General features: G+C 42.8%; 12 protein-coding genes, 8 long non-coding RNA genes, 1 other non-coding gene and 3 pseudogenes across 37 annotated transcripts; 15 read left to right on the forward strand and 9 right to left on the reverse strand.

The window, feature by feature from the left end:
• The first annotated feature begins 12,365 nt into the window (after window positions 1-12,365).
• On the forward strand, window positions 12,366-14,265 carry LOC115138030 (uncharacterized). Its single transcript, XM_029674423.2, has 5 exons — window positions 12,366-12,704; window positions 12,858-12,893; window positions 13,082-13,207; window positions 13,599-13,633; window positions 13,732-14,265. Exons 1-5 carry the CDS (start codon window positions 12,398-12,400, stop codon window positions 13,843-13,845), a joined length of 618 nt encoding a protein of 205 aa, XP_029530283.2. The 5' UTR covers window positions 12,366-12,397; the 3' UTR covers window positions 13,846-14,265.
• A 21,150-nt stretch (window positions 14,266-35,415) lies between these two features.
• Window positions 35,416-37,711, forward strand: LOC115138021 (uncharacterized). Its single transcript, XM_029674410.2, has 6 exons — window positions 35,416-35,478; window positions 35,613-35,978; window positions 36,152-36,502; window positions 36,617-36,748; window positions 36,979-37,025; window positions 37,181-37,711. Exons 1-6 carry the CDS (start codon window positions 35,436-35,438, stop codon window positions 37,310-37,312), a joined length of 1,071 nt encoding a protein of 356 aa, XP_029530270.2. The 5' UTR covers window positions 35,416-35,435; the 3' UTR covers window positions 37,313-37,711.
• A 5,896-nt stretch (window positions 37,712-43,607) lies between these two features.
• On the reverse strand, window positions 43,608-62,897 carry LOC115139073 (immunoglobulin alpha-2 heavy chain-like). The gene is made up of 5 exons (XM_065024993.1): window positions 62,544-62,897; window positions 61,961-62,305; window positions 57,361-57,552; window positions 56,519-56,775; window positions 43,608-43,613 (listed from the first exon to the last, which is right to left on the reverse strand). Exons 1-5 carry the CDS (start codon window positions 62,854-62,856, stop codon window positions 43,608-43,610), a joined length of 1,113 nt encoding a protein of 370 aa, XP_064881065.1. The 5' UTR covers window positions 62,857-62,897.
• Window positions 62,898-71,544: 8,647 nt separating this feature from the next.
• On the reverse strand, window positions 71,545-75,515 carry LOC115138889 (uncharacterized). Its single transcript, XR_003865014.2, has 4 exons — window positions 74,957-75,515; window positions 74,617-74,825; window positions 72,729-74,488; window positions 71,545-72,524 (listed from the first exon to the last, which is right to left on the reverse strand). It is a non-coding gene; the product is annotated as an uncharacterized LOC115138889 (long non-coding RNA).
• A 3-nt stretch (window positions 75,516-75,518) lies between these two features.
• On the reverse strand, window positions 75,519-79,052 carry LOC115138890 (uncharacterized). Of its 2 annotated transcripts, XM_029676077.2 has the most exons (7): window positions 78,992-79,052; window positions 78,446-78,811; window positions 77,960-78,310; window positions 77,717-77,848; window positions 77,567-77,616; window positions 77,320-77,409; window positions 75,519-76,871 (listed from the first exon to the last, which is right to left on the reverse strand). In XM_029676077.2, the coding sequence occupies exons 1-7, from the start codon at window positions 79,035-79,037 to the stop codon at window positions 76,866-76,868; spliced, it is 1,041 nt and encodes a 346-aa protein (XP_029531937.1). In that variant the 5' UTR covers window positions 79,038-79,052; the 3' UTR covers window positions 75,519-76,865. The 2 variants fall into 2 exon arrangements, with proteins under 2 accessions (XP_029531937.1, XP_029531936.1); XM_029676076.2 differs by lacking the exon at window positions 75,519-76,871 and having other exon boundaries at window positions 77,211-77,409.
• A 3,187-nt stretch (window positions 79,053-82,239) lies between these two features.
• Window positions 82,240-85,671, reverse strand: LOC135574169 (uncharacterized). Its single transcript, XR_010465193.1, has 3 exons — window positions 83,308-85,671; window positions 82,795-82,867; window positions 82,240-82,615 (listed from the first exon to the last, which is right to left on the reverse strand). It is a non-coding gene; the product is annotated as an uncharacterized LOC135574169 (long non-coding RNA).
• Window positions 85,672-96,982: 11,311 nt separating this feature from the next.
• LOC115139074 (dedicator of cytokinesis protein 11-like) lies at window positions 96,983-198,393 on the forward strand (annotated as a pseudogene).
• On the forward strand, window positions 180,509-181,017 carry LOC115138036 (uncharacterized). The gene is made up of 2 exons (XR_003864883.1): window positions 180,509-180,683; window positions 180,823-181,017. It is a non-coding gene; the product is annotated as an uncharacterized LOC115138036 (long non-coding RNA).
• Window positions 198,394-198,814: 421 nt separating the features above from the next.
• On the forward strand, window positions 198,815-212,245 carry LOC135559597 (interleukin-13 receptor subunit alpha-2-like). The gene is made up of 8 exons (XM_065025432.1): window positions 198,815-199,177; window positions 207,198-207,297; window positions 208,458-208,633; window positions 208,791-208,924; window positions 209,459-209,603; window positions 210,379-210,481; window positions 210,619-210,700; window positions 210,863-212,245. The coding sequence occupies exons 1-8, from the start codon at window positions 198,853-198,855 to the stop codon at window positions 210,962-210,964; spliced, it is 1,167 nt and encodes a 388-aa protein (XP_064881504.1). The 5' UTR covers window positions 198,815-198,852; the 3' UTR covers window positions 210,965-212,245.
• On the reverse strand, window positions 211,780-229,527 carry LOC135574307 (uncharacterized). Its single transcript, XR_010465313.1, has 2 exons — window positions 229,395-229,527; window positions 211,780-214,046 (listed from the first exon to the last, which is right to left on the reverse strand). It is a non-coding gene; the product is annotated as an uncharacterized LOC135574307 (long non-coding RNA).
• LOC115138037 (interleukin-5 receptor subunit alpha-like) lies at window positions 228,068-236,325 on the forward strand. Its single transcript, XM_029674426.2, has 9 exons — window positions 228,068-228,363; window positions 230,143-230,273; window positions 230,763-230,904; window positions 231,170-231,272; window positions 231,962-232,134; window positions 232,371-232,504; window positions 232,719-232,854; window positions 234,420-234,519; window positions 234,656-236,325. Exons 1-9 carry the CDS (start codon window positions 228,294-228,296, stop codon window positions 234,828-234,830), a joined length of 1,164 nt encoding a protein of 387 aa, XP_029530286.2. The 5' UTR covers window positions 228,068-228,293; the 3' UTR covers window positions 234,831-236,325.
• A 13,221-nt stretch (window positions 236,326-249,546) lies between these two features.
• Window positions 249,547-249,620, forward strand: trnar-ucu (transfer RNA arginine (anticodon UCU)). The gene has a single exon. It is a non-coding gene; the product is annotated as a tRNA-Arg (tRNA).
• Window positions 249,621-250,823: 1,203 nt separating this feature from the next.
• On the forward strand, window positions 250,824-291,118 carry LOC115138038 (kin of IRRE-like protein 1; annotated as a pseudogene).
• Window positions 291,119-291,411: 293 nt separating this feature from the next.
• On the forward strand, window positions 291,412-302,621 carry LOC115138039 (NADH dehydrogenase [ubiquinone] iron-sulfur protein 2, mitochondrial-like; annotated as a pseudogene).
• Window positions 302,622-302,731: 110 nt separating this feature from the next.
• LOC115138040 (high affinity immunoglobulin epsilon receptor subunit gamma-like) lies at window positions 302,732-309,494 on the forward strand. 2 transcript variants are annotated; one of them, XM_029674428.2, is made up of 5 exons: window positions 302,732-302,894; window positions 307,748-307,839; window positions 308,250-308,300; window positions 308,625-308,648; window positions 308,778-309,494. In XM_029674428.2, exons 1-5 carry the CDS (start codon window positions 302,834-302,836, stop codon window positions 308,838-308,840), a joined length of 291 nt encoding a protein of 96 aa, XP_029530288.1. In that variant the 5' UTR covers window positions 302,732-302,833; the 3' UTR covers window positions 308,841-309,494. The 2 variants fall into 2 exon arrangements, with proteins under 2 accessions (XP_029530288.1, XP_029530289.1); XM_029674429.2 differs by having other exon boundaries at window positions 308,262-308,300.
• A 1,125-nt stretch (window positions 309,495-310,619) lies between these two features.
• Window positions 310,620-340,448, forward strand: LOC115138041 (nectin-4-like). Of its 2 annotated transcripts, none has more exons than XM_029674432.2 (12): window positions 310,620-311,137; window positions 314,935-315,056; window positions 315,165-315,240; window positions 315,531-315,698; window positions 316,162-316,440; window positions 317,106-317,223; window positions 331,532-331,683; window positions 331,949-332,108; window positions 332,220-332,295; window positions 332,689-332,751; window positions 333,103-333,282; window positions 333,591-340,448. In XM_029674432.2, exons 1-12 carry the CDS (start codon window positions 311,104-311,106, stop codon window positions 333,981-333,983), a joined length of 1,821 nt encoding a protein of 606 aa, XP_029530292.1. In that variant the 5' UTR covers window positions 310,620-311,103; the 3' UTR covers window positions 333,984-340,448. The 2 variants fall into 2 exon arrangements, with proteins under 2 accessions (XP_029530292.1, XP_029530290.1); XM_029674430.2 differs by having other exon boundaries at window positions 310,621-311,137; window positions 333,540-340,448.
• Window positions 340,449-347,064: 6,616 nt separating this feature from the next.
• On the reverse strand, window positions 347,065-354,663 carry LOC115138043 (uncharacterized). The gene is made up of 3 exons (XR_010465314.1): window positions 354,381-354,663; window positions 349,370-349,630; window positions 347,065-349,207 (listed from the first exon to the last, which is right to left on the reverse strand). It is a non-coding gene; the product is annotated as an uncharacterized LOC115138043 (long non-coding RNA).
• Window positions 354,664-355,781: 1,118 nt separating this feature from the next.
• On the reverse strand, window positions 355,782-358,693 carry LOC115138891 (uncharacterized). The gene is made up of 3 exons (XR_010465315.1): window positions 358,401-358,693; window positions 358,012-358,272; window positions 355,782-357,657 (listed from the first exon to the last, which is right to left on the reverse strand). It is a non-coding gene; the product is annotated as an uncharacterized LOC115138891 (long non-coding RNA).
• Window positions 358,694-360,930: 2,237 nt separating this feature from the next.
• LOC115138044 (neuralized-like protein 4) lies at window positions 360,931-398,347 on the forward strand. Of its 9 annotated transcripts, none has more exons than XM_065025433.1 (30): window positions 360,931-361,123; window positions 376,128-376,331; window positions 376,536-376,839; window positions 376,965-377,030; window positions 377,115-377,539; window positions 378,750-378,861; window positions 379,389-379,477; window positions 379,553-379,625; window positions 381,239-381,512; window positions 381,858-382,057; window positions 384,271-384,356; window positions 384,556-384,718; window positions 384,920-385,130; window positions 385,260-385,351; window positions 385,455-385,533; window positions 385,726-385,901; window positions 386,216-386,344; window positions 386,441-386,586; window positions 386,728-386,946; window positions 387,174-387,272; window positions 387,533-387,676; window positions 388,526-388,696; window positions 388,858-389,016; window positions 389,623-389,802; window positions 394,178-394,271; window positions 394,372-394,479; window positions 394,599-394,743; window positions 395,065-395,177; window positions 395,419-395,593; window positions 395,831-398,347. In XM_065025433.1, the coding sequence occupies exons 1-30, from the start codon at window positions 360,959-360,961 to the stop codon at window positions 396,033-396,035; spliced, it is 4,806 nt and encodes a 1,601-aa protein (XP_064881505.1). In that variant the 5' UTR covers window positions 360,931-360,958; the 3' UTR covers window positions 396,036-398,347. The 9 variants fall into 9 exon arrangements, with proteins under 9 accessions (XP_064881505.1, XP_064881507.1, XP_064881508.1 ...); XM_065025435.1 differs by having other exon boundaries at window positions 385,726-385,895; XM_065025436.1 differs by having other exon boundaries at window positions 385,260-385,336.
• A 7,098-nt stretch (window positions 398,348-405,445) lies between these two features.
• On the forward strand, window positions 405,446-416,851 carry LOC115138045 (rho guanine nucleotide exchange factor 15-like). Its single transcript, XM_029674435.2, is given in 17 exon segments — window positions 405,446-405,672; window positions 407,797-408,329; window positions 409,720-409,934; window positions 409,937-410,480; window positions 410,590-410,644; window positions 410,977-411,029; window positions 411,237-411,532; window positions 412,318-412,478; window positions 412,715-412,867; window positions 413,148-413,277; window positions 413,445-413,519; window positions 413,920-414,012; window positions 414,200-414,354; window positions 414,554-414,721; window positions 415,556-415,641; window positions 415,840-415,944; window positions 416,230-416,851. Coding segments are annotated over 16 exon segments (2,889 nt in total). The 5' UTR covers window positions 405,446-405,672; window positions 407,797-407,899; the 3' UTR covers window positions 416,400-416,851.
• A 6,623-nt stretch (window positions 416,852-423,474) lies between these two features.
• Window positions 423,475-437,735, forward strand: LOC135574309 (uncharacterized). The gene is made up of 3 exons (XR_010465318.1): window positions 423,475-423,685; window positions 423,809-423,850; window positions 437,684-437,735. It is a non-coding gene; the product is annotated as an uncharacterized LOC135574309 (long non-coding RNA).
• Window positions 437,730-439,060, forward strand: LOC135574308 (uncharacterized). 2 transcript variants are annotated; one of them, XR_010465316.1, is made up of 4 exons: window positions 437,730-437,855; window positions 437,989-438,071; window positions 438,206-438,522; window positions 438,875-439,060. It is a non-coding gene; the product is annotated as an uncharacterized LOC135574308 (long non-coding RNA). The 2 variants fall into 2 exon arrangements; XR_010465317.1 differs by having other exon boundaries at window positions 438,442-438,522.
• A 4,121-nt stretch (window positions 439,061-443,181) lies between these two features.
• Window positions 443,182-452,424, reverse strand: LOC115138892 (uncharacterized). 4 transcript variants are annotated; one of them, XM_029676081.2, is made up of 12 exons: window positions 452,233-452,424; window positions 452,072-452,121; window positions 451,151-451,240; window positions 450,228-450,352; window positions 449,835-449,978; window positions 449,481-449,702; window positions 449,278-449,374; window positions 448,918-449,135; window positions 448,678-448,830; window positions 448,194-448,378; window positions 445,360-445,480; window positions 445,099-445,185 (listed from the first exon to the last, which is right to left on the reverse strand). In XM_029676081.2, the coding sequence occupies exons 1-11, from the start codon at window positions 452,280-452,282 to the stop codon at window positions 445,429-445,431; spliced, it is 1,386 nt and encodes a 461-aa protein (XP_029531941.2). In that variant the 5' UTR covers window positions 452,283-452,424; the 3' UTR covers window positions 445,099-445,185; window positions 445,360-445,428. The 4 variants fall into 4 exon arrangements, with proteins under 4 accessions (XP_064881137.1, XP_064881136.1, XP_029531941.2 ...); XM_029676080.2 differs by having other exon boundaries at window positions 445,105-445,191; XM_065025065.1 differs by lacking the exons at window positions 449,278-449,374; window positions 449,481-449,702; window positions 449,835-449,978; ... (2 more) ...; window positions 452,072-452,121; window positions 452,233-452,424 and adding exons at window positions 443,182-443,420; window positions 443,490-443,587; window positions 444,165-444,334; window positions 444,429-444,546 and having other exon boundaries at window positions 444,980-445,185; window positions 448,918-449,005.
• A 7,320-nt stretch (window positions 452,425-459,744) lies between these two features.
• LOC115138050 (uncharacterized) lies at window positions 459,745-465,397 on the reverse strand. 2 transcript variants are annotated; one of them, XM_029674441.2, is made up of 4 exons: window positions 465,182-465,397; window positions 464,989-465,044; window positions 462,211-462,974; window positions 459,745-461,983 (listed from the first exon to the last, which is right to left on the reverse strand). In XM_029674441.2, exons 3-4 carry the CDS (start codon window positions 462,827-462,829, stop codon window positions 461,898-461,900), a joined length of 705 nt encoding a protein of 234 aa, XP_029530301.1. In that variant the 5' UTR covers window positions 462,830-462,974; window positions 464,989-465,044; window positions 465,182-465,397; the 3' UTR covers window positions 459,745-461,897. The 2 variants fall into 2 exon arrangements, with proteins under 2 accessions (XP_029530301.1, XP_029530300.1); XM_029674440.2 differs by having other exon boundaries at window positions 464,989-465,397.
• Between the last annotated feature and the right edge of the window lie 26,864 nt (window positions 465,398-492,261).

Consider the following 492,261-nt stretch of genomic DNA (forward strand, 5'->3'; position numbering starts at 1 on the left):
GAAAATCACACTTCTCTGCCTTCACAAACAGACGGTTCTCCAAAAAACGCTGCAGGACCTGCTTAACATGCTGGATGTGGCTGGAAAGCTCCTTGGAGAAAATCAGGATGTCATCCAGGTAAACGAACACAAACAGACCGATCATATCCCTCAGCACGTCATTCACCAAACTTTGGAACACTGCTGGAGCGTTGGAAAGTCCAAACGGCATCACCTGGTACTCGAAATGTCCCATAGGTGTATTGAATCCAGTCAACCACTTGTCCCCCTCTTTGATCCGAACCAGATGATACGCATTGCGTAGATCAAGCTTCGTAAACACAGTAGCACCCTGTAAAGAATCGAAAGTGGAGCTCATCAAGGGCAAGGGGTACTTGTTCTTGACCGTAATATCATTCAACCCCCGATAATCAATACACGGTCGAAGAGAGCCATCCTTCTTACTCACAAAAAAAAATCCAGCTCCCAGGGGTGATGACGAGGGACGAATGAGACCTGCAGCAAAAGACTCCTTTATGTAGGTCTCCAGGGCTTCCCGCTCAGGTCGAGAAATACTGTATAACCGTCCCTTGGGAAAGGCAGCTCCAGGGAACAGCTTAATTTTACAATCATAAGGTCGGTGGGGAGGAAGTGACTGAGCTTTCTGCTTACTGAACACCCCACCCAACTCGTGATATGTTTCAGGAACCAGGGACAAATCAGGAGGAGCAGACTCACTGACCCGACTGGGGACAGCATGAGAACAGGCAGTCCTGAGGCAGTTAGCATGGCACTCAATGCTCCAACTAGTTACCTTACCAGTCACCCAATCGAACAAAGGATTGTGTTCTCTTAGCCAGGGGTATCCAAGAACCAGAGGAACATGGGGGGAAGGCAAAATGAAAAAAGAAATAACCTCTGAATGATTCCCCGACAACAACATCTTAACCGGTTCAGTCCTCATCGTGATCCGTGCCAGACTACTGCCGTTCAGAGTGGTTGCTTCAATGGCTTCCGGTAATTGCTCCTTGGAAAGCCCCAGCTGTTCCACTAAGTCGGCATCAATGAAGCTGTCATCGGCACCTGAATCGATGAAAGCGTTAATCGCTAAACTCTGATTCTTATTTATGAGGGTAGCAGGAAAACGAGGTCTGACAGGGCTCTTGAGAGGTTGAAACTGGCTCGCTAACAAACCTCCCAAACTTAACGAGCCGAGCAGTTTAACGGGCGCTGAGGACAAACGGAGATGTAATGTCCCGAGCTACCACAGTAGAGGCAGCTGTTGGTCTCACGTCTACGTTGGCGCTCGTCCTTGGTTAACCCGTGCCGCCCCACTTGCATAGGTTCAGGATCTAGCGGCAGAAAATTAATTAAACAAAGTATTTTACACCATTTTAAAGATACACTTGTTGTAAATCCAGCCACAGTGTCCGAATTCAAAAAGGCTTTACGACCAAAGCACACCAAACGATTTTGTTAGGTCAGAGCCAAGTCACAGAAAAACACAGCTATTTTTTCCAGCTAAAGAAAGGAGTCAGAAAAAGCAGAAATAGAGAGAAAATTAATCACTAACCTTTAAAGATCTTCATCAGATGACACTCATAGGACTTCATGTTACACAATGCATGTATGTTTTGTTTGGTAAAGTTCATATTTATGTCCAAAAATCTGAGTTTACATTGGCGCGTTATGTTCTGTAGTTCCAAAACATCCGGTGATTTTGCAGAGAGCCACAACAATTTACAAAAAATACTCATAATAAACATTGCTAAAAGATACAACTGTTATGCATGGAATTTTAGATAAACCTCTCCTTAACTCATTAATCTGGGGCTACCTAGGAAAATGTATTTATTGAGTTTCTATTTCCCAAATTAACTCAAAGAATATCAGAATATCGATTTTACAACAGTGACTAATTAATCAATTTCCTCTATAGTCTCATTCTGAACTTCGCATAATCCAGGGATCTGCACAAACCCGAGTCCCACCAAATAAGTTCGTACCACACCAATTGAGTTGATTATTTATTCGCTAACAAGCTAAAATGATAATATAAGACTCACATACACAAACACACAGTCTAGGCTATTGATTAGATTAGTACGATAAAACAGGTCCCTAGCAGGCAACACAATATGGGGATTTCAAAAGAGAGAGAAAGAGAGAGAGTGAGAGTGCATGAGAGAAAAACACAGTTGGGTGCATTTGTCAGCTATGCTTATTTTAAAACTAACCTTGCCCTGAACTGCTGCTCTTATGGGTCAGAATATATTGATGTAATTACGTGTCGAAGGTCACCGATGGGGGTCTCTGCGTGGACCGGATTGTGAGTTCTCTGATGACGGTCCATCTTTGGTTACCGGGTGTAACTGTCACACCCTGAACATAGAGAGCCCTTAGTTCTCTATGATGTAGTAGGTCAGGGTGTGACTAGGGGGTGATCTAGTATATATATTTCTATGTTGGTGCTAATATGGTTCCCAAATAGAGGCAGCTGTTTATCGTTGCCTCTGATTGGGGATCATATTTAGGTAGCTATTTCCCCACCTGTGTTTTGTGGGATATTGATTGTTTGTTAGTGTGTTTGGGCACTATGTCTTCACGGTCTTTGTAAGTTTTGTTATTTTGTTAGTTTCATTTAAATAAATATGTGGAACTATACTCACGCTACGCCTTGATCCGCCTCATTTCCAAAAACGTGACAATAACTCTCTCCCAGGAACGCAAAATACCTCCATCAGTGCTCAAACTGTCCGCAATAGGCAGAGAAAGGCTGGACTGAGGGCTTGTAGGCCTGTTGTAAGGCACGTCCTCACCAGACATCACCGGCAACAACGTCGCCTATGGGCACAAACCCACTGTCGCTGGACCAGACAGGACTGGTAAAAAGTGCTCTTCACTGATGAGTCGCGGTTTTGTCACACCAGAGGTGATGGTCGGATTTGCGTTTATCGTTGAAGGAATGAGCGGAAACCGAGACCTGTACTCTGGAGCGGGATCGATTTGGAGGTGGAGGGTCTGTCATGGTCTGGGGCGGTGTGTCACAGCATCATCGGACTGAGCTTGTTGTCATTCTAGGCAATCTCAACGCTGTGTGTTACAGGGAAGATATCCTCCTCCCTCATGTGGTATCCTTCCTGCAGGCTCATCCTGACATGACCCTCCAGCATGACAATGCCACAAGCCATTCTGCTCGTTCTGTGTGTGATTTCCTGCAAGACAGGAACGTCAGTGTTCTGCCATGGCCAGGGATGAGCCTGGACCTCAATCAAATTGAGCACGTCTGGGACCTGTTGGATCGGAAGGGTGAGGGATAGGGCCATTCCCCCCAGAAACTTGCAGGTGCCTTGGTAGAAGAGTGGGGTAACATCTCACAGCAAGAACTGGCAAATCTGGTGCAGTCCATGAGGAGGAGATATTGACTTTTTTTTTTTTTTTTTTTTTTGACCCCACCCCTTTTGCTCAGGGACACATTATTCAATTTCTGTTTGTCACATGTCTGTGGAACTTGTTCAGTTTACGTCTCTGTTATTGAATTATGTCATGTTCATACAAACATTTACACGTTTGATGAAAATAAAGTCAGTTGACAGTGAGAGGATGTTTCTTTTTTTGCTGAGTTTATTTGGATTTGGAAAACTTACTGTCGTCCAGTCCTTTTTCAAAGGTTATTACATTAAAATTGACCAAACATTTTTGGCTAACTGGTCTGTTGAAATACATTTAATCAATTCTGAGTATTTACAATTGATAATTCTGGGAACCATGATAAACTACAGTCTATATTTAAAATATCATTCTCTCTATTAAACCAAATGTAAGAGTGGAACATCAGTGGTTAGTGATCATTTTTATTTGGTAATTGTACACAGCTATGGTTGTCACACTTTGTACCACCCATAATCTCAAATTACTTTCATCTCTCTTATTTGAAGATTCAGTCCTTCATTCATGGTCTGGCAGTGTAGATCTAAACTCAGAATGGAACGCATAAATGTGCCAATTCTCATCCTCTGCAGCTTCTGTAAGTTACTGCGTCCTCAATTCCGATTTTTGTGATTCATCAATAGATTTGGACTCTCACATAGTTGTGACTGTGTTTAGGTGTGTATATCTTGTGCATGAAGAATACTTTTTATTCACAACTCTTTCTTAACTTTCATTCTTTCTCTTTCAGATCTGACCCATGTTTCTGTCTCTCCGCCACACTTAGTGGTGGTCCATTCAGGGGAAAATGTCACCCTGCAGTGCTGGCTGGTTCAAGCAAGTCAACAGCTCGGAACCCCTGTGCATCACGTCTATGTGGAGCTCTCTGCCAACTGTTAGTCATCAACATGGATTTCATGGCAATCATACGAAAATGTTAATCACCAATATATCTATCTTTCTCACAATCACAGAGGTGAATGTAGCAGATTCTGGTCTGTACTTCTGTGGAATGTTGGATAACTATCTCATCTTCACCAATGCAACTGTCATGAAGGTCAAAGGTAATCTTTTCAATACATTGTCTGCAATGACACCAAATGTACAAACATTTATCCTAGGTATATGATATGATTTTGACTTATGTGAGAGATACAATACTATCGTATAAAAGTTTGAATAACAGTAGAATATTTAACTCACCTAATCATTCTAAAGGTCACAAAGATTATGACAAGGACCCTAAAGGGAACTATGAAAAAGGTATGTTCATTCTGTAATATTAAGTGAGAATCTTTCAGAAATTAATTAATATGATATACCATGAGAGTACAACAGAAAACAAATAAAGTACAACAGCATTTTATAGCAATGTGAAAATGCTTCATTCTGAATTGGTAGCAAACGGGGTAAAAGTTTGTATAGTTCTTATTCTAATTGAAATCTGTTTTGTAGGAGGGGAAGATGGAACCATGAAGCTCTTCCTACTGGTTGTGATCCTGGCTGTTGTAACTGCTGTTCTATTGATAATCATCCTCATCCTGGTCCTCAAGGTCAGAAGAGATGCAAACAGACTAAACACAGGTATGGAGCCCATTTCATATGGTGTCTACTATTAACTACACTGACATAGAAAATGTTTCACATGACATATTGCAGGTGATATATTTCAGGTGTAGGCAAACCTGGTCCTTCATGTTTTAATTCAAATCAAATCAAATCAAATGTTATTTGTCACATACACATGGTTAGCAGATGTTAATGCGAGTGTAGCTAAATGCTTGTGCTTCTAGTTCCGACAATGCAGTAATAACCAACGAGTAATCTAGCTAACAATTCCAAAACTACTACCTTATACACACAAGTGTAAAGGGATAAAGAATATGTACATAAAGATATATGGATGAGTGATGGTACAGAGCGGCATAGGCAAGATGCAGTAGATGGCATCGAGTACAGTATATACATATGAGATGACTATGTAAACAAAGTGGCATTGTTCAAAGTGGCTAGTGATACATGTATTACATAAAGATGCAGTAGATGATATAGAGTACAGTTTATACGTATACATATGAGATAAATAATGTAGGGTATGTAAACATTATATTAAGTAGCATTGTTTAAAGTGGCTAGTGATATATTTTACATCAATTCCCATCAATTCCGATTATTAAAGTGGCTGGAGTTGAGTCAGTGTGTTGGCAGCAGCCACTCAATGTTAGTGGTGGCTGTTTAACAGTCTGATGGCCTTGAGATAGAAGCTGTTTTTCAGTCTCTCGGTCCCAGCTTTGATGCACCTGAACTGACCTCGCCTTCTGGATGATAGCGGGGTGAACAGGCAGTGGCTCGGGTGGTTGCTGTCCTTGATGATCTTTATGGCCTTCCTGTGACATCGGGTGGTGTAGGTGTCCTGGAGGGCAGGTAGTTTGCCCCCGGTGATGCGTTGTGCAGACCTCACTACCCTCTGGAGAGCCTTACGGTTGTGGGCGGAGCAGTTGCCGTACCAGGCGGTGATACAGCCCGCCAGGATGCTCTCGATTGTGCATCTGTAGAAGCTTGATGACGAGTTTAGAGGATACTATGGTGTTAAATGCTGAGCTGTAGTCGATGAACAGCATTCTCACATAGGTTTTCCTCTTGTCCAAATGGGTTAGGGCAGTGTGCAGTGTGGTTGAGATTGCATCGTCTGTGGACCTATTTGTGCGGTAAGCAAATTGGAGTGGGTCTAGGGTGTCAGGTAGGGTGGAGGTGATATGGTCCTTGACTAGTCTCTCAAAGCACTTCATGATGACGGAGGTGAGTGCTACGGGGCGGTAGTCGTTTAGCTCAGTTACCTTAGCTTTCTTGGGAACAGGAACAATGGTGGCCCTCTTGAAGCATGTGGGAACAGCAGGATAGGGATCGATTGAATATGTCCGTAAACACACCAGCCAGCTAATCTGCACATGCTCTGAGGGAGCGGCTGGGGATGCCGTCTGGGCCTGCAGCCTTGCGAGGTTTAACACGTTTAAATGTTTTACTCACCTCGGCTGCAGTGAAGGAGATTCCGCATGTTTTGGTTGCGGGCCGTGTCAGTGGCACTGTATTGTCCTCAAAGCGGGCAAAAAAGTAATTTAGTCTGCCTGGGAGCAAGGCATCCTGGTCCGTGACTGGGCTGGTTTTCTTTTTGTAATCCGTGATTGACTGTAGACCCTGCCACATACCTCTTGTGTCTGAGCCGTTGAATTGCGATTCTACTTTGTCTCTATACTGACGCTTAGCTTGTTTGAATGCCTTGCGGAGGGAATAGCTACACTGTTTGTATTCGGTCATGTTTCCGGTCACCTTGCCTTGATTAAAAGCAGTGGTTCACGCTTTCAGTTTCACATGAATGCTGCCATAAATCCACGGTTTCTAGTTTGGGAATGTTTTAATAGTTGCTGTGGGTACGACATCGCCGATACACTTGCTTATAAACTCGCTCACCGAATCAGCGTATTAGTCAATGTTGTTGTTTGACGCAGTGTGGAGCATATCCCAATCCACGTGATCGAAGCTATCTTGAAGTGTGGAATCAGATTGGTCGGACCAGCGTTGAACAGACCTTCCTGTTTTAGTCTTTGTCTATAGGCTGGGAGCAACAGAATACAGACAAAGGAATCAAAAACGTTATCGGAAAACTTTATCCAAACAAGTCAAACAACGTTTTTTCAAACCTCAGGTACCCTAATATGTAAATAAACAATATAATATAAGACGGAATGTAGTATGTTCAATACCGGATAAATAATGAAGAGCGCGCCCTCATTCACGCGCGCTACCAGACTACAGTCCCTATGAGGAACACCTTGAATAAATTAAACTACTTCTTCATTTTTACAAAAACAAGCCTAAAACCTTTTATAAAGACTGCTGACATCCAGTGGAAGCCATAAGTACTGCATTATGGGAGCTATTTGGCTGTAATTTGAACCTCTTTAGGGTATGTAGGACGATAGCTACTCACCTCGTCAACAGCCAGTGAAACTGCAACAGCCAGTGAAATTCCTCAAACATACAAGTATTTTACACCATTTTAAAGATACACTTGTTGTATCTGACCTTCATCAGATGACACTCATTGGACTTCATGTTACACAATACATGTATGTTTTGTTTGATAAAGTTCATATTTATATCCAAAAATCTTAGTTTACATTGGCACGTTATGTTCAGTAATGTTTTGCCTCCAAAACGTCCGGTGATTTTGCAGAGAGCCACATCAATTTACAGAAATACTCATAATAAACATTGATAAAAGATACAAGTATTATACATGGAACTTTAGATAAACCTCTCCTTAATGCAACCGCTGTGTCAGATTTCAAAAAAACTTTACAGAAAAAGCACACCATGCTTTAATCTGAGTACAGCGCTCAGAGACCAAACAAGGCATAAAGATATCTGCCATGTTGTGGAGTCAACAGATGTCAGAATAGCATTATAAATATTCACTTACCTTTGATTATCTTCATTGGAATGCACTCCCAGGAATCCCAGTTCCACAATAAATTTTTGATTTGTTCCATAAAGTCCATAATTTATGTCCAAATACCTACTTTTTGTTCACGCGTTCAGTACACAATCCAAACTCACGACGCACGGGCAAGTCCATGCGAAAGTTCAGACAAAAAGTCATATTACAGTTCATAGAAACATGTCAAACGAAGTATAGAATCAATCTTCAGGATGTTTTTAACAAATCTTCAATAATGTTCCAACTGGAGAATTCCTTTGTCTGTAGGAATGCAATGGAACCCAGGTTTAACTCTCACGTGAATGCGCGTCGTCAACTCATGGCACTCTGCCAGACCCATGACTCAAAGAACCCTCATTACCCCCTCCTCACAGTAGAAGCATCAAAAAAGGTTCTAAAGACTGTTGACATCTAGTGGAAGCCTTGGGAAGTGCAATATGACCCACTGTATATTTGATAGACGATTAGTTGAAAAACTACAAACCTCAGATTTCCCACTTCTTGGTTGGATTTTTTCTCAGCTTTTTGCCTGCCATATGAGTTCTCAAACACCATTCAAACAGACATCATTCAAAGAGTGTTTTCTATCCAAATCTACTAATGATATGCATATATTAGCAACTGGGCCTGAGGAGCAGACAGTTTACTCTGGGCATGTTATTCCTCCATGCTACTCAATACTGCCCCCAGCCATAAGAAGTTAAACAATTTAAAGACAATGCTACCAAATACTAATTGAGTGTATGTAAACATCTGACCCACTGGGAATGTGATGAAAGAAATAAAAGCTTAAATAAATCATTCTCTCTACAATTATTCTAACATTTCACATTCTTAAAATAAAGTGATGATCCTTGTGCTTGTCTCCACCCCCCTTCAGGTGTCGCCCATCTTCCCCACTTATCCCCTGTGTATTTATATCTGTGTTTTCTGTCTGTCTGTGCCAGTTCATATTGTTTGCCAAGTAAACCATTTCTTTTTCTCAGCTCCTGGTTTTCCCATTCTCTTTTTTTCCTCATCCTCCTGGTTTTGACCCTTGCCTGCCCTGACTCCGAGCCCGCCTGCCTGACCACTCTGCCTGCCGCTGACCTCGAGCCTGCCTGCCACCCTGTACTGTTTTGGACTCTGCCCTGGCTATGAACGCTTGCCTGTCCCCGACCTGCCTTTTGTCTATCTCTTGGTGTCACATTGTTCATAACGAGGAGACCAAGGCGCAGCGTGATATGAATACATTCTTCTTTATTTAAACGAAGAAAACTAAACAAACTAACAAAATAACACAACGAACGTGAAGCTATAACACGAGTGCTGACATGCTACTACACATAGACAATTACCCACAAAACCAAAATGGAAAATGGCAACCTAAATAGGATCCCCAATCAGAGACAACAATAAACAGCTGCCTCTAATTGGGAACCAATTCAGGCCACCATACATCTACATTTACCTAGACATACCAAAACCCCATAGATAAACAAAAATCCTAGACAAGACAAAAGCACACGTCACACCCTGACCTAACCAAAAGGTGCGGACTCCCGGCCGCAAACCTAAACCTATATGGGAGGGTCTGGGTGGGCATCTAACTTCGGTGGCGGCTCTGGTTCTGGATGCCACACCCCTTCTTTACACTGAGTTCGCTCTTGTATCACTGACCCGTGGACCATTGTCGGAGGCTCTGGACTGCGGATCCTAGCCGTAGGCCCTGCGCTGGGGACCCTCGCTGCGTGGATCATCGCTGGATGTTCTGGACTGGGGACCGTCGCTGGAGACCCCGGACTGGGGACCATCGCTGGAGACCCCGGGCTGGGGACCGTCGCTGGAGACCCCGGGCTAGGGACCGTCGCTGGAGACCTCGGGCTGGGGACCGTCGCTGGAGACCCCGGGCTGGGGACCATCACTGGAGACTCCAGGCTGGGGACCATCACTGGAGATCCGGGGCTCGGGACCGTCGCTGGAGACCCCGGACTGGGAACCGTGGCTGGGGGTTCCAGACTGTGGCCCGTCGTTGGAGGTTCCGTACTGTGGCCCATCGAGGTTCCGGAAGCTCTGGACTGGGTACTGTCGCCAGACGCTCTGGACTGGGTACTGTCGCCGGACACTCTGGACTGGCTACTGTCGCCGGACACTCTGGACTGGCTACTGTCGCCGGACGCTCTGGACTGGCTACTGTCGCGGGACGCTCTGGACTGCCGATGCGCACTGTAGGCCTGGTGCGTAGTGCCGTGGGGACACGCACCTCAGGGCGAGTGCGAAGAGCAGGAACAGGGCGTACTGGACCCTGGAGGCGCACTCTAGGCCTGGTGCGTACTGGTGCCGGGCTGGGGACATGCACCTCAGGGCGAGTGCGGGGAGGAGGAACAGGGCGTACTGGACTGCCGAGGCGTACTGTAGGCCTGGTGCGTGGCACTGGTGGTACCGGCACTGGAGACACCGTGCGCTCTACCGCATAACACGGTGCCTGACCAGTAACGCGCTCCCCACAGAAAGCTCAGGTCTCCTACCTGACTCATGCAATCTCCTCAGGTGCCCCACCCCAAAAATGTATTGGGGCTACCTCTCGGGCTTCCGTGCTAGCCGTGTACCTTCATATCGCCGAGGTTCCTCTATTCGCCGGAATTTCTACTTATAGTATCGCCGTTCCGCTTTCGCTGCCTCTAACTCCTCCTTAGGACTGCGATACTCCCCCGGCTGTGTCCAGGGTCCTGCTCCGTCTAATAACTCCTCCCAAGTCCATTTCACATTTTTACAAAAACATACGGAAACTTCCGCCTTTCTCGAATCATGATTCGAATCATAGCGAGCAGTAGTTTTCCCACAGTTTAAGCTAGCTAGTGTTTGTTGTAGACTAGTGTGTTTTATGAAAGTGAATCAACGTTGCATTTAACCATTAAATCACTGGTTTGTGTGTGTGCTTAATTTGCTAAAAATGTTTGCAATGGGAAGTAATAGTTGTACATTAGGATTGGGAAATACCTTTTTGTGTTCTTATGAATGAGACCTACTGGATATTATATCAGAGTGAATGGACTGCTTATTCTTTGGCATCATGCTGTGTGTGACTGCTGTCTTTTTATCGGCCCTATGTATTTTTGCAAAATGTGCACTCTCCTACATGGAGTGAGCTTGGTATTTAAATGTTTTATTTTTTTAAATTGGGATCCCCATTAGCTGTAGCTGGTAGGTATTACGGTCGCTGTCATTTCAGCATTCTGAGCCTGTGAAATGCACATCCTGTTGAAACAGCGCTCCTGTTGTCTATTTTGGTGATAGTGATAGTGATGGTGTTAGGCTACCATAGGTAGTGAAAGCAATGTGGCTGTTGTTGCTGCTAACGTTAGTGTGGGTGCTATCTCAGTAGTTCTTGATTTTTGAGTTTGGTACAATGTTTTGGAAAATATTTTCCCCCATTTTAAGGCCTATGTCCAATCGCCATGGTTCGCCACTGCCTTTAAGGTATTGTCAGGTCTACTTCCGCTCTGGGGCTCGATGTCGCTGGTTTACTAACCACCGATCCTGGCAACCCATCATTACGCACAACTGGCAACCATCATTATGCACACCCACTCCCCATCATTAGGCACACCTAGACTTTATCAATACCCTGTTTACTCCCCCTTTATTTAGTCATCTGCTATAGGTTTTGTCTCACGTTCAGTACTGTTATTTTGTACCTGTTCAGTATTTAACTCACCTTCTGTACCTGCTTTCTCACCCCAGGCGTATACGTTACAAGTATACTATGGGTCAACTGCAACACACTGCTCCTGCCAATTGCAAGAGTTCCTAAATTCAGTGATCTATTGGTGCAGTCAAAAGAGTGCCCCCTATTGGCAAACCACCACCAATCCCAGCCAATAGTTAACTACTCCAGAGGTCCTTCTGCCCACGACAATAAATAAACCCAACTGTGAGGAGAATCTCACAGTGAAAACATATTTAGATTTCGAATATTTACTGTCGTCCAGACCATTTTAAATGTTATTACTTTAAAGTGGACAAAATATGTTTGACCAACTGTACGTTTGATCAATTATGACTATTTAAAAGTCTGCAAATCTCTATGATGATAAACTACACTCTACAACTAAAAAATCTTATCATTCTCTCTATCAAACCAAATGCAAGAGTTGAACATCAGTGGTTGGTGATAAGATTATTTGTATCTGTGGTCATTGTATTCAGCTATGGTTGTCATTATGTCCCGCCCATAATCTCAAATTACTTTCATCTCTCTTATTTGAAGATTCAGTCCTTCATTCATGGTCTGGCAGTGTAGATCTAAACACAGAATGGAACGCATATATATGCCAACTCTCGTCCTCTATGGCTTCTGTAAGTGACTGTATCTTCAGTTCAGATTTTGTGATTCATCAATAGATTTGGTCTCTCACATAGTTGTGACGTTTTACTCACAACTCTTTCTTAACTTTTGTTCTCTCTCTTTCAGATCTGACCTGTGTTGTGTGTGTCTCTCCGCCACCCTTAATGGTGGTACATTCAGGAGAAAATGTCACCCTGCAATGCATCAATGTCCTTAAAAAACCCGGGCAAGTCGGCTGGTTCAAGCAAGTCAACGGCTCAGAGCCGCTGTGCATCACGTCTATGTGGAGCTCCTTGCCAACTGTTCATCATCAAAATGGATTTCAGGGCAATCATATGAAAATGGTCATGACCAATATAACTATCTTTCTCACAATCACAGAGGTGGATGTAGCTGATTCTGGTCTGTACTTCTGTGGAATGTCGGATAACTATTTCATCTTCACCAACGCAACTGTCCTGAAAGTCCAAGGTAATCTTTTCAATACATTGTCTGCTATGACACCAAATGTACAACCATTTATTCTAGGTATATGATATATTTTGACTAAATGTTAGAGATACAATCCCAGTTTGAATAACAGTAGAATATCTAACTCACCTAATTGTTCATATGGTCCCAAAGATTATGACAAGGACTCTACAGAGCTCTATGGAGAAGGTATGTTAATTCTGTAATTTTAAGTGAGAATCTTTCAGAAATGTACTAACATGATGTACCATGAAAGTACCACAGAATAGAAACAAAGTATAACAGCATCGTATAGCGAACTGATCATTCTCTATTGGTAGCAAACGGGGTGAACGTTTGTATAGTTCTGATTCTAATTTAAATCTGTTTTGTAATAGAGGAAGATGGAACCATGAACCTCTTCCTACTGGTTGTAATCCTGGGTGTTGTAACAGCTGTTATATTGATAATCATCCTCATCCTGGTCCTCAAGGTCAGACGAGATGCAAACAGACTAAACACAGGTATGGAGCCCATTTCATATGGTGTCTACTATTAACTACACTGACATAGAAAATGTTTCACATGACATATTGCAGGTGATATATTTCAGGGGTAGGCAACCCTGGTCCTGGAGTGCCGCAGAAACATCATGTTTTTAGTTTAACCGACCTGGAAGACCAGGTGTGTTGAATTTAGGAAATCAATGAACTGATCAATTAGCTCAGTTAGGAAGGTGTGGTGCTTATTTGGAACAAAATCCTGCAATACCTGTGACACTCCAGGAACAGGGTTGCCTACCCCTGACATACTATATACTGAGAATTGAAAGAGTCAGTAAAAGTTATATTGTGAACACTACAATGGAATGATCAGTTGATATCTTCTCTTATCTCTGTTTTATATCATATTCAGGACCTGACTCGCAACAACAACTACAAAATGATCAGGTAAATGCTATTTGTTCAGTGAAATCATTTTGAAAATATAAGCAATTCAGAAACAGTGTAAATTATAATTGTATGTTATGGTGTTTCCAAATGTACAGAACCAAGATCCTGATGCACTGAATTATGCTGCCCTGAATTTCACCTCCAAGAAAAAGGAGAGAAGAGGAGAGAAGGAGCTGGACCCCCATGTAGTGTATGCTGCTACAAGATGACAAAGTGGAGGATGGAGAGGAGGACAAGTGGTTTGCCATATCTTTGAATACAAGTTTAAATCTTCCTTTATTGTATGTGTAGTTAAATCAAATGTATTGAATGTAAATCAGTAAATATCTCTGTAGTTTCTGTACATTGTACCTCAGGGCCTCTGTAGCCCTCTTCCACTCTGTTAGGCCACACAGTTCAGTGGCACAGGGGTGGTTAGAGAGAGGGAGTTAGACTCAAACCACAACTGTGTAATGGCCACAGAGGAGTAGTTGCCTCTTTGGCCTCTCTTAGCTTAGTTCTCTGTTGTGTTTATTAGTGATTTGGTTATTTTTTAATAAATTGGTCGTAAAGGACAAAGTACCCAGCATTGGACAATTGTATTACATTGATTACTTAATAAAAATGAGAGTTTAAGCAAAACTGTCAAATTGTTGTTTGTCATGATGTTATTCGCCGCTTAGGGTTTCATGTCTTCACTGCACAGATCACAGCCAGCTTTTCTGAAAAGCAGCTAGTTGCCTTATATGGAGAATAATATTCGGAGTCTGAGGTAGAGGAAGTACCAGTGAGGAACGCGTCACTTCCTGTGATGTGAGTGACAGGGAGGAGCAGCTCAGTGATGAGTGAGACCTGCTGAGGTGAACATCACTGGGCCTCTCTGTACAGAGGCGGGTGTCAATCCTCTCTGCAGACTCTCATTTGATGCATTCGCTGCAGACGCTACACCCTCGGCCTGTGGTTAGTGTCACCTCGCTGGTATGAACAGGGATGGAAAACAACTCGGCCTGTGGTCAGTGTCACCTCGCTGCTATTAAAAGGGATGAAAATAACAAACACCTCATACAAAGATCTCTGTGGTCAGAGGTTTCCACTGCCGTGAATTGACTTACATTAATCTGAACTATGTTAAATTGTTACTTGATTAAATTGAATGTTTCACCTTTATTTAGCTAGGCAAGTCAGTTAAGAACACATTCTTACCTTCAATGACAGCCTAGCAACAGTGGGTTAACTGCCTGTTCAGGGGCAGAACAACAGATTGGTACATTGTCAAGTCAGCAGATTGGTACATTGTCAGCTCAGGGATTTGAACTTGCAACCTTTTAGTTACTAGTCCAACACTCTAACCACTAGGCTACCTTGCCACCACAAATCATGTAACAATTAACTCATTAGGATTTAGGGCACCATGGAAGAAGTTGTTTAACGATTAAACTCCAGAAGATATATGTTATATATCGATAACAGTCACTTATTAATCATTACCTCATATTAGTGTCATTCTGAACAGTCGTAACCTTCTTGGATCTGCAAGAACCCCAGCTTTACTCATCATTCAGTACTACACAGATTGGTTGAATTATGTATTTACTAACTAAGTAATAACACAGAACACAAATACACACTTACACGAGACAAAGGTCTCTAGCGGACTGACAAGATATGATGGCTTATTACACAGAGATGGAGACGCGTGTGTGGAGAGATAATAGAGAGATAAAGAAAAAAGGACATTTATTGTGGATACATTCTAGGACTGTCCTCACATTAATCATATGCCTTGTATATGAACCGTCGCCCGTTCGGAATAAGAAAATAATTAATGTACTTACGTGTTGAATGCTGTTCATTCGTCATTTATTTCCGTTGGAACCAAGTCTTCTCGGAAAGATGTTTACGTGCTCTGATTGTCCACCAGAGGTCACAATATCCTCCTTCTTAGTTGTCGGGTCTCCAATGAGCTGTTTACTAAGAACAGCTACTTAGCTGTACCAGTGAATGTCTGAGAGGGGAGTTTTGGGAAGTTGCAGTTTTTGGCTGCAAAGGCATTCCTTTAGTTGAAACTAAAAGGGTAGAGAGAGAAAGTTTCCCCCTCCAGAGATTTACAGCAGGGTGTGAATGTTGACCATCCAGCAGCTCCCCGTCTCCCCTCTGGGGAGAGACAGAGGCCTGGTTACTGTCACACACCCCCCCACACACACTCACACACACACTCCACCAGTCTGATCTGACACATTCTGATCCAGTCATGACATTATATAGCTGACAACATTTTAACTTTAACTAATTTGTATTCATTATTACAGGAAAATAAAATTACAACAAGATCGTTATTTACAAGTTAATGGCAAGGTAATTACAGAAAATAGCTTAAGGTTGTGAGTGTGACTAAATAAAATCAAGGCATTATTCTGAAGAATTTTATAACTTGGTCACTGTCTCGTTGGCCTAAAGTTATATCCTAATTTGACTTTGGTGCAGGTCATGTTGTTCTTCACATTGCCATCTCTGGTAAACACAATCCCCACATGTGGACCCCCACCTGTGGACGTCGGGCCCTCATACCACACTATATCAACTAAAATCAAGGTTTATTTGTCACATACAGAAGGTGTAAACTGTACAGTAAAATGGTTACTTGCATATTGGCGTCTTTTGTTTACACACAGCCAGCTAGATAGCTAAACAATGTACCATAATCCTAGCTCATAATGTTACTACCCTGCATGAATCTAGGTAGTTAATGCTAACCAACTAGATTCAATGATATCTAGCTAGCTAGCTAGCATTAGGCTATAACTAGCAATGCAAATGGCTCTGAATAATATAACTACACAGATCATATATATAACGTTAGCTAGCAAGCCAGTTAACATTAGCTAGCTAGCTAACAGAATGCTTTAACTTGCAATGAAAACTACTTTCTAACAAAATTAGAAATGTATAATATCTGAAAATGTAGCGAATCAGACTCTCTTACCCGTATGCATGGATGAAAGCTTCTCCCCATGGTTTCCCGTAGTTTTAAGAAATAATCCAGAGACAAGTGTTTTATACAACAGCCTTTGTGTTTACTCTTTTCAACTCCCCCTGCATTATCAAACGCCTGAATTTTCTCCATCTCCTTAGCAATCATACTCTGCTTCCACCGGGCATTCCACTGATTCCAAAGCTCGTTCCTCCAGAAAATGGAGAGTGGAGAGCATTAGCAAAAATATCAAAGTTGTTTGTTATATTGTAAAACAAAACGTGTTAGAAAAGATTACCTACACACACTGAGCAGCTCAAATAAAATTTGATTTGATTTGTTTTGAAATTATAGACAGAAGCGTGCTACATGGGAGACCAGTCCGAAATCATCTCTCGACAGGTCCAGCCCATCCATTATCTCAGACAAATCATGGCTAGTGGGAAGATTCCTCTCTTTTTCCGTGGTTAAACAAACTAGACTCGTAATGTAACCATTTTATTCGTATTTACAGACGGCATACAAGTTTGTTATTAAGACAAAAAAAAGTTATCATGTTCCAGAAGGCATTTCCGCCAAAAAAAAGCATTTTAATGTAAAAAATAGTTTACTTTAATATGCTTCTATTGTGAAGTAGTAAGGCGCGACATACACCTAGTTTCCCAAAACGAGTCACATTTTTTTCAAAAACATATGGAAAATTCCGCCTTTCTTGAGGCCGACAGGTCTCTATGCAATAGTGAGCAGTAGTTTTCCCTCAGTCTAAGCTAGCTAGTTGCTGCTTTAGCAGGTGTTATCAAAGAGGATGTTGATGCTAATTCGTGTTTCAAGATGAACTTTGAAAAAGAAGTTGTCAAAATTATCATGATCTGGTGAGTGGAACAGTTATTTTGGGGCGGCAGGGTAGCCTAGTGGTTAGAGTGTTGGACTAATAACCAAAAGGTTGCAAGTTCAAATCCCTGAGCTTACAAGGAACAAATCTGTCGTTCTGCCCCTGAAAAGGCAGGTAACCCACTGTTCCTAGGCCGTCATTGAAAATAAGAATTTGTTCTTAACTGACTTGCCTAGTTAAATAAAGGTTAAAAAAAATTGCAACTAGCTTGCTGTTATTAGCTATCTCTTTGAAAATAATGTGCTCTGAGTTTGAAAAATTGTTGCATTTAACCTTTAGATCACTTGTTAGTGTGTGTGCTTAATGTGCTAACAATGTTTGCAATGGGAGTTAATAGTTGTGCATTTCGATTGGTAAGTGTTTAGCCTAATGGTTGAGTTTTTTTGTTCTTATGATTGAGACCTACTGGCTTATTATGTCCTAATGAATGGACTGATTATTCTATAACATCATGCTGTGTGTGACAGCTGTCTTTTTATCAGTGTTTTACAGAAAGTGCGCTCCTACAGGGAGTGAACTAGTAGGAATTATGGTCGCTGTCGTTTCAGCATCCCGAGCCTGTCAAACTCACACCTTTTGATGTGAGTTTGACTGGCTATCAGAGGGTTCTACCATGGGTTGTCACAGTGAGCCAGCCCACCAGCCTCCCCAGCCTTCCGCCCAGGTCAGCGATGCCCGACTGTCCCTTCCAGATAAATATGACGGTACTCCATCAAAATGATGTGGCTTCCTACTCCAGTGCTCCCTCTATTTTGGCTATCAGACAGGAGTCCCCATTACCGAGAAGTCCAAGGTTGCCACGCTCATTTCCCTGCTGACCGGACAGGCGCTGGATTGGGCTACGGCCGTCTGGGAGAGAAGAGAGGAGGAACTGGGTTCCTATAAGAGATTCATGGCTCTGTTCAGGTTGGTCTTCGACCATCCTCCAGAGAGCAGAGAGGGAGGTGAGCAACTTTCCCATCTCCAGCAGGGTGCCCAGACCACTGCTGAGTACGCCCTCACCTTTCGGACTGTGGCAGCCTCCAGCGGATGGAATGAACCGGCGCTCCGCATTCAATTCTGCAGTGGACTGCGCAAGGAGGTCCAGACACAGTTGACATGTTGAGATCAAATCAAATCAAAAAAATATATATAGCCCTTCGTACATCAGCTCAAAATGCTCAAAGTGCTGTATAGAAACCCAGCCTAAAACTCCAAACAGCAAGCAATGCAGGTGTAGAAGCATGGTGGCTTGGAAAAACTCCCTAGAAAGGCCAAAACCTAGGAAGAAACCTAGAGAAGAACCAGGCTATGAGGGGTGGCCAGTCCTCTTCTGGCTGTGCCGGGTGGAGATTATAACAGAACATGGCCAAGATGTTCAAATGTTCATAAATGACCAGCATGGTCAAATGATAATAATCACAGGCAGAACAGTTGAAACTGGAGCAGCAGCACGGCCAGGCGGACTGGGGACAGCAAGGAGTCATCATGCCAGGTTGTCCTGAGGCATGGTCCTAGGGCTCAGGTTCTCTGAGAGAGAGAAAGAAAGAGAGAAAGAGAGAATTAGAGAGAACATACTTAAATTCACACAGGACACCGGATAAGACAGGAGAAGTACTCCAGATATAACAAACTTACCCTAGCCCCCGACACATAAATTACTGCAGCATAAATACTGGAGTCTGAGACAGGAGGGGTCAGGACACACTGTGGCCCCATCCGATGATACCCCCGGACAGGGCCAAACAGGAAGGATATAACCCCACCCACTTTGCCAAAGCATAGCCCCCACACCACTAAAGGGATATCTTCAACCACCAATTTACAATCCTGAGACAAGGCCGAGTATAGCCCACAAATATCTCAGACCCAGCCAGGAAGATCACATCAGTGACTCAACCCACTCAAGTGACGCACCCCTCCTAGGGACAGCATGAAAGAGCACCAGTAAGCCAGTGACTCAGCCCCTGTAATAGGGTTAGAGGCAGAGAATCCAAGTGGAAAGAGGGGAACTGGCCAGGCAGAGACAGCAAGGGCGGTTCGTTGCTCCAGAGCCTTTCCGTTCACCTTCACACTCAATCATAAGACCAACTGAAGAGATGAGTCTTCAGTAAAGACTTAAAGGTTGAGAACGAGTTTGCGTCTCTCACATGGGTAGTAGAACGTTTGCAGCCATCCACTTCCTTATGTCTGAAACACAGGCTTCTAGCGAGGGTAATGTTGGGGCTTCACCATGTTTCATTGAATTGTACAGCTGTGTGTCATCCGCATAGCAGTGAAAGTTAACATTATGTTTTCGAATGACATCCCCAAGAGGTAAAATATATAGTGAAAACAATAGTGGTCCTAAAACGGACCCTTGAGGAACATTGAAATTTACAGTTGATTTGTCAGAGGACAAACCATTCACAGAGACAAACTGACATCTTTCCGACAGATAAGATCTAAACCAGGCCAGAACTTGTCCATATAGACCAATTTGGGTTTCCAATCTCTCCAAAAGAATGTGGTGATCGATGGTATCAAAAGCAGCACTAAGGTCTAGGAGTACGAGGACAGATGCAAAGCCTCAGTCTGATGCCATTAAAATGTAATTTACAACCTTCACAAGTGCAGTCTCAGTGCTATGATGGGGTCTAAAACCAGACTGAAGCATTTCGTATACATTGTTTGTCTTCAAGGCAGCCTTTTCTAAAAAAATTGAGAGGAATGGAAGATTCAATATAGGCCGATAGTTTTTATATTTTCTAGGTCAAGGTTTGGCTTTTTCAAGTGAGGCTTTATTACTGCCACTTTTAGTGAGTTTGGTACACATCCGGTGGATAGAGAGCTGTTTATTATGTTCAACATAGGAGGGCCAATCACAGGAAGCAGCTCTTTCAGTAGTTTAGTTGGAATAGGGTCCAGTATGCAGCTTGAAGGTTTAGAGGCCATGATTATTTTCATAATTGTGTCAAGAGATATAATACTAAAAAACTTGATTGTCTCTCTTGATCCTTGGTCCTGGCAGAGTTGTGCAGACTCAGGACAACTCAGCTTTGAAGGAATACGCAGATTTAAAGAGGAGTCCGTAATTTGCTTTCTAATAATTATGATCTTTTCCTCAAAGAAGTTCATGAATTTATTACTGCTGAAGTGAAAGCCATCCTCACTTGGGGAATGCTGCTTTTTAGTTAGCTTTGCGACAGTATCAAAAAGAAATTTCAGATCGGTCTTATTTTCCTCAATTAAGTTTGAAAAGTAGGATGATCGAGCAGCGGTAAGGGCTCTTTGATACTGCACGGTACTGTCTTTCCAAGCTTGTAGGAAGACTTTCAGTTTGGTGTGGCGCCATTTCCGTTCCAATTTTCTGGAAGCTTGCTTCAGAGCTCGGGTATTTTTCTGTATACCAGGAAGCTAGTTTCTTATGAGAAATGTTTTTCGTTTTTAGGGGTGCAACTGCATCTAGGGTATTGCGCAAGGTTAAATTGAGTTCCTCAGTTAGGTTGTTAACTGATTTTTGTCCTCTGACGTCCTTGGGTAGACAGAGGGAGTCTGGAAGGGCATCAAGGAATCTTTGTGTTGTCTGTGAATTTATAGCACGACTTTTGATGCTCCTTGGTTGGGGTCTGAGCAGATTATTTGTTGCGATTGCAAACGTAATAAAATGGTGGTCCAGGATTATGAGGAAAAACATTAAGATCAACAACATTTATTCCATGGGACAAAACTAGGTCCAGAGTATGACTGTGACAGTGAGTAGGTCCAGAGACATGTTGGACAAAACACGATGATGGCTCCGAAAGCCTTTTGGAGTGGGTCTGTGGACTTTTCCATGTGAATATTAAAGTCACCAAAAAGTTGAATATTACCTGCTATGACTTCAAGGTCCGATAGGAATTCAGGGAACTCAATGAGGAACGCTGTATATGGCCCAGGAGGCCTGTAAACAGTAGCTCTAAAAAGTGATTGAGTAGGCTGCATAGATTTTATGACTAGAAGCTCAAAAGACAAAAACATATTTTTTTTTTGTAAATTGAAATTTGCTATCGTAGATGTTAGCAACACCTCCGCCTTTGCGGGATGCAAACATATCCTTGGACCGTCTCATCTAGTTGGCCATCCGTCTGGATAACCTTCTTCGGGAGTGCCGGTGTCCACCTCGCCACTCAGCACTGGATACACGACCATTGGGATCCGGCACAATTACGCACATAACCGCACTACTCACCCTCACCGTGGGACTCATGAACCAGAAAAGCCTTCCCTTCTTCTTCATCACCACCGCACCCATACACAAGGTAATCCTCGGCCTCCCGGGGCTCCAACGTCACAACCCCACCTTATAATGGTCGAGCAGGAAAATCACCGCCCGGGGACCAGGATGTTGGATGACCTGCTTCCCCGTACCCTGTGGTTCTACACTGGTTGAGAGGCCTGTAATTGCCCACCAGCCCATCAATCGGTCCTCCCGTATTATGGGCCCCGTGTTTTAGGATGTAGATGTGGACATCCTCCAAGCTTTGGAGAGGAAACCCGCTCCTACTACCTGCCCTCCAGAATGCATCTATGTCCCCATGGGGGGAAAGATCTACTGTTAACCTGGGTACATACATCCCTCGCCGCTGGAAACCCAGGTATCATCCGCACCATCCAATCTCTCTCAGAGAATTACAGGTGGCCACCTTGGCGCAGGATGTCGCTATGTATAAACTCCTGCTCCTTATGTACCCAAACCAAATCTCCCCGGCATGCTTCGGCAGGGAAACTGCTTACCCTTCCTGTGCCTCAGCCGCCTTGGTCACATCTGTCCATAGATTCTGTTACTGATCTTCCCTCGTCTGATGGTTTCACCACTGCTATGGTTGTTGTGGACAGATTCTCTAAACCCTGGCATTTTGTTCCTCTCTCTGGTCTCCCTACCATTCTCCAGGTTCTTCCAGCTGGTTTGCCGGCACTACAGTCTTCCGAAGGACATTGTCTCTGACCGTGGCCCTCAATTCATGTCACGGGTATGGAGAGGCTTCATGGAGAAGCTGGGGGTCTCGGTCAGCCTCACAACTGGGTACCGGCCTCAGTCAAACGGGCAAGTGGAGAGGACCACCAGGAACTGGGGAAGCAAGGGGAGTGGGTCTGGGTCCTTCCCTGGGTGGAGTACGCCGAGAACTCACGTTGTCACTCTTCCACCGGGCTGTCTCGCTTAGTAAACCATTGCCAGTTTACTAACCACCAGTCCTGGCAACCCATCAATAGGCACACCTAGCAACCATCATTACGCACACCTGCTCATTAGGCACACCTAGACTTTATCAATACCCTATTTCTCCCCTTTATTTAGTCTTCAGTTGTCATCAGTCGTTAGGTGTTGTTTGTTTTGTCTCACGTTCAGTATGCTTCCTATGTCTGTTCTTTTGTGTCTATTCAGTATTAAACTCACCTTCTGTACCTGCTTTCTCACCCCAGGCGTATATGTTACAGATACAGTGCCTTGCGAAAGTATTCGGCCCCCTTGAACTTTGCGACCTTTTGCCATATTTCAGGCTTCAAACATAAAGATATAAAACTGTATTTTTTTGTGAAGAATCAACAACAAGTGGGACACAATCATGAAGTGGAACGACATTTATTGGATATTTCAAACTTTTTTAACAAATCAAAAACGGAAAAATTGGGCGTGCAAAATTATTCAGCCCCTTTACTTTCAGTACAGCAAACTCTCTCCAGAAGTTCAGTGAGGATCTCTGAATGATCCAATGTTGACCTAAATGACTAATGATGATAAATACAATCCACCTGTGTGTAATCAAGTCTCCGTATAAATGCACCTGCACTGTGATAGTCTCAGAGGTCCGTTAAAAGCGCAGAGAGCATCATGAAGAACAAGGAACACACCAGGCAGGTCCGAGATACTGTTGTGAAGAAGTTTAAAGCCGGATTTGGATACAAAAAGATTTCCAAAGCTTTAAACATCCCAAGGAGCACTGTGCAAGCGATAATATTGAAATGGAAGGAGTATCAGACCACTGCAAATCTACCAAGACCTGGCCGTCCCTCTAAACTTTCAGCTCATACAAGGAGAAGACTGATCAGAGATGCAGCCAAGAGGCCCATGATCACTCTGGATGAACTGCAGAGATCTACAGCTGAGGTGGGAGACTCTGTCCATAGGACAACAATCAGTCGTATATTGTACAAATCTGGCCTTTATGGAAGAGTGGCAAGAAGAAAGCCATTTCTTAAATATATCCATAAAAAGTGTTGTTTAAAGTTTGCCACAAGCCACCTGGGAGACACACTAAACATGTGGAAGAAGGTGCTCTGGTCTGATGAAACCAAAACTGAACTTTTTGGCAACAATGCAAAACGTTATGTTTGGCGTAAAAGCAACACAGCTCATCACCCTGAACACACCATCCCCACTGTCAAACATGGTGGTGGCAGCATCATGGTTTGGGCCTGCTTTTCTTCAGCAGGGACAGGGAAGATGGTTAAAATTGATGGGAAGATGGATGGAGCCAAATACAGGACCATTCTGGAAGAAAACCTGATGGATTCTGCAAAAGACCTGAGACTGGGACGGAGATTTGTCTTCCAACAAGACAATGATCCAAAACATAAAGCAAAATCTACAATGGAATGGTTCAAAAATAAACATATCCAGGTGTTAGAATGGCCAAGTCAAAGTCCAGACCTGAATCCAATCGAGAATCTGTGGACAGAACTGAAAACTGCTGTTCACAAATGCTCTCCATCCAACCTCACTGAGCTCGAGCTGTTTTGCAAGGAGGAATGGGAAAAAACTTCAGTCTCTCGATGTGCAAAACTGATAGAGACATACCCTAAGCGACTTACAGCTGTAATCGCAGCAAAAGGTGGAGCTACAAAGTATTAACTTAAGGGGGCTGAATAATTTTGCACGCCCAATTTTTCAGTTTTTGATTTGTTAAAAAAGTTTGAAATATCCAATAAATGTCGTTCCACTTCATGATTGTGTCCCACTTGTTGTTGATTCTTCACAAAAAAATACAGTTTTATATCTTTATGTTTGAAGCCTGAAATGTGGCAAAAGGTTGCAAAGTTCAAGGGGGCCGAATACTTTCGCAAGGCACTGTATACTATGGGTGAACTACAAGCCACTGCTCCTGCCAATTGCAAGAGTTCCTAAATTCAGTGATCTATGGTGCAGTCAAAAGAGTGCCCCCTATTGGCAAACCACCACCAATCCCAGCCAATAGTTAACTACTCCAGGAGGTCCTTCTGCCCACGACAATAAATAAACCCAACTGTGAGGAGAATCTCACAGTGAAAACATATTTAGATTTCTAATATTTACTGTCGTCCAGACCATTTTCAAATGTTATTACTTTAAAATGGACTAAATATGTTAGACCAACTGGTCTTTTGGAATACATTTGATCAATTCTGACTATTTAAAATTCTGAGAACATCTATGATGATACACTACAGTCTATAATTAAAATGTCTTATCATTCTCTCTATCAAACCAAATGCAAGTGTGGAATATCAGTCATTTTTTTCTGTGGTCATTATATTCAGCTATGGTTGTCATGTTATGTCCCGCCCATAATCACAAATCACAAATTTCTTTCATCTCTCTTATTTGAATATTCAATCCTTCCTTCATGGTCTGGCAGTGCAGATCTAAACACAGAATGGAACGCATATATGTACCAGCTCTCGTCCTCTACAGCTTCTGTAATGGACTGTATCTTCAGTTCAGTTCAGTTCAGATACTGTGATTCATCAATAGATTTGGTCTCTGCATGAAGAATACGTTTTTTTCACAACTCCTTCGTAACTTTTCTTCTCTCTCTTTCAGATCTGACCCATGTTGTGTGTGTCTCTCCACCACACTTAGTCGTGGTCCATTCAGGGGAAAATGTCACCCTGCAGTGCATCAATGTCCTTAAAAACCCGGGACACGTTGGGTGGTTCAAGCAACTCAACAGCTCAGAGCCGCTGTGCATCACGTATATGTGGAGCTCCGTGCCAACTGTTCATCATCAAAATGGATTTCAGGGCAAGCGTATGAAAATGTTCAGATATATTTTGGACTAAATGTTGGAGATACAATACTATCGTACTACAGTTTGAATAACAATAGAATATTTAACTCACCTAATCGTCCAAAAGGTCACAAAGATTATGACAAGGACCCTACAGAGCACTATGAAGAAAGTATATTCATTCTGTAATTTTAAGTGAGAATCTTTCAGAAATTAATTAATATGATGTACCATGAAATTACCACAGAATAGAAACAAAGTATAACAGCATCGTATAGCGAACTGATAATTCTCTATTGGTAGCAAATGGGGTAGAAGTTTTTATAGTTCTGAATCTAATTTAAATCTGTTTTGAAGGAGATGAAAATGGAACCATGAACCTCTTCCTACTGGTTGTAATTCTGGGTGTTGTAACTGCTGTTCTACTGATAATCATCCTCATCCTGGTTCTTAAGGTCAGAAGAGATGCGAACAGACTAAACACAGGTATGGAGCCCATTTCATATGGGGCCGGGTATTAACTGCACTTACATAGTGAAAATGTTTCCCATGACATATTGCAGGTGTAGGCAACCCTGGTCCTGGAGTTCCACAGGCACTTCATGTTTTTTATTTAACCAACCTGGTAGACCAGGTGTATTCAATTTAGGCAATCGCTGAACTGATCAATTAGCTCAGTTGGGCAGGTATGGTGCTTATTTGGAACAAAATCCTGTAATACCTGCGGCACTGCAGGAACAGGGTTGCCTACCCCTGAAATACCATATATTGAGATTTGGAAAAAGTCAGTAAAAGTTATAATGTTCATAATACAATGGATTGATCAGTTTCTATCCTCATCTCTGTATTATATAATATTCAGCACCTGACTCGAAAGACAACATGATCAGGTAAATGCTATTTGTTCAGTGACATTATTTTGTAAAAATGAGCAATTCAGATACAATTATAATTGTATTTCATGATGTTTCCAAATGTACAGAACCAAGATACTGATGTACTGAATTTTGATGCCCTGAATTTCACCTCCAAGAAAAAGAAGGGGGAGAGAAGAAGAGCGAAGGAGCTGGACCCCCATGTAGTGTATGCTGCTACAAGATGACAAAGTGGAGGATAGAGAGGAGGACAAGTGGTTTGCCATATCTTTGAATACAAGTTTAAATCTTCCTATATTTTATGTGTAGTTAAATCAAATGTATTGACATCTAAATCAGTAAATATCTCTCTAGTGTCTGTACATTGTACCTCCGGGCCACTGTAGCCCTCTTCCACTCTGGAATGTACAAAGTACCCAGCATAGGACAATTGTATTACATTGATTACTTAATAAAACTAGAGAGTTTAATAAAAAGTCACAATTTTGTTTGTCATGATGTTATTCGCCCCTTTAGTATTTCCTGTCTTGACTGCACTTATCACAGCCCCCTATTCTGAAAAGCAGCTATTCTGAAAAGCAGCCTTATAAGGAGAATATGATTGGGGTCTGAGGTAAAAGACGGGCCAGAGAGGAACGCATCACTTCCTGTGGTGTGAGTGACAGGGAGGAGCAGCTCCCTGATGAGTTAGACCTGCTGAGATGAACATCTCTGGGCCTCTCAGCCTAACACTGGGGGATGAGACTCACCACTTTATTTGTTGATTAATGTTCTACCTGGAACCAAAAAGGGTTTTGCAAAGGGTGCTCCTACGGGACAGCTGAATTACCATTTTAGTGTCTATGTAGCAGCTTATTTTCTAAGAGAGTGCCTGCTCAAAAGAACCAGGTCACTTTCCACCACTTGACATGTGTAAGTAGAAACGGGTGGGTGATTTGAGGGACGGTTGACAATGTGAGATGGAGACAATAGACATAACATGTGTCACCCTCTCTCTGCTGAAGACCAACAACCTGCACTACAGGAAGACTGGCCTTCAGCTCTCACCACAACTCTCAGTCCATCAACACCACACACGCTCTTTTCACACCAGACCCCTGCCACTCAGATGTGCAAAGTTTGTGAAGAATACAAACAAGCTAAAAGCCTTTCCCATAACCTAAAGTATTCAACAAGAGTACAAAGTGCAGACTCAGATTTGGTGTCATCTAAAGAGTTTGGGCAACTAGTTTCCTTCAAGATAGCCTCTGACCCATTCACACAAACAGAACGACTTAAAGTCAGTATCAATGTGCTGTCATAGTGCTATTTATTCATGCTAAAACGATAAGTGAATACACAGAATACACAGCGAAAGCAAGTAACATACTAAATTTAGTCCATTGATAATGACCTTAGCTTTATCTATTTCCTGATGAGGTAGATGATGATGAAGATGGTCAGACAGCAGAGGAGAACTCCAGTTCTTATGATGGAGAGAAGGACCAGGATTGGATCAACATCACCATCTGAAAGATATTAAATATACTGTATCACTCCATTATAGTGCTACGGACAGTTGTCGAAAATGTGTTATCAATCAATAACTAATGTTAATTTATTTTTATTTATTTTACCAGGCAAGTCAGTTAAGAACAATTTCTTATTTTCAATGACGGCCTAGGAACAGTAGGTTAACTGCCTGTTCAGGGGCAGAACGACAGTTTTGTACCTTGTCAGCTCGGGGGTTTTGAACTCGCAACCTTCCGGTTACTAGTCCAACGCTCTAACCACTAGGCTACCCTGACTTTCTAATAATAGTATAAGAGTTAAAAACTCTACAGGATCGGTGTCCCTCCTGTGGTAGGTTTGAGCTAACGAAGGCTAATGTGATTAGATTGAGGTTAAAAGTAACAAGAACATTTCCCAGAACATAGACATTGCTGAAATGGGCAGAAAGCATACATTCTTGTTAATCTAACTGAACTCTCCAATTTACAGTAGCTATTACAGTGATAGAATACCATGCTATTGTTTGAGGAGAGTGGACAGGTTTTTTTCTCTTCTCACACCACTAACACCCCCTCGCATACACAGCAATCAATTTACAGGTACTCTGTGGTCTGTAGCTACGCTGTGTTAGGGCCTGCTGGCCTATTGCACACAGGACACCTCTCTCTCTCTCTTGCTCTTTCTCTTCTCACCAATCAGGCATTACATCTTTTTCCATCCATACCGCCAAACTAAACAGTTGAAGTCGGAGGTTTACATACACCTTAGCCAAAGACATTTAAACTCAGTTTCACTATTCCTGACATTTAATCCTAGTACAAAGTCCCTGTCTTAGGTCAGTTAGGATCACCACTTTATTTTAAGAATGTGAAATGTCAGAATAATAGTAGAGAGAATGATTTGTTTCAGCTTTTATTTCTTTCATCACATTCCCACTGGGTCAGAAGTTTACATACACTCAATTAGTATTTGGTAGCATTGCCTTTAAATTATTCAACTTGGGTCAAACGTTTTGGGTAGCTTTCCACAAGCTTCCCACAATAAGTTGGGTGAATTTTGACTCATTCCTCCTGATAGAGCTGGTGTAACTGAGTCAGGTTTGTAGGCCTCCTTGCTCGCACACGCTTTTCCAGTTCTGCCCACACGTTTTCTATAGGATTGAGGTCAGGGCTTTGTCACTCCAATACCTTGACTTTGTTGTCCTTAAGCCATTTTGCCACAAGTTTGGAAGTATGCTTGGGGTCATTGTCCATTTGGAAGACCCATTTGCGACCAAGCTTTAAAACCTCTTTGGGATAGGAGGCAGCATTTTCACTTTTGGATAAATAGCGTGCCCAATTTCAACTTCCTGCTACTCATGCCAAGAATATAAGATATGCATATTATTAGTAGATTTGGATTGAAAACACTCGGAAGTTTCTAAAAACTGTTTGAATCATGTCTGTGAGTATAACAGAACTTATGTAGCAGGCAAAACCCAGAGGACTAACCATTCAGAATTATTATTTTTTTGAGGTCACTGTCAATTCAATGAGTTTTCATTGGGGAACTAGATTTCTAAGGCACTTGTTTGCAGTTCCTACCGCTTCCACTGGATGTCACCAGTCTTTGGAAATTGAGGTTATTCCTTTGTGAAATGAATAAGTACGGCCATCTTGAATCAGGGTAACGTTATGTGTACTGTTTGAGAGTTGCGCAAGACTAGGAAAGTAGCGTTAGTTTGTGATCCTCCTGTATTGAAAACAGATAGACCCGTCTTCCATTTGATCGATTATTAATGTTTAAAAATACCTAAAGATGTATTACAAAAGTAGTTTGAAATGTTTTGGCAAAGTTTACAGGTAACTTTTGAGATATTTTGTAGTGACGTTGCGCAAATTGGAAGCTGTTTCTTTCTGGATCAAACACGCCAAATAAATGGACATTATGGATATATATCGACGGAATTAATCGAACAAAATGACCATTTGTGATGTTTATAGGACATATTGGAGTGCCAACAAAAGAAGCTCGTCAAAGGTAAGGAGTGATTTATATTTTATTTCTGCGTTTTGTGTGGTGCCTGCAGGGTCGAAATATGCTATTCTCTCTTTGTTTACTGTTGTGCTATCATCAGATAATAGCTTCTTATGCTTTCGCCGAAAAGCCTTTTTGAAATCTGATATCTTGGCTGGATTCACAACGAGTGTAGCTTTCATTTGGTATCTTACATGTGTGATTTAATGAAAGTTAGAATTTTATAGTATTTTATTTGAATTTGGAGCTCTGCATTGTCCCTGGCAATTGGCCAGGTGGGACATTGCGTCCCGCCTAACCCAGAGAGGTTTACATTTACATTTAAGTCATTTAGCAGACGCTCTTATCCAGAGCGACTACCTTACTAATATCTTGAGATGTTGCTTCAATATATCCACATACTTTTTTTTACCTCATAATGCAATCTATTTTGTGAAGTGCACCAATCCCTCCTGCAGCAAAGCACCCCCACAACATGATCCTGCCACCCCTGTGCTTCACGGTTGGGATTTTGTTCTTCGGCTTGCAAGACCCCCTTTTTGCTCCAAAACATAACGATGGTCAATATGGCCCAACAGTTCTATTTTTGTTTCATCAGACATTTCTCTATAAAGTCTTTGTCTGGCTTTTTTATGGCTGTTTTGGAGCAGTGGCTTCTTCCTTGCTGAGCGGACTTTCAGGTTATGTCGATATAGGACTCGTTTTACTGTGGATATAGACACTTTTGTACCTGTTTCCTCCAGCATCTTCACAAGGTCCTTTTCTGTTGTTCTGGGATTGATTTGCACTTTTCACACCAACGTACGTTCATCTCTAGGAGAAAGAACACGTCTCCTTGTGAGCGGTTTGACGGATGCGTGGTCCCATGGTGTTTATGCTTGCGTACCATTGTTTGTACAGATGAATGTGGTACCTTCAGGCCTTTGGAAATTGCTCCCAAGGATGAACCAGGCTTGTGGAGGTCTAAAATATATTTTCTGTGGTTGATTTCTTTTGATTTTCCCATGATGTCAAGCAAGGAGGCACTGAGTTTGAAGGTAGGCCTTGAAATACATCCACAGGTACACTTCCAATTGACTCAAATTATGTCAATTAGCCTATCAGAAGCTTCTAAAGCCATGACATCATTTTATAGAATTTTCCAAGCTGTTTAAAGGCCCAGTCAACTTAGTGTATGTAAACTTCTGACCCACTTGAATTGTGATACAGTGAGTTAAAAGTGAAACAAAATCTGAAATAAATCCTTCTCTCTACTATTATTTTGAAATTTCACATCTTAAAATAAAGTGGTGATCATAACTGACCTAAGACACATAATTTTTACTAGGGTTAAATGTCAGGAATTGTGAAAAATTGAGTAGAAATGTATTTGGCTATGGTGTATGTAAACTTCTGACTTCAACTGTATATTGAATAACACTTCAGTTGTCTCAAACTCTCCTTTTTAAGCTGTATCCTGTATCAGATCGCTGTGGTGTTCTGACGTCCCTAAACTAATCTCTAACTCCCAGCCATGACCATCAGTCCTCACCTCACACTGTCTTCACACACCTCAGTGCATCAAAACCACAACACATCCATGTCACTAAGAGCACAACTCAATCTCTTCATGAGAAAAGCCTGAACTAAAAATAGACTTCTTAGCTGAGTAGATTTTGAAGAGAGCTGATATTGTTGAAAATATAATCTGAATATGACAATGTCCACATTGTAACTGAGAAGTTTTCACAAACAATACAAAAAGTGAATATGCATTTGTGCAGCTTGAAATACTGCACTTCATTTATCTTTCAATAGGTTGAGGCAGTGTACATAACTGCCTGAACAGTAGAGTTGGCAGAAACTTTTAGAATTGTTAAAATGTTCAAATTGTTCACTAAGAATTGTTGAAAAAATACTTTCCTGTGATAGATCATGCTATCTGTCAGCAAAGGCCCAACAAAGACACTGTGTGGCTGTTAAGAATCTATAACAAGGTAATATATACATTTATTACATACATATTACACATCTGTATCGTGTTATAAATCCATTTTAGAATCATAGATTCACTTGTATCAAACAGTCTAGGTAGTCATCATCACTGGATCATTACTACTAACATCAACAAAGTTATTATAAAGTGTAGATTAGTTACCAGGAGGGGCCACACAATCATTCAAAATAAAACTGGCAACAAAGTGATCTCAAGACAATGACTGGTGTTTGTGTGTAGATATGTATTGAGTTCCAGGGTGTAGTTGTATAAGTATGGTAAACAACCTATTTATTCAAGTCTTTTCTGTAATGTTGTCCTCTTTTAGTTGTGTTGATAGCATGTCATTCACACCCACCCCCACACAGTGAACAAGTTCACAGGTACTCCGTAGTTTTCTGTAAGCCCCAGACAAGGCCACATCAACACTTTGGTCAAGTGGGCCTCCTGGCTTTGTGCACACAGGACCCTCCTACCTGCTCTCTGTGTCTCTGTGTGTGTGTGGTTTTCAACAGGATGTCTATTTAGCTCCTGTGTGTCAACTCTTGGACTGCCTTATTCCCCTCTAACTGGGAGCGATGTCAGTTGGTCACAGACCAATAAACACATAAAGCTGGGTTGCTCTTTTTCAGTAACTGTTGAATGTTCTGGTCAAAATGTCCTGGTTTTCTTTCAAAGACGTAGGGTACACTTGTATCATAGCAGACACAGGGGGTTGTGTGTGGCTGTCCATGAGGGTGTTTGACTGGGAAAGACAGAGGAGAACCTACCAGTAAAAATCACAGCCCCCTTCATTATTGACGCATTGTGTCGACATCATGAAAACAGCCTCCAGACTCTGAAGTCAGGAGGTTTTCTAGTTAGGTGTCAAAAAGAGGTAGGCATGAGCCAAGGCATGAGATAAGGCATGAGCCTTGGCTTTTGCGAGCCGTAACGGCTCATAGGAGCAGCAGCCTATATCCTGTTTCTGTAGCTGGAGGCAACTTGATGTACAAGTACACCCCCTGGACTCTAGTCCATCACATTGCCTTATACCCAAGCTATCTCCATAATGCTGAGTGCATAATGCTGATGTTGACGTGGAATGTCGTTGGAGGGAATAGCGGACATTGTACGGGCTCCTTACCAATTGTGATATTTTGTGTATTATTTGGTGCTGATCTTAATATTTTTTTACATGATGTTTCCACCATGGTTTCCTATGACGAAAATAGCTTCTGGACAGCAGAACAGCTATCACTAACCTGGACATGGACTTCTACTTCAATGAGGTTAACATTAACAAGGCCGCAAATCCATACATATTACCAGAAAATGTGCTGACCAGCTGGCAGGTGCCTTCACTGACATTTTCAACCTCTCCCTGACCCAGTCTATAATAGCTACATGTTTCAAGCAGGCCACCATAGACCCTGTGCCCAAGAACGCCAAGGTAACCTGTCTAAATCACTACGGTCCGTCACTATGGATCACATCAACACCATCATCCCAGACACCCCGTACCCACTCCAATTCACAGATCTACACATGATGCAATCTCTATTGCATGAGGGGCCCCTCATGTGCTTGGTCCCCTCCTGTACACCTTGTTCACCCATGCCAGTGTGGCTGCGCATGACTACAACACCAAGTTTACTGACGACATGACCGTGGTAGGCCTGATCACCAAAGACTATGATACAGCCTACAGCAGGGCTGCCCAACCCTCTTCCTGGAGATCTACCATCCTGTGGGTTTTCAGTCCAACCCTAATTTAACACACCTGATTCTACTAATTAGCTGCTCAACAAGACCTTAACTAGATGAATCAGATATGCTAAATTAGGGTTGGACTGAAAACGCTTACCTTGACTTGGAAGAGTTCCAGTGTTGTGTTGGATAGTCATAGCAAGCTAGCTAACATACCATACCTCTGTTTGAGCAGGGTGTTTGAGTAGGCTAAACTAGCTAGCTGCATTTGCTAGCTAAGTAAGTGAAACTGAAAGTGAAAAAAAATGGCAAATCTCTATCTCTCTCTTGTTTCTCCTTCATTTTGGAATAAATGTATTTGGTCAAAACTGTTAAACTATTGTCTTCCTCTCTCTTTGAATCAACTACTCACAACATTGTATGCACTGCAGTGCTAGCTAGCTGTAGCTTATGCTTTCAGTACTAGATTCATTCTCTGATCCTTTGATTGGGTTGACAACATGTCAGTTCATGCTGCAAGAGCTCTGATAGGTTGGAAGACGTCCTCCGGGAGTTGTCAGTTACTGTGTAAGTCTATAGAATGGGGTGAGAACCATGAGCCTCCTAGGTTTTGTATTGAAGTTAATGTACCCAGAGGTGGACGGAAGCTAGCTGTCCTCCGGCTACACCATGATGCTACCCTACAGAGTGTTGTTGAGGCTACTGTAGACCTTCATTGCAAAATATTGTGTTTCAATCAATTATTTGGTGATGTGATTATATTTAGTATAGTTTTATATAAAAATGATACTTTTTAAATGTTTTAACATTTTTATTTTTATGAAATTCACCAAGGAGGATGTATTTTACTTCCTCTTCTGAGTAGCCTCCACTGGTAGCTCTGAATCGGAGTAACAAGAAAAACAGGTCGAGAAGACATTGAAGCAACATGAAAGTAGATGAATGTGATTAGATGAATAAAGCGTTCAACAATAATACATTATTTAGGCCTCTTTAAGTTGTAGTGTTGAAACATGTTTTCTATTCTCATGCCACTAACACCCCCTTACACACACAGGAACCTATTTACAGGTACTCTGTGGTCTGTGATGAAAACAAGATGAGGATAGGTCTACTCTTTGTTAGGGCCTGCTGGCCTGTTGCACGCATGACCCTTCTCTCGCTCTTTCTCTATTTCTGTGGTTTTCAGCCAGATGTCTCAGAACCCTTAGTTCACTCATGCTGTAGGCTATACTTACTCTTCCAGTTGAGAAATATAGCTACAATTAACCAACTATTTTAATGAGGCAGCTTATCTATACCAAGTCAACTGAAATCTGTGAAAAAACACAATGAGTTTGTATTGGGTAATTTGACGTAGAGATCAATACAGTATGCTCAATCAAACACAATCCCTGATTTTCAGTGTGATTTTAGATGACTAGAACCATGGACCTATTCAATAACAATGTCATAGGAGGGCATTCAAACTATCTTGTCCTTTGAGTGTAAATCCTGAAGGGGAGATCACAAAAATAAAACCACTGTATTGTATTTGCTGTGTTTGTCATGTTTTTTTGTGAAGTGACTGATAGAAGCCCTAGTGGATGACAGTTTCATAGCATGCATGTTCAAAACCAGGTCACAAATTTGAGTCTGTTAGACAACAGCAGCTGCAGTGATAAAGATTGAGGGAAACCGTGCTTCAAAAATCAGTGCTCAATTTGTACATATCTAATTTATGAGACTGTACATCTAGGACAATTCTGGCACTCTGAACTGTACAAGATACACGTAAAGACCACAGTCGTGCCTGAATGAGGCGTTAACAAATATGATGCGGTCCAGTTCGGCCAATCACCTGTAACTTCATTGTTGAAGTGTTGTCTACATGGGTGGACTCTTTCCACACAAGACACAAGTTGTGAAGAGCTGACAACTTTAAAGATGATCACACTGTGTCTGATATTTCCACTTCTCGTAGAGATGGGTAAGTCAATCTTATACATTTTACATTTCTTGATTTGGAGACACAAAGTATCCCATTATTGTTCTACAGACACTTTGAGAATCCAAAGTTGTATTTAAGGTATGTAACAGCTAATATATTTTCATGTTCTCTAGTTCATGGAGTAGCTGGGACTGAATCCTCATCCATCAGTCAGAAGAATGGTCTCATGTCAGCCAACGTTGGAGACGCAGTGGTTTTGGTCTGCTTCAACAAAAGCGAGGTGGGAGTAATGTTCTCCTGGTACAAGCAAACTTTTGAAAATATTCCTCAGCTCATCTCGACCATCTATAAGTTGGACAAGAATGCAACATTTTACCAGAAGTTTAAGAATAACCCTCGCTTCTCAGTGGAAGGTGGCCAATGGAAAAATAATCTAATGATCGCAGACGTGGAACTCTCTGATTCAGGCACATACTACTGTGGAAGTTCTTATGGAAACAATTTGGAATTTGGAAAAGGAGTCATTCTCTTCATAAAAGGTAAAGAGAAAGTCATTATTATTATTTACTTTTTGTAAATCCGAATTTACAGATATACAGTGAAAATATGAGGTATTCTCAGATGAGATCTTAATTGAATAAATGTTGAGTTACAACACTTGCCACAGGGATACTCTGGAGAGATTAAATTGGTTTATTGGCCTTCTTGTCAGGGTCAGATTCCAGAAATATGACTATACTTCAGCAACCTGTGTCTGAGTCAATCCAGCCAGGAGATTCTGTGACTCTGAACTGTACAATACACACAGAGACCTGTGCAGGAGAACACAGTGTCTATTGGTTCAGACATGACTCAGGAGAATCCCGACCAGGAGTCATTTACACCCATGGAGACAGGAATGATCAGTGTGAGAAGAGCCCTGAGGCTGGGTCTCCTACACAGAGCTGTGCCTACAACCTCCCCAAGAGGAACCTCAGCCTTTCTGATGCTGGGACTTACTACTGTGCTGTGGCCTCATGTGGGGAGATACTGTTTGGGAACGGGACCAAGCTAGATGTTGTCCGTAAGTGATAATTCTGATATGTTCTGATATTCTTTCATGGTGCTGTGAAGAAACTCAATGCCTGGTGGAGCAAAATGTCCTGAATCTCCTCTATCACTGTCTGTATTTCTACAGATGGTTGTAAGGAGGACCGTGTTCTCTTGGTGTACTGTCTGGGTGCAGCGTTGGGTCTGTGTTTCATCATCATCATTGTCCTTGGTTGTGTTTTGTATAAGATCAGCAGTAGAGAATGTGAACAGTGCAGAGGTAAGTCTTATCAATGTGCAATATGCTGAAACTGTTGGTACAGGGAACATGACATGTTTTTGATCATAAAACTTGACTAATTAATTGTTTGATGATGATGATGATGTTGATGCGGATGTAATTGATGTTGATGATAACGATGATGATGATGTTATTGATGATGATGATGGATGATGATGATGTTGTTTTTGTTGATGGTGATGATGATGATGATAATGTTTGATTAAAAGGGGCGCCCCCTCAGCCAAGTACTCCGGAGGTCCCCAGTCATAACCAGGTACACACACCTTGCATTTGTTGAGCTGTTGCTGAATCAATATTTTTTTTATTGAGTCAAAATATGAAAATATACACTTTAATTGTTTTGCTTCAACCATTAATGTTTTAGTCTAATACCAAATATTTGGAATGTATTTTTGTTATTCCTCTCAGGATCAAGATGTTGACACACTCCATTACGCCGCTCTGAACGTCGTCCACAAGAAAGTGAAGGCTGGGAGAGAGAGGAGCGCCATGGAGAGAGACACTGTTTACTCTGGGGTGAGACGCCAAAACATGGACTGAAATATAAACTTTTGCTTTTTAATAACTTGCATTGATGTTATGTGTTTCCCACCTTATATAGCTTTATATATCAGGGAAGTTGTCATGTTCATTTCATTGTCTTAAAAGAAAACATGGACTGAAATGTAGACTTTTGCTCTTTAATAACTTGAATTAGTTGTATGTGTTTCCCACTGCATATAGCTTAATATATCAGGGAAGTTTTCATTGTGTCTTACAAGAAAACATGGACTGAAACGTCAGCGTTGCCTCTTTATTAACTTGAATTGCTTGTATGTGTTTCTCACTGTATAAAGCTTTATATATTAGTGAAGTGTCTTTCAATGCCTTGTATTCTGTCAAATTCCGTTTTACATTGGTAATGTTGTGCAGATTAAATAAAATACTAAACTGCTGTCATACAGAGGTATTGTGTGATTTTCTCTCAGATTTTCTCTCTCGCTCTTAAATTACTACAACAGTTTCACTTGTAGGTTTGCAGGGAAGAACAATAACACCACAACTGATTTTGGGCAACAACATCAGAGTAGATTGAGGTTTATGCTCAATGTAACATTAGCTCATCCTGATGACAATATGTGCATATATGCATGCATGGAGTCCATTCTATTGACTAACTCTTTCAGTCATCTCTCCTTTGTAAGCTGTATCCTGTATCACATCTCTCTGTGGTGTTCTGAATGCCCCTAAATAGATTTTCCACTCATGTAAACTCATCTCTAACCAACAGCAATGACCGTCAGTCCTTACCACATGCTCTCTACACACACCTCAAGTGCATCAAAACCACAACACACCAATGTCACTATGGGCCCATTTCAGGAAATACACACCTCTTTTACACACTCCTTTCTTACGCACTTCCCAGTAGTTGGTATTCAGACTTACCTATGCAGGTGTGTAACAGGCTTTGCAGATCGCTTGTGTATGTTGAATAAATTAAATGTAACCGCTGAAAACCCTCCCACTTACTGGCCAAGTGAATTTCTCATGGAGTTTTCATTCAATCAGGTATTAAGTACGTTTGTTTAAAACTATCCCTACATTTGGTGTACCTTTAATTTGAATTTCTCGCCAGTCTCACTAGAATATAGAGAGGGAACTGTTCCTAATATTAGGGATTTAAGAAAGCCATGTAAATATACACATATTTGTCTCCTTTTCAGCACCACTTGGTAGATAAAACATTTTTTCTGATCTTGTATATTATTTAGGGTTAGGAAAGTTAGGATTCATGAATAAAATCAAACTGGTTTGGAGACCCTTTACACAGTAAATGTATTGGTGAATCAGAATACAGGTAGTTTGATTCATACTGAAAGTTGCCATGTTCAATTGTTCAATCCATGAAATATTGGAAGGTGAGAGAAGTGTACAATAGGGGTTGACCAGTAGTTCTATAAGTCTACCCTAATAATCCTCACTTATCATGGAACTGTGATGACAGTGGTCAGGTCGTCGCCAGGCTCCAGGTCTAAACTTCAGTGTAGTCAGTGTTCCATAATGATTCAAATAGGTTCAATGTTCCAGACTATTTCAAAACTTGTCATACATTAGCCTAATATGATCCACCATTTCTTGTGATCCTCAGGAACAAGGGTCGAGAACAGGTCACGTCACGTTAAGGGAGAAATAACTTAGTGTCCTGCCTAGCAGTAAAACATACAATGTTTGTACAGATGCTTTTAACCAGGGAAAGGTGACCGGAAACATGACCGAATACAAACAGTGTAGCTATTCCCTCCGCAAGGCAGTCAAACAAGCTAAGCGTCAGTATAAAGACAAAGTAGTCACAATTCAACGGCTCAGACACAAGAGGTATGTGGCAGGGTTTACAGGCAATCACGGATTACAAAAAGAAAACCAGCCCCATCTCGGACCAGGATGTCTTGCTCCCAGGCAGACTAAATAACTTTTTTGCACGCTTTGAGGACAATACAGTGCCACTGACATGGCCCGCAACTAAAACATGCGGACTCTCCTTCACTGCAGCCGACATTTAAACGTGTTAACCCTCGCAAGGCTGCAGGCCCAGACGGCATCCCCAGCCGCGCCCTCAGAGCATGCGCAGACCAGCTGGCTGGTGTGTTTATGGACATATTCAATCAATCCTTATCCCAGTCTGCTGTTCCCACATGCTTCAAGAGGGCCACCATTGTCCCTGTTCCCAAGAAAGCTAAGGTAACTGAGCTAAACGACTACCGCCCCGTAGCACTCACTTCCGTCATCATGAAGTGCTTTGAGAGACTAGTCAAGGACCATATCACCTCCAGCCTACCTGACACCCTAGACCCACTCCAATTTGCTTACCGCCCAAATAGGTCCACAGACGATGCAATCTCAACCACACTGCACACTGCCCTAACCCACCTGGACAAGAGGAATACCTATGTGAGAATACTGTTCATCGACTACAACTCAGCATTTAACACCATAGTACCCTCCAAACTCGTCATCAAGCTCGAGACCCTGGGTCTCGACCCCGCCCTGTGTAGCTGGGTACTGGACTTCCTGACGGGCCGCCCCCAGGTGGTGAGGGTAGGTAACAACATCTCCACCCCGCTGATCCTCAACACTGGGGCCCCACAAGGGTGCGTTCTGAGAGCACCCCCCTATCCACATCGATGGGACAGTAGTGGAGAGGGTAGTAAGTTTTAAGTTCCTCGGCATACACATCACAGACTAACTGAATTGGTCCACCCACACAGACAGCGTCGTCAAGAAGGCGCAGCAGCGCCTCTTCAACCTCAGGAGGCTGAAGAAATTTGGCTTGTCACCAAAAGCACTTCTACAGATGCACAATCGAGAGCATCCTGTCGGGCTGTATCACCGCCTGGTACGGCAAATGTCACAGGAAGGCCAAAAAGATCATCAAGGACAACAACCACCCAAGCCACAGCCTGTTCACCCCGCTATCATCTAGAAGGTGAGGTCAGTACAGGTGCATTAAAGCAGGGACCGAGAGACTGAAAAACAGCTTCTATCTCAAGGCCATCAGACTGTTAAACAGCCACCACTAACATTGAGTGGCTGCTGCCAACACACTGACTCAACTCCAGCCACTTTAATAATGGGAATTGATGGAAATTGATGGAAAATATATCACTAGCCACTTCAGGCAGGGTAGCCTAGTGGTTAGAGCATTGGACTAGTAACCGAAAGGTTGCAAGTTCAAATCCCCGAGCTGACAAGGTACAAAATCTGTCGTTCTGCCCCTGAACAGGCAGTTAACCCACTGTTCCTAGGCCGTCATTGAAAATAAGAATCTGTTCTTAACTGACTTGCCTAGTAATATAAAAATAAAATAAATAAACCATGCTACTTAATATAATGTTTACATACCCTACATTACTCATCTCATATGTATATGTATATACTGTACTCTATATCATCTACTGCATCTTTATGTAATACATGTATCACTAGCCACTTTAAACTATGCCACTTTTGTTTACATACCCTACATTACTCATCTCATACGTATATACTGTACTCGATACCATCTACTGCATCTTGCCTATGCCGTTCTGTACCATCACTCATTCATGGATCTTTATGTACATATTCTTTATCCCTTTACACACTGTGTGTATAAGGTAGTAGTTTTGGAATTGTTAGGTTAGATTACTCATTGGTTATTACTGCATTGTCGGAACTAGAAGCACAAGCATTTCGCTACACTCGCATTAACATCTGCTAACCATGTGTATGTGACAAATAAATTTGATTTGATTAGATTTTTTATTTGATTTATTTAAATATCAGTGCTTGTGTGAAAATGTGCAGCTATATTGATCCTCTGGGAAGAATAAAATTGGTTAAGCTTTCATACTGTCCGTTGAGTTTTTTACTCTGAGAATTAAAACCTAACCCTACTAACATCAGCTAGTTAATTATAAGTTTAGTAACAAGGAGTCACAATTACTCAGAATAAAATGGGTAGCGGAGTGATCTTTATAATGACTCATGCTTGTGTGTAGTTTTGTATTGAGTTCCAGGGAGTAGTTGAATAAGAATGGGAAAGAACCTATTAATTCAAGTCATCTCTCTGTCATGTGTTGTTCTCTTTTAGTTGTGTTGATAGCATGTCACTTACAACCACCCCCACACAATGAACAAGTTCAGAGGCACTCTGCGGTCTTCTTTTAGCACAAAACAAGGTCGTATCTACGCTTTGGTCAGGTGGGCCTGCTGACTTTGTGCATACAGGACCCTCCTACCTGCTCTCTGTGTCTCTGTGTCTCTGTGGTTTTCAGCAGGATGTCTATGTGGTGTCACTGTTGTTCTCACAATCTTTACTTCTCACAATTTTTACACAATCTTTGCCCCAGACCACTTGCAGCCACAGCAAATTTGTTCTTTATAAAGTGACCCTGATATATATATATACATATACAAACCTTCTCCAACCTATCTCCTGATTCTGCCTCCTCAACCCTCCTCTCCTCCCTTTCTGCATCCTTTGACTCTCTATGTCCCCTATCCTCCAGGCCGGCTCGGTCCTCCCCTCCCGCTCCGTGGCTCGACGACTCATTGCGAGCTCACAGAACAGGGCTCCGGGCAGCCGAGCGGAAATGGAGGAAAACTCGCCTCCCTGCGGACCTGGCATCCTTTCACTCCTGGCATCCACTTCACTCCCTCCTCTCTACATTTTCCTCTTCTGTCTCTGCTGCTAAAGCCACTTTCTACCACTCTAAATTCCAAGCATCTGCCTCTAACCCTAGGAAGCTCTTTGCCACCTTCTCCTCCCTCCTGAATCCTCCTCCCCCTCCCCCCCCTCCTCCCTCTCTGCAGATGACTTCGTCAACCATTTTGAAAAGAAGGTCGACGACATCCGATCCTCGTTTGCTAAGTCAAACGACACCGCTGGTTCTGCTCACACTGCCCTACCCTGTGCTCTGACCTCTTTCTCCCCTCTCTCTCCTTCGATACTGTGAACCATCAGATCCTCCTCTCCACCCTCTTGGGTGTTGGGCATCTCCGGGTTGGGCATCTCCGGCGCGGCCCACGCTTGGATTGCGTCCTACCTGACAGGTCGCTCCTACCAGGTGGCGTGGCGAGAATCCGTCTCCTCACCACGTGCTCTCACCACTGGTGTCCCCCAGGGCTCTGTTCTAGGCCCTCTCCTATTCTCGCTATACACCAAGTCACTTGGCTCTGTCATAACCTCACATGGTCTCTCCTATCATTGCTATGCAGACGACACACAATTAATCTTCTCCTTTCCCCCTTCTGATGACCAGGTGGCGAATCGCATCTCTGCATGTCTGGCAGACATATCATTGTGGATGACGGATCACCACCTCAAGCTGAACCTCGGCAAGACGGAGCTGCTCTTCCTCCCGGGGAAGGACTGCCCGTTCCATGATCTCGCCATCACGGTTGACAACTCCATTGTGTCCTCCTCCCAGAGCGCTAAGAACCTTGGCGTGATCCTGGACAACACCCTGTCGTTCTCAACTAACATCAAGGCGGTGGCCCGTTCCTGTAGGTTCATGCTCTACAACATCCGCAGAGTACGACCCTGCCTCACACAGGAAGCGGCGCAGGTCCTAATCCAGGCACTTGTCATCTCCCGTCTGGATTACTGCAACTCGCTGTTGGCTGGGCTCCCTGCCTGTGCCATTAAACCCCTACAACTCATCCAGAACGCCGCAGCCCGTCTGGTGTTCAACCTTCCCAAGTTCTCTCACGTCACCCCGCTCCTCCGCTCTCTCCACTGGCTTCCAGTTGAAGCTCGCATCCGCTACAAGACCATGGTGCTTGCCTACGGAGCTGTGAGGGGAACGGCACCTCAGTACCTTCAGGCTCTGATCAGGCCCTACACCCAAACAAGGGCACTGCGTTCATCCACCTCTGGCCTGCTCGCCTCCCTACCACTGAGGAAGTACAGTTCCCGCTCAGCCCAGTCAAAACTGTTCGCTGCTCTGGCCCCCCAATGGTGGAACAAACTCCCTCACGACGCCAGGACAGCGGAGTCAATCACCACCTTCCGGAGACACCTGAAACCCCACCTCTTTAAGGAATACCTAGGATAGGATAAAGTAATCCTTCTCACCCCCCTTAAAAGATTTAGATGCACTATTGTAAAGTGGCTGTTCCACTGGATGTCATAAGGTGAATGCACCAATTTGTAAGTCGCTCTGGATAAGAGCGTCTGCTAAATGACTTAAATGTAAATGTAATATACAGTATCTTATCTTGTATCTTATATCAGTTACAAAGCACAAAGAACTGCTGATTAACCCTATTTGAACTCTCTGAGTTAACAGTCTCATGTGTGATACCATCTATTCTAGATCTATGGACAAAGGGGAGGGGACAGTTTATGATGACGTCATCTGAGAACTTTCAGTATGTTCTCAATCAGACAATCGTTATAAGACTACTGTAGGATGCTCTGTCAGAAGGAGACCAATAGAGGAGGATCCTCATTCTGATAGATGTATGAGAATCAAATCTCATTTTAAAACACTAAACAGAGAGTGAAACAGACTAGATGAAGTGTGTCATGTAAGGGTTGGCTGGTTGACTGGTTGACTGGTGTCCAATCAGACATGCACTCTCGGGTGTTACACATTAGTCAGTGCATGTCTCTGTGAAGGATATAGAGGGAATGAGACTGAAATACAATAGACTTGTTTCATTCTGTGGGTGTTTTCCCATATGTACTCTGCCATCCCCCTTCACCTTTATACTGTAAATGACAAGACATGTTCTAGACACAACAGACCTTCTATGGAGTATTGTAACTGTTGAATTACCCTCTGGACAAAATAATATTTATTTTCTTTAGAATACTTAATGTACACTTGTATCAAAGAAAGACATGTATTACAAAGAGAAAGTATTACAGAGATGTAATACACTTATAAAAGAGACATGCACAGTGCAGTGGCACGACTGAGGTTAATTAGAGGATCTGGGCTGACATACAAAACGAGCAAAAATGTAGCCATGCCATATTTAAAAGGGCATTGGTAACCAACAAAGTTCTGAAATTAATAGACCATATTATTGCCGCAACTAATAATAATATTTCATGTTGGAGGCCTAAGATGAAAACCAGGAGCCAAAAATGCAGGGTGTACAGTATATGTTGTGGTGGAGAAACATACTGTGTTATGGAATCAATTAACCTCTGAGCTGGGCTGGGCTGGGATGGGCTCAGTATCAGAGGCACTAGATAGGGGAGTAGGATCCTTTACTGTTTGTCCAAACATCAAAAGAAAAATGGTCTGAATAAGTTTCTTTTCCCAGACTTGATTGTCTTCTTTAAAAGTCTGTCTGGCCTTCTCAAACTAGGGTAACATACTTGCTAAACTGTAGCTTTCATTCCTGTTCAGACAGCCAATAAAGTCTCTCAGTTCAGTGTTCCCTCCTACTGTATGACGGCTACATGTAAAGTGTCATCATAAAAGAGGTTTCCTGTTGTCAAACCTTCACACTATACAATGCAGAAAGGATTGACATTACAATGAAGATCAGACATTGGTCAACGTTTTTGTTTTACACCAACTTTGGTAAGAACTCATTTTAAATGTAGATGCTTTCTCAAATAATTTAATGTAATAGTCTTTTGAATCCATTTAAATGACTTGTGAAAAGTATAATGAGATGTACTGTCTCTATAATGGGTAGAAATTATTTTTGATCAGGTCTTTTACAGTTTGTGCATTGTCTAAGGACATTATTCAACCAGACCCTGGGATTTGTGCTGGGATGGGAGGCAATGTGTTTCTCCCTTGCTTTTGTTCATCTGATATGGTGACCTACCCTACATGGCCAAAAGTTTCTGGACACATGCTCGTCGAATATCTCATTCCTAAATCATGGGCATTAATATATTAATATGGAGTTGGTCCCCCCTTTCCTGCTATAACAGCCCCCAATCTTCTGGGAAGGCTTTCTACTAGATTAGACCTGGCTCCCATTCAGAGTTCCAATTCAACCCAAAGGTGTTTGATGGGGTTGAGGTCAGAGCTCTGAGCAAGCCAGTCAAGTTCTTCCACAACAAAATTGACAAACCATTCCTGTATGTGCACGGGGACATTGTTATGCTGAAACAGGAAAGGGCCTTCCCCAAACTGTTTCCACAAAGTTGGAAGCCCAGAATCGTCTAGAATGTGCAGTACCATTAAGATTACCCTTCACTGGAACTTCACTGGAACTAAGGGGTCTAGCCCACACCTTGAAAGACAGCCCCAGATGGCACAATGCATTGGGGCAAGTAGTGTTCTCCTGGAATCCGTCAAACCCAGATTTGTTTGTCGGACTGTCAGATGGCGAGATTCAACACTCCAGAGAACACATTTCCTCTGCTCCAGAGTCCAATGGCGTGGAGCTTTACACCACTCCATATAAAGCTTGGCAATGCACATGGTGATCTTAGGCTTGTGTGCAGCAGTACCAGCCATGGAAACCCATTTCATGAAGCTCCAGACAAACAGTTATTGTGCTAATATTGCTTCCAGAGGCAGTTTGGAACTCAGTAGTTGCAACCGAGGACATACATTTTTTACGTGCTAAGCGCTTCAGCACTCGGCTTTCCTGTTCTGTGAGCTTGTGTGGCCTATCACTTCGCAGCTGAGCCGTTATTGCTCCTAGACGTTTCCAATTCACAATAACAGCACTTACAGTTGACCAGTGCAGCTCTAGCAGGGCAGACATTGGACTTTAAGAAGAAAATATGACACACATGGTATGTTTAAAGTGTTTTCAATGTTTTATAATTCATCTTTTAGCTGGGACCCCTTCTCAGCAGAACCATTATGGTAATCCTCATGCCAACACGTCAGACCAACAGGTCAAGAAAGAGACTGGATGGGAGTATTAAAGCAACAAAAATACTGTACCTACACGATGGGAATGATGCCCTGAAATATGCTGCCCTGAAGTTCACTGACAAGAATAGTACCAAGCCAAGAGACAGAGGAGAACACAGAGAGAACAGAGAGAGAGAAAAAAACATCTACTCTGGTGTGACTCATCCAGACAGGATGAGACAGTCCTCCAATCAGCATCATTCTAAGTTAAGCCCCACCCCTCCTCTGAACTCCATTTTGATCTTAACTGTGTCCTTGTGGCCTGGTTAGTTTGAACACTTCTGATTTACTGTAGAATGCCATTGCAGGGGCCTAGATTTGCCTAATATATACAGTACCAGTCAAAATTATGGACACACCTACTCATTCAAGGGTTTTTCTTTATTTTTACTATGTTATACATTGTAGAATAATAGTGAAGACATCAAAACAATAAAATAAAACATATGGGATCATGTAGTAACCAACAAAGTGTTAAACAAATCAAAATATATTTTATATTTGAGATTCTACAAAGTAGCTACTCTTTGCCTTGATGACAGCTTTGCACAAGCTTGGCATTCTCTCAACCTGCTTCATGAGGTAGTCACCTGGAATGCATTTCAATTAACAGGTGTGCCTTGTTAAAAGTGAATTTGTGGAATGTCTTTCCTTAGTAATGCATTTGAGCCAATCAGTTGTGTTGTGACAAGGTAGGCCTATTTGGTAAAAGACCAAGTCCATATTATGACAAGAACAGCTCAAATAAGCAAAGAGAAACGACAGTCCATTATTACTTTAAGACAAGAAGATCAGTCAATCCGGAAAATGTTAAGAACTTTGAAAGTTTCTTCAAGTGCAGTCGCAAAAACCACCAAGCGCTATGATGAAACTGGCTCTCATGAGGACCGCCACAGGAAAATTAGACCCAGAGTTACCTCAGAGGATAAGTTCATTAAGTTCAGAGTTACAAGACTCAAAAATTGCAGCCCAAATAAATGCTTCATTAGAGTTCAAGTAACAGACACATCTCAACATAAACTGTTCAGAGGAGACTGCGTGAATCAGGCAATCATGGTCGAATTGCTGCAAAGTAACCACTACTAAAGGACACCAGTGAGAAGAAGAGACTTGCTTGGGCCAAGAAACATAAACAATGGACATTAGACCGGTGGAAATCTGTCCTTTGGTCTGATGAGTCCAAATTTGAGATTTTTGGTTCCAACCGCTGTGTCGTTGTTAGACGCAGTGTAGGTGAACGGATGATCTCTGCATGTGTGGTTCCTACCGTGAAACATGGAGGAGGAATGAGGTGAATTCAAGGCCTACTTAACTAGCATGGCTACCACATTCTGAAGTGATACGCCATCCCATCTAGTTTGCGCTTAGTGGGTCAATCATTTGTTTATCAACAGGATAATGACCCAACACACCTCCAGGCTGTGTAAGGGCTATTTGACCAAGAAGGAGTGATGGAGTGCTGCATCAGATGACCTGGCCTCCACAATCACCCAACCTCAACCCAATTGAGATGGTTGGGGATGAGGTTGACTGCAGAGTGAAGGAAAAGCAGCCAACAAGTCCTCAACATACATTGGATCCCAGCGTTACAGCTTCATTGCTCCAGACCGCCGCAATGGGGAGTTAGAGCACTCATTATGCATTTGGGTCCCAAGGTTTATATATGACCAATCATATTGAGTGGTTTCAATGATGAATTAGACGCGAGCCATTGTTTGCTGGTGACTTTCTTCAGCAAAGATAGCTGACAAAATGTTACTGTGGAAGCAAATGTAAATAAGTATAAGGTCATTACGAGTCAAGCAAAAAATTTACAATATGTGAGTTAATGTAGAGACAAACAAATGTGCATATTTTTGTCATAAAGTTAATTTACCAAAATCGCTATTTAGCAAATTAGCTGATTAGCTAACATTAGCCAGCTAGCTAGCTAGTGTTATGTGTCACGATCGTCATAATGAGTAGACCAAGGCGCAACGTGCTTAGAGTTCCACATATTTTTAATAAACTGAAACTCACTGAACAAAACAACAAACAACCAACCAAACGAAACGTGGCGCAAAACAAAATAGTGCTGACAGGCAACTACACATAGTCAAGATTTACATTTACATTTAAGTCATTTAGCAGACGCTCTTATCCAGAGCGACTTACAAATTGGTGCTTTCACCTTATGACATCCAGTGGAACAGCCACTTTACAATAGTGCATCTAGGTCTTTTAAGGGGGGGGGGGGGTGAGAAGGATTACTTTATCCTATCCTAGGTATTCCTTAAAGAGGTGGGGTTTCAGGTGTCTCCGGAAGGTGGTGATTGACTCCGCTGTCCTGGCGTCGTGAGGGAGTTTGTTCCACCATCGGGGGGCCAGAGCAGCGAACAGTTTTGACTGGGCTGAGCGGGAACTGTACTTCCTCAGTGGTAGGGAGGCGAGCAGGCCAGAGGTGGATGAACGCAGTGCCCTTGTTTGGGTGTAGGGCCTGATCAGAGCCTGGAGGTACTGAGGTGCCGTTCCCCTCACAGCTCCGTAGGCAAGCACCATGGTCTTGTAGCGGATGCGAGCTTCAACTGGAAGCCAGTGGAGAGAGCGGAGGAGCGGGGTGACGTGAGAGAACTTGGGAAGGTTGAACACCAGATGGGCTGCGGCGTTCTGGATGAGTTGTAGGGGTTTAATGGCACAGGCAGGGAGCCCAGCCAACAGCGAGTTGCAGTAATCCAGACGGGAGATGACAAGTGCCTGGATTAGGACCTGCGCCGCTTCCTGTGTGAGGCAGGGTCGTACTCTGCGGATGTTGTAGAGCATGAACCTACAGGAACGGGCCACCGCCTTGATGTTAGTTGAGAACGACAGGGTGTTGTCCAGGATCACGCCAAGGTTCTTAGCGCTCTGGGAGGAGGACACAATGGAGTTGTCAACCATGATGGCGAGATCATGGAACGGGCAGTCCTTCCCCGGGAGGAAGAGCAGCTCCGTCTTGCCGAGGTTCAGCTTGAGGTGGTGATCCGTCATCCACACTGATATGTCTGCCAGACATGCAGAGATGCGATTCGCCACCTGGTCATCAGAGGGGGGAAAGGAGAAGATTAATTGTGTGTCGTCTGCATAGCAATGATAGGAGAGACCATGTGAGGTTATGACAGAGCCAAGTGACTTGGTGTATAGCGAGAATAGGAGAGGGCCTAGAACAGAGCCCTGGGGGACACCAGTGGTGAGAGCGCATGGTGAGGAGACAGATTCTCGCCACGCCACCTGGTAGGGGCGACCTGTCAGGTAGGACGCAATCCAAGCATGGGCCGCGCCGGAGATGCCCAACTCGGAGAGGGTGGAGAGGAGGATCTGATGGTTCACAGTATCGAAGGCAGCCGATAGGTCTAGAAGGATGAGAGCAGAGGAGAGAGAGTTAGCTTTAGCAGTGCGGAGTGCCTCCGTGATACAGAGAAGAGCAGTCTCAGTTGAATGACTAGTCTTGAAACCTGACTGATTTGGATCAAGAAGGTCATTCTGAGAGAGATAGCGGGAGAGCTGGCCAAGGACGGCACGTTCAAGAGTTTTGGAGAGAAAAGAAAGAAGGGATACCGGTCTGTAGTTGTTGACATCGGAGGGATCGAGTGTAGGTTTTTTCAGAAGGGGTGCAACTCTCGCTCTCTTGAAGACGGGAGGGACGTAGCCAGCGGTCAGGGATGAGTTGATGAGCGAGGTGAGGTAAGGGAGAAGGTCACCGGAGATGGTCTGGAGAAGAGAGGAGGGGATAGGGTCAAGCGGGCAGGTTGTTGGGCGGCCGGCCGTCACAAGACGCGAGATGTCATCTGGAGAGAGAGGGGAGAAAGAGGTCAGAGCACAGGGTAGGGCAGTGTGAGCAGAACCAGCGGTGTCGTTTGACTTAGCAAACGAGGATCGGATGTCGTCGACCTTCTTTTCAAAATGGTTGATGAAGTCATCTGCAGAGAGGGAGGGGGGGGGAGGATTCAAGAGGGAGGAGAAGGTGGCAAAGAGCTTCCTAGGGTTAGAGGCAGATGCTTGGAATTTAGAGTGGTAGAAAGTGGCTTTAGCAGCAGAGACAGAGGAGGAAAATGTAGAGAGGAGGGAGTGAAAGGATGCCAGGTCCGCAGGGAGGCGAGTTTTCCTCCATTTCCGCTCGGCTGCCCGGAGCCCTGTTCTGTGAGCTCGCAATGAGTCGTCGAGCCACGGAGCGGGAGGGGAGGACAAGATCCCACAAACACAAATGAGGGAATGGCTACCTAAATATGATCCCCAATCAGAGACAACGATCAACAGCTGCCTCTGATTGGGAACCATATCAGGCCACCATAGAATTATAAAAACACCTAAATGACCCACCCAAGTCACTATCACGCCCTAACCAACACAGAGAAAAAACAGCTTACTATGGTCAGGGCGTGACATTATGACATGAGTATGAATTTGTCATTTGTGTTGTTTAATGTTTTAAAGGACTCATGAGAAAACCAGCAAACCAGGCTGTCATCTTGTGAAACAATGGATGTAAAGAACCTTGTTTATATTTGCCATGCAATGCAGCTGATGTAACATAGCTAGCTAACTATTTATTTTCTTAATGTGAAGTGGGGGATAAAAATATCTGTATGCCTATGGATGTGGAGCTAGCTACAGTATGTAGACAATCTGTGTATGGACCCTAAAACGTTTGGTATGAATATTAGCTCAGAACCTAGTGAACCTCAGATATCATAGTTGTTGTATATGATTAATGAATTACAGTGCTACCCTAATAGTCTCTCAGTTCATCACAATTACATAGTGTCTTTAGTGGTGTCTCCTAACCAGCCTTGGGCTCCCAATCGGCCCAAAGGTTATCTTAAGAGCGGGTGAGGTGGCGATGACTGGACTGGCTTCCTCTCTCACATCAAAACATACCTGCAGACGAGAGACAAATGGATAGAGAGAGAGAGCATGATAAAGCTTTGTTTTTTTTATTCTAACACGGTCAGTCATCATAATCATCAAGAGGTGAAATGCAAAACTGACCTTGGATCATTTACTCTGGGACTACTACATCTCTATTCCAACTCTCTGTGAAATGCTGCAGATCTGCCCGCAGATGAGGTAGGACCACATAACCCACACAGAAGAGGTGGATAGAATTTGACAGGTCAAGGTAGCCTTCTTCCTCCAAACTGTGCAGCAAGTACTGACATGTCACGGCACTCCAAACATCTCTCCATAAACGTTCCACTCTAACAGGGAGAAAGAAAAGGTTTTATGGGTTGGGAGGAACCTAATCTCTGTGATCCTGTGGTCTTCCTCCATGAATAGTGAACACTGAGGTGGGTCCGAGGTTATAGAAATGCAAGTTGTGTGTGCCTCTGTGAGTGGTTACTGACTGTATGTGACGCAGACACCTATCTGAGTGTACCTGAAACAGTTAAATATAGAGGGATATGTGTCTCACCACTTGGTGATTGCAAGGCCAACCCCCAGGGAAATCATGACTTGCAGCAACAGAGGCCTGATAGTCCACTGAAAATGGCTGAGTGTTTATGTGGTGTAAATCTGAAAATTAGCAGATGACATCTTAAGGGTTTTTTCATTAATGCATGTGTTCCCATGTACAACAAGGCAGGCAGCGAGGACGAAAGAAAAAGAACACAGAACAGTTTAATTACCTCTGGTTATGGACACTTTTGCCAGCAATAAAGCTTCCACGGCCTGTTCCTCAGACAGTGAACATACATCTGGCAATATCTACATTTTCGACCCCTTGATCAGCTCGCACTCTGAAAGTAATGAAAATGGCTTATTTTTTGTAGATATGAAAACAATATCTGAGATATATGACCGTTCAATTTAAAGCAGCAGATGTCATTTTCAGGATACGTCAATACAGCACACAAAGCAATCTTACGAGGTTTGATGAGGAAGATGTCAAGGGTTTTTATACAGAAAGTAACTCCTCACAAGATGTTACAATATGCATAATACAAGTATGTGTACGAATAAGTAAGAATAAAAAAGTTAAAATAACTTCTGAGATTTGATGGAGACATTAGTACCTTATCAATTTATGATTTGTATCAATGTGAACGGGGACCAGGAACAGAGTATTTCTGCCGAGCAATGCAACGAAGCTGGATCATTCTGAATTATACCTGCACCATCTACACGCTGCAAAGACTCCCGAACTCTTCACCATTGTACCCGATGGCCTACTGCTTGGAGACTTCCTTTGACCATTCTAAAGCTCGCATGGGGCCCTGACTTTCCGGTCTAACTCTTCATCTGACATATCAGAATAGCATTCCCTGACAGACATATTGTGTTCTTTCATCCTTCTGTAAAAAAAGTTAACCATTACACTGTCATGAAATATGATTATATATTGACTATGAAACAAATATGACATGGCCTGCTTATGAGTTGCCATGAAAGAAAGTTAGATTAATTCAACTGAAAATGGCGAGAACAGGTGTTCGTAACTAAATGCTTTTGGTTAGCTTGAGAATAATAATTGCATGATTTATCATTTTATGGTATGTATGTATGTAATATATACTATGAACCGACACTGAACCTAGCTACATGTATGTAAAAGTTGGACGGAAGAACGCCCAGTGCTGCTTACCTCACACAGTCCTTCTTCGTAGGTGTCCGCTATGACTTCCTTTGTGTCGGAAAAAAGTTGCTTTCAGAACAAATATTTTTGTTTGAAAATAAAACCTTTTTGCTCTCGACAAAAATATACACATGTCCCTCCAAAGCATATAACAATTTGCCTGGGAATAACCAAACCTTCATACAAACTTGCTACTGTATGCAGAAATCTTGACGCACAACCGAAGATGCTGCCATATCCTGCCAGCACGCCCACAATCGAGCCACTCAGGAGCAGAAAAAAACGTAATTAAATTGTTAAATTGTTTCCAGCAGCACAGTTACAGTCACCAATGCTCTGGCTAACACGAAAACTGCCTTACCAGCTCTGCTAGGGCGAGTAAAATGGTCAGAGTGGTCTCATTTGTGTCTGGAAGTAGCTAGCAAGCTAGCCAACGTTAACTTGGGTGCTTGACTGCCATTGTAAGCACAGAACACTCAAATCAACCCTACTCCTCACCCCAAACATCCAGTGGGTGCTCCGAGAGCGAAACGGTCTGAATTTACAAACTGACAATCTGACAACGCTCTGAATTTATGAATGTCACGTTGTACAGCGCCATATTTTCTGTCCCATCCTAACGGAAACCCAGAGGGTTTTTCATTTTTCATGGAATAGAAACAACATAATATTAATCAAATTAATTAAGTAGGTACCAGTCAAAGGATTGGACACACCTACTCATTCCAGGAGTTTTCTTTATTTTTTTCTATTTTCTACATTGTAGAATAACTGTATTGGCTTTGTTATTGTAAATGTAGCTACTAATACATTTAAATCATTGCTTCTCTGCCATTTGATATTGACTTGCTTCTAATAAGATGCAAAAAGCATTGAACAATAATCAAGACAAAGGATGTTAAATGTATTTATTTGGGCCATACTCAGGCATCTATGTGAGAATGTATTCATTGACTACAGCTCAGCGTTCAACACCATACTGCCCTCAAAGCTCATCACTAAGCTAAGGACCCTGGGACTAAACACCTCCCTCTGCAACTGGATCCTGGACTTCCTGACGGGCCGCCCCCAGGTAGTAAGGGTAGGTAACAACACATCTCCCACGCCCATCCTCAACACGGAGGCCGCTCAGGGGTGCGTGCTCAGTCCGCTCCTATGGAAACTGCTTGGCCTCCGACAGAGGGTAGTGCGTATAGGTAATTTGACGTAGAGATCAGTACAGTTGTCACGACTTCCACCGAAGGTGGTTCCTCTCCCTGTTCGGGCGGTGCTCGGCAGTCGGGTCACCGGCCTACTAGCCTTCACCGATCCAATTTTCCTTTTCTATTTGTTTTGTCTTTGGTTCTTTCACACCTGGTTTCATTTGCTTTAATTTCTGTGTGTATAATTACCCCTGTTGCCTGCTTAGGTTTGTGCGGGATTATTTGTTTCATGTTGCTCGTTGAGGTTGTGCCTCAGTTATTTTCACGTATATACCAATTGTGTATAAGTTTAGGAGCGTTGTTTTTCCTTCTTCCGTGAGTAACTGTGTTCTCTTTTGTTGTGGGCGTTTATTTGGTTATCGTACCTGACCCTATTGTTGTGGACTTGTCTATTAAAAAACGTTACTTGGACATCACTGTTCTCCTGCGCTTCACTCCTTCACCTACCTCTAAATTCAATAGCGCAACAACAGTATTCTCAATCAGTGCTATGTTTGGACATTAGAACCATGGAAATACTCAATAATTATACATTTAAAAATATATATATTTCACCTTATTTTACCAGGTAGGCCAGTTGAGAACAAGTTCTCATTTACAACTGTGACCTGGCCAAGGTACAGCAAAGCAGTGCGACAAAAACAACACAGAGTTACACATGGGATAAACAAATGCACAGTCAATAACACAATAGAAAAATATGTATACAGTGTGTGCAAATGAAGGAGGTAAGGCAATAAATAGGCCAATAGTGGCAAAGTAATTACAATTTAGCAATTTACAGTGGAGTGATGTGCAGATGAGGATGTGCAAGTAGAAATACTGGTGTGCAAAAGATCAGAAAAACAAATATGGGGATGAGGTAGGTAGTTGGTTGGTTGGATGGGCTATTTACAGATGGGCTGTGTACAGCTGCAGCGATCGGTAAGCTGCTTTGACAGCTGATGCTTAAAGTTAGTGAGGGAGATATAAGTCTCCATCTTCAATGATTTTTGCTATTCGTTCCAGTCATTGGCAGCAGATAACTGAAAGGAAAGCTGGCCAAATAAGGTGTTGGCTTTGGGGAGGACCAGTGAAATATACCTGCTGGAGCGCGTGCTACGGGTGGGTGTTGCTATGGTGACCAGTGAGGCAGAGCTTTACCTAGCAAAGACTTATAGATGACCTGGAGCCAGGGGGTCTGGTGACGAATATGTAGCGAGGACCAGCCAACGAGAGCATACAGGTCGCAGGTATCATGGGAGGGCATTCTATCTATCTATTTTACTAAATGTCCATCCTGAATGAGAAATCACAAAAAGAAACTACTGTAATGTGTTTGCCGTGTATTTCCATAGATGTTTTTGGTGAAGTGAAGTGACTGTGTGGAGATAGAAGCCCTAGTGGATTACAGTGGCATAGCATGCATGTCCAAATAGGTCACAACTATGTCTCTTAGACAACAGTAGCTGCAATAATAGAAATGGATGAGAAACCGTGCTTAGAACATTTGGGTGGATTCTTTCCAGTCAAGACCCAAGTTGTGAAGAGCTGACAACTTTAAAGATGATTGCACTGTGTCTGATATTGCTACTTCTCACAGAGATGGGCAAGTAATTATTTTACATTTCTCTGCTTATGTGATGTCCACATTTGATTTGGAGACACAAGGTATCCATTATTGTTCTATAGACACATTGACAATCCAAAGTTGTAATTGAGGGCCAGGATGCTTCAGTGTCTTTTTTTTTTTTTTTTTTGTCAGATGTTACTATGGAATTCTGAAGTATAATTACAAGCATTTCATAAGTGTCATAGGCTTTTATTGACAATTACATGAAGTTGATGCAAAGAGTCAATATTTGCAGTGTTGACCCTTCTTTTTCAAGACCTCTGCAATCTGTCAATGCTGTCAATTAACTTCCGGGCCACATCCTGACTGATGGTAGCCCATTCTTGCTTAATCAATGCTTGGAGTTTGTCATAATTTGTGGGGTTTTGTTTGTCCACCCCCCTCTTGAGGATTGACCACAAGTTCTCAATGGGATTAAGGTCTGGGGAGATTCCTGGCCATGGACCCAAAATATCGATGTTTGTTCCCCGAGCCACTTAGTTATCACTTTTTCCTCATGGCAAGGTGCTCCATCATGCTGGAAAAGGCATTGTACATCACCAAACTGTTCCTGGATGGTTGGGAGAAGTTGCTCTCAGAGGATGTGTTGGTACATTCTTTATTAATGGCTGTGTTCTTAGGCAAAATTGTGAGTGAGCCAACTCCCTTGGCTGAGAAGCAACCCCACACATGAATGGTCTCAGGATGCTTTACAGTTGGCATGACAAAGGACTGATGGTAGCACTCACCTTGTCTTCTCCGGACAAGCTTTTTTCCGGATGCCCCAAACAATCTGAAAGGGGATTCATCAGAGAAAATGACTTTACCCCAGTCCTCAGCAGTCCAATCCCTGTACCTTTTGCAGAAAATCAGTCTGTCCCTGATGTTTTTACTGGAGAGAAGTGGCTTCTTTGCTGCCCTTCTTGACACCAGGCCATCCTCCAAAAGTCTTCGCCTCACTGTGCTTGCAGGTGCACTCACACCTACCTGCTGCCATACCTGAGCAAGCTCTGTACTGGTGGTGCCCCGAATCCGCAGCTGAATCAACCTTAGGAGACGGTCCTGGCTCTTGCTGGACTTTCTTATGCACCCTGAAGCCTTCTTCACAACAAATGAACTGATCTCCTTGAAGTTCTTGATGATCAGATAAATGGTTGATTTAGGTGCAATCTTACTAGCAGCAATATCCTTGCCTGTGAAGCCCTTTTTGTGCACTGCGATGATGGCGGCATGTGTTTCCTTGCAGGTAACCATGGCTGACAGAGGAAGAACAATGATTCCAAGCACCACCCTCCTTTTGAAGCTTCCAGTCTGTTATTCGAACAATCAGCATGACAGAGTGATCTCCAGCCATGTCCTCGTCAACACTCACACCTGTGTTAACGAGAGAATCACTGACATGATGTCAGCTGGTCCTTTTGTGGCAGGGCTGAAATGCAGTGGAAATGTTTTTTGGGGGGATTCAGTTCATTTGCATGGCAAAGAGGGACTTTGCAATTAATTGCAATTCATCTGATCACTCTTCATAACATACAAACTGAGGCAGCAGACTTTGTGGAAATTAATATTTGTGTCATTCTCAAAACTTCTGACCACGACTGTATATGGAATACAGTCCAATTAGATGATCAATGTGTGATAACTACATTTTGTATATCTTTTGTTTATGCTTTCATTCCTTTTCGTTTCATTTTCTTTGACACGTAGGAAGTGATAGAGCCATAAATAAGTTCCCCATACAACCATCAGTTAGTGCCACTCATTTGGGAAGAATTGTAATTATATATTTTGTGAGTGTGTGTGCGTTGTTAACTTCTGCCTAAGTTACTGCCTAGATCTACCAGCCTGGGCGACCAGACGACGGGTTTGGAAAGGCGATCCCCAACCCAGACATCCGCTGCCCATTCTGGTGGTGGACTGCTCCACTGGCAGAAAGCCTACCAGGGTAAACCACCAGAGGGGGACCACAACGGCGGTCAACATCCAGGACATCCTCAGGCTGTTCTTGTGGTGATTTGCAGCTTTCAGAAAGCCTACCAGGGTAAACCACCAGAGGGGGACCGCAACTATGATTCACAACCAGGACATCCTGTGGTCATTTTTATGGTGGTGTGCAACTTGCAGGATAATTTTAAGATTGAAACCACCAGAAGGGGACTGTCATTACTCTTCTTCTTCGGTGAGGATCATAGGCGCCAGATCACCTCGGCACGGGGCTGACAGATAGCCAGACCCCCCCCCTTCTCTCCCACCAGAGAGGAAGGGGGGAAGTTGGGCTGGTTTTATGACTTAACGACCAGTGGTAAACGTTCTCTCTCTTGCCTTTGCAGTATTGAGAATGGCATGTCTGAGTGTTACAACAGAGAGAGAGATGTTGCCAAAACTTTAACATAAAAAGATTGGACATTGAAATAATATTTTTAACATAAAGAATGTGGGAAATGGTTGGTGGGGATTGAAACAATAATCATGTCATATCATTTAGCATTTTGTGATGTCATTATGGATGGTATAACAAGATAGCTGTAACTCTGAAAGTAGACATGTCCGAGTTTAAAACATATGATTAAATATGAAACTATTTGTGATTAGATAGCAATGTGAATTTAGCTTTATAAATGTGAATGGTTTTTCATATAATCTTTTGCCAAGTCAGTAACCACGCCCACATGAGCACAGACATTGTGGCAATGTGATGGAACCGCCCTCCAAGGCAAGTGCTTAAAAGGACTCGCTGAAGAATTAACATGTTAGACCAAAACATGCTGGGTTGCTGCCGGTGTGTAAAGTGGTCCTAGCTGTACCATGAATAATCAACCATTGAAACCAGAGAACGTGAGGATCATCCACACATTGAAATGGTTAGAATCTCTACAGACCAGTATACGTGCAGAGCGAGCTGAATACGTTGAAATGGTTGCAATTTACATATAGACTAGACAGCGTGGAGCGGTGGCTACATGGCTGACAAATGGTTTAAAACTACCAGACCAGAATTGTATTTAAATTTAACCTTGATTTAACTAGGCAAGTCAGTTAAGAACAAATTCTTATTTACAATGACAGCCTACCAGGAACTGCCTTGTTCAGGGGCAGAATGACAGATTTTTACCTTGTCAGCTCAGGTATTTGATCCATCAACCTTTTGGTTACTGGCCCAATACTCTAATCACTAGGCTACCTGCCACGCCAGAAGAGGGTAAGACTCTGAAACTCTCAAGTGAAGAAGATAAAGATGACATCGGAACATTCAGTCTGCAGCTGTTTAAGTAATTTAGTCTAGTAAACTCGATCAAAGACCACCGCGTGGGTAACATTTGAAGGATTCAGTCTAACGAAGGCGAGAGGGGAAGTGCATTTCCCTCTCACCCCCGTGTGGTACATCTGAAGGATTCAATCAAACAAACACTCTGAGACAAAGAAGCCTACCACAATTACAAATGACATTGTGACCTCTGGTGGACTTACCAGAGACTTCTGTCGAACTACCGCCCATAGACGGACCGGGTGATTTCAACAGAGAGACGACAAAGACACACACATGTAAATATTTGTGTTGCAATGATTTTCTGAATGAGTGGTTGTTCATGTGCAAAGTATTCATTCTCGTGAGCATAGCTTCCACATGCATGTACCAGCACTCTCTGTCTCTCCCGCTCTTTCTTTCCCCAACCCTTTCATTGTGTAACAAGCCGTCATATCGGGGTAGTCCACTAGGGACTTTTCATTGCATCATGTTAGTAATATAACCTGTACTGTGTGTGTGTTTATGTAATTCTGTATGATTGTTTAGTTAGTTAGTAAATAAATAATTAAGCCAAATTGTATATCACTGAATCATCATTTAGGCTATGCTTTGTGCAGATTTATGAAGTCAACAACATTCAGAATGAGACTGATATGAGGTAATAATAATTCATAATTGACTGTTATTGATGTAAGAGATATTTATATCTTTAGAGTTTAAGTCGGGAGATAGTAACTAGTTAAATAACTTTTCCCACGGTGCCCCAAGTTAGATAAGGAGTTAATTGTTACATGATTAATTTAATCACATAATAATTAAACATAGTTAATTGATTTGATAAAATAACAGTCATCAAATCAATGATATTCACGTCACGACAGTAGTTGTGTCCAAACTTTTGACTGGTACTGTATAAATATATATATTGGAAGACACTAAAAGAATTGAGTAGAAAAATGTGTTTCCAATTTTGTTTCTTCTCACTAAGAATGTCTACATGTTGTGTGGTTCTCTTTAGCCAATGTATCTACTCAAGTGAAAGTAACCAAGCCTGACATTGAAGGTAAGACATTAGAAAATATGGTCTCTAAAAAAATGTACATGAAATGTAAAAAATATTCTAAACGTTTTATCTTATCCTCACACGGGGCTCCACATGGAGGTACAGTATTGTAAATGATATGTCTCAAGAATCAAACTGAATTTCGGAACTACATAACATTTGTTCTGGTTGTTATCATTATTATCGTGATAGTAACAAATATTTTCCTGACAATCTTGCGGAGGAGAGCACTGCAAGAATGTACGTAGTGTGCTAAAGTTTATCTTTAAAAAAAAATGTATTTAAGCTTTATTTAACCAGAAAGGGTACATTGAGATTTGAAATCTCTTATTTTCAAGAGAGTCCTGGCCAAGATAGACAGCACAGTCATTACACAATTACAGACAGACAACATGAAAAGCTACAATAATCTAGTAAAAACCATAGAATTCACAAGAGTATAACAAAATCATAAAACAGCAAATTTAAAACATTGACAGGTCAGGGAATCAGTCTCAAAATCCTTCATCGGTGACTTAAAAACACCAATTGGGACAAGTTCTTCCAGTTTAAAAGTATTTTGTAAGGTGTTTCAAGACGATGGCGCAGAGTACATAAAAGCCCTTTTACCAAATTCAGTTCGGACATTTGGAACAGTTAGCAGGATAAAGTCCTGCGGACGAAGAGAATATCCACCACATTTCTGAACAATAAAAATGCCCAAATAAAATGGTAGTAAACCCAAAATGGCTTTGTAAATAAAAGTATACCAGTGACTGAGCCTACGAGTGACTAGAGAAGGCCAGCCAACCCTGGTATACAAAGTGCAGTGGTGAGTAAGGGTTTTGCAGTTTAAAATAAATCTCAAAGCGCCATGGTAAAGTGTGTCAATTGATCTCAAACACTGAGCGGAAGCATTCATATATAAAAGTAGCTGATACTAGCCTTCTGGCTTCAGAAGAAAAACAGGCCTTATTCCTAAAATAAAGTCCCAACTTCAGCTTCAATTTTTTTGTAAGTTGAATATGCAATTTAAAAGAGACCGTCATCAACTAAAATTCCAAGATATTTAAATGAGGTTACAGTCTCAATCTCATTGCCCTGACAGGTAGTAATAGGTGAAAGGTTCAGAGGTCTATTTCTTTCTTTAGAAAATACCATTATTTTAGTTTTGTCAGTATTGAGGATACGTTTCAATTGACACAAGGTATGTTGAACACTATAAAAAGCAGTTTGCAAGTTCTGGAAAGCTTTTGTGAGAGACTTTGTCATGCCTTATACAAAATATATGATATATGAATGCCATATATTAATAGCATAAATTAATATTATAAACAATCATTTACAAAAAGTATATGTTTTGTTTTTTTAATTAAGGGTGACCAAGCACACTTCACCCACAGTCCAGGTGAGTCATTTAGTAATTGTGGATGAAGCATGTATATCTCTGTCTTTTTTTGACAATCTGACCATGGACACAGAAAATTACACTGCACTGAGCTTCTCAATGAACAGATGTAAGCGTGGAAGAGGGAGAGGGCAGGGTGGAGACGTTTCTGAGAAGCACATTGTGTATGCTCCCTTAAAGCAACAGCTGTGAAATAGTCTTGTTTGAATATATTAACCCATCATACTTGATCCACTGTAGAATTGTCATTATTGAATAAAAATGTGCATATTATTTCAATAAAGATGATTTCATTTATTGAAAATCTGAACAGCAATATCTGCATCTTCAACGTGTCGAAAGGCTGACGAGCACTGAAACATTTGAAAAGACAGTAAATCCCATTTGCATTTGTGACAGCTAAAGGACTGAGAAACTGAATCATTGAATTCATCTATTTCCTGTTGAGGTAGATGATGAAGAAGATGGTCAGACAGCAGAGGAGAACTCCAGTTCTTGTGATGGAGAAGATGACAAGTATCATCATATCCGCTTCAGTCGCCACTTGAATATCACCACCTGAAAGAATGTCATGTTTTCTATTATACAGTAGAAGTTATTACAGTGTAATAGTTTGTATTTTATTTTGCCTTTATTTGATCAGGTAAGTCATTGGGAACACATTGTGTTTTATAATAACTACCTGTATAAGTACAGTAAATGTAATGTTTATGTCATTTTAACAAAGAAGCATAAGCGGTTTACCTTGAATGTCCAGCTTGGTCCCTTTCCCAAAGAGTATCTCCCCACATAAGGCCACAGCACAGTAGTAAGTCCCAGCATCAGAAAGGTTTAGGTTCCTCTTGATGAGGTTGTAGACACAGCTCTGTGTAGGAGACCCAGCCTCAGGGCTCTTCTCACACTGATCACTCCTGTCTCCATGGGTGTAAATGATTCCTGGATGGGATTCTCCTGAGCCATGTCTGAACCAATAGACACTGTGATCTCCTGCACAGGTCTCCATGTGTATTGTACAGTTCAGAGTCACAGAGTCTCCTGGCTGGACTGACTCAGACACAGGCTGCTCTACAACTGTCTTGCTGTTGGAGCCTGAATCTGAAAATAGGGTTTAAATATGTCAGCAAATCTGTGTTAACTATCTATAACTTCCCGTAGCAAGTGTTCTTACTCATTGAGAGAATCATCTGAATGAGAGAACACCTGATATTAACTGTTTTCTTTTTTTTAATTCTCAGGATTTCTAATTACTACTCTTTATCTACAAATTCAGACTCTGTCTGAAAATATTGAAGGATTACTGGAAGAAAACAAAATCTCAGTACTGTACCTTTTATATTGAGGAAGGTTCCTTTTCCAAATTCCAACACATTTGAGTGTGCGCTCCCACAGTAGTACAAGGCTGAATCCAAGCTATTTATGTCTGAGATGCTGAGGTGATTTATTCCTTGGCCGCTTTGCACTGAATATCGAGGGTTACCCTTGAATTCATGGTAAAATGTAGGAGCCTCGTCATACCTATAGACTGTTGAGATGACCTGAGGTTTTTCTCCCAAGGGTTGCTTGTACCAAGAGAAATGCATGGCCATGTTGCCTTCATAGAAGCACTGCAAAGTCACTGTGTCCCCAACATTGGCTGACATGAGACCACTCGACTGTTGTATGGCTGAGGGCTCAGTCCCAACTCGTGCATGAGCTACAACAAAATAAAATACAACATCTTACACAAATATATAAACTGTTAAATATACATTAAAACACCATGTTGGAATGCCTCAAAGTGTCAATCAAAATCAATTGTATCATTGTACTCACTGTACTCACTGATGATGGCAATCGCTAAACATGGCTGAGTAAAAAAAGAATATATAGGAACTGAACATGCAATCATAATAAAAGTAAATAAAACATACCCATCACTCCAAGAAGCAAAAATGTGTACAGTTGTGTCAACATCTTAATACCTGTCATCTTGTGTCTTGAGTGGAAAAATCTACCTCTGTAGAACAACACTTCTCAAATGAGGTTATTTAGTTTCTGAGACGCATTGAATAGTCTGCGGTATCATATTTAGCATTTCAGCAGATTACAGGGTTTCCACAGTCAGCAGCGAGGATATTCTGAAGATAAACTGAGTGCTCCTGTGGTGACTTGACCTAACCCAGATTACAAGAGACCGGATGGACAGAGCTGAGCATCCTGTTGGGCTGGCACTACTGTGTTTATCCTCTTTGATATATGCTTTCGAATTTAATGCAGCAAAGGTCAGAATTTCACTTTTTGAATGAAGAACCAAGTTTAGCAAAATCCTGGCCTTAATTTTCTGAGGACAGATATTGTTGTCTTAACAACCCACTCCCCTTTAAGGACTGGGGAATGGCCAAGGCCTTTTACGCCTTGACAAGGCCCAAGGATTTATAAAGTAATTGTTGTATAATTTAAATATCAATGTCGTTTGTCGAATTTTTCTTTGATGGTCTCTGAGGAGAAAAGTAGCTAGATAGCTTATCGTTGGCTAGGCCCTCAGAAGCTCGATAGAAGGCATCTGCCATTCAACCGTATTAGAGCAGAATTTTGGAGTGACAATAGAATCAACCAATCACAAATGGGTGGGATCATTTTGACAAAAACGTATGGAAACTCCCGCCATTCTCAAAGGCCGACAAGTCACCACGCAATAGCGAGCAGTAGTTTTTCCACAGTCTAAGCTAGCTAGTTTTTTTGTAGGCTACTGTGCGGCGGCTGCTGTAGAATTTGTTATTGAAGATGATGTTGATGCTAATTTGTTTAAGTGAACCCTTTTTCAGATTAAGTTTCAACAAAAAGTTGTTTCAAATGATCATCATCTGGTGAGTGGAATTGTTTTTATGTTGCAGCTCGCTTGCTGTTGCTAACTATCTGTTTGAAAATAATGTGTTATGCATGTGTAACATTGTTGTATTTAACCTTTAGATCACTGGTTAGTGTATGTGATTAATATGATAACGATGTTTGCAATGGGAGTTAATAGTTGTACATTTCGATTGGTAAATGTTTAGCCTAATGGTTGTGTTTTTTTGTTCTTATGATTGAGACCTACTGGCTTATTATGTCCTCATGAATGGACTGATTATTCTATAACATCATGCTGTGTGTGACAGCTGTCTTTTTATCAGTCTATGTGTTTTACAGAAAGTGCACTCTCCTACTGGTATTGTGGTCGCTGTCCGTTCAGCATCACGAGCCTGTCAAACTCACATCCTTTGATGTGTCACTGTTTTCTCTTTCTGGGTGATAGTGATGGTGTTAGGCTACCATGCAGTAGGTTGTGTAAGCAATGTGGTTGTTGTTGTTGGTAACATTAGTGCAGGTTCTGTGTCAGTTTTTCTAGATTTTTGTTTTGAGTTCAGTACAACTTTTTGGAAGATTTTCTCCCCCTCTGAAGGGCTAGGTCCAGTAGCCACGGTTTGCCACTGCCTCCAGTAAGGTATACTATGCGTGAATTACAAGCCACTGCTCCTGCCAATCGCAAGATATTACAGTTAAACAAACAATTCAGAAAATAGAGCATGTTGGGAAATATTACATATTGTTCTATGTCTTACAGTGAGAACAGATTTAGATCCAGACCCTTTTAAAATTCTGTTACTTTAAAATGGACAAAATATTTGACCAACTGGTCTGTTGAAAGACGTTTGAACAATTTATGAGTATTTACAATTTTGGGAACCTCAATGATGATAAACTACAGTCTACACCTCAAACATCTTATCATTCTCTCTATCAAACCAAATGCAAGAGTTGAAAATCAGTGGTTGGTGGTAATTAAATAAATGTATCTGTGGTCATTGTATTCAGCTATGGTTGTCATTATGTCCCGCCCATAATCTCAAATTACTTTCATTTCTCTTATTTGAATATTCAGTCCTTCGTTCATGGTCTGGCAGTGCAGATCTTAACACAGAATGGAACGCAAATATATACCAGCTCTCGTCCTCTAAGGCTTATTGTATCTTCAGTTCACATTCTGTGATTCACCAATAGATTTGGTCTCTCACATTGTTGTGACTGTCTTTTATAGTGCGTTCGGAAAGTAGTCAGACCCCTTGATTTTTTTCTCCACATTTTGTTACATTACAGCCCTTTTCTAAAATTGATTAAATTGTTGTTTTTTTCATCAATCTACACACAATTTCCCATAATAACCAAGCAAAAACATGTTTTTAGAAATATTTGCTAATGTATTAAATATAAAAAACTGATATCACATTTACATAAATATTCAGACCCTTTACTCAGTACTTTCTTGAAGCACCTTTGGCAGCGATTACAGCATCAAGTCTTCTTGGGTATGATGCTACAAGCTTGGCACATCTGTATTTGGGGAGTCTCCCTTTCTTCTCTGCAGATCCTCTCAAGCTCTGTCAGGTTGGATGTGGAGCAATGCTGCACAGCTATTTTCAGGTCTCTCCAGAGATGTTCGATCGGGTTCAAGTCCAGTCTCTTGCTGGAAATTCAGAGACTCGTCCTGAAGCCACTCCTGCATTGTCTTGGCTGTGTGCTTAGGGTCATTGTCCTGTCGGAAAGTTAATCTTCGCACAGGTCTGAGGTCCTGAGCACTCTTGAAAAGGTTTTCATCAAGGATCTCTCTGTACTTTGCTCCATTAATCTTTGCCTCAATCCTGACTTGTCCTTGCTGCTGAAAAACATCCCAACAGCATGATGCTGCCAACGCCATGCTTCACCGTAGGGATGGTGCCAGGTTTCCTCCAGATGTGACGCTTGGCATTCAGAGAATCTTGCTTCTCATGTTCTGAGAGTCTTTAGGTGCCTTTTGGCAAGCTCCAAGTGGGCTGTCTTGTGCCTTTTACTGAGAAGTGGCTTCCGTCTGGCCCCTCTACCAGAGAGGCCTGATTGGTGGAGTGCTGCGGAGATGGTTGTCCTTCTAGAAGGTTCTCCACAGAGGAAATCTAGAGATCTTCTTCGGGTTCTTGGTCACATCCCTGACCAAGGAGCTTCTCCCTGATTGCTCAGTTTGGCCAGTCTTGATGGTTCCAAACTTCTTCCATTTAAGAATGTTGGAGGCCATTGTGTTCTTGGGCACATTCATTACTGCAGACACTTTTTGGTACCATTCTGCAGATCTATGCCTCGACACAATCCTGTCTCGGAGCTATACCGACAATTCCTTCGACCTCGTGTTGGTTTTTGCTCTGACATGCACTGTCAACTGTGGGACCTTATATAGACAGGTGTGTGCCTTTCCAAAGCATGTTCAATCAATTCATTTTACCACAAGTAGACTCCAATCAAGTTGTAGAAACTTCTCAAGCATTTTGGGGTGGCAGGTAGCCTAGTGGTTAGAGCGTTGGGCCTGTAACTGAAAGGTTGCTAGATCGAATCCCTGAACTGACAAGGTCTGTTGTTCTGCCCCTGAACAAGGCAGTTAACCCACAGTTCCTAAGCCATCAATGTGAGTAAGAATTTGTTCTTAACTGACTTGCCTATTTAAATGATCAATGGAAACAGGATGCACCGGAGCTCAAATTCAATTCTCATAGCAAATTTTCTGAATACTTATGTAAATAAGGTATTTCTGTTTTAATTTTTAATAAATTAGCAAACATTTCTAAAAACACTTGGTTTTCTCTCTTTCAGATCGGACCCACGCTGTGCCTGTCTCTCTATCCCCGTTAGTGGTGGTCCATCCAGGGGATAATGTCACCCTCAGTGGTGGTCCAGCCAGGCAGTGGTGGTTCTAGCTTGTATGGCTCCTTTGGCGACCCCCCCCCCCCCCCCCCCACACACACACACACACACACACACACACACACGCAAAAAAAGCACCATTCTGCACTAACTCACCTTTTTATTCAGACATTTGGAACAACACAAATAAATAATCACAACATTTAAAAACTATATAAAAATATACACAAAAAGAAGACTCAAAATATCAAAAAGAAGTAACAAAGACAAATAGAAACAAATTGTAGTATATAAATACAAATAAAAAGATAATTGAATTATTACACTATTACCCTATTGCTAACAAAAACACACAAATAAAACTAAACTGCACAAAACCCGTAACACACAAATACACAAATAGAATAACACACTTAAAAAGAAGAGAACCTGATTATTACACTATTTGACTTCAAACAAGAAACACAAACTAAATTGGACAACTAATTGCATTAGTAATTGCATTAGTACTGTACAAAGTTATATGTGCACCATTTGATAGATTCCCCGCTCCCCCTACCTCAGGCTTCCAGTGGGGAGACCTGAGGTCAACATACCCCTTTTTAAAAATGGGATATGTTGGCTGATTCAAGCAAGTCAACGGTTCAAAGCCCCTGTGCATCACGTCTATGTGGAGCTCTCTGCAAACTGTTAGTCATCAAAATGGATTTCAGGCCAATCACGTGAAAATGTTAATCACCAATATAACTATCTATCTCACAATCACAGAGGTGGATGTAGCCGATTCTGGTCTGTACTTCTGTGGAATGTTGGATAAGTATTTCATCTTCACCAACGCAACTGTCCTGAAGGTCCAAGGTCATCTTTTCAATACATTGTCACCAAATCCACTAACATGTATCCGAGGAATCAGAGATGTTATTGAGAAAATGTTGATATTATCTTACTACAGTTTGAATAACAGTGGAATATTTAGCTCTCCTAATCATCTGAAAGGTCACAAAGATTCTGACAAGCACCATACAGAGCACTGTGAAGAAGGTATATTTATATCATATTTCAGAATGAATTAATATGATAACATTATAGTACCACAGAATATAAATAAATTTACTGCCTCTTATACCAACCTTTTTTTTAATTCCATTCCTTTACTTTAAATTGTTAGATATTACTTGTTAGATATTAGTGCACTGTTGGAGCTAGAAACACAAGCATTTCGCTACACCCGTAATAACATTTGCTAAACACGTGTATGTGACCAATAACATTTGATTTGATTTGACCTAGTCTGAGAATTCTTACTATTTCACTTGTTGATCCACAGATGAGAATCCTGGTCCTTCTCTCCATCATAAGAACTGGCGTGCTCCTCTGCTGCCTCATCATCTTCGTTATCATCGTCTACCTCACCAGGAAATAAAAAAGCTAAGGCCAATGTGGTGTATGTTACTTGCTTTTGCCAAATCTCTGTGTATGCACCTATTGTATGTAAGCATTTGAAACCGACGTCAACATGCTGCTAACAGATTAGCTTCCTCCACTGTCTTTCCATGACAACATACCAAAGGTTTAAGCCAATCGCTAGGATGTTTCCATTCGGGACATTTCAAGCTAGCTGTGAAATGAATAAATAGCACTGTGAACATTGATACTGACTGAAGTTGTTATGCCCTGAGTGCATGGGTCAGAGGTGATAGAGGTTTTCATGAAGGAAAAGAGTTTATAAATTATTTATAAATTATACTTTTTTTGTGAAGTTACAATGTTTCTGCAATTTGTACACTTCTAACATATTGTTGAGCAGCAAGGGTCTGGTGTTTTTTGTCCAGATGAAGAGAGGTGTGAAAAGAGAGTGTGTGGTTTTGATGCACTGAGGGTTGTGGTGGTCAGTCTTTTCAGTAGTACCGGTTGCTCGTATTCAGCAGAGAGAGAATTGTGCACGTTAGGCCTACACAGTGGAACGTTTATGTTGGTCAGTGTCTCTGACTCAGATCCCCTTATCACCAACCGTCCTCAAATCACCTACGCATTTACACTCAGTGTAATATTTTCCCATTAAAAAAAAGATTCAATGATTAAGATTACATTTTTCACCACACTGTTGTGTTGGCAGGTGGACTGTAAATCTAGCTAAACATACGGTGAGAGAGAGATATAACAACCATTTCATCCCCCAGTCTTAGTCTATGAGAGTTCCAGTGATGTTCACCTCAGCAGGTCTCACTCTTTACTGAACTGCTCTTTCCTGTCACTCACAACACAGAAAGTGATGTGTTCCTCGCTGGCCTCTCCTCTACCTCAGACTCCCTGACCCTAGCCCTAGCCTTAGCCCTAGTCCTAACCATAAAGCTAACCCTAGTCCTAACCCTAGCCTGGCCGTAGCTACTGTACAGCTACAAAGGTAGACAGGTCTTTTCAGAGACAGGCCTTATTGCTCATGATCAAAGCCTGCAGTTCAGTCTGGGTGCCAGAGCTACTCTCATGCATGCCTCAGTGTTGCTTGCCTCGAAGTGAGCATAAAGGAGATTTAGCTCGTCTGGTAGGCTCGTGTCACTGGGCAGCTCACGGCTGTGCTTCCCTTTGTAGTCTGTAATAGTTCACAAGCCCTGCCTCATCCAACGAGCGTTGGAGCCGGTGTAGTATGATTCAATCTTAGCCCTGTAATGACACTTTGCCTGTTTGATGGTTCGTTGCAGGGCGTAGCAGGATTTCTTGTAAGATAAGGTTAGAGTCCCGCACCTTGAAAGCGGCAGCTCTACTCTTTAGCTCAGTGTGAATGTTGCCTGTAATCCATGGCTTCTGGTTGGGGTATGTACGTACAGTCACTGTGGGGACGACGTCCTCACTGCACTTATTGATAAAGCCAGTGACTGATGTGGTGTATACCTCAATGTCATCGGAAGAATCCCGGAAGATGTTCCAGTCTGTGATAGCAAAGCAGTCCTGTAGTTTAGCATCTGCTTCATCTGACCATTTTTTTATAGACCGAGTCACTGGTGCTTCCTGCTTTAATTTTTGCTTGTAAGCTGGAATCAGGAGGATAGAGTTGTGGTCAGATTTACCAAATAGAGGGCGAGAGAGAGCTTTGTACGTGTCTCTGTGTGTGGAGTACAGGTGATCTAGATTTTTTTTCCCTCTGGTTGCACATTTAACATGAAATTGCCTTTATGAAATGGCCTTTATGCCCACCCCCCTCTCTCTCAGTATGTCTTGCCAGATTTCCAGTCCAGAGGCATGGTGGATCCCTTTGTTGTCTGAGAGAGCATGCATTTGGTGAGATCATACAGAGGTCTTTGAGCAACGGTACTAAAGAGAGAATATGGACGCCTGGCTCCTGGGCTTCACCACTTCCTGTTCCCCATTCTGTTTGGTTTGTTTCATTTTGGTATTTCTTTGTGATTTTGAACTTTTAAATGATTTGCATTGGCTCAAAATAAACTATGGAACGCAACATGTGTGAGATGTGACCACCAGAAAGCCATTCACTATAAAAAAAATATGTTGTTTGTTGAAACTGTTGTCTGCCTCTACTTTACTCTGTCTGCTAAACCCAGATCCCAAAGAACCTGGTCGCTTTTCCACTACGTGACATGTGTAAGTGTTAATGTGTGGGTGATTTCAGGGGCGGTTGACATTAACGGGATGTGAGACAGACACTGACCAACAGTGACTTTCCACTGTGGTAGACCTAATCTGTGTCATTCTCTCTCTGCTGAAGACAAACAACCTGCACTACAGGAAGACTGGCCTTCATCTCTCACAACACCTCTCAGTGCATCAACACCACACACACTCTTTTCACATCTCTCTTCATCTGTTCATCTGGACGATAAACACCAGACCCCTACCAAGTTTAAGTTTTGTCACATGCACAAGTACAGTGAAATGCTTAACTTGCAGGCTCTACCCAACAGTGCAGTAACCAATATCAACATAGTACAAATAATAAGCAATGATATATAATGATAAAGAAAACACAAGAAATCAGAAATAAAAGAGGGATATAAATGAACGATACTACTACACTAACTATATACCGGGTCAGTGCATATACCAAATGTACAATGTGCAGGGTTACTGGAGTAATTTGAAGTAGATACACTAGTTACATGTAGGTGAGGGATTAGGAGAAAGTTACTGGTAGCAGAATAAATAATAATAATAGTAAACATTATGGCAGCAGCATACGTGGTGGTGAGTGTGTGCGTGGTGGTGAGTGTGTGCGTGGTGGTGAGTGTAAGTATTTGGGTGTTAGTGTGATGTGAGTGTGTATTTGTGCCAGATGGTCAGTGTAGGTGTGATCTAATCGTGGTAATATATGCATGTGAACAGGAGTAATAGTGACCAGTAGCAGGATAAAATATATACTAATGTTAATGCCAATAAATAATCAATGAACAGCAGTGTAGTGGTAGTAATATAAATCTAATCAAGAATCATTTAAGCAGCAGTGTGGGTGTGAGGGGGGGCAGTAGTTGTTAGTCATTTAACAGTCTTATCGCCAGGGGTTGGAAGCTTTTTAGGTGTCTGTTGGTCTGAGCCTTGATGCATCAGTATCATCTTGTCATGGCTGTTGAAAGAACTGGACCAAGGCGCAGCGTTGTGAGCGTACATTTTCTTTTTATTTGAAAAGACGCCGAACAAAACAATAAACACTACAAAAACAAACCGTGAAGCAAAAGGCTGTGTGCCATAAACAAAGTCAACTTCCCACAAACACAGGTGGGAAAAAGGGCAGCCTAAGTATGGTTCTCAATCAGAGACAACGATAGACAGCTGTCCCTGATTGAGAACCCTACCCGGCCAAAACATAGAACTACACAACACGCCCTGACCAAACCTAAATAGAGACATAAAAAGGATCTCTAAGGTCAGGGCGTGACACATCTGCCGGACAGGTGCATGGAAAACAGTCCATATCTCGGGTGGCTGGAGTCTTTGGAAATTTTTCAGATCTTTCTCAGATAATGTGCAACATTTTCCGGGCCTTTCTCAGTTTGATGTGCAAAGTATGTGTAGAATACAAACAACAAGGTAAAAGCATTTCCATAAAGCTAAAGCAGGGATTATCATCGAGATTCAGCTGCAGGCAAAAACAAATGTTAAGGGAATGGTCAGGGGGTTGGAACAAAATTACAAATCATTCGTAGACTGCAAATTGAATGCAAGAAGGCCAAAACTAAAACATAATTATCACTTGGAGCTGATTTGCTGGTGTTTTTACAGTATTTTATGTCGAACAATAACAAAATTGATGCAGCATCCTGTAAAGATACATGACTAACTGGTGTGAGGAAGTAGTCCTTGAGGTTGTTGCTCACATCTGTAGCAACTCCAGATGCCCTGTCTGCTGACATGTTTCTTGGGACCAGGAAGCTGGATGTATGTGTGGTGGATGTACCATGTTGATGACTGAATTGTCCATTTCTGTGGTGCAAAGGTAGTTGTGGAGGGCCACGCAGACATTCACAATGGACTCTGCTTTCTCTGAGGCAACATCAACAGCTCGTCCCAGGACCCTCCATCTTGCAGCAAGAATCCCAAAGCAGGTTTCTGAAATTCTTTTGGCTTGAGTGGCAGTAGTTGTAGATATTCTTGGCTTCATCAAGGGCAGAGGAACCTGAAGAAAATGGCTATTAGTATTGCACATGAACATGAAGGCGATCAAATGTGTAGTGTAACAGCTATAGCCTATGCTTTGAACATAGGCCCCCATCCTCTTACTGGGATGGCAGATACATTTTATGTGAAGCATATAATTACAACGTCAATATTGGTATAATTTTCCCATCATATGTAGTCACATGTATTTAGCCTATTTTACCTGGATATGGTCGCATCCGGTTTACCCTCAGAGGGAATGCCTCATCTCCCACTAAGACATATGGGCTTGGTGTTTGGGTCCCCAGCAAGCACACTGGCCTCAGCGGGAGTGGGCCTGCAATGAGTTGAGAGCTGAACATGCTTCTTGAGAAGATTCCCGCATCTCTCTCACGACCATATGCACCCCGTCGATCATGGTGGAGCGGTCATTTGCATCGCAGACTGCACGACACAAGGCGGACTTCCTCTCTGGGTGGAATGCAATGACAATGTGGACAAAAGTGCCCGCTGCCCCAAAAAACATGACTCTGCACATTCGTCGATCGACGGAGGGTGAACTGGAGTGGAGCATTATGTTTATGGGGGAAACACCAACAGAATGAAACAAGTCAATTATATGTCAGTCTCATTCACTATCATTCACACAAACATGCTCTAACTGGATTGATATGTTACGTTTCGTATGGTATGTATTCATTTGTGGGTGTCCATCATCCCATGGTGTATGATATGTTACAAATTACAATTCGTATGATATGTTACAATTTGCAATTCGTACAATATGTTACAAATTGTAATTCGTACAATATGTAAACAATTAGCTAAATGTATGATATGTTGCGAATTCCCATTTGTTGTGGCTAATGTTAGCTAAGGAGCTGGGTGACTATCGCTAACGTTAGCTAGGTGGTTAAGTTGCTAAAATGCTAAAGTTGTCCGTGACGAGATTCAAAAATGCAACCTTTGGGACGCTAGACGTTCATGTTATACGCCTACCCATCCAACTCGACCAACCCCCCTACTTTTGTTTTAAGTGTCCTTCTTATGTAACCATACCAAACGTTACATTTCATACTAATTTGAGTGTTACGGATTTACAATGACTATGTTACGTCTAGTCTATGAGACCAGGTTGACCTGGGTGGGTAGGCCTCTTAGCTGTAAACATTGATACAAATTATCTTATAAACTGTAAAAAAAAATATATATTGTAGTTCAAGAATGAACATGTCATTTTAGTCCAGGACTAGGGATAATCTATGTCTGGGAAATTGGCCCATGTGACAACATAGAGGCTATGTAGCATGCAGTATGTCAGTGGACTGTGTTTCTAATTGTTATGGTCGTGCTCAACAATGTAAGCATGAGAGAAAACACACTGAGACCACATAGACATCCTGCTGAAACTACATAGTGAAGGAAAGGTCAACCAGGCCTGTCCAAAGCAAAGCAACGCATCATGATGTCACAGTAAACCAGTGTTCAGGTACTGGTGAACAGCTCACTGAGTGAATGTTGCGTGGGTGGTTTTAGCATGGTAACAGTAGGTTGTGTCTGCAGAAGCCCTCTGCACACAGACATACAGACATACTGTATGTACAGAACACAAGAGAAGGAAGATATGTATTAATGAAAAAAGAGGGTACATTCTGTATACAGGGATTTCAGGAGAGCAGTTCAATCAATTAACACATACAGCATAAGGAAGCATGATGATGCTCAATTGAATTAGAAGTCGCAGGCTAATACTTTTCAAATGCAATACGAGCAAATAAGCAATCTCAATTAATCATCATTTTCAATGCATAGGGATGATACAGTATCTCTGACTTTACTCCAAAAACCATCTCTAGTCTATTGACACTGTCCTTAGCTTGATCTATTTCCTGGTGAGGTAGATGATGGTCAGACAGCAGAGGAGAACTCCAGTTCTTATGATGGAGAGGACCAGGATTCTCATCTGTGGATCAAACTCACAATCTGAAAGAATAAAATATACTGTACCACTCCAACATAGTGCTATGGGCAGTAGTCCATACAGCGAATCAATCATTAACTGCAATGTCTGTTTTTTTTAAATAGCATATGGATTAGGGAATGTAGTCTACCTTCAACATCCAGCTTGGTCCCGTTCCCAAACAGTATCTCCCCACATGAGGCCACAGCACAGTAGTATGTCCCAGCATCAGAGAGGCTGAGGTTCCTCTTGGGAAGGTTCTAGACACAGCTCTGTGTAGGAGACCCAGCCTCAGGGCTCCTGGCTGGACTGACCCAGACACAGGCTGCTGGAGCACAGACATGCTTAAGGACCCTGAATCTAAAGAGAGCGAGTAAGATCATGGTGTGTAAATGGCATTTTCCTGCTGTATTCATTTATCACCAAATCCTAACGTTTATTTTGAATTTCATGGTGCAAAATGAAAATCCATAATTAGGGAAGGAAGTTACCTTTGACAATTAAAACAGTTCCTTCTGATGTGTAACACCTAAGAGTGCATGTCTGATTGGACACCAGTCAACCAGTCAACTTTCCAACCAATACATGGCACATTTGATCCACTCTATTTTTCTCTCCTGTTAGTGTGGTTCTTATAGGAAGCAATATATCAGAAGGAGGATCCTCCTCTATTGGTCTTCTTCTGACAGAGGAACCTGCAATAGTTTTTGTGCTGCACAAGACATGTCTGATTGAGAATGTACTGAAGGTTCTCCCATGACATCATCATAAACTGGCCCCTCCCCCTGAGCCCAGGGTAGCCTAGTGGTTAGAGCGTTGGACTAGTAACCGGAAGGTTGCAATTTCAAACAACCGAGCTGACAAGATACAAATCTGTCGTTCTGCCCCTGAACAGGCAGTTAACCCACTGTTCCTAGTCCGTTACTGAAAATAAGAATTTGTTCTTAACTGACTTGCCTAGTTAAATAAAGGTAAAATAAAAAAATAAAAAATCTAGACTAGATGATGCTGTATCACACATGAGAAAACATCCGGTGAAATTGCAGGGTGCAATTAAAATAAATATTCGTAATATTAAACATTCATGAACATACAAGTGTCTTATATCATTTAAAAGCTTAACTTCTTGTTAAGCCAACTGCGTTGTCCGATTTCAAAAAGGCTTTACGGCGAAAGCATATCATGCGATTATCTGAAGGCAGCGCCCCACATCAACATATTTTTCAACCAGCACAGGCTTCACAAAATCACAAATAGAGATTAAATAAATCCCTCACCTTTGAAGATCTTCCTCTGTTTACAATCCCAAGGGTCCCAGCTGCAACATGAATGGTCATTTTGTTCGATAAAATCCTTCTTTCTATCCCAAAAAGTCAGTTTAGTTGGCGCCATTGATTTCAGTAATCCACTCGTTCAACAAAGGAGTCCTTTGTCTTGATCACATTAAGGGAGGGGTTGTTGTCCTTGTACCACACGGTCATGTCTCTGACCTCCTCCCTATAGGCTGTCTCGTCATTGTCAGTAATCAGGCCTCCCGTCGGCAAACTTAATGATGGTGTTGGAACCTGGCTGTGCAGTCATGAGTGAACAGGGAGTACAGAAGGGGACTGAGCACGCACCCCTGAGGGGCCCCTGTGTTGAGGATCAGCGTGGCGGATGTGTTGTTACCTACGCTTACCACCTGGGGGTGGCCCTACAGGAAGTCCAGGATCCAGGTGTAGAGGGAGGTGTTCAGTCCCAGGGTCCTTAGCTTAGTTATGAGCTTTGAGGGCACTATGGTGTTGAACGCTGAGCTGTAGTCAATGAACAGCATTCTCACGTAAGTGTTCCTTTTGTCCAGGTGTGAAAGGGCAGTGTGTAGTGCAATAGCGATTGCACCATCAGTGGATCTGTTGGGGCGGTATTCAAATTGGAGTGGGTCTAGGGTTTCTGGGATAATGGTGTTAATGTGAGCCATGACCAGCCTTTCAAAGCTCTTCATGGCTACAGACATGAGTACTATGGGTCGGTAGTCATTTAGGCAGGATACCTTAGTGTTCTTGGGCACAGGGACTATGGTGGTCTGCATGAAACATGTTGGTATTACCACCTCAGACAGGGAGAGGTTGAAAATGTCAGTGGAGACACTTGCCAGTTGATCAGCACATGCTCAGAGTACACATCCTGGTACACATCTTATAAGCTTCCGGGTCAGAGTCCCACTCCTTGAAAGACGCAGCTCTACCCTTTAGCTCAGTGTGGATGTTGCCTGTAATCCATGGCTTCTGGTTGGGGTATGTACGTTTACTGACACTGGCCATATTCATCGGGTGTTGAGCATTCGTAAATCCGTCAGTTATTCTGCGCTCTGGCACACTCAGACAAAGGTTTTTGTAGAGAGCACGTGGTGAAGACTGAAAGTCATTGCTGGGGGTTAGAGATGAGTTTAGCTGAGTGTTAAATCTATTTAGGGTATTCAGAACACACAGAGGTTTTCATGATACAGCTAAAACAAGAGTTTGAGACAAACTAAAACATCAGTCAATAGATGCATATTTACAGTGCGTTATGCATCCAAAAATAGTTTTGTTCTATTGACCATAAGCCTAAAATTATTGTTGCAAACTGAATCTGTGAAATTCAAGGACAGAGAAAAACATTAATGCAAATCAAACAATATCTCAAAATGAAAGCAGTTTCATGTTTTATTGGATCTAAAATGCACAACAGTATCAATGTTAAAAGGAGATTGACAGAATAAATTTTAACACACAATGAAAAGCCATAGTTTTACATATAGTGTAGAAAACACAATGTCAATGTAAGTTATTAAAAAGCAAAATTCTACATTTCAGTCCATGTTTTGGCGTCTCACCCCAGAGTAAACAGTGTCTCTCTCCATGGCCTTCACTTTCTTGTGGACGACGTTCAGAGCGGCGTAATGGAGTGTGTCAACATCTTGATCCTGGGAGGAATAACAAATATAAATGCCAAATATTTGGTATTACACTAAAATATTTATAATGTAACAACACCTTTAGGTAAATGCCTATTTTCACATTTTGAATGAAGAAAAAATACATCGAATCAGCAACAGCTGGACAAGTGTTAAGTCTGTCTACCTGCTCATGAGAACTGGGGACTGATGAAGTACTTGATTGAGGGTGCGTTCCTTTAGACAAACACGTGGTGGAATCATCATCATACAATGAATTAACCCAGTTGCATGACTAAAACCTGTTTAAGCATAAATTTGCAAGGATCCCGCTTACCTCTGCACGGGATAAATATTTTCTTGGTCATCTTATACAAAACACAACCAAGGACAATAATGAGGATGACACAAAGAGCCAACGCTACACCCAGGCAGTACACCAAGAGAACCTGGTGCTCCTTACAACCATCTGTAGAAAAACAGACATTGATAGAGGAGATTCAGGACACTTTGCTCAAGCAGGCATAAAAAAGAGAAAATTATTTGAGACATTTTCAGAAATGTCAGAAATATCACTTACGGTCAATATTCAGCTTGGTCCCTTTCCCAAACAGTATCTCCCCACATGAGGCCACAGCACAGTAGTAAGTCCCAGCATCAGAGAGAATGAGGTTCCTCTTGGGGAGGTTGTAGACACAGCTCTGTGTAGGAGACCCAGTCTCAGGGCTCTTCTCACACTGATCACTCCTGTCTCCATGGGTGTAAATGATTCCTGGGTGGGATTCTCCTGAGCCATGTCTGAACCAATAGACACTGTGTTCTCCTGCACGGGTCTCAGTGTTTATTGTACAGTTCAGAGTCACAGAGTCTCCTGGCTGGACTGACTCAAACACAGGCTGCTGGAGCACAGACATGCTGTTGGACTCTGAACCTGAAGAGAGTGACGGAGTAAGATCATAGCGTGTAAATTCTATTGGCCTGCTATTTTCATTTATCATCATATTCCAAAGTATATTTATAATTTAATGGTGCAAAATGAAAATAAAAAATTAGGAAAGGAAGTTACCTTTGAAAATTAAAACAGTTCCTTCTCCAAATTTGACTTCTCCCATTAACATAATACCACAGTAGTATGTAGCTGAGTCCCCTGACTCTGTCTTGGAGATGGTCAGGTTAAAGCTGTCAACTCCTCTCTTCACACTCAGATGTTGAGTCTCAGTGAAATCCTTGGTAAAGTTGTTGAAATATGAATTCTCTTGAGAGTGGTGAAATGTTGATGTCATCGGAAGAGGTTTCTCTCCAAAGTTCTGCTTGAACCAAGCAACGTAGGTCATCATATCAGATGAACAAAAGCAAGTGAGAGACACAGTACCTCCAATCCCAGTAAAAACCAAAGTGTCTGGTTGAACAATGTCCATAGTCAATGTGCAAACTGGAGAAAGAAAATAACAATAACGAATCAGAGATTTAGATTAGAAAATGATTTCTACCCATTACAGAGACAATACATCTCATTATACTTTTCATATTCATACAAGTAATTTAAATGGATTCAAAAGACTATGGCATTAACTTATTTCAAAAAGGGACCACATTTAAAATTTGTGCTTACCGAAGTCGGCGCAAAACAAAAACATTATCCAATGTCTGATCATCATTGTAACGTCAAACCTTTTTGCACTGTATAGAATGAGGGTCTGACAACAGGTCGCCTCTTTTATGATGACACTTTACATGTAGCCATCATACAGTAGGAGGGAACACTGAACTGAGAGACAAGTGTGTCATCTGGTTTACCATAGTTTGAGCAGCCCCGACAGACTTTTAAAAAAGACATTCAAGTCAGAGTTATTAGATCAAGCCGATTAAATGGTGGCTTGATACAATGCTTATTGATTTGGGAAATTAAACTTATTAAGGCCAGTTCTTTTTTGATGTTTGGACCAACAGTAAAGGATCCTATTCCCCTCTCTCGTGCCTCTGATCCTGAGCCCATCCCAACCCAGCCCAGCTCAGAGGTTAAATTCATCCATAATGTATTAAGTTTCCCCACACAGCATACAACCTGCATTGTTGGTTCTTGGTTTTCATCTTAGGCCTCCAACATGAACTAGCATTATTAGTGTGGCAAAAGCATGGTCTATTAATTTCAGACCTTTGTTGGTTACCAATGCCCTTTTAAATAGCATGGCTATATTTTTGAGAGGAACCTGCAGTAGGTTTTGCGCTTCACAAGACATGTCTGATTGAGAATGTACTGGAAGTTCTCCCATGACATCACCATAAACTGGCCCCTCCCCCTGAGCCGAAAGATCTAGAATAAATCGTGCTGTATCACACAGGAGACAGTTAACTCATAGAGTTCAAATAGGGTTCATCAGTAGTTCTTTGTGGTTTGTAACTGATTTCAGACAACTAAATATATATTACAGTCAGTTAAATAAATAACTGTTTTGCTGTGGCTGTAAGCTATCATGGGAAACATGAACAACAAGTAAAGATAGTGAGAACAACAGTGACACCACATAGACATCCTGCTGAAAACCACATAGAGACACAGAGACACAGAGAGCAGGTAGCAGTCCTATGTGCACAAAACCAGCAGGCCCACCTGACCAAAGCATAGATACGGTCTCGTCTTCGGCTTACAGAAGACTGCAGAGTACCTGTGAATTTGTTCACTGTGTGGGTCCCAAGGTTTTTATATGACCAATCATATCGAGTGGTTCCAATGATGAATTTTGACGCGAGCCACCCTTGCCTTGTGTCGTTCTTCAACAAAGATGGCTGACAAAACATTAAGGTGGAACCAGATGTAAGTTGTGACAGAAGATCCCAACACAAACGGACCAAGCAGCATAGCGAGGAGGAGCAGGGATCCTGGGCCCGGGAGAAAAGGAGGTGGAGGACATCATGGTCATGGGAGGAGGTTATGGCAGAGGACAAGACCCTGCCATGGAAGCAGGTCGGAGGCAGAAAAGGTAGGATCAATGGCGACTCTGAAGTTCACGACCACGACGGAAGCCCGAGAGAGAGGCAGCCCCAAAAATCATTTTTTGGTGGGGGGCACACGGATTAGTCGGCGAAGCTGAGGGGCGAGTCTGAGGGCGAAGAGGAATATTGGGATAGACTGAGCGAGGAGTATTGTGAGATAGTTGAGGGGAGTGATGAGGTAGAGTGGATGGTTTGGTGTCTGGAGCAACACAGTCGCCATGAGGAGCGTGGGACCACCATGTTTTGCGGAGATACGCAATGTGTCTCCAGTGCGCATCCACAGCCCGGTGCGTTCTGTGCCAGCTCCTCGAACTTGCCGTGTGAAAGTGCGCATCCAGCCAGGACTGGTTGTGCCGGCTCAGCGCTCCTGGTCTCCAGTACGCCTCCTCGGTCCAGGATATCCTGCGCCGGCTCTACGCACTGTGTCGCCAGTGCGCCTTCACAGCCCAGTGCGTCCTGTGCCAGCGCCCCGCACTTGCCAGGCTAAAGTGAGCATCCAGCCAGGACGGGTTGTGCCAGCTCTACGCTCCAGACCTCCAGTGCGTCTCCCCAGCCGGTAAGACCTGTGTCTGCTCCACGCACCCGGCCTCCAGTCCCCGTCTCCCCAGTCCAGAGCCTCCTCTGAGGGTTCCCAGTCCGAAGCCTCCAGAGATGACCCATGGCCTGAAGCCTCCAGAGATGATCCATGGCACGATGATCTACGGTCCGGCGACAAGCTACGGTCCAGAGTCCCCGACGACGATCTACAGTCCGGAGTCCCCGGCGTCAATCTGCGGTCCAGTTCCTCCAGCGACGATCCACGGTCCGGTTCCACGGAAGCGGAGGAATCAGCGAGTGGAGCGGGGTCTATGTCCCGAACCGGAGATGCCCCCGAGGCTAGGGGGGGGGGGGGGGTACTGTCACGCCCTGACCTTAGAGAGCCTTTTTATTTCTCTATGTGGTTAGGTCGGGTGTGATTTGGGTGGGCATTCTAGTTTCTCTACTTCTTTGTTGGCCAGGTATTCTTCCCAATCAGAGGCAGCTGTCTATCGTTTTCTCTGAGTGGGGATCATACTTAGGCAGCCTTTTTTCCACCTTTAGTTTGTGGGATCTTGACTATGTTTGTGTGTAGTTGCTTTCTGCACTGCATGTAGCTTTACGTTCGTTTCGGTATTTTGTTGTTTTTTCGGTGTCATTTAAAGAAAATAAAAAATGTACGCCTACCATGATGCACCTTGGTCCAATCCATCTTTAAACGATCGGGACATCCTGGGACATCAATGATTACACATTGTAACTATGCAATAGACTAGAAACATGATTGATTTGTAATTCATATACACAGAAAAAAAACTATGGATATCTAACTTCCTTCATCTGCATTAATCTGAGGACACAGGATAGTATTTCAATGACCGAGAGACTGAAAAACAGCTTCCATCAGAAGCCATAAGACAGCCATCACTAACATTAAGTGGCTGCTGCCAACATACTACCTCAATCTCTAGCCACTTTAATAATAAAAAATGAAATGTTATATATGTATCACTAGTCACTTTAAACAATGCCACTTTATATAATGTTTACATACCCTACATTACTCATCTCATATGTATATACTGTACTCTATACCATCTACTGCATCTTATCCAATGCTGCACGGACATCACTCATCCATGTATTTATATGTACATATTCTTATTCATTCCTTTACACTTGTGTGTATAAGGTAATTGTTGTGAAATTGTTAGATTACTTGTTAGATATTACTGCAAGGTCGGAACTAGAAGCACAAGCATTTCGCTACACTGGCATTAACATCTGCTAACCATGTGTATGAGACAAATAAAATTTGATTTGATGAGATACTTCATTTCAACCAGTGGAGAATGTGAAGTACTTTATTGAAAGAAGTTCATTATCCAGGTGTTATAAATACATAAATGAATTATATTTATGAGAATTGTAATATTATAAATACAAGTTCAATCTGTACTTCAATGCACATATGGTGTGCATTATGAAAGGAGGAAGAAAGACGAGGTGGGGAGATAGGTGTAGAAGACAGAAAGGGAAAGAGGTAAAAACAGCAGCAGACAGCATATGATTCATGAATTACAGTGCTACCCTAATATTCTCTCAGTTCACCACAATTGCAGTGTCTCCTAACCAGCCTTGGGCCCTCAGTTGGCCCAAAGTTTTTCTTAAGAGCGGATGAGGTGGCGATGACGGGACTGGCTTCCTCTCTCACATCAAAACATACCTGCAGACGAGAGACAGATGGATAGAGAGAGAGCATGATTAAGCCTTGTTTTTTTTTCATCTTATATCAGGAGGTGAAATGCAAAACTGGATCATGGAATACTCCATCTCTGTCTGTATTTCAATGTAAAGCATCTCTTTAATAATACTTCCTGTTGACCCGACCAAGCGACATCTCACCTATGAACATGCTGTGCCCTCTGTGTCAGACAGTTCAGATGCGGAAGGGGTTCACCAAAAGAGCTGATATAACCTAGAGGATTTAAGGAGAAGGGGGAGAGAGATGAAGTGAAGAAGGGAGACTTATTGTGTGTGTGGTCTCACCGGGTGTCCACACTAAGTGGCTACAGAGTACTTTATGCTGAAAAACAGACACATGAGGACAAACAATAGAAGATTATGTCAATAGAAGATACTGTATGTGACGCAGGCACCTATCAGAGTATACCTGAAACATTTAAATATAGAGGGCTATGTGTCTCACCACTTGGTTATTGCAAGTCTAACCCCCAGGGAAATCATGACTTGGCAGCAACAGCTAGTCCAGTGAAAATGGCTGTGTTTGTGTGGTGTAAATCTGAAAATTAGCAGCTGACATCTTAAGAGTTTTTTAAATTAATGCATGTGAGACAGGTTCCATGTACAACAAGACAGGCAGAGATGGAGAAAAAGATCACAGAACAGTTTAATTACCTCTGGTTATGGACACTTTTGCCAGCTATAAAGCTTCCACAGCCTGTTCCTCAGACAGTGAACATCTGGCAATATCTACATTTTCGACCCATTGATCAGCTCGCTCTCTGAAAGTAAAGAAAACAGTTGATGTTTTATAGATATGAAAACAATAACTGAGATATATGACCGTTCAATCTAAAGCAGCAGATGTCATTTTTAGGATACGTCAATACAGCCCAGTGTCACCTTCTGACCTTAGTTCCTTTTTATGTCTTTGTGTTAGGTTGGTCAGGGCGTGAGTTGGGGTGGGTAGTCCTATGTTCTTTTTTCTATGTTATATTTCTATGTGTTTGGCCTAGTATGGTTCTCAATCACAGGCAGGTGTCGTTCGTTGTCTCTGATTGAGAATCATACTTAGGTAGCCTGTTTTCCCCATTTTGGTTGTGGGTGTTTGCTTTCTGTTTTTTGTGTCTGCACAGACAGAACTGTTTCGGTTGTTCTCTGTGTTTTGTTAATCAGTGTTCAGTTCCATTATTAAAAGGATGAACATGTACCACGCTGCACCTTGGTCCTCACCTTCTTCCACCTACGAAAACCGTTACACCCAGTGCTGCTTACCTGAGATGCCATCTTTGTAGGTGTCCGATTTGACTTCCTTTGTGTCGGAAAAAAGTTGCTTCTAGAACAATTCTTTTTGATTGAAAATTAAAAAGGTTTTGCTCTTGACAAAAAGACACAAATGTACCTCCATAGCATAACAATTTGCCTGTGAATAACCACACCTTCATACAAACGTGCTACTGTATGCAGAATTCTTGATGCACAACCGAAGACACTGCCATATCCTGCCAGCACGCCCACAAGCGAGCCACTCAGGAGCAGAATTATGACGCGTGGAAGAGGAAAGGAATGAGATGGGAATAGCAATTTGTTGCAAGTTGGGGAGGGGGGCTAGTAGCTGAACAATAGACTATTCAACCTTTACTAAAGAATAGTCTAATAGCCAAGCTAGGTGCGAAAAACCCACCTCCTATCACAGACCAGATTTTCCCTAACGACCAAGGGGTAGCTTGCTGCTCAATGTAATAAAGTACTTACTTTTCAAATAAGTTATCTTACACGTTATGTTGGCTGACAATTTGTTAGCTACGCCGTCCTTACGGACCACATAGCATATCATTACAGCAGTATGTACCAGTATGTTAGCTAACTACCTAACGTTAGTAGTTATACATCAAACTTGCCAGTATATTTACTATAGGCTAACTACAACGTTTATTGACTTGATTATTCTTGTCATTCTTAGCTTAGCTAAATGGTATAGGTGTTGTGCTTTCTCAATCGACATTCGGATGCTTTCGTAAAATTCGCTCTGGCCATCTATAGGCTGGACGAACGAGTTAAATTCACCCAAGGCTGAAAAACGGCTTCAGAACGTTGGCTAAACGGGAACAGCAAATGAAGGGGATCGAACGTTCGCAGAGCCGGTTTGGACTGGAGTGATGCTTAGAATTCCATAAATGTATCTATCTGTATTTTACCACTACAAACTGTTCGTCGTATGAAACTGGAAAAAAACTACTTGTGTAGAAAGTAAACATCCACACCTCGATGGTGTCAACTGTGCTTATGTCTGCGTAATGAAAAAGTAGAGAAAAATCGAAACTATTTCTGGTCTAGCGATCGATGAAAAATTAGCTCGCTGCCCAGATTTACATAATTACAAAGAGGAGATTATCCTGATTAAAATAGTTCCCGTGTAACAGTTTTGTACATCTCCTCACCCCTACCTGGGTTCTAACCAAGGACCCTCTGCACCCATAGACAACAGCCACCCTCGAAGCATCATTACCCATCGCTCCACAAAAGCCGCAGCCCTTGCAGAGCAAGGCATTTAACCCAACCCCTCTGAATCAGAGAGGTGCAGAGGACTGCAGGTATCTGAAACGATATAGAAAAACAGCGGTATCTAGAAATACAAAGGTATCTGAACGAACTAGAAAAACAAAGCCATCTGAACGAACTAGAAAAACAAAGCCGTCTGAACGAACTAGAAAAACAAAGCCGTCTGAACGAACTAGGAAAACAAAGCCATCTGAACGAACTAGAAAAACAAAGCCGTCTGAACGAACTAGAAAAACAAAGCCGTCTGAACGAACTAGAAAAACAAAGCCGTCTGAACGAACTAGGAAAACAAAGCCGTCTGAACGAACTAGGAAAACAAAGCCGTCTGGACGAACTAGAAAAACAAAGCAATCTGAACGATATAGAAAAGCAAAGGTTTTGAAGAACATAGAAATGCAAAGGTATCTCAACGTTATAGCTAAACAAAGGTATCTGAACGATACAGCTAAACAAAGGTATCTGAACGATACAGCTAAACAAAGGTATCTGAACGATACAGCTAAACAAAGGTATCTGAACGATACAGCTAAACAAAGGTATCTGAACGATACAGCTAAACAAAGGTATCTGAACGATACAGCTAAACAAAGGTATCTGAACGATACAGCTAAACAAAGGCATCTGAATGAACTAGAAAAACAAAGCCATCTGAACGAACTAGAAAAACAAAGGCATCTGAACGAACTAGAAAAACAAAGGCATCTGAACGAACTAGAAAAACAAAGCCGTCTGAACGATACAGCTAAACAAAGGTATGTGAACGATATAGTTAAACAAAGGTATGTGAACGATATAGTTAAACAAAGGTATGTGAACGATATAGCTAAACAAAGGTATGTGAACGATATAGTTAAACAAAGGTATGTGAACGATATAGTTAAACAAAGGTATGTGAACGATATAGTTAAACAAAGGTATGTGAACGATATAGTTAAACAAAGGTATGTGAACGATATAGTTAAACAAAGGTATGTGAACAATATAGTTAAACAAAGGTATGTGAACGATATAGTTAAACAAAGGTATGTGAACGATATAGTTAAACAAAGGTATGTGAACGATATAGCTAAACAAAGGTATCTGAACGATATAGTTAAACAAAGGTATCTGAACGATATAGTTAAACAAAGGTATGTGAACGATATAGTTAAACAAAGGTATGTGAACGATATAGCTAAACAAAAGTATCTGAACGATATAGCTAAACAAAGGTATCTGAACGATATAGTTAAACAAAGGTATCTGAACGATACAGCTTTGGCCACTGTAAAGTGATGATGTCATGAGAAGTGGTTTCTGTCCAAGAGCCCGTTTGTACCAAAACAACATTGGTATTCACGTCAGTTGGCCAAAAGGAAGTGACATTCCCACTACCTCCCATCTCAGTAACCATAACAGCGTCTGGTCGAACAACGTTCTTGGTAAATGCAAAAACTGTCAAAGCAAACAAACCATATAGATCATCAAGATCAAGATTGAAAAACACGCTCAAATACTTGCTACAAAGTCATTCAAATGGTTTCTAAAAGCCAATAACATGTAGATTATAAATATATATAAATTCAAATGTCTTACAGGTGTTGGCATTAAACAAAAAGATTGCCCAATGTCTGATCATCATTGTAACGTCAACCTTGCTGCACTGTATAGAATGAGGGTCTGACAACGGGGCACCTGTTATATTTACAAGCATTTCACTACACTCGCATTAACATCTGCTAACCATGTGTATGTGACCAATACAATTTGATTTGATTTGATATGATGACACTTTACATAGCCTTTATACAATGTAAGAGGGTTAACGTTTTCCGTAATGTAAATATGCCCCCCCCCCCACTGCACAAAAGCTGCATTTCTGTCTCTTGGTTTTCATCATAGGCCTCCAACATTAAAAACTGTTATTAGTTCTCATAGCATTAGCATTGAATAATATTTTTGTTGGTCTAATTTCAAACCTTTGTTTGTTAGCAATATATTTTTTGTTACTCATGTAAAACCAAATCCTCTAACTAGCCTCACTAGTGCCACTCTGCATGTCCCCTATACATTTCCTATGAGTGTAAAGCAAGGCTTTGAACATTTGGCAGATGTCTTTTTTGATAATTGCAAGACACCAGACTGGTTTACAGTTCACTTAGCAGGTATTGTGTTGGGAGAATTCCATTGGACCTCTTACAGTGGAGGTTCTCATCACCAGACCAATGCCTCACTGCTTATGACCCGGTGGCTGTATAAGGCACTTACTGCCATCTGGAACAGCACAACACAGAGAAGATTGACATTTACATCTCCACTGTTTTTTATTTATTTGAGCAAATACATTGGTATGGGTAGGCCTTCTATTGGTACAATTAATCCTCAAACACATTCAGCCCAGAGATATAAATAGTTGGATGATGACAAGGCATAGTAGCATCAGTGCCATTAGGATGTGGCTCACAAACTTCTATTTATTTTACCTTTATTTAACCAGGTAGGCAAGTTGAGAACAAGTTCTCATTTACAATTGCGACCTGGCCTGAATCACGTTATCCAGAAACTAACTGTTTGTCTATTGGTTGCCTTGACTTCAATGGCTTATGTGGCTAATCAGAAGCAGGCAAATTTAGCACTCAGAACAATAGGCCTTGTGTTCTGGGATCTAATCTGATTACTAGAGAGCAATTCAATTTAATTACATTTAATAATGTAATTTAATACCATTATTAAATAGGCTACATGTACACTATTAACTATTAGTTGTTATGAGTGCAAATCAATTAAACTTTTTTGTAATCATTCGGCGTCTGAAAGAAAGAAAATAGAAATTGTTTAAACCCTACAGAATTGGAACTTTATGACTGCTGTGGTTCTCATCTTTGTCCACTAGAGGGCGACATTCTCTCATATATAATCTATGAACAGATGATGATTTTCTCCATTTCTATGCCCGGGCTGGTGTATAAATAATACGAATTTACTCCCGCAACCTACCCCAAAATACCAATACGATAATCTCCAATGAAAAGGATGCAATCACATACCATTATAGTATTACAATAATAACCTAAACTTTCCATCCAAAAAATAAAATTCAACTGTGGATTTATCCTGAATATTAGTGCAGGTGATCATGCAATTTGTAGTTGACCATTTCTCACCAGCCCCGCCTCACAACGCCACCTGATCCACCCGCCCCATCTGCCAGTTATACCGGGACTTAGGTGGTGCTTTTCACGGGAAAGATAGCTCTGTCGGAAGTACGGAAATTTACCAAAAGGTTGAGTAAACCTGGAACGGCGGCGGAACTCAGGCAAAGTGTCTCTGAGGCTGTGAGGACATCGGTGATTGTGGTTAGTATGGTGGCTTATTATCTCATCTTCAGTTAGCTGACAAAGGTACCTTGCTGTCCAAACCCGCTCACTTTTACTACGGAACCTTAGCGCCAGAATCCTGTCCTGTTTCATCCAGAAAAGCATTTGTTATACTTTTAGTTTACAACGTTACTTGAATGTCCGAACGACAACATTGTTTCCAGTTTTATCGAAGACGCGTGTCAGCGAGTCTCATCATTCCCCATATGTCACCCACTGAGCAGAGCTTGCCACATTTGATTACAAGTGGCAATTTAAACTTGCGTATGATGTCGTAATTATCTGGAAATTAATACATTTCGTTTGGCAGAAAATGACCATATTTTAAAAAGGATAATGTGTGTGTATATATATATAAGTATCGTATTGCGATATGTGTCCTTTTTCTGTGGCTATCGTGTGTAGCGCACAAGAGAGAACACATGGTATTCCATGCCTCTTGGCTGCTGCGCCTTTTGTGCGCTTGTAGAATGTGCAGTGCCAATTCTGAGTTGGCCAGCGACATTGACACTGCATGGTTTCCCAAGATCCCTTTTCCTGTTCTTGCATCCTGCTCCTTTCTATGCTGGGTGGGTGAAATGAATATTTTTAATGCCCCAAGCATGTACAGGATTATTGATCCTGATGGTCTTTGATGATAGACCTACAATAACAGTTCCGTCTTTGCAGGAGCCTTTTCTCGTTCTTTGTTGAAAGGACAATAGTGCTGTAGGCTATATCATGGATCGTGATTTGAGCACTGGTTGTGGTTTGTAGTTTGGTTGGCTGCTTGTAGTATTGGCTTAAACCCTGCTATGATGCCGGGAATTGGCTTGAGAAAAATTGCACATAAAACTGATGAAGCACTTCAGATTTAATCATTCACAGAGGGCTTCTTTGGGTTCTGTCTGTGTATGTGTTTCTTTCTGATGTCAGTGTTTTTGCAAGAGATTTCTCTCCTCTGACATCAAAAGATGCATGACCTTTCGGGGTGACTCTGACCTCATGACCTCCTGATTTACCATCATGGGATTTTTCCACTGTAAAATCTCCCACACTGTCGATGTCATCTGATTCACCAGGTCTCTTCTTCTCATATGCGACACAACCAACACACAAACCCAGCCAGGACGATGCCAAGACAACATTCAGTGGACTTTTGAAAACCTGCCTTTGCCCAGACGTTTTTTTCTTAACAATCATCATTCAAGTCTTATGACAATGATGCAGTGAAGACAACAGGCGTAGTAACCTTGTGATGAGATTTGATGTTGCCTGATGTGTGCTAGGCAACACAGGTTGCCGGAGTGTGTGTTGTGTCTGGTTAAGCGGATGATCCTCGGGGTAACGGTCGACGTGGTAACAGAGAACAAGCGCTGTTTTGCGGAGGTTGCCTAGACAGCATAGCCAGCGGTGATTCTCTAGAGGCATGCTCCAACCATGCTGTGTGTGTGTGTGTGTGTGTGTGTGTGTGTGTGTGTGGTCTGTCTTTATCTGTCACATTTGTCAATGGGGCATCTTGTTTTATTCTTCTTCCTGGCGTTCCGTGTTTTCTGCTCTTTCCATCCTTTCCACTCTCCTTTTTTAAACTGCCCAGTTGGTGCGTCTCCTACGTTGAGTTGGGGCTGTTTTCTGTCATCTGAAAAAGAGTGGATTGGTTCAAGTAACAGTTTAACATAAGCCTAGTAGTATATTACTAAGGCCCACCAGCTTCATATGCAGTCCTTTCAGATCATAAGACATTGGGACGTTTTGAACGGTAGCTGAAGTGAAACTACTATACGTGTCTGAAGAGCTTTCTTGCGATAAAATATAGTGCCTTCAGAAAGTATTCACACCCTCGACTTTTTCCACATTTAGTTGTGTTACAGCCTGAATTTAAAATGGATTCAATGTAGATTTATTTATTTTTTGGTCCCTCGGCTACACGCAATACCCCATAATGTTATAGTGGAATTAAGTCCTTTGAAGATTTTGCACATTCATAAAAAAATTCAAGCTGAAATGTACTTGGTCAATACGTATTCAACCCCTTTGTTAAATCAAGCCTAAATAGGTTCAGGAGTAAATATTTGCTTAACAAGTCACATAATAAGTTGCATGGGCTGTGTAGTAATAGTATTGAACATGATTTTTGAATGACTACCTCATCTCTGCACCCCACACATACAATTATCTGTAAGGTCCCTCAGTGAATTTCAAACACAGATTCAACCACTAAGACCAGAGAGGTTTTCTAATTCCGCGCAAAGGGTAGATGGGTAAAGAATATCCCTTTGAGCATGGTGAAGTTATTAATTACACTTTGGATGGTGTATTCACGACAAAGGTGCAGGCGTCCTTCCTAACTTGCCGGAGAGGAAGGAAACTGCTCAAGGATTTCACCATGAGGCCAATGGTGACTTGTTACAGAGTGTAATGGCTGTGATAGAACTGAGGATGGATTGACAACATTGTAGTTACTCCACAATACTAACCTAATTGACAGCATGAAAAGAAGGAAGCCTCTACATGATAACAAATATTCAAAAAAATGTATCCTGTTTGCAACAAGACACTGAAGTAATTCTGGCAATAATATGGCAAAGCAATTAACTTTTTGTCTTGAATACAAGGCGTTAGTTATGTTTGGGGCAAATCCAATACAACACATTATTGAGTACCACTCTCTATATTTTCAAGCATACTGGTTGCTGCATCATGCTATGCTTGGAGTTGTTAAGGACTGGGGAGTTTTTCAGGATAAAACATAATAGATCTAAATGGAATGGAGCTAAGCACAGGGACAATCCTAGAGGAAAACCTGGTTCAGTTTGCTTTCCACCCGACACTGGGAGATGAATTCACCTTTCAGCAGGTCAATAACCTAAAATACAAGGCCAAATCTACACTGGAATTGCTTACCAAGAAGACAGCGAATGTTCCTGAGTGCTGAGTTACAGTTTTGACTTAAATCTACTTGAAAATCTATGGCAAGACCTGAACATGTTTGTCGAGCAATGATCAACAACCAACGTGACAGAGCTTGAAGAATTTAAAAAAGAATCATGGGCAAATGTTGCACAATCCAGGTGTGGCAATCTCTTAGGGATTTACCTAGAAAGAGTCACAGCTCTAATCGCTGCCAATGGTGCTTCTACAAAGTGTAGACTCGGGGTTGAATACTTATGTAAATTCGAATATGTCTGTATTTCATTTTCAATACGTTTGCAAAAATGCTTAAAAACATGTTTTCATTGTGTGTAGATGGGTGAGAAAAAAATGTGAATTAAACCATTTTAAGTGCAGGCTGTAACACAACAAAATGTGGATAAATCAAGGGATATGAATACTTTCTGAAGGCACTGTATCTATTAGAGGTCCACCGATTAATCGGAATGGCCGATTAATTAGGGCCGATTTCAAGTTTTCATAACAATCGGAAATCTGTATTTTTGGGCACCGATTTGGCCGATATTTATTTATTTTTTACACCTTTTAATCTTTAACTAGGCAAGTCAGTTAAGAACACGTTCTTATTTTCAATGACGGCCTAGAAACGGTGGGATAACTGCCTCCTTCAGGAGCAGAACGACAGATTTTCACCTTATCAGCTCGGGGGATTCAATCTTGCAACCTTAGTTAACTAGTCCAACGCTATAATGACCTGCCTCTCTCTAGTTGCACTCCACAAGGAGACTGCCTGTTATGCGAATGCAGTAAGCCAAGGTAAGTTGCTAGCTAGCATTAAACTTCTTATTTAAAAAATCAATCAATCATATTCACTAGTTAACTACACATGGTTGATGATATTACTAGATATTATCTAGCGTGTCCTGCGTTGCGTATAATCTGACTGAGCAGTGGTAGGCAGAAGCAGGCGCGTAAACATTCATTCAAACAGCACTTTCTTTGCGTTTTGCCAGTAGCTCTTCGTTGTGCGTCAAGCATTGCGCTGTTTATGACTTCAAGCCTATCAACTCCCAAGATGAGGCTGGTGTAACCGAAGTGAAATGGCTAGCTAGTTAGCGCGCGCTAATAGCGTTTCAAACGTCACTCGCTCTGAGCCTTGGAGTGGTTATTTCCCTTGCACTGCATGGGTAACATTGCTTCGAGGGTGGCTGTTGTCATTGTGTTCCTGGTTCGAGCCCAGGAAGCCATACTGTTTCACTGGCAATACTAAAGTGTCTATAAGAACATCCAATAGTCAAAGGTTAATGAAATACAAATGGTATAGAGGGAAATAGTAAAATATTTTTCCTATAATAACTACAACCTAAAACTTCTTACCTGGGAATATTGAAGACTCATGTTAAAAGGAACCACCAGCTTTCATATGTTCTCATGTTCTGAGCAAGGAACTTAAACGTTAGCTTTCTTACATGGCACATATTGCACTTTTACTTTCTTCTCCAACACTTTGTTTTTGCATTATTTAAACCAAATTGAACATGTTTCATTATTTATTTGAGGCTATTGATTTTGATGTATTATATTAAGTTAAAATAAGTGTTCATTCAGTATTGTTGTAATTGTCATTATTACAAATAAAAATGTTTTAAAAAATAAATTTAAAAACGGCCGATTAATCGGTATCGGCTTTTTTGGGCCTTCAATAATCGGTATCTGCGTTAAAATCATAATCGGTCGACCTCTGCGTGTTTAGTGCTGAGCGGTTAACCAAAATGTCATTTCTTTTCTAGTTTTTTAAATACTAATCGACCAACTCGGTTCAGTTATTTGAATTCCGTTTAGTTTTTTTTGTGCGTAAGTGTTTCTAGGGATTAATCAAATCAAGCCTGAACTGTGCAATGTAGTAGGCAGTTGTAGTTACCAACAGGTCAATGTTTTACAGTTTAACGCAGAAAACATGCTAATTGTCTACAATTAACTCGATCCATTGTGGAACCTACTTGTTCTGTCTGAGACGGAGAGAAGAATGTGCGATGGGGAGGGAGTTGCTTCGTGAGGTATCTCTACCTGAAAATACATGATCTAAGATTGATAAGTGCTTTTCAGCAGGCATATTCCTTATTTACTTTGAAGAACTGTTAAAAGTGATATTTGTCAGACAGCATTATCATGTTTTAAGGTGTGACCCAGTGTTGAAGAAACAAACGTTTATTCTTTAAACAGGTCCAGGCAGGCAGGGGTCAATAATCTAGAGAGGGTGTAAGGCACCGGAACAGCAGGCTCAGGGTCAGGTCAGGCAGAGGTTGGTAAAACCAGAGAGGGTGTAAGGCACCGGAACAGCAGGCTCAGGGTCAGGTCAGGCAGAGGTTGGTAAAACCAGAGAGGGTGTAAGGCACCGGAACAGCAGGCTCAGGGTCAGGTCAGGCAGAGGTTGGTAAACCAGAGAGGGTGTAAGGCACCGGAACAGCAGGCTCAGGGTCAGGTCAGGCAGAGGTTGGTAAACCAGAGAGGGTGTAAGGCACCGGAACAGCAGGCTCAGGGTCAGGTCAGGCAGAGGTTGGTAAACCAGAGTAGAGGCAAAGGTACAGGATGGCAGGCAGGCTCAGGGCTGGCACGAAATGTCAAAACCAGGAAACTCGAAAACTGGGACTATAGCAAAGACAGGCGCAAGGGAGACCGCTGGTAGGTTTGAACAAACAAAATAAACTGGCACGCACAGACAGACAGAAACCACCGGTATAAGTACCCAGGAGAGAATGGGGAGATGGGCGACACCTGGAGGGGGGTGGAGACAAGGACAAGTGAAACAGATCAGGGCGTGACAAGCATAGGCAGCAGCTCTATAGAGATTAAATTAAATAAATTCTTTCTCCCCTTACCCATCTGTCTATCGCCTCCTTTGAATTCCATGCTGTCACAGTTACCAGCCCTTTCAAGCTTAACATCCTTATCATTTATCGCCCTCCAGGTTCCCTCGGAGAGTTCATCAATGAGCTTGATGCCTTGATAAGCTCCTTTCCTGAGGACTGCTCACCTCTCACAGTTCTGGGCGACTTTAACCTCCCCACGTCTACCTTTGACTCATTCCTCTCTGCCTCCTTCTTTCCACTCCTCTCCTCTTTTGACCTCACCCTCTCACCTTCCCCCCCTACTCACAAGGCAGGCAATACGCTCGACCTCATCTTTACTAGATGCTGTTCCTCCACTAACCTCATTGCAACTCCCCTCCAAGTCTCCGACCACTACCTTGTATCCTTTTCCCTCTCGCTCTCATCCAACACTTCCCACACTGCCCCTACTCGGATGGTATCGCGCCGTCCCAACCTTCGCTCTCTCTCCCCGCTACTCTCTCCTCTTCCATCCTATCATCTCTTCCCTCTGCTCAAACCTTCTCCAACCTATCTCCTGATTCTGCCTCCTCAACCCTCCTCTCCTCCCTTTCTGCATCCTTTGACTCTCTATGTCCCCTATCCTCCAGGCCGGCTCGGTCCTCCCCTCCCGCTCCGTGGCTCGACGACTCTTTGCGAGCTCACAGAACAGGGCTCCGGGCAGCCGAGCGGAAATGGAGGAAAACTCGCCTCCCTGCGGACCTGGCATCCTTTCACTCCCTCCTCTCTACATTTTCCTCCTCTGTCTCTGCTGCTAAAGCCACTTTCTACCACGCTAAATTCCAAGCATCTGCCTCTAACCCTAGGAAGCTCTTTGCCACCTTCTCCTCCCTCTTGAATCCTCCTCCCCCTCCCCCTCCTCCCTCTCTGCAGATGACTTCGTCAACCATTTTGAAAAGAAGGTCGACGACATCCGATCCTCGTTTGCTAAGTCAAACGACACCGCTGGTTCTGCTCACACTGCCCTACCCTGTGCTCTGACCTCTTTCTCCCTCTCTCTCCAGATGACATCTCGCGTCTTGTGACGGCCGGCCGCCCAACAACCTGCCCGCTTGACCCTATCCCCTCCTCTCTTCTCCAGACCATCTCCGGTGACCTTCTCCCGTACCTCACCTCGCTCATCAACTCATCCCTGACCGCTGGCTACGTCCCTCCCGTCTTCAAGAGAGCGAGAGTTGCACCCCTTCTGAAAAAACCTACACTCGATCCCTCCGATGTCAACAACTACAGACCAGTATCCCTTCTTTCTTTTCTCTCCAAAACTCTTGAACGTGCCGTCCTTGGCCAGCTCTCCCGCTATCTCTCTCAGAATGACCTTCTTGATCCAAATCAGTCAGGTTTCAAGACTAGTCATTCAACTGAGACTGCTCTTCTCTGTATCACGGAGGCGCTCCACACTGCTAAAGCTAACTCTCTCTCCTCTGCTCTCATCCTTCTAGACCTATCGGCTGCCTTCGATACTGTGAACCATCAGATCCTCCTCTCCACCCTCTCCGAGTTGGGCATCTCCGGCACGGCCCACGCTTGGATTGCGTCCTACCTGACAGGTCGCTCCTACCAGGTGGCGTGGCGAGAATCCGTCTCCTCACCACGTGCTCTCACCACTGGTGTCCCCCAGGGCTCTGTTCTAGGCCCTCTCCTATTCTCGCTATACACCAAGTCACTTGGCTCTGTCATAACCTCACATGGTCTCTCCTATCATTGCTATGCAGACGACACACAATTAATCTTCTCCTTTCCCCCTTCTGACGACCAGGTGGCGAATCGCATCTCTGCATGTCTGGCAGACATATCAGTGTGGATGACGGATCATCACCTCAAGCTGAACCTCGGCAAGACGGAGCTGCTCTTCCTCCCGGGGAAGGACTGCCCGTTCCATGATCTCGCCATCACGGTTGACAACTCCATTGTGTCCTCGTCCCAGAGCGCTAAGAACCTTGGCGTGATCCTGGACAACACCCTGTCGTTCTCAAATAACATCAAGGCGGTGGCCCGTTCCTGTAGGTTCATGCTCTACAACATCCGCAGAGTACGACCCTGCCTCACACAGGAAGCGGCGCAGGTCCTAATCCAGGCACTTGTCATCTCCCGTCTGGATTACTGCAACTCGCTGTTGGCTGGGCTCCCTGCCTGTGCCATTAAACCCCTACAACTCATCCAGAACGCCGCAGCCCGTCTGGTGTTCAACCTTCCCAAGTTCTCTCACGTCACCCCGCTCCTCCGCTCTCTCCACTGGCTTCCAGTTGAAGCTCGCATCCGCTACAAGACCATGGTGCTTGCCTACGGAGCTGTGAGGGGAACGGCACCTCAGTACCTCCAGGCTCTGATCAGGCCCTACACCCAAACAAGGGCACTGCGTTCATCCACCTCTGGCCTGCTCGCCTCCCTACCACTGAGGAAGTACAGTTCCCGCTCAGCCCAGTCAAAACTGTTCGCTGCTCTGGCCCCCCAATGGTGGAACAAACTCCCTCACGACGCCAGGACAGCGGAGTCAATCACCACCTTCCGGAGACACCTGAAACCCCACCTCTTTAAGGAATACCTAGGATAGGATAAAGTAATCCTTCTCACCCCCCTTAAAAGACCTAGATGCACTATTGTAAAGTGGCTGTTCCACTGGATGTCATAAGGTGAAAGCACCAATTTGTAAGTCGCTCTGGATAAGAGCGTCTGCTAAATGACTTAAATGTAATGTAAATGTAAATAATAAAACCAATGTAATATACACAACAACTGAAATATTTTATTGAAGTGAATAAATGATGGTTAATAGGTGATAAGCAGTAATGGACAGTCACTACCATCATGGGACCTTTATTCATTGTTTTATTCTGTGCTGTTACAGCCTTCAACCCAAATACTCTGAAACCGAAATCAAAAAGCACTAATCGCTCAGCACTAGTTTGTATATACACATTGAAGTCCGGTCAAGGGATGTGGGACATGGGGAGTATCTGTGTTCGCTATTGATGGGGAACTGTTGAGGTCGATGAGGACGCTAAAGGTGAGGTGAGTGGGACTTGATCTGTGTGTGTGTGTGTGTGTGTGTGTGTGTGTGTGTGTGTGTGTGTGTGTGTGTGGACGTGTTTCACTATACTTGTGGGGACTAGAATAGTAAACAAACCAAGTTGACCAACTGGGGACATTTTGTTAGTCCCCACAAGGTCAAATGCTATCTCTAGGGGGTTTAGGGTTAAGGTTAGAATTATTGTTAGGATTACAATTAGGGTTAGGAACTAGCGTTAGTTTTAGGGTTAAGGTTAGGTATTAAGGTTAGGGTTGGTTAGGGAAAACAGTATTTTGGATGGGACCCCCCACAAGGTTAGTTGTACAAGACTGTGTGTCTATGTGAACAAATAAACACCAGTACTAAAGCTCCCATCTGCTGGAGTTCCACTTCTCCTCTGTCTTTCCAGACACCTGGAAAAGTTCTCTCTCTCTCTCTCACTGTCATTGTAGCCAAAGACCCCTGAGGCATGTTGTAGTGACGGTTTATGTACGGTGATGGTGTTTGGAGTCCAGGGCCAGATTGATTGCCTAACCCCTTTCTTCGTTCCTTTGTGTGTTTCTCTCTCTCTCTCTCTCTCTCTCTCTCTCTCGCTGTGGTTTACTATGCGGTCTACTATGTTGTTTACCGTGTGTGTGACAGAAATATGAGTGGAGGAGGGAGAATCACTGTGCACCAGCTGAAAGGGAAGTAGTTGGTCTCCTCTCCACTAACTCCCTCGACAGAAGTACAAAGACCCTCTGCTCCAGCTGTGCTGCCTTTTAATGGAATTATAAATGAGTGACAGGTGGGACACACACACACACAGCTGTACACGTTGGCTGTCCTTCCCTTCCTTGAAGTTCTCCTAATGTCTTTGGTCACTGACGAGTAGCCACTGCAGAATGGGTAGTTCCATGCCACAGGCTGCCTCTGCATGAAACTGCTCTGAGGCCCAGGAGTTTATTACTGTAACATAGAGATGACGACATATTGTTCAAAATAGGCTTATCCTATATATCTATTACCATTATCAGTCCATTATTACGCTAGCTTCTGCTGAGCCTTGCACTATTGTTAGAATTAACGATCGGCTTTGCCTAGTTGCTTCTTGAGTTGCTTTGTCCCGGACTGACTCACATGTCTTAGTTCTAGTATAGTGGGTTTTTGTAGTGTTTATTTTATCTGATAATTCCTCAGAATATAGGATTTGAAATCATCCACTTCTCTATGAAACTCTCAACAGGATGTAGTGACTTTACAGCAGATATGTGGTAGAGGTGGAGCCGCCATCTTTGTTTTGTGGTTGTGTTGCCTTGGTAACATGTCAGACTGAGTCACTCCTCAATGGCTGATGAAGTTACAACTCCTGCTATAACTTGTGCCATGCTGCTAAGGGTCACTCAAGTCAAACGAGAAACAGTAGCCAGGAACTTAGACCCAAAGGTTAAAAGGTTATAAGGCATTTTTCAAACCCTGTCCGGTGCCTAACCCTTCCGCAGAGGACTCCTCTGTAGGGGGCCATGTAACATTGCAACCTCTGGGGCCAGAGTGTGGGACATCAACCCCTAAAGGACATTCTGTTGAACTAGATTACTGTGCCCTGTGTTCACAGTGGTAACAGAAGATATGTTTTAAACTCTCCTCCAGTCCAGCAGTCACCCTAATATTTCTCTGTTCTTTCCTTCTATGTTTGTCATTTGTTTTTCCCTCATTTCTCTCTCTCTCTCTCTTGGTTTCTTTCTTTCTCTCGCTGACTATCGCTCTCTTCCTGGGGTCCAATAAACATAAAAATTCTGTTAGTGTGAATGGGCAGGTGAGGGTTTGTGTCTGTTTCTGTGTCTGTCCGAATGTACAGCGCCAGTCAAAAGTTTAGACAAACCTACTCATTCTAGGGTTTTGCTTTATTTTGTACTAATTTCTACATTGTATATGACAGTGAAGAAATCAAAACTAGCATATGGCATCATGTAGTAACCAAAAAGTGTTAAAGAAATCAAAATATATTTTATATTTGAGATTCTTCAAAGTAGCCACCCTTTGCCTTGATGACAGCTTTGCACACTCTTGGCATTTTCTCAACCAGATTCACCTGGAATGCTTTTCCAACAGTCTTGAAGGAGTTCCCACATATACTGAACACTTGTTGGCTAATTTACATTCACTCTGCGGTCCAACTCATCCCAAACCATCTCAATTGGGTTGAGTTTGGGTGATTGTGGAGACCAGGTCATCTGATGCAGCACTCCATCACTCTCCTTCTTGGTCAAATAGCCCTTAACCATTGCTAATAGCAATTGCTATTTATAATTAATCACATCACGGGAGAGCTCACCATGGATCGAAATAATCCGACGATGGGTGGTTTCTGCGTTCCACCATGTTTTTTCTTCTTCACAGAAACCAAAGATAATAAGAGGAGACCAGATGAGTTATTCTGTTTATAGTATGCATGTTGAAGGGGGGGGTGTCGTCTACCATCGTTCACACCCCACCATTCACTTCCAGAAGGTCTGAAACCCAGAATGCATTGTATGTCAACAACATGGCTCCACACATAGCTGGAATTAGCTTAGCTTATCATAATCAGTACATACTTCAAAAAAGTATTTTACACACAATGTGTTCATTACTGTCTATGCAAGAATCGGAATGCATGTTTTGTACTTGAAAACGTGAATAAAACAGCAAATATATAAATAATTACCACACAAAACATTTTCTGAGAGTGATTCAATGATACAAGTGGCGCGTGCCGGCAGTGAATCACGTAAAATCACACTCCCACTCTGAGCCATTCAGTGTTGTTGTTTATGTATGTAGCTAGTGAGCTAAGCTGAAGCATTAGCAATGTCTTTCAAAAGGAGACAACTTACAAATGTGGAAATTCTGGAGATTTCATAAAAATTCTGACAATGACTCTGAGTATGAAAGTCAGGAATCTGACCGTGACAGTGAGGAGCTGCCCCCCAACCTTGAAGCCATTGAGAACCCTGAATCTGTGGACCCTTTGTCCACTAACAAAATCCCGGGTCCCTTTGAAGATGCTGGTGGTGATGGAGGTAGACCGACAGTGGATGAAGTACAGGAGTTCTGTGATGCTGGAAGGCCGCCAGCCATTTCACCCCTCCTGGCCCTGCTGTTTACGTTGATGTGTCCCAGTTTGGAGTGCCCCTTTTATAGCGAGACCAACCCCGATTTATCAGTGCCATTTGAGAAAGAAAAAGCATAGCTGCGTTCTACGTCCTGCGACCCCAGCGCGTATGACAACAGTACAAAACCAAAGATATTGGTTTGTTTTAAGCAATTGATCTTGTCATCGTGTTGATGATCAGCTTTTATACTAACATCACCAATCTGAGGTCAAAAGGATGTGTGATTTCGCCCCCAATTCGACGTGGTCATGGAAAGTAGTGTAATATACATGAATTAGAAATGGCAATATAATTCAATGTCTTAATTTAGGATGATAGTAAATACAGCAAACTCAACTAAAAATAAATGTCTCACTTGTTTAACTATTTAGATAAATGCTTTTCCTAAGCACATTTTAACCAGGTGTTCTAGACTTGAGCGTCCATATGGTCTGTGCAGCAGGCTGAACGTTTGATGTCCCTAATTTTAAATTGATGGGCCAATATAACCACCTAGGAGTTCAGTTGGTACAGCATTCTCCCTCATGGGTACAACAAAAATATAGCCTCGCACAAGGCCCTACCTCAAAATATGTTAACCAGCCAGAAACCACAATACCATGCACCCACTACGGTCAAAAAGATTTTGGTGCACCTAAGATATGATACGGTACTGTATTCTGTGAGGTGGATTTACAGTACCATTTGAAAAACAGCAATTCTTTCCCCGCCCACAACATTTTCCCACAATGCACCATAATTTACAGTATGCTGCAGTAAAATGTTGAAAATACAAACATTGCTGTTGATCCATTGAGGACATAGACTGGCTGTTGGTCCGTTGAGGATATGGACTGGCTGTTGGTTCGTTGAGGATATGGACTGGCTGTTGGTCCGTTGAGGATATGGACTGGCTGTTGGTTCGTTGAGGATATGGACTGGCTGTTGGTCCGTTTGAGGATATGGACTGGCTGTTGGTTCGTTGAGGATATGGACTGGCTGTTGGTCCGTTGAGGATATGGACTGGCTGTTGGTCCGTTGAGGATATGGACTGGCTGTTGGTCCGTTTGAGGATATGGACTGGCTGTTGGTCCGTTTGAGGATATGGACTGGCTGTTGGTCCGTTTGAGGATATGGACTGGCTGTTGGTCCGTTTGAGGATATGGACTGGCTGTTGGTCCGTTTGAGGATATGGACTGGCTGTTGGTCCGTTTGAGGATATGGACTGGCTGTTGGTCCGTTTGAGGATATGGACTGGCTGTTGGTCCGTTTGAGGATATGGACTGGCTGTTGGTCCGTTTGAGGATATGGACTGGCTGTTGGTCCGTTTGAGGATATGGACTGGCTGTTGGTCCGTTTGAGGATATGGACTGGCTGTTGGTCCGTTTGAGGATATGGACTGGCTGTTGGTCCGTTTGAGGATATGGACTGGCTGTTGGTCCGTTTGAGGATATGGAAATGACCAGAAGCGAGATACAGTAGGAAAGAGTTTATGTATTGAGTGTGTATTCCTGGGTTTCTGACAACACAATCACCCTTTCTCACACATCTGTTTTGACAGTAAAGGCCTGAAGACAGACAAGCTTCCAGCTCACGTGTTTGAAATCGATGAAGACGCTAAAGATGAGGTGAGTGGGACTTGATCTCTCTGTGTGTGTGTGTGTGTGAGAGAGAGAGAAACATTGATTATCAGATAATGTTGAGTGGTCTAGTATTGACCTAAGGTCTTCTGTGTGGTCAGTTCACTCACGCCTTCTGGCCTTGTTGGCTTGGTGGTGGTCCTGTTTGAAATACCCTTTTGACATAATGGAGTTAAGGATTGGTCGATAAAGAGAAGGACTTTGATAGTCAACTCATCCACTTGATACTGTATTGGCTATAACCCCACCCCCACCCCCACCCAAAGTATTTATGAAAATATGCCTACAACGAGAATGCAGTACATCAAATAACAGCAATTCAATACAGACACCGTAGCTTACATCCAGACAACCCTAACCCCCCACTGTGCCACTACGATGTGGGTTTGTGGTGAGAAAGGACATGCAGCTGTGCCCAGACTGCACAAACAGACCGAGAGAGATCCAGACCTCACTGGACTTAGAAACCAGAGCTCTTCTCCTCTATAAATACCCCCCCCCCCCTCCCAAAACCCCAATCCCCCGGCCCAGCTCTCAACGGCCCGGCCGGATGTGGATAATCTTAGCATTAAAAAGGTTTGTAATTGAAGGAAAATAAATGGCTGCCAGCCATGGTCCTCTGATGGAGGGAGCAGAGGGCACGGAGCCGAAGGCTAGCACTGAATCATTCCAGGGCTATGTCTGTGACGACACCCTATTCCCTATATAGTGCGTTACTTTTGACCAGAGCTCTATGGGGTAGTGCAGCATGCAGGGAAATTGGCTGCCGTTTGGATACAGCCCCAGTACTCGAGAGAGAGGGAGAAAGTGAGAATAGCAGAGGCTATCAGTCCAGACAGCACTAAAAGAGGCTAATGTTACATGACTTCGTGTCCTTCACAGCTGCACCACAGGCTGTTGACTCGTCTCAGAGGGAGGGAGCAGCCATGGTGTATCACTGGTAGATCTACAGTATATGTAGTCTATTCCTTTTGTCTCAGCGTGCAGGCTTTTATAACCACTAGAGAGAGAGAGGGTGGTGTAGAGAGATGGAGGGTGGTGTAGAGAGACCGAGAGATGGAGGGTTTGAAGGAGGTGGACTGAGAGATAGAGGGGGATAGAGAGAGAAGGGGGAGGAGAGAGGGAGATAAAGAGAGAGAGCAATGACCATAAGAATTAATCAATGATAATGCAATCTGGGAGATTGGTGAGGGGGGGGGGGGTGGATGGGGGTCTCAGAAGAACACTCAGAGTGAGGGAGGGAGGGAGGGAGGGTGGGAGTGATGAGGGAGGAGAGAACCCAGCCAATTGGATTACAGGACGGAGCTAGAGCGAGGTACTTGGACGAGCGTGGAGGACAGAGTACCACTTCAATGTGATTAGAGCTAGGACACGCATGCGTGCACACACACACACACCTGTTAGCTGTGTCTGTATGTGATAGCTATGGGATTTCTCTGTATGAATTAGGTTATTTATTTGCCCAGTCGGAATGTCCTGTCCTGTGGGATGGAATACATCTTTGCTGTGACTATATGTCCACTGAGTTGCCATGTCCTCCTCCTCGTGATGGATATTAGTGTTGTGATGAACGGTCCCATGGGTATTCTCTCTGCAGATGAGATGAGTGGTTGAACTGTGATAGTGGGGGTTAAATGGTTGGGGTTTAATGGGTTAAATGACTCCCACCTGTTCATGGGAAGGCATGTCTTTCTGTATGAATTGGGTGAACATTGTGTCTATTTGACTGACTGACACAGGTACATTTGTTTGTGAATGTGTGGTTATTATTTCTGTGTGCGTTGTGCGTCTGTGTGTTTGCATGTGTGTGTTAGCCTATAGATATATCCACGCTCATCATCAATATCAACCCTTCCTGTGTGTGTGCCAGGACTCGTCCTCTCTGTGCTCTCAGAGAGGGGGGTATCATGAAGCAGGGCTGGCTGCAGAAAGCCAACATCAACAGCAGCCTGTCCGTCTCCATGAGGGTGAGTCAGAACAGCTCACCAATCAGCCTTGTCTACTGCCTATAGACGGGTTGGCTGACAACATCAGGAAAATGAAGTGGCCGGAAAGCGTGCGCTATGATTCTGAACGGTCCGATAGATTGCAACAATGACAAGAAGCTGCCATGTGGGGAATCGTAGGTGGCTCGTTTCAGCTTGTTGTAACTTGTTATTGATACCATGTCTTGTTTTGAGGTGTTTTGATGGATGTCATGTCTATGCTATATACACAACACTTCCTCAACACAACAGATTTACTAGGATAGATCAGCCCAACTACTAATATACACAACACTTCCTCAACACAACAGATTTACTAGGATAGATCAGCCCAACTACTAATATACACAACACTTCCTCAACACAACAGATTTACTAGGATAGATCAGCCCAACTACTAATATACACAACACTTCCTCAACACAACAGATTTACTAGGATAGATCAGCCCATCTACTAATATACACAACACTTCCTCAACACAACAGATTTACTAGGATAGATCAGCCCAACTACTAATATACACAACACTTCCTCAACACAACAGATTTACTAGGATAGATCAGCCCAACTACTAATATACACAACACTTCCTCAACACAACAGATTTACTAGGATAGATCAGCCCAACTACTAATATACACAACACTTCCTCAACACAACAGATTTACTAGGATAGATCAGCCCAACTACTAATATACACAACACTTCCTCATCACAACAGATTTACTAGGATAGATCAGCCCAACTACTAATATACACAACACTTCCTCAACACAACAGATTTACTAGGATAGATCAGCCCAACTAGTAATATACACAACACTTCCTCATCACAACAGATTTACTAGGATAGATCAGCCCAACTACTAATATACACAACACTTCCTCAACACAACAGATTTACTAGGATAGATCAGCCCAACTACAATATACAAAACACTTCCTCATCACAACAGATTTACTAGGACAGATCAGCCCAACTACTAATATACACAACACTTCCTCATCACAACAGATTTACTAGGACAGATCAGCCCAACTACTAATATACACAACACTTCCTCATCACAACAGATTTACTAGGACAGATCAGCCCAACTACTAATATACACAACACTTCCTCATCACAACAGATTTACTAGGATAGATCAGCCCAACTACAATATACAAAACACTTCCTCATCACAACAGATTTACTAGGACAGATCAGCCCAACTACAATATACAAAACACTTCCTCATCACAACAGATTTACTAGGACAGATCAGCCCAACTACTAATATACACAACACTTCCTCATCCCAACTACTAATATACACAACACTTCCTCATCACAACAGATTTACTAGGATAGATCAGCCCAACTACTATTATACACAACACTTCCTCATCACTGTGGATTGTACACAACTGGCGACCAACTGCGGTACTGTGCAGGCTCTTGTTCAGCACTAACATAGAGTACCTGATTGAGCTAATACAAAAATATATCTCAACGCAATGCCACAACAATAGATTTAATAACCAGCCTCCTCTACCTCTGTACACACGCATCGTTCAGCACCAGACACTAGCCTATACAGCAGATGTATCCTACAGTATGAGAGAGGCTAAAGACGGCGTTGCTATTGGATTGAATTAAACCTCTCTACCTCTGTACACACGCATCGTTCAGCACCAGACACTAGCCTATACAGCAGATGTATCCTACAGTATGAGAGAGGCTAAAGACGGCGTTGCTATTGGATTGAATTAAACCTCTCTACCTCTGTACACACGCATCGTTCAGCACCAGACACTAGCCTATACAGCAGATGTATCCTACAGTATGAGAGAGGCTAAAGACGGCGTTGCTATTGGATTGAATTAAACCTCTCTACCTCTGGCCCTCAGGTGTTTTAGAGGAGGTATTTCTACTTGTCCCAGCTGCCGGACGGCTCTTACATCCTCAACTCCTACAAGGATGAGAAGAAGTGCAAGGACACCAAAGGGTTCATCTACTTGGACTCCTGTATGAACTCATTCAGGTCATTATCCCATCTGGACATTACCAAAAGTGTATCTGCTGTTCTGTGTTTTTGTGTTGTTGCTTGCTCCTAATGTTATCGGAATAGATAGTTTGAAAATGTTGTTGTAGGAGTACTCCCTGACTCAGGGCTTTATACAGCTGTAGGATTTTAATTTGAGCCAGTTTGCTACAGCAGGAAAATAATCCTGCAGCGACAGGAAATGTGATTTATTATGTGGATTATAATTAATGGACATTTTTGTAGGGGTTGATCCATTTTATTCATGAGTGTAAATCAAGTCTGAAATGTAAAACTCATACAGTACAAGTTTGCATTTCCTGCTTTGCAGGAACATTCTCAGCAACAAATGAGTGATCAAATTAAGATCCTACATCTGTAAATTGACCATTTGCTTACAGAGGCACACCATGTGCTTTGGGCTTTGTGTAGACCGACACGTCTAGCTATTTAGCTATTTTTAATGCTGGAACACAGTGCTGGAACAACACTGGGAAAATGCTGGCTCAGGAAAGCTACAGTATGTATAAGGAATTCTGCTGGTTTTGTGTTTCAACATCCCAGTAAAAGGGAACTCCTTTGGGATCGGAAAACTACCACTGTGACCAAATGAACAAGTCAGTTTTCAGCTCTCGCAACACTCGTGAAAGTTAGGTCAGGATCCCTCTCCTCCACCTTTGCCATCCTTCAGGAACTGATTGGATTTTTTTTTAACTGCATTCCAGTCTCCGGTCAGTTAAAAAATGGGTGCTTGCATTTTTTCTCCTAATAAATGAGAGAAACTTCTGAGTGTTGGCACTGTGTGGTACAGTAGACTGGAGAGGCTGCCAGGAAGCTTTCCATTGGTTAAAACTATTTTGGATCTATAATGAGTGTTTTTAGATGACTTTGTTTAAGATGCCTACAACCAAACTTCAATATTTTCACCCCAGTGCCCTAAAATACGTCGTAACGGCTTTGAGCTAAAGGTGCAGGAGCGCTTCAGCCACTTCCTGGCTGCGGACAGCGAGGCGGAGATGGAGGAGTGTGTGATCACCCTGAAACAGGCCCTGCAGAGCAGCACCGAGGGAGGAGACCGGAAGAATGGAGGAGACAGCCTAGACTGTGCCCTGGGTGAGGAGGGAGGGGACTGGGCTGGACACACACATATACTTATAATACACATACACACTCTGATATACACGCAGTGTACGCTGTACTCTCCTACACACTTGCGTTACAAACAGACATGTTATTTAGCTACTCCACTCCTGTCATTATTCTCATAGGGCAGTTTCACCTGTCTTTCAACGCGGTAAATCTCTAGGAGATTCAAATCCCTGCTACTGACCTGTAAACACACGGAAAAACCTTTACAGTCAATTACAGGATGATACACAGTTGGTACCAGAACGCAGCACTGTTTCACTTGTTTTCTCCAGTAATTTGACCTGACTCAAATTCAGTTCCCCTTTCACAATTCTTTGGAATTGTTTGTTGACATAGAAGGAAGTTATTGTGAACTATTGAACTCGGCGTATTACGGCTGTTACAATAGTGGAGGAATGCCAACATTATGCAGCTGTGTGTGTGTGTGGAAGTGCGTTGGAGGACTTTCACAGTTGGGGGAATTTATTTTCCAATTAGGAAATTGTCCTTTTGAAAACATTATGTTCTCATATGCCCCTGAAATGCAGAGTGATTTGGAAGGCTTGTACAGCAGAAAGCGGTGGGAGTCAGCCTGGCTATTCTCCAGTTTCCCCTGCAACACGGTGAAGGGAGTTAGAAAGACACCAGAGTTAGTACGAAAAGCTGCATTTTAAAAGGAAATGCCTCCCCTCCCTCCGCTCATTAGGACATTGCTCAACTTGGAAGAGTGGAACATTAAAGTACACTCATCCAAGGTTTTTGTGCAGATAGCCAAGTACATAACTCTCGGAGTATCAGATATCACATAACTTCCACTAATATCAGATATCATTATCCGAATCGTACAGTAGGCTATATGTTAAGTACTCCTTTCGACTGACACATCTCTCGCCCAATCAGATGAGGACAGCAGCAGCCAGGGGAAGGGAGAGAGCCTATTGGAGAGTCTGGGGAGGAGCCTACACCCTGAACTCATAAAGGTCAGTGTTATCAGAGTAGAGATGTGCTGCAAAGCTACTGTCAGCTATGCTTAAAGCTGCTTATATATTTAAAAAAGATCCGTATGAATGTATCCTTTTTGCCGTATTTTTGTACTAAGCACCAGGGCCCGTATTCACAAAAAGGGATGATCTAGGATCAGGTTTTGCCGTATTAGAAGGGAGACCTGATCCAAGATCGGCACTCCTACTCTGAGAAGCTTGATGAATGCGAGCCCTGATAAATAATCAATGTTTGCCACTCCACTAAGACATGGCCTCCAGTGCTAATAGATTCAGTCTGGTGTGTGTTGGTAGTGTGTTTTGTTCTGACTTGCTCTCTTCACCTCTGGTTTCATTAGTGCTGTGCTGTATTGTAGTAGTAGTGAATATGTATTACCCCTCATCTACTACACACAAGGTTGTGAACCTAGCCCGGTACATGGTGGAAAAGGTTTTCTAGGGTTATTCAGACTCAGAGCACCCAGATGTAGGATCTTTCATTTGAGTTAGTTTGCTACAGCTGGAAAGCAAACAACTATCCTGCAGCAACAGGAAATGTGGATTATAATTCATGGACATTTTTGTAGGGGTTGATACGTTTTTTTCATGAGGGAAAATCAAGTCTGAAATGTCAGTGGAAGTGACAAACTTCAGAAGCCTTTTTAAACCTCAAATACACTCCACGTTTTAAATGTCCCGCAACAGATCAAATGAAGGTCCTACATCTGTATCCTGTTTCTCTTGGACAAAAAAGAAAAGCCCTCTTAAATAGTTCTATTCAAATACTGTATGTGTAAGCAGTAATATAAGCAGTAATGATCATTGATAAGGCACGTGTACAAGATAATTCATTCTCTAGTCAGTTAGAGAAACACAATACCTCCACCTGACATATATAGGCTATATTGATACCGTTACACTATCAGGGAACCACAGTTTACAAGCTCCCTTTTATCTGTAGCAGGTCCCTAATGTATAGTACATCCTGTAACCCTGGACATAACAACGGTACAGTACCTTTATCCCATAGAGACCTCACTGCTTTAATGTATCTATAAACCCAGAGCAGCACATGGAGAACAAAGAGAGCTGTAATCTCTGTGTGATGAGGCTTTTTTTAACAGGCTCCTCTGAGATGTCACAGCTCTCCCCTTCATAGAGGACCTGGTTATCTCTACTGTCTGTCTGGGGCTGGATGGTGTGAGAGGAGGAGAGTAAGTGAGAGGGGGATTTAGGACAAGAGAGGGGGATGGTGGAGTTTTCTGTCGAGCTCAGCTGTGACCTGAAGCTGTATGTGTCTGTTCTTACTACTTTTTGTCTTCTTCCGTCTCTCTGCAGTATGCTAGGGAAACAGACCAGCTCAATAAACTCAACAGGAATGAAGGGAGACTAAAGCTGCTCTCTCTGGACCCTGAAACACAGGTTAGCACGGTCTGTTTTACTCTATTCATTTCCAATAGGACTGGCGCCGATAGATAGGGCAGCCGTGCATCTCGTCCCTAGGCAACTTTTTAAAATGTTATTTCTTACATTATTAGCCCATAACATTTTTTGTGTTATTACATACAGCCAGGAAGAGCTTTTGGATATCAGAGCCGTCATAACTCACCAGCATTACGACCAGGAATACGACTTTCCTGAATCGGTTCCTTTATTCGTACCCCCCAGAGCAATTGAACTGATTCAAGAGGCTGATCGAAAACCCCACCGGAGAAGAAGAGATATTCAGAGTGGACTTCTAGTCCGACTCAGGAGGCGCGTACAACACCCACCGCTTCCGATTATATTCCCTTCCTATAGGCAGAAACTCAAACAGGAAGTACCCATCCTAAGGACTATTCAACGCTGGTCTGATCAATTGTAATCCACACTTCAAGACTGTTTTGATCACCCGTACTGGGAAATGTTAATGTTACGGGTAGCCTCCGAGAATAACATACACTGATACGGTGACTGAGTTTATTTGTCTATTAAGAAGTGTATAGGAGATCTTGTTCCCACATGTGCCTTTTAAAATCTACCCTAACCAGAAACCAGCATTTTCACACAACTGAAAGCGTGATCCACCGCATTTAACCATGGCAAGGTGACTGGGAATGTGGCCGAATGCAAACAGTGTAGTTATTCCCTCCGCAAGGCAATCAAACAAGCGAAATGTCAGTATATAACAAGCGAAATGTCGCCCGTTTTGAGGATAACACAGTCCCACGACGCGGCCCACTACCAAGGACTGTGGGCTCTCCTTCTATGTGGCGTACGTGAGTAAAGACATTTAAGCGTGTTAACCCTCGCAAGGCTGCCGGCCCAGACGGCATCCCTAGCTGCGTCCTCAGAGCATGCGCAGACCAGCTGGCTGGAGTGTTTATGGACATACTGTATTCAATCTCTCCCTAAACCCAGTCTGCTGTCCCTATATGCTTCATGATGGCCACCATTGTTCCTGTACCCAAGAAAGCAAAGGTAACTGAACTAAATGACTATCACCCCGTAGCACTCACTTCTGTCATTATGAAGTGCTTTGAGGGACTAATCAAGGATCATATCACCTCCACCCTACCTGACACCCTAGACCCACTTCAATTTTCTTACCGTCCCACTAGATCCACAGATTATGCAATCGCCATCACACTGCCCACTGACCTAACCCATCTGGACAAGAGGAATACCTATGTAAGAATGATGTTCATTGACTACAGCTCAGCATTCAACACCATAGTACCCTCCAAGCTCATCATTAAGCTTGAGGCCCTGGGTCTCAACCCCGCCCTGTGCAATTAGGTCCTGTGCTTCCTGATGGGCCGCCCATAGGTGGTGAAGGTAGGAAACAACATCTCCACTTCGCTGATCCTCAACACTGGGCCCCACAAGGGTGCGTGCACAGCCCCCTCCTGTACTCCCTGTTCACCCATGTGTGGCAAAGCACGCCTCCAACTCAATCATCAAGTTTGCAGACGACGCAACAGTAGTGGGACTGATTACCAACAATGACGAGACAACCTACAGGGAGGAGGTGAGGGCCCTGGGAGTGCGGTGCCAGGAAAATAACCTCACTCAACGTCAACAAAACAAAGGAGCTGATCGTGGACTTCAGGAAACAGCAGAGGGAGCACCCCCCTATCCACATCAACGGCACCGCAGTGGAGAAGGTGGAAAGCTTCAAGTTCCTCGGCGTACACATCACTGACAAACTGAAATGCTCCACCCACACAGTGTGGTGAAGAAGGCTTCAATTTCAGGAGGCTGAAGAAATTTGTCTTGGCACCTAAAACCCTTACAAACTTTTACCAATGCACAATTGAGAGCATCCTGTTGGACTGTATCACCCCCTGGTACGGCAACTGCACCACCCGCATTCACAGGGCACTCCAGAGGGTGGTGCCGTCTGCCCAACGCATCACTGGGGGCAACTACCTGCCCTCCAGGACACCTACAGCACTCAATGTCACAGGAAGGCCAAAAAGATAATCAAGGACAACAACCACCCAAGCCACGGCCTGTTCACCCCGCTATCATCTAAATCAAATCAAATCAAATCCAATTTTATTTGTCACATACACATGGTTAGCAGATGTTAATGCGAGTGTAGCGAAATGCTTGTGCTTCTAGTTCCGACAATGCAGTGATAACCAACAAGTAATCTAACTAACAATTCCAAAACTACTGTCTTATACACAGTGTAAGGGGATAAAGAATATGTACATAAGGATATATGAATGAGTGATGGTACAGAGCAGCATACAGTAGATGGTATCGAGTACAGTATATACATATGAGATGAGTATGTAGACAAAGTAAACAAAGTGGCATAGTTAAAGTGGCTAGTGATACATGTATTACATAAGGATGCAGTCGATGATGTAGAGTACAGGATATACGTATGCATATGAGATGAATAATGTAGGGTAAGTAACATTATATGTAAGGTAGCATTATAAGGTAGCATTGTTTAAAGTGGCTAGTGATATATTTACATAATTTCCCATCAATTCCCATTATTAAAGTGGCTGGAGTTGAGTCAGTGTCAGTGTGTTGGCAGCAGCCACTCAATGTTAGTGGTGGCTGTTTAACAGTCTGATGGCCTTGAGATAGAAGCTGTTTTTCAGTCTCTCGGTCCCAGCTTTGATGCACCTGTACTGACCTCGCCTTCTGGATGATAGCGGGGTGAACAGGCAGTGGTTCGGGTGGTTGATGTCCTTGATGATCTTTATGGCCTTCCTGTAACATCGGGTGGTGTAGGTGTCCTGGAGGGCAGGTAGTTTGCCCCCGGTGATGCGTTGTGCAGACCTCACTACCCTCTGGAGAGCCTTATGGTTGAGGGCGGAGCAGTTGCCGTACCAGGCGGTGATACAGCCCGCCAGGATGCTCTCGATTGTGCATCTGTAGAAGTTTGTGAGTGCTTTTGGTGACAAGCCGAATTTCTTCAGCCTCCTGAGGTTGAAGAGGCGCTGCTGCGCCTTCTTCACGACGCTGTCAGTGTGAGTGGACCAATTAAGTTTGTCTGTGATGTGTATGCCGAGGAACTTAAAACTTGCTACCCTCTCCACTACTGTTCCATCGATGTGGATAGGGGGGTGTTCCCTCTGCTGTTTCCTGAAGTCCACAATCATCTCCTTAGTTTTGTTGACGTTGAGTGTGAGGTTATTTTCCTGACACCACACTCCGAGGGCCCTCACCTCCTCCCTGTAGGCCGTCTCGTCGTTGTTGGTAATCAAGCCTACCACTGTTGTGTCGTCCGCAAACTTGATGATTGAGTTGGAGGCGTGCATGGCCACGCAGTCGTGGGTGAACAGGGAGTACAGGAGAGGGCTCAGAACGCACCCTTGTGGGGCCCCGTGTTGAGGATCAGCGGGGAGGAGATGTTGTTGCCTACCCTCACCACCTGGGGCGGCCCGTCAGGAAGTCCAGTACCCAGTTGCACAGGGCGGGGTCGAGACCCAGGGTCTCGAAGTTGATGACGAGCTTGGAGGGTACTATGGTGTTGAATGCCGAGCTGTAGTCGATGAACAGCATTCTCACATAGGTATTCCTCTTGTCCAGGTGGGTTAGGGCAGTGTGCAGTGTGGTTGAGATTGCATCGTCTGTGGACCTATTTGGGCGGTAAGCAAATTGGAGTGGGTCTAGGGTGTCAGGTAGGGTGGAGGTGATATGGTCCTTGACTAGTCTCTCAAAGCACTTCATGATGACGGAAGTGAGTGCTACGGGCGGTAGTCGTTTAGCTCAGTTACCTTAGCTTTCTTGGGAACAGGAACAATGGTGGCCCTCTTGAAGCATGTGGGAACAGCAGACTGGTATAGGGATTGATTGAATATGTCCGTAAACACACCGGCCAGCTGGTCTGCGCATGCTCTGAGGGCGCGGCTGGGGATGCCGTCTGGGCCTGCAGCCTTGCGAGGGTTAACACGTTTAAATGTCTTACTCACCTCGGCTGCAGTGAAGGAGAGACCGCATGTTTTCGTTGCAGGCCGTGTCAGTGGCACTGTATTGTCCTCAAAGCGGGCAAAAAGTTATTTAGTCTGCCTGGGAGCAAGACATCCTGGTCCGTGACTGGGCTGGGTTTCTTCTTGTAGTCCGTGATTGACTGTAGACCCTGCCACATGCCTCTTGTGTCTGAGCCGTTGAATTGAGATTCTACTTTGTCTCTGTACTGATGCTTAGCTTGTTTAATAGCCTTGCGGAGGGAATAGCTGCACTGTTTGTATTCGGTCATGTTGCCAGACACCTTGCCCTGATTAAAAGCAGTGGTTCGCGCTTTCAGTTTCACGCGAATGCTGCCATCAATCCACGGTTTCTGGTTAGGGAATGTTTTTATCGTTGCTATGGGAACGACATCTTCAACGCACGTTCTAATGAACTCGCACACCGAATCAGCGTATTCGTCAATATTTTTATCTGACGCAATACGAAACATGTCCCAGTCCACGTGATGGAAGCAGTCTTGGAGTGTGGAGTCAGCTTGGTCTGACCAGCGTTGGACAGACCTCAGCGTGGGAGCCTCTTGTTTCAGTTTCTGCCTGTAGGCAGGGATCAACAAAATGGAGTCGTGGTCAGCTTTCCCGAAAGGGGGGCGGGGCAGGGCCTTATATGCGTCGCGGAAGTTAGAGTAACAGTGATCCAGGGTTTTACCACCCCTGGTTGCGCAATCGATATGCTGATAAAATTTAGGGAGTCTTGTTTTCAGATTAGCTTTGTTAAAATCCCCAGCTACAATGAATGCAGCCTCCGGATAAATGGTTTCCAGTTTGCAAAGAGTTCAATAAAGTTCGTTCAGAGCCATCGACGTGTCTGCTCAATAAAGTTCGTTCAGAGCCATCGACGTGTCTGCTTGGGGATATATACGGCTGTGATTATAATCGAAGAGAATTCTCTTGGAAGATAATGCGGTCTACATTTGATTGTGAGGAATTCTAAATCAGGTGAACAGAAGGATTTGAGTTCCTGTATGTTTCCTTCATCACACCATGTCTCGTTAGTCATGAGGCATACGCCCCCGCCACTCTTCTTACCAGAAAGATGTTTGTTTCTGTCGGCGCGATGCGTGGAGAAACCCGTTGGCTGCACCGCATCGGATAGCGTCTTCCCAGTAAGCCATGTTTCCGTGAAGCAGAGAACGTTGCAGTCTCTGATGTCCCTCTGGAATGCTACCCTTGCTCGGATTTCATCAACCTTGTTGTCAAGAGACTGGACATTGGCAAGAAGAATGCTGGGGAGTGGTGCGTGATGTGCCCTTGTCCTGAGTCTGACCAGAAGACCGCTACGTTTCCCTCTTTTTCGGAGTCGTTTCCTTGGGTCGCTGCATGCGATCCATTCCGTTGTCCTGTTTGTAAGGCAGAACACAGGATCCGCGTCGCAGAAAACATATTCTTGGTCGTACTGATGGTGAGTTGACGCTGATCTTATATTCAGTAGTTCTTCTCGACTGTATGTAATGAAACCTAAGATGACCTGGGGTACTAATGTAAGAAATAACACGTAAAAAAAACAAAAAACTGCATAGTTTCCTAGGAACGCGAAGCGAGGCGGCCATCTCTGTCGGCGCCGGAAGTTTAGAAGGTGAGGTCAGTACAGGTGCATCAAAGCTGGGACCGAGAGACTGAAAAACAGCTTCGATCTCAAGGCCATCAGGCTGTTCAATAGCCATCAATAGCATATTAGAGGCTGCTGCCTTTATACATTTACTTGAAATGACTGGCCACTTTAATAATGGAACACTAGTCACTTTAATAATGTTTACATATTTTGCATTACTCATCTCATGTATATACTGTATTCTATTCTACTGTATCGTCTCAATTAGAGAATGTCTGTGTATGTACATTGGATGTGTTTCCATGACGATGGATGCCAGAAGCTAACCAACATTCCCTCCTTAATCTTTCTTCCTGACCTCCCTCTCCTCCTTCCCCTCCACATCCTCCTCTCTCTCCTCCCGCCTCTCCACTCCTTTCCACTTCTTCCTCCCCTCTCCCCTCCAGAGGTTGGACTTCTCGGGTATAGAGCCTGACGTGAAGCCGTTTGAGGAGCGTTTCGGCCGACGCATCGCCGTCAGCTGCCATGACCTCACCTTCTGCCTGCAGGGCTGTGTCAGCGAGAGGGGGGGACGGGGTTCTCACCAATGTAAGGTCACATAGACACACACCCTTCTGCTCCAGCGTAGGTCACCACTACACCTCAACAGAATAAATACAAAATGAACATCAGGCTTTTCATTTTTCATGCTGTATATTCAAAAAGTTTTATCCTAAAATAGTACATATTTTAATGTAAATACTTGTAAATACAAATTACACTACAGAGACCTATGTCATGATCCACATTCACATTTCCTGATGAATGTAGTTAGTTACCATTCTGCTGTGAGATGAATGCAGTGCCTCTTTTGACATCAGCCAGCAGTATAGAGAGCACACTAGTGAGTACTCCCTCTCTCCCTCCTTCAGAGTGGATTATCGTAGACATGAAACACAGTGATGAATAACTTCATGCCCACTAGAGCATTTGTAGAGCTGGGGGGGGTTGGGGATGTTGGCTGACCGACATTTGCGTGGTTAGGAAATAGTTCTGCTCTCCTCCTCCCATCTTAAACTCAAACATAGATAGGCTTAATGGTTCATTCAATATGCTTATATCTACATAAGTGCACATACACTCATACACACACGCTCTTTGTTTGTACCTCGTAAATGCACACAGACACGCTCTCCCACACACACACACACACTCACTTTTCCATCTACCTCTGTTATCCAGGTGGAGCCGTTCTTCATCAGCCTGGCTCTGTTTAATGTGTCTAAGATCTGTAAGATCTCCTCTGACTTCCATGTGGACCTCAACCTCCCCTGTGTACGAGAGATGCTGACCGACACCTCCCAACTCTCCCCTACACCAGAGGGAGGTGGTGGAGGAGGAGGAGGGGTGAATGGAGGAGTGAACAGTGATGCAGGGAATGGGAATGGTCTTCCCATTCTACAGAGGGTGTCTGAGTCTCTGCTGCGTTTCCCTCCTCAGGTAGGACCATAGTGACCTTACCTGCCATATACCCTGTGTGTTGGCTTGGGTTGTGTTGAGGTTTGTTTAAACACACACACACATATGAGTAGGCTAAATCATGCTTGTGTTTCTGTAGAAATTATGGTGGGATCACAGAATCCCAAGATTAGAAATGTAGTCTGTCTCTCCCTTATTTGATATAAATACATTAAGGTGAAATTCTTAATTAGTGAAACTGCCACGACAGTTTGGGATATTACAACAACAGAGGTTACTGCAAACAACTAACTCTCCTTTTCTTCCCTCTGACATCATTACAGGCTTGATAGAACAACAAAATATGTACTGGAATTAGCTTTCACCACGCTGCCGGAGGCTTCTCTTCTCCGTTTCTCCTCCCTTTCAACAACAAGACAAAAACAATAACTGTTACATAGACGCAGGGAGTCAGGAAGCAGGTGCAGTTAGTGAGTTTAATGATAGCGAACATGGAGCGATACAAACCAAGAGAAGCGTCTGACAGAGAAACATTAACAATACTACCTGATGACTGATAACAGAGTGCTATACAAAGGGTAAATAATCAAGTGAGTAATGAAGTCCAGGTGTGACTGATGATGAGACGCAGGTGTGCGTAATGATGGTTGCCAGGTGTACATAAAGATGGGTTGCCAGGACCTGTGCTTAGAGCGGTGATGTCGAGCGCCGGAGCGGGAGTAGACGTGACGATACAAAGGCGCTGGGGGGCGAACAGTGGGCTGTTTTACTTAATACAGATTCCATCTTTTAGATTTTCAGTTGATGAGACAGGGAAGAGTCTCTCCTTTTGAAGACCCTCTGATAAACTCAGTCGGGGTCTCAACTTACAAGGTAGAATACACAAGGTGCAATTTCGAAACTTGGTTGTGCATCAGCAGTTTTTCTCTTATGTCAGTCACTTAATTAGCACATGTCAGCAAAACACATTTTGATAAGTAAGTTAGTCTAGCGGCCAGCTATCTAAACCTGTGGTAATTACGGTCGAATTCGAGCCCGGGGGGCCCCCATTTGATATTTTCATCGTCAGTCTCACTCAGGTGTCATGTTAAAAACTGCAAACATTTCTTGCCACCGTGCAGGAAATAAGCTGTAAAACCACGCCACATTGCAAAATGAGTAGAATTACATGATATGAACACTAAAACTGCTGACTCAAGACGGGACGGCCAGGCATCCGTGCGTTTGAGTCCCTTTCTGCGTGATGAAACTTTCTTGCTCCTTTCTGAAACAAGGGAGAGGCTAGTCGAGTAGATTTGGTTCAGTCAGTCATCTTAATTAACCCTTCCCAGCTAGCTAGTTTACTGCTTGTAGCTAGAAACTTGAGAGAGGAAAAAGTTGTGACTGGCTGAACCAGTGTTCAGAATCATAGTTTTTCTTTTCATTAATTGTTTCTATTTTTTGTACTAAAATATAACGTTAGACGTGAAGGACACTGTGACACTGTGTTGTCGGCTTGCAGCACAAACTCTACCCATTGAGTAGTGTAGACTGTATCACGGTGACATCCAGATGGTTACTTCCAATATTACAAGTTATTTATCGTGTAGACTGCTATCCTACTCAACATAAAATCAAGTGGGATGAAACAAATTGGTGATGATGACCCGGACCAGGCCCAAATCCCTGACATATGACGAAGGAAGAGGTGGTGTTATAGAGGCCAGTGTGCGGCATACCTGACAAGACTACGTTGGCGAGTGGACAGACCGCCTCTACCCTCTGTTCTATTGGCAAACGTGTAATCACCGGAGAATAAGCTGGACGAGCTCTGTTTGAGACTATCCTATCAAAGGGACATGAAGAACTGTACTTTACTATGCTTCTCGGAGTTATGTCTGAACAAGGACATGGATAAAATACAGTTAGCTGGGTTTGCTGTACATCGGCAGGACAGAACGGTAGCGTCCGGTATGCTCCGGGGGGGGGGGGGTCTCTTTGTTAACAACAGCTGGTGCGCAATCTCTAATATTAAGGAAAGTCTCTGGGTTCTGCTCGTTTAAGTTACGATACCTCATGATAAGCTGTTGTAAGGGGTACGTACTGGTGGCAGAGAAGTCAGACGCAGGAGAGCAAAAACTGCGTTTCCAACTGTGCAGATTAATAATAAAAACCACCGGAAAACAGAACTATCAATAAATGGGTACACAACCCTACACACACCAGACCTAAGGTGCACAAGCACTTACAAAAAAAACAATACCGGACAATGACATGGGGGGAACAGAGGGTTAAATACACAACATGTAATTGATGGAATTGAAACCAGGTGTGTGGGAAGACAAAACAAATGGAAAATGAAAGGTGGATTGGCGATGGCTAGAAGACCGATGACGTCGACCGCCGAACGTCGCCCGAGCAAGGAGAGGGACCGATTTCGGATGAAGTCGTGACATCTGTAGACCATGCTATTTACCAAAACAGTTTTCAGGTCATAACACACACACACTCACACACTCCTGCTGGGCCCATTAACAGGATTACACAGGAGCAATACTGACGGTGCCCAGCAGTAAATCACAGTACACAATCAGACCACTACAGTTCTGAACATCCCACCCCTAGACTTGAAACATAACAGCAAGAACATAGGCAAGGGTGGATGGAACACGACTGCAGAATACCCTGTGAAATGAAAACAATAGAAAATCACTGTGGATAACATCTAGACCCAGAAACAGAATGAAGAACAGAGCATCAAACAGAATAGAATCAATCAAGACAATGGTCATTCTCACTCTCATTGGTCAAACAATGTATGCTGATGACACAAAAAAATGGAACTTGATTAAGCTCTTTCCCAGTTTGTGCATGTGGACCTAGCAAAGTCTAGCAGGACACCGAGAAATAGATTTCTGCGATTACTGTCTGATTTATAGACACGGAGGCCAGCAGATCACAGTGAAATTGAGGTGCTGTTTGGGTGTAGTCCAAGGACAGCCTCCTTCAACCCTCAGCCCTCAGCTCTCTCTACTGCATCGGTCAGTAGCAGCAGCACAACGGTAGTTAAGGTGTGGTACTGGTACAGGTACTGATACTGGCAGGCTCCCCTTAGTCAGGTCCCTTATTAATGTCCCATCTCTCTGGTACTGGCATTGGCAGACTTACTTCCGCCAGCTTTAGACATATTTATATTGTGAATAAAGTGTTGTCTTAAGGGTGTCGGCCATGTAACTGTGTTGTGGTAGCAGACATTAGCTAGGCCACGCCGTACTGTCATTAGCCAAGCCACAGCTAGAGCATTTGAATGGAACTCATTATGTCACAGCTGATTTTATATTTACTGATCCAAATGTCCCATTCATGTCTCAAGAACTCCACTCTTACTGTGCTGCCACTCCCAGGAATATCATGGTTTTGTGTGTGCGTTTGTGCTCGCACATGACACTGTGAGAGCCACGGTTGGCTTCATATCACTGACCCCATAATAGTTTGAGTTCTGTTTGGGTTTCCTCTATAACTTCAACCACAAACGACAGCCAGCCAGCCACTTCCCTGCCTGAAGTTTAATAGCAATGTTTTCCACCACTAAGGTCTGCATCATGTTTTAACAGCCTCATCCTCCTCCCTCCATCTGTCTTCTCATCTAGGGTATATTAGATACAGTCTTAAACCCTCCTCCCCCCCATCTGTCTTCTCCTCTAGGGTATATTAGATACGCTCAACCTGCTCCACTACAGCCCCGTCGATGAGAATGGGGGTGTGCTCATCTCCTTTGTCTTGATCACGTTGAGGGAGAGGTTGTGGTCCTGGCACCACACGGTCAGGTCTCTGACCAACTCCCTATAGGCTGTCTCTTCGTTGTCAGTGATCAGGCCTACCACTGTTGTGTCATCGGCAAACTTTATGATGGTGTTGGAGTCGTGCCTGGCCGTGCAGTCATGAGTGAACAGGAAGTACAGGAGGGGACTGAGCACGCACCCCTGAGGGGTCCGTGTATTGAGGATCAGCGTGGCGGATGTGTTAACTACCCTTACCACCAGGGTGCGGCCTGTCAGGAAGTCCAGGAAGCAGTTGCAGAGAGAGGTGATTAGTCCCAGGGTCCTTAGCTTTGTGATGAGCTTTGAGGGCACTATGTTGTTGAATGCTGAGCTGTAGTCAATGAATAGCATTCTCACATAGGTGTTCCTTTTGTCCAGGTGGGAAAGGGCAGTGTGGAGTGCAATAGAGATTGCATCATTTGTGGATCTGTTGGGGCGTTATGCAAATGATAGTGGGTCTAGAGTTTCTGGGATAATGGTGTTGATGTGAGCCAAGACCAGCCTTTCAAAGCACTTTGTGGCTACAGACGTGAATGCTATGGGTCGGTAGTCATTTAGGCAGGTTACCATAGTGTTCTTGGGCACAGGGACTATGGTATTCGGCTTAAAACATGTTTGTATTACAGACTCAGACAGGGAGAGGTTGAAAATGTCAGTGAAGACACTTGTCAGTTCGTCAGCGCATGCTCGCAGGTACACGTCCTGGTAATCCGTCTGGTCCTGCAGCCTTGTGAATGTTGATCTGTTTAAAGGTCTTACTCACATCGGCTGCGGAGAGCGTGACCACACAGTCGTCCGGAACAGCTAGTGCTCTCATGTATGTGTCAGTGTTATTTGCCTCGAAGCAACCATAGAAGTAGTTTAGCTCGTCACTATAATGTTTACTTTGAGACAGTGTGATGATCATTTATTTGCATCGAAGGTGTTCCTGTACGGTGCACATCCTCTTCACACCAAGGTAAATATGAGTGTGTTTTACTCAGTGGAGGCTGCTGAGGGGAGGACGGCTCATAATAATGGCTGGAACGGAGCGAATGAAATGACATCAAACACATGGAAATCGTGTGTCTGATGTATTTGACACCATTCCACTCTATTCCGCCTCAGCTATTACCACGAGCCCTTTAAGGTGACACCAGCCTCCTGTGCTTCTACACAGTAAATATGATCCTGTCTGTGTCTGTTCTTCTCCGGGCAGGTGTTTAATGATCGGGAAGTTCTCTCCTCTCTATCGCCAGGACAGCAGCAAGATCTCCACCGATGACCTCATCAAAATGCTGGCTGACTTCAGGAAGTGAGTCATCAATAAGACCTATGATGGCTGTGACAGTACACTGTAGGTGGCTTGGCGTGCTGGCTGTGCTATATGTCAGTCGGTATCCTAGTGTCTGTTTGCACTGCAGGCTGGTTTTCTAGTGCTTTGACTGTTTCATGCACGTTCACCCTTTAGGCCAGAGAAGAGCAAGCTGCAGACTCCCTGGACAACTAAATGTCACCATCGAATGTGTGCCTCCAGACCTCTCAAGTGGGTAGTTTTATTTAGATATGTACACCATCCATATTCAAACATTTGCCTTAACTAGTCTTGTTTTAGCCTGTCGTTTACATTAGATTGAATGATAATTCAAAGTGTTAGTGGTTAATTGAATTAGTTGATTATGGTTGACGACGAGTTATATTGATTAGTTGCACTAATGAACACTAATCTTGCCCCCCCTTATGTATGCATTTATAAAGCCTTTATAACAGCTACTTTAGACATTCTAACATCGATGGCTCTAATGTCCTCCCTTCTTCTTCCTCAGACACGGTGACCTCGTCCTACATCCCAGTCAAGCCCTTTGAGGAAGAGTGTGAGAGGGTCTCTGTGGAGATCGAGGAGTTTCTCCCTGAGGAGGCCAAGTACCTCTTCACTGTCTTCAAGAACCACCTGTATGTCTATCCCCTGCAGCTGAAATACGACAACCAGAAGAGCTTCGCCAAGGTGGGGGAGAAGAGGGAGGGAGGGAGTGAGAGAGAGGGAGGGAGGAAGGGGAGAGGGAAAGTGAGAGAGAGAGAGGGAGATTAAAATAGCAACACCAAACTGACTTGCAAGCATTGAGGGCAGTTGGTTATTGTGTTTACAGTTCACTACTTCGTGACTGTCCTCCTTCCTGTGGGAGTTATTGTGTTGACTGAAGTGTCTTTTATCATTCCAGGCAAGAAACGTAGCGGTGTGTGTGCAGTTCAGAGACTCGGACGAAGAAGGCGCGGCCCCTCTAAAGGTGAGCGTTTGTTTTGGATGAGAGGTGTGTGAGGTGGTGAAAATAACTGGGAGTCCCTAGGAAAGAAGACAAACTGCTGATAAAGTCCAACTCAGTGGAGTGGCAGAGTGGTTGCCAAAAAATAGAGGAGAGAAAAAAACTCTGACCTAAGCCAGTTATTACAGCTGGCAAGGAGAACTAATGAGATCACTTACTCACTCACTCACACATTGAGCAACATCCACACACGTAGAATATTTCTGCGTGGAAACCTCCATCAAACGGCTAAAGAATAGTTTTTTAGATGGAATGATAGCCAATGGTTTAGGAAGCTAGCATTTACAGTACCGTACTGTAGACCTAAGTTCTGCCTGTTTTAGTTGTTTGTTGCTGTGCTGGTCTTTTCTGTACTCTCACCCCACTCTGAAGATAAGACTCCATGCTGGAGATTCCAGTCCTTCTAGCCAGGGAAAGGGTCCTCAGCATCACTGTGTAATCACCGCACTTTCACATGTTGTTGCCGCAGGAACAGGGCTTCTAAATGCACAACTTTTTCCATGCTGGTACACAACCCATAATCATGTGATCTGAAACTGTCTCTTCCCTCAACTGAGCTGTTCAGTTGAGCTCTGCTCTCTCTGTTCTTTCAGAGGACCTCCACCGCTCTCATAGGCTGTGTCGCAAATGGCACCCTATTCCCAGGGTAGTGCCTTACTTCTGACACTACCTTTCACCAGAGCTGCTCAAACGCTGTGCCCTACTTAGGGAATAGGATGCCATTTGGGACCTAGCCCGAGGCTCTGCCTCTCGTCTCTGCAGTAATGAGGAATGACCAAAGTAATCAATGTCCTAATTACCGTTCCGAACGGATCCCCTCTCCTCCTCACTGTGTCTGCCATATCAGGGTCAATTATCTAGACCTCTGCCTGGACTTCCAAACAGGTTGACTTCACGGCATGTATTCACAAAGCCACATCACATGCATGGGCTTAGGCAACTCAGCCTGCCCCTCCTTCCCTCCCCTGGTTCTGCTTGGTCTCTCACTCCAGTTTAGCCTGGCGTGAGAGAGTTCTCCTTTCATTAACTCAAATCTCACCTCTAACTGACACTGGTGAACAGCTAGTTTTCCCCATTCTTCTTACAGATGTTGTTTGCTTGTGTTGCAAGTTCTGCCATGAGAGGCTAGCGTTGTATTTTAGATGTGATTATACAGTTCTTTGAAACCATTTCTGTCTAGTTATTATCAGTGCTCACAGATTGCTGTAGACTTACTCACTGGCATACCCTAACATCGAAGGATGAGCAGTAGATGACTAATAATGTATGTGTGTGTGTTTCAGTGTATCTACGGAAAGCCAGGGGAGACACTCTTCTCCTCCAGTGCCTGTGCGGCCGTTCTCCACCACAACCAGAACCCTAAGTTCTATGACGAGGTGAGTGAGACCCTTGCTCAATAAACCTGACCTGCCAAGCCCCCCCTCCCATGGTTCACGTCTACAAAACAGTTAAACAGTTTAGTTTGAACAATGCATCATGTCTTGTCAAAGCTTCACTATAGGGGAAGGAGTTGAAAAGTTGGTGTTTTTAAAGCCTATTTAAAACATGGTCGGTCTACAGTACAGTATTCTACTGAAGTCCAGTCCACCAGTTATTTCCGGGTTAATCCTGTAACTCTGCCTCACACTGGGCTAGTCAGACACCCACCAGAGCCTCGCTGGCCAGGGAAAAGGGAGGGAGAGGTGAGGACAGGAGACTATCTCAGAACCACGGGAGCGGGGCATCTTGTGTTTGGTATATGGATTAGACTCCACACACCCTCACCATCCAAGCCCCCCCTTTTCTTTACTCTCCAGTGACCAATTCCTGGACCAATACCCCATGCCTTGCTGAATAGTTAACTAAATGAGTTCCAGTGAGTTATGAGGAAGACCAGCTTCAACAAGTGAAAGGACAGCACTATTGATGTTGACACATGATCAAGTCATACTGAGAATGATGGTTTAATTGGCGTTAGTTTAATACTATGCCATGGGCTGTCTGTGTTATTTCCTGTGAAGCAGAGCGCACGTGCAGGCAGACTGAACATTATACTACTCACTGTTACTGCCCCCTTGTGGGGAGAGTAGGAAGAATTGAGCTTTTTGACCAAATTGTTAAAATGTTACATTTTTGTCATTTAGCAGATGCTCTTATCCAGAGCGGCTTACAGTAGTGAGTGCATACATATTCATACTTTTGATTGTGTTCCTATGAACATTATCACTAATATTAATGACTGATTGTTTCCCTACCTATACAGGTAAAGATTGAGCTGCCCGTCCATGTTCATGAGAAACACCACATCCTCTTTACCTTCTACCACATCAGCTCTGAGATCAGTACCAAGACCAGCACCAAGAAGAGAGAGGGGGTCCAGTCCCTGGGTAAGACTAGGAGCGGTCTGTGTGTGAATGTGTGTTGTTGTTTTTTGAGGGTGTGCGTGTGTCTGTTTAGTGTATTTGTCTTGAGTGTGTGTATCTACCATCTACCTCCATTACCTTAGACGTCCATCTCTCTCTGTAACCGTGGGCTACTCCTGGGCCCCTCTGTTGAAAGATGGCAGGATGCAGTCTATAGAGCTACAGCTGCCTGTGTCTGCCACCCTGCCCCCAGGATACCTGTATGACAAGACCCAGGACGCCACAAGAAGGTACAACCCTCTGGGCACTGGAGAGAACCTGGGGTCAGGGAAGAGGTTTCTCCTGCTTGTATGCTAGTGGCATATGACTGAGATGACATTGATGTAAAACATTTGGAGAACGATATTATGAAAAACTATTAGGGGTGTAATGGTACACGTATTTGGTACGGGGACCTCGGTTTTGTCCGCACTGAACCCGAATGAATACATTTTTTTTTTTTAAATACAAAATCAAACAGTAGGCCGATAGGCCATGTTTACACTGCGTTGTAGGCCTGTGCCTCTTGAGTAAGTCTGAGCTGAAAAACCCCCATTTCAGGCTATTCCATTAAAACGACTGCAGCATCTTTGCACGTTGTAATAAAAGTTTGAATCTTAATTAATGCATTTCAAATTATCTTTTTGTGAGGTGCAGCCGGGAACTAAACTCAGCAAAAAAAGAAACGAGATGAGCCTGTAGGAAGGGTACCACATGAGGGAGGAGGATGTCCTCCCTGTAACGCACAGCGTTGAGATCACCTGCAATGACAACAAGCTCAGTCCCATGATGCTGTGACACACCGCCCCAGACTATGACGGACCCTCCACCACCAAATCGATCCCGCTCCAGAGTACAGACCTCGGTGTAACGCTCATTCCTTCGACGATAACCCCGAATCCGACCATCACCCCTGGTGAGACAAAACAGTCACTCGTCAGTGAAGAGCACTTTTTGCCAGTCCTGTCTGGTCCAGCAATGGTGGGTTTGTGCCCATAGGCGACGTTGTTGCCGGTGATGTCTGGTGAGGACCTGCCTTACAACAGGCCTACAAGCCCTCAGTCCAGCCTCTCTCAGCCTATTTTGTGCGTTCCTGGTGTAACTCTGGCAGTTGTTGTTGCCATCCTGTACCTGTCCCCCAGGTGTGATGTTCGGATGTACCGATCCTCTGCAGGTGTTGGTACACGTGGTCTGCCACTGCGAGGACAATAAGCTGTCCGTCCTGTCTCCCTGTAGCGCTGTCTTCAGTGTCTCACAGTACGGGCATTGCAATTTATTGCCCTAGCCACATCTGCAGTCCTCATGCCTCCTTGCAGCATACCTAAGGCACGTTCACGCAGTTGAGCAGGGACCCTGGGCATCTTTCTTTTGGTGTTTTTCAGAGTCCGTAGAAAGGCCTCTTTAGTGTTCTAAGTTTTCATAACTGTGACCTTAATTGCCTACCGTCTGTAAGCTGTTAGTGTCTTAACGACCGTTCCACAGGTGCATGTTCATTAATTGTTTATGGTTCATTGAACAAGCATGGGAAACAGTGTTCAAACCCTTTACAATGAAGATCTGTGAAGTTATTTGGATTTTTACGAGTTACCTTTGAAAGACAGTGTCCTGAAAAAGGGACGTTTCTTTTAGTTCTGTACAATGTCGAGTGGTGGGGTTGATAAACCAGACTTGGAGGATCCTCCATCATTTAAATCTCCAGATGAGAGACATTTTGTCTTCCCAGTAGATTACCACGGCGATGGACAGAGAGTGGTGGGGTTGATAAACCAGACTTGGAGGATCCTCCATCGTTTAAATCTCCAGATGAGAGACATTTTGTCTTCCCAGTAGATTACCACGGCGATGGACAGAGAGCGGTGGATGAAACATTGACAGTATGTTGCCACGCTCAAAGAGAATAGCCTCTGCAGCTGCCAACACCTCAAATATGTTGACACATTTACACTGACATCACCCCAGTATAACAGAGCAAGATGGAAACGCAAAAAAACAATATCGTCTCCCCTCTGCATTCAAGCAGCCCTTGGCAGCTGATTCTGACCTGGCGAAAGAAATTACAGGAGTGATAGGTAGGCTATTTTTTACAGTCTGGTTTATTGCCACAGATATGCACCCGTTCTCTGTGGTTGAGAATAGAGGGTTTCAGCACCTCATGAAAGTGCTCGAGCGACGTTAAGAACCTCCTTCTTTCACCCATTTCAGCAAACAGGTAGTACCATCTCTATATAAGCAAACCAATGCAAAAGTGTTTAATTAATTGGCCAATGCACCATTGGGCGCTTACTTCAAGACCCAATGCAGTGAAAATACATATTTTCCTGTGTTTTATATATATTTCCACACTGAGGTTGGGATAATTCTGTGAAATTGTCAAAATGATGCTAATGCCCTTTTAGTGTAAGAGCTGTTTGAAAAGACCACCTGAAATGTCAGCCTGTTTTGGTGGGATGGAGTTTTGGCCTCTCTGGTGACATCTGAAGGAGGCAGTGTCATGGTGCATTCGTAACCAAGTGGGAATTAGGAATTTAACTCATACGACTGGGATCTTTATGACCGGTCATCACACTCGGAATTCCAACCTTTTAGAGAGCCGACCTGAAGATCACAGTCATGATTTGACCTCGTTTTTTTTTCCAGAGTTCCCAGTTGTCTTGAATGCACCATAACATCCCAAGCACCCGCTTTCCCGCATGGTGACCTCTGACCTCACCTACTAAGGAAATGGCCTCTGTTACAGTATTTTCGGCAGTTAAATGCAACAACAAAACATTATTTATGAAGAGCAATTTATTAATGTTTTTTTATCAACTCTATATTTGTTTACAAGCGTAATAGCTGTACTTTTGGTTCATAGTTGACACAGCTTGTTGGCCATTAGCCTGTCTGCATTTCTCAACTAATTTCAAATTTATATGAATGCATCCAACTGGTATTTATGACTTCACAACTGCTAAATTCCCACCTCCCACGTGGTTACAAACACAGCATCAGAATGGAATGCCAGGAACATTATGAATGGCTGTACCGAAACAAAACCCTCACTCCAAAACCGCCATACGTACCGAACCTTGACTTTGGTGAACCATTACACCCCTGCACACTATGAGTTATTGAAAAATGCAGGATACTAAAATCACTTTATTGTATTTGTTTTTTTCTCCTTACAGCCAGCGCCAGATGTAAAATGGGTAGAAAACAGCAAGCCACTTTTCAAAGTGAAGACCAATGTAGCTTCAACAATATACCCTGAAGTATGTCTTCTACCTTCCAACATTAAAACAACTTGTTAAAGCTATTGTAACAAACACCATAAGACATCTGTGTTCTGTATTTCTCTGTCTAGGATCTGCACCTCCACATGTTCTTCCAGCACTGCCAGCTGATAGGGTCCTCCTCAGAGGGCAACCCAGCAGAACTCATCAAGTATCTTAAGGTGAGAGAGACACTTCTGTTGTGAAGCCTCATTTATGCTATCACTTGGTATTGCTGTCTCTCTGACTTCAACCCTCATATATTTTAACTTAATTTCCTGCTGGTCATGCTCTCTCTCTCTCTCTCTCTCACTCACAACCCTTTCTCTCTTTCTCGCCATCTCTCTCCCTCCTTCCCTAGTGCCTGCATGCCATGGAGGCTCAGGTGATCATTAAATTCCTCCCCACTGTGCTGATGCAGCTGTTTGAGGTGCTCACCGCGGCAACCAAAGAAGCTCAAGAAATCGCTGTCAACTCCACCCGGTGAGTCTTGAAACCCTGTCCCTATGACGTTATCATGATCTGACCCCATGAAATAGTGACCTAGACATAGTCAGAGTTGTGAATGTGAGTTACAAGTCCATTGATTTGAAAAGGCCTTTTTTATGTTGTCAAATATAACACAACAGTCACTGTACAGGAGTTTGCTAAACGGCACAAACAGATTTGGGACGAGGTTATTTGAAATGTGTTTTTGGAAGCGTTAAAGGATGTAGGTTGAGGAAAGTAACCATAATATTCTAACTCTTCGGTGTGATTATACACGTCGTTTCCCGGTGCCATGAGGAAGGACTGTAAAACTACCTGCGCTCTTTTCTGAAGGTAAAAACGTCAGGCATCACACACACGACAGTCAATAATCATTTTGGGGCTCCCGAATGGCGCTGCGGTCTAAGGCACTGCATCTCAGTGCTAGAGGGGTCACTACAGACACCCAGGTTTGAATCCAGGCTGTATCACAACCGGCTGTGATTTGGAGTCCCATAGGGCGGCGCACAATTGACCCAGTGTTGTCCGGGGTAGGCCGTCATTGTAAGTAAGAATTTGTTCTTAACCGATTTGCCTAGTTAAATAAAGTTTACATTTAATGAGCAGAATCAATGCCTGATCCTTGCCTTACTGATGAATGTAAAGATGCGTAATGCATTTTCAGTTGAAAGTTACTTCAAGGTCATTCATTTCTCATTTGGGATAATGTTCAACATACCATGGAAAGTGATAATGTGAAGGTTGTGTATTAATACCTATTTCTGTGTTGTGTCCCCAGTATGTGTTTGTGTCTGGGAACTCTGGGACCGCTCATGAAGTCCTGGCCACCGCAGTTACAGCCATCCTCAAACAGACAGCAGATTTCAACACCAGCAACAAACTGCTCTGTGTGTGTGTGTGTGTGTGTGTGTGTGTGTGTGTGTGTGTGTGTGTGTGTGTGTGTGTGTGTGTGTGTGTGTGTGTGTGTGTGTGTGTGTGTGTGTGTGTGTGTGTGTGTGTATTTACATCCCCATTAGCTTTTGCAGGAACAGCAGCATGCACACACTTTTTTACTTGTTACGTTCAAGCAAAACATGTAAATTCGCATACTGACCAGCAGGTATCACTGCAGCACATGCAACTGAACCAGCCACTTGTTCCTTGAAAGGGAAAATGGATTCCTTACATTCTTGTGTCACTAATAAGCATGTTTTGACAGCCCACCGTGTTTTCGAAACAATTACTTTTGCGCAGTTTTCTATTGTCAGTACACCCAGGATTCCTGCACACGAAGCCGGTATTATAAAGCCCATATTATAGAACCCATTGATGTTTCTTGTTGTTGTCAGACTGTTGATATGATCTTTCTTAGGAAGGATGCATCCCTAATGGCATTGCATTCCCTTTATAGTGCACTACTTTTGACAAGGGCATTATGCAGGCCTCTGGCCCAAGGTAGTGCACTATGAAGTAATAGGGTGGCAATCGGGACGCTATCTAAATGTTTCACAATTGAGCAGTAGGTCCAACTTCTTCGGTCCCTCTTCCTCTTTTCTAGTATTCTTGGTTCCTCTTTGAGACAATGGCCAAATCCATGGCCCAGTACCTCCAGAAGGGCAACAGGATCAAGGTTGGTGCACGTTCTATTCGGAATAGGGGTTTATCTTGTGTCCCACATCGAAGATAGTGCACACACCCACACAAAACAGCCATCCCTGACAAGCCCTCAGGTGGAGGGGAACAGTTAGCATTCTTTCTATGCAAATATTTATCATGTGGCGCTGCAGTGTTACATTTCACACACTCTTTCCTCCACACTCTTTCCTCACTGCAAAAAATGTGGCAATGAACACTTCCTCATTCTACAGATATGCAAAGTTCAGTTGGTGATAAGGATATTCCTGTTTGTACTCCTATCTTGGCAACAGTTTAGAAACAGGCCCAGTAAAATCCAGACTGAAGCCTTTACTGCAGATAAACTAAGGTTGCGTAATATTTACGAGTACATTTGAGGATTTTACAAGTTGTGCACATTTTAGTGATGTTTATTCTCGTAGGCATCCAGCTGTGGTGAAAGACATCTATTTCTCAATGACCAGAAGAGCACACTTGTTCCTTCCTCCCATCCTATTGGTTAATATAAGATTAGTTTATCTGTAGTTGGGGCGAATCAGAACCACAAATCCACACACTTTATACCCATAGAACATCCATTGAGCTCAATTGGAAAATTGCCTTCCCCAAGTTAAGATTCAGCCCTTATTGAACTGAATTGTCGCTCGGCCCAGAGGTTCACATGCCCCGGGTCACCATCTTGTCGACATCTATAAATGAGTGTGTTGTGTTCTACCAGATGCCCCGTGCCCAGAGGTTTCCAGACAGTTTCCACCAGGTGCTCCAGTCCTTGCTGTTGTCCATCATGCCTCACATCACCATCCGCCATGTTGAAATCCCAGAGGAGGCCCGCTGTGTCAACCTCAGCCTGGCTGGCTTCATCAAGGTCAGGCCATACAGTGCCTGAACCATACATTACAGGCCCCCATACATTACCTGAACCATACACTACAATCCCCCATACATTGCCTGAACCATACACTACAGGCCCACATACACTGCCTGAACCATACACTACCTGACCCCATACATTACAGTACCTGAACTATACACTACAGGCCCCCATACATTACAGTACCTGAACCATTCACTACATGCCCCCATACATTACAGTACCTGAACCATACACTACAAGCCCCCATACATTGCCTGAACCATACACTACAGGCCCACATACACTTCCTGAACCATACACTACATGCTTCCATACATTACAGTACCTGAACCATACACTACATGCCCCCATACATTACAGAACCTGAACCATACATTACAGTACCTGAACCATACGCTAATGGACGGACATAATACAAAATACACTATTGCTGTTCTGAAAAAGGAATACTGTTGATATGAGGTCTTCGTTAAAGACCAAACTCCCTTCTGAAACTCGCGATAATGTGTGGTGAATTCAGTGTACGTGTAAGTGAGGTGTTGTATATGAAAGATGTCCTTGGTGTGCTTAGTTGGTTAGCCCTGGTCTTCTCAATGCCCTGATCTGTGTTTGTCTCCATAGCGCTGTCTGACCTTTATAAACAGAGGCTATGTCTTCAGCCTGGTCAACGACTGACTACATGTGTGCCTTCACACTCAAAGACCCCAAGGTACTCGACGCCAACAACCGTACCAACCACAGTACCTCTTAAATTGTTGATCATTTTATTATATACACGTGTATTATATAGGTCCTGTACAATAACCCTTCTGCTATTGTCGATCATGTATCATTAATGCAACTTGGGAACTAAAACAGCCTGCTGTACAGGTTTCTATAGACAGTAGATGCACATTGGCTGTGGGAAATGTGCCCTACATAGAAAATAAGAGTGTGCTATAATGGATCATGAATGATAATAGTATAATTATACAGGCTATACACCTGACTACCGTAACATAACACAGTATGACCCTGGCAGGTATAATAAAAAGCCTCTAGCAGTCCTTCAACATGCCTACACATTTGATCAACACTATATTATCAGCCTTACCATATTTGACTAACAAATAAAAATCAACATGTGCATCCATTTTTTTTATTAACCCTCCGATTGTGGTGGCCCTACAATGTTTTGTCTCTGGGATTGAAAATCATCTCTATCTCAATCATTTGTAGGATGAAAATAAACCATTTGTTTCTGGTCATCCTGAGTTCCAGTACGTGTGTGTTGGTAAAATTATAATTAAATGACTGAACAAATCATTTTAAATGGAACTGTAACTAAGTAAAACTTATACTCTGTTATTGTATCTGATTAACAACATGGGTTCATAAGAAGGGATTGTGTGACACGGACAAGGATTAATTAAAGTTAATGAACACCATTCCAACTAGGAAGAAACGAATGGGTTGGGGACTGTGTAAACACATAAGGTCGTTAACCTAGCGTTGAACCTACAGAAACTTAGCTCTGGGGTTTTTAGATCAGACAGTGAGTGCATTCCTAGGTTTTCTGTTAATTAGAACTGTCAGCTCAGTGGTGATCGATAATGTTGAGGGGTCAAAAGTTACCTGTGAGTGTGTTAGTAAGTTAGAATGAACTTTTCACCTCACTTTGTCCCGGTCGAGAGGAGGGGATTCAGTTAAAGCAGTGAAATGACGTCATGATGTGTATATAAACTGTTGTTCGTGGTTAAGTGGCAGCGCGCTCCGAGAATACATTCTGTTACCTATTATTGAAAGACTGGCCTGCGTCTATTTTATGCAAACAAGAATATTATAAATTCTCATAGAATAGATTAAGGGTTTTCAATTGATGAAAGCACATTGGCATAATTAAATTACAGTAACAGTGTGTTGTCTTAGGAGTTGTTTTGTAACGCTAGAGCGGTTTGTTGACTGACAGGTCTTGACGGAGATGAAGTTTGACTTCTTGATGACGGTGTGTAACCACGAGCACTACATCCCGCTCAACCTGCCCATGGCCTTCGGCCGCACCAAGCTGCAGAGAGTACAGGGCAAGGAGCTCCTAATCTCACGCCATGCTTCTCTGTTCTATCAGCCACCATAGAAATAAGAATGAATGGAAAGGGAGTCACCATTCAAGTCAATGATGGCATAGTGGGTGGATTGGCAGCCATTTTGAGTGTACCCATGCCAAGAAGGCAAATCAGGAAGTGTACCCTTTTAATCTGTGCTGTGATTTGTTGAGTCAACTCAACTGGCATTAGAAAAAATCCATTCCATTGCATGAGCCACATCAGTTAGCATCATTTGAATGAACATTCTACATTACCATGGCAATCCAGCATCCGTTGATAGAACATTCCAAAATACCATGATACCATGATTGCATCCCAATACCAGACAGCCATTGTGAGTATACAGTACCAGTCAATTGCCAGGGTTAGAGCTTCCAAGTCCGTTCTGTTCATTCTCATTTCTAGGCGTGCCACACACAACCATCTATTACTGAGGTGCATTACTCTGGCCTTGTTCTGCAGTTTATGCTGGTTTTCCTTTCTCCCTGGTCACTTAAAGGGAAACTTCACCACTTTTCAACCTCATATTCATCCTCAATATGAGTTTGAAAAGTGGTGAAATTTCCCTTTAATGTATCAATTAATGTAACTGATGGAAAAAAACTACTTGCAGTACAAGGACCCTTAAGGATCAAGTCTAATACAGAGCAGACCATGTGGAGTCTAGCAAAAGGGGGGTTGTTAAATTAATAATATGAATGATATTTACCCATTTATATTCTGGTAATAGTACTGCATGCTATGTTCATTTATTTTACTCATTTGTTTCTCCTCCCTCTTGTTTTGCTTGTGGTTGTCAGATTTTATTTCGTACGCGACGGAGCTTTTTGGCGCAGTAGGTAGGTGATGCCTCCATAACATCAACCGCCACGTTTGCAGTTTGAACGCCAACTGAGTCGGCATGCAACTAACCCACTTCTGCTACCTCCTTCTATCCAGGAAACTCCTAAACTCTTCATGATTGCTAAAATCCGAACCGCCTGCTTGGACCAATGTTTTGTTGTAGCCTGGAGATTGTCACACTTGCTGTCTTTGAACGAGGAAATCAAATTACTTTTCTCTGTTTGATGTTTTGACTGACGATTTCAGACGAGGGGAGAGTATGAATTGCTGCCGCTACATGAGGGACTGCTACCATACATTCTCTCTCTATTCCTCTCTTCCATTCTCTCTCTCTCCCTCTCTCTCGTTCTCGCTCTCTATTCAACTCTTTCATTCTCTCTCTCTCTCTCTCGTTCTCTATTCAACTCTTCCATTTCCTCTCTCCCTTGTTGGCTGCTTTTCCTTCACTCTAGTCAAACTCATCCCAAACCATCTCAATTGGGTTGAGGTTGGGTGATTTGTGAAGGCCAGGTCATCTGATACAGGACTCCATCACTCTCCTTCTTGGTCAAATAGCCCTTATACAGCCTGGAGGTGTGTTGGGTCATTGTCCTGTTGAAAAACAAATGATAGTCCCACTAAGTACAAACCAGATGGATAATGTATTGCTGCAGAATGCTGTGGTAGCCATGCTGGTTAAGTGTGCCTTGAATTCTAAATAAATCACAGATAGTGTCACCAGCAAAGCAACCCCACACCACCTCCTCCATGCTTCACGGTGGGAACCACACATGCGGAGATCATACGTTCACCTACTCTGCGTCTCACAAAGACATGGGGATTGGAACCAAAAATCTCACATTTGGACTCATTAGACCAAAGGACAGATTTCCACCAGTCTAATGTCCATTGCTCGTGTTTCTTGGCCCAAGCAAGTCTCTTCTTATTGGTGTCGTTTAGTGGTGGTTTCTTTGTAGCAATTCGACCATGAAGGCCTGATTCACGCTGTCTCTTCTGAACAGTTGATGTTGAGATGAGTCTGTTACTTGAACTCTTTGAAGCATTTATTTGGGCTGCAATCTGAGGTGCAGTTAACTCTATTGAACTTATCCTCTGCAGCAGAGGTAACTCTGGGTTTTCCTTTCCTAATGAGAGACAGTTTCATCATAGCGCTTGATGGGTTTTGCGACTGCGCTTGTTCTTGAAATTTTATGGATTGTCTTAAATTAATGATGGACTGTCATTTGAGTTTGAGATTATTTTATTTTTACAGGGACAGTGCACATTAATCAACGTTTCAGTAGAAGTGCCGGTTTTAGCCAGCCGGCTCATTTTCAACCGCAGTCCCTGGGCAGGTTATTAAAAACAATATAGACAATCATTGAGCAGTGAGCACACGCAGAGCAACATAGGACAAGCAAGACGTAGCATACAGACAGAGCAACAGAACAAAAAGCAGCAAGACAAAATTCATAAAAGCAACAAAGTGTTTCCACACCTCACAAGCTACAGACAACATGGAAAGCGGCAATACACAGATAGGGATTATGTCCACAAATCTGATTGACCTTTAGCCATGTCTTCAAGCATTTTGTGAAAGTGTGATATGTGGCAGAGTTATGTGTGTCTGATGGCAGTGTATTCCAGACATGGGAAGCTCTCACAGAGAAAGCGGATTTACTAAAGGTGCTTTTCCTTAAGCGAACTATACAGTCACCTCTCATGGCAGACCTTGTGGATCTGCTGCCATATGTTTGGGGTTTCTGTTTAACAAAAATACTGAGTGGAGGGGGAGCCAGTCTATTTAGGATCTTGAATACAAGACATGTGTTGGTGTATTGCTGTAACGGCGTTCGTCTGTTGAAAGAGAGTCAGACCAAAATGCAGCGTGGTGGTTACTCATGTTCTTTAATGCAAAATGAACGATACATGAAATAACAACTAATTACAAAACAACAAACGAAACGCGAAAACCTATACAGCCTATCTAGTGAACACTAACACAAAGACAGAAACAATCACCCACAAACACACAGTGAAACCCAGGCTACCTAAATATGGTTCCCAATCAGAGACAACGAGAATCACCTGACTCTGATTGAGAACCGCCTCAGGCAGCCAAGCCTATGCTATACACCCCTACTCAGCCACAATCCCAATGCCTACTAAAAACCCCAATATGACAACACAATAAACCCATGTCACACCCTGGCCTGACCAAATAACTAAAGAAAACACAAAATACTAAGACCAAGGCGTGACAGAACACCCCCCCCCCTAAGGTGCGGACTCCCGGACGCACCTCAAAACCATAGGGAGGGTCCAGGTGGGCGTCTGTCCATGGTGGCGGCTCCGGCTCGGGACGTGGACCCCACTCCATTAATGTCTTAGTTCCTCCCCCTCGCGTCCTGGGATAGTCCACCCTCGCCGCCGACCATGGCCTAGTAGTCCTCACCCAGAACCCCACTGGACTGAGGGGCAGCTCGTGACTGAGGGGCAGCTCGTGACTGAGGGGCAGCTCGTGACTGAGGGGCAGCTCGGGACTGAGGGGTAGCTCGGGACTGAGGGGTAGCTCGGGACTGAGGGGTAGCTCGGGACTGAGGGGAAGCCCGGCACTGAGGGGAAGCCCGGCACTGAGGGGAAGCCCGGCACTGAGGGGAAGCCCGGCACTGAGAGGAAGCCCGGCACTGAGAGGAAGCCCGGCACTGAGAGGAAGCCCGGCACTGAGAGGAAGCCCGGCACTGAGAGGAAGCTCGGCACTGAGAGGAAGCTCAGGCAGGTAGTTGGCTCCGGCAGATCCTGGCTGGCTGGCGGATCTGGAAGAGTCTGGTTGACTGGCAGATCTGGAAGAGTCTGGTTGACTGGCAGATCTGGAAGAGTCTGGTTGACTGGCAGATCTGGAAGAGTCTGGTTGACTGGCAGATCTGGAAGAGTCTGGTTGACTGGCAGATCTGGAAGAGTCTGGTTGACTGGCAGATCTGGAAGAGTCTGGTTGACTGGCAGATCTGGAAGATCTGGAAGAGTCTGGTTGACTGGCAGATCTGGAAGAGTCTGGCAGATCTGGCTGCTCTGGCTGCTCCGTGCAGACTGGCTGCTCCGTGCAGACTGGCTGCTCCGTGCAGGCTGACAGCTCTGGCTGCTCCGTGCAGACTGGCTGCTCCGTACAGGCTGACAGCTCTGGCTGCTCCGTGCAGACTGGCTGCTCCGTGCAGGCTGACAGCTCTGGCTGCTCCGTGCAGACTGGCAGCTCCGTGCAGGCTGACAGCTCCGGCTGCTCCGTGCAGACTGACAGCTCTGGCTGCTCCGTGCAGGCTGGCAGCTCTGGCTGCTCCGTGCAGGCTGGCAGCTCTGGCTGCTCCGTGCAGGCTGGCAGCTCTGGCTGCGCTGAACAGGCGGGAGGCTCTGGCTGCGCTGAACAGGCGGGAGGCTCCGGCAGCGCTGTAGAGGAAGAAGGCTCTGGCTGCGCTAAACAGGTCGGGAGGCTCCGGCAGCGCTGTAGAGGAGGAAGGCTCTGGCTGCGCTAAACAGGCGGGAGGCTCCGGCAGTGCAGGAGAGGAGAAAGCCTCTGGCTGCGCTAAACAGGCGGGAGACTCCAGCAGTGCAGGAGAGGAGGAAAGCGTTGGCTGCGCTGAACAGGCGAGGCGCACTGAAGGCCTGGTGCGTGGTGCTGGAACTGGTGGTACTGGACCGAGGACACTCACAGGAAGCCTGGTGCGGGGAGCTGCCACCGGAGGACTGGTGTGTGGAGGTGGCACATGATGGACCGGACCGTGAAGGTGTACTGGAGAGCCTGAGAGCAGGGCTGGCACAGGACGTGCAAGGCTAGGTAGGTACACAGGAGGCCTAGTGCGTGAGGCTGGCACAATTTTCACCAGCCGACTAACACGCACCTCAGGACGAGTATGGAGCGCTGACCCAGGTGCCATCAAATCCCCGACACGATCCGTCAGACAAATATCGTACCTAAAGCACCAAACTAGCAACTCCCTCATTACTCTCTCCTCCACTTTCCCCATTAACTCCTTCACAGTCTCTGCTTCGCTCACCTCTAACACCGGCTCTGGTTCTGGTCTCCTCCTTGGCTCCTCACGATAAACAGGGAGAGTTGGCTCAGGTCTGACTCCTGACACTGCCACACTCTCCCTGAGCCTCCCCCCAATACATTTTTGGGGCTGACTCTCGGGCTTTCTTCTGCGCTGACGTGCTTGTCTCTCCAACTCCATTCTCCTATAACCTGCTTCGCACTGCTCCAGCGAATCCCAGGCGGGCTCCGGCACTCTCTCTGGGTCGACCGCCCACCTGTCTATTTCCTCCCAAGTAGTGTAGTCCCGATATTGTTGCTCCTGCTGACGCTGTTGCTTCTCCTCATACCAGCGCCTCTCAGCTCTCGCCGCCTCCAGTTCTTCTTTGGGGCGGCGATATTCTCCAGGCTGATCCCAGGGTCCTTCTCCGAACAATTCATCCTCCCATGTCCGTTCCTCCTTTCGCTGCCTCTTCTGTCGCTGTTGCCTGTTACCACGCTGCTCGGTCCGGGTGTGGTGGGTGATTCTGTAACGGCGTTCGTCTGTTGAAAGAGAGTCAGACCAAAATGCAGCGTGGTGGTTACTCATGTTCTTTAACCTGTTGCTTCTACACGGGACGCTTGCGTCCCAACTAGAGCTCTGGAAATGCAAATGCGCTACGCTAAATGCTAATAGTATTAGTTCAAACTCAAAAGTTCATTAAAATACACATGCAGGGTATCGAATTAAAGCTACACTCGTTGTGAATCCAGGCAACAAGTCAGATTTTTAAAATGCTTTTCGGCGAAAGCATGAGAAGCTATTATCTGATAGCATGCAACACCCCAAAAGACCCACAGGGGACGTAAACAAAATAATTAGCATTTCGGCGTTACACAAACCGCACAATAAAATAGAAAACATTCATTACCTTTCACCATCTTCTTTGTTGGCACTCCTAGATGTCCCATAAACACTATTTGGGTCTTTATTTCGATTAAATCGGTCCATATAAAGCCTAGATATCGTTATATGTAGACTGTGTGATAAACGAAAAAAACATTGTTTCAAAACGTAACGTCATTTTTTAAAATTCAAAAAGTCGACGATAAACTTTCACAAAACACTTCGAAATACGTTTGTAATGCAACTTTAGGTATTAGTAAACGTTAATAAGCGATAAAATTCATCAGGAGGCGATGTAAAGATCATTAGCTGTCCGTCTGGAAAAATGTCCGGCTAGAAACTCAACGAAAATATCCGGTCCTAGACCAGAGGAGATACGGTGCCCTGCATGTGTCTGACCAAGAAAAAACTCGAAGGGAAATGACAAGACTCTAGACACCCTGTGGAAGCTGTAGGTACTGCAACCTCAGTCAATTAATTGTGGTTCACCTTTATCAATGGGTTCAAGTAGCGCATGGATATATTTTCCCATTTTCAGTGATCAGTTTTTCCTGTGCTTTTCGATGTAAATGCCGTTCTGGTAAAGCCACAGCAGTGATTTAACCAGTTTTTTAAACGTCTGAGTGTTTTCTATCCACACAGACTAAGCAAATGCATATACTATATTCCTGGCATGAGTAGCAGGGCGCTGAAATGTTGCGCGATTTTTAACAGAATGTTCAAAAAAGTAGAGGGTCGACTTAAGAGGTTAATGCAAAATGAACGATACATGAAATAACAACTAATTACAAAACAACAAACGAAACGCGAAAACCTATACAGCCTATCTAGTGAACACTAACACAAAGACAGGAACAATCACCCACAAACACACAGTGAAACCCAGGCTACCTAAATATGGTTCCCAATCAGAGACAACGAGAATCACCTGACTCTGATTGAGAACCGCCTCAGGCAGCCAAGCCTATGCTACACCCCTACTCAGCCGCAATCCCAATGCCTACTAAAAACCCAAATATGACAACACAATAAACCCATGTCACAACCTGGCCTGACCAAATAACTAAAGAAAACACAAAATACTAAGACCAAGGCGTGACAATTGCACAACATTTTCCCAACTCAGGAGCCTATGCTTTCTGAGGATGTAACAGTGATGATGGCTATTGGGCTTCCTATCAAGCACTTTGAGAGCCTGTTTGTAGACAGACTCAATAGGTTTTAATGTTGTACAGCAAGTTTGGGCCCAACTAGTCAAGCAGTATGTTAAGTGAGGGAGTATCATAGATTTGAAGTACAGTTTTGCTACCTCTGTAGTCAAACAATTTCGTATAAATGGAAATTAGCTAGGTTGAATTTGGTTATTTGAATTTGTTTTTTCACATGCTTTTTAAAAGGGAGGTTGGAATCAAGTATGATGCCAAGGTACTTAAAATCAGATACCACCTGGAGCTTCTCCCCTGGCTCAGTAGCATCTGTTGCCCTCTTTGTGAAGAACATGCAAACAGTTTTTTTCACATTGAGATGCAAACACAAGTCACTGAGCCACTTTGTAACCTGGACCATTACAGTAGTGCGTTCTTGTGCAGCTTGTTGTTTGCTCTTTCCATGCACATATATCACTGTATCATCTGCATACATTTGAACTTCAGACCCAGTACAGACAGAAGGCAGATCATTCATGTACAGGCTGAACAGGAGGGGCCCCAGTATTGACCCTTGGGGCACGCCCACATCATAGCTAAGAGTGAGCGACAGCTCATTGCTCACTCTGACACACTGAGTTCTGCCTTCAAGGTATGATTTCATCCATCTCAAGGCATCGGGGGAAAAGTTGAACTTGGACAATTTTGTGATGAGAATCTCATGGTTAACAGTATCAAATGTATCTTTGCTTATTTGAGCTGTTCTTGACATGATATGGACTTAGCCCTATTTGGTAAAAGACCATCTTCTATATACCACCCCTACCTTGTCACAACACAACTGATTGGCTCAAACGCATTAAGAAGGAATGATATTCCACAAATTAACTCTTAACAAGGCACACCTGTTAAATGCATTCCATTTGACTACCTCATGAAGCTGGTTGAAATAATGCCAAGAGTGTGCAAAGCTGTCATCAAGGCAAAGGGTGGCTACTTTTAAGAATATCAAATATCAAATATATTTTACTACATGATACCATATGTGTTATTTCATAGTTTTGATTTATTCACTATTATTCTACAATGTAGAAAATAGTCAAAATAAAGAAAAACCCTTGAATGAGTAGGTGTGTCCAAACTTTTGACTAGTACTGTACATCAAAACATATTATACAATTACATGTAGAAAGTGTTCATGGTCTCATAGGTGTTTCTCTGATTTCCCTGGTTAGAAGGTGGTGGTGTTTCCCTGGTTAGAAGGTGGTGGTGTTTCCCTGGTTAGAAGGTGGTGGTGTTTCCCTGGTTAGAAGGTGGTGTTGTTTCAGATTTGTGAACATAATCCCTTTCTCTGATTTCCCTGGATAGAAGGTGGTGGTGTTTTGCATTGGAGCCAATGTTGCAGAGTCAATGTGTTCAACATGTGATGTTGTCGCATTTCTCCCTGTAATTTGTCATGCATGTCATTCCATGAGTGAAACAGGATATCTACCATGTCACTTGAATGCTACCATTCAGTCCCATGTTAAAGAGATTGGTTGATTGAAATCATAGATGCACCCCTATATATTAAAGCAGGGCAGACTGCACCTGTTGCTAGTACCCGTGTGTATTTCCTATGTAGTGCATCACGTTGGGTATTGGGACGGTGACATATTTTTTTGATTTGGCTCTGTACTTCGGATTTGAAATTATACAATTACTATGAGGTTAAAGTGCAGAATGTCAGCTTTAATTTGAGGGCATTTTCATCCATATCAGGTGAACAGTTTAGAAATCACAGCTCTTTTTATACATGCCCCCCCATTTTAGCGGACTAAAAGTATGGGGACAAATTCACTTATGTTTATTAAAGTAGTCAAAAGTGTAGTGCTTGGTCACATATTCATAGCACGCAGTGGCTACATCAAGCTTGTGAATCTACAAATTAGTTGGATGCATTTACTGTTTGTTTTGGTTGTGTTTCGGATTATTTTGTGGTCAATAGAAATGAATGGCAAAGAATGTATGGTGTCATTTTGGGGTAATTTGTTTGTGTAAATAAGAATAGAATATGTTTCTGAACACTTCTGCATTCATGTGTATTCTACCATGATTACAGATAGTCCTGAATGAATCGTGAATAATGATGAATGAGAAAGTTACAGACGCACATAGATTAGCTAGATTACTTGTTGGTTATTACTGCATTGTCGGAACTAGAAGCACAAGCATTTCGCTACACTCGCATTAACATCTGCGAACCATGTGTATGTGACAAATAACATTTGATTTGATTTGAGATCATTCCCCCAAGACATTCTAACCTCATCATTTCAATAACAGGGGAGGTTATCTTTGGGGGGTATGATATTTCTGCCTCTAAGTTTCTCACTCATCATTATTGACAATTTATTCAGGATTATCTGAAATCGTGGTAGCATCCACAATAATGTAGATGTGTCTTATTTACAATAAAAAATTGCTCCAAAATGACACACTACTTTATTTTCTACAAAATAATGTGAAACACAACCAAAACAAACAAAATCCAACTAGTTTCTAGAAGCACAAGCTTGATGTAATCATTGCGTGCTATGAATATTGGACCAAATACTACAAGCTTTACTACTTTAATACACATGTAAGTGAATTTGTTCCAATATTTTTGGTTCCCTAAAATGGGGGGACTGTGTACAAAATGTGCTGTAATTTCTAAACAGTTCATGGATATGGATGAAAGTCTGCGCTTTAAATATAAAGTTGAAGTGCAGACTGTCAACTTAAGTCATTGTATAAAATCCAAAGTTCTGGAGTACTGAGCCAAAACAACAAAAAATGTGTCACTATCCCAATACTTTTGGAGCTCACTGTAGTGCACTGCTTTTGGCCAGGAAATAGGCTGTGATTAAGGACATGACCTAACCATGTTGACCATAGCCTGGAGTCTGCGCTGACGGAGGAGTACTGTAAGAAACACTTCCTGGTGGGTCTGCTGCTGAGGGAGGTGGCCGAGGCCCTGCAGGGGTCACCAGAGGTCAGACAGCTAGCAGTGGCCGTGCTGAAGAACCTGCTTATCAAACACGCCATGGATGACTGTTACACCCAGAATGAGGTGAGGGGGTGACAGCAGACCTGCCAACCTGCACGCATTTTGCGTACCATACATGCAATTTGACGTCAAAACACGCCTGTACGAAAAACAACCCAATTTACGCAACAGTAGGATTCTATTTGGCACATTGTGGTTTTTGACTCATCCATCTGAAGTTGGAGCTGAGCCAATAAAACAACTTGGGCAAGGAGAAATATCTCTAGCTTTCCGCTCCAGCCTGCCCCCCCCTGTAGTCGTACTATTTTCCTCCCTCGAGCTGGATGGTAGCTCGTCGTCCATTAATACACTGATGTAGAAGGGAAAAGGGCATAGAAAAAAAGGAGGATGAACTGTTTTCCAAATACATTTTCCTCAATTGCATGTGTTAGTCAAGCACATTGCCACTATTATTTTGTAGTTATGCCACTATTATTTTGTAGTTATGACACTATTATTTTGTAGTTATGACACTATTATTTTGTAGTTATGCCACTATTATTTTGTAGTTACAGTGCCTTGCGAAAGTATTCGGCCCCCTTGAACTTTGCGACCTTTTGCCACATTTCAGGCTTCAAACATAAAGATATAAAACTGTATTTTTTTTGTGAAGAATCAACAACAAGTGGGACACAATCATGAAGTGGAACGACATTTATTGGATATTTCAAACGTTTTTAACAAATCAAAAACTGAAAAATTGGGCGTGCAAAATTTTTCAGCCCCTTTACTTTCAGTGCAGGAAACTCTCTCCAGAAGTTCAGTGAGGATCTCTGAATGATCCAATGTTGACCTAAATGACTAATGATGATAAATACAATCCACCTGTGTGTAATCAAGTCTCCGTATAAATGCACCTGCACTGTGATAGTCTCAGAGGTCTGTTAAAAGCGCAGGGAGCATCATGAAGAACAAGGAACACACCAGGCAGGTCCGAGATACTGTTGTGAAGAAGTTTAAAGCCGGATTTGGATACAAAAAGATTTCCCAAGCTTTAAACATCCCAAGGAGCACTGTGCAAGCGATAATATTGAAATGGAAGGAGTATCAGAGCACTGCAAATCTACCAAGACCTGGCCGTCCCTCTAAACTTTCAGCTCATACAAGGAGAAGACTGATCAGAGATGCAGCCAAGAGGCCCATGATCACTCTGGATGAACTGCAGAGATCTACAGCTGAGGTGGGAGACTCTGTCCATAGGACAACAATCAGTCGTATATTGCACAAATCTGGCCTTTATGGAAGAGTGGCAAGAAGAAAGCCATTTCTTAAAGATATCCATAAAAAGTGTCGTTTAAAGTTTGCCACAAGCCACCTGGGAGACACACCAAACATGTGGAAGAAGGTGCTCTGGTCAGATGAAACCAAAATTGAACTTTTTGGCAACAATGCAAAACGTTATGTTTGGCGTAAAAGCAACACAGCCCATCACCCTGAACACACCATCCCCACTGTCAAACATGGTGGTGGCAGCATCATGGTTTGGGCCTGCTTTTCTTCAGCAGGGACAGGGAAGTTGGTTAAAATTGATGGGAAGATGGATGGAGCCAAATACAGGACCATTCTGGAAGAAAACCTGATGGAGTCTGCAAAAGACCTGAGACTGGGACGGAGATTTATCTTCCAACAAGACAATGATCCAAAACATAAAGCAAAATCTACAATTGAATGGTTCAAAAATAAACATATCCAGGTGTTAGAATGGCCAAGTCAAAGTCCAGACCTGAATCCGATCGAGAATCTGTGGAAAGAACTGAAAACTGCTGTTCACAAATGCTCTCCATCCAACCTCACTGAGCTCGAGCTGTTTTGCAAGGAGGAATGGGAAAAAATGTCAGTCTCTCGATGTGCAAAACTGATAGAGACAAACCCCAAGCGACTTACAGCTATAATCGCAGCAAAAGGTGGCGCTACAAATTATTAACTTAAGGGGGCTGAATAATTTTACACGCCCAATTTTTCAGTTCCACTTCATGATTGTGTCCCACTTGTTGTTGATTCTTCACAAAAAAATAGTTTTATATCTTTATGTTTGAAGCCTGAATTGTGGCAAAAGGTCGCAAAGTTCAAGGGGGGCGAATACTTTCGCAAGGCTCTGTAGCTCCTGGAGTGAGGAGTGTTCACTGTCTCTCCTGAATCAAGATAAGAAAGTAGTCTGTTATGCAAATCCATACTGTATCAGCCTTGTAGATGCAAATAGCCAAGCATTGCGTTTGCGATAAAAGCCAGCTTTCGAATAGTGTTCCTCTCATCGTACAGTAGATGCGTTTTGGTTGACATGGGCTGTGATAGTGTCAGATGGTAGTGTTGACCAGTATGTTATGTGTAGTGCTGAGCGATTCGTGCTTATTGAGGTCAGTTCGATTTCGGTTAGATTATTAAAAAACAATCACCGTTTTCGATTTCGGTTTAGATTATTTGGGTTGAAGGCTGTAACAGCACAGAATAAAACAATGAATAAAAGTCCCATGATGGTAGTGACTGTCCATTACTGCTTATCACTTACTAACCATCATTTATTCACTTTACTTTACTTTAATAAAATACTTCAGTTGTTGTGTATATTACATTTGTTTTATTGATGACTTTATTATTTCATTCCAAGTCATTGTCTCATCTCTATAGAGCTGCTGCCTATGCTGTCTGACAAAAACACTATTTTGTAGTTCTTCAAAGTAAATAATGCATACTTTTATCACTGCTGAATACCACCTATCAATCACTTTGATCATGTACATTGGCCTGTTGGAATCTACAACGCCCTACTAAGTTGCACAGTTCATGTGTTAGTCAAGCACATTGCCACTTATTTTGTAGTTAGCTCCTTAGCTTAGGCATCATTACGACAAAGGTGGTTAGCTACAGTGTTTATCCGACGTCTGAATTGGCCGTGCGGGTATATGGCCTCTGCAGAACCCATGGGATTTATACAATTAATGACAGCTATAACTTGAGATTGTTGGAAAACCTGTCAAATTATAATAACTTGATGTTACTCTATTCATCCCCCCTTCTGCATGTCAGAGCCAGCAGGCCCGGATCTGTCTGCTGTACCTTCCACTGCTTGAGCTGCTCTACCAGAACCTCAAGCAGCTGTCTGCCCAGCGACACACCACCAGCCCTGGCCTGGGCTTCACCGTAAGTCCCTCCACCCCTGGGGGTCCTGACTTACTCTAGCTAGTCTCATGATATATCAATCATATATTGACGTTTTGGAGTTTTAACTGAAAATGTTAATTGGTATTTCAGTTAGTTTCCTGAATTTACTGAAATGAAATTGATCCCAACCCTATGGTTGTCCCTTGCTTTTGCAGGGTTCCAGAGATGACTTGAGATCAACCAGCTCGATGGACAGCCGCAGGACCAGCACGGCCGTCGATAAAGACCACGTTCAGTGGGACATCTGTCCTCAATGTGTTAACCCCTCATCGCTGTGTGTTTGGCTGTACGGTAGAGCAGGTGAGCAGACCCATTAGAACGGCATCATGTCCCATCAAAATGTTGCTCTGATGTTTTTGAACCAAAACATCAGAGCAATAATACATTATTGTCCATTTGGTTAGAACAGAAATTCTCCCTCTGCTTTTTTCCCCAAATCCACACACCACAGGAGGCTGGTGAGGGGAGGACGTGTGGAATGGAGTAAGTAAATGGAACAGTATTAAATACATGGAAACCAGAGGATCTCTTGAAACCATCTGTTTCATACAATTCCATCCAACCCGTCCTCCCCAATTAAGGTGCCACACACATCAAGAAGCACAGGGTCAACCACAGTGCAGCGCCTATATTTTTGCTGTTAAATGGCTTGCTCGAGGGCACAATGGTAGTGTTAGTAATGACACAAGAGGCCCATTCAATCTCCACTTCTTCTGTATCACATGGCCTGGGGCTTGAACCAGCAACCTTTCTAACCAGTCCACCTCTATAACCTCTGGGCTACCTACCGCCCACAAAATGTATTTGAGAAGCTATGTCAACATGTTTCTTTGTTCTCCCCAGGTCTAGGAAATGAGAATGGCCACCCGGTGAGGAGGGAGGACTCCAGAGGATCTCTGTTCATAGACCCTGGCACTCCAGACAGCTTTTAGGTACGAGACAGAGGGAGGGTTGTGGATTGGCCAATACAAATCAAACAGAAACAGAGGTGGTGTCCTAAATGGCACCCTATTCCCTATATGGTGCACTACTTTTGACCAGGGCCCATAGGGTAGTGCACTATAACGGGACTAGGATGCCATATGGGACACAACCAGAGAGAATGCCCTGGGCATTGTTCAGTAGGGAACATCGTAGCAACAGTCAAATATTGAATTTGATGTTTCATATCCTGCTCTTTATAAAAATAAACATGGTTCTTATACCATGTTTTCTCACTCTGTGGTCAGACAGACCGAGAGAGAGACACAGAGAGACAGCAGCCTCATCTCTGTTGTTGTTTTTCCAGTCACATATTGACGCTTGGGTCTTTCTCAAACACTTGAAGGCCGTTATATACTATAACTGTTGGTTCACATAGTTAAAAAGATACTATCCAGTGTCTTGACTCTGCCAGCGTTCTAGAAACATGTTGGATTGAGATCAGATGAAGAAAACCAGTCATGTAATAAGACAAGAGCAGATGTCAATCTGCTTTCAATCATCCTTTTTCTTACTCATGGTATGACTGAGTGCCACACTCAGCTTCTAATGATTATATTTCTTACTCTGTGGTATGAATTAAAGCCACTTGTTCTCAATTGTGTTTTTTCTTCCTCTGTGGTGTTTTTCACTCAGCTTCACAGAAGGGCCACTGAGGTGAGACAAACAGACAGAGAGAGCCTGATCTCATGTTTTTTCCCCCGACAGATATTGTCAGATTTTGTATTCGAAATGTAACGTATGATTTTAGTTGAAAGTTTACATTTAGTATTGTATTTAAGAGAGAGGAGGGTTGATACTGCCATGTTTTCTTCCTCTGTGGTGTCCCTCCCTGCCACTGTTTCTGACACCATGTTTTCTTCCTCTGTGGTGTATTGTCCTCCAGCTTCACCGGCGGGGCTCCACTATGAGCAGCAGTACTACTCTCCCTCCCATAGGCAGACTGGGCCACTATGAAATCAAAGGACTGCTGCTGTGTTTTCTTCACATCATCAGGACCGTCTCAGAAGGTCAGCCAACACAACATTACATACGCCTATAGCACTGTATTATACGATAGGATTATCCAGAGATCCTATTAAATTATTTATTGTTAAATAATTATTATTGAGTTGTATATGTAATTCTATGGTAATGTATGTATCTCTATGGACAGCAACACGGTGGCTTTCTTTTAGTACTGTGTAGATCTGTACCTAAAATGGTTTTATGATACATACCTAGATACTGTATGAATACTTTATATTATATGTTTTTTTCCCTATATTATACAGGCATAATAATAGAATATGTATCTACACATTTTCATTGACTTTCTGAATTTCTGATTTATGTTGTTTTAGCGGACATGGGTAACATTCCAAATGGCACTGGCCTGGTCATTGTGTAATTTTCTGGGTATTGTTTCCTGTTGGCCTGCTTGGTGACTCAGTGTCTATCTCTCTCCTGTTGTGTCTCTGTCTCTAGACACACTGCTGGCCTACTGGAACAAGGTCAACCCCCTGGACATCATCAACTTCCTCAGTCTACTGGAGTGAGTACACACAACCTCTGAGTGGATGCAGGATTACAATAGATTATATTCTACAGTGCCTTCGGAAAGTATTCAGACCCCTTGACTTTCCACATTTACCTTACACACTTATCTTGCAGCCTAAAATGGATTAAATAAAACATTTTTCCTCAACCTACACAAAATAACCCATAGTGTCAAAGCGAAAACAGTTTTGTTTTCACATTTATTAAAAATAAAAAATAAATATACAAGTATTCAGAAACTTTGCTATGAGACTTGAAATTGAGCTCAGGTGCATCCTGTTACCATTGATCATCCTTGAGATGTTTCTATAACTTTGAGTCCACCTGTGGTAAATTCATTTGATTGGACATGATTTGGAAAGGCACACACTGGTCTATATAAGGTCCCACAGTTGACATTGCATGTCAGAGCAAAAACCAAGCCATGAGGTCGAAGGAATTGTCTGTAGAGCTCCGAGACAGGATTGTGTCGAGGCAAAGATCTGGGGAAGGGTACCAAAACATTTCTGTGGCATTGAAGATCCCCAGGAACACAGTGGCCTCCATCATTCTTAAATGGTAGACATTTGAAACCACCAAGACTCTACTTAGATCTGGCCCCCTGGCCAAACTGAGCAATTGGGAAAGAAGGGCCTTGGTCAGGGTGGTGACCAAGAATCCGATGGTCACTCTCCTCTGTGGAGATGGGAGAACCTTCCAGAAGGACAACCATCTCTGCAGCACTCCACCAATCAGGCCCTATGGTAGAGTGGCCAGACAGAAGCCACTTCTCAGTAAAAGGCACATGACAGCCTGCTTGGAGTTTGCCAAAAGGCACCTAAAGACTCTCAGACCATGCAAAACAAAATTATTTGGCCTGAATGCCAAGCGGAGGAAACCTAGCTCCATCCCTACGGTAAAGCAAGCATCATGCTGTGTGGATGTTTTTCAGAGGCAGGAACTGGGAGACTAGTCAGGATCGAGGGAAAGCTGAACAGAACAAAGTACAGAGATCCTTGATGTAAACCTGCTCAGGACCTCGGACTGGGGCGAAAGTTCACCGTCCAACAGGACAACGACCTTAAGCACACTGCCAAGACAACGCAGGAGTGGCTTTGGGACAAGTCCCTGAATGTCCTTGAGTGCCCCAGCCAGAGCCTGAACTTGAACCCAATCGAACATCTCTGGAGAGACCTGAAAATAGCTGTGCGGCAACACTCCCCATCCAACCTGAATGGGAGAAACTCCCCAAATACAGGTGTGCCAAGCTTGTAGCGTCATTCCAAAGAAAACAAAACTGTTTAAAAACCTATTGCTTTTTTTATTATTAACCAGAGTGTCGATTGACGAGGGGGAAAAAACGATTTATTTTTAGAGTAAGTCTGTAACTAAACGAAAAAAGTCAAGGGGTCTGATTACTTTCCGAATGCAATGTATTGAGGGTGTGTTCATAAATTCACTCTGGAGTTCGAGTGCGCTCAGAGCGTGCTCTCGTCGTTCGTAAATTCATTGTTCTCAGATTGTGCATTCGTAAATTCAGTTTTAGGCAGATTGTTCGTTTGTAAATTCACTGGACACTGGCCAAGGAGTAGGGTTGATCCAAGCGTTCTGACCTCACAACAGCAGTCAAGCATTTCGCTACACCCGCAATAGCATCTGCTAAACACGTGTATGTGACCAATCTGATTTGATTTGCAGCACCCAAGCTAACTGGCTAAAGTTGGCTAGCTTGCTAGCTACTTCCAGACACAAATGAGAGAATACCTCACTCTGACCATTTTACTCACCCTAGCACCCTGGCTGGTTAGGCTGTTTTCATGTTAGCATTGGTGACTGTGTTATGTCAACCATTTCATTCAGTTTTTTGGCCGATGTTTACTTTCTCCTGTCATAACAACCGAGTTTAAGGTGTTTTGTAAATTCCTAAAATATCCTGTACACTGCCACTCTCAAACCAGAGTGCAATGAAATTGAAGTAGATAGCCAGAGTGAATTAGTCACCCTTAGTCTACTGGAGTGACTACAGCACAGGAGGTTGGTGGCACCTTAATTGGGGAGGATGGGTTCGTGGTAATGGCTGGAGCGGAATAAATGGAATGGTATAAAATACATCAAACACGTGGTTTGATGTCATTCCATTCACCCCGTTCCAGACATTATGAGCCCTCCCCTCAGAAGCCTCCACTGGAGTACAGAAAACATCCGTGTGGATGCAAGAATAGAATAGGTTCTCCTCTCCTGTGTGAATGTAGGATTAGAGTCAGTACATTTTCCTGATTACACACCCTGAGCTGTAGTTACAGTGAAGCCCTAAAACTCGTCAATTGTCACATTAAAAAGTCTGTGTTTGTGAACAGGCAGTCATTTGTCAACAAAGACATGTTATTAATGGCAAGTTCGATAGAATTACAGCCTTAGGACATGCAGTCGAAGTCGGAAGTTTACATACACCAGCAAATATTTAAACTCAGTTTTTCATCATTCCTGACATGTAATCCTAGTATCCTTCTACAAGGTTCCCAAAATAAGTTGGATGAATTTTTACCCATTCCTCCTGACAGAGCTGGTGTAACTGAGTCAGGTTTGTAGGCCTCCTTGCTTGCACACGCTTTTTCAGTTCTGCCCACACATTTTCTATAGGATTGAAGTCAGGGCTTTGTAATTGCCACTCCAATACCTTGACTTTGTTGTCCTTAAGCCAATTTGGCCACAACTTTGGACGTATGCTTGGGGTCATTGTCCATTTGGAAGACCCATTTGCGACTAAGCTTTAACTTCCTGACTGATGTCTTGAGATGTTGCTTCAATATACCCACGTAATTTTCTTTCCTCATGATGCCATCTATTTTGTGAAGTGCACCATTCCCTCCTTCAGTAAAGCACCCCCACAACATGATGCTGCCACCCCTGTGCATCACGGTTGGGATGGTGTTCCCCCATTTTCTTCCTCATTATGGCCAAACCGTTCTATTTTTGTTTCATCAGACCAGAGGACATTTGAAAAAAGTACGATCTTTGTCCCCATGTGCAGTTGCAAACGGTAGTCTGGCTTTTTTATGGTGGTTTTGGAGCAGTAGCTTCTTCTTTGCTGAGCAGCCTTCCAGGTTACATTTGATATAGGACTCGTTTTACTGTGGATATAGATACTTTCGCACCTGTTTCCTCCAGCATCTTCACAAGGTCCTTTGCTGTTACTCTGGGATTGATTTGCACTTTTCGCATCAAAGTATGTTCATCTCTAGGAGACAGAACGTGTCTCATTCCTGAGCGGTAGGATGACTGCGTGGTCCCATGGTGTTTAAGCTTGCATACTATTGTTTGTACAGACGAACGTGGTACCTTCAGGCGTTTGGAAATGTATCCCAATGATGAACCAGACTTGTGGAGGTCTATACATTTTTTTCTGCGGTCTTGGCTGATTTCTTTTGATTTCCCCATGATGTCAAGCAAAGAGACACTGAGTTTGAAGGTAGGCCTTGAAGTACATCCACAGGTACACCTCCAATTGACTCAAATGATGTGAATTAGCCTATCAGAAGCTTCTAAAGCCATGACATTTTCTGGAATTGTCCAAGCTGTTTAAAGTCACAGTCAACTTAGTGTATGTAAACATCTGACCCACTGGAATTGTGATCCAGTGAATTGTAAGTGAAATAATCTGCCTGTAAACAATTGTTGGAAAATCTACTTGTGTCATGTACAAAGTAGATGTCCTAACCGACTTGTCAATCCTATAGTTTGTTAACAAGAAATTTGTGGAGTGGTTGAAAAACGAGTTTTAATGACTCCAACCTAAGTATATGTAAACTTCCCACTTCAACTGTATTTGTCCAGCTGCGGAACCCTCTGAACTTAAAATGTTATGTTGGGTTGATGATTGACACTTTATAGCTGAGGGTTTTTGTTCTCAAGTTTTTTTTCTCCGTCATACAGTAGGCTAACCTATAACTGTCACTTATCAAGTGAGTTATATTGTTGTCCTATTTGCATACCACTAAGTCAACTATGTAAAAAAAAAAAAAATGTTATTTAACTAGGCAAATCAGTTAAGAACAAATTCTTATTTTCAATGACGGCCTAGGAACAGTGGCTTAACTGCCTGTTCAGGGGCAGAACGACAGATTTGTACCTTGTCACCTTCCAGTTACTAGTCCAACACTCTAACCACTAGGCTACCCTGCCGCCCAATGAACAAGACTAGTAATGAACAAGACTATTATTAATAACATTATTCCACCCCTCTTAAAATCTCTTTCAGGACATGCTTGGTGCAGTTCCACTATGTTAGAAAGAGGAACATTGGGAGGTAGGATGATGTTTGGATTCTGTACTGCACTAATAGGTAGGGCTACTAATTCTGTCCTAAACAGGTACAAGGTACATGTGTCTCTGTGGGTTCTTTGCTAGTCAAATAAATTCTATAATGGTCATTGTCCCACACCCATCTTGAGACTTGGAGGTCAAAGCTTGTTATTCCTTTTTCATATTTGTTCCTTGTTCCTTGCTAATATATTATGTCATTGTCATTGTTTATGCGCCTACTCTTGTCTTTAGGTATGTCTCGAAGTCTGGCTTATCAAGTTTTTAATAAGTTTTAATGTGTACAAGTACAATGAAATGCCTTTCTTGCAAGCTCCAAACCCAACAATGCAGTAATCACTATCAATGTTAGTTGAAAATAACATAAAGTAGAACAAAAACACACAAACAGTAAGAACTAAGAAGAGCATGAGAAAGTGAGAAGATACAGGGCCTTCAGAAAGTATTCACACCCCTTGACTTTTTCCACATTTTGTTGTGTTACAGCCTGAATTTAAAATTGATCTAATTTAGATTTTTTTTCTCCACTGGCCTACACACAATACCCCTTAATGTCAAAGTGTAATTATGTTTTTCAAAATTGTAACAAAATAATGAATTAATGAAAAGCTTTAATGTCTTGATTCAATAACTATTCAATCCCTTTTGTTATGTCAAGCCTAAGTAAGTTCAGGAGTACAAATGTGCTTAACAAGTCACATAATAAGTTACATGGACTCATTCTGTGTGCAATAGTGTTTAACATGATTTTTGATTACCTGTCACGAGAATTAGGTTCTCAATGTTTATACCCCAATTCAATTTAATGACTCTGTCTGCAACCAGGATTTGTAAGATACTGGTTGGAATGAAAACAGACAGAGGCCCAGTCCACAATAGTCAAATGTTTATTCACGGGAACGTTCTGGCGTGCACAGTACAAAGACCTTCATTTTATAGTGACACATACTTCCACACAAAACAATAGTTATCATACGCCCACACTGTCCTGCTACACAGCCGACATAGGGAGAGACCCTGGGAAGCTCTCAGTGCCGAGACCCTGGGAAGTTCTCAGTGCCCCAGCCAAGGGCAGCCCCGAATCTTGCTCAGACAGTCCGTTATCTTATCAAGACACTAGATATATTGTCAACAAACATTAATTCTGACTTACGAACTACACTCTCAGATATAATTCTACTGACTAAATCACACACAGCATTAAAATAGTCTAATGATGCTAATCAATTTCATACTATCATAAGGTTTCAGAGTTATGGTCTCCAAGGGTAATATTCTAATCATTCTAACACTACCTCATCTCTGTACCCCACACATACAATTATCTGTAAGGTCCCTCAGTCAAGCAGTGAATTTCAAACACAGATTCAACCACAAAGACCAGGGAGGTTTTCCAATTCTTCAAAGATGGTCACCTATTGGTAGATAAAAAAATAAAAAAGCAGAGATTGAACATCCCGTTGAGCATGGTGATGTTATTAATTACTCTTTGGATGTTGGGTCAATACACCCCAGTCACTACAAAGGTCCAGCTGTGCTTCCAAACTCAATCTCGTCATTCGCATGCAGAAAAGACAGAGATACAGGGGACGCAGATCACTGGAGAATAAACCGGACGACGTCCATTTAAGACAATCTTACCAACGGGACATTAAAAACTGTAATATCTTACGTTTCACAGAGTCGTGGCTGATCGACGACACAGATAATATACAGTTGGCTGGGTTTTCCGTGATTCGGCAGGACAGAACAATTACATCCGGTAAGTTGAGGGTGGTGGTGTGTGTCTATTTGTCAATAACAGCTGGTACGCAATGTCTACATTATCTACCAAGAGAGTTTTCATCTATATTTTTCATGGCCGTCTATTTACCACCACAAACCGATGCTGGCACTTAGACTGCACTCAATGAGCTGTATAAGGCCATAAGCTAACAAACCTCCAGACGAGCTTCAATGCCATACAACACTCCTTCCGAGGCCTCCAACTGCTTTTAAATGCAAGTAAAACTAAGTGCATGCTCTTCAACCGATTGCTGCCCGCACCCTCCCGCCCGACTAGCATCCCTAATCTGGACGGTTCTGACCTAGAATATGTGGACAACTACAAATACCTAGGTGTCTGTTTAGACTGTAAACTTTCCTTCCAGACTCTCATTAAGCATCTCCAATACAAACTAAATCTATAATCCGCTTTATATTTCGCAACAAAGCCTCCTTCACTCATGCTGCCAAAAATATTATCGTAAAACTGACTATCCTACGATCCTTTGGCGATGTCATTTACAAAATAGCCTCAAACTCTACTCAGCAAATTGGATTTAGTCTATCACAGTGCCATCCATTTTGTCACCAAAGCCCCATATACTACGCACCACTGCGACCTGTATGATCTCGTTGGCTGGCCCTCACTACATATTCGTCGCCAAACCCACTGGCACCAGGCCATCTAAGTCTATGCTAGGTAAAGCACCGCCTTATCTCAGATCACTGGTCACCATAGCAACACCCACCCGTAGCACACGCTCCAGCAGATATATTTCACTGGTCACCATAGCAACACCCACCCGTAGCACGCGCTCCAGCAGATATATTTCACTGGTCACCATAGCAACACCCACCCGTAGCACGCGCTCCAGCAGATATATTTTACTGGTCACCATAGCAACACCCACCCGTAGCACACGCTCCAGCAGATATATTTCACTGGTCACCATAGCAACACCCACCCGTAGCATGCGCTCCAGCAGGTATATTTTACTGGTCATCCCCAAAGCCAACACTTCCTTTCACCGCCTTTCCTTCCAGTTCTCTGCTGCCAATGACTGGAGCGAATTGCAAATATCGCTGGAGTCTTAGATCTCCCTCTCTAACTTTAAGCATTAGCTGTCCGAGCAGTTCACCGATCACCTGTACTGAGCCAATCTGTAAATAGGTGTGCTAACTACCTCATCCCCATATTGTTACTTGTCCTCTTATTCTTTTGCACCCTAGTATCTCTACTTGCACATCATCATCTGCACATCTATCACTCCAGTGTTAATGCTAAACTGGAATTATTTCGCATCCATGGCCTATTTATTGCCTTAGCTCCCTACTCTTCTACATTTGCACACACTGTACATATATTTCTGTCTTGTGCTATTGACTGTACATTTGTTTGTAACTCTGTTGTTTTGTCAAACTGTTTTTCTTTATCTTGGCCAGGTCGCAGTTGTAAATAAGAACTTGTTCTCAACTGGCCTACCTGGTTAAATAAAGGTGAATTAAGCAAACAAGAAAATGATCATCCAGAAGTGGCGTTCCTAGTAACCAGGGACTTTAATACAGGCAAACTTAAATTTGTTTTACCAAATTTCTACCAGCAGGTCACGTGCATTCAGAGGGTAAAAAATTCTAGACCACCTTTACTCCACACACGGAGATGTGTACAAAGCTCTCCCTCACCCTCCATTTGGCAAATCTGACCATAATTCAATCATCCTGATTCCTGCGTACAAGAGAGAACTAAAGAAATACCAGTGATTCAATCAATACGTAGCCAGATGACGCTGATGCTATGCTACAGGACTGTTTTTCTAGCACAGACTGGAATATGTTCCAGGTATCATCCAATAGCATTGAGGAGTATACCACCTCAGTCACCTGCTTCATCAATAAATGCATCGACGACATCGTCCCCACAGTGACCGTAGGTACATTTACCAAACAGAATCCATGGATTATAGGCAACATCCGAGCTAAAGGCTAGAGCTGCCGCTTTCAAGGAGCGGGACACTAATAATATTATACTACTTATAAGAAATACCGCTATGCCCTCAGACGAACCATCAAACAGGCAACACATCAATACAGGACAACGATGGAATGCTACTACACTGGCTGGGAGGCTCGTCGGATGTGTCAGGGCTTGCAATCTATGACAGACTACAAAGGGAAACCCACCCGCGAGCTGCACAGTGATGCGAGCCTACCAGACGGGCTAAATAAATATTTTTGCTTGCTTCGAGGCAAGCAGCACACTGATCCTCAACACTGGGGCCCCTCAGGGGGTGCATGCTTAGTCCTATCCTGTACTCCCTGTTTACCCACGACTGCGTGGCCAAGCACGACTCAAACACCATCATTAAGTTTGCTGATGACACACCAGTGGTAGGCCTGATCACCGACAGGGAGGAGGTCAGAGACCTGGCAGTGTGGTGCCAGGACAACAACCTCAATGTGAGCAAGACAAAGGGGCTAACCGTGGACTACAAGAAAAGGAGGGCCTAACGTGCCTCCATTCACATCGACAGGACTGTAGTGGAGCGGTCGTGAGTTTAAGTTCCTTGGTGTCCACATCCCCAACAAGCTATCATGGTCCAAACACACCAAGACAGTCTTGAAGAGGACACTACAACGGCTTTTCCCCCTCAGGAGACTGAAAAGATATGGCATGGGTCTCCAGATCCTCAAGAAGTTCTACAGCTGCACCATTGAGAGCATCCTGACCGGTTGCATCACCGCCTGGTATGGCAACTGGTCGGCATCTGACGGTAAAGCAACACAGATGTTAGTGCATATGGCCCATTACATCACTGGGGCAATGCTTTCTGCCATCCAGGACCTATATACTAGGCGGTGTCAGAGGAAGGCCCAGAAAATTGTCAAAGACTCCAGTCACCCATGTCATAGACTGTGCTGTCTGCTACCACACGGAAAGCGGTACCGGAGCACCAATTCTAGTTCCAAAAGGCTTCTTAATAGCTTCTACCCCAACCTATAAGACTGCTGAACAATTAATCAAATGGCCATCCGGAGTATTTGCATTGATACACCCCCCCCCCCCCCCCCTTTGTTTTTACACTGCTGCTGCTCGCTGTTTATTATCTATGCATAGTATCTTTACCCTTCCCTATATATACAAATTACCTTGACCCACCTGTACCCCCGCACATTGACTCTGTACTGGTACCCCCTGTATATAGCCTCGTTATTGTTATTTGTGTTCCTTGAATTTTTTTAACTTGTTTTAGTAAATATTTTCTTAACTGCGTTGTTGGTTAAGGGCTTGTAAGTAAGCATCTCACCATAATAATAATTCACCACCTGTTGTATTCGGGGCATGTGACATATAAAATGTGATTTAATTATATGACTGCTTCACCAGTGGAGTCGCAGCGACTTTTAGAGGCTGTGAAAATGTTCAAATTGCTCAATAATTTGATTTGACAGAGAGGAAGGAAACCGCACAGACATTTCACCATGAGGCCAATGGTGACATTTTTAAACAGAGTTTAATGGCTGTGATATGAGAAAGCTGAGGATGGATCAACACTGTAGTTACTCCACAAAACGAACCTAACTGACAGAGTGAAAAGACGAAGCCTGTACAGACTAAAAAATATTACAAAACATGCTTCCTGTTTGCATGTTATGGGTATGCTTGTAATTGTTAAGGGCTGGGGAGTTTCTCAGGATAGAAAAATAAATGGAATGGAGCTAAGCACAGACATAATGCTAGAGCAAAACCTGGTTGAGTCTGCTTTCCACCAGACACTGGAAGATTAATTTACCTTTCAGCAGGACAATAACCTACAGGGCCAAACACAAGGCCAAATCTACATTGGTCGCTTACCCAGAAGACATTGAAAGTTCCAGAAGTGTCCGAGTTACATTTTTTGAAACTTAAATCTGCTTGAAAATCTATGGCACGACTTAAATGGCTGTCTAGCAATGATCAACAACCAATTTGGCAGAGCTTAAAGAATTTTGAAAATAATAATGAGCAAATGTTGCACAATCCAGGGGTGGGAAAGCTCTTAGAAACTTACCCATAAAGACTCACAGCTGTAATCACTGCCAAAGGTGATTCTAACATGTATTGACTCATGGGGTTGAATACTTATCTAATCACTATATTGGTGTTTTTAAAAATGTATTTGTTTGTACAAATGTTTATCATTTAAAAGTAGAAGACAAATTCAGAGTATTTTGTGTAGATCATTGTCAAAAAATTACATTTAAATCCATTTGAATCCCACTTTGTACCACATGACAATTTGGAGAAAGCCAAGGGGAATACTTTCTGATGGCACTGTATATACAGTAGAGGGTCAGTTCCAATACCATATTTACAATGTGCAGGGATACTGGAGTTGGAGGTAGAAACTGTACCACCTGGTGTCAGTTGCAGAGGGAGGTGTTCAGTCACAGTGTCTTAAGCTTGGAAGGGGCAATGGTGTTGAACGCTGAGCTCTAGTGAATGAACAGCATTCTCACATCGAGTTTTGATTTCCTGCTACTCCGTTAAGGGCCGTGTGACTCTGTGTGCGGCTCTGTGCTATGAGGTTCTGAAGTGCTGTGTGTCTAAGATGGGTCTGCTGCGGGCCGAGGCCTCCGCTCTACTCTACCTGCTGATGAGGAACAACTATGATTACACCAAGAGGAAGACCTTCCTACGCACTCACCTGCAGGTCAGCTATTGTAACATGGATGGATGGGTGGGTGGGCGGGTTGGATAGATGAATACATAAATTAACACACCAAGAGGATAACCTTCCTATGCACTCACCTACAGGTCATATATACAACATCCCCGTGAACGGCAAGGAACTGCCAGCTGTCACTGATTTGTTTATTTAACTGCACAATGCAATACTGATTCTGTTATTGCATCATCAGCAGTCCATCACTGGTGTGCCTATGAACATCTAACTAAGTTTCAAAGCACTTCATGTTATGTCAAAGTAACACTATACCCAACCCATGAGTCCTCTCTGTGCGGTCTCAACCATTTGGCATGCACAAACTCCCCTAACACAAATATATATATAACGTGCATAAACAATGAACAGTCACTAAGAATGGCTATGAACCAGTTGGAAACTCATTTGAAGTCCAAGCAGATTTAACGTCACAGCACTGACATTGCTCTGATCATCTGACCAAAGAATGTGAAATGTTCAAATACAGACCAGCTGTTTAGTTTCCCAAACTCCTCTAACAATCGGCTATGTGTCAGAAACCATTCTCAATGCTTCCATAAGCCGTCAAGGGACATATTCATTAATTTCATTATCCATGGTGAAAATGGGCTCCAATTTCCATCTCATAACTCATCCAGTTGGACAGCCAGAGCGCTGTGTGTGTGTTTGTGGTTATTGTATTTAGGGTTGGAACAGTCCCTCTCCTTTTTGTATTTTTATTGGCCATGACAGTGGGAAAGGAAGGAGCAAATAGAGAGTGCAAGTGCAGTCGGTCGGATTTGATCGATTTCATAGTTTCATGTGATTCAGAAGCAGCAGCTTAGACCGCTGGACCACCCCAGGCCAGGGGTGTGTTGTGTTAACATCGGTTCCCCCTTCATCTCGCTTTCTGCCTTCTCCCACATTTAAAAAAATATTAGTATACTAGGGCTATGACCATACCAGTATCGCAATATTGTTTCCATGGCAAAAATGAAAACTCAAAGCAGACCAAACTCTTTGGTCCTTTAAAAACCTGATGTATGTAAAATAATGTGTGCTATAGCATGTAAAATAAATACATGTGACTCTAGATGACGACATAATGATGTTTGTTTCCAATACTAGGGCTGTTTTCCTAAAGAAGTTATATCCACTTTGTGTGTTGTTTCCTTGCCATGAGACTAACGAGATACTGTTATCGTTCCGAAACTTTAGTATACAATGGTATAAATACTATAGTATTCACTGTAGTGTTTCTGCAGACTTTCCTGTAGTATACTGTAGCGTTTACACTTAACTATAGTATAAATACTGTGGTAAAAAAAACTGTATTATATACTAAAGTAATTAATGTTGTGTTTTTGCGGATTGTAGTACACTACAGTATTTACTGTTGTTTTTTTGCAGACATTACTATAGTATTTACTATAGTTTTTTGTTGGATTATCATTGACATTGAAGTGGAGGCTTTCTCCTTGAGGAAACCAAGTGGAGAAAAGAGAACATTTTCCATAACCTGTAGGTAGGACTGGGTTCTGAATGGATAGTTCAGAGCTTCTGCTCTTTTCTATAACCTGTAGGGAAAAACAATATTTGGCACAATGTGTGGCACAAATTGGGATATGTGAGAGGGGAATGGGCAGGGTATATGCAACTTTACACTTTTATAACTAAAGTAAATACTAAAGTTTTTGTGGACTGTGGTGTTTTTGCAGACATTACTGTAGTGTTTACTACTGTTTTTTGTGAATAATACTGTAGTATTTACTATAATATCCTACAGTATACTACACATGATCGAGGGATACTACCGTGTGTAGTATAGTATTCTACAGTATACTTCAGTTTACTACAGAATTCAATAGAAAGTACTGTAGTATTCTATAGTAAACTGTAATCTCTTTTCATGTGGGCTGGTGTAGATCATCATCGCAGTGAGCCAGCTGATCTCCGATGTGGCGCTGACCGGTAGCTCCCGCTTCCAGGAGTCCCTCTCCATCATCAACAACTTTGCCAACAGCGACAAAGCCATGAAGGTAATGCATATTTGCTGTAGGCGGTTATGAATCAGTTCCCAGGGTTACGTAATTGCTAGGCTTTATCTTGTAAGGCTAACACTGTCTTGAGTCTCCATCGTCAACAACTTTGACAACTGCGTCCTGGATGTACTGACGGGCCGACCCCAAGTGGTGAAGGTAGGCAACAACACCTCCGCCACAGGGGCGCATGCTCAGCCCCGTTCTGTACTCCCTGTTCACCCATGACTGCGTGGCCATGCACGTCTCCAACTCAATCATCAAATTTGCTGACGACAACAGTGGAAGTCTTGATTACCAACAATGATGAGACAGCCTACAGGGAGGAGGTGAGAGCCCTGGCAGAGTGGTACCAGGAAAATAACCTCTCCCTCATCTTCAACAAAAAGGAGCTGATCGTGGACTACAGAAGACAGCAGACAGAGAACGCCCCCCATTCACATTGACAGAGCCGCAGCGGAGAGGGTCTAAAGCTTCAAATTTTACGACGTGCACATCACTGACGACCTGAAATGGTCCCGTAACTCAGACAGTGTGGTGAAGAGGGTGCAACAGGACCTCTTCAACCTCAGGAGGCTGAAGAAATTTGGCTTGGCCCCTAACACCCTCACAAACTTCTACAGATGCACCATACAGCACCTGACAGGCTGTATCACCGCCTGGTACAGCAATTGCACCGTCCACAACCGCAGGGCTCTCCAGAGGTGGTCAACCCAACGCATCACCGGGGGCACAGTGCCTGCCCTCCAGGACATCTACAACACCCGATGTCACAGGAAGGTCAAAAAGATAATCAAGGTCCTCAGCCACCCGAGCCACAGCCTGTTCACCCCGTTACCATCTAGAAGGAGCAAGACAGTACAGGTGCATTAAAGCTGGAACTGAGAGACTGACAAACAGCTTCTATCAGATTGTTAAACAGTCACTACTAGCCAGGCTCCACCCAGGACCCTACCCTGAACTTTAGTCACTGTTACTAGCCGACTACCACCTGGTACTCTGTTCTGCACTTTAGAGACTGCTTTGCCCTATGTACAGTACATAGTCGTTGAACACTGGTCACTTTAATAATGTTTACATACTGTTTTAACCACTTTATATCTATATAACTACTGCTGTACACACCTTTTCTATTCATATACTATCTATGTCTATAGACACCATTATTATATATTTATATTCCGGACTCTGACTGCTCGCTCTGATATTTCTTCATTTCTTTCTTTTTACTTTTTGGATTATGTGCGTATTGATTTGTATTGCTAGGTCTCATTACTGCACTAGAAACACAATAATTCTGCTGCACCTGCGATAACATTGGAAATCTGTAGACATGACCAATATACTTCGATTTGAAACAGTCCTGCTGTAATGAGTTCAACAAGAGTGTCAAAGGGACATGCAGTGCATTCGGAAAGTATTCAGAGCCCTTGACTTTTTCCATATTTTGTTACGTTACATTTGGGGAGTTTCTCCCATTCTTCTATGCAGACCCTCTAAAGCTCTGTCAGGTTGGCTTGTGAGCGTCGCTGCACAGCTATTTTCAGGTCTCTCCAGAGATGTTCAAAAGGGTTCAAGTCCGGGCTCTGGCTGGGCTACTCAATGACAGTCAGAGACTTGTCCCAAAGCCACTTCTGCCTTGTCTTGGCTGTGTGCTTAGGGTCATTGTCCTTCGACCCAGTCTGAGGTCTTGAGCGCTCTGGAGCAGGTTTTCATCAAGGATCTCTCTGTACTTTTCTCTGTTCATCTTTCCCTCAATCCTGACAAGTCTCCCAGTCCCTGCCTCTGAAAACATTCCCACATGATGCTGCCACCACCATGCTTCACCGTAGGGATGGTGACAGATTTCCTCCATACGTGACCCTTGGCTTTCAGGCCAAAGAGTTCAATCTTGGTTTCATCAGACCAGAGAATCTTGTTTCTCATGGTCTGAGAGTCCTTTAGGTGCCTTTTGACAAACTTCAAGCGGGCTGTATTGTGCCTTTTACTGAGGAGTGGCTTCGACCTGGCCTCTCTACCATAAAGGCCTGGTTGGTTGAGTGCTGCAGAGATGGTTGTCCTTCTACAGTGGAACTCTGAAGCTCTGTCAGAGTGACCATCGGTTCCTGGTCACCTGCTTGACCAAGGTCTTTCTCCCCTGATTGCTCAGTTTGTCTTGGTGCTCTACAGACAATTCCTTTGACCTCATGGCTTGGATTTTGCACTGACATGCACGTCAACTGTGGGACCTTATATAGACAGGTGTGTGGCTTTCCAAATCATGTCCAACCATTTGAATTTACCACAGGTGGACTCCAATCAAGTTGTAGAAACATCTGATGATCAATGGATACAGGATGAACCTGAGCTCAATTTTTAGTGTCATGGCGAAGGGTCTGAAAACTTATGTAAATAAGGTATTTCTGTTTTTATTTTTTATACATTTGTAGAACATTGACAAAAACTTGTTCTCGCTTTGTCATTATGGGGTAATCCATTTTAGTATAAGGCTGTAAATAAACTAAATGTGGAAAAAGTCAAAGGGTCTGAGTACTTTCTGAATGCACTGTATATACTGCCTTGGCTGTGCTCTTTTAATGAGTGGTACAGTTGTTTGTTCCCCGGTCAGATATTCACCATACTGTTGTCTTTGAGTAGGATATGCGGCTTGGAAAGGGAGATTTTTTTCATAAGACGTGTAAAGTATCAAGGTATCAAAAGTATCATGGAGCACCATACTGTAATCGCTTGAAATGTAAATATGTCTGAGGTGGTTAAGATGCGTGTTAGCTCCGAGAGCTAGCCTCATGCCGAGGCTTTAGCTCATTGGGCTAACACAGTCTTGACTCGAGCAGATGACCAGGATGCTTTCTGACTTTGCCTGTGAATACACTTAAGTCTTACTAGATATACCTGCTATATTACTCAGATGCAGATCCACTGTGAAGGATGGGAAATGTGTTCTGCTAATGTTTTGTAAATTACCAACTGTCGGTGCTATTCCAGTTATGTTTATCTGAGGATGAATAAATTAGCACACTCCCTAGTACAGAATGGCTACCAGTAACCCTCAGGCTGTGCTGTGCTTCGTGTGTGTGAGTGTAGTCGACAGCGTTCCCCGGGGAGGTGAAGGGACTGACCAAGCGTATCCGGATGGTGCTGAAGGCCACGGCCCAACTGAGGGAGCATGAAAAGGACCCAGAGATGCTGCTGGACCTGCAGTACAGCATGGCTCGCTCCTACGCCTCCACCCCGAGCTGCGACGCACCTGGCTGGATAGCATGGCCCGGGCACACATCAAGAACGGAGACCTCTCTGAGGTACAGTCAATTATGTACAGAAACATGTACAGTACCAGTCAAAAGTTTTGACACACCTACTCATTCAATGTTTTTTCTTGTTTTTTACTATTGTTGAAAAATAGTGAACACATCAAAACTTTGAAATAACACATATAGAATCCTGTAGTAAATAGAAAAGTGTTCAGTAAATAAAAATATATTTGAGATTCTTCAAAGCAACCACCCTTTGCCTTGATGACAGCTTTGCACACTCTTGGCATTCTCTCAACCAGCTTCATGAGGTAGTCAAATGGAATGCATTTCAGTTAAACTGTGTGCCTTGTTAAAAGTTCATTTGTAGAATTGATTTCCTTCTTAATGCATTTCAGCCAATCAGTTGTGTTGCGACAAGGTAGGAGTGGTATACAGAAGTTAGCCTTATTTGGTAAAAGACCAAGTCCATATTATGGCATGAACAGCTCAAATAAGCAAAGAGAAACGACAGTCCATCATTACTATAAGGCATGAAGGTCAGTCAATCTGGAACATTTCAAGTCGCAAAAACCATCAAGCGCTATGATGTAACTGTCTCTCATGAGGACCGCCACAGGAAAGGAAGACCCAGCGTTATAATTTCATTAGAGGATCATTTCATTAGAGTTAACTGCACCTCAGATTGCAGACCAAGTAAATGCTTCACAGAGTTCAATTAGCAGACACATCTCAACATCAACTGTTCAGAGGAGACTGTGTGAATCAGGCCTTCATGGTCGAATTGCTGCAAAGAAACCTCTACTAAAGGACATCAATAAGAAGAAGAGGCTTGCTTGGGACAAGAAACATGAGAAGTGGCCATTAGACCGGTGGAAATCTGTCCTTTGGTCTGATGAGTCCAAATTTGAGATTTTTGGTTCCAACCGCTGTGTCTTTGTGAGACGCAGAGTAGGTGAACGGATGATCTCCGCATGTGTGGTTCCCACTGTGAAGCATGGAGGAGGAGGTGAAATGGTGTGGGAGTGCTTTTCTGGTGATACTGTCAGGGATTTATTTAGAATTCAAGGCACACTTAACCAGCATGGTGCCAGACGTGATGCTTGGCATTCAGGCCAATAAGTTCAATCTTGGTTTCATCAGACCAGAACATATTGTTTCCTCATCGTATCAGAGTCCTTTAGGTGCCTTTTGGCAAACTCCACGCAGGCTGTCATGTGCCTTTTACTGAGGAGTGGCTTCCATCTGGCCACTCTACCATAAATGCCTGATTGGAGTGCTGCAGAGATGGTTGTCCTTCTGAAAGATTCTCCCATCTCCAAAGAGGAACTCTGGAGCTCTGTCAGAGTGACCATCAGCTTCTTGCTCACCTCCATGACCAAGGCCCTTCTCACCTGATTGCTCAGTTTTACCGGACGGCCAGTTCTAGGAAGAGTCTTGGTGGTAAAACATTTCTTCCATTTAAGAATGATGGAGGCCACTGTGTTCTTGAGGACCTTCAACTGCTGCAGAAATGTTTTTCTAACCTTCCCCAGATCTGTGCCTCGACACAATCCTGTCTCGGAGCTCTACGGACAATTCCTTCATCCTCATGGCTTGGTTTATGCTCTGATGTGCACTGTCAACTGTGGGACCATATATAGACAGGTGTGTGCCTTTCAAAATCATGTCCAATCAATTGAATTTACCACAGGTGGACTCCAATCGAGTTGTAGAAATATCTCAACGATGACTAATGGAAACAGGATGCACCTGAGCTAATTTTCGAGTCTCATAGCAAAGGGTCTGAATACGTACATTTATGTACATTTTTTTTATAAATTGGCAAAAATTCTAAAAACCTGTTTTTGCCTTGTCATTATCGGGTATTGTGTGTAGATTGTTATTTCATCAATTTCATAATAAGGCTGTAAGTACCAAAATGTGGAAAAAGGGAAATGGTCTGAATACTTTCCGAATGCACTGTGGGGATGACGTCGTCGATCCACTTATTAATGAAGCCCGTGACTGATGTGGTTAACTACTCAATGCCATCAGATGAATCCCAGAGCATATTCTAGTCTGCTAGTGAAACAGTCCTGAAGAGTAGCATCTGCTTCATCGGACCACTTCCGTTGTGAGCGCGTCACTGGTACTTTCTGTTTGAGTTTTTCCTTGCAAGCAGGAATCAGGTGTATAGAGTTATGGTCAAATCTGCGAAATGGAGGACGAGAGAGAGCTTTGTATGGTTTTTCTGTGTTTGGAGTAAGATTTTTTTTCTACCTTTTTAGTTGACATGCTAGTAGAAATGAGGTAATTTGAATTTCAGTTTTCCTGCATTAAAATCACCGGCCACTAAGAGCGCCGCATTTGGATGAGCATTTTCTTGTTTGCTTATGATCCTATGCAGCTCGTTGAGTGCGGTCTTACTGCCAGCATCGGTTTGTGATGGCGACTTATCATGAGGTATTCTAACTCACGCGAGAAGAACCTAGAGACTTCCTGAATATTAGAGATTGCGCACCAGCTGTTGTTAACAAAGAGACACACACACCTCCCCCTTGAGCTTATCCGACGCTGCTGTTCTGTCAATGCATAGAAAAACCTTGTACTTGTTCAGCCACGACTCATTGAATATTACAGTTCTTCAGGGTCCCTTTATAGGATGGTCTAGAACGGAGCTCGTCCAGTTTGTTCTCCAGTGATTGTACGTTTACCAATAGAACAGATGGTAGAGGCGGTTTACAGTCACCGACGTAGTGTCATCAGGGTGCCCGCACATCGCCCTCTCTAATGGCGCCTTTTTTATTTTCTGAGTCTCAGGGAGATGGGTCCGGTCCGGTGTGAGCAGTACAGTATGTGCTACGCCTCTGACTTGTTAAAGTAAAGCTCTTCATCCAAATCGAAGTTAGTTATTTTTGGTCATAGGATACGATGGTGGAAACATTATGTACCAAAAAAGTTAAGATCAGCATGAAAAAAATAGGTCAGGAGCCTGTAAAACAGCAGCTATCCATTGCTGCGGCATTCTTTCATGTCTGCCTCTGTCTGTCTGTCTGTCTGGGGTCATGTAATTGGTCTGGGCTTCTTAATACACTGCTTAAACACACAGGCTGTGTATCAAGTGGGTACCTTATTCCCTATAGAGTGTACAACTTTTGACCGGAGCTCATAGGGAGTAGGATGCCATTTCAGAAACAGCCATAGAGTTGGTCTGGGCTTCCTCATACACTGTCAACTAAACAGTAACTGTAAACACAGACTTATAGTTCTTAGTCCTAGAACTTCATTGTGACCTCACGCAAACCTCTTTTTTTGTCTCTTTTCTTTAATGCCTGCGTCCCAGATGTCAGGCCAGGGTCAAAGTTAGTGCACTATATAGGGAATAGGGTGCCTTTTTGGACACAAACCAATATGTTTTCCCAGTGACCTAGATGTGAAAGTTGCGCTATAAAGGAATCTTCTATATCTGGAAATGTGTACAGTTCTGAACTTGCGCTGTAGAGGAATCTGATATGTATGTAAATATGTTCAGTTCTGAGCATGCACTGAAGAGGAATCTTGATATTTATGGAAATGTGTACAGTTCTGAACACACTCTCTAGTTCAGGGCTCTCCAACCCTGTTCCTGGAGACCTACCGTCCTGTAGGTTTTCACTCCAACCCTAATCTAACTCACCTGATTCTAATAATTAGTTGGTTGATAAGCAGAATAATTTAAGTTACAACTGGGGATGGAGTGAAAACCTACAGGAGGGTAGTTCTTTAGGAAAGCCCTGTGTTGGAGAGCCCTGCTATAGAGGAATCTAATACCATACCGTATGTAAATATGTGTAACCAAGACTTCCAGCTACTGACCTTTTTAGAGATATGTATTCAAATGGCCTGGGAAGGTAGCCAGGTCCAGGTCTGTGTGTGCTCTAGCCAACTCCTCTTACATGTTGTCATGTTCGAAACAGGCAACCCTGGGAAACTGATTAGTCAGGAACACTGGGAGAAAGGGGGTTGGAGTAAACAGGAATTCTCCCAAATAACCGTCAGTCTTGGAGGGAACACACACACACTAGTCATAGACGGTTCTCTCTGCTACCGCACGGCAAGTGGTACCGGAGTGCCAAGTCTAGGTCCAAGAGCCTTCTAAACAGCTTCTACCCCCAAGCCAAAAGACTTGTGAACAGCTAATCAAATGGCCACCCAGACTATGTGCATTGCCCCACCCCCACCCATATATATATATATATATATATAATATGTACATGTAGGTAGTTTTTAAAGTGACTATGCATAGATAATAACAGAGAGTAGCAGCAGCATAGAAGGGGGAGGGGGGGCAATGCAAATAGTCTGGATAGCCATTTGATTAGCTGTTCAGGAGTCTTATGGCTTGGGGGTAGAAGCTGTTTAGAATCCTCTTGGACCTAGACTTGGCACTCCGGTACCGCTTGCCGTGCGGTAGCAGAGGGAACCGTCTATGACTAGGGTGGCTGGAGTCTGACAATGTTTAGGGCCTTCCTCTGACACCGCCTGGTATAGAGGTCCTGGATGGCAGGAAGCTTGGCCCCGGTGATGTACTGGGCCGTACGCACTACGCTATGTAGTTCCTTGCGGTCGGAGGCCGAGCAGTTGCCGTACCAGACAGTGATGCAACCCGTCAGGATGCTCTCGATGGTGCAGCTGTAAAAACCTTTTGAGGATTTGAGGACCCATGCCAAATATTTTCAGTCTCCTGAGAGGGAATAGGTTTTGTCGTGCCTCCTTCACGACTGTCTTGGTGTGCTTGGACCATGTTGGTTTATTAGTGATGTGGACGCCAAGGAACTTGAAGCTCTCAACCTGCTCCACTACAGCCCCATCGATGAGAATGGGGGCGTGCTCAGTCCTCCTTTTACTGTAGTTCACAATCATCTTTGCCTTGATCACATTGAGGGAGAGGTTGTTGTCCTTGCACCACACGGTCAGGTCTCTGACCACCTCCCTATGTCTCATCACATTTCATGGCTACAGACGTGAGTTCTACTGGTCGGTAGTCATTTTGGCAGGTTACCTTAGTGTTCTTGGGCACAGGGACTATGGTGGTCTGCTTGAAACATGTTGGTATTACAGACTCGGACAGGGAGAGTTGAAAATGTCAGTGAAGACACTTGTCAGTTGGTCAGCGCATGCTCAGGGTATATGTCCTGGTAATCCGTCCGGCCCTGCGGCCTTGTGACTGTTGACCTGTTTAAAGGTCTTACTCACATCGGCTGCGGAGAGCGTGATCACACAGTCGTCTGGAACAGCTGATGCTCTCATGCATGTTTCAGTGTTACTTGCATCGAAGCAAGTGTAGAAGTTATTTAGCTCGTCTGGTAGGCTCGTGTCACTGGGCTGCTCTCAGCTGTGCTTCCCTTTGTAGTCTGTAATAGTTTGCAAGCCCTGCCACACCCGACGAGCCTCGGAGCCAGTGTACAATTCGATCTTAGTCCTGTATTGATGCTTTGCCTTTTTGATGGTTTGTCGGAGGACTTTGCAGGATTTCTTATAAGCTTTTGGGTTAGAGTCCCACTCCTTGAAAGCGGCAGCTCTACCCTTTAGGTTAGAGCGAATGTTACCTGTCACTGTGGGGGGGACGTCCTCAATGCACTTATTGATAAAGCCAGTGACTGATGTGGTGTACTCCTCAATGCCATCGGAAGAATCCCGGAACATATTCCAGTCTGTGTTGGCAAAACAGTTCAGTAGTTTAGCATCTGCTTCATCTGACCACTTTTTTTATAGACCGAGTCACTGGTGCTTCCTACTTAAATTTTTGCTTGTAAGCTGGAATCAGGAGGATATAGTTATTGGTCAGATTTGCCAAATGGAGGGCGAGGGAGAGCTTCTATGTGTGTGTAGTAAAGGTGGTCTAGAATTGTTTTTCCTCTGGTTGCACGTTTAACATACTGATAGAAATTAGGCTTATCATAAGATACTCTACCTCAGAGCAAAACCTTGGGACTTCCTAAGATATTATGCACCGGCTATTGTTTACAAATATACATAGGCCCCCGCCCCATGTATTACCAGAGGCTGCTGTTCTGTCCTGCCGATAGTGTATAACCCGCCAGTTGTATGTTCATAATGTTGTCTTTCAGCCACGACTCTGAAACATAAGATATTACAAGTTTTTAATGTCCTGTTGGTAGGATATACATGCTTTCAGTTTGTCCCATTTCTTTTTCCAGCGATTGAACATTAGCTAGCAGGGTGGAAGGCAATGGCAGATTAGCCACTCGTCGCCTGATCCTCACAAGGCACCCTGATTTCTTTCCTCAAAACCTGTTTCCTTTTCCAGCGAATCACGAGTCCCCACAAAGATAGAAAAACAAAACGTGTGTGTGTGTGTGTGTGGCATGCACACATGCACAATGCACATATTGTATGGGTTTTGACTGTGGTGGTTGAGTGTTTGCTAACCTTCCCAGCATTGACCAATACTGTGTTGTTTTTCCACAGGCTGCTATGTGTTAGGTCCACATTGCTGCACTGGTGGTAGAAAATCTCCACAGGAAAAGTAAGACCGTCTTTCCCCATTTTATTCATTCACTGTCACTTACAGTACTTTGAAGTATTGTTACATTATTTTTAACTTTACATTATTGTCACTTCGCATTATCGTTTTACATTATTGTTAGAAGAAGTATTACTTTTATTGTTAGAACTTAATCATATTTTTTTTTTATAGAACAGCACACTGGCATTCTGTTTACCCCACAATGGACTAAAGCCGTGGCACCAGACTGTATTATCTTACTATAAGGTCTTTATTTTGTCCAGACAGGATGCTTTATACTTAACAACTCTGTCCCCAGGCAAATCCTATTGTCTGTCTGTGTTCCACAAAACAAATAGGTTAAGCCCACGTACCTATTAAGCACACACAAAAACTACAGTTATGCATATTAAGCATTTAGCCATAGTGCCTTTACCAAGATTAGAAACAATTAGGAACAATTGAAACCCCTGTACTCTACAAAACTTTTTGAGTGGACAGATAGTTGTTGATGCAGAGAGAGAAGAAGAAGATCAGAGTTTAGGGATAGAAGACCTACAACTGGTGGACAAAAATGCAAAGAAATTAGGGACAAGATGACTACTCGTGCATTCTTGGCTGGGGACATTGTCATATTGTTGTCCTTTATTCATCCACGTGATTCTATTTATTATGGCCATTGAACTGTTAGCTTTAAAAGTCAAATCTAATGATAACATTAAGGGGCACATACATTTCTCCAGTTTCTCTGGATTAAAACCCAACTATGATAAGTGTACTATATTATGGATTAGGTCTCTGAAAGATCAACTTTAAATTGCCATGTGGTCTACCGATTGAATAGCCGGATGGAGAACATCGGTGTACATATCCTGGAAAAGTTTAGTGATCTAGCAACTATTAACTTTGATTAAAACTTTGCAAAAATATATAGAAACTTGAGAACCATGGAGAGGGAAACGCCTATCCTTGTATGGGAAGATTACCTTGATTACGTCTGCTCATACATACAATATCTGGAAACCAATGGTCTGGGGTATAAATATACACTATTTCGCAGTTTACATATTTATTCATAGCTCTACCGGCTCCGGGATAATCTTTTTTCAAATCATGCGAGAACATGATATTTCACTATACTTGGAATTGCAAACCAGATAAAGTTAATTGAGCATATTAATATAATAAAAAGGAGTTTGAAGGGTTAAAACTATTAAATATTAAGGCATTAAACCTTAACGCATCCATTTTACCGAAATTGTATCTAAATCCAAACTATTTTTCTAGCAAGGTACTGAGAGATGCCCATCCTTTGTTTAAGAGGGAGCTCTGCTTTTTTGCAGATTAAAATCTTACATTTTTGGTGGATAAAAAATGGATCTTTGTTTTTGTGTGTTTTTTTTTACTCTATTTATTAAGTTTTACACACACACAGACAGACAAGACAACACAAAGTAATATAAATAATATACTCAACTAGTGAAAATACAAATAATACATTTTTTAAAAATAGCTTTAAAGATACCATACTTTAGACAAGTTAAACACACCAGGCAGAAGGCTACAAAGGTTAGAGGGCAATCTATAGTACAGGGACAGAGCAAACACCTCAGCATTGTTGCTGTAAACAGTCAAGGGATAGGGGTGGAGGAATGCAACCACTCACAGACGGTCACGGCCACAGACCGACCATCCACTGGACCAAAAATAAAAAGTTTACAATGCTTTAAAATAAAATAAATGAATAATAATCATTTTATGTAGGCGTGAACAAAATGTAAAAATAAAAATAACTGGGAGAAACAAGCTCACACTTCAGTCTCTGCCCGGGCAAGATGAACAAGGCATCCGCAGGTCACAATCAATAAGCACATCAACCTTAATGCCCATTTTACATCTGACACAGGTAGGATCAAAATCAGAGAATATTCTTGAACCACCTTGAATTGAATGAGGCTGTGTCTAGTGCTAAAAGAGGACGAGTGCATCCTGTGCAGCACAGCTTCCCAGGTGTCTTCCACAAGTTCCTCCCCCAAATCCCTTTCCCATCGAGTCTTTAAAGGCACCAAAGAAGGGTTCTCTAAGTCATGAATGATTGCATATACATCTGAAATTGTGCCCCTAGGAAGCTTGTTCAGCTCCAAGATGCTCTCTATAGCTGTATTCTCAGGCCTATGGGGAAATTTGGGTGTGATAGCTCTGACAAAGTTCCTAGTCTGGAGATTGATCTTTGTTTAAGTATTTTCTTATTTTAAATAATAATATTTAACCTTTAACTAGGAAAGTCACTTAAGGACAAATTCTTATTTACTATGATGACCTACCGGGGAATAGTGGGTTAACTGCCTTGTTCAGGGGCAGAACGACATTTTTTTTTACCTTGTCAGCTCAGGGATTTGATCCAGCAACCTTTCGGTTACTGGCCCAACACCACTAGACTACCTGCCGCCCTTCCTTTTTAAATGAAGTCATGGGTACAATGTCAATTTCAACCTCCAAAAAAGGCAGATCTAATATTACAGCAAATAATATGGCTAAACTCCGATGTACTGATAGAGAAAATACATCTTCTTGGAAAAAGATATACAAGAAGGGTATAGTATTTATGAAGGACATTGTAAACAAGGATTGTCAAATGATGTCCCACAAGCAACTAACAACAGTGTATGGAGGTCTAATGCTCAATACACAATGATAACCAACTCATCGTGGCTCTGCCACAAAATTGGAAGAGACAATTACTTCTAGAAGAAATTAAATAATGATTCTGTCTGCCACCCATTCAAACTCATAAATGGCTTAAAAGTATTAGTATACATCGAAAAATGAATCCGTTTCACTTAACGACACAAGGCAATGCCGTATAAAAATTCAAGTTAGTTGGGAACAGGTCTTTGGATGTCCCAATACCTTGGCATTGGGTCTATGAACTCATATATATATATACTGTAAAACAACAATTGACACATCAATACTTGCTATAAAAAAGAATGGTCAATATATGGGGCATTGAACAGTCAGCCTTTTGCAGACTCTGCCACTAGGAATCAGAATCAATAGAGCATATTTTATGGTCGTGTCCATCGGTGCTCCCTTTTGGAGTCCGGTCCAGGAATGGTTGATATGTCATGATATCGCTATTTAGATGGACCTGCAAACTGTACTGTTAAGGGATCTGAAAAACCACGATCAGTCAAAGGGAAATATCAATATACTGGGAAAGATGGGTTAATCTGTGGACATCGGAGGGTTGGAGTTAAAATCACAATGAATGGCCCAGCACTTGCAGGAAGAGGATATTAGTATTCACACCCCTGGACTTTTTCCACATGTTGTTGTTACATTTAGGGCTGGGCAATATAACAAATTCATTCCAAAAGCCTGTATTGCAAGAATCTGTCATTATTTGTATTTATGAGCGTTTAGTCCGCTTGTTCTCATGTTATATTTTTGGTCTTGTCTCCTTCACTCCTCTGTGCTGTGTGCACCTTCCCATTTACACCAGAGATCTGTATATAATATATAAAGACTCCACCCTGACAATGGGATTCATTGTCCCAAAGGCAGGAGGCAAACTTTGGTGCAAAATAAGCCCATTGAAACGCATTGGACATATTTTGGTGAGAGCGAAATCTCTGGCTTTGCCTCTTTCTTTATGGTTTACACACACCAAGCCCCTCCCCCTGCCTCTCATTCCAATAAAGTTTAGAGTTCATATCCTGATAACCAGGACGAGACCGCCTAGTCATCGTGTCCGATGAGCTAATTTAGCTTGGCTAGCGGGCTGACAAAAAGCATTCTCAACTTTTTGAATTAAAAATTAATATGAAAGTAATTGGTTAAACATTTTAACATAATTTGGTGAATAAATAAACATAATCCTTAAACTTTACAAAATTATTCATACATGCAATATGTGGTCTCGAGACCGGACTCCAGTACTACAACACTGACAGCATCCACTGACTGGTTTAACAATAATAAAGAGCGCCACTTGGAACAGCAACAGCTTTACAAAGACTGAGAATGCATCATCCAAGATGTGCTGGGCCTCGTTTTATGTTGTCTGAAGTGCTGGTCTACTCTCCTCCACCCAATAGTGGTGAAAGAATGAAGTACCATAGAGACTGCCTCTGTCTTTAGCTGTTATTGTTGTGGTTCTTTCAGAGATGTTCCCCAGTGGCCTGGCTGCATTCAAGAGGGTCACTCTGAACATTGAAGAGGAGGCCGCCATGAAGGATGACACAGGCATGCAGGATGTCTACTACACTGAGGTGTGTGTGTGTGTGTGTGTGTGTGTGTGTGTGTGTGTGTGTGTGTGTGTGTGTGTGTGTGTGTGTGTGTGTGTGTGTGTGTGTGTGTGTGTGTGTGTGTGTGTGTGTATGCGTGTGTGCATTTATGCAGGCTTGTGTACAGTTGTGATCATATAATGACAATGATTTCATCATGTCATATTTGCTTTTAATAATAGACACCACTATTTTTCTTCTTCTATAAATCATATCGCAGTTAATTAACTGCCAATAGAAGGCACTGGTGGTTAATATTGCACATGGATTCATCTCTCAATGTTGAGAAGTCTTTGTTGTGATTGATAACAGCTTGACCTGTTTCTCCTGAACTGGTGCCATCTTGCCAAGTCCTATGGCCAAGGTGTTAGAATAATAGCAGAGAGAGAGAGAGAGCGACTTTGTCCTTTCTTCAAACAATCATCTTTATTCAATATCGGTTAATTATTGCAATAAGGAGGCTGATCAACCCCACACCCTTGAGTGTTGGACCGAGTAACCTAACCTTTACACAAATGCAGAGTACTATACAGTTGAAGTGGGAAGTTTACATACACTAAGGTTGGAGTCATTAAAACTTGTTTTTCAACCACTCCACAAATGTATTGTTAACAAACTATAGTTCTGGCAAGTCAGTTAGGACATCTACTCTGTGCATGACACAAGGAATTTTTCCAACAATTGTTTACAGACACAGTGATTTATAAGTGAAATAATCTAACAATTCCAGTGGGTCAGAAGTTTACTTACACTAAGTTGACTGTGCCTTTAAACAGCTTGGAAAATTCCAGAAAATTATGTAATGGCTTTAAAGCTTATTTTTGATATCATTTGAGTCAATTGGAGGTGTACCTGTGGATGTATTTCAAGGCCTACCTTCATACTCAGGGCCTCTTTGCCTGACATCATGGGAAAATCAAAAGAAATCAGCCAAGACTTCAGAAAAAACATTGTAGACCTCCACAAGTCTGGTTCATCCTTGGGAGCAATTTCCAAATGCCTGAAGATACCACGTTCATCTGTACAAACAATAGTACGCAAGTATAAACACCATGGGACCAGGCAGCTGTCATACCACTCAGGAAGGAGACGCGTTCTGTCTCCTAGAGATGAATGTACTTAGGTGTGAAAAGTGCAAATCAATCCCAGAACAACTGCAAAGGACCTTGTGAAGCTGCTGGAGGAAACGGGTACAAAAGTGTCTATATCCACAGTAAAACGAGTCCTATATCGACATAACCTGAAAGGCCACTCAGCAAAGAAGGAGCCATTGCTCCAAAACCACCATGAAAAAGCCAGACTACCGTTTGCAACTGCACATGGGGACAAAGACTGTTATTTTTGGAGAAATGTCCTCTGGTCTGATGAAACAAAAATATAACTGTTTGGCCATAAAGACCATCATTATGTTTGGAGGAAAAAGGGGGAGGGCTTGCAAGCCGAAGAGCACCATCCCAACCGTGAAGCACGGGGGTGGCAGCATCGTGTTGTGGGGGTGCTTTGCTGCAGGAGGGATTGGTGCACTTCACAAAATAGATGGCATCATGAGGATGGAAAATTGTGGATATATTGAAGCAACATCTCAAGACATCAGTCTGGAAGTAAAAGCTTAGTCGCAAATGGGTCTTCCAAATGGACGATGACCCCAAGCATACTTCCAAAGTTGTGGCAAAATGGCTGAAGGACAAAAAAGTCAAGGTATTGGAATGGCCATCACAAAGCCCTGACCTCGATTCTATAGAAAATGTGTGAGCAGGACTGAAGAAGCTTGTATGAGCAAGGAGGCCTACAAACCTGACTCAGTTACACCAGCTCTGTCAGGAGGAATGGGCCAAAATTCACCCCTTATTGTGGGAAGCATGTGGAAGGCTACCCCAAAATGTTTTACCCAAGTTAAACAATTTAAAGGCAATGCTACCAAATACTAATTGAGTGTATGTAAACTTCTGACCCAATGGGAATGTGATGAAATAAATAAATAATTCTCTCTACTATAATTCAGACAGTTCACATTCTTATAATAGTGGTGATTCTAACTGACCTAAAACAGGGCATTTTTACTAGGATTAAATGTCAGGAATTGTGAAACTGAGTTTGTGTATGTAAACTTCTGACTTCAACTGTATATTTTTGGCTGACACTAACAATGCTCAGTCATGGTTGGTTCAACCCCTCCCATGCAGACCAGGGAGCGTCATAAGTCACTCTGGGTTCATCCTGTTATCTGCACGGGTTTTTGTCTTAATCCCCCCTGGCTTAGTTTGCCGTTGCAAGGATGATTTTGAGACAATGAGGGATTGATCCTAAGCGATCCCTAGTAAAACACATTCTTGTTTATGTAATGTAGTCATTAAATCATTTGGCGACTCAAGACATCTCTGATGACCATACGCTCAGATTAGCTGCAGGGAACTACAGTGGAGACCATAAAAACACAGACACTAGCAGGACAGAAATGTCTTACTATTAGTTAAATATCAATTGTTAATCATAAATATCAAATAAATCAGGTAAATATGTAATTTCTCTCACACTGTGCTGACTGTTGTTACTGGCCCGCACGTGCGTATCCTGGCTTTTCCAGGAGGTCCTAGTGGAACACCTGGAGCTGTGTGTGAGGGGGCTGTGGAAAGCAGAGCGATACGAACTGATCACACACATCGCCAAGCTCGTCATCCCTGTCTACGAGAAACGCCATGACCTTTGAGGTACGAGCCAAACACATGAATGCACACACACACACACACACAAACAAGACTGAAATGTAAATGTAATCCTTGTGAGCAATATTTACACAGCATCTTGTTTACAAAAAAACACTCATGTACAGATGTGGCTGTATTCGTTTTTAAAATACCCAAAACCATTCTAGGATTGACTGTAGGAAAATAATTTCTGTGTGAATCCCACAATGAGTATTTGATTGTAAGGTTGAGACAATGCCATTCAACATTCCAGACTATATTAACTATGTCCTGCTTGTCTGTGTATTGCGCTATCCATTACGCTGTCCCCTGTGTTTAGAAAGCAGAAATAAGCAAGGCTAATTCAGTCCTTCCTCAGCTTATGAAATAAGGTCTCACACGTAAATACTGTCCATGAGTAGTTTACCCTAAGAATGTCCCACTCTCCATCTTCTCATGCTGAGACTCTCTTCTCTTCTTAGCTTGAATAGAAGCTTTGTCTCTGGCTTTAAAAAGCTCTTTGGTCGAGTCTCAAATGGCACCTTATTCCCTAGATAGTGCCCTACTAAGGACCCTGGTCAAAAGTAGTGCATTAAATAGAGAATAGGGTGCCATTTGGAACACACTCTCTGTGTTGTCTTTTGGCAGTGGCATGTTCTTATAGCCTCTCTCAGTTCTCTCTCTGACAATATCTCACAAGATTGGCCACCATTAATTGCATAATTGAGTATGTAAAATCAAAGTTAACTATACATGAGAAGTATGAGTGGTTTAGGTTCATTTCCCATCCTATGTGGGCTCTGCCTGTCAAGCAGCAGAAGGGCACATTTTCCGATGTACTGTTAGCTGATCATGTTTACTTTTTAAAGCTACCGGTTGAAACTTTGTACAGTTGGCTTAACATAGTGGTAAGTAGACCTAATGTAGGCCTACCTAGTGAAGTTGGATAACATTATCCCCTTTTCAACATTGTTTTTAAGTGTCACAATTGCTGCTGACAGACATGATAGCTAGGCTACATTGATTGATGGACCATGTCAAATTGGCTAGCTAGCTAATAACAGATCACGTCAATAATGGCCAATTAACAAGCTAACTTTCAGGGGATAAACTAGATGGCTATGTCCACATATTGTTTGAGTTGCTTGCCATCTATAGTGGTGATGACAGAAGTATGAGTGACAACTTTCCCAGGACGAGGACTTGCCATTGTCAGGTGCCATTGTCAGGATCTTTCCAAAAGCCTAATCTCTGATGAAGCAAGTTAAATGACATGTTTGCTCAGATAGCTAGCTAGTTACATGCCAAACGGATAGGCTACCCTCACTTCTGAAATGACATGATCAATTGATGTTTACTGAACATGAAAGCATGCAGTCACATGCTGTATAACTGATGATAGAGCTAAATGTGGAATAATCAGAAATGTGTCATTCTGACTATACTCTTCAAGAGGTGATGATATTAAAAACAAATAGTTATGAAATGTATTTAACAATCCCTTGAAGACAGCACATATTTGTCAGCACGTATGGTTTTAGCGGAGCTGGGGTCTCCTTGCCCCCCAGAAGCCAAACCGAACTCTCTGTACCATATTGTGACATTTTATTGATAACAACCTATATGCAGTGCAGTGTAGTTGTTCTCAAAAATATCACACACACACACAGAGTTAGACACACAATAGCGTGCACAATCATAAGCGAATACACACACACACACTCACACACACACACACACACACACACACACACCAAATACCCAGTGATGTGGGGGTTTTCTTTCTTCAGAAACTGAGCCGTCTGTATGACATGCTGCACAGAACTTACAATAAGATCCTGGAGGTGATGCATACAGGCCGGAGACTGCTGGGGACCTACTACAGAGTGGCCTTCTATGAACAGGTGGGAGGATATGGAATAAAACATACAAGATCACCTTCTATTTGCCTCCCAGTCTTTTTTTATTTGATTTTATGCCCTTTGAGACAGCATACCTGTGAAGCGCTTCACCCACAGACTCAGACAGACACTGGGGAGGAACTGTAGTCAATGGCTCCTTTCCAATATCCCCACTAGCATACCACTTACAAGGTAACACAATGGATGGGGCATGTATTCGAAGCGCTATGCTAGTAGGTTTAGCTAATCATTGTTTAGTATGCTGGCTCAACCAATTGTACTTCTCTGTCAAGGATGGAGAGCCCATTACTTACGCCATCCTTATTTTTAGATGTTACCCTGCTAGTTCCGGAGGGCCGGAACTGATTGAATCGGCCTGGAATCAAAATGAATGAATGCCCAGTGTCGGCCCAAGTACATCAGGCCGTTTCCATCTACCGCAATTCAGGTCGACTTTGCCGGCATCTTACGTGAATCCCCCCAGAAGCGGCCCAAATGCAAATTTAAATAAATGTCTACAACATTACCAGATTTAGTCATTTTACTATTTTATACATAAAAATTATACCCATCCACAAAAAAAATACATTTGTCAGAGGAAACACCATACACCTGGTGACCGTGTCAGCGTGCATGCGCCTGGCCCGCCACAGGAGTCGCTACAGCGCGATGGGACAAGGACATCCCGATCTGCCAAACCCTCCCCTAACTCGGACGACGCTGGGCCAATTGTCCCCTCATTGGTCTCCCGGTTGTGGTTCGAGACCCGTGCCGGCCGCGTCTGTAGCAACGCAGTTTACACTGCGACGCAGTGTCTTAGACCGCTGCGGTATTGGGGAGGCTCCATCCACAATTTTTTAAATGCTTATCAACTGCCTTGCACAAAGTATGAAAATACTACGCAGAATTCTTAAAGATTTTCATTTAAAAAAAAATTTAGCACAGAAACATTGAGAAAATATGGAAAATAAATAATGAAATGTTAACTATTTAAAGCAGCCCATGTAATCATCTGCCAAAGAGTAGGCCCAATCGGCCCAATCCCCCCAATCCCCAAGTAATACATTTGGGCCAGATAACTCACACCGGAATTGGCCCGAGCTCAATCCCCATATCCTAGCCACAAGTAATACTGCCGAAGGGTATCTTCCTATCCGTCTTGCATTTGTTTGGGGTGAAAATAAACTTGTCTCTCTCTGTTAATTACTATAGAAAAATAACAACAGTGCTCATCTGTCATAGTCTAGCTAATGTAGCGTCATTGAGGTACTTGTGGTTGGATCTTGTACGCTTACTTTAACCACATCTGATATCCGTATCTATCAACCACCTGGGATGTGGTGTTCTTTCTTGGTTACTTCCCTAACTGAGAGAGAGAGATATTAAATTCAAGTGAAATTACACCAATCCCGTAGACTAGTGGCCTCTGAGGAGGATAGATGTGAGAGGGCTAAAAATGCTACAACACCAAGGCTTAGCTTAAGTTTCACTTCTCTCTTCAGATAGATAAGGGATGATTTGTATCTCTGTCTGTGTGATACAGTGCCTTCAGAATGTATTCGCAACCCGTGACTTTTAACACATTTTGTTGTGATAAAGACTGAATTTCAAATAGATTACATTTAGATTTTTTTGTCACTGGCCACCTACACACACACAATACCCCAATTATGTTAAAGTGGAATTATGTTTTCTTTTCTATTTATTTTACAAATTCATTAAAATGTAAAATCTGAAATGTATTGAGTCAATAAGTATTTACCCTTTTGTTAAGGCAAGCCAAAATAGGTTCAGGAGTAAATATTTGCTTAACAAGTCAGATAATAAGTTGCACACGCTGTGTGTGTAATAATAGTTTTAACATGATTTTTGAATGACTAACTCATTACTGTAACCCACACAGACAATTGTCTGTAAGGTCCTTCAGTCAAGCAGTGAATTTCAAACACAGATTCCACGACAAAGACCAGGGAGGTTTTCCAATGCCTCGCAAAGATGGGCCGCTGTTGGTAGATGGGTAAAAAAAACATTGAATATCCCTTTGAGCATGGTTAAGTTATTAATTACACTTTGGATGGTGTATCAATACACCCTGTCACTAAAAAGATACAGGCGTCCTTCCTAACTCAGTTGCCGGAGCAGAAGGAAACCGCTTAGGGATTTCACCATGGGGCCAATGTTTACTTGTTACAGATTTTAATGGCTGTGATAGGAAAAAACTGAGGATGGATCAGATCAACAAACAACATTGTAGTTACTCCACAATACTAACCTAATTGACAGAGTGAAAAGAAGGAAGCCTATAGGCACTACAGTAACACTGCAAAAAATGTGGCAAAGCAATTAACATTGTCCTGAATACAAAGTGTTATGTTTGGGTCAAATCCAATTTAACACATCACTGAGTACCACTCTCCATATTTTCAAGCATAGTGGTGGCTGCATGTTATGGGTATGCTTGTAATGATTAAGTATTAGGGTGTTTTTCAGGATAAAAAAAGAAATGTAATGAAGCCAATCAAAGGCAAAATCCTAGAGGGAAACCTGGTTCAATCTGCCTTCCACCAGACACTGGGAGATGAATTCACCATTCAGCAGGCCAATAACCTAAAACACAAGGCCAAATCTACACTGGAGTTGTTTACCAAGAAGACAGTGAATGTTACAGTTTTGACTTAAATCTGCATGAAAATATATGGCAAGACCTGAAAATGGTTGACTAGTAATGATCAACAGCCAATTTGGCAGAGCTTGAAGAATTTTGAAAAGAATAGTGGGCAAATGATACACAATCCAGGTGTGGAAAGCTCTTAGGAACTTAGCCAGAAAGACTCACAGCTGTAAATTGCTGCCAAAGGTGATTCTAACATGTATTTACTCACGTAAATACCTATACAGTGGCGATTTTATCATGTAAATCTTGGTGGGACAAAAAAAGAAATGTTTTAGATGCATGCCAGCAAAGCCACAATACTAAACAATACATTAATTCCACTTTAATGGTGAAAAGCAGTGCGCACAATCTGTTAAGGGCCTACATAAAGCTGAACCAACATCACTTTCTTTTCCGCACCATGCCTGTTTTACATATTTTGTCATCAAACTTGTCATTCTCTGAGCTAGGCTGAAACACCTACATTTTGGAGCTGCCCTACTCAAGAAAGGCAAAAAGAGGCCATGTTTGTATGCGGCTTAATTAATGCAATGTTTCTTTTTTACATTCTTTGCAAACTGATATGTGACACGTATTAATGCCAAAATAACATGCAAAACAGGTAGGGCTCAAAACAGGTGGGGGTCTTCCCCACCTGCCCTGAATGACGGGTCGGCACTGTACTTATCTAGTCAAGATACACTGAACAAATATATAAAACGCAACATGCAATCATTTCTAAGATTTTACTGGGAATACAGATATGCATCTGTCGGGGACAGATACCTTAAAAAAAAGTAGGGGCATGGATCAGAAAACCAGTCAGTATCTGGTGTGACCACCACTTATCTCATGCAGCTCGACACATCTCCTTCGCATAGAGTTGATCAGGCTGTTGATTGTGGCCAGTTGAATGTTGTCCCACTCCTTTTCAATGGCTGTGCGAAGTTGCTGGATATTGTCGGCAACTGGAACACGCTGTCGTACACGTCGATCCAGAGCATCCCAACCTTGCTCAATGGGTGACATGTCTGGTTAGAAAGCTGGCCATGGAATGCAGGCCATTTTCTGCCTCCAGGAGTTGTCTACAGATCCTTGTGACATGGGGCTGCTGTGCATTATCATGCTGAAACATGAGGTGAGGGCGGGGGATGAATGGCACAACAATGGGCCTCAGGATCTCATCATGGTATCTCTCTGCATTCAAATTGCCATCGATAAAATGCAATAGTGTTCATTGTCCGTAGTTTATTCCTGTCCATACCATAACCCCACCGCAACCATGGGGCACTCTGTTCACAACGTTGACATCAGCAAACCGCTCTCCCACACGATGCCATACACGCTGTCTGCCATCTGCTCGGTATAGTTGAAACCAGGATTAATCCGTGAAGAGCACACTTCTCCAGCGTGCCAGTGGCCATCGAAGGTGAGCATTTGCACACAAGTTGGTTACGACGCAGAACTGCAGTCAGGTCAAGACCCTGGGGGGAGGACAAGCACGCCGATGAGTCGGTTTCTGACCGTTTGTGCAGAAATTCTTTGGTTGTGTAAACCCAGAGTTTCATCAACAATCCTGGTGGCTGGTCTCAGATGATCCCACAGGTGAAGAAGCCGGATGTGGCGGTCCTGGGGTGGCGTGGTTATACGTGGTCTGCGGTTTTGAGGCCGGTTAGACGTACTCCCAAAATTTTCCAACGTTGTTTTAGAGAATAACATTAAATTCTCTGGCAACAGCTCTGGTGGACATTCCTGCAGTCAGTGTGCCAATTGCATGCTCCCTCAATACTTGAGACATCTGTGGCATTCTGTTGTGTGACAAAACTGCACATTTAGAGTGCCTTTTTATTGTCCCCCAGCACAAGGTGCACCTGTGTGATGATCATGCTGTTTAAGCAGCTTCTTGATAAACCATACCTGTCAGGTTGATGGATTATCTTAGCAAAGCAGAAATGCTCACTAACAGGGATTTTTTTTTAATTGTGCAAAACATTTGAGAGAAATAAGGTTTTTGTGCGTATGGAACATTTCTGGGATCTTTTATTTCAGCTCATAAAACATGGGAGCAACACTTTACATGTTGCATTTATATTTTTGTTCAGTGTGTTTTAGAAATGTTTACATTTGTCTTCCACTTTGACATTAGAGTATTTTGTGTAGATCGTTGACAAAAAATGACAATTAAATCTATTTTAATCCGACTTTGTAACACAACAAAATATGGAAAAGTTCAAGGGGTGTGAATACTTTCTGGAGGCAGTGTATTTTATATTTTGAGATGTTTAGAGTTTCCTAAGGCGGCTAACTCAGGTACTTTACAGTATCACAAAAATGACAACCTTGTTTTATATAGATGGATTGTTAGAATTTTATTAATTCATGTTTCATTATGTAATGTTTTTTTTATGCTTGCATACATTCAAAAATCCTAATAAATATATTGAAATATCCGACAAAACTTTATTTCACATTTGAGAGTTAGTCTAATTGATTTATGACTGAATATTTTCCTCCTGAGTCTGCACCTGTTTTGCAGCATGAACATCCGCACCACCATTGGCCAGTTGGAATTTGGAACACTCTCAGTTTTCTAAGATTGCTAATATGTCTTGTTGACAGGGCTACTTTGAGGAGGAGGATGGGAAGGAGTATGTTTACAAGGAGCCCAAACTCACAGGTCTGTCGGAGATCTCTCAGCGCCTTCTATGGCTCTACGGGTACAAATTTGGAGCTGAAAACGACAAAATCATCCAGGACTCCAGCAAGGTAATAACTATAGTTGCGTCCCAAATGGCATCATATTCCCTATGCAGTGCACTACTTTTGAGTCTACGAGATCCTAGAATAAGGAAATAGGCTGCTTCCTTTATTGGAGTTGGAAACTCTGCAGTAGTTTCAAATGAATTTAATTTTCAGCCAGAAATAAAAACATGTATTTTCTTGTTTCCTGAGAAGAGAGGATGGTCCAAATATGAACCATCTAGAAATTGCTGTAGTACTATACATACTGAAGGACTCCAGGACAAGGTTTGGTCACCCACTGATATAAAGGATGCTATACCAAAAGCCAGGAGCTCTTCCTGACCATGTGACCTGATCAGGAGAAACTATTGGCCTTAGTTCCGTTCATGTGGATTTTGCCTAGAAGGGATACAGTTTTTGTCAGAATTTACTTTTTGTAACAGGTTTAGGAGAACTTATTCAGCAGGTTAGGAAAAAGGTTAGGGTTATCTACTATTGAAGTCAAATTTGACTAAATCTGTATCCCATCTAGACGTGGCCTTTTTACAGGAAAGTGACTTGCATTCAAGAGCACTGATTCAAAGACGACATAAATAATTGACCTTTTCTAGGTAATACATCATCTAGGTTCTACCTAACACCCCTCCTGTCTCCAACAGGTCAACCCCAAAGACCTGGACATCAAGTTCGCTTACATCCAGGTCACCTTCGTCAAGGCTTACTTTGACGAGAAGGACTGTCCGGAGAAGAAGACAGACTTCGAGAAGTGCCACAACATCAACCGCTTCATGTTCGAGACGCCGTACACACTGATGGGGAAGAAACATGGTGGTGTGGAGGAGCAGTGCAAGAGGAGGACAGTGCTCAAAAGTTAGCTTCATGACCTCATTACAACCTCTTTAAAACCACTAGTTAGCTTTACATTTTTGTTACAAACATTCACACACTTTACACCAGTTATTTAGCTTAACAACCTATTTTTACAACCTATAGGTGCACAATCTTAGTTTGACCCCACTTCTCACAGCAGGAAAATAATATAACCAGAAATGTGGGGGGGGGGGTGTCTATATATGGAATTGTTTTAAGGTCATACTAAAGATAATTTAGCTATATTGATTTTACATTTTAAGAGCCCTTGAAGTATCCCGAAAATGTGTAAAACATATGAAAATGTATATTTGGCCTTACTACTATTAGCCCATACAAACGTATTGAAAACAGATTCACTACCTGGATGTCACGGATCCCTCCGGAACTATGTCATTACGCACACCTGGTCCCCATTCCCACTGATTTGTAATTGCTTAAATATGCCCTTTGATTTCCATTGGGCTGTCAGATTATTGTTCCAATGTCCGTTGGTCGTGTGAGTACCTGTGTTGTTTTGGCTTTCGTGACACTTGTATTGCGTAGATGATTACGGGTCTCGTCCCGTGTGGAATCATTGTGTGAGTGTATGTTACTGGTCTCGCCCCGGTGTATTTATTTGAGGTACTCCTCGCTCTTTTGGTTGGGTTTCAACCCTGTGTTTTGCATACGTGTTTGTTTTTACATGGCACGCTGTAATTTGGGTAAATAAAAAAAACTATTACGCATTCCTGCGCCTGTCTCCCGTTAGACCAATGTGACAATGAAACAACAGATTCAGGTATTTAGCCCCTTATTTTTGGCACTAAACAGTCTCCATATATACAGTACCAGTCAAAAGTTTGGACAAACCTACTCATTCCTGGGTTTTTCTTTATTTTTACTTTTTTCTACATTGTAGAATATTCGTGAAGACATCAAAACTATGAAATTAATCTTGTAGGAACCAGAAAAGTGTTAAAGAAATAAATTGTAGATTCTTCAAAGTAGCCACCTTTTGCCTTGATGAAAGCTTTGCACACTCTAGGAATTCCCTCAACCAGCTTCACCTGGAATGATTTTCCAACTGTCTTGGAGTACCCACATATGCTGAGCACTTGTTGGCTGCTTTTCCTTCACTCTGCGGTCCAACTCATCCCAAACCATCTCAATTGATTTGAGGTCAGGTGATTTGTGGAGGCCAGGTCACCTGATGCAGCACTCCATCACTCTCCTTCTTTGTCAAATAGCCCTTACACAGCCTGGAGGTGTGTTTTGGGTCATTGTCCTGTTGAAAAACAAATGATAGTCCCACTAAGCACAAACCAGATGGGATGGCGTATCACTGCAGACTGCTGTGGTAGCCATGCTGGTTAAGTGTGCCTTGAATTCAAAGCACCCCTACACCATCACACCTTGTCCTCCATGCTTCACAGTGGGAAACACACATGCGGAGATCAAAGACACAGCGGTTGGAACTAAAAATCTCAACTTTGGACTCATCAGACCAGAGGACAGATTTCCACCGGTCTAAAGTCCATTGCCTGTGTTTCTTGGCCCAAGCAAATCTCTTATTGGTGCCCTTTAGTAGTGGTTTCATTGCATCAATTCGACCACAAAGGCCTGATTCACGCAGTCTCCTCTGAACAGTTGATGTTGAGATGTGTCTGTTACTTGAACTCTGAAGCATTTATTTGGGCTGCAATCTGAGGTGCAGTTAACTCTAATGAATTTATCCTCTGCAGCAGAGGTAACTCTGGGTCTTCTTTTCCTGTGGTGGTCCTCATGAGAGCCAGTTCCATCATAGCAGCCACAGGTACACCTCCAATTTGACTCAAAATTATATCAATTAGCCTCAGAAGCTTCTAAAGCCATGACATTTTCTGGAATTGCACAAGCTGTTTAAAGGCACAGTCAACTTAGTTAATGTAAACTTCTGACCCACCGGAATTGTGGTAAGGTGAAATAATCTGTCTGTAAACAATTGTTGGAAAACTTACTAGTGTCATGCACAAAGTAGATGTCCTAACCGATTTGCAAAAACTATAGTTTGTTAGCAAGACATTTTTTTGGAGTGGTTGAAAAACTAGTTTTAATGACTCCAACCTAAGTGTATGTAAACTTCTGACTTCAACTGTATATATAAGTTGCCCATCCCTGCTATAAACCAATACAAGAGTTTTGTTATGTGTGGTTTGTTTGCTCAGGGATGTTTACTTTTTGTTGCAATAAAATTGCTGCACGACATGACCTGTTCGTATATTTGACCAAGGACTCCAGTTAGATCAGTGTTACATTAGCTTCAGCATTTAAATTGTCTGCTTCTCAGAAAGGCTTTCAGAATGATCATTTAAGAACCATGGAAGGAGACAGAAGGTTCTGTGAGAAATTACTCCAAGACCAATACCAGACAATGCTGTTATAATTTGTTACAATGTTATAAAATGTTAGGGTGTAGTGATTTGGGCTATGGAGTGTATAATTGTCTGAGACCTGACTGTGTGCTGTATCTCTCCTGTCCAGCAGCCAACACATTTCCGTATGTGAAGAAGCGTGTGGAGGTGTTTGGGGAGAAGCAGGTAGAGCTGAAGCCTGTGGACGTGGCCATCGACGAGATGCAGGCGCGCACTGCCGAGCTGACCAAACTCTGCTCCTCCCAGGAGGTGGACATGATCCAGCTGCAGCTCAAATTGCAGGGCTGTGTCTCTGTACAGGTAGCTACAGTAAGGTCTAGTCTACATCACTTTGTGCATGCAGCTAGTGCATGCAGCTAACACCACAGACTAACATTAGACCTTAACACAGTGGTATTCAACATTTGCCAGTGGGGACCTCATTTTTCCCACCAAAGTTTCATGACTCCACCCAAAATCTAATGACAACCTTAAAGGAGCAGTGTCTTTTTTACAACCAAATGTCTGTTTTTTATGACATGTTATGACATGTTATGACATGTCCAGACACCTTTTTGTGCGTTTTTCATTTTTTACTTGCCCCTAAACAGCAAATCACTTCCTCATCCTCGTTGTGTAATATGGGGGCCACAAAAAAACATGAATAAAGGCTCAGAAAACACCCAAATAGGTAATTTTAGAAACGGCAAAGCTCTCAGTATAGTGATGCAGGTCTATAGATGTTGTACACGTGAAATTGGTTCATTCCGAACTTGATCATCCATTTTGTTGCGACTCAAGCGATCACTTTCCATCCATTCTATAGGTAACTTCCAAAATAAACAATTGAGGGATACAAAGTATATTGAAAGCACACAGGAAGTTCCAGACATTTGTAGAATCTACGCCAAGGCGCATTGAAGCTGTTCTGGCAGCTCGTGGTGGCCCAACACCCTCTTAAGAAAGGGAAAGGAGGATACCTAGTCAGTTGTCCAACTGAATATATTCAACTGAAATGTGTCTTCTGCATTTAACCCAATCCCCTCTGAATCAGAGAGATGCGGGGGGCTGCCTTTATTTTTTTTATTTTACCAGGCAAGTCGGTTAAGAACAAATTCTTATTTTCAATGACGGCCTAGAAAGAGTGGGTTAACTGCCTGTTCAGGGGCAGAACGACAGATTTGTACCTTGTCAGTTCAGGTCAGATGCATACTCCCCCCCCCCCCCCCCCCCATCAGAACATAACAAACACAAATTAATTAAGCAATTACCATCATCAAAGCCTACATTTTCCACTCAGCTAAACATCATGAATTATATACATTTCACCTTTGCAATCCGTTTCTCACGATACGATATAACACATTTACAAAATCTCATCCCTACTGACATGGTGTCTTCCAATATACCCGTTCACGTCAACGAGCCATTCGGGACAGACACAACAAAGCCTTATCGTTTACGTTCACTGCTCCTACGTCTTTGACTCATCCTACTACAGTTTATACTTTTATATAATCTTTGTTGTTTTGTCTTTGTCTATATTATCTCTTAATGCTAGGGGGTTACGAAACAGTGTGAAGCGCAAGGCCTTATTTTTATTTGCTAAACAATTTCGAACAGATTTTTGCTTTTTTCAAGAGTCTCACTCAATTTCTGCTGATGCCAACTTCTGGAGGTCACAGTGGGGCAACGATATTTGGCTTTCCCATGGATCTGAACGCTCTGCTGGTGTCACTACAATGAAAAATACTTTTGGTGGTAATATTCTACACTCGGAATGTGACCCCTTTGGTCACTTTATTTGTCTTGTGATCAGTTACAATGACATTACACTCATTACTGTAAACTTCTACGGGTACAACACCAAACATGAGAATGATGAATTGCTTGAATCTAGAGAAACATATACTTCATTGGTTATCTAAATTTCCCAATTCGTTATTATTGATAGGAGGGGACTTTAACATTACAATAGATAATTCAACTGATAGATGGCCCCCAGGTAGGCCAACCAATCAGAATTTGGGTTTAATACTTTTTATGGAAAAGTTTGATCTTACTGATATATGGAGAGAGAGGTTTCCGGCCGACAGATCATTCACTTGGAGTAACAAAACAGGCTCCAGACAATCCAGAATAGATTTTTGGCTTATATCCAAATGTATTGATAGTGAGTGTGTTACTACAAATATTTGCACTACTCCCCTCACAGACCATAAGGCTATTTACATTGATATCAAAATATTTACCCCTGATACAAACCTTGGTAGAGCATCCTACTGGAAGCTAAATAGCTCATTATTAAATAATTATATAGTTACATTTGAGGTTAAAGATCTGCTCTCACACTTTTGGGAAAGGGCTTGTGAAGAAAAATCTTATTGCAAGAACTGGGAGCTCTTTAAATTTGAGGTGTCCAAATATCTTAGAAAATATGGTAGTAATCTTGCTAAGACCAGAAGAGCTGAGGAGGAAAAGGTGATCATTAAGATAACTTCCCTTTCTCAGAGGTCCCCAGCTGACCTCTTGGGGGAGGAGAAGATGGAACTAATTGAGTTACAAAATAAACTGGATAATATATATAAATTAAAAGCAGAAGGAGCCTTTATTAGATCTAGGAAAAAATGGATTGAGGAGGGAGAACAGAATTCATCCTATTTCTTTAGACTTGAGAAATTTCACTCTAAAAATAACACTATCCATAAGTTAAACATTGATGGTGTTATTACAGATGACCAAAAATTAATCGCTAAATACTGTAGCAATTTTTACAGAAAATTGTATAGCTCTACGTACTGTCAGGAATCCACAGATATGTTTTTTAACTCACTGAATAATGTTCACTCTATCAGTGATATAGAATCTAAACAGTGTGATGAACCCATCAAAGTTGAAGAGATTATAGAGTCTATCAAACATCTAAAGAACAATAAATCACCAGGTGTTGATGGAATTACATCAGAATTTTACAAATTATTTTCTGAACAAGTAGCTCCCTTCCTATTCCAAGTCTTTTTAGAGAGTATTAAAAACAATGTTCTCCCTCCTACAATGAGTCAGGGGTTAATAACACTGATACCTAAGCCTAAAAAAGAAGTGCTGCTCATCGATAACTGGCGTCCAATTTGTCTTCTTAATAATGACTATAAGATATTAGCCTCACTACTTGCAAAAAGAATTAAAGAAGTTTTGGATGCAATCATTGATGAAACACAGTCTGGCTTCATGAGGAACAGACATATTTCTAACAATGTCAGACTAGTATTAGACGTACTTGACTACTCAGACCTAATAACTGAGGATAGCTTCATATTATTTTTAGATTTTTATAAAGCATTTGACACAGTAGAGCATCAGTTTCTCTTCCACTCCCTTGAGAGACTTGGCTTTGGGATTTTTTCTGTAAGGCTATTAAGACTCTCTATGCAAATGGTAACAGCTCTATCAAATTGAAATATGGCACCTCACCTAGATTTGAGTTAAAGAGAGGAATTAGGCAAGGTTGTCCTATCTCTCCGTACCTGTTTTTATTAATCACCCAACTTCTTGCAAATTCTTTAAATAATAGTCCTGTACAAGGTATTTCCATAGCTGGTAAAGAAATTATTATAAGCCAGCTGGCTGACGATACTACACTTTTTCTGAAAGATGCTAACCAAATTCCCATATCGATCAATGTGATTACAATCCTTTTCCAAAGCGTCTGGTCTATATCTTAACATTAAGAAATGTGAACTCGTGGCTGTCAAAGATTGTGTGACACCTTCATATTATGGTATTCCAGTAAAAGAAGAACTTACATATTTAGGCATAACCATTACAAAGGATCAGAAGTCTAGAGGCTTACTAAATTTTAACCCTCTTATTAAAAAAACCCAGAAGAAACTAAATCAATGGCTACAGAGGGACTTATCTTTAAAAGGTAGAGTCCTAATAACCAAGGCTGAAGGTATCTCTAGACTAACATATGGTGCTCTATCTTTATATCTTGACCGTAAAATAAGCAAGGAGATAGACCAGATGCTTTTCAACTTTTTTGGGAGAAACCGTACCCATTACATTAGGAAAACTGTTGTAATGAACACTTATGAGAATGGTGGACTGAATTTTCTGGATTTTACTACTTTAAATAATACTTTCAAGATCAATTGGATAAAACAATTCCTAAGAAGACCCACTTCTATCTGGAATTGTATTCCTCATCATGTCTTCTCTACTTTTGGTGGCCTTAACTTCATGTTGTTTTGCAATTATAATATTGACAAAGTTCCAGTGAAACTTTCTGCTTTTCATCGGCAGGTTTTCTTGTCATGGTCCTTAATTTATAAACACAATTTTTCTCCACACAGATATTATATATGGAATAATCGGGATATATTGTATAAAAATACCTCTCTGTTTTTAGAATATTGGTTCAGAAATAATATCCTATTGGTGAGCCAACTGGTAAATGCAGAGGGTCTTTTACTCAGTTATAAAGAATTCTTATCACTTTACAAGGTCCCTGTAACACCTAAAGATTTTGCAATTGTTTTAGATGCCATTCCCTCAGGTGTTGCTATGTTATTCAGGAACATGTCAAGACCTGACCCTCAGAGCCTACCTTCTATTGACCCTGTTGACTCATCAGTAGGAAAGATTTGTTTCTCTTTTGGTCCATTCAACAACAGAGCGATACGATCCTTGTTTCAGCAGGATGTTGTATCTATACCTTATGTCATGCCTTACTGGAATGGATTTATTGATAATATCTGTTGGAAAAAAGTTTGGATGTTGCCACAAACATACCTACTTGTTAACAAAATTAAGGAAGTTTCCTTTAAAATTATTCATAAATACTATCCTGCCAACCACTATATGAAGAAGTTTAAGGAAAACATCAACTCAAATTGCTCCTTTTGTAATGACCACCCAGAAACAGTTGTGCATCTTTTTTGGCATTGTATGCATGTAAGAAAACTGTGGCAAGACATCAGTAGGTTTATAATTGAACACATTTATGAAGATTTTACACTATTGTGGAGAGATGTACTGTTTGGATTCTTTACATACAATAGAAATAAGCGGAATCATTTTTATGTAATTAATTTCATTATTCTTTTGGCCAAATTTCATATACACAAATGTAAATTTACAAACAGAAAACCACATTTTCGTATCCTACAAAAAGAAATTGAACTGTATTTTAAGACGGTTAAATGCTCTACTTACAAAAAAAGCTGTTAGAATTGTAAGTATATGCATGTCCCTTAAGGTCCTTGTGTAATTGTAATGTGAAATTGTACCCCCTAGCTCGATTGTCCATTGTTTGTAATCTATGTATGCTTGTGTTCCCTCGTGTGCTTTATGTATTGATTTGTTGTTAATAAAAATAAAAATAATTAAAAATAAAAAATAAAATAAAAACAAAGCCAGACCGAATGCCATAGCTCTGGTCCTAATCCCACCCGAAAACTACCGATCTGAGAGAGGAACAGAACCAAACAGCGCGCTCATCCATAACACTGATAAGTACAATAAACGTTGCTTAAATTAAACATGAACGCTTGTCTGTATATTATTTTTACCATAACAAATTGTTACTGGTGGGAGGTAAGAATAGAGTGTGTAATGTATGTACTAAAATGGCGAAGTTAACTTGTGCGTCGACGCACATTGCTAACGTGTAGCTGATAACGGCGTAGGGAGGGGGCGATGAGTGTGTGAGTACCAAACTCTACCCGCGGCCAGTGACGAACTTCTCCGACACACAAAAACACACTACCCTGCCCTATTTCAAGCAACAGTATGCATCACCACTCCTTGTGCAAGACCTGTCAAACATTCCTAACATGTGCCGCATCTACTGTATTTCCTACTCTGTTTTTACTCTGCAGTCCATAATGTAAACAACAACAACCGCCACTTATTTAGCTATACATATGAGGGATGGGGCTAGGGAAGTATCGGCTAATCCCTCTCAAATAGACAAGGACTGAAAGGCCATGGCATTCACATGAAAGATAGAACCGTATTGTGAAGCTCTACATTGTTAAAACAATATTTTGGCTTATGATGTGGTACTAAGCTCATGAGGCATCTGTAGGTTATATTCTTGAAGGATCATTGGCTGCCATATATATCATTAATTCAAAAGTCCAACAATGTATGTACAAATCAGACTGTAACTTTAAGCGGAGTATATAATGGTGCTCTTTGACCAAGGTCGATTGATATGTACTGAATGTATTGTTCTCTCACAATAGCTTTCACTTTCTACTGACTGTTGCCAGCACATTGTGTTATTCTGTCTTTTACTTTCCTTTAGTGTCTATAATGATAACTGTACCCTTCTGTCTATGCTGTCTCTTGCTGCGCCTTAGATTTAAGGAGTGCCAGGTAATTTGATCTCCCGTTTATCACGGTCAGTGAGAGAAGCAGTCAGTGGGTTGATATACTGTTTGTGGCAACGAATCAAATGAAATGCTTATTTACAAGCCCTTAACCAACAATGCAGTTTTAAGAAAAATAATTCAAGTATAAAATAAACTGAAGTGAAATAGAAAAATAACAATTAAAGGGCCACAAAATAACAATAGCGAGACAATATACAGGGGGTATCGGTGGCAAAATTCCCTTGGATCCATGTTACTTAAGCAACTGTATTGCTCACAATACTTGATTTATTGTAGAGGGAAACAATGGCCTCTATTTTAATAAACTCCATTATATGTGGGTGCGTGTGTGGTGTGTGTAGATAGTTGAGGAAATTGTTTTATTTAATTTATTTTAGAATAAGACTAATGTAACAATATGTGGGAAAAGTCTAGGGGTCTGAATGCTTTCCGACGGCACTGTACGTGTCTGTGGCGGTTTGACCAATGATGGTAACGATGTATGTTGTTGTCTACTCGATCACCATAGATCTTCCAGGAGGATATGATGCAGTCACTGCTCCAGAACTCCTTGCATGTATTCCGTGCTATCAGTGGGACGACTACAGACCTGGGCTAAAGTCGACAGACCACAAATTTTTAACCACCGAGTATAGCTATTACACACACACACACACACACATTCTCCGCCAGCTGAACCCAAACCGGCTCTGTCAGCTTCCTGGTAATGGCTGTCTTTTGTTATGATCAATGCAAAGCTGTTGTTGCCTTGCACACTGCATCAAATGGCTTTGTTGCTTGAGAGAAGTGGAAACACAATATTGCAATTAAGTGCTGAAGTCTATTCTGCTATGCTCAAAGGTAGCTAATGTTACTTAGAGCGTCTGCTAAATGACTTAAATGTAAATGTAAAATGTAATGTTATAGGAAGAAGAAGAAACAGTAACCACCCCATATGTTGTCTGTACACTCTTAGGAAAAAAACAGTAACCAACCCATCTGTTGTCTGTACACTCTTAGGAAAAAAACAGTAACCAACCCATCTGTTGTCTGTACACTCTTAGGAAAAAAACAGTAACCAACCCATCTGTTGTCTGTACACTCTTTGGAAAAAAAACAGTAACCAACCCATCTGTTGTCTGTACACTCTTAGGAAAAAAACAGTAACCAACCCATCTGTTGTCTGTACACTGTTAGGAAAAAAACAGTAACCAACCCATCTGTTGTCTGTACACTCTTAGGAAAAAAACAGTAACCAACCCATCTGTTGTCTGTACACTCTTAGGAAAAAAACAGTAACCAACCCATCTGTTGTCTGTACACTCTTAGGAAAAAAACAGTAACCAACCCATCTGTTGTCTGTACACTCTTAGGAAAAAAACAGTAACCAACCCATCTGTTGTCTGTACACTCTTAGAAAAAACGGGTTCCAATAGAGTTCCATGTGGAAACAGTTCTACCTGGAACCAAAATGGTTGTACCTGGAACCAAATATAGTGTTATTCAAAGGGTTCTCCAGGATTGCTTGTTGTGCCTATCGCACATCTCAGCTTTAATTAATTGTACAAAAAGCTGCCAAATATATTCATTGTTGATGATCAACTATGCAATGTTATCCATTCCAAATTAATGACATTGCGTTATTGATTTATTTTGAATATGCGCTTTTAGAATTTTATTTGGAAAATGTTGACTTTTATGTTCTAGATATAGATGGGTTGGCTGACAACATCACGCCATCGATGTGACTGGAAGGCATGCGTTGATATGATTCTGAACCGTCAGATAGCTAGCAACAATGACAAGATGCTGCTGTGGGGGGAATCGTAGGTAGCTCGTTTCAGCTCGTATCTTGTTATTGATACCATGTATTTGAGAGACAAGTGCTCATTGTGCAAATGTATTTATGTTTTCAAAAAACATTTTAGAGACTAAATACAGTTTACATGTTATCAACAGTCTAAGCCCACCCTGTCTGTTTAGTCCCATAGTTGCGCACGAATCGGTTTGGTCGCTAAACAACCAACCCATCTATTAGATGTAAGGAAAATGTACAGTAAGGAAAGGAGATTTAATGAAGTATACTGTCAAATTGTCAGTCACTCTGTAATAACCCAATGCTCAAACAGTTACTTTAGTTGTTGAGCTGTGTTGTATTTCTGATATGGGGCCCCTGCTCTTTGACCAGAAGACTGATTAGCCTGGTCCCAGATCTCTTAGTGTTGTCTTGAGAACTCATAGGCTGCGTTGACACAGACAGCCCAATTTTGAACTTTTAACCAATTATGGGCAAAAGATCTGATCTGATAGGTCAAAAGACCAATCATTGTGGGACCAGGCTAATAATGGTTGTGATGCTATGCCTCTATCACAGGGGTATTCAAATCCTACCTTACAAGGTCCGGAATACTGCTGTTTTTCTCTTCTACCTGATAATTAGTTGCATCCATCTGGTGTCCCAGATCTAAATCAGTCCCTGATTTTAAAGGGCAAGATTTCCAAAAGTCTTTGAGGTCCAGGTTTGCTTTTGAGGGCTCTATCAACTAGCTGGATCTAGTGACCTAGTAGTGCCTACATCTCTCCTCAGAAAAGTCTCCTGTCCTATTTCAAGTAATAATAAAACTCCCAACACATACTGATTGTACAGTATTTCACAAGTGGCACACTGAAATTAGTAGACTGCTGATAATAATAATTTGCGGATGTATATAATATATTGTTATGCCGTAAAGAAGAAAAATGTGTATGTATTTATATTTGTACTGTTTTTGGAAAAATGCATGGTTGCATCAGGTCTGGGAGAGGAAGTTATTTCTCTGATTGTGTCTGACTTATTTGTCATTTGTATGTTTGTAAAGCCATTTTTCAATAAAAACATTTGGGTTTTATTGTGGGTTGTATTGACCTCATTGTTTTGTATTTATTTGAATGTTTATGTATTAACGTGGATGGATTTAACTTTTATTATGGTGCTTAAATTATACACGGGGCTCATAGCTTAGCAGGGGTGGTGTATTATAGGGGTTAGGGTGACTTTTTTTCTTGTCAGCGCTTTTTACAAACCGCTTTTATCCAATGAAGAAAACGAATGACTGACACACTGTCAAATTGACGACATATCCCACTGTCCTGTACTCTAGTAGGCCTAACATTGAGCTACAGTATTGGCTCTTTCCCTCAAGCTCAACTCTGTAACTCGAAGCCAGCTCACACTGCTTATGTTTGTTTCCTTTAATTAGGGATTGATTATTGACCCGGCACACCAGGTTTGTGCAATTAATTATCAGGTATAATAGAAAACCAGCAGGCTCCGGACCTCATTAGGGTAAGAGTTTAATACTCCATGCATGCAAACTCCGCCCAATTTGACGGTCCGATGGAAAATAGAAGCACACTGTCACACGACATGGAATAATAACTCGTTCGCTGGAGTAAATCCTGTGTTTGTTTTAGGTTCATCTGAACGTAAGGCACATGTATTCTTTTCTCAGTTAGGGAGACAACTGCTCGACAATTCTAGTAAACTTACCTTTGGAATTCAGTGCGAGTTTTGGGGAGGCGCGCTCCATCAGAATTACGCAAGGGACAACATGATTTTGAAACCTATGGAATTTCTCTTCGTTTTACAATACTTTATTCCTCTGATCACTCCAGAGGTTACAGTTGAGAAGGGTATGTATGCGTTTACTTTTCCCGATCTTTAGTCATGTGTGTAACCAGTTTGGTCATTTTCGGTAGGCAAGCCTAACCTTGTTTGGAAAGCTAGAATTCCATGTTCATTTCCTGAAACCGATGACAGCGACTGTGAAATTCGTTTTTTAATGTTTTAATGACAGTGCATGTTGGATCCCATGTACATTCTGCATCCATTCAAATATATTTTGTTCATTTGACATGGACAAAGCCAGTGGTGTAAAGTACTTAAGTAAAAATACTTGAAAGTACTCCTTAAGTAGTTTTTTGGGGGGGTATCTGTACTTTATCATTTATTTTTTACAACTTTTACTTCACTACATTCCTAAAGAAAATAATGTACTTTTTACTCTACATTTCCCTGTCACCCAAAGGTACTCATTACATTTTGAATGTAAGCACTCAAGCACTTATTACTGAACAGGAATGCATCATTTCAAATCAAATATTTGATTAGTCACAGGTGTAGACCTTACAGTGCTATGCTTACTTACGAGCCCCTAACCCACAATGCAGTTAAAATAAAATAAATATATATATACATACAGTTGAAGTTTACATACACTTTAGGTTTGAGTCATTAAAACTCGTTCTTCAACCACTCCACACATTTGTTCATTTGTTAGTTGTGTCATGCACAAAGTAGATGACCTAGGTAATTCTTCCAACAATTGTTTACAGACAGATTATTTCACTTATAATTCACTATCGCAGTTCCAGTGGTCAGAAGTTTACAAACACTAAGTTGACTGTGCCTTTAACGGTTTGGAAAATTCCAGAAAATGAAATCATGGCTTTAGAAGCTTCTGATAGGCTAGTTGACATAATTTGAGTCAGTTGGAGGTGAACATGTGGATGTATTTCAAGGCCTACCTTCAAACTCAGTGCCTCTTTGCTTGACATCATGGGGAAATCAAAAGAAATCAGCCAACACCTCAAAGTCTGGTTCATCTTTGGGAGCAATTTCCAAACACCTGAAGGTACAACGTTCATCTGTACAAACAATAGTACGCAAGTATTAACACGATGGGACCACGCAGCTGTCATACCGCTCAGGAAGGAGACATGTCTCCTAGAGATGAACGTACTTTGATGCGAAAAGTGAAAACCAATCCCAGAGTAACAGCGAAGGACCTTGTGAAGATGCTGGAGGAAACGGGTATGAAAGTATCTATATTCACAGTAAAACAAGTCTTATATTGACATAACCTGAAAGGCCGCTAAGCAAGGAAGAAGCCACGGCTCCAAAACCGCCCTAAAATAGCCAGACTACGCTTTGCAACTGCACATGAGGAGAAAGATAGCACTTTTTGGAGAAATGTTCTCTGGTCTGATGAAACAAAAATCAAACTGTTTGGCCATAATGACCATTGTTATGTTTGGAGGAAAAAGGGTGAGGCTTGCAAGCTGAGGAACACCATCCCAACTGTGAAGCATGGGGGTTATAGCATCATATTGTGGGGGTGCTTTGCTGCAGGGTGGACTGGTGCACTTCACAAAATAGATGGCATCATGAGGACGGGAAAATTGTGGATATATTGAAGCAACATCTCAAGATATCGGTCAGGAAGTTAAAGCTTGGTTGCAAATCGGTCTTCCAAATGGACAATGACCCCAAGTATACTTCCAAATTTGTGGCAATTAAGGACAACAAAGTCAATGTATTAGAGTGGCCATCACAAAGCCCTGACCTCAATCCTAAAAAGTGTGTGTAAGCAAGGAGAACTACGAACCTGACTCGGTTACACCAGTTCTGTCGGTATTAATGGGCCAAAATTCACCCAACTTATTGTGGGAAGCTTGTGGAAGGCTACCCCAAGATGTTTGACCCAAGTTAAACAATTTAAAGGCAATGCTACCAAATACTAATTGAGTGTATGAAACTTCTGACCGACTGGAAATGTGATGAAAGAAATAAAAGCTGAAATACATAATTCGCTCTACTATTATTCTGACATTTCACGTTCTTATGTGGTGATCCTAATTGATCTATGACAAGGGAAATTTTATTAGGATTAAATGTCAGGAATTGTGAAACTGAGGTTAAATGAATTTGGCTAAAGTGTATATAAACCTTCGACTTCAACTGTACATTTTTAGCTGACACTAACAATGCTTAGACATGGTTGGTTCAACCCCTCCCATGCAGACCAAGGAGCATCATAAGCCACTCTGGGTTCATCCTGTTATCTGCAGGGGTTGTTGTCTCAACCCCACCCTCGCTGAGTTTCCCAGTTGCAAGGATAACTTTTAGACAATGAGGGATTACAGTAGGGGACTGAGCACTCACCCAAGGGGCGCTTGTGTTGAGTATCAGCGTGGCGGATATGTTGTTACCTACCTTTACCATCTGGGGGCTGCCCATCAGGAAGTACAGGATCCAGTTGCAGTGGGATGTGTTTGATCCCATGGTCCTTAGCTTATTTATGAGCTTTGAGGGCACTATGGTGTTGAACGCTGAGCTGCAGTCAATGAATAGCATTCTCACGTACGTGAGATAATAGAGACTGCATCATCTGTTGGGGTGGTATGCAAATTGGAGTGGGTCTAGGTTTTCTGGGGTAATGTTGATGTGAGCCATGACCAGCCTTTCAAAGCACTTCATGGCTACAGACGTGAGTGCTACGGGTTGGTAGTCATTTAGGTAGTCATTTAGGCAGGTTATCTTAGTGTTCTTGGGCGCAGGCAGTATGGCGGTCTGCTTAGAACATGGGTGTCAAACTCTGGCCCGTGGGCCAAATTTGTCCCGCGGGGTAATTATATTTGGCCCGCGAGACAATACCAAATTACTACTAGAGCTGGCCCGCCGGTATTATACAGCGCATTCACCACTAATACTATGAATCCCATAATGCTCTGCTGTTTTCGCGCGCCAATCAGGACAGGACCCAGAAACGCTCTCTCCTCTGTGACAGTAGTCATAGCAACATAGACGCTACAACTGTCAGCGAGCTAACCCTTCCCAAAAATGGCGAAAAGAAAGGCAGAAAACAGAAGCTTTCTGGACAAGTGGGAGGCAGAATATCTGTTTACATATGTAAAAGACAAACCTGTTTGTCTTGTTTGTGGAGTCAACGTGGCTGTAAGTAAGGAGTACAACATTAGACGACACTATGAAACGAAACACCATGACAAATACAAGGACCTGGACATGACTCAAAGGAGCCAGAAAGTAGAGGAGATGAAAAGAAGTTTGGTTTCACAACAGAATATGTTTAAAAAAGCCACATCACAAAGCGAGGCTGCTGTAAAGGCTAGTTATAGTGGCAGCAGAGATCGCAAAATCAGCCCGGCCCTTTAATGAGGGAGAGTTCATGAAAAAGTGCATGATGAAGGTTTGTGACCTCGTATGCCCAGAGAAAAAACAAGCATTTTCAAACGTGAGCCTGAGCAGGAACACAGTAGCTGATCGCACATGTGATCTTGCCACCAATCTGTATGACCAGCTGATGGAAAAGGGAAAAGATTTTGTTGCGTTCTCCCTCGCTGTGGATGAGAGCTGCGACGCATCTGATACTGCTCAGCTGTCAGTCTTCATCCGTGGAGTGAACTCAAATCTGTGTGTTACGGAGGAGCTATTAGGATTCAAATCAATGCATGGCACAACCACAGGAAAGGAAATCTTTGAGGAGGTTTCCAAATGTGTAACTGAAATAAAGCTGCCGTGGGATAAACTCGTTGGATTAACGACAGATGGTGCGCCAGCGATGTGCGGTAAAAAGAGTGGACTGGTGGGCATGGTTCGGGAGAAGATGCGGGAAGAGAACTGTGCAGGTGAGCTAACTGTTTACCACTGCATCATACATCAGGAAGCACTGTGTGCCAAAGCCCTAAAGATGGAACATGTTATTTACATTTACATTTAAGTCATTTAGCAGACGCTCTTATCCAGAGCGACTTACAAATTGGTTATGACCACAGTAACACAGGTAGTTAACTTTATAAGAGCCAAAGGTCTAAATCACCGCCAGTTTAAATATTTTCTGGAGGAGTGTGGTTCGGAATACGCAGACGTGCCGTATCACACAGAGGTGAGATGGCTAAGCAGAGGAAAAGTACTGAACAGATGTTTCGAGCTGCGTGAGGAAATATGTCAATTCCTGGAAACCAAAGGGAAGGATACAGCAGAGCTCCGGGAGCAAAAGTTCCTGTGTGAGCTGGCCTTTCTCTGTGACATCTCGAGCCATCTCGATGCGCTGAACCTGCAGCTTCAGGGGCGGGGGCGCATCATCACAGACATGTACGCTGCAGTGAGGGCCTTCAAAACTAAACTGTGCCTGTGGGAGAATCAGATGCTGCAAGGAAACCCTTGCCATTTTCCCTGCTGCCAATCCATAAAAGCGCAGATCTCTACCGCTGTGTTTCCATGCGCACAGTTTGCTGAAAAACTCGCCGCTGAGTTTAGCCGGCGATTTGCCGACTTCGATGCCCAGAAATGCAAGTTTGAACTGCTTAGTAATCCCTTCGCAGTTGATGTGGAAAATGCACCAACCAACATCCAAATGGAGCTGATTGAACTCCAGTGCAACGACACGCTGAAGTCAAAGTATGATGCTGTGGGCGCCGCACAGTTTCCACGGTTCATCCCTGACACAATGCCTCAGCTCCGCACCCAAGCTGCTCAGATGCTCTCCATGTTCGGCAGCACTTATCTATGCGAGCAACTTTTCTCCTCGATGAAGATGACCAAAACAACTCACAGGAGATGTCTGACTGATGAACATCTTCGCTCGATACTGAGGATTTCTTCAGCTCAGAGCTTGAGCCCAGACATTGATGAACTAGCATCCAAGAAGAGATGCCAGGTATCTGCCTTGGGCACATCAGATTAGACCAGTGTGCAATAATTAACATTTTCTTTATGCACTTTTTCTTGCTACAAGGCATGGGCTTGAATGGTTGATTGATTTATTATCATTTTATTTGTAAAATTATTAGCCAGTGGAAAAAGTTTATTTTGGTATTTAAATCAGAAGGCTGCAAATAGAAAAGAGGCATACAATTTTTATTTACATTTTATTTATTTAATAAATGAATGCCATTGATGTGTTTTTTCATTTGAAATTCGATTTTGCATGTCTCCACTATTAAATTATATATTGTATGGTAATAAGCGATGCTTGTTCCATATTCAATGTTAAAGCAAAACTTGTTTGGGTCCATATTAAAAGGTTAATTTGTTCAATGTTGGCCCGTGACTTTGTTCAGGTTTTACATTTTGGCCCACTGGGTATTTGAGTTTGACACCCCTGGCTTAGAACATGTTGGTATTACCGACTCAGACAGGGGGAGGTTGAAAATGTCAGTGAAGACACTTGCCAGTTGGTCAGTGCATGCTCGCAGTACACGTCCTGGTAATCTGTCTGGCCTTGTGAATGTTGACCTGTTTTAAAGTCTTACTCACATCAACTGTGGAAAAAGTGATCACACCGTCTCCCTGAATAGTTGGTGCTCTAATGCATGTTTCGTAGTTATTTGCCTCAAAACAAGCATAGAAGTAGTTTAGCTCGTGTCACTGGGCAGCTCTCGGCTGTGCTTCCCTTTTGTATTGACGCTTTTCCTGTTTGATGGTTCGTCGGAGGGCATAGCGGGATTTCTTATAAGCTTCCAGGTTAGAGTACCGCCTGTTTGAAAGCAGCAGCTCTAGCCTTTAGCTCACTGCGGATGTTGCCTGTATTTGTAAATGATGTCTGAGTATTGGAGTCTACCCTTGGCTATCCATCCTTTTTTTTTTTTTACTTCTTATGGGCAGGTGGGTGCGAAATTCAAACTACAGTATTATAAATATTTAACTTTCATAAAATCACAAGTGTAATACATCAAAATAAAGCTTAACGTCTTGTTAATCCAGCCGCTGTGTCAGATTTCAAAAAGGCTTTACGGTGAAAGCACACCATGCGATTATCTGAGGACAGCGCCCTGCATACAAACACATGAAAAACATATTTCAACCAGGCAGGTGCGACATGAAAATCAGAAATGGCGATATAATAAATGTCTTACCTTTGATCTTCTGTTGGAACTCCAAGGTCCCAGTTACATCACAAATTGTCCTTTTGTTCGATAATGTCCTTCTTTATATCCATGAAAACTCAGTTTAGCTGGCGTGCTTCAGTCAATAATCCACCCAGTTTCCCTCCATCAAAATGCATACAAAATAAATCCCAAACGTTACTAATAAACTTTTCCAAACAAGTCAAACAACATTTATAATAAAACCTTAAGTACCCTAATACGTAAATAAATTATACAATTTAAGATGGAGAATCGTTGTCTTTACCAGAGAAAAATACAGAAGAACGCGCGCTCTTCTACACGCTTGGAAACACTACAGCCAAACTGGGAGCCACCTAGAAAAACTACCATTTCTGGCTCATTTGTCCTCTGGGTTTCGCCTGCCATATCATATCTGTTATACTCACAGACATAATTGTAACAATTTTAGAAACTTTTTAGAGTTTTCTATACAAATCTACAAATTAAATGCATATTCTGAGTAGCTTCTGGCCTGAGTAACATGTAGTTTACTTTGGGCACGCTTTTCATCCGGACGTCAAAATACTGCCCCCTACCCAGGTTAAACAAGAAAATCATGCCATCTGCTTTGCTTAATATAAGGAATTTGAAATTATTTATACTTTTGATACTTAAATTACATTTAATTTTGATACTGAAATATATTTAGAACCAAATACTTTTAGACTTTTACTCAAGTACTATTTTACTGGGTGACTTTTACTTGAGTAAATATCAATTAAGGTGTGTGTGTGTGTGTGTGTGTATACTGTTGCTCAAGTATCAAAGTTCGATACTTTTTCCCACCACTGGACATAGCCTAATATGATTTAGGTATGTTAATTTTAGGGCTGTCGGAGAGAATCAGTTCTTTACAGTTCACTTTTTGCCCAAAACATTTTTATCGTAACTATTGCGGTGTCTGAAAGCGTTCAAAATACACAGAAAACCTCCCAAATACATAATCTATAGCTACAGCTAAAAACTATTTAAACTAAAAACAAGTTGACATTGAGGTTAGTGTACTTTTTCAATTTACCAAATTTTGCTTACTTTAGACAAGACTTAAATGTTTTTTTGTATATATATTTTTTTAATTACATTGTAATTTAACCTTTATTTAACTAGGCAATTCGGTTAAGTACAAATTCTTATTTACAATGACGGCCTACCCCAGCCAAACCTGGACGACGCTGGGCCAATTGTGTGCTGCCCTTTGGGCCTCCCAATCACTACCGGATGTGATACAGCCTGAATTTAGGCAAATTCAGAAGCAAATCCTGCAATTAACAATATTAATCATTTGACAGACCTAATTATTTTTTGATGTAGCCTATTTTATAAAGCATAATAATTGTGCATAGCCACGGGAAGTGGGGGTGCTGAGGGTGCTGCAGCACCCCCTGATAAATCACAATTAAAGGTGCGCTATGCAGAAATCGCTCCACTTTTTCCTGGATGCTAAATTTCTAATATAAACTGAAATGAGGTGAATTTAGGTGAACTATGTCAAAACAAGCAAAGTAGTCTAGAAAATCATTGTACCATCAAACCGCTGTGAAATATATTTTCCATAACAAAAAATATTATTGTGGTGCAAACAAACCCCATAAACTGCAGAGAGAACCATAAGCAAACCTGTCCACATCTATCGCTAAACCCACAGGTAGGTAACAATCACTGTGGGGTGAATTCTAACTTAGTTTTCACTTCTCCCGTGGAAATTAGGATTTGCCCCTTGATGAAATGGGATTAGTGAACTCCTCTGAACTTCATCCAGCAGTCGATAAGGACACAGTCTACAATACAAACAAACAATGTGCTGCTATTAATCTTGTTTTACGAGTTTCAAATGGACATTTGAGTATAGAAATGATTAATGTTTGAAAGAATAATCAGGACAACATTCAGATCCTCGTCAGTCTTTGTCAGATTCTATTTTTGTAGTCTTGACTCATGGCAATGTTTTGTTTCGCTCTCTCAGAGTTGAAGAACTTCCAGTGTTCCCTCTACTCCTCTAAGGCCATGAACTGCAGCTGGCTTCCAGACAATCAGACTGCAGATGACCTCCAGCTCTACTACTGGTGAGAACTATTTTACTTCAAATTCGTAATCACTCCCTACCCAAAGCAACGGACTGACAGTAAAGGTGTGTGGGTTAAATCACTGGGGAAGCCAGAAAAAAATATTTTCAACTTGTGTTGTGATAATTGTGTTCTCTTTAACCTGTTAGTTCATATGCATTGTGACCATTTACAGTGGGGCAAAAAAAAGTATTTAGTCAGCCACCAATTGTGCAAGTTCTCCCACTTAAAATGATGAGAGAGGCCTGTAATTTTCATCATAGGTACACTTCAACTATGACAGACAAAATGAGAAAGAAAATCACATTGTAGGATTTTTAATGAATTTATTTGCAAATTATGGTGGAAAATAAGTATTGACTCATGGTCGTTCCAGTGAAGGGAAATCTTAACTCTACAGCATTCAATGACATTCTAGATTATTCTGTGCTTCCAACTTTGTGGGAACAGTTTGGAGAAGGCCCTTTCCTGTTTCAGCATGACAATGCCCCCGTGCACAAGGAAAATGGTTTGTTGAGATAGGTGAAGATCTTGACTGGCCTGCACAAAGCCCTGACCTTAACCCCATCAAACAACTTTTGGATTACTAATTGCCAAGCAAGGTCTAATTGCCAAACATCAGTGCCCTACCTCACTAATGTTCTTGTGGCTGAATAGGAGCAAGTCCCCGCAGCAATGTTCCAACATCTAGTGGAAAGCCTTCCCAGAACTCCATATTAATGCACATGATTTTGAAATTAGATGTTTGACGAGAAGGCGTACACATACTTTTGGTCATGTAGTGTACATTCAAACTCTTGTGAATTGAAGGACAATTATGAAACCCAAAGAGATGGGAAAAAAATGTATTGGTACATTTGGCATCCATTAGTACATGCCACTGCAGACTGAACTGGTAAAATAACTCCTGGCACACTGAATTATTTGCAAGTGAAACATGAATTGCCAATGGTCACATAGGCCTAGAGACCTTTGCCAAGGCTTCTTCTACCAATTCACTTCATATTTTGTTTCTCCTACATATCCTACCCATCTTAGATGTCATTAAGCTTCAGGAGTGCAACGGTTCACCTATCAATTCAACTGACAAGCAATGGCACTGATCCCAACCTAGATGTGTCCGCTGAGCAGTGACACATTCTCATCCCTAAATGTTTCAGGTACCCTGGTGAATCCCACAAAACAGCATGCAGTGACTACAAGCCCAGAGCTGGTGAGAAGATAGGATGTCGCCTGAGAGGGGACTTCCTTGAACATGACGTCTACTTCCACTTCAATGGGACTCTCAATGGTTTGTCTGTACAGAAAACCTTCCGGGTGCGTCCTGTACATTATGGTAAGAATAACTCATTTTTTTAAAGTTAGAAATGCATGCTTACCAACTAATCAGTAATTACATGATACTACCCAACTCTCAAGTAATATTCAATATTGTTGATATTGCCAATACTCTCATTTATCTAATAGTCTACTGTATGTCCGATTCTCTTCAGTCAAGCCCCCGGCCCCTAGGGTTAAGATCACAGAGGAAGGGAAGGATCTCCTTCTGAGCTGGGACCCTCCGGACTTAGCCGCTCACCACTGCTGGGTTTACATCTTAAACTACAGCATGTGTCGAGAGACTCTGGTAAGCCATGGATGTGTGGATATATTTTTATTCATATAACCTTTCTATTTATCCAAGCTAGTTCTGAACTAATTTTAATTTACAATGACAACCTGGTAAGTGCCAACGTTTTTGTCTGTTGCACTTCCCAGAAGAGTTTTCAATAGTTTCATATTGAATTAAACCTTTGGTTAATTATGGTTCGCTTGGCCATTGTTGGACAGATTAGTCTTACTGAGATAAAATCTATTTTGCAACAGAAACCTGATGTTCAAAACCTGTGGATGTAACAATGCTGAATGAGTCATTAACCGATAACGAGACCTAAGTTTATCTGTCTACAGACAGTATATAGGTCAGATGAAGGGTTGGGCGTTCTGGTGTTGTCACCATAAAATGGTCTACTAATCTGAATTATACAAATACAGCTTTAGTCACTGAAACATGTTTATACTGCTTTTACTGACCTAAAGGCCCGTGTGTGTGTCCTTGCATGTTTTAATGAAATGGTACCATTATCGGAGTTCCAGTCAATGTTTTGTGTGTTTCCTCCAGAGTAAGGAAATACAATACAAATATGATAATGTAGCCGTGAAAGTGCCGTACGACCTGAGATGCCAATACAAAGTCCAGGTTAAAGCAGTCTATAAGAAGTCATGTGGGGCAGGAGGGAGCGACTGGAGCGATGTTGAACTTTATGGTACTTACTCCACTTTCTTTCTCCACACTCTCTCTGTCAGGACACAGTCCGTGATATAAATATATTAACATTGAAATAGTTTAAACTTTCCCTGTATCAAATGAAATGGAGGATGAATAAAAAGTGTATGTTATACCATTAGTCTATGAAAATATTATAAACTGGGTGGTTCGAGCCCTGAATGCTGATCAGACCGTATACCACAGGTATGACACGTTGGTAGCCAGTTTATAATAACAATAATGCACCTTGGCGGGGTTGTGGTGTATGGCCAATATGCTGAAGGCTGTATCCAGGCAAATCAAAGTTTATTTGTCATGTGCGCCGAATACAACAGGTGTAGACCTTACATTGAAATGCTTACTTACAGGCTCTAACCAACAAGGCAAAAAAGGTATTAGGTGAACAATGGGTAAGTAAAGAAATAAAAACAACAGTAAAAATGAAGTGGCGAGGCTATAACAGCAGTGAGGCTACATACAGGCACCAGTTAGTCGAGCTGATTGAGGTAGTATGTAGATATGGTTAAAGTGACTATGCATATACGATAAACAGAGTAGCAGTCGCGTAAAAGAGAGGTTGGCACATTGTGTTGTGCGTAAGAGCCCTTAGCTGTGGTATATTGGCCATATACCACACCCCCTCATGCCTTATTGCTTAAGTATGACATTATAATAGAATTGTGTACTGTTGGCTAAATGTAATAGACTTCTAATCTTATAGACATGATTAGAAATAGACCCAGTCACTGACGTTTTGCTTGTGTTCCTTTCAGGTGTGGAGGATCTTCATTTTGATTGGTTGATGACTGTATTTGCAATCCTCATTCCAGCTGCAGTTGGCCTATTCATCATCCTGTGTCTTTGTTGTTTCATGAAGTAAGTCAACCTACATCATGGGTCTACCTTCTGTCTTTGGGGGTTGTCTAAAGAGAATGCTATCTTGTGTTTTCACTTAAGCTATTTACAATTTGGTGATTAGGGTTGTAATTCTGGCCTCTTTGGTTCTTTTCCAGGCACAGAGAGAAGCTTTTCCCCAAAATTCCACAGCCATCCTTGATTTTGAAGGACATTCTGAACAGCAATAAGGAACAGAAGGTGAGAACAGCAACAGCCTATTGTGTTATTAGCAGTAGTCTAACAGTAAGGGGCTAGCTGATGTTATAGGACTTCACTTATTAGAAATGCTAACATTACAATTCTTTCATGACCCTCACACACACACACACCCCCAACACCCCCCCATTCCCTGCCTTCCAGAGCTTCATAGGGAATCTCTATGTCCCTGTAGTGGAGGAGATGGAATGTAAGATCAGCCTAGAGAAAGACCCTACTCTTCTCTTGATGCAGCCTGACCCCTGAGAGGCTACACACTGACCCAGTTGTGATTACCACAGCACAGACAGATACATCTGGTATGACTTCAGTGTTATTGACCAACACTCAGAGCAAGCCATGTTAAGGTGGACCCCAGCTGCATTGCTGAAGAATTCCAGGACTTGGAGCTCCGCAGTCGATGGACCACTTTAGCAAGTTGGACACAGACGGAGAGCGTGTGGAGGGTGGACTGTCGAGGATAGACTCATTTTCCTGTGTTTTTCCTAGGACTGTTTTGAGGCGTTGACGCAATGACTCCTGTATTGTTCTGAGTAACGTATGTGGGGGGGTGGTGTGTGTGTGTGTGTGTGTGTCTGTTTGTTTGTTTAGGAAGATCCTAACAACTGTTCTCATGAACCTCTTGCATCCCACGGCTTGGGGTCATAGGTCAGACGTTATAAGAAAGCCAGTGCAGGAAAGGAGGAGCTGGGCTCATAACCCTCCCTCCTCGACCAAATGGAACATTAGTAGGCAGTGCCCAAAGATATGCCCAGGCAGCATTGCAGGCTTTATCTGACTAATCAACCCTGTTCATAATGTAGTGATTTAGGGGACACCTACAAAGGACTGGAACCAGGGATCCTTTGTGGAACAAGTTTACTATATGTGCCATAAGTCCAGACATCTTGGCAGGCGCTTTAAAGGAATACTACACTAAAAAACGATTTTGTATTATTTTTTCCATTAGTTCACCATAATAAAATCTCCCCCCAAAATGTGCATATATCAGCATTTTTCAAGAAAGCACATTCAGTAGAGCAAAAACTTTCCTTGATGCAAAACGCAACAACACTAAGATATTGTTTTTGAGTATTCCTTTAATGAATTTGATTACAATAACATGATCTCGTAGTGAGAGGTGCTAGACAATACATATCGAAGGCAAGAGGCTATATGCCAAAGTGAGCTAGCTTGTCAACCTACTGCAGTTTATCTACCACATCTCTTGCTATTAAAGAGAGAGCTTCTGTGTACATAATAGCTATGTGTAGAATAGGTGGTACAGGTTGTGTGTGTGTGTGTGTGTGTGTATATTGTAAAATATACAGTATAATGTAGTGGGAGCTGCTGTGGGGAGGACGGCTCATAATAATGGCATGAAACACATGGAAACCATTTTTGATGTATTTTATACTATTCCGCTCCAGCCATTACCACGAGCCCGTCCTCCCCAATTAAGGTGCAAACGACGTCCTGTGGTATAATGTATATTCTGTGTTTTGCATGTCAAGGAAATATTTTTTTTTTAATAAATTGTACATGTTCTATATGTTTCCAGGTGGAACCTTGTTGGTCCTCTACATGCCTGATTGAAGTTATTCTCCACACACTCGGTATCATTCACATCAAATCTAAATACATGCAGAGACTCTTCCTTGGCAGAAATGTTACGCCATGTCATTAAAACAATTACTTTTAGGAGGCCCTGAACAGGTTCAGCCTTATCTGTTCTGAAGTACATTTGGCAATTATAAAACATTCTGACAGAGCAAGCAATGGGCAAGTCAGTAAAGGTCTAGTGCACTCTAGCTGTTTTATGAAAATCAATCCAGTGTGTTCAAATAATATCCCAATTAACAAAGAACTGAATAAACTAAGTTCTGCCCCCCCCCCCTTTTAAATTTGACAAGAGGGATTGCTCCCTGGAACATGTAGTTCCATCCATATAATTAAGCACTAAGGCCTGAGGTGTGGTATATGGCCAATATACAATGGCTAAGAGCTGTTCTTAAGCACGACACAACCCAGAGTGCCTGGATACAGTCATTAACCGTGGTATATTGGCCATATACCTCAAACCCCCAATGTGCCTTGTTGCTATTGTAAACTGGTTAATAACATAATTATACCAGTAAGACCTGTGGTCTGAGATACCTCAGGGCTCAATCCACCCAGTTTATAATAATACAAATTATATAAAATGTGGATCCTGGATGCTGATTTGACGAGCAGGATTCCAAGTCGTGCTGCATTGGCCGTCACAGACAAATCTATGCCTACTATCAGTTCCATCTGAAAATGATCACTGGGCCTCAATAAGTCTATCATGTTCATGTTGCTTTGCAAATCAGCTCTTTTATCTCAACTCACACATGTATTTCTCCTTGCTTCCAGCCTAGCCTTTAGTTTGGTGCAGCGGGGGTTAATATCAGTCTAGCTTTCTGCCTGTCCGACCTCGGAAACAATGTTTCACATTTGAATTTCAATCTCTGGAGTACCATAGAGTGAACGGTGCTGAGACGAGACAACTTTTTCTGAGCAAAGTCATTATCATGGACATATCCAAGTAGCTTAGTGGTTAGAGCGTTGGGCCAGTAACCGAAAGGCTGGCAGATCGAATCCCCGAGCTGACAAGGTAAAAAAAATATGAACCTGAACAACGCAGTTAACCCACTCTTCCAAGGCTGTCATTGTAAATAAGAATTTGTTCTGAAGTAGTTCAAGTTTTAAATTTTTTTATCCAAGAAGGTGCAAAAAAAAACATCTACTTAACAAAACTTCAGCTAGTGTACTGTCATTCCAGGTTACCTGTGACTGTATTCATGATACAGCACTGTCTCAAATCAAATGTATTTATAAAGCCCATCATCAGCTGATATCTCAAAGTGCTGTACAGAAACCCACCCTAAAACCCCAAACTGCAAGCTGTGCAGGTGTAGAAGCACGGTGGCTAGGAAAAACTCCCTAGAAAGGCCAGAACCTAGTAAGAAACCTAGAGAAACCAGGCTCTGAGGGGTGGCCAGTCCTCTTCTGGCTGTGCCGGGTGGAGATTATAACAGAACATGGCCAAGATGTTAAAATATTTATAGATGACCAGCAGGGTCAAATAATAATAATCACAGTGGTTGTCGAGGGTGCAACAGGTAGCCGATCATTCAGAGCATCTCTACCACTCCTGCTGTCTCTAGAGAGTTGAAAACAGCAGGTCTGGGACAGGTAGCACATCCGGTGAACAGGTCAGGGTTCCATGGCCGCAGGCATAAAAGTTGAAACTGGAGCAACAGCACGGCCAGGTGGACTGGGGCCAGCAAGGAGTCATCAGGCCAGGTAGTCCTGAAGCAAGGTCCTACGAGAGCGAGAGAGAAAGAAAGGAAGACAGAGAGCATACTTAAATTCACAGAGGACACCGAATAAGACAGGAGAAATACTCCACATATAACAGACTGACCCTAGCCCCCGACACAAACTACTGCAGCATAAATACTGGAGGCTGAGACAGGAGGGGTCAGGAGACGCTGTGGCCCCATCCGAGGATATCCCCGAACAGGGCTAAACAAGCAGGATATAACCCCACACCACCAGAGGGATATCTTCAACCACCAACTTACCATCCTGAGACAAGGCCGAGTATAGCCCACAAAGATCTCTGCCACGGCACAACCCAAGGGGGAGCGCCAACCCCGACAGGAAGATCACGTCAGTGACTCAACCCACTCAAGTGACGCACCCCTCCTAGGGACGGCATGGAAGAGCACCAGTAAGCCAGTGACTCAGCCGCTGTAATAGGGGTTCGAGGCAGAGAATCCCAGTTGAGAGAGGGGAACCGGCCAGGCAGAGACAGCAATGGCGGTTCGTTGCTCCAGTGCCTTTCCGTTGACCTTCACACTCCTGGGCCAGACTACACTCAATCATATGACCCACTGAAGAGATGAGTCTTCAGTAAAGACTTAAAGGTCGAGACCGAGTCTGCGTCTCTAACATGGGTAGGCAGACCATTCCAAAAAATGGAGCTCTATGAGAAAGCCCTGCCTCCAACTGTTTGCTTAGAAATTCTAGGGACAGTTAGGAGGCCTGCATCTTGTGACCGTAGTGTACGTGTAGGTATGTATGGCAGGACCAAATCGTGAAGATAGGTAGGAGCAAGCCCATGTAATGCTTTGTAGGTTAGCAGTAAAACCTTGAAATCAGCCCTTGCCTTAACAGGAAGCCAGTGTAGAGAGGCTAGCCCTGGAGTAATGTGGTCAAATTGTTTGGTTCTAGTCAAGATTCTAGCAGCCGTGTTTAGCACTCACTGAAGTTTATTTAGTGCTTTATTCGAGTAGCAGGAAAGTACAGCATTGCAGTAGTCTAACCTAGAAGTGACAAAAGCATGGATCATTTTTTCTGCATCATTTTTGGACATAACGTTTCTGATTTTTGCAATGTTACGTAGATGGAAAAAATCTGTCCTTGAAACAGTCTTGATATGTTCGTGAAAAGAGAGATCAGGGTCCAGAGTAACGCCGAGGTCCTTCACAGTTTTCTTTGAGACGACTGTACAACCATCAAGATTAACTGTCAGATTCAATAGAAGAACTCTTTGTTTCTTGGGACCTAAAACAAGCATCTCTGTTTTGTCCGAGTTTAAAAGTAGAACATTTGCAGCCATCCACTTACAGTGGGGAGAACAAGTATTTGATACAACTTACAAAGCATGTAGAGGTCTGTAATTTTTATCATAGGTACAATTCAACTGGGAGAGACAGAATTTAAAACAAAAATCCAGAAAATCTCATTGTATTATTTTTTTACCCCATTTTCTCCCAAATTTCATGGTATCCAATTGTTTTAGTAGCTACTATCTTGTCTCATCGCTACAACCCCTGTACGGGCTCGGGAGAGACGAAGGTTGAAAGTCATGCGTCCTCCAATACACAACCCAACCAAGCCGCACTGCTTCTTAACACAGCGCGCATCCAACCCGGAAGCCAGCTGCACCAATGTGTCTGAGGACACACCGTGCACCTGGCAACCTTGGTTAGCGCGCACTGCAACCGGCCCGCCACAGGAGTCGCTGGTGCGCGATGAGACAAGGCCATCCCTACCGGCCAAGCCCTCCCTAACCCGGACGACGCTAGGCCAATTGTGCGTCGCCCCACAGACGCGGCCGGTTACGACAAAGCCTTGGCGCGAACCCAGAGTCTCTGATGGCACAGCTGGCACTGCAGTACAGCGCCCTTAACCACTGCGTCACCCGGGAGGCCCAAAAAGTTATACTTTTGACTCATCTGTCCATAGAACAGGTGCTTTTTGGCAAACTTGAGTCAACTCTTTGGACGAGATGGGTCACATTATGTCTGTTGAAAACCAAACACTGCATTTCACAGTAAAAACCTCATACCAACAGTCAAGCATGTTGGTGATAGTGTGATGGTTTGGGGATACTTTGCTGCCTCAGGACCTGGATGACTTGCCTTAATAGAAGGAACCATGAATTCTGCTCTGTATCAGAGAATTCTACGGGAGAATGGCAGGCCATCCGCCTGTGAGCTGAAGCTGAAGCACAGCTGGGCCATGCAGCAAGACAATGACCCAAAAAAACACAATCAAGTCATCATGAAAATGGTTAAAAAGCAACACATTTTAAGTTTTGTAATGGCCTATTCAAATTCCAGACATAATCCCAATTGAGATGTTGTGGCAGGACTTGAAACGAGCAGTTCATGCTTGAAAACCCACAAATGTCACCTAGTTAAACCAGTTACGCATGAAAAAGTGGGCCATAATTCCTCCACAGCAACATGAGACTGATCAACAACTACAGGAAGGATATGGTTCCAGTCATTGCAGCTAAAGGTGGCACAACCAGTTATTGCGTAAGGTCGCAATTACTTTTTCACACAAGGGTATTGGGCGTTACATAACTTTGTTTATGAAATAAATACAATAAGTATGTAATTGGTGTGTTTTTTTGTTCACTCATGTTCCCTTTATCGAATTTTAGGTTTTGGTTGAAGATCTGACAACATTCAGTATAAAATAATATGCATAAGTAGAGAAAATTTGAAAGGGGGCAAAGACTTTTTACAGCACTGGATACCATTTAGACATCGAGTTTGATCAATCTATTCCATCAATCAATCAAACATATTTTATAAAGCCCTTTTTACATAAGCAGTTATCACAACTACATATAAATATCCAGCCTAAAACCCCAAAGAGCAAGCAATGCAGAGCCAGAAGCACCGTGGTTGATATGGTGGCAGATGGGGGGTAAGGAGAAAGGGAATGTGTTATGAAGTCCTTATGTGGGTACTCTTCAAATACTGTTACCGATCGAATAAATTGGCCTATTTAATATCCACGTCTTCACTCGGGCAGAATGAGTCATGCATCATTCATTTATCCATCTATCCTTTATTTATACAGATGATGCCATTGTAAGGTCAAATCTATCTTCTTAAAGGGCAATTCTGCCACTTTTAACCTCACATTCATGATTTCCAGCACCATACCAGTGTCTACATATGTGGAAACGGTGGGTTTCTATGATCTGTGGTTAAAACAATAAGAAGAAAGAAATGTTCTCTGAGACATCACATGGTAGGATTTAAAGTTAGAAAAAAAGAGTGATTTTCAAAACATGGGTATTTTCATGATTCCCATGTCACAGCGAATCTCATAGTGTTTGAAGATCCTTGTTTATCAAATGTTTTAACTTGATGTCATCAAGTAGAACTTTATATTTATTTGTAGAAATGCAACATTTTCCCATATCCCATTCACATTCTTGTACTATATTTAGTACAATAACAAAATACGACCACTGAACAAATTCTGTTTTCTGTAAATGCATGACATTTGTTGTCAACATAGTACAAGTGTTAAGACAGGCCACATTGACGTTTTCAAATTGTCATTATCCTGTGTGAACCAAAGTTGGGATTTTGAGAAATTTGAAAAAAATCATTCAAATGACTTCAGCATTTGTTTTTTGAAATACATTTAAGAATTCAATTGTTTAAAAGCATAGCATATTGTTATTTGACCTGTTCTAAGACCAAATATGCCAAATGTATGATTCAATTGATTGACATTTGTGAAGTACAGCTGTTTCTGTATCGTAATCTATTTTTACTCTTTGAATACATGGGGTTACTGTTTTTTTTTTTTACACATTTCACAAATCAAGTCATGTGAATACTGTACATGTTCAAAGGATCAGATCTTAATAATTGTTGGTAATATACAGTACCAGTCAAAGTTTTGGACACACCTACTCATTCAAGTGTTTTCTTTATTTGTTTTACTATTGTCTACATTGTCGAACAGTAGTGAAGACATCAAACATATGAACTGTGCAACTGGGTCCTGGTCCTGGACTTCCACATATGGAATCATGTAGTAACCAAACAAAAGAGTTAAACAAATCCAAATATATTTAGGATTTTAGATTCTTCAAAGTAACCATCCTTTGCCTTGATGACAGCTTTGCTTTGTGTTGGGTCATTATCCTGTTGAAAAACAAATGATAGACGCACTAAGCGCAAACCAGATGGCATGGCGTATCACTCCAGAAAGCTGTGGTAGCCATGCTGGTTTAGTGTGCCATGGATTCTAAATCAATTACAGACAGTGTCACCAGCAAAGCACCCACCCACACCATCACACATCCTCCTCCATGCTTCACTGTGGTAACCACACATGCAGAGATCATCCGTGCATCTACTCTGCGTCTTACAAAGACACGGCGGTTGGAACCAAGAAACTCATTAGACCAAAGGACAGATTTCCACCAGTCTGATGTCCATTGCTCGTGTTTCTTGGCCCAAAGCAACTCACTTATTTTTATTGGTGTCCTTTAGTAGTGGATTCTTTGCAGAGATTCAACAATGAAGGCCTAATTCACACAGTCTCGTCTGAACAGTTGATTTTGAAATGTGTCTGTTACTTGAACACTGTGAAGCATTTATTTGGGCTGCAATTTCTGAGGCTGGTAACTCTAATGAACTTATCCTCTGCAGCAGAGGTAACTCTTGTTTTTCAACACTCACTCATGCCCCATAGAACTCACCTCTGTCATCATGAAGTGCTTTGAGAGACTAGTCAAGGATCGTATCACCTCTACCTTACCTGTCACCCTAGACTCACTTGAATTTGCATACCACCCCAATAGATCCATGTGTGATGCAATCGCCTTCACACTGCACACTGCCCTATCCCATGTGGATAAGAGGGATACCTATGTAAGAATGCTGTTCAGTGACTATAGCTCAGCATTCAACACAATAGTACCCTCCAAGCTCGTCATTAAGCTCAAGGCACTATGTCTGAACCCCACCCTGTGCAACTGGGTCCTGGACTTCCTGAAGGGCCGCCCCCAGGTGGTGAAGGTAGGAAACAACACCTCCACTTCACTGATCCTCAAAACCTGAACACTGGGGCCCCACAAGGGTGCGTGCTCAGCCCCCTCCTGTACTCCCTCTTCACCCATGACTGCCTGGCCAAGCACGCCTCCAACTCAATCATCAAGTTCGTAGATGACACAACAGCAGTAGGCTTGATTACCAACAAAGATGAGACAGCCTACAGGGAGGAGGTGAAGGCTCTGGAAGTGTGGTGCCAGGAAAATAACCTCTCACTCAATGTCAACTAAACAAAGGAGATGACTTCAGGAAACAGCAGAGGGAGCACCACCCTATCCACATTGATGGGACTACAGTGGGAAGCTTCCACTGGCGAGTTCCTAGGCGAACACATCACTGACAAACTGAAATGGTCCACCTACACAGAGTGTGGTGAAGAACGCGCAACAGCGTCTCTTCAACCTCAGGAGGCTAAAGAAATTTGCCTTGGCACCCAAACCCCTCACAAACTTTTACAGATAAACAAATGAGAGCACCCTATCGGGCTCTATAACCGCTTGGTACAGCAACTGCACTGCCTGCAACCTCCGGTCTCTACAGTAACATTTACATTACATTTAAGTCATTTAGCAGACGCTCTTATCCAGAGCGACTTACAAATTGGTGCTTTCACCTTATGACATCCAGTGGAACAGCCACTTTACAATAGTGCATCTAGGTCTTTTAAGGGGGGTGAGAAGGATTACTTTATCCTATCCTAGGTATTCCTTAAAGAGGTGGGGTTTAAGGTGTCTCCGGAAGGTGGTGATTGACTCCGCTGTCCTGGCGTCGTGAGGGAGTTTGTTCCACCATTGGGGGGCCAGAGCAGCGAACAGTTTTGACTGGGCTGAGCGGGAACTGTACTTCCTCAGTGGTAGGGAGGCGAGCAGGCCAGAGGTGGATGAACGCAGTGCCCTTGTTTGGGTGTAGGGCCTGATCAGAGCCTGGAGGTACTGAGGTGCCGTTCCCCTCACAGCTCCGTAGGCAAGCACCATGGTCTTGTAGCGGATGCGAGCTTCAACTGGAAGCCAGTGGAGAGAGCGGAGGAGCGGGGTGACGTGAGAGAACTTGGGAAGGTTGAACACCAGACGGGCTGCGGCGTTCTGGATGAGTTGTAGGGGTTTAATGGCACAGGCAGGGAGCCCAGCCAACAGCGAGTTGCAGTAATCCAGACGGGAGATGACAAGTGCCTGGATTAGGACCTGCGCCGCTTCCTGTGTGAGGCAGGGTCGTACTCTGCGGATGTTGTAGAGCATGAACCTACAGGAACGGGTGTGATCTGCCCAACGCATCACCGGGGGCAAACTACTGCGATCATCAAGGACAACAACCACCCAAGCCACTGCCTGTTCACCCGGCTATCATCCAGAAGGCGAGGTCAGTACAGGTGCATCAAAGCTGGGACAAAGAGACTGGAAAAACAGCTTCTATTTCAAGGCCATCAGACTGTTAAATAACCATCACTAGAACATAGAGGCTGCTGCCTAAAAACATTTACTTGAAATCACTGGCCACTTTAATAAACAGAACACTAGTCACTTTCATAATGTTAACATATCTTGCATTACTCATCTCATATGTATATACTGTATTCTATACTATTCTACTGTATCTTCGTCTATGCCGCTCTGCCATTGCACGTCTATACAGTGGCTTGCAAAAGTATTCACCCCCTTGGTATTTTTCCTATTTTGTTGCCTTACAACCTGGAATGAAAATGGATTGTTTGGGGGTTGTATCATTTGATTCACACAACATGCCTAACACTTTGAAAATGCTAAATATTTTTTATTGTGAAACAAACAAGCAATAAGACCAAAAAACAGAAAACTTGAGCGTGCATAACTATTCAGCCCCCCCCCCCCCCCCCTACTTTGTAGATCCACCTTTCGCAGCAATTACAGCTGCAAGTCTCTTGGGGTATGTCTCTATTAGAGGTCGACCGATTAATCAGAACGGCCGATTAATTAGGGCCGTTTTCATAACAATCGGAAATCGGTATTTTTGGACACCACATTTTTTTTTTTTTTACACCTTTATTGAATCTTTATTTAACTAGGCAAGTCAGTTAATAACACATTCTTATTTTCAATGACGGCCTAGGAACGGTGGGTTAACTGCCTCGCTCAGGGGCAGAACGGCAGATTATTACCTTGTCAGCTCAGGGGATTCAATCTTGCAACCTTACAGTTAACTAGTCCAACGCTCTAACCACCTGATTACATTGCACTCCATGAGGAGACTGCCTGTTACGCGAATGCAGTAAGCCAAGGTGAGTTGCTAGCTAGCATTAAACTTATCTTATAAAAAACTATCAATCAATCAATCATACATGGTTGATGATATTACCAATTTATCTAGCGTGTCCTGCATTGCATTTAATCGATGCGGTGCGTATCGTTGCTCCAATGTGTACCTAACCATAAACATCAATGCCTTTCTTAAAATCAATACACAGAAGTATATATTTTTAAACCTGCATATTTAGCTAAAAGAAATCCAGGTTAGCAGGCAATATTAATATCACACATAACTATTTCATGTTTCTAAATGATTTCTTTATTCAGACGAAATGTACTGCTATGGGATACCCCATGGCTCCTAACTATGCTAATTTGTATGTGGGTTACATGGAGAAACAGTCTATTTTCAATCCTCTCAAAAATGTTTTCTTGCCTAACATCATTATTTGGAAACGGTATATTGATGTTTTTTTCAAAACAGCTCCAAGAATTTCATGCTTTTCTTAACTCCTGTTAAGAAAGATTTACTGAGATTTACTATGCAATCTGATACACGTCAAATCAGTGTTCTTGATCTTCTGATCTTGTGTGAAGATAATGTTCTATACACTGATCTTTACAGGAAACCTACTGATCGTAACAGTTTGTTGAGGGCTGATAGTTGTCACCCACTTCCCTTAAAAAATAGTTTGCCCTACAGCCAATTCTGTCAAATCAAAAGAATTTGCAAAAACAATCAGATTTCGACAGAATTATGGCTGAGACGCAAAAAAGTTAAAGGAGAGGGGCTACAAAAATGATCAGATTAATATTGCCACTGAGAACATTTTAAACAAAACGAGACATGACCTTTTTCAAGGTCAGTCTCGCAAAAATACCATTCTTGTGTTCTAACTACTCACTATTCAAAGCGTTCTGAACAAATTAAGGGAATTGTTCACAAACATTGGCACATTCTAAAATCCGATGATAGTCTCGGTAATGTGTTTTCGGACCTTCCCCTGGTCGTATTCTCGCAGGGCAGAATTCTCAGAGACCAATTGGTACACTCTGATTTACCACCCCAAGATATTCCTGAACAACGTCTATTTGCGCCCCTACTGGATGGAAATTACAAATGTAATGGCTGTGCTCAATGCAATGGCACTTATAAATGTAGATCCTTCAAAGACCCACAAACAGGGAAATCGATCCCAATCAAAGGTGTTATTACGTGCTCCACTAAGGCAGTTAATTATCTTATAACTTGTCCTTGTGGTAAAAATGATGTGGGTAAAACAAAGAGCGAATTAAAAGTACGTATCGCAGAGCATCCACCATTAGGTGTAAAAACTTTACTTACCCAGTTGCGGCCCACTTCTTAGAGGCAGGCCACTCGATCTCGTCTCTGCGTTATACTGGCATCGAACATGTCACCCTCCCTAGGAGAGAGGGTGACCTTGATAATTTATTGTTAAAACGAGAGGCTGCCTGGATCTTTAACTTAAAGACCCTTGTTCCCTTCGGTCTCAAGTAGACTTTGATCTGAAGCCATTCTTGTGATTATTGTGACTTTGCCATTGCAATTGTTTGTAAGCTTGTGTAGTCTATAGGAATTTATGATCGTATGCTATCCATTTGTTGTTTGTATGCTGTTCTTTGTATGCCATTTAATATTTGATAATTAACCAATGATATTAGGCCACTCTTGGCCATGATTACAGACACCTGTGTCTTTTGACACTACATAAATGGGTCATCCTGCAGTGTTTGTGATTATACCCTGATGAAGACAGCGTGGCTGTCAAAATGTTGGTAATTACATTTTTTGCATCTGCGCTCCTAGAGTGTGCGGGTCTCTTTTATTTTCAAGTTTTCTACTCAGCTAGCCAGCACCTCGCCTAAATAGGTGTGCGTTTCTTTTTCTTCTAGATAGCAGGCAATATTAACCAGGTGAAATTGTGTCACTTCTCTTGCGTTCATTGCACGCAGAGTCAGTGTTTTACGTAATTATGACATAACATTGAAGGTTGTGCAATGTAGTAACAGGAATATTTAGACTTATGGATGCCACCCGTTCCGTTTCCGTATTCCACTGAAAGAATAAACGTCTTGTTTTCGAGATGATAGTTTCCGGATTCGACCATATTAATGACCTAAGGCTCGTATTTCTGTGTGTTATTATGTTATAACTAAGCCTATGATTTGATAGAGCAGTCTGACTGAGCGGTGGTAGGCAGCAGCAGGCTCGTAAGCATTCATTCCCACTGCACTTTCGTGCGTTTTGCCAGCAGCTCTTCGTTGTGCTTCAAGCATTGCGCTGTTTATGACTTCAAGCCTATCAACTCCCGAGATTAGGCTGGTGTAACCGATGTGAAATGGCTAGCTAGTTAGCGGGGTGCTCGCTAATAGCGTTTCAAACGTCACTCGCTCTGAGACTTGGAGTAGTTGTTCCCCTTGCTCTGCATGGGTAACGCTGCTTCGAGGGTGGCTGTTGTCTATGTGTTCCTGGTTCGAGCCCAGGTAGGAGCGAGGAGAGGGATGGAAGCTATACTGTTACACTGGCAATACTAAAGTGCCTATAAGAACATCCAATAGTCAAAGGTTAATGAAATACAAATGGTATAGAGAGAAATACTCCTATAATTCCTATAATAACTACAACCTAAAATTTCTAACCTGTGAATATTGAAAACTCATGTTAAAAGGAACCACCAGCTTTCATATGTTCTCATATTCTGAGCTAGGAACTTAAACGTTAGCTTTCTTACCTGGCACATATTGCACTTTTACTTCCTTCTCCAAACCTTGGTTTTTGCATTATTTCAACCAAATTGAACATGTTTCAATATTTATTTGAGGCTAAATTAATTTTATTGATCTATTATATTAAGTTAAAATATTTGTTCATTCAGTATTGTTGTAATTGTCGTTATTACAAATAAATAAATAAAATCGGACAATTAATCGGTATCGGCTTTTTTTGGTCCCCCAATTATCGGTATCGGCTTTGCAAAATCATAATCGGTCGACCTCTAGTCTCTATAAGCTTGGCACATCTAGCCACTAGAATTTTTGCCCATTCTTCAAGACAAAACTTCTCCAGCTCCTTCAATTTGGATAGGTTCCGCTGGTGTACAGCAATCTTTAAGTCATACCACAGATTCTCAATTGGATTGAGGTCTGGGCTTTGACTAGGCCATTCCAAGACATTTAAATGTTTCCCCTTAAACCACTCGAGTGTTGCTTTAGCAGTATACTTAGGGTCATTGTCCTGCTGGAAGGTGAACCTCCGTCCCAGTCTCAAATCTCTGGAAGACAGAAACAGGTTTCCCTCAAGAATTTCTCTATATTTAGCGCCATCCATCATTCCTTCAATTCTGACCAGTTTCCCAGTCCCTGTCTATGAAGATCATCCCCACAGCATGATGCTGCCACCACCATGCTTCACTGTGTGGATGGTGTTCTCGGGGTGATGAGAGGTGCTGGGTTTGCGCCAGACATAGCATTTTTTTTTATGGCCAAAAAGCTCAATTTTAATCTCATCTGACCAGAGTACCTTCTTCCATATGTTTGGGGAATCTCCCACATGCCTTTTGGCAAACACCAAACATGTTTGCTTATTTTTTTTCTTTGAGCAATGTTTTTTTTTCTGTCCACTCTTCCGCAAAGCCCACCTCTGGAGTATACGGCTTAAAGTGGTCCTATGGACAGATACACCAATCTCCGCTGTAGAGCTTTACAGCTCCTTCAGGATTATCTTTGGTCTCTTGGTTGCCTCTCTGATTAATGCCCTCCTTGCCTGGTCCGTGAGTTTTGGTGCGCGGCCCTCTCTTGGGGTGGCTCTCTCAGGTTTGTTGTGGTGCCATATTCTTTACATTTTTTAATAATTGATTTAATGGTGCTCTGTGGGATGTTCAAAGTTTCTGATATTTTTTTATAACCCAACCCTGATCTGTACTTCTCCACAACTTTGCCCATGACCTGTTCATGGTGCCGCTTGCCTTCATGGTGCCGCTTGCTTGTTGCTGCCTCTTGCTTAGTGGTGCCCCTTGCTTAGGGGTGTTGCAGACTCTGAGGCCTTTCAGAACAGGTGTATATATACCGAGATCATGTGACAGATCATGTGACACTTAGATAGCACACAGGTGGACTTTATTTAACTAATAATGTGACTTCTGAAGGTAATTGGTTGCACCAGATCTTATTTAGGGGCTACATAGCAAAGTGGGTGAATACATATGCACGCACCACTTTTCAGGGTTTTTTTTCTCACCAATTTGGACTATTTTGTGTATGTCCATTACATGAAATACAAACAAAAATCCATTTAAATTACAGGTTGTAATGCAACAAAATAGGAAAAACGCCAAGGGGGATGAATACTTTTGCAAGACACTGTATATTTATATATTCTTAATATGTTGTGAAATTGTCAGATATTACTTGTTAGATATTACTGCACTGACGGGGCTAGAAACACAAGCATTCCCGCTACACCCGTAATAACATTGTCACGTTCTGACCTTAGTTCTTTTGTTATTTCTTTGTTTTAGTATGGTCAGGGCGTGAGTTGGGTGGGTTGTCTATGTTCCTTTTTCTATGTTGTGTTTTGCATTTGGCCTGGTATGGTTCTCAATCAGAGGCAGGTGTCATTAGTTGTCTCTGATTGAGAATCATGCTTAGGTAGCCACTTGTGTTTCGTGGGTGATTATTTTCTGTTATGTGTATGTCACCTTTCAAAACTGTTTAGTTTAGTTTCTCCTTTGATATTTTGTTTAGTGTTCTCGGTTTAATAAATATATGATGAAGACTCACCACGCTGCGCTTTGGTCCTCACCTCATTCCAACGATGTTCGTGACAAACATCTGCTAAACACGTGTATGTGACCAATAAAAATGTATCTATTTAATTTTATTTGGGTCTTCCTTTCCTGTGGCGGTCCTCATAAGAGTCCGTTTTCATCATAACGCTTGGATGGTTTTTGCGACTGCACTTGAAGAAACTTTCAAAGCTCTTCAAATTTTCCGGATTGACTGACCTTCATGTCTTAAAGTAATGATGGACTGTTGTTTCTCTTTGTTTCTCTTTCCACAAATTAACTTTTAGCAAGGCACACCTGTTAATTGAAATGCATTCCAGGTGACTACCTCATGAAGCTGGTTGAGAGAATGCCAAGAGTGTGCAAAGCTGTCATCAAGGCAAAGGGTGGCTATTTAAAAAATCTCAAATATAAAATATATTTGGATTTGTTTAATACTTTTTTGGTTACTACATGATTCCATATGTGTTATTTTATAGTTGTAATGTCTTCACTATTACTCTACAATGTAGAAAATAGTAAAAATAAAGAAAAACCCTGGAATGAGTAGGTGTGTCCCCCCCAAAAAAATTCTCTCACTGTAAACAAATGCTTTGGCCGATTTAAAACATGTTTTCAGATTTGTCCATCAGTAAGCTCAGAGAACAAATGTACTAAAGTCAATTATACATTTCCATTATGGACATGAACGGGATATGTATATTGGTATTGGGCCAGATATAACAAAAATGAGGTTGAAAAGTGGTGGAATTGCCCTTTAACGGCTGTCTGTGTGTCATCATCGGTTTTAATTTCCCGAAGAACTTCATCACATCCTCCAGTCATAAAACAAAAACCTTGTATTGTCTTCACACCCCATTTGTTTGCCATTGGCAAGAATTCAGGCCTGTTAACGCAAGAACAGAACGATGGGGTTTCCCGAGTGGCGCAGTGATCTAAGGCACTGCATTACAGTGGTCCAGGTTCTGTCGCAGCCGGCCGTGACCCGGGAGACCCATGGTGCGGCGCACAATTGGCCCAGCATCGTCCGGTTTAGGAGAGGGTTTGGCCGGCAGGGGTATCCTTGTCCCATTGCGCACTGATGACTCCACTACCGGCTGGCTTCTGGGGTAAGTGGGCATTGTCTCAAGAAGAAGTGCGGCTTGGTTGGGTTGTGTTTCAGAGGACACACGGCTCTCAACCTTCGCCTCTCCCGAGTCCGTACGGGAGTTGCAGCGATGAGACAAGACTGTAACTACCAAATGGATACCATGAAATTGGGGAGAAAAAGGGGTCAATTAAAAAGAAAAAAAATGTAAAAGAAAAAAAAAGAAAGATGGGGCAGCAGGTGGCCTAGCAGTCAAGTGCATTGGGCCAGTAACCGAAAGGTGAAAAATCTGCTGATGTGCACTTAATAACCTGAACAGGCTCTGGATAAGAGTTTCTGGTAAATGATTTAAATGTAGATACAGAAGATCTCACATCACTCACCTATTGAAAGCAAACTCCTAAGATCAGCCACAACAACAGTTTCTATGTTGCATGCATGCATGTTTGTTGGTTTTCTATTCCTATCTTTTTTATTTATTTATCATGCAATTCAGAGTTCAATTGAAGGAATTAAAGTTGAACTTGAAACATCTGGAAGTGGGAGAAAATAGGGATCCATTCTTGAATTAAAGAGATCATTAGTTAAAGTTGTATCTCCTATTTTTCATCCTATTTTAACGTTGAATCTTAGAAATAGAGTAGGCCTATATACAGAAATTATGAAAAAGTATTTAATATTTCTAATGGTAAAATAATGTACTTCCAGTCCATGTGAAAATATTGAACAATGGATGTCAATGCATCCATAACAACTGACTTATTTAGAGGTGAAAACTCAATTAGGCTTTGTTTCGGCTACAGCTACACAGTAACTATAAACTGAGTTGATACAGCCACTGCTCAAACTCCGCCCACTTTCATTTCAGAGCAGGATCGGGAGAATTGTAAGATCCTTCTTTCTTAGCACAACAAACAGCTGTTTTCCACGTTTCGTTTCGGTTTTGTTGGATCCCTGGTTTTCTCCATCCGTTTTAACTGAACAGCGCAACATCTGTTGAGAACTTTATTTTGGATAGAATTCGGTCGAAACGGGACTGACAGGTCTTGACAGAGATCACTCGCATAGGTTGATACAATGTACAAATGCTGGGGAGTTTTCGTCTTGTACTATTTCGTTTCATTCGTAGCTACACAGCCTGAAACAGGTAATATAATATTTTTATACTGTTTTTTTTAATACCATGGTCGTAGGCTATCTGGTCGTATCGTTTGATATGTTCCGTTTATGTCTTTATTAAACTTGGTTTGGCACTCAGGACGTTTCCCGTTAATAACGTCAGAGTGACAAGTTGCGCAGATATTTTCACCACACAATTTGTCCATACTTGCAAGTGCATACCGAGGTGATCTAGAGTGAACAGATTACTGTGTAATAAATTAGGCAGATACACGTATTGTGTCTTTAATTCAAATGGGAACGCTATACTGTTGACCACATTTAAAATGCCCAAATGCAGGACAAATTGATGATTTCGCGGAACATTGGCTGGACAGTGTAGCCTACATTATATATTTGTTTTGGAGGCATTTAGATCTTCTGGCAATTCAATTACTGATTCGTGAGAAAATTAGAGCAGATGGTGTTAACTATATAGCCTTACTGTATTTTGTTTCAATCAACGCACATTCTGCCTTGTAGTCTACATTTGCGCGCTGTTGAATTTTGGCAACATGAGAGTTACTGTTGTTGGACTATTCAGCCAACCTTCCTAAAATCCCATAAGAACTGGTGTGGTGTTTTTGTTATAATAGTAACGTTATACTATGCTATTATAGGCATATTTGTTTATGTTATGTATGATGCTAATGAATCATTATGTGATCTTCCAAGACATTGATTCAGCTTTAATCTAATTTTATCAAATAAGCACCACTGTGAGAAGTGACGCTCTGGCGCTACACTGAACGAGCTAATTTAAGCGCACCAGCCACACCCAGCCTATTCATTTTTCTCTCGAATTTCTTTTTAGGACAGCCTGGGAATATTTGGCCAAATAAACATTTCTGGTTGGTCTCAGGGAATGTAAATCAGTTAGGAAGGGAGACTTTTAAAACGGGACTGTGAAGTAGCCTCAAATATGTTGAATGAGCAACTAATGAGCATGGAGACTGGAGAGCCTCACACATTTGACGAAATGACCATATATCTTTCAGTCTAATAGGGCTATTTACTTACTTTTGTAGCTCTTCGTCAGAAGCACGCGTTTTGTAAGTAGTGAGGCCTAACTGTCATCTCCGAGTTTAGCTGAAATTGTGCGCCAAACGATTTCAGAAACGTGATTGGTTGAAGATAGTCTTATGACATTGGCCTGCGCTGCACAGAATATCAGATCTCAACAACGAACCTCTTAAGGATCGGCCCCTTTTTTCAATTTTCGTCTAAAATGACATACCCAAATCTAACTGCCTGTAGCTCAGGCCCTGAAGCAAGGATATGCATATTATTGGTACCATTTGAAAGAAAACACTTTGAAGTTTGTGGACATGTGAAATGAATATAGGAGAATATAACACAATAGATCTGGTAAAAGATCATTCAAAGAAAAAAAAAAACATTATTTTGTATTTTTTTATACCATCATCTTTGAAATGCAAGAGAAAGGCCATAATGTATTATTCCAGCCCAGGTGCAATTTATATTTTGGCCACTAGATGGCAGCCCTGGATGTGCAACGTTTTAGACTGATACAATGAACCATTGTATTTCTGTTAAAAATGTATCAAGACTGCTCAAATGTGCAAAAACTGCATTGTTGGTTAAGGGCTTGTAAGTAAGCATTTCACGGTAAGGTCTACACATGTTGTAGTCAGCGCATGTGACAATTAACATTTGATTTGATTTACAACCCCTTTATACCCCTGTATGTATCCCACTTAACCCTTGAGCATGACCATAATAAGAGTTGTTATTGTTTTTCCTTTAGAGCTCCCATCACCAAGAAATGTGACTTTCTCTTGGACGAACGAGTTCTGCTGGGAGCTTTCATGGAGTCTACTGGAGAATGTTGATAGTCAGAGATGTAAATACCATATCAATATGTCATGGATAGGCCAGGTGAGGAAAACGTTACAGGCCGTCCTAGCTATCATCGGTCAACCGAATAGAGTTGTCTGTTGAACATGATTGACTGTCTGCCCACTGTTTTCCAATGGGTTGTAGGCCTACAGATGTGCAGTAATATAAACACTTCCTCGTACTGCTGGCAGTACTTGTATTCTAGATGGCACTAGATGAAGTTAAAACGCTAATGTTAGACTTTACTTTGGATGATTTTTTTTTTTTAGATTAGATTACATTTATTGTCCTCTGAAGCCAAAATATTTTTTCACAGACTCATACTGAACATTTCCATAAAACACTAAACCAACAACCCATCATCACCCAGACTAAGGCTTCATCCCAAATGGCACTCTGTGCTCTATATACTGCTCTACTTTTGACCAGAGCTCTATGGGCACATTAAACATTGGTAGATAGCCCCTTATTCCTGTTAAGTTCCTAAATTCATTCCCTTTGTAATATCTTTAATTCTTCTCCTCACAGAAGAACAGAAGCATGATGAAGAAGGAAACACGGTTAGAGGAGTGTTTTCCTCTGATGGGAGGTGTGCGTTTCTTCATACAAACTCAGTGTAACAGGACACAGATGAGTCAAACTGTAGTTCACACCATCCCTGCCCCCACAGGTTGGTTATCAACAACAGAATGTTCTCCTAAACAACTGTCACTCTCTATTGGCTGTTTTTCCAAATCAGATTAAACCTAGTCTTGGAAACAACGCAATTTTTAAGGAGGATCTCCATAAACATACTTTTTAGGCCAGTACTAGACAATCTCTGTCCAGGGAACTGGCCATATACAGTATACTACAGAGTTAATGTCATTGACTTGGGTGTAAATCTCTCTCTCTCGCTCTCTACCCTCTCGCTCTTTCTCTCTCTCCTATAACAGAGTTGGTGACGAACTTCAAATGTTTTCTCTACACTTCTAAGGCCATGAACTGCAGCTGGCTCCTAGCCAATCAGGTCCCAGAAGACCTCCAGCTTTACTACGGGTGAGAACAATTCTACTTGGGGCCTCCTGGGTGGCGCAGTGGTAAAGGGCACTGTACTGCAGCGCCAGCTGTGCCATCAGAGACTCTGGGTTCGCGCCCAGGCTCTGTCGTAACCGGCCGCGACCGGGAGGTCCATGGGGCGACACACAATTGGCCTAGCGTTGTCCGGGTTAGGGAGGGCTTGGTCGGTAGCGATGTCCTTGTCTCATCGCGCACCAGCGACTCCTGTGGCGGGCCGGGCGCACGTTGTTTTTGCGGCTAGTTTCCGGGTTGGATGCGCGCTGTGTTAAGAAGCAGTGTGGCTTGGTTGGCTTGGTTGGGTTGTGTATCGGAGGATGTACGGGAGTTGTAGCGATGAGACAAGATAGTAGCTACTACAACAATTGGACACCAGAAAAAGGGGTAAAAATTCAACAACAAAAAACAAAACAAAAAATGAGAACAATTCTACATCCTGCTTCTCCACCCCTCACAGTCCAATCAATACAAGGCTAACTGTGGAAGAGTGTTTATATTCAACAAAATATAGATGAAGAGTTACAAAGATAGTCTTTGTTTGGCTGGTTTTTCAGTTGTTATATCTATGATCCAATGTTTTTCCTGATTGGGTCATGTGGTTAGGAAATATTTAGGACCGTAACTATGACAACACCTATACAATCTCAGTCCCGTCATTTCTGATTTTTCAGGTTAAAAAATATGAGTAAGGTATCGGAATGCAATGAGTACCTGTACAACGGCAATCAGAGGACAGGATGTCATCTGAGAGGAGACTTCCACATGCAGATCTTCTTCCAGGTCAATGGGACTCTCAACGGTTCATCTGTACGGAATACCTTCGAGGTGAATCCTAAGGACCATGGTAAGACTAAAACTACTCTATTTTCACTCTTCAGGCTAAATCTGAGGCTAAAATCTAAATAATAAATAGTCTGAGTCATCATAGTTTCATTATTATTTAATTAACATCATCGTAATCACGTTGCATCAACATCCCGTGGCGATTTGGTTTAATTTGCATCTAATTTTCATCAATATATACAGTTTTTCTCTCAAAGGTTGCTTTATTATCTCTTTCCCTGTCCATGCTTCCTGCAGTGCAGCCTATACCTCTTGAATTGAAGATCACAGAGGAAGGGAGCAACCTCAATATTAGCTGGATTTCACCAGACATAAGTCATCCACACTGTTGGAAGTACATCATCAACTATACCAGATGTAAAATGCCTGAGGTAAGGAAAGCGAAGTGTGGCTAGTGATTCTGTATGGGCAGTGAATCTGCCATTGTTTCGTTTTAGTACTTGTCTGCAAAAATGTTATTGTCTTTTACAACCAGCCACTGTGTAAAGTACACTTTTATTTATCAACTTTGTTGTCTTGAATTACAGTATGTAGGTTTAGTAGACTAAAAGCACTCAAATGTCTGTTGCTGTAATGTCGTTCCAGAGTAAGTCCTTAGAAGACAAGACTTGGATCATGGTGAACTATGACCCTCACTGTCAGTATCGTGTTCGCATTAAACCCATCTTTTCGCAATGGTGTGGTATGGGAGAGGGTGACTGGACTGAGGAGGAAATATATGGTATGGTTCTTTCTTTCTTCTTGGGCCATCCTCTCATAATGATAAGCTAAATCAAATGGAGCTGGTATAAACAAAGTGTATTTGTCACATGCGCCGAATACAACAGGTGTAGGGAGACCTTACAATGAAATGCTTACTTACAAACCCTTAACCAATAATGCAGTTTTAAGAAAAAATGTGTTAAGTAAAAAATGTAAGAGTAAAAATTATTATTATTATTTTTAAGTTAATTAAAGAGCAGCAGTAAAATAACAATAGTGAGGCTATATACAGGGGGTACCGGTGCAGAGTTAATGTGCGGAGGCACCGGTTAATTGAGGTAATATGTACATGTATGTAGAGTTAAAGTGACTATGCATAGATAATAAACAGAGAGTAGCAGCAGCGTAAAAGAGAGAGGGGGGGGCAATGCAAATAGTCTGGGTAGCCATTTTATTAGCTGTTAAGAAGTCTTTTGGACCTAGATTTAGCGCCCCAGTAGCTCTTGCCGTGCGGTAGCAGAGAGAACAGTCTATGACTAAGGTGGCTGGAGTCTTTGACCATTTTTAGGGCCTTCCTCTGATACCACCTGGTATAGAGGTCCTGGATAGCAGGGAGCTTGGCCCCCGTTATGTACTGGGCCATATGCACTACCCTCTGTAGTGCCTTGCGATCGGAGGCCAAGCAGTTGCCATACCAGGCAGTGATGCAACCAGTTATGCTTTCAATGGTGCAGCTGTAGAACTTTTTTGAGGATCTGAGGACCCATGCAAAATATTTTCAGTCTCCTGAGGGGGAATAGGCTTTGTCATGCCCGCTTCACGACTGTATTGGTGTGTTTAGACCATGATAGTTTGTTGTTGATGTGGACACCAATGAACTTGAATCTCTCAACCTGCTCCACTACAGCCCTGTCGATGAGAATGGGGGAGTGCTCGATCCTCCTTTTCCTGTAGTCCACAATCCTCGCCTTTGTCTTGATCACGTTGGTTGTTGTCTAGGCACCACATGGCCAGGTCTCTGACCTCTGACCTATAGGTTGTCTCATCGTTATCGATGATCAGACCTACCACTGTTGTGGCATCAGCAAACTTAATGATGGTGTTATAGTCATGCCTGGCCATGCAGTCTTAAGTGAACAGGGAGTACAGGAGGGGACTGAGCACACACCCCTGAGGGGCCCCCATAGTCACTTTAACCATACCTACATGTACATACTACCTCAATAAGCCTGACTAAACAGTGTCTGTATATAGCCTTGCTAGTCTTATTTTCAAATGTCTTTTTACTGTTGTTTTATTTCTTTACTTACCTACACACACACATACCTTTTTTTCGTACTCTTGGTTAGAGCCTGTAAGTAAGCATTTCACTGTAAGGTCTACACGTGTTGTATTCGGCACACGTGACAAATACACTTTGATTTGATTTGACATACACAATCCATGTCTCAATTGTCTCAAGGCTTAAACATCTTTATTTAAGCTGTCTCCTCCCATTCATGTACACTGATTGAAGTGGGTTTAACATCTTATTAGCCGGTTATATGTAAACCTCTATCCTGACGTTGTTGTTTGTTTGTTTAGGTAAAGATGGGAATCGGGATTGGCACCTGCATGTTGCAGCCGTCTTCATTTCAGTCATGGCGGTTATAGTTTCCATCCTGGTTTGTTTTTGTATAAGGAAGTGAGTACACATCAATCTATACACATCTGAATTCACTCCACAAAATATGGGATACTGTGATCTCTGAATGGTGATGAATATATTGTAGGTCCTTTTTTTAGATATTATACCAAATGACTGTGTCTTCTGCCTATAGACACAAGGACAAGATCCTCCCCAAAGTTCCCAAGCCAACCAACCTCATCAGTGATATGTTCAACAACAACAATGAGATGAGCATTAATGAGAACCTCTACATCCCAGCACAAGAGGAAGTAGACTGTAAGATCACCCTAGTACAATACCCTCTTCCTAAGCAGCCAGAGTCATGAGAAACAACATGAATATACAGTGAACCTGTGGACAAGCTGGTAGTGGCCCAGCAGACTGGGAGGACCTCAGTGTTTTAACCTTGTGTGGTGGTGGCTTTTTGACTCAACATGGGATACTTTGAGAATTAACAACAGTAACTGGGATCCCCGGACTGTCCCAGGACCACTCTTCACATTTCGCGAATTCTTTTAAATGACAAGACCCGGGAAACTACAACATTTCCCGCCACTGTTGCACTAATGCAATTCCACAAAATACACATGCACAACAGCAAATGAGCTAAAAGTCAAATGGCACATTATCCAAACAGGTAAGTGTTTACCTTAGCTTATTTACTTCACACAAAGTCTCCATAAATTCAAAAGCACACACATACTTGACACTGCCTGACTGCACACGAGAAACAAATGCAATTTACAGTTATCATCAGAACTCAAAATTCGATCCCAGTCCGACCCGAGCCCGGTGAGATGAAGTCGGAGCCCAGGCCTAGTCCGACATCACAGAAATAAAATAGCCCGAACGCGAAAAAAAGCAAGATTTCTGGAAAACAGTAGGATATGTTGATTTAAACTGGTGTTGAGAACAAAATGGCGGAGGTGGGCGGCAGCGGAGTGAGGAGACGAGGAAACGGACATTGGGCCAGAAAAAGCACAGAGAGAGGACAACTCACCTTATTATGATCCTCTGAATGATGAAAATATTGTAAAAATGTATTCTAATGCAATTGAAGGCATGTATCAAATTCATGCTTATACTGAAACTCCCAAAGTCATATCCAACCGTTATACTAATTTACAGCAATAGTTGTGTGTGGTCACGTAGATGATAATTTCAGCACTGTTTTGACCGGGGCAGTGCCATGACGCTGCTTTGAGAAAAGCTAAGGGGACTCGTCTAGATAAATCAATGTCACATTGTTGTTTTCACTGAATCTCCATTTGGATATTTGGTAACCAATAGGCTACGTTGTAGTGTGCTAATGATCATCTTTTTTTGCTCTATTTTGCTCTATTTTGCTCTTCACTTGCGTAGTAGTTTGTCCTACTCCCAACCAAAAACCTGTGACATATCTGATAATCAATCAATGTGATTTTGTTTCACTGAATCTCTGTCTGTATATTTGGTTAATTGCTCTCTGGCTGTACAAGTGGAAATGGTAGCTCATTTATTCATTTGCTCATCTATCACTGACCAGAAACATTTAGCATGCAATAATGTAGCTCAAATCAAATGTATTATTTATCTATTGACTCACTAGCCTTTATATAAAGGCTATTTTCCTATCGTCCCAATCCCACTGAAACCCAAAATCCTTCATTGTAATCCATAGGTTGCTGTATCAGAGCACGTCTCGCCTATGCATGTCAAAATACAGCTAGAGCATTTCCCCCGCCTCTCTGCACTGTCTCATATTGCTGCCCTAATGAGAGCTTCAATAGAGCTTCAATATCAATAAAGATATCAATAAAGATTGTGTTCATTAAACTTTGACTTGGGAGTCCTTAGTGGTAATTTCCACGACAATACCTTGATATTTAAACCATTTCCTCTCTTCATCTCCCTGTTTTTCATGAGCTGATCTGCTGTCTGTAAAATCATCAACTTGATTTTTCCCAATTATCACTCAATCAAATGTATTTATAAAGCCCCTTTAACATCACCAGATGTCACAAAGTGCTTATACAGAAACACAGCCTAAAATCCCGAACAGCAAGCAATGCAGATGTAGAAGTACAGTGGAAAGGAAAAATCCCTAGAAAGGCAGGACCCTAGGAAGAAACCTAGAGAGGAACCAGGCCAGCACCTCAGGAGCAAATGTCAGTTGGCTTTTCATAGCAGAGTATTTAGAGGTCGAGACAGCAGGTGCGGTAGAAAGAGAGAGAGAGAGAGTCGAAAACAGCAGGTCCGGGACAAGGTAGCATGTCCGGTGAACAGATCAGAGTTCCATAGGCAGAACAGTTGAAACTGGAGCAGCAGCAAGACCAGATGGACTGGGGACAGCCAGGAGTCATCAGACCAGGTAGTCCTGAGGCATGGTCCTCCGGGAGGAGTGGGATAGAGAGAATTAGAGGGAGCATATTTAAGTTCACACGGGACACCAGATAAGACAGGAGAATTACACCAGATATAACAGACCGACCCTAGCCCCCCGATACATAGAGTATTGAACCATAGATACGGAGGCTGAGATGGGGGGGGGGGCACTGTCATTCAGGCTTGCATTAAACAAATTGAATTGAAATTGTATCATTGTTATGTATTATGAATGGAAAACAGGAAATTCACCGTGAGCCGTAAATTAATGCAGCATGCAGGCCGCACAATGAGTGCCACTGGTGTAGTCCAATTAGGGTTTCCAATCTCTCCAAAAGAATGTGACGATCGATGGTGTCAAAAGTGGCACTAAGATCTAGGAGAACAAGGACAGAGGTAGAGCCTTGGTCTGAAGCCATTAAAAGGTCATTTGTCACCTTCACGAGTGCAGTCTCAGTACAGTGATGGGGTCTAAAACCAGACTGAAGCATTTCGTTTACATTATTTGTCTTCAGGAAGGCAGTGAGTTGCTGCGCAACAGCTTCTTCAAAATAAATTGGGAGGAATGGGAGATTCGATATAGGCCGATAGTTTTTTATATTTTCCGGGTCAGGGTTTGGCTTTTTCAAGAAAGGCTTTATTACTGCCACTTTTAGTGAGTTTGGTACACATCCGGAGGATAGAGAGACGTTTATTATGCTCAACATAGGACGGCCAAGCACAGGAAGCAGATCTTTCAGTAGTTTAGTTGGAATAGTGTCCAGTATGTAGCTGGAAGGTTTAGAGGCCATGACTATTTTTGTGAATGTGTCAAGAGATACAGGATTAAAAAACTTGAGTGTCTCCATTGATCCTAGCAGTTCTGTGCAGACTCGGGACAACTGAGCTTTGGAGGAATACACAGATTCAAAGAGGAGTGTGTAATTTGCTTTCTAACCTGGACGACACTAGGCCAATTGTGCATCGCCCCATGGACCTCTCGGTCGCAGCTGGTTACGACAGAGCCTGGGTGCAAACCCAGAGTCTCTGGTGGCACAGGTGGCACTGCAGTACAGCACCCTTAACCACTGCGCCACCCGGGAGCGTAATTTGTTTTTTAATGATCATGATCTTTTCGTCTAAGAAGTTCATGAATTGCTCACTGCTGAAGTGAAGCCATCCTCTCTTGGGGAATGCTGCTTTTTAGTTAGCTTTGAAACACTATCAAAAATACATTTTGGATTATTCTTATTCTCCTCAATTAGGTTGGAAAATTAGGCTGATCGAGCAGGTTCTTTGATATTGCACGGCACTGTCTTTCCAAGATAGTCGAAGACTTCCAGTTTGATGGTGCGTCATTTCCGTGCCCATTTTCTGCGAGCTTGCTTCAAGGTTTGGGTATTGTCTGTATACCAGTGAGCTAATTTCATGTGACAACTGTTTTTTGTTTTTAGGGATGCGACTGCATTAAGGGTATTACGAAAGGTTAAATGTGGAGCCTCAGTTAGGTGGTTAACTGATTTTTGTACTCTGACGTCCTTGGGTAGGTGGAGGGAGTCTGGCAGGGCATCTAGGAATTTTTGGGTTGTTCAAGTTTTTATCGCGCAGCTTTTGATAATCCTTGGTTGGGGTCTGAAAACAAAATAAAATTGTTGTACGACAGATCCAAAATATTTATAATGCAGGACAAAACTATATCCAGGGTATGACTGTCGCAATACTTAGGTCCAGAAACATGTTGCACAAAACCCACTAAGTTTATGATGGCTCCGAATGCCTTTTGGAATGGGTCTGTGGACATTTCCATGTGAATATTGAAGTCACCAAACATGTGAATATTATCTGCAATGACTACAATGTCCGATACGAATTCAGGGAACTCGGTGAGGAACGCTGTATACAGCCCAGGAGGCCTAACATTTACTGTAATCCAGATTGTCTACAGTACTAACACATACTATGTGAATGACATTACTCTTCAGTACATACAATGTATGTGAATCAGAAGCCTAATTGTACTCTACAGTATAGCACTGTCTCTGTACGACTTACAAAATCCTACATACAGTATATTGTATTTCTACACAGACAATATTTGACTTGGAATCCTTGGACAGACCCCATGAGTTCATCTTTGTCGATGAAGCAGGCTTCAATCTAACAAAGAGGAGAAGGAGAGGCCGAAACATAATTGGACAGTGGGCCATTGTTGAAGTCCCTGGTCAACGAGGTGGCAATGTCACAATCTGTGCTGCTATCAGCAACCATGGTGTTCTACATCACCATGTTACACTCGGCCATATAACACCCAGCACCTTCTAAGATTTATTGCCAATCTAAGATATATTTTATTTGAACAGCAGGTTCAAGAGCAGCAGGGTCAAGAGCTAAATGAGAATCCCATTCCCACCTATGTGATAGTGTGGGACAATGTCAGTTTCCACCGAGCTGCTCAGGTAAGGGAATGGTTTAACATCAATGGGCAGTTTATGAACTTGTACCTCCCTCCATACTCGCCTTTCCTGAATCCGATTGAGGAGTTTTTCTCCTCTTGGATGTGGAAAGTGTATGATAGACAACCCTACACCAGAGTAAATCTGCTGCAAGCCATGGATTTAGCCTGTGGTGATATAGGTGAGGAATCTTGTCAGGGCTGGATACGGCAAACAAGAGGCTTCTTCCCCCGTTGCCTCTGGAGGGACAATATTGCTTGTGATGTCGACGAATTGCTCTGGCCTGACCCAGCCCAAAGACAAGAAGAAGCACATTGATCACATGTTTACTCCTTTGCTTTTTTGTCCATTTTAGTATTGTGTACTGTAGTACAGTGCATTGTAGGCTGTACACTGTACAATGGACAAATTTTATGGCCCTGAACATTGTGCTTTCCATTTATTAACAGTACTGACTGCTCAATAGATTTTGACTGGTTGCAGGTTCATATCAACAAAGAACAAGAATTACAGTATCACAGAGACAAAGGACAAGTTTGTGAGATGCAGGGTACAGTAGTGTAGAAATAGGGATACAAGGAGGAGGAGGAACAAAATTGCAAAGAGCAAAGCAGAGTAATAATTTCTGATCAATATTGAGCTACTATGATAGAACATGTTTTCGTTCATCAAAAGACAATGACGGAAGAATCTGAATATTTTTTTAGATTAAAAATGTACTTCGCCCTGAGAATTGTATGTTTTGAACAATGTGTTTTCTATTTTTGACTGCTTGAGAGTGTATATAATTTTGATCACTTTGTTTATGATTTGAGAGCAGTGTTTGACTTTGAACACAGGTAAAACTGTTTTGAGGCGAATGTTTCATTTTGCAAGAGGAGTCAGAGGTTATGTAAATAGTGCTTGAAGATGAAGTTTTGTGTGTAATGTTTTCAGGAAATGGAGCAAGGTTTCAGAAATTGTGGTTTAGCAATTGAGAAAAACTGTAATAGATCCACCCGGTGGCAAGCCGTCATTCAGGGCAAATTATTGTTTTGAGCCCCACATTTTTTGCCCAACAATGTTTGGGGCCTTCCTGTTTGCATGTTATTTTGGCAATAATTTGTATCACATATCAGGTTGCAAACAAAGTAAAAATATATATATATATATATCATTGAGTTAATAAAGCCCCATACAAACATGGTCTCTTTTTTGTTTTCTTTAGTAAGGAAGCTCCAAAATGCAGGTGTTTCAGCCTAGCTCAGTGCTTTCTGTGGTGGTGGACCAGGCAAGCCAGCAGAAAATACGGAGCGTTGTGCCGTGATTGGCTCAGTGTTCTGTCACTCATGGGGACACAACGTCACGGCCAAGTCGAAGGGTAGACTTTTCCCTAAGGGTAAATTCTAGCCCCTTGGGTGCTGCCATAGTGTTACATTAGAAGTGCCCAACCAAGAAGGCTCAAGGTCATTGGCCACAGATAAAATGACGTCAAATCATGTTATATGTACAGTAGCTTTGATTGGACTGATCATGTCAACATCATACTTTCAAAATCTTAGCTAGCAGTCATCATTATGAATCAAATCGACAATCTACTGGCAAATCCTTTTTAATCTTTGTCAAATGAAGATAAATGATGAAGAGAAATTATAGATAACGCGTATCGGGGCTCATCGGCCATTGGGCATAAAATTACTCGGAACTGCGAAAACTTGACTTCAGTGAGTTCAAGACAACTGAGAAGTCGGGAATAAACCAGCTCCGACTGGGAAAATACGTTTTGAACGGTCATCCAACTCGGAATTGTAAATCCGGACCTCTTTCTAGAGCTACGACCCGAAGACCTTGTTTTTTTCAGAGTTCCCAGTTGTTTTGAAAGTACCATAAATCCACAGAATGCCAAACTTTTAGGACAAAATTTGCCCACGAAGGACCGCCGTGTAACCTTCCTGTTCAAGTGGGCACAGCACAACAAGGTGAGTCCAAAAATGTATTGTATGCTGCTACATAAATTATGTAATATGCCAGGTAGATGTGTGCGTACTGGTAGCGAAGTCAGGTGCAGGAGAGCAGAGATTTGTGAACAGGCGCACACGTTATTGAGGCAAAAGTCGTGACAATGTGCCTCACCCTAATCATTTGTTCTATTTACAACTCTTAATTTTTCATTCTGTTCTGACTTGGTGGTGTACATGTAGCCTATAACCTGTTTTAGAGAAATGTAATCATTGAATATTGTAAGAGCTTTCATTGTCTGCTTATATGCCCCCTTTATTTATCCTATGGTTCTGACTTGGTGTACAGGGAGAACACTGTAAGAACGACACATGTTCTAAATTCTGTCGCTGTACATTTCAAAAGTGCTGAACAAATAGTTATATTGACTACATCCGTCCTAGCTTGCTCATTAATGTCTAAATCGACATTTCGGATTGCCTCTTATCCGCTTGTCGTCCCCTTATGCCATAGCTTGTACATCTCAATTGTCATTAGAAACCACATTTGTTTAAGCAAGTCAGCCATATCAGCTATGTTTTTTTAAAGGAAGTAAATGAGGCTGAATGAACTGTTTCACTGCCAGTCAAGGCTCCGCTGATAGCCAGGTGTAGTGGTGGTAAGATGTTGGGACTGCTTTTGGGACTCTGCTGTTGGAACAGCTTTATGTAGGCCCATTAGTTTGTGGGCACTGTTTGTCACTGTTATAGTGCAATTAATGTATTGTTTAATGTTGTGTTGTGTAGTGGCTTTGCTGGCAAGCGTACCACGTGTTTTCTTTTTTGCCCCACATTTTCATGCTAAAATCACCACTGGATTCAACAAATATCTATTATTATGATATGTTTCATTATTCCTGGTATATAATACTGATTATGATTGCAGACAGAGCCCAGAGAATGGGATGGTGCAATACTGAATTAGTCATATTTTGATAAGGTTCATGCATGTGGATGTCCACGTCACTTAGAGATATGCCCATCCTGTAGAGATACACCTAGCGGACTGAAACTTCACTGTTGTAGGCATAATATAGCTCGTGCTAACTATACTTGCGCTGGCAAACAAATCCATGACATTAGCTACCTAAATGTGAAGTAAACTCAACTGAGGAATAATAGACAATGGACACTTTTAACTTGAAAACATGCAGGATACCTCTTTCCAGTTTGCCTGACTTCCGTTTTTTTTATACTGTGTTATGCTTGTTCGGGTAGCACTTCTCACAGGCCGTTTGTTGTACGTTTTTTGTTTGTTGATGAGATGAAACTGCCAGAACTCTGTAAGGTATCATTTTAAGTCAGAATTGCAACACAATATTTGCTCAAGGCTAAAATATTAGTCCGTAATTGTTTACATTTATGTTCCATGTTTCACGCATGGCTTTTCTTACTAGCCTAACGATACATATGTTCAACCTTTTGGCAGGTATCTGGCTAAATAAACTATCGCCTTATGGAGAGGACAGACGAGTTGCAAGCCCAGCTTCAGATGCAATCGTTAGGCAAGGGAAATTTAAAAGTAGGAAAGGATGACAAAGCGACTGTGCCACCAGTAAGTACAGATAGTAATATAAATCCTCCCGTACAATCCACGCAGCCAGGTTATTTTCTCAATGCTTCTGGAAAGAAAGGCTGTCGGCATGCTCAACTGGCGTCGCTCATTCAGCCAACAAAAACTTTGAACCAGTTCTCCCCATTAATAAGCAACGAGTAAGAGGCCGAGCATTCTCAGACCCCTCCACCCGTTACAGGGTCTGAGTCGCTGAAGCCTTCCACCATTAGCTCTGACAAATTGAAAACCCAAGTCGTTGGCGTATCTATTACCCTCAAAATTTGATTGAAAATAATCATCCAGCGATCATACATTGTTTACAAGGGGGCAGGACTCCTGACGTAAAGGCTAATCTAAAAGATTTACAGTAAATCGTTTTTTTAAGTATCTGTACTTTACTTTACTATTTATATTTTTTGACAACTGTTAGTGTTTAAATACTGGAGAGTCGAGACCAAATCACAGGCGCTGGACAGAGTGGATTTCAGTTGTAACAAAAGGCAGTTTTAATGGTCAAAAGATATCTTGTCCTGCAGTTTTACGTGCACGGATCTAGTTCATATAACTCGATAAGGAGTCAGGTGAAAAAGAGGGCTTATGCAAAGGTTATATTCATTTTTATACATAGAATAAAGTAGGTAGAGTCTTGTCGTGTTGGTCTTCTGACTGGTCCCAAAAGGTTGGAGGCGGACCTGCTCTTGCCAGAGCAGCAGCCCCCATTGGTGTACAGCAGTCTTCTGTTCTGGGCACCCGGCCAGTAGCAGGGGGAAAGTGTGTTTATACTAGGATATGTTTGTGTCAGGGGTTCGTGAGGTAGAGGGGCAGTTTACTATGGCTGGGTGTATGTGTTCATGCGATGGAATGTCTTTGTTTCCTGGGGTCGTAAGACAACAAAGCTGAGGGGATAGTGTTAGGGGGTAGTTTTATTGCTGGCTGTGTGAGCTAGTTCCGGTTTTAGCAGGGGTACGTAAGATGACTTGAGTCCGGCGGTTTGGCTTGGCGCTGTATAATATGTGAACTATGTATATGAATGTTTACATATATTTATATAACACAACTTTTACTTTTACTTCAATACATTCCAAAATAAAATGATGTACTTTTTACCCGATACATTTTCCCTGACACCCCAAAAGTACTTTTACATTTTGAATGCTTAGCAGGACAGGAAAATGGTCCAATTCACACACTTATCAAGAGAACATTCCTGGTCATCTCTACTGCCCCTGATCTGACAGACTCACTAAACACAAATGCTTATTTGTAAATGGTGTCTGAGTGTTGGGAGTGTGGCCCTGGCTATCCATAAATTTAAAAAACAAGAAAATTGTGCCTTCTGGTTTGCTTAATTATGAAGAATTTAAACTTAAATAAATCTGGTTTCTACTGACAAACTATGGCATAAGGGGATTGTCTCTCATCTCTCGAGTGGATGAGAGGCAATCCGTAATTTTGATTTATTAAGACAATGAGTGCCCTGGTGCCCTGAATTACGCGTCGCCACTATATAGGGATATTGTTATCCTTGTCGGCACCAACGATGTTAGGACGAAACATTCAGAGGTCACCAAGCGCAACATAACTTCAGCGTGTAACTTAACTAGAAACGTGTTGGTATCGAGTAATTGTCTCTGGCCCCCTCCCAGTTAGGGGGAATGATTAGCTCTACATCAGACTCAAACGCAGGTTGAACACTGTTTTCTGCCCCTCCCAAAATATAGAATTTGTAGATAACTGTCCGTCTTTCTGGGACAAACAGGACCAAGCCTGGCCTGCTGAGGAGTGACGGACTCCATCCAAGCTGGAGGGGTGCTCTCATTTTATCTATCAACATAGACAGGGCTCTAACTCCTCTAGCTCTACAATGAGATAGGTTGAAAGGCCAGGCAGCAGTGGTGTAAAGTACTTAAGTAAAAATACTGTCAAGTACTACTTAAATATTTTTGGGGGGTATCTGTACTTTACTTTACTATTTATATTTTTGCCAACTTTTACTTTTACGAAACTACATTCCTAAAGAAAATGTACTTTTTACTCCATTCATTTTCGCTGACACCCAAACATTTTGACAGGAAAATGGTCAGACTGCATAATTAGCTAAATGAGTCCAGGCAACTGAGAACTTTGTTCAGCCAATGGGTTTTAGTGTTTTAGCAATTGAGAAAAACTGTAATTGAATCCACTCTTTGTCTTTGCCACTCAAAATATGTTTTATATCAGTCAAAACCTTGCCAAAGCATATTCTTGTAGGAGGGGTTCATATGAATTTTAAATAATTTGACATGATATATATGAAACGGGTCATGAACATATGGACTTTGAAATGAACAATGGGAGAGGTTAAACATAGGCTAAATCTGGCATTAGCTTTCCCACACGTTAGAATAACTATGTTGCAGTGGTCTTAGGTAGTCTCCGTATAGGCTATTCCCTCCATCGCGACACTGCTGCCCAGTTGAAGAGCTTGTGATGTCCATGCAACACCATAGCACCATGAGCCTTCAGAAGAGCACCCCTCAGCCTCAGAAGATACCCTTCTGGAGTCATGTAGTCAGTCATTGTACCCTAATGTAGGCCTATTTGCCTACTAGCCAAGTAAAGTGCAGAGCATGCAGGATGCATGCAACTTGTCATTCCCACATATTTGAACATTTAATTCATCCTTCATTCAGTTCAGTCTGAGTTGCAATAGGAAATAAATCAAAGAGGATAGAACAGTCTTATGCGTTGGTTTACTGAAATGTATCTAAATTCTCCAAAGTTCTTTTGCCTATCACTTTAATAATTCAATGTTTAATTTAGGCCTATCCAAATAAAAAATATGCCTTCAACTTATGGGCATTGCAATTTAGGAATTTAGGCTATCATTTTGGGTACTGGTGTCTTGCGGAATAATTGTAGAACTCTATTTGTGTTTTATAACTGTGTTTATTATAGGGCTCCCCATAAAAAGAGACCCTAGCTCACAGGTCTCTAAATACAGGCCTCTAAATACATTTTAAACCAAACAGTTGATGAAGCATGTGCAGTGGTTGACAGGGAAAGCATATCTGCCAATAAGAACAGGCTATATAGGTCATCTTGACCATTTGGGACTCCTTGGCTATTTTGCTCAGGACAGGGTATAGCCAAGACTTAATCAATATTTTGTTTTGTCACATTTATTCATATGGATATAGCCTCTGCACGATGACGTTGTGCAACGCAAATTACTATAACAAGTCTACAGTAGTGGAAATACCCTAAAACAACAGTCAAAATGACTCATATTAGGCCTACAGTCCAAGCTCCCAAAAACTGGAAAAAGTGTGATTCATTAGGTTACATGATCACCACACTAGCCCCACGCCTCTATAAAAATGAATTATGCAATTATCTGGCCCTTAAATAACACACAGCAGCATGACATATTTAGATAGAGGAATAGGCCTGGAATAAATAATATTTACTTCCTATTTTGCAGCTCAGGATCCTAACAATTTACGGATGGGATTTTCTTACGATCCTAACAATACATACATGCAACCTTTTGGCAGGGATCTGCCTCCATTATAGTTCTCCTGCATATTATGAGTACGGTGACTGCAATTTGATGGCATCGCCATCATGTTACTACTTTTACAGCTGGTGGAACTCCTGTAGAACCATGTCCAGTTTAAGCGTCCAGTGTGAAAAAATGGAATGAACAAAGTTTTCTGTCATTCGTTGGAGGTTAACTATCAAGCTTAGCAACTTTGTTAATTTTGACTTTTGTTTGACTGCCGTTAAAAAACAACAACGATGTAGCTTACTCGGGGTGCGCTCTGTGCGTCCTGGAGCGCGCTTCTGTGTCGAGATAGCCAAGGCCTACTGCTGAAATGTGCTGAATTAATTGAGGAACATGGTAACGATCAGAATTTATTAACGGCCTGGTTCGCAATTCACAACTATGCTATTGACGATCAAAGTTACACTATCATTACTAAATAATACTTTCACTAGTGCCGCAGCCAAACATGCAATATGGGGCAGCAACAATCTTTTTGGGGGAGAACCCTGGCATCGGGACCATATCTTGGTTTAAATGCTTTAAATGGACATTTCTGATTTTTGTAGTATTTCCCGGGACTCTCGGGAATAAATATGAATTATTCCCAGTATTGAAACGTGGTAGATTTTCTGGAAATTATTCATGCCTACTCTGCATTTGGGTTACATTTGGGTTACTACAGTGACACTGACTTGTGAACCACAACAGAGCCTTGGCATTGTTGAGTCTGTCCTAATTAAAACTGAGGAACCAGAAGAGTATGAGAAGGTCGTTCCCAGTCCTCGAGTTTAGGACATGCAGGTCAAAGATCAAATATGAGCCTATGTGAGAGGCAGCCTGGGTACCAGTCTGTTTAGCTAACATTCCACTCCTTGTACTCTTTGCCATTGAGAAACATATTTGACATATGACACGGAGTAAAAGGAGTGAAATGTTAGCTAAACAGACTGGTCAGAGGAAGAGTGTATACAACATGGCTTCCACTCCCAATCTGAATAAAAGACAAGTGCCTAACCCATTTTTTTGAATATCTAAACCTACATATATGACAAAGGGTTGGCCTTAGAAATGTTGAGCTGTAGCCTACTGCCTATCCAGATAATATGGAGGTATATTCATGCTAAACATAGTCACAAGGGTAGCCTATCAGAAGGGAATTCTCTGGCATGTATTTCCTGGTTTCTTCCTAAAGGTTACTTCCCTGTCACGGGACGCTGACAGGAATGAGATTCCTGTCAGAAGAATTTACATGTATTATTAGACTCTGGGTTTGGATCTGTGCCTAAATTTGAAGTAGCTTCATGGATAGCATAAATTCCTTTGTATAGGCTATTTTATTCCTTTCATCACAAGTTACAAGCAGTCAGAGAAACTGAAATGGGATTACATGAAAATAATAATTTGGGGACTGTATCAACAGTGAACTGCTGAAAATAAAATATAGAGGGGGACTTTCCTTTAACAATTTAAAGATGGATCATGTCACTTCATTTTCTTTAGATTATTCATGTAGGCCTAGGGGACAATCAGGGACCAAGAACAATAATCAACATTTAAGAATAACAAAGAGATAATACTGAAGTCTGAATTAGCTGGTAACGTAGCTAGCTAGCTATCTAGCTAACTTTACATACTGTATAGCTAGCTAGCTAAGTTAATGAAATATCACCAGCTACCTAACTTCATATTAGCCAGCTATCTTGATGTATTTATCATTGTTAAAAAAAAAAAAAAATGCATTTATAGGTAGCTAGCTAACAGCCACGGAGGAGGGTGGAAGGACAACGTTAGCAGCCCCAACTGTCAAAGAGAGAGAGTAGGCTATTCTGTATAGGGCAGGTACTTTCGTGTAGTTCCAGTCTCTAGAAGTGAAGACAGCGATAAGAGTAACATAATATTCAGTGCTGTCTAATTTGAGTATAATGAAGTCTGTTTCTTGTGATGTTTTTTGTCCACAGATACAGAGAGCTGTGAAAGCCTGTCTGCAGATGAAGAGGTCCCAATGAAGAGCAGTGGTTCTCAGTCCTGTTCTTGGGGACTCAAAGGAGTGCATTTTTGTTTTTGCCATAGCACTACACAGCCGATTCAAATTATCAACTCATCAAGCTTCAAATGGTATTTATATATTCATTTTTGATGCTATCCTTGATATTGTCATGACTTGACTGTAACATAAATCTGAAGACTGTTATTTATCTACTCAACTAACTACATTTATTTGTTACTCGGTTAAATTAATCATGTAAAAATGAAATCATTAGGATCTGGGGCACCAGGAGAGCGGATCTTTAAAGAGTTACCATCTCCCGAATTCAACTAAGGGTCTTCACCTATCACATCTATAAACAGTCAATTTATTAATCATAACCTTGTAGCATATCATCCTTCTGAACAGTCGTAACCTCCTTGCATCTGCAAAAAACTGAACCTTACTTATGATTCAGTACTACACAAATTGGTTTAATTATTTATTTACTAGCTAATTAAATGGTAACACAGTATAAACATACACACTTAATACGTTAAAAACAGGTCCCTAGCAGACTGACAACAATATGGCTGCTCTTTACAAAATACGTGTACCACAGCTAAGGGCTGTATCTAGGCACTCTGTGTTGCATCATGCATAAGATCAGCCCTTAGCCATGGTTTATTGACCATATAACTCACATCCTCGGGCCTCATTGCTTAATTTATATACATTGCTATCTGCTGTCTGGGAGAACAGTCATAGCAGATAAAAAGTTGCCAATCATCACAATATATCTAGTAGGCTATGGAACCTTCTAAAAAAAATAGTCAGTTTAGTTTATTGAGGGTGTTTTATTCTGATGCAGATTCAGCACAATAAAAAAAATCCCTTAGTAGGCTATTCTGAGGAAAATATAATGATGCAAACTGTATCTAATATTCCACACAGTATATTGGCTATTGCTTTTCAATCTCCTTATTGCACTGCGCATTTGATTAAAGCCTAAATAGAATGCATTTTCTGCATGTCACTAATGAACACCATCGCCATTTATGAAGTCCATTGAAGAGAGAGTTTACAGCGCCCTCTAACGGTCTCTCAAATCGAACTCAAATGTCGACGGAGGGTGGTGCTGATGCGAGAAGGATACAGAAAGCGTCGACCTAGAGGGATGTGAATATCTAAACCTGACCAGGATCACATTTATTGCCGCAGTCTCTGTGGCGCAATGGAATAGCGCGCTGGACTTCTAATCCAGAGGCTCCGGGTTCGAGTCCCGGCAGAGATGTGCCACTCTTGATGCTTCAAGGCAGACCTGCGAAATTTTTATTGCAGAAAATGAATGCTGTTCCATAATAAATTGCAGCCACCATTTCATTCAATGCATTCTTCTAATAAGTATTCTAAATATAGGGCTGCACTTCACTACATCTCTATACACCATAACTTAAAATATATATATATATATATATACTAATAATGATATAAATGTATAATCTGGCGTTTAATTAATATAAAAGAAACACTTAAGTACATATTTTTATGCTTAATTTTATTTGTTCTTTACGTGATAGAACGGTATGTTCGAACACTTATTTAGCGTTACAATATCAAAGGAAATTCTTGCTAGGCCTATATTATAATATATATATATATATTAAATCCCATGATACTATTGACAGATTTATTTAACCGCACAAACAATCCATCCCTAGCCTATATTTTTTTCCTGAAGTAGATCATCTCTGAGTAATCGTAGAAAATGAACCACTTATTTAGGAAAAATATATCAATGCCAGTCTACTGAATGAGCTATACTTGCAATAACGGATCAAACAAGGTAACAGTGTAATGATGGCAATGCCTGGAATCATAATTACAGCGGTAAATGTTTCAGTGAACAAATGAGTGTAGCTGAATTTGTTGTTTTTATGAGGTGCATCCGTGTGAAGGTATTTTAATAGTTGCCCCAGTTGTTTGGGGAGTAGTTCAGGAGTCAGTGCACTTGAGGGCGCTCCAACACTATACTTTAAAGCAACGCGAGGGGTGGAAACACATGAGAGCAATAGCCTAATAGACCACTACACAGACTCAGCGGTGACAGTGAACTCCACATCTGTATAGCCTTCATCATTCAATTGAGGGAAAGGAAGCAACATATGCTGTCACTTTTGGGGCAGAACTTAATTGTGTCACGCAAATTGAATGCAGAATGATTTGCTTTACAGTATGATTCAACTAGTCACGTCCATAACCATGACACGTCATTAGATCTATAACCTATTGCTCCATCTCTCATACAAATAAAAATACAGAGATAATGATGATTCAAAATTCAACAAACATGGACAATGTATTTTAGTTGTTTTCTGGTGACAAAGAAATGCGCATCTAATAGCGGTAACATCTAACGCGAGATTCAGACTAGAAAGAGGAGGGGAGTGTGCTGTGGCGCTGACGAGAGAGAGAGAGAGAGAGAGGGAGAGAGAGGGAGAGAGAGAGAGAGGAATGCGTCGCTAATGAGTAAACGGACCATCGCCCGAGCACGAAAGAGCGGACAACGGAAAGTGGGAAAGGAGGAAAAACGGAGAAATGTTGTAAACCGCAAAAAAAAGAGCAGTAAGGGGAGGTAGAGAACGAAGAAAACCGTCATATATATTAATTGGAAGGATTACAATTACCCTATACTGGTGAATAGAATCCAACTAGGATTTTTAATGCTGCCCTCACGGAGAATTGAGCTAACGGACTTACTGGTCTTCTGAACCATGCAGCGGCTTTTGCTCCTGAGTTTGGCGTTGAGTTTTCACCGTGGTAAGATTAGGGTTTTCCCTGTTACCTTCCCTAATCAATGACACACTGTTTCATGTTGTCGAACAATACCAAGGCTTTCAAACTTGATGAGGGGAAAAGTTATTCTAGTTTCGCTTCAGATGTGTGTGTGTGAATGTGTGCGTGCGTGTGTGCGCGTGTGTGTGTGTGTGAGAGAGAGAGAGAGAGAGAGGTAGATGCTCAGTTGTTCAGTGTATGGCGATGAGTTTGTCATTACATGCGCCGCAGTGTGTGGTAGGCTATTTCATAGGGTGCATGTGTCTAACATGATCATGGCCTGATTGGTGCAAGAACCTAGTATCCACAATATGACCTTAGTCCTGTGCATTCGGTAGCCTATAGCCTTTTATTCAAATAGGATGTTAGACAGAAAGGATGTGATTTGAATGACAGTGCACGTCTAAAGTGATTGACCAAATCTGCTCGATATTGGAATGTGGGAACGGCTTGCTTCAATCATTCAAACGTTGCTTGCCATATTTTATTGGTGCCTGTGATATGTATAGCCTAATAACACACACGCACGCACACACACACACACACACATACCACGGACACTGGAGACGAGGTATGGCTTACATAGCTGCAACTATAATACCCCTAATGTCGTCTAGATATCATATCTGAGTAATGACAGGTAGGCTATTGTTATAACGTAGTTGCTAGGAGACAATTGCTCAAGGGTAAAGTGATTTCTCAGGCTACCTGTTAGATGACATCTTCCTCGTGCTCACCCGCACGGCACAAGGCAACCCTCCCTTTTCATTGTCTACCTTGTGCTTGTGACAGTAAGAGAGTGTGTGTGCTGTGGATGTGCAGGCACGCGCAGGTACTGACCATCCGACCACTTTATCATATTGTAGGTAGGGGGCGTGTTTGAAAAGTCTATAGGATGATGTCATCCATGTGTCTCTTTAGATTGCTATAGGCCAGAGCTACTCCTTTGTCCTTCTCTCAACATCCATACACAATATTAGGCTACTAGTTATTAACTACAAACTCGATGTTAGTATTGTATTACCTTTTCACTGCCTAATCCTGTATAACAACTCACAAATGACCTATGTTGTGGCTGCTGTAAACAGTATTCCTTATGAATAGTCATTACACACATACATCACATTCACACATGGAATGAAGCTGATACACACACCCACGCACACTAACGCGTGCACACGAACTAACACACACGCGCATTAAACACGCACGCACATGTAACAGTATAGCTTCCATCCCTCTCCTCGCCCCTACCTGGGCTCGAACCATAAATCCTCTGCACACATCGAAAACAGCCACCCCCGAAGCATCGTTACCCACCGCTTCACAAAAGCCACGGCCCTTGTGGAGCAAGGGGAACAACTACTTCAAGGTCTCAGAGCAAGTGACGTCACCGATTGAAACGCTATTAGCGCGTACCCCGCAAACTAGCTAGCCATTTCACATCGGTTACACACACACTAACACATGCACATACACACGCATGCACGCACACACACACCAATTCCAGTTGTTTTTCTGCAGTGATGTTTCTCCTGGACTCATTGCCACACGCTGAATGCATGATGTGTCCAGTTTGCTCTCTCATAAATCCATCAGTGCACATACACTACATTACCAAAAGTATGTGGATACCTGCCTGTCGAACATTCCCATTCCAAAATCATTGGTATTAATATGGAGTTGCTCCCCCCTTTGCTGCTATAACATCCTCCACTCTTCTAGGAAGGCTTTCCACTAGATGTTGGAACATTGCTGTGGGGACTTGCTTCCATTCAGCCACAAGAGCATTAGTGGGGTCGGGCACTGATGTTTGGCGTTTAGGCTTGGCTCGCAGTTGGCGTTCCAATTCATCCCAAAGGTGTTCGATGGGGTTCAGGTCAGGACTCTGTGCAGGCCAGTAAATTTTTTCCACACCAATCTCAACAAAGCATTTCTGTATGGACCTCACTTTGTGCACGGGGGCATTGTCATCAAGTGTTAAGATTTCCCATCACTGGAACTAAGGGGCCTAGTCCAAACCATGAAAAACAGCCCCAGACCATTATTCCACCTCCACCAAACTTTACAGTTGGCACTATGCATTGGGGAAGGTAGTGTTCTCCTGTCATCCACCAAACCCAGATTCGTCCATCGAACTGCCAGATGGTAAAGTGTGATTGTCACTCCAGAGAATGCATTTCCTCTGCTCCAGAGTCCAATGGTGACGGGCTTTACACCACTCCAGCCAACACTTAGCATTGCAGATCCAATCAAATCAAATGTATTTATATAGCCTTTCTTACATCAGCTGATATCTCAAAGTGTTGTACAGAAACCCAGCCTAAAACCCCAAACAGCAAGCAATGCAGGTGTAGAAGCACGGTGGCTAGGAAAAACTCCCTAGAAAGGCCAAAACCTAGGAAGAAACCTAGAGAGGAACCAGGCTATGAGGGGTGGCCAGTCCTCTTCTGGCTGTGCCGGGTGGAGATTATAACAGAACATGGCCAAGATGTTCAAATGTTCATAAATTACCAGCATGGTCCAATAATAATAATCACAGTAGTTGTCGAGGGTGCAGCAAGTCAGCACCTCAGGAGTAAATGTCAGTTGGCTTTTCATAGCCGATCATTAAGAGTATCTCTATCGCTCCTGCTGTCTCTAGAGAGTTGAAAACAGCAGGTCTGGGACAGGTAGCACTTCCGGTGAACAGGTCAGGGTTCCATCGCCAGTGATCTTAGGCTTGTGTGTGGCTGCTCGGCCATGGAAACCCATTTCATGAAGCTCCCGACGAACAGTTATTGTGCTGATGTTGCTTCCAGCGGCAGTTTGGGATCCGGTAATGAGTGTTGCAAAAGACTATTCTGTTCCCGTTCTGTGAGCTTGTGTGGCCTACCACTTCACAGCTGAGCCGTTGTTGCTCCTAGACATTTCCACTTCACAATAACAGCACTTACAGTTGATCGGGGCAGCTCTAACAGGGCAGAAATTTGACAAACTGTCTTATTGGAAGGTGGCATCCTATGATGGTGCTACGTTGAAAGTCACTGAGCTGTTCAGCACTGGGCTGTTCAGTAAGGCCTTTCTACTGCCAATGTTTGTCTATGGAGATTGCATGGCTGTGTGCTCTATTTTATACACACTGTCAGCAACGGGTGTGGCTGAGATAGCCGAATAGACTCATTTGAAGGGGTGTCCATATACTTTTGTAAATATAGTGTAAGCGGCTCTGCTTACAAGCCACGCACACACACACACACACACACACACACTATGTAACATAGCATACATGTCTCTATGTTATGTTTGTGGCATGGCTGTAAACTGTCTCACACACTGTGCTCATTATGCCTGCCAAAGTGCAATGTCACCATTTCATCATGCATTTGTAGGCCATACTCTTTGAACTGCCAGTCCAATACACTGTTCTCAAAACACTTGAAGATACAAGCTATTCTGTTGTTTTTATTTTATGTTTCCAGTTTTCGTAACCGACATTTCACATGGTTTGAAGGTAAATGAATGTGCTGCTAACCATTCAACTACAAAGACTCTTTATAATTCATGAAAATGCTATTGTTGTTAGTGGACCTACACCTCCTAATCTTGCGACACTGCAACTTGCTGTTGCTACTGTTCCTACCTAGACTGCTTGAAGTGCTGGCTATAACAAAGGCCTCAGTGCAGGTGCAACGTTTGTCCATTTGTCAGGCTCTGTCCTTGTGAACAATGCCACAACTACTGACACATACTGACACACACACACACACACACACTACTGACCAAAGAAACCAACCCTTATCAGTTATATATCCCATTTGAATGTTTTTGCAAATTCGGTTTAAAAAAGTTTAAAATGGAACATATAGCTCATGCAACTGTGTAGTTCAAATCACATGTGGATCTATTCACAATGTGGATCTATTCATAATATGGATCTATTCATAGTGTGGATCTATTCATAGTGTGGATCTATTCATAGTGTGGATCTATTCATAATGTGGATTTATTCATAATGTGGATCTATTCATAATGTGGATCTATTCATAGTGTGGATCTATTCATAATATGGATCTATTCATAATGTGGATCTATTCATAGTGTGGATCTATTCATAGTGTGGATCTATTCATAATGTGGATTTATTCATAGTGTGGATCTATTCATAATGTGGATCTATTCATAATATGGATCTATTCATAATGTGGATCTATTCATAGTGTGGATCTATTCATAATGTGGATCTATTCATAATGTGGATCTATTCATAATGTGGATCTATTCATAGTGTGGATCTATTCATAATATGGATCTATTCATAATGTGGATCTATTCATAATGTGGATCTATTCATAATGTGGATCTATTCATAATATGGATCTATTCATAATGTGGATCTATTCATAGTGTGGATCTATTCATAATGTGGATCTATTCATAGTGTGGATCTATTCATAATGTGGATTTATTCATAGTGTGGATCTATTCATAATATGGATCTATTCATAGTGTGGATCTATTCATAATGTGGATTTATTCATAGTGTGGATCTATTCATAATGTGGATCTATTCATAATATGGATCTATTCATAATGTGGATCTATTCATAATGAGGATCTATTCATAATGTGGATCTATTCATAATATGAATCTATTCATAATGTGGATTTATTCATAATGAGGATCTATTCATAGTGTGGATCTATTCATAGTGTGGATCTATTCATAATGTGGATTTATTCATAGTGTGGATCTATTCATAATATGGATCTATTCATAGTGTGGATCTATTCATAATGTGGATTTATTCATAATGTGGATCTATTCATAATGTGGACATTTTCATAATATGGACCTGTTCATAGTGTGGATCTATTCATAGTGTGGATCTATTCATAATGTGGATCTATTCATAATGTGGATCTATTCATAGTGTGGATCTATTCATAGTGTGGACCTATTCATAGTGTGGACCTGTTCATAATGTGGACCTGTTCATAATGTGGACCTGTTCATAGTGTGGACCTATTCATAGTGTGGACCTGTTCATAATGTGGACCTGTTCATAATGTGGACCTATTCATAGTGTGGACCTGTTCATAATGTGGACCTGTTCATAATGTGGACCTGTTCATAATGTGGACCTATTCATAGTGTGGACTTGTTCATAATGTGGATCTATTCATAGTGTGGACCTATTCATAGTGTGGACCTGTTCATAATGTGGACCTGTTCATAATGTGGACCTATTCATAGTGTGGACCTGTTCATAATGTGGACCTATTCATAGTGTGGACCTATTCATAGTGTGGACCTGTTCATAATGTGGATCTATTCATAGTGTGGACCTGTTCATAATGTGGATCTATTCATAATGTGGACCTATTCATAGTGTGGACCTGTTCATAATGTGGATCTATTCATAATGTGGACCTATTCATAGTGTGGACCTGTTCATAATGTGGACCTATTCATAGTGTGGACCTGTTCATAATGTGGACCTATTCATAGTGTGGACCTGTTCATAGTGTGGACCTATTCATAATGTGGACCTGTTCATAATGTGGACCTATTCATAGTGTGGACCTGTTCATAATGTGGACCTATTCATAGTGTGGACCTGTTCATAATGTGGACCTATTCATAGTGTGGACCTGTTCATAATGTGGACCTATTCATAGTGTGGACCTGTTCATAGTGTGGACCTGTTCATAATGTGGATCTATTCATAATGTGGACCTGTTCATAATGTGGACCTATTCATAGTGTGGACCTGTTCATAATGTGGATCTATTCATAGTGTGGACCTGTTCATAATGTGGATCTATTCATAATGTGGACCTGTTCATAATGTGGACCTGTTCATAATGTGGATCTATTCATAGTGTGGACCTATTCATAGTGTGGATCTATTCATAATGTGGACCTGTTCATAATGTGGATCTATTCATAGTGTGGACCTGTTCATAATGTGGATCTATTCATAGTGTGGACCTATTCATAGTGTGGATCTATTCATAATGTGGACCTGTTCATAATGTGGATCTATTCATAATGTGGACCTGTTCATAATGTGGATCTATTCATAATGTGGACCTGTTCATAATGTGGATCTATTCATAGTGTGGACCTGTTCATAATGTGGACCTATTCATAGTGTGGACCTGTTCATAATGTGGATCTATTCATAGTGTGGACCTGTTCATAATGTGGATCTATTCATAATGTGGATCTATTCATAATGTGGATTTATTCATAGTGTGGATCTATTCATAATGTGAATCTATTCATAATATGGATCTATTCATAATGAGGATCTATTCATAATGTGGATCTATTCATAATATGAATCTATTCATAATGTGGATTTATTCATAATGAGGATCTATTCATAGTGTGGATCTATTCATAGTGTGGATCTATTCATAATGTGGATTTATTCATAGTGTGGATCTATTCATAATATGGATCTATTCATAGTGTGGATCTATTCATAATGTGGATTTATTCATAGTGTGGATCTATTCATAATGTGGATCTATTCATAATGTGGACATTTTCATAATATGGACCTGTTCATAGTGTGGATCTATTCATAGTGTGGATCTATTCATAATGTGGATCTATTCATAATGTGGATCTATTCATAGTGTGGATCTATTCATAGTGTGGATCTATTCATAATGTGGATCTATTCATAATGTGGATTTATTCATAGTGTGGATCTATTCATAATGTGGATCTATTCATAATATGGATCTATTCATAATGTGGATCTATTCATAGTGTGGATCTATTCATAATGTGGATCTATTCATAATGTGGATCTATTCATAATGTGGATCTATTCATAGTGTGGATCTATTCATAATATGGATCTATTCATAATGTGGATCTATTCATAATGTGGATCTATTCATAATGTGGATCTATTCATAATATGGATCTATTCATAATGTGGATCTATTCATAGTGTGGATCTATTCATAATGTGGATCTATTCATAGTGTGGATCTATTCATAATGTGGATTTATTCATAGTGTGGATCTATTCATGGATCTATATGGATCTATTCATTGTGGATCTATTCATAATGGATCTATTCATAATGTGGATTTATTCATAGTGTGGATCTATTCATGTGGATCTAATGTGGATCTATTCATAATATGGATCTATTCATAATGTGGATCTATTCATAATGAGGATCTATTCATAATGTGGATCTATTCATAATATGAATCTATTCATAATGTGGATTTATTCATAATGAGGATCTATTCATAGTGTGGATCTATTCATAGTGTGGATCTATTCATAATGTGGATTTATTCATAGTGTGGATCTATTCATAATATGGATCTATTCATAGTGTGGATCTATTCATAATGTGGATTTATTCATAGTGTGGATCTATTCATAATGTGGATCTATTCATAATGTGGACATTTTCATAATATGGACCTGTTCATAGTGTGGATCTATTCATAGTGTGGATCTATTCATAATGTGGATCTATTCATAATGTGGATCTATTCATTAGTGTGGATCTATTCATAGTGTGGACCTCATTAGTGTGGACCTGTTCATAATGTGGACCTGTTCATAATGTGGACCTGTTCATAGTGTGGACCTATTCATAGTGTGGACCTGTTCATAATGTGGACCTGTTCATAATGTGGACCTATTCATAATGTGGACCTGTTCATAATGTGGACCTGTTCATAATGTGGACCTGTTATTCATATGTGGACCTATTCATAGTGTGGACCTGTTCATGTGGACCTATTCATAGTGTGGACTTGTTCATAATGTGGATCTATTCATAGTGTGGACCTATTCATAGTGTGGACCTGTTCATAATGTGGACCTGTTCATAATGTGGACCTATTCATAGTGTGGACCTGTTCATAATGTGGACCTATTCATAGTGTGGACCTATTCATAGTGTGGACCTGTTCATAATGTGGATCTATTCATAGTGTGGACCTGTTCATAATGTGGATCTATTCATAATGTGGACCTATTCATAGTGTGGACCTGTTCATAATGTGGATCTATTCATAATGTGGACCTATTCATAGTGTGGACCTGTTCATATTCATGTACCTATTCATAGTGTGGACCTATTCATAGTGTGGACCTATTCATAGTGTGGACCTGTTCATAATGTGGACCTATTCATAGTGTGGACCTGTTCATAGTGTGGACCTATTCATAATGTGGACCTGTTCATAATGTGGACCCTATTCATAGTGTGGACCTGATCTATTCATAGTGTGGACCTATTCATGTGGACCTGTGGACCTGTTCATAATGTGGACCTATTCATAGTGTGGACCTGTTCATAATGTGGACCTATTCATAGTGTGGACCTGTTCATAGTGTGGACCTGTTCACCTAATGTGGATGGATCTATTCATAATGTATTCATAATGTGGACCTGTTCATTAATGTGGACCTGTTCATATTGGATCTATTCATAGTGTGGACCTGTTCATAATGTGGATCTATTCATAGTGTGGACCTGTTCATAATGTGGATCTATTCATAATGTGGACCTGTTCATAATGTGGACCTGTTCATAATGTGGATCTATTCATAGTGTGGACCTATTCATAGTGTGGATCTATTCATAATGTGGACCTGTTCATAATGTGGATCTATTCATAGTGTGGACCTGTTCATAATGTGGATCTATTCATAGTGTGGACCTATTCATAGTGTGGATCTATTCATAATGTGGACCTGTTCATAATGTGGATCTATTCATAATGTGGACCTGTTCATAATGTGGATCTATTCATTAATGTGGACCTGTTCATAATGTGGATCTATTCATAGTGTGGACCTGTTCATAATGTGGACCTATTCATGTGGTGTGGACCTGTTCATAATGTGGATCTATTCATAGTGTGGACCTGTTCATAATGTGGATCTATTCATTAATGTGGATCTATTCATAATGTGGATTTATTCATAGTGTGGATCTATTCATAATGTGAATCTATTCATAATATGGATCTATTCATAATGTGGATCTATTCATAATGAGGATCTATTCATAATGTGGATCTATTCATAATATGAATCTATTCATAATGTGGATTTATTCATAATGAGGATCTATTCATAGTGTGGATCTATTCATAGTGTGGATCTATTCATAATGTGGATTTATTCATAGTGTGGATCTATTCATAATATGGATCTATTCATAGTGTGGATCTATTCATAATGTGGATTTATTCATAGTGTGGATCTATTCATAATGTGGATCTATTCATAATGTGGACATTTTCATAATATGGACCTGTTCATAGTGTGGATCTATTCATAGTGTGGATCTATTCATAATGTGGATCTATTCATAATGTGGATCTATTCATAGTGTGGATCTATTCATAGTGTGGATCTATTCATAATGTGGATCTATTCATAATGTGGATTTATTCATAGTGTGGATCTATTCATAATGTGGATCTATTCATAATATGGATCTATTCATAATGTGGATCTATTCATAGTGTGGATCTATTCATTAATGTGGATCTATTCATAATGTGATCTGGATCTATTCATAATGTGGATCTATTCATAGTGTGGATCTATTCATAATATGGATCTATTCATAATGTGGATCTATTCATAATGTGGATCTATTCATAATGTGGATCTATTCATAATATGGATCTATTCATAATGTGGATCTATTCATAGTGTGGATCTATTCATATAATGTGGATCTATTCATTCATAGTGTGGTGTGGATCTATTCATAATGTGGATCTATTCATGTGGATCTATTCATAATGTGGATCTATTCATATTTATTCATAAGTGTGGATCTATTCATAATGTGGATCTATTCATGGAGTGGATCTATTGTGGATCTATTCATAATGTGGATCTATTTATTGGATCTATTCATAGTGTGGATCTATTCATAATGTGGATCTATTCATAATGTGGATCTATTCATAATATGATCTATTCATAATGTGGATCTATTCATAATGAGGATCTATTCATAATGTGGATCTATTCATAATATGATCTATTCATAATGTGGATTTATTCATAATGTGGATCTATTCATAGTGTGGATCTATTCATAGTGTGGATCTATTCATAATGTGGATTTATTCATAGTGTGGATCTATTCATAATATGGATCTATTCATAGTGTGGATCTATTCATAATGTGGATTTATTCATAGTGTGGATCTATTCATAATGTGGATCTATTCATAATGTGGACATTTTCATAATATGGACCTGTTCATAGTGTGGATCTATTCATAGTGTGGATCTATTCATAATGTGGATCTATTCATAATGTGGATCTATTCATAGTGTGGATCTATTCATAGTGTGGACCTATTCATAGTGTGGACCTGTTCATAATGTGGACCTGTTCATAATGTGGACCTGTTCATAGTGTGGACCTATTCATAGTGTGGACCTGTTCATAATGTGGACCTGTTCATAATGTGGACCTATTCATAGTGTGGACCTGTTCATAATGTGGACCTGTTCATAATGTGGACCTGTTCATAATGTGGACCTATTCATAGTGTGGACTTGTTCATAATGTGGATCTATTCATAGTGTGGACCTATTCATAGTGTGGACCTGTTCATAATGTGGACCTATTCATAATGTGGACCTATTCATAGTGTGGACCTGTTCATAATGTGGACCTATTCATAGTGTGGACCTATTCATAGTGTGGACCTGTTCATAATGTGGATCTATTCATAGTGTGGACCTGTTCATAATGTGGATCTATTCATAATGTGGACCTATTCATAGTGTGGACCTGTTCATAATGTGGATCTATTCATAATGTGGACCTATTCATAGTGTGGACCTGTTCATAATGTGGACCTATTCATAGTGTGGACCTGTTCATAATGTGGACCTATTCATAGTGTGGACCTGTTCATAGTGTGGACCTATTCATAATGTGGACCTGTTCATAATGTGGACCTATTCATAGTGTGGACCTGTTCATAATGTGGACCTATTCATAGTGTGGACCTGTTCATAATGTGGACCTATTCATAGTGTGGACCTGTTCATAATGTGGACCTATTCATAGTGTGGACCTGTTCATAGTGTGGACCTGTTCATAATGTGGATCTATTCATAATGTGGACCTGTTCATAATGTGGACCTATTCATAGTGTGGACCTGTTCATAATGTGGATCTATTCATAGTGTGGACCTGTTCATAATGTGGATCTATTCATAATGTGGACCTGTTCATAATGTGGACCTGTTCATAATGTGGATCTATTCATAGTGTGGACCTATTCATAGTGTGGATCTATTCATAATGTGGACCTGTTCATAATGTGGATCTATTCATAGTGTGGACCTGTTCATAATGTGGATCTATTCATAGTGTGGACCTATTCATAGTGTGGATCTATTCATAATGTGGACCTGTTCATAATGTGGATCTATTCATAATGTGGACCTGTTCATAATGTGGATCTATTCATAATGTGGACCTGTTCATAATGTGGATCTATTCATAGTGTGGACCTGTTCATAATGTGGACCTATTCATAGTGTGGACCTGTTCATAATGTGGATCTATTCATAGTGTGGACCTGTTCATAATGTGGATCTATTCATAATGTGGATCTATTCATAATGTGGATTTATTCATAGTGTGGATCTATTCATAATGTGAATCTATTCATAATATGGATCTATTCATAATGTGGATCTATTCATAATGAGGATCTATTCATAATGTGGATCTATTCATAATATGAATCTATTCATAATGTGGATTTATTCATAATGAGGATCTATTCATAGTGTGGATCTATTCATAGTGTGGATCTATTCATAATGTGGATTTATTCATAGTGTGGATCTATTCATAATATGGATCTATTCATAGTGTGGATCTATTCATAATGTGGATTTATTCATAGTGTGGATCTATTCATAATGTGGATCTATTCATAATGTGGACATTTTCATAATATGGACCTGTTCATAGTGTGGATCTATTCATAGTGTGGATCTATTCATAATGTGGATCTATTCATAATGTGGATCTATTCATAGTGTGGATCTATTCATAGTGTGGATCTATTCATAATGTGGATCTATTCATAATGTGGACCTGTTCATAATGTGGACCTATTCATAGTGTGGACCTGTTCATAGTGTGGACCTGTTCATAATGTGGACCTGTTCATAGTGTGGACCTATTCATAGTGTGGACCTGTTCATAATGTGGATCTATTCATAATGTGGACCTATTCATAGTGTGGACCTGTTCATAATGTGGATCTATTCATAATGTGGACCTATTCATAGTGTGGACCTGTTCATAATGTGGACCTATTCATAGTGTGGACCTGTTCATAATGTGGACCTATTCATAGTGTGGACCTGTTCATAGTGTGGACCTATTCATAATGTGGACCTGTTCATAATGTGGATCCAGCTGTAAGGTTTTGAACCATACTCCCAATTCCAGAATGTAATCAAGGAATGCTTAACAGTTTTGCCACATTAGTTATGGTTGTGCTACAATGTTACTTTCACTGTCAACACAATGTGACTTGATGCTTTAGTGCATGTTTGTTTGGTAAAACTATTTGTCATAATAGTATGTACTGTATTAGTATGTTTGTTCTAGAAAAAAACAAAAGCTACAAATTAGATGAGGCTCATTGTCCACTTCATACTAATATATAAACTGATCTAAAACACTGTAACAAATTATATTACGCATTATGTAGCTCAACATTACAGCCAGCCATTCGGTTATGATAATTCAAAGTCATATAGCAGTACGAGTTAAAGCCTCTGCTACATTTATCATCTGTTTAAACTTGGCGAACAAATGGAGTTCCGAAAACATTCTCCTAATGTGTTCTCTGTTTCCACAAAGCGAGACAGAGCAAGAGAGAAAGAAAGTGATAGAAACAGAAAGAGAATGAGAGAGAAAGAGCCAAGTTTATCACTTATGACTCAGCCTCTTTGCCATGTTTTCAAACTGTGTCTACATTATGCCCGAGCATATTTTGGGGGTGGGGGAAGGGTGACAAAAAGTTGTGGTTGGGGCGTGGGGGGAGGGGGTCACTGGTAGTGGGGGTGGTCTGGTGGGCAGGTGGGTAAAGTCGAGGGGGCCAGAACAAGACCGATTATAGTTTTTTGGTGGGTGGCTGTAGTGGGGGATGGGGGGATGAAAAGAAAGAAAGCGCGAGCGAGAGAGAGAGGAGGGGTGGACCAGGGGGAGAGAAAGGGACGATTACTCAAGCCTGACTGGCTCCTCTGTGGGGACAGCTAGCCCACATCCACCCCCCCCCCCCCCCACACACACACACACACACCTCATTCACAGAGAATATGGAAGAGCGAGTTCAAAGGGCTATGCTCCGATCAGAATTCTTTAACCCACATCTGAGGCCTCTCCCTCCTTCCCTGAGCTCTGGGTCCTTGGAAGATGCCTCTGCACATGCCTTGGCTTAGACTAGATTTAATTGGCATTAATCGCTTTTGAAACTTCTCGCCTTCTCCCTCTTCATTTTTCTCCCTCCCTCCATTTTTCTGTCTCCCTGCTCTCCGTCCTTCCATTTCTCCTTTTCCTTCTTTCTGCTAGCTAAGCTCGATTCCCTTCTCTGTCTTTCTATCTGTCCCTTCATACTTTAAAAAATATTTTCCCCTCTCCCTCTATTTCCATTTACCCCTCAGCCTTTTTCTCTCATTCTTTCTTTCTTTTTCTCTCTCTCTCTCTCTCTCTCTCTCTCTCTCTCTCTCTCTCTCCCTCTCTCTCTCTAATAAGTTCCAGATGTGGTTCTCACATTCCTTTAGTCAGTGGAGAGGAGAGGAAAGGAGAGGGGGAGGGGTCAGAAGAAGCACATGAATTAAAAGAGGGAGCACATGATGAAGGAAGAGTACAGAAACCCTGTACTGAAGACACACACACAGAGAGAGAGAGAGACACACACACACACACACACGAGAGGGATTCAATGCTTGTTGTGGGTCGTGTTTTTCTCCTAAAAAGTTTTAGACATTTCCCCTTCCCCCTCTTCGCCCACTGTCCCCCAATCCCCCTCCCTCCTTCCCTCCATCCCTCTATCCCTCCCTCCTCCCCCTGTAGGAATGTGGCCGACGGGTGATGATGTCATTTCATTTCTCCCTCGCTGAGTTTCTCCTCGAGAAGGGGAGGGAGATTTGTGTCGCTCCATCCATCTCTCTCTCCCTCTCTACAATAACAACATTACAGCTAGCCAACTAACTAATAAGCTTATTGGCTGGTCTACACTGCTATCCGTACAGCCATTTAGCCTGCGGGGAAATAGTCAGGATAACCAGATAATGTTTTAGGGGGGAGAAGGATATGGTTACATACAGCTTATCCACATAAATTCCATACAGGCGCTCGTTGACATGTAAACATTTCACTAGTAACTGTTAAACTATTGAGTTTACAGTAGACTTTCAATTGAGAATTCCTTCAATTTTGCAATGATACACACCTGTAGGTTGGCACTTTGCTATTAAGCCCCTTACATAGTGTGTTGCTATAGCCGTACACCTCCTCCTCGACAGCCTGCAGATGTTAGTGATCCAGGGGTGTGTGGCCTGGCCCATGAATATGTAACCTAACATCACTCCAGGGGTCAAGGCCCCAGCTTTTATTAGATTGTTTGTGACGGATGACATTGTAAGAAGCGACATACTAATACAATTAGATTGAACTGGATTGAATTAAAGTAGACCTTGAAGAGCATGAGTTATGGAAAGCACTGAACATAGAACCTCGGCTATTTGAATAGTTAAATCAGTGTTTCCCTTAAGTTGGGTAGGTCAAGGTATGGGCGGTTCGCGGTGATAGACTGAGGTCTGGCTGGATACAGCATATTGTTTGTTTATGTGGTGGGTCATAGGGTAGGCCACAACAAAACATAGTTTGGAAACCACTGTGGTGAAATATTGATTCATAACAGTATTGATTTTGCTACCTAATTCAGATTTTGAATGACAATATTCTAGAACAAGGATCTGGCTTAGTATAAAACAACCACTTGGATATTTGTGGATCGCGTAGCCCTTGATCGGGGTTGGAAGCTGTCATTGGTAGTCCGTGCTAGTCACCCTTGGTTACCCTCAAGTATTCTTTTGTCACTCATTCACATGCTCGTTTCACAATGGAGGGCCGAGGCTGGCTTATTTTAAGGAGAAGGGTTGTGAAAAACCCAGGCATATTCCTCTGGTCCCGTAACGTGTCAGACACTTTGAACATGAATTACCATATTACCCTACACTGATCACAAGGTGTTGCCATGGCCACTGTGTCTATCATTGTGTCAGTGGTCCTCACTGGCTGTAGCCATGGTAACAATGTCTGTAATGGTGGTTCAATACAAATAAAGCACTTGAGATGTGAAATATGGGTGATTAGCCCCAGAGAAGAGGACAGAGAGAAAAAACACACATACACACAGAGCGACAAATGGAGAGAGAGGAAATAATTATCTTCCCTCCATTTCCAAATAAATCTGTTTCTATGGCAACCATTTTACCAGGGTCTGCATGGATAGAGGGAGCGAGGAATAAAGAGAGGGAACAAGGGAAATAAATAAGATAGGAGGAGTGGTGGAGAGGTAGAGAGGGTAAATGTAAAGAGATGGAGAGATAGACTGAGGGAGGGAAGGCATGATTATTTCTGAGTATGTGCCACTGGACAGACAAAGGAAAGAAAGCAAGAGAACGGAAAGGAACCGGGGGTACATGGTGACAAAGGGACAGGGAAAGAGAGGGGTCTACGAGTGATAAAGGGGAGGATAAAGAGGTAAGATGAGACAGAAGGGAAAAATGAACACAATGCCTCTTTCTCTTTCTCCTTTTCTTCCCCCTGTTCTTTCTCCACCTCAGGCCAGTCACCTTTGTGTATTGACTAACATGATGGCAGCATGGTCCCTCTTTCACTCCCTCTATCCTTTCTCTCTCTCTCTCTATCCTTTTTCTCCCTCTATCCTTTCTCTCTCTATCCTTTCTCTCCCTCTATCCTTTCTCTCTCTATATCCTTTCACTCCCTCTATCCTTTCTCTCTCTCTATCCCTTTTCTCCCTCTACCCTTTCTCTCTCTATCCTTTCACTCCCTCTATCCTTTCTCTCTCTCTATCCTTTTTCTCCCTCTATCCTTTCTCTCTCTATCCTTTCTCTCCCCCTATCCTTTCTCTCCCTCTATCCTTTTTCTCTATCCTTTTTCTGCCTCTATCCTTTCTCTCTCTATCTTTTCTCTCCCTCTATCCTTTCTCTCCCTCTATCCTTTCTCCCTCTATCCTTTCTCTCCCTCTATCATTTTTCTCCCTCTATCCTTTCCCTCTATCCTTTCTCTCTCTATCTTTTCTCTCCCTCTATCCTTTCTCTCCCTCTATCCTTTCTCCCTCTATCCTTTCTCTCCCTCTATCATTTTTCTCCCTCTATCCTTTCTCTCTCTCTATCCTTTATCTCTTTCTCTCCCTCTATCCTTTATCTCTATCATTTCTCTCCCTCTATTCTTTATCTCTATCCTTTCTCTCCCTCTATACTTTATCTCTATCCTTTCTCTCCCTCTATCCTTTCTCTCTCTATCCTTTTTCTCCCTCTATCCTTTCTCTCTCTATCTTTTCTCTCCCTCTATCATTTCTCTCCCTCTATCCTTTCTCCCTCTATCCTTTCTCTCTCTATCCTTTCTCTCCCTCTATCATTTTTCTCCCTCTATCCTTTCTCTCTCTCTATCCTTTATCTCTTTCTCTCCCTCTATCCTTTATCTCTATAATTTCTCTCCCTCTATTCTTTATCTCTATCCTTTCTCTCCCTCTATACTTTATCTCTATCCTTTATCTCCCTCTATTCTTTCTCTCTCTATCCTTTCTCTCCCTCTATCCTTTATCTCTATCCTTCTCCCTCTTCTCCCTCCTTCTATAATTTCTCTCTCTATCCTTTCTCTCCCTCTAAACTTTCTTTCCCTCTAAACTTTCTCTCCCTCTATCCTTTATCTCTATCCGTTCTCTCTCTCTCTCTCTATCCTTTCTCTCTCTCTATCCTTTCTCTCCCTCTATCCTTTCATTCCTCTCTCCTTTCTCTCCCTCTATCCTTTATCTCTATCCTTTCTCTCCCTCTATACTTTTTCTCCCTCTATCCTTTCTCTCCCTCTATTCTTTCTCTCTATCCTTTCTCTCCCTCTATTCTTTATCTCTTTCCTTTCTCTCCCTCTATCCTTTCATTCCTCTATCCTTTCTCTCCCTCTAAACTTTCTCTCCCTCTATTCTTTATCTCTATCCTTTCTCTCCCTTATCCTTTCATTTCTCTATCCTCTCCCTCTATCCTTTCTCTCCCTCTATCCTTCCATTCATCTATCCTTTCTCTTCCTCTATCCTTTCTCTCCCTCTATCCTTTCTCTCCCTCTATCCTTTATCTCTATCCTTTCTCTCCCTCTATCCTTTCTCTCCCTCTATCCTTATAGCCATATAGCAGTATTACCATTGCTATAGGTTATGCCCCGTCTAGTCTGCCATTTCTCCATGTGGTTATTGTCAGGCAGCGACAGTTGCACTCCTAACTATTTCAATGTGCCCTTATCCTCAAAACTATAATCATCCTCACCCTCATCCTCATCTTCATCACAGTTTTGTCACGCTTCCACCTCTTTGCTTGTTCTGCATTTTAAATATCACCAACTGCTGTCCACATATAGGAGAAACGTATTCCATATTGAATGGTTAACATAGTGAACTGGGATAATATGAGCTGAAGGGGAATAGAGAGAGAGAAAGAGAAACAAAGAGAGAAAGAGACAAAAGCGGGCTGGACAATTAATTGGATAGGTGGAGGGATGAGGTCATGATTAATGGTTTGCAGAAAATGGGTGTATCAGACACAAGGGAGGGTTTCGTCAGACACACACAGACATACACACATGCATGCACACACACTTACACACAAAAACTTTTTGGGGGGCAGTTACTTTAGACGTCAGCTGTTGCTATGGTGATGTCTGTGATCCAACGACAGAGCAGGATTGGCTAGAGTGGAAAGAGGGAGAGAAAGGTAGAAGGACTGAGAGAGGGAGAGAGAGAGAGATAGATAGATAGGGAGCAATAAAGAGATAAATAGACAGATAGAGATAATTAGATTGATTAACAAATCCATACAAATAGCATTTTATCAAGCATTCTTGCTTTAAAAGGATTAATAAAATGCACTCAATTCATTCAGGCACATCAGACAAAGCCCTGACGTCATGACATCATACTGTAGCCTTTTGTGGCTCGGGAGACAGTAAAACGTCATGACATATATGTGGTGAGATATCCGAGGGCATCCTCTCTAGCAATTAAAGACGAATGTTATCTGTCCTGATGGCATTCCTCTTAGCAGGGTGGCTGGAATAGTTTTCACACAATATTTCACACACAGCTAATAGGGCAAGTCTGTAACATGTTGTGTTGTTGTTCAGATTAAGGGATTGTCAGGCACAAGAGGTGTTAATTGCAGCTCTTCGTACCATTTCACTGTGTGCTCAGGCTGTGGTGTGTCAATGTGGCTTTGTTGACAGCAGGGCTTGGCTTGTCGTTGCGTCTGTGTGGATAGGGTTTGGTGACCATGATGTGTCTATTCGACCGCATGTTATAGATAGACAGTCAATGTGGTCGATGTTTGGTTTGACGTGTGTGTTTATGTGTGTGTGTTGACAGGGTATGCTATTTTTATGTGGTCACTGGTCAGAGGTGTGGCAGAGGTTTGGTTGTGTGTGCGCTCGTGTGTGCATGTGTCTGTTTCATAAGGGCTCCGTGTGTGTGTGTGCGTGCGTGCGTGTGTGTGTGTGAAACTGTGTGTGTGTGTGCGTTCAGGGTTCTTTGTGACCATGTCTTTGTGCGGTCAGGGTACTCGGAGTCTCTCGATGGTATCTGGGGATCACTGACTCAAGGAAATCAGGACACTCTAAATTTGTCACTGCAGCATAACCCACATAATGGAAGAATTCAAGAGCTCTCTCTCTCTCCTGTCTTTTCTTTCTTCCTATCTACCTCTCTCTCTCTCTCTCTCTCTCTCTCTCTCTCCTGTCTTTTCTTTCTTCCTATCTACCTCTCTCTCTCTCTCTCTCTCTCTCTCTCTCGCTCTCTCTCTCTCTCTCTCTCGCTCTCTCTCTCTCTCTCTCTCTCTCTCTCTCTCTCTCTCACTCTCTCTCTCTTCTGTATTTTCTTTCTTCCTATCTTCCGATCTACCCCTCTCTCTCTCTCTCTCTCTCTTCTGTCTTTTCTTTCTTCCTATCTTCCGATCTACCCCTCTCTCTCTCTCTCTCTCTCTCTCTCTTCTGTCTTTTCTTTCTTCCTATCTACCTCTCTCTCTGCTCTCTTTCTATAGCTTTTTTTTCTCATTGTCTCCTACTCAGACACACACACATTGAATAATTATATGAGTAAGTAGTATGGCCATACACAGAGCATATAACATATTGATATGGTTTATGGTATGATATGGACCATATTTTCAGTTTGCCCCTAATGTAGGCCTAGCATTACCTGGGAAGGTATTGTGTGCTCTCATTGTCAAGCTATTGAAATAGCCTCCCCATAGTCCCAGTGTGGACCTTGTTTGTGGTTCCTTGGATGACAGTGAAGGGAATACCTTGTCCAGTGGTGTTTAAGGTAGAGGGAGTGATGCCTTGTCCTTAGTTCTAGCCTTATACACAGTGGACAGAGGAGGTTAACAGATCAGATAGTATTTCTAGCGAGCTACGTTGATTTGATCTGACTGGATAAGAGCCTAATTTAGAGGTTTTCGTAGTCATTCCATGGCTTTCATTTGGACTAATGGTGGATCACATTGATATTGTCACTTTCGAAGCAGCCTTTTCTTTAATGTGGTGTGCCACAGGGTTCAAGTCTAGGACCACTGCTCTTTTCTATTTTCGTCTGTGATTTACATGTAGTAGGCCTATGCTAGACATACAAATGCACGTTGTTTGTATGAACATGATATTTGTTCTTTCTCTTTGGAATCGTTTATGTTCTGCTTCTGTCAGAAGCCATTGCTATTATTGTCCGGGACATTTTTTACACGACTGTGTTTTTCATGATATCAGGCATACTGTAGGCTACCTCCTCGAATCGCACACATTCAATCAGGTTTGGAGGGGGTACAGTATGCCCACATGAGAAAGGGAGAGATAGAAAGAAAGAAACTTGGAGGGAGTTAGAGAGACAGACTTGGGGTCATGGAGGGATGAGCAGGCATATGCCAGTTGTTAAGAAAGTGAGAGAGATGAGGACCTACAGAGGAACGCTGGAGGGTTCAGAGAGCAAGAGAGAGGGGGAACTGGGGAGAGAGAGTGAAAGTGCTAGAGGACTGATATTTAATGTGATAAATTGGTTGTGACAGTGTGGCTCTAAACCCCCTCCAACCAGAAGAGGAGGAGGAGGAGGAGGAGGACCACAGAAATAGAAATCAGTATGGGTAAAGAACATATAGTATATACATATATTATGTATGTATAGTATACAGTACATTCAGAAAGACAGTGAGAGAGAGAGAGAAACAATGTGTCATTTTTTCATTGTTTATCAAGAAAGCAGTATGAAAACATGGCTAATACAACAGTATATATGTATGTACAGTTGAAGTCAGAAGTTTACATACACTTAGGTTGGAGTCATTAAAACTAGTTTTCAACCACTCCACACATTTCTTGATAACAAACTATAGTTTTGGCAAGTTGTTTAGGACATCAACTTACTGCATGACACAAGTCGTTTTCCCAATAATTGTTTACAGACAGATTATTTCACTTATAATTCACTGTGTCACAATTCCAGTGGGTCAGAAGTTTACATACATTAAGTTGACTGTGCCTTTAAAGAGCTTGGAAAATTCCAGAAAATGATGTCATGGCTTTAGAAGCTTCTCATAGGCTAATTGACATAATTTGAGTTAATTGGAGGTATTCCTGTGGGTGTATTTCAAGGCCTACCTTCAAACTCAGTGCCTCAGAAAAAGACCTCGGGAAAAAATGTAGACCTCCAAACATCTGGTTCATCCTTGGGAGCAATTTCCAAACGCCTGAAGGTACTACGTTCATATGTACAAACGATAGTACGCAAGTATAAACACCATGGGATCACGCAGCCTTTCATACCGCTCAGGAAGGAGACGCGTTCTGTCTCCTAGAGATGAACATACTTTGGTGTGAAAAGTGCAAACAGAACAACAGCAAAGGACCTTGTGAAGATGCTGGAGGAAACTATCTATATCCACAGTAAAACGAGTCCTATATCAACATAACCTAAAAGGCCGCTCAGCAAGGAAGAAGCCACTGCTCCAAAACCGCCATAAAAAAGCCAGACTACGGTTTGCAACTGCACATGGGGACAAAGGTCGTACTTTTTGGAGAAATGTCCTCTGGTCTGATGAAACAAAATAAAACTGTTTGGCCATAATGACCATCGTTATGTTTGGATGAAAAAGGGGGAGGCTTGCAAGCCGAAAAACACCATCCCAACCGTGAAGCACGTGGGTTGGCAGCATCATGTTGTGGGGGTGCTTTGCTGCAGGAGGGACTGGTGCACTTCACAAAATAGATGGCATCATGAGGAAAGAAAATTATGTGGATATATTGAAGCAACGTCTCAAGACATCAGTTAAAGCTTGGTCGCAAATGGGTCTTCCAAATGGACAATGACCCCAAGCATACTTCCAAAGTTGTGGCAAAATGGCTTAAGGACAACAAAGTCAATGTATTGGAGTGACCATCACAAAGCCCTGACTTCAATCCTATAGAAAATTTGTGGGCAGAACTGAAAAAGCGTGTGTGAGCAAGGAGGACTACAAACCTGACTCAGTTACACCAGCTCTGTCAGGAGGAATGGGCCAAAATTCACCCAAGTTATTGTGGGAAGCTTGTGGAAGGCAACCCGTAACATTTGACCCAAGTTAAATAATTTAAAGGCAATTCTGCCAAATACTAATTGAGTGTATTTAAGCTTCTGACGCACTGGGAATGTGATGAAAGAAATAAAAGCTGAAATAAATAATTCTCTTGTCACGTGACTAGGGTGGGCATTCTATGTGGGCATTCTATGTCTTTTTTCTATGTTTTTGTATTTCTTTGTTTTTGGCCCGGGTATGGTTCTCAATCAGGGACAGCTGTCTGTCGTTGTCTCTGATTGAGAACCATACTTAGGTAGCTCTTGCCCACATGGGTTTTGTGGGTAGGTATTTTCTTTTTAGGGTGTTTTACACCTGACGGAGCTGTTTCGGTTGTTTATTTTGTTCCTTGTTGTATTTAGTGTTCAGTTTATTAAAATAATGATGAACACTTACCACGCTGCATCTTGGTCCTCACCTTCTTCCACCAATGGTCGTTACATCTCTCTGCTATTATTCTGACATTTCACATTCTTAAAATAAAGTGGTGATCCTAAGTGACCTAAGACAAGGAATTTTTACTAGGACTAAATGTCAGGAATTGAGAAAAACTGAGTTTAAATGTAGTTGGCTAAGGTGTATATAAACTTCCGACTTCAACTGTATATATGGACACTACTGTTCAAAAGTTTGGGGTCACTTAGAAATGTCCTTGTTTTTGAAAGAAAAACACATTTTTGTCCATTAAAATAACATTGAATTGTTCAGAAATACAGTGTAGACATAGTTAATGTTGTAAATGACTATTGAAGCTGGAAACTGCCTCCATAGGCGTACGGAGGACCATCATTCTGAGTAATGAAGGCTATTCCATGCGAGAAATTGCCATAAACTGAAGATCTCGTACGACGCTGTGTACTACTCCCTTCACAGAACAGTGCAAACTGGCTCTAACCAGAATAGAAAGAGGAGTGGGAGGCCCCGGTGCACAACTGAGCAAGAGGACAAGTACATTAGAGTGTCTAATTTGAGAAACAGACGCCTCACAAGACCTCAACGGGCCTCCCACTCCTCTTTCTATAAAAAATCTTCCATTTCCAGCTACAATAGTCATTTTCAACATTAACAATGTCTACACTGTATTTCTGATCAATTTGAGATGTTATTTTACTGGACAAAAAAAATAACCTTTTCTTTCGAAAACAAGGACATTTCTAAGTGACCCCAAACTTTTGAACGGTAGTGTATTTACAGTACCAGTCAAAAGTTTGGACACACCTACTCATTCCATCTTCTTTATTTTTACTATTTTCTATTGAAGTGAAGACATCAAAACTATGAAATAACACACACAGAATCATGTAGTAACCAAAAAAGTGTTAAACAAATCCAAATATTTTATATTTGAGATTCTTCAAAGTAGCCACCCTTTGCCTTGAATACAGCTTTGCCCACTCTTGGCATTCTCTCAACCAGCTTCATGCAGGAATGCAAACTAGTCACCTTTCGGTGAAATTCGCCGTTTTGAATCCAAAGTAGGTGACCTACGTGATTTGTGTTGATCCGATGAGAAAAGTTTGAATCTCTACTGGCTGTAAGCAAACGGGTGATGCGCGTTTGGAGCAATACTGGCTGTATCCAAGGCTCAGCCAATCATTCACGTAACAACAGAATGCAGCTGAAGAGAGAAGAGACAACCAACTTACTAGTTACAGCATCAGCGAGTGCTCTGGAAAGGCAGCTTGTCAGTTACAGCAGCGCGTCCACTGAACGATAACGAAACGGTAACGTTAGTTGAGAAGCCTGACCACGGAGACAAGGGGTGAGAAGGTGATGAAACGTACTTCATGAGCTGTAACCAAAAAAACTACTAGCATTTGGAAAGTTTGAGGTGAGGCAGAAAGTGTGGTGGAACAAGTATTGACATTGTTAAGTATCTTGCTAGCTGGATCGAATTCTCTGTAGCTAGTCAGAGAAATGTCGAGGAATATTAGCCAACTTATCTGATCAAATAATTGAGTTTATGGTGTGAAAATTAGCTTGCTAACTAAGTCAGACAGCTAACATTAGTAACGTAACCAATTCACTATAGTATTAACTGGTATACAACTCCTTACCGTTCCTCAAGTTATAATGCGTTAGTTGATTACTGTACCCTGGCAATCCGTGTGAAATGTTGACTAACTAACAAACTAACCTGTTAACAAACCTGTTAACTAATGTTTTCCCTCTACAGTATGTGATTAATTTTCAGTATGAGAGAAGTAGGTGTACATGAGGTGTTGTTTGTTAAACAAGTGTATCTGGAGCTGAGCCTGGCTTAAACTGGATGCCACTATAGAGGTGAAAGGAACACCACACACTTTCCCTCTTTCTCACTTTTGCTGGCACATTGTAGAACAGATGTCCACAAGGAAGACAGTGTTCAATGTAATAATGTGCAGTGCAGCCCAAATATATTGTTTTTGTTGTGTTGAACTTGACAGTAACACATGTGGGTGAGTGAGTGAGGGGAGATTATATATTTTTTTACTCAGTGAACGTTATTTTTGCACACATGTAGCCTTGTGCACTTGATCGATGTCTGCTGTAGTGGCCACTATAATAGAGCAAAAATAGAATGCCTGTTTGTTTCATTCTATTTCTACTTTAAGATGTGTTTTTCCCAAGTGCAATATTTAGATGTGTGTGGTCACAAGCATTCTATTATAAAGGCTGTCATGGCTAACTGCAATATGTAGATGTGTGTGGTCACAAGCGTTCTATTATAAAGGCTGTCATGGCTAACTGCAATATGTAGATGTGTGTGGTCACAAGCGTTCTATTATAAAGGCTGTCATGGCTAACTGCAATATGTAGATGTGTGTGGTCACAAGCGTTCTATTATAAAGGCTGTCATGGCTAACTGCAATATGTAGATGTGTGTGGTCACAAGCGTTCTATTATAAAGGCTGTCATGGCTAACTGCAATATGTAGATGTGTGTGGTCACAAGCGTTCTATTATAAAGGCTGTCATGGCTAACTGCAATATTAGTGGATAGTGTTTTTTCTCAAAACTTGAGTGTCATTTGCTGTAAAGTCTAGGCAGCAAATAACATTGGATTGCTTTCTTTACATTTTGTAGCTGTGAGTTAGGTTTAAATTGTTATTTTACACACAGAGACGGATCATGTAGATCATATTCTTTGTTGTTTAATGAGTTAAAACCTGCATTTCCCACTAGCAGGGATGTTTTGCATGTTTCAGTGCAACAACAAAAAAGGGTCAGCAGTTTGCGTCCTTGTTCATGAGGTAGTCACCTGGAATGCATTTCAATTAACAGGTGTGCCTTGTTAAAAGTTCATTTGTGGAATTTATTTCCATCTTAATGCGTTTGAGCCAATCAGTGTTGTGACAAGTTCAGGGTGGCATACAGAAGATAGCCTTATTTGGTAAAAGACCAAGTCCATATTATGGCAAGAACAGCTCAAATAAGCAAAGAGAAACGACAGTCCATCACTACTTTAAGACATGAAGGTCAGTCAATGCGGAACATTTCGAGAACTGAAGTGCAGTCGCAAAACCCATCAAGCGCTATGATGAAACTGGCTCTCATGAGGACCGCCACAGGAAAGGAAGACCAAGAGTTACCTCTGCTGCAGAGGATAAGTTCATTAGAGTTACCAGCCTCCGAAATTGCAGCCCAAATAAATGATTCACAGAGTTCAAGTAACAGACACATCTCAACATCAACTGTTCAGAGGAGACTGTGTGAATCAGGCCTTCGTGGTTGAATTGCTGCCAAAAAAACACTACTAAAGGACACCAATAAGAAGAAAAGACTTGCTTGGGCCTAGAAATACGCGCAATGGCCATTAAATCTGATGAGTCCAAATTTGAGATTTGTGGTTCCAACTGCCGTGTCTTTGTGAGACGCAGAGTAGGTGAACGGATGATCTCTTCATGTGTCGTTCCCACCGTGAAGCATGGAGGAGGAGGTGTGATGATGTGGGGGTGCTTTGCTGGTGATACTGTCAGTGATTTATTTAGAATTCAAGGCACATTTAACCAGCATGGCTACCACAGCATTCTGCCTGCGATATGCCATCCCATCTGGTTTGCACTTAGTGGGACTATCATTTGTTTTTCAACATAACAATGACCCAACACACCTCCAGGCTGTGTATGGGCTATTTGACCAAGAACGAGATTGATGGAGTGCTGTTGGAAAAGCATTCCAGGTGAAGCTGGTTGAGAGAATGCCAAGAGTGTGCAAATCTGTCATCAAGGCAAAGGGTGGCTACTTTGAAGAATCTAACATCTAAAATATACTTTGATTTGTTTAACACTTTTTTTGGTAACTTCATGATTTCATATGTGTTATTTCATGCATACGTTAAAATAAAAACGATACACATTCAGAGAGAGCGAGACAGAGGGAGGGGAGAAACATCACAGATAAGTGAGACAGAAATGCAATTCGATTGCCATTCTTTCATTGTTTACCAGTCCAGTCAAGAAAACAGTACATTACACTGTATGTATACAGTACATTCAGAGGGAGAAGGAGAGAGAGACGGACAACAGAAACACAACAGCACAACCAAAAGACTCCTCGACATAAATCTGACTTGGATTGTCAGTCTCTCATTGTTTAGCGGTCTTGATGAGCAGTTTAATTACAGCGCATGTCATTATGTACCATGGAACACAACTTTTTTCAGATTGGACAAGCAGTCACAACACTTCATCAGATGAATACAGTACAGGTTTACATTGCAGAAAGAACTATGGTGGCTCTCAGTAGAGCTGGAACAGCCCTGTGGAGTAGAGACAATGACATGTACTGTAGTTAGACGTTAGAGAGAGGGAGAGAGGAAGCCTGGGAGATGACTCATACTGTAGGGAGGAATGGAGAGAGAGAAAGAGAAAGAAAGAGAGAGCAAGACAAAGATAGAAAGAGAGGTTTAAGACAGGGAAGCCATGAGGGACTGGGAGATGGGTTGAGACTCTATGGGTTAAATCGTAAGGGTTTGATCTACCTCTCTTCTCCTGAATCAGCTCATGTCTCACTCCCTCATTCCCCCTCTATCTCTCTCTCTCCATTGTTGAAATCTTTTTCTCACTATTTTCCTAATCTTTCTATGTCTCGATGTCTTAATGCTCCCTCGATCTCCAACTAGTTATCCTTGTCTTCAGTTGAAGGAGAACGAGAAACCATATCAAACACACCATCAGAAATTGTAGATCGTAGTAGCTGGAGAACAATTGAACTTTTAGGCCTAGCTACTAATTTTACCACAAAAACTCCAATGAGTGAAATGCACCTCTCTGTCTCTACATGGCCCCTTTAAACAGTTTATTCTCAGTTTGTGTATAATGACGCTGTATGTATCTACTGTAACAACAATCTAACAACAACACAGCTGTGGGCTTGTAACAAAATGTGATGTTATAGGTTTGTATTGATGCTTATGCACCCTTCTCTCTCCCCCCCCCATCTCTCTCCCTCTCGCTCCCCCTTTCCCTTCCTCCCTCCCTCCTTCTCCTACCCCAGTGTGGACAGCGCGTTTCTCCCAGGAGCCAGCGGACCAGTCGGTGGTGCTGGGCCAGAGGGTGATTCTGTCATGTGTTGTGTTTAACTACTCGGGCATTGTGCAGTGGACCAAGGATGGACTGGCCCTGGGCATCGGAGAGGACCTCAGGGGTGAGACTACAACAACTCTAAGACCCCTCCTCCCCCCTGACAACACCCAACAACACCCAACACCCATCATTTCTAGTCGCCCTGCTTACAAGGCCTCTCTGTATATCGCCCTGTCTGTCATTCTATGCTGTTGTGGTGTTTACCTTTTCTCTACCACCTCTCCCCCTCTTTCTATCTCTACCCTCCCCCTCTTTCTCTCTCTTTCTCTTTCTCTCTCTCCCTCTTTGTCTCTCTCTTTCTTTCTCTATGCCAGGCTCTCTCTCTATCTGTCCATCAATTTCTCTATACCTATACCTATCTCTATCACAAACACACATGTTCTATCTCCCCTATCTGTAAGAAATAAGGCTTGTTGAAAACACAAAAAAATGTAAACTCGTTGCTTTTCTCACATTCTTTCTCTTCCTGCTTCATTCCCTCTTTCTCCCTCTATCTCCCATTTTCTCTCTCTCTCTCTCTTTGCCTCTGTTCAACCCCTCACTGATTCTTCATTCTCTCTCCCTCCCTCTCTCTCTCCCCCTCTGCCGCTCTTTTCCTATCCTTCACACTCGCTGTTCTTCCCTCTCTTTGTCTCTGCTTTTCCTCAAACACTCTCTCATTTCTCTCTCCCTCCCTTCCTCTGCTGCTCCTCTTCATCTGTCCTCTCACCATTCCTTTCCCTCTCTCTCTCTCTCTTTCTCTCTCTCTCTCTCTCTCTCTCTCTCTCCCTCTTTCTCTTTCTCTCTCTCTCTTTGTCTCCCTCTCTTTCAATCATATTGATACTGTAATGGTTCAGTGCTTCAAGCCAAAGCTTTTAAATAGAAACATGTGAATGAACACTGGTTCCATCATACACATGCTCCCTCTCTCCCTCGCTCTCTCTCACCCTGCCTCGCTCCTTCGCTCTCTCTCACCCTGCCTCTCTCCCTCTCTCCCTCTCTCTTACCCTGCCTCTCTCCCTCGCTCCTTCGCTCTCTCTCTCCCTGCCTCTCTCCCTCGCTGCCTTGATCTCTTTCCCTCTCCCTTTCATAAGCTTTCGCTCTCTCGACATTTCACATGCAAATACATGCATAGACAACATACAGATGCACATGATATGTCAGGTACAAGGACACACAAGGTTATGGGAGGGTAAGCTCATTTGAAGCATATGGATATACATACAGTACATTCTACTGTGACAGAATGATTCCGATGGAATTTATTTGTGAAGAGAAAGGACATGAAATCTTCACCAGCATTTCTGTCCGTTTGGAGTCCTCTAATAAAACGTTGTTGTCATAATGCATGCATTCTTTTCTCTTGCTGGTGAAAGAGAGCACGGCTGCCACCTGCTGGTAAGAATGTATAGCACCACATGAGCTATGTGAGCGCTAGAAGAGAGAGCGAGAGAAGGGGGGAAGGGAGGGGGAGAGAGAGAGCGCATACATACGAATATGTGCATGGTTGTGTTCTTTGTTTATCATTACCTTCTATACATTCCAAATGAGCCTGCCCTGCTCATTTATCGTTTAACCAGCCTCCACTGACTGTCCCTATGTCTGACTCTCTCTCCGTTCCCCCCAGCCTGGCCGAGGTACCGTGTGTTGCGGGTGCAGGAGCTGGGCCAGTATAACCTGGAGATCATCTCAGCTGAGCTGTCTGATGACTCCCTGTACGAGTGTCAGGCCCCAGACGCTGCGCTACGTTCTAGAAGAGCCAAACTCACCGTCCTCAGTAAGATACAGCAACTGCATGTGTGTGTGTGTGTGTGCGTGTGGTTGTGTGTGTGTGCGTGCGTGTGTGTTGTGCGTGTGGTGTGTGTGTGTGTGTGTGTGTTTGTATGTGTGTGTGGTTGTGTGTGTGTGCGTGTGTTTGTGTGGTTGTGTGTGTGTTTGTGTGGTTATGTGTGTGTTTGTGTGGTTGTGTGTGTGTATGCGTGTGTATTTCAGTACATGCATGTGTTTAACCCCCCTGTCCTATCTCCAGTCCCCCCAGATGACCCAGTGATAGACGGGGCCCCTGAGGTGCTGCTGAATGCAGGGGACCACTATAACCTGAGCTGTGTGTCCCGCGGGGCCAAGCCCCCTGCCATGATAGAGTGGCAGAAAGATGGGATCCCTGTAGATGGAGCAGTCAGCACCACCGTGAGTCAATGAAACAAGCGTGTACACATGCAAACACATAGTATTATAACACCCACATGCACACACACACATACGCACACACGTACATATCACATGCACGCACACACGCACACACACACACACACACACTCAAATCCATACACACAGTGACTGACTTTGTTACTCCTACCTTTTCTCATCGTTGTATTGGCTGTCGTCTCTTGAGTCCATCGCTACCCCTCTCTTGACCATTTCTGTCCCTCCCATCCTGGTTCCTTCTTTCCCTCCCTCCCTCCATCTCTCTCCATCAGGAGGTGCTCCCGGACAGGAAGAGGGTGACGACCCACAGCTTCCTGCCCTTCCACCCAGTGGACACAGACACAGGGAGGAACTACAGCTGTGTGGCCAGTAACCTGGCTATCCCCGCCGGGAAACGCACCACCGTCACCCTCAACGTACACCGTAAGTCACCCTCAACGTACACCGTAAGTCACCCTCAACGTACACCGTAAGTCACCCTCAACGTACACCGTAAGTCACCCTCAACGTACACCGTAAATCACCCTCAACGTACACCGTAAGTCACCCTCAAAGGAATTTGTTGAAGACTTGTTCATAACCTTCCCCTTAGCTTGACATAGTTTTTATGACAGACTGTGATGACTGAATATCTGATGTTATTCACAGACAACAGCTCCTAATGAAAACCAGTACATCACTTAGATCACTGCCCAGGACCCTTGAGGGGGTCCTCTCTTTTTCCTCTCTGCCCCCCTACTCTCTCCTTCTCTCTGTTATTTGCTTATGTTGTCGGTGTGCCTCATTAACCCCGTGTGTCCTCTCTTTCCAGACTTCCCCACGGTGACACTGTCCATCGAGCCTCGCTCCGTCTTAGAGGGGGACAGAGTTACCTTCACCTGCGCCGCCTCCGCCAACCCTCCTATCATGGGATACATGTATGTCCTCTTTTACCTACAGTATCTGTTCACCTTTCTGTCTGTCTCCAGTATATGCCCACCTGCCTCTCTCTCTAGCTGTGCATTAGTCTGGCTGGATAGTTGTGTTCATCTACAGTACCAGTCCAAAGCTTTAACACACCTACTCATTCAAGATGTTTTATTTATTTTTACTATAAGCATTCCTCATGAAGCTGGTTGAGAGAATGCCAAGAGTGTGCAAAGTTGTCATCAAGGCAAAGGGTGGCTACTTTGAAGAATCTCAAATATAAAATATATTTTGATTTCTTTAAACACTTTTTTGGTTACTACATGATTCCGGGTGTGTTATTTCATAGTTTTGATGTCTTCACTATTATTCTACAATGTAGAAAATAGTAAAAAAATAAAGAAAAACCCTTGAATGAGTAGGTATGTCCAAACTTTTGACTGGTACTGTGTTTGGGTAGTTACATGTGTTAGTCGTGGTGACCAAGTGTTTGGCCAATGTGGGAACCAAACCTGGCAGTACATGTTTATTCATACAATATATGTGTTCTTTCTCAGGTGGGCTAAAGGTGGAGTGATCCTGCAGGGGGCCAGAGAGAGTGTGTTCACCACCAAAGCTGACCATTCCTTCTTCACTGAGCCAGTGTCCTGCTCAGTGTTCAACGCCGTTGGCAAAACCAACGTCAGCATCCTGGTCGATGTACACTGTGAGTCTAACTAGACCTCCATGGCTGGCAAATAGCATCTGTCTGTCTCTCTGTCGGTCTCTTTCTGTCTCTCTCTCTGTCTGTGTGTCTGTCTATATCTCTCTCATTTTCTCTCTCTCTCTCTGTTTCTGTCTGTCCGTCTGTCTGTCTGACTGACTGTCTGTCTGTCTGTCTGTCTGTCTTTCATTTCTCTTTACGTGGTCATTTTTATATTGTATTTGACTTTGTTATCAGTAGCTGACCTGGTTAAATAAAAGTCCCCCCCCTCTCTCTCTCTCTCCCTCCCCCTCTCTCCCCAGTTGGTCCTATTATGGTAGTGGAGCCCAGGCCAGTGACAGTGGACATAGACTCTGATGTCACTCTGAACTGCAAATGGGCCGGCAACCCTCCTCTAACACTTACCTGGACCAAGAAGGGCTCCAATATGGTGAGAACCAGTTCTCTCTTCCTTCTGTCGCTCTCTTTATCTTTATAGACTCCCTTTCTTTTATATCCTTCTGTCTCTCTCAGTCTCTCTATTCTCTTTCGCCCCCCTGCTCTGTCCGTCTCTTTCTCCTGGCTTTTTCCTGATGCTCCCTCACTCCTCTCCTCCATTTGTCTTTCCCACTACTTCACCTCTATTTTATTCTCTTTTGCATTCCTTCTCTGTCCATCTCTCTTTTTCTCGCTCGTTGTGTAGGTCCTCAACAACAACAATCATCCCGTCCCGCCTTTCTTGTCTATCCCTTGTCTGTCTCCTTTCTTCTTATCTCTCATTTCTTTCTTTCTCAAGTCTTTCTCTTTTAATATCTAAAAAAGTAGAACGGCATCTGGCCACATCATCGCACTCCTCCTTTCTTCTGCCCACATCGTTCTCTCTGTTTGTTCCTGACTGTTTGTTCTTGACTCTCTGTTTGTTCCTCTCTCTCTGTTTGTTCCTCTCTCTCTGTTTCTTCCTCTCTCTCTGTTTGTTCCTCTCTCTCTGTTTGTTCCTGACTCTGTTTGTTCCTCTCTCTCTGTTTGTTCCTCTTTCTCTGTTTGTTCCTCTCTCTCTGTTTGTTCCTGACTCTGTTTGTCCCTCTCTCTCTGTTTGTTCCTCTCTCTCTGTTTGTTCCTCTCTCTCTGTTTTTCCTCTCTCTCTGTTTGTTCTTGACTCTCTGTTTGTTCCTCTCTCTCTGTTTGTTCCTGACTCTGTTTGTTCCTGACTCTGTTTGTTCCTCTCTCTCTGTTTGTTCCTCTCTCTCTGTTTGTTCCTCTCTCTCTGTTTGTTCTTGACTCTCTGTTTGTTCCTCTCTCTCTGTTTGTTCCTCTCTCTCTGTTTGTTCCTCTCTCTCTGTTTGTTCCTCTCTCTGTTTGTTCCTCTCTCTCTGTTTGTTCCTCTCTCTCTGTTTGTTCCTGACTCTCTGTTTGTTCCTCTCTCTCTCCATCCCATGTGTAGGTCCTTAGTAATAACAACCAGCTGTTCCTGAAGTCAGTGAGCCAGGCTGACGCTGGGCAGTACGTGTGTAAGGCCATCGTCCCCAGGATCGGAGTGGGAGAGACAGAGGTCACGCTCACTGTCAACGGTAAGGAACACCACACATCACACAAGAATAGATAAGATTGAATTTATGGTTCAAATGAGTGTGATGATTGGATGTAGGCTTTAATACTGCTATGAAGACCGGAGTGTGCAACTTTTCTTTCAAACTATTCATTGGTGTAGTATTTATTCTTGTTTATACATGGAGCGGAATGTACCACCCCTCACTCGTTCTCACGCTCACTCTGTTTATCTCTTCCTATCCAGGTCCCCCCATCATCTCCAGTGAGCCCGTCCAGTATGCGGTGAGGGGGGAGAGAGGAGAGGTCAAATGCTACATCGCCAGCACACCTCCACCGGACAAGATTGTAAGTTGACAGTCGATACTGTACAAACTCTACTGCAAGCTTTTACATGACCACCTATACGTTATCGCCATGAGATTACCACCTGTACATTATTGTCGTGGGATTGCCACCTGTACATTATCGTCATGCGATTACCACCTGTACATTATTGTCGTGGGATTGCCACCTGTACATTATCGTCATGCGATTACCACCTATACATTATCGTCATGGGATTACCACATATACATTATTGTCATGGGATTACCACATATACATTATCGCCGTGAGATAACCACCTATACATTATCGCCATGGGATTACCCCCTGTGCATTATCGTCATGGGATTACCCCGTGTACATTATCGCCATGGGATTGTTGCCTATCCATTATCGTCGTGGGATTATCGCCTGTACATTATCGTCGTGGGATTACCCCCTATACATTATCGTTGTGAGATTACCACCTGTACATTTTCGTCGTGGGATTACCACCTGTACATTTTCGTCGTGGGATTACCTTATCGTCATGAGACTGACATGGTCGACACTCTAGCAGCGGTTCCCAATCTCTTTCTGTTTTATGGCAGCCGCCAAAATCTTTACGAATTGTCCTGAGACCCACCAAGTAAACAAGATTTCTAGTCGAGGGACACTTCTAGTGCAGCCGGTCAGTGTCTGAAACCAGCTGATATCTCCTCTCCTCCACTCGTCTCTCTGGTCCGGATGCTCTCAGGCAGTGGCTGCATCTGAAATGGCACCCTTCTCCCTACATAGTGCACCATATGTGCCCTGGTCAAAAGTAGTGCACTGTACAGGGATTAAGGTGCTATTTGTGAGACAGTCCGTGTGTAGTTGGTCTCTCCTCTCCTCTCTAAGCCTTGTGAGTTTGATTCTCTCTGATGCACCAGCTTACTGTGTGTCCTTAATGCAGGGACAGAAAAGCGGTTATAAAATATGAAGGACTGGAACAGTTGTCCCGGTAAATGCCTCCGCCAGAGTTTCCCGTTTTTCAGAATAAATCGGAGATTACAGGAACATGTGGCCTCATGCATTTTTAAATACTCTTTCATACTTCAGTGTGAATAATAGCTTTTAGCGGGTTAGAAGTTGCGGAAGTGTGTAAGATTCTCACCAGCTCTAAAACCACTACGTGTTACTCTATAGTCCAAGGATAAAGAGATAGAGAGGCTTGGAACAGTTGCTGTTGGTAGTGTGTGAATCCCATTCTGTGTGCGTTGTAAGTGTGCGTGAATGTGTTTTTAATAGTTGCATGTGCTTGTTGTTTACTTCAGTACGTCTGTGTGTACGTCTTCGTATGCCCAGTTGTGTGTACAGTGTGCCTGCATGTGTAAAACATGAGTGTATATGCCTAATGCATATGTATGTGTGTGTCAGTACACATAATTCAATGGAGTCCATATGGGTGTGTTAACTTGCACCTGTCTGCCTGCCTGTCTGTCTGCCTGCCTGTCTGCCTGCCTGTCTGTCTGTCTGTCTGTCTGTCTGTCTGTCTGTCTGCCTGCCTGCCTGCCTGCCTGCCTGCCTGCCTGTCTGTGTTTCAGGTGTGGGCGTGGAAAGAGAACGTGTGGGAGAAGGAGAAGGGGACTCTGTTGGAGAGGTACACGGTGGAGCAGAGTAAACCTCTGTCTGAGGGAGGGGCTGTCCTCTCCACCCTCACCATCAACAACGTCATGGAGCCTGACTTCCTGTCCACCTACAACTGTACTGCCTGGAACGCCTTCGGACCCGGGACCATGATCATCACCCTGGAGGAGACTGGTATGACCAGAGACAAACAGCAACAACAATAACCACCATTATATTCACCACAATTATATTCACCACCATTATATTCACCACCATTATATACATCACCATTATATTCACCACCATTATATTCACCACCATTATATACATCACCATTATATTCACCACCATTATATTCACCACCATTATATACATCACCATTATATTCACCACCATTATATACATCACCATTATATTCACCACCATTATATTCACCACCATTATATTCATCACCATTATATTCATTCTCCTAACTTGATACAACAACAACAATAACCACCATATATACTCATGCCTGCTCTATTACAATGTTTTAGCTGAATCTGCATGTTGTATTGCGTTGAATACTGTTTCTCTCTCTCCTTCTCTCTCTCCCTTCCTCTATCTCGCTCCCTCCTTCTCTCTCTCCGTTCCTCTATCTCTCCTTCCCCCATTCTCTCTGTCTCTTTCCCTCCCCCTTTCCTTCCTCCCCCCTCTCAATCTCCCCATTCTTCTCTCCCTTCATTCCTCTCTCCTCTCTTCCCTCTCTCAGAGGAGGTCCCAGTGGGTATAATAGCAGGAGGGACTGTTGGTTGCACCATCCTGCTGTTCCTGTGTTTACTAGTCCTGGTGCTCATCTTCTACCGGCAGCACAAAGGCAGTGAGTGACACCTGCATCTATTCCCCACAGTCAAACCATCTATAAAGTATCAAACACACACCAATACATGTTTCAGATGCCCATGCCCTAAAAACCCCAATACACCTGTCTTGAGATATCTACCCTGTACCCCCACACATTATCTCCGTACCGGTACCCCCTGTATAGAGCCGTGTTATTTAGATCTGTCACTTTCTCTTCTTTTGATCTTTTTCTTCTACTTTGGTCCCCCTCTTATGTTGGATTCCTCCCCACCTTTGTTGTTTTTTTTTCATTGTTTGATGGTTTAGTTTCTGCCCTCTTCTCTCCCTCCTCTCCTTCCTCTAAGCCCTTTAAATTGTCATCAGATATCTAACCCATACCCTCGTTATTGTTATTTTATTGTGTCACTATTTTTAATTTATTTTTTACCTTAGTATATTTAGTTAATATTTTCTGAACTGCATTGTTGGTTAAGGCATTTCACAGTAAGATCTACACCTGTCGTATTAGGCGCATGTGTCAAATACAATTTTATTCGATTTTTTGATTTGATATCAATATATGAAGCCATTATTCGCATAACCCACATGCACGTATACATACGGTATACATATTGTATCTATCTAAATCAATATACCCTGACATATCCAGCAGTATTCAACTGTGTGCTGTGCTGTTGTGCCGTGCTTCCAGGTCGTCGCGGGGTCACGCTGGGTAAGCCAGACATCAAGGTAGAGACAATAAACAAGGAGACCCACAGTCTGGAGGAGGACTCCGGCAGTGTTTCCACGGCATCACGCATGGTCAAGGCCATGTACTCGGTGAGTTGCCATGACAATGGGACAGCGGGTTGCCTTGAACTTTCCTACCTTTGGTTTATGTTACCCAAGTTTCCCCTCAGGGGATCAATAAAGTTTATTCAATCATTACAACGATGCCTGAACTCGGAAGCTCTCACATTACACAACCAACCTCTTAGGAGAAATGCACAAATTATTTTTACCTTTCAATTGTATCAACTTTTGCAGTTCTATCTATTCAATCACAATACTCACATTTTTAACACTTATGATGACCCTTTTTCCACCTTAATTTAGATCTGTCACTTTCTCTTCTTTTTCTCTTTTTCTTCTACTTTGGTACCCCTCTTATGTTGGATTCCTTCCCACCTTTGTTGTTTTTTCGTTGTTTGATGGTTTAGTTTCTGCCCTCTTCTGTGCCCTTCTCTCCCTCCTCTCAGCCCTTTAAAGACGATATAGAGCTGAAACAGGACCTACGCAGCGACACTCTAGACACACGCCAGGAGTACGACCTTAAGGTGATCTCATCACACACAAACACACACACGCGCACGTACGCACACATTCACACGGACACCCACACACACCTTAGCTACAATATGTCTTCTTCTCTTTCTCCAGGATCCCACCAATGGCTACTACAATGTACGAGCCTCCACCCACGACGAGGGCCGTCCCGCCTCCCGCTCCATGCACTACTCCGACTACCGGCCCTCCAACACCCCAGGGGCGCTGCCTCCATAAGTAGCAGTGTTGGAGGATCAGGGGCCACGGCCAGTGGAGGAGGCCCTCCAGGCCCAGGGCCCCTCAACACCCCTGGCCGCCCCAGCTGCTACGACCCCCGCCCCCCCTCCAGACTATCCCATAACAGCTATGCTCAGTTTAACACATTCACCCGGGCTGGGCAGAGCCAGCCGCCCCCTCCCAACCCCCCGCCGCAGACCAGCGACTTCCCTGGGGACTGCAGCCTGTTGGACTCCTCTCAACTTGCATACGACAACTACGGCTATCCCTCTCACCCCTATACCCCCTACCGCATGGGATTCGCCCCGCCCACTCTGGCTCCCTTGGAAGCCGGTCCGTCCTATGAGATGTACGGGGTGGGGCCGGGCCCTGTGCCAGGGGTGGGGCCTGGTGTGGGGGTGGGGCCTGGGGCAGCTCCGTCAGGGTCAGAGACTGGACTGGGGAAGTATGGAAGCTCGACCCGCTTCTCCTATACCTCGCAGCATTCTGACTACGGCCACAGAGGGCACACACAGAGGATGCAGACACATGTGTGAGATACAGTTCATTCTCACGTAGAGGGTGAGGGTGCATTCTCATACACACTGTCACTCAGACGCACACACACATTTGCATTCTCAAACATACACACACAAACACATTTGAGCGTACACAGACACACACACTGCGACACACATGCAGACAGACACACACACACACACAGGAGTTAGGATTTGCCCACGAGACAGGGAGGGTATGAGAAAGAGAGATAGTCCAGATCAGTGGAAAATAGAGAGTATCCCAATGAGACAGAGGGGAATTCCTTGTAATCAGAATTCCAACACTCCCAGTGTTCAATTCTTCGCTCTGAAAGAGCAGAAAGCGAAAGTCACAATCAAGACCAGAGAAAATAGGACTAGAGAGAACAAGAGATCTTTAGATCTTAATTGTCAAAATGAATAGCAGAAGTGCTATGAATTTAGACTGTAATGAGTGACGAGAGGGAGGGGGGGTGTTACAGGCAATTTATTCCATATACGATTGCCAAATATTAAAGTAAGGCATATCATGGAGAAATTGACCATCAAATATGGTACTCATTCGTTGGGCGGGAGAAACCTCAACCAATGAGGAGTAATGACTGTCCGCCATTTTGTTTTAGCTGGTTGTTGTTTTATACAGTGATCTTAGAGCACATATATATCCCAGAATGCTTTACTTCATTGGCGCCATTGGTGCTGGTTAGTGGGGCCATGGTACGTTTTGCACTGCATTACAAACAGTATTCATTGCTTAGACATCCGTTATCTATATCTATAGCTGTATTATATATGTCTGTTTTTATTTGCACACCAACAAACTAGAGCTTTGTATTCTATTTTTTAACATTTTACTGAATTATTTTTGTCATATTTCTGTGAAGGAGGTGTCTGTGGACCAAAATGTTCTAACTTGAGAGGGTTTAGTATTTGTTTGGGTGATATTCACCCCAACAAACAAAGAGAAACATGAAGAAGTATTTGTGGACCTGTTTCTGTCAGCCATGATGATTGGCAGAATTCAGGAAGGGGGAGTATATACAGGAACCTTTTTACCAAGTGTCCATGTTGCTCTTTATTTTAATGTAAATCTTGGGTTACAAGCATTTATGCAGTAGATAGCATGCAGGAGGTCCTTATATTGGCAGGTGTTGTGTGTTGCTAGGCCTACCAAGGGTTTAGGTATTGAGGCAGTTCCGGGCATATGGAACTATATGCCTGGTAGCCTGGGATCCAAACTGAAATCGCTTTGTTACACCATTTATATGAATATACTACATCATTGATATGATGAAACATAGCAAATTCAGCTTGGATCCAGGCTATAAGCCTTAGCCTGGTGCCCCCTGCTGAAATAGAAAGAGGTGATGTGGTAGCCTGGTCCCAGGTCTATTTATGCTCTCTTGCCTACTCCTGTGGTCATTGTCACACTTGCGAACAAACAGCTGGGACCATGGCTAGTGAGATGGTGTGTACAGAGGTTTAGAACAGAGTGGCCTTAGGGAACATGTGGTAAACGCTTTCATTACTCATACACAATCAGCCATGATGACGAGGCCTGAGGAGAATGTGTATAGAAAGGGCCAATGAAGGTTTTTCTACAGTATTGACATATAGTGGTGTGTGATTGTGTGAATGTGTATGGGTGAAAGAAAGAATGAGCAAAAGGGAGAGAGAGAGTGTGTGTGTGTGTGTGTGTGTGCTCATCTATTTGTACAGTGTTTGTATAGATGTGTGAATGGCTGTGTGTGTATGTAACACATAGACATACCGTACTCTACCTGCGTGTGTGTGTGAATATTGTATGCGTGTGTGTATGTCTGTATGTGTTTATGTGTGTGAGCGTTTTAGTAATACAGCATTTCCCAAACTCGGTCCTGGGGCGGATGTTTGGGTTTTTGCCCTAGTACTACACAACTGATTCAAATAGCCAACTCATCATCAAGCTTTGATTATTTGAATCAGCTGTGTAGTGTTAGGTGCAAAAACCAAAACGTACCCCCTTTGGGGTCCCGAGGACCGAGTTTGGAAAACGCTGCATTAATCTGTCCATATCATTTCTCTTCGCAATCCTGTTCCAATACTTGTATACCTCTGGTAGGACTGTATCCTGTATTATTGTGTCTTTGAATTTAGAAATACAATGTTTATCTTATTGTACTGTTCCAACGTAGCAGAGAAAAACTGTTCAAAAGATGTACAACAAAAATCACATTTTCATTTTTTAAGTTCATTATCTCCAATATTTTTTAAAAATGGTATGTAATTATTTTTCCACAGTATTACAGAAATAAAAAGCACTGTTTTTTATAAAATTAACCATATTGTGTGATGCTTTCAGGGGAATGGGATAACTTCCAATTCAGAGAATACAGTTTATTTTTTGTTTTCCCCTACAGTCAACATATATTATTACCTACAACACAATGTAATATAAAAATATATAAAATAAATGGAAACATCTTTAATTAGAGCCAAATTTGAACAATGTCTGAAAATGCGATTAATCACAGCAAATCAATACAATTAACTTTACTAATGATTTTAAATCATTTGACAGCCTTTTATCGGTACCCATTAATTGTACTAATAATTATATTATATACATGTGAAAAAGCACAACAACACTGCTACTGGGCAACAGTCACTTGACTATTTCCACTACCACTGTATTCACTATTTCTACTGTTACTATTCAACTAAAGGCTTCTATCCTACTACTACAAATACAGTTATACTTCTACAATACACTAGCGTCAAATTTTCAACACTAACCATTTTAACTTCTTTCCACTATCATAAAAATTATTATGGAGCATTGTCACACAATTTTTCTAGCGCCAATTTAACTTCCATTATATTTCAGTACGATAGGTGGCAGTAACATAACTCTGTCATCTTTGCTTCCCACACCAAAAAAATAAGAAAATCATTGTTGCCCACTGCACAGCCAGAAATACTTTTGAGGAGATGGGAAACTTCCTAGGATTTTAACTATGGTGATTAATGGCACTGCCAAAGTGGAGAGGAAATCCAAGAAAATAGATATTATTGTGGATGCGGCGGAATGGTTCATGGGACTGAAAGACTTCTTGGCGGAGTACCTCCCTCTCAGGTCATAGAGCTTGAGAATTGAGATTTGAAGGAAGGAAGGAATAAAGAAATGTACGTGTTTTGGTTTTGTCAGTGTGGTTTTTCTTGTTTTATTTTTGGTGGATTAAGTTTTTCCTATCAAGTATGTGTTTTATTTGTACCTTTTTTACTCTGTCCAATTGGTGGCGGTAATGCACCTTTTGGGGTTGTGGTCGGCTTTACATTCCACAGAGGATGACAGCCAAGATGGCGGGGACAGTATTGAGGTCGCTTGGCAAACTTGGACGTCCTTCAACAAAATGTATTTTAAATAGTAATATGGTCAGCCCTGGTTGCACTGTCCTGCAAAATAGGTGAGATGTTACATTTTTGATAAATGCAATAATAATTTAACTTGTTAATGATATCCAAATAAGTCGTTCAAGGATACAAAAAAAGAATAATACTGTAGCGACCCGCACAGACAGCTGTGTGTTATGTGTTAGGCTAGGAGGTGGTTGTGTTGTACTGACCAGTACCCGGTGTTCGCGGGGTCCGACATGTCAATCAACCTGCTATCTGCCAATCACGGGAATGCCTGGAATGTTCTGATGCCGGGCATCCTGGTGGTTGGCGGAGTGGCGTGGAGGGGGGTTGGGCAGGGGGGTGGAGCATTGGAAGTTAAGACCAGGTTCCGCTTTTGTTCTCTCTCTTACGTCTCGGCTTCACAAGAGAAGGTCACGAGAGAAGGTCACGATTGGCTTGTGGGTTATCTGTCATCTTTTTGGCGTGTGCTACGGCCCAAACAGTAGCCTGTGTAAAGTTGGTTTAATAAACCGTCAATTCGCAAACTCAAGCCTCTGTCTGGACAATTGTTCATTTATGATCTAGTCAGGTCATTACAATACTGTCACATAACCGCTACTTTAGCTAATGCTAGTATTAGCAAAGCTAGAAAATGAGTTTACCTGCTCACCATAACAGCGTTTTGTTTTTTCGGTCAGACTTAACAGCCCACCCTACATCTAGATCTAAGTTTCTTATGTTATGTCAAACGTGCCTGTTGTATAGTTGCTGTAACGTTAAACAGCTTGAAAGTTTGGCTGCGTGTTACTGTAGTTATCTAGCCAACCGGTTAGCTACTTGAGCTTCCTTCACTGTGGAGTTTAAGTCCGCTATTTAGCCGAATCATGTGGATGTTGAGTTAATAGCACATTCGTGACCGGCTTGTCATCTTGCTAGTGAACTAATTAGCTAGCATAGTACCTAAAAATGTGTTAATGTGCTGAAGCAAATGAAATGCATTATTTTCACTGTCGTCTGAAAAACATTGCACAAGGATTGGAATGTTGGCACCAAACCGGTCTGAATTCCAGGCTAGCTAGCTGTCCACTTTGACTTGTTCTAGTTAGCTAACGTTACTCAACAACAACACGTTTAGCTAACGTTACTCAACAACAACACGTTTAGCTAACGTTACTCAACAACACGTTTAGCTAACGTTACTCAACAACAACACGTTTAGCTAACGTTACTCAACAACAACACGTTTAGCTAACGTTACTCAACAACAACACTTTTAGCTAACTTTACTCAACAACAACACGTTTAGCTAACGTTAGCTACTTAGCTGAAGTTCCATTTACATCATTGAGGTCAACAACACTTCAGAGTCAAACATCAATACGTGTAAGACAGTAACTTGAAACAGTTCAGACTTTCCAAGGGGGGAGAGCCAGCAGGGAGTATGTTTCATACGTTTGTGCCTTGACAATTCGGCTATGGACCCTGCCTACCCCTGCTGCGTGGAATGTGATTAGTGACCTGTCTGTTTTGGCTGACCTAGAACGTAATAATGCCCAACCCTGACCTCTGTCATCATTACGAGGTGTTTCCTTGGCACTTGTGGTTGCTCAAGACTGAGTTGGCTTACCTGAAGAGCCTTTGTAGGTTAGACACTGGCTAAACAACATCCACACTGTGCCTTAGAAACAGTACTGATTCCCTATTGACACATCATGGTTGCTTGTTCTTTTCTTCTAGACAGAAACAATGGCAGCCAGATGTGGAGTGGACGGAGCAGTATGCCGGGTGGTGATGTATCCCAGCACCATCACTGAGAAATGGGTCCCCCCACCATGGAATGGTATGCCCCTATGAATAGGCTAGTTATTTAGGTAGAGACCAAATATTGATATGTATGGTAGTTGTATTTTATTGCCTCTTTCATTGAACCATTTGCACTTAGTCAAAGTGGTTGTCAGTGGTTTCTAAACACAGCCTGTGACTTGATCACTTTATTATAGATTTAGTCATTCCATGTCATACGCTGTGACTTTATCATAGTTGTTCTACATATAGCTTTATCTCAACTCCTATGCATGAATTCCAAACCAACTAGCCCCTCTGCAACCTCTCAATCTGCAAATCCTTGATGAAGGCCAAGAGCCGAAACGCATTGGTTTTACTTTTTAACAATAATCTTTCTTATCAACTTCCACTGTCCTCCAAGAGTTGCTGACTCTTCTCTCAACCACTCTTTCTCTCTACAGATAAAGATGCTCCTATGGAGCAGGAGGGGCTTTGGGGCCCAGCACCCCGCTGCCCACGGCGTGCTGCGTCTGGTGCTTGACATCAGCGGGGAGTCGGTGAAGAAGTGTGATCCCCATGTGGGCCTGCTGCACCGCGGCACAGAGAAACTCATCGAGTACAAGGCCTACCTGCAGGTATGTAGTTGCTACCCTGTTATAGCACACCTAGAGACAGTAAGGTATGCGCAGCGGATATGAAAATTGGCTGAAAGTAACTTGCATCAGTGTGTCCTGGCTTGTAATGTACATGATGCATGTTTAGACTCTTCTGTATCATGCATGTTTTTATTGGAGGAATTGCATTGATGTCTGTGCACTTTAGGCGCTGCCCTACTTTGACAGGCTGGACTACGTATCCATGATGTGTAACGAGCAGGCCTACTCTCTGGCCGTGGAGAAGCTGCTCAACATCCAGGCCCCACCCCGTGCACAGTGGATCAGAGGTGAGACTAGGTGCTGCTAGATGACCATGCCAGAAAGGAAAAATGTACCACTATGTCAGGTATTCATTAGTGCACACCGGTGCAAAATGTTTTGCAACATAAAATGGGTTTCCTATTTCAGACGGTTTGCTGCCATTTGGTTTCGAGTGAATCACTAATAATCGAGCCAAGTATATAACTTTTTGCCCTTAATTTAGGCTTAGAGATGAGGGTACATTTTGAATCAGGGATGAACATTTGCAGTTAGAAAAGTGCTGCACCTCCCTCCTTTACCAGCACGACCATAACAAGCATGAGAAGCATAAACCTTGTAAGATCATCTGGACCAATTTGCCATTTTATACAAGGTCACTAGGGGGCAGTAGATCGCAGTCAACATGGATATTCAAGTTCAACAGTCAACATGGATGCACAGAGGGAATGTGGCATGTCATAGAATGCAATCTTCACACAGGCAGAAGAGGGGCAGCAGTAGTGAAGTAAGTATGCATTTTCAGTGTGTTTTTCTGTGTTGTAGTTCTTTTCGGAGAGCTGACTCGTATCATGAACCACATCATGGCCATCACCAAAGCCCTGGACATCGGAGCCATGACCCCTTTCTTCTGGATGTTTGAGGAGAGGGAAAAGGTGAGGGCACTGGGTAGACTAGTGTATGACCTTTCTTTGAGGTGATAGGGCACAGTTTGTCATTGTTAATAAGAATTTGTTATTAATTGACTTGTGTAAATAAAGGTTTGCTGTAGAAGCCATTTTGACTTCATTCACAGGTATGTTTTTTTTAAGGATGTTCTTTCTTCTCTCTATCCTTCTAGATGTTTGAGTTCTATGAGCGTGTCCCAGGGGCCAGGATGCATGCAGCCTACGTCAGACCTGGAGGAGTACACCAGGTGAGGGCTCCCCTAGGTCCAAATCTTGGATCAGCATCCTCTCCCCCAATCCTTACCTTAACCGTAACGCAAAACTGACCCAAGATCAGCATCTAGGGGAAACTTTACCCTACAGCTATGGATTCAATGTATGTGATGTAATGGTGGCTATAAAACAAAGATTGTGTTATCTGTTTGTTCCAGGACATGCCACTGGGGCTAATGGATGACATCTACGAGTGGTGCAAGAACTTTTCCATCAGAATAGACGAGGTGGAGGAGATGTTGACCAACCACCGTATCTGGAAGAACCAAACTGTGGACATTGGGGTTGTCTGCTGAGGACGCACTCAACTATGGCTTTAGCTGAGGCAAATATATATATATGTGTGTGTATTTGTATATATCTCTCTCTCACACTACCATTCAAAAGTTTGGGGGCACTTAGGAATGTCCTTGTTTTTGAAAGAAAAACATTTTTTTTTGTCCATTTAAAATAACATCAAATTGATCAGAAATACAGTGTAGACGTTAATGTTGTAAATTACTATTGTAGCTGGAAACGGCTGATTTTTAATGGGTTATCTACATAGGTGTACAGATGGCCGCTATCAGCAGCCGGCACGTTGTGTTAGCTAATCCAAGTTTGTTGTGCTGATTTTAAAGAAGCAATAGTTTGAGAAACAGGCGCCTCATAAGTCCTCAACTGGCAGCTTCATTAAATAGTACCTGCAAAACACCCGTCTCAACGTCAACAGTGAAGAGGTGACTCCGGGATTGCAAAGAAAAAGCCATATCTCAGACTGGCCAATAAAAGATCAAGATGGGCAAAAGAACACACAGTGGACAGAGGAACTCTGCCTAGAAGGCAAACATCCTGGAGTCGCCTCTTCACGTTGAGACTGGTGTTTTGCGGGTACTATTTAATGAAGCTGCCTTCTAGGCAGTGGCCAATGGAAATCAAGGACATTTCTAAGTGACCCCAAACTTTTGAACGGTAGTGTGTGGCAATATGCACTTTCTTACTTTCAAACAGTTGAAAACCTATTGACATCTGTAACTAACTCTGCTTGTCTGTCAGTGGTGTGATGCTGAGGGGTTCAGGCATCAAGTGGGACCTGAGGAAGTCTCAGCCCTATGACAAGTATGACGAGGTGGAGTTTGACATCCCCATTGGCAACAAGGGAGACTGCTATGACAGGTAACTCCTATTATCCTCTATGTCAGCCTCTTCTTTTAACCCGCTAAGTTGACTGAAAACATTCTCATTTACAGCAACAACCTGGGGAATAGTTACAGGGATGAATGAGCCAATTGTAAGCTGGGGGTGATTAGGTATGAGATTGGGAATTTAGTCAGGAAACCAGGGTTAACACCCCTACTCTTACAATTAGTGCCATGGGATCTTTAGTGACCACAGAGAGTCAGGACACCCGTTTAACATCCCATCTGAAAGACGGCACCCTACACAGGGCAATGTCCCCAATCACTGCCATGGGGCATTGGGATGTTTTTGTAGACCAGAAGAAATAGTGCCTCCTACTGGCTCTCTAACACCACTTCCAGCAGCATTTGGACTCTCATCCAGAGACCAACTAGGACCAACCCTGCTTAGGTTCAGAAGCTAGCCAGCAGTAGATTGCAGGGTGGTATGCTGCTGTCTAAGTATTGTGAAGATATAAAACTATGAAATAACAACGTGGATTCATGTAGTAACCAAAAAAGTGTTAATCAAAATATATATATTTTATATATACATTATATTTGAGATTCTTCAAAGTAGCCACCCTTTGCCTTGATGACAGCTTTACACACTCTTGGCAATCTCAACCAGCTTCATGAGGTAGGCACTGAATTGCATTTAAATTTACAGATGTGCCTTGTTAATTTGTGGAATTTGTTTCCTTAATGCGTTTGAGCCAATCAGTTGTGTTGTGACAAGGTAGGGGGATATACAGAAGATAGCCCTATTTGGTCAAATACCAAGTCCATATTATGACACGAACAGCTCAAATAAGCAAAGTGAAATGACAGTCCATTACTTTTTTAAATTTTTTTTATTTAACCAGGTAGGCTAGTTGAGAACAAGTTCTCATTTATAACTGCGACCTGGCCAAGATAAAGCATAGCAGTGTGAACAGACAACAACACAGAGTTATACATGACAATAAACAAGTCAATAACACAGTAGAAAAAAATTGTCTATATACATTGTGTGCAAAAGGCATGAGGAGGTAGGCGAATAATTACAATTTAGCAGATTAACCCTGGAGTGATAAATGATCAGATGGTCATGTGCAGGTAGAGATACTGGTGTGCAAAAGAGCAGACAAGTAAATAAATAAAAACAGTATGGGGATGAGGTAGGTAAATTGGGAGGGCTATTTACCGATGGACTATGTACAGCTACAGCGATCGGTTAGCTGCTCAGATAGCAGATGTTTAAAGTTGGTGAGGGAGATAAAAGTCTCCAACTTCAGCGATGTTTGCAATTCCTTCCAGTCACAGGCAGCAGAGAACTTGAAGGAAAGGCGGCCAAATGAGGTGTTGGCTTTAGGGATGATCAGTGAGCTACACCTGCTGGAGCGCGTGCTACGGGTGGGTGTTGCCATCGTGACCAGTGAACTGAGATAAGGCGGAGCTTTACCTAGCATGGACTTATAGATGACCTGGAGCCAGTGGGTCTGGCGACGAATATGTAACAAGGACCAGCCGACTAGAGCATACAGGTCACAGTGGTGGGTGGTATAAGGTGCTTTAGTAACAAAACAGATGGCACTGTGATAAACTGCATCCAGTTTGCTGAGTAGAGTATTGGAAGCTATTTTGTAGATTACATCGCCGAAGTCGAGGATCGGTAGGATAGTCAGTTTTACTCGGGTACGTTTGTCGGCGTGAGTGAAGGAGGCTTTGTTGCGGAATAGAAAGCCAACTCTAGATTGGAGATGTTTGATATGAGTCTAGAAAGAGAGTTTACAGTCTAGCCAGATACCTAGGTACTTATAGATATCCACATATTCTAGGTCGGAACCATCCAGGGTGGTGATGCTAGTCGGGCGTGAAGAACAGTCTATCTGGAAAATGTCAAGAACTTTAAACATTTCTTCAAGTGCAGTTGCAAAAACCATCAAGCGCTATGATGAAACTGACTCTCATGAGGACCACCACAGGAAATGAAGACCCTGAGTTACCTCTGCTGCATAGGATAATTTCATTAGAGTTAACTGCACCTCAGATTTCATACCAAATAAATGCTTCAGAGTTCAAGTAACAGACACATCTCAACATCAACTGTTCAGAGGAGACTGCGTGAATCAGGCCTTCATGGTCGATATTGTTGTAAAGAAACTACTACTAAAGGACACCAATAAGAAGAAGAGTTGCTTGGGCCAAGAAACATGAGCAATGGACATTAGACCTGTGGAGTCCAAATTTGAGATTTATGGTTCCAACTGCCTTGTCTTTGTGATACGCAGAGTATGTGAACGGATGATCTCCGCATGTCTGGCTCCCACTGTGAAGCATGGAGGAGGAGATGTGGGGGTGCTTTGCTGGTGACACTGATTTTTTAATTTTTTAATCGAAGGCACACTTAATCAGCATGGCTACCACAGCATTCTGCAGCGATACGCCATCCCATTTGGTTTGCGTTAGTGGGACTATGACCCAAAACACACCTCCAGGCTGTGTAAGGGCTATTTGACCAAGAAGGAGAGTGATGGAGTGCAGCATCAGATGACCTTGCCTCCACAATCACCCCACCTCAACCCAATTGAGATGGTTTGGGATGAGTTGGACTGCAGAGGGAAGGAAAAGCAGCCAACAAGTTCTCAGCATATGTGGGAACTCCTTCAAGACTGTTGGAATAGCATTCCAGGTGAAGCTGGTGGAGAGCGTGCCATGAGTGTGCAAAGCTGTCAAGGCAAAAGTTGTCTACTTTGAAGAATCTAAAATATATTTTCATTTGTTTAACACATTTTTTGGTTACTACACGATTCCATATGTGTTATTTCATAGTTTTGATGTCTTCACTATTATTCTACAATGTAAAAATAAAGAAACCATTGAATGAGTAGGCGTGTCCAAACTTTTGACTGGTACTGTATGTCACTGGAAGTAGTGGTTCAACAATCCCCCATTCCTCCATCTACATATCTAACTGGTATCTGTCAATAAAATGTGATTTTATATATATCACATTTTATTGACATAATTATTTATTTTTTTACATCTCCTTCCTTTCCTCCTTGGTGTTGGTCAGGTACCTGTGCAGGGTGGAGGAGATGAGGCAGAGTCTCAGGATCGTGATCGAGGCCCTCAACAAGATGCCAGCAGGAGAGATCAAAGTGGATGACGCCAAGGTGGCCCCGCCCAAGAGATCTGAGATGAAGGTGAGACTCATTTAATGGCTGAAATTTTATTTGGAATAAAAATGCATTGGATTTAAAGCGCCTTTCGAAAAACCCAAGGAAACTGCAGGAAAAAAAGGTTTTATTTTAGGACATTTTAGATCATCCTCAGACTATATCCGCTTTACTCTAGTCAAACTTTATAAGCCTTGATTTCTATGTGTACGGTGGAGTGTTGCACATTGAGTCTATTATATAAGCATTTAACATCAGTTGTAATGGTTGTTAAATTATGTTCCCATGTTAGATGTCCATGGAGTCTCTGATCCATCACTTTAAGCTATACACAGAGGGTTACCAGGTGCCCCCCTCTACATATACGGCAGTAGAAGCACCCAAAGTAAGCCCTCCCTTCCTCAGACAGACATGGATATAACGGATTTGAGACGCTCTCTGTATTTCACCTATCCTCAAATACTGAGGCTATTTGATAAGTGCAGTTTACCATTACTAATGGTGAGATTCTCCTTCACCTGGTCCATTTTGTAGGTCATATGATGCCTATAGATCAAACACAATATCGTGTCCTTTATTGCAGATATTACATGTATTTGACAGCCAGGTACAATGTACCAGTTCTAACCAGCCGGCTAATTTCCCTGTGTAGGTAGATGAAGACATTGAATGTAATGTGCTTTAGGTGGGGCTGTTGTGTAATGCAATCTCCTGTCTCATTCAGGGAGATTTTGGTGTGTATCTGGTGTCTGACGGCTCCAGCAGGCCCTACCGCTGCAAAATCAAAGCTCCAGGATTCTCTCATCTGGTACGGGAGTTTAAACTACGCATGCACACTCACACACTTAGACTTCACACCCCGCATTGTTCAATGTAGTTATTAATTATTCAACGTGTTAAACTACTTCCTCAAGGCTACTTATAGTTCATTCCCCTTAGAGTCGATGTCCCTGCCCCGCTAACATCGAATTAGCATAATTTAACAAATCCCTGTTAAATTCTGTCTAAAGTAGAGAGATCTGTTTTTGCATGGGATGCGTCTTAATCCACCGTGTCGGCCTTCCGCAACTGCGGTGGAAGGTGGCAAAGCAACATCAAGGTTTGTCAGACCATGAGACATCCCAAAAATCGGTCTTATCGCGAAATTGTCAGTTTGGCCTAGAAAACTATTATGACCCCTTTATGGGTAGATGAGACTCACGAACACAATAGTGTTCTCAGTTTTGCTCTACGACCCCACCCACAAGCGTCTTGGGACTCGTCTGAAGTCGGTACAGATGATCTGACAACTTCTGTCCTTTGCGTTTGGGCTACACACTAATTTGTGGAAAGGTGAGACTTTCCCCAACATGTACATGTCTGTTGTTTTGCTCTAGGACACCCACAGGCCTCACAAGAATTGTGTGAAGGTCCCCCAGTACCAGTTAAAAAAAAAAAAAATGGAGGCTGTTTAGCGCAAAAGAATAAGGGGTTAAACATGTGTATGTTTGTATGTGTGTGTTCTTTCTTATACTTTATATATCTCTCAGATATAGGACAGACACTTCAAAACAAACTTCCTTTAGTTCCCCCGCCCCCCAAAAATAAAATCTATCTGTTGTTCCATGTAGTTAATTTGTTATTCTATGCGTTTATATGGGCTAAAGGCAGTAAGGCCAAATCCATATTTTTCATCTAATATTTTTTTTTAAAATATTTTCTTTTGATACTTCAAAATAGCAAAATCAAATAGCTTAGTAGCATCCCCTCCCCTCTTGTAGACTGTAATGGGTTGATAGTTGGTTAATAGTTTTGTGATGTCTTCCCCAGGCTGCCCTGGATATGATGGCTAAAGGACACATGCTGGCTGATGTGGTGGCCATTATTGGTAAGACATGTTTCTACTTGGTTGTGTTCAGTAGAGCACATCGCAGCAAAATGTGTTGCAATGGAAAAACAATCTGTTATAGGACAAGTTCATGTAGTAACCCTCTGTTTCCCCAAAAAGTATCCTTGCTGAACATGACCCTTACGTTATCAGTGAAACCATTGATTATCAGTATACTTATAACTCATACAGCAATTCTATTTGTGTAATTCCTGTTCAAATATTTATGGTTAATGTATGATTGAGGTTTAACAGAGGATTTGATTGTTTTTCCTCTTGTGACAGGAACCCAGGACATTGTGTTTGGAGAAGTTGACCGTTAAGTTAAAACAAAAGACTGTTGTGTTGATAACAATGGTTCCCCTCTGAAGAGGATTTCTCCCCTTTCGGTCTTCACAATCTGTCTCAGATGAAGGCTCTGTCCGTATCCTCACATAGTGTATTATTTATATGATGTGTAGTGACAAACTCGTTAACTGTGCCGCTTCAATGATAAAACTAATAACTATTTTTACTGATCTGTCAAATAGTGTAATTTTCTCATGGTTAGTCTCTTGAAATAGAAATATACTGTAGGCACTTCAGAATTTTTTTTTTACGTGTGATATTTTTTTCTCTCGAAATGCCCTGTTGCACAAAACTAAATGGACTGAGCTCGACCACAACTTCCCCCCCCTGCTTTACCCTGGCTTTCATTGCAACACTACGTCATCACCTCAAACCACTAACTCTTCAGCCCTGCTCAACCTACATGCTTTTTACTGACTGAGCAGTCAGACGTCCAGTAAAAAATAATTTGTTGTTGTGTCCTTTTGTATACCTGTTGCTGTGATGGGAGGCAGATTCCTAGTTCTTTCAGCTCTTCCTCTGTGGATGAGCTTTGGCAGTGCTAGTGAGTATGGAGTTTGATACTATAACCGCTGATTGGTATTGACCTTGGTTATGAAAATGTATGTCTGGGATTAACATGATGAGAAATGAGCAAAACAGTTTCTGTTTAGTTGTAATTGCAACTAAATCTAGTCCCACACAGGACTAAATATTGTGAATGATAAAGAATCATGGTTGAGTCCTATGGTTAAGATCAGATCTCATGGGCAAGTCCAGAGCATATGTTGGGTATTCAGTAAAAATATTTGAAAATGTAATCTCTTTGGAACTCATTGAACTTTTATTTGGTAATATGAATTATTGACCTTTTTTTTTTTCATAGATACCCTGTAACGACATGTTTCAATAATTATTGAAGTGGGTGACATGTTAATGTATTCTTCCCCAAAATTAAGTACATCATAGTAGAAATAGCTGTCTGTAAATGGTTTTGCTCATGATTGTTTTTAACCTGGTTTTATTTATAGATTTATTTTAGATCAGTGTTTGATGCGAAATGTGCTTGTTTTTTTAAATATAAGTGTAGGACAGGTGATTCTATCATTCTCTAGAGGGCAAAATCATTGTCTGATGGAGAGAGAAAAATCTACGTATAGTTCAGGGCCATTTCTGTGAAAGCAGAAGCGAAGCCATTGCCACATCGGTCCTCTTTTTTAACACTTGCGACAGACGAAGAACTAGTGCTGACATTTTCATACATAATGCTATCACTAACTATCTAGCTTTATTTCGACAGGAAGTCAATACTGAGACCACGATCTCTTTTCCAGATGAACCCACAATACATATCAAAATATAATGAAGACATTACACGACACATTCATATACACATTAAAATACATGTTGTTATGCACAATACACAACAAGCATTAAAAAGGTCACCTAGCAACTGTCTGAAATGCCCTAGAGGCACCAATTCTTTCCATTTAAAAGTGTATTTTAGATGCAAAACAACCTAAAGGAAGATCTACCTAACTCAGTAGAGATCGAAGAGGTTTTCAGACTTAGCCATCCCTGAGCCTGGGTCTGGTAGCCTGGACATCTATAACTTAACAATGGGTTACGGTATGGTGGAAGTTTATGCAAGAGCGCAATGCACTGATCTACAAGGAAGGCCAGCCTACATTCTAATACAAAAATGCAATGATGTATACTGCATGGTTTCCCAAACTCGGTTCTGGCACGTTTTGGGTTTTCCACCTAACACTACACAGCTGATTCAAGTAATGAACGCTTGATGAGTTGGTTATTTGAATGAGCTGTGTAATAATTATTTGTCACATGGGTCACCACATTTGTGAAGGGGGAGTATATGGGCCACCTTCCAGACCCTAGGGATGGTACCAGAAATAGTTGTACGGTAAAAATCAGAGGAGCAGAAAGCTGCAGCAAGAAAGGATCAAGCAAAGCAGCACCATAAATTTTTTTTAAAAATCACATCAATCTTGCGCAAGCCATCGAGCACATCACAAGAAGAAAGTTGTGGACATGAAAAGGTTTACTTGAAGTTGATGGAACTTCTATCAAGCCAACTGGAGACTGGGAGAGGGGTAGGCAGTTGACCGGCTGACCTGGGTCGGTTAAACCATTTATTTCAAATTTAAAAATATATATTAAATGCTGATTAAAAGCATCACTTATCTAATTTTTCTCAGCAATGATGAGTCTGGCACAACTTTCTTAGGTGGGGATGGAGAGGAATTTCCTTCAGTACTTTAACCGTTTTCCAAAATGTAGACAGATCACTAGCAGAGTAAGAATTTAGAAAGTAGCTAGATTTAGCTTTCTTGATTGAGGAAGTGCATCTATTTCTCAACTGCCTGAAAAACTGCCAATCAGCTACACAGTCAGTTTTTCTAGTCTTGGCCAAGGCCTGATTTCTCATAACATCTGAAAGTTCTTTAGAGAACCTAGGATTTATCATGTTTTACTTTGTGTTTAAAGGAAGCGTGTTTGTCTGCCAGAGATATTCAAATAGATTAAAACAATTCTAGATCTAATTCAGGGTCAGTCAGGCATGCAGCTGATAGAGAAACATTCAGAGTAATACTTTCATGAAGAAAAACATATTAAATGTCTCTTCATAATTATACGAGGGTCAGTGTTAATCTGTTTGCCGTCTCCAATACACGCAATAGGACAAAGATCACTGAGATCATTAGCAAAGACACCACTGGACAAGTACTTGTCAGAATTAGGTCAATCAGTGAAGAGTTGCTGGAATTTTGTTTTTTACATTAATCTCTGGGGGCTTTGCAATTAGTTGAGTCAGGTTAAAGTGAAGCCACATATTATTTACTGTAAATGGTCTGAGCCCAGGGTAAGCTTTGCAACAGATACATGTTTACTTTGGCTTATGCCCACGTCTATAACCAAAACCTAAATTCTTGGGAGGATACTGATATTTAGTGAATATAATGCCACAAGAGTTGATTTCGCATATACTGTATAGCCACTCCTATAAGATTAGGGTGTCCGCTTTGCTGACAAATTTGTGCTATGACGATGATCAAAGCCTACTTGTCAGTACAGAATGACAAACTCAGCAAAAAAAGAAACGTCCTCTCACTGTCAACTGCTTTTATTTTCAGCAAACTTAACATGTGGAAATATTTGTATGAACATAAGATTCAAAAACTGAACAAGTTCCACAGACATGTGACTAACAGAAATGGAATAATGTGTTCCTGAACAAAGAGGGGGTCTAAATCAAAAGTAACAGCATCTAGTGTGGCCACCAGCTGCATTAAGTACTGCAGTGCATCTCCTCCTCATGGACTGCACCAGAAGTGCGAGTTCTTGCTGTGAGATGTTACCCCACTCTTCCACCAAGGCACCTGCAAGTTCCTGGACATTTCTGGAGGGAATGGCCCTAGCCCTCACCCTCCGATCCAACAAGTCCCAGACGTGCTCAATGGGATTGAGATCCAGGCTCTTCGCTGGCCATGGCAGAACACTGACATTCATGTCTTGCAGGAAATCACGCACAGAATGAGCAGTGCTGTCTTCGGCGTCTCACAGTACGGACATTGCAATTTATTGCCCTTGCCACATCTGCAGTCCTCATGCCTCCTTGCAGCAGCATGCCTAAGGCACGTTCAAGCAGATGAGCAGGGACCCTGGGCATCTTTCTTTTGGTGTTATTCAGAGTCAGTAGAAAGGCCTCTTCAGTGTCCTAAATTTTAATTGCCTACCGTCTGTAAACTGTTAGTGTCTTAACGACCGCTCCACAGGTGCATGTTCATTAATTGTTTATGGTTCATTGAACAAGCATGGGAAACAGTGTTGAAACCCTTTACCTTGAAGATCTGTGAAGTTATTTGGATTTTTACGAATTATCTTTGAAAGAGGGTTCTGAAAAAGGAACATTTATTAGCCAAGATCCTTTTTGACATGGTGTGGATAGGAGTAGATAGGTAACAGCCAAACGGGTAATGAAAGATAACCTTGAGATTTGCATGATAGACTAAGGCTACTAGCAGGGTTGGGTAGGTTACTTTCTAAATGTAATCTGTTACTAGTTATCTGTCCAAAAATTGTAATCAGTAACGCAACTTTTGGATTAACCAAACTCAGTAACGTAATCTGATTACATTCAGTCACTTTTACATTACTTTCCCTTAAGAGGCATTAGAAGAAGACAAAAAATATGTTATCAATTGAACGACATCTATTGCAGGATGAATCAATGTTAAAGTTTACATAGCTGGATGGATGTTAAATTGTACTTTATGGGTTTTATTATGTAGGCTTCTTCTAACGCATCGCTTTGTACTAGATATACGATTCAATTATATCCTTACATTAATATATATAATTTATAAATCCCTAAATGGATATAGCAACTACAGATTGCCCCTTTTAAGACTATGAAAAGCATACGAGTTTGAGCATGTGTCCATTAGGTCTATGGATTTTTTTTATCAGCATGAATTAGATTGAGCATAATAATAAAAGCCTCACTTTTATTCCATTGGCTGGGATCCGCACTATGCAGCTGTTGTAAGAACACATTTTTCACTGGCTGTCCACTGGTTTCAAAAACAATTATTGATAGGCAGTTTAAACTTCTTGAATTCAATCATTATTGGATTCAAATGCACATTTAGATTTGTGAACAGCCATCCACAACAGCCACAATCCGTAAAGCGCAAATAGCTAAATGAGAGAGCAGCAGTGTGATTCACATCAATGCCCTATGTAGATATCAATAATAAGTGATATCCGTATCACTGTAGGCGACACCACTACTGTCATCCTTACCTCCATGCGTTTATTCAAGTTGGATAATCTTTGGATTACAGACAGCAGTCGCACCATTGGAAGACAGCTTGGACTGTAGTCTACAAAAACTTATTCCTGCTCTTTTCCCGCGATCCATCTAACACATTTGGTGTGGCATCATAGTAGTCTCTGACTTGTGGTCAGACTCGCTCAGGTGGAACAAACTTAAACTTGCACCTTTTCTCAATGCTGATTTGAATGTCATTGAGAAAACAAAGAAGTGTCAAAGATATTTTTTTTGCAAACATCCTTTCTGAATTGAAAAGTAATCTTCGAAGTAATCTTCTAGTTTTTCAAAGGTATCTGTAATCTGATTACAATATTTTGCTGGTAACATAACGGATTACAGTTACTGGTTTTTTGTAAGCTTTTACATGTAATCCGTTACTCCCAACCCTGGTTACTGGAGGTCACTTGCAATAACTGTGATATTATGTGGTCGTTTTTACCTACCTTAGTTTTATGCCCAGACTAAGTCACTCTGGATAAGAGAGTTTGCTAAATGACAAATGGTGGTCAAATCTCAAGAGGGCCGGCCTGTAAATAGAAAGTGTTCTCCTCTGTTCTCAGCGGCCCTGGGTGAGTCTCAGATCTGCTATATCCTGGACGGTATCTTGTTTCTGTACGGTATCATCCTCACCGTGCTCTACTGCAGGCTCAAGGTACAGCTGCCTTTCTGTCCTTCTTTTCCCCAATCCCCATCTTTCCCTGCCTCCCTAAATTCTCTTTGATCTCTTTCTTGCTATACCCACTCTCAGAGGGTGCATCAGGGGGAGTTGTGCAAAAAAATACACTGTAACTGGCATTTCGTGTAGATCTGAAAGATAGGTTTTTAGATCAGTCTTTATACTTATGTGCAATACAGTATGACCATGGGTATAAACAATATGATAGTAGCTCCACCTTGTGCGCTGAAAGGTTTGGTGTAAATTTCACCATATTGCTTATACCTATCCTACCCATCCGATCCTTTCAGATCTAAGTGCCTAAAGTCCCTGAGGCTAGGGGGTTGTTTCAGTTTCCTCTTTCTGTCTCTACCAAGTTCTTACCCCATCTATCTCTCAACACTCAGTTTTTCCCACAGATGGTTCCAGTGACTGGGGCTGGGACAGAAAAGCCACCGGTGAGAAACGCACTGTAACATGATCTACATCCAACTCCATTAAACAAGACCCCATGACGCCCAGAGACATAGAAACTAGACCTTGCAGTTGGCTGGGGGTCAAATCGATGTAACGTGATATATGCAATCCATTTATTTAGTCCTGTATAAACGCAGACAGACACATTTACTGCCCTACAGCTTTACAGTGGGTTGGGGGCAGAGGGCGATTTCCAGGCTAACATTTAACATTAAACCAAATAGCTAATCTCACACACTGCCTAAAAAAAAAACACACACACTTGTGTTTATTCCTAATGGATTTCCTCTTTTACTCTGACACAGAAAGCGGAGGAGGGTATCTATACGGTGAGTTGATGATGATGATGGTGATAATGAATGTGTGATGGTGAAGGTTATCTGAGTCAATATGTGGAGTTTAAATTGTAGGGCCTTGCTTCATGATATATTTACTCTCTCCCTGTCTCTCTATCTCAGGGTCTGACCCCTCATGCTGCGGATACCTATGAGACCATCGGTCAGAAGAAAAGATTGAAGTAGCAGAGGGTGAAGAGTTGAAGAAGTCATCTGTCAAATCACTTTTGTCTCCAAGAATTTCCCAGGCCTCTTATGTATTTTATTTAACATAGCTTTTAACGGTTTGAGAGAAAATGTATACATTTTTGAACATTTACTTGCGTATGTGTGAACCTCCTTTGTATGTGTTGTAAGAGAGAGAAATGTGAGAAGATTAAAGGGGAAGTTGAGCTGTGGGTAAAAATGCCCCACTTTTGACAGTATATGTCTTCTTTGTATGCTACTTATACTAAAGTTTCTTAGATATAGCTTGAGATTGATGTTTTTGGTGTTTTCAAATATTTTTCTATATAGATCAATATACAGTTTTAGCAAATAATATAACCCTTTTTTTACTCTTGAGATTTGTGTTCTGGGTGTACTTTAGGTATTTTCAAATATTTTTCTATATAGATCAATATACAGTTTTAGCAAATAATATACCCCTTTTTTACTCTTGAGATTTGTGTTCTGGGTGTACTTCAGGTATTTTCAAATATTTTTCTATATAGATCAATATACAGTTTTAGCAAATAATATACCCCTTTTTTTACTCTTGAGACTTGTGTTCTAGGTATTAGGTATTTTCAAAGCTTCTATGGTGCTTTCATAATACATTCTAATAAAATATCAAAATGACGGGTCTGTGGTATCTTGCTCTTCTTTTTCACAGTTTCTCATAGCTATTTCAGAGGTTGATTTCCGTGACACCAATGCCATGACAACTGATCACACACTGTCCGAGTCACATCCTGTGGGCACTGCTATGTTTTGTGGGTGTCTCTGCACATTCACAGAAAAACAATGGGTGGGGTTATCTGCATAGCCCAATGCAATGTCTGATGTCGTTAACAAACAATGATGCTGTAACAGCTACTTTGGCCTCACTTAACTGAAAGTGAAAACATAGCAAAACATATATGGTAACTGTTTATTAAGTTGCTCTTGTACCTGTGTAATAGATATGTAATGTAATTACACTTGCTCCAACATTCTACATTCACATATCTTACTTACGTTCATTTATTACACATTGTAGAAAAACAGGACAACAGTTGACCTAAACATGACCTGAACATGCAAACTCAAAAAGATGTTGAATTATGAAACATGTCTTGGCAACTGTACTGGAGAACAAAATTGAACCTTTAGTTAACTAGGCAAGTCAGGTAAGAACAAATTCTTATTTACAATGACGGCCTACCCTGGCCAAACCCTCCGCTAACCCGGACGATGCTGGGCCAATTGTGCGCCGCCCTATGAGAGAGAGAAAAAAGGAAGGGGGAGTCAATTTACCCAACTGAAAGTGCCTGAGGGGTTTTAACTTAACTGTTTTAGAGGTAGACAGATACCTGTTTTACTTCTTCTGTAACCCCTTCAGTAGAGACGTCGTTCTGTCAGAGCCAGAATGGAGCCATTTTGCTTAAGCTTCAACTCTTTACGTCTGCAATTAATAGTTACCACACCTATGTAGATATCAACAACCATTTTCTGGTGTCTAAATTGATAGATGTAGTTCATGATGTAGATTGTAGATCGATAGATGTATCTTTGTATCTTCGATATCGAGACAAGTTGTTTAGGCTACTCCATCTAGAGGGCCTGTGTACTGTGCCTACATCATTTCACCTCCCGGTTGAGCCTTGTGGAAGGCTGCATGTAAAGGCCTGAAAATAACTGTCTGTTGCTTTAACTAAACTGGAAAGGTGACTTCCCAGGTGTGTGTGTGTGTGTGTGTGTGTCAGAGACAGCGAGAGAGCGAGAGCGTGCTTGTAACAGGTGTACCCAAGAAAACAGGTAACCGCTCCTACTTTTGAGAAGCCAGAATATGGTGTGCTTGTGTCAAAGAAACAGAACATCATTTGTGCATTTCACTAGGAATCAATGACTTTTCCAAAATGCAAAGAAAGGAATAGGCAGCACCTTTCACATTGAGAGAGAACAACTTTCCAAAGGATTTGTTGGAATAAGAAAAGCCAACAACAACAAGCCAGACATGGTCGAATCATAAATGTAGGCTAAATCTGAGGATCTATACTACTTTTAGCCTAGACGTTTTTTTTTTACATTCCTGTCTTGGATTTGACACTGGATGAAAGAAAGTTCACTGTCTGGGATAAGATCATAAACGGTTAAGTTAAGTGGAAATTGGACCAATGTCACAACAAATTCCAGCATCAGAATAGACCACAAACCTCTGTCTCCAGATCTATCAAGGCGGGTGGACCATTCCACCGAACCGGGGAGAATGACACCACTGCTATGGATCCTTTGTAGTTTCAGTAAGTTGGTTATTCATGATGTAATGTTTAGACTAGGAGAAATAACACTGCAAAGGGGCTAAGTAAAGCGTTATAAACAAAATAACAGACGATAATGACAACTATTTTCAGCTAAAGCTCTGCATTTTTAGTTGTGGTTTATCTGTACTCCTATGGATTTTGGTAATTGACCCAGCAAGTCGATTTTTATATGAATATTTAAATAAGTAGGCTACTGCCAACTTTGGCTCATGTCCAGCTTCTTGGGTTAGTCTTTGCTGGATTAGATGGACAACACTTGAGGAGTTGTCTGATATTTCAGGAAAAACAGGTTACTGTTGATCAATTTCCCCGCTCATGTCTGTGATTCAGTCTGACTCTTTTCCTGTGCTCTCTCTCTCTCTCTCTCTATGAGGATCAGAGAAGGATTGCAGCAGGCGCCTATTGTCCTGTGCTGTATTTATATAAGCTGATGTATAATGACTTTTTAAATGAGGAAAACAAAGACATGGTTTGTGTGAGACAGACAGAAAGAAACAGAGAGACAGTGTGAGAGAGAGAGACAGAGCAAGAGAGAGTGCAACAGAGACAGAGAGACAGAGTGATAGAGCAAGACAGCAAGAGAGAGAGGATGGAGAGATAGAGGGAGAGAGAGAGGGGGAGAGAGAGAGCAAGAGAGAGTGCAACAGAGACAGAGAAGAGAGTGAGAGAGAGGGAGCGAGAGAGAAAGAGAGACAGAGTGATAGAGCAAGACAGCAAGAGAGAGAGGAGGGAGAGAGAGGGAGAGAGAGGGGGAGAGAGAGAGAGAGCAAGAGAGAGTGCAACAGAGACAGAGAAAGAGATAGAGAAAGAGAGACAGAGAAAGAGAGACAGAGTGATAGAGCAAGACAGCAAGAGAGAGGAGGGAGAGAGAGAGAGAGAGAGAGCAAGAGAGAGTGCAACAGAGACAGAGAAGAGAGTGAGAGAGAGGGAGCGAGAGACAGAGAAAGAGAGACAGAGTGATAGAGCAAGACAGCAGAGAGAGAGAGAGAGAGAGAGAGAGAGAGAGAGAGAGAGAGACCCTTATCTTGGCAATGTGTATTTAATCTTGAGAGACAGTCAGTCAGACAGACCGGATGCTGTGTCATAGGTGGAGTGTTATGGCAGTAATGTTGCACAGGCAGATTCCTCAGGAAACCTCAAAGCCTTGCCTGCCCCTACTCCATGTTCACAACTCTGTTGTGACACAACAGTAACACACTGTTCACATGGAAAAATACAGCACCTGTCAGCATGGTAGACAACAAAGTGACCTGGTAAATACATAAATCATACTAAAGACAATCTGTCTGCTGTTTACAAACACATGCTCACGCATGACACACACACACACACACACACACACACACACACACACACACACACACACAAACTATTAGTTCAACAACAACAAAAGTCACCGTTGAATCAGTACAGCCATATCAAAACAGCTTTTACTATGGGCATATAATAAACTTAGCAAACTTAGCACCGTCCTCTCACTGTCAACTGCATTTATTTTCAGCAAACTTCACATACGGAAATATTTGTATGAACATAACAAGATTCAACAACTGAGACATAAACTGAACAGAGACAGACATGTGACAAACAAAAACAGAATAATGTGTCCCTGAACAAAGGCGGGGTCAAAATCAAAAGTAACAGTCAGCATCTGGTGTGGCCACCAGCTGCATTAAGTACTGCAGTGCATCTCCGCCTCATAGACTGCACCAGATTTGCCAGTTCTTGCTGTGAGATGTCACCCCACTCTTCCACTAAGGCATCTGCAAGTTCCTGGACATTTCTGGAGGGAATGGCCCTAGCCCTCACCCTCCGATCCAACAGGTCCCAGACGTGCTTAATGGGATTGAGATCCGGGCTCTTCGTTGGCCATGGCAGAACACTGACAATCCTGTCCTGCAAGAAGTCGCATAGAACGAGCAGTATGGCTGGTGGCATTGTCATGTCAGGATGAGCCTGCAGGAAGGGTACCGCATGAGGGAGGAGGATGTCTTCCCTGTAACGCACAGCGTTGAGATTGCCTGCAATGACAACAAGCTCAGTCCCATGATGCTGTGACACACCGCCCCAGACCATGACGGACCCTCCACCTCCAAATCGATCCCGCTCCAGAGTACAGGCCTCGGTGTAACGCTCATTCCTTCGACGATAAACCCAAATCCGACCATCACCCCTGGTGAGACAAAACCGCGACTTGTCAGTGAAAATCACTTTTTGCCAGTCCTGTCTGGTCCGGCGACGTTGTTGCCAGTGATGTAAGGCAGATCCTCACCAGACAACATGCCTACAAGCCCTTAGTCTAGCCTCTCTCAGCCTATTGCAGACAGTCTGAGCACTGATGGAGGGATTGTGCGTTCCTGGTGTAACTCTGGCAGTTGTTGTAGCCATCCTGTACCTGTCCCCCAGGTGTGATGTTCTGATGTACTGATCCTCTGCAGGTGTTGGTACACGTGGTCTGCCACTGCGAGGACAATAAGCTGTCCGTCCTGTCTCCCTGTTGCACTGTCTTCGGTGTCTCACAGTACGGACATTGCAATTTATTGCCCTGGCAACATCTGCACTCCTCATGCCTCCTTGCAGCATACCTAAGGCACGTTCACACAGTTGAGCAGGGACCCTGGGCATTTTTCTTTTGGTATTTTTTCAGAGTCAGTAGAAAGGCCTCTTTAGTGTCCTACATTTTCATAACTGTGACCTTAATTGCCTACCGTCTGTAAACTGTTAGTGTCTTAACGACCGTTCCACAGGTGCATGTTCATTAATTGTTTATGGTTCATTGAACAGGCATGGGAAACCGTGTTTAACCCCTTTTATAATGAAGATCTGTGAAGTAATTTGGATTTTTATGAATTTATCTTTGAAAGAGGGTCCTGAAAAAGGGACGTTTCTTTTTTTGCTGAGTTCATGTTATCTGGAACTGGTATCCTTAACTAAATGTATTATGGGTCTAAAATATACTCTACATAGAGCACGATTACAACATTTTTACTTAACATTTGTATTGGTATTTGGTAAGGTGCATAAATGCTTTTTCTGTTACGCTAAGAGTGAGCTGTTTGGCCAAAAAAGAACACTTTTTTTTAATGAGAAAAGGAGATGGCAATCAGGCCTTCATTCCATAAGGATCATCAATGTTGTGACTTGGCAAAACAGTGTGCCACTGTAGATGATATAAGATGTCTACATCAAATAGGTCCGGTTGTGCGTACATACGTGTGCGTATATGTGTACGTTTGCATGTGTGTGTGCATGCGTTTGCAGTCACTGTGTGTGTGCACGCACGTGAGTATGTGTGTATGTGTGTGTTTCTCTGGACACTCGGAGGTTCACTAGTGCAACAAGTCAAGCGACATATCCTCACTGACACATTGAATCGCTTGCTCTATGTCCTCCCTCTGACTCCCTTTCTTCTTTGTGTACTCTTCCTCCCCCCCATCTCTTGGCCTCTCTGTCTTCTTTCCAACCACATCTCTCTATCCTCTACATCTCCTCTCTTCTCATTCTTTCTGTCGCTCACCCCCTGAAGCATATAAAGGACAGTAAGGAAAGTGTTAAGACTACAAAATCCTCATGGTTCAGTGCACAGTCTTCCTAATGTCTTTCAACCTCTCATTATCTCTCTCGCTACACTGTGACATTGTGTTGTATTTCTATTGTAAATGACGTCAACAATGCCACACACATTTTCCCCACGGGGACAATAAAGTCAACAAATAAATAACTCTCTCTTTCTCCCCCTTCCATCTCTCCTTCCCACGATCCCCCTCTCCCCCCAGTCGCTGTGGTGCAGGGGGACTTTGTGGAGCCCTCTCCCCCGTACTCCTTCGACTCCCTGGCTGAGGCTGACACCCGGCTGCCCTGCCAGTTCAAGGTGGAAGTGGGCCAGGTGGTGGTTCAGGTCTGTAGCATGAGTTACTACAGTACCCATAATGCTCTGTTCAACATATCTGGTTTTATCTTAGAAAAGATGTCCCTTACAGAATGGTCTCGTCTCTCATTGTCACAGGTCACCTGGACCAAGGAGAAAGCAGATGGCACCAAGGACCAGATCATCACAGTACACCACACCGACGGACACACAGGTAGGACACATACATATAGATGTTAAAGTACTAAGAGTGTCAACCATCCATCTCTTTATGTATTGGTAGTTCATCTGCTTTGCTAGCCCTCGAAGCCTTACAAGTTATATTTAGAGTGGAAGACAAAACCACAGATGCAGTTTCAATCTAGCTACTCCATTTATCTATATTTGCCACCCCCATATCCCACTTACTCTCCTTCTAACTCTTCTTCTCTCTCACCCACCCCCCTCTTTACTCTCCCTGTATGATCCCCCCTCCCCTTCTCCTCAATCTCCCCCCTCTCTCAGAGTTTGGTCAGTACTCAGGGCGTGTGCGGTTCAGCAGCAGGAAACCCACCGTGGACTCATCCCTGATCATCATGAACACCGTTGAGTCAGATGAGGGCAGGTACAACTGTCACATCAGCACCTTCCCCTCGGGGAACTTCGAACGACAGCTGTCACTCACCGTGTGGAGTAAGTCCCTCCCCTTGCTTCCCCTTACTCATTGTAGGACTTGGATTTACAGAGTATAATGTCCTGATGACGATGATTATAATAATGATTGATGATGATGTTTACAGGTGTCAGTTGTAGTATTATTAGCTAAAACAATAGCTCTAGTGGTGATAGTAGTCATGTAAGCCACAACTGTCATTGTAACTGTCAGTGTATCCAGCTGTCTTTTTAAGATAAAATGTCCTGTTTTTTAAACATCTACCTAACAGAGTACATTAGAAATCTAGATTTCAGCTTGGATCATAAAGCTGATCCCAGTTAAGCGTTTAAGAACTTTCACCCCCTGAAGCATCATGTCACAATGTTCTAGGATCAGCTTAACCTCCAATTAACAACTAAGACCAGTTCTAAGATCACCTCCCCAAGCACTAAGACCAAGGAATAGTTGATTCCTTTGACATTTGACCCTTGACCCCCGCAGCCACGCCCATCTCCTCCCTGGACCCTGTGATCCTTGTCGAAGGCCAGTCCTTCCAATTGGCTGCATCCTGCCGCTCTGTGGCCCGCCCTCCGCCCCACCTCTCCTGGGACACAGAACTACCAGGCCAATCACACAACAGGAGTTTGGAGGGTGGTTCAGTCTCCACCCACTTCTCTCTGCATCCCCTGAGGAGTATGGATGGGAAGAGGCTGGACTGTCTGGTGAAGCACCCGGCTCTGAAGGGACCACGCAGGATCACCAACAACCTGGTGGTGCACTGTGAGTTTAGACTTCGCATTAAAAGGTCCAATGCAGCTGTTTTTATCTCAATATCAAATCATTTCAGGGTAACAAGAGTACCTTCTAGTGATTGATTTCAATTCAAATGGTCTTGGAAAAGGGCATTTTACAAGGGGATTTTTTTGTTGTTGCTGTTATTAACAGAGAGGCTTGGACTTCTCTTTCTTATTGGTCTATTAACTAATTTACCGCATGGTGATGTCACCATGGTAGGCTAAAAATCCAACCCACCAAAACAGGCAGTCTTTTAAAACAGCTCTCACACTAAAAGGGCATTATCATCGTTTTCACAGAATTATTCCAACCTCAGTGTGGAAATATATATAAAACACAGGAAAATCTCGTTTTTGACTGGACTGGGCCTTTAATAACTATGAATTGTGACACTTCACTACATGTTTATACAGACTTCTATGCCTTCGGTGACTTTTCCGTTTAATATACCCCTCTTTATTTAAAGTCCCTGGTAGAATTCAGAATCTAAAGTAACTTCATTGTAAGCTGAATGTGCTTCTTTCTCACCAGGAAGATCTTTTACAGCTATTTTTTATCCTGACTTTATTATTAGTGTGTGTGATTGTGTATTTCTGTGTATCTGCCAGTTCTGCTAAAATAATGACTTTGATCATGTTCCTCTATTCTAGATCCTCCCAATGCAGAGATCTCTGGTTTTGATCAGAACTGGTATGCTGGTCTGGAGGAAGCTGCCCTCAGTTGTGTCAGTGGAGGAAACCCCAAACCACAGAGTTTCAATTGGACCAGGTAACACTTACTTTCCCAACCTACCCTCTCTGCCTGTCTGACTCACATCATGTCTGGCTAATCTGTTTTAGTTTGATTTACTGGTAATTCTATTAGTCAGTTATTAATAGTGGGCCAACCGGGGAGTTCAGGAGTTGTTTTTTGTGCCACTTGCCAGGCAGTCATTGTCAATAATAAGGCGATTGTCTTGAATCTTGATTGACTTACATGGTTAAAGAGATTCTCCAGTACTTTTGTCAACTTTTTAACCAGTAGTTGTGAAAGTGGCGCTCACGAGCCAAAAGTGGTCCCCGAAGATTGCGTACTAGGATACATTTGTGCAGATGTGTGCACCACGTCATTGCGCTCTATTTCACTCTGCTGTGTGTGTATCTAAAAATGCATTTAGTCTAGTCCTGCTTTGTGGCCTTTCGCAAAGGCTCTATGTTATACTGATCGCACTATACGTTTTTGTGGATGTAGATATGGTTGTCCTTGTTTCGATAGAGCCATTTGATGTCTTTCAGCAATGTTCCTATTGGTGGATTCATCAGTAAATGTACAATCAGACATTTTTTCCAGTCACTGAAAAATGACAACTTTTAAGAACTGACCAGATGCAATGACTTCAAGTGATTCCTTTAATCAACACGAATTTGACGATAGAGCATCAATTAGCTAGCAAAGAGGATTCAAAACAAAGACTTGGATTTAGTTAGCGTTAGAAGCTCAGCTACAGCAAATGCCAGCACCAAGAGGGCAGATGACAAATACGGTGCCTAGCTAAGTCAGTTATTTTTCCTGCAAGCCACCTAGCTAACTTTAGTTTATCTATTGAAACCCATATTGTGTATTGCTGGCTGACATTCTACTGTGTTACCAGTGGCATGTACTCATGGATGTCAAGGGAAACCAGGCTTCCCCAAAAAGTGACCTTCAATTCGCATGCGGCTGAATGTACAGTATCTCACTGGAGAAAAAATCTGAGCGAGCGAAACAGCGCCCCTATGTCTCTGTATTTGTAGCCCATCTATCTGATGCAGTCTGGTCCAAAAGAGTATGAAATTGTTGCTGCCCATAGCATTGAATGCAAGGGAAGCCAGCGAGTATTTGGCCTCCCTTGATCATTTTTTAAATAAAATAATAGTCAATCAGCATTGAGCTAAACTGAGTGAGCTCAACTCTGAATGGTCCTGGCGCACCAAAAAAAAGTGTAAAGGGAAGCCAGTTTGGATTTGGCTTCACTCCATTCACATCGAATCGAGAGCATACGTTATTGACAGAAACTCATTGTGTATCTCGTTGTGTTGTTTTCCTCTGGTGGCTAGCTAGCTAGCTAAAATTGGTCCTTTCCTAAATTAGCCTTGGATGGAGATAAGGATTTGGACTTGTGGTTTTACTTAATTCTCTGTACTGGCCAATGATTATAACAGCGATTCTGATCCAACCATAAAATAAAACATTGTGCCCCTGGCCTGAGAGGATAGAAGTTTAATATGTAGCTAAATGTAGAAGCCTAATGTTAACAATCTACTGCAAAGATAGCCTGCAGAGTTCTGTATTACTATCCAAGTCTGTACCCAAACAATTCGAGCTTCTACTTCTAAAAATTCACCTTTCCAGAAACAAGTCTCTCACTGTTGCCGCTTGCTATAGACCTCCCTCTGCCCCCAGCTGTGCCCTCGATACCATATGTGAATTGATTGCCCCCCATCTATCTTCTGAGCTCGTGCTACTAGGTGACCTAAACTGGGACATGCTTAACACCCCGGCCATCCTACAATCTAAGCTTGAGGCCCTCAATCTCACACAAATTATCAATGAACCTACCAGGTACAACCCCAAATCCGTAAACACGGGCACCCTCATAGATGTCGTCCTAACTAACTCGCCCTCCAAATACACCTCTGCCGTTTTCAATCAAGATCTCAGCGATCACTGCCTCATTGCCTGCATCCGTAATGAGTCTGCGACCAAACAACCACCCCTCATCACTGTCAAACGCTCCCTAAAACACTTCTGCGAGCAGGCCTTTCTAATCGACCTGGCCGTGGTATCCTGGAATGACATTGACCTCATCCCGTCAGTAGATGATGCCTGGCTATTCTTTAAAAGTGCCTTCCTCACCATCTTAAATAAGCATGCCCCACTCAAAACATTTAGAACTAGGAATAGATATACTCCTTGGTTCACTCCAGACCTGTCTGCCCTTGACCAGCACAAAAACATCCTGTGGCATTCTGCATTAGCATCGAATAGCCCCCGTGATATGCAACTTTTCAGGAAAGTTAGGAACAAATATACACAGGCAGTTAGAAAAGCTAAGGCTAGTTTTTTCAAACAGAAATTTGCATCCTATAGTACTAACTCTAAAAAGTTCTGGGACACTTTAAAGTCCATGGAGAATAAGCGCACCTCCTCCCAGCTGTCCACTGCTCTGAGGCTAGGAAACACTGTTACCACCGATAAATCCACTATAATTTGAGAATTTCATAAAGCATCTCTCTACGGCTGGCCATGCTTTCCACCTGGCTACCCCTACCCCGGTCAACTGCCCGGCACCCTCCACAGCAACTCGCTAAAGCCCCACCCTTTCTCCTTCACCCAAATCCAGATAGCTGATGTTCTGAAAGAGCTGCAAAATCTGAACCCATAGAAATCAGCCGGACTAGACAATCTGGACCCTCTCTTTCTAGAATTACCTGCTGAAATTGTTGCAACCCCTATTACTAGCCTGTTCAACCTCTCTTTCGGATCGTCTGAGATTCCCAAAGATTGGAAAGCTGCCGCGGTCATCCCCCTCTTCAAAGGGGGTGAAACTCTAGACCCAAACTGCTACAGACCTATATCTATCCTACCCTGTCATTCTAAGGTCTTCAAAAGCCACGTTAAACAGATTACCGACCATTTAGAATCCCACCGTACCTTCTCCGCTATGCAATCTGGTTTCAGAGCTGGTCATGGGTGCACCTCAGGGGCCTAAACGACATCATAACCATCATCGATAAGAGACATTACTGTGCAGCCCTATTCATCGACCTGGCCAAGGCTTTCGACTCTGTCAATCACCACATTCTTATTGGCAGACTCGACAGCCTTGGTTTCTCAAATGATTGCCTCGCCTGGTTTACCAACTACTTCTCTGATAGAGTTCAGTGTGTCAAATCGGAGGGCCTGTTGTCCGGACCTCTGGCAGTCTCTATGGGTGTGCCAAAGTGTTCAATTCTCTTTGGACATTGTGTTAACTAACCTCCAGACGAGCTTCAATGCCATACAACTCTCCTTCCGTGGCCTCCAACTGCTCTTAAACGCAAGTAAAGCTAAATGGATGCTATTCAATCGATCACTGCCCACACCTGCTCGCCCGTCTAGCATCACTACTCTGGATGGCTCTGACTTAGAATACGTGGACAACTACCAATACCTGGGTGTCTGGTTAGACTGTAAACTCTCCTTCCAGACTCACATTAAGCATCTCCAATCCAAAATTAAATCTAGAATCGGCTTCCTATTTCACAACAAAGCATCATTCACTCATGCTGCCAAACATACCCTCGTAAAACTGACCGTCCTACCGATCCTCGACTTCGGTGATGTCATCTATAAAATAGCCTCCAACACTCAACTCAACAAACTGGATGCCGTCTATCACAGTGCCATCCGTTTTGTCACCAAAGTCCCATACACTACCCCCCATTGCGACCTGTACGCTCTCGTTCGCGCCCGGGTATGGGCGAGGGGACGGTCTAAAGTTATACTGTTACATCTACTTGCACATTCATCTTCTGCACATCTACCATTCCTGTGTTTAATTGCTATATTGTAATTACTTTGCCACCATGGCCTATTTATTGCCTTAATTTACCTCATTTGCACTCACTGTATATAGCATTTTTGTTTTCTTTTGTTCTACTGTATTATTGACTGTATGTTGTGTTTATTCCATGTGTAACTCTGTGTTGTTGTATGTGTCAAATTGCTATGCTTTATCTTGGCCAGGTCGCAGTTGCAAATGAGAACTTAAAGATGAAATTTGAACTTAAAAGATGAAAAGATGAAATTTTAATTAAAAAACTAAAAAACAACTAGTTAACGTTGCCCATGAAAGGACGTTAGGCTAGCGAGCAAGCATTTTAGCCAGGTAGCCTAGGACAACAAAACATTTAAGCATGTACTGTATGACAGTGTGGTAGAATGTTTTGTCAACATGAAAGAGAGGAGGATGGCATTGGCATTTCTCTACAAGTAGTGTGAGTCAACATGTTTTTTGGTGTTGTTGCAAAGCACTCCCACGCACACAAATCAGAGCCATTGGACATCCACATTATATTTAGCTTACATTGATTGGACTAAATAGTTTTTGGTATTTTTTAGTTCGAACTGTATTGGACTAAGCAGAGGTGATTACATGACGTTGAAATGTTGAAGTTGAAATAGTGCTGGAACAGTGGAGGCAGCTCCTGTTTTCTTTGTGACTTGCGGTAACTCTCCGTGGTTCTAAATCAATGGTTGTTTAGTGGTCCGAAAATGACGGAAACATTAACTTGCTTGACCATGCTGTTATGTAACTGCTTGTTCCATGCAATATGCTTTGTAGAGGTTACTCTCTGGCTTTGTGATGAAACAAAGGTGTGGTTGAAATGATTCTGCCACTGTGTCTTCTTATTGTCTCAGCCTTAGGCCTATATATCACGGTGGCAAGGCACATGAACTGGTTATAGAGCAAACAATGCAATGGTAACAACATATAGGTTCTAATATGGCATTTTTTCCCCTGGCTCGTCTTCCACAGAGATTTTACCCACACACCACCACTGTGTGTTACAGTGGGGGGGAAATGTGATTATTTTTCTGTTTGCCAAACTAGTTAGGTAGCTAGCTAACTAAGCTAGCTAAACAACTACTGGTAGCCATATCTATGATTAAAAATAGAAAAGGTTTTACAATGAGATCTTTTGTATCTCAATTGTAAAACCTCTTCTCTTTTTAGTCTTAGATATGGCTAGCTACTAAACAGCAAGCTACAACCAGACACCTAAAGCTAGGCTTACCAGCAAATGTTAGCACATGACTGGAGTTCGCTAGATAGTTAGCCTGGCGCCAGCTAACTTATGCGCCATACCTCACATTTGTAACTTGTTACCAAACGTGTAACATCAGCAACTGTAAATAATTTTACTAGCTAGCTATGTAACATCATTGACGAGGGTTCACATTGGTTATGATTAACAACATTATAGGCATGATGCAAGATAGGATTCCAAACAGATGGAAATAACAAGTATTGCATATCCAGCGAGCTAGATAGCTAAGTTTACTACCAAACAGTGAGAGAAAAACAATAATACAACAATTCACTGTTGTAAATCTAAAATGGAAGCTGGTTTTACTATATTTGGTGTTGGAGAGCCAGTAAGAGGCACCATTTCCTCTGGTCTAAAAAAATATCCCAATGCCCAAGGGCAGTGATTGGGGACATTGCCCTGTGTAGGGTGCCATCTTTCAGATTGGACATTAAACGGGTGTCCTGACTCTCTGTGGTCACTAAAGATCCCATGGCACTTATCGTAAGAGTAGGAGTGTTAACTCCGGTGTCATGGCTAAATTCCCAATCTCGCCCTCATCCCATCACGGTCACCTAATCATCGTCTCATTCATCCCCCTCCTCTCCCCTGTAACTATTCCCCAAGTCGTTGCTGTAAATGAGAATGTGTTCTCAATCAACTCACCTGGTAAAATAAGGGTAAAGTGAAACAATTAAAATAATAATAATAATAACAATAATATTTGCCTGATAGACATGGGTGCAGGTAGATACTGTCTGCCTACCTACTTAAGCTCATTTGTATGATGGTTATGCCATATTTCTTTCTATTGGGCTAGGTGTTGTTGTACATGTAATCTCTGTGCCTGTGCACATGTATGCATGTTCAAATAGTCTACCCTCATGTTGATGTCATGCTGGCACGGTTCAACTGTTGTTAAAACTGTGCAATAGAGTCGGAGTCTCATAAAATGTCAATCTCTAGTTGCAAGGTGTAACAATCTGTCTCTAGACCTGAGACACACTGTACTATACTGTTCATACAATTTTACTTTTACCATACAACATTGTTGTTGAACACCCAGTTCTTGAGTTAACATGAAACAGTGTACACTCTCCTGTATTTTAGATTTGGACAAATAAACAAACATTCTTTGGATATATGAATGTCTAGCATCTGTTTGATGCTACAGAGCCCTGTACAGCTGATACAAATATATTCTATGAATCCATAAGGGCAGACACATTTAAAAGATTGATAGAAAATATAAATATTTATTTTATGTTGATTCTACATCAGGGCTCTCCAGCCCTGTTCCTGGAGAGCTACTGTCCTGTAAGGTTTACTCCAACCCTAATCTAGCACACCTGATTCTAAAAGAGATAAATGCTGTTTCAATCAGCTTAAAGGACTATAGCTGTGTTTACACAGGTAGCCCAATTCTGATATTTTTTCCCACTAATTGGTCTTAATCACATCAGATCTTTTTCAGAACTGATCTAATTGATCAAAACACCAAATTACTGAAAAAGTATCAGAGTTGGGCTGCCTTTGTAAACGCAGCTATAGTCCTTTAAGCTGATTAAAACAGCATCTATCTCAAGGCCATCAGACTGTTAAATAGTCATCACTAGCCAGCCCCGTCCAGTACCCTGCCCTGTACTTTAGTCATTGTCACAACCATCACCCGGTTACTCTACCATGCACCTTAGAGGCTGCTTCCCTATGTACATAGTCATCGAATACTGATCACTTTAATAATGGAACACTGGTCACTTTAAATAACGTTTACATACTGTCAAGGCCTATCCTTTTTAACTATTGATGTATATATACTATTCTTCAGATATACTACATTTTCTATCAATATACGGTCCATATTTTCTATACATCCCATCACACATACACACATGTACAGTTGAAGTCGGAAGTTTACATACACTTAGGTTAGAGTTATTAAAACTCGTTTTTCAACCACTCCACAAATTTCTTGTTAACAAACTATAGTTTTGGAAAGTCGGTTAGGACATCTACTTTGTGCACGACACAAGTAATTTTTCCAACAATTGTTTACAGATTATTTCATTTATAATTCACTGAATCACAATTCCAGTGGGTCAGAAGTTTACATACACTAAGTTGACTGTGCCTTTAAACAGCTTGGAAAATTGCAGAAAATTATGTCATGGCTTTAGAAGCTTCTGATAGACTAATTGACATCATTTGAGTCAATTGGAAGTGTACCTGTGAATGTATTTCAAGGCCTACCTTCAAACTCAGTGCCTCTTTGCTTGACATCATTGTAAAATCAAAAGAAATCAGCCAAGACCTCCACAAGTCTGCTTCATCCTGGGGAGCAATTTCCAAATGCCTGAAGGTACCACATTCATCTGTACAAACAATAGTACACAAGTATAAACACCATGGGACCACGCAGCTGTCATACCGCTCAGGAAGGAGACGTGCTGTCTCCTAGAGATGAACGTGCTTTGGCGCGAAAAGTGCAAATCAATCACAGAACAACAGCAAAGGACCTTGGGAAGATGCTGGAGGAAACGGGTACAAAAGTATCTATATCCACAGTAAAACGAGTCCTATATCAGCAAGGAAGAATCCACTGATCCAAAACCGCCATAAAAAAGCCAGACTACGGATTGCAACTGCACATGGGGACAAAGATCATACTTTTGGAGAAATGTCCTCTGGTCTGATGAAACAAAAACAGAACTGTTTGGCCATAATGACCATCGTTATGTTTGGATGAAAAAGGGGGAGGCTTGCAAGCCAAAGAACACCATCACAACTGTGAAGCACAGGGATGGCAGCATCATGTTGTGGGGGTGCTTTGCTGCAGGAGGGACTGGTGCACTTCACAAAATAGATGGCATCATGAGGTAGGAAAATTATGTGGATATATTGAAGCAACATCTGAAGACATCAGTCAGGAAGTAAAAGCTTGGTCGCAAATGGGTCTTCCAAATGGACAATGACCCCAAGCATACGTCCAAAGTTGTGGCAAAATGGCTTAAGGACAACAAAGTCAAGGCATTGGAGTGGCCATCACAAAGCCCTGACCTCAATCCTATAGAACATTTGAGGGCAGAACTGAAAAAGCATGTGCGATCAAGGACGCCTACAAACCTGACTCAGTTACACCAGCTCTGTCAGGTGGAAGGGGCCAATATTCACCCAATTTATTGTGGTAAGCTTGTGGAAGGCTACAAGAAATGTTTGACCCAAGTTAAACAATTTAAAGGCAATGCTACCAAATACTAACAGAGTGTATGTAAACTTCTGACCCACTGGGAATGTGATGAAAGAAATAAAAGCTGAAATAAATCATTCTCTACTATTATTCTGACATTTCACATTCTTAAAATAAACTGGTGATCCTAACTGACCTAAAACAGGGAATTTTTACTAGGATTAAATGTCAGGAATTGTGAAAAACTGAGTTTAAATGTACTTGGCTAAGGTGTATGTAAACTTCCGATTTCAACTGTACATACAGTTCATTCTGAAAGTATTCAGACCACTTTACTTTTTCCACATTTTGTTACGTGACAGCCTTATTTTAAAATTGATTATATGGTTTCCCCCCATCAATCTACACACAATACCCCATAATGACAAAGCAAAAACAGGTCTTTAGATTTTTTTTGCAAATATATGAAAAATACAAAACTGAAATATCACATTTACATAAGCATTCAGACCCTTTACTCAGCACTACATTTGACAGTGATTACAGAGTGTTATTGGTTATGATGCTATAAGCTTGGCACACCTGTATTTGGGGAGTTTCTCCCATTCTTCTCTGCAGATCTTTTTAAGCTCTTCTCAAGTTGGATGGGGAGTGTCGCTGCACAGCTATTTTCAGGTCTCTCCAGAGATGTTCCATTTGTTTCAAGTCTGAGCTCTGGCTGGACCACTCAAGGACATTTAGAGACTTGTCCCGAAGCCACTCCTGCATCGTCTTGGCTGTGTACTTAGAGTCATCGTTTTGTTGAAAGGTGAACCTTGCCCCTGTCTGAGATCCTGAACACTCTGCAGAATGCTGTGGTAGCCATGCTGGTTAAGTGTGCCTTGAATTCTAAACAAATCACTGACAGTGTCACCCAGCAAAGCACCCCCACACCATCATACCTCCTCCTCAATGCTTCATGGTGGGAACCACACATGCGGAGATCATCCGTTCACCAACTCTGCATCTCACAAAGACACGACGGTTGGAACCAAAAATCTCAAATTTGGACTCATCAGACCAAAGGACAGATTTACACAGGTCTAATGTCCATTGCGCGTGTTTCTAGGCCCAAGCAAGTCTCTTCTTCTTATTGGTGTCCTTTAGTAGTTGTTACTTTGCAGCAATTGGACCATGGAGGTCTGATTAACAGTCTCCTCTGAACAGTTGATGTAGAGATGTGTCTGCTACTTGAACTCTGTGAAGCATTTATGTGGACTGCAATCTGAGGTGCAGTTAATTGTTGAATTCTGAGGCTGGTAACTCTAATGAACTTATCCTCTGCAGCAGAGGTAACTCTGGGTCTTCCTTTCCTGTGGTGGTCCTCATGAGAGACAGTTTCATCATATCACTTGATAGTTTTTGCAACTGCACTTGAAAACATGTTTAAAGTTCTTGAAATGTTCCGTATTGACTGACCTTCATGTCTTAAAGTAATGGACTGTCATTTCTCTTTGCTTATTTGAGCTGTTCTTGCAATAATATGGACATGGTCTTAGCCATATTTGCCCTATTTGGGCTATCTTCTGTATACCACCCTGACCTTGTCACAACACAACTGATTGGCTCAAACGCATAAAGGAAAGAAATTCCACAAATGAACTTTTAACAAGGCACACCTGTTAATTGAAATGCATTCCAGGTGACTACCTCATGAAGCTGGTTGAGAGAAAGCCAAGAGATCAACAGGTTTGTGGCACCTTAATGGGGAGGACGGGCTCGTGGTAATGGCTGGAGCGGAATTAGTGGAGTTGTATCAAATACATCAAACACATGGTTTGATGGCATTCCATTTACTCCGTTCCAGCCATTATTATGAGCTGTCCTCCCCTCAGCAGGCTCCACTGATATACTCTGGACTCCGACATTGCTCATCCTAATATTTCAATATTTCTTAATTCCATACTTTTACTTTTTAGATTTGCGTGTATTGTTGTTAGATATTACTGCACTGTTGGAGCTAGGAACACAAGAATTTCACTACACCCGCAGTAACATCTGCTAAATATGTGTATGCGACCAATGCAATTTTATTTTATTTATCAGGCTTTGGTACACTGGCAATGGTTGGCTTGGGAAGCTAAGACTCTTTGTGCTTATTGCGATGGGCCTGACCTGTCTGCGGTGAACGGCCAGCTGGATAAGACTCTGCCAAAAGTGGTGTAGGGCTTCTTAACCACCAAATGTTTGGTCTTCTTGTAGAAGATTTGCTGGTACTGCACATCTCCTGGAAAGATATGGTTGTGGTCTTAGCATTTTACACTTTTTGTGGAAGGGACATAGGGCAACACGCCTTTGTTGGTAAAGGTATCAACCGAATGGGACCGGCTAGCGTATTGCTTAATGAGGGGACATTGGGAGCTGCTTCTGAGAGAAAAGATAAATCAATAAAGTGAATGGGTTGGGTGGCTAAAGATGTGAAAAGTCTTAGGAAGGCAGTGCGTACACAGTATGAATTGTTGTGTATGGGAGATTGAGGTGCCATTTCTCCTCAATCGCTCTCATACACAACAATACATGTACTGTCTAAGCACAACCAAAAACCCCTTACGCATCTCAAAGTGCTGTCTGTATACCTCCCCCAGTCCATTGACAGATCATCCTTGTCAACAGAAGCCCTTTGGAGGGGAATTTTGTGGATTGTCTTTGTATTATGTTTTGAGAATCTGCAGAGAGAATAATGAGGTGATTGTGTCACTACTGTTGTAGTCTTGATTTTATATCTTTCAGTGTCCCTTGCTGGTTTCTGTCCCACAATCTTGCTGTGCTCCATAACTGCAAGGTGTGTTCCGTTCCTCATGCTTGTGTACCCAAAATGCCTCCACCTTGGGGTATTTTTCAGCAGGGCACTGTGAAATGACTCCAGATAACCTGAGTTTTACAAAAAGAAACGGTAAAAAGGGAAGAGGTGTAGACTAAATTGATTACATGGTCTGGAAGGTATTCTGTGGTCCTCATGCTACCTCTAACCACCTGTAACCCCACAAAACACTACCCAATTCATGTTTATACCATGCTTACTGGAAATGTAGCTATTTTAGACATCAGCTTGGAAATATTTTTGTCAATTTACTTTCACCTTGTGCAGAGCTAGGGTTTGGAAGCACATCTTGGTGGAATGAGATTCTGCACCACAGGAGTTTGGTGGCAACTTAATTGGGGAGGATAGGCTTGTGGCAATGACTGAAGCAGAATTTTTGGAATGGTATCAAATACTTCAAACACATGGTTTGATGCAATTCCATTTGCTATGTTTCAGCCATTATTATGAGCCGTCCTCCCCTCAGCAGCCTCCACTACAAGTACCACCTACAAGAAAATACACAACAATAAACAATTTAACCACTACACTTAATTGCATTGATCTCTATTAGACTGGCTAGCTATGCATACCTAACATGGACCTTCCAATACTGTCAGCTTGCTGTTATCTAACTAGCGTCACAAAATTAACAGCAAGATTGCTAGCCAGCTGAGACTGGCTGAGAACCAACTAACCAACCAAAGATTTATACAGATTCATCATTGCCACCAACAGTTAGCCGTATGGACAATTCTATTTTTAGTAACGGAGTGTTTTCCAGACAAGGGTGGAATAAATGGCTACCAAATTGAGATACTTTATTTGGTAACATTAGCTATCTTACGTCAGCTAACGTCAGTCAAAGATAGAACAAATAAACAAACATGTTTGCTCTGCTGAAGGTAGTTAAGTTACCAGTCCAGCAGTGACCACCATGGCATAGGCGAAATTGATTGACCGTGTGTATACTGAAAGATACTGTAGATAGCTATATGATTTAGCTGATTGGCTTTCAGAGTTCAATACAGGACTGCAATGTTAGCTAGCTAACTTATCCAGCTAGGCTAGCTAACGTTAGGTCACCTCTAATTGAGAATCTTCTGTTTTGTTGTGAAGGGGGGAAAAATGGATGGTAATCGCATCACTTCTCAGCTGTCGTCGAAATGGATTCCCCTTCAGTTCAGCCTGAAAATCCCTGATAATCTATAGGTCACCGCACCATTCTTGATAGCCGCAGAATCAGGGTGAGTCTTGTAGGTAGAATGGTGAAATATGATGCTTGTTTGTCATTAGGACAGCCAGGCATAGAACATCACACGGCCATGAGGACAAACAGTGAAAAATAAACGTTTTCTAAAAAAAAAATCTTGCCTAAAGAAGTTCTGAGATTACTGTGTGTTGGTCGTTCGAAGTTTACAACACCATTATTCAAGTGTTTGTGCACGTCTCCTCTACCTAGCGTGCGGTATCAGTATCCACTATGAATTCCGGAGTTTGAGGTTCACTATGAGCAGACCAATACACAGGGAGTCGAAACTTCCAGATTCTACCAGTGAAATGAAAATGTGCTAGTTCTAGCTTGTAGTTTGGATAAATGTGATGTTGATGATATAGTAATGACTATATGCCAGGGTGAAATACCCCTTCAATAGTTGCCAAAGTTCCCGGAGCATGTAGTACAGTGGAGGCTACTGAGGGGAGGACGGCTCATAATAACGGCTGGAATGGATGGCAATCAAACAATGTGTTGGATGTATTTGACCATTCCACTGAGTCCGCTCAAGCCATTAACACGATCCCCGCCCTCCCCAATTAAGGTGCCACCAACCTCCTGTGAGGTTTTTAAATAAAGGTTAGATAAATAGTAATACACTTTTGGTTCAGGGACAGTTCAAATGGAACATCTATCTCAGATATATTGTCATTCACGGTGATGATTGCCGACAGTGCTAAAGTAATCCAATGAAGGCAGAGAGAGCTGACTGAAGTTCTTGTGGTTTTTCACTTGAGTAATTTTTCTGGCAGCGTTTGGAAGACATCCTGCTGTTAGGTGGATTAAACCATTCTCTGGGTGTGGTAGAGGGTGGAGGTAAAACGAACCATCTATTGAAAATTAATAATTCTTAATAAAATTACAGATAGGCCTTTAGGGAAATTGTCTCATGTGTGTCAGGCTGTATGTCTGGTTAGATTTATAGAAGTTATGATTGAGTATGATTAATTATGTTTTCTATATTTTTATATGTGTGGTTTACTAGATCGTGTGAGAAATTTGTCACCAAGTCTAAAGCTGTTAGTCACATGAACACACCTACAGTAAGGTGTGTTTGCGTGTGAGTAACAGATATATACCACACACACGAAAGTACAAAGACACAAGACACCCCCCCCACACACACACTGACTCACTTCTATCTCACACTTTTATACTTAAGACCCAGATCTCTTCTTTTACATTCAATCTCTCCTTACTTGATCACAAACTTTCGTACTCATCCTAACACACACACACACACCCGTTGCAGTGGGCAAACCAGTTTCCTTCTTTGTACTTGTCAATGCAAAGCAGCAGCAGAAGTAATAACCCTGCTGTCATAGTGTCGTGTTGCAGCTTGTGCAAGGGCAGACAGAGGAGACAGTTTCACAAGAAGGGGGGGGTAAAGGGAAGAGTGTGGGCCACGAAAAGGAGGGATGAAAGACAAGGAACTGGGGAAGGGGAAGAAGGAGTGGGGAGGTATGGGGGTAAGGAATTGGATTTGTTTGGAACATAATCATGCTGTGTGATCTATATCTATATGCAAAACTGTACGGTTCCTGTTTCTGGTTCCTCCTGCTCAAATGGGGGTATGTTCAAAAGGTCCAAAACACAGCTCAAAGCTAGAGTAGTGGTCAGAAATAAGCCATTTTAATGAATTTGTTGCGCCCACAAATTCTGAGTCATGTTTTTCTTTATATCACTGTAGTGGTCCTTTCAGGGAAGTGTGGTTGGTGATCCATAGTCAATATTATTTTGGGCTGTGTTGCTATGATATTCAGGTTAGTGTTGTTGTTTTGAATGTGATGGTTTGTGTGTTACTGATGGGTGTGTTAAAGGGGTGCATTCAGGTTCAATTAAGTACCTTGTGGTGTTGTTGGGTGTTTATAGAGTTATGGCATTCAGACCATTATTGTAAGATACAAACTGTACTGTTCTGTTAAACCCAATGTTAAGTGCTATAGTATTTCTGTTATGTGCAGAAAGGGCGGAGACTTACCAGAGGGCGTGACCACAGGGAATGGATCCTTGCTGTTTAATCGGCCCCTCGTCCTGACGGATGCTGGCATCTACCAATGTGTGGCCATGAACTCTGTGGGGGCGGATAACGCAGAGGTGGAGATCACTGTGACAGGTAGGTTGGGCTATCACTCATGTTAGAGAGCGATATCGAATGAGTAATAATTGTCTTACTTTAGTCCTGGATATATATGTTGTATTTTATTTTTCATTTATTTTTGTATCCTGAAACAAAATTCTGTAAAATACCTTTGTTCTGTTAAACAAAGAAGTTTAGCTAACAAAGCCAGTTTATACAATCACACACACATTTTCAAAATGATGTGTATTTCTGTATCTCTTTGAATATGACATCACTTCCGATTGTCCTTCTCCCTCAGAGTTGCCTCAGAAGCAGGCGTCGTTCGACAGTCTCCTGATGGTAATAGTGGGAGGAGTGGCCGGAGTACTGCTTCTAGTCATGATCATCATAGTCATCTCTGTGACCCGTCACCACAAACGCAAGAACAAGAAACTGTCGAGGGAACTCACTGTGAAGAAGTATGTTTTCAAACTTTACAGTAACTCCCCTAAAATCGTTATAGAATCTTAAGGATAAATGTTACGCCGAAACAGTAATTCCGAATATTTTACAATGCCTCTGTCTCTCAGGGAGGAGATCAGTACTCTCTCCAGACAGGCATCTTTCAGGAAAATGAACTCAGTCAGTATGGACACTAGAGGACAGGTAGGATATTAAATCACCATATTTTACAGTATGTGGCAGTGGAGGCTGGTGGGAGGAGCTATAGGAGGATGGGCTCATTATAATGGCTGGAATTAAATAAATGGAACGGAGTCAAACATATGGTTTTCATGTCTGATACCGTTCTATTTATTCCATTCCAGCCATTACAATGAGCCCGTCCTCCTATAGCTCCTCCAACTAGCCTCCACTGGTCTGTGGTCTAGGCATGCTGTCATTCTATAAATAAATACTAGCACTTCCATGAGCATTATCTATTTGCTTGAAGTTAATATGGTCATTTTTTTCTCTCTCTCCCTCACTCTATGTCCCTGTCTCATTCTCTCCCCCCTCCCTCTCTCCCTTCCCTCTCTTTCTTATCCCCTGTTCTTTTAGACAGAGGAGGATATCCCTCTCAGAGTGGAGGGGACACTGCGGACCAGTCTGTCCTCCGTAGTGGTCAGTCTCCATTTCACTCTTTCTCTGCATGTGAGGGAGACCTCCGATTTAGCCTCCAGATGCATGGCCGCTAAGTTCTGAGCTGCGCAGGGCAGGCAAATCTCATTCTAATTTTAACATTTATATAATTCAATTAAATGCTAGGAGCTTCTTTTCTTTAAATAACATTTATATGTGAAAAGAAAAGTAGTGCATACTGTATATTAATTATACTTTATTAAGTTATTAAGACTTCATGCTTTCCCTCCATCTTCTTTTCTGGGACTCCTGCTTCGGAAGCCATCTTAAATCAGACTCTTCAGTGCATAATGTGTTTAAAGTGATCTTTTTCTCCCTTTCCTTCACACACAGGAGCAAGGGCGCATTAGGGAGAGTCGATCTACTCTGGTAGGGAGCGGGGGGCTAGACTACCTGGGTCGACCTGTTCTGTACAATTCTTCACGAAGAGGGAGGGAGAGCAGAGCCATGGACAGAGAGGAGGAGAACAGACTTAGGGTGGAGTCAAATGAGCAGAACAGCACCATGTCTTTGGTAAGTGTGTGTGTGTGTGTGTGTGTGTGGGGGGGGGGGGGGGCAAAATTCAGTGAAATTGTTATAAATTCGCTGTTCTTTCAGAATTTCTGGTGCAACGCTAGACATGAGGCATCACAAATTACATACTCAATTTCTTGTAAACCTTTTGAACTCATAGGTTTAGTAGAGATTGCTAGAGATACTCAAATGATCTATAGTTATGGATGAGTCGTATTTTCCTTTATCTAACCACATATTTACCACTTGTCTCACAGTCAAACCATCTCCACCCCCCTCTCCAACCCTCTCCCTTCCCCATGGAACAGTCCGTCGAGCTGCTGAGGTCCCTGACCGGCAGTGCCATCATCCCAATGGAGTGGGGTTTACATATACGACAGGGGCCCGGTAGCAGGAACACCCACTCCCCTCTCAGTTGCAACAATCCTCCCATCACAGACGACGAAGATGAGGATGAAGGTGTGGAGGGGGAGTGGGAAACGTGCCCCAGGGTGAGTCCGTTGGATCAGGGGAGGTCAGAAGACCAGGACAGCAAGACCAACAGTTCTCAGATCTCAGAAGTAGAATGTGGACTCAACCCTCACTTCCAGCAGAACAATGGAACATTGAGACCCAAACCGCTCCCCAAATACCAGCCCAATGGCATCCTCCTCACCTCATCACCACACGCCTCCTTCATCCACAAGGCCCAGATTGTATAGGGCGGTGGTGCTGGCTAAGGGCCCGATGACATATTATACGATGAGGCACACTTTGCTACACAACACCACTCTAACAGTGCTTTGTATGTGATTGGTTGTGACTGTTTGGGATACAAGGTCGTTGGTGGCATACCTCGGTGGCAGCCAGTTTACCTACTTTTCACTTCTGAAATATACCTCCACCTTCGCCTCAAGCGCTCAGACATTTATGATCAGCAAGTAAAGCTTCTTTCAAGAAAGACTCCTTGGCGTAGAGATACAAATAAGTAACACATACATATCACAGGGGAGAAGCTGGACACGTGTGAGGTCAAATTAAAAGCACATGAATGTCAGGTTGGACATAGACAGACAAAAGTAGTCTTTGTATCACAGCAATAATAATCCCTCCAGGCCCAGGAAGCATCAAACTGAGAGGAACTAAAAGACTGCCGTGCTTTATTATTGTAAAGCTTTTTTGCTACAACGACTTGGTGACAGGACTAAGGTGCAAGATTAGAATATCAACTACGCACCAATAGAGCCTGCCTAGTGGAATCCATGTTGGCGAACTTCCACCCTCCTTCCTTCTAGATGAGGATACATCCCGTAGTGTTCTGTTCACCCTAAGACGGAGTCCATCTTTTTGACTTGACGTGTGGCAGGAGTTTATCTGGAGAATACCCCTCCTTGCCATGAAACGTGGGTGTGCACAAACTTTGAACTCGCTGTAGTCTAAGATGTCAAAAGCTGAAGACTGCATTTTAGACAAGAGGTTCAAAAAAAGCATCTGACACCTGAGCACAGTGAGAGCCTATGTGTAAATGTACTAGAAGTGGGAAAAAGTATTGTTCTTCTATTTTCTTACGCCACAGACAAGATAACTGCAATATGCCTTTGTTTGTATGAATACAGTAAAAATAGCCTTTGCTTTGTAGGCCAAAATAGTATTATGTTTGAATCTACTGTATTATAATGACTTGAGTGCGGCCAAAATGACACTTTATTCCCTACATAATGCACTACTTTTGACCAGAGCCCTATGAGCCCTGGGCAAAAGTAGTGCACTAGATAGGGAATAGGATGTAATTTCATGCTGTACATAAGTGTTTCTTTCATGCCATGTTCCTGGGAAAATCTTACTGTATTTCACACGTTTGTACACATTTACTTGTAATTCAGTGGAGGCTGGAGGGAGGAGCTATAGGAGGATGGGTTCATTGTAATGGCTGGAATGGTATAGATGGAACGGAGTCAAACATGTGGTTTCCATATGTGCGATGTGTTTCATACCGTTCCATCATTCCTTTTCAGCCATTACAATGAGCCAGTCCTCCTATAGCTCCTCCCATCAGCCTCCACTGCTGTAATTGTATTTTATGCACAGGCTTCCATGTATGAAACGTTGGACTCACACACACATTCTTCTTTAGGAGAGCAGTGGTATCATTCCGTGGTTTTTAACTCTTTTCCTTTGTATAATACTGTAACGCTATCTCTAAGTGAATGTATTACCTACATGCACTGAGTGTACAAAACATTATGAACACCTGCTCTTTCCATGACATAGACTGACAAGGTGAATCCAGGTGAAAGCTGTGATCCCTTATTGATGTCACTTGTTAATCCACTTCAATCATTGTAGATGAAGGGGAGGAGACAGGTTAAAGAAGTATTTTTAAGCCTTGAGACAATTGAGACATGGATTGTGTTTATGTGCCATTCAGAGGGTGAATGGACAAGACAAAAGATTTAAGTGCCTTTAAACTGGGTATGGTAGTAGGTGCCAATGCGTACCGGTTTGTGTTAAGAACTGCAATGCGGCTGGGTTTTTCACGCTCAACAGTTTTCAATGTAAGTAGTCCGGGTGGCCATTTAATTAACTGTTCAGAAGTCTTATGGATTGGGGGTAGAAGCTGTTAAAGAGCCTTTTTGTCCTAGACTTGGCGTTCTGGTACCACTTGCCGTGCGGTAGCAGAGAGAACAGTCTATGATTTGGGTGACTGGAGTCTTTGACAATTTTTGGGCCTTATTTATGTACTGGACCGTACGCACTACCCTCTGTAGCGCCTTACGGTCAGATGCCAAGCAGTTGCCATACCAGTTGGTGATGCAACCGGTCAGGATGCAACCGGTCACTTTTCGAGGATCTGGGGACCAATGACAAATCTTTTCAGTCTCCTGAGGGAGAAAAGGTGCCGTCGTGCTCCACTTCACAACTGTCTTGGTGTGTTTGGACCATGATAGCCTTTCAAAGCACCTCATGGCTACGGACGTGAGTGCTACGGGTCCGTAGTCATTTAGGCAAGTTGCCTTCGTGTTCTTGGGCACAGGGACTATGGTGGTCTGCTTGAAACATGTTGATATTACAGACTCAATCAGAGACATGTTGAAAATGTCAGTGAAGACACCTGCCAGTTGGTCAGCACATGCACGGAGCACACGTCATGGTAAACCGTCTGGCCCCGCAGCCTTGTGTATGTTGACCTGTCTAAAGGTCTTATTCACGTCGGCTACGGAGAGTGTGATCACACAGTCGTCCGGAACAGCTGATGCTCTCATGCATGCCTCAGTGTTGCTTGCCTCGAAGCAAGCATAGAAGTGATTTAGCTCGTCTGGTAGGCTTGTGTCACTGGGCAGCTCGTGACTGTGCTTCCCTTTGTAGTCTGTAATAGTTTGCAAGCCCTGCCACATAAGAAGAGTGTCAGAGTTTTGAGGGAGCCTGCAATTTGCATGCTAACTGCAGGAATGTTCACCAGAGTTGTTGCCAGAGAATTGACTTAATTTCTCTACCATAAGCCGCCTCCAATGTTGTTTTAGAGAATTTGGCAGTACGTCCAACTGACCTCACAACTGCAGACCACGTGTATGGCGTTGTGTGGGCGAGCGGTTCCCCATGGTGGCAGGAGGGTTATGGTATGGACAGCCCAAAATCCTGAGGCCCATTGTGTCATTCATCCACCGCCATCACCTCATGTTTCAGCATGATAACGCACGGCCTCATGTCGCAAGGATCTGGACACAATTCCTGGAAGCTGAAATGTCCCAGTTCTTCCACGGCCTGCATACTCACCAGAAATGTCACCCATGTATGACAGCGTGTTCCAGTTTCTGCCAATATACAGCAACTTCGCACATTGAAGAGGAGTGGGAAAACATTCTACAGGACACAATCAACAGCCCGATCAACTAAATGCGATGGAGATGTGTCATGCTGCAGAAAGCAAATGGTGGTCACACTCACACCAGATACTGACTGCTTTTCTTATCCACACCCCTATCATATCTGTATTCCTAGTCATGTGAAATCCATAGATTAGGGCCTAATTTATTTATTTCAATTGACTGATTTCCTTATATGAACTGTAACTCAGAAAAATATTTGAAACTGTTGCATGTTGCGTTTATTTTTGTTTTTATATTTTTGTTTATATCAACCCGGGTATTTTTTTTACATGACAGACATTATCAATCAAATGTATTTATAAAGCCCTTACATCAGCTGATGTCACAAAGTGCTGTACAGAAACCCAGCCTAAAACCCCAAACAGCAAGCAATGCAGGTGAAGAAGCATGGTGGCAAGGAAAAGAGCCTAGGAAGAAACCTAGAGGAACCAGGTTATGAGGGGTGGCCAGTCCTCTTTTTGGCTGTGCCGGGTGGAGATTATAACAGAACATGGCCAAGATGTTCAAATGTTCATAGATGACCAGCAGGGTCAAATAATAATAATCACAGTGGTTGTCGAGGGTGCAACAGGTCAGCACTTCAGGAGTAAATGTCAGTTGGCTTTTCATAGCCGATCATTTAGAGTATCTCTACCGCTCCAGCTGTTTCTAGAGAGATAAAAACAGCAGGTCTGGGACAGGTAGCACGTCCGGTGAACAGGTCAGGGTTCCAAAGCCGCAGGCAGAACAGTTTAAACTGGAGCAGCGGCACAACCAGGTGGACTGGGGACAGCAAGGAGTCATCAGGCGAGGTAGTCCTGAGGCATCGTCCTAGGGCTCAGGTCCTCTGTGTGTGTGTGTGTGTGTGTGTGAGTGCGAGAATACTTAAATTCACACAGGACACCGGAGAAGACAGGAGAAATACTCCAGATGTAACAGACTAACCCTAGCCCCCCGACACAAACTACTGCAACATAAATACTGGATGCTAAGACAGGAGGGGTCGGGAGACACTGTGGCCCCGTTGGACGATATCCCTGGACAGGACCAAACAGGAAGGATATAACCCCACCCACTTTGCCAAAGCACAGCCCCCACAGCACTAGAGGGATATCTCCAACCACCAACTTACCATCCTGAGACAAGGCCGAGTATAGCCCACGAAGATTTCCCCCACGGCACAACCCAGGGAGGGTGCAAACCCGGACTGGAATATCACGTCAGTGACTCAACCCACTCAAGTGACGCACCCCTCCTAGGGACGGCATGGAAGAGCACCAGTAAGCCAGTGACTCAGCCCCTGTAATAGGGTTTGAGGCAGAGAATCCAGGTTGAGAGAGGGGAACCAGCCAGGCAGAGACAGCAAGGGCTGTTCGTTGCTCCAGTGCCTTTCCGTTCACCTTCACACTCCTGGGCCAGACTGCACTCAATCATAGGTCCTACTGAAGAGATGAGTCTTCAATAAAGACATTACCGTTGTTGATAAGCCATCTGTCATCAGGCAGTAACTCGGGTCAAGCTAATTTTAGGTTGTCACTTGTTACCACAGCCACAAAGTCATGAAGCCAGTTACTCAATTTCCCTTCTTTTTTAAAATCAGATGTAATATTTAACCCTAACCACACTGCTAACCTTATGCCTAACCCTAACCTTCAATTAAGACTTAAAAGCACATTTTTGTTTTCATTAATTTTTATAAGTGGACTGGAGGCAGAGTATGAAAGGGATAACGAATCCAGTTGTTTGTGTCATCCGTTTTGGGAAAGTACCTGCGTAATTGCACACCCAGCTCACTCCGGTGCTTCACTTTATCACATTTGACATTGTCCGTAAGGTTGAGTTCATTTGCACACAAAAGAAATCATACAATGATGGAAAGACATGTGTGTTGTCCTTGTTAATGCAGACAGAAAAGAGCTTCAACTTCTTAATCATAGCCTCAATTTTGACCCGCACATTGAATATAGTTGTGGAGAGTCCCTGTAATCCTAGATTCAGATCATTCAAGTGAGAAAAAACATCACCCAGATAGGCCAGTCGTGTGAGAAACGTGTCATCATTCAACCGGTCCGACAAGTGAAAATTATGGTCAGTAACAAAAACTTTAAGCTAGTCTATCAATTAAAAAAAAAAAACGTATACTTTGCCCCTTGATAACCTGCGCACTTCTGTATGTTGTAAAAAGCGTTACATAGTCGCTGCCCATATCATTGCATAACGCAGAAAATACACGAGAGTTCAGGGGCCTTGCTTGAACAAAGTCTAACTTTTTCACTGTAGTGTCCAAAACGTCTTTCAACAATGGGCATTCCCTTGGCAGCAAGAGCCTCTTGGTGGATGCTGCAGTGTACCCAAGTGGCATCGGGAGCAACTGCTTGCACATGCGTTACCACTCCACTATGTCTCTCTGTCATGGCTTTTGCGCCATCAGTACAGATACCAACACATCTTGACCATCAAAGTCCATTTGATGTCACAAAGCTGTCCAGCAGTTCAAAAATATCCTCTCATGTTTTCCTTGTTTCCAGTGTTTTGTAGAAAAGGATGTCTTCCTTAATTGATTCCCGATAAACGTAACGGACATATACCAGGAGCTGTACCAGGCCCACCACGTCTGTTGACTCATCCAGCTGTAACGCATATAATTCACTGGCTTATATGCGAAGCAGTAATTGTTTCAAAACATCTCATGCCATGTCACTGATGCTCAAGAAACAGTGTTGTTTGATGAAGGCTTTATCTGTAGTTCTTTTGGCCTTTTCCCCCAGCCATAACCGCAGCAGCAGGAAGAATTAAATCCTCACAATAGTATGGGGCTTGCCTGTCCTAGCCACTCAGTGGCTCACCATATAAGACACTTCTAGCCCCTTCTTATTAATAGCATCTGTTGCTTTTATACATGTCTTACTACTCGAAAGTAATCTTTATTCTCACTCAAAAAACTCCTGTGGCTTATTTTTCAAATTGTCATGTTTTGTTTCTAAATGCCTGCACAAGAGTGAAGGATTCCCGTCAGAGAGTAACGGTTAATGTGATTGGATGTTAATTATTTGACTAGGCTACCTGTACTTGACATTGTGTTGTTATTTCGCTGACCACTAGATGGTTTAATTTTTATTTTTGGCAGTGAAACTAAGCTACTCAGGCAAGAAAAAAACCTCCCAAATGTATAGCCCAAACCAAACCCAAATGTATAGCCCTGTTGGAAAATATAAATCTTCTGTTTGTTTATATATATATAGGACCTTATCTTTCAAAGAAAATGTGTAAAAATCCAAATAATTTCACAGATCTTCATTATAAAAGGGGTTAAACACTGTTTCCCATGCTTGTTCAATGAACCATAAGCAATTAATGAACATGCACCTGTGGAGCGGTCGTTAAGACACTAACAGCTTACAGATGGTAGGCAATTGAGGTCACAGTTATGAAAACGTAGGACACTAAGAGGCCACTGACTCTGAAAAACACCAAAAGAAAGATGCCCAGGGTTCCTGCTCATCTGCGTGAACGTGCCTTAGGCAAGCTGCAAGGAGGCATGAGGACTGCAGATGTGGCCAGGGCAATAAATTGTCATGTCCGTACTATGAGACGCCTAAGACAGCGCTTACAGGGAGACAGGACGGACAGATAATTGTCCTCGCAGTGGCAGACCACGTGGAACACCTGCACAGGATCGGTACATCCGAACATCACATCTGCGGGACAGGTACAGGATGGCAACAACAACTGCCCGAGTTACAACAGGAACGCACAATCCCTCCATCAGTGCTCAGACTGTCCTCAATAGGCTGAGAGAGGCTGGACTGAGGGCTTGTAGGCGTGTTGTAAGGCAGGTCCTCACCAGACATCATCGGCAACAACGTCGCCAGACCAGACAGGACTGGCAAACAGTGCTCTTCACGGACGAGTCGCGGTTTTGTCTAACAAGGGGTGATGTCGGATTCGCATTTATCGTCGAAGGAATGAGCGTTACACCGAGGCCTGTACTCTGGAGCGGGATCGATTTGGAGGTGGAGGGTCCATCATGGTCTGGGGCGGTGTGTCATTGCATCATCGGACTGAGCTCGTTGTCATTGCAGGCAATCTCAACGCTGTGCGTTACAGGGAAAACATCCCCCTCCCTCATGTGATACCCTTCCTGCAGGCTCATCCTGACATGACCCTCCAGCATGACAATGCCACCAGCCATACTGCTCGTTCTGTGCGTGACTTCCTGCAAGACAGTAATGTCAGTGTTCTGCCATGGCCAGCGAAGAGCCCGGACCTGAATCCCATTGAGCACGTCTGGGACCTGTTGGATCGGAGGGTGAGGGCTAGGGTCATTACCCCCAGAAATGTCCAGGAACTTGCGGATGCCTTGGTGGAAGAGTGGGGTAACATCTCACAGCAAGAACTGGCAAATCTGCTGCAGTCCATGAGGAGGAGATGCACTGCAGTACTTAATGCAACTGGTGGTTACCTCTGATTTTGACCCCACCTTTGTTCAGGGACACATTATTCCATTTGTTAGTCACATGTCTGTGGAACTTGTTCAGTTTATGTCTCAGTTGTTGAATCTTGTTATGTTCATAAAAATATTTCCACATTTGCTTAAAATAAACACAGTGGACAGTGATAGGAGTTTATATATATTTTTAAAATGTGAATCACATTTTTATTTGGCATACCCCTGACGGCATTACGCGTACATACTCCAGTTTGGGAATACCTGCCTTAGACAATACAGAATACACTTGTATTAGCTACTAATTAACATGCAAATCTGATTTGTAGACTAGCATCAGTTAGCCTGTAACGAGCTATTCAGCCTCGCTAGCATTATCAAATTATAACTTTACCCGGGGCTCCCGAGTGGCACAGCGGTCTAAGGCACTGCATCTCAGTGGTAGAGGTGTCATTACAGACCCTGGTTCGATTCGAGGCTGTATCACAACCAGCCGTGATTGGGTGTCCCATAGGGCAGCACGCAATTGGCCCAGCGTCGTCCGGGTTATGGTTTGGCCGGGGTAGGCCGTCATTGTAAATAAGAATTTGTTCTTAACTGGACTACCCTGGTTAAATAAAGGTAAAACAATTCAAATAACCAGCAGTATCTAGACAATTCACAAACTTATATGAGCTATGCCCTAACTTGTAATGAGGTAGCTACATAGCTACGCTAATGCTAGCTAAAACGTTAGCTAGCCTGCCTCACTTCATCAAAAGTTAGCTACCTTGTGGTTACCAGAAAGGTCTTTCCAGTATCACCCCACTGGTAGTTGCACACCTGAGCCCATGTTGTCAACAAGGCATTATGGTGCATCATCCAGAAACATACAACATATATTTTCCATAGTTGCGAGAAGTAGGGGTTCTGAGGGTACTACAGCTCACCTGAAAAAAAAAAATCAGAATACATTTTTTTTAAATTTTCATGAAGGAACCAGTGGGATGCTCGAGGGGGGTGTGGAGGAACGCCCCCAATCAAGGGCTGCCGTTGCACACTATTGTTTTCAAAGGGATTAGTTGCTTTTTAGGGGCAGTTGCTCTTTAATAAGGATTAAGGCCTGCAGTCTGAACAAGGCTTTTGTATCTCTCATTTACTCAAGTATATTTTGGTAGTTACCTATAGTTTTCCCTGGTGGTCACATGGTCATGACTATTGGAGATAGTTGGCCCTTAGTTGAGGAAAAATATCTGACGTCATACATATTGAGAACTTGGATGCCTGTGTATACAGAGCATGACATGAGATCTGTCTTTTGCAGACCTATGTAGGGGAAGCAATTATTTGATGAGAGTCAAACGGTCCTTGGCTGTGGTTCACAGAAGCAGCACACGTACACAAAGGTTGCAAATATCAATAGCAGGAACCACGTTAGAAGAAAATATGATTGGGTCGTTTCAAATAAACATTTGCCAGAACAAACAGTCACTCAAATAGTGGCCGAATAAATTCAACCACACAACTACTCACATTGTTTCAAGACCACGGACAGTATATGCTGTCAGAGAGAGAAAAAGTTGCGCTGTATTCGAAGTTCTATCTCAAGCATGCAACAATAAAAAAATTCACAACACGAAATGTCATGTACCCAGTACTTCCAATTGCAACGTCATTACCTTTGTTTTTACCACACAATCAGTGATCTAAAGTTGAAGTAATATTTTACACATTGTATTCAAAATGATATGAACGAGATAGCAACAAAAAGCAAGCTGTAGATGAAAACAAAAAGTCCCTTCACCATTATGACTATCATTTAAAAACGTTGTCCTTTGTCCTGTCCTTCTTTATGAAACGGGCAATGGCAGGTTCATATAGCTTGTCTTTTGATTTTAAATCTGAAAGAAGTTATTTTTCGATTGAGGTCAAAGCCAGGGCTGACAGTTAGACCTGTCCAGTGGTGTTCCTGGAATATGTCTTGAAAATGTTCTTTCTACTGATGCAGTGGACACTGGAATGGTGAAAACTAGACAGGTAAGCAGATACAATTGGTGCCTACTATCAATGAGTCTCTTCTGTTGGAGAAAGTGGAGCAGATCAGCCAGGCTCTTACCCTCGAAGTCAGACATAGAGTATATAACGGTGAGTTCTGTTTTAAGCCGCGGCAAATCAAAATTAGGGCCATAGTTTTCCTCGAGACTTGAGAATGCAGCGTTTGGTGTTTCCCTATATATTGAGAACTTTTGTAGGTCAATGAGGGCAAGGAACATGAGCCTTTCATGGTCATTGAACCTGTTTATTAGCTGACTGACAATGTTGTCGATGATCGCACTGTGTAGCTGTTGGTACTGCCCGCGAACGTCTCCTTGTATGTGTCCTGCGCCCCCGTCCTTTCTCCCCCCCCCCCCCTGTGGTGTTGCAGAAGTCATCCACACTGGACAAGCAGAACGACATGTCAAACTCCCTGTTCTGCAATATTCCAAAAATGCACGGTATGCAAATACAGAGTAGAACGCGGAAGCAGAACTCGAAGCTTGTCATGCGCATCATGTATCCATCTGCGCAGTGAACGGTGTCTTCATCAAAGTCATCGTGATGGTTCACTATGTATTCGAATAGTTTGATGAGTTCTGCCTTTTTTTCCCCACACACAGTGCAAACTAAGCTTGAGGAGAAGTTCCATCGTGTTGGCGCCACACTGGGTAGTCTTCGCTGGCATATTTCATCCAGTAGTTTTGTTCGTTTGACAGCGGCCCCATCGTAACACTGTGCCACAACTTTGACCGTGCATTCACACTCCTCTAGAAAGCTGATCATTCGGACAGCAACCGGTTCTGCCCGTTTATCCTCAGTTATATCCTCAAATTTGAATAACCTTTCATTCACACCACCATCGGTAGAGTAACGCAACACATAAGACATTTGGGCTACATTGCTGATGTCTCTCGTCTCGTCAACCATTATGGTTACAAAGGGGGTTTACTTCAATTTTTCCTTCGTGACATCAGTCAATAAATTTGAGACCGTGTGTATCAGGTAATTTGGGATTTTGCTGGAAGTGCCTGTGAACACGGTAGCCATAGCCAAATGGCAGTTTAACGTGCTGTCATACTCAGCCAAGAAATCCAGTGTTTCCAAGTAGTTTCCCTTATTAGCTGATTATTTACCCTCATCATGACCTCTGAATGCTAATTCTTGCTTGCCTAAAAACACAACCGTATGAATAAGTCGCTTTAGAATCTCCCTGTTGTGCCTGACTTTATCATTGCGAGCAAGTGTCTCAATGCACCGCCGCTCGTTAAGAAGAAACTCAACTCGTTAAATTGTGACGCAGTGTTATGATGGGGCCTCTGGAATAAACGCCGTACAAACCAAGGTGAAAGAAATTTCCCGCAAACTCTGTTCATTCATTGCTATGCGCACTCTCTTAATCTGGTGATGTCACAAGGTGCTGGTAAACTAAAAGAATGCAAGATTTTTTTTTCTCTCATCTTGGTGGCCTAGCAGCATTTTTCTCAAGATCTGTGTCCCCCAAAATGTAACTCACTGTAGCTCGCAGGTGTGAAGTTGAGTTTTTGTGTCGAAGTGCTGACTTTGTCAAACAGGCTAAATCTTTGAAACCAGTTGTCCAGGTTGAGCTATTATCAGTGCTGAAGTGTAGGCAATTCCAACAGTAAAGCTTTTTTGTTGGCTCACAGCCACAGATAGTGCTCATAATTATTAACTTGAAAATGCCTTTCAAAACTCTTTCCACCAAATCAGGCAGTGCAGAGTTGGTCTCCCGGTCTGTACAAGATTACATTTTTAATTAAAAGTTAGTCTTGAAAAGGGCGATGCTAACAATTTAGCCACCTAATCGTCCTTGATTACTCTCTCTGCAGTTGCCATCGTTACATACACTCACTGCAAAAAGCTAGCCAGTTAGCTAGGTTCAAGTGTGAGAAAACAAGATACGGCTCGCTATTGGCTCTGAATTAGTGACGTATACATCATACAATTGTCCCACAGACAATTTTTGATTGGTTGATTTTACTGTCATTCCAAAATGCTGCTCTAATTGAAGTCAATATCAACGACATTGGCTGGTACCTTCTATTCAAAGCCTGAGGGTCTGGCCAATGAGCATTGAGCGCAGCTAGATTATTTCTACTAAGGGACTACCAAAGAAAAATTCTGATTGGATATTTTTTCTCTTGGATATTAACCCTTCTTTTTCCAATACAAACTGAAGAAATTCAAAAGGAAGATCATTACAATTAAGACAAATAAATATTAAATCAATTAAAACTAAATTACAAATTATAATATATACAGATTTGTATCTATCCTTAGGCACTCTCTGAGGGCAGAGAGGGTCCTGACGGTTCCTCACTGTGTGAAAACTCCTGGCCCTAACCACAAACTGCAGTAGCCACACCTTGGGCCTGTTCAGGAAGGGGTTCGATTAATCTCGCCCGGGCGCCCATGTAGGACTGTTTTACATTGGCTGAAAATTGATTGCATTCGATTTGGAATGGGGCTGCCTCCCGGGTATGAACCAGGTGTCCTGTTTAAAGCTCACAGCGAAGTCGGCCCAAAACAAAAGTGACCCAATTAAGGATATTCCTCCCTCCCCGCTTTCGGCCAGTGACTTGATGGGCCTTTGCCCGCTGCTCAGTATAATCGAATCCACCCAAGGATGTTTTTACAGAATGTTCAGATTCAGATTAATTGGGAAGACGGGCTCATTAGCATGGCTCAAACTGAATAAATAGAATAACAAACACATCGAACACATGGTTTCCATGAGTTATACCATTCCAGCCATCATTATGAGCCGTCCTCCCCTCAGCAGCATCATGTAGAATAGATAAGATTGGTTATCAGATAAAATGAACAGAGCTGACATGATTCCTTATTCTATTTCTAATCGGCAACTGTCAGAATGCAAGTGTGTGTGAATGAGGCCCACAATTCTGGGCGTTCCTGCATGTGGGCATTCAGGCTTCTGCATGAACACCCCCCAAGCATCTCATTGGTTCCTGCATGTGGCTTGTGTTTACATGACACTTTTGATATTCTGGATTTCCCCTGATTGTCCGTGCGATGAAAATGTGAATTAAAAAGTAAATAAAAGTATTCGTTTTTTTCCACAGGCCGCAATCACACCCTTCTTGAATGTTTCACATCATTGAATACAGCCCTGCATGATCTTGATGACTTCTAAACATGGAGATGTGTTAATTCAGGGATGCATCTGTCTGCTCACAGTATTACTGTGAAATAAACGTATTGAGGGCTTGAGTCATCATTGAGTAGTTACTGGGTGAAAAGCTCTATTATTCATGTTTTGTAGTGACTATGATTGTAGCCTTATATTTTACATGGTCAAAGTATGATTTGATCCGATGTTCTACAATACTGACATCTGTATAGATATTTTTTTCAAAACTAATGTGTGGTACTGTGCTCTATCATCGTCAAGTCTAACGGTTGTATATGGAATAACAATGTTTGTAGTGAAACAAGAACGTATTACAACTTTATTCACAATTCCAAAATAACAATGAATGACAGCATTGTCAGAATGAAAGGTTGTGCCTGTAACCTGCATCCAACCAGGGGGGGGGAGGTTGTAGGTCTCCTCCAACTTTTTTATTTACTATTATTTTTATTACTGGCCAATCTATCCCCTGTATGAAAAAAGTAACTTTGTCTTCCATTTTTGTTACATGCACATTATTCATACATAGTATTTTTTATACAAGGTATTACATGTCAGAAATAGTTTGATATACACATTACACCTGAAATGATACTCAGGCATTTTATGCATGATATGGTGTTTTCAGTCCTAACTATTACACAGATTACGAGTTTCTAATCCCACCCCTCAGTTACTCTCAGCCCATCCCACATACCTCCATATCTTGATTTCCATGTACCATATATTTCCAATATATATTTTGATCCCTTCCCAACATTAGAAAGAAGAGAAATGGTCATTTCCAATGATAGGCAATTCTTGTTATAGTCAAACCAACGCCGCAGCCTCTTGACAACCCTGAAACATATGGATTCTAAAATGGGTGAAATCCTTATATTTCTTGCCACATTTCCCACAGACGTGGGGTTCGGTGACAGAGTGAAGTTTCACTATGTGTGTTTTAAGGTAGGATGCCAGAGCAAAGGTTTTTTCACAGTGATCGCAGGTGAACGGCTTCTCTCCGGTGTGCAAGGCCGCATGGACTTTATATGATTCGTGTTGATAGAAACCCTTGCCACATTCGTCACAGGTATAAGTTGGGTCTTCGGTGTGGGTGCGTTCATGTCTCTTGAGCCCACGTTCACCTTTGAAGCCTTTCCCACAGTGGCTGCACACGAATGGCTTACTGGTCAGGTGCGAAGCTTGATGAATCTTGAGATAATAAGACCGGATAAAGGTCATTGGGCATTTGTCGCAAGAATATGGCTTGGAATCCGTGTGCGTCTTCTTATGGTCGTTAAGAGTATACTTGGTTTTGAAACACATCTGACATTGAGGGCACTGGAATGCTCTCTCTTCTGAATGAACACTTGCGTGGATTTTCAAATTTTTATTCTCTGCGAAGCACTTCCCACATGTGGGACATTGGAATGGCTTCTCTCCCCTATGGACTGATGCTTGGTGCCGTTTGAGCTCCGAAGGAGTCTTGAAACCTTTCCCACACAATTCACAACGGTGAGCTCCTCCTCCACTGTGAGTTAGCTGGTGATTCTTGAGGTATTTCAACTTAACAAAAGTTTTGGGACATTTGTCACACGCATATGAATCTGATTTTGAATTGTGCAACATTGTGTGTTCCTTGAGACCACTTTTACTTTTAAAACACTTTTGACACACGAGGCATCGGAACGGTTTCTCTGTTGAATGAACGCTTGCGTGAGTGTCCAAATAATGCTTTGTTGCAAAGCACTTCCCACATGTTGGACACTCAAGTGGCTTCTCTCTTCTGTGGACCACTGCTTGGTGTATTCTGAGCTTCCAAGCAGTCGGGAAACATTTCCCGCATAATTCACAACAATAAGGTCTCTCTCCTGTGTGAGTCTGTTGATGCAGTTTTAAATTACTTGAATTCTTAAAAACCTTACCGCAGTCCAGACAGTGGTGCTCTTTCCTGGTGGTGGTAGTCTGTTTTTTCTTTATGTTGGGCCTTGGCTTTATGTTGTGAACATATTTGTCATTCGAGGTTTGTCCAGCTTTAGCATTCTCCTCCCATTGGTCATCAGCGTTTTCCTCACTTCCGTCTGATTCTGCCGCTGTGGGTTGTGCTTCTATTCTCTTCTTCTTCCTCCTGGGTCTGGTGGACACCACAGAGTCCCCACTGGGAGTTTGGGGGTCTGTACTTGGGGCCTGATTGTCTGTAGACCTGCTTGCTGGATTTTTGTCTGTAGGCGTGCTTGCTGCCTGTTTGTCTGTAGGCCTGCTTGCTGCCTGTTTGTCTGTAGGCCTGCTTGCTGCATGTTTGTCTGTAATAGCCACCTGTTTGATAGACTCAATGAGTGAGGAGGAAGGTATTTTAGCTAGAGATGCAAATGACTGTTCCAACGCTATGGTTTTAGCTCTGATCGTGGTCTCCTTCTTGACATTTGTAGTGTTGTCAGCCTCACCACTGGGAGTTGGCAAGTCAACCTGGGAAAAAAAGGGTTGCAATTTTTGGAATTATAACTCAATGGCAGTAGCAGTCAGTCCTGGGATTCAAGGATAATAATAGTAAAAGTCTCATTCTCACAGATAACGTCAACCCCATGGTCGGACTGCACAATTCTTGTAAACATGTCAAATATAGCAAACCTGAAAATCCTCTGCAAACTCTGGTGATAATGGTGCTTCCGTACATTCCTCCTCTTCCTCTGTCTGTGGGGTTCTTTCCACTGTATTTTCAGGTACTTCCTTACCAACAGTCATCTCCAAAAGCTTCATTTTCAGAGATTTCATCTCACTTTGACTCCGGCATATCTCTGAATACAGTGCTTCAGTGCCTTTAGAGATCAACTGGTTGATTTTGGTGAGAGTCTGTTTCACGAACTGTTTCATCACACATGTTAACTGGACCTAGAATCAGAGAACAGATACACACTTATTTTCCATTCCACAACCTTTTTTCAAGCTGTTGATTTTTGTCATCATGGAGCAGGGTTGCCATGTCATCGGTTCTCTTGCCAAATTAGCCTATTTGAAAATCGTGTTGCGGGTTTTGTGTTTTTGGGCTACTTTATGTACTGTATATAAGCTTCCTTTTCAGAGATTTAATCCCACTTTGACTCTGGCATATCTCTGAAAGCAGTGTTTCAGTGCCTTTAGAGATGAACTGGTTGATTTTGGAGAGTCTGTTTGCTGCCTGTTTGTTGTCTGTAGGCCTGCTTGCTGCCTGTTTGTGTGTGTGTGTGTGTGTGTAATATATATATATAAAAAACATAATGGGGAGAACAAGTATTTGATACACTGCCGATTTTCTCACTTACAAAGCATGTAGAGGTCTGTAATTTTTTATCATAGGTACACTTCAACTGTGAGAGACGGAATCTAAAACAAAAATCCAGAAAATCACATTGTATGATTTTTAAGTAATTAATTTGCATTTTATTGCATGACATAAGTATTTGATACATCAGAAAAGCAGAACTTAGTACAGAAACCTTTGTTTGCAATTACAGAGATCATTCGTTTCCTGTAGTTCTTGACCAGGTTTGCACACACTGCAGCAGGGATTTTGGCCCACTCCTCCATACAAACCTTCTCCAGATCCTTCAGGTTTCGGGGCTGTCGCTGGGCAATACGGACTTTCAGCTCCCTCCAAAGATTTTCTATTGGGTTCAGGTCTGGAGACTGGCTAGGCCACTCCAGGACCTTGAGATGCTTCTTACGGAGCCACTCCTTAGTTGCCCTGGCTGTGTGTTTCGGGTCGTCATGCTGGAAGACCCAGCCACGACCCATCTTCAATGCTCTTACTGAGGGAAGGAGGTTGTTGGCCAAGATCTCGCAATACATGGCCTCATCCATCCTCCCCTCAATACGGTGCAGTCGTCCTGTCCCCCTTGCAGAAAAGAATCCCCAGAGAATGATGTTTCCACCTCCATGCTTCACGTTCGGGATGGTGTTCTTGGGGTTGTACTCATCCTTCTTCTTCCTCCAAACACGGCGAGTGGAGTTTAGACCAAAAAGCTCTATTTTTGTCTCATCAGACCACATGACCTTCTCCCATTCCTCCTCTGGATCATCCAGATGGTCAATGGCAAACTTCAGACGGGCCTGGACATGCGCTGGCTTGAGCAGTGGGACCTTGTGTGCGCTGCAGGATTTTAATCCATGACGGCGTAGTGTGTTACTAATGGTTTTCTTTGAGACTGTGGTCCCAGCTCTCTTCAGTTCATTGACCAGGTCCTGCCGTGTGTTCTGGGCTGATCCCTCGCCTGCCTCATGATCATTGATGCCCCACGAGGTGATATCTTGCATGGAGCCCCAGACCGAGGGTGATTGACCGTCATCTTGAACTTCTTCCATATTCTAATAATTGCGCCAACAGTTGTTGCCTTCTCACCAAGCTGCTTGCCTATTGTCCTGTAGCCCATCCCAGCCTTGTGCAGGTCTACAATTTTATCCCTGATGTCCTTACACAGCTCTCTGGTCTTGGCCATTGTGGAGAGGTTGGAGTCTGTTTGATTGAGTGTGTGGACAGGTGCAGTTAATACAGGTATTAAGTGGAGAACAGGAGGGATTCTTAAAGAAAAACTAACAGGTCTGTGAGAGCCGGAATTCTTACTGATTGGTAGGTGATCAAATACTTATGTCATGCAATAAAATGCAAATGAATTACTTTAAAAAAAAAAGATACTGTCTCTCACAGTTGAAGTGTACCTATGATAAATTACAGACCTCTACATGCTTTGTAAGTAGGAAAACCTGCAAAATCGGCAGTGTATCAAATACTTGTTCTCACCACTGTATATAGCATCCATGCTGTCATGGCATTTTTCTTTAAAAAAAAAAAATCATATAGATTTCATTTTGCTGTGACCTGCTGCTGCTGACTATTAAAGTCTGTTGTTGCTGAGTGAATGGTGGGGAGGGCCGGAGTGGTGTTTGTGCTGAGCAGCACGCGACGCGGGCACGTCGTGACAACTTTTCACCAGTTGTAGGTAGGCTATTTAGAGCGTCATTATGGAGACACTATTTCCAACGCTTTTCCATTAAACATATTAACGCTCTAGAACTGATGCGTATCAAGTAATAATGGCAACAAAGTACTGGAAAACGACTTTAGGAGCACTAGAGTGCATTAGATACAGTTGCTTGGAGGTGGTTTAAACTTGACTTGGCTTAAAGAAAACCGTATCCTGCAAAAGGGTTTCACTCAGTTCTTGGGTCTCGAGCACCGCGTGAGTAGAAATTTGAAATGGAAGTTATGGAACTCCCTTGCGTGCTTCTGTTACGGGGAAAAGTCCACAACGAAACTAACATTAAATGTGGAGAATGATACATTTGCATCTGTTGGCCATCAAGTAGCCTAATAATCAAATACAGCCTACCATTTGATCAAATAAATATGTTGAAATGATGATCACTGGAGTCATTGCAAATCAATTTGTGCCACTTGTGTAGCGTACCTAGAGCTGGCAAACAGATTCAATAAATAGCCTATACCTTTATTTATCGTTGTTGTAGCCTTGCGTTATTATGCAATTATTAATGGCCATGTTTAGTTAATTAAAATTGGAAGTTATCAATTGTGGTCATTGTCACTGCTCTATCACAAGTGCCAATAAACTGTTAGAATGCAATTAACGGTATCAATCAGATTAGGCTAGGGGTACAACAAACAAACACTGGCTGTTGTTGACAAGCATATTCAGTTCGTTCTCCATATTATGAATCAGTAACTACAATTACGACCCCAGCCTATTCCAGCAGGCTATTGGGCAACACAAATACTTCTTACCTCGAATCGCCTCACTATTCATGCGGAATAAATGAGTCGGTCAAGTTTAACTAAGCAAGCTGCTAAATAGTTCAGTTTAGGCTACATCTTGCCTACGCTACTGTTGGCCATCTGAAATGAGATGCAGGCCTATCAGGGGCTACTGTCTCTGTGACCTGCATCTAGCTAAGCAAACTATGGCAACGTTGAATTAATTATATACCAATATTTTAGAAATGACAAGTGAATATCACAAATAGGAAATTTATAGCAGTTTGTGGTCTTGACATCTGGCAAATAACGGCACAATTGCCAGAAAATAGCCAAACGAATTGTAATTCTTGCGCAGAGACTTCGAGATCCTCTGTCCAACTTTCATCACTCAAACTCTACTGTTGGATTTATCTATAGTTATGCACATGTGCAAAGGCAATTTATTTACAATTATAAACTGAGTGGACACCTGAATGCTGATTGGCTGACAGCCGTGGTATGTCAGACATTTTTATTGGTCTAATTATGTTAGACCGTGCATGCGTCGTGCATAAGAACTGCCCTTAGTGGTGGTATATATATATATATTTACCTTTATTTAACTAGGCAAGTCAGTTAAGAACTAATCCTTATTTACAATGACGGCCTTGGAACAGTGGGTTGTTCAGCGGCAGAACGACAGAACGACAGATTTGCACCTTGTCAGCTCGGGGGTTTGAACTTGCAACCTTCCGGTTACTAGTCCAACGCTCTAATCACTAGGCTACCCTGCTGCCCCAGTATATTGACCATATACCAAACCCCATTTGGGCTTAATGCTTAATCATTTCAGTCAAACCAACATCCATTGATGTAAAATGATCTGGCAAATTTGATAAGGTTGAATTATGTTTTTTTTCTTGCACATATTCAGATTCCTTTATTACATCACGTTAACTCGCTATAACGTTTTTTTGTTGTTGTCTTACTTCGATATTTAAATGATAATGCCAGAGAAGCCGGTGTTTGGAGGATATATTGGCACGGGTGTTGTTTCGTCTCGGGCCGGCAAACCGTGCCAATATATCCACCCAAAAACACCAGCTTCGAGTGTATTATCACTTTTTTACATACATGGATGGTTGTTAAGGCATTCATTTTAAAGTCATCGATTTAGCCAGTGGTAATTTGTGGAATAGACACTGGCTGGAATGCATTTTTAACCAATCAGCATTCAGGATTAGACCCACCCGTTGTATAATCATTCTTAATTCACTCGATAACGTTATTCAATTAAAATAACTTTTATTTCCTGGGAGGGGACGTCATGTGTGGTGAAGAATGGTACATACAAGACACATGACATAACACAAAAACATGTAGGCTACAGTACAATACAAAAAAAAACGTATATTAAGGAATTTGATGGATGTTGGCACAAAACTAGAAGCTGCTCTCAGATTTTTTTTTTTTTATGGAGAAAGTGTTTATTGGTTCAAATGTGGCAGCTCTCTTGGCTGCCAGAAAAAAAGACATTGAGCTAGTTTTCCCGGTGTGGGCGGGTTTTGAGAAATATTAGCACAACCTGGCAACTCTACCCTGGATGCAGTTTCCTTTAGACGGGCCAGCAGCAAAGTAAAAATTGGCTTTATCGTAAAAATGTATGAAAACACAGCATTGGGGTTAGCAGTGTGGTTAATGTTATGTTTAAAATCAGATTTGATGACATTGTGGCTGTGCCAGCTAGTGACCACTCTGCAGAGCTGCCTCCAGTATTTTATTTATTTATTTAACCTTTATTTAAACTACAGTACATGAGTCTTCTCAATAAATGCCAACCTGCACTATCAATAGCAAACTAATTAGCACATACGTTAACAGTTTGAACTTGTAGAAGCAAAGTTAGCCACTTACTTTAACCTCCAACTTGGATTCTCTTTCAAATTCCCCCGTCTTCCCTGCATCAATGTCTGTCCTGTCTTGTGTGGAAAAGACTAAGACCGCCATACATTTCTCAATTTCATCCTCCAACGACGTCATTAATTCATCCATAACAAAGACCAACTCATTATGGTAAGGATCAGGCTGCCACATCTTGTATTTGATAGTTAATTAGCTATCAACCGCTAACGTTAAAATGTTAAGCACAACAACCACAGACCGTTTGACACCAACGGATGTGTTCTTCTACGAGAAGCTTGACATTGCTGTATATTATATTGAAAGGCGCGTTACTGCCACCTGCTGTACTGGATGTTAACACGTAGTCCCTCCTCCAACAGCCTCGTGCGCCCTCTAATGGTCGGTCTTGTAGCACGTTCTCTGCAACTTCGCATCGAAACAACGAAGGAAATAATGCAGTCTTTCGCTGTAAAGGTGTTTTCTTCATAGCACACATTCGGGGAAAAATTATTTCCATAAAATAATGTGATATCTCAATGCACCGCAACGAATAATGTCCCATTCGGTGAGCAAGGCATCTACTCCTGTCGAGTCATCATAATGACATGGATTTGCAATATCCAGCTGACTCACACACTGCAATCATTGATTGCTCTCTATTTTAATGTCTACGTATTAAGGAACAGTGTCATTGAAGCATAATGTATGCCTTATATAGCGATGCCTGTCTGGATGCTGAATGAACCAGACACTGGTTCCATGCGTTTCCCTTTCTAAGAGGTAAGTATATACCGCAGCTGTTGTGCACTACTAGATAGTGCAATGACCTTGCTAAAGGGTCTGTAAACGGTGCTTTCCTGGTGAAGTCACATGGTCATGTGAAAACTCCTGGTCCTAACCACAAGCTACAGGGGCCACAACTGGGGCCTGTTCAGAGAGATGTTGTTACAGAAAGTTACATTCAGAAACATGTTGTGTAGAACAGATATGATTGGTTGTTAGAATAAGGAATCGTGTCAGCTCTATTCATTCTATTTCTATAGGCAACTGTCAGAATGTTTCAGATCATTGAATACAGCCCTGCATGATCTCGATGACTTCTTAACATGGAGATGTGTTACTTCAGGGAGGGTGTCAAGTCTGCTTACAGTATTACTGTGAAATAAACCTATTGAGGGCTTGAGTCGTCATTGAGTAGTTACTGGGTGAAAGTCTCTTATTCATGTTTTGTAGTGACTATCATTATAGCCTTATATTTGACATGTTCAACATATGATTTTTTTCCAGATGTTCATCTATTCAACAATACTGACATCTGTATAAAAAAAATTACTTAAAAACAAATGTGTGGTACTGCGCTCTATCATAGCCAAGTCTAAAGGTTGTATATTGATTAACAAGTAAACATACATGTTTGTAGTGAAATAAGAACATTACAACTTTAATCACAATTCCAAAATAACAATGAATGACAAAGCATTGTCAGAATGAAAGTTACAGGTTGTGCCTTTAACCTGCATCCAACCAGAGGTGCAATTTAAGAGAGGTTTATAGATCCCCTGGTAAGGTTTTTATTAATGGCCACGTCTGTAGACATAAAAAACAATCTATTCAAAACAAATGTTATTGGTACTGTGCAAGGAAACATGCATGTTTGTAGTGAAAACATAACATATTACAACTTATAACAATAAGTCGTCAAACCAAAAGCTGCAGCCTACTCTTGACAACCCTGAAACATATGGATTCTGAAATGGGTGAAATCCTTATATTTCCTGCCACATTTCCCACAGACGTGGGGTTTGGTGACAGAGTGATGATTTGCGATGTGGGTTTTAAGGTAGGATGCCAGAGCAAAGTTTTTACTGCAGCAATCACAGGTGAACGGCTTCTCTCCGGTGTGCAAGGCCGCATGGACTTGAAACGATTCGTGTTGATAGAAACCCTTGCCACATTCGTCACAGGTATAAGTTGGGTCTTCGGTGTGGGTGCGTTCGTGTGCCTTGAGCCCACGTTCACCTTTAAAGCCTTTCCCACAGTGGCTGCACACGAATGGCTTGCTGGTCAGGTGCGAGATTTCATGCCTTCTGAGGTAATGTGACCGGATAAAGGTCATTGGGCATTTGTCACAAGCATATGGCTTGGAGTCCGTGTGTGTCTTCTTATGGGCATTAAGAGTATACTTGGTTTTGAAACACATCTGACACTGAGGGCACTGGAATGCTCTCTCTCCTGAATGAACACTTGTGTGAATTTTCAAATTTGTCTTTGTTGCGAAGCATTTCCCACATGTGGGACATTGGAATGGCTTCTCTCCCCTATGGACTGATGCTTGGTGTTGTTTGAGCTGAGAAGGAGTCTTGAAACCTTTCCCACACAATTCACAACGGTGAGCTCCTCCCCCACTGTGAGTTAGCTGGTGATTCTTGAGGTATTTCAACTTAACAAAGGTTTTTGGACATTTGTCACACGCATATGAATCTGAATTTGAATTGTGCATCATTGTGTGTTCCTTGAAGCCCTTTTTACTTTTAAAACACTTCTGACACACGAGGCATCGGAACGGTTTCTCTGTTGAATGAACGCTTGCGTGAGTGTCCAAATAACTCTTTGTTGCAAAGCACTTCCCACATGTTGGACACTCAAGTGGCTTCTCTCTTCTGTGGACCACTGCTTGGTGTATTCTGAGCTTCCAAGCAGTCGGGAAAAATTTCCCGCATAATTCACAACAATAAGGTCTCTCTCCTGTGTGAGTCTGTTGATGCAGTTTTAAATTACTTGAATTCTTAAAAATCTTACCGCAGTCCAGACAGTGGTGCTCTTTCCTGGTGGTGGTCGTCTGGTTTTTCTTTATGTTGGGCCTTGGCTTTATGTTGTGAACATATTCATCATTCGAGGTTTGTCCAGCTTTAGCATTCTCCTCCTCCCATTGGTCATCAGCGTTTTCCTCACTTCTGTCTGATTCTGCCGCTGTGGGTTGTGCTTCTATTCTCTTCTTCTTCCTCCTGGGTCTGGTGGACACCACAGAGTCCCCACTGGGAGTTTGGGGGTCTGTACTTGGGGCCTGATCATCTGTAGGCCTGCTCGCTGACTGTTTGTCTGTAGGCCTGCTTGCTGCCTGTTTGTCTGTAATAGCCACCTGTTTGATAGACTCAATGAGTGAGGAGGAAGGTATTTTAGCTAGAGATGTAAATGACTGTTCCAACGCTATGGTTTTAGCTCTGATCGTGGTCTCCTTCTTGACATTTGTAGTGTTGTCAGCCTCACCACTGGGAGTTGGCACGTCAACCTGGGGGGAAAAAAGCATTGCAATTTTTGGAATTGTAACTCAGTAGCAGAGCAGCGCCCAAGGGTACAACGGCAGTACCAGGATTTATTTAACTAGGCAAGTCAGTTAAGAAAAAATCGTATTTTCAATGACAGCGGGTTAACTGACTTGTTCAGGGGCAGAACAAAATATTTTTACCTTTACCTTGTCAGCTCAGGGATTTGATCTTGCAACCTTCCGGTTACTAGTCCAATGCTCTAACCACTAGGCTACCTGCCACCCAGGATAATAATAGTACAAGTCTCATTCTCACAGATAACGTCAACCCCATGGTCGGACTGCACAATTCTTGTAAACATGTCAAATATAACAAACCTGAAAATCCTCTGCAAACTCTGGTGATAATGATGCTTCTGTCCATTCCTCCTCTTCCTCTGTCTGTGAGGTTCTTTCCACTGTATTTTCAGGTACTTCCTTACCAACAGTCATCTCCAATAGCTTCATTTTCAGAGATTTCATCTCATTTTGACTCTGGCATATCTCTGAACGCAGTGCTTCAGTGCCTTTAGAGATCAACTGGTTGATTTTGGCGAGAGTCTGTTTCACGAACTTTTTCATCACACATGTCAACTCGACCTACAATAAGAGAACAGGCTACTTATTTGTCATTCAGCAACAAGCTGTATCCAAGCTGGTTATATGAAACAAATGATTAACACGGAAGATAACATTTCGTATTTGTAGAAGTAAAGTCGGCCACTTACTTTTAGCAACTTGGATTCTCTTTCAATTTCCCCTGTCTCTCCTGCATCAATGTCTGTGCTGTATTGTGTTGAGGAGACCGACAACGCCATACATTTGCAAATTTCCTCTTCCAACGACATGATTAATTCATCCATAATAGAGACCAACTCATTGTGGAAAGGATCGGGCTGCCACATCTTGAATTTGGTAGTTAATTATGAACCGCTATGTTACATTTTTAACCAAAAAAACGGATGAAATTGAACACACAGATATGTCAACGACAGTACAGTAGATATATCCTTCTGCCAGCTTGACATGACAGAGAAAGGTGCGTTACTGCCACCTGCTGTACTGGATGTCAAAACTTAGTCCCTCCTCCAACAGCCTCATGCGCCCTCTAGTGGTCCATCTTTATTTTTTGTAATTTAGCAGACGCCATTAACCAGAGCGATTTACAGGAGCAATTAGGGTTAAGTGCCTTGCTCAAGGATACTTAAAATTAAAAATGAAATAAAAATTGATATTTTTTCACCTAGTCAGCTCACAGCTCATTAAATAAAGGTGAAATAAATAAATAAAAGTAACCTTTTGGTTACTGGCCAAACACTCTTAACTGCTAGGCTACCATCTTGTAACACGAGCCCTGCAAATTTTCCATAAAAACATTGAAGAAAATAGAGCAGTGGAGGTGTCATATAACACCTATCAGTCCAACAGGGAAATGGTTCCAATCATTTTTAAACCATTCATTTTTCCCATAGAGAATTTTAGAAACACTTAAAATAAGGGGTGTGTTTCGTGTAGGCTTACCCTCGGGTGATGTTTTGGTAACCATGTAATCTCTCTCGGACAAGGTGACTTTTATTAATATATTCTGTTCTATTTACTCTAGATTCTAAAAGGTTAATTAGTATCGAAGTAGACATCATCCCTGCAAGCTCATGCACATCATCTCAAGCTAACACCTTTGCTAACAGGTATTGTGTCAATTGAAAACTTTCACAAGACAGTTCACAGAATTGTCAATTTAATGAAATGTAGCCAATTTATTTATTACTACATGTAGCTAACATTAGATAGCTAATGCAGAGATGCTTACCTTTGCCTCGTTTTGGCAGTCTCGTTCAGGTCATCATGGCTTTTGTAGTTCTTTATGATAGCCACATTAGCAGCTAATTAGCATTTGATTTTTGAGGGTAAATACAAAAGTCACCTTGTCCAAGAGAGATTTACATGGTTATCAAAACGTCACACCAGGGTAAGCCTACATGTAACACAGCCCTTGTTTAAGTGTTTCTAAAATCCCCTATTAGAATAATGATTGGATCTATTTCCTTGTTTGACCGCTATGTTTTATAGGTAATATGATTCATACTGTGGTACTATATAATGGAGTCTTTCACTGTAAAAATATTTTCTTCATAGCACAATTTTGGGCAAAATTGTTTCCATAAAATAATGTGATATTTCAATACACAGCAACGGATAATGTCCCATTCAGTGACCAAGGCATCTACCCCTGTCGAGTCATCATAATGACTTGGATTTGCAATATCCAGCTGACTCACACACTGCAATCATTGATTGCTCTCTATTTTAATATTTATGCATTATTAATGAACAGTGTCATTGTAACATAATGCATGCCTTATATAGTGCTACCTATCTGGATGCTGAATGAACCAGAAACTGTAAGTTCTCTATGTTTGAAATTCCCAGTGGTGTAATGTACAGATCCGCCCCTTTCTTTCCAATTTTCGCTTAAGTAAAAATTATTTAAAGTACTTTAAAGTATTTGGGGGGGGGGGTATCTGTACTTTACTTTACTATTTATATTTTTGACAACTATTACTTTTACTTCACTACATCCCGAAAGAAAATTATGTACTTTTTATTCCATACATTTTCCCTGACACCCAAAAATACTTCGCTTATCAAGAGAACATTCCTGGTCATCTCTACTGCCACTGTTCTGGCGGACTCACTAACACAAATGCTTTGTTTTTAAATTCTGTCTGAGTTTTAGAGTGAGACCCTGGCTATCCGTAAATAAAAATAAATAAAATAAAATTGTCCCTTCTGGTTTAATATAAGGAGTATTTTTTAAATAATGTTTTAAAACTTTTGATACTTAAGTATATTTTAGCAACTACATTTAATTTGGATACTTAAGTATATTTAAAACAAAATACTTTTAGACCTTTACTCAAGTAGTATTTTACTGGGTGACTTTCACTTTTACGTGAGTCATTTTCTATTAAGGTATCTTTACTTTTACTCAAGTAATGTTACATTTTTGTACTTTTTTCACCCATGGAAATTCCTAGTTTCAAAGCGTTTATATTAAGTTGTGGTTTATGGTAGAAGTATGCATATAAATCAATCTGTTGATTGATTGGATTGACTATGGAGAGAAAGCGCGCTACCACACTTGCATATAGCAATTTTGCTCGCTTGACCTTATGCCGTTCACCTTTAAAAAAGTGGGCGTGTATTTCGAATTGCTCGCAAAAGAAAAACGGAGCTTTATATTGTCGCAAACCCGTGTGTCGCGAAGCAAGCCGCCCGTGTGAAGATGGCGGCTGAGCTGCACCCGTGTAGCGGAAAGCTAATCGGACTGTCGAATTCGAACCGAACCGCTCAGCGGAACCAACCAGTCCAGGAGTTTAACCACGGTTTGGTTCTAAGCAGAGAGCCGCTGAAAGACCGTGATGTATTCACCGTCCGTATTGACAAAAAGGTAAATAGAACTGTCACTTTCGGAAGGGGGAGAGTGCAGCTAACGCGTTAGTGCCAGTGGGGACGGGGTCTCTTGTCCGCAGTGGTGCTTGGGCGTGCGCTGTATGACAATCAAGCATTACGGGATTTACAGCTATAATTTTAGTTGTATCCTGCCCAAAATGCACTAACATGTTTTTTAATGTTCTATTGACAACTGAACGTGTTTACCATAATTAGCATGGGGTGGAGTTTGTGTGGTCCCGCTAATGTTTTTGAAGGTGGCTAGCTACGTTATGCTTGTTAGCCATCTAAACTAGCTATCTTTGCTACGGATTGCCAGTCCAGCTCTACAGTAGTTATCTAAGTTCTAGCTAACGTTAGCCGTACTAGCGAGCTTTTTTTGTGTGTTGATCGAACCAGTAGGTGCATCGCTGTCAACACGATAGGTTAACGTCGGCTAGTTTTCAACGGCTTACTACTAGCTAACTAGTTAGTTAGACTAGTTAGGTCAATTGCCTATTATTACCACGACCAACATTGAGCCAGGTAGGTTCAGTTGAATAGAAAACTTAGCTCGTTTAACGTTAGTCATGAGTTTGCTTGGTTGACATGCAAGGTATAGCTAACGTTAGCTAGGTAGATCATTTTTGACAGCATCACTCCAACTAACTAAGCTAGCCACAGTCACTTGGTTGACAGCAGCATTCCAGTTGGTGACATGTCCAGCTAGTACTAGCTAGTAGTCAGAGGACGTCTATCTAATGACATCTAGACGAGAGAAGCGTACTGGTTGATTCAAGTTAACCTATCTGCCAGGTAGCCCCTATGTCACTACTGTGGTCTTGACAATAGATGCATACAGTAGAACCCCATTTAATATATTGCTGGTGGTTTTGTTAAGCAAAAGACTGTGGGTAAAGGGCAAAGCAGATCTCAGTATTATCCTAGTTGGTGCATTGTCATCTCGAGGTAAAAGTTGCATTCACTCCTAACCACAGCTCTTTGGTCAGATAATTTACAAATGTTGACAAAAACAACTGACCGGTCTGTCAGTGGCTAGGAGAAAACCTCTCCCTATTCTGCACAGGCTTATTCCTGAAAAACATAGCTGTAGTTTCTATGTGATGCACGTTGTTTTGAGCCCTAATCTATCATCATGTAGTCTTAGGCTAACGGTTAGTTACTGTTATAGGTCTACCTGTCTGTGCAGCATTTAGACTCCTTATCTCCATGCCGACCGCAGCAACTAGTTTGCCTGTTATCCAATTATAATGTCAGATAGCCGGCCTGTTGCCATGATTACTGGTCTGTTGGCCTGATGGTTTGTCAACAACATAGCAGCAGTCATTGTCCCTCTCAAACCTGTGTGGGTTGTTGGCAGAGGGCATTAGTACTGTGTCCTCCAATGCCTTAGTGTCAACTGGGGTGGAACACAGCTCAGTGAACACAAAGAGGGCAACAGAACATATGTTATCTTTAATCAGCAAGAAAGAATCCGTCAAATAAAAAAAGAGATGCTTACTGTGGCAGTTTTGCACATATAGATCCATACAGCTATGGAGCCTCCATCCGACGAAAGTACACTCCTGCCACACTTCCCGAGTTACGCTTACCTTCAGAGCCTGCTAGATGGCTATTTAGTGCAGGTGGTTGCCTCTTGTTTTTCGTGAAGAAGCATTGTAACATGGAGATATGGCCGTGTGAGGACACTAACCCTATCAAGGTGTGTACATTTACATTTACATTTAAGTCATTTAGCAGACGCTCTTATCCAGAGCGACTATCAATTTAACCTTTTGTTCTTTGAAAATGATTTCTCGCTGATATGAAAGATACGGTCCTAATGCTTCCAATGCCCTACCACAAGCTAATGTTCAGATTGAGTGTCGGGGCTCTTAACAAAACACCCCCGTGCAGAATACATTTTACGGCAAGCAATGCAGGTGTAGAAGCACGGTGGCTCGGAAAATCTCCCTAGAAAGGCCAAAACCTAGAGGAACCAGGCTATGAGGGGTGGCCAGTGCTCTTCTGGCTATGCCGGGTGGAGATTATAACAGAACATGGCCTAGATGTTCAAATGTTCATAAAAGACCAGCATGGTCAAATAATAATAATCACAGTAGTTGTCGAGGGTGCAGCAAGTCAGCCCCTCAGGAGTAAATGTCAGTTGGCTTTTCATAGCCGATCATTAAGAGTATCTCTACCACTCCTGCTGTCTCTAGAGAGTTGAAAACAGCATGTCTGGGACAGCTAGCACGTCCGGTGAACAGGTCAGGATTCCATAGCTGCAGGAAGAACAGTTGAAACTGGAGCAGCAGCACGGCCAGGTGGACTGGGGATAGCAAGGAGTCCTCATGCCAGGTAGTCCTGAGGCATGGTCCTCTGAGAAAGAAAGAGAGAGAGAGCATACTTACATTCACACAGGACACAGGATAAGACAGGAGAAGTACTCCAGATATAACAAACTGACCCTAGCCCCCCCGACACATAAACTACTGCAGCATATATACTGGAGGCTGAGACATGAGGGGTCGGGAGACACTGTGTCCCCATCCGATGATACCCCCGGACAGGACCAAACAGGAAGGATATAACCCCACCCACTGCCAAAGCACAGCCCCCACACCACTAGAGGGATATCTTCAACCACCAACTTAGGACCAACCAACGAGTATAGCCCACAAAGATCTCCACCACGGCACAACCCAAGGGGGAGCGCCAACCTAGACAGGAAGATCACATCAGTGACTCAACCCACTCAAGTAACGCACCCCTCCTAGGGACGGCATGAAAGAGCACCAGGAAGCCAGTGACTCAGCCCCTGTAATAGGGTTGGAGGCAGAGAATCCCAGTAGAAAGAGGGGAACCGGACAGGCAGAGACAGCAAGGGCGGTTCGTTGCTCCAGAGCCTTTCCGTTCACCTTCACACTCCTGGGTCAGACTACACTCAATCATATGACCCACTGAAGAGATGAGTCTTCAATGAAGACTTAAAGGTTTAGACTGAATTTGCGTCTCTCACATGGGTAGGCAGACCATTCCATAAAAATTTAGCTCTATAGGAGAAAGCCCTGCCTCTAGCTGTTTGCTTAGAAATTCTAGGAACAGTTAGGTGGCCTGCATCTTGTGACCGTAGCGTACGTGTAGGCATGTACGGCAGGACCAAATCAGAGAGATTGGTAGGAGCAAGCCCATGTAATGCTTTGTAGGTTAGCAGTAAAACCTGGAAATCAGCCCTTGCCTTGACAGGAAGCCAGTGTAGGGAGGCTAGCACTGGAGTCATATGATCAAATTTTTAGGTTCTAGTCAGGATTCTAGCAGCCGTATTTAGCACTAACTGAAGTTTATTTAGTGCCTTATCCGGGTAGCCTGAAAGTAGAGTATTGCAGTAGTCTAACCTAGAAGTAACAAAAGCATGGATTCATTTTTCTGCATCATTTTAGGGCAAAGTTTCTGATTTTTGCAATGTTACGTAGATGGGGGAAAAAAAGCTGTCATTGAAACAGTCTTGAAATGTTCGTCAAAAGAGAGATCAGGGTCCAGAGTAACGCAGAGGTGCTTCACAGTTTTATTTGAGACGACTGTACAACCATAAAGATTAATTGTCAGATTCAACAGAAGATCTCTTTGTTTCTTGGGACCTAGAACAAGCATCTCTGTTTTGGGAAGTTTAAAAGTAGAAAGTTTGCAGCCATCCACTTCCTTATTTCTGAAATAGAGACCTCTAGCGAGGGCATTTTGGGGGCTTCACCATGTTTCATTGAAATGTACATAGCAGTGAAAGTTAGCAGTGAAAGTTAACGTTATGTTTTCGAATGACATCCCCAAGAGGTAAAATATATAGTGAAAACAATAGTGGTCCTAAAACGGAACCTTGAGGAACACAAGTTGATTTGTCAGAGGACAAACCATTCAAAGGGACAAACTGATATCTTTACGACAGATAAGATCTAAACCAGGCCAGAACTTGTCCGTGTAGACCAATTTGGGTTTCCAATCTCTCCAAAAGAATGTGGTGATCGATAGTATCAAAAGCAGCACTAAGGTCTAGGAGCACGAGGACAGATGCAGAGCCTCGGTCTGACGCCATTAAAAGGTCATTTTCCACCTTCACAAGTGCAGTCTCAGTGCTATGATGGGGTCTAAAACCAGACTGAAGCATTTCGTATACATTGTTTGTCTTCAGGAAGGCAGTGAGTTGCTGCGCAACCGCCTTTTCTAAACATTTTGAGAGGAATGGAAGATTCAATATAGGCCGATTTTTAGTTTTTATATTTTCTGGGTCAAGGTTGGGCTTTTTCAAGAGAGGCTTTATTACTGCCACTTTTAGTGAGTTTGGTACACATCCGGTGGATAGAGAGCTGTTTATTATGTTCAACATAGGAGGGCCAAGCACAGGAAGCAGCTCTTTCAGTAGTTTAGTTGGAATAGGGTCCAGTATGCAGCTTGAAGGTTTAGGAGGCCATGATTATTTTCATCATTTTGTCAAGATATAGTACTAAAACACTTGAGTGTCTCTCTTGAGCCTAGGTCCTGGCAGAGATGTGCAGACTCAGGACAACTGAGCTTTTGAAGGAATACGTAGATTTAAAGAGGAGTCCGTAATTTGCTTTCTAGTAATCATAATATTTTCCTCAAAGGAGTTCATGAATTTATCACTGCTGAAGTGAAAGCCATCCTCACTTGGGGAATGCTGCTTTTTTAAATTCTATTTAATCCAATGACTGTTATGTGTAATGGAACAGATCACTAGCTAGATACATTGATAACGAACTCGCACATGAAAAGCATAGCTAACTAGACAGATAACATTAACCGATTAGGCCTTACCCGATATGTCTTCACTGACTATAGTTTCATGTGCAGTATCCTATGTATCGAAGCTATAATGGATCCATATCTATAATTGCATGAGGGATATCAATATCTGTGTTAATACAACAAACATGGCATTGTTGCTACAGTAATGCTTGTAGTGAATTCACATTGATTGAGCTTGCTCTTGTGTTCTGTCCAAATGCACCAAAACCAAGCTGGTAGATTCATATATGCAATGCATTTTCACGCTTCATATCCAAATCATCTACAGTACCAGTCAAAAGTTTGGACACACCTACTCATTCAAGGGTTTTTCTTTATTTTTACTATTTTCTACATTGTAGAATAATAGTGAAGACATCAACTATGAAATAACACACGGAATCATGTAGGAGCCAAAAAAGTGTTAAACAAATCTAAATATATTTGAGATTCTTCAAAGTAGCAACTCTTTGCCTTGATGACTGCTTTGCACACTCTTGGCATTCTCTCAACCAGCTTCACCTGGAATGCCTTTCCAGCAGTCTTGATTGTGGAGGCCAGGTCATCTGATGCAGCACTCCATCACTCTCCTTCTTAGTCAAATAGCCTGGAGGTGTGTTGTCCTGTTGAAAAACAAATGATAGTCCCACTAAGCGCAAACCAGTGCTGTAATCTCTAACAATTTCACAACAATACACACATCTAAATAATGGAATTAAGAATGTAGAAATATATGGACGAGCAATGTCAGAGCAGCATAGAATAAGACACAGTAGAATAGAATCACACCACCTCCTCCATGCTTCACGGTGGGAACCACATATGCGGAGATCATCCGTTTACCTACTTTGCGTCTTAAAGACACGGCGGTTGCAACCAAAAATCTTTTAAAAAATCACTAGACCAAAGGACAGATTTCCACCGGTCTAATGTCCATTGCTTGTGTTTCTTGGCCCAAGCAAGTCTTTTCTTCTTATTGGTGTTTAGTAGTGGTTTCTTTGCAGTAATTTGACCATGAAGGCCTGATTCACGTAGTCGCCTCTGAACAGTTGAGGTTGAGATGTCTGTTACTTGAACTCTGAAGCATTTATTTGGGCTGGTAACTATAATGAATTTATCCTTTGCAGCAGAGGTGACTCTGAGTCTTCCTTTCCTGTGGTGGTCCTCATGAGAGACAGTTTCATCATAGCGCTTGAAGAAACATTCAAAGTTTTTGAAATGTTCCGTTTTGACTGACCTTCATGTCTTAAAGTAATGATGGACTGTCATTTCTCTTTGCTTATTTGAGCTGTTCTTGCCATATGTACTTTTACCAAATAGGGTTCTTCTGTATGATTGGCTCAAACACATTAAGAAGGAAAGAAATTCCACAAACCTTGAACAAGGAACACCTGTTAATTGAAATGCATTCCAGTTGACTACCTCATGAAGCTGGTTGAGATAATGCCAAGTGTGCAAAGCTGTCAAGGCAAAGGGTGGCTACTTTGAAGAATCTCATATTTGGATTTGTTTAACACTTTTTTGGGGGTTACTACGTGCTTCCACATGTTATTTCATGGGTTAGTCTTGTTAGTCTTCACTATTATTCTACAATAATGAAAAACCATTGAATGAGTAGGTGTCCAAACCTTTGACTGGTACCTTTTTTATAAGTAACACCATTGTGCAACTCAATCAACTTTAAAAATATTTAGGATGATTTAGATGTGAAAATGCCAATGTAGGTACCATTAACTTGCACTGGATATCTGACAAATGCAAAAAAGTTAGCATTTGAAACTGTGGTCAGGTAAACAAAATCAAAGCATGGGTTGCTGTCATACCTGGTCCATGGACAGCTTACAGGGTAAGAAAACCACAAATTAAGTTGGTTGAACTATCCCTTTAACCATTTTGGGGGTCCTTTAAAAAATGATCACCTAATCGTAGGAACCGCACCATCCAGTGGTTAGAACTTGGTAATATCAGGATGTAGGATGGGACATAAACCGAACTAGTTTCACTGAACAGGAATACATTTTTCAAATTCACTGAGAATACATTAAATAGGATGAAGAAACAATATTCCGAGCTGCAGCTCCGTACTGTTCAAACGGAACTGATGCTATATACTCGGTGGTGTGGGGGATCCGTGGGTGGCTTTTGACTTTCTTTTGTATTCCTCATGTTAGAAACAAGTTTGTTAAAATTGGATGTTAGATACTATATTGAATATTATATGAATTCTATACATTTAAAATGTCCAATTTGGGTGCAATCAATTAGTTTATTTTCTCAGCTCAAATTATATTCAACAATCACTTAGCAGGAATGCTAATATCTGTTTGTTCTGAAATTGTTGGTTACAATCTGAGATGGTGAATGTCGACCCTCTTTGTTGTGTTTTTTGAGGTGGAACGACCCATCAGTTTGCTCTGGGTGGAATATTATGGTGTTGGTAATGTTGACGGTAGAGTAGATGCGGGACAGTAGTTTGGTGAACACTAGTATGTGCCTGCCTAACTCCACCGATTGCTGTCTTTGTAGTGTGTCTGTCAGAGATGAGGAGCTGCAGTGGATTGTTCACAGATCTGTTTGTTTTTCTGTTTGTGTACGCGTTCGTTTGCAGATGTGTGTTTTGTTCGTTGTTTGTACGGGATATGTATGGTATACATCACATCGTCCAATGAAATGCAGTTCCTTGGACGATGTATACCATATGATTAGAAAGAGAGCGAGATGGATATGAGTGTTTGTGTTTGATTGTATGTGTATGAGAGAGGGCCAAGATTGCAACATTTGAATTTACACATCTTACATACTGTGTTTAGAGATGGACTTGGTTGGTCCATGTAAGTGGATGATGGAAGATAACGTTGTCTTTCCACCATATCGATCCTATTAAATTACTAGAGGGGAGCATCAACTATATTCAGCCTCAGTTAGATTTTATTCTTGAGTGGGTCAGGGGGCAGGAATATATTTGCAAATGTGTACTGCAAATTGACAGCAAGAAGCCTAAACCGATATAATATTTGACTAAAACACCTTGCTTACATTTGTACACGATTAAATATATCTCGCTATTATGCGTGGGAATACTTTGGAACAGTGCTGGTGTTTTTTAGTCTTTTATGTCCAACAGAGAACTTTGGTAGCCAAATAAAATCACTGTGCGGGCCACCAGTTGGGGAACCTTGGACTATGTCATAAACCCTCAAACTTCCAGAAAGGGGTGAAAATGGCAGCCATTTTGTTTAGGGAGAAATCTAAACCAGTCTAATTGGAATGAATGGCAGAGGAATAATCCTGATTTGACCTATGCAGGAAAATTAAAGGCATGTGATGTATGAGAGATTGTGTAATTGAATTGTCAACATAAAAATATTGTCATATAAATACAGTTTATGGGTTTTATACCAATTGTCTGTAGAAATATAATCTAAAATATATGTAAACAGACGGTCTCAGTTTTATTGGAAATCTTTGAGTGCTATTATGAGACAATAAAAGTACTTATTGCATTAACAACTCATCTAAGTACTATCATCAACTGATTTCAGCCAGTGTATGGCTGGGTATTGACTGCGTTGTTTAAAAAATATATATATTTTTTTACCTTTTATTTAACTAGGCAAGTCAATGACTGCCTAGGAACAGTGAGTTAACTGCCTGTTCAGGGGCAGAACACCAGATTTGTACCTTGTCAGCTCGGGGGTTTGAACTTGCAATCTTTCGGTTACTAGTCCAACACTCTAACCGCTAGGCTACCCTGCCGTTTGAATGGAATGTTGGCATATTGGCACTTTAGACACATTTATGGAATCATTCGTGTTTCCGAGTGGCACAGGGGTCTAAGACACTGCTTCTCAGTGGAAGAGGCGTCACTGCAGTACCAGGTTTGAAACCAGGCTGCATCACATCCGGCCGTGATTGGGAGTCCCATAGGGCGGCGCACAATTGGCCCAGTGTCGTCCGGGGTAGGCAATCATTGTAAATAAGAATTTGTTCTTAACTGACTTGCCAAGTTAAATAAAGGTTAAAGGTTTTATTTTAATTCCTCTAAAACTGTCTGGCTAGCTAACAAACATACTTTTGTATACATAGTGTATCTGCACTGTATGTGGACACTCCTTCAGATTAGTGGAGTTGGCTATCTCAGCCACACTCGTTGCTGACAGCGTGTATAAAATAGAGCACACAGCCACACAATGTCCATAGACAAACATTGGCAGTAGAATAGCCTTACTAAAGAGAATAGTGACTCTTTAAACGTGGCACCGGCATAGGATGCCATCTTTCCAACAAGTACATTCGTCAAATTTCTTCCCTGCTATAGCTGCCCTGGTCAACTGTAAGTGCTGTTCTTGTGAAGTGAATACTTCTAGGAGCAACAACGGCTCAGACGCAGTGGTAGGCCACACAAGTTTACAGAACAGGACCTCTGAGTACTGAAACGTGTAGCAATCATCTGTCCTCGGGTTGCAACACTCACTACCAAGTTCCAAACTTCCCCTGGAAGCAACGTCGGCACAATAACTGTTCATCGGAAGCTTCGTGAAATGAGTTTCCATGGCCGAGCAGCCGCACACATGCCTAAGATCACCATGCACAATGCCAATCGTCGGCTGGAGTGGTGTAATGCTCGCCGCTGTTTGTCCCGAGTAGTTGAAACGCGTTCCCTGGAGTGATTAATCACGCTTCACCATCTGGCAGTCTGACGGATGACTCTGGGTTTGGTGGATGCCAGGAGAACACTACCTGCCTGAAAGCATATTGTCAGCTGTAAGGTTTGGTGGAGGAGGAATAATGGTATCGGGCTGTTTTTCATGGTTCGGGCTTGGTCCCTTAGTTCCATTGAAGGGAAGTCTTAACGCTACAGTGTACAATGACATTCTATACAATTCTGTACTGACAATTTTGTGGCAACAGTTTGGGGAAAGCACTTTCCTGTTTCAGCATGACAATGCCCCTGTGCACAAAGCGAGGTCCATACAGAAATGGTTTGTTGACATTTCTGTGGATAAACTTGACTGGCCTGCACAGAGCCCTGACTTCAACCCCATCGAACACCTTTGGGATGAATTGGAACTCCGACTGCGAGCCAGGCCTTATTGCCCAACCTCACTAATGCTCTTGTGGCTGAATGGACGCAATGTTCCAACATCTAATGGAAAATTTCCCGGAAGAGTGGAGGCTGTTATACACTACCGGTCAAAAGTTTTAGAACATCTACTCATTCCAGGATTTTTCTTTATTTTTACTATTTTCTACATTGTAGAATAATAGCGAAGACATCAAAAGTATGAAATAACACGTATGGAATCATGTAGTAACTAAAAAGTGTTTAACAAATCTAAATATATAGATTCTTCAAAGTAGTACTCTTGGCCTTGATGACAGCTTTGCATCAAGGTACACCTGTTAATTGAAATGCATTCCAGGTGACTACCTCATGAAGCTGGTTGAGAGATTGCCAAGAGTGTGCAAAGCTGTCATCAAGGCAAAGGCCAATTTGAAGAATGTCAAATATAAAATATATTTGGATTTGGTTAACACGTTCTTAGTTACTACATGATTCCTGTATGTTATTTCATAGTTTTGATGTCTTCAATATTATTCTACAATGTAGAAAATAGTCAAAAAGAATTTAACCCTTGAATGAGTAGGTGTTCTAAAACGTTTGACCGGTAGTGTAGTTGCAAATGGGCGGACCAACTCTATATTAAAGCCCATGATTTTGGAATTAATGTTCAAAGAGCAGATGTCCACATACTTTGGTATGTAGTGTAAATTCTTCAAATGGATTATTTTACATTATTACAGCACTGGCAAACAATGGGTGACCTTTATAGTCCCAGTCAGTATTAGATAGAATGTTTCTGCCCTTCCCAACTGTGGGGAATATAACCTGTGATTACCTAGGTTACCCCATTGACTCACAGCAAAATGAGTTCCTTTTTCAAATGCAATATTCTTGTCTACATTTCTTTTAAGTACAACATGTCTAAAGTTGACCTTCAACATTGCCTGCTCCCAAGCGTTCTTTCTACTTAGAAAAACGTAATATGTAGGGCTTCCCGCATGCCCCTTTTCATGACAGTGCTAGCATCCACGCGAGTAACTAACTAGCCAAGACCAACAATGCAAACAAACGGACTATAAACAGCTACAAGTAGTGAGTGGACTTACAAACAACAGACTATACTAAACAAGTTTAATGTCTTACCTGGGTTGAAATGTTTTCCACAAATATAGCTACATTGTAGCTGTGTTAGAGAGGGATAAAGATGGTTTTGTAGCCTACTTGGACACCGGGTCCCCATGTTTCCCACGCCTGAAGCCACTGGGCTCTTATCGCAGGCTCTATTTCCCTACGTGGGAGCATTGCAATCCGTAGTTTGGTATTTTTGACCTGGTTACATGTACATTTCATCTAAGTCTATGCTAGGTGAAGCTCCGCCTTATCTCAGCTCACAGGTCACGAAAACAACACCCACCCGTAGCACGCGCTCCAGCAGGTATATCCCACTGGTCATCCCCAAAGCCAACACCTCCTTTGGCAGCCTTTCCTTCCAGCTCTCTGCTGCCAATGACTGGAACGAATTGCAAAAATATCTGAAGCTGGTGACTTATATTTCCCTCACTAACTTTAAACATCAGCTAACCGATCACTGCAGCTGTACATTGGGTGTGCTATTTACAGATGGCCTATCTACCTACCCCATCCCCATATTGTTTTTATTTACTTTTCTGCTCTTTTGCACACCAGTATTTCTACTTGCACATCACCATCAGCTCATCTATCACTCCAGTGTTAATTTGCTAAATTGTAATTACTTCGCTACAATGGCCTATTTATTGCCTTACCACCTCACGCCATTTGCACACACTGTATATCGACTTTCTTTTTTATATTTTGTTATTGATGGACGCTTGTATGTGTAACTCTGTTTTCACACTGCTTTGCTTTATCTTGGCCAGGTGGCAGTTGTAAATGAGAACTTGTTGTCAACTGACCTACCTGGTTAAATAAAGGTGAAATACAATAAAACATTTAACACAGCAGCTTTTCGGGCATATTTTGTTATTTCTGTATAACAAATAATCAACAACGAAGTTGGCTCTTTTACATTGGGGGTCAATAGGAAGTAATGTTTTCCCAACTTTGTGTGTGTGGTCAATGGGAATTCCTTACTACGTGAATATGGACTCTGAGTATACCATCAAAAGAAGGTTCATGTCCATTCTAGTATTCAAATTCCTAATTCAGCGCTTTCCACACGGTAAGGCATTGCCAGTCTTAGGCCTAGTCCAGATCTGTAACTCAAATCCCTGGGCTGTTGTAACTCTCTTACATAGCCTAGCACCTAACCCTAATCAACTGGGGGACAGACAGGAGAGAGCTGGTGAGAGAGGAACCAGACTGACAGATGGTGAGAGCGTTTCAAAAATGGTTTGAAAGACCGAGCAGATGGGTGGGGAGGTACGAGTAAAAGATGGGCATGGTGAGAAGAATCTATAGTGGTTTTAAAAAACGCTCTTTAAAATCTTTTTTTTTTACACATTTTTAAATTGTATGTTTAATGTTTCCTCAAATGACATATTTGAGTGTGCAGTTCCACTCTGTGCATTCAATGAATAAAATCGTGATCAATCACACTTTTCAAGGGCTCCCAAGGACAGAATAGTTTTTGGCGCCGGTGTTGGCTTTGGCCTATAGGCAAGTTCATTTACAATTGTGAGCTGGCCAAGATAAAGCAAAGCAGTTCGACACATACAACAACACAGAGTTACACATGGAGTAAAACAAACATACAGTCAATAATACAGTAGAAAAGTCTATATACAATGTGAGCATATGAGGTGAGATAAGGGAGGTAAGGGCAATAAAAGGTGGCAAAGTAAATACAATATAGCAAGTAAAACACTGGAATGGTAGATTTGCAGGGGAAGAATGTGCAAAGTAGAGAGAAATAATTGGGTGCAAAATAAATAAATACAGTAGGGGAAGAGGTAGCTGTTTGGGATCAGTTATAGATGGGCTATGTACAGGTGCAGTAATCTGAGCTGCTCTGACAGCTGGTGCTTAAAGCTAGTGAGGGAGATAAGTGTTTCAGAGATTTTTGTAGTTCGTTCTAGTCATTGGCAGCAGAGAACTGGAAGGAGAGGTGGCCGAAGGAAGAATTGGTTTTGGGGGTGACCAGAGAGAGATACCTGCTGGAGCGCGTGCTACAGGTGTGTGCTGCTACGGTGACCGACGAGCTAAGGGGGGACTTTACCTAGCAGGGTCTTGTAGATGACCTGGAGCCAGTGGGTTTGGCGACGATTATGAAGCAAGGGCCAGCCAACGAGAGTGTACAGGTCGTAGTGGTTGGTAGTATATGGGGCTTTGGTGACAAAACGGATGGCACTGTGATAGACTGCATCCAATTTATTGAGTAGGGTATTGGAGGCTATTTTGTAAATGACATTGCTGAAGTCGAGGATCGGTAGGATGGTAAGTTTTACAAGGGTATGTTTGACAGCATGAGTGAAGGATGTTTTGTTGCGAAGTAGGAAGCCAATTCCAGACACCTAGTTATTTGTAGTTGTCCACATATTCCAAGTCAGAACCGTCCAGAGTAGTGATGTTGGACGGGGCGGGCAGGTGCAGGCGCGATTGGTTGAAGATGCATGCATTTAGTTTTACTTGTATTTAAGAGCAATTGGAGGCCATGGAAGGAGAGTTGTATTGAATTGATGCTCGCCTGGAGGGCCAAAGAAGGGCCAGAAGTATACAGAATGGTGTCATCTGCGTAGAGGTGGATCAGAGACTCACCAGCAGCAAGAGCGACATCATTGATGTACACAGAGAAGAGAGTTGGTCCAAGAATTGAACCCTGTGGCACCCCCATAGACTGCCAGAGGCCCGGACAACAGGCCCTCTGATTTTACACAATGAACTCTATCAGAGAAGTAGTTGGTGAACAAGGCGAGGCAATCATTTGAGAAACCAAGGCTATCGAGTCTGCCGATGAGGATGTGGTGATTTGACAGAGTCGAAAGCCTTGGCCAGGTCAATGAATACGGCTGCACAGTATTGTTTCCTATCGATGGCGGTTAAGATATCGTTTAGGACCTTGAGCGTGGCTGAGGTGCACCCATGACCAGCTCTGAAACCAGATTGCATAGCGGAAAAGGTGCGGTGGGAATCGAAATGGTCGGTATTCTGTTTGTTGACTTGGCTTTCGAAGACTTTAGAAAGGCAGGGTAGAATAGATATAGGTCTGTAGCAGTTTGGGTCAAGAGTGTCCCCCACCCCCCCTTTGAAGAGGGGGATGACCGCAGCTGCTTTCCAATCTTTGGGAATCTCAGATGACACGAGAGGTTGAACAGGCTAGTAATAGCAACAATTGCAAAAAATTTGGCAGATAATTTTAGAAAGAAAGGGTCCAGATTGTCCAGCCCGGCTGATTTGTAGGGGTCCAGATTTTGCAGCTCTTTCAGAACATCAGCTGACTGGATTTGGGAGAAGGAGAAATGGGGAATGCTTGTGCGAGTTGCTGTGGGGGTTGCAGTGCTGTTGACCAGGGTAGGGGTAGCCAGGTGGAAAGCATGGCCGGCCGTAGAAAAATGGTTATTGAAATTCTCAATTATAGTGGATTTATCGGTGGTGACAGTGTTTCCTAGCCTCAGTGCAGTGGGCAGCTGGAAGGAGGTGTTCTTATTCTCCATGGACTTTAGTGTCCCAGAACTTTTTGGAGTTTGTGTTGCAGGAAGCAAATTTCTGCTTGAAAAAGCTACAATGCCATGACAAGAAGCTGCCATGTGGGGAATCGTAGGTGGCTCGTTTCAGCTTGTTGTCTTGTTATTGATACCATGTCTTGTTTTGACTGATGTCATGTCTATGCTAATATGGCAAAAAAATGGCTAGCTATCCAAGAATTGTAACAATGTATTTGAGACAAGTGCTCATTGTGCAATGTATTTGTTTTCAATAAACATTTGGAGACTAAATATAGTTTAAATGTTGTCAGTCTAAGCCAACCGTGTCTGTTTTGCCCCATAGTTGCGCACCCAATGCTTTTGTTGCGAAACAACCAACCTGTCTAACAGGAAAAAGTAAATTAACTCATTTGGAATGACGTGTAGGCTTACGAAGATATACAATGTATTGAACATAACTGACAATGTAAAAATTGACAAATTTAATAGATGAATAAATAAATGTAGATAAACTCAGCCTTCTCTTCCTGCTACAGGTGAACTCTTGGAGCGGCTCCATAGAGATCGGGGTGACTTCTCTGGACCCGGCTGGTCTCGACTTCCCCAGCAGCGCTACGGGTCTGAAGGGAGGCTCCTGGATCGTGTCTGGCTGCTCGGTGCTACGTGACGGCCGCTCCGTCCTCGAGGAGTACGGCCGAGACCTGGACCAGCTGTCTGAGGGTGACCGTGTGGGCATACAGGTAGGTAGCCTAGTGGGTTAACAAGGCAGACTAGTCGCCGGTTCAAGCCCTGGGCCAGGCACTAAATTGGTAACAATCTCTACAATACTCTCTATCCAGGGGCGTTGCTTCATGGCTGACCCTATCCATCTCAATTCTGTGTTTAGATGGGCTAAGATTTTTAAAACAAATTATCACTTTTCTTATTTCTGTTCTATTGTACAGCGGAGCACCCACGGCGACCTCCACCTGTGGGTGAACGGGCAGGACTGTGGCGCGGCTGCCAGTGGTCTCCCGACGGGCCTCTGGGCGGTGGTGGACCTCTATGGCAAGTGTACGCAAGTGACTGTGGTGAGCTGCGAGCCGCCGTCCTTGGCGGAGAGAGACACGGAGAGGGAGACGGTGGAGGAGCGTGAGCAGGAAGATGAGGAGGAAGAGGTGGTGGTGTGCGGGGTCAGGGAGGGGGAGTTCGGGGGTCTGACGTCAGCGGTGAACCTGGCGGCGGCGACAAACGGGACGTTAGAGGAAGGTAGGACTTGTTGATGTTTTTGTTTATCTATTGAAATAGAGGGTTTGTTGTGTAAAAGGGTGTAGTAATAAGGGAAAGGACTCTTCTCTCTTTTGTTTTGTCTTCTCATTCCTGTTTTGTCTCAGTGCCTGTGCTCCCTCCTACTCATAACCGACCTGACAAGTTTCCCAACAACCTTGAGCCTGAGACGGGTAAGAAAATCAAAACCTCTACCCCAATCTCAGTTGCACCATTGACCAAATGTAAGTCTCCATCTTTCTCTCCCTCCCCTATAGTTCTGACGGAGCACCAGCTCTTTGACGTGTTAAACAATGCCATTGTATCCCTTTACCGCTCTGAGGACAATGGAGGGGGAGATCTGGGAGGAGGTGGAATAGGGAGAGACTCAGGAACAGGAAGTAGAGGGGACAGGGGGAGCAGCAGCGGTGGGGGATCCGTTAACGGTAACAGTAGTGACAGCGGGGGCGGGACCGGCAATACTGGAAGCGTCAACAGCCCTGCAGGTGGCGGAGGGGCAAGACTCGGGGCAGTGACGGGCGGGATGCTGACCAATGATGCGCTGCTGTTCCACGAGAAGTGCGGCACACTGATCAAGCTGAGCAACAACAACAAGACGGCGGAGAGGCGGCGACCGCTGGACGAGTTCAACAACGGCGTGGTCATGACCAACCGGCCGCTTCGACACAACGAGATGTTTGAGGTGCGGCCAATCACTGGCTCCGATACTGAGATATGTGAATTCTTGGAAGGGGTTGAAACGAGGGGCTTAGATCAAGGTGTTTAATCACATTTATTAATTTGAATGCTCATAAGAAATAGCCTACACACCACTGTCATAGTAATGACATAACAGCTGTCAAAGTAATAATATAACAGCTGTCATAACTGTTTACTTTCATTTTCATGGCCTCTAATGACAGAAGGGTCGAGTAAATATCACCACTGAAGTTGACATGTCGGAGTTTGAAGCTAATCCTCTAATCTCCATATGGTAGAGTTGAATCTTTCAGATTAGCCAATGAATATTCGTTAACTTTACATGTCAGTCATATGTCATAACAGCTGACCTACCTTGACATAACCGGTCATAAAATGGTCATAACACTCATGACACATATTTAGACCCGTTTTTGACATACACCACCGTTTAAAAGTTTGGCGTCACTTAGAAATGTCCTTGTTTTTGAAAGTAAAGTAAAAAGAAATTGCCCATTAAAATAACATGAAATTGATCAGAAGTAGTGTAGACATTGTCGATGTTGTAAATTACTATTGTAGCTGGAAACGGCTGATTTTTAATGGAATATCTACATAGGCGTACAGAGGCCCATTATCAGCAACCATCTCTCCTGTGTTCCAATGGCACGTTGTGTTAGCTAATTGATCATTAGAACTATTTTTCAATTATTTTAGCACAGCTGAAAACTGTTGTCCTGATTTTAAAGAAGCAATAAAACGGTCAGGGAAAACATACATTTGAATAAATGTGGATTTTGACACTTAAGTGGTGTAGGTGTCATAACCAGCCGTAAAACATGATTAAATATATAGGTAATGAGTGTTATGACCATATGACAAGTTGTCAGCTGTTATGACATGGTTATAACTCATATCGTGTTGACGCTGAGTGTCAAGTGAAGTGTTACCGAATATTCATATGTTACAGCCACAGGGTGTGAATGAATAGATAATAACATTTCCGATGGACTGCAGCTTGAGATTAATAATGGAAAAATAGTAAGTGTTTCTATATTCTAAAAGAGAGAGAATTCACTAAAAACCAAATAGACCAAAGCAGGGAAAGGACTGTCTGAACTTCTCCAATAAGAAACGTTTGTTTCTGTTTTCGGTTGCGAAACCTCTTGCGCCTCTAGTTTCTGAATGCGCCCCTGGTTTCTGTTGTGCCACAGATCCGCATAGATAAGCTGGTGGACAAGTGGTCGGGGTCGATCGAGATCGGCGTGACAACACACAACCCCAACAACTTGGACTACCCAGCCACAATGACAAATCTGCGCTCAGGTACGTAAACGCATACATGCATACGCACACTAGCGTAGTGTTGCTCTAACCCAATATACAACTAGATCTATTCATTCCACAACAAACTGCACGCATGTTCGATCAATCCCTCCAGGATTCTGCATCACAATTATTTTTTGGGGGGCAAAATCAGAAATTTCCCGCATGTTATGCAAGGGCTTGCTATAAAACAGTCATCATTGCAATATTATCACATAAAACTGACCCGTCAACACAGTACAAAAAGGATTGCATTTTCAACCAATCACCACACAGTTGCCACATAATTTGGTTCAATCAAGCAACACGTCCCCGAACCAATTCCTTTGTCAGCGCATTTTCGCAAGGAAATTGACAGTCATTGCATATTGCCATGCAAAATGTCAGAATTGCTGCTGAAAAAAATATGTAGTTTTGCCTGCAAATATCACAAATAAATCCCAGCGAAATCCTGGAGGGACTGTTCAATCTTGTTCTTTGCAACGTACGAGGCTACATCTTGCTGTGGTTTTTTCTTGCTCTTCCAGGTACAATCATGATGAGTGGCTGTGGGATCCTGACGAACGGCAAGGGAACACGTCGGGAGTACTGTGAATTCAGCCTGGATGAACTGCAGGTCAGTCACACACACACACACACACACACACTCATCCCTAACATCTTAACCATGACACTCTGACTTCCATTCCAGGAGGGGGATCACATAGGCTTGATGCACAAGGCCAGCGGAGCTCTTCACTTCTACATCAATGGCATCGACCAAGGTGAGAGTGACACGCCAGGAGCATCCGGCACTGTTGTTGAACGCTGAGCTGTAGTCAATGAAAAGCATTCTCACGTAGTGAGGGCAGTGTGGATTGCAATAGAGATAGCATCATCTGTGGCTCTGTTTGGGCGGTATGCAAATTGGAGTGGGTCTAGGGTTAATGTGAGTTATGACCAGCCTTCCAAAGCACTTCATGGCTATGGATGCGAGTGCTATGGGTCTGTAGTCGTTTAGGCAGATCACCTTAGTGTTCTTGGGCACAGGCACTATGGTGGTCTGCTTGAAACCTGTTGGTATTACAGACTCAATCAGGGACATGTTGAAAATGTCAGTGAAGACACCTGCCAGTTTGTCAGCACATGCCCGGAGCCCATGTCCTGGTAATCCGTCTGGCCCCGCGGCCTTGTGAATGTTGACCTGTTTACCGGTCTTACTCACTTCGGCTACGGCGAGCGTGATCACACAGTTGTCCGGAACAGCTGATGCTCTCATGCATGCCTCAGTGTTGCTTGCCTCGACGCGAGCGTAGAAGTGATTTAGCTCGTCAAATTGTAGTACAATTTGATCTTAGCCCTGTATTGGCGCTTTGCCTGTTTGATGGTTTGTCAGAGGGCATAGCAGGATTTCTTATAAGCTTCCAGGTTAGAGTCCCAGACCTTGAAAGTGGCAGCTCAACCCTTTAGCTCAGTGTGGATGTTGCCTGTAATCCATGGCTTCTGGTTGGGGTATGTACTTAGTCACTGTGGGGACAACATCCTCGATGCACATATTGATAAAGCCAATGACTGATGTGGTGTACTCCTTAATGCCATCGGAGGAATCCCGGAAGATGTTCATGTTTGTGCTATCAAAACAGTGCTGTAGTTTAACATCTGCTTCATCTGACCACTTTTTTAATAGACCGAGTCACTGGTGCTTCCTGCTTTAATTTTTGCTTGTAAACAGGAATCAGGAGGATAGAATTGTTAGATTTACCAAATGGAGGGCGAGGGAGAGCTTTGTATGCTTCTCTGTGTGGAGTACAGGTGACCTAGATTTTTTTTTTTCTCTGGTTGCGCGTTTAACATGTTGATAGAATTTGGGTAAATGGATTTAAGTTTCCCTGCATTAAAGTCCCCGGCCACTAAGAACGCCACCTCTGGGTGAGTGGTTTCCTGTTTGCTTATTTCCTTATACAGCTGACTGAGTGCGGTCTTAGTGCCAGCATCTGACTGTGGTGGTAAATAGTGTGGTATACAGCTTATAAGATACTCTACCTCAATCAGGTGGGCAAAATCTAGAGACTTCTTTAGATCTCGTGCACCAGCTGTTATTAACCTTGCAGTGTGAAGGACAGGCAAACCATGATGCTGCAATTAATATGGCAATACTGAAAAGGCAGCAAAAATGCAAGGAGTATATTATTTATTAATGGGCACATCGTTAACGCTTGCTATGTTTTACATACTTGTCATTTGATGGACTGTTTACGTCATTGTCATGCAGAGGAGTTTTGCCCCATACAGTGTATCAATGTCAGTTCGAGAATCACGTACAATTGTAAATCATTATGCACCACATTTCATCCAAGTCGTCCATAACCTCAATTTGACCTCTGACCCTGCCCCCTAGGCGTGGCAGCGGCCCAGACGCCCGCTGTAGTCTACGCCGTGGTCGACCTCTACGGCATGGCTGTCAAGGTGACCATCGTCCACAATCACAACCACAGCGACCGCCTCCGCCGCAACAACGCCATCATGCGGGCGCTGTCGCCAGACGTTGGTCGCCCCCGGCCTGCCCACTCCCTCACGCCGGACCCCGACACTCCCGACCGCCTCCTCTTTCACTCCAACTGTGGCCAAAAGGCAGCCATCATCAGCGAGGGCAGGACGGCTCTTCGCCCTCAGTATGTATTGTATCCATGGTCCTAGTGCCTTATTGCATAAATATACGAGGGGGTGTGGTATATGGCCAATATACCACGGCTAAGGGCTGTTCTTAGGCACAACGCAAGGAGTACCAGGACACAGCCGTGGTATATCGGCTATGTACCACAACCCAGAGGTGCCTTATTGCTATTAAAAACTGGTTACCAACGTAATTAGAGTCGCAATAATAAATGTTTTGTCATACCCATTCCATACGGTCTGATATACCACTGCTTTCAGCCAATCAGCATTCAGGGCTTGAACCACCCAGTTTATAATGTACAGTATATTATAGATACATTTGTGTGTTTTTCCTCGGGCAGTGCTACGGACGACTTCAATCACGGCGTGGTCTTGAGCGGCCGCCCGCTGCACTCCAACGAGGTGTTCCAGGTGCGCATCGACAAGATGGTGGACAAGTGGGCAGGCTCCATCGAGATCGGCGTGACCACGCACAACCCCGCCTACCTGCAGCTGCCCTCCACCATGACCAACCTGCGCTCAGGTAATACCAACCAATCAGGTAATACCAACCTCTTACCCCTGCCACCCTAGCAGGGTTACTTGTAGATCTGAAAGCAATACACTAGTAGGCCCAACTAGCCTTCTTTTAGGCTAGGTTGAGTTTCCACCTCACACCCTTCTAATCCTCCCAGGATGAGAGGATGGGGGCTTGATTAATCTAATTTTCCATACTCAAACAATGTTTGGAAAGGGCTGTGGATTGACTGATTTTTATGATTTTGTTGTCGTTTGACTGATGTACTGGTTTTGTTGCAAGTTGACTGATGTGGTGTTTGTACAGTCGTTCAAGGGTTTATTTTTACAATTTTCTAAATTGTAGAATAATAGTAAAGACATCAAAACTATGAAATAACACATATGGAATCATGTAGTAACCAAAAAAGTGTTAAATCAAAATGTTTTAGAGTCTTCAAAGTAGCCACCCTTTGCCTTGATGACAGCTTTGCACATTTTTGGCATTCTGTCAACCAGCTTCACCTGGAATGCTTTTCCAACAGTCTTGAAGGAGTTCCCACACGCTGAGCTCTTGTTGGCTGCTTTTTATTCACTCTACGGTCCAACTAATCCCAAACCATCTCAATTTGGTTGAGGTCGGGGGATTGTGGAGGCCAGGTCATCTGATGCAGCACTCCATCGCTCTCCTTCTTGGTCAAATGGCCCTTACGCAGCCTGGAGGTGTGTTGGGTCATTGTCCTGTTGAAAACAAATGATAATCGCACTAAGCGCAAACCAGATGGGATGGAGTATCACTGCAGAATGCTGTGGTAACCATGCTGGTTAAGTGTGCCTTGAATCCTAAAAAAAAATCACTTACAGTGTCACCAGCAAAGCACCGTCACACCTCCATGCTTTATGGTGGGAACAACGCATGGGGAGATCATCTATTCACCTACTTTGCATCTCACCAAGATGTCACGAACCGGCTCAAAGCCCGTAACAAAGGGAGACAACGTGGAGATAAGGAGTAGCAAAATATGTATTTATTAACTAAAGCAACTAAGTATAATATACAATGGTGTGTGTAATCAGTAATCAGTAGTGTAAGTGAGTGTTTTGCATGCATGAATGTGATAATGCAGGGTGATGAAAGGTGCCAAAGCAAACAAACAAACAAACGGCCACCAAGAACCACAACACAATCTACAAAGGGTGTCTGCATGGAGAGAGTCTTCTCCATGAATGGGGAAGTGGTGTATTTATCCTGGGAGACACCGGGCCCAGGTGTTTCCCATGTAGCTGACGACCCTCCCAACTCCGCCCACCAGCATCCTAATAAGGAAATAACAGAGAATACGGCAGACAGAGTGGGAGGGTCGTCACAAAGACACGGCAGGTGGAACCAAAAATCTAAAATTTGGACTCATTAGACCAAAGGACAGATTTCCACAGGTCTAATGTCCATTGCTCAAGTTTCTTGGCCCATGCAAGTGTCGTCTTATTGGTGTCCTTTAGTAGTGGTTTATTTGCAGCAATTCGACCATGAAGGCCTTACCCACGCAGTCTCCTCAGAACAGTTGATGCTGAGATGTCTGTTACTTGAATTCTGTTAGGCATTTATTTGGGCTGCAAATTCTGAGGCTGGTAACTTTCTAATGAACTTAAACTCTGCCGCAGAGGTAACTCTGGGTCTTCCGTTCCTGTGGCAGTCCTCATGAGAGTTTCATCATAGTGCTTGGTTTTTGCGACTGCACTTGAAGAAATGTTCAAAGTTCTTGACATTTCCCTATTGACTGACCTTCATGTCTTAAAGTAATGGACTGTCGTTTCTCTTTGCTTTTTTGAGCTGTTCTTGCCATAATGTGGACTTAGCCTTATTTGGTAAAAGACCATCTTCTGTATCCCACAACTGATTCGATCAACACATTAAGAAGGAAAGAAATTCCACAAATTTTACTTTTAACAAAGCACACCTGTTAATTGAAATGCATTCCTGGTGACTACCTCATGAAGCTGGTTGAGAGAATGCCAAGAGTGTGCAAAGCTGTCAAGGCAAAGTGGCTACTTTGAAGAATCTCAAATACAGAATGTAATGTACTTTTTGTTTCTATTACTACATAAAATTCCATATGTGTTATTTCATAGTAATTATTTCTTCACTATTATTCTACAATGTAGAAAATAGTAAAAATAAAGACAAACATTGTAATGAGTAGGTGTGTCCAAACTTGACTGGTACTGCAGGTTGACTGATGTTCTGGTTTTGTGTCCCAGGGACTTGGATGATGACAGGAAACGGGGTGATGCACAACGGAACCACCATACTGGACGAGTACGGACACAACCTGGACCGACTCAAAGTGAGTGGGAGACATACTTTACAGTCGTCCTTAGAATATTCAACTCTACCCCACCCTCTCGCTCTGTCCTGTTCCTGCTCTGGTCTTTCACTCCTTCTCAAGTCACCATCAGCACTTACATGTTATCGTACTTATCACCTGTTGCTGTGTGGTTCATCTCTTTCTCTCTGACCACTGTCATCTCTGTCTCTTTATCCAGGCGGGGGACACAGTGGGCGTGGTGCGGAAGGAGGACGGGAGCCTCCACTTCTTTGTGAACGGGGTGGCACAGGGCCCGGCGGCTTGGAACGTCCCACCCAGTGTCTACGCCGTGGTGGACCTCTACGGCCAGGCCGCACAGGCAACCATCATGGACGACGTGGGTGAGCGGGGGGGATGGAGGAAGGTTGTTGTTAAAGGTGCCTAAGGCAATTGCAGAAGTTTCTAGTGTGTCAGATCAAAAAAGTTTTGGAACCACTGAAGACAATATTGAAGACATGGAATGTGTCTGTAGATGGTATGTGAATATCCTCCTCCAACGAGCTTTGCCTCAACAACCATCCTCAAACATTTCTCCCCTCTAGCAGACCTCCCCCCTCTCCCCGAGGACAGCTCGGAGGGCCCCACCGTCATGTCGCCCAGCAGCCCATGCTCGGTCGCCGGGGGCAACAGTGCCAACGACCTGCGCTTCCACCAGCTGCACGGCACTAACGCGGTAATCACCAATGGGGGGCGCACCGCCCTCAGACAGAACTGTCGATCCGAGTTCAACGACGCCATCGTCATCTCTAACAGGTCAGTGTGACGCGCACACACACACACACACACACACACACACACACACACACACACATCTCCAACAGGTCAGAAGGTCGACACACATCATGTGTTTGTGCGTGTCCTGACTGTGTTGTCTGTTGTCAGGTGCCTTCGAGACGGAGAGCTCTTTGAGATAGTCATTCAGAAGATGGTGGACCGGTGGTCGGGGTCAATAGAAGCAGGTAAGATAATGGCAGGTAAGGCGTTTCTATTTTACCCCTCTCGACCTTCTCACACAGCCCTATCCACACACACAGCAGTGGAGTGATACATGTTTGTCCGTGTGTGTGTTCTGTCCAGGTGTGACTGCTATCAGGCCAGAAGAGCTGGAGTTTCCCAACACCATGACGGATATAGACTACGATACCTGGATGCTTAGGTAAGGGGGGGTCTGTTTTGTGTCTGTTTCAGTGATTCTAAATGAATGATTTTGAAACAGATTAGATTTATCCTACTGTTGTATCCATTTGCTACAGTGGATTTCACTAAGAAGCATCTAAGGGAATATCTTCCTCTGCCTTGTGCATGAAATAAACCAAGTTTCATTTGAACTCCCTCTCTAAACCCTCAGTGGCACCGCCATCATGCAGGACGGCAACACCATGCGTAACAACTACGGCTGTGACCTGGACACTCTGACCACGGGCAGTAGGATCGGCATGATGCGCTCGGCCACCGGCGACCTTCACTACTACATCAACGGTGTGGACCAGGGGGTGGCCTGCACCGGGCTGCCGCCAGGTAAAGGTGAATGGAACCAGTGATCATAAACCTGTTATTACGACCCCATACATGGGCAAGGGGTCGGGGACAAAAGGCTCATGAACTGATTTTGAAATGGAGCTGATGGGTGTGTACTATGCACCTTGTAGCTAGATGGTAGAAGTGTCTCTGAATAAATCCACCTAACAGCTCAAATCTCACTGCTATTTTGTTTAATATTTCAACTTGTATCTACCAAGGCTAGTCTCACTGAGATCTTTGTCAAGCATCTACACTTTCCAAATATATGGTGAACTTGGACAACCCCTCTTTCCTCTCTCCCTCCCTCCTTTCATCAGAGGTGTATGCGGTGATAGACCTGTATGGTCAGTGTGTCCAGGTGTCCATCACCAGTTCCTCTGGCCCTCAGGATAACAGTCTGTGTACCAGCAACATCACAGAGAGGAGTTTCCCCATACACTCCCCAGGTACTGACCGCGTGTGTGATTTTTCTCTCAGGTTATGAATCTAAGTCGTGAGCCTGTCTGTCGTTCAACGTCTCTCCTTCTTCCTTACATGCGTAGTGGCAGGCGTGGCCCACCGGCTCCACAGTAAGCATGGTAAGAACGTGGTTCTACTGGGAGAGGGCTGCCAGGCCGTCAGGGTGGGAGGATACGCACACGGCATCGTCTTCAGCGCCAAGGAACTCAAAACAGACGAACTGTTTGAGGTGAGTAGTGCTCTGTTATCTACCCAGACGCAATCAGATCGCTCTATTTTCATAACACTTGAGTCATCCGTTGTCTTGTATATGCACGCGCATAACATTCACTATTGACGTTGTAGTATTGTCCCCTCCACCCACCTCCAGGTGAAGATAGACGAGGTGGATGACCAGTGGTCTGGTTCCCTCCACATGGGTCTGACCACCCTAGCCCCTCCAGAGCTGCCCTCCTGCCCCATGTCAGGCCTGTCCCCCACCCTCACACAGCTCCGGTCCAAGGTCACCTGGCTGCTAGCCGGGTCAGAGGTCAGACGCAACGGGCTCCTGCAGAGACAGAACTACGGCGCCTCCCTGGACAGACTGACGGTGAGAGACAGGGCGTGGGATTCCAAAGCTCTGTTGAATCAATACTTTGTACTTATTTTGTAATTTGTTGCACAGAGGGAAACAATGAAAGAGGGGGAGGGAACAACTGGTTGGGATTGAAAGATGGAGACTACAAACATTAGTGCATATGGAATGGAAAGACTGATTGTGATGAATAGATAAGTAGGTACTATATATGATGCCTGAGTTGTATTGCGTGTGTCTAGGTGGGTAACCGCGTCGGGGTGAAGAGATGCAGCGATGACACCATGCACGTCCTTATCGACGGAGAGGACATGGGACCAGCTGCCACCGCTGTGGCCAAGGTACACACACTTCATGAACAACAGTTCTCTCATACACACGTCATACGTGTTCAATTCACACGCACAATTGTCTTCCTATCCTTGTGGGCACCAAAACATTGATTCCTATTCAAAATCCTGTTTACTTTAACACCCTAGCCCTAACTCCTTACCCTAATTGTAAACCTAAGCCTAAAATTGCCTATTTCCTTGGGACCGGTGAAATGTCCCCACAATTTTCCTTGTTTTACTACCACCCCACCTCTCTCCCCTACCTATAGAACGTGTATGCAGTGTTGGACCTGTATGGTCGTGTGACAGCGGTGTCCATCGTCAGTTCGTCAGTGCTGGAGGACGCAGGGAGCGTCAAGGCTCCCTCCCTCTCCTCAGACAGCTGTAGCGAAGGAGAGGAGGACCGTATGCCGGTGAGACACGGGTGTGGGGATGGAGGGAGAAGGGGGATAGGAGGAAGGGGGGGACCGATGGATGATATGCCTTCGCCGGGATCTTTAGTGATTATAGCTTGACAACAACAATGTTAGACTTTGTCTAAAGTAAGAAAATGTGTGGAATTTTTATTTCTCCACTTTTGTCATGCAAGCATCTCAAAGTACAGTAGGAAACCTGAAATTGTGCCATAGGTGGTTAAATACACTGTGTACAAAACATGAGGAAACACCTTCCTAATATTGAGTTGCAGCTCCTTTTGCCTTCAGAACAGCCTCAATTCGTCGGGGCATGGACTCTACAAGGTGTCAAAAGCGTTCCACAGGGATGATGGCCGATGTTAACTCCAATTCTTTCCACAGTTGTCATGCTGGCTGGATGTCCTTTCGGTGGTGGACCGTTCTTGACAGACACGAGAAACTCTTGAGCGTGAAAAACTCAGCAGTGTTACAGAAACCAGTTCGCCTGACACCTACTACCATACCCTGTTCATAGGCACTTAAATATTTTTATCTTGCCCATTCACTCTCTGAATGCCACCATACACAATCAATTTCTCATTCTCTCAAGGCTTAAAAATTCTCCTTTAACTGATCTCCTCCCCTTCATCTACACTGATTTGAAGTGGATTTAACAAGTGACATCAATAAGGGATCATAGCTTTCACCTGCTCAGTCTGTGTCATGGAAAGAGCAGGTGTTCCTAATGTTTTGTACACTCGGTGTATATATGTGTGAATTGATCTAAGGCAACAGAAGTTTAAAAAAAAATTAAAAAACAGTTTTTAATCTCTCCATCTCTCTCCTCCTCCTCTCTCCATCCTCCAGGTTGAGGGTGGTGAGCCGGCCCTGGTGCCCAACACAGTCATGGCCTTCCTGGAGAACCATGGGAAGAACATCCAGCTGTCCCATGAGAACCTGACGGCGGCCCGTGTCTCCAGCTACAACCAGGGCCTCCTAGTCACAGCACAACCCCTGCCCCGACAACAACTGTTCCAGGTACTGTGTGTGAGTGGTGGGGTTAGGGGTCTGTCTGTGTCAGGATTTGATTGGGGTAGCCAAGGGGGTGTTTAATTGTTGTATAATACACATAATATTTTATACTGCGTTCTGTCACCATAGTTTGTGAATGACATTTTTGACTATCAATGTTGCCATAGTTTCAGATCGACCGCCTGAACGCATCGTGGACGTCGTCCCTGTCGCTAGGGGTGATTGGCCACTCCCCAGACCGCCTCAACTTTCCCTCCACTGCGTGCTGTCTGAAACGCTCTGTGTGGCTGCTGCAGAGAGACTCTGTCTTCCACAACTCACTGAAGGTACTGCACACACACACACACACACACACACGTCAGTGTTTCCCCTATGTTCATTTCGCAGTGGCACACCGCCGCTGCGAAGTCATTGCCGCCACTGCAAATACAATTTGTATTTTTAAAAAAAAATTTAACATTCTGCCAAGATGAGCTTTTAAGATCAGAGTGACGAGGTACTACAAGTTCCATATCTTCCTCATTCTCATCAGATCATCTGCGAAACCTCAAGGTAACTAGCTAACGTGCTTGTTATCCTGGAAGTGTAACCAACCTTATTAAGATACAGGAACCTTACGCCAGTGAAATAATTTTTGCGGTTAATATAGAAGTGGCTGGTGATGTTGAGATCAAGATACAATTCAACTGTCCTTGAGTTTCAAAGAAAGAGGGCATTTTTTATTTTCATGCATTTGAGTTGGGGGGAAAAAGTCGCCGTACGTTTTGTTGTACGACTGTGAGAAGGTCCCCTCCACTATCTCTGCCACAGCTACTGAATGAAGTCCTAGGGGAAACACTGCGCACACACTCAAGGTACAGATAGCAAGACCAACACAACACAAAGCTTAATGGAGTTCTCTCTTTCCCTCCATCACTTCTCCTCCCCATCAGATCTGTGAGAACTATGGTCCTAACCTGGACACATGTCCAGAGGGTACAGTCCTGGGTCTGCTGGTGGATGGGAACAGCTGTCTGCACCTTTATGTGAACGGTATGGACCAGGGAGTAGCAGCCCAGGATATCCCTACGCCATGCTACCCCCTCATAGACCTATACGGACAGTGTGAACAGGTACGTCTGTCCCCCCACACCCCTATTCAAAACCGTCAGAATAATTTTAGAGGTCGAGGAAGTTAAGAAACGAATACCTGGAAAAAGAAAGCTGTTGACTTGTTTTAATGGTCTTAAACAATATCTTAACCGCCATCGATAAGAAACAATACTGTGCAGCCGTATTCATTGATCTGGCCCATCGGCAGACTCGATAGCCTTGGTTTCTCAAATTATTGCCTCGCCGGATTCACCAACTACTTCTCTAATAGAGTTCATTGTGTCAAATCGGAGGACCTGTTGTCCGGGCCTCTGGCAGTCTCTATGGGGGTGCCACAGGGTTCAATTCTTGGACCGACTCTCTTCTCTGTGTACATCAATGATGTACCTCTTGCTGCTGGTGAGTCTCTGATCCACCTCTACGCAGACGACACCATTCTGTATACTTCTGGCCCTTCTTTGGACACTTAACAGCCCTCCAGGCGAGCTTCAATGCCATACAACTCTCCTTCCGTGGCCTCCAATTGCTCTTAAATACAAGTAAAACTAAACACATGCTCTTCAACCGATCGCTGCTTGCACCTGCCCGCCTGTCCAACATCACTACTCTGGACGATTCTGACTTATGTGGACAATTACAAATACCTAGGTGTCTGGTTAGACTGTAAACTCTCCTTCCAGACTCACATCAAACATCTCCAATCCAAAATCAAATCTAGAATCATCTTCCAATTTCGCAACAAAGCATCCTTCACTCATGCTGCCAAACATACCCTTGTAAAACTGACCATCCTACCAATCCTCGACTTCGGCGATGTCATTTACAAAATGGCTTCCAATACCCTACTCAATAAATTGGATGCAGTTTATCAGTGCCATCCGTTTTGTCACCAAAGCCCCATATACTACCAACCACTACGACCTGTACGCTCTCGTTGGCTGGCCCTCGCTTCATACTTGTCGCCAAACCCACGGGCTCCAGGTAATCTACAAGACCCTGCTAGGTAAAGTCCCCCCTTATCTCAGCTCACTGGTCACCATAGCAGCACCCACCTGTAGCACGCGCTCCAGCAGGTATAGCTGCCTGGTCGCCCCCAAAACCAATTCTTACTTTGGCCGCCTCTCCTTCCAGTTCTCTGCTGCCAATGACTGGAATGAACTACAAAAATCACTGAAACTGGAAACACTTATCTCCCTCACTAGCTTTAAGGACCAGCTGTCAGAGCAGCTCACATATTACTGTACCTGTACATAGCCGATCTATAATTAAGCCCAAACAACTACCTCTTTCCTTACTTTATTTATTTATTTATTTTGCTTTGCTGCAGGAGGAACTGGTGCACTTCACAAAATAGATGGCATCATGAGGGAGGAAAATGATGTGGATATATTGAAGCAACATCAAGACATCAGTCTGGAAGTTAAAGCTTGGTCGCAAATTGGTCTTCCAAATGGACAATTACCCCAAGCATACTTCCAAACTTGTGGCAAAATGGCTCAAGGACAACAAAGGAGTGGCCATCACAAAGCCCCGACCTCAATCCTATAGAACATGTGTGGGCAGAACTGAAGAAGCATGTGTGAGCAAGGAGGCCTACAAACCTGACTCGGTTACACCAGCTCTGTCAGGAGGAATGGGCCAAAATTCACTCAACTTATTGTGGGAAGCTTGTGGAAGGCTACCCGAAACGTTTGACCCACTTTAAAGACAATACTACCAAATACTAATTGAGTGTCTGTAAACTTCTGACCCACTGGGAATGTGATGAAATAAATCATTCACTCTACTATTATTCTGACATTTCACATTCTTAAAATAAAGTGGCGATCCTAACTAAGCAAAGACAGGGAATTTTTACTAGGATTAAATGTCAGGAATTGTGAAAAACTGAGTTTAAATATATTTAAATGTATTCGGCTAAGGTGTATGTAAACTTCCAACTTCAACTGTATTAGGCGGTGTCAGAGGAAAGCACATAAAATTGTCAGGGACTCCAGTCACCCAAGTCATAGACTGTTTTCTCTGCTACAGCACGGCAAGCGGTACCGGAGTGCCAAGTCTAGGACCTAAAGGCTCCTTAACAGCTTCTACCCCCAAGCCATAAGACTGCTGAACAATTAATCAAATGGCCACTGGACTCTTACATTGAGCCCCCATCCATTTGTTTTGTACACTTCTGCTTCTCTCTGTTTATTATCGATGCATAGTCATTTCACCCCTACCTACATGTACAAATGGTCTCTAACCTGTACCCCCCCGCACACTGCCTCGATACCGTATTAGAGTTCGACCGATTTTATGATTTTTCCAACGCCGATACAGATTAGTGGAGGACCAAAAAAAGCTGACGCCGATTTGATAAAATAAAATGTATTTATTTGCAATAATGACAATTACAACAATACTGAATGAACACTTATTTTAACTTAATACATCAATAAAATCAATTTAGCCCCAAATAAATAATGAAACATGTTAAATTTGGTTTAAATAATGCAAAAACTAAGTGTTGGAGAAGAAAGTAAAAGTGCAATATGTGCCATGTAAGAAAGCTAACGTTTCAGTTCCTTGCTCAGAACATGAGAACATGAAAGCTGGTGGTTCCTTTTAACATGAGTCTTCAATATTCCCAGGTAAGAAGTTTTAGGTTGTAGTTATTATAGGAATAATAGGACTTTCTCTCTCTACCATTTGTATTTCATTAACCTTTGACTATTGGATGTTCTTGTAGGCACTTTAGTATTACCAGTGTAACAGTATAGATTCCGTCCCTCTCCTCGCTCCTACCTGGGCTCGAACCAGGAACAAATCGACAACAGCCACCCTCGAAACAGCGTTACCCATGCAGAGCAAGGGGAACAACCACTCCAAGTCTCAGAGCGAGTGACGTTTGAAACGCTATTAGAGCGCACCAGCCTCATCTCGGGAGTTGATAGGCTTGAAGTCATAAACAGCTGCTGGCAAACGCACGAAAGTGCTGTTTGAATGAATGCTTACGAGCCTGCTGGTGCCTACCACCGCTCAGTCAGACTGCTCTATCAAATCATAGACTGAGTTATAACATAATAACACACAGAAATACGAGCCTTAGGTCATTAATATGGTAGAATCCGGAAACTATCATCTCGAAAACAAGACGTTTATTCTTTCAGTACAATACGGAACCGTTCCGTATTTTATCTAACGGGTGGCATCCATTAGTCTAAATATTCCTTTTACATTGCACAACCTTCAATGTTATGTCATAATTACGTAAAATTCTGGCAAATTAGGCGGCCCAAACTGCATATACACTGACTCTGCTTGCAATGAACGCAAGAGAGGTGACACAATTTCACCTGGTTAATATTGCCTGCTAACCTGAATTTCGTTTAGCTAAATATGCAGGTTTAAAAATATATACTTCTGTGTATTGATTTTAAGGCATTGATGTTTATGGTTAGGTACACATTGGAGCAACGTTACGCACCGCATCGATTATATGCAACGCAGAACACGCTAGATAACTACACATGGTTGATGATATTACTAGTTTAACTAGTGATTATGATTGATTGGTTTTTATAAGAAGTTTAATGCTAGCTACAACTTACCTTGGCTTACTGCATTCGTGTAACAGGCAGTCTCCTCGTGGAGTGCAATGAGAGGCAGGTGGTTAGAGCGTTGGACTAGTTACCTGTAAGGTTGCAAGATTGAATCCCCCGAGCTGACAAGGTAAAATTCTGCCGTTCTGACCCTGAAGGAGGCAGTTAACCCACTGTTCCTAGGCCGTCATTGAAAATAAGAATGTGTTCTTAACTGACTTGCCTAGTTAAATAAAGGCGTAGGGAAAAAATCGGTGTCCAAAAATACCGATTTCCGATTGTTATGAAAACTTGAAATCGGCCCTAATTAATCGGCCATTCTGATTTAATCGGTCGACCTCTACCCCGTATATAGCCTCGTTTTGGTATAACTTTTTATCTTTTAAAAAAAAAAAACTTTTGTTTATTTGGTAAATATTTCTTGAACTGCACTGTTGGTTAAGGGCTTGTAAGTAAGCATTTCACTGTAAGGTCTACACTTGTTGTATTTGGCACATGTGACAAAGTTTGTTTCAAGACTCAGTCCTACTCAGGACCACTTTTAGATCAGTAGCTAGAATTTCTAATCTGCTAGTCTTTTGCTCTATGACCTTTTAATCCTGAAATACCTCCATCTGGCTAACGTTAAACATGGAACAGTCATAATCTCATTTAGACGCTCCGTCCTGGGTAGGTATTTAACTGCGTGATCCCAGCCCTCCCACCAGACTGGTTTAATAATCTCAGTTACCTGGCCTGGGACTACATAATCTGTGTGGTACCAGGGGCCGAGAGAATTCAGTGACACCCTCTGATGTCGTTGTCGTGGCAGGTTACCATAGTGACCAACAACGTGGCGACCGTGGGAGGAGAGGGCATCAAGGCGCGTTGCCAGGGCGACATGGAGAAAGCGGACATGGTTGATGGTGAGAGGAGGAGAGCATGATGACTTTGGCAGCTATACAGACCCTTTAAATCTGTGGCTCTGGGCTGAAAAAATGCTAACCTTTGACATCTGACCTCTAGGGATCAAAGAGAGTGTTTGCTGGATGCCCCATCCAGAGGTCAACCCCAACAAGACCTGTGAGTACCAGGCCCTGTGCTCGCGCTTCAAGGACCTGCTGACACTGCCAGGTGAGGAACACACACGGTCTTTGTGTACTGCCTTCTCGCTCTCTGACTTAATCGTAACTTCTCCCGTATTTAGATTTTCTCTCCCTCCCTTTGCCCCCTCCCCCTATCATCTCTCTCAGATGGTTACTTCAACGAGGATGCCAAGTATAACCTGTGTTACTGTGAGTCGTGCCACAAGCTGCGGGGGGACGAGTCCTACTACAAGAGAGGGGAGCCCCCACGAGACTACGCCCTGCCCTTTGGCTGGTGCCGCTTCGCTCTGAGGTCAGAAGTTACAGACAGCCAATCAGTGGGCTTCAAAAACCTTCATCCAATCACACTGTAGTGTGAACTATGTTCAACCAATCACTCTTAACATCAGTGACGGTGCTCTTCAAGTCCAATTAATCAGCATGAATTAGTTTCATTTGGTTCAATTAACAAATTACATAATTACTTATTTTTCACTTTGGTGGGAGAAGGGGAGAATGAAAGTAAAAAATAGTATACAGTAAAGCTTTGAAAACTGTCTTTGAGTATCAATGTCATAGGACTCTGGTAGAGGGGTTATCTAACATCTTGGTGTGTGTGTTCTCCTGCCTGCAGGATCAAGCCCCACTGTGATGTGTCCAATTCGTTTAAGCAGTGGCACATAGCCTACCACGGCACCAGCGTAGGGGCCCTCAGACGCACACTGGACCATGCCCAGCTGCTCTCTGGTACGACACAACATGTATTTCCTTATCCACTTTTGGACCAACAAACGATTGTAAATTGACCACAGGTTGCTTATTTTGATGAGCATATCACCTCAAACTGTTGTGTTTCTCTCCGAAAGCAATGACCGCATTTCTAGCCTTTTGAAAAACATGGTTGATTTCCAGAACCATTTCCACTCATGATTTAAAGAATGTTGAGGGTGTTGTAAATTAACTAAACCGTGTTGTCTTGGTGTTTCAGGGACGTCGTCCATCTTCTCTGTGTCTCCGGTGAAGATGGAGGGTCCTAACGGCTACAGTGAGCCAGAGGAGAACAGCAGCAACAGCCTCCCTGACAGGGACAGGGAGGTTCCCCGGGTTCAGCTGTCCCCCACCATGCGCTACTCCGGCCTGGAGATGTTCGCCCCCAAAGTGCAGTACGTGTGTCACTCACTAGCACTGTTTTCTACCCTGTCTTTCTCTGTTTTCTCTCTCATCCTCTTCTTTCTCTCTCTCATCCTCTTCTCTCTCTCTCTCATCCTCTTCTCTCTATCTGCCCTTTGCTGTTATTCAAATTGAAATGATTACTGTCTTGTTCTTTCACTGTCTTGCTTTCATTCTTCTTCCCATGACTCCTGATCTCCTCACTCGGCCCTTTCACTCTCTCCCTCCAGATTCCGGGACCCCCGTTCTCACTGCTGTCACCAGGCCCAGGTGGGTTTCCAGGTGTGTGTCCGGCCGGGCTCCTATAAGGTGGGGCCCCAGACCCTGGGAGCCATCGAACCCCTGGATCCCCGCTTCAGCAACACAGAGATCGAGTGGATCACCAAGGATCAGGGGGGCACCCTCCTCTACGGCCTGCTCATACGGGTGGAATGATAGTGGGAGTAGTGAAGAGATTGTTGGATTGAGAGAGAGGGGGAAAGGGAGCTACTCTCTCCCAGCAGTGCCTCCAAAACTACTACTTCTCCATCAACCAAATTACAGACTTTGGGAGTCTTTGGAATTAGGGAATTTCCCTCCTGTTGCTGGGCGGTTTGTTGATTGACGATTCAGCATTGTTTTGTTTGTTTAGGACAAAGTTATTATTATTATTTTTATTTGTTTGTTCTCTGACACTTTTAACAGAGAGGGACTAGGGTGGATTCAGAGAAGAACAACCAGACAGACACTGCCTGCACTTTGTTTTGGACACTTAGTGGGTGATTTTTATTTTTAAATTTTAACATGTATTTTACATTTTTTTTATTCGTCATAATACAACACTTGTTTTTTGTCACAGCCATTTTTATTTTAGCGCGGTTTTGTCTTCCCGGTCTCTGTTGTTCCCTCCCTCACTCTAGCTTGTTTTTTTTATCAACCCCTTTTTACCCCAGACTGATCACTCTCCTCTTCTCAAGTACGGAGGGATGGTTCTCCTCAGTTCTCCTGTGAAAAGGCTGAGTGCACAACCCGAAACCGGTCCTGTTGCATTCCAAGACCTGGACCGTTTGTTGAACCACCTCGCAACGTCGACCGCCACACGGTCACTGGCTATTGGATTATTTTTTTTAAGCGAAAGACTTAACCGCAGGTCAGAAGGAAATTGAGAAAAAGAGCATTAGATCAAACAAGGAAAAAAGACTGGAAAAGAACCGTGAACTGAAGGACCTGAGAGCACCTGTAGAGGGAGGAACTCACAAACTGGCGCAAAATGTTTACAGGTGTAACACTAACTGCACTGATCTGAAAACACGGGATAGGTGAAAACGATCAGGTGGCTGTTGCCTAATGGGAATTTACTTTCACCCGTTCAGTTCCGGTTCATTCATATCAGTGCGGATGAGGAGAGGAAGCCATGAAGGACAATAGAGATGGACACTAACACCACCATCAGAACTAGTGGGAGAGACATTTTTAAATGTTTTTTCAACCGGCCAATCTGGCCGTTAAGCTTCGTCTCCCGAATTCTCCCCTATCACTGCTTTACCCCGTGTCATATTCACTTCACTGGAGATTAGAGGGATTCTACACATGCTTTGTAGAGGGAATACCAGGGGCGTGTTCAGCAGGGAGAATCCTTTTTGAAAGGAGAGGTTCTACCGGCGCTTGTCCAATGCACAGTTCTGTTGCAAAAAGTCATTCTTACAGTGTGCCCTACTGAACATGACCTCGATGCATAAAGGCCCAGGCCCGATTTCCATTTCAACTAGTGATCGAAATTGGCCCGGACCTGAAGATCTATCCACATTCTCTCATTTTCTATAGCTAGTTCAGGAGGAAAACGTTGTGGATTGTTGCAGATAGAAATGTCATGAATGGAGTTGACAGAATTATATACCAGAGAGGCATGTTTGTTCTAATGGTATTTCTACCTGAACTTTCCACAACGTTGTGCACTGCTGAACATGCCCGTTTTCTCACATTGTTTACAGTGGTTACGTTTAAGTCTCCCTCTCTGATCCATCCATTCTGTCATCGTTTACCAGGGAGGAATGTTCAGAGCCAATCACATCATAGGGGTGTGGCTTCACCCTGGCGTGTTCATGCAAAGACTCTTGGTAAATGGAGTCTTTTTACGAAATGCAGGCCCTGATGCTGGAGTTTACATTGCGAATGTGATTCATTAGGGTTTTTGTAGTCCGTTTACGTTCTACCTGTCTGCTTCATGTTAAAACAAACTCCCTCTATTTTACATAATACATTACATAGATTAACACAGGGGTTCATTAATTCCTGATTAAAATATTCAGCAATTTTTTTTTTGTATGTGGACAGCTCTTCAAAGCGTATCTTTTAACCATTCTGTTTTGTTTGGCAACAAAATAATCTGAGATACTTACATATTACATACATCACTACATGCATAAATAACCCCGCCATCTTGCCAAGTCATTGTTTTGACAAAAAAGGTGAGGAAAACAGTGGTATCGAGTCAAGATTCAAGGTTGTCGACTTTCCTCACACAAAACTGTGTGTAAACTAACTTATTGCAAAGGTGGGGTTTGAAAAAATGTACTTGCAACGTTCAATCAAAATGTGAAAAATATATGGGGTTGTTTAAAAGCCCAGTGCTGCTTTTTACGAGAATGAATTTGTATTCTTTTCCCCCCTTTTTTGTTCTGTATGTTGCATTGTACAGGCTGTTACATAACATCATCTTCTTCATTTGTAAAAAAAAAAAAATGAATAAACCAATACAGTGCACATTATGACTGGATTGGCTTCATGTGTTACTCCTTTTAAGGCGCTTCTCTTGGTTCCTTTAAAAAACAAAATTGGGGTATAATTTCTTTCTCCAGTCACTGACGTGTCATTGCAGTGTTGCATGTCCTCAATCACACCTTTTTTCAAAAATATTTATAGGACTGATTCCTTAATGCCAATAGTTTTCTTTCAGCTTTCAAAAAAAACTGGCGGATTTGCAGGATGTGTTTTTATAACTCGTTCAAGTGCTAGTCGGATCCTAGGTCAGAACTAAAGGAAACTGTCATTTCCGACTTGCTAACTGGTTAAACACATGGCACATGTGGAACTACAACCAGTTAGCAAGTTGAACATTTCTGAGTTTCCCAGTTCCGACTAGCACGTGAACACTGCATGAAACACACACCCACCCACATCAGTCAATATACAGGGCCTTCGGAAAGTATTCATACCCCTTGCCTTTTCCACATTTTGCTACATGACAGCCTTATTCTAAAATGGATTAAAATTGGGGTTTTTCCCCTCATCAATCTACACACTACCCCATAATGACAAAGCAAAAACAGGTTTTTTGACATTTTTGAAAATGTAAAAAAAATGTTTATTTACATAGTATTCAGACCCTTTAATCAATACATTGAAGCACCTTTTAGCAGTGATTACAGCCTTGAGTCTTCTTGGGTATCATGCTACATGCTTGGTACACCTGTATTTGGGGAGTTTCTTCTATTTTCAGGTCTCTCCAGAGATGTTCGATTAGGTTCAAGTCCGGGCTCTGGCTGGGCCACTCAGAGACTTGTGGCGGGGCCACTCCTGCGTGTATACTTAGGGTCGTTGTCCTGTTGGAAGGTGAACCTTCGCCCCAGTCTGAGGTCCTGAGCGCTCTGGAGCAGGTTTTCGTCAAGGATCTCTGTTGCGCAGTTAATCTTTTCCTCGATCCTGACTAGTCTCCCAGTCCCTACCGCTGAAAACCGACCCCAATGCATGATGCTGCCACCACCATGCTTCACCGTAGGGATGGTGCCAGGTTTCCTCCAGACGTGACGCTTGGTTTGCAGGACAAAGAGTTCAATCTTGGTTTCATCAAAACAGAGAACCTTGTTTCTCATGGTCTGAGAGTCCTTGCACTGTCAACTGTGGGACCTTTCCAAATCATGTCCAATCCATTGAATTTACCACAGGTGGACTCCAAGTTGTAGAAACATCTCAAAGATGATCAATGGAAACAGGATGCACCTGAGCACACTGTCAATTCTCCTAGCAAAGTGTTTGAATAATTTATGTAAATAAGATATTTCTGTTTATTTTTTGTAAATTTGCAAAAATGTCATTGTTTTTGCCTTATCATTATGGGGTATTGCATGTAGATTAATAATTGAATCTCTTTCTGATCCACTCCTTCCTTTCATCCCCATCTCCCTATTTCTCACCCTGGGTAATTGCTGTGTGTTGGGTCGGATGTCTCTTCTTGCTGATGATGGAGCCAGGCCGGAGCTGTCACCTCCCCCACCATCATACTCTTCTCCTGCAAACAGAGGGGCAATTGGGATCAGACACATGCGCAAACACGTGTGTGTGTGTGTGTGTGTGTGTGTGTGTGTATACACTGCTCAAAAAAATAAAGGGAACATTTAAACACAACTCCAAGTCAATCACACTTCTGTGAAATCAAACTGTCCACTTAGGAAGCAACACTGATTGACAATAAATTTCACATGCTGTTGTGCAAATGGAATAGACAACAGGTGGAAATTATAGGCAATTAGCAAGACACCCCCAATAAATGAGTGGTTCTACAGGTGGTGACCACAGACCACTTCTCAGTTCCTATGCTTCCTGGCAGATGTTTTGGTCACTTTTGAATGCTGGCGGTGCTTTCACTCTAGTGGTAGCATGAGACGGAGTCTACAACCCACACAAGTGGCTCAGGTAGTGCAGCTCATCCAGGATGGAACATCAATGCGAGCTGTAGCAAGAAGGTTTGCTGTGTCTGTCAGCGTAGTGTCCAGAGCATGGAGGTGGTACCAGGAGACAGGCCAGTACATCAGGAGACGTGAAGGAGGCCAACAACCCAGCAGCAGGACCGCTACCTCTGCCTTTGTGCAAGGAGGAGCACTGCCAGAGCCCTGCAAAATGAACTCCAACAGGCCACAAATGTGCATGTGTCTGCTCAAACGGTCAGAAACAGACTCCTTGAGGGTGGTATTAGGGCCCGACTTCCACAGGTGGGGGTTGTGCTTACAGCCCAACACTGTGCAGGACGTTTGGCATTTGCCAGAGAACACCAAGATTGGCAAATTCGCCATTGGCGCCCTGTGCTCTTCACAGATGAAAGCAGGTTCACACTGAGCACATGTGACAGAGTCTGGAGACGCAGTGGAGAACGTTCTGCTGCCTGCAACATCCTCCAGCATGACCGGTTTGGCGGTGGGTCAGTCATGGTGTGGGGTGGCATTTCTTTGGGGGGCCGCACAGCCCTCCATGTGCTCGCCAGAGGTAGCCTGACTGCCATTAGGTACCGAGATGAGATCCTCAGACCCCTTGTGAGACCATATGCTGGTGCGGTTGGCCCTGGGTTCCTCCTAATGCAAGTCAATGCTAGACCTCATGTGGCTGGAGTGTGTCAGCAGTTCCTGCAAGAGGAAGGCATTGATGCTATGGACTGGCCCGCCCGTTCCCCAGACCTGAATCCAATTGAGCACATCTGGGACATCATGTCTCGCTCCATTCACCAACGCCACGTTGCACCACAGACTGTCCAGGAGTTGGCGGATGCTTTAGTCCAGATCTGGGAGGAGATCCCTCAGGAGACCATCCGCCACCTCATCAGGAGCATGCCCAGGCATTGTAGGGAGGTCATACAGGCACGTGGAGGCCACACACACTACTGAGCCTAATTTTGACTTGTTTTAAGGACATTACATCAAATCAAATTTATTTATATAGCCCTTCGTACATCAGCTGATATCTCAAAGTGCTGTACAGAAATCCAGCCTAAAACCCCAAACAGCAAGCAATGCAGGTGTAGAAGCACGGTGGCTAGGAAAAACACCCTAGAAAGGCCAAAACCTAGGAAGAAACCTAGAGAGGAACCAGGCTATGTGGGGTGGCCAGTCCTCTTCTGGCTGTGCCGGGTGGAGATTATAACAGAACATGGCCAAGATGTTCAAATGTTCATAAATGACCAGCATGGTCGAATAATAAGGCAGAACAGTTGAAACTGGAGCAGCAGCACAGACAGGTGGGAGTTGAAACTGGAGCAGCAGCATGGCCAGGTGGACTGGGGACAGCAAGGAGTCATCATGTCAGGTAGTCCTAGGGCTCAGGTCAGTTGAAACTGGAACAGCAGCATGGCCAGGTGGACTGGGGACAGCAAGGAGTCATCATGTCAGGTAGTCCTGGGGCATGGTCCTAGGGCTCAGGTCCTCCGAGAGAGAGAAAGAAAGAGAGAAGGAGAGAATTAGAGAACGCACACTTAGATTCACACAGGACACCGAATAGGACAGGAGAAGTACTCCAGATATAACAAACTGACCCCAGCCCCCCGACACATAAACTACTGCAGCATAAATACTGGAGGCTGAGACAGGAGGGGTCAGGAGACACTGTGGCCCCATCCGAGGACACCCCCGGACAGGGCCAAACAGGAAGGATATAACCCCACCCACTTTGCCAAAGCACAGCCCCCACACCACTAGAGGGATATCTTCAACCACCAGTGTTGGATCAGCCTGTAGTGTGGTTTTCCACTTTAATTTTGAGTGACTCCAAATCCAGACCTCCATGGGTTGATACATTTGATTTCCATTGATAATTTTTGTGATTTTGTTGTCAGCACATTCAACTATGTAAAGAAAAAAGTATTTAAGAATATTTCATTCAGATCTAGGATGTGTTATTTTAGTGTTCCCTTAATTTTTTTGAGCAGTGTATATATATCACACACACAATACAAGGTTGATTAACCGATTGCTTCCCGCACCTGCCCGCCCGTCCAGCATCACTACTCTGGACGGTTCGGACTTAGAATATGTGGACAACTACAAATACCTAGGTGTCTGGTTAGACTGTAAACTCTCCTTCCAGACTCACATTAAACATCTCCAATCCAAGATTATATCTAGAATTGGTGTCCTATTTCAAAACAAAGCATCCTTCACTCATGCTGCCAAACATACCCTCGTTAAACTGACCATCCTACTAATCCTCGACTTCGGTGATGTCATTTACAAAATAGCCTCCAACACTACTCAACAAATTGGATGCAGTCTATCACAGTGCCATCCGTTTAGTCACCAAAGCCCCATATACTACCCACCACTGCGACCTGTACGCTCTCGTTGGCTGATCTTCGCTTCATACTCGTCGTCAAACCCACTGGCTCCAGGTCATCTACAAGTCTCTGCTAGGTAAAGCCCCGCCTTATTTCAGCTCACTGGTCACCATAGCAGCACTCACCCGTAGCACATGCTCCAGCAGGTATATCTCACTGGTCACCCCCAAAGCTAATTATTCCTTTGGCCGCCTTTCTTTCCAGTTCTCTGCTGCCAATGACTGGAAAAACTGCAAAATCTCTGAAGCTGGAGACTTACCTCCCTCACTAGCTTTAAGCACCAGCTGTCAGAGCAGCTCACAGATCACTGCACCTGAACATAGCTCATCTGTAATAGCCCATCCGATCTACCTCATCCCCATACTGTATTTATTTATTAACGTTGCTCCTTTGCACCCCAGTATCTCAACTTGCATATTAATCTTCTGCACATCCTATCATTCCAGTGTTGGCCTTTTTATTGCCTTACCTCCCTTATCCTACCACATTTTCACACACTGTATATAGACCTTTTCTACTGTATTATTGGCTGTATGTTTGTTTATTCCATGTGTAACTCTGTGTTGTTGTAGTATGTGTCGAACTGCTTTGCTTTATCTTGGCCAGGTCGCAGTTGTAAATGAGAACTTGTTCTCAACTAGCCTACCTGGTTAAATAAAGGTGAAAGAAGGTGAAAGGAAGGAACAAAAGAGAGTAGGAGAAAGGAAAATTACAAAGACTGAGAAGACTGTTGTCTTCCTCTTTCACTAGAATCAAACCCGAACCAGCGCCCTCTCGCCCCCCCCCCCCCATTCATAAAATATACCGAATATATACTGAACATAAATATAAACACAACATGTAAAGTTTTGGTCCCATGTTTCATGAGCTGAAATAAAATCTCCCAGCAATAAAAAAAAAGCTTATTTCGCTCAAATGTTCTGAATAAATTGGTTAACATCCCTGTTAGTGAGTATTTCCCCTTTGCCATGATAATCCATCCACCTGACAGGTGTGGCAAATCAAGAAGCTGATTAAAAAGCACGATCAATACGCACCTTGTGCTAGGGACAATACATGGTAGTTAGGTCACACAATACAATGCCATAGATATCTCAGGTTTTGAGGGAGCTTGCAATTGGCATGCTGACTGCAGTAATGTCCACCAGAGCAGTTGCCAAATAATTGAATGTTCATTTCCCTGCCATAAGCCGCCTCCAACGTCGTTTTAGCGATTTTGTCAGTACACCCAACCGGTCTTGCAAACGCAAACCATGTGTAACCACGCCAATCCAGGACCTCCACATCCGGCTTCTTCACCTGCGGGATCGTCACCCGGACAGCTGAAAGTCTGGCCTACTGACCTAGACCTGATAGCCTGTCTGCCTGAAACACGGAGAAGGCTGCTATTGACTGAAACAGGTCAGGAGGCAAGGCCGGACAATGGTCATCCATGTTGATGGTTGGTCACAGACAGGCAGAGGGGTGTACATTTAAGGAGCCATAATGAGTACTGTGTTGTCTATCAGTTATTTGTGTATGTTCACAAGCAGCTACCCCTACTTCCATTGTTGGTCAGAACCTGAGGCTAAAGCTGGAACCAGAATTCACACACACACTGTCTATCTAGCACATCAAGTTGAAAGTCATCAACAAGTCTAAGTCGGTGTTATGTGCTAAAGGAGTTTAAGTCTCAAGTGTGACAGTGTGCCTCAGGCCATCGTTCAGGCAGAAATAATCATAAGTGACGTTTCACCAAGCATATAATGAGATGGTTAGAGCTGTGACCATACCAGTATCACGATATTTTTTCCATGTCAAAAATGAAAACACGAAGCAGACCAAACTCTTTGGTCCTTGAAAAACCTGATGTATGTAAAAAATGTTTTGTGCTATAGCTTGAAAAATTAACAAATGTGACTAGATGACAACATAATGATGCTTGTTTCCAACAAATAACTTAAATCCGGTTCCTGTTTTGTTTTCTTGCCACGATACTAACGAGTATCGCAATACTTGTATCGTCCCGGCCCTAGAGATAGTCAGAGGGTACTCAGTCAACAACTACAGTGCTGACTGTACCCACAAAACTTGTATAGGAGAAAGAAGGAAGGAAGAGATGAGTGTTAGATGATGGACTGGTGGCAGCCGGACGGGAACGGAAGCAGCAGCACCGTGTAGCACCTTCCATACATATTTGCCCAGTGTAGAAGCGCTCAGAGAGTAACTTTTTGGACCTGAATGCCAAGACTGTCAAGATAAAGGTGCTCAAAGTTTGAAACATTTTGCGCACCCCATCATACTATGAGACATCCATGTCTTCATCACTGGAAAAGGTAAACGGTTGAGATGTCAACCCTCCATAGGAAACCTATTGGAATCATAGAGATATAGATAACAGAATAGACATTTAATTTGACATTCGACGGTGGGTGGACCGGCGGTCATCTTTGTGGTAGTAATTTGAAGTTAAAACATTTCAATTGCAGTGGTCTGAAGGGATAGGTCCATTCTGTGAATTCTATTTCTGATTGAAATGCCACACAACCTGTATTCAAGAGCACGTTGTGTGTCACCCGGGTCCAAAAATTACCTTTCTGACCACTTCTTCCAAACAGGAACATAAAGTCTTGTTTCAATTCAAAAGGGATTCTGTCAAAAAAAAGTGATTGAATTCAAATGGATTGACCCCCCATTCTCTTGTACAAGGCTGAGTGACTGTTCATACAAGTAAAACAACCTCGCCACGTCACAAACCTGTCTGACTAGCCAGTGCTGTTTTTGACAAAAAGCTTCAACAGAAAGACTAAGTCAGAGACTAACACTGAGGACACAGCATTGTTGAAACTGTTTAAAGGCAGAACACCCTCCATCTGCAATACAATCTCAAGGATTCAGGATGTTGTAGTTGCCGATTATAGATATTTCCTGAATGGATTTGATGTCTTTATAGCGAATGATGGACAACTCGATTAATACCTCAAACTGACTGGAATTGACTCCCAACCATGCGTACAGGTGAGCCATTGGAATCTTTACAAATGTATGATCTCAATTCTCAACTGATCTCATTTCTGAAGTTACAGAGAGCAAAGCAATAACCTCCTTAAAAAGAGAAGCTTTACTACACAGGCTGATGATAAGTCATTGCTATGGTTGAATATTGCAACATCTGTGGCTAACTCATCGGAAGTATATGCTGAATAAAAACCCAGGCTTTGCAGCTTTGGTCTCAATGAAATTCATCATTTGTTCATGACATCATTTTCCATTTTTATAGAATGTCGGAAACCAAAACGGTGGTATAAATCCCGTCCGCTGTTTAGTATGAATGTAGTGAATGTAACAAATCATGTCTCACTGCTGAAAAGGGGTTCTTACTGTAACGTACTACTTGTGGTCGAGCTAGGTTCAGAGTGCATTAATGCATGGAACTGTAATGTGTTTTTACTGGCCAAAGCACATGACCACATGACCACATGATCCATTCCAAAACAGTACAGAAATGTCCCAATCTCATCCGATTTTCTCTCTCTCTCTCTCTCTCTCTCTCTCTCTCTCTCTCTCTCTCTCAAATTGCTAGGGGGCTGGCTCACATGGAGGAACATGTTGAAAAACAGTTGCTTTCAAACTAGGAATTCTGTGGCTAATTGAGGTAAAACAGGAATTCTGCTCATAGATTATACATGTATGAACTACACATTTACACATCCAGCCCAAAGCAGGAGGTTTAAGAAAAGCTCATTGGTGCAGTAATCTGAGCAGCGTAGTCAGGTATTTGCACACCAAATTCCAGATCATGATTTCGATGGGTGAATGGACTCCGGCATTAAGGATATTTTATTGTTGAGTTGCCTATCGTTAAACCTACTTATGTAACCTCTGTTGTCAGAGAGTTGAAAACTGTAAAATTGTTAAAGTTCAAGGTGGCATACTTGCAAGATAAAACTGTGTAACTCATATTTGCAGTTTAGGCTGTAGACAGAGTATTAGTATACTGTATGTATAGGAGGTGTGGTCATCAACTATTAATACCTAGGGGGGTATGTCACTCACTGAATTTGCTGGGTTGCTCTCTCTCTCTCTCTCTCTCTCTCTCTCTCTCGCTCGCTCGCTCGCACACACACACACACACACACACACACACCCCCACACACACGCACACACCTGTAGGATAATAACTACAAGTCTGGGCCAGTCCTGAAACTGATCAACAAGTAGGCCTACAGGCCAGGGGATATCAAGTCAGTTGTTCAACTGAATGCATTTAACCAAAATGTGTCTTCTGCATTTAACCCAACACCTCTGAATCGAAGAGGTGCAGGGGCCTGTCTTAATTGACATCATCAGCACCCAGGGAGCAGCTGTTCTTGGGGGTAACTGCCTTGCTCAAGGGCAGAACAGCAGATTGTTCCACCATGCTGGCTATGGGATTCAAACCAGCAACCGATCAGTACTGGCAGGGCGCTCTTAACAACGAGGCTACCTGCCGCCAAGGGAAGCAAGATATACGAATCCCTACAATCGTGACAATGCTGCCTCCTTTTGCATTTTATAATGCCAAGCTGTCCTATAGCTTTATCATCATTCCTCAGCTGCTTTTTCAGAGTGATAGTTATTGCTCAATCCTATGGGTGCGGTAGGTATAGAATTGTCTGGAATTCAACCTGTTGTGAATGTGTCTCGGAAGGTGTGCCTCTTTCGAGTCCAAGTCTTCATTCCTGTCTTTCACTTGAGGATCTCTTCTGCAGCTACAGAGAAAGACTTATTAGAGGAAGACTATTAGAGGACATCATTGCAGAATGACGCTCTGTGTGTATGAAAAGTTGTATTGCTGTCACAATGAATTCATACAATGGTTGTCTTGCCGCACATCATATTTCTTGTTTCTAGCTTTGGAACATTATCTGTGTAATTGTTTGACATGTTTACCACACCGTTAGAAGCTCGTAACACAAGCATTTCGCTGCACCCGCTATAACATCCGATAAACTGCTACAAAATAAACTTTGACCTGATTTGATATCGTACCTGAGAACAAAATAAAACGGTATAATGACACTAATAATGAGAAACTCTGTCAGACTGCCATCATTCAGATTGGCTGTATTCAGACTTTCTCTCTCTCTCTTTCCTCTTCAGGTGAAAATGACATGCCCAAACTGACCTCTTGACTTGACCTCTGATAGGTCAGGGCTCAGATTGGAATACCCCCAAAAATACAGACCAGTCTAAACCCCTCAACATGTCTTTCCCGGAGCACTTCACGTCCCCCTTACCCCCCAGACCAGAGGCCAAACCCCGGACCCCCATCTCTAGAAAAATGCCTTCCTCCAATGGAGCCCCCTCCACCCCCTCCCAGCTCGGAGAGATGGGCAGCACAGACCACAATTCGGGGGGGAAAGTCAACAGCATTGTGAGTAAGTTCAGCCACCCAGAGACTACACCAACCACCAGTGGAGATGCTAAACTAACCACCAATCCAACTCTCCGGACCCGGGGGCCCAGGAGGGCCCCCACAGTCAAACCCAAACCGACCCGGCACTCTGTCCAGCAGTCTGGGGGTCCAGACCAGGCTCCTCCACTGCCCATGAATAGGAGCCGGATCCTGCGGCAGGCCAAAAGAGAGACCCCTGGAGGAGAGGAGGGAAATGGCATCACAGTCAGTCGATCAGGTAGAGTCAGTCAGTATATCAATCAATGAATGAGTCCTCTCACAAAAATATGTTATGATAGGGACTGATAATTTGTTAGCATTACCAATGTAGCCTACATTTCTACAAGGCAAGCATTACGGAGAGAGAGCTACAAAATGAACTGTATTTTTTCCAAATGAGCTATCCCACGGGTGTTCATTAATCAAGTGTTGTCAAGCAACACAGTAACACATGACATAATCACTTTCATAACATATCCTCCGAAAGCATGAACAACACTCCCAGCCCAACCCCACAAGCTAGACCTGGGGGTGGCAGGTTAACAAAACAACATGTTTGGAATTTGAATGGAACAATCATTGACAGGTTTCATGTATCTCTACACATTTCTTTTGTCAGTTTGATGTTAACCATATGCAGCAAACGTCACCGTATGTCACATGCGAGTGCAGTATGTGCGGTATTTTCCTTTGAGAGCGGAATCTCTGCTCGTGTGTGTTGCCTAGTCCCTGAGGCCGTGAGGGGGACACCTGTTTTCACCTAACCTAGAGACAAACGGGTGTGGCTAGACCACGTAATCTGACTACCCTAACAGACAGAAGCAACTTAGTCATGCACGCCTACATATATTTTACGTATGGGTGGCCCTGGGAATCAAACCCACAACCCTGGAGGTGGAAGCACTATGAGGCCTAAGGCTTAAAGGGAAACTCCACCCAAAAACTATCTTTTGGTATTTGTTTCATTAGTCCATTGTTGATATAGTCCCAAAATGTTTGGCTTGTCAGCACTCAATTTGTCAAGATATGTAGCTTTCAAAATACGGAAATCATCACTGTATGATGCTGCATATGATGCAAAATACACCATACGGGGATGATTTCTGTATTTTGATATGTACATATCTTGAAAACTTGTGGGACTATGTCAACAATGGACTAATGAAACAAATATCAAAATAAAATGTCGGGGTGGTGTTTTCTTTTGTTACCTTTCCCTAGAGAACTGAGGTCAATCAGGACACTTAAAGAGAAACACGCACACACACGCGCACACACACACACACACACACGCACACGCACACACAGTGAAAGGGATATGCCCTGCTATCATATAATTCAGATGTAGGAACATTCTAGGCAGGAAGCAACACATTCACCGTGATCAGTGAACGCCATAAAGGGTTTCAGTCTGCCAAGGTTCAAGGGTCAACAGAGAAAGTGATCCCTAGTTCTTGGGGTTCCTTTTAACAATAAAGCCAAACAAAACAAAACAAAAATTATTATTTCTGATGCTTTGCTAATTTCCCATTACTGCAAATATCTAAGCAAACACGTGGCAGTGGATGTAAAAAGTGATGTTATGTTAATGCTAATTTAGTGATATGTGTCCTTCCCTCTCCCATCAGCACCTGGCGGAAAGGAGGTAGAGCGACAGCTGATTGGAGGAGTGGAAGCAGAGGCGGAGCACGGTTCAGACACGCCCCTTAACCCATGCTTCGACTGGGAATGCAGCTGTGTTTGCCACGTCCACATGCCCGGCATGAAGCTGGTATGGGTGCCCATCGATGAGGAAGAGAAAGAAGATGAAAAGGAGGAGGAGGTTAAGCTGGAAAGGGAGGAGGAAGAGAGTGGAGGGAGGGGACCTCCTTGGCCATAAAACGCCCCCCCACCCCCCCTAAACAGACCCAATCTTTCCCAAGCCATTTTAAAGCTTCCATAGAGGAGGAGGAAGAGTCTATATATGAAACTACTCTACTAATGGTGGATCCAACACCTAGAAAGATCTGTCATGAACTGGACATTCCCCTTATCAAGGTTCAGAAACCTGTCCATTGGTCAAAACTGTCCTCGGAGGACAACACTTCGGTCCAGTCCAATTCGGACCCATCCCAAACCCAGACTACTGAGGATGCCTCCGTGGCTATCCCACCTCGGGTATCTCTCGCCCAGGACAAGTCCAAAACACCCGGCCACAACCTCATGCCCATTCCCAGGGGGGGTATCGCCTTGCCCCAGCCCACCGCGGAGGAATGGTGCTCCCTGCGCCCCTCACCCCCCAATCCTTCCGCCAGTCCCATAGTACTCCACCGGGCGGGCAACAGAGTCCCTCCACCTCAGCCCCCCAAGACAGGCATCTCCGTCCATTCCGTCAAGCAAGCTATAAAAGGTCACTATAAAAGTAAACACGCAATAAACCTGTTTTCTGACATCCTTTATAGTGAGAGGTCATACAATAGAAAAAGGTATATTGTTCATGCTTTTGTGTCTCCCTCTAGAACACGAGGAGGATGGAAGCGCTGAAGGAGAGGAGAAGGACACAGAAGAAGACAGGTGAGCTCACTCATCCCCGAGGTTCTTCTATTTCTTCCTCTTATGTCTCTTCTGATGACCTCCATATTTCCTGTTGTACTCTCATCTCCCATGTCTCGTTTTGGCCCTGCTGAAAATCTTCCTTCCTTCCTGTAAGTGACCACAGATCAGAGAGGGTTGGATTGGTGTCGGTGATAGGGTTTCACTTGTCCAATCACTTATCAGTGATTACCGAAAGGAGGGGAGGAAGGAAGGAAGGAAGCATGTTTAAAGTGTTAGAACCAGACCTATTTCTCACTCATTCATTGTCCAGCTCAGTCAGTTATATAACACCCTGCTCTTCTTCTTCCCAGTGCCCCTCTCAGGACAGGATGCTTTATTGGCTGGGAGTCCAGACAGCTGGATGGTAAGGTTACCTGACACCCCTGACACAACCAAAAAGCACCCAAAATATCAGTCACGCATGAATCAGGTTACAGAACTATAGGTGTAACATTAGACCAAAGGAACAGAACATTCTTGGTCCATCATCATTGTTTGAGGGTCACCCATAGAGTAATAACACACATATTTAAACCTCATCCTTTTTAGTGTTTGACCTTTGCCCCCTCAGTGCCTCTGTACCAGACGTACCGTGCTACCGTCATCCACAAGGAGATCCGGCGCCAGACGGTGTGCCGCAACACCAGCAAGGCCAGTGCTGACTACCACATGGACTGGCCTGCACGCCGGGGTGGAGTGGGCATGGGGGCGGCCGGCGTGGGGGCGGTGGGCAATGGCAATGGGGCACCCAGTGCCACTATTCCGTTGCCCACCCTGGGCCAGAGCACCCTTTGGCAGGACCGACCAGAAGTACGGAAAAGTGGGGTGCTGGAGACCCTCAGCCCTGCACAGTGCAAGTACCAGGAGGTGAGGGGGGAGAATAGGAGGAGAGAGGTGGGAGAATAGGAGGGGAGGCGGGGGGGAATAAGAATAGAGAAGCAAATGCAATTTATGGCTCAGCTTTTCACAGTTAACGGCATGGCTGCTGGAACATGGGTGTGTCAACATAAACAGGCGTATCAACAGAAGTGGGTATATAAAAAGCAAGCAACTAATTTGCCGCATTTGTTGCCACTCAGGGCAGTTTTGCGTGGCTGCAACTGTGAGAGCATTTTAGCCAAGCCTAACCCTAACCCTTTTCCTAACCTTAACCTCATTCTCCTAACCTGTTACGTTATCCTGCTACTTTAATTCTCCTAACCTGCTACGTTAGTTCTCGTAACCTGCTACGTAAAAACAAACCATCAATCCTGAAAAAGCACCAGTATCACCACACAGGAACTGAACAATGAAAATGCGTTAAGAAACGAAAAAACAACACAGCTTAATCAAAACCATCTAACCAATCAGTTACACCATTTGCTGATGATCCACCCATTTATTTTGCCCTGCCCACTTTCAGACACATTCCACATATACAGTTATCCATACTTGGGTTTTTCAGTCATCAAGTAAAGTGAATTATTGATATTTTAGTTGACTGAATTTCACCTCAATGGACTGAATGTCTGCAGTTAGCATCAATTGAAAATTCAGGACAGAAATGTGGCCATATTAATCAGCCCATATTGTATGTCTTGGGATATTCAGTGATGGGCTGATTGTACTGTATGAATTAGAAGTTCACCATCCCATTGTCTCTCTCCCCTCAGAGTATGTTTGAGGTGTTGACTTCGGAAGCGTCGTACGTGCGTTCCCTACGCGTTCTCAATGAACACTTCCTGGAATCCCGGGAGCTGGAGGAGGTGCTGATCATCCGGGACAGGAAGACTCTCTTCTCCAATGTCCTGCGAGTCCTGGAGGTCAGCGAGAGGTGAGAGAGAGGGAGGAATGGAGGGATGGCTAGAGAGTGGTACTTGGCTAAAACAGTGGGGAGTCAGAGTAAGGAAGGAGTGATGACTTGAATCAGCAGCATGTGGAGGGTTTTGTTGTAGCCCAACTTTAATTTAAATAAAAATGTTCCTCCCTCACTGTTTCGTTGTTTTTAATAAACCCCTTAATGGAAATCAACCATAACCTTTGACCTTTCTAACTCTTCCCCCCCATTAGTTTTCTGATGGCCCTAGAGAACCGTAAGCAAGAGAGTCTGGTGTTCTCCGACATCTGTGACATCATCCATTTCCATGCTCAGCACAACTTCCCGGTCTACATCGACTACGTGCGCAACCAAATCTACCAGGATAAGACTTACACCTCCCTCATGTAAGACTGGCTTCATTACTGGGTATAACAGGTAGGGTTGCAAAATGTTGGCAATTTCACCCAGAATTCCCAGATTTTACTGAAATCCCTGTTGGAGGATTCCCAGATTTTCTGCTTACTCCATCCTGATTCCAGGAATCTTCCAACTGGAATTTTTGGAAAACTTTGGAATTTTGGGAAAGTTACCAGAATTCTGCAAACCTACTCAGAGGCCTCTTGGTCTGACAATTGATTCAACCAGAGGAGGAGGAGGTCCTGAATGATGTGTTTGTCCCCACAGGAAAACCAATGTGGACTTTGCCACGGTCATCACCCGTCTGCAGGAGTCTCCTCAGTGCCAGAGGCTGCCATTCATATCCTTCCTGCTGCTGCCCTTCCAGCGAATCACACGCATCAAGATACTCACCGAGGTGAGGGGCATCATGGTAACTGTAGTTGTTGTGGGCCGCTGTGATGTGGACTACTACGGGGTGTGATCGTAGGGAAAAGCGAAAAACCTTATGATTTTATACTTTTTTTGTTTGTCTTTTTTGTTTGTTTGTCTTGTATAACATGGCTTGTGGCTGTTGTTTATCAGAACATCCTGAAGAGAACACATTTGGGGACGAAAGAAGAGCAGACTGCCTCCAACGCCTTGGACTCTGTTTCTAAGGTAACCGCACCTTTCGTCTTTCCATCCAACCGTCCGCCCGTCCACAGACATTCTGACTGTTCCATTCTAAAGCAGTGGTCCACACCAGTCTGGAATTATGGAACAATGACGCCATTCCCCTGGTCTTTCGTGTGGGATTGATGTCCTATTGTGTCACTGCAGACAATATGACCAAGTACAGGTTGAGAGAGATGAACGTGATACACTTGTGAAATAGAGGAACATGGATTTTCATGAAATGAGAGAAGGGTTATGTGGATTGTTCCACATGTCTGTGTGAAAGGAAAAGTGGAGGAGCTGCCAAGAGGTCTCTTTCATTCAGTCTCTTGTTCTTTTTCTCACATAATTTCTCTTTGTTTTTGTCTCTCTCTGTCTTCCTCTTTCTATCCCTCTGTCTCAGATCATAGAGGAGTGCAACACCCAGGTGGGAAAGATGAAACAGGTGGAAGAGCTGATCCACCTCTCCAAGACGCTGGAGTTTGACAAGCTCAAGGTAATCAATTAATCAGTCAGTCAGTCAGTTAATTCACCACCCAAATACACTAGAACCCTATCCCTTTCAACTTGATTCTTATACATTTCTCTCTCTCTCTCTTTCTACCCCCCTCTCTCAATCTATCCCCCTTCTCCCTCTCTCTTTCTCCACCTCTCTCCATCTATCCTCCCCACCTCTCTATCAGGCCATCCCCATCATTTCCCAAACCCGTGTCTTGGAGAAGCGTGGGGAGTTACAGGAGATGGCCAAAGGGAGCACCCTTTTCAACCTGGGTTACAAGTTCACCCCCGTCTACCTCTTCCTCTTCAACGACCTGCTCATCATCGCCACCAAGAAGGGGTGAGTCCCCCATATGGTGTTCATAAGGCTTTATGAAGCCTTTATAAACCTTCCTAAGGCCTTTATCCCTCATCAATGATTCACAAATCATTTATAAGCAAATGTTGTGCTAGAGTAGAGGATGGCTCTACATTCATACATTCTAGGACTCATCCTAGACTGCCTTCAATGTGTTTGGTTCCTCCTCTCATCCTCTCAGTTCGGAGCGTTTCGTGGTGTTGGACCACGCCCACCGCACCCTGGTCCAGGTTCAGCCAATAGGAGACGACCAGGTCTCCAACCCTAGCTATGAACACTGCTTCTGTCTGACTCTACTGGAGAACCACCAGGGACGCATGATGGAGAGACTGATGAAGGCCCCTTCACAGTGAGTAGTACACACAGTGTGTGTGTGTGTGTGTGTGTGTGTGTGTGTGTGTGTGTGTGTGTGTGTGTGTGTGTGTGTGTGTGTGTGTATGTGTATGTGTGTGTGTGTGTGTGTGTGTGTGTGTGCGTGTGTGTGTGTATGTTACACATAAAACCCCGTAATGAGAGAGAAACAGTACAGAAAGGTAGAGAGAGATTCCGTAGAGATGTTGAAGAGAGACGGAAAGCGACAGAAGAAGAGGTAGAAAGTGCGAGAGGAAGTGAAAGAGCATATGTGAGTCAGGTATACCATGGCAGCAGGTAGCCTAGTGGTTAGAGCATTGGGCCAGTAACTGAAATGTCACTGGATCGAATACCCGAGCCAACAAGGTGAAAGTCTTTCAATGTGCCCTTGAGCGTGCCACTTAACCATAATTTGCTCCAGGGGCGTCGTACTACTATGGCTAACCTTGTAAAACACATTTCACTGAACCTATCTGGTGTATGTGACAATAAAAAACAACATATATCATCAGGTTGGTGGCTAAAAATGTCTTCATTATGTAACACACTGCCAACAGACAATGATTAACCTACAGTAGTCATCACAGGAATGCATTGACAGCCATAATGCTCACAAACACACAGTCAGTCACATACTCCAGTTAACACCAACATACGTGATATACATACGGGCAGACTAGGAGAACCGGTACAGTATTTTCCCTCAGACATAAGTACACCTATTTTTGTTAACAGATATTTGTGTGTGTGTGTGTCTATGGTCTCTTTCACATGTCCATTATCTCTCCTTCTCTCTTCTTGCCTTTCTTTTCCCCTCATCCATTCTTCTCAGGTCTGACCTGCACCGGTGGATAGCAGCGTTCCCTGACCCCATGAAACCTGATGGGGACAAGGAGGAGGTTGTCTATGAGGACTGGGGTGAGCGACTGGTTTAGCTTGGTGACACACAACCTATAATTAGCTGCAGTAAGGCAGCTTGTAGTGACTGGGCTAAATTCAACCATCAACACTGACATCTATCCTCAGTTTACCTTACAAGGACTCACTTTGTGCTATTTGCACTTTTGGTTTATAATTGTTCGGTTTGTTGATATTTAGTCTTGTCTCTGTCCTCAGACTGTCCTCAGGTGCAGTGTGTGGAGCAGTATGTTGCTCAGCAGGCTGATGAGCTCAACCTAGAAGCCACTGAGATCATCAACGTGGTGCGCAAGACCAACGAGGGTAAGACCCGGCAGGAAACGAATGTCCCGACCTGTTTAGGATACTGGGTAGCACTTTATTTTACAAACCAGAAAAAACTCATGTTTTACTTGATAAAATGATAACACAGTAATACATTAAACTCTCATCTTTCCCCCAACCCCCCTCTTTGTACGTCTTTATCCCGACAATTCTAATTCAACCCTGTACCTGCTAGCAGTTTATTGATTTGTGATGTTGTTTATTCTGCATGATTTATAGGTAAACATCCTATCTCCCCGCTCCCTCTTCCTCCCCTCCCTCTAGGTTGGTACGAGGGGATCCGTCTCTCCAACGGACAGAAGGGTTGGTTTCCTGTGGAGAACGCTGTAGAGATCACCAACGAGCATGTGAGGCGGCGGAACCTTCGAGAACGCTATCGGGTCATTCAGGCCGCCAGCATTGTCACCAACAACATGACCAAGACTACCCCGTAATGTTGGCGGGAACATCAGGAGAACATCGACAGACACTCCGCAGAATGTCAGTCGAAACGTTTACATAACGTCACTAGAACGTTGCTGGAATATTAAACTGGATAGGGGAGAGTGAACCAGTGCTTGCTATGCATACTCCCCTGAAGAACTCTTAGCTGGAGACCTAAGGAGCATTTGGAGGAGCTCGATCTTATCAAATTGTTTGATTGGCATGTTTTGTTTTGTTCAAATGAGTCATTTGATGAAGTTATGGGATAGGGTTTCTTTAGGGAACTTTTAAGAACCAGGAAATGATATGTAGTCTTACAGGAGGAAAAAAGGATGAGAAACTTCTTCTGAACCTAGTATACCTATCCCTGTAAAGTGTGTGTGTGTGTGTGTGTGTGTGTGTGTGTGTGTGTGTGTGTGTGTGTGTGTGTGTGTGTGTGTGTGTGTGTGTGTGTGTGTGTGTGTGTGTGTGTGTGTGTGTGTGTGTGTGTGTGTGTGTGTGTGTGTGTGTGTGTGTGTGTGTGTGTGTGTGTGTGTGTGTGTGTGTGTGTGTGTGTGTGTGTGTGTGTGTGTGTGTGTGTGTGTGTGTGTGTGTGTGTGTGTGTGTGTGTGTGTGTGTGTGTGTGTGTGTGTGTGTGTGTGTGTGTGTGTGTGTGTGTGTGTGTGTGTGTGTGTGTGTGTGTGTGTGTGTGTGTGTGTGTGTGTGTGTGTGTGTGTGTGTGTGTGTGTGTGTGTGTGTGTGTGTGTGTGTGTGTGTGTGTGTGTGTGTGTGTGTGTGTGTGTGTGTGTGTGTGTGTGTGTGTGTGTGTGTGTGTGTGTGTGTGTGTGTGTGTGTGTGTGTGTGTGTGTGTGTGTGTGTGTGTGTGTGTGTGTGTGTGTGTGTGTGTGTGTGTGTGTGTGTGTGTGTGTGTGTGTGTGTGTGTGTGTGTGTGTGTGTGTGTGTGTGTGTGTGTGTGTGTGTGTGTGTGTGTGTGTGTGTGTGTGTGTGTGTGTGTGTGTGTGTGTGTGTGTGTGTTGTGTGTGTGTGTGTGTGTGTGTGTGTGTGTGTGTGTGTGTGTGTTTGTGTTTGTGTTTGTGTTTGAACTTGCACCTAACCCCACACTGCCAAAGGAAAGCCCCAATTGAAAAGTGCCCCTGCGACAATATGTGAGTCAGGTATACCATGGCAGCAGGTAGCCTAGTGGTTAGAGCATTGGGCCAGTAACTGAAATGTCACTGGATCAAATACCCGAGCCAACAAGGAGAAAATCTTTCAATGTGCCCTTGAGCGTGCCACTTAACCCTAATTTGCTCCAGGGGCGTCGTACTACTATGGCTAACCTTGTAAAACACATTTCACTGAACTTATCTGGTGTATGTGACAGTGAAAAACTACATATATCATCAGGTTGGTGGCTAAAAATGTCTTCATTATGTAACACACTGCCAACAGACAATGATTAACCTACAGTAGTCATCACAGGAATGCATTGACAGCCATAATGATCACAAACACACAGACAGTCACATACTCCAGTTAACACCAACATACCTGAGATATGGGCAGACTAGGAGAACCGGTACAGTATTTTCCCTCAGACATAAGTACACCTATTTTTTTTATTTTTTTTATTTTTATACATATGTTTGTGTGTGTGTGTGTGTGTGTGTGTGTGTGCGCCCTACTGCTGCGGTTTCGTAATCACTACAGGGTTGAATACATTTGACCGTCATTAGACGGTAGAGTCGCAATATCGGTAACATAGAGCCGAAACATCTAGTTGAATCCTACTCTAGTATTATGATACCATACGTGTGTTAATTCTACAGCAGGCCTCATAGGTGTAAACTCTGTGGTAATGCCAGGGCTTTTCTCTGTTTTATTTTACAATTTGTATCATGTTAAATATTAGCCACTATCGGGAGACACCTGTCAGTACATACATTTATATCTGTCACTTTAGTGTTCGTTTCCTTCAATTTGTAGCCTATTGATTCCTTCCATTCCATTTACCATTCTTTCCTCTGTTATGTCCATGTAGTTGTTCCTGAGGGTGGCATTAGTGGATCATATAGACCCTTTCCCCCCCCCCGGATGCACGTGACTCTTGGCAGCAGTAAGAAAGCCATCACCATCTGCGCTCATTCAACATAGCCTAGATTTAAGGTTTTATTACTTCTTAACAAAATATAAGTTCTCATATGCTTACAAAGATGTTCTGATTCTTGCTTGAACAGTAGCTAGGGTTATATTTGTTTGTGAGCTTTGCAAAATAACTATTTTGGATGCAGCGGTTGTTAGCTAGAATGCTAACGCTTATTGTTATAGGCTGTAGCAAAAATATAGCCAAAGAACCATTTTACTGGGGGGGAGGGGGCGGTCTCAGCTCCCCTAAATGAGACATTAGCTCCCCTAAATGCAACAGAAGTCAAACTTGGAGAGGGAGGTCTCTAAATAATGCTAATTTCACCATTCTTCTGTTTGTTTAAAATGTAGTGGTGAATATGTTTTACTGTGTTAAATATGAAAAATAAAAGCTTCCATATCAAACATTCATCCCACCTCTGTCATGGTTTAAACCATTTATTTGTGTTTTTATTTTATTCATGCACATTCATATTACAATAATGAAACATCCATATAAAATGTGCCAGGGTTAGCCAAAAGCTAATTGGCACCCGTAGTCCCAGGGCAGGTAAGGGCAATTACACAGTCACACTACAAATACTCACACAAGAAAATACTAAATACAAATGCATCCAATAACATATAATTCTAACAACAACAATATCATCAACTGTCGTCTTACATATGAGGAACCACAGATAACTCAGGTGTACAGGTTTGGATAGATTTGAGCCATGTTTTCAATTTACATTTAAAAGTGCAATAATCAGTGCAGTTTCTCAAGTCCATGGGCAGTGTATTCAAGTATATTATAGCTCTAACAGAGAAGGTCGATTGACTGAGTTTACGGTGTCGGAAAGGGACAACGCAGTCACCTCTAGTTACTGCCCTTGTTATCCTGGAAGTGCTTACCTTCAGCATGATATGCTGGCATAGAGGTGAAGGGGCAAGACCATGCAGGATCTGAAAGACAAGGCTTGCATCTACATTCTGCTTAAAGCTATCCAGACTAAATCAATGATGTTGGGGAATGATGTGACAGTGGTGGTAACTGTTTGGTTCGTTACCAAAACTCTAACGTGTTTGTTTGTGGAGTAACTCAATTGGTTTCAGAAGGGTAGCTCCTGCTTGTGACCAGCATGTGAGGCAATATCTCAGATCATAGCATGCATATATAAACAGCAAAAAAAAGAAACGTCCTCTCACTGTCAACTGCGTTTATTTTCAGCAAACTTAAGGTGTAAATATTTGCATGAACATAACAAGATTCAACAACTGAGACATAAACTCAACAAGTTCCACAGACATGCGACTAACAGAAATGGAATAATGTGTGCCAAGTGTCACGTCTGGAGGAAACCTGGCACCATCCCTACGGTGAAGCATGGTGGTGGCAGCATCATGCTGTGGGGATGTTTTTCAGTGGCATGGACTAGGAGACTAGTCAGGATCGAGAGAAAGAGGAACGGAGCAAAGTCGAGAGAGATCCTTGATGAAAACCTGCTCCAGAGCACTCAGGACCTCAGACTGGGGCAAAGGTTCACCTTCCAACAAGACAATGATCCTAAGCACAGAGCCAAGACAACGCAAGAGTTTCTTTGGGACAAGTCTCTGAATGTCCCTGAGTGGCCCAGCCAGAGCCCGGACTTGAACCCGATCGAACATCTCTGGAGAGACCTGAAAATAGTCGTGCAGCGACTCTCCCCATCCAACCTGACAGAGCTTGAGAGGATCTGCAGAGAAGAATGGGAGAAAGTCCCCAAATACAGGTATACCAAGCTTGTAGCGTCATACCTAAGACTCAAGGCTGTAATCGCTGCCAATGGTGCTTCAACAAAGTACAACAAAGTACTGAGTAAAGGGTCTGAATACTTCTGTCAATGTTATATTTCAGTCTTTTATTCTTTATAAATGTGAAAACATCTCTAAAAACCTGTTTTTGCTATGCAATTATGGGGTATTGTGTGTAGATGAGGAAAGGAAACAATGTAATACATTTTAGAACAGGGCTGTAACGTAACAAAATGTGGAAAAAGTCAAAGGCTCTGAATACTTTCTGAATGAACTGTAGACAATACAGTTCAGTTATATTGACCCTTGTGGAACCCCAATGTTATAGCAAAGAGAGACCGACTGAGTGTCCCCCAGACGAACCCTTTGACTTCTGTTTGTCAGATAGGAATATATCCAACTACTAGCTTCAGTGGACCCACTGAGGGGGAAAAGAAAAGACTGCGCTGACCGACCACCTATGTCCTGTTTAGATTTAAAGCACTTTGATGTGGTGGCACTGTTCACGCAGTAGTGCAATTCCGGCCTCTGATGAGCTCCTTTATGCACAGATTTTCCTTTGTACTTCCTCATCTTCACTATGTGTGTCTGTCATGTGTCCTTGATAAAAGTACCCCGTGTCTTTATTCCAACGCATTAGATTTATCCGTTGATGTATCATTCTTTGGTCAGTCAGAGTGCTCGTTGCTTTGTTTTTCAGGTGCGGGTGGGTACTGGCCTTCTCCCTGCCCAGAAGTAGTAGACCATTTAACTTGATTATTTTATATCAATATTTGTTTTCTTTCCTGGATCAGCTGATGGTTCAACAATATCACTAGACAACTAGCCTACAGCTAGACACCAATGTGCAGCATACGTTAATGACAGTAGGCCTATAAAGTGACTCTTTCAGTTAGAAGAGGTTAATGTCGGTTAGAAGGATCTGATTTTGCAATGGCATAGGACTACATTCTTTGGGATTAGTGTGCCGATGAGAACTGTTTTCAAGGCGAAACATAGTGAGATGTTACGTAGACATAGTGGACTTTCCGAGATGTTAAAGATCCACGATTCATACAGGGTTTAAGTTTAATGTTCCAATGAAATTGTTAAATGCTTAATAGTGACAAATAACACTGGCAAAGTGGGTGGGGTTATATCCTTCCTGTTTGGCCCTGTCCGGGGGTATCATCGGATGGGGCCACAGTGTCTCCTGACCCCTCCTGTCTCAGCCTCCAGTATTTATGCTGCAGTAGTTTATGTGTCGGGGGGGCTAGGGTCAGTTTGTTATATCTGGAGTACTTCTCCTGTCTTATCCTGTGTCCTGTGTGAATTTAAGTATGCTCTCTCTAATTCTCTCTTTCTCTCTTTCTTTCTCTCTCTCGGAGGACCTGAGCCCTAGGACCATGCCTCAGGACTACCTGGCATGACGACTCCTTGCTGTCCCCAGTCCACCTGGCCGTGCTGCTGCTCCAGTTTCAACTGTTCTGCCTGCGGCTATGGAACCCTGACCTGTTCACCGGACGTGCTACCTGTCCCAGACATGCTGTTTTCAACTCTCTAGAGACAGCAGGGGTGGTAGAGATACTCTTAATGATCGGCTATGAAAAGCCAACTGACATTTACTCCTGAGGTGCTGACTTGCTGCACCCTCGACAACTACTGTGATTATTATTATTTGACCATGCTGGCCATTTATGAAGATTTGAACATCTTGGCCATGTTCTGTTATAATCTGTTATAATCTCCACCTGGCAAAGCCAGAAGAGGACTGGCCACCCCTCATAGCCTGGTTCCTCTCTAGGTTTATTCCTAGGTTTTGGGGGGAGTGGTTCAAAAAACAAAACTGACAGTTCATTTGGATAGTCTGCAAAGTCCATCTGTAAATGCTCTACAGGTAGTTGATAGTAGACTATCTGTTGATAAGCATCTGCTTGCTAAGGTTACGGTTCGGTTTACAATAAGGGTTAGGGTCAAATCAGGGGCCAAAAGTGTCAAAATGAACATTAAAAAGGGATGAGAGTTTAAAAGACAAACATACAGCCCTACTATTTTCAAGGCACCCCCAAAATGTGTCATTTGAATACCGGCTGTGTAAAAGCACTGTCAAATTTGACGCAGGCTGGTATGTAGAAAATTGCTAAAGGTCAAAGCTTAGCAGAGGGTGCAAGAGCTAAGTACTGTAGGCACCTGAGAGGATAAAGTCTAAAGAGGATCCTTGGGACGTCCCAACTCTGACGTCACCCTGTTGAAGTTGATCATGTAAATGATTAAGACTAAGGTTAGAGTTAGGTAGGGCGTATGGTGAAGGTTTAAGGTAAGGACATCCCAAGGATCCCTGATTGCACTAACCCACCTGAGAGGGGTGGTGGTGCCCCTGTCCTGTACTCACCTGGCTGTTGATGGAGTCTCCAGGGGTACTGGGCCAACCCCTTGGCTGCCATGTACAGGGGCAGGAAGGAGGGATGGTGGAGGGTCCGGTTGGAGAATGGAGGAAGGACCACCTGCCTTGGCCTCTGTTGTTGGAGGAAAGACAACACAGATATTGGTATATGACATAAAAAGGTATAGGCTGAATATCTCAAACTAGTCAAGATGATTGTGATGTTTTTGTGTCTTCTCCATCTACTCGGTTGTTGCTCATTGTAGGCGACTGCTTGGCAATTCAATTATAGCGTGTTTTTCACAGTCTACTAAATTGTTACTTGTGTATCAGTAGGGTTTAATGCTTGAAAACCCACATTGACCTTATGAGTAAGTTCTTCTATCACTGCCAATACTTTTATATTTCACTACAACAACATTTGCAAGGACAACCACGAAACAGTGCGCAATGAAAATAGACTACCAAAACTGTCATTACAATCATGTAAGTTTCATAAGATTCACCTATTTCTAATTAATTACCAATATGTTTTCAAGGTACTGAAACATTTTGGAACAAGTTTTGTTGTTGATGATCCACAGGGTGTCACAGCCAATTGACGAGCATTGGCGTTTGGTAAATGGCCAAGGCGCCACCTGCTGGCCATTTCAGGGACATCTTAATCGTCTCTGTAGATCTGTATACGTTCCTGCTAAATGCATTACACCGATTTTCAATTATTTAAGACTACGTAGACACTTAGTACATCAGTGAAATTGCAGATCGGCAACTTTTGCAAGTCTGTTGACAATTATGTCATTAGGATAGGAAAGTATAAAACCACTCTGTGGATAGTGCTGAAAACAAATACTTCATATCTGAATTCCTCGATCTTTATGCAACTTTGCCATTTTACTTCTGATAATGGGAGAACAATTGAAAGACATTGCTGTAGTTCTTCTCGTGTTTGTCTGTTTGCTTGTCTCTTGCTGCTAGAATTGCAATCTGTATTCCAAGATCTGCAGCTTCATGAAAAATGCCAGCTGGATTTCACAGGTAAGCTCCATTTTTAAATGTTCTGTTTTATAAAATATTATTACCTTCTATAATTGCGCTTCAATGTGTTCTGTTAATTGGTTACCAGTTGCTTCAGTCTCACCCCTCTAGTTTCCTTACTAGATGCAGTGTTTGTGGGTGTACATGATGCTGTGCCTCCAAGGGGTAAGAATTTGTAACTAACTTTATTAGCATACACTTCAGGCCAATGGTAACGTAATGTCTTTAAGCTTGACTGTTGGGATTGATACCTTGTGGCGTCTGACCTATTGGGCTTTACTGGTATTGAAACTAAGTCTTATTGCTAAGGCAGGTCAGAGTGAAACTGAGGAACTCTTTCTTTGACAAACACTACAGGGAAGATTTCCTACGGCGCTTCCTACACTGACCTCTAACCCTTTTTATTGACATGGTTTTGTTTCAAGACATTGGAAGTGTAAGCCTTTGAAAATCAGACTTGACCATACGCATTGGACCATAACATGCGCAATGAGTTCGAGGTCAGTCTCTAATATGAACACTTATGGACAATGGCGGCGTAGAAACCAGATTCACCCTTCGCAGGTCCATGGCCACGCCCAGTCTGTGCCAACAACTCTTCACCATTAACCTTAAGGAGCTTCAGTAACCAATCAGAAATGTCTCCTTTGCCTGACAACTGATCCTCCTGGTGCCTTGAGCAGTAGCACGTTGGGATTTTAGGTTGTCACAGAGTAAAGAGTTCTCCACTTTAGCCAGCATGCATTATCCTGCATCAACACTGGACTGTAAAGGACCCTACATTTTAATTATATTGTAGATGTATACAGCCTACAATGTAACAGTTACCCTGCAATATGTCAACAAGTATCTTGTCCCTGTGTCATGAAAATAAGATCTGCCTCCTTGTAATGGTTGCTACGTAACTGTCATCCTCCTCCTACCATACGTATGTATATTGGGAGGAGGATGACAGTTGTTAGAAATTGGATATGAAGATGGGTGAGCCGGTCAAGGATCAATTCAGACTAAGTGGTAAATTTTATGACAAGTAACAGTTTATTCAGAGTGAAAATATCTAGTACAGCGTAATTACGGCTCTTCCGTTAGTTCGTGTTGGAACAGCAGGCAGAGAGAGAGTAAACAGTCAGCACAGCCCTTATATACGTCACAGAAAGTAGGTTGACTCTAGGAAGATCGGATCTCCGGCTTGGTTCAGCTGGTTGTAGTCTGTAGTCTTCCGCCATTGGCTCAGTTGTCTGTCCGTCATCGTAGAATCTTCTTCGGGCACACAGTGTTCGGTTAAAAGGGAGATTATGTGTGTAATGTGGGAGCTATCCTGTAGGGGACCCCACAGGCTTTACTGTGAAAATACGTTGCTATGTGTTGTCTCAGTTATAACAATGCAATAGCCATGTATTTAGCAGTAGATTGGTCTCCTGCATAATAGCAATTCTTTACAAAACCCTCTTCACGTCTCACCAGAGACGTGACACAACCTAACTAGATCCAGACACAAAGAGAAACTTCTCCCAAAAGGACTATGAAATAAGGCACGGTATTAAACAGAAATAGATATTTATGTATTACCATCATGTTCTCCATTCAATCCCACTATGTACTAAGTTGGCTACCAGCCACCTAGGAACTTACAACCCTCATTTAACAGAGCGGAGAACAGCTCAAAATAAAAGTAAAAATTATTGTCCACATTAGCCAACTTTTTCCAGCAGGAAAAAGTTGTGATACCCTCTCTTCACATCTCCTAAGAGATGTGATATAGTCCAGATACATTACTCCAAGCAAAAACGGAAACATAATCCAAAAAGGAAAAATATCCTAAACTAGGTATGTCTATCCGGAAATGGCCCACAAAGAAAAATAATTTCCCCCTCTTCAAATCAAATCAAATCAAATTGTATTTGTCACATACACATGGTTAGCAGATGTTAATGCGAGTGTAGCGAAATGCTTGTGCTTCTAGTTCCGACAATGCAGTGATAACCAACAAGTAATCTAACTAACAATTCCAAAACTACTGTCTTATACACAGTGTAAGGGGATAAGGAATATGTACATAAGGATATATGAATGAGTGATGGTACAGAGCAGCATACAGTAGATGGTATCGAGTACAGTATATACATATGAGATGAGTATGTAGACAAAGTAAACAAAGTGGCATAGTTAAAGTGGCTAGTGACATAAGAATGCAGTCGATGATCTAGAGTACAGTATATACATATGCATATGAGATGAATAGTGTGGGGTAAGTAACATTATATAAGGTAGCATTGTTTAAAGTGGCTAGTGATATATTTACATCATTTCCCATCAATTCCCATTATTAAAGTGGCTGGAGTTGGGTCAGTGTCAATGACAGTGTGTTGGCAGCAGCCACTCAATGTTAGTGATTGCTGTTTAACAGTCTGATGGCCTTGAGATAGAAGCTGTTTTTCAGTCTCTCGGTCCCAGCTTTGATGCACCTGTACTGACCTCGCCTTCTGGATGATAGCGGGGTGAACAGGCAGTGGTTTGGGTGGTTGATGTCCTTGATGATCTTTATGGCCTTCCTGTAACATCGGGTGGTGTAGGTGTCCTGGAGGGCAGGTAGTTTGCCCCCGGTGATGCGTTGTGCAGACCTCACTACCCTCTGGAGAGCCTTATGGTTGAGGGCGGAGCAGTTGCCGTACCAGGCGGTGATACAGCCCGCCAGGATGCTCTCGATTGTGCATCTGTAGAAGTTTGTGAGTGCTTTTGGTGACAAGCCGAATTTCTTCAGCCTCCTGAGGTTGAAGAGGCGCTGCTGCGCTTCTTCACGACGCTGTCAGTGTGAGTGGACCAATTCAGTTTGTCTGTGATGTGTATGCCGAGGAACTTAAAACTTGCTACCCTCTCCACTACTGATCCATCGATGTGGATAGGGGGTGTTCCCTCTGCTGTTTCCTGAAGTCCACAATCATCTCCTTAGTTTTGTTGACGTTGAGTGTGAGGTTATTTTCCTGACACCACACTCCGAGGGCCCTCACCTCCTCCCTGTAGGCCGTCTCGTCGTTGTTGGTAATCAAGCCTACCACTGTTGTGTCGTCCGCAAACTTGATGATTGAGTTGGAGGCGTGCGTGGCCACGCAGTCGTGGGTGAACAGGGAGTACAGGAGAGGGCTCAGAACGCACCCTTGTGGGGCCCCGTGTTGAGGATCAGCGGGAGGAGATGTTGTTGCCTACCCTCACCACCTGTGGGCGGCCCGTCAGGAAGTCCAGTACCCAGTTGCACAGGGCGGGGTCGAGACCCAGGGTCTCGAGCTTGATGACGAGCTTGGAGGGTACTATGGTATTGAATGCCGAGCTGTAGTCGATGAACAGCATTCTCACATAGGTATTCCTCTTGTCCAGGTGGGTTAGTGCAGTGTGGTTGAGATTGCATCGTCTGTGGACCTATTTGGGCGGTAAGCAAATTGGAGTGGGTCTAGGGTGTCAGGTAGGGTGGAGGTGATATGGTCCTTGACTAGTCTCTCAAAGCACTTCATGATGACGGAAGTGAGTGCTACGGGGCGGTAGTCGTTTAGCTCAGTTACCTTAGTTTTCTTGGGAACAGGAACAATGGTGGCCCTCTTGAAGCATGTGGGAACAGCAGACTGGTATAGGGATTGATTGAATATGTCCGTAAACACACCGGCCAGCTGGTCTGCGCATGCTCTGAGGGCGCGGCTGGGGATGCCGTCTGGGCCTGCAGCCTTGCGAGGGTTAACACGTTTAAATGTCTTACTCACCTCGGCTGCAGTGAAGGAGAGACCGCATGTTTTCGTTGCAGGCCGTGTCAGTGGCACTGTATTGTCCTCAAAGCGGGCAAAAAGTGATTTAGTCTGCCTGGGAGCAAGACATCCTGGTCCGTGACTGGGCTGGGTTTCTTCTTGTAGTCCGTGATTGACTGTAGACCCTGCCACATGCCTCTTGTGTCTGAGCCATTGAATTGAGATTCCACTTTGTCTCTGTACTGACGCTTAGCTTGTTTAATAGCCTTGCGGAGGAATAGCTGCATTGTTTATATTCGGACATATTACCAGACACCTTGCCCTGATTAAAAGCAGTGGTTCGCGCTTTCAGTTTCACGCGAATGCTGCCATCAATCCACGGTTTCTGGTTTGGGAATGTTTTTATCGTTGCTATGGGAACGACATCTTCGACGCACGTTCTAATGAACTCGCACACCGAATCAGCGTATTCGTCAATATTTCCATCTGACGCAATACGAAACATGTCCCAGTCCACGTGATGGAAGCAGTCTTGGAGTGTGGAGTCAGCTTGGTCTGACCAGCGTTGGACAGACCTCAGCGTGGGAGCCTCTTGTTTTAGTTTCTGCCTGTAGGCAGGGATCAGCAAAATGGAGTCGTGGTCAGCTTTTCCGAAAGGGGGGCGGGGCAGGGCCTTATATGCGTCGCGGAAGTTAGAGTAACAATGATCCAAGGTTTTACCACCCCTGGTTGCGCAATCGATATGCTGGTAAAATTTAGGGAGTCTTGTTTTCAGATTAGCTTTGTTAAAATCCCCAGCTACAATGAATGCAGCCTCCGGATAAATGGTTTCCAGTTTGCAAAGAGTTAAATAAAGTTCGTTCAGAGCCATCGATGTGTCTGCTTGGGGGGGGATATATACGGCTGTGATTATAATCGAGGAGAATTCTCTCGGAAGATAATGCGGTCTACATTTGATTGTAAGGAATTCTAAATCAGGTGAACAGAAGGATTTGAGTTCCTGTATGTTTCCTTCATCACACCATGTCTCGTTAGTCATGAGCCGTTAGGCATACACCCCCGCCACTCTTCTTACCAGAAAGATGTTTGTTTCTGTCGGCGCGATGCGTGGAGAAACCCGTTGGCTGCACCGCCTCGGATAGCGTCTTCCCAGTAAGCCATGTTTCTGTGAAGCAGAGAACGTTGCAGTCTCTGATGTCCCTCTGGAATGCTACTCTTGCTCGGATTTCGTCAACCTTGTTGTCAAGAGACTGGACATTGGCAAGAAGAATGCTGGGGAGTGGTGCGCGATGTGCCCTTTTTCGGAGTCTGACCAGAACACCGCCTCGTTTCCCTCTTTTTCGGAGTCGTTTCCTTGGGTCGCTGCATGCGATCCATTCCGTTGTCCTGTTTGTAAGGCAGAACACCGGATCCGCGTCGCGGAAAACATATTCTTGGTCGTACTGATGGTGAGTTGGCGCTGATCTTATATTCAGTAGTTCTTCTCGACTGTATGTAATGAAACCTAAGATGACCTGGGGTACTAATGTAAGAAATAACACGTAAAAAAACAAAAAACTGCATAGTTTCCTAGGAACGCGAAGCGAGGCGGCCATCTCAGTCGGCGCCGGAAGTCCCATCCCAGATGGGACACGACATACAATGGAGAAGCTTAATCAATAAAAGCAACTGGATCCCCCTCCTAAAATTGCTGCAAAAACTGAAAGATGGGTCTCATGCTCCATACCGTTATCTCGCTCCTGTTATCTAACCAAAAAGACCGCTTGTTCTCGCAACCCCACGCTCTGAATGTGCCCTCCCTTCTGTATTTTTCCAGCATGAGAAAGTTCCATGGCCCTGATACTTTTAACAATGTTTCAAATCAGCTAGGTAGCATAACACATACATACATCCACACAAGGCAACAGCAGATAATATTCAATCATATATATGGTAATGGCTATAATGTAAAATAACCCCAAGGGTGTGAACAAAAACTCAGCAATGAATCATATAACAGTTACAAAGTTTAAACTACCTTCATGTCAAAAGAGAACAGCTCATTCAAAAACAGAACAAAAGAAAATAGTGTGAAATTTAGGTCCCCCTTTTGACTCCCGCTAGGGTCACTCATTATCCTTTATTTCAGCAGTCATAGCATTTCATGAAAATAATAAAAAGTTATATATGCCTTTGTATGCTTTTGTTTCCCCCAAGGGTGTCACTTATCAAAAACAGGATAAAACTTTATTGTTATTGACATGTAAGATGTAGGATAAAACTTTGGTCATGGAAAACAGAGTAAAGAATTATTAGAAACCATCTGGTCCTCTCAGCTACTCCTATCCTGTACCAGGTGGGCTCCTTGCCACCCAGGGACTCCAAACCATGTGTCATCCTCAGTCAGTCCCATCCTCCCCTGAAAGCATGCTTCCGTATCGGCATCGCCAACTGGAGCATCAAGCAAAGGCATCATGCCTGAAGCCCTCACCACATCTGTAACAGACTTCTCAAAACACTGTGATGCAAGCAGCACATCACATCAATAACAAATAATACAAGAATTAGGGTCAGAAATCCAGTAACCATCATACCAGTGTACTTACCAAACCAGGCCAAGAGAACAGACTCCTCCACCCCCCCCGTGGACCTCATCTTAGCAGATAGTGCATCAAGCCCGCCTTAGATTGTGAAGTTTAAAAACTATCATCTGGACTGGTATTATTAGGAATATACGTGCAACATTGTTTACCGAACATCTTGCAGACGTCCCCGACTGGCAAGAAGCATATCCAAGGCAAGTCTATTCTGTCTGGAAACCCCAAATGTGGCCTCAAGCTGTTCAGACATACCAGTGAGTGCATCACGGGAGTAATTCACAAAACGCTGTTGATTATAGTAGATATAATTAATCCATGCAGTCTGTCTAGCATCCACCATGGCTGGACCCATAGTAGGTAGTAAGTGCCAGAGTCCATCATTCCTACCCAAGGCCTGAAACTCATGAGGAATCCCCACTGGCACTCCCAACAGGTTAGTGTGTATGTCAACTACATCCTCTGTCCATGGAGCACTACATCTATGTCTCCCATGGGATGGAATGTTTTCAGGTCCCCTGGTTACAGAACTCAGCAGCTGTTCAGCAACATCAACAATGGTCAGTGGAATTATCAAACTGGTCAGACCACACGTACCTTGCCATTCTCCTCTAAGAATGGGTCTCAGCACTCTTTTGGCTCCACTCATCCAACATACATCAGCCAGACCACTAGTTTGGTTTAGGCCTGTAACTGGCCAAGTGGAATTAATGGTTATGTTACTCCTGCAATCAGCTTCAGGCAATCTCCCATAATCAATGCCATTACCTGTACCCGTGATGCACTCGTAATTGCCCCCATATGCCTCAACACCCCAAGAGGCCCGATGAAGAGGTACTGCAGGAAACACAAGGCTCAAAGAGGAACAGAGGGTTGAATTGGGCTTAACCTGGTAAAAACTTCTCAGAATACACAACCACCCCTCTCCTTCTCCTACAGCAAATGGGTGTGTAGCCAGAACAGGTCTAGCATAACTACAAATAATGCAGTCCTTTCTTCTCAGGGTTTTAGCTGTGTACCTCATATAAGACAGCCACAAATTGTCCCTACTATCAAAACCAGTCTCAGTTTCTAATTGATCAATAGCCGAATAGTCTCTAACATTAATTACCTGAATGGTATTTTTAACACAGTGGTGATAGAGTGTGTCCGGTTACCTCTGGTCTTGGCAGTACCTTAATAGAAAACACACCCATCATGTCTGTCCTCGTCCTTTGTAGTCCGAGGGTGTGAGTTCCTGCATCAGAGAGCTTAATAGTTTTGATGGTTAGTAGGATTTCATCACCTTTACAAAGTTCAACATTGCTCCCAGGTTTCCCCATATCATGGAAAACCTATCCACCCTTGTGGGATCCCCCATGCTATAAGGATACCCTCTTCTCCAATCCTAGAACTGTCCGAAGTCGGTTATCATGTAATCTCTACTCTAACTTCTTGTCTACCCAGATCTAGGGATCTCTTATGCTTATTTTGGAACAAAATACACATCACTTAGCCAGAGCCAGACACATCTTCACTTCTATGAACAAAAACAGGGGTGATAGGACAGGTAGGGTTACTTCATTTGAGAGTTGGCCCCCGGAATTCTGTTAATTCCAGTTCTTCTCCTGAACTCTGTTTATTGTCCGACAGTGAAAAAAGTGTCTTACCCTTCCGCCGTGCGATATGAATCTGGGTAGCTCTTTCAGCTAGCTGTCACCAGGGGTCTTCTATGGTCCCCAAGCCTCTGGGACTGGATTGAGTGACTTCACCTGTAGTTCACCTGTAATGCATAAAATCCTGGACATACAGGCTTGGTTAACAAACAATTTCTCATATGTTTTATCTGATTATATCTTTAACTTCTATGCCCAATTGTTAGCTTACATTTTTTAAATTATTAGTTTCTTATCCAATAGGCCCCATCCTAGACCACAATTTACCCATCCCCCTTTTGATACCTGACACTGCCCAGGTATCAACCTTACCTACTCTAAATAATGACTTAGGTAAGATTAGTATATTATCCTTATGTCTGACATCATCATGAAGGAGCCCCTTTTAGTTTTCCACATGTCCAATTCTCCCTTGGGCGTCAATCCAGTACCAATTCCCTGTCAAGTTTCTTATCTACTTAAGAACTATCTGCGCTACTTATATATTTTCTTAAATATATATTTACCAATTTAAACCTTTTCTCTCAATACCACTAAGCTTATCTGTTTGACTTTATCTAAAATCATATCTATGAGTGTCAATCTCTAAAGTCCTTACATTTCCTTAATCAACCTAACAATAATCCTAAATCATCACAGATGTCCTATATACCTGTTAAATTTAATACTATTTTTTTTTTTTTTAACCCCTAATGGTCAAAAAATTCAAAACAAATGCTTATCATATCAAAATCCTTCCTTCAAGGACCCTCAGTATTCTATCTGACAATAACATGAATTTAATATATGTTGCAGAGTGCAGAATTCCTTATCTACAGTAATTTATCACCCCTAAGAACTGAAACTTATTTTTCTATGTAATTCCCTGCCCTATTGGCTTAATATATCTCCTAACCTAAACTCCTTTATAATGAATTTACCTTAAAACTACTAACTCAATATGACCACATTCATTATACCAATGACTCTCCCCTAAGGCTGATCAGACCTTAGAAGACAGTCATGATAAGGTCAATAAGTCAACCCACCCATTTATAGTCCAGTTCTATACTACACTAGACATATTAAAGAACCCTTTATCCTTAAAATCCAAATTCACTTGTGTAATTTAAAACTCATAAAATAAAAACTCATAAAGTTCCATATTTGAGCGTGTCTCTTTAAAATACCTTTGCACCAAAACAAATAGTCCTAACAAATGTTTTATGTGTATATATTTGCAAACCTTAATGATTAATCAAAACTTCCAGGCCTTTCCAATTTGGTCGTTTATGGCCTCATTCTCCCCAAGATTATAATCCCAGATATTTAATAAAAATAACGCTTGGCTCCTTCAACTCACATTTACATCTCAATAAAACAAAACACCATCTGCGTGTTCCTCAAGGAAAAACAACTTGCCCCTGTTACGTATGTCTACGTATCAAGGGAAATGTTCAAATAACCAAATTCAACCTCGCTAGTTTACCGAAACATGTACAATTATGTTTTACCATAGAGGTTGCTTTTCACCATTAATACCCTGACACCGTTCCACATAATGGAAACAGTGCTCAAATTCACTGGTGCTATTCAAACGATCAAACCAAGAATCAACAACCATCAGAATCCACCATCACGATGTTTTATGACTCAGACATCCAATCCCTCTCTCTCACGGCCCAATTACAGTCCAAATAAACGCCACAAATCAATGATACCCACCCAGCGAATCAGCTGCTAGTTTTTAGCATCTTTCCTGACGATTTACATACTCCTTTTTAAAAATGTATTTCGAAATGTTTATCAACTTCTGAAAAGTGACTCAACATTAATGCCCGCACCTCCTTCTAAAGGACACTAACCATTTTCTCTGTCACTCCCAGTCAAGACATCATTTCCGTGGCGACGGAAACCTCGCGAGTGATGTCATCAACAAGCGCTCAATCTTGACTCATTTCGCAACGATTTTCAACTCATTGTAAATAATGGTTGGCTGTCTGCAACAACAGTATTTCGGGTTCGATAAACCAAACCTAATTTATCACATCTGTTGAATCGTGAATTAGAGTTTACAACATCAATCAACATCTCTCAATTCGCTAATCTTATAAAAACATTTCGATGGACACAAATCTATCGTAATTGTTCCCCCGTTATTATTCAGAATTAATTTGATTTAAGTTACTGTCTCGTCTTTGAATTAGCATTTTAATTACGACTCTTTTCCCAATGTATTATTCCCAACAAATCATTTAGTGAACAGACATCGCCTTGCATCAAAATCTCCGTTCTTATATTAAGTTGAATGAATTAGTCTTTCAATTTGAACCAAACAAACTATTTAAACGTTCAGTTTATATCTTATACCAATACTAGTGACTATAACTTTCTCTGCAAAACAATTAGTTTAATTACAACCAAAAACTCAGACATATATAACTATTCTTTACACCTCAGCTGGGAACCGAACCCTGGCCTCCCACGTGGCAGGCGAGAATTCTACCACTGAACCACCAATGCTATGGAACTGAGATTCTCCGCAAATAGACCCAATTTACAGTTATCTGTATTTGTTACTCCGGCATCTGAACAACAGAAAATAGCACTAATTTAAACACCCAAAGTTTTCCCTCAATTAGTATTCTCATTAATCTCGCTCCCTTCGTATCTGACCCTTCTTTCTTAAATACGTGAATTTTGTTCTTTTCTGCCTCTTTCTCTCTTAACCCACATTCCATTGTTTTCAGCTGAACTGCGGATGGCGGTTCCCCTCCTAAATAACCTTCTTGTGTCCATTTTAGCTTTAATCCCTCCCAAACTTTCTTCATGTGCTTCCATTGTCCCTTTCCCCCTGATCTATATTCTATTTTTTGTTCTAGGAACTCATTAAACCTCAGTTTTGGAGTATTGGGGGTCGCCATTGTGAATTTGCTTTAATCGTAATTTAATTTAATTCAATCGGAATTTAATCATAGAAGGAGAGAATTCCGATTAAAACTATCTGAATATAGTTAGCATATACTTCGCCCGACGTTGATTAATACCCACGATGTACTCGAAGAGACACTGCTGCACGTGCTCTGTCTTATCTCTGAGCTTCTCCTTTGTATGTTTTAGTTCGAGAAAAACGAATGGGTTGGTATAGCATTTGTGGAGCGCACAACCAAGGGATCTATTCGACTATTTAGTCTCAATATTTAAATATTATATTCAGATATTATTTCAATTATACATCAGTCATTTTGTTCCTGATTATACATTTAAATTTGAGCGATTCTATAGCAATTGTCAGAATAATTTCTTTAGGCAATATCAACAGGAATGAAAAAAGCAAAAATCAGTGTTTTAGCCCGGCGGCTGTCAATCAAGTTTGCACGGCCATTCGACTACTGAGGTAGCCTTGTCTATCAGCACGTGTGCATAATAGCCCAGTTACGTATCCCCACCTAGCGGTTTACTCCGCGACAAACGTTTCTCTCAATTTAATTTCCCCGGTCTCAAAATCATGGAACGCAAACTCTGGTTAATGTTTTCTCAATACTACAGTCATTCATACGAAATTCACATAGAATTTCCAACATTCATAATCGTGTCCTTTACATGTTAAAACACAGCCTCTGCTTTCCCTCACCTCTATACACAACCCAATATATATATAATTAGGACAGTTTTCTATGCAGATTTCAGAACAAACAGGGTCCCGAAGGAATTTAACATATTGGTCAATCACAATTCACTCATTCCTATTAAAATAACTCAGTACAGGCCAATTAATAAAATTCTATAACAACTATCAGAACACAGAAGTCATAGGTACATATTAACAGTTACAAATAGACAAAACAAGACAAAACATACAAATATTGGTTATATCTCTGACCTCTATTAATCGACCCCTATCAGACCAGACTAAGCGGATTTACTGGATAGAATTCAACTTCTAGAATCCAATTCTATCCCCTACTGATCCCTATCGAATTAATCCCTATCAGAATTAATACACGTTATCTCTCTGACCCCTGAAAGCCAATCCCTATCGGTGAATCTCTTATCAGTCTAGCCTCGACCGGTTCCCGGGACAAAATTGCAATTTCTCCCCTCGGCGTTAGGTTTAATGAATAGTAGTTAACTATCCCCTGACTGATCTCTATTCCCGACTCTTATCAGTGAATTTCTCAGACTAGCCTCTACCGGTTCACGGGACAAAATTGCAATTTCTCCCCCTCGGCGTTAGGTTTCTGACTGATCTCTATTCCCGACCCCTATCGAAACTGACCCCTATCAGAATTGATACACATGTCCGACCCCTATCGAAACTGAATTTATATATGTTCGACCCCTATCGGAACTATCTAGGCCTTTAAGTGATCTCTCATCAATTGAAAGCTATCAGACTGTGACTATCTCATCAGTGATTCATATCACACCAGCCGTCGCTGGCTTGTTTCTACATATCTTCACTACACTGTTCTTTTCGACTCGTCAGCAAATTATAAATTTACACAAGAATTCATACTTACTCGGAAATACTGATCAAAATTTAGGCAGACTATACGACAATATGCAAAGTTTGATTTAACAGGTTTTGCTTACCTTATTTATGGTGCACCTTTAGATCAGTTTCCCGAGTTGAGCAGAATTGTTGTCCACCCCCCGAAAATCAAATCATCACCGTCCTTCTCGAATCTTCCTTTCCACGAGCTCACCCCCTCTATCACACCCAATCTGCCCACTTCGACTGGACCGTTAGTTAACCATCCTCTGCTACCATTTCTGTTAGAAATTGGATATGAAGATGGGTGAGCCGGTCAAGGATCGATTCAGACTAAGTGGTAAATTTTATGACAAGTAACAGTTTATTCAGAGTGAAAATATCTAGTACAGCGTAATTACGGCTCTTCCGTTAGTTCGTGTTGGAACAGCAGGCAGAGAGAGAGTAAACAGTCAGCACAGCCCTTATATACGTCACAGAAAGTAGGTTGACTCTAGGAAGATCGGATCTCCGGATTGGTTCAGCTGGTTGTAGTCTGTAGTCTTCCGCCATTGGCTCAGTTGTCTGTCCGTCATCGTAGAATCTTCTTCGGGCACACAGTGTTCGGTTAAAAGGGAGATTATGTGTGTAATGTGGGAGCTATCCTGTAGGGGACCCCACAGGCTTTACTGTGAAAATACGTTTCTATGTGTTGTCTCAGTTATAACAATGCAATAGCCATGTATTTAGCAGTAGATTGGTCTCCTGCATAATAGCAATTATTTACACAGTCCTGGAGAATCATGTGTTTGTGTACCTGGGGAACTTCTCCTATGATGACCTGATGGCTGTGAAGCTCAAGGGACACTACTCCATACCAGAGGCTATTCAAATTGTCTACCCCCTTCACTAGGGTTTTCCATGCCAACGGAACTTATGTGGCTGTCATCCAGGTTCCATTCAAAGACTCCATTGTTCCATGAACTTTAAGTTACTGAATAACACCATTGCCATAAATTGTTTAGTGAAACTGGGGAGTGCCTTGTCCCGCCCCGCAGTGGCTACTAGATACGTTTTATGCGTTTCATTAGTTGTTGGCCACGAGTCCCTCATTCAGTACTTAATTGAAGAGGGGAGGGTTTCCAGTCGCTGGACTCCAACTACACTTCAGTAATCCTGCCTCAGGTGCTCTACAAAAGTTGATCTGTTTTATGGTGCCCCCGGAGAAAATTATATATTTTTTGCCTTATCAGCTCTGGAATTCGAACCAGCGACCTTTCAATTACTGGCTCAATGCTCTAACTGCTAGGTTACCTTACGCCACTACTGCCTGGTCATGGCTCGGTTCAATGACATTTGTAAGTTGACTTGAACCTTTGGCTTTAAGACCTTGGCTGCAAGTGTCTTCACAATGATCTTCCTAGCCTTCTGGTTCTGACACTGCCTTATGGCAACTGATGGAGCCCAGTGACCCAACCACTAGCCAAGTCTCCATGCTTCATATAAAAAAAAATGGTAACGTGTCCTTGACCATCACAGCCAGCTACAAAATATTTTCATGAACATTACTTCTCTCCCACCAGCCTTCAAAAGGCACCTGCACAGAGGGCGTCAGCTTTCAGCGGGCAGCCAACCTGTTCGTCTACATGTGGGAGGTTGGCGTCGGACCTGACCTGGCTATGCATCGTAGGTACATTATGCTCTATGAAAACCAGTGACCGTGGATGTTTCTCTCCACCACCGGATACATCTGAGGTAAGGTGGTCACATCACTATTTAATGGAAACTATTGTAGCTGTGGTTTTATGCTAGTGTTCCATCATGAAGGTACAACTTTACATCGCAGGATATGACATTGTACCAAACTGTCTCATTTGAAATCCTATAGAGGGACGCCAAGACGCTGGAAGTTCAGCATGCCTTTACCAAACGCTGCCTCATCACAACTACTGAGCTGATCTGCGAGACGAGGTAGGGTCACTACATATTGGTGTCGGTCGGGTTTCAGGTCCTCTTCATTGCAGTTGCGCTGAGCATCTGACTTCTCCACGCATTGCACTCTGATTATTGGATGATATTGCATCTGGTATGTCACTTCTCTCCAGTGTGTTCCACAGAAGGGGTGAAGACTGACAACAAACTGTACTCTGGCCATCATTGGTGCAGAACCTCCCTCCTGGATTCCACCTGCAGGCCCCAAGAGACAGTTGACACCCACCAGGGGTCTAACTTTGGACTCTACACCTGTAAAACAAAGTCATGGCAGGGTTCAAAGTCTCTAGGCTAGTAGTGGCTTTGTCCCATAGTATCTTTGGATTAAATTGATTGGCAATCCTTTCAGATGGACTACCAGTGGTGAATGGGATCGTGTTCTACAAGCAATACTCACCCGAAGACGGGCTTGTCATCAGACATCTTATAGGTATGGCTCTACATTTCGTAACGCCTCTGAGTAACGTGCACACTATCTGATTTGTCAATAGAAACATTGGATATCTGGTCCTAAAGGGGCTGTGCTACTAAGCAGTGTCCCACTCACCCCATTGTATGCTGATGGGATATTTAATTTACTTTCTGAATGACAAATTGTAATGTGACTTTTGACTAGAACAATCTTAATGTGCTTTTGAAGTTTGGACTCTCAATCTCAGGATCTTTGAGGGAGACCCAGTCACACTCACTGACCGGGTTCCAGTGAAAACTGAGTCTTCAGTAAACAGCTGGGTTCCAAATGACCTGATGGAATTAACTTTTTTTTTTTTTCTTCTGTTTAGCTTTGCCAGAGGCTAGACTCCCATTGTGATTCCTCGGACTCTGACGATGACACGGACTACAAAGTACCCTGTTACAACAATCTACTAAATTAATTTGGGTCCCCTGGCCACACCCAGCAATTTAAACTAGCATTGAATCAATACTTTCATGTTATTACTCTATTTAAAATGAATAAATTGTTGGCTCTTGAAGACTTCCTCCAGTACCTTTTTTGTTTTTAAAAGCAATATACCAAGCTTAACTGCAGACTTCAAGGAGTTGGTCTGATGGACTTACTGATGTGCAAATTCTGTATTTTGTGCAGCTGTATAAGATAAGTGGGACTGCCTGTGTAAACACAGCCAATTATTTTTTCCAGTAGTTGATTGTATCGAATAGGGTAAAAGATAATGACTGCCTGTGTAAATGCAGCCTTTCCTCCGGGGTATACAACTCATACCCTACAAGGTCCAGCGCCTGCTGGTTTTGTTCTAATGACCTTGTGTTCCAGGTCTAATATCAGTCCCAAAAATTCCAGTCTTGAATTTGAGGAACTTACAGCATCCAGGAATGTGTATACTTGTTTTGAGCTCTTTTCTCTAGGCTTAATTAGCTGTCAAATGGGGCAGAGATTACATGACTGCTACTTGGACACTTCAAATAGTGTTACCCAACATTTTAGCAAAACCCTTAGCATGTGCATTGTGACAAAACCCTGTCATTCTTCTTTAGCAAATGTGTTTAGTTATGCAGTTGACTCAGCAATTCATTACCTCATGCTTGTAATTTAAAGCCTGCGTGAAAGGCGCAATCTGCAGTTGCTTTTGGGGACTTTATGCCCATTTTATACAGTGGATTTGCAAGTATTCATACCCCTTCACCACATTTACGTCACAGCCTTGATCAAAAGTGGATAAATCTTTACTCTGACCGGTTTTTAGAAATGTTTGAAAATGTAAGGTCTGTACTCCAGTCATGTGAAGTCAATGAAAGCCTCATTTAAATGTACAGCTTTTCTTGTATTGCATCATGATTTTCAGTATAATCGCTTCAATTCAAACTTAAAATATGATTTGCCCCTGGTGGGATATACAATGAACTCTGTTTCACCATTCAAGCCTTCCTGGTACATGTGCTGGGATAATACATATTTTTCTTCCCCTTATCAGGATGCCTACACCACAGTAGGTAGCATCAGGCCACTTCAACCCAGTTCTTTAAATCTAACAATCTTAATGTTCAAGAACCATGTCTCCTCCCCAATTAAAAATCAACGTTAGAACAGACAAGGTTCATTTAAACGTCATGTGGGCATTCCATGGAATGGGGAGTTAGTATGTCAGACTCTTACTAAACTAGTTTGACGTTCAAGTGTAAAATTGAATTGCATGAGCAGTTTGCAAGCACGTTGTGCTGTGATTCCCCCAGATTGGCATTAACTACATTGGTGACAGCTGTCAAGTCAATTGCTAAACATGCCCCATGCTTTAATTCAGGGGCACAACTTTGGTTTTATAAGTTGGGAGGGTCCATGTATTTTTATCTAGTCGGATAAACACTAAACAGCCTACCCGACCACTCGGAGGCGTCTGCAGGGTCCTTAAGCGCACACACACGTCTGTCAACCCGTCCCAATCCCTCAGACCCTCCATTGAATCTTAGCTAGAATGACAAGGAATAATGACTAGGCATCCTTTCCTAATCTATCCAGAACTCAATGTCACAGCAGGTTTCCAAGTCCAAAATAAAATTTACGTAGTATGGTTAAATCCATCCTTCCCAAGTCTAACCCATCCCTCACCACCTTTTACCTCACCAAGCGTGTCCCAACCTTATGTATCCACTTAGTCATTCTCTCCCAACATACCTTATGCATCCACAGCCACTCCTACACCTGTATTCACCATCCTATTCTGATACAAATACAACTTGACATGCATGCAATATGTTTCCCTTTGAAATGTATTTTTCGGTGTCCATGTAGCCCATTGTCATCAGCTACTTCTACTGCTAAGTCAGTTATTTGGGGAAAGTAGGGTAGAGGGAAAGGATATTGTCTCAATTTACAATAAACTGGTTTTAAGAGTCACTGTAGCCTAGTGCACTGGTTTTTTTCCCAGAGCACTGGGAAGGTTTCTTGTAGCTGGATTAGAATTCACAAGTACCGATGAAGCCCTATCTTTGCGTTGTTCCCTTCAATACCTACAGCACTGCCCTGAAGCGGAATAGAGACTTGATCCCCTTTTCCTCCAGTGACTGATCAGAATATATTCCTTGCGCCCCGCTCAGCCTAGGAGAAGTCATGGACGACTCAAATAGTCAGATGAACTCATGGATACCATTTTTAGATCTCTGCGTGCAGTTAAGGAAGTGTAAGGTAGAAACGCCTGTTAGCAATTGCGCAAATGCTAGTTAGCAACTTCAAACTGCACACAGAGCCATAACGAAAAATGGTATCCATCAATTAATCTGACTCTGGGTAAGTAGAAAGAGATTTTGGCAATCAAGCCATCTTTTTAAGTCCTTTCAGGTCTGATCTTAGAATGGATAGGGTCTGATATTGAACTGAAATACTTACCAGTGCTGCAAGAAATGACCAAGTCCACCATCATGACTACCAATCCTGCCTGGAGAACAGTATTGGATGGACCACCGCCACACCGTTCACCAAGAAGTAAAGAACGGAGTAAGTGTCCCTGCCAACAACAGTACGAAGGGTCCATTTCAATCACTAATTTTGTGGCTTCCTATCCAGCTTAATTTGAAAAGATTAAAGCAATATAAATTTGTTTAATATTTACATTTAATGTTAAATGTAAATATGCACTGAGAAAAGGCCTCTAGACATGAGGTGCACCCAAGATAAATGGACATTTAAATCCTCAACATTCTGTAGGGCGAGTGAAACACCAGCCTCATTTGTATAAGCCTTAATTACACCTGTCAATTTCCATAGTCTGTTTCTTTCATGTAAGAAGAAGCCTGTTCCCCCTCCCTTTTTCTGAGTAACTTACTGTAGTCACCTGGCCAAGACAAAGGGCTGTCAGAGTGACAAGGTATTTGGTCCTTCCTGTTCTTTTCCTATCTTTCAAGGGCACAGCTGTGTGGAGAAATGAAGAGAAAAGGCTAGTTTGAGCAGCAGAAACAATTTCATCAGCAGAAAGGAGCAACAAAACTGCCATTATCACTTGTTTCTATGCTCCCACTATGACCTCACACCATTATCACTTGTTTCTATGCTCCCACTATGGACCTCACACACCTGCTAAACTGCCAGACACAAAAGAGACCCAACTCGTGTTTGTTGGGCTCGTCACTGTTGCACCTGTCGTGTGATTGTTAACCAGCTCCATTTTTGCAAATCTTATAATAAAATAAGTTGAGGAATCTACAATCTCACTCTTCCCTTCTGGTTAGAATTTCAACACCACTGAGGCTCAGAGGAATATGGCAGTCAGCTGCTGCCCCTCCTGCAAGGTAGATGTGGCAAAGCTATGGGCCTGATGAGGGCACAGAAGACAGGGCATGAAATCAGACTGGGCACCCAGGATGGTATTGGGAACACAAACTGGTGTATAGCTCATCTAAAAGAGCATTTGCCAAATGTAATATAGCCTTTAGCTTTCTGTAGCGATGGCAGCAGTCCAGTCATTTGCTGTTGTACCAGACAATGAAGAACGACATGTCCTGACACCTACAGGGGAACATAAAGAATCATTCTCCTATACGGTTATGACGATACACTGGCCCAGACACAGTTCAGATAGAGCCCTACTAGATACTACACTAAAGAGATCCGTAGACACACATTTTAGATTTGCGAATCAATACCTCCATCTAGATCTTACAGCTGACTTCTCTGGGGAACCAAGGCACAGGTTTCATTTACAGTGCATGTGGTTTCCGCTCCCTTCTCAGCTACTCTGACCCATACTGCTTAGCATCTAGAGGGGGGAAAGGGATTGATAAAAAAGTATCAAATGATTTTAATTTGGTTTAACAGGCACAGTGAGAGCCAGAGATCCTGCAGGAGAGACTTCCTGTCAGCATCAGCTATCAAATCCTGGCCTACAGCATTAAGGCCAAGACCTGTTAAGATGCCATGTCATCATTAAAAGCCTACTTACCCACAGCATCAACACAAGGTTTATTCCCAATGAGCCTCTATATGGACCAACAACAAGGTGAGAGACTCTGCTGGGTGGAGGCTAACCAATTCTGACTAACATGGTGTGCCATTCTCTGGCACTTTGATATGTTTTTTTTACTAGGCAAATGTTTTATTTCATTAAATACATATAGTAGGGATATGAACCAATTTCACAGATTTGCAAAAATGTTTTACATTTTTATTGGGCAACAGAGCATCTTCAATGTAGCAGCAATCAAAGCTCCCATCACAACAATCGCCACACACACCCTGCCACATACTGCCCACTGCGGGAGGCCTCCCTTTGAGTGTGTTTAAGAGGCAGCATAGGTGAGAGGGCAAAGGTTGGATGGACAGGTTGTTCAATGGAGACAATGCCGGTGTCGATGGCAGGGTAGCGGCACTGGATGGTCAGCCTAAAAAAATATATATATGTACGTAGAAATTCACATTTGAATAGTGTGAAACGTGGTGTGTGTGTTTACCTGTAAGGGGAGTCTCTGTGGCTGGGGGGGTCATCCGTGGTGATAAGTTCTTTGGGGAACAGCACCTGGTTCTCATATACTAGGAAATCCCCCTCAACCTAGGTGAGGTAGAACATGTATGATTGACTTAACACATAACCAGTGGTGTACTGTACCTAAGTAAAAATACTTTCAAGTACTACATAAGTCGTTTGGGGGGTATCTGTACTTTACTATTTATATTTTTGCCACCTTTAACTTCTGCTTCACTACATTCCTGAAAAAAAAAAAAACTTTTTACTCCAACCATTTGACCTAACCTGCATCCCTACTGCCAATGATCTGGCGGACTCACTAAACCCAAATGCTTTGTTTGTCAATTATATCTTAGTGTTGGAGTGTGCCCCTGGCTATCTGTCAATACATTTTTTATTTTTTATTGTGCCGTCTGGTTTGCTTAATGTAAGGAATTTGAAATGGTTTACACTTTTACTTTTGATACTTAAATACGCAATTCCAGTTACTTAAGTATATTTAGAACCAAATATTTTTACTCAAGTAGTATTTTACTGGGTGACTGTCAGTTGAGTCACGTGCTATTAAAAAAGGTATCTTTACTTTTATTCAAGTATGACAATTTAGTACTTTTTCCACCACGGCATGTAACATGATGAATCAACGTGCTAACACACTCACAGTCGCAATGGAACCACAGGAATCGAGGGAGAAATTGAATAGGGCCCTGGCGCTGTCCGTCTCTTGGGGGACACAGCTGGGGTCCAAAAGGGTGGTGTGTTTTGGCTGGGTGGGCGGGATGGTACGTGACGTATCAGTCACTACTACCATCCTCCCCTCTGGTAAGCACACTGGAAGTCAAGAGAGATCTGGGATCAGTTTTAACAGTGTTTGAATGAGGACATGTCGGTCAAGCCTCTCAATAGTACACCACAGGTTTGTTACCCAGTAACTCTCTGACACGGAAGGTGCAGCGGTGGATGAGGCTGTTTTCCACCTTGAGTGTGTCTATGTCCACCACACTGACTTCCAGACGGCCAACAACACCCTGCAAACTCACTTCCTACAAGCGGGATGAGCCAGAGAGGAAGGGCAGGTTTTGATAATGAAAGTGTCCAATACATTGACTTACTACGTAAATAAGATATATGTTTAAAAAAAAATTTAATAAATTTGCTAGAATTTCTAAAAACCCTTTTTTCCCCCTCTTAGTCATTACGGGCTAGATTGACGAAGGAAAAACATGATTTAATACATTTTAGAATAAGGCTGTAACGTAGCAAAATTTGGAAAAGGGAAGGGGTCTGAATACTTTCCAAATGCACCGTATAGACATGTTCTTGGTTAAAGATTTCAGAGATAGATAGAGAAGAATAGAGCACAACAATTGAAGAACCATTTTAATTTCTTAGGCGGAAGAAACACAGCCATGAGAAAAGTGCCAGTTGAGTGGACAACTAAATCTCCAGTTCTTTTACTTAGATATCCCTCCTCACCTCATAGGTCATGCCCGGACTATAGAGTGGGATCTCCACACTAAAGTAGTCCTCCTCTGTTTCCACGGTGAATCCCCCCATTTCCACTAGCTCCCAGTCCAGCCGGCGGTCCCCAAAGAAGAGCTCCCAGCTCCGCTCCAGGGTCCCGTAGTGCAGTAGCACCAGGAGGCCCCTCTCAGTGCACTTACCCTCCAGCCTGGGAGGTTCTGGGGCTGGGAGAATGCATGGAGAGGAGGGGAAGAAGGAAAATAATGGCAAAAGAGTCAGAGAGAGTGAAGGAATGAGGGATTTAAACAGGACAGGGAGGCAGGTAACCATGAGTTTAGTTCAAATTATTTGGTATTAATTCTCTGTCAAGAGATGTATTTATATATAATCACCTGTCTGCTCTTGAACATCACTCACAATGGTGGCATTATGATAGAAGACCTCTCCATGGGGTGAGATGGTCAGGGAAAAGGTGAGAGGGAGGGTGTACCTCCTATAGCCCCCATCAATATACTGACATAAGAGGGAGAGCATGTTACATTGCATCATTACATTATGAAAGTTTTAAAAAATTGCTAGTGAGGTATGTATACTGTACATAATTGAAGTACACTGACTATACCAGACATTCGTACACCTTCCTAATATTGAGTTACACCCCCCCCAAATACATGAATTTATACTAGATTAAGCATACATTTTTGTTAACTGTAATCTCGTTAGTTATGTTCCAACAACCCCTCCATCTTGTGCAAATATCAGTTATTTTTAAGTCTTGGTTCCAATAGTTTATATTTTTGAGATTGCCAGTTGGCTAGGTTTTGTATAGTTCACCCATCATATGAATATCCTTTGACTCAAATAGGATTCCCTCATGATTGCTCTAATGTCCAAAGCTACATTTTGTGATAAAACGTTTAAGTTGCATTTATTTGAAAATATCCACATTGGTCAGTGCAAAATGTATTTTTAATTCTGCCATGGAAATAATTGTACCTATTACCACTTCATGCCTTTAGTTTTCCATGTGGACCAATTTTTTTATTTTTATAAATCAAATACAAATAAAATCGGTGAATTCTGAAAGCTATCCAAGCATTGTTCCATAAGGTTGTGTTTTTAGGGAGCGATATTGGTTCTTGTAGAATACGTTTCATTTTTGTCCATATTGTTAGTTTTTAACTATGAAATTAATGTTCTTAGCTTTATCCTTTGAAAATAGACATGTAAAAATATTCCGGGGATGAGCATGCACATCTTTAATATGTAGCCTACCCATTGTTTCTCGTTGGTGCATTTAACTATATGTAGCAAGTAAACTATATGTAGCACTGCTTCTTGACACAATGTGTCGGAGGAAAAGCTGTACGACTGGCGACTCAGTTGTACAGGCACAAGTCATCGTGCATGCGTCTGGCCCGCCACAAGGAGTAGCTAGAGCGCAATGGGACAAGGACATCCCGGCCGGCCAAACCCTCCCCTAACCAGGACGACGCTGGGCCAGTTGTGCGCCGCCTCATGGGTCTACTGGTCACGGCTGGCTGCGACACAGCCTGGGATCGAATCCGGGTCTGTAGTGTGGCCATTGATTTTTTTTAATCTTCTTTCCCCCTTGTGCCTTCAGAATGTCAACTTTGGTCTGATAGTTCCACAGCGTAAAGATTACCACGAGAGGGCATTTAGCATTCTTCTGTTTCACGCCGATCCGATGGCGTCACTCGAGATCTTTCGGTGATGCATCCATGACAAGCTTCTCCAATATCAGCTTGACCACGTAGCTGGAAAGGTCTCCTTTTTTCTCGTATTCCGGTAGGTACAACGTTCATTATTTTTGTCTCATTCAGTTTTATTGCTTGTCCAGTTCATCTTCTAACAAGGTTTGCACCTTTGTTTCCAGAAGGCTCATTTTGTTGTCCAGTTCATCCAACACGATAGACTACTGTCCTTTCGAGCAAATCTACTTTTAACATCAAGTTGTGACCGTTTGTTTAGGGGAGCATTGAGAGCATTTTAGCTATGTTTTCCTGGATATCCTTCAGCTGTTCATTGCTCTCATTTTAATCTCCAAGTTTCTCTTTGTCTTCTCTAAGAGAAGCCTTGGCTTGTTGGGTTTGAGTTGCAGCGTCGCTTTACCCACAGATTGGTTCGCTGTTGTATATAAAACTGACCGCTCACACTCTCCAGGCTGCTTGGGGATATATTGATCTATAATTTAAACTATGTTGTCCAGTTTCAACACACAACCACAGTTTTGATGGTACAAAACAGAGCTAGTCATGCCCCATGCATCCTATCGGTCCGCGCATGCACCTCATCGGTTGATGGACCATTCTTGAAACACACACAGGAAACTGTTGAGTGTGAAAAACCCAGCAGCGTTGCAGTTCTTGACACAAACTTGGCACCTACTACCATAGCCCGTTCAAAAGGCACTAATCTTTTGTCTTGCACATTCACCCTCTGAATGGCAAACATACACAATCCATGTCTCAATTGTCTCAAGGCTTTAAAAAAAAAAATCCTTCTTTAAACTATATCTTCCCCTATGGTTACTCTGATTGAAGTAGATTTAATCCCACAAGTCTAATTAGCATAATAATACAAACAATCCCCGTAATAATCTGTCCGTTTAAACTAGAGACATCTGTTTATTTAATATGACCCCTCTGTGGAAAGGTGAGACTCAAGGCCCACTGCCTCACAACACTCATCTGAATGTGCCACGGTACCAGTTGAACAAAAATGTATGGAAGTATATATGGATACTTTTTAGTGACAAAAATAAAAAATCTTGATCTTTCCTATATCTCTCAGATGTAGGACAGACACTTCAGAACAAATGTCCTTTAGATGTATTTTGGGAACAATCTGTAATTCAATGCGTTTGAATGGGCTAATAGAAGTTAGGTCAAATTAAAATGTTCATTATAATTGTTTTTGGGGATACTTCAAAGGGTCTTAAAATTCTAAATCAAATAGCTAAATGATCCTTGGTATGACCTGAAAACAATTCCATATAGCTTAGTAGAACCTCCCCTCTGCCGGTTTAGACAGGGCTTAGACTGTAAAGGGTTTAACAAGTGACATTAATTTAAAAAATCAAAGCTTTCATCTGGATTCACCTGGTTAGTTTATGTCATGGAAAGGGCAGGTGTTCTTAATGTTTTGTACACTCAGTGCACATCTCTACAATTGGTGCTTCTCTCTGCCTCTCCATTAGTCTCACCTTCTGAAGAACGGAGGAGTGTGAGAAGGGGGCATGAAGCTGGTAGGAATGTGACCCGTTGGGGTAGGGGACCTGGACCCAGGACAAAGTGTCCCCCTCCCTCCCCCCGGTGACGTTCTGGAGGGACACGTCTGGAGGGAACACACCCAGGGAGACAGAGAACAGCTTCTGGGACGATATGGTGTCTGGGGAGGGAACAGAGTTAGTGGGTGTGGAGTCATGATCAAAGCATGCAAATAGATTGGTTTTGAACTATTGCAATTATTGTTAACTGTTGTGGGTTTTAGTGGCCATCTATCCCATAAATATGCAGCCTCTAGCATGGTTTATAACTTATGCCAGTTTCGAGCAGAGGCCAACCATTGTGGTAATATCGCAAATTTGTCCGAATTCATTCAAAGCAGAGATTCATATTTGAGTTTGGATGTGACCAATCCCTGTCATTCCTTGAGCTCATTAATACTTGTAGTAGATGGATACTGACTGTCTGTAAGTATGGGGGTCCGGGGGACATAGGCGGTCTTGAGGAACCTGAAGGAGCGATGCTGGGTGAGGGGCCACCGGTCATCCTCCCACTGGTGCATGTAAACAGGTCTACAGACAGAGACTGGCTGTACTGGCCCTCCAACACACCACTCTGGGACAAGAAAAAGCAGTTGAGTGTATGTGTGTGTGCATGCATTTATGCATGCGCGTGTGTGTGTGTGTGTGTGTGTGTGTGTACCTTAATGTGTGTTCCTTCGGCTCCGAATGGAACGCTGACCTCCACCACTCCATCCCTCAGGCTTATCTCATACCCCCTGTCCTTGATCACAGACTCACTCAGGGCAAGCGTCTCCACCCCTATTCTCATGCCCCTGTCCCTGAACCTCCCATGTACCAGGGGGGAGAGGACATGGGGGACAGGCCAGAGCAGGTGGGTACCATCCACTGCCGCCTCATCTGGAGGAGTTAAGGAAGGGATGGAAAGGGGGAGACAGGACGAAAGTGGTAAGAATAAGGAGATTGTAGGTTCAAAAGAGGATTGCAAATAGGATTAAAGTCAAAGCTAAGATTTGTATTCCCTAATAAATAGGCCACATACTCATGGAGCAGGCCACTGTGGCATCGATGGCAAGGACCTTCCCTTGATGTGGGTACAGGATGGTAGCATTGACCACCTCCAACTCAACCCCTTTCTCCTGTGTAGGCGTGGTCAAGTGAAAGACAAGAGTTACTATAACATGTATACCAGCATATTCATATCACATGCAAACAGAGCACAGTAAACACCCTCGTCAGAAGTACCTTGATGGTGTAGGAGAGGGGTGAAGAGTAGGGGCAGCGCAGGATAATCCTGGAGCCTGACTCAGAGATGTGGTAGCCCAGGGCACTGGCCTCCGTCATGGTCCTGGGTCTAACCTCCTCCTTGGTGTGGCCTGGTCTGTGGAACATCATGCCGCTCTTTCCCACCTCCTTTTTCTCCTGCCCAGAGTGTAATGCAGCTGGGACCGGTCCATTTATGGACACCTTGGAGAACAATTAAAGGAGAGACGCAGTGTAAAACAGAAGCGATTTGAAACATGTAAGTTCGGCAAAGTTCCATGCGGAGATGGACAGTACATGTCTTTTCTATTGTGATCTGATGGACCTGTAAGTCACCTCCATGTAGCTCTCCTCGCAGACGAACTCCCGGAAGCCCCAGGGCCACTGGGCTGAGCAGTGGAGCAGGAAGGGGTACCCTAGGTCCCTCCCATTCACCTGCCGGGTCACCAACCACACCTTCAGACGGAACTCTGAGTCATCCTGCACAGGAGAGGTTCTTATTCAATTCCATTCAATCAGAAAACAAGCTGGAAGTCAAGCTAATTAACTTGGATTCATTTATTGATCATTTAGATGGAAGGACCATTTGGCTTCTAGACAGCCGACTCCTGATTTGGACACATGCTGATTCTTACACGAGTCATTCTGTCTCAAGTCATTAAATATCCGAATTTGACTGCATATACCAGTATATTGAATATATATCCATTATGGGTCAATCAAGTTCACCTGGTTGTTGACGTGGCAGGCGAGGAACGAGGCACGGAACACCAGGTCTCCGTGGGGATTGAAGAGCATGGTGTAGCCGCACTCAGTAGCCTTTCGGCCGGACAGGAAGTGAACTCCCTGGTGGTCTGATGACAGCGGTTTAGAGGAAGCTTCAATATTCACAGTGCAGCTGGTTATGGTGTCTTCATAGAGATAGATAGAGGACTCAAGTGCCCAGAAAGCCAGTTTTAGCATGGGCAGCTCCATTGAGGACTTTCACCATTTTCAAGCAGTCAACTGGGTGGGACTTTCTATGGGTTAAGGAAGGACCAAATAATTCCATCCAGGTCATCAGGAGAGATAAGCCAATGAATTATACTTGTGAGCAAACATTCCATAACTGCAGGTGGTAGTAAATCCCCAACCTGGGCTTAGTACCTACACACTCCAGGCGGCAGTATGCACCCCGTCAGTTTGTTTACGAACTCATAGAAGTAGTAGAAGAAAAATGACTACTTCGAAATGGATATGGCCTCAATGGCACTGCCCATGCTCTCAGACGCCATGGGACCGATACAATGTTACGTCCTCTAACTATCTCCATGGGTCTACTCTACAGTCAGATGACATTCTTGTTCTCCCCGAAACGTTCATATTCTAGACAAATTCAGTTTAAGATGATCAAGTAGTGGGGCGGCAGGTAGCCTAGAGCGTTGGACTAGTAACCGAAGGTTACAAGATCGAATCCCCGAGCTGACAAGGTCAAAATCTTTCGTTCTGCCCCTGAACGAGGCAGTTAACCCACTAGGCCGTCATTGAAAATAAGAATTTGTTCTTAAGCGACTTGCCTAGCTAAATAAAAATGTAAAAGTACAACACACCAGTGGCAGTTGGGTAAAAGAATGGCTGTATCCATAATTCAACCAATAATATTACACTCGCACCTTGAACGTCAAATCGGCTCATAATGCCAAGGAAGCCAGATCTGACAAACAGCCAGAAGTGACGCTCATGACACTCAGACCGGAATGTTCCTATAACACAAGACAGATGGAATCATTACCATGAATTCATTGACACATAACATGTGTTGTTCAGTATGAATCAGCCATCAAAGCGAAGAGGCTGACTAAACAGTGGCATGCTGTTTATTGAACAGATTATGTTTATGGCGTATCCGTCTCTCTATGACACAGAAATGAACCACATTCAATCACAATAACAACATGGTGAATGAATAATAAGATTATGTACTGTTTTAGTGTCCTTGTTTCAGGGTTATTTTCAAATCCTGTTAGATATGCATGAATCTAAGATTCACTTTTATTGTGAATCTTTCATTGGATGATATCCAAATAAATCCTCTCCATTTTTGCATTGGAGTCTCAGTTTTGGATTTGTCCACATTTGACAAGTGTGCGGGTCTCCTCTCCTAGAAATCTATTTGTCAGAAACATTCTTTACTGTATTGAAAGGTTATGCTATAAATGGCCAACAGGGGGCGACACTCATACGACATAGTTCTAGTGAGAGCAGCGCTGTATTCATTACGTCCTGCAAGAAACAAGAAACAAACAGAGCAAACGTAACAGAGAGGGACCAACCTGAATTTTATCCAATAGAAACTATTGTTTCAAAACATTTTCCATTTGGAGTACATGATTTGTTGCAAAACATTTTTCAGAATTGGCATACTGAATACCCCCAGGGGTGTAACCATTAGTTCAGAACGTTTTGCAACAGAAACCGTTTAGTCCCAAAAGAAAACGTTGTACAATGAAAATTAGAGTTTACATTGGACAAAGTTCCCCTGTTGGTTCTGTTTGGTTCCTAGTAAATAAACAACAGTACTAAATCAAACTTACCAACTGGTACAGGAGTTGGAGTACTGAGTGTAGCACAGAGTAACAGTATGCTGGAAGACATATTGGTAGAAGTGAGGAATTCAAATGTATATATGGACGACCTATTCTATTAATGTGACTAGATATTACCACAGTCACTACATTCACCTCTTAAAACTCACCACAGAATGATTTTGATAGCCCTAACTTTCATTGTACAAGGTATGGTCATGTTTGGTATTTGTGTAAAGGTGTAGTGAAAAGTAACTTAATTTCTATTTCCTTATCTTTCTCTATTTTCTTTTGCAATTCATCAAACTTCATCCATGATTGGCACCATTTTTGACTGTCAGTGGCAGCCACACCTGTCCATGCCCTAATTGGTAGAGAGCTGATTGCTTTCATAAGATCAACCAGTCAACGAGGCACAATCAATAACTTCTACTTGGCTGCCAACTCATGATAAAAGTAGACCATTTTCAAGCAAATATTCAAACCCCATTCATTAATTGGCCATCATACGTATTTCTAAAATAACCATAGCCTTAAATGTATAGGCCTAACCAACAGGTCCACATATGCCAAGACCCACATTTATCCTACGTTCTTTGTTACGGGAATATATAGATGTGTTTTAGACAACACCTGAGAGATGAGCTCGAAAAACAAGTGTCTCCCGAAATAAGATCCATAATGTAGATCTCTGTCTTTAATTAAACAACATTTTCTAATTGTATCGCAGAAAGACGCATTAATTGAAGATGCTGAATAAATTAAATGAAGATGAATGGAAAAAAGAGGGAAGGAATATGTGCGTTTGCAATCGCATCTTTTTTATGTAGGTTTGACAGCGAAACTTAACGCACAGCAAATGTGCTGGATTACACCGTTCTAGGTTTAGGTTTTTACAGGGATGAGCAGCGGCAGTGTAAGTAACCAGCCTAAAACAAGGCCTCTATTCTGTTTTGTAAATGAATCGGTTGATTACAATGAAACGTGTCCTGTAGGCCTATTCAGTCACCCACAGTTGAAATGTTATCGAATGATTCAAACACAGCTCGTGATAACCTTTTTTTATTTATATTTCCTTTGCATTCATCACCATGCATCTAAATGTCAGTAGATGTATTTATTGTGCACCATATATTCGGCTACTTGTCAAGGCTGTTGATGCCAAGGCGTTGCTAGGAGATGGTGGGTATTTTATTTTCCATGCACCCTACTGAGGTCCTCCCTTTCAGAAAAACAACATTTGCCAAAATATGAAACTCACAAAATAAGATGAATGTATAAAATTGAGAAAAAAATCTAAGTGGGTATGTGTGGCACAAGCAAGAGAGTGAGCAGGGGAAGAAACTGCAGCACTTTCGGACAGACCTGGCCTTTTTGAGATCATTGCAGGTTAGTTCTTATAGTTATAGAACCAGATAAATCTCCATTCAATCAATGTATAAATGACTTAAAGATCCAGAAAACATGAATTATGCAAAAAGCTCTCACAGTCTCACTGCAGAATTAGATGTTCATCCATGTTCCCAAATTTCAAATGTAAAAGTTTCTCCAAACATACAGTTTCAAAGTGTTTTTGTTTCTCCTGCTCCTCTGTATCATTCCATTTCTCCAAACTTCAAATTTCGAAGTTAAGGGTTACGTTTAGGCACACATTCTGAAAGGTTATGGTTTGGGATAGGGTAAAAAAAAAAATTGAAAGTGTCCATGACTGGAACACACAACTTTCAAATCTAGAAACATGGAATTACACCCATCCTCCTCCCATGTCCACAAACACCAAGCCTATTTGATGGTAATGGCACTCACTGTTGCCCCTAGTGGCTGTTTTGAAGGCATTTCCCAACATCCTCAGGACATGAAATGATGTCCAATTTCCACATCAATCTTGAACGATCACCCTGAAATTATCATCAGGGCACTCCTGTCTTGTCTCTCCATATATGGTTTCCAGTACCTTCAACCTTGGCTGAGGGGGAGAGAGGAGCTACTCTAAATGTAGTCAATGAAGAGTACAACTAATAACTCCGTCTATCCTGTTTTCTCAAACATCCAGAAATCGACAATGAGCCTATATTAAGTCTATATTATGATTCTTCTTTTATTCCAGGACAGTAATGAGAAAACATTTTAGAACAGGGAAATTCTACCTTAACTTGTTCAACTAGAACACAGATTTTAATTTTCTGTTGCAAACCTTTTGATATTGTGTGCCATACTGAACATGACCCTGGTCTGCCCCTTCAGGGTTGGCATTCCCCTGTGTTTATGGTGTCGGCAGACTCCTCCGTCAGTAGCACCGACAGCCTGGCTAGTGACACCATCTCCCCACTGCCCAGGGACCACCAGAGGCCTCATCAGGGCCCACAACACATGCCAAGGCAGCAGCAGCAGCACTCATCCCAGGGGCCCAACCACCATACCCACAAATAAGGGGCTAGATGAGTAAAAACCTACACACACAAATACACACGTGCATATTTGAAACACAAACACTTGAACTCATGCACACACACAATAAGTGTACTATCATTTTCCACAGGAGCAGCAGTGAAGTCCATCTCCTACCAGCCTCCCTTAGTGAGAGGGAGATAGCAGTTCCTGTGAGTAGTCATCATTGTATTCCACTCAGTTTCAATAAGGAATCAAACAGTCATATTTCATTCTGACTGTCATCTCTTCAGGAAGTCAGTGAATGTAGTATTTTCTCAGCTCCTCTGACAGACCATTGTTCCATTATTCTTTCCTTTTGTTTTGATAATGACAAGATTTTCTAAAGCATACTGGAAATGTACCTCTTTTCTTTTAAAGAATGAGTCATTTTGTTTACAGTCTAAAGTTCTTACAGAGAGACCTGTCTCGATTCTGCTCTTCTACTAACAAATGGAAAATGATTCAATTCAGAATACCAGTAGAATTGCCCTGTTTTGCAAGGAGGAATGGGAAAAAAATTCAGTCTCTCGATGTGCAAAACTGATAGAGACATACCCCAAGCGACTTACAGCTGTAATCGCAGCAAAAGGTGGCGCTACAAAGTATTAACTTAAGGGGGCTGAATAATTTTGCACGCCCAATTTTTCAGTTTTTGATTTGTTAAAAAAGATTGAAATATCCTATAAATGTCGTTCCACTTCATGATTGTGTCCCACTTGTTGTTGATTCTTCACAAAAAAATACAGTTTTATATCTTTATGTTTGAAGCCTGAAATGTGGCAAAAGGTCGCAAAGTTCAAGGGGGCCGAATACTTTCGCAAGGCACTGTACACCTCTGCTGTCTTCAACCAAGATCTCAGCGATCACTGCCTCATTGCCTGCATCTGTAATGGGTCAGCGGTCAAACGACCTCCACTCATCACTGTAAAACGCTCCCTGAAACATTTCATCGAGCAGGCCTTTCTAATCGACCTGGCCGGGGTATCTTGGAAGGATATTGATCTCATCCCGTCAGTGGAGGATGCCTGGATATTTTTTTTAAATGCCTTCCTAACCATCTTAAATAAACATGCCCCATTCAAGAAATTTAGAACCAGGAACAGATATAGCCCTTGGTTCTCCCCAGACCTGACTGCCCTTAACCAACACAAAAACATCCTATGGCGTTCTGCATTAGCATCGAACAGCCCCCGTGATATGCAGCTGTTCAGGGAAGCTAGAAACCATTATACACAGGCAGTTAGAAAAGCCAAGGCTAGCTTTTTCAAGCAGAAATTTGCTTCATGCAACACTAACTCAAAAAAGTTCTGGGACACTGTAAAGTCCATGGAGAATAAGAACACCTCCTCCCAGCTGCCCACTGCGCTGAAGATAGGAAACACTGTCACCACTGATAAATCCACCATAATTGAGATTTTCAATAAGCATTTTTCTACGGCTGGCCATGCTTTCCACCTGGCTACTCCTACCCCGGTCAACAGCACTGCACCCCCAACAGCAACTCGCCCAAGCCTTCCCCATTTCTCCTTCTCCCAAATCCGTTCAGCTGGTGTTCTGAAAGAGCTGCAAAACCTGGACCCCTACAAATCAGCCGGGCTAGACAATCTGGACCCTTTCTTTCTAAAATTATCTGCCGAAATTGTTTCCACCCCTATTACTAGCCTGTTCAACCTCTCTTTCGTGTCGTCTGAGATTCCCAAAGATTGGAAAGCAGCTGCGGTCATCCCCCTCTTCAAAGGGGGGGACACTCTTGACCCAAACTGCTACAGACCTATATCTATCCTACCATGCCTTTCTAAGGTCTTCAAAAGCCAAGTCAACAAACAGATTACCGACCATTTCGAATCTCACCATACCTTCTCTGCTATGCAATCTGGTTTCAGAGCTGCTCATGGGTGCACCTCAGCCACGCTCAAGGTCCTAAACGATATCTTAACCGCCATCGATAAGAAACATTACTGTGCAGCCGTATTCATTGATCTGGCCAAGGCTTTCGACTCTGTCAATCACCACATCCTCATCGGCAGACTCGACAGCCTTGGTTTGTCAAATGATTGCCTCGCCTGGTTCACCAACTACTTCCCTGATAGAGTTCAGTGTGTCAAATCGGAGGGTCTGCAGTCCGGACCTCTGGCAGTCTCTATGGGGGTGCCACAGGGTTCAATTCTTGGACTGACTCTCTTCTCTGTATACATCAATGAGTTCGCTCTTGCTGCTGGTGAGTCTCTGATCCACCTCTACGCAGACGACACCATTCTGTATACTTCTGGCCCTTCTTTGGACACTGTGTTAACAACCCTCCAGGCAAGCTTCAATGCCATACAACTCTCCTTCCGTGGCCTCCAATTGCTCTTAAATACAAGTAAAACTAAATGCATGCTCTTCAACCGATCGCTACCTGCACCTACCCGCCTGTCCAACATCACTACTCTGGACGGCTCTGACTTAGAATACGTGGACAACTACAAATTCCTAGGTGTCTGGTTAGACTGTAAACTCTCCTTCCAGACCCATATCAAACATCTCCAATCCAAAGTTAAATCTAGAATTGGCTTCCTATTTCGCAACAAAGCATCCTTCACTCATGCTGCCAAACATACCCTTGTAAAACTGACCATCCTACCAATCCTCGACTTCGGCGATGTCATTTACAAAATAGCCTCCAATACCCTACTCAACAAATTGGATGCAGTCTATCACAGTGCAATCCGTTTTGTCACCAAAGCCCCATATACTACCCACCATTGCGACCTGTACGCTCTCGTTGGCTGGCCCTCGCTTCATACTCGTCGCCAAACCCACTGGCTCCATGTCATCTACAAGGCCCTGCTAGGTAAAGTCCCCCCTTATCTCAGCTCGCTGGTCACCATAGCATCTCCCACCTGTAGCACACGCTCCAGCAGGTATATCTCTCTAGTCACCCCCAAAACCAATTCTTTCTTTGGCCGCCTCTCCTTCCAGTTCTCTGCTGCCAATGACTGGAAAGAACTACAAAAATCTCTGAAACTGGAAACACTTATCTCCCTCACTAGCTTTAAGCACCAACTGTCAGAGCAGCTCACAGATTACTGCACCTGTACATAGCCCACCTATAATTTAGCCCAAACAACTAGCTCTTTCCCAACTGTATTTAATTTATTTATTTATTTTGCTCCTTTGCACCCCATTATTTTTATTTCTACTTTGCACATTCTTCCACTGCAAAACTACCATTCCAGTGTTTTACTTGCTATATTGTATTTACTTTGCCACCATAGCCTTTTTTGCCTTTACCTCCCTTATCTCACCTCATTTGCTCACATCATATATAGACTTGTTTATACTGTATTATTGACTGTATGTTTGTTTTACTCCATGTGTAACTCTGTGTCGTTGTATCTGTCGAACTGCTTTGCTTTATCTTGGCCAGGTCGCAATTGTAAATGAGAACATGTTCTCAACTTGCCTACCTGGTTAAATAAAGGTGAAATAAAATAAAATAAAAACATTTGATGTTAAATGGCGTTATGCTTATAATTCTGATCATAACTATTGTATTAATATTATTATTCTCTTGGCCAAAAATTATATTCACAAATGTAAATGGGGTGGTATTTTTTTCCATTGAACCTACAATTTTATAAATCCCTCAAACTCAAGACTTTTCATGTCTCTGAATGTCTGTTAATGTCTCATATTAACGATGTCTTCGATTGTTATAAAAATAAAAATAAAATTGTGGGGGGTTCGCCATGTGTTCTATTTTTCATTGTATTCACATGAATGTCCCTGTATTGATGTGTAATATTGATATTGTTGATATAAATCATCTCTTCTGTAAATGAATTGCACTCTTTTCCCATTGGCCGGCTACGCCATGAATGGCCGCCCGTAAGCCTGGATACGGTCCAATCACGAGCGCCAGATCAACATCAGTGGCACTGATTCAATGGTGAAGGACACGTCCATGAAACTCATGTCCATCACAGACATGGGGATCACAAGGTTCCGACAGTTTACAATTTTAATTCGCATCCCGCCAAAGCAATAGTCCAGCGAAACACAGAATCCAATACTTACCTGATCATAACATGAACATTAAATGTTCCTTCATCCATAAATGTTTCGTTTCATAATGTCGTCTCGGTATTGAAGACACACAGCTACAATTTGTTGCCTCTCCTTATAGGAATATGGCTAAGATGTAGCGTGTGAGCTGCTGTGCCTGTGCACCATTCCATCTTCCTCTAACCCCTTCACCCTGGATATGCACTAACCTGAAAAGCCTTCCCAGAGCACTTCCTGGTCTCTGGAGCCCTGCTCAATTTTTTAAATAAGCCTAATCTCTGTATCCAGAGCCAAATCGTCTACACAGACTTTAGGGGCTGGGGTTTAGTGACTTTTTGTTGTTGTGAAATGGCAAAAAGTGAGGATACAGAACCAAAACATCAAAATATGAATTTGTTGACCTGCAATGCCAAGTGTTTAGAAATGGCATTATCTAACCAATAATATTCATAAACATATGCTCTAGTCAATAGCTGCCAGGTGGCGCTGTTGGACTGTATGTGACAACGGCCTTCCTGTTAATTGAGCACGCTGTCCTCTCATTCCCTCTTCCTCGCCCTCTCCCTTCATAGAAGGTGAAGTTTGAGGCATCTCCATATCCAGACTGCAGTCCAAAGACAACAGGGCAGCAGCACCAGGCCAGCCACTCCTGCTTCAGGAGAGTCCTCAGAGGAAGAGTGACCAGGGTCATATTCATTAGTGCACACTGTAGCAAAACTATTTGCAGCCAAAAACAACTGTTACTTATCTGAAGTCCAGGTAGTCCCTCCATTTCAGGAAATGTTTTACTGTAGTACCATAAGGGCACATTTGAATGGTACTTAATCTTGTGTGGGGGGGTGGTTCTGTAAATGAACCTCCCGTCAGTGAAGCTTGAGGTAAAACGCCAGTGTAAACAACTATAGGAAAATGTCAGAATTAAGTACCTTGAGAAATAAGCCTCATAACTTATCCCATGACCCCCTATCCCATGAACTTCTCCAGCCCCACAGCGGAATGTTGTTTTCTTTCAGTCAGAGTTAGACCCACCCATAATATTTTAAATAGATATGCCTCTGCTTGTTTAGTCTCCATCAAATGTTTGGCACCAGTACTAAAACAGACAGCACAGGCTGTAGTGTGGTACGGGACGTTTGTTTTTAGATTGAGGTTGGCCATTTGGAGGCGCTGCATCGTCGGTTGAGGTAGAAAGACATTTCCAAAAGTATCATTGTATGAAAGTTTATTCCATAGCTTACACGTATTTAAAAATATGTAAACAAGGATGTACAAAACAAGAACACAACTAGACACTTGCCCTCCCAAGATGGGGTTGTGCCATTTGTAGTTTGAGATGCATAACAATAGTCATTTCAAATAAAAATGGTTTAAAAAAACTATCCATTGATATCATTGACATCTTGTCAAGTCAAATACCTGAGGCACCTTTCACTGTAAACCATGGAGATATGAGGTGCCCAATGAATACAACCCTGACGTGGTGGTCAGAGGAGTCAGAAGTATATTGTATGGAATGAGCGGATGTGGCATGAGAAAGTGTGTGAGGAGAGTGTGTGTGTGTGTGTGTGTAGACAGGTATTTGAGCTTGGGGCCAGGACGCCAACACACTAATGCTATGAAACATGCAGAGTCATGAGGTTAGGTTAAGCCAGACTGAGGGGAGAGAGTGGGCAGAGCCAAGGAGGATACGAGAACTTTAATGTCCCCATAGGAATGCAGGTGCACTGCCGAAGTTCCAAACACTGCAAATCAATGTTCCTGCCCCACACATGCCCCAAAAATCACTCACCCAGGGTTATACTTCACCCACACTGGAATAATGAGGAACAAGGAGGATCATGAGTGAGTGATTTTTCCACAGAAATGCAAATATATACATACATCAATGGAGGCTGCTGAGGGGAGGACGGCTCATAATAATGGCTGGAACGGAACAAATGTAATGGCAAAAGCATGGAAACCATGTGTTTGATGTATTGGATACTATTCCACGCCAGCTATTGCGAGTCTGTCCTCCCCAATTAAGGTGCCTCCAACCTCCTGTGACACAGTATGAAGAAGAAAAAAACTCACAGTTCTAGCAAACACTAACACCTTATAGGAACAAATTAAGCATATGGAACTTAATTAAGGATTACATTTTACTTGAATAGTAATATGTTATGACAAAAAATAAATAATGTGAACAGTCAGTGTACATTGACTAGGCCAGTGGTTCCCAACAAGAGTACTAGGACGCCTGGGGGTACTTGGTCTAGCCACAGGGGGTACTTGATAAGACTCATGAGACCATAGTCCTACTGGCAAAATGCACATGAGGGGGTACTTCAGGGGTACTCCAGGCAGAGAAATTCAGTTGGTGGTACAGTGACCGAAAAAGGTTGGGAACAACTGGACTAAATTACACGTGGTGAAGTCTGAACCGAATGAATTGATACTAAAATGTATTAAAACCCTGCCTATGAACGCACATTACTGTGTAATTATGACAACATAGCCCATGTTCTTCTATGGTCTGCTTAAATTAAAATGAACCCTTTATGCCCCATGAACCCTCTCACACCTCCGTTTTTAACCCCTCTCCCAAGACGAACACTGCGCTCACATTCGGCTCAAACTTAACCTCCTCCTCCCTTTAAAAAAAACACAATCTAGTGTTTCAGGAAGAGAAGAGGTGCATGAACCGTGTGTTACAAACAAGACTTCTCATTAAAATAAATACAAACAAATGTTACAAATGTTTTTGTTTTTTTAAACAGACATTGCCATGACTGTCTGACCAGTTTCAAACAGTCCAGGCTGTGTTCAGCATTGTATGGAGAGGAAATTGAGGTTTGGTGAACTCTGTAGTCATATCCTTGTCTAGCTAAAAAAGGCACACAGGACCTTGAGCTCCTTTCTTCTAAGCATAACTGACAGTTCAGAGTATCAAGGCCACTCAGTGGAAAACAAGTAACTTGGAGTAGCATTGGAAATTAGCAGTTCAGCCTTGAAGCGTTCCAACAGTGAAAGCGAGTCACAAGGCCACTGAGGTGAATACTGGTTTCTACCAACAGCGTACAGTACAACGCTATCAACTAAGCACCTTGTTCTCTAGTAATCCAGAGGCAAAAGCCAAGGTAGCTAGTCATTAACTTCCACAGTCTGTAGGCTACCATTCATGCCAGTACTGTAGACTCAACATGTAAGCAAGGCAATGTCTCATTTGAAAGAAACTCCAGCAGTGACCTCCCTCACACCTTTTTTTTTCAATCCTGTTGTGTCCAGTAGTGGCGGGTTCATTCAATCCTTCCCTCTGTGCTGTAGCTAGCCACTGGGGATGTCGTCAGTTCCGTGTCCCATGCTGGGGATTGGGGACTCAGTGCCAGATGTCAGAGGCAGAGCCCTTCCTGGTCATGGCTCTCAGTGGACTACGAGACAGGGAGCTCCTCTTCTTCCAACGGACTGCAAACAGAAGAGAGAGAGGGGTTGGACAGGCGGGCTGAGCTTGGTTTTATCGCAACCAACTCAAGAGCAGACAGGTGCAATGTGGAAATACAGGTACAGACACATTCATGTGTGAACGAAAGACTACCAATTCATCCCTTTGACAGTTTCCCCTATTGCTAGGCAACCCCCCTTAACAATTTGGTTTCTATTAATATTTCAGCATGTCAGGCCTGTGTTCTCACCTCTTCCACAGCTGTCTGGTTGTATGGAGCTTTTGGTGTTAGTAGTGGTGCTGGGCATATCCTCCCCCTCCTTCACCCCGTCCTTTTCTGGGGTCAGCGTGTCAGTACTTCCCCCTAACCCAACGTCCCCGTCCCCCTGCCAGTCATTCAGTGCCCTCTGGAAGGAGTGTGCCAGGCAGGCCGTCATGTCCCGTGCCCGCTCTGCCCGGCTGCACCAGAACACCCGGCAGTGCAGCTGTTGCCCGTGATGCTTACAGATGTACAGAAACACGTTGGGTCTGGTGGCGTCGGCCGCGCAGTAGGCGATGTCCTGGAGGTACGTCTTCGTGAGCTGGCGTCCAGTGCTGAGCTCTTTGACTTCGACGTAGCGCGGACGAACCACCAACGCATGGTCTTTGCTCAGTTTCTTTCCGTTGGAGGCCCCGTCGAGCAGCCGGGCTATGGCGTCCTGGGCCTGCTGTAGATCCAGGGAGAAGATTTTCTCAGTGCCCAGGTAGTGGACCTTGAAGAGCGGGTCGCCGTGGGAGAGGGACTCGGTGCGGTCACGGCGGAAGCGGCGGCGTAAAACAGAAGGGGAGTTCTTGAGGGTCTCCATCAGGTGGAAGGTGTTGAGAGACATGGTAGATTTAAGGTTTCTTTTTTTAGTGGGAGGGGTTAGTTTTGGGGTTAGACTGGGCACAGGTGTCGTGGTCCTCAGTCCTTTTCCCCAGGCTTGTTTCCCAGCTTCTCTTTGAATCGGGTCCAGTTGGACTCACCGTCTTGATCTGCAAGACAGAAAAATAACATATGGGGTTAAAGTGGGTTTAGTTAAATACATTGCCACATAAAAATCAGCAGACATGAATTGTCAATGTTAACACCACAAGATACGTTATAATGTGGAATATGGACACAGCTCATATCTTTCAGATATTTTACTTAAAACATTTTTGATTGAGGCAAACTATCCCTTTCAACACATTATGCAGAGTGGAGACCAGCACTTGGACATGTGTTATAGTTAAACAGGACAGTTAGGACATAATGTACTGGGGGAGGGGGGGGCAGGATCAGGTGCAGCAATGACGTAGTCGGAGGCAATATTCATTTACCACCAGTCACTAGATTCAGTACAGAGCCATCAAATATTTAACAGTTACTGTGCCTTGAAGGGGAATAAACCCTTCCCCACTCACTCTTATACCCATATTAACAGACACTTAAAACAGCTAAACAAGTCAGTCCCGTGAGGTGTCAATGTCCATCTTAACACCTGTCATTACTTAGTTATCATAGGCTTTACCCTTGCCTCTAGTGTATGATCTTTAGGCTTAGTAAACGACATGACAACCATAAGGTGAACAAAGTATTTGACATGTAAATGTATTGCAAGTTCATGTGTGGTAAGAAGTGAAGTGGACTGAACATATGTTATTGAATCGAATTGTCTGAGACTTAGAGTGCTGAAACTACATGGGCAAATGACTGCTTAACCCCCGTTAGACAACACCTCCAGCTGGACATAACTGTATTTGAAGAAAGTCCCAAAAACACCTCTCCTCTATGTCTCAAGTCATTATGTTGACCCTTTCTCTTTTCTCAGCTAATCTCTCAACATCCTACCGCCCCCTCAGATGTTGCTTTGGCCCGAGAACCGCCAACTGTTCCGAGACGATAGGCCATTGTTAGGCGAGCCCACTTCTCAGGAAACAGCTTTGCATTCTACCCCCCCCCACACACACACACAAAATATTTCTCCTCCTAAAAACAATGGCATGTTTTCGTGTGTGCGTCACATAAAGCAGAGATTTCAACTGACCTTGGGACATAAATACACACATTAAGTGTTATACCAGACAGAGCGCGAGCCCCCCTCCTAAAGGTGAAGTAATTTTCCACAGTAAATATGTCCAGTTCTCTTGGCATGTTTACAAGCAGGTAGCTTAACGATAGTGGAACACATGCAGCAACTCCCATCATAACGCATTGTTCAAAATGTGGTCAGAGTGCATTTTAATAGGATCAAAGATGTCCGTGAGTAAATAGAGTAATGTGTAAACTCCCTGATTATGTTATCTGAAGTAGGGTACGAATGTACTGTCCTAGTGGCAGACAGTCAGGTCTGTGTCTGTGTGCCAGACGGGAATTTGGAGAGGGGTGGGAATTGAGGACATAAGGTTTTCCTTTCAGTGGAGCGTTTTGTTTTTAAAGATGGCACCTAGGATGAGTTATAGAAAAGTCAGCTGGGCAATTGCAAGATAAGAGTGATGCTGAGACTCAGATATTTTTTTAACCTAAAAATGTCGAACAAAAAACAATTGCAAAGTTAATCAAACTAAAACACAAGGACTACTTTTAACAATTCCCACCGAATCTTACAAAAACACATTTACTTCTAGTACAGAGCAGATGCAAAAATACGGTAACAAACCATCTTTGTGGAAATTGTTAAAAGTAGTCCTTGTACATAGAGTTTTATGGTTCGTTAAACTTTACAATCATTGATTTTTGTTTGATATACATTTTAAAAGTGGAAAAGCAGTCTCGTCACCACATTCAACATGCCATGCGTAAAAAGGGTAAGCCCCCGTTTCGTTCCCTTATCTTCCATTTAAGAAATGTTTTGCAACAGAATTGGCTTACACTTTGACGCATGATAAACGTATGTACTTTGGAAATGCCACTATAATAGATTAACAATGTCGAATTATCAAATAATTGTAATTCATTCTGAAAAATCATAGTAACAGTCACATGAAACTGGTTTGTCGGTAGAGTGAAAAAGGTAGCGCATTTTACCTTGCTGCAGTTTCATGCAAATGTCCTGGCGCTTCTAAGAGTACCCGTCTTCATAACTGACCGGATGCAAATGAACAGGTGTTTATCAATTATTATAGCTATTGGAATAACATTAATAAGACCAACCAAAACCCTCAATTTCTCTCAGCAGCCAGCATCACTGACGATATTACATTATACATTCCAATAGTACCGTTTCGAACATCAAAGTACTTCTGACCCGAAGCTTCGTTCAACATTGCCTGCTCAAGATTGAAGCTAAATTCCAATAATAATGTTAATTGACTAAAACTCGCAAAGAACGTGGCACAACTTAGGCTACTATGAATGTTCGGAACTAAACACTCATACTCTCTTCTCGTTGGCGTGAGCAATACTCATCCTCTGAATTTGAATGACTGGTGACGCCTCCTCGTACTGCGCTTATGAACCTGAACAGCGTGGGCGCGCCTCCGGGCTACGATGCAAATGAACGAGCATTTGAGTTTGTGGGGTGTGTGAGAGCGATTGAGTGTGTGTGAGTGAGTCAAAGGTGGCCAGGAGGGAGACTTTTGCATTGTGGTGTATTTGTGTGGGAGGGGGGGTTGGTTCTTCTATCGTTGTGCATAGCTAAAATTCCCACAATGACAGTAAAACAAGGACAATTCTCCCTTGTGGGGACATTTCTAATGGGTTAGTAGGGTTAGGGGTTATGGAAAATAGGATTTTGAATGGAATTTAATTTTAGGTCACCATGAGGATAGAAGAAGACAAAGTGTGTGTGTGTATGTGACTTAATGAAAGGTGCCCAGGAGAGAAGGAGAAAATACAAGGCCAGGAAAAAAATAGTGCCTGGAGGCAACATTAAGGGTTAATATAAAAGGTATGCATTGACTTGATAAGGGGGATAAGGAAGGATAACACCTTTGTCACTGTGTGTTGTAAACAAACAGAAAGTTCATTTCTGCTAGCATAAGTATAGCCACATTCATGGTAACTTGACATAATTAGGCCATTGGCCATTTGTTGGAAAAGTACCCAACTGCCATACATAAAGATACCTTAATAGAACATGACTCAAGTAAAAGTGAAAGTCACCCAGTAAAATACTACTTGAGTAAAAGTATTTGATTTTAAATATACTTAAGTATCAATAGTAAAAGTACAAATAACGTCACACCCTGATCTGGTTCACCTGTCCTTGTGATTGTCTCCACCCCCTCCAGTTGTTGCTTATTATTCCCCTGTGTGTATATCCCCGTTTCCTGTCTCTCTGTGCCAGTTTGTCTTGTTTGCCAAGTCAACCAGCAGTTTTTCTTGCTTCTATTTTTCCCAGTCTCTGTTTATTTCTAGTCCTCCTGGTTTCAACTCTTGCCTGTCCTGACTCCGAACCTGCCTGCCTGACCACTCTGCCTGTTCTGACTCCGAACCTGCCTGCCTGACCACTCTTGCCTGTCCTGACTCCGAACCTGCCTGCCTGACCACTCTGCCTGTCCTGACTCCGAACCTGCCTGCCTGACCACTCTGCCTGTCCTGACTCCGAACCTGCCTGCCTGACCACTCTGCCTGTCCTGACTCAGAACCTGCCTGCCTGACCACTCTGCCTGTCCTGACTCCGAACCTGCCTGCCTGACCACTCTTGCCTGTCCTGACTCCGAACCTGCCTGCCTGACCACTCTTGCCTGTCCTGACTCCGAACCTGCCTGCCTGACCACTCTGCCTGTCCTGACTCCGAACCTGCCTGCCTGACCACTCTGCCTGTCCTGACTCCGAACCTGCCTGCCTGACCACTCTGCCTGTCCTGACTCCGAACCTGCCTGCCTGACCACTCTGCCTGTCCTGACTCCGAACCTGCCTGCCTGACCACTCTGCCTGTCCTGACTCCGAACCTGCCTGCCTGACCACTCTTGCCTGTCCTGACTCCGAACCTGCCTGCCTGACCACTCTTGCCTGTCCTGACTCCGAACCTGCCTGCCTGACCACTCTGCCTGTCCTGACTCCGAACCTGCCTGCCTGACCACTCTGCCTGTCCTGACTCCGAACCTGCCTGCCTGACCACTCTGCCTGTCCTGACTCAGAACCTGCCTGCCTGACCACTCTGCCTGTCCTGACTCCGAACCTGCCTGCCTGTCCTGACTCCGAACCTGCCTGCCTGACCACTCTTGCCTGTCCTGACTCCGAACCTGCCTGCCTGACCACTCTGCCTGTCCTGACTCCGAACCTGCCTGCCTGACCACTCTGCCTGTCCTGACTCCGAACCTGCCTGCCTGACCACTCTGCCTGTCCTGACTCCGAACCTGCCTGCCTGACCACTCTGCCTGTCCTGACCTGCCTGACCACCTGCCTGTCCTGACCGAACCTCTGCCTGTGCCTGTCCTGACCGAACCTGCCTGCCTGACCACTCTTGCCTGTCCTGACTCGAACCTGCCTGCCTGACCACTCTGCCTGTCCTGACTCGAACCTGCCTGCCTGACTGTCCTGAACCTGCCTGCCTGACCACTCTGCCTGTCCTGACTCCGAACCTGCCTGCCTGACCACTCTGCCTGTCCTGACTGCCTGAACCTGCCTGCCTGACCACTCTGCCTGTCCTGACTCCGAACCTGCCTGCCTGACCACTCTGCCTGTCCTGACTCGAACCTGCCTGCCTGACCACTCTGCCTGTTCTGACTACCAGCCTGCCTGCCTGACCACTCTGCCTGTTCTGACTACCACTCTGACTGTCCTGACTCGAACCTGCCTGCCTGACCACTCTGCCTGTCCTGACTCCGAACCTGCCTGCCTGACCACTCTGCCTGTCCTGACTCGAACCTGCCTGCCTGACCACTCTGCCTGTCCTGACTCCGAACCTGCCTGCCTGACCACTCTGCCTGTCCTGACTACCAGCCTGAACCTGCCTGCCCTGACCACTCTGCCTGTCCTGACTCCGAACCTGCCTGCCTGACCACTCTGCCTGTCCTGACTCCGAACCTGCCTGCCTGACCACTCTGCCTGTCCTGACTCGAACCTGCCTGCCTGACCACTCTGCCTGTCCTGACTCGAACCTGCCTGCCTGACCACTCTGCCTGTCCTGACTACCAACCTGCCTGCCTGACCACTCTGCCTGTCCTGACTCCAACCTGCCTGCCTGACCACTCTGCCTGTCCTGACTCGAACCTGCCTGCCTGACCACCTGCCTGTCCTGACTCCGAACCTGCCTGCCTGACCACTCTGCCTGTCCTGACTCCGAACCTGCCTGCCTGACCACTCTGCCTGTCCTGACTCCGAACCTGCCTGCCTGACCACTCTGCCTGTCCTGACTCCGAACCTGCCTGCCTGACCACTCTGCCTGTTCTGACTACCAGCCTGCCTGCCTGACCACTCTGCCTGTTCTGACTACCACTCTGCCTGTCCTGACTCCGAACCTGCCTGCCTGGCCACTCTGCCTGTCCTGACTCCGAACCTGCCTGCCTGACCACTCTGCCTGTCCTGACTCCGAACCTGCCTGCCTGACCACTCTGCCTGCCTGACCACCTGCCTGCCTGACCACTCTGCCTGACTCCGAACCTGCCTGCCTGACTACCACTCCTGTCCTGACTGAACCTGCCTGCCTGGCCACCTGACTCCTGACTCGAACCTGCCTGCCTGACCACTCTGCCTGTCCTGACTCCGAACCTGCCTGCCTGACCACTCTGCCTGTCCTGACTCCGAACCTGCCTGCCTGACCACTCTGCCTGTCCTGACTCCGAACCTGCCTGCCTGACCACTCTGCCTGTCCTGACTCCGAACCTGCCTGCCTGACCACTCTGCCTGTCCTGACTCCGAACCTGCCTGCCTGACCCTCTGCCTGTCCCTGAACCTGCCTGCCTGACCACTCTGCCTGTCCTGACTCTGAACCTGCCTGTCTGACCACTCTGCCTGTCCTGACTCCGAACCTGCCTGCCTGACCACTCTGCCTGTCCTGACTCCGAACCTGCCTGCCTGACCACTCTGCCTGTTCTGACTACCAGCCTGCTTATCCCGTTGTAATGTTTTTGGTCTCAGATCTGGTTTCTGACCCCTGCCTGGCCTCGAGACTGCCTATCGTCTGGTACTGTTTGGACTCTGACCTGGTTGATGAACTCTCGCCTGTCCCCTACCTGCCTTTGCCTACTCCCTTTGTTATAATAAATATCGGAGCTCAACCATTCAGTGACACGGACACAGTGCCTTATGAAAGTATTCATACCCCTTGACTTACTCTACATTTTATTGTGTTACAGCCTGAATTCAAAATGGATTATATTTTTTCTCACCCATGAATGTTCGGGACTAAACACTCATGCTCTCTTCTTGTTGGCGTCTGCAATACTGATCTGCTGAATTTCAATGACTGGTGATGCAATACACCATAATGACTAAGTGAAAACATGGTAAAATATTTTGGGGCACATTTCTTGAAAATGAAATATAAGTATTCACACCCTTGAGTCAATACTTTGTAGAAGCACCTTTGGCGGTGATTACAGCTTTGAGTCATCTTGGGGATGATTTCCTCCCATTCTTCCTTGCAAATTTTCTCAAGCTCTGTTAAGTAAGATGGGTAGTGGTGGTGAACAGCAATCTTCAGGTCCTTTCCACAGATTTTCAATTGGATTCAAATCTGGGCTTTGATTGGGCCACTCAAGGACTTTTACACTTCGGTTCATTTAGGTTAGGCTATTTGATCGGAGAAACCTTCATAATAAATAGAAAAGTTTGTCTCATTACATTGTCATACATTTTATCTCCAGCCTGTGGGCTACAGAAGTGGCCACATACTCTTTCTACCATACACTATATCTGCTACATGATTTATGTTTGATAAATATTTTTGACGGAATGTTGGTGGAGCGCTGCAGAGTTGCGTCCTCTCCAACAGCACCCTGAAAGGCGTGCTGGGAATGGACAATAAATATTTTGCGTCCCTGCAAAATCCCTGCGTCCCTGTGAGCGGTATCAGTGCTCACCTAAAAAGCCCATATGTCACTGGTTGAGAGAAATTGTAGTTGTTTTTGGGCAGAATTATGTGAGGTTTTATGTGTTGTCTTGGCCAGTTTAGCTCAGAAAATGTCACCATAGGCAGCAGCCTAATCCTGCCTAATGAGCAGGCCGGCCCTGGCCTCATCACAATTCTATTTCAGAGCTCTGGGGCAGCAGGGTAGCCTAGTGGTTAGAGCGTTGGGCTAGTAACCGAAAGGTTGCAAGTTCAAATCCACGAGCTGACAAGGTACAAATCTGTCGTTCTGCCACTGTTCCTAGGCCGTCATTGAAAATAAGAATGTGTTCTTAACTGACTTGCCTAGTTAAATGAAGGTCAAATGAAACTATATATGCAGTTCCTTGGACCTCATGGTATGGTTTCTGCACTGTCAACTGTGGGACCTTTTATAGACAGGTGTGCTTCTTTCTAAATCATGTCCAAACAATTGAAATGGCCACAGGTTGACTCCAATCAAGGGTGAGCAAAGGAAATTGGATGCGCCTGAACTCAATTTGGAGTGTAACAGTAGGGGGTGTGAATACTGAATACTTATGTAAATGAGATATGGCTGTATTTCATTTTTTCACAAATTAGCAAACATTTCTAAAAACATGTTTTCAGTTTTGTCATTTATGGGTAATTGTGTGTAGATGGGTGAGAAAAACAATCTATATTAAACATTTTAATTCAAGCTGTAACTTAATAAAATGTGGAATAAGTCAAGGGGTACAAATGCTTTCTGAAGGCACTGTCAGCAACTGCAGTAGCCTAGGTCTATAGCCATAAGAACGTCTGAAAACCACTACTGCTCATCGGTACATTGTGTCACTCAATGCTGGTGGTGTATTGCTATAATCTTTAGGTGCGGGAGTGGCAAAAAAGCACATTATGCCATCATTTCTCAATCGAAGTTTGTACCGACAGATGTAGCCTATTGAATATCATTATAGAATATGCATGAAATGCATCCTCCAATTGCATAGTCTGCCTATGCCCACACATATTGTTTCTAGCAACTCTCATTTGTCACTGTCAATCGAGGAATGAGAATTGTTTACGTTTTACCAGTGAAATCTGCATGCCAATCATTTGATCTCGGTGTCATGGGAATATGGATTCAGATCTTCTTGAATTAGAATTAGAGCAGATGGCGCTAACAAACTATTAGCCTTTCTTGTATTTTGTTTCAATCAAAGCATATGTCCTGCCTAGTGATGCGCACAGTTGAGTTTTGGACGCATGAGAAGAGAAATGTAACTACTCAGATTCCCATCCTAAAATCTCACTAGAAATGAGTAGGTGTTTTTGGTGTAACAGTAACGTTGTGTGCCTACTATGCTATTAGGCAGGTATTCGGTTCTGTTTTGTAAAATACTCATCATTATGTGAAATAGTTTTACCAGCTCTGTGTATTCTCAAATTGCGCCGCTCCCTCGCCCTCGGTTAGCACTACAACCCTGCTCATAGCCTCTTGCTAATGAGGGTCGTTAACCCTAGTTTCTCTGTTCCAGTTCTTCATCTGTTTATGTTGGGGGGCATGAAGGAAAACACTAAACGGTTCCATGTGTGTGTGTGTGTGTTTCAGAGGGGAACAGTGTGCCCCTGTCTAATTTGGGTTTGGCCGTAATTTGGGTTTGGCCCAGCAGGAACTGTTGAGGTTTGGACGTCATACCAACCAAAGTACCTTATAGAACACAGTGGAACTATTATTGGGCACTGATGATACTATGTGCCAACTACCATTGTATGCCTATTTGCCTATCATAGCAAAGTGGAACTATTATTGGGCACTGATGACGCTATATGCGCCAACTACTATCGTATACCTATTTGCCTATTTGGCTCTCATACCCGCCCAACCAAACTAACAGGATTTAAGCTCTATCAGGGAAATAGAGCAGAACTAGCTAGGCTCTGAATTCACAATCCGAAAAATAGGGGTGAAAGTAATGGGTGAAAGATGGATCTTAGTGGTACGAAGCTTTCAGGAAACTCTCACCAGAGTATTTGCTGGTTGAGGCCGGTTGCGATGGGTGGCTACATCCATCCCGAGACCCTGTCTGTACTGTAGTCAAATTAAGGCGAGTAACCTCTGTTTTTGTTTCCATCTCTTATCAGCCGCTTCTTCCTGCATCTCTGAAGAAGAACATAACAAGGTGGCGGTATAACAAGAAATCTCAGACTTTTTCTTTTAGCACCACATTGTATCTCATTCTAGTGGAACAGTATGTTAAACAAGACGCTGTGTAGATAAAAACACGAGTCGCTTCGATGCCTACGGCAGCAGCAGTGAACCCAGCAATCCAGTAGGCTGCTATCTCATGCCCCTATCGATACATTGTTGGACATCAGTGCATGTAGAACATGCCGAGATTGCTGACAGAAGGGAAATGCGGACTACTGCTGCGCATGCAGCAACATCCATGCAAGCTCGAAGGATCAGGCAGGTTTGCGAGGCTAATAAATCCACATTATTGGGACAAACAGAGCATCCTCCACCCTTTTATTCACTCAACTTCCAGTTATCAAGTGGAAGTTTGTTCTCAGATGTTGGCTTTTGTGAAAGAACAGGAGAACAATATTGCAAACAAAATGGAATATACATTTGGCCTGGGCATAATGGCAGTAGTTTAGTTGATGTGGTACTTACATTTCAGTTGATTAAGAATGACTTGAGATAAACATTGATTGATGTGTGAATTGACACACCATGTTAAGATAATCAATGATCTCAGTTTAATCATTGTACTTCCCTACCCATCAACAGCCTTTTATGACAAACAAACACTACTTTTCAGCAAAGTCATCATGTCAACCAATAGCAGTCTAGGATCAGGTTATGGTTCAGTTAACACAACACCACACCGTGTTCCCGACTCATGTATGTTTTCTTACAAATGAGTTACTGAAAAGGGGAAGTTTGATAAGGCTCAGAGATGGAAACAGCAATAGTCACTATGATTTGTAACTCCCAACAAGCCATACAGTGCCTATGTGTTTACTTATCCTAAAGTGTCTGTTGGTAGAAAATGTTCTGTACTAGGTGGGTGGGTGTGTGTCACAGGAGGCTGCTGAGGGGGAGGACGACTCATAATAATGGCCGTAACGGAGCAAATGGAATGGCATCAAACACCTGGAGACCATGTGTTTGATGCATTTGTTACGAGTCATTCTCCACAATTAATGCGCCACCAACCTCCTGTGGTGCAAAAAATATCTGTGTCAGTGAGTCAGACACCAAAGCCTATAATCCAAACTATAGGTTGTTGTAATGTTGCATTACTCTGCTCTGCCCTAAACAGAATACACTATGTGTCACGCCCTGATCTGTTTCACCTGTCCTTGTGATTATCTCCACCCCACTCCAGGTGTCGCTGATTTTCCCCAGTGTATTTATCCCTGTGTTTCTTGTCTCTCTGTGCCAGTTCGTCTTGTATGTTTCCAAGTGGCGGTTTTCCTGTTCGCCTGCTTTTTGCATTCTCCCATTTCTAGTCCTCCTGATTTTGACCCTTGCCTGTTTCTGGACTTTGTATCCACCTGCCTGACCATTCTGTCTGCCTTGACCATGAGCCTGTCTGCCACTCTGTACCTCCTGGACTCTGATCTGGTTTTGACCTTTTGCCTGTCCATGACCTCTTGCCTTCTCCTTTTGGATTAATGAACATTGTAAGACTCCAACCATCTGCCTCCTGTTTCTGCATCTGGGTCTCACCTTGTGCCTTGATTCTATGTTCATGATGTGTTTGAGATACTATGCATTGAATGACTGGAGGAAAATTATCATGGGCCGTGTGTGTATGTATATGTATGTATGTGTGTATATATATATATATATATATATATATATATATGTATATGTGTGTGTGTGTATATATATATATATATATAAACTCAGCAAAAGAAGAAACGTCCCTTTTTCAGGACCCTGTCTTTCAAAGATAATTCATAAAAATCAAAATAACTACACAGATCTTCATTGTAAAGGGTTTAAACACTGTTTCCCATGCTTGTTCAATGAACCATAAACAATTAATCAACAGATAGTAGGCAATTGAGGTCACAGTTATGAAAACTTAGGACACTAAAGAGGCCTTTCTACTGACTCTGGAAAAACACCAAAAGAAAGATGCACAGGGTCCCTGCTCATCTGCGTGAACGTGCCTTTGACATGCTGCAAGGAGGCACGAGGACTACAGATGTAGTCGGGGCAATAAATTGCAATGTCTGTCCTGTGAGACGCCTAAAACAGCACCACAGGGAGACAGGATGGACAGCTGATCATCCTTGCAGTGGCAGACCACGTGTAACAACATCTGTACAGGATCGGTACATCCGAACATCACACCTGCGGGACAGGTACAGGATGGCAACAGCAACTGCCCGAGTTACACCAGGAACGCACAATCCCTCCATCAGTGCTTAGACTGTCCGTAATAGGCTGAGGGAGGCTGGACTGAGGGCTTGTAGGCCTGTTGTAAGGCAGGTCCTCACCAGACATCACAGGCAACAACGTCGCCTATGGGCATAAACCCACTGTCGCTGGACCAGACAGGACTGGCAAGAAGTGCTCTTCACTGACGAGTTGTGGTTTTGTCTCACCAGGGGTGATGGTCGGATTTGCGTTTATCATCGAAGGAATGAGCATTATACCGGGGCCTGTACTCTGGAGCGGGATCGATTTGGAGGTAGAGGGTCCGTCATGGTCTGGGGCGGTGTGTCACAGCATTATCGGACCGAGCTTGTTGTCATTACAGGCAATCTCAACCCTGTGCATTACGGGGAAGACATCCTTCTCCCTCATGTGGTACCCTTCCAGCAGGCTCATCCTGACATGACCCTCCAGCATGGCAATACCACCAGCCATACTGCTCGTTCTGTGTGTTATTTCCTAGCAAGACAGGAATGTCAGTGTTATGCCATGGCCAGCGAAGAGCCTGGATCTCACGTCTGGGACCTGTTGGATCGGAGGGTGAGAGAAGGGGCCATTCCCCCCAGAAATGTCTGGGAACTTGCAGGTGCCTTGGTGGAAGAGTGGGGTAACATCTCACAGCAAGAACTGGCAAATCTGGTGCAGTCCATGAGGAGATGCACTGCAGTACACAATGCAGCTGGTGGCCACTCCAGATACTGACTGTTACTTTTGATTTTGTTCAGGGACACATTATTCCATTTCTGTTAGTCACATGTCTGTGGAATTTGTTCAGTTTATGTCTCAGTTGTTGAATCTTGTTATGTTCATACAAATATTTACACACGTTAAGTTTTCTGAAAATAAAGGCAGTTGACAGTGAAAGGACGTTTCTTTTTTTGCTGAGTTTACATTTATACTACCGTTCAAAAGTTTCCTTGTTTTTGAAAGAAAAGCAATTTTTTGGTCCATTAAAATAACATCAAATGGATCAGAAATACAGCGTAGACATTGTTAATGTTGTAAATGACTGTTGTAGCTTGAAATGGCTGATTCTTTATGGAATATCTACTTAGCGTACGGTGGCCCATTGTCACCAACCATCACTCCTGTGTTTCAATGGCACGTTGTGTTAGCCAATCCAAGTTTATCATTTTAAAATGCCAATTAATCATTAGAAAACACTTTTGCAATTATTTTAGCACAACTGAAAGCTGTTGTTCTGATTAAAGAAGCAATAAAACTTACCCTCCCAGGCCCACCCATGGCGGTGGCCCTGCCCAGTCATGTGAAATCCATAGATTAGGCCCTAATTCATTGATTTCAATTGACTGATTTCCTTATACGAACCTCAACTCAGTAAAATCGTTCAAATTGTCGCATGTTGTGTTTATATTTTTGTTTACTATATTCAGTATCTGTCAAAGTTTAGACACATCTACTCATTCAAGGGTTTTCCTCTATTTAAAAAAAATTCTACATTGTAGAATAATGGTGAAAAAGTGTTAAACAAATCAAAATATATTTTAGATTTTAGATTCTTGAAAGTAGCCACCCTTTGCCTTGACAGCTTTGCACACACTTGGCATTCTCTCAACCATCTTCATGAAGAATGCTTTTCCAACAGTATTGAAGGAGTTCCCACATATTCTTAGCACTTTTTGGCTGGTTTTCCTTCACTCTGCGGTCCAACTCATCCCAAACCATCTCAATTGGGTTGAGGTAGGGTGATTGTGGAGGCCAGGTCATCTGATGCAGCACTCCATCACTCTCCTTCTTTGTCAAATAGCCCTTACACAGCCTGGAGGTGTGTTTTGGGTCATTGTCCTGTTGAAAAACAAATGACAGTCCCACTAAGTGCATAGCAGATGGGATGGCGTATCGCTGCAGAATGCTGTGGTAGCGATCCTGGTTAAGTGTGCTGTGAATTCTAAATAAATCACAGACAGTGTCACCAGCAAAGCACACCCACGCCATCACACCTCCTCCTCCATGCTTCACAGTGGGAAGTATGGGTTTGAGCAAGAATGAGTTTTTCCCCACAAAAAGGCTTTATTACAGACATAAATACTCCTCAGTTTCATCAGCTGTCCGGGTTGCTGGCCTCAGATAATCCCGCAGGTGAAGATGTGGAGGTCCTGGGCTGGCGTGTTTACACATGGTCTGCGGTTGTGAGGCTGGTTGGACGTAATGCTAAATTCTCTAAAACGACGTTGAAGGCGGCTTATGATAGAGAAATTAATATTACATTTCTGGCAACAGCTCTGGTGGACATTCATGTGTTCAGCATGCCAATTACACGCTCCCTCAAAACTTGAGACATCTGAGGCATTGTGTTGTGTGACAAAACTGAACATTTCCGAGTGGCCTTTTACTGTCCCCAGCACAAGGTGTACTTGTATATTGATCATGCTGTTTAATCAGCTTCTTGATTTGCCACATCAGTCAGGTTGATGGATTATCTTGGCAAAGGAGAAATGGTCTCTAACAGGGATATAAACAGAAAAACAGCTTTTTGTGCATATGGAACATTTTCTGGGATCTTTTATTTCAGCTCAAACATGAGACCAAACACTTTACATGTTGCGTTTATATTTTTGTTCAATATATAAATATGTATATGTGTGTGTTATATTTGACACCTCAGTTAAACCTATACTTCATTTGGAGAGTGGTTAGAGAGAAATGGGTTAGAAATGTATTGGTGTCACACACCTATGTTGATCAGCCAACCCAATCCCAGAGTCCTCCTGTGATATAATTACAGTAGTACAGGACATTGGTATTGAGTGACCCAGGCTTCCACTGACACAAATTATGCCTCTGACCACCAAGGTCTGTTGAAGAGAAGAGTGCAAGTCGGGTTACCAGGTAGCCATGCAGGATAACCTAGTAATCAGAAAGGTTTGTCGGTAGTGAGTGTGCCTGTGTGTCCATGTGCCCGTGTGTTTTTTTTCATGTTTGTGTGGGTGTGTGTGTGTGCGCGTCCCCTCCACCCCTTAAAAACTAGTCTCAGTCAGTTTCTACATTGACTTCAGGGATAAAAATGCCCAGTGATATTTGAGATGTCTTTCTTAAAGAAAACAAAAAGGTTCCCGCTCGCCCCACCGAACATTCCATTCAGCAGAATACCAAGTTCCCAGAACTTCCTTATCCCTTCCCAAAAGGAAATGTTATTTTGCTTCCTGAGGAATGAGTGTAAAAGCAGATATTTAAACCATTGTTTCACAACACTTTTTGTCATGTTTTTATGTTAGGCCTATTGGTCCAAAACATTCAAAAGGACCCCAAAAACACTCAACACGCAACCTCAGAAGATGGTGTTATCTCATATTTAACAGTCAGAGGGTGTTATCTTTGTCATGGTTCCCGATATCGTTCGTACACACTCAAACCCCACTTAGTTGCACACCCGTCTCTGGCCTGCATCCAAGATGGCCGCCTTTGAGGGTATTTACTGTAAGCTCTGTTATGGAAAACTACTTCCTCAGGATGTTGCTATGCTATTTGCACCCTGGCTGTATTCTGTGTGTTGTAACCTACTATTGTATTACTGTACGTGCATATATCACAGGCAGGCTCATTGAAATGTTTACTTCTGGGAATAGCAAGGGGCCTCTGTTGTTTTGTTTAATGCTGCGTTCGCAAACCCAACAAGGAAGTGGGACTTTACAACATACGACTGGGAAAAATCTACTTGAACAGCCCTCCAATTGGTAATTACTAGTGGAAGCTCATCTTTCATCCTGAGCTCCCACTTCTCCACATAATGATCTCTGACGTTACCTACTAAGGAAAGCAATTTCGGCAGTTAAATGCAACAACAAAACATTATTTATAAAAAGCATTCTATTAATATGTTTTTTTGAACTCTGTAATTTGTTTACAAGCATGATAGCTGTACTTTTAGTTTATGGTTTTTAGTTTAGCCAATGAGCATTTCTCAGTTAGTTAAAAGCATGTGAATGCATCCAACTGGTATATATGACTTCACAACTGGTAAATTCTCACCTCCCTCTTGGAAACAAACACAGCATTACTAACACAATCATATGGGCCCCTGTGAGGCTAGTGGGAGGAGCTATAGGAGGATGGGCTCATTGTAATGGCTGGAATGGAATAAATACATACATATAGAAACCACATTTGACTCAGTTCAATTTATTCCATTCCAGCCATTATAATGAGTCCGTCCTCCTATAGGTCCTCCCACCAGCCTCTGAGTAAATCAAATATAATCAAATTTTATTGGTCACATACACATTTTTAGCAGATGTTATTGTGGGTGTAGTGAAATGCTTGTGTTCACAGTGCAGTAGTATCTAACAATTCTCAACAATACACACAAATCTAAAAGTACAAGAATGGAATTAAGAAATATATAAATATTAGGATGAGCAATGTAGGCGTGGCATTGACTAAAATACAATAGAACAGAATACAGTATATACATATGAAAGGAGTAAAGCAGTATGTAAACATGATTAAAGTGACCAGTGATTCCATGTCTATGTATATGGGGCGGCAGCATCTAAGATGCAGGGTTGAGTAACCAGGTGGTAGCCGGCTAGTGATGGCTATTTAACAGTCTGATAGACTCAGTAGCCTCGGTTTTTCGGATGACTGCCTTGCCTGGTTCACCAATTACTTTGCAGACAGAGTTCAGTGTGTCAAATCGGAGGGCATGCTGTCCGGTCCTCTGGCAGTCTCTATGGGGGTGCCACAGGGTTCAATTCTCGGGCCGACTCTTTTCTCTGTATATATCAATGATGTTGCCCTTGCTGCGGGCGATTCCCTGATCCACCTCTACGCAGACGACACCATTCTATATACTTCCGGCCCGTCCTTGGACACTGTGCTATCTAACCTCCAAACGAGCTTCAATGCCATACAACACTCCTTCCGTGGCCTCCAACTGCTCTTAAACGCTAGTAAAACCAAATGCATGCTTTTCAACCGTTCGCTGCCTGCACCCGCACGCCTGACCAGCATCACCACCCTGGATGGTTCCAACCTTGAATATGTGGACATCTATAAATACCTAGGTGTCTGGCTAGACTGTAAACTCTCCTTCCAGACTCATATCAAACATCTCCAATCGAAAATCAAATCAAGAGTCGGCTTTCTATTCCGCAACAAAGCCTCCTTCACTCACGCCGCCAAACTTACCCTAGTAAAACTGACTATCCTACCGATCCTCGACTTCGGCGATGTCATCTACAAAATTGCTTCCAACACTCTACTCAGCAAACTGGATGCAGTTTATCACAGTGCCATCCGTTTTGTCACTAAAGCACCTTATACCACCCACCACTGCGACTTGTATGCTCTAGTCGGCTGGCCCTCGCTACATATTCGTCGCCAGACCCACTGGCTCCAGGTCATCTACAAGTCCATGCTAGGTAAAGCTCCGCCTTATCTCAGTTCACTGGTCACGATGTCAACACCCATCCGTAGCACGCGCTCCAGCAGGTGTATCTCACTGATCATCCCTAAAGCCAAAAACCTCATTTGGCCACCTTTCGTTCCAGTTCTCTGCTGCCTGTGACTGGAATGAATTGCAAAAATCGCTGAAGTTGGAGACTTTTATCTCCCTCACCAACTTCAAACATCTGCTATCTGAGCAGCTAACCGATTGCTGCAGCTGTACATAGTCTATTGGTAAATAGCCCACCCATTTTCACCTACCTCATCCCCATACTGTTTTTATTTATTTACTTTTCTGCTCTTTTGCACACCAATATCTCTACCTGTACATGACCATCTGATCATTTATCACTCCAGTGTTAATCTGCAAAATTGTAATTATTCGCCTACCTCCTCATGCCTTTTGCACACAATGTATATAGACTCCCCTTTTTTTTCTACTGTGTTATTGACTTGTTAATTGTTTACTCCATGTGTAACTCTATGTTGTCTGTTCACACTGCTATGCTTTATCTTGGCCAGGTCGCAGTTGCAAATGAGAACTTGTTCTCAACTAGCCTACCTGGTTAAATAAAGGTGAAATAAAATAAAATAATAAAATAAGCTGTTTTTCAGTCTCTCGGTCCCTGCTTTGATGCACCTGTACTGACCTCGCCTTCTGGATGATAGAGGGGTGAACAGGCCGTGGCTCGGGTGGTTGATGTCCTTGATGGTCTTTTTGGCCTTCCTGTGACAACGGGTGCTGTAGGTGTCCTAGAAGGCAGGCAGTGTGCCCCTGGTGATGCATTGGGCAGACCGCACCACCCTCTGGAGAGCCCTGCGGTTGTGGGCGGTGCAGTTGCCGTACCAGGCGGTGATACAGCCCAACAGGATGCTGTCAATTGTGCATCTATAAAAGTTTGAGGGTCTTAGGGGGCAAGCAGAATTTCTCCAACCTCCTGAGGTTGAAGAGGCACTGTTGCACCTTCTTCACCACACTCTGTGTGGGTGGACCATTTCAGATTGTCAGTGATTTGTACGCCGAGAAACTTGAAGCTTTCCACCTTTTGCACCGTGGTCCTGTCGATGTGGATAGTGGTCAACTCCCTCTGCTGTTTCCTGAAGTCCACAATCAGCTCCTTCATTTTGTTGACATTGAAGGAGAGGTTATATTCCTGGCACCATTCCGCCAGGGCCCTCACCTGCTCCCTGTAGGCTGTCTCATTGTTGGTAAGCAGGCCTACTACTGTTGTGTCGTCTGCAAACTTCATGATTGAGTTGGAGGTGTGCCTGGCCACGCAGTCATGCGTGAACAGGGAGTACAGGAGGGGGATGAACACACACCCTTGTGGGGCCCCTGTGTTGTAAACATTTCTTGAAAATGTTGCAGCTATTGGCAAAACTGGTAACTTCACTTCACATTGTAAAACTGTAGGCCTGTCTTAGTTTCTATATTCTTGAAAAATACTTTTCATCAAGTCATATACTGTATACACATTCATTAATATATACATGCTGACAACAATTTACAGTTGTGCCTTTTGTTTTCAATGGCAACAAATTCAGATGCATGTCCACGTTATCTGTAAAGACATTTTGCATTCTTTGAGATATTCTTCACCTCGTGCCTTATGTGGAGGTGGACCCAGACTATATATAGGCTAGGCCTGTCAAGGCAGTATGGGTGACACAGACTTTTATCAAATAATTATTGGAAGAAGGCCTAGTCTTAATTTCTATACAGCCAATTCAATAGAACCTTGGCCGGTTCAATGGCAGAATTTTAGCAACAAATACTTTGTGGAAATGGTCCTGGATTCATGATCAGATTTACCAAACAGGACTCACTAGGTTATTGTTTAATTTTCTCTCTGAAAGTCCAGTGTGTCAGATAGGAAGTGACCTGACCTTCTTGAGCCGTGAAGGCGGGCTAAATAAACATTGTTCATTGCCTCGCACCCTATAGTAGGCTACTGGAGTGACACACGTGACACGACGACTACACATTTCCTAATACGGTTTACAGATGAGAGTTTAAAGTCTGCGGAGGAGAATGAGTAACTAGTGTGTGAGATTATGTCAGCTTTTTTTTCTTCTTTATTTAGCCTATGTTCTCTTCGTCTTGAGACAGGGTTACATCAGGCTCATGATGATCTAATTTCCACCCAGACTACCAGACAAAGTGGTGACTGTTTTTAAGAGGGGGAGTTGCAACATTTGAATAGAATAGGCTAGACTAGATTAGACTGTAATTTGAGGAGGGGTTTAAGGGGAATTCCTTCACATGAAATCCCTTTTTTTGTAATAGGCCTGCAGTAGAAATCCCTTGTTTTTCTGTTTTTATACACTCCGTTACTTCATGGCCTACTCTACTGCCCTGTCCTGATCTGCCCTGAACAAGTCGTCATCTATTAAATAACATTCCAAATAATAAACTATTACATTTCCCATCGGTCTATGGTAGCCTAACTCTGGTAGGAGCAATTTTATTGAGAGAGAGAGAGAGAGAGACTCTTGTTATGTAACAGCCTTGAGCAGAATAAATCATAATGGTCCTTTAATGGGTTCCTTTGTGGCCATTCAATTGTATGAGAAGAACTGCCAGCCTACACAGATACACACCTCTAGAATGGTTCCCTTATCACAATGCTCCTATGTTCCCACAGTGGGCTATGTTGCTCCAGACCATGCTATTGATCCAGAAATATACTTATGGCACAGTAGAACAGTCTATATTTAGGGCCAGGAGTTTCTCTCGTGGACCACATGACCAGACCAGGAAGGAAACAGTCTAGGCAGAAGAAGGGTCCAGAGTTGTTCCTGGTGAGGGCACATGGTCAGGAAAAACAACTGATTTTGCAGTTCTGCTTCCTGGACAACGAAAAACACCTTTTCTGAAGCATTTTATGGTGGGTGGCCCTTGACTACCTACTGTATAGTTGTATTTAATTCGTTATGAGTTGTTATAAAGTGCTATGGGTAATTTAACCAGGATCCACTCTATAACAATTGCCACTGCTTTCCAGGGAATGCTGTTATCCAGAGTTATATAACCAAAATTGGATGGAAGGAATACACAGGGCCAAGGGTAAAACTGATGTATCTATCAACCTTTCATTTGGACTAACTTATTGCTGCACTCTCTTTGGCCATTGTTAGATATATGTTATGACGAGGTTTAGTGATGGTGGTGATGACTGAAATGTCATGAAAATACTCCTCACAGCCCAATCATGGTAGACTAAACAGGAAAAGGAGGCAGCTTCCTGTGTTGGCTTAGAAGGGCTCCCAAGTTATTTGTGAGCGCATCAAGTCACAACACCAGACCATTCAAATAGAATAAGAAAAATCTCTTGGAAGTCAAGATGCCCATTACAAGACTAAACATCATACATTATTTCTGCTCAGTGAAATCAAGAATGACTATGAATGTAATTAGATAAATAGGTTTAGTTCCCTATCTAAATGAAGGGTTCTGTGCCCATATTCACAAAGAGTCTCAGAGCAGGGGTCCTATTAGGATCATTGTGCTTTAAAAGGTTAAACTGATCCTAGATCAGCACCCCTACATGGCCCCAGGACTTGGAAAGCAGTTTCAGGTCTGTGTAGGCTACATTAGTGCCCCCAACCACCAAATGTCCTGTTTTGAACAATGCCCAAAATAAGTGACTTCTATCAGGCACGGTATGTGTAATGTGCACCTTGATTATGGGTGCCTTGAGTGAGTGCACTCATTTAGTGGATTTGGCAAAGTTAAGAATAAAACCTAAAAATTTTAACCTAAAATCGTTCCCACATTGACATTCAATGGTTTGACATTCAGTAAGCCCCAATGTTTCCAAAACACTTCATTAGAAGTGTTCATAATGTCAACCTTATATAATGGTTGGTGGGTAGTTGACATTTGGCACAGTATAAGTCTCGCTTATGAAACACTGAGGATGATGTCATCTTTACAAATCTCAGAGGAATTCATTATTTGGGTTTTTTAAATATCTACAAAGAGCTTCATAAACTTCTGGGAAATAGTAACTCTCAATATTGTATTACACCTGTAGTAGACCAAATCAAATCAAATATATTTGTCACGCCTTGGTCTTAGTATTTTGTGTTTTCTTTAATTATTTGTTCAGGCCAGGGTGTGACATGGGTTTATTGTGTTGTCGTATTGGGGTTTTTGTAGGCATTGGGATTGTGGTTGATTAGGGGTGTGTCTAGTATAGGCTTGGCTGCCTGAGGCGGTTCTCAATCAGAGTCAGGTGATTTTCGTTGTCTCTGATTGAGAACCATATTTAGGTAGCCTGGGTTTCACTGTGTTTTTTGTGGGTGATTGTTCCTGTCTCTGTGTAGTGTTCACCAGATAACCTAATTACAGCCTTTCACGTTTCGTTTGTTTTTTGTATTTATTTAGTTATTTCATGTATCGTGCGATTTTTCATTAAAGAACACGAGTAACCACCACGCTGCATTTTGGTCTGACTCTCCTTCAACAGACGAACGCCGTTACAGAATCACCCACCACACACGGACCAAGCAGCGTGGTAACAGGCAGCGACAGCAGGAAAAGCGAAAGGAGGAATGGACATGGGAAGACGTTTTGGATGGCAAAGGTTGTTACACTTGGGAGGAGATACTGGCCGGAAGAGATCGCCTCCCATGGGAACAGGTGGAAGCAATTAGGAGAGCAGAGGCAGCCGAAGATAAGAGCCGACGATACGAGGGAACACGGTTGGCAAGGAAGCCCGAAAAGCAGCCCCAAAAATGTATTGGGGGGGGGCTCAGGGAGAGTGTGGCAGAGTCAGGGTTCAGACCTGAGCCAACTCCCCCTTGTTAATCGTGAGGAGCAGCGATCAAAGGACTTCTGGACTTGGGAGGAGATATTGGACGGAAAAGGACCCTGGGCACAGCCTAGTGAATATCGACGCCCCAAAAAAAGAACTGGAGGCGGAAAAAAGCGGAGAGGCGCTGGTATGAAGAGGCAGCACGGCAACACGGATGGAAGCCTGAGAGTCAGCCCCAAAAATGTATTGGGGGGGTGGCTTACAAAGAGTATGGCTATGCCAGGTAGGAGACCTGCGCAAATTCCCTGTGCTTACCGGGGGGCTAAAGAGACCGGGCAGGCACCGTGTTATGCTAGTGAGCGCACGGTGTCTCCAGTGCGGGTGCATAGCCCGGTGCGGTACATACCAGCTCTTCGTATTGGCCGGGCTAGAGTGGGCATCGAGCCAGGTAAAGTTGGGCAGGCTCGGTGCTCAAGAGCTCCAGTGCGCCTGCACGGTCCGGTCTATCCAGTGCCACCTCCACACACCAGTCCTCCGGTAGCAGCTCCCCGCACCAGGCTTCCTGTGCGTGTCCTCGATCCAGTACCACCAGTTCCAGCACCACGCACCAGGCCTTCAGTGCGCCTCGCCTGTTCAGCACAGCCAGAGCCTTCCTTCCCTCTAGCGCTGTCGGAGCCTCCCGCCTGTTCAGCGCTTCCAGAGCCTTCCTCCTCTACAGCGCTGCTGGAGCCTCCTGCCTGTTCAACGCAGCCAGAGCTGCCAGTCTACATGGAGCAGCCAGAGCTGTCAGCCTGCATGGAGCAGCTTGAGCTGCCAGTTTGCATGGAGCAGCCAGAGCTGCCAGACTGCACAAAGCTGTCAGTCTGCATGGAGCAGCCAGAGCTGCCAATCTGCATGGAGCAGCCAATCTGCATGGAGCAGCCAGAGCTGCCAGTCTACATGGAGCAGCCAGAGCTGCCAATCTGCATGGAGCAGCCAGAGCTGCCAGTCTACATGGAGCAGCCAGAGCTGTCAGTCTGCATGGAGCAGCCAGAGCAGCTAGATCCGCCAGTCAGCCATGATCTTCGAGATCTGCCAGTCAACCAGATTCTTCCAGATCTGCCAGTCAACCAGGATCTACCGGAGCCAACTACCTGCCTGAGCTTCATCTCAGTACTGGGCTTCCTCTCAGTACTGGGCTTCCCCTCAGTACCGGGCTTCCCCTCAGTACCGGGCTTCCCCTCAGTACCGAGCTGCCCCTCAGTCACGAGCTGCCCCTCAGTCACGAGCTGCCCCTCAGTCACGAGCTGCCCCTCAGTCACGAGCTTTTTATTTTTATTGTGTTGTCGTATTGGGGTTTTTGTAGGCATTGGGATTGTGGCTGATTAGGGGTGTGTCTAGTATAGGCTTGGCTGCCTGAGGCGGTTCTCAATCAGAGTCAGGTGATTTTCGTTGTCTCTGATTGAGAACCATATTTAGGTAGCCTGGGTTTCACTGTGTCTTTTGTGGGTGATTGTTCCTGTCTCTGTGTAGTGTTCACCAGATAACCTAATTACAGCCTTTCACGTTTCGTTTGTTGTTTTTTGTATTTATTTAGTTATTTCATGTATCGTGCGATTTTTCATTAAAGAACATGAGTAACCACCACGCTGCATTTTGGTCCGACTCTCCTTCAACAGACGAACACCGTTACAATATTTATATAGCCCTTCGTACATCAGCTGATATCTCAAAGTGCTGTACAGAAACCCAGCCTAAACCCCCAAACAGGAAGCAATGCAGGTGTAGAAGCACAGTGGCTAGGAAAAACTCCCTAGAAAGGCCAAAACCTAGGAAGAAACCTAAAGAGGAACCAGGCTATGAGGGGTGGCCAGTCCTCTTCTGGCTGTGCCGGGTGGAGATTATAACAGAACATGGCCAAGAAGTTCAAATGTTCATAAATGACCAGCATGGTCAAATAATAATAATCACAGTAGTTGTTGAGGGTGCAGCAAGTCAGCACCTCAGGAGTAAATGTCAGTTGGCTTTTCATAGCCGATCATTAAGAGTATCTCAACCACTCCTCCTGCCTCTAGAGAGTTGAAAACAGCAGGTCTGGGACAGGTAGCACGTCCGGTGAACAGGTCAGGATTCCATAGCCGCAGGCAGAACAGTTGAAACTGGAGCAGCAGCACAGCCAGACAATATGTATTATACATTTACTATATCTTCATTACATTTGAATTAATGGTAGGCCTACAGCGAAAAACAGCACCAGTCAAAAGTTTGGACACACCTACTCATTCAATGGTTTTTCTTTATTTGTACTATTTTCTACATTGGAGAATAATAGTGAATACATCACAACTATGAACTAACACATACGGAATCATGTAGTAACCAAAAATGTGTTAAACAAATCAAAATAGATTTTAGATTTTAGATTCTTCAAAGTAGCAATCCGTTGCCTTGATGACAGCTTATATGTGTTATTTCATAGTTTTGATGTTTTCACTATTATTCTACAATGTAGATAATAGTACAAATAAAGAAAAACCATTGAATGAGTAGGTCCAAACTTTTGACTGGTTCTGTACATAGACAGAATATAATAAACAGACGCACACCAATTCCAACAAACATCAATGACATCACGTGCTCAAAACCACATATTCCCACCGCATTCCGTTTGTCTCACTCCAACATTTTCTCTCATTCTTCATACCTTGGACGTTTCCAGTGTTTGTAACATTCAATGGCATATGGCTGAAATCACACTATTCTATTTCTCTGTCTCTATGCCATATGGCTGAAATTGCACTATTCTATTTATCTGTCTATGCCATATGGCTGAAATCGCGCTATTCTATTTATCTGTCTCTATGCCATATGTCTGAAATCGCACTATTCTATTTCTCTGTAGCACATTTTTTTCAATATTTAAATGCATTTGATACATCCACCGTCTTAATGGAGGATCATTTTATTTCCTGTTTTAAAGTACATTTATTTCCCAAAATGAGTGACGAGAAAAGTAGGCCTATGGTCCAACCCATTGGCGCCGACAGAGATGGCCGCCTCGCTTCGCGTTCCTAGGAAACTATGCAGTATTTTGTTTTTTCATGTGTTATTTCTTACATTGTTACTGCAGGAAATCTTAAGTTTTATTACATACAGCCGGGAGAAACTATTGGATATAAGAGCGAAGTCAACTAACCAACATTACGACCAGGAATTCGGCTTTCCCGAAGCGGATCCTCTGTTTGGTCCACCACCAGGGACAATGGATCGGATCCCAGCCGGCGACCTAGAACAACGGCGCCACAGAAGGGGCAGACGGAGCAGTCTTCTGGTCAGGCTCCGTAGACGGGCACATCGCGCACCGCTCCCGAGCATACTACTCGCAAATGTCCAGTCTCTTGACAACAAGGTAGACCAAATCCGAGCAAGGTTTTCCTTATAGAGAGACAGAGATTGTAACGTTCTTTGTTTCATGGAAACATGGCTCACTCGGGATACGTTATCAGAGTCGGTACAGCCACCTGGTTTCTTCAAGCATCGCGCCAATAGAAACAAACATCTCTCTGGTAAGAAGAAGGGCGGGGGTATGATTAACAAGACGTGGTGTGATCATAACATCATACAGGAACTCAAGTCCTTTTGTTCAGCAGACCTAGAATTCCTTACAATCAAATGCCGACCGCATTATCTACCAAGAGAATTCTCTTCGATCATAATCACAGTCGTGTATATCCCCCCCAAGCAGACACATTGACGGCCCTGAAAGAACTTCATTGGACTCTATGTAAACTGGAAACCACATCCTGAGGCTGCATTTATTGTAGCTGGGGATGTTAACAAGGCTAATCTGAAAACAAGGCTCCCTAAATTTTATCAGCATATCGAATGCGCGACACGGGCTGGCAAAACCCTGGATCATTGTTATTCTAACTTCCGCAACGCATACAAAGCCCTCCCCCGCCTTCCTTTCGGAAAATCTGACCACGACTCCATTTTGTTTCTCCCAGCCTATAGACAGAAACTAGTGCTCAGGTCTGTTCAATGCTGGTCCGACCAATCGGATTCCACGCTTCAAGATAGCTTCGATCACGTGGACTGGTATATGTTCCGCATAGCATCGGACAATAACATTAATGAATACGCTGATTCAGTGTCAAGTTTATTAGCAAGTGCATCGGTGATGTTGCATCAACAGCGTCTATTAAAACCTTCCCCACCAGAAACCGTGGATTGATGGCAGCATTCTCGCAAAACTGAAAGTGCGAACCACTGCTTTTAATCAGGGCAAGGCGACCGGAAACATGACCGAATACAAACAGTGTAGCTATTCCCTCCGCAAGGCAATCAAACAAGCTAAGCGTATAGAGACAAAGTAGAGTTGCAATTCAACAGCTGAGACACGAGAGGTATGTGGCAGGGTCTACAGTCAATCACGGACTACAAAAAGAAAACCAGCCCTGTTACGGACCACGATGTCTTGCTCCCAGACAAACTAAACAACTTCTTTGCTCGCTTTGAGGACAATACAGTGCCACCGACACGGCCCACTACCAAAACCTGCAGGCTCTCCTTCACTGCAGCCAATGTGAGTAAAACATTTAAACGTGTTAACCCTTGCAAGGCTGCCAGCCCAGACGGCATCCCTAACCGAGTCCTCAGAGCATGCGCAGACCAGCTGGCTGGTGTGTTTAGACATATTCAACCAATCCTTATCCCAGTCTGCTGTGCCCACTTTCTTCAAGAGGGTCACCGTTGTTCCTGTTCCCAAGAAAGCTAAGGTAACTGAGCTAAATGACTATCGCCCCGTAGCACTCACTTCCATCATCATGAAGTGCTTTGAGAGACTAGTCAAGGATCATATCACCTCCACACTCCACTCCCTGTTCATCCATGACTGCGTGCTCATGCACGCCTCCAACTCAATCATCAAGTTTGCAGACGACACTACAGTGGTAGGCTTGATTACCAATGTTACGAATCCCTTTTGGCCGGACAGTCTAGGGGGGATGGTAATGAGACCCATAACATAACTCAGGCAAATTATAATAATGACAAAGTAAAGTGTGAATGAAATAACCAGGACACCTGAAATCTACCGTCAAACTCAAGGTTTATTTGAAAACACACGGTAATGGGGGGGGGGGAGCAGGGAAAGGGGCTGAGCTGGACCCAAGGAAAGAAACAATAAGTATTCAAAAACACCCCTAAGCTAGACTAGCCTACTTTAACAACAGCTAACTAACTAACCAAAAATACAGTGGGTGGTCCGACCAGTTCTAACTAGTGTATTTAACAAAGTCTACCTACGGGTAGTGTATGCCCATGGGCGACTGGTCTTGGTTTCCCCTTTTCCCACCAGCAAACAAACAAACACCATAACCAAAAACAATACTCACAGGTGATGACAAAGTGCTATGGAGGTGCTCAAACAAAAGAGAGGTTAATACACAAAGAGAGAGTGAACCACAGAGACCTACAGACATGGCATTTACAGAGAGATTGAGCTCTAGAGCAAACAACTGACAGGGTTTTTAAACCAAGGGAAAGGAACTGTGATAGGGTAGGAAACAGGAGGAGGTGTGTCTTCTGATTGATGATTGGATTGGTGACTGATTGGGGAGTGATGATTTTCACCTGTGAGGGGAGAAGGAGAGAAAAGAAACACACAGGATACACACAGGATACTTGTATCCGTAACAACCAACAACGACGAGACGGCCTACAGGGAGGAGGTGAGGGCCCTCGGAGTGTGGTGTCAGGAAAATAACCTCACACTCAATGTCAACAAAACAAAGGAGATGATTGTGGACTTCAGGAAACAGCATAGGGAGAAGCCCCCTATCCACATCGACGGGACAGTAGTGGCGAAGGTGAAAAGTTTTAAGTTCCTCGGCGTATACATCACGGACAAACTGAAATGGTCCACCCACACAGACAGCATGGTGAATAAGCTGCAGCAGCGCCTCTTCAACCTCAGGAGGCTGAAGAAATTTGCTTGTCACCAAAAACACTCACAAACCTTTACAGATGCACAATCGAGAGCATCATGTCGGGCAACTACAGACCAGTATCCCTTCTTTCTTTTCTCTCCAAAACTCTTGAACGTGCCGTCCTTGACCAGCTCTCCCGCTATCTCTCTCAGAATGACCTTCTTGATCCAAATCAGTCAGGTTTCAAGACTAGTCATTCAACTGAGACTGCTCTTCTCTGTATCACGGAGGCGCTCCGCACTGCCAAAGCTAACTCTCTCTCCTCTGCTCTCATCCTTCTAGACCTATCGGCTGCCTTTGAACCATCAGATCCTCCTCTCCACCCTCTCCGAGTTGGGCATCTCCGGCGCGGCCCACGCTTGGATTGCGTCCTACCTACCAGGTGGCATGGCGAGAATCTGTCTCCTCACCACGTGCTCTCACCACTGGTGTCCCCCAGGGCTCTGTTCTAGGCCCTCTCCTATTCTCGCTATACACCAAGTCACTTGGGTCTGTCATAACCTCACATGGTCTCTCCTATCATTGCTATGCAGACGACACACAATTAATCTTCTCCTTTCCCCCTTCTGATGACCAGGTGGCGAATCGCATCTCTGCATGTCTGGCAGACATATCAGTGTGGATGACGGATCACCACCTCAAGCTGAACCTCGGCAAGACGGAGCTGCTCTTCCTCCCGGGGAAGGACTGCCCGTTCCATGATCTCGCCATCACGGTTGACAACTCCATTGTGTCCTCCTCCCAGAGCGCTAAGAACCTTGGCGTGATCCTGGACAACACCCTGTCGTTCTCAACTAACATCAAGGCGGTGGCCCGTTCCTGTAGGTTCATGCTCTACAACATCCGCAGAGTACGACCCTGCCTCACACAGGAAGCGGCGCAGGTCCTAATCCAGGCACTTGTCATCTCCCGTCTGGATTACTGCAACTCGCTGTTGGCTGGGCTGCCTGCCTGTGCCATTAAACCCCTACAACTCATCCAGAACGCCGCAGCCCGTCTGGTGTTCAACCTTCCTAAGTTCTCTCACGTCACCCCGCTCCTCCGCTCTCTCCACTGGCTTCCAGTTGAAGCTCGCATCCGCTACAAGACCATGGTGCTTGCCTACGGAGCTGTGAGGGGAACGGCACCTCAGTACCTCCAGGCTCTGATCAGGCCCTACACCCAAACAAGGGCACTGCGTTCATCCACCTCTGGCCTGCTCGCCTCCCTACCACTGAGGAAGTACAGTTCCCGCTCAGCCCAGTCAAAACTGTTCGCTGCTCTGGCCCCCAATGGTGGAACAAACTCCTCACGACGCCAGGACAGCGGAGTCAATCACCACCTTCCGGAGACACCTGAAACCCCACCTCTTTAAGGAATACCTAGGATAGGATAAAGTAATCCTTCTCACCCCCCTTAAAAGATTTAGATGCACTATTGTAAAGTGGCTGTTCCACTGGATGTCATAAGGTGAATGCACCAATTTGTAAGTCGCTCTGGATAAGAGCGTCTGCTAAATGACTTAAATGTAAATGTAAATGTGGTATGGCAACTGCTCCGCCCACAACCGTAAGGCTCTCCAGAGGGTAGTGAGGTCTGCACAACGCATCATCAGGGGCAAACTACCTGCCCTTCAGGACACCTACACCACCCGATGTCACAGGAAGGACAAAAAGATCATCAATGACAACAACCACCCGAGCCACTGCCTGTTCACCCCGTTATCATCCAGAAGGCGAGGTCAGTACAGGTGCATCAAAGCGGGGACCGAGA

This window comes from Oncorhynchus nerka, linkage group LG12 (assembly GCF_034236695.1).
Source record: "Oncorhynchus nerka isolate Pitt River linkage group LG12, Oner_Uvic_2.0, whole genome shotgun sequence".
NCBI classification, from domain to species: domain Eukaryota; kingdom Metazoa; phylum Chordata; class Actinopteri; order Salmoniformes; family Salmonidae; genus Oncorhynchus; species Oncorhynchus nerka.

Excerpts from the sequence above, each read along its gene's own strand:
- LOC115138030 (XM_029674423.2), top strand. The coding sequence starts at position 12,398 with ATGGTGGTACATTCAGGAGAAAATGTCACCCTGCAATGCATCAATGTC. Across the intron at positions 12,705-12,857 it reads AACTGTCCTGAAAGTCCAAG|ATTATGACAAGGACTCTACA; the intron begins GTAATCTTTTCA and ends ATGGTCCCAAAG. Across the intron at positions 13,634-13,731 it reads AACAACTACAAAATGATCAG|AACCAAGATCCTGATGCACT; the intron begins GTAAATGCTATT and ends CCAAATGTACAG.
- LOC115138021 (XM_029674410.2), top strand. The coding sequence starts at position 35,436 with ATGATCACACTGTGTCTGATATTTCCACTTCTCGTAGAGATGG. Across the intron at positions 35,979-36,151 it reads AGTCATTCTCTTCATAAAAG|GGTCAGATTCCAGAAATATG; the intron begins GTAAAGAGAAAG and ends CCTTCTTGTCAG. Across the intron at positions 36,503-36,616 it reads GACCAAGCTAGATGTTGTCC|ATGGTTGTAAGGAGGACCGT; the intron begins GTAAGTGATAAT and ends GTATTTCTACAG.
- LOC115139073 (XM_065024993.1), bottom strand. The coding sequence starts at position 62,856 with ATGTCAGCCAATGTTGGGGACACAGTGACTTTGCAGTGCTTCTATGAA. Across the intron at positions 62,306-62,543 it reads AACCTTCCTCAATATAAAAG|GCTCCAACAGCAAGACAGTT; the intron begins GTACAGTACTGA and ends TTTCAGATTCAG. Across the intron at positions 56,776-57,360 it reads TCGTCTGGTCGCCCAGGCTG|CCATGGTTACCTGCAAGGAA; the intron begins GTAGATCTAGGC and ends TTCCTCTGTCAG.
- LOC115138890 (XM_029676076.2), bottom strand. The coding sequence starts at position 79,037 with ATGATGATCAGACATTGGATAATGTTTTTGTTTTGCGCCGACTTCG. Across the intron at positions 77,617-77,716 it reads AATATTTATCCCGTGCAGAG|GAACGCACCCTCAATCAAGT; the intron begins GTAAGCGGGATC and ends GTTTGTCTAAAG. Across the intron at positions 77,410-77,566 it reads TCCCCAGTTCTCATGAGCAG|GATCAAGATGTTGACACACT; the intron begins GTAGACAGACTT and ends TATTCCTCCCAG.
- LOC135559597 (XM_065025432.1), top strand. The coding sequence starts at position 198,853 with ATGCAAACTCCGCCCAATTTGACGGTCCGATGGAAAATAGAAGCACAC. Across the intron at positions 207,298-208,457 it reads GACCTCCAGCTCTACTACTG|GTACCCTGGTGAATCCCACA; the intron begins GTGAGAACTATT and ends TAAATGTTTCAG. Across the intron at positions 210,482-210,618 it reads TGTCTTTGTTGTTTCATGAA|GCACAGAGAGAAGCTTTTCC; the intron begins GTAAGTCAACCT and ends GTTCTTTTCCAG.
- LOC115138037 (XM_029674426.2), top strand. The coding sequence starts at position 228,294 with ATGTACAAATGCTGGGGAGTTTTCGTCTTGTACTATTTCGTTTCATTC. Across the intron at positions 228,364-230,142 it reads AGCTACACAGCCTGAAACAG|AGCTCCCATCACCAAGAAAT; the intron begins GTAATATAATAT and ends TTTTTCCTTTAG. Across the intron at positions 232,855-234,419 it reads GACTGAGGAGGAAATATATG|GTAAAGATGGGAATCGGGAT; the intron begins GTATGGTTCTTT and ends TTGTTTGTTTAG.
- LOC115138040 (XM_029674428.2), top strand. The coding sequence starts at position 302,834 with ATGGGAGGCAGATTCCTAGTTCTTTCAGCTCTTCCTCTGTGGATGAGC. Across the intron at positions 302,895-307,747 it reads GATGAGCTTTGGCAGTGCTA|CGGCCCTGGGTGAGTCTCAG; the intron begins GTGAGTATGGAG and ends CTCTGTTCTCAG. Across the intron at positions 308,301-308,624 it reads CTGGGACAGAAAAGCCACCG|AAAGCGGAGGAGGGTATCTA; the intron begins GTGAGAAACGCA and ends ACTCTGACACAG.
- LOC115138041 (XM_029674430.2), top strand. The coding sequence starts at position 311,104 with ATGACACCACTGCTATGGATCCTTTGTAGTTTCA. Across the intron at positions 331,684-331,948 it reads GGTGGAGATCACTGTGACAG|AGTTGCCTCAGAAGCAGGCG; the intron begins GTAGGTTGGGCT and ends CTTCTCCCTCAG. Across the intron at positions 333,283-333,539 it reads AGAACAGCACCATGTCTTTG|TCAAACCATCTCCACCCCCC; the intron begins GTAAGTGTGTGT and ends CTTGTCTCACAG.
- LOC115138044 (XM_065025433.1), top strand. The coding sequence starts at position 360,959 with ATGGCGGCTGAGCTGCACCCGTGTAGCGGAAAGCTAATCGGACTGTCG. Across the intron at positions 379,626-381,238 it reads CATCAATGGCATCGACCAAG|GCGTGGCAGCGGCCCAGACG; the intron begins GTGAGAGTGACA and ends CCTGCCCCCTAG. Across the intron at positions 384,357-384,555 it reads ACAACCTGGACCGACTCAAA|GCGGGGGACACAGTGGGCGT; the intron begins GTGAGTGGGAGA and ends CTCTTTATCCAG.
- LOC115138892 (XM_029676081.2), bottom strand. The coding sequence starts at position 452,282 with ATGACCATACCTTGTACAATGAAAGTTAGGGCTATCAAAATCATTCTG. Across the intron at positions 452,122-452,232 it reads GCTATCAAAATCATTCTGTG|CATACTGTTACTCTGTGCTA; the intron begins GTGAGTTTTAAG and ends TATGTCTTCCAG. Across the intron at positions 445,481-448,193 it reads ACTCCTCCGTTCTTCAGAAG|TATATTGATGGGGGCTATAG; the intron begins GTGAGACTAATG and ends CTCTTATGTCAG.
- LOC115138050 (XM_029674441.2), bottom strand. The coding sequence starts at position 462,829 with ATGTCTCTCAACACCTTCCACCTGATGGAGACCCTCAAGAACTCCCCT. Across the intron at positions 461,984-462,210 it reads ACCAGACAGCTGTGGAAGAG|TCCGTTGGAAGAAGAGGAGC; the intron begins GTGAGAACACAG and ends TTCTGTTTGCAG.